This window comes from Lacerta agilis, chromosome 5 (assembly GCF_009819535.1).
Source record: "Lacerta agilis isolate rLacAgi1 chromosome 5, rLacAgi1.pri, whole genome shotgun sequence".
In the NCBI taxonomy this organism is placed as follows: Eukaryota; Metazoa; Chordata; class Lepidosauria; order Squamata; family Lacertidae; genus Lacerta; species Lacerta agilis.
Genome location: NC_046316.1, coordinates 16234098 through 16810813, shown reverse-complemented (window position 1 = coordinate 16810813; position 576716 = coordinate 16234098). Strand labels below are relative to the sequence as shown.

The 576716-nt window shown below is 42.4% G+C and overlaps 3 protein-coding genes and 1 long non-coding RNA gene across 15 annotated transcripts; 2 read left to right on the top strand and 2 right to left on the bottom strand.

Moving 5' to 3' along the window:
- Positions 1 to 2305: 2305 nt before the first annotated feature.
- ZCCHC24 (zinc finger CCHC-type containing 24) lies at positions 2306 to 111562 on the top strand. Its single transcript, XM_033148727.1, has 4 exons — positions 2306 to 3019; positions 30285 to 30485; positions 100441 to 100605; positions 111246 to 111562. The coding sequence occupies exons 1-4, from the start codon at positions 2777 to 2779 to the stop codon at positions 111357 to 111359; spliced, it is 723 nt and encodes a 240-aa protein (XP_033004618.1). The 5' UTR covers positions 2306 to 2776; the 3' UTR covers positions 111360 to 111562.
- Positions 111563 to 140154: 28592 nt separating this feature from the next.
- Positions 140155 to 156275, bottom strand: PPIF (peptidylprolyl isomerase F). The gene is made up of 6 exons (XM_033148725.1): positions 155977 to 156275; positions 152401 to 152431; positions 149916 to 150004; positions 143981 to 144077; positions 142948 to 143023; positions 140155 to 140611 (listed from the first exon to the last, which is right to left on the bottom strand). The coding sequence occupies exons 1-6, from the start codon at positions 156211 to 156213 to the stop codon at positions 140476 to 140478; spliced, it is 666 nt and encodes a 221-aa protein (XP_033004616.1). The 5' UTR covers positions 156214 to 156275; the 3' UTR covers positions 140155 to 140475.
- A 20571-nt stretch (positions 156276 to 176846) lies between these two features.
- On the top strand, positions 176847 to 182206 carry LOC117046606. Its single transcript, XR_004426596.1, has 3 exons — positions 176847 to 176891; positions 181160 to 181196; positions 182074 to 182206. It is a non-coding gene; the product is annotated as an uncharacterized LOC117046606 (long non-coding RNA).
- ZMIZ1 (zinc finger MIZ-type containing 1) lies at positions 179214 to 461730 on the bottom strand. Of its 12 annotated transcripts, none has more exons than XM_033148712.1 (24): positions 461654 to 461730; positions 422028 to 422134; positions 379229 to 379310; positions 323712 to 323822; positions 307389 to 307502; positions 298161 to 298266; positions 227941 to 228076; positions 213829 to 213897; positions 209435 to 209549; positions 208013 to 208230; positions 205473 to 205671; positions 202947 to 203234; positions 201696 to 201878; positions 198471 to 198645; positions 196701 to 196887; positions 192909 to 193119; positions 192366 to 192471; positions 192031 to 192191; positions 191599 to 191666; positions 190561 to 190629; positions 189736 to 189983; positions 187714 to 187880; positions 182126 to 182374; positions 179214 to 179911 (listed from the first exon to the last, which is right to left on the bottom strand). In XM_033148712.1, the coding sequence occupies exons 4-24, from the start codon at positions 323769 to 323771 to the stop codon at positions 179804 to 179806; spliced, it is 3237 nt and encodes a 1078-aa protein (XP_033004603.1). In that variant the 5' UTR covers positions 323772 to 323822; positions 379229 to 379310; positions 422028 to 422134; positions 461654 to 461730; the 3' UTR covers positions 179214 to 179803. The 12 variants fall into 12 exon arrangements, with proteins under 12 accessions (XP_033004603.1, XP_033004607.1, XP_033004606.1 ...); XM_033148716.1 differs by having other exon boundaries at positions 196701 to 196842; XM_033148715.1 differs by having other exon boundaries at positions 202947 to 203216.
- Between the last annotated feature and the right edge of the window lie 114986 nt (positions 461731 to 576716).

Below are 576716 nucleotides of genomic sequence, written 5' to 3'. Positions count from 1 at the left end.
TAATGTGTTGCCCCTTGCTGAAAGTGAACTCAGACACACTGGACAAAGTGCATTCATCCAGGTGATATCATCACACTCAGCCTCATCCAATACTCTGCTGCACAGCGACAACAGAGCACAACTGAGCAGAAGGCTCCTAGCACTGATGCAATTCTGCGCTTTGCATCTTGGGCTAAACTGCTTCTGGGGAGGTCTGATGCTAGTACAGTAGTTCTCAAAGGGTGTAGCATGCCACACTGGTGTGGCATGAGATGATGGCAAGTGTGGCGAGAAGATTCAAGGACAATGAAAAAACCATTTAAGCGTTTCAGTATAGTATAGTATAGTATAGTATAGTATAGTATAGTATAGTATAGTATAGTATAGTATAGTATAGTATAGTATAGTATAGTATAGTATAGTATCCAAATAACTTGGGTGGGATATACAGCCAGAAACAGTATCCATGCCTCTCTTCAAGAGTGTTGGCTATTCTTCTACACTTCTCCATGACATACTGTTGCAAACTGTTCAGTCCTATGAAAGGACACAAAAGAGAAAGCTTTCTTTGTATTGATGAGATGAGAATTTGTTTGTCTCAAATTGGACCCAACATACATGAGATTACTCTGCAAAAGCAAGCTCACACCTCTCATTGAGTTTGTATACACATTTAAGGCACATGTTTAAGAGGCTCGTTTATAATTAGATTTTGGGAACATTTCATGTTCTTTTGTAGCTGCATTGTTTTATACTTTCTGGATGTGCCATGATCATATTATAAAGCAGTTGTATTCTACATTATAAAGTACTGCTAGGAGTTGTTTCTTTTTGATTCCCAATGTATTTCTTACCAATAAAAAAAATATGGTGTGGTGCGAGAAAATGTTTCTTCTGAAAGTTTGGCCCAGCAAAAAAAGTTTGAGAGCCACCATGTTAATCCCTTAGGGCAATGATGGGGAACCTGCAGCCCTCCAGATCTTGCTAGACGACAACTTCCACAATGCATGGTCACTCTCCATACTGGATGAAGCTGATGGGCATTAGAATCCAACAACATCTGGCTGCCCATTTTGGTCTTAGGGTATGGAGCAGAAATGAGATGGAGCCTTGGCTGCATTGCAAGACTGAAACAATTTTAAGTTAGCTAACAATTGCAGATAATGTGTGTGTTGTGATTAAAATTTCAGAGGCAAGGCAGGAGAAAGCTGCGTGGCTTTGCATGCCCACTGGCCTTGTGACACAATTTATTTATTTAGTTTATTGATTAACTTCATGTATAGTGAACCTTTCAGCTCAAGAGCTCCAGCTGATGTACCATACCTTACAGCAATATGAAAGCAAGTCTGAGGAGGGGGCACGGTGTCAGTTTAAGGCTAAAGAGGGCAACTCTTTATTTTGCCGTGTGTGTGTGTGTATTCCTATTTTTTATTGCAATTCTTGCAACTGAACTTTTGTAAAGTTCACACAGTTAATTTGCAGATGAGCCAAGTTCCCCTCAAGGAGCCCAAGTTTGAGAGAGGCTTTAGACAAAACATTATCTTGCTTTTTATTAATGGTGAATGAAAAAAAACCAGCATTGTTGGCCAGCGTTTTCGGCAAGTTTGGTATGAGTTAAGGCTGTGGTCCTGGTGTAATAGACCTGATTGTGTGCCACGGCTTACACCCCTTGTACCACAACTGTGCCAATGGATGGAGTTCCCCACACTGGCGGCAAACTTAGAAGATAAGGAATAAACCTTTGGCAGCGCTAGCGTTTGAAGGAGACCACAAAGGGAGCCTGTTACTGTAAGGTCGGTAAGCAAAAGCAAGGCCAATGGCAGCTCCTGGCTTCCAAAGTAGGCACAAAACATGATGGCAAGCAGGCACAGAATGGCAAAGTTGGAAGGAACCATGAGGGTCATAATCCAGTCCAACCCCTTGCCAAGCAGGAATATTTTGCATGCCTTTGGAGATCTCCTGGGCTGGCCCTGCTGGAGTCAGGACACTTCAGTTTGGACCAGCAAAGCTCTTGCAAACAGCTAGAAGACTGGGGTCCCTTCCCGGCGCTCTGCGATACTATGATGCTATAGTTCCAGTCACGTACGAAGCCGGCCTTCCTCTTCGCAGGCAGAGAGTGGATTCCGCTGTGTTCTTACGGAGGCGGGAGCGAGGGGGGGCGGGGTGAAACAGAGGGAAGGAGGCGCGGTCCCTCTTTTGATTGGCCCGCAGCACCCCCCGTATTTAAATTTGGTCTCCGCACGGAACTTTCGCGAGCCAATGCCCTTTTCGCTCCCTGCCCGTCCACCTCAATCCCTGCTCCCCAATGGTCGCGTTCCTACAGGCAGCCCCGACGAGTTTGCTGAATAACTCAAAGCGCCCTTCCCCTCCAGCAGGGAGACTAAGGGAGTGAGAATAAAGACAGATAGCGGATCGAGCCACGGGAAGGAGAGGAAGGAGGGAGGGAGGGGGGCGGAAAGCCAAAGAAAGTTTCTGCCTAACTTTGCTATTGCTGCTGCCACCGTAGATCAGCAGCTATGCTGGGGGTGGACGGCGTGCTGGAGCTTGGAGGGCTCAGATCGCCTTAGGAAAGGCAGGAAGGGGGGGGGGGAAAGGGAGCTGGAAAGATTTAGGGCGCAAGGAAAACGGAGAGGAGCTCCCACTCCCTCCCTTCTCCCCCACCCCCTCTGGTAGGGGCCCACGAGGAAGCCGTGCAGGGTAGCAAAAGCCCCCCACAGGGAGGAGGAGGAAAGTTGATCCAGAGGGGAGGGGAGGGGGAAAGACCATCTCCGAGTGGGGCAGCTTCGGGTGGGCAAGGATGAGCCTGTTGTCAGCCATCGACACCAGCGCTGCCTCCGTCTACCAGCCCGCGCAACTGCTCAACTGGGTCTATCTGTCCCTGCAAGACACGCACCAGGCCAGCGCCTTCGATGCCTTCCGACCGGAGCCTTCGTCGTCTCAGCACCCGGAGCTGAGCTACCCCAGCAAGAGCAGCGCCGAGCTGGGTTCCTCCCTCAGCTCCAGCTATCTTAACAGCTTCTTCCAGCTCCAAAGGAACGAGGTAACGCGATCCCTTCCTCTGCAACTCAGCCCCAGCTGAAAGGAGCGCTTAAAAAATGATGATGATGATAAATACCGATTTTTGGCCCCCACTTGGAAATAAGCTGGTTGGTTGTGGTTTTGGCCTCTGAAATGGAGCTGGAAAGGGCTGGACTTTGCTCGGCTGGGGGAAGGAAGAGCCGAGCGACCATTGCTTGGACGGGGGGCGGCGGAGGGAACAACTGGGAAAAGTTTGCGGAAAGTTGCTCCCTCTGAAAACTTTTGCACCGCCATGATGCTTTGCAAGTATTTTCTCCCCCGTCCTCGGCGCCCTTTGACTCTCTCCAATGCGCTTTTTAAAAATTCCTTCTCTTTTTTTTAACCGCTTGCTCCTATGAAACGTGGAGCGCTTGGTAATCGAGTTAGCAGATTTATGCAGAAGGGGGTAGGTAGGCGGCCTCTGGAGAGACGTTTCTCTTCCGCGTCAGAGATGCAGGAGATCTAAAGAACCCAGGCGCACTCTTCGTTGCAACGGTTCAGAATTTTGTCCTACAGAAACGTTGGGAAAACAACTGGTTTTTACGCGTTGCTTACGGCTTGCTTGATGGTTCTTAGGCTGTTACAAACGAAGCATTCCGAACAGGGTGTTCATATTGGAATGCGCTTCGAGTTGGAACAAAGTTGATTTCAGTTTCCCATCTAGATTTCTTTCTCTCGCTCTCTCTCTTTGGTGTGTATGTGGGGGTTTACTTTGGATTTGTCGTCCAGTGAAAATTCTGCAGTTGGAAACTACCTTCCCTCCGTTGCCCACGCGTTTGGAAGTGTGCGGGAAGGTGTGTGCGCGCTCGTGGGTTTGGTTCCTGTTGACATTGTGGTCAATGATTACATGGGCTGGTCCGAGTAAGGCTGATTGAATTGCCTACCTATATCCTAAACTTCGGTGATATAAATACTGATAGGGTCGCTGGGGCTGGAGGTGGGGAAGGAAGACAGAGATATCTGGGTAGACTCAATCTCAGGGTCGTAGGTTTGAGCCCCACGTTGGTTGGGTAAAAGATTCCTCCATTTCAGGGCATTGGGAATCCCTTCAAACTCTATAGATTTATGATTCTGCTGGAGGGGAAGGGCCAGCAATCACTTTTAGCACCATCACTTTAAAAAGAGAGAGAGAGTTAAGCTGACCAGTATTATGCTATTATTAACTTCAAAAGACAAAAGGGCTTTTCTAGCCCTGGGGAGTTTCTAAGTAGTGTTCTTGCATTTTCATTCTCTCTGGTGTCTCCTACATTTACATGGTAAGTTTCCTGGGAGAAAGGGACTGTATCTTCTTAAGTACCTCTGTGAATCGCCACATACAGTATTATGTTATTAACAAACAGAAAAGCCCCAGACTGGTTTTTCAAACTTGGAGCAAAGCCATGCATCCATGTTAAAATACTTTATCAGGTGGGGGAATCTTTCATCTTCCTCTGTTTCAGTTAGTGGGCATTGTCACTGTCCGTGGTTGTACTTTCTTCAAATGTCACTGTGTCCCCCTTCAAGCTACTGCAAGAGGAAGACACACGCCTACTTAGCTAGCTAGGATGCTGGTCTACAGTGGGTTGGGCCTGGGACCAAACTTGGATGCAATCCCGCTGTATGGTGTGTAACTTTACCTGTCTAAATTATCTGTCCAGCAGTCTCTCTGCCCCAGCAAGGCAGGGTTGGCAGTTTCACCTTTATGGAGTGCATTATCTTTTTTTTTTAATGTGGTCTTTTCACCTTTTTTTTTTTAAAAAATGGATCAATGGATATGAAGGGAAAGGAGAGTTAATAGATGTCATTAAGTGATCATGGGCACGGCAGAAAACGGGACGCTCATTTGGCTTTGTTGCATGTGTGTTTCATTTAGGATGTGTATCTGCATGTAGGGTGTGTGTAAGGGGGGGGTTGTCAAGAAGGCAGAACCAGTGCCAGAGGCATGGTGACTTCTGCCACAGGTACTGTGACCTCTTTTCCAGCTGCAGAACTTGGAAATAAACTGCTACACTTCCCACCAAATGTATATAGCTATGGGGGAAAGTGTCAGATGGAGAGTTTAAAATGTGCTTCAGGTACTTTACTTCAGTTCACATAGGTGACACAAGCATCCGCCGAAAGGTTGAAATTAAATTGTACATCTAAGTTCCTACCAGGACAGCAGTTATTAAAAAAAAAAAACCCCAATACATTTGTATTTAGAACTTCATCTCTGCATTTCAAACATGCATGCTAACAGCAAAAGAGAGGTCCCAAGGATCTTTAAGTGGCTTGTGTGTAATGGGTCTTATTTAGAAAACAAGTTTAGGGAGCCTCTTGTTAATAAATCTGCCGTTACTTATCCCAGTATCATTCTGTGTCAGGTCATTTTATTTGTGATACAGTTTGCAGAATAATTAAGGGAAGAAGGGGTTTGAACCTGGCAGAGTCTATTGTGAGCACCAGGCAATCATATCAGTTGCTTTCAAAAAGAAGTGACTTCAGAGCCATTTGTAAATATTCTTGTGGTTCAAATCGGTTAATCAAGAAATCTTTAATAAAAATACTTCAAAAAAACCCACAAAACAACAAAAAACAAAGTAGCTGGATATCTGTTGTCCTCTGTATATGTGGAACTGTGATTGTGCATGGTACACTTTCTGAACTTGAGGAAGTAAGATGGGATGTTTGTTTGTTCAGTCGTGTCTGACTCTTCGTGACCCCATGGACCAGAGCATGCCAGGCACCCCTATCCTCCACTGCCTCCCGCAGTTTGGCCAAACTCATGCCATTCGCTTCGAGAACACTGTCCAACCATCTCATCCTCTGTCGTCCCCTTCTCCTTGTGCTCTCCATCTTTCCCAGAATCAGGGTCTTTTCCAGGGAGCCTTCTCTTCTCATGAGGTGGGCAAAGTACTGGGATGGGATACACACAAATAAATAATATTTCTGTGATTATGAGATATGGAAATACCCAGAACATGCTCTCAAGTTACACTAGTTACACTGCTTTTGAAAAAAATATTGTTGAATCTTGGGCCAACCTTTGCTGTGAATCTGCACCCTGCCACAGTCAGATCTCTCTCCATACCCCACCCCCTAATGGTACCTTTCCCAACGTAACCCAATGCTTTAGTGATGCTGCAATGACATCACCCTGTGATACCCCTGCCATGCCATGCCATCCCATCTGTTAAATATGGCCATGTCTTGGACTTGTGTGCTTAATATTACTATTTGACATCAGCTTATAGTAGCTTTCACTGGCATACCAGTGCCAATTAGTGGTGTGGTTTGTAAATAGCTGCTAGTCTAGAGTAAGAATGGTCCCCAGCTAAGCAGGTAAGGAACTTTACAAAAGTTGGTTCTTTTTAAAATTTTAGGTCCCCAGTGCAGGCATGTGTGAGCAGGCAGACTAGTAAATCTTTTTGTGTAGTCTAGCAACTTTTGTGGACTTATCAAAGCATTCCTGGGAGCTGCTTTGAAAGAGAAATGAAGTTTCGGTCCAGGTTGCAGTGCCAGTTCAGTGGAACAGAGCTAGCCTATATGTTACCCTTCCACACCACCCATCTTAAAAAGCTATTGGCCAAATCAAAAGCTTTTGATTATTGGTAGTCTATGAAAGCTTATGCCACAATAAATAGGTTATTATTTAAAGTACCACAGGATTCTTTGTGGGCTTCTAGCTTCTAACATGGCTACTTATTTGGGAATTGCTTAGCTTGTTAGTCTTATCAATGCAGGAATGTGACGAATTTTCTTTTTCATAATTCTGCAACTTCTTTGAAGAATGCCAGCTCACAAGTTTGGGGCCCTGCTACTTTCCAAAGAACACAGAACTGCATGTCTGTTGATCCCAGCTAAGCTCTTTCGTTGTTTTCCTCTTTTAAGTCATGCATCCTTCAACTGCTTATTAAGTTTGAGGTTCTTCCTATCCACTCCCCCTGTGATCAAGTTACTATGAAGGCAAACTGTTATTTTAAAACAAATCCAGTGCAAAGTACACTGACATTACTTTTTCCTCTGCATTGTAAATAAAAAGCTAATGCAATCCTTGCATGTAATCTGTGAAAGTTGTCTTCTACAGGACCTTCCCTAAACTGAAGCCTTAGCATTTTGCAGTCTTTTAGGGGCTTTCTTCCTGTTTCCTTTCCTTTCCCATTTTTTTTTTTACTTCACCCCAGGAAAGATTTCTGATGAGTTTGTGTTTCTGTTGGTTCCTTGCTGCCTTTAACAACTCAAGTCTGAACATGTTTATTTGGAAGTGAATCCTATTGATCTCCATGGAACTTTAAGTGTGCCAAGGGATCTGGCAGTCTGAAGGACCACCCTCTTTGCTTATGAATCTGCCCATTAGATCATCAGAAACCCAGCCCTAGATATCTTCAGCCTGAGCTTTGGTGGGTGACTACTGGAAACAAGGCCTTTTCTGTTTTGGCACAATGATTATGGAACTTTCCCCAGAGAAGTCTGCTTGGCGCTTTCTCTTAGGTGTCGGAGGAAAGCTTTTCTTTGCTTGGATATTCCACTGAAGACGTTTTATGAAATTGATGTCTTTGAAATTTCTGCTGCTGTTTTCTGCTGCGGCTTTATTTATACTTTGGTTTGCTTTACTAATTTTAAGTATTGTTACTGATATTTCCTTTTTTTCTGAATTGCCTTCAACACATACATGGAAAGGTATTCTAGAAATAATTTGAATATTTGCCCCTCCCTGCTTGGATGCATTATGCTCTGCTCTCCTGAACACCCCACTTAATTGATAGGACAGCTCTTAACAATGCTACTTAGCTTTCAAGTGTTTCAAGCCATTATGATGCATTGCTTTCTTGTAATCCTCACAATCTCGTAAGGTTCATCAATTTTACTATCCCTTGTTGCAGATGGCAAACTGAGGCTGAAAGATACCATCGCTAGTGGACTAAGGCAAGTTGGTGAGACATTGTGGCTTAGTGGTTAGAGTGTTGCATGCAAGGGAGACCGTGGCTGAGATCTCCATTCAAGTGGAGTGACCTTGGGTCAATGGTTCTCTCTTAGCATAAGCTACCTCACAGGGCTGCGGTGAATATAGGTGAATGAATGAATAGGCAGTGGCAGACACCAAGATTGGGCAGAGGCACTTACCTGACCATCTGGCAGGCAAGTCACTGCTGCTGCTTATCTGGGGTGGGAAGAGTGAGGCAGCAGTTGAGTCAGTGTGATGTGGATGCAATGCACCAGCGGAGCCAATGTGGCATTCCTGCTAGTGCATTTGTACCAGGCTGACCTCCCCACCATCTCACCCCTCCTAGTAAGCAGTAGCGACTCATGTACTGGGAGGACAGGTAGGTGCCTCTGCCCCATCCACTATTGTGAACAGGTTCATGGCAGAGGTGATATATTAACCAGAAACTGCCTGATTCCCAGACCTGTCTCTTAGACACTATAGTACACCAGCTCTCTTGATACCACAGGGACTTGTTATACCAACAGCTAATTGCAACACAGTTCCAAAAGGACTTGGTTGTTCTGGCTACATTCAACTCACTTGCTTTCAGAAGGATTTTTTTTTTTTGCTAGTTTGTGCCAAATACTTTCTCATACACATCAATCATTATCAAACTGGCTACTCAGAGTTCTTTTTCTGCTTCCAGCAGCACTGATTCTCAGTTTTTGTGTGTACACCAGAGCTTTTATACAGTATGGCACATTTCAGGAGCTGACGAGGGCCAGTACGAGAAGACCAAAATGGGAGAGATGCAAATGCGATGGATTAACTAGCAGCAATTTAGCCCTTTTACAACATCTGTCTGAAAGGCTATAAGTGGGACAAACAGTGACATCATGGAGAGAGATAACTGAGAGGTCACCAGCCATGTTCTTCATCCAATATGTAGCCATGCATAGTGATAGGAAATATATAACAAATGGTCAGTACAATAATATCTATTAGAAATCTGCAGTGAATAGTTCCAGTCAATATGCAGAGTTCATTCTGTTGATGCCCATCTTAACCCTTGTTGACCCTATGCCTCCATTGGTATGACCTCTAAACATAGCTGTCAACTTTCCCCTTTTCTTGCGAGGAATCTTATTCAGAATAAGGGGATTTCCCTTAAAAAAGAGGAAAAGTTGACAGCTATGCCTCTAAACTGAACATTGACTTCATTGGGAAACCATCTCAGTCTACCGTAATTGGAATTATATCCTGTTTCGTTTATTATTGGGCAAATAATAGCAATAAGCTTGTCTCTTATGTTCATCAGCCAGTCAAATTTTTTTTTTTAATTGCAGCTTTCTGTGTTGTCCAGACCTGACACACTGTGGTAAATCTTAGCAATGGTTTGTTTAAATCAAGTCAACTTCACACTATGGTTTAAGAAGCAGCCTTGTTTAAATAAACCACAGTTAGGATTAAGCAAAGTTTAATGTTTAGATGTAATGTTAAGCTTTAGTTATTACAAGTAAAAGGCTCCAAACTCTTCCTTATAGCCACACTGGGGGAGAAGGTGAACCTCACTGAGACTTATTCTTGTCATATTAAACTAAGGCAGGACGTTCTACTGGTAATTCAACCATTGTTTGTGTGGGATATTTCGCTATAACTGTCCTTCCTGTATTCACACCGTTACTTGCAATTTTGTGTGCTCTTTCCTTTAACACTTTTAACCCAACCATCTTCTGTTGGAAAACTTAGGCATTCGAACCTCTTAAGCAACTACTGATAAATATTAACGGGACAAAATTGAGGTAGGGTTATGACTTTACCAGCATTTTCACCAAAGGGCAGATATGAATTGGGGGACCTCCCTACTCGTATTTAAGTGTGTGTGTGTGTGTATGTATCTATCTAAGTAATGAGTCTAGAGATTCTTGAGGCATTAGATCTCTATGAATTCCAACGTGAACTGACCCAGTCTGAGCCTCCTGGACTAATGTGATTGATTGATTGATTGATTGATGTGTGGGTGGGGACATAAATACCCTCCAGAGTTTTGTGATATAGTCCTCAGCTCAAAATGACACAAAAGTTATTCAAATGAATATTTAAAGATAAATGTATTATTTAGAAATGTGTACATAAAACACATATTTACATAGCTGGTGATGTATTGAAATGCAAATTTAAATATGAATTTTTATGTGGCTGAAAAGAATTGCAGATTCATGTGGAAACAGGGTGGAACAGACTTATGAATACATGCACACTTAACATAGACTGGAAATGGACTGATCTGCCCATCCTCAAATGAGGTAAAATCATTTTAAATGCTGGTGTGGCAGAGTGGCAAAGGCTGCAAACGTGTGCCAGCATTCTCTGAAGAATGCCCCATTGACACTGCAGGATTTAATGCCTGAGATTGGACTATAAAAACATGAAATAGGGGATCTCAGGTTCAAAATTTGCCACTCAGTGGGAAACTAAGTAAGCCTCCATTCTGCCAGCCTCAGACACCTCCACCCTCAGCTGCAATATGGGGGCTATAATGGTGATAATGTATGTGACATGCTACGAGTACAGTGGTACCTCGGTTTACGAACTTAATCCGTTCTGGAAGTCCGTTCTTAAACCAAGGCGCACTTTCCCTAATGAGGCTTCCCACCACCGGTTCCCTTCCACCAGTCAGATTCCATTCTTAGACCGAGGTAAAGTTCTCAATAACTTTATCTGAAGAAGTGTGTATGCACACAAAAGCTCATACCAATAACAAATTTAGTTGGTTTCTAAGGTGCTACTGGAAGGATTTTTTTTATTTTTTATTTTGTTCTCAAACCAAGACACTTTTTCTGGTTTTGCGGAGTTTGTAAACCAAATCGTTCTTAAACCGGACTGTTATTAAACTGTACTCAGAAAGTGCCATATAAATACTAGGAATAATCACAAACTCTGCTTTTAGCTGGAAGTTGAAAACATGAATAATGTCCTTGTGCAGTGGAAGAGGAAATAAAGCGCAGTTCCTTGCCGTGGGGTATGTGGATCTAACGTTGCTTTATTCCCATTACCTCTTCACGATGCATTTAAAATGACATCAATTGGATGGGTCAGATCTTATAGCAAATGTGAAGGTTGGAGCAGGGCAGTTCTTTGACTCTGTGGGAATAATACTGGCCCATGAGGAATTCTGCAAATATGCTGCTGATTGAACTTGGCCATAGATTTCATTACCTGCCGCAGGAAAACCTTGAAAACAAGCAAGGAAGTGAAGCCTTGGGCAGAGCTGACTCACAAGAGGCATCCCTTCCCCCCACCACCAAAACAAGTGTCTGTTCTGGCCCAAGGTGTTCTTTAGCAGTTGACCCCATCCATTTTTAGCACACTGCCTGCCCACATGTGGAATGTGATGATGACACCAGATGGAATAAGGAACGCTTGTTGGGGAAACATCTTACCCATGCTGCGTGGTGATGTCACTTTGCTGATTAGTTGGGTGCATCCTGGTTCCCAAAGCAAGCCAAGTTAGCAGCTAAGGAACTCCTTGGGCCAGGACGCCATATTTAGACTAAGGAAGGGCGGTCAGCTGGGCTTTCCCTTGCCAAAGATGGCATGAATACTCTGGAGTGTTTCTATGGTATGCTTTCATTCATGGCTTCAAAAGGCTTTGAAGTCATGGAGTCATTTTCAAGGGCAGGTCTACACTCATGGTTTTTTATGTTAAGTAAGGGTTAGGGAATGGTTTTGATAACATAGATGGACACATGACGTCCTACTTTTTACATTCATAATGCGTTATTACCTTGTTGTTTTTATTGCTTTATTTTAATTTAAAGCCTACTTACCTACGAAGAAGGTCAGGCCACAAGGACTAAATCCTAGTTTTCCTTTTTCATAATTAGCTGTCACACACTTGGGTGCATGCACACGAAAGCTCATACCAAGAACAAACTTAGTTGGTCTCTAAGGTGCTACTGGAAGGAATTTTTTTATTATTTATTTTTTTGTTTTGACTATGGCAGACCAACATGGCTACCTACCTGTAACTTGTTTAAAATGCTAACTTTGCTTCTCCAAATAAATACATAAATAAATATTTTTGAAAGACTGACATGCGCAAATAATAAAGGACACAGAGGGAGGGAGGAAGAATTAAAACGTGACGCCAGAGGACGGAGCAGAACAACCAGCGACCCACAGAAAGAAACAGGGTTTTGGAAAATGGTGTGGCTGGATATTACTTACCTTTGATGATAAAAACCAAGGTAAAAAAAAACGTTTTAATTAGCAAGTATGCCCTGTGACATTTTAAAACAGAATATCTAATATTGTTCTAATAGGGGGAAATAATGTTAAACAGGTCAGTGTAGATCCAGGTTAACTCTTGTTCCCAGTTTCCCTGTGGCTCCTTAGAAGCTTATCAAAGGTTTGATGTTAGAGACATGACTAAACGACTAAGCAACAACAATGTTCTGGGATTAATTGCCTGTAGGGTCTGGTCAGTTTCCTATCTGAACTGATCGTGCACGTCTAACTATACATTCCTGAACTCTCCATTACATGCAGGAGGTTTGTGTTTGTGGCAGACATGCAAGCATTGCTCAGCAGACAAATCAACACAGAAGGGGTTCTTTAAAGCACAGATGGTTTGACCACCAACATTGCAGTTAATAATAATAATAATAATAATAATAATAATAATAATAATCTGTTGAATTGAGTGTAAGCGTTCAGGATGGGGGAATAGAATAAAGGGAAGTTGGAAAACAAGGTAACTATATAGGGCAGGGGTCAGCCATGGGCTGTTCCACCATCCCTCAGACCTTGTGGGGGGCCGAATTATATTTTGGGGAAAAAAATGAACGAATTCCTGTGCCCCGCAAATAACCCAGAGATGCGTTTTAAATATAAGTACACATTCTACTCATGTAAAAACATGCTGATTCCCGGACCATCCGCGGCCCAGATTGAGAAGGCAATTGGGCCGCATCTGGCCCACGGGCCTTAGGTTGCCTACCCCTGATATAGGGCATGATCCATCCAAGTTTACACACTATTACATCCCAGTGTTTTCAGTGGGTATAATATAGGTGCATGCTTAACACTCCCATGGAAGGGAACAAGTTTTAAAATGCTTAATTTTGGACTGGTCTCATTGTATTCATATTATAAACACACTTTTTAAAAAATAAAAAGCACCCTTGGTTCAGTCCTCAGGGATGCCCAGTCGCCTCACCCCTCCCAAGGAAAGTGGCTTGTGATGTTGTGTATTCCTATTGCTTGACATCCAACTTCTGCAGTATGATTTGTGCCTTTAGCATGCTTGTGGGGTGGGTTTCCATCATACTTCTTTTCAGCTGGACACCCCTTTTCAGGTGGAGATCCCTTTTAACTGGTTGGAACCTAGGAACTCCTGTATGCAAAGCATTCACTATTCCATTGAGCTGAGACACCCCTCCCCCCCGCCAGTCTGAAACAAGGGATGGTGTGTGTATATGTGGACGTGGATACAATTCCCCCCCCCCCCGGGACAGTCTAGAGGAGGGTGCTGTGCGTTTTTCAAGCTCAGCGTGTCTTTGCAATTCAGAGAGCTTCTTCCCGGTTCATCTGTGGACTTGAAAAAAGAAAGAAAGGAGGAGGGTTTCTTGCTTTGCTTGCAGATTCCTTTCACCTTCCAGTTTTGTCCTATCTTGGCATTGCCCAAGTCCAAGCAGTGACGACCACTGACACATAGCTAGGTATAATATTTGGAAAGTGACTGAACAAGGAGCAAAAATAGCAACAGGTTAAGGGAGCAAAATAAGCAAGCTGGAAATGTGTTGCTGCGTGGATGGAAAGAAATGGCAAAGGAGGGATCTGTCTGTGGGAGGGGGAAACGGGCAGCCTCCGAAGAGTTGTTATTGGAGAGGGCTTGCAAGGCTGCATGGTGGTGCCTGTGGATGTGACCGGCATGCTGACCAAAGAAACTGGACAGGAAAAAATAAAAAAAGCACCACCACCCACAAAATGCTTTTTGTGTTTAACCAATATTTTTGTTCCGCTAGCTTTTCTCATCAGAATAGCTGCCTTCTGAATAAAAACCCTGATGGTTGGTGCACAAAAAGCCAATTGTGCCATCAAAGAGGTAGAATGGTAGCAAACATAAAATGAGTTCATATTTTGTTCTACTTTATTTTAAAAACGCCCTTTTCAGAATGCTGCTGCTGCTACTACTAATAGCAATATTAGCAGCGGTGGGCTTACTGTTAACATGGCAATGCTTAATGCCTAGAATATAAAATGGATTCTAGGACGTCAAGATGTATTAAACTGGTGCTTGAAGTTCATTAATATCCCCAACTCCTATTAAGCCACTGCTTTTAGAGCTTGATGTTTTAGAAAGGATTTAATGTTCTTGAATCAAGCCAATTAATTAATGCTTTGGGTTAGTGATCAGCCAGTGACTGAAAGGGCTTACGGATTATTAGGCTCTTAGTAGGGTTGACACATGTCCCAGTTGGCCAGGTTTTGCCAGGATTCTGGCCGTGTCCCTGGTGCCCCTTTGGCTCAGGAGCTTTTTTTCAGATCCCCAGCTTTCATTGAAAGAAAAGAAAGAAAAGGCAAGCCTCTAGGTCTTACAGAAGCAGAGGTGCAAGTTGAACTATGCAGGCAGCATTCTGCAGAATCATTTTGTGTGGGACCCCCACACGTATTATTCTAGCAGAGAAGTGAAGTCACACAGGACGTTGCCTTATTCTAAGGCAATACCATTGGCCCATCTAGCTCAGCTTTCGTTGAAGTAAACTGATAGTGGCTCTACAGGGTTCTAGGCAGGAGTCCTTCCCACCCGTATTTGGAGACGTCAAGGATCGAATCTGGGACCTCTCGCATGGACAGTGTGTGCATGGCTGTGACTGGCATGTAAGGAAAGTGATATGAGCAGAGATAGGAAAATTAGAGTCACAGGTTAATTGTCTGGGAATGCAATTTCCTGGTTCTTTCTGAAGTTATTCCCCACCCCCAAGCCCTGAGCGGAAATGAGAGCTACCCACTGAAAATAATGGAGAAAGCCATGATTTTTTTTGTGTGTGTGTATCTGTGTTTAGAGCCTTTGAATGAATGTCTGTGCCCCATCACACATGCACAAAAAGTTGCAGTAAGTGCAGATTCATGTTCTTTCTAACTGAGGGGTTATTTTATGTGATTTCTTTCTCTTTAAAAAAATAAATAAACTTTAGACATCCCGGCTGAGGAAGAGCAGCTTGTGACACAGTTGCTTTTATTTTCAAATGAATCCTGTTTCTCAAGAAGTGCTTTTCGATCGGATCTAGGCTGTGTAGGCTACAGTGAAAAAACAAATACTCTGCGTCCCTTGATTCTAGAATAAATGTCGCCAGTACGCTACCATCATTGTCCACCACAACCATTGGGTCTCTCAGGTGTGTGTTTGTGTGCACAATATCTGAACCTTCCTCTCCTGATGTGACAGGAATTTTACTAGCCCTTAAGAAAAAAAGCAAAGGCCTCAGCAGCAATGAGACATTAATGCTCCTGCTTCAGAGTAAAGGTAAGCCATAAAACTTAAGTTTGGCATTATCAAGCCATGTGTGACTAGTTCTGGCATAAGCCCCCCTCGTCTGTTCTTCATCACATCCTTTGTAAATTTTTAGCCTTGTCGGTCAGGCTGCAGCAATTTTTTTTGCCTTACTATGCAAGGAAGGAATTTTAAATTATTCACATGCTTTAGATTTAAAGAGTTGGGTTGTATGCCAATGTAGAAAAGCCAAACGTCTCCATTCTGTACGCATAGTATTTGGCCTTGCCATAGTGGCAAAACTGAGCAGTTGGTTTTTAAGAGGTCTTTTCAGTGATGAAAAATAAAGGTTAGTCAAAGTCAAGCGATTAATGCCTGCTTTCACTGTACAATAAAGGCACTTAATTTGCAGCGACTGTGTTGAGTTATGTGGGCCCCTGGTACAATGCTGATAATTTAGAATAATCCCTTTAGTGAGGTAAAAACGCTGCACCATTATATTACAGCAAAACTAAGGTCTTTAGAAGTTCTGTTGCATAAATCAACTCCCACTCCTAAAGAGAACAGCAGGAAAGTTTTCCCATTGCAGTTCAATATCCAAGAAAATTCTGATAGCACACAGAGATAAATAATATCTTCCTAAATAAGCCTAGCAAGACTGAAAAATCAAAGTAGGTGGGAGATTTGGGCTGGATCTACACATGCAACAGCATGAGGTGGGAATGAAGTAGTACAAGAAAGAAGATTCCACCTAAACATTAGGAAGAACTTCCTGACAGTGAGAGCTGTTCGGCAGTGGAATTTGCTACCAAGGAGTGTGGTGGAGTCTCCTTCTTTGGAGGTCTTTAAGCAGAGGCTTGACAGCCATCTGTCAGGAATGCTTTGATGGTGTTTCCTGCTTGGCAGGGGGTTGGACTGGATGGCCCTTGTGGTCTCTTCCAACTCTATGATTCTATGATTCTAGTAGAATGCTGAGGTGGGAAGTAGAATTCTAGTGTAGATTTTTGCCTGCTTTAACACTGAGGGATGTTCTAGAACAGTAGCAAAATGTGCATTGCATTCTTCCATGGGATTCCTGTTCGTGGACCACCCAATGCCTGTCCCCAAGTATATTGCATAGGAATGAATGGCATGTAGGTAAAGGGCAACCCTTCACTAAAGCAAGAGATAGAAATAAGGTTCACCAAGGGACAGACTGGAGAATAGGCTAGGGTAGGGAGGTGGGTAGGTTTTTACTCCTCCATCAGCTATGCCCCAAGTGACACCTCATTTATTTTGCCCTATAGACTGTCTATGGCACATCATTGAAATCCAGGATACATCCAATTAACCAACACCTTCATTTCCATTTCTTTGTCACACTGGTGGCGTCTCATGGACAGGAGCAGCGTTTCCCAACCTGGTCCCCTCTAGATGCTGTTGGGCACCACATTCCATCAGTCCCAGGAAGCATAGACTGTCAGTGCATACTACTACTACTACTACTACTACTAATAATAATAATAATTTATTTATACCCCACCCATCTGGCTGGGTGGCTTCCAACAAAATATTAAAATACAGTAGTCCGTCAAACTTTAAAAGCTTCCCTAAACAGGGCTGCCTTCAGATATCTTCTAAAAGTCTGGTAGTTGTTTTTCTCTTTGACATCTGGTGGTGGGGCGTTCCACAGGGCGGGCGCCACTACCGAGAAGGCCCTCTGCCTGATTCTCTGTAACTTGGCTTCTCGCAGTGAGGGAACCACCAGAAGGCCCTCAGCACTGGACCTCAGTGTCCGGGCTGAATGATGGGGGTGGAGACGCTCCTTCAGGTATACTATGTCAATCATTTGGGGATCCTTTTTCAGTCAGCAGACTCATCCAGAAAACCTCTCAGAATCTTCTTTCTCAGTTCAGTGATTTCCCGTTTGGGAATAAACACTTCACCCATTCCAGTTCTGCTTAAAGTATTAATTGAACAATTAACATTACAACTTATACAACTACTGGTCTAAGGTCTAAGGAAAAAGGTATGTACAGAGAATCATGACTCCTCCCTGCTGTCTTCAGTCATGTGGACAGTGCAACAGTCTCTTTCTTTCTCCCCTTCAGAGCACGTCTAATAAAGAAGTCTGTTGCTAAGGGAACCCTGTTGCTGGGGGGACCTATTGCTAGGACAAAATTTCTTGCTAGTGGCAGAACTATACAAAGATCACTTGTACAGTCTATTTTTAGACTACACTGACAGGTAGCAGTGAGGGGTTATGGGAGCTGTGGTCAAATGATACCTGGAGAGTATCTGACTGCAGAAGGCTGGTCTGCAGATCAAACTAAGGTCACATACATCATGCATTTAAAGCACATTTATACTGATTTAGCAATCATGGCACCCCCCCCAAAGAATCCTGGGAACTGTAGTTTATCCCTCACAGAACTGCACTTCCAAGCACCCTTAACAAACTACAGTCCCGAAGATTCTTTGAGGATGCCTTGTACTTTAAATGGAGTGGATGTGACCTAAAATTCACTGGTTTTTAAAAATCAGGAAACTTGGGGCTGGATCAACCTAATGAGTCCCACTTTCGCTAGCACAGCAGGGCTTTCCTCCTTCTCCTCCCCTGGTGTGCCCCTTGCACCCCTAAAATTGGGGGAAACCCTGCGATTTGCAGTTTAAAAAGAAAAAGAAAACTCTGGAAAAACCCAAAGGATGGAGCAAGCTCACTAGACATTGATTTTCAGCTGGAAAAGAAAATTTGCAAACAGGGAGGTGGAATAGAATGGAATGGAAGAGGACATAAAGAGTTCCAGCCAACCAGCTAAGAGAAGTATTCTTATCACCAAGTGAAAATACACTGTAACATTTTGTTGCAGGTTGCAATTTTCATTACTTATTAGCACAGGTGTTACTTAACCGATTTCCACTTTTGGGGCCTGAACTGGGCTTTCAAAGTATCTTACAATATACAAAGAAGCATATATGTATATGTATATGTATATGTATATGTATATATGTATATGCGCAATGGCAGTTCTGGTTGGGTGGTCTAGCACTGCAGCAGCTTTACAATCAACCTGATTGGTAATTTCCGGTGCCAATCCAGATTAAGTGCTTACTACCAGAATCAATACTAGAATTGGCTCACTTAATGGTAAATGAATTATCAGTAATTTCAGTCTCTTTCCTCTGACACTTTTATCATCCCCACTCATGAAATACATGCTGCTGTGCTTAGACAAGAAACACACTCTGTCCAATCTAAGTAAGTTTATTTATGCGCAGGCATTTGTATCATTTCAACAGAGTTATAGTATTTCATGGCCTCTTAAAATGACATCAAAAGCAAATAATTCACATTTCGAAAACATGCAGGAATTAGAACAAAGCTAATTGCGATGACTAATTAAAATCCCAGAGGAATAAAATGTAAAAAGTAATTTGCAGTTACATGGTGTTTACTATTGCAGGAAGATAATCATTCCCACTTGGCCAGCTATGCATGTTTTCCTTCTGATTAGTCAGACTATTTGTCTGCTATATAAAATGGATTTATTTATTCATTTTAATTCAAGAACCCCACTATGCTAACATCCTAGATTCTGTCTGTCTTAGTTCCCAACATTTTGTCATATTGTAAATGGAGGATGAAGCTGCAGAATTGTGGCTTGTCTAAAGCCACAGATTGAATTCAAAGCAGAAGTAAAGTCTGAAGCAGGGATTTCCTGCCAAGTCTTTTCAGTACTATCTCTCAGTTAAATGCCTTATTAAAGTCACCTCTGACTCAAAATGAAAGAAAAGTCACCCCTTTTCTAAAAAAAACCAAAAACCCCTCACAATGTACTTGGTATAAAGAGATGCACAACCAGTCCTTGAATTTAATGTGGCCTAAGAGAAAATCCTGGCTAACTGTGGCTACATTTTCTTTCTGTATTACTTTGCACTGTGAAACATTTTAAACGAACTGATAATGAAACCGCATCATGAAGGGATTCTTCCACCTTTGGTATGCATGCTCCTGGGGAGTAATATTATAAACCAAGGATTGGAAAGAAAATTGAATATGTGGGGTAGGAATATCTAGGTAAGTTAGAGCCAGTGTGGCATAGTGGTTAAAGAGTTGGAGACCACAGTTCCAATCCTTTCTCAGCCATGAAGTTCAGTGGGTGATCTTGGGCCAGTTATGATCTCTCAGCCTAACCTACCTCACAGGGTTGTTGTGAGGGTCCAGTGGAGAGGGAATGAAATATGAACACCACCTAGTTAGTTAACAGAGCTAGGTAAGAACTTGACCAGAAAGTTGGGAGAGCAATAGCCAGCCAGAGCAGACAACAGTGGGTAAGGCAGACTGACTCTGAGCTTCCACACCTGTGGTCTGATTTTACAAGTTTCCCCTCTCCCTGCTTCATAGGATTTGTGTGTGGTATGGCATAATGTGTGTGATTAAAGGTAGAACAAAAGAAATAAGGGCTGGCACACACACACACCCCATCGTTCTGCCTGGTCCAGCTCTGAGGGCCTTCTGGCAGTTCCCTCACTGCAAGATGTGAGGTTACAGGGAACCAGGCAGAGGGCCTTCTCGGTGGTGGCGTCCGCCCTGTGGAATGCCCTTCCAACAGATGTCAAGGAAATAAACAACTATCAGACTTAGAAGACATCTGAAGCCAGCCCTGTTTAGGGAAGTTTTAAATATTTGATGTTTTATTCTGTTTTTAATCTGCTGGGATTATGTATGTATGTATGTATGTATGTATGTATGTATGTATGTATGAATAAATAAATAAATGGATGCTGCAAACAAACAAATGAAACTTTTATCCACGAGCAGTATAAATTCCACGGTAAATTCCTGCCCCAAAGTACCCTGAGTCTTCTTGTCCTGCTCTGACACATGCACCCCACCCCCCTTTTAAAAGAAATACGCCACTGTAAGTTCCACTGGGAAAGATGGAGGGCACAAGGAGAAGGGGACGACAGAGGATGAGATGGTTAGACAGTGTTCTCAAAGCTACTAACATGAGTTTGGCCAAACTGCAAGAGGCAGTGAAGGATAGGCATGCCTGGCGTGCTCTGGTCCATGGGGTCACGAAGAGTTGGACACGACTGAACGACTGAACAACAACAACAACAAAGTTCCACTGGCTTAAGTTCTGTCCGCTGAGCTGGCATGAGGGACTCCCAATGTATTTCTGCCTCAGACGGGAAAGCCCAGGGTCTACCATAGCCAAACTCTCTCATCCCGGTGGATCTTGGGTTTGGATTGCACTGTTAGTGTAGGAATTGCAGCAACACACGAAGGAGCCTGACTCCAGTCTTGTATATTATTGACAGCAACTGTCACTTATTATTCCCAACTTCTTATATGAAAAATGTTCATCTCTCGGTTTGACGGTCTGAACCAGAAAAGAAAGCTAGTTGGTTGGCAATTCTGCTTTCATGGTGTTCCAAATGAAAGGGCCTATCCCCATGTGGAGCAGATTTACATCTCTTACATGGAGCTATGGCTTTGCAGAAGCCTGTTTTGTTTGTTCCATTAATCCCCAGTCTAGAAGTTATGAAGTATGAGGACATGTTTCTTTCTAAAGGCCAATTAATTCCCATTTTATTGAGCAATAAGCCTGTTCCTCTTGACATATATTATGGTGGAAAATAAACCCGGCTTCCAAGAATTTGTAAGCCTCACTTGAAAACTAAACCTCATTTATTTATTTGTTCTGTTCATTTTAAAATAAGTTGCAGTGACGGTTCAAGCAATCAGTGTCATTCAGATGATACCGCTGCTGTTTACCACAGTTAACAACAAATTCATCTGGGAAAGCATCATTTGAAAAATTAACATTCTGGATCACATTCTTGAAAAGAAAACTGAACTTTTTTTTTTTTTGGCCCTTTTCTGTTTTCCTGCGTATGGATATATCTACTTCAGAGATACTCTATCAGGGCGACTACACCATATGCTTGGTAGATTCAGCATTCCTTCTACTTCCGACAGTGACCTCAAGATTGATCTCTTTTAAATTCTGGCAGTTATGTCCGTTGCTCTGCCAAGTACGCTGGACTGCATTGGAACAATATATGTATATACACACACAAACAAAATGGTTTCAGATCCACAGCTTAAAATGGAATTGCAATAAAAGTTTCTTAGCCAAACATTTAATCCCCAAGGAGCTCTGCAGGAGGCAAAAGCTAATTCTTAAGTGTGCCGCTCTTCAAAAAGAAGTATTTCTCCACATTGCTATTTCCCTCCCATTTGGAGCATTTAAAGGCCCAGCAGAACGAAAGCTGACCCCTGCTTCCTCCTCCCTGCTGCTGCTGTTTCAAGCCATAGGTCAGATTGACGTTTCCTGCAGGAAGCAGAGACCTGAAGCAGAATCCGACAACAACTATTGATGGGCTGGAGTTAAAAAATCATTGCTCATTTCCCGCTTCCCTATACTGTATACCTTTCCTCCACCCTTCCATCATTGGCCATCCCGACTAACACCCATAAAATTATGTGCCTATTTTTAAACTAAAAAACAAAAGCAAGTGTTGGGTTGATTGGTCGGCCAACCAAATTTTAACTTGTGCACCTCCCCTTGGGGGGGGGGAAGGTCAGGGAGGCTAGTAGACTGAAACAGCAGGGACATTTCAGCTGGAGGCTATTCACTGACAAGAAATGGGAAGGCTGTGTGTGCGCATGCGTGAAATGTTATTTGCAGAGTGAATAGCCACCCTTGTCCCTAATATAGTGCTCATGTGTGTAGAGCTTCTCTTTAGTATAAGTAGCCGGTTGTTTAGCATTCAGCGGATGAAAAGGCTCCCTGCAGAGCTTTGGACAAGAATTAGAAAGTTCCTCTAAGACTGTGTCTCATTAACTGAACTCTCAACTTCCCTGAGATTTTTATTTTATTTTAAGCTATATGCACCTCGTATAAGGGACTCTCAAAGCTTGTCACTGTGTCACCTTTGACAGCCTAAAATTCAATTCAAGCTGCCTAAAAGCCCAGATTCTGAGTGTTCCAGTCTCAGTATTTTGCACAAGGGATTCAGTCTCATACCAGAACTTTAGGTTTGCACAATTGAAGTGGAAATAAAGCACACTGTCATAGCTCAACAAATTCCTTCCTTGGGGGTTTTAAAGCAGAAGTCGGATGGCCATCTGTCATGGATACTTTAGTTGAGGTTCCTGCATTGTAGAGGGTCGGACTAGATGACCCTTGAGGTCCCTCTTAACTCTGTGATTCTGTGTAGAAGAAGAAGAAGAAAAGTTTGGATTTGATATCCTGCTTTATCACTACCCGAAGGAGTCTCAAAGCGGCTAACATTCTCCTTTCCCTTCCTCCCCCACAACAAACACTCTGTGAGGTGAGTGGGGCTGAGAGACTTCAGAGAAGTGTGACTAGCCCAAGGTCACTCAGCAGCTGCATGTGGAGGAGCGGAGACGCGAACTCGGTTCACCAGATTACGAGTCTACCGCTCTTAACCACTACACCACACTGGTGTAATAATGCCTCTGCCATTTTTTTGCAACAGTTGCAACAACCTACTGTGATACGTTTTCCACATCAGCTTGCTACCCTAGTGAAACACAGCGGATGGGGATATAACCCCGGTGTAGCAGTTGCTTCATCCTGTCTTAAATGCTAATGTGCTGATGCAGCTCTGGTCAATTAGATGACCTCTTACCCAATTCCTTGTAGATTTTATACTACTATATTTGCAGCGCTGGTTGAAACTGGAATCCTCACCTCCTCCCTTCCCAAAGGAGCATTTTTTTGGCCGCAGAAGTTAACATGCCCTATTTTCATTATTCTGGTTTGTAGTCCAGGTGATGTCATAATTTCCACCGAAACCCCTTAGTTTCAGAGGGGCTTATAACTTTGGCCATAAAAAATGTTCACTGTGCTGAAAATTGGCACCGAAAGATGAAGCTATCTGACCATTTTTATAAACATGTAGATGCAGTGTATCAAGTTCTATTTATCCCTATCCCTCCACCCTTTAGAACTGCCCCCTCCCAAAAATAAATGCCATTTTTCTGGCTTACCAACAGGTCTCATTGGACATGCCTTTGGAACAAAAGTAACACATGCTTTTGTGTGCCAAGATAAAGTACTTTGAGGCAATTTGTCACATCAGCAAGAGCATGTTTACTGTGTTCCTTAAAAAAAAACTATCAAGAAACAAACATGGCAACTGTAAACAATTGATCTTAAGGAATGGTTCTTATTTTGTAGTGGGGGGACAAAGAACATGGAGACATCCCAAACCATTAGAACTCTCCTCTCTGCTGCTGCTAGCTCAGCTCTGTCTGTGTTTGTACTGCTTTGTTCCAGGTATGCTGCCATGTGCCCAGCCATTTATATGGCCCTGCTATATCTGGGATCTACTCTTATGGCTCAGTATGGCTGTGGGCATCTACAACTCAAGCCTATGCTGCTCTACTCAAAAGTAAGCCCCACTGAGTCCAATGGAGCTTGCTCTCAGGTAGGGGTGGAAGGATCTGCCAATTTTGGTTCTCTCAGTTTCTCATACTTCCAATTTTAAGTCCACATTTCTGCAGCTGTTTGATTAAATAAAAAAATTATCATGAAAATTCACCAGCATTTCAGTGCAAATTTCTCCCAATTTTTTGTCAGCAGTTTTGATGAGTGTGCTCATTTTTGCAAGTAATTTTCCGCAACACAATGCATTTTGTACGCTATTTTCACTGTTATATTAATATCGAAGCATACCCCCCTCCAAAAAACAGATGATTTTGTGAACATCATTTGCTTGGAGAACTCCACTGCAAAATTCAACTAAGTGTTGAATTTTCAAAAGATGGCTGTGTTTCAGTTCTCATATCGTTCTGAAAAGTGCAAAATTGATAGATTTGCCTTTGAATGAGAAAACAGTGGGGAAATGTTGGTGGGGAAAGGGTTAACAGCCGCTCCATGCCATGGCCACAATCCAGATCTGAATCAACCCCCCACCCCCACCCTGGCTTTCTTCTTGGTAAACAAAGAGACGTGGCAACTCATGAATAAAAAAATGTGCTTCTTCCAGTCATGTGCTGTTTGATGCTGAACTTCCTCTGTTGAAATACAGCACTTTAATGCAAAGGTTTCTGTTTTGCATGTGTGCATACAGGAACATGCAAGACCTAGAGTGTGTAAATGAAAGCAGTTTCCAGATGTGGAGAAAGGTTTTTTTTTTTTGGAAGGCTGCAACATTAGTTTGACATTCACAGCACTTCCTCTTAGCAACTTGTTGCCAGGATTATTTCCCCTTGGTAATGGGCCTTCAGGAATGTTCGTCCCAATGGAATCCTCACGAATCATATGAAACAACTGGATGACTCAGGCTACTTCAGTCAGGAAGGGTGCGATCCTGATGTTCTATCCTTGTGAGTGTGAGTTCCACTAGAACTTATAAGTAAAAAAAAAAGAATCTGAATGCCTATCCAGATCTGCTTATAGGCTGGTCGAAAGTGTAGTCAGACTGGTTAGGTTTTTTGTTTTAAAATAAATAAATAAATAAATAAATAAATAAAGTTTTGTTTGTGTTATCTTTTGATCAGGAAGGCCTAACCTGGGCCAGAGGAAGAAGCTGAGTCCATGGTTATATTTTCCAGCGCACAGGTCAGAATCCAAAATCCAGGAGAGCGGTTTGTCAGGAAGGGGGAAGGAAGTAGGCGAAGCCAGGCGAGCAGCAGGAAGGGCTAGGAGTTAGGTTCATCTGGAGGGCGATGGGGAAATTGCCAAGGATGCAGACTGTGATAGGGAGAGAGTAGGACTGAAGGGGAACAGTAACAGAAGAGCAAGCAAGCTTGCTTCAGATACCTCCACAGCAACTGGGGAGCTTCCTCCCAATGCAAAGAGCAGCTTCTGAGAAAGTCTGAGGAGAAAAGGGCTCAATTTTCCCTTCCTGTCCGCTGTGATCTAGATCATTATCACCACACACAGAGAAATAATTGGTGCTATTTGCATTTCTTTCTTTAATGCTCACACGTTAGATGCAAAGGTGTGGTGTGAGTAGCTTGGTCCAGTAGTGCAGTGGATCAGTGCATCTTGCTGTTAACCAGAAGGCTGGTGGTTCGAGACCACCTAGGGACAGCTGTGGGCAGGCTTCCTGTATAGCAGGGGGTTGGACTACATGACTCTGAGGACCCTTCCAACTCTATGATTCTATGAAGTGGGAAAAGTTCTGTTCTGAACACTCTTATGATTTCAGGCTGCAGGAATATAGGGAGGGTTGTGATTTCCTCTCAGGCCAACTGGAGACTGTTCCAAGACTGCAGTAGTTGGAAAGAGTTTAGTGAGAACTAAGTCATCAGAGGAAAATAATGTGGACTCCAGTTGTGAACTTGAATTGTGGTAGTGGGCAGTGGCATCCAATGAGCCTGGAGCAAGTTGTGCGGCATGGACACCTCACCTTTCACAAGTTGTGGCTCATGTCTAAGTTGCGGGTGTGCAACGGAAGTGGCAGTCACCTAAGTCCTCCAACAACACGGGCCAACTGGGTGTTCCAGATGAAGGAATAAAGAATGTGTGTCAGCAAGCAAACATTTTATTTTAATATTTCATATGTGAGGTAAAACTACCTAGAGCCAGACCAATTCCGAGTCATTACCAATTCAGATACCAGCATGGGGGCACCCCTCATGTTCCACAAGTATCTCTACACAGTGGCGGAGCTTCATTCTCCGGCACCGGGGGTGGGGGGGAGGCGAAGAGCAGGCAGGGGTGGGGCTGGTGCACATCCCGGGGGTGTGGCACGCCACCCTCAGGGGCGTGGCGCGCCGCCTTTGGGGGCGTGGCACCCAGCGCGGGCGGGGAGGCAGCCGTGATGGCACCCCAACGGGATCGCGCTGCAGGGGGCGGTGCGCTCCTCCTGCACTCTTCTTCCTCTGCCAGTGCCTCTACGTTATTTGTCCCTATTGTCTCAGCAATGCACAAAGCCTCAACCAGTTCTCTAGGATTTGTACAACTTAAAGGTTCTTTTCAAAAACTTGTTTCATTTCAGCTACTTCTGTTTTTAACAGTGTTACTGTTTCTGGCCTGTACAATAAGTTTCATCCTGAGAGACGTGTGTGTGTGTGTGTGTGTGTGTGTGTGTGTGTAAAAGAGGGAGGGAGAGAGAGAGAGAGAGAGAGAGAGAGCGCACTTTGTTACAACCTTGCAGGCATTCACAAATTATTTTGTTTTTATATTGTATACATTTGTATTAAAAAAATACAGCAAACTTTGCAAATAAAAAAGGAAACATGTTTCTAAACATTCTCCAAAAATAAAGTTAGACAAAGCGGAAGGAGGTGGTTAGTTTGTGATATTTGAGAATGGACTGCAGCTCTAACATGTAGCACCTTAGAGACCAACTGAGTTTGTTCCTGCTATGAGCTTTCGTGTGCATGCACACTTCTTCAGATACGAAAGAAGTGCATGCACACGAAAGCTCATACCAGGAACAAACTCAGTTGGTCTCTAAGGTGCTACTGGAAAGAATTTTCGATTTTGTTTTGACTATGGCAGACCAACACGGCTACCCACCTGTAACTAGCTCTAACATGAACTGTTTTGGGACAAAGCCTCCTGGTCAGCCTCTTGCCTAGACCCTGCTGTTGTCTGCCTAGCAATGGAGGCCACCGCATTTGAAAGCTATGGATTTTGAATTAAATTTCAGTTTAAAAAAACAACTACTATCCTCTTCGGTGGGCGCAGGAGACAGAGCCTATCAGAACCTCCTGAGTCAGGGGTAGAGCTTGGATGCATCATGGATTGTAAGTGGAAGAGATGTAGTAGAGTGTTGTGGGCCTTTCCAAAATATGGTGGGTCATAGATGGAATCTTGGAGGGTAAGGAATTGACTGGCTTTTCTGACTCCAGTGTGGGTTACCTGATACAACACGGTTTTATTGGAAAGAGCAGTAAAATACCATCTTGTTGGCAATCCTAACACTTTGAAAGCAGGCCTAGTTAGTCCTTAATACATGAAAGGCTTTGTTAAACAAATTGTGCAACTGATGTGCAAGAAAAATCCAGCTCTGTTCTGAACACTAAATGTCAGGGAACCGTCAGAGCCCAGTGGGGTGGTGGAAGGGCTCTGTGAGGCTGAAGGTTCCCAACACCACCGGAGCAGCAGGGAGACATCCTGTGGGAGCGACAGGCAGGAAGAGAGTGCCGTGGGGAAGGGACTGTGGGATGCCCCAGGTTCCCAACACCGACCAAGCGACTCAGTGGAGGAGGGGGCAACGGAACTGCCGTAGAGGGGTGAAACACAGGGATGAGAGGAGGAAACTTGGGGTGCCCAAGTTCTTTTGTTGGGGGCGCTCTCGAAAAGCGCCACTTCCAGGATGTGAGAGTGACTAAGACGGTCACGGACTTTTGAGCTCTGCAATGTATATAGCTGTACAATAAATCCTGGAAATAAGAGGATCCGGAGTGTGGACTCTTTACTCGTGAGAAGCCACTACAGAAACCTTACACTAAAGATACCAGGTTTTCTAAGGGCAATGAGGGATGGCCTCGACTATAGAGCGATAGGCATTTGGCTGGGAGATGGCATAGGGGAGAGAGAGAGAAAATAAAGGCAGGAAAAGGAACGGAAGGAAGTATCCTTCCCACTCCTTGCTCCAGTTTTGTGTAACATACATTATGGATGATCCCTGTGAAAAGTTGAAGGAACTCTTTCTTAGTCATCCGAGAATGATTTTTCCAAAAAATTCTCTGCCAAAGGCATTCCTCCTTATCCTCCAGGGAATGTTATCCATAGCATTTTACCTCACAAAATTTAAAATAAGGGTGGTCCACCCATTTATTAACATCTAAGGGCTTCTGAAGGAATACAGACTCTCTCCCACTATTAAGAATATTAATTCCATCCTAGTGATTATGGGCTTCCTGATGGTTTGAGGCTTCAGAATAGCAAGCCCCTTGCGTTTGCTGGGTATGACCTTCGCTTTAGAGAGAGCAGACATCCCAAGGAGGTGAGAGACACCAAGGGGCCATTCGCCAGGGAACAGTTAAAACAGCTGCAGGTTTCCCACAGCAAAATCTAAGACAGATGTAGGTCTGAGTTCTCCTTGTTACCATTTGACTATAAAATCCAGAACACTGTGTTTAAGGCCTCTTTAACCAGTCACAAATGAACAATTACTTTTGATATTTTTTTATTGTTCTTCCTTTTTCCAGATTTTAAAATTTCCCTCTTGGAATAGCCTTGGATGCCAAATATTTTCTCTTACATTTGTGTATGTGTGGACTCTTGGAAATTTTCCTTCAAAGTTGTACCACACAATGATTGTGGGAAGCTATAGCATCCAAAAACAAACCCTTAGTGTCTTCTGAGTGTATGTTGAACGAAATAGGGTTAGTTTTTGTTTCTTGAACTGAGGGGGTGATTTGCTCGGTTTGATTATCTTAGGTCTCACAAGCAAAGGCCATAAGATGCTTTCATTTGTCAAGGAAACAACTGTTTCAGCCTCTCCAAATTTAGGAGATGATGACATAACAATTGGGTTTCCCAGATTGATGGCAATGTTGCAGATGGTTAGCACCGCCACTGACACTGGCCATTTTAGCAATATGCCCATCCCTACATAGAAGGAGGTGGAGCTAACCTTAAAAATGATTTTTTTTAAAAAATAAAAAGTGTGGGAGGCATGTGCTGCAATACTTCAGAGGATAAACATGTGGCAAATGTTATGGAGAAGCAAAAGCAGGAGATGAAAAGCAGCACATGAGAGGGCTGCTACTTTTTATTTGATGCAAGCTGGGTCCCTTTACCTTTTACTGTGCCTTTAACAGCTCTAAGGCAGGCAAAAGGGCCACAGGTGTGGCAATTCCTATTGACATATGAACATGCCAAGAAGAGTTGTAGGACCTATTGCATTCCAAAGGCACAAATCCCACATGCACTATATATCTAAAGCAGTAGTATGCAACTTCAAACAATCATTCCTTCCCAAAAAGAGTCCTGGGAACTGTAGTTTCTTAAGAGTGCTGAGCCTTATTAGTAGACCCCTATTCCCCCCTCAAAGAGCTACAATTTCCAGTGTGGGTTAACTGTCAATCCCTCTTCCCAGGGAACTCTGGGAATTTTTAACTCTGTGAGGTGAATGGGGAGGCAGCCTCCTAACAGCTCTCAGCACCCATAACAAACTACACTTCCCAACATTTTTTTTTTTACAGAAGCCATGACTGTTTAAGGTATAGTACTGATGGGAGCACAGTGTCTAGGGTGGTAAACCTTCTATATAAAGCAATCTTTCAGTGGAACATAGAGCAGTCCTACAACAGGATCTAGTTGGTATTGGAATTTGTGATCAATGATTCTTTGCTTCCCCACAGTTACCGTCTCAGGAAACCAACATTGCATGTGGAATATATACACCATGGGGTCTCGAGCAGTTGTGTGATGCCGATCTGTTTTTAAAAATAGACCCATTAGTAATTTTGTGTACCATTGAGAGGCTGTGCGGGGTGTTAGGCACCATTTATTGATTGCAGACAACTTTATTTATAGTCCAACAAAAGGTGGGGAAACTGTGCTTATTCAAACAATCCATGTGGTGCTGAGATCAGGGAGAAAGGGATCTGTAAAATATACTCCGATAACTTTCTCTTGGTCAGGGCTGCAACCCTGTGCATTGTCTAGCTGCTTAAATCCCAGCTAGACCTCTAACTATGAGCCTTGGTTTCCTGTCATTAACTTTTGCAGCAAGTCAGAGAAAAATGATTTTGGTGAAGGGGAGCATAGACTGATACTGCTTTCCACCCCTTCTCGATTTTATTTATTTTTTATTAGCATTGTTGTTCAGTCTGCTCATACGGCCACCAGCAATGGCAGTGCAATTTCAGATGTGGATCTTGCTTCCATTCCCACTGAAAATCACCCTATTCCATTTCTCTTTTTTCCCCTTTGGCAGGCACTGAGCAGCAGCCTCTATAAGAGTGCCTCTCCCTATGGCTCCCTTAATAACATAGTCGATGGCTTGAGCTCCCTCACCGAACATTTCTCCGACATATCCCTCTCCTCCGAAGCCAGAAAGCCTAGCAAGAGACCACCACCCAACTACCTGTGCCATCTTTGTTTCAACAAGGGACACTACATCAAGGACTGCCCACAGGTAAGGACAATAAAAGTCTAACCACAATGTTTGGCTGTGCCACCCACTAAGAAAGAGGTGGATTGTTACCTTCCCTAAGAATTCTCGGTGATTGTTTGCTAGCTTTAGCAATCTCTGGACTGATAATGCCAGAGAAGAAAACATGCTGGTATCTTACTTATCCTACTCCCCCGCCAAATAGAGCTTCTCTCTCTTACCCCAGCTGAGAGATCTTTGAAAGCATTTAAATCTGCCTCTTTGTGCTTTATCCGTTCTGAAGAACACATCAGATATATTTCCGCCCTCTTTGCTGAATGCATTTCCATGCTTGTTCAGCCGCAGTTATTGAATGGGACACTTCATATAGAACAACTAAGTAATGTACATTCCAAGCAAAAAACAAACAAACCATAGAGCAGGGGTAGGCAACCTAAGGCCCATGGGCCACAAGCGGCCCATGGGGGTCATTTAACTGGCCCACGAGTCACCTGTGAACCGAGCCACCTGCTCGGCGATTCCCTGTGTGCTGCACTAAACCGGCGCAGCACAGCACAGGGACTCGCTTCCGCGGCGCCAGAAATCACATCTACACAGATGCAGACGCTGGAAACCACGGGCACGCGCGATCACACAAACATGCAGTCCTGCCCACGGAGGGATCTCCGCTGGAGTGAAGAAGCCTAGGCGAGGTAAACCTTGCCGACCCCTGCCATAGAGGAAGCAGAAAATGCATCAACAACACATTTGGATCTTGGGAATTAGTGCCTGGTCTGAAATATCAGCTGCAAGGTTTGAGGAAGCCCTAGGCCTCCCCTCCTCCACCACCACACAACTTTCTCTCTCCATTTTACCAGGTGGCAGGAAGGGAATGGATGGGTCTCCCTTTTTTTCTTCCCTCCAGAAAACCAACAGAGAGGGAAAGAATGACCTGGACATTAATATGTATGTGAGCCAGGACACAGATGCAGTAAGAAACAATTTGGACCATGGTTTACAAACCTGACTTACCTTTCAGATTTGTCAACCACTAGGGTTCCCTGGTTTGGATGAAATGGGAAATTCTGGTTTAATGCAAGCTAGGAGATTGTGGTGGAGCCAGTGCATAACGGGGGGTCGGAGTGGGCAAGGGAGAAGAGTGGGGCGATAGCACGTGCCCACATCTTCATAAAGCATGGTTTCTGAAGCCTTGTGTGATTGTAGAAATGCAGTAACTGTCTTCCAGCCCCAGGCCTCTATTTGCAACATGGATGAAGAACCTTAAATGCTCTCTGGAAATGCCCAGTTTTAAAAATTCAACTCTATAGGGACTGTTGTGTTGTTGTTTTTCGCTCCAATAAGATTAGTTCTTCTCATTGCCCTGAGCAAAGATGGATCTGCACTGAAGGTAGCAGCAGGGTTGTTGACAGAGAGGGAAAACCTTCAGCAAAAGAGCAAACATCCTTGCCAAAGCATTTGTCTCCAGCTTATGCCAAAGTCTGCTTCCAGGCTCTCCCTCTGTCTCATGGCTTTCTAACCCTTCTCCATACACCTTCAGACTTTTTTTTTTCCATAAAGAGAGAACATATGCAAGGCTTGTCATTCAAATCCTACAAGCCAAACACGGGCAGATGGTTTTAAGGGCTCAGTAAGAACTGTTGTTGCCACACACACACCCTACCCTCAGTCTGGGCCAAATTGTTTAAGGGAGCCATTCTAGCATTGACACCTCTATCCTTAATATAATAGTCACAAGAGAATCCCATTGCTTTTAGTTAATATGCAGCCATGTAAATGTTATATTGGAAGGAAGGAGGGGGAAAAAGTCATTTCACTGGGTTTACCACCAGTAAGATAACATGATTTAGGGAAGCCTTATTCAACCTGAGAGCCAGTGTGGTGTAGTGGTTAAGAGCGGTAGACTCATAATCTGGTGAACCGGGTTCGCGTCTCCGCACCTCCACATGCAGTTGCTGGGTGACCTTGGGCTAGTCACATTTCTCTGAAGTCTCTCAGCCCCACTCACCTCACAGTGTTTGTTGTGGGGGAAACAAAATAGAAAATTCTTTCCAGTGGCACCTTAGAGACCAACTGAGTTTGTTCTTGGTATGAGCTTTCGTGTGCATAGAAGGAGAATGTTAGCCGCTTTGAGACTCCTTCGGGTAGTGATAAAGCAGGATATCAAATCCAAACTCCTCCTCCTCCTCCTCCTCCTCCTCCTCCTCCTCCTCCTCTTCTTCTTCTTCTTCTTCTTCTTCTTCTTCTTCTTCTTCTGGTGCCCTCAAGATGTTTTGAACTATTAGCTCCCATCACCTGTGGCCATTGATGGCCCAAAACCATTTGTAGCCCAAAACCATCTGGAAGGCACCAAGTTGGGGAAGGCTGAATTCGGGCATATCTATACCTGGTTTAATAATCAGGCTGTCTTTTCAGAAAATCCTAGAATCCATCATTCTGCAAGGGGGCCTCTAAAAGAGAAATGTCAGCACTTTTCTGAGCTACAAATCTGAAGCCACTTTTGGGGGATGTCATGGCAGTTAAAGTGGTATAACACTATCAAAAGTTCACACTAGTGCAGTGAATTGAACAGTTCTTCCTAAGTAGCTTTGGAGACATCCACGTGTCTGTTCTCAAGCCATGGATTCTGTTGCGGTAGTATTCACTTTTCTAATAGTGAAACTGCAGTCATTCTGGGCACATGTTACATCAAAAAGGTTTGCTAGTTTACATTTTGTCTCCCTGGGGATCTGCAAGACGTTTTTATACTCCCACCGAACTATAACCACCAGAATTGATTGGGGAACTCCATGCTATTAAACGTGATATAAAACTGGCATAATGTGGTGTAGCTATACCTACTTGGCCTGCATCCAACGAAGTTATGGTATAAGTGAAATTATTTCTTGCTTGCACAACAAAACTTCCCCTCCTCCTTTTACCTCTGCACCCCTCCCCAAATCTTCTCTGTGGGTTCCCATAAACCTCTGGTGCAGTTGAGGGAGGTGTGAGGGGCTCAAGGGGTGCAGTGGTAGGGGAAGCCCCCTGCAAATCCTCCATATTCTCCAGAGGGTTAGGGGGACTCTCAGAGTAGATGTGGGGGGTGCAAGGGCACATGGGGTGCAGAGTTGGGGAAGTTCCATTGTACAAGCAGAAGTCATCTGTTCATTTTTAGTCACCCTTTGTCACTAAAAAAAAAACAACCCCAGTTGTTCCTGCAATATGGCGTGTCAGTTGCTATATTGACCAGCAGTTGACACCACTAATGAACAACATAGCTCCTCCTGCCTCTTTTTGTGAGTTCAACAAAGATCCTCAGAGGGCATGGCCGTCTCCTCATAATACCGGGCAACGCACCTTTAAAAATGTGAAGCAGGGCTAATTTCAGTCTGGGAGTAGATGTTGGAGTGAAACTGGCTCATTGGGTCTAAACATTTCATGGGCGGGCTACCAGGGAGGCAAAGATTTTCTTTCTGGTGCTGAAATAAACTTTAAAACTCTCATCTGCTCCACTCTGAGCTCCCATTCCTGATTCAGCATGCATGAGAGTGCTAATGGGAACCAGATGTCAGACCCCCACCCTCAAAAACTCAACATGCACTCCCACCCATTTGGTGCATCAGATTTCTTGGCGATTTAGAAAGGAGGAGGGAGATGAGACCAGGAGAGATTCCTAGAACAGCTGAAACTGAAACTGCAAGACTGTTTCTAAGGGAGGTGGAAGAGGTAAACAGTGATAGCAAATCGAGGCTTCTCCAGCCACATAATTCCCCGAGGGGGATAGGTAATGGACTGTGTGTGGTTGCTCTTTGTGTTGCAGTCCCCAGAGTGATTTCCTTTTTTGTTGTTGTTAAGATTACCAGGGATAGAGTTGTGGGTACAATAAGCTGCAAAAGCTCTAAACCTGGATGGTAAAAAAATTGGAGTAAAAAATATAGCAAAATTGGGCCCAAGCAAAAGTATCTCCCTGTTTCCCACAAGTGTATTCAGCACTGAAGAAAAGTGGGTATGTGCACAGTATTATTTTCAGGAGAAATTTCCATCCTAAAGAAATAATGAGTTGGGATCTCAAAATCAAAGATGGGAAATGTTTGGTCTGCTTCTAAGCAAAAACCTGAGGTAAATCTACTATCTGGCCTATTTGTTTTGTGTCCACCCAAGAAGACCTGCCCAATTCTGTTGAGTTCCGGAATCTGCTCCCTTATAATTTATTTGAATTTAAGTGTGATTTCTGTGTAGTCCTAACAACTCTTTGCAGATCAGTGTGCAATGAGTCTGTGGTGGTCACTCGTGCATTGCCATAAAAGAGGAACTACATCATCAAAAAGGAATGTAAAAAGAGAGAGCAGTGATTTGCATAAAATTGTCTATGATAATTATGTATGCAAAATACAACACATCTCATAGTAGGAAAGGCTGTGACCAAGAGTATGCCTCTCATAACAGCTGACCAGCTACTTCAAGGCCCACCCACCCCCCTCTTCTTATGGTTCATTTATATTTAAACCAGACTTTGACTGGGCAGCCCTTCAAACAGAGGACTCCTTCGAAGAGACTGTCCTCTGATAGCCCTTCCAATTGAGCACTGTTCTGTAATGTAGATCACACTATTTGAGCCACACTTCTTTGTCTGTTGCTGTGTATCCCTTTCATTTGAGGAGACTGGGTTAAACCTGTCACAGAGCTGGGGACAGCACTGCAACTTCTAGGGAAATTAGCGAAGAACATCTGGTCAGGTTTTGAATGCTTATAACTTATATTTTCTTAGCTCTTGGTGTCGTCAGGCTCCCCACCCCACCCCGCTCATTCATATATATATATAGGATCTTCCCATTACATACCCTTATATTTTTTTCCCATGCCCATCCCTATTGCATTTGATGTTTAGGATGAGCTAAGTTTAGCAACCACTGTGAATAAAAGTCTGAAGTGTTTGAGAAGAGAGGTGGGGGCAAATGAGAGATGGTGTTGGTGAGAGAATGCAGCCGCCTGTTTGACGTCTCCCATCTGGTGTAAGTGATATGAGAGCTAAAGCCAGCCAGCCAATGAGGAACTATGCCTTTGCATTCCCCAAATGTTACCTCAACATGCGGCGTATCCAACTCCCATTTAGACCAGTGGGGGGGGGGATGGCAGTGACTTTCCTTGTAGTGGCCATTGACATTCATTTATTTCTACCTGCTGGCATTGTAAAAATATTCGGCTAGGAAGAAAACTAACAATTCACTGCAAAAATACACCACCCAATCTTCTCTATTTGCCTGTCTTCAATCTCAGTTCTGTTTATTTACACCTTTAGAAAATAAACGCATATACACAATTTTCTCTCTAAAAGGGCAAAAACACCCCATGTGGTTAGCAATCAAATTCCAAAATCCCTCTCTCTTCTCCCTTTTTCTTTCTTTTGTGGTCAGGATTTTCCACATCAAGGAGGCATTGCCTTTCACGACAACTTACCTAGCCCCCAGAATTCCTTGTTTATAAATTTCCTTTGAAGGAAAAGTGGCATGTACCCAAATTTCCCTGTTGTATAGCAATGAATGAGGGTGCAAATCTTCATTCATTAAATCTAAAGAAAAGCTTATCCCGGAGAGTATAATTTCAAATTGCCATTTGGGAGGCTGCGTGATTGAATGCTCCCTCCGTTAAAAATAACAACTCTGTCAATAGAAATCTTGCGTGTTAGAGAGAAGCGTTTTAGGTTAAAGGTAAAGGTAAAGGGACCCCTGTCCATTAGGTCCAGTCGTGGACGACTCTGGGGTTGCGTCACTCATCTCGCTTTATTGGCAGAGGGAGCCGCCGTACAGCTTCCGGGTCATGTGGCCAGCATGACTAAGCCGTTTACCTTCCTGCCGGAGGGGTACCTATTTATCTACTTGCACTTTGACGTGCTTTCGAACTGCTAGGTTGGCAGGAGCAGGGACCGAGCAACAGGAGCTCACCCTGTCGCAGGGATTCGAACCACCGACCTTCTGATTGGCAAGTCCTAGGCTCTGTGGTTTAGACCACAGCGCCACCCGCGTCCCTGACGTTAAAAATAACAACTCTGTCAATAGAAAACTTGCGTGTTAGAGAGAAGCGTTTTAGATTACTTTCACCCAAATGTGCTAATTTTCTATGTGTAAGCTTTTATACTGGGCAGCATTCAGTCATAAGATCACCCACTTGCAGCCTGAAGTAGTTTTATCATATGATCTGTTTTGTGTGTGTGTGTGTGTGTGTGTGTGTTGGTAGCTTTAATCCCATCCCCAGGATATTCTCTTATCAGCAGACTTTGCTCTCACAATCCTGTTAGTGATGTAAGTTATTTTTCTTTCTTAACAGTTTCCCTCTCAATCTGCCTACCACTACTCTTAATTCCCATTCAGACCCTTCTTCTGCTGTTCTGGGAGCTACTCCTGGGCCTGCATATAGCACACAGTATAAATGGCTAAAGCACAAATCTCACTCGCTGACAGACTTGCAAAATCTGGAACTCCCATTCAAAATAGGAGTCAAAACCTGTGGGCCATGCTTTTCATTCCAGCCAAACAAATTCCACAGCTGGAAAAGCAAATTTGCCTTTATTTTCTAATTGCCAGGAACAAATTTGCCAGACAAAAAAAACCATGATGCCTTGTTGAGGGCCATGCCGGGACGCAGGCTCCAAAACTGAGGTCAGGATGACAAAAGCTGAGAACAAAGAGACAGGGAAGAGGCAAAAAGTCCCAAGTGGGATTCAGGGGAGGTAAGGGCAGAGCAAAGTGAAAGCAAAAACAGCAGGCAGTGCAAATAAGGCTGAAGGCACAGCTAAGGAGCAGTTGACCAGCCTGCCAGCAGCCTCTTCTTGCTTCCTTTTAGAGGGGCTGTGGGAACCACAGAAGGCAGGGAAGGCGAACATGCATTCCAAGACAGGGCAGGGCTGAGGCACAACTGGAGACAATTGTCTGCAATTGTCCACCCTGATCCAGCAGCTGGCACAGAAGTGCCAATCAGGAGCGAAAGATGAAGGCAGAATTCAGTACTTCTTTCCTCTCCCCTCTCCCCTCTCCCCTCTCGCATCACACACCCATGGATGTACATGATTTCAGGTTATTTCAAAGGTAGAAATACAGTTCTGGCTCATGTAATGTGCAGTGTTGGGTTGGGTTGCACCATGTATTTATCCCTCCTTCCTATCTATCTATCTATCTATCTATCTATCTATCTATCTATCTATCTATCTTATATGTCTCTCTCGTCCAGGAGTTGCTCACATGATGCCCTCCGGAAGCTGTTGGAGTCCACTCCCATCAGCACCACCCAGGATGGCCAATGATCAAGGATGATGGGTGTTTCACTCCCAACAACACCTCAAAAACATTATGTTAGCTGCCCCAATCTAATTTATTGTTTAAACATAAATTTGAATTTTTAAAGGAGGCTATAAGTACGAATCTTCCCAACTGCTCACCTTGAAGTTCCTGAAAAGAAAAGAGGCAAGTCCTGCCATTCTTATTGCTTTTAACACTGTGACTGGCAGGTCCATTGGTCGTTTATTAGATTTAATATCCCAAGCGTTACAGGTCCTCTCATAAGATTTATTCATAACAGGCATGGGCTTTTCTTGATCCCTCCACTCCACCCCTAGAGCAAAGACAAGTACTTCGGGTGGGGGAGTGTTAATTGGTATGTGAGGATTTTTTAAATTCTTTTTTTATTATGTATTTTGGGTTTTTATCTTATATTTTTATTGTTGTGAACCTCCCTGAGAGATCTATGGACGAAGGGCGGTACACAAATTTAATAAACAAATAATAATAAATCTGGAACAAATGGCTGGGTTTGAACATGGACACCCAGGAGCAACGTTCAACTCAAAGCTTCTTTGACTTAAGGAGACGTAAATCTGTGAGATCCATTACCTGCTAATGTAATTTTAATTTAAATATTGTGGGGGGGGGCATTCAGTTCTAGTCATGTTCTAAGTATTGCCCATCTTTAAAATATTTTTCCATTGGTCAATGATTGATTATAATAGAGGCTTATATAAAAACAACAACCTACAATTATTTATTTGCAGATTTATAAACTACTTCACAACCGAAAGCTACCTAAGTGGTGTGCAGTAGGATAGATTGCAGACTCAAGGAAAAGCAATAAAAGGTTTCAGTAAGAAAACGACAGTGAGAGAGGGACATTTCCTTCCATATTCCTTAGTGTTAGTATGTTTGTATTACAAATTAAGCTGACTGGCAGCTGGTTCAAGACTGACAAAGGGAAGTACTTGAGACATGCATAGTTGACTTCTAGGATTTGCTACCAGAACAGGTGATGAGCAGGTCTATCAATTATTTCAGACCTCTGTGTGATCTTTAGCTTTCCCCAGCCCTCCAGCTTCTGTTCCTGCAATACCCCTCCTTGCTTAACTTTCTCTTGCGGTTCTTCATTCTCCTAGACTCACCAGGTTCTCCTCCTTTCCATCCATGGCTTGTTTCTTTCCACCCATCATTTTCCTTATTGCAAAAAGTCTGATATTTTGGAGAAGTGGGTTTATTGCATGAGACCACTGAAACTGTTTTCATTGTGCAGCCTGAATTTGCCAGTATGGGATTGAATCTCATCCGGAAACGGTAACAGTGTGGAAGCAGCCAGGGTCTAGATTCATTGCTACTTATAGTTGTACTTGATTGCTGTTTCAGGAAGGCCTTCATACACTTCACCTCCCTTGACAATTCTTTTTTCTTTTGCTAGCGGAGCGGCACATAACCCAATGTATTTCAGGGTTTTTTACTTTACAAAACACAGCACATTTTTGGTCGGATGTTTAATTCATCTCTCTCCATAAAAGCTGCTTAATCAGGAATATTAATTAAACTGTTCTAGTGCCTTGATCTTCATCTTGGTACAAGCTCACCCTTTTTTTAGATGAGGGAGAGCAGTTAAGATGTCGTTTGTTTCTGCATTGAATAGACAGCACAGGTAAGGAACAGGGGCTGTTTCCAGTTGTGTGTTGCAAGGGAATGTGGATGTGCACTGCTCTAAGCATTGCAAGACACATAGAAAACCACCCCTACTCACCCATTGCAGTGTGATTGGAAACCTTCCTGTGCACCTTCCATTCAGATGTGCATCACAGTAAGGATGTGTGTTCAAACATATGTCTACAATTGATCTGTGGACACAGTTCCTGGTCCAGCAAACAAGTTGTGCACATTGATCTTTGCTTTCACCTGTGGCTGACTTGGAGAATAGATTCATGGTGTTGGAAGATACCGCAAGGGTCATCTATTCCAACCCACTGCAATGCAGGAATCTTTTGCCCAACGTGGGGTTCGAGCCCATGACCCTGAGATTAAGAGTCTCATGCTGGGATAAGCCAATAACATGACAAGTTCTGTTGCTTGTTTGCACCAGTAGAAGTGCTGCTGGGAAGGGCTGTACTGTAGCTCAGTGGAGGAACACGTGCAAAAGGACCCGGCTTCGCTTGGTGGCATCTTCGGGTAGGGTTGTCTGAAACACTGGAAAGCTGTTGACAGTCTGTGCAGACAAAAAAATCAGCTGGATAAACCAATAGTCTAATTTAGTATACAGCAGCTTCCTTTGTTCCTAGATGTTTCACATGAGATAACATTCAGGGTTTGGAGCTGCACACTCAGAGGCAGGGTTGATTGGCAGCGGTTTCAACTGAGAGGTCCAAATGCTCTGGGTTTTTTTTTTATCCCTTTGTAATTAGTTTAAATCATAGCTGGGGTGATTGTGCCCCTTCAATTTTGCTAAGTAAATAATCCAAGTATTATGTAACTTCTCCTTTGTGATGTTTGTTCAGATGAGACCCTTAAAACCATGTTTCCCCTCCTCCATAGAATACAAAATCTTAGATGCTTTTGTAAGGTCAGAGACCTGCCCTCGCTTCAGAACAATTCCTTAAACTAGCCTCCTCTGGGCCAAGCCAAGGCTTCCTTCACCCTCACATAGTCTGATCATAACATGCATTCAGTACCACATGAAACAATCCAGAATCCCACACTCTGCAGAAAACCAACAGTTCTTAAATCAGTTATGCAATTGTGTATATTTTGAGCTGTATTCACAACTTGCTTGATATGTTTTATGTGGCATCTGGAGGGGGGGGGAAATCTATTGTATTCTAATGTTTGTCCCAGAAGGAAGGTTAGACTTCATCAGAGATTGAGGTACAGTAGGCTGTGGGTTGGAGTATATGCTGAAGGACAGGAAGTTGTTATGTAATCATTTGTTTGCTGGTCTGGCTAATTATTATCCTGTAGTTTCCTCCTCTAGCCAGAGTTTAGTGGTGGTGCAAAGCTCTTCCTTGCTTGACATTCTTCAAGTCATGGATCTTCAGGTTCAAGACCGTGGCAGGCTTGAGTCATAGCACTATTTAGCAGAAACCACACGCATGCTTTGCACAATAATAAGAACTAGAAATGCACTCAGGGTTCAATAATAAAGTCACACGTTCTTAAGATTTCAGAGTCTGCACTACAGACCACATTTCTTGTGCCACAGTGTGATGCAGCTCCCTGTGAGAGTTCATTTTTTTTTATTCCTTAAAACTCTTTCCTTACCAATTCTGTAAATGAAATTTCATGCAGAAATTTGCAAGTACTAAATAAGCACCCCCCCCACTCAATGAAAAACCACCTAAGGGATATCTATGCTATATACTTGATTCATTTTATATCAGTTAAACCACCATGGCTCTTCCCAAGAAATCTATGTAAGTGTCATGTGATAGAATACACATTCAAACATAAATTCAAATGCAATTTTATCACAGATGAAGAAGGACAGAATGAAAAAGCTCATGTGAAATTAATGCAGAACAGGAACTGTCTATCCCTGATGGCAACCTCGATAGGCTAGATAGATTTTAAATTTATCAGCATCTGGAACACAGACAATCCTTCCTCTGGTATCGAAACTATTTTGAGATACAGGAAGTAGGACAAAACAAAATAAAAAATAAAAAAATCCTTCCAGTAGCACCTTAGAGACCAACTAAGTTTGGTATGAGCTTTTGTGTGCATGCACACTTCTTCAGATATGAGATATGAGATGAAAGCTCATACCAAGAACAAACTTAGTTGGTCTCTAAGGTGCTACTGGAAGGAATTTTATTTATTTTTTATCTTGTTTTGACTATGGCAGACCAATTTGGCTACCTACCTGTAACAGGAAGCAGGACAGAACCCCCCCCCCCCGTGCCCCCCGCCCCACAATCCCTTATAGCTTTGGCAACTCCTAGATAAATACACCGTAACATCTTTAGTATGCTGTTCAGTCTAGCCCTGCCATTTTATGTTGAATGGCACAGTTCCTTCTGCTTTAATTCTTTGCTACACTGGACATTAAAACTTGAAGAGGAAATAATTCTGGTTTAGTGCGTTTAAGAGAGGAAAATATGGCTCCCTAACAATACAGCTTGCAATTTTATAAATCTTACTTACTTATATGGTTCTGAAGAGTAAGCTCTATCATATCTAAAGTAAACAGAAGCCACCATGGTCACATCACACCAACAATTCAAGCCTTAGCTGCACAATTCTGCAGTCCTGGTCTCTTTATATGTCTGGTGAAAGCCTAAGTGGTTAGAATGTAAATTCAGAAAATACGTGACACCCTAGGAAAGACTAGGGATGGGGAGTTGGTTTACTGAGTGGGGATGGAAGCCAAAAAGAGGTTGCTGTAAAAGATGCACCCACACCCACACAGTGAGTCCACTTTTCTTCAAAAAGGAAATCAAAAGAGAGGGGTTTCCTGCCAGATGTGGCAAATTACATAAAGGGGATGTTGCTTTCAGTATAGTTTGCTGATCCAGCAGTTCCACAACTTCCGTTTGCTCAAGTTCAACAGCTGATAATTGAGCCTCTTATCTGTAGCAGGGAGCTTCAGATAAACTGTAAGCAGTTGTTGCCTCGTTGCGTGCAGAGAATTTGTGTGGAAGATTGGTGGAGTATTATTTAGTAACTCCAAGAATGTGGAAGGTTTCTGGTTTGCACGGGGCATTTCCTTAGGTGCAATAGAAGCGGCTCATGTGCAGTGTTCTTTCAGTGATTCTCAACTAGGGTTGCTCAGCTTGAGAAACCAGGCCTGGGGTTCAGCATCTGTCATGGCTTCCAGGGATCACTGGGCTTCAGGAACCCACATGCCTACTCCGTTGCACATAGGACTACAGTGTCATCATGATTCTACCCCAGTTCCCTTTCCTCTTCATCTTTCTCCTGACACTGCCATGATAGGGTGTGTGGTCTCATTAGCAAGACTGTGCATGGGTCATCTTTGCAGCAGTCAGAAATATAACCATATACTCTGAAGTGGTGAAGGATTCCCACACATTCTCCTAGAGGAGCACAAAATGCTTTATAAAGCTTAATAAATGCATGGTACCTGTGGAACTTGAAGCTGGTATCCAAAGGAGCGCTAAGTCACTTGTTCAGTTAGGGCAAGAATATCTGCTTGTGCAACAGAACTTTCCTCTCCTTCCTTCCTTGTGCCCCCTAAATCTGTTCTAGGCTTTCTCCCAGATTTGGGGAGGGTTCAGGGCATGCCTTGGGGGGAGGATGGGAGGACGGGAGGGGGAAAGCTCCATTGCACAAACAAATCCTTGCACTGACACAACCCCTCAGGCTTTAACCATGAAGTTTATCTCACACCTCCAAAGTTTTTATTCAAAGCCGCAAGGGCTAGAAGCCAACTTTAAGCAAAACGTTGATACTACAACATTCGGTATGTTTGCACAAACTTAAGGCATACACACAGGCATGCACCTAAGATGCCCATGAAAAGCAGCCCCACAGCATTTTTCCACTGCCAACTGTTTACCGAGTTGCTCAGGTCCTAAGCGTTACTGATTGTCCTTGACTCTAGAGAGAGCAGGACTGGACAGGACAGGAAGCAGGGCACAGGGAAGGAGGGATAGAAGAAGATGGGCCTAAGAATGGAAGTTTGGATTGAGAAAGAGGAGGCCAAAAGGAGAGGGGAAGGGGAACTGGAAAAAAGAGGAGGGGCAGAGGGATGAAGGGGTGTACATGTCCAAGATTGCAGAGGTAAGGAAAGCTGAAGTTAACAAAAAGATATAACCAGCCAAACCTTTGACCACAGACTTCTAGTTTTATCTGGAATTTAGTGCAGCAGCAACAACATCAAGGCAAAGAAGGCTGTGTGCTTGTGTGGTCTCCAACGCATTACAGTACTAAGAATATGCTGGAGACAATAGGGAGGGATTGCCCCTTTTGATGAGCCGCATACATGATAGTTAAGATGCTATTACAGTGAATGATGAAGAGGTCCGTGAACTGGTGCATATTCAAAGGGAGCATAAACTCCAAACTTTCTCTTTTGAACCTCATCTGACCTCCTGGGGCCTGCCAAGCTGGACTGGAAAGCAATGGAGAGCTGGCCCTTTAACAAGTTATTGCTGTGTCTGGCTGGGCCAGCCATTCCCCCCCCCCCCAAAAAAAAGGGAAAAAGAGAGCAAGCCTTTCCCATGGTATTTTGGACCCCCCCCTTGCTCTCTGGCTCTGCCTACAACCTGGAGCAACCGAATCGTGTGGAAAATAGCAGCGTCTACCAAATTCTTTGATCTTCAGTTGTCGGCTGTAGGGATTATGTTACTATTTTGCCCGTTCCCAGCCCTTATTTACATGCTTAGGTTTTAGCAAATCATTTGTCCTCATTTAGGTATGTGGAAACCTCATTGGAACCATAAGGAGAGTTCTAAATCTTAAAGAGAGTCAGCTGTGTGGGTGGAAATGAATATCCCTGGCCAAGCATCCCCAGCTCAACCCAGCCAGCTACTGCAGAGGCAGAAGAAAGAGCCAGCTAAATAGTCCATTAGTCGAGGCTTGCTCATTTTAGGATTTACCCCTAGAAGTGGAAAAGTAGTTGCATCTATCTATCCATCCACCCATTTGTCTGTATTGCCTATCATTTCCCTACCAAAAACAGGTACTCAATTTACACTAATAAAATTAATGAAGAAATTAGATAATTTTAAAAAACTGATATCCATACATACTGAGAGTGACAGCTCAATCCTATAAGTAAAGTATCTACCTGGAAGAAAATCTCAATGATTCCAATAAGGTTTTGCCCCAGGTGAGTGCGTGTAGCCTGACAGCCTGAGGTTCACTCATAAATAGGCTGAAGTGTGTTTGATCAGAATCTATGCATACTACTTCAAGTACACAGATATTATAACTGGCAAAGGAGGTTTCTACCAAACTAAAGTATTCTGCTGGTGTGGTTTCATTTACCTGGGTTTCACTATCTTGGAAATATGGATTTTGAAATCCTAAAAAAATGCATGTAGGTATTGTAGGCATGGTTAAGGGTATGAGGCTCAAAACAGGCAAGAGAACTGAAGGTGATGTGACTGAGCTATCATCGCCTGTGCATAAATGTTTATTTTTTCTGGCTCAGTGCAATCTCTGCTCAAACAGGGTTTGCAGGCTTTTGTCATGCCTCGGAAACCTGAAAAAAGGCATTTGAGCAGCTATGACAGCAACATGACTATGCATGTGATGGCTGCCAACCAGCCAGCATTTTCCTGGGCCAGCAAGTGAGGCAGTGTTCTGTGAGGTAACCTGCATTAGGATTCAATAAGCTGGAGAATCAAGATTCCTACAGTATCCATCCATCCATCAGCTGCCAGGCTTTGCTCAGGGAGTCCTGTACTTTGGAAAACAAGAGTTTGGAAGTATAGAGAAAACCACAGGCAACAATGCCTAAGTCACACCAGCTTCAGTTCTGTAAAAAAGGTGAGCATCATATCTAATTTGCCAATGGCTATTTGTTTTTTGTTTTTTAAATTTTTAAACTTTATTTAATAAATACAAAAAAACAATCCATAAAATGTATACATCCACTCAATCAATCAACCCAGAAAAAACCAAGAAATACAGTTGACAAAACAAAATTAATTATAACTGATATATAAAAACTTAACAGTACGTCTATGTAAAAAATAACATACAACAATTAAATTCGATATTCCAAAAAAGCAGACATATATATCATTTTCTATAACCCTTTAGCAATACATATAATTTTCAAACTCTTTTCTTTCTACTACCTCCTTCAAGGCTTCCACTTGTCTTCATCCTAGGAATCAATCTAACCCTCATTTTACTACTCTAATAATCTTAATACTCCTTCTATTCTATTTCATTCTATTATCTTTTCTTTATTTATTTTTTCTTTGATCAAGATACAGAATATCTAGAAATGGAGCCAACGGATAAAATTAGAGGAATTAGTGACCAAAAATTCCAACAAGACTGGGGGAAGTTTGGAGATTACTTAAAAAAGCAATGCCCCACGGTGAAATGTTGGCCAATGGCTATTTGAAGCGTTGTTATAACTGACAATTCATGCTAGCATGCCTGTGTGTTTATCAGGTTTTCGTTACGTGTTGGTCTGCCGTAGTCGAAACAAAATAAAAAAATTCCTTTCAGTAGCACCTTAGAGACCAACTAAGTTTGTTATTGGTATGAGCTTTCGTGTGCAAAGCTCATACCAATAACAAACTTACCTGTAGTTGGTCTCTAAGGTGCTACTGGGAGGAATTTTTTTTTATCAGGTTTTCGTTTGCAGTTTCTCTTCCAATGATTTTTCGATCTGGGCTGAAAATGGTGGTAGACACTTAATTCTATTCTTTTGTCTTGTTTCGCACTAATTTTTGGCCTCTCGTTTGGAGTAGCCCAGAGAGCTGTCTTCACCTAAGCTGATCTAAGTAGGCCCAGCTAGATACCTGCTCTCGCATGTCTGACTAGATTGACGTAGGGCCACAAAAGTGCTTGAGTTGCTGGACTTTGTGTTTCCTTCATGGGATGCGCTCTGCAGGCAGGTGACAGCCAGACACCTCACGCCACTGAAATGTTCATTTGGCCTGGAATTTATTTATTTTACTTTGCTCCATGCAGCTGCTTCTCAGCTGGTAAAAATAGGCTGCTGCTAATTCTGCCTTGGCATCTCTCACTTTACTAAATAGAGGTAAAATGGGGACCTTGTGCTTGCAGATTAAAAGCATGCACGCACAAGAGCTTTGTAAACACACAAACTGACCAGGGGGAAGGCGGAGCTGAGTTTAAAAGAACTCATACAACCAATTGGAGTGCAAAGGCGGCTAGATGTTTCCCAACGGTTCTGATCATGGAAGTCAGTTGGACAGTTAAGTCATTTTAGATTAAATAGTAATATTAATATTTTACAGCCAAAAATATTTACTTTTAGAATGTGTTAAGAACAACCTACCATCACAGGAGCCCACCCCTGTTATTTCAGCACAAGTCATTGTTGGCTGGCATAAATCCTGACCAGGAGGCAGGTCCAAATTGGTGCCTTTCACTTAGACTTCCTCTGTGCAAGGTCTTCACTTCTTTGTACAGCACAGTAATTGTATAAAAAGTCTTGGGAAGCCCACAGTAGAATTTTTCCCTTTGGTGGCCTTAGCTACTTCAGCTGCTAAAGGCAAAATTTCCTCCTCCCCTCCTATACGCACTTGTAATCCATAGTCTCTGTGGCTGGGTCACTGAGCTGAGCATGATTCATCCACACTGCCTGATTGGAGAGAGGTGTGGTCATTAGCAGGGAGAGATGAAGTGGAGGGTTGCATCTCCCCATTAGTGCTTACTTAGAAAATTTCAACAACCAGATTCTGGTTGGAGACAAGCAGCAAGTTCATCTGTATTGGCGCATTTTCAACCTGGCTATTGGCCACTTGCAACCTAATGAAGATGCCCAAGCACTCGGATGATGCCCGATGTCTCCACTACCTGGAGGTGCCATGCCTGGAGATCCCTTGGATCTTCCTGTTTTCACACACTAACAATACATCCTGTAGAATTCTATCCATTATTTTATGTGCACAATAAGAATGAGTTTTAGGAACCAAAAAATCGTATTGGAAAATGTGACTTTTGAGACGGTGATTGTAACCCTGGTTTAAGGGGCCATTTGGCACCTAGCTTATGTATCTGTTTCTAAGACAGTTACAGGGAAAAGGCTGTTGTCTGCAAATATCCTTGGTAGGAGTTCCATCCCCCCCCCATAATCTTGATTTGTTTCTAAATTTCAATAGATTACTCAGTGCTTTACTCAAATGGTGACACCACCCAAGAGGGAGGTTGAGTTTGTTCTTATATATATCAAAACATTAATAGAGAAGTGAAGTGTGAAATAAAACACAAGTGTACCCTTTTGTAATAAATGTTCCCTGATTCCATTACCAATTCCAATGTCTGTTTTCTTATAAATTCAATCAAGGCGCGCAGAATAAAGCACAAATATTTTGATAATAAACAGAGAAACTCCTCTTAGTAACAGTTGGCCAGAAATTGCTTTCTTGTATTTGTTTTGGATGTGGCAATCCTTACTGAAAACTCAGTGCAGTCCTACAACAATCTTATTTGGTGATTCAGAATGAGTGGTCCTATCTCCTGCCAAAATAATTAAATCGAACATTTTCAAGAGATGCATTAACTGGCTCTCCTGCTTTCTCCTTGGCATCATTTTCACTGAGTTCGGAAAAAGTTATCAAAACTGAGTATTTGGTCCAGAATTGGCTGTGAAACCTAATACGAGATCAAATAGTGCGGACAAGTTTCAGAACTGATCATTGTTTCTCAAGTGCTGAGCTAAGGTCATGAGAACATCAGCAAGTTAAGTAAAACAAAGATCCATGCAGTTCAGCACTCCATCTCCAACAGTAGCTAGCCAGATACTCCTGGGAAGCTCATTAAATAGTTAAATAGCCAGGTTCTGGGAAACCTGGGATAATAGAAATCCTTGAGAAATCTCTCTCACCCTTCCATTATCAACTTATTATTTCCTTCTGCTTCCTATTTTTAACCTGCTACCAATCCGTAAGAATATCTGCCCACTTGTCACTACAATAGCTAAGTTCCTTAAGCAGCCTTTGGTGAGGATTTTGTCCAAATCCAAATACACATTGTTGATTGGTTCACCTCTACATGGTTTGTTTATTTTTTTGACAAAAGAACATTGAGAAAAGACTTCACTTTTCAGAAGCCATGCTGATTCCTGCTCAATAAGGCCTTTTCTTTTGTATTTTTAACCACACTAGCCTTAATTTTGTTTCCCACCAATTTAACTAGAAGACAAATTCTGATAATGGATCTGTAACTTCTCAGTCTCCTCTTGGTCCTCTTAGCTCAACAATTTCACATTCGGATTCATTAAAAACTCTTGGGTGAATGCCATCTGGCCTCAGTCACTTTTAAATTTATTTATTTATTACTGCTGGCCCTCAGATTGCCCCACAAGGGCTGAAACAAAGAAAAGATAACACATTTTGTTGTTGAGGTTTTGACCCGACACCCTGGCTGTACCACTTCCATGATGTTGTTGTGCCTTTCAAAACAAGTCTGTACGTGTCAGCAGCTGATGCTGTGCTGGACCTTGGTAAGAAGGGAATACACGACCATCAGGTGCAAAATGCCATGGATTGTCTTGTATCATACCCACCCAGTCATGCCCAGTTTGAAGTGTGGGGCAGAGATTCCCAAATGCCTGTTCCTGCACCTATTTTCTTTTAGTGGTTCCACAGGTTTCTTGCCAGATGGAACATAAACCTCTGAATGTGCCTGCAAGCTACCCAGATGTTAAGGTTTGTTTGTTTTGGATTAGTTAACTGGTTCTGAGGTCCCCAGCAGATATGGTGTATCTTGACTATACCACTTCAGCATGCAGGTGGAAGTCCACATGATGAGATGCAAAAACCCAGTACATATAAGGGAGAATGATTTCTGCCTCATTCATTCATTCATTCATTCAACCAACCAACCAACCTGTAAATCTTCTAGGGGAGCATCTCACGCAATGAAAGGTGCTACATCCAACTCATTAGGCCTTTGTGAGAACTAGACCTCAGAATAGTCTCTGCAGAGAGAAGCAAGTCCTGATCTGAGCCAGGCTTTTAATTACCAGTAGGTCCTAAGGAAATGTGTTTAGGGGTGACACTGGTGGCTGCTCATCATGCTCACTTTAGTCCTGCCTGTTCAACTCTGTACCTTTCTGCCTGGCTTCAGGTTCTGTTTGTTATCATGCTAGAGCTGTTGAGAACTGGATTTGTAAAATCTAGGTTGTTCAGGGTCTCGCGACTTTGTTGCGTCCAAAAGTCTGGTGGGATATATGAAAATTTTAGACATCATTAGCCATTACCCCAATAAGCCTCTGATGCAGTCTATGCACATGTAGTTTGCAATGAGTTTGCAGATTTATCTGAGTCAGGGGTTGCTTTTTTTGCAGATAGAATGGCTGCTCTCTGATTCCTTTCCGTTGCTCTGTGATAATTCTGTGCTAATGACTTCAGAGGGTGCTGAAGTCCAGTAGTGGCACTGCAGATGTGTCACCCCTATCATCACGGCACTTTAGGGTGCTTCCGCTCTGAGGGTTTTTAGCACCGCCCACTCCTCATTTCACCACTTACAAGCTCTGTAAACTTTCAGCACTGCAAGCAGGTATGCTCCCCTGTCTTCCATAGGGACGTTTTTTCCATTCACTTTTTGAAGGACAAAGAGTGGGAATTCCACGTTGATACTCATAGTATGGGAACTGTCACTTTGTTCACACACATCACAACTGTGCTCTGCTAGGTGCTTGAAACTTCAGTGACCAAGCTTATCTGCACCATTGGCAACATAGAGTCAAATCCCACTGGAACCCATGATTTTTCCGGTTGAACAGCGAAACTCAAGAAGGGTTGGATGTTCACTTAAGATGAACCCTGAACAGCCAGAAATTTAGAAGCTGACACTTTTCCTGGCAGGGTAAAATCGTCTGCTAATTTTTGCATGTCAGGCTGCAACCCTCATGGGGCGGAGGAAGCTAGCAAAACCCCTCCTGCCCTTGCATAGTCCTAATTACTCCTTTTCAATTCGGGATCAAAATTTCCAGCTATTGGGCATTAGAATAAGGAGGTTTGGGGCGCAGCCACGGGGAACTTGGTCCTTCCAAAGAATGTTAATTTCCTAAACATGCAAGTCTCCCTCAGTCTGGCCAAAGCAGACACAGAACCAGCCCACTCATGTGCCTGTAATAGCTGCTTGGTCTGCAGAAACCAGCATTAGAAGTAAGCATGGCCTCCTGCTGATATATTCAGATCTGTGTGTAATGGCTGTTTGCTAGACGCAATAAATTGAACTGATGTATTCAGATCAGGCGGATATTACAGATGCGGAAGTAGGTAAATATGTTGGCAAGCCTAGGAGAAACACATATAGGATGTGGGTGGCAGACCTTAGAAAATGTGCCTTTTGCCCTAACCCTTTATCTTCCTTTAGACTGCCTAATAAGGACCCCTGGGATTGTGGGTTGCTGGCTGCTCTATTCTGCACTTTATTGCACAAAGCAGAAAACACACTGCCTTCCTTTGGCTACACTTTTCAAAAAGAAACAGTGAAAAGCGTCATTCTCTCCAACTGTATCCATGATGCCAAAGCTCTGTCCAGATGAATTTAACATGTATATGCAGCTCTTTACATTCGGCAAGAATGCAGGACTGGGGGGTGGTGCCATCTGGCCTTTTTCTGTCTAGCTCCCATTGCTCTCAAACACATGCAAATTGTTTGTATAATCACTGTGTTTGGCCACACCTTTTTTAAAGAAGGTTAGCAGACATCAGAGCATTTGAGGGGGGTTTCTATAAGGTATTTTCAGCCCACTCAAAGTCCTTCCCAAATATATGCTTCTTATTTAAAGGTGGGGCAGTGTTTCCTCAATGGTTGGCTGTAGCCTTGGGCAAGTTTAGGCAGTTCTCTGAAAAACCCACCAAGAATCATTGTGTCAATTCTTATCCACACTCCTTGATGTTGGAGAGACCAGCCACCAAAGGAAGATTAAGGACTTCCAGCAGCATGACACTGTGTCATCTTGCCCAGTGCAAGACCTTGAAGCTGGTTGTGGCCATCCACAATGTGATGCTGCTCGGGCAACCTTTGGGTGGGTGGCTTTCTGAATATAGCCCTCGAATGAATTCTCAGGCAGAACATAATGCTGGAAAGTTCTTTCTCTCAAGACATTAAATTCCAACCATTATTGAACAGAGAGACCCACAGATCCTATGATTCTAAGTAGATCTGCAGCATGTTGATAAAAGGCCACACAGCCTGCTTAGTTCACTAGTTGGTTTTGTTTTGTTTTTTAATGCATTTTGGGCCTGCACAGTTTCCATTTTTATTAAAGGTTCGTGTTACCATAAAGGACACCCTCCAGCAGCTGGTGGCTTTCTAGCCATTCTTAGTGCCAGAGAGAAAGACTAAGCTACAAAGCACCGTCTTGTCAGCTTCTTTTCCAATTTGGAAAAAAAGAGTGCAGATTACTCTTGCCCTTTTTGTTCCAAAGTCTGCATTCCTTGCCCAGGGGTCTCTCACCTGCTCCTGCAGCTCACATCTCCTGAAACTTGATCCCAGTATGCAGCTGCATAAATCTTTTTTTTTTTTAAGCGAGCCCACCACCCCACACCCATGCTGGGGTGTTAAGTAGTTGGCAGTACAAATGCATGAGGAGATTATTCTCCATCCTGCCATCCTCCCTCCACCCTTTCCCCAAAGTAAGCAACTCGCACAAACCAACTTTTAGCTTTACAAAATGGAGGAGTTCTGATTACTTGTTTATGGACTGGGAATGCTATCAAGCAGGGCGGCTCAACTTTTCATACCAAGTGGGCTGCAAGAGTACTTTGACACAGAACCCCTGTCTTGTCACCGGGGTGGGGGAGGACACCAGGGAGCAAGGTCAAAATTAGGCACACACACACCCAGCTCTCACACTGCCTCCCCAAAGCTGGGTAAGCAAGGTGCTGCACTTTGGGAAGGAGGTTTGAGGCTCTGGCAGGGTGCTAGAGCCCTCCCACCTCCTTCCCAAAGCCACGTATTTGACCACCCTTCATTTCTGTGGTCCTTTCCAAAAGTGTTGCCTGTAACTGCTGCAGCAGGCAGCCCTAAGGACTCTGGATAGAGGCAGATTAACCCTGGTGTTAGCCTGCTGTTAAGCACAGTTTTGCCATAGGAAACATAGAAATTCATGAACAGGACTAAGTTAGACCCATTCATTTCAAGAGGTCTACTCCGAGTAAAACTTGGCTGAACACCAACCAGAAACTCTAGTGAAATGAACAGGCATGCCATAGGCAAGTTGTCCCTGTACTATGCAACTTTAACCACTGGGGGGGGGCAGGGGAACCCAGCCATTGGTCTCCAGCCTCAAAGTTTGAGGTGTGTGTGTGTGTCATGTATTTATTTATTTTTTTAAGAGCTGACATTTCCCACATTCACATGGTGGAGAAATGATCCCTCCATTTAAGGGCATTTTGCTTTGATTGGAGTCTCAAATTACAGGATGCTACATTGGAGCCTGACATCCCCGTTGCTCGGATTCATCCAGAGCTGCTGGAGAACTGAAGCTGGGGAAAGGGACCCCCTTCCCCACACATTTCTCCCCATAATTCAAGTGAGTCAGAGGCACAGAAGAAAAGTGAATCAAAGCTTGGAGCTGGAGCTGTGTGTTTATAGACTGCAGGCTCTTTGCAATGCAAGACATGCTTAGAGGAATTCTTCCAAGCCTTACCCACCCACACAAAAAGCCCTGGGACCAAGCCAGCTCCAAGAAGCAGGATTTTGTGCTGGATCCCCCCACCCACCTGCATAATAGAAGGCTTTTCGCCCTTATTCATTCCGACTTCTTCATTATAATGTATTTAGCAGCCAGAGACCTGCATCCCAAGCAAACAAAGCTGTCTCCATGCAGAGGGCATTTTAAATGTGTCTCAATAGCAGCTGCCTCTACATAGCAAGCTGTGCAGTGTCTCGCTCAGGGTATTTTCTCCATGAACAAATGGGCCACTGCACATTAACTGCTCACCACACTGATGTTGACACCAACAGAAGAGAGTTAAAATGTCCCCGACTGACAATGCTGGGGGGGGGGGAGGCAAATCATTCCATGGCAAGTGGAGTTCTTGTCTCTCCCCCAAAGCTGACAGTGATGGAAGGTGACGTCTGAAGTCCTGAGGGACAGTTTCCAGCACCACAGTATCTGATGATAAGGAACTCTGCCCTTCTACTACAAATATATCACAAGGACCAGGAAAAGGCTTAAAACAGGGGTGGGGAACCCGCTGGATTGGGACTTAGTTGCGTAGATGATTGATGCTTAAAGCTGCTTTGTATGCCCTATGCTAGATGCAAGCATGGGGCTTGCAAAGTGTTTTTGTCACTTTTCCCCAAACACACCACAGCCATTGGGCTGGTTGTCAGGTGTTCAAGAGGCACTGCAGAAAGTGCTTTGCAAGCCCTGTGCTCAGTGCTTCTCAAGTACCATGCATAGGGGTGGCAAAGCTCCTTGGGCTGCTGTTCCTCAGTGCTCCACAAAGTACTTTGACAGGTGGGCGGCACAACCCACCTGTCAATTATCTGATGCCATAGTGATGTCAGGGACTTGTCCTGCCACTTGTCAAAGTTTGCTCATGGGACTTGGAACAGACAAGGATCTGGTTAAGAATATTTTAACCATTAAAATACAGAACTCCCAGATCCATTTCTATGCAAATATAATTTGTGGGTTGGTGAGTGAGCCCTACTAAAGCAATGCAGTGATCTTCGGATGAAAGGCAGTCTATAAATTTAATTAATCATCATCATCATCATCCTTCTTACTTCTGCTAGGGCAGCAGACAGCAAAACCATAGTAGCATACAAAATGAAAATGAAAACCAAACTATTTTGGCTGCCTTGAAGACACTAGAATACAAACAGCAACAAGCAGTCAGGAATTAAACGGAGATGCTGCACATCAGAGTCTGTCAAAGCAATGCTGTCCTTGTTTCTGATGGGAAAGATGACGTGCCACCCCAGAGAAGGTCCGTTCTTTTGTGCTCACTTGACAGATATCCAGAGACAGCACCCAATGCAAGGCCTCTGAAGTCCACCTTAATCCCCGGGCAATTCTGAAGGTAACCTAGCTGTAAACCATTTAGGGCAGGGACCCAGGGCTAAATGCAACCTTCAGTCCTCTCTATGATATAGCATTAAGTGCAAATGCAGCCAATTTATTTTCCCACACTCTCCAGGGCACACTAATCAATAATTAGTTTTGTTGTTGCTCTGGCCACTAAACGATCAATTTGGTAAATTTCCCACTATTAGGTTGAAATTTCCTATAGAGAGGGGGGAGAGGGAGGGAGCACAATGGTGCAGACTAAAGCTGGGAACTTCCCTTTTGCAGACCCATTTAAAACATGCTCAAACGCTAATTTGCCCTTGCACAATTCATTTAAGCTTGCTTGTCCAGGAGAGGGTCCCAGTGGACTAGGCCCATAATGAGAAATGATTTATTAGCTCTGGACGGGGTGTGTGTGTTTGTCCTGCAGGTGGGCTCACAAAAATGCTGGTTTTGAATTGTTAAAAAGTATTCCGTCATCTTCCACAGAGCAGCTGTGTCAGCTATGGGCTCGTGGCTGAGGAAATAAATATCTAATGATGGCTCACCCAAAAAAGTTTACATCCTGGAACAGACACTTTTGGCAATGGCCCCCTCAGCCCTTATAAAACAGATCAATGACCCTTCGTGTATGTTACTAACAAGTACCTACCTCCTGCTCAGCTTTAACCTTTCTTTCCTTGTGTTCACATGAACGTTGTGCTGATTGCTCTCTATTTGTTTTAAACTGGCCCTGACTATTTTTTGTTGGATTTCTTTCTTTCTTTCTTTTTTATCCAACAGCCTGCAGTTTAATCAATGGCAGTTTTACATGGTGGATAAATTTACATGTAAAGGTGAACCTACCTAATCCACACCTTCCAAGATGAAACACAGCCGTTCCTTTGAAATTCACGCCTCTCTGAATTTTGCAGTGCAGTTCTCTTCAGGTTGCATGATTTCGGGTTGCACAACGTGCTGAACCCAGAAGTACTGGAATGGGTTATTTCTGGGTTTCGGTGCTCCCGCATGTGCAGAAGCACTAAATCACGCTTGTGCAGAAGCGCTGAATCGCAACCCACGCGTGCACAGACAAGGCACTGTGGGTTACGAATGTGCCTCCCGCATGGATCACATTCGCAACCCGAGAGTCCACTGTAATGTGACCAAAAATACATATGCTATGGCAAATTTCGCATTGAAACCCCCCTATTAGTGAAAATAACATTTTTAAAATGCGCTGTGCTAGGGAAAATGGCTTTGTAAAAAAATATATTACGTGTTAGCCATATTTCTGAAAGTCAAGGTAGAATTGAGTAAGATTAAATAATCATACAATTTTGCTACTTTCACAAAAAATAAGGGCAAGTTCTGCCCATAGGTTTTCCACTTATTTTGGATCTGTGACTGGTTGGTACTCCTAGCCATGGATGGAAGTTGAATTACTTCAAATTATATGACAGCAATCTATTATTTCCCCTTAGTTTCCAACTGATGGATGATGGGTCCTAATATTAATGATGGGCAAGCAACTGATGGTGGTCTTGGCAAATAAGGCATATTTTGCAACAGTACCTATGTGTCAAAAAAATTGTTGCACACCTTGAAAAATCGTGCTAGTGATTTTGATATTCTCTTGGTTTCTCTTGAGACTCCTTATATATTTTACCTGAGGAGGAAGCTTCACATCCTTTTGTAGGCGAAACCTAGCGACCTGCAGGACACCCCTGAGAAATGTTGATAGTTTTGTTCAAACTTCTTTGCCTTCATTGGAACGCCTTCAGATGACTCACCTGAGAAGAAACCTCAATTTGCTTCGAAATTCAGTTTCGGCAAATGTTTGCTGGTGCATCTAGTCACCTTCTCCTTTCATTCTGCTTTGACACTCAAAGAGTTAAACTACTTTGGAAAGAGATTATAAATCATACTGTAGCAGGTGGATAGAAACATTCCTTCCCTAATTTTGTTTTTCTCGTGGGGGTCATGGTTTCCATGTAAACACATCTACACACAGGACCCTTGAGAAGTCCTAGAAGGATATATGTTCTGCTAACACATAACTTGGGCCTCTCAGCAGCCTATAATAGCACCTCTTCAGATGCTCTGCACTTCAATTCTGTCAGCCTGAATGTCAGAAGAGAGCACGGTCTCTCTCTCTCTCTCTCTTTTCTGGTGGTGGGGGGAAGGAAGGGGAGGGGAAGAGTGGCGCGTCGTCATGATATTATTTCTGGATCTCAACCTGCCCTCTTAGCTACAAAATACTGTTTACAATCCCTCTGCAGTAGTAAATGAGGCTGAAGATTAAGCTTATTGCATCATTTCCTCAGGTTTCACAGCTGGCATCTTGTTTTACACAGTGGAATCTATATTAATACTCTCAGGAGGAAGAACTGAGAGGGATTATTCAGCCCTGCACTTTCAGAGCACACTTGTGCATAAATGTCTCTTCCGTAGTGCGTGAATTGTTCTCTCTTTGGTGCTTTCTGCCTTGCAGTTAAGTCATCATATATAGCATGGTCATTCTGAGCCTTACAATAGGATGGGGAATCATGAAGGATTTCCTTTATTCACACTTACTGTGAGAGGGGCAACTTATTGAGCACTGAGCCTCCACGTAGGTCCAGCACAATCAGATTTTAGGTGGGTTTGCTTGAGTTTCCATAACTAGTGCGGATTCACATACCTGTATTACAATTGCCATGAGAAACTCTGGTGATATTTTGGTGTGTTCATGGGGCGGGACACCTTTATAACATAAATGTTTCCCAGAGTAATCATAGCATGTGGCACAGTTCTTAGTTTGGGAAGACCACACTATACTATGGAAATCACAAACTCTAGTTAGGAATTGATTGGGGGAGATTGGGTTGAGGTGTTTGTTGGTTTGTTTACAGTGTCTGACTAAAAAGCTACATGTTGTTACTTTTATAACAAGGAGCCATCATAATCAATTTATAATAATGATTTGTCGAATGCATCCTTGTGGTTTCCCCTCTAATTTTGTCTATAATGTTAAGAAGTCAGCCAGATTCGTTGAGAAGCCTTGCTAGCTGTACTGTGCATTTCCAGAACCGTGAATAGAAGTTTGAGGTCAGAAACTCCCAACTGCAAAGGCTGGGATGGAGGCTACAATGGCAGGATGTTTGTCTTCAAGGTGTACACCCTTCTGTATGCAATTGTTGAAGCTGGCACGCTTGTGTGTGTGTGTGTTCGCGCGCGCACATAGGACTGTTGATGTCCTTCCCCTAGAAGCATAATTACAAATTCCAACGAGAGAAGAAAAATGGGATGCACATCGAAAGAACTGTATGGAGTGACAATTCACAATAGCTAATGTGAGGTTAATTTGGATTTTGTTGATTAGTTTCCAACCCAATGTCTATTTTGCTATCATACTCTACCTCTGTGGGATCCGGAACTGAAAAACGGAAAACTCTGGAAACCAACACTGAAATTCCATTGATGCTAGAACCTCTTCAGACATTTAAAGAATGTGTGTGGGCATAAAGTATTGAAGGGTCCAATGTGTGCCAGCCCATCATCCCACCAGCTCCACGCTGAGCCTTCCTCTTGTTGAGTAGGAAGGTCCGAAGGGAGACCTTCATGCATTCAGCTGAACACGTGTAGAATTCTGACCATGATCTGGAACTCTGATCTCCTCCACTGATGTCCATGTGTGTACTTTAAAGACCTGGAGAGGGCTGTTTTGTTCTCACCTGTTGTGTGCCTGCATTAATTTTACCTACTTTATCCCATAACTCCTCAGTAAATGCCGTATCACATATAATTGTTGCAGCCACCACCGTTTTTTACTCTCCCCTCTGGAATAAGGACAATAACCCAATTTTTAACATACATGCTCATTATTTTATGTTTTCATGATTTTATTGTACATGATATTTTTAGGAGCTGGTGGTTTACAATTATTCCTGTGAATAAATAAATATCTGCCATTTAAGATTTCTAAATAGAAAATTAAATAGTTGTTGCTGTTTTGGGGTGTGTGTAATTCCCCCCTTGGCTGATTATTATATTATGCATTGTTTTTTATTAATTTTCTGTTAGCTGCCCTGAGAGCATGATGATTGCAGGGTCCGAGTTGGTTCATATGGGAAGAAGCAGTCTTTGAGGTATGACAGTCCTCAATACCAGTGTGTTAAAAGTGCAGGATATAAGTGGTGCAAATAAGTAAATAAAGCATAAATGGTTTGTCTTCACTGTGTAGAAGCTCCTTGATGCTTAGAGCATTTCCTAAATGCAATATTCAATAAACATTGCCAGCTTGTTGGTGTTAACTGGATGAGTCAGCTGTATAGAAGGAGCTGAGATCACTCCATGGGAGAGGAGGTGAGGGGAGAGGAAAAGAAAGGGAATTACTTCTTAACAAATATCTCAGTGGATTCAGAAATGGTTTATTTCACAACTCTGTGCAGCGATGTTAGTTTCATACATGATGGCTGCTCTCTTTATAAAGTAGAGCTATTGCATTGCATGGTGAACTCTTTATCACAATCCAATGAGAGAAGAAGGGGCAGTGTCACAATCCCCTCAAAGAGGCTGGGGAGGAGCAATAGGATGTATTATGTCACTAAACTAAAAGAAACCCTCCTAAGACACTTTTGGATATGATGACTACTGGCTCTCTTTTTGTCCCGGGTTGCCTTGGACCAATCCCCTATCATTATCCTCTACCACTGCTCTGCCGCCACAGGTGCCATGACACTTTGAGTGTAATGCACTGTGGCAGTGGCCTGAGGTAGAGCTATCTGCTCCGTCACCTGGAGCGGCACACATGCTGTGCGTGGGGGCGGGGCGGGGGCGCGGCGCAGCAATGTCACCCCCCTCAGGGATGACACCTGAGGCGAACCGCACCCCCTTCCTCTGCCGGTGGCAGTGGCGGCAACTGGAGGTACAGTAGGATACGCAGCAGTTGGTGATGTGGAGGTGCAGGGGAAGTCTAAACCAATATCTTCCAAAAGAGCTGCTTTTGAACATGTTTTGGGTGCTTGAAATATGCCATCATTGAATCAGCTACATGCATGGCATCCAAACTTGTTGCTAGCAAAATAAATTTGTACTGTCTGCAGATTTATCTGTTTATAATAGCAAGACTTTCCAGCACGCGCGCGCACACACACTCACTGCTGTTTAAGATATTTTGCTTAGCATTTGGGCAAGCCAATCTAAAACTTACTGCCTGCTCCTATGAAGAGTGAAGAGTACCTAAGCCCATTGATTTCAGACAGCTTAGGAGTATCTAGCTCTGCATATGATTTGGTTGACTGTAAGCCTTTTTCTTTTAATAGAAAAAAGAAATAGTTAAAATATGTCTGTTACAAAGCCAGCAAGCTCCTAGACCAGCTGTTCTGTAATAATTTACAGACACACATACATAGACAATTGGTTCCATGTTTCTTCATTAAATAAAGATACCAACAATAGTTTGCCAAACTTTAAAAGGGAGAGTTATTCAGGAAACAAGAGAATCCTTGAAGCACACTGCTCTTGAGATACGTATACTTTATTAAAAAGTTATAATGGTCGATTTGCAGATGATGCAGATGGTAGCAGTTCATTATTTAAGGAAGTACCTGGGCTCCAGGCTAGTGTCGCCATGTCAAAAAGTATTAAAATGCTTGACCTGATGGACTGAGAGCAAGACTCATCCACCACCGTTTTCTTGTGGAAACCAAAATTTCTATGAGATGAAATGAAATGCGTTACTTCTGGTAAATGAGCCACCATAGCCACTAGAAGGCTGTGAAAATTTGTGCCCTGGGCTTTTTAGACTCATCTACCCATGTGAATTGATGCTTTTGAATTATGGTGCTGGAGGAGACTCTTGAGAGTCCTATGGACTGCAAGAAGATCAAACCTATCCATTCTTAAAGAAATCAGCCCTGTGTGCTCACTAGAAGGACAGATCCTGAAGTTGAGGCTCCAGTACTTTGGCCACCTCATGAGAAGAGAAGACTCCCTAGAAAAGACCCTGATGTTGGGAAAGATGGAGGGCACAAGGAGAAGGGGACGACAGAGGATGAGATGGTTGGACAGTGTTCTCGAAGCTACTAACATGAGTTTGGCCAAACTGCGAGAGGCAGTGAAGGATAGGCGTGCTCTGGTCCATGGGGTCACGAGGAGTCGGACACGACTGAACGACTGAACAACAACCCATGTACTATCTGAAGCCAAAGGGACAACATTGGTTGCCAGATGTGACCCCCCCAGCTCTCCTATTCCACTATTAGGAGTTATATGTTAGTTGCTAGAATATAAATAGAAGTGAGCAGTGGGTGGCGGGACAGGCTGGCATTGCATGCTTGTCTTCCTGATGCCAAGTGTTGCTGCAACTTACCAAGAGGGAAAGTGATGAGGTGCCTGGAGCTTCAGTGCGGTGCAGGTGCTGCAGCAGAACTCCCCATGCCTCATGCCTCCCTCTCTTGGCAAGAGGCAGCAACACTCAGCGTTAGGAAGCCAGGGGTGCAACACTGCCCTGCCTTTGCTGCCCCACTGAGTGCTGCTGGGGAAAATAAATTATATTTACCTGTGCAATTCTTGGCGGGTGGGGATGAGGATTGGAGCTGGTTCCTTAAACTTCCTCATAGTTTTCTGGAAAAGAAGGTGGGCAAGATCGACTGCTAGTGATTGTCAAGCATGATAAATCTCCAACAGCTGCGCTTGGGGAAAGGGTTGCTGGTGCAATTGGTGGCTGTGGGAGATCTCTTCAGGTTTATGCAAGGTAATTGAATTAAGCTAAAATGAATTCTGATCCCTGTAATGCCAGCGGGAATTTGATTGGGGAATTAATTAAATAGTATTTTCATTGGGCAGCCACCTGGGTAAATAACACATTCCTATGTCTTCCCCCAAACACGGCTGCTCTCTGGCATTTTTGTTGGTGTGGCCCGTTTTTGGGTACCAAAAGCCATATGGCATTGCTTGGCTTCTTACCATGAAAAGTTGGCCAGCTCTCCTTTTTTAACTGTTGGAATTTCTGAACCATTAAGGGCCTTCCAGCCTGCTTTATTGTCCCCACAGGTTTAAAAAAAACACTCACATCTGTTGTTCAAATATAAATTCCCACTCCAGTAAGTGGAGGCTGGTTGAATATATAGGATTACCCACAAACCCTTGTGGGACAAATGTTCTGTTTTTAAAAATTGACTCTGATATAAATATTTAGCCAGAGAGACTTTGGAGAGGCCTATTTTGTTTGGGTTCTCTTCTTATTCCTCAGCATCACGTTGTTTGGCAATACTTATCCCCTAAGGTCCTTAATGGACCTCATTGCACAAGCAGGGCCTTCCAGGCTGGATTTCCAGTAAATAACCACAAGTTCCTGGAGATGGATGAAAATAGAAGCATGTGTGTAGGGCAATGGCACAACAGTTTCAGATAAACCAGCTTATGAAGATTCTCCCCTACCTTTGCTGCCAGTTCACATCAATATTTAATACAGATGCAGCTGAAGTTTGCCTAAAAGCAACATTTTAGGTGAATCTGGAGGTAATACTGTGTTTCTCCTAAAATAAGACATAGCCATAAAATAAGCCATAGCAGGATTTCTATGTATTTGCGAAATATAAGCCATACCCCGAAAATAAGCCATAGTGACGCCGCACCTCCAATTAAAACAGCCTGGAGAGGCGTGGCTATGCAGCGTACTGATGCGACGTGGTTAAAATAAGACATCCCCTGAAAATAAGCCATACTGTGTTTTGTTGAGAGGAAAAAATTATAAGACGGTGTCTTGTTTTAGGAGAAACATGGTACATATGGAGCACACCAAGAAAAGCTAAATTGGTTGAAGCTAGTTGAATTTCAAAGGAGTGTTTTCCCCCTTTTTTGCACATTCCTGATCTTAACATATTGCTTATACAGTATTAATATACCACTCCTGTGTCATCACAGTTCTTCCATAAGTTCTGAATATAAGACCCATCTAATCCAGCATTTTATTCTCACAGTGGCCAGTCAGATGCATGGGAGCCCGACTCTATGCACAGAATTTTCTTGCAGGACCAGGGAATTTGCTCTTCCACATGTGCTTTGCTCAGATTTCATTCTATCAACCACATCTGTATTACACCCTTCCTCCGCAGAACTAAGGGAATATTAAGAATATTAAAACAAAACCCTGCAGGCTTTCTTCTAAAACCCACATCTGCAGACCTTGGGTTGCTTGGCTTTATGGTTAGAGCTGGACAGAAGAGTCCATGCATTGCTGGTTTCTTTTTATTCCTACTTGTATAACCTCAAATAAGGAACTCCCTTTCCTGTGGCGAAGAGAGATTCCTTACTCTTGCAAAAGCTCTGAGACCCTTAGCTTAAACTTATCCAAGAAATGAAAGAGGGCCAACGTTAAAAAGAACCCAGTGCAATATATTTTACACTCTGTGGACCTCTCATAGAAAAGCTTAATGGATGAATACCTATATGGCATCTTAAGTATTATAGCAAGCATGCATTCTAAGCATGTCAGCCTCCTGCCACTACCGGTATTCTGGCTCTCTGGAGCAATTAGAGGTCATTAAGCAAAGTTGACATCCTGTGTTTGTTTGTTTGGCAGATCCACGCAGAGTTCCCTAACTCAACTCCCCTAGCAGTTGCACACATTCAAAAACCAGGAGGTGAAAAGGTTTCTTACAGGCCAAATGTGTTGCACTGAAGTACAATAAGTTAGCAGCAGAGGCTAAACTTAACACATAATGAGGGCTATCAGAATTCCCCCGCCTCCTCATGTAGAGGAGCCCTAGGTGCAAAAAGGTGGGAAACCTTTTTGGCTACATGGGCCAAACTTTTCATGAGTTGTTTGTTTGTTTGTGCAACCTGAAGTTTTTCTCCCTCTCTCTCATAACACCAGAATTTGGGGGACAACTAATGAAGCTGAATGCTGGAAGATTCCGGACAGACCAAAAGAAAAAATGCACTCCCCCCCCCCCACGGTGCATAGTTAAAACTGTAGCATTCTTTCCTGCAAAATGTAGTGATGACAATCAGCTCAGACGCCTTTTAAAAAGTAGACATTTATCGAGAATAAGGCTATTAGTGACTGCTAACCCTGATGGCTATGTTTTATTTCCATTGTTGGAGACAATATGTCTCTGAATACCAGCTGCTGAGAGTCACAGTTAGGGAGAAAGCTATTGTGCTTAGTTAGGTGCTGCTTATGGGGTTTCCCCCAGGCGTGGTTGGCCACTGTGAGAGCAGGATGCTGGACCACCCAGGCCATTGGCTTGACCTAGCAGGTTTTCCTTATGATGCTGAAATGCAGATAACTGAATTTAAGATTGGAAGAACAAGAAATGGAGACCTACAGATCTGCCAGTCTTAGGTTGTTTGCAATATTATTCCAAGCCTGGTCAATCAATATTGCCAGTCACAGAAAATAATGTTGCCCCCTTTACTCTTTCCCCCAGATCCCTCTGCATCCAGATACACAATCTAGGCCCCAGCCTCAGAACATGAGGCTTCTGGTTCAACCTGGGGTTCCTACTACAGGAAGAAGGAGAAGCTATGTGTCATAAATGACAGCAGTGTCTCAGTACCGGACGTTCACTTTTTTAATGGCATAGCTTGCAACCTTTTCCCCCCAGTTCTGCAGTTCTCAAGGCCACAGAAGAATTATCAGCTCAGAGTATCATCCAGATGTCCTTGATACTCTGGAGATTTTAGTGCTTGGACAGATGCAACTCCTCGGTGAACCATGGTGAACCTTGAGCTCATTCACACCCTCTCTCTTCTTCCTAGCCACCAGTTTAGTCCATGTACTGAAGATCTCCCTAACCTGTAACCCATATCCATATTGAAAGAGAGGTGTGGAACAATTGAAATTGCCAGTACATCTGACCAAGGCTCTAAACAGCCTAATTACCTCATTTTAAGCCCAAGGTTGGATGGTACAAATAAGATTTCATGCCAACAACTCGTGCTTAGACTTCAGTTTGTGTGTGCTTCTGGGTCTCCCTCAAAACTGAAGCATTGAACCCATGGTACTTTTTCCTCTGCTGTTAGTATCCATTTGTCCCTTAAGACCTAGCCATAGAATAGAAAAAGAAACAGGATCATCCGCTGTCAAGTTCCCAGCACTGTTTATCTCAGCCTCTCTGTGGCATTCTTGAAACTTGGCAGCTGTGTTGTCTTCTTGACTAAATGGGAACATAGATGTCCGTTTGTCTGGGGAGCTCCCACCTCCCTACATGCTTGCTCAGGAAAGAAAGAGGCAGGAAGCTTTGAGGGTTACTGGGGTTTTCTGGTGCAGCTGTCTTCTCTTTAATGCCTCCACACATACTCGTACTACAAGATGAGAAACCATCTTGAAGGACAGAAACAGAGCTCTATTCAGCTCAGGCCCCTTTCTCTCTTGTTTGATCAAAAACAGAGCAAGTGTTCAGGAAAAGTTAAAAAAGCAGAGGCGGCGGGGGGGGGGGGGGGGGAGAGAGGAAAGAAAAAGAGAAACCACACCGTCACTTCCAGCCCACACAGATAGAATGGAGTGAAAAGAAAGAAAGAAAGAAAGAAAGAAAGAGAGGAAGACCTCAGATAAGAAATACTTCCCTCTTTCCCTGTGTAAAAAAAATAAAATAAAATAATGCAACTGTAGTTCATGCTGTCCGGGGATTCTAGGACTCTGTAAATACTTGCTAAGACCTAGAACATATGATCAGGTTTATATATTGCTTCGATTGTAAGGTGGGGAGGGGGCAGGTGTTTCAATGTTTCTAATTATTATTGTTATTTTTAAAACTCTCCCTTGTGCAAACAAAATGGGCATGCCAAGGAGCTGGCTAGACTAGAAACATTCTTCTTGATTTGCTATTTTTCTACATGAAAGGAGTCACCTTTTAAAATACAGGGGCATGTGACCTCCTGCCTGATTCCACATATGTAGTCTAACTGGGTTAAGGTGCAGAATAGAATCACCCATTCATCTCCAAAATCGGTGTGGCGGGGGCTGACATGCATCCTAAGCCAGCCACTATTTACCCCAACTGTTCACAATTCTACTCTGTGTCTCCCACAATGTAAATCTACATTGGATGCAATCAGAGATCAGTGACCCCTCCCAAGAAATTGGAGTTATGACTTCCGGTCAAGGTCCGGGGGAGATGTTCTCTCAATAATTTTAATTTAAAGCTAGCCAGCAGATCCCCAGAATACAATAAACAGTAGACATGCCTCTGTCCTTTAAACACAAGGGAAAGAGATGGTTCTAGATCAGTAGCTTGGGAGGCTCATGACAGCGAGTCATGTAGGTGACTTTCTAAATCTGGATAGCTCCCCCTGCCATCTTAGAGTATCAAAGTAAGGAAATGGACTGGACTCGTTCAAACTCACGATTCCTTTCGCTACTTGAACTGACTTCCTACTTCATTTGAGTAGCAGGAAGTTATGAACAGGTAAATCTTGCTGAATTTAATAGGAAATACGCAACCAGGTACAAAATGACCACTACTGCTTCATTTCATTATAAAAGGAAACAACTTTTTAGTCCAGGCATAGGCAAACTCAGCCCTCCAGATGTTTTGGGACCACAACTCCCATCATCCCTGACCACTTGTCCTGTTAGCTAGGGATGATGGGAGTTGTAGTCCCAAAACATCTGGAGGGCCAAATTTGCCTGTGCCTGTTCTAGTCCTTAGGGATGAGAAGATACACTTGCAAGTGCTGTGAGACAAATGCCCCAGGAAGCCTTAGAAGCCAGAAAGGTGTGCAGCTGCATAAGATTCTCAGTGGTCAGAAGATGGGGACTTCACTATTTAGCATCACACATTGCCTTTCCCCATAGTCAGCAGAAGCAGAATCAATATATTCAAAGCAACATACATTTCGTTGTAGAACAAATTGTGCAAAATTAGAGACATCGTGCAGCTGTGCATAACTCATAATCCAATAATGGGTGGTGGGTCACTAGTTGTGAAGGTATGCCATGCAGGGTACTCCAAGGGGCTGTTGTGAAGGAAGACAGTTTATAATCCCCGGTATGGACAGGAATAGGATGGGTTGTCTTCAGCCTTGGCCTGTGACTCCAGTCTGCTGGAGATGTTCATGACTGCAAGCAGCTGCCTCCTCTTAGCTCCAACACCCAACACTAAACAAGAGAAAGCTTCTGACCACAAACTCTGGCTCTCTGAGTGTGATTCAAAGAGAAACTCCCAAGGAGACAGTCACAGAAGGAAAAGGAAGACAGGGGGATGCTTCTCTTTGCTGCATCCTGTCCATTGCTTTAAAAAAAAACAACCCAACCCAACCCCACACACAAAACAAACAGAAAAACAAGAAGAAATTATATCCTGGGTTTTGTTAGCTGCAGTCTTAAGCTTTTCTTGACCCTGCTCTTGTCAGCTGTCTTTAGAAAAATGAGATGTTGTCTCTCTCCATCTAGCTCTGGGAACCATTTCCTGTCTGGTATTTACAGCCAGTGGGGGTGGACCTCAGAGGGATGGTGTTAAGCTGAGCGCCAGTATAATAGCAAAGTTAACTGGCCCTGGCTCTTTTGAGTGTTTGTACTTGGCCTGGAGCCTATCAAGGTCAGTTCAAAGTGTGCCCCTACCACAGACACCCTGCCCAGCTCCTGGCCAGAAAACTAAATGCAACCCAGAAGCCATGTTTTGCAGCCAGCCAGGTTTCATGAAAACCTCTCTGTTGTGCATGCAGCACAAAGAGCCAAACATGGCTGGTGGGCTCTGTTTGGCTGGGCGGACCACAAGCTGTACAAGCCTGGAATCGGCAGGGAGCCATGCTAGAGGGATAACTATGGATGCTGCCGCCTTCCCTCCTTTCAAAAAAATACTGTGTGTGTGCTCTAATCAGGACAGCAGGTATGGTCTGCCTGTGAAGAAGTGGGCTAGTAGGCAGCTGAAATGGACTGGTTTCTGCTTGCAACTTTTTCATACTTGGCAAGAATCTCCTGTAAATGGGTGGTTGGTCTCAAGAATATTGTGGGTTCTTTTTTAAATAAAGTGAGAATAAAGAAGGCGCCTCCTAAATTTAAGGACCCCCCCTCCTCCCTAAAATGGCAGAATTAGACAAGACTCAGCAGGAGAATTCCACTCTGCCTCTAACTTATACTCCAGGTGTGGTGGGTGGTGTCAGGAAGAGAAGAAGAGATGACACCAAGTTTTGCCTAAAGCAAAGTCTCAGGGTGCTTTGCTGGGATACCTGTTTTGGAGAAAGGGGGTGGGATTTTCAAAGTAGCCAATAACTTTGATAAGACTAATAGAATTTGTGGGAGAGGCTTCGCACACCCTACCAGGGTTTCGCAATAGGCATGAATGCCATTGTTTAGCTAAGTTATACCGTGTGTATGTCATTTTCCAGTCACCAGCACCAGAAGTCTGCTGTTCCAATTGCAGGGCTGCTTAAGAAATCTCCCCATGCAGCGCATGAAGTTGTTGAGACCTAAAGCCACCAAGTTCAACCTGGAATTCAGCAGCTCCTGGTCCGCTGAAACATACAAAGGGTTTTGAGAGCAGCCAGGAGGATTTTTTATAGCAGAATTTATCAGAGAGGATCCAGTTATCAGTATTGAACACTGGCCAATGTTAAAAAATTAAGAACTCTGGCTTGGCAAAAATATTATTTGTAAACGCAAACCAGATTTCCTAGAGAGGATAGAGCAGCCTTTACCAACCTGGGGCCCTCCCAAAACCAAGGACTACAGGCAGTGCTTTTAAAAAAAGGGGGGGGGGTTGCTGGTACTCACCATGAAGTTGTTACAGTCAGTGCCACACTTTTAACATCTTGGAAAGATAGAAAGGGTACCGTGTACCCTTGAGTACCCACTCAAAAAAAGCACTGACTACATTTGTGCTGGCTGAGGCGAATTGTAGTCTGAAATTTCTGGGGGGCACCAGGTTGGTTATGGCTGGGGTAGAGGATCCCTTGGGTTTCAGCATCCTTTTATCTGGAATAATTCCCAGTATTGTGTCAGTTAAAAAGCATTTAGCTCATCACCCCCCCTTTCCCAATATTCCATTTTAATATGTAAAAGAATGACTGAAGGAGCTTTTCATTTAAAATTTCAGCCCTTTCTATAGTAAGCAAGAACAGGAAGAGAAAACAAGGAGCACTTTCAAGTACCTTTGGGTTTATTCTGCACTGCACGGGGTGGGTGGAGAGATTAATCCTCTTTCAAGCAGCAGAAAAGAAAGGAAAGCAAGAGAAATATTGAATGTAACTATTTGCCAAAATTCAGGCGCATTTCATAGTAAAGAAAACTAAAATAGAGTTCTGAATTCAAACCTTGTGTATTTTGGCAGCTGTTGAAAGCATAAAAGAATTGAAATTTTGCCAGGTTTTCCTTAAAACTAGACTGTGACTCATTTTAGATTACCCATATGAAAGGTGGCAAAACGCTAGCAGGTCTGAATCGTGCCATCCATTTCAAAGCAGACTTGAAATTACTTTTGCAGGTGAGCGATATAGGAAATTCCTTACATGCTCTCACACACGCTTCACTCAATGACCAAAAATAAAAAAAATAAAACCAGTCCATGTGCACAACCTCTTTGATATATGCAGGTATGGAGAAACCAAGCTATGGTGAGGCACCCAAGTATATGCTGGCGTCAGTGCATTAAACTAAACCTGGATGAATTTTAATTTGCCAACGAAGTGTAGATGGCTCTCAGCACATACCAGCTGCGCCCACATAGCTGGCTCATTGTGGCATGAAGTGACTAGAAGTTGTCAGAGGCCTGGCACCAGTGGGAGATTTCCTCTCAATGAAAATAACTAGCTTCAGATTGGTGTGTGTGCATTTTTATGAAAACTATTTTGGGGGCCTTTTGGGGCCTATGGTGGTGCAGCAGTGAAATGAAAAGGACTCTAAAATAAATGTTGAAATACATCTCAACCACAAAACGGACAGTGCAGAGCCACCTTGAATATGTTGTACATGTGCAGGAACATCCAGGGCATCCCTCGGCCCTGTGACCCTCACAAAATGGATGGGATCTCCATGTGGTTCTCCGCCTCCTTTTAATTAGTGTGAAGCAGTCAGGAGGGGAAGATCCAGTTCATGTCTGGGTAATTAATCCACGCCCCCCCCCACTTCAGAATAATTGGAAAATCAGAGCAGGGACAAGCAGTGCACATTTACAGTACCGGTAATTTGATTGCTGTAATTAACTCTGTGATTCTGTAAGTAATCGCAGAAGTTGGCTTTCCTTACTGTGGAATTTCGTTCCTTGCCTTTGTCCTCTGTTTTCAACAATTCACTAACAGTGGAGGAAGGATGTGCCTTATGCCATCTCATCATTTTTCTACAGCCTGTTGGCATTTTACTTTGGGATAGGTTCATATGAACCCACTGGAAGTACATGTGAAGAGGGGCATTTCATGTAGCCTTGCCCCCTTTCTTCACCCATGCATTTGGGAGCTGCGGGCCTCTTTGCTGATGGGAGGAACAACGGAGCACAATCTCTCATAGCCCATGGACATGTTCTGACAGTGCATGAAGCATTTTGAATAAACCTCCCTAATATATATCCTATCACATGGAAGAGGGAACAAGCTTGTTTTCTCCTGCTCTGAAGCATGTGACTCGAACCAAGTTCAAGTTGCAGGAAAGGAGATTCCAACTAAACATACGGAAAAACTTTCTGACAGTAAGAGCTGTTCAGCAGTGGAACACAGTCTTCCTTGGGAGGTTGTGGACTCTCCTTCCCTGGAGGTTTTAAAGCAGAGGTTGGATGGCCATCTGTCATGGATGTTTTAGTTGAGATCCCTGCATTGCAAGAGGTTGGACTAGAGGACCCTTGAGGTCCCTTCCAACTCTACGATTCTATAATTCAATCCCTTTACACCCCCTTTTTCTATTGTACGTTCTGTACCTTGTCTGTTTTATTATCTTGTATTGCGCATCAAAGCCCACCTGAAATTATGTAGCGAGTTAATTTTTGACGTTGGGAAAAACATTGGGGGGGGGGAGGCCTTTAGGATACTTTGAACATCCCGCAAAATCCCTGTGGGGCCGTATGTCCATCTCTAGCCATGTTTACATATGAGAGAAGTCAAATGTTTAAACAGACTTCGCTGTGTGTTAATTAAAGCAACAGTTATGGTCTGATTTCCGGCTTTATTTTCCCGTAAGGTAAAGGAGCGCCTAGCATTTGTTTAAGCAGAAGGATCAAAGCAAAAGTTTTCCTTCCCTGTAAAACTTAATTTCTTGCTGCTGAGATGTGTCATTTTGACAGCTCTGGGGGTATGGAATCCTGTATTTACCCACAGAGGAGGGCCAGTTTTAACTCTCCCCCCCCCCCACCAAGTGTAAGGTACGGTTGGATTTGAAAGGATGTGCTGGCTGAGACTAGATCCAATTAGTCAAGAAGCATAAGTAGCTATGGCTGTGGTTTTGCAGGTTGCAAGGCATCGGAGTCTCGAAGTGGGAGCTCTGCCAGCCAGAGCCAGATTCTTATGCTCTCCATCATTGTAGCAGCTTGCTGGAATGAGAGGACCCCGCGGGCCTGCTTAGGGGCCACCAGTGCAGCTGGCGAAAGAGCAGTACCACACTTTCTACTCTAGCAGTTGTCAGGTGACACAAGAGGAAAGCAGTCTTCCATCTTGTCCCCTGACCTGGTTCCTCAATCAGAGCAGCTCATTTGCTTTTAAGTGCTGTCAGACTCCTCTCACCCCCACTTGGCTTCCAGATTGCCAAACCTAACGCAGGTTTTCCACTACCTTTCACAGTAGGTGAACATGAGCACCAGGAAAGGTCCAGCATGAAGTCAGTAAACCTGGGTTTTGAAGCTTCCTGAATTCATATTGATCTGCAGTCCCAACTCATACAAGACTCTTCCCACTGCCCACTTTTTAACAACACCTTTGGGTTAACCTCTGATTCCTTATCCTCCAACTTGAAACAAAGCCCAACCACAGACAGGTGCATTTACTGACTTACATCCCTTTTCCATCTAACTCTTCCCCTTGTTTGTAACCCTTTCTGTCCTTCCTTACACCTCATCTGTTATCTCTGTTGCTGCCAACATTTAGACTGTAAACTTCTCAGGGCATGGACTTTCTTCTCTCCAGAAAGACATTATAATAACAAGCAGACTCTAATGGATGTGTCTTGATGGTATAATGTGTAGAATCTGAGGCTCAAGGGAAAATTTCTTTATTCACACAAACCACCAAGCCCTGACAGCCAAACACAATAGATTTTGCAAGTGGAACTTGCAACAAAATATTGCCCTGTATAATTCTCCTGTTAAGGGTTTCAGCCAAGCACCTAGTCCCTTCTCCAGAATGTTCCAGGATATTCCCTTCCCACAGTTTCCTGTCCGTCCGTCCCCCGGATGTTAATCATTCTGTGGCCACTGAGCATGCTCGGTCATCATTGGGCTGTTGGGAGTGGCGTTCTCTCTTGAAGTGTTTTCTTTAACCCCCCCTTTTTTTTGGTACTTCTGCAAACCTTGTAATTCCCCCAAACCTGCTGAAATCTCCCCTTTGTGCATGGATGGAACCATTTTGGCTACATAAGGATTGTACTCCAGAAAACAGAGTTTGCTATGAATGTGCAAGATATTTGTTCTGGACACCTGTGTCTGATGTACCGTTTCAACCCATGTACAAGAAATATGTTATCCTGTGGGCTGATAAAAAATACATAGGGTGGAGTTCAATGTTGCACTATAATGAACATTTCAGCTAGGCAGGCATTGCAGTTTGCCAGCCAAATCCATCCCATCCAAACCAAACCAATTTGGGGGACACGAGGGTAGGAGACGGAGGAAAGCCCCATTGTGTGAGCGGAAGTCCTTTTGTGGGATGTGCGCAGATGGAGTTGGTTAGATGAATCCTGCCCACTACACTGACATTATCCAATGCTCCTCGTATCTCTGCAATTGCATTGGCAACTTAAGGCCACTTAGAACGAGCAAAGAGGGGTGCATAGTTCTATAAATGGAAGGGTTTAGAGGTTTATTTCCTAACTGAACTGTGCAATCTTTTGAAACACAGAATGAGGGGGGAGCTCTCAGTTTTCCTTTCGTCTCCCCCGTTCTTTGGCATTTAGCCAGAGATTTCACTGTCGTTGTCTCCAGCATCTGGAAACCATCAGTATAAACAATAGAGTGCTAGGAATTGGAACCCCTACCTCAGCTCTCGTGGGAGTCCACTCCAGAAAACATGAGAACACAAACCATTGGACACCATGTGGTCAATTACTTCAAACTAACAAATCTGTGTGCCTTCCTATTTTCTATTTGGCTTGGCACCATCTGACCCTTTCACAATGAAACACAGCTGTTTGAAAAAGCCAGTCATTCATTTTTGTCTTTAACCTCTTGCATACTCTTAGCATTTCTTCAGCATTGCAACTTTAAATGTGGCATCTGCCCCTAAATTAAATAATCCCAACCCAGCCCTGACTGGGTTTCCTAATTGCCTTTCTTCTCCTAGCATTCAGTAAAAAGGAGAAATGAACTATATTCACTTCTAATAACTTTCTGGTCTAGAACATTTCACTGGAACTAGTTTTTCTTTTCTTTTTAAAAGGTTCACCCATCGTTTTGCATGCTGAAAATATTGTCTTTCAAAATTGTCCTAAGAGTGTTTGGGGGGGTAGGGAGACTCATGGGTGCAAAGGCCATGGACTTTATATAGCAAGGTTTTTCAGGAACTCCATGCAACCAAACCAAGACCAGAGAACAACCCAGCGGACATGATTCCCAAGTGAGAACAACAGTCAGAGAAGTTGTTTAGCCCATTCAGATCTGTGATGATTTTGGAAGCAAGGGAGAATGTAGAGCCAAGCAAATATAAGCATCCTAGTGGTCTCTACCAGTAGCCCAACTACCTGAGAGCCTAGTACAGTATTTCTAGTGTGAAACCTGCCAGACTTGCCAGATAGTCTCAACAGGCAATTAGGCAATCAAAGGTCATCAAATGAAGGCTGGAGCTGAGTCACTGGAACAAAGAAGCCCAGAAAGATTCAGCCAAGGGGTTTTGGCACAATTTTTATACAGTTCTGCATCATTATTTTGATCTGATAGTATGGTTTTTAATATTGATTTTACCATTTTAACATAAACTAATTGTATCATGTTATGATGTACATACTATAAAGCAGAGAGGTGGCCCATTCTTATTTTTTTAAAAGGAAATCACTTCTTTTCTTCATAAACATATGCAAATAATGGTCCTATGGAAACATGCACGTGTATGTGCAAAAGTCCATTGCTAATAAAAAAAATATGGGCAATTCTAAAAACTAACCAACAGACCCCTCAAGGTGATTAATGTGAAAATTTAAATTAACAAAGAACACTGTAATCAATAAGTGTGGAGTAGACAGCTGTGTGTGCATGTCACTGCCTCTTGTGGGAACAAATAACATAGTTTATTTGGTTTAGCTACGTGCTGCATGCAGAAGTACGTTCTTTCATCTGTCCTGCATCTTCCAGAATTCTGATTCATTGGCTTTCCATGAATGTTATGAGAAAGGGAGAAAAACTTCCCCCTATCTACTTTCTCCACGCTGTTCTTAATTTTAAACACCTCTATTGTGTCTCTTCTTACTTACCTTTTCTCCAGACTAAAAAGCTTCAGCGCCGTAACCTTTCCTCAATGGGGAAAGACCACCTCTACATTCTAAACAATGTCTCTGTTTCCCTCTTGCCTTTTTTTCTAATTCAGTAGATCTGCTTTCCTAAATGTCAGTCACTGCTATGATTTCATTCATTGGCTTAAAAACACCAAAAGACAGGAGCAGGCTAGTTTCTCACAAAACAAATGAAAATAGTGCTTGCCTGTTTTGCCTCATATCTTGAGCTCCACAAGTGCTAGATACAAGAAAAGAAAGAAAGAAAGAAAGAAAGTAAGAAGGAAGGAAAGTATTTGAGGATTAAGGCTGATCCAGGAGAGGAAGCAACTGCCCCCTTGCCCCCCTGCAGGTGCACAGGTCATGGGGGAGAGAGTATGAGTCCTCCAGTATAAATCTGCATGGTGCTCCAATACAAATCAGAGCATGACGCTCTTGCTCTGCTTAAGTTGATGGAAATGTTCCCACTGACATTGGTAAGCCATGATTTCATCTGTGTTGTTGGCTAACATTTGACAACAGCTGGAGCATGTTCCTTTTCAAAATGAAGTGTGATGTGAATTTTGCATACATTTTTACAGCTTGTTTTTTTCCCCCCCTTGAAGAGAGAGATATTAGGCTGAACTAATAAATAGGGTTAGCTGGAGGGAAAACTTCCTCCAGGAGTCTCGGCCGAAAGCCATTTACTTTGCAGCCACTAACGGCTAATCTAAGATGCGGGTTGTAGTTTGTTCGTAATTCCAATTAAGCTTTGCTTTCTCCGACCCCTCATTCCTAGCTGAGTGCAACTGTTCGAGAAACTCATTAGGATGTCACTGTGGTCATGAAATCAACAATATATTATCAAAGAGGGGGTTGGACTAGAAGACCCTCAGGGTCCTTTCCAACTATGCAGTTCTGTGATTCTAGGAAAGATAAAACTGAGCTACATATTACACTTCTTAAGTGGAAAGCTGACCAGCCCTGGTTGTTTAGAACCTTGACAACATACCTTCTCTATCTTGGTTGGTGATAGCCAGTGTATAGCATTCCATCTTAGGTTAGGGAAAGCTGTGCGTAAGTCCCCACTCTCCCATAAAGCTCACTGGGCAACCTTGGACAAGTCACACCTGAAGCCACTCAGGGGGTCATTTTTAGGATTAAAAAAGAGCCCATTTGTTTGCTCCCCTTAGCACTTGAAGGGATTCAAATTTGCCAGGCCATGCCTCTAGTGCAGTGACAGAGGAGGAGGTAGGTGGAACTTCTTGCAGCAGGTGTTTCCATGTAGCAGACCACTTCACCAGTTTGTCACTGCACATGTACTGGGTGTAAAGGACAGGAAGGGGGTGGACAGCCAGCAGAGTGGAGTCTTTGCTAGAGCAGCTGTGGCAAAGGGAAATTTCATTTTATGCCGTGTTTCGAACAACCTCTTGCTTTAAAAAAGAGTGCATATACTTAGCAAAGCTTTGCCATGGAATGAAACCGCGAACAATATTTGTCAAGAGCTGCTGAAGAAGTGTTAAGAGTTAGGGGGAGCCTGGTTCAAATCTCATGTTGGCCAGAAAACACACTAGGTGATGTGAGAAAGGAGTTGAATGTTACACTCCCCTCTTTTCCTGTGCAGCTTGGAGGTACTTACTTGACATCATGACACCATCACACTGTGTGTGTCTCCTACCACCAGTGGTAGCTAGTTAAAAAGAAAATGCACAATATTGTGGCAGCACAGCCCAGGTGTTGTTGTTCAGTCGTTCAGTCATGTCCGACTTTTCGTGACCCCATGGACCAGAGCACGCCAGGCACGCCTATCCTTCACAGCCTCCCGCAGTTTGGCCAAACTCATGTTAGTAGCTTCAAGAACACTGTCCAACCATCTCATCCTCTGTCGTCCCCTTCTCCTTGTGCCCTCCATCTTTCCCAACATCAGGTTCTTTTCCAGGGAGTCTTCTCTTCTCATGAGGTGGCCAAAGTACTGGAGCCTCAACTTCAGGACCTGTCCTTCTAGTGAGCACTCAGGGCCGATTTCCTTGAGAATGCATAGGTTTGATCTTCTTGCAGTCCATGGGACTCTCAAGAGTCTCCTCCAGCACCATAATTCAAAAGCATCAATTCTTCGGCGATCAGTCTTCTTTATGGTCCAGCTCTCACTTCCGTACATTACTACTGGGAAAACCATAGCTTTAACTATACAGACCTTTGTCGGCAAGGTGATGTCTTTGCTTTTTAAGATGCTGTCTAGGTTTGTCATTGCTTTTCTCCCAAGAAGCAGGCGTCTTTTAATTTCGTGGCTGCTGTCACCATCTGCAGTGATCATGGAACCCAAGAAGGTGAAATCTCTCACTGCCTCCATTTCTTCCCCTTCTATTTGCCAGGAGGTGATGGGACCAGTGGCCACGATCTTAGTTTTTTTGATGTTTAGCTTCAGACCATATTTTGCGCTTTCCTCTTTTACCCTCATTAAAAGGTTCTTCAATTCCTCCTCACTTTCTGCCATCAAGAAAGCCCAGGTACATGTTCCTATAATATATCTTAAGGCCATAGTGGTGAGAACTCAGCACAGCACTTTGGTTTTCAATAGCAGACCCACACTGAGCATGATGTCTTGGTCAGCCTTCAGACACGTCACTTTTAGCCCATGCCAATCTTACAGGAGTTTTGCAGGCATAATTGGGATCATGTTATACAGCACGATGTGTTTTGAACACTCTAAAATTTGAGAGAAAGTGCCAAATAATAATTCAATGTGATACCCAAGTGGCAACTTGGGAACCATAGGTGGTAGGTAATTTGGGTGGATACTCTAAAGAACTAAATCTAAGAGTGCCTCATCATCATCTCACACACTTTGCTGTCTTATAAATCCAGTCAAGTTTCCAAGACAAATGACATTTCTTTTAGTGTTCAAAATTTGATAATTTTCTGTCTCTTTCTCTTTTGCTCTCTCACTCTCATACAACACACACACACACCCGCCTCCTGGTTAAATGAATGCTCTCTTTGTTCCTGTTAGTTTGACAAACACCAGTGGTACAGAATAATGGATGACATATCTGTGTGGCACCGGGGGGGGGGGTCAAAGTTGGGGAGAGGGGGTAGAATGAGGAATTATTCTGGCCAGAGCTGGATGAGAAACAGTGCAGAAAGGGAGTCAGCCTGATGAGACTCTGCTCTGACAAGGACGCCCTTGAAGGCCTTGGAGAGAACTCAACACAAGACCTGGTGTGCACACTCACACCCACAAACACTTAGTGCATTGTCTGCAGCCAAGTTTCTCACTTCAGAGCACACCTGTTACTTTGACAGTTTCCTTCTAAGCCTTTTCATTATTATTATTTTTGTTAAACAGTGGAACCTATAGAAAGGGGACAGCTGCACTTGCAAATGTGTAGTGCTAGCCCAAGAAATCCGGAATGCTGGCTCAGCAAGAGTGTCCGGAAGCATAGCAGGGCTTGTGTTTGTTTGTTTGCTTCCTTCTTCTTTTTTTTCCACGAAGAAACAGGGTTGATTAGAATTCGGTCTACGAGACATGGAATGAAACAGTGCTTGAAAACACAAAGCCAGGAAGAATGAACTTAGCGCTAGGGATGACCTGGAAACTGTAGGCCTGCTCTCTGAACATGAAAAGCCATGCTCAGGCTCATAGAAGTGCAGATTGCATTGCAAAGATGTTGTGACAGTTTCTATAGTCACATGAAACCCTTCCAGGATTCAGAATGTTTAAAGTCTTACGTCTTATTAGACAAGTGTGGGTGGGGTATGATTTCTTAATTACCCAGAGCTGATCACTCCCAAGAAAACTGGGCTGATTGAAAGTCAGGTATTTGATATACCTATTACTTAGGTGTGTAAACTATAATATTAATATGTAGATTAAGTGACCATTGACATTCAGGATCCAGCTATGTCTTCAGCTGCTAGCTAAGATATTCTCTTATGGTTTGTTCCAATTTTAGATTACAGCAGAAACCAGAGCTAAACTACAGGTAGGTAGCTGCGTTGGTCTGCCATAGTCAAAACAAAATAAAAAATAAAAAAAATTCCTTCCAGTAGCACCTTAAAGACCAACTAAGTTTGTTTTTGGTATGAGCTTTCATGTGCATGCACACTTCTTCAGATACACAGAGCTAAACTATTAGGAATAAGCATTCCTGTCCTGGGGGAAAATATCCAAGAAAGCTTTTTCAAATGCCACAACTGTCTACCCCAATTAAATATTTAGAAATCTGGTTTACAACTGACTTGTAAAATATATTTTCATTTAGGTAGCTATGTTCTTATGGTGGACTGTAGTAAGAGGGAGAATGGAGAGTAGATCTAGTTGTGCTATGGACAAATAACATCAGCTCTTGACATGAGATGAGGTAAAATAATTTTGTAGACTTCTCCTAATGCTGTTGTAGATCAATATGAAAGTAAGCCAAGAGTTCTGAAACCAAATATTTTTGTATGTCAAGTACTTGAATAGATGTTAAAATGCATTAATATCCATACTGTATAATAAAAAGTTTAACTGGAATGATCAAGTGGGTGATTTCAAGAATTGGGGATATGATTTTCTGAAACACAAGATAAGTTCTTAAGTAATAATATCAAGATATCACTCAGAAAATTGATGGCAATTTTATGCATTTCTCAATATATGCAAATAATTAAAATGCTAATTAAAATTTTAAAAGATGCTAATTAAAATTGAAGCTTTGAATGCAATATTGTATTTTAAAAGAATAGTTTGTTAATGGATTTGGAAACAATTGCTTATGACCTCTTTTTTGTTGTCAAAAAGTGTGACACTTGTTGTAACAACTTCATGGTGAGCATATCAGTGCTCTGACAAAAGCTGGGTAGATGGAAAGTAATCTGCTAGGTCTGTTCATTGCTATTGGCCTTGCACAGCCAGAGGGTGGCATCCAATTGCATCATCTACCTGCTTATGCAGTGGATTTACATGTGTGCAGTGAGATTTCATCTCTTCTCCTCTCCGCTGCAGCCACCCAGAAGTCCCCAAAATCTTCTCCAGAGGGCTGGGAGACCCTGTGGAGCAGACTGAGGAAGTTCATGTGGCAAGACTCTTGCACTTACACGACACTGCATATCATCCATTGAGAGAGATTGGGTATTGTTGTGCCAATAATTCAGCAGATGATAGGGTATGATACCAGATTGGATTCAGATGTAATTCTCCTTGGGCCTCAAGTGCTAAGAAAAACTGTGAGAGCAAGCAGCATACGTTTGGAGATCTCCTTTCCCTCGTAATGGAATTGCTCCTGTCTTTGCTGCCACAGTGGATCCTGTTGCCCACCTTTCCATTCAAGCCAACTGTGTGCAGTGAAGCAGGAGTGTGTAAACATATTAGAATCAATTTATATTTATCACAGATTATATACATGGTTCTTGTGCTACACTTGGTGAATCTACTGAATCTTTTCTCAATTTACGCGTATTAACGCTAACCAAAATAAAAAACCATTGAGTTTATGAAAATGAGCTACAACAGATTGGAAATGTATTTCATATTTATTTATACCTTATTTATTTATTTATTTATTTATTTATTTATTTATACATACCCCACTACTCCTTCAAATGCCTCAAGGCAGCTTACACAGGATTCCTGGGTAGCCTTGGGTCCAGGCAGTTCTATCAGGCCAAACCTGGTGAGTTGCAGTGATGCAACTGCATCATGTGCCTTCAGGCATTTTGGATGATGAACAAGTTATCTTGTTTTGAGGCAAGCCTCTGAACTCACTGAATCTCTTTGATTCTGTGGTTTAAAGGGGGGAAAGGAGACCTCTGGCTGAAAAAAGAAGTACTGTAATTGTTATTTTTCTTTCTCAATAATTTCTGAAGGCAAGACTCATTCTGCCTTCCTCCAGATAGGCATGTAGTCCAAGGTGGGTAGGGAGAGGCCTCCAGCTTGGGGGACAAACCTCTGGCTTTTGAATGAGTCACACCCATTGCCCCCCCACTTTTGCCTCTGGCCCCACCTGCAACTGACATGCAGTGCCCAGAAGGCTACCAGTGAGGGAATCTGGTAACCAATGAGCCTTTCCCACTCCTGATGCAACCTGTCCACCTTAGGCCAGAGATCCTGTCTACAGTCATATTATTACCACTTGTATTACCAGCACCTACCGCTGAGAGGCCAGAACATTCCAGTGGAATAAGAGTTCTATTGATGTGACAGCTGGTGGAAGATGGGGGATTGATTTCAAAGGGGGAAAGGGATGCACTAATATTTGGGGTGCAAATCAATTCTCTGTGTGATTCCATTAAGACTGGCAGAGCAATGCAGGGCAAACACCTGGCCTTTGTTTGTGATTTGGAGAGCAGGATATGGAAAATGAAAAGGGGAAAGTGGGATAGGAAGAAGACAAAAACAGGAGGGAGACGTAACTTTTCATCCCTCCAACTGTCTGCTCCTTCGCCCCCATCCCTGGTATCTTTCTGATTTGCTATTTGCTGCAGGGAGCTTTGCAGAGTCTTTCAACAGCACTCTGCATAACATTCTCATGAACAACAGGACTGCCTCTGGTACCTCTGCAGACATTAAAAGAGAAATGGCATTTCATGATGACAGTTTCCAGCAGCCTGTTCTCTGTCAGGTATAACCTGTTTTTCCCCCCCTTGGAAGGGCCAAGATCCTTCGTGCTCACAAGCTTGTTTTCTGCTTCTAGTGTCAAGTTAGAATAAATGGCCTCATTGTAACTCAGAGGCAGGAACTGGGAAAAGTCTTGGCGCTGCGGACTACATTAGTAGGTTATTGTCACGGTAGTAGTCTGGAGGCAAGTGGTTATCAAGCAGGCAGGCAGCTATACTGGTAAACAAGGATGGGAAGTACCAAAGTGATAAATAGCTCAGACAAAGGAGCCTAAAGGGACGCGGGTGGCGCTGTGGGTTAAACCACAGAGCCTAGGGCTTGCTGATCAGAAGGTTGGCGGTTCGAATCCCCGTGCCGGGGTGAGCTCCTGTTGCTCGGTCCCAGCTCCTGCCCACCTAGCAGTTCGAAAGCACGTCAAAGTGCAAGTAGATAAATAGGTACCACTCCGGTGGGAAGGTAAACAACATTTCCATGCGCTGCTCTGGTTCGCCAAAAGTGGCTTTGTCATGCTGGCCACATGACCTGGAAGCTGTATGTCGGCTCCCTTGGCCAGTAATACGAGATGAGCGCCGCAACCCCAGAGTCGGACATGACTGGACCTAATGGTCAGGGGTCCCTTTACCTTTTAAGGAGCCTAAAAGGTTTACAAGACTAGGTGGAACTTTATTGTATCAACCAACCCCTGATGAACTACCCTTGGGCAAGCTTCCATGAGAGAATAATCCATTGAGATGTCACCTGGGTCTCCAGTTCAAGACCTCTTGAATTTGACAAGAAGAAGATGCAGGGACAGAGCAAATTTGCATGGTATGATTTGCCAAAGATTAATTTGCATGGTATGATTTGCCACCACCCCAGCTCATATCCGAAAGGCATATTGTGTAGGAACGTTGTGCAGGCGGTAGATGTGGATAAAGCCTAATTTTTCCCTTTGAGTTTTGCAATCAAGTGCCATGAGCCAACTGCAGATGACACTGCACAGGTGCCCGTGATAGTACTTGTTTACAATGTCTCTGGCTTGCGTCACTGGGAAACGAGCCAGAGGTGCCTGTGCATGCACTTCTTCAGCACTCAACTCTTAGCACCCAATTGTAAACAAAAGGGGAAGTTGTGCAGGAGGTGTGCACATCTATAGCCTGGTGTCAGCTAATAGTGGAAGAGATTGCATTGGCAGCTGGTGGTGTGTGAGTTTCCTTTGCATTGTCTTTCACATTTTTGCCATCATATTTTCACTCATATCACTGCAGCCATGAGGCCGTTATCACTTGGGCAGGCAACCGAACAACAATAAGATAGTGGACCAAATAAAAATATAGCATGATCCTTCATGTTAATTATGTATGACAGCTTATTTCTCAGCATACTGATCTGTCATATATAAACAGGGTGTTGTCATTGTTGTTTTAAACTCAACTTGGCAAGCTGAAGTCAGAGCTAATCCCAGGGATTTGCATTTTCTGGGGCTTCCCCTGAGGTCTGCACTCCAGCAAGGTCCCCTGCTGACCCTGGAGCCTGTTAGGGAAGGTGGGGTAATTCAATTCAATCCACATTTAAAGCAAAACCTACCTAATTCACACTTTCTAAAACAATCCGCAAACTGAAACAAACCCATCCTCTGTAGTTTGCACTTTTCCAATTTTTGCAGTGGCATTCCCTGGTCCTGTAATGTGTACAAAAAGTATTATTATTGATTATTGAATTTATATCCCACCCCTTTCTCTCAAAGGAGCTCAGGGCAGCAAATTCATCCACGACCATTTTTCAAAAAGCATTCTGAAACCAGCTAAAAACATTAAGATCTCTGGAGGTATCTGAAGAAGTGTGCATGCACACGAAAGCTCATACCAAGAACAAACTTAGTTGGTCTCTAAGGTGCTACTGGAAGGATTTTTTATTTTTATTTTTATTTTTATTGTTTTGATTAAGATCTCATTAAGTGATCTCAGGGTTGCTAGGAACAGTGTTCTTCAGCCATCAAATGCCTGGGTAAATAGGAATGTTTTCAAATGCCTCCTGAATATCAGTAATGAGGGGTGGGATTCAGCATTCCACAATGGCCCCTGAAAAGGCCCTGCCACAGGTCATGCCCAAACATGCAGCCCCAGGAACTGGCTCAAAGTCACCCGGTGAGAGCTTCATGGTATGAGTGCAAATTTGAACCCAGAATCTCACCCAGTCCTAGTCCAGGACTCTAAGCACTGCACCACACTGTGCTGGGAGAAGGGTTTTCAGACCTGAGCACACCCTGTCTCTGGCTCAGTTGCAGCTCTAGGCCATGACATTCCTGAATCAAGGCCCTGACATCTATTTTCATCTTGCAAATATTGGTTGGAATTTTAATTATGTATTCATTTGACCATTGCTTAATGGTTTAAGTGGATTACGTTTAAAGTACAGCTAGAACCTTTTCTTTTTTAAAATAAACAAAAACACCTCTGTAAAAGCATTGGATGGCTGAAGCCAACTGCTGTCCTCCTGACTTCCTCAGCCCTATCAAGAAAGTTCACCATGTTCTTGACTATCTAGTAGGTGTCACAACCAATATAATGTCTTAGAATATGATGTTCTTTCTTCTGTGCAACTGGGACAAGTTTAACATCATCTGTTGTGCTAAGTGGGGGATAAATAGATTTTTGAAGTTGGCCCTGATTGCTGCCATGGGGGAAAGGGAGTGTTCTTCAAATGTGTCTGTTACGATGGTGATGTACCTGGGATTCCTTCATTGGAGGTTTTTAAGCAGAGGTTGGATGACCATCTGTCATGGATGCTTCAGTTGAGATTCCTGAGGGACGCGGGTGGCATTGTGGTGTAAACCACTGAGCCTCTTGGGCTTGCTGATCAAAAGGTTGGTGGTTCAAATCCCGTTGCTCTGTCCCAGCTTCTGCCAACCTAGTAGTTCTTAAACATGCCAGTGCAAGTAGATAAATAGGTACCGCTGTGGCAGGAAGCTAAACAGCATTTCCATGTGCTCTGGTTTACGTTACAGTGTTTTATTGCGCCAGAAGCGGTTTAGTCATGCTGGCCACATGACCTGGAAAGCTGTCTGTGGACAAACACCCTCAGCCTGAAAGCGAGATGAGTGCCTCACTCCATAGTCACCTTTGACTGGACTTAACAGTCCAGGGGCCCTTTAGCTTTGTTTTTTATGTTTTAGTTGAGATTCCTGCATTGAAGGGGTTAAGACCAGATGGCCCTCAGGGTCTCTTCCAGCTCTGCAATTCTTTGATACCCTTAAGCTTAAACGCTTTGTGAAACAGGATGTCGACCCATACAGAGCACCACACTTTGGAATTCTCTCGTCTCTGAATTTTGCAGTGCAGTTTTCCAGTAAAGAAAATGTGTGCAAAAATACATATACATCATATACATAAAATGCAGCGCTTTTTCAGGGGGTACTCGAGGGTACACAGTACTGGCACTTTTGTTTGTTTGTTTGTATATTTGTTTAAAAGTATGACACTGTAACAATTTCATGGCGAGTACCAGCACCTATTTTTCTAGGAAAAAGAAGCACTGATAAAATGTATTCTATAAGGTGAAAGTAAATGTGCATATTGGGCCAAGTTGCATTTGAAGAGATGTATATCAGGGCACGGCTACCTACCTGTAACTATATCAGGAGAACTTTGCAATAAAATTATGCTGGCTTTTCATGAGGACTTGTTTGGGGGGGGGCGGCAGCGATGCAAACAACTGAACTTAAGGATGGAAAAATGAGAAACTGGGACAAACCAAAGTAGACAGATTTGTATGTTTCTACCCCTGCTCAGTGGTCTGCAAGTTGAAAAGCTCAGGTTCAGTCCCAGGGTTTTGCGTATCACTGTTGACATATTGAAGAGCTTCTGGGTTAGGTGGGAAAGTGCCTTTGGTTCAATATAAGGCACTCCGTGTGTTCAGTCAAGTGCCCTGACTGCCTGGCGAAGGATGCCTAGTTCATAATGAGATTCATTCAGCCATCTCTGTGGGGGGGTCAATGCATATAATCTGCACATTGTTGCAGATGCATAGCTGCATCAGTGGCCCTCAGCATCAGTTGCTTCATTGTGTGGGCAGATCTTCCTTGCTGGTTTGGGGTGATATCATTACAACCATAGCAACAGTGTAACCAGGAAAGATCACCAACAAAGAGTGAACCTTGCAGGCTCCCTTGGGACAGAAAGGTACCTGCGGCCAAGTTACCATTCCTTGTCATTTTAGAACTTTGCTACATCATTCACAGTAAACGGAATCCAGTGCTTGTATAAAGCAGACATATGACAAGCTTAGGAAACAAAGCCCTCTCTTTATCCAAAACAGAAAGTTTAGCTGGCAGCAAAAAGTCTGAGAGCAAGCCAATTGGCGGGACCATCCCCAATTTGATGTACATTTCTTCATTTCAGGACTATGCAGAACCACTCCCTGAAGCCGAGGGTCAACCCAATACAGAAAGTGACCACATTTATGATGCTGGGGGAATGGCATCTTCTTCTAAAGCCAGATGCTGACTTGATAATGTACACACTCTATCTATCTATCTATCTATCTATCTATCTATCTATCTATCTCCATCCATCCATCCATCCATATCTAGAAATTTGGACTGCCTGTGTTGAGTGGCGGGTGCCTCTCCTTACATAACTCAGAACATTTCTTCTTCTTTTTTTAGGTTTAAAAACAACTTTATTTATTTTAAATTCATACAAGACAAAAAGAAGAATAAAAACCATACAAACATTCAATCGCAAAAAATACATTCTCCCATCTTTTTACCCCCTCCCCCTCCCTCCCCCACTCCCCCTCACCTATGTATGATCTCCCTAATTCTTCCTTTACTTTTCCAACTTTCCCTGTGTTATTTATTCCAATACTACTATTCTATTTTGTTTATTTCACCTTACTTACCCCCACCCATTTCAATCCATATTTATCAAAATGTCAAATCCGGAGCACTGCAATGTCATATAATTCTTACTCCTTGCCATTCTTTTATTACTTTATGATTTGAACGACCTCTTATATTTGCTGTTAATTTTGCCAGTTCTACCAGCTCACACATTTTGCTTCTGCACTCAGTTAATGTTGGGGTTTTCTCCCCTTTCCAGTTTTTTGCTATTAATAATCTGGCCGCCATTGCCGCTTATAAGAATACATTTATATTATTATTTTGGATCTCATCTGTAATTATTCCTAATAAAAAAGATTCTGGCTTTTTTGTGAATGTAATTTTAAATAATTTCTTTAACTCCTCCTAAACTTCATTCCAAAATCTTCTTACAACCTTACAGCCCCACCATAAATGAAAAAAGTGCCCACTTCGCTTTTGCATTTCCAGCACTGATTGAATTGGTTTTTGTACATTTTTGATAATATCTCTGGAGTGATATACCACCGGTAGAACATTTTAAACATATTTTCTTTAACTGTTATGCAGGCCGTGAAATGCATTTCCCTCTTCCAAAGTCTTTCCCTTTTTTCAAACACAATTGAATGTCCCACATCTTTTGCCCATTTAATCATTACCTCTTTTGTTGTTTCGTCTTTAAGCTTCCATTCTAACAATAACCTGTATAATTTAGAGATAGTCTTTCTTCGATTGGATTAATTCACTTTGTAATTTAGAAACACCCTGCTTAAATCCCTTCTTTTTGTCTTGTTTGAATCTTTGAGTTAATTGACAATACTGAAGCCAGCTACTACAATGATTTTTTATTTCTTCATACGGTTTTAGGATGATATCACAAGTAATAACTGTTCATATGTAGGCCATTTTGTATCTGAATTTATTCTCTTCAATGAGACCGCTTCTAATGGTGATACCCATTTGGGGATTTTTGGTCCCAATAACCATTTGTACTTTACCCATGTCTTATATAGGGCCTTTCTTATCGTATGATTTAAAAATTCTTTGTGTACCGTAACTTTCTCATATATTAAATAAGCATGCCAACCATATCGGTTGTTCCAGCCCTCCAGATCCAGAGCTCCGCCATTGTCTAGGTTTATCCAGTCTTTTAGCCATTCCAAACAACATGCTTCATAGTAGAGCTCTAGATCCGGAAGGCCACCCCCCCCCCTTTTCCTAGTATCATCTGTTAATAATTTGAATTTAATTTGTGGTTTCTTTTTCTTCCAAATGAATCTGGAAATATCTTTTCTCCAATTTTCAAAACACTCTGATTTCCCTATTATTGGTAACATTTGGAATAAAAATATTAATTTGGGTAATATATTCATTCTAATTGCCGCAATTCTCCTGCACAATGATAATTTGAGGTTTTGCCATATTTCTAATTGATTTTTAATTTCTCCCCAAACTTTCCCATAATTATCTTCGAACAGATTTATGTTTTTCATTGATAAATTTATTCCCAAATATTTTACTTTTTGTACATCTTTTAAGCCTGTATCCTGTTCCAATTTCTTCTTATTTTTCTCCATATTTTTGTCATTACTTTCGCTTTCTCTTTATTTAGCCTAAAACCTGCTACTTTAATGAATTCATCCATCTTTTCCACCAGTTTTCCTATGCTTTCTACCGGGTCTTCCACCATCACTATCATATCATCCGCGAACGCCCTTATTTTATATTCTGCTCTTCCTAATTTTATTCCCTTTATTTCTTTTTCATCCCTAATTACTTGGTTTGAGATTTCCAATATGATAATGAATAATAATGGGGAGAGGGGACATCCTTGCCGTGTTCCTTTCTCTATCTCAAAATAATCTGTCATCTCCCCATTTATTATTATATTGCCATTCTGGGATTTGCAAATTGCTTCCAGGCCCATCAGCAGCTTCGTGCCTATATTCATTCCTTCTAATACCTTCCTAAGAAACACCCATGATACATTGTCAAACACCTTTTCTGCGTCCACTAAAACAAAAATACTGGTTACAGTATTTTGAAAGGATACCTCTTTAGCTATTGGCTCAACCAATAGGTTAACCACAACCAGAGGTTAAAAAGAATCAGTGTCCTGGGCTTAGGGACAGAGAAAAGCATAAGCAAAACTATCAAAGCAGCACAGTCACTTGTTAGACTGTCTGCATGTGATTGTCATATGCGTGTGAGAGCATGCAAATGTCATTCAGCTAGTGTCTAGGGCAGAATATGTGTGAGTTGGAGGGGAAATGGATACAGAGAAAGTATTGTGAGGATAACTTTGACTTTATGCTTCCATTATATGCACTGCAAACTATTTCAGAGCAAGACAGGAATTAATTGTTGGGAATGTGGTTGTGCCCATTACTGTATGTGAATGTGGTAAAAAATGCTAAAGTGAGTCATAGACAATGCAGGTCCTATTGTCTGGTGCTGAACTTATCCATGACACCTGAAAGCATGCTAAGACAAACCTTGGCCACAATGCAGCAACACAGCAAAAAGTACCAGATAACATTCGCCCACAACATGCTTAAAATTCACCTGTTTTTGCAATGCCAACCAGTATACAAGAGGGCAGAAAATAAAGGGGCCGATGTAAAAATAAAGGGACTGATTTTACACACCTCTAGTAACCACCCCACACACGGGTATGCACACACCAACACAAAAAGTCTGCTGTTGCTGTGCAGGAGGGAAGTTGCAGTCACAAAAAACAAGGCAGTTGTTTGAAAATAATAGGCTAGGATAGCATTCTCCCTGGCATGTGAATTTTGGATGTGCAAGAAGTTTTTTTCAGATGGGAAAACATTTGAAGATTTTACACGCACACACACAAAACAGAAACTTGCAGCTTGGTCACACAGCCCAGCAACAGATACATCACATGAGGCTGCTGGTGGTGTATGTTTTGCCTCTAAATCTGCTGGGCGCAGGCCAAATCATTTTTCATACTTGGGCTGTTCACAGCAAGCATTTTTTTTTTTTAGTTTTTTTTTTAACCTGCTATGATTTAAAACAGGCTGACCGACTCAATTGGTATTTTCATGTATCATCTCAGGGAGAGAGAGAAAAGGAGGCATGGGGGAGATTGCTCATCTGGTCTCCATTTCCTTTCTCTGTTTCTTAGCAGCTGAAACCCGAAGACTAGATCCAGCTGGAAGGGGTAACCCTGCTGCTTTGCTGCTAAATCTACAACCAGAGCAGCCCAGCATTCACTGGTTTTCCAACAATGCACCATGATTCTGCTGCAGCATGGAAAAAGTGCAGATAGAACATGGCACTGTGTACAAAATTCAGTTTCTGGATAATCCTGTCGCGCTCTCTCTCTCTCTCTCTATATATATATGTATATATAAAACAAAAGGACAAATTTGAAGTTTCTAGTCCTTATGTTTAGAATGATGTGCTCAAATTTTAATTCTTTTGAACATGGCTGCAAACAGCCCTGAATAGGCCCTCCATTTCTGTCTCGCAATCTTTCTCTGGCACACACCTGAGAACTTGCATGCTGGTGATCCTGTTTGAGTTTACAGATTAATATTTTTTTGGCAGGCCGGCCAAAAATCCACAAGAAAGACCAGACTTCTGCCTTAGACAAGAAACTTTGGTATGGTGCCTCTTCAAACATTTTATTTTATTATTGAGTTCATATGCCAACTTTCCCTCAAGAACATCAAGGTGGCATACATCTTTCTTCCCCATTTTATTCTCACAATGGTGCTGTGAAGTAGGTTAGGAAAAGAGCCAGTGAACCTCCTTCTCCTTACTGGGAAGGAGAGGGTGAGGCAGCAGGGAGCTCAGCATAGGGCAAACACATCATTGGAGCCAATGCAGTGCTCCTGCCAGTGTGTTTGCACCACAGCGGCCTCCCTGCCACCCCTGCTTCACCCCCTTCTTCTTCATGGTAAGCAATGGTGACTCAGTGGCCCTCACACTCCAACTACTACACCACACTGGCTTTTGTGTGGTGGGGTGTTTCAGAGGGCTTTGTCTTTTTTTAAAAAAATAATAATATCAACTTTATTTAGATTTAACAATTTCACAACAAATTTAAAAACCTTTCGTAGATACAAATACAAAGGAATAGCAACAACCGCAAAAGATAAAAAAAAGACAAACAAACAAACAAACAAAAACAAAAACAACAAAAATAGAAACCACAAAAAGTTTAAAAGGAGAAAGGAAAAAAGAGGGTAAGACTAAGTGTATAGTCACATAGGTAGCTTCTTCCAATGCAAGGGAGACACAAGCAGAGGAAACAAAAAACAGTAGTTAATTCTAATTACACATTATTCAACTTTTTTCCTTTCCTATATTCCTCCCTGCATTGCTGCAGTTCCAAACAAATAATCTATACAAATAGTCTATACAATGACTTCCACCTTCCATACAGTACTTTGCTTCAGATTCATCTTTCCGTCTGTTTTAAATCATTTTCCTATCTTTCATCTTTCTTAATTTTAATTCAAAATAAATCTTCCTACTTTCTTTCCTTTCTTCACAAATTTCTTTCACTCTAAACTTAACCAGATTGTCGATTTTGATCCTTGTTCTTTAAGGTATTCGTTCAAACATTCCCACTCTTTTTTAATTAAACTTCTGGGTTTACCTCTTACTATATCTGTTAATTTTGCCAGTTCTAAATATTCACATACTTTACAGAGCCATTCTTCCCGGGAGGGTACAAGTTTCTCTTTCCAATATCGTGCCAGCACTGTTCTTGCCGCGGCCGTGGCGTATAAATAGACAGTGGTTTTATCCTTCGGTATCTCCTCATTTAATATCCCTAGTAAATATGCTTCTGGGGTCTTATTAATATTGATCTTAAATATTTTTTTCAGTTCTTCATGCACCATGTTCCAATATTTTACAATTTCTGGGCATACCCACCACATATGATAGAAGGATCCTTTCTCTTTTTGACATTTCCAACAGGAAGAGGGCTTTGTCACCATCTTGTTTGTTGCTGAGATTGTTTGGTTATAGCCATTTGAGTTTCTACCGCTGAATGAGAAGCAGACCCAGCTGATTCAATGTACGTGTCGTATAAATTACCGTATTTCCCACCCATTCCACTTAAGTCAAAATTTAATAACTTGCAAAATTAAATGCAGAATTACATTGCCTCTAAATCTACCCTGCCACTCTGTGACAAGTTATTTGTCTGGTAACAGATGGACGCTTTGCTTTGAAAAAATCTTAAGAAGGGCAGCTTGTAGCAGATTTTTAAAAAAAAACATTTGAATACAACCGTGCTTCTTATCGCAGTGATTTTCCTTTCCTTTTCAAGAATGGTTCCAAAAAGATAAACTACTTCAAAAAGAAGTCCAAAATGATTCCATCTCTAAGCGGTCCTTGGGCATACAGTCAACAGAATGATTAAAACAGGAACCAAGTATTTTGGATAAGTACAATTATTAACATTACTTGAATAAGTACAATTATAATGTAGAGCTCTGCCTTGCTCTAAAAGAGAGGCTGGCCACTTACCAATTGTTAAAGGCATCTATTAAATCTCTAGTCTTAGAAAGTAAAGCAATGCACATGGTTGCAAGAGATCCTGAGGCACACATCTGGGAACATGTGATGCCTATCTATTTCCTGGGCCATCACTTCATTTGTTCGAGTGGGGGCTTATGCTGGGAAAATTATGCCGCCTATTATTTGGTGGTTATTCCACAGCTGTTTCCACCTTTCCAAAAGCTGCCATAACATATTCAAGACCCCTCTCTACAACAGCAGAACAACTCAAGAAAACTCACCTCCCCTTCCCCAGGTTTTTAGGTCCATGTTGTTAAAGCGGTAGTGCTAGTAATAATATTAGTAGTTGCCTGTGATGCTGTCGGCAATTGAAGACCAATGATCTTCAGCAATTTGTCCCGAGTGCTGCCAACGTCATCATAGTGGGACAAGCATTGCAGCCAGCACTTCACTACTTAGTAATAAAAGCATGCCGCAGGAGGACTTTGCAACGCACATGCACATAAACTGATGGCCTTGTGAGGGTGAACAAACCAATTAGCAAGGGGCTTGTCTTAGGGAAAACAGAACTTAATGAAATTGGGGGAGGGTCCATACTGGTTCTTCCTAGCCATGCAGTACTATCTATGTGCTCTGATACATAGCTCAGTTGGCAGAGCATGAGACTCTTAATATCAGGGTTGTGGGTTCGAGCCCCACGTAAACAAAAGATTCCTGCATTGCAGGGGGTTGGAATAGATGACCACCGTGTTCTCTTCCAACTCTATAGTTCTGTGATTCGGCATGTAAAGTGGTATTTATTTTCTGTTTTGGCAACGTCTGCTTTCCATCTTGATCACACCAAATATTTAGCTGTGACCATGCCCACATTAGCATAAAGCCATGAAACGGGTTAGCCACCCCTGATGTAATGGAACAGGGTGCTGTCAAAAAATTTCCTGTATACCATCAAAACAAACTATTTCCTGACATTTCACGTTGACTGAAGCATTGGGAAACAGCTCTCTTGACATTTCTGCTGGCATAGTGCATAGAATCCCAGCTTTGGCATTTATGTCTTTCACTCTCAAATGGGTCTAATAATCAGCCCAATTAAACACTACATAGATTATTTCCAAAATATTGTGGCCAAGACATTTGCAAGATTTGTAGCACAGGTCTTGATTTGAATACTGAGGCATCTGCCAAGCCAGCACTTTAGGTTTATAGGCTCTTGAGTAGTTCATCTCTTGCAGCTTTAATCAGCATCTGGAAACATGTGTAAGCAGTTCCTGATTAGTGCTGCCAAATCGTGCCACTCGGTCATCATTGTAGAAAAAGAGAGATCTATATTTCCGCCCCCTTCTGAAACAACTTTTGGGATGATGTTTCCAAATTATATTAAGATATTCAGAGAAGGGCCTCGTTCAGATGCCCCATCATCTGGGTTGAGGCAAGTGGCTTCTTAAGAGGGCCTTCTTATTGGTGGCTCCCCAATAGCACAACACTATCGCTGAAAAGGTTCACCTGGTGCCTTTTAAATATTTTTGTTGCCAGGCAAAACCATTTATTTCCAAACACTTTTTAAATACAATTTTAAATTTGCTGCTTTATGCACATTTTGTGAACTTGTGGCCTTTCTGCTGTATTATATTCTGTTCGTAGTTACTATGTTGTTTTACTCTTTCTTGTGAATCACATAGGGAATATGATCAAATATTTGTATCTAAATACCTTTTAATTAATGCAATCAACACCACCAGGAAAATCCACTGAAACCCTAAAGGTGGTATTCCACTGAGTGTTACTCAGAGCAGACCCACTTAACTATATGGACCAAATGTTCATTGATTTCAGTGGATCTACTCACCAACAGTGTAACTTTATCCCCAAAAGTGCACTATTCCACTGTCTCGCGAGATAGACAGATGCCAACCATATCTGAGTAAAACAGAATTGAAAGCCACCCTAATAGATTAAAACTTCTGCAGCCAGTACTCAAGATAACTTTTTCTCCTGAGTGAGCTGCCCTACAGTCTAAGAACATCCAAAGGATCTCTGCTGCAGTGCTTTCTTTTTAGCTACATAAATCACTGGATGCCCAGGCAGTGACAATGTTTCTGTTTTACTTAATATATGTAGGGTTTTGTGTCAGCGTTGTTTGTGTAGGTTCTCTGTTGTTCGCTTGTGCTCCTTTGGCAACAAGAGAGGTCAGGGTTGGCGTGGGGTGTGATTGTTCATTTGTGATTGGCTGTGGTGATCTTTGGTTTCCTGTGTGAGTGGGGTGGGTGGGTGTTTTGGATCAGGTTAGCCATATTGATTTGTATGCTGTCGGTAGATTTTTGTCATTGTCTTGTTGGGCTGTGTGTGTGATGAAGGGGAACCATACCAGGGTGAAGGTGTCTTCTTCTGTTTGTCCCCGTGTCAGTTTCAGTTTACTGGTTAGTTTTTCTAATAGGGCTGTTTCCCATACTGCTTGGTACCATTGGTCCATGTTTACTCCTGACAGGTCTTTCCAGTGTCTGGTTATGATGTTTCTGGCTGCTGAGAGTAGATGGGTTATGAGTTCTTTGTGGTGTAAGTGGGCATTATTGTCTTGGAATATGTTTAGTAACCAAGCAAGTGCTAGAAATCTAGGGTGATTTCTAGCACTTGCTTGGTTATTTTACATATTTCTCGTGTGGTTGTTGTCCAGAATGGTTGGATTTTGGGGCACTCCCACTACATGTGGAAGTATGTGCCTGTGGAGGTGCACCCTCTCCAGCATTTTGGTGAGGTTCCTGGACGTATTAACGCTAATTTTCTTGGCATTAGATACCACCTGTAGGTTAGTTTTAGGGTGCTTTTAATAGACTGGTTTGTTCTTATTTATATGGTAATCTAAGGCAAGACCTGCAAGTTACAGCCACCACACAACCGCAGTTAAAATATCTCTTCCTCTACTCTTCCCCTTAGCATTTCACAGGACAAATTGCTTGCTACGAGCTCATCATCTTAAGATTTTTCATGGTGCAGCCCGTGAAGTGGTGTAGGGGTTGGAAACCCTCAACACAATGTTCTGTCACACATTTTTGTCACACATTTTTGCCTTACTAAGCTGTTATGTGCATACCTCGATTCTCTTAAGCGGCAAGACATTTCAGGGGTACAGCACTTTCTTGGGCTTGGTCCCCTTCGGAATAAGGTCACAGGAGGCTTATTGGTGTCTTCTAATATCTGCATATGCGGCTTCAGCATAGGCAGAGGTTCAAAACTTACCTTCTCCCAGTTCAAGACTGCATGGGTTCTTTTCCATGGATGACATAGAATCTTTTGCACCCAGGAAACCACGGAAGATGATGTTCCACTAAAACAGGCTTCCTCAACCTTGGCCCTCCAGATGTTTTTGGCCTACAACTCCCATGATTCCTAGCTAGCAGGACCAGTGGTCAGGGATGATGGGAATTGTAGTCTCAAAACATCTGGAGGGCCGAGGTTGAGGAAGCCTGCACTAAAACATGTAGGGTGAAAAAATGCATAGTTGGTGCAGGTGGGTGAGATCTCAATACAAAATATTACGTGAGGGAGAAAGGAAGAGGAGACATGGCACCACTCCTTTTGGAGATGACCACACATGATTTGGGGAGCCTATCATTTATCCCACTAGCATTTGACAACTGAACTTCATGCTATGGCAAATGGTCACATTTCAAGACAGTGTTTGTACACAGGGGGTTTATCCAGCAGTCATCCAGCAATTCAGATCACTTGTTTATTTTATTCTGATGTTTGAAGGATAAGCACTTGCTAATTAAACATTCCCATCGATGCAGATCTCGGTGTGGTAGTGAGTCCAGCATCTTGCTACATGCTTGTACGTGCCAATACTCTGCTTTGTCCCTGGGGCATTCAGAAGAAGATACACCCTCAATGGTCGATTTGCATTCCAGCCTGAGAGGATGATCATGCACGTTATTGCATTTGTAAAAGTCCAGCATCAAATCCAGGCATGACTGAGACTCTGCAGATGGATACTTTTGGAGAATTGTCCCAAGGGAAGCAAATAGATCCTTTATGATGCCTGATGCTGCCAAGATGCTTGGCAAAACCGTCCCATGAGATACATGGACCAATTGGGCCCCAGTTGGCCACTCACCAAAGTGGGGGAAGGGAGTGGCAGAGGGAGATTAGGTGCTTCAGAAATCTTATTATAGCCCATTTGTGGTTTGACAGGGGAAAGGGTAGGTGGGGTATAGGAGAATAACAAAGGAAGCTGCCTTGTACCAAAGCCAGACCATCTGTTTATCTGCTTGGCGCTCACAATGCAAAACAACCACCAGCACCGCCATGTCCACATACCTGAAGGGAAGAATCTTGGAAATCTGCATAATGTGTAGTTGAGGATGGTTGCGGAGTGTATTTTTCACAGTGTTTTTGTTATCTAACCTCACAACAACTCTGTCAAGGGTTGTGATTCCTAATTTAACACAGGGAAACTTAGAATGAAGAAATACGAGAGGCCTATCTTTGTCCACCCACGGAATTTATGACTATAGTGGAGATTCAGTCCAAAACTCATTCTATTCACTGTTTTTAAAGTGCTGCTTGTAGCAGAAGGAAGGAGGGGGTGGGATGTCACTGTGACCCTCTTGGATGAAGGTCAGGATTAAAAACAATAGATCAAGACGTCCTTGGAGAAACTGAAGTGTGGAGAACTTAAGGATAGCCACACTATGACCCCAGAGAGCGAGACACATATATTTATTATCAGTGTGGGTTTGGTGACACACTAAACTGTGGTTAAGGGAATTCAGAAGCAAAATCTACCTGTGTCAGGGAAGGAGAAAGCAGGTGGAAATATGTGTGCCCAAGGATCACTGTGGCTGGTTCTTGACATACTAAACTATGGTTTAAAAGCCAATCACAGCTCCACAACTTTTGAAAACAATAAGAGAAGTGACAACCTTGCCATTAAACAAAATGAGGTGGGACGTGAGGATTGACATCAATATCCTGAGGTGTGTGTGTGTGATGTGGCTTGCCTTGTGCCTCCTAACTTATCCTGTTGCCCTCAGGTAGGGTGGAAGATACTGTCCTTCCCAGTGCTATTTTTCTAGAAAAAGAGGTGCCTGAACTCGCCATGAACACCTCCCTCATTCTCTTAGAATGGCAATGGAGCCCACCTGAGAGGTGCCAGAACTGAGTTCTGCTGAGTTCTGGCTGGAAAAAAGCCCTGGTCCTATCACTAGTGCTGAAGTAAGATTCAGTTACAGTGGTACCTCTGGTTAAGTACTTAATTCGTTCTGGAGGTCTGTTCTTAACCTGAAACTGTTCTTAACCTGAAGCACCACTTTAGCTAATGGGACGTCCTGCTGCTGCTGCACCGCCAAAGCACGATTTCTGTTCTTATCCTGAAGCAAAGTTCTTAACCTGAAGCATTATTTCTGGGTTAGCGGAGTTTGTAACCTGAAGCGTATGTAACCTGAGGTACCACTGTACCTCTAAACTACAAATCAGGAAATCCCTGGTGTTAATTTAGTCTCTTGCCATGAAGTCACCTTGTTCACCTCACTCTTTCTCAGCCTCAAACGTTCCTCTGCAATATCAGAATAGTAACACCAACCATACTTGGTTCCTGCAAAGATTACAAGATATCATGTAGCTTCAAGCACTGTATAAAATGCTGATTGTTAATAAATGGAAGGGAGGTGCAATTTTAATGTGTGTGTTTCCTTCCACATTTACATCGAGTATTTATTGCTTGGCAGGAGGGAGCAGGAGCAATTCCCCAAGTAGGGGTGATGATGCAACAAATTTACTAGCAGTGTGGGATAACCCATCTCACTGAGAACCCTGCACAGCTGTGAGGGTCACCATGACACTCCCAGCTTGCTCTAGGGAAAAAGGAGTTAAGCCAGAATATATATAAAACCTGCAGTCCATCCTGTGCAGAAACATCACTATTTATCTTAATAGCCCTTCCTTGGCTGCAGTCAAGAAAAGGAGAGGACCATGGTCAGGAAGCCTCCATAGTGGTTCATCTGTATTGTCTGGCTAAAGCAGGGTGATTCTCAGCAAAGTAAAAGAGATGCAGCATAAAGAACAGGAGCTCCTCTTCTCAATGTACACCTCAGCTTGGATTTAAATTAGCACCTCAGGGAAGAGCTAGGTTCACACACTGGGTCTTCCTGGCGTAAGCGTAACATGGCAATGTGGAGCGGGTGCCTGCCATGGGGACCCGGAAGATGGTTCACCAGAAGGGTAGAAAACACCCCATTTTAGCTCCCAATAAATGCCCATCTTAACTCACAAGAAATGTCCAGGGTTTCTTGTGCTGTCACCAACCTTCTGCAAACAGTTTCTGGTTTTGCCCAAAGGGGAAGTCATTGTTTATTTACTTTTATTTTGCAACAATTTTATACTACCGCTTCATTGTGAATAAAAACCACTAAGTGGCATTCTTGCACGGGCATCCAAGGAAGGTAGATTCTGGGTGCAAATGTGGATCTCCAAGCTCTCTTGTCAGTAGGTCCTTCCTTCCCCACCACTGGCATATGGCCGCTAGAATGTTGCCCAGAACACAATATGGCTCTTGAGGTGAGAAAGGTTCCCTGCCGCTACTATAAAAAGAAGCTGTAGTGGCTGTGGCTGCTGGAAGGATGATCAACAGTTCTAATCAGGAACTCAGATCTGGCTATGCCTGTTGAACCTCCTGCTTGTGCTTCCTGATTTTTTTTCCTTCTTTTTGCCTTGTCCATCCTTTTACTTAACATTGTTTCCCAAACTTGGGTCTCCAGCTGTTTTCCGACAACAATACCCATCATCCCTGACCACTGGGAAACACAGACTTAGCAGTTAGTAGTCTTGAATTCTGCTACTCCAGAATTTCCACTTGATCCCTGTCTGCCTGGCTTCACTCACACCCCAATTGCAGCCCAGCCCCACCTGACCACAGTAGCCCAACTTACCCTTCTGGCAAGCTTTTCGGCTCATTTAAGTGGAAAATATAGCATTCCTCATTTAAAGTTGTGCATTTATGGCCTTCCTTATCCCCATGCAGTAAAACAAGGGAAATACCCACCTTGTTTCATTGCCTCCTTTAACAGGGCCAGATACGCTGGATGTACTTTTCTGAAGTTCTCACATACACACAACACAGCACGAGCTATCACCATTGGCCATGGGATCTCCCATCCCTGCCAAGTTCGGGTTTTCGTGCCAAACACCTGCTTTTCCTTCTACACAGTTTTAACAACCAAGAGCTATTTGGACCTCTTCATCAATATATAGTGCACAAGTTCCCAGAGCAAAGCAGAGATTTTCTTAAAGCGAAGGACCCACTTGGCTTTCGGAAAGCTTAAATTTATTCTGGGGGCCTTATAAAATGTCTCCAGCAGAACAGAAGTGTAGTTACATGAATGGGTAACAAAAAGGCCTTTGGCCCGCTCAGGTCACAGTGGGTTACCAACAGCCTTTGAGGAAAAGACATTTAATCCCTACAGGCTTCCAGTAGAGAGAAGTGTGTGTGTGTGTGTGATAATTTTAGAAACATTTAAGTTCAGGCACAAATCTTATCTGGGAATCGGGGTCAGCTATAATCAGGGAATGGGAGATTTGCCAGCACCTCTGCAGCCAGGAACTCCACCTTTACATGCATATTATGTCAAAATATCATTTTGTAATTTGGACTCAGTTCGAAGAAACTGAGCCAACGGTTTCTTTCTTTCTTTTAAAAAACTAGCTTCAATTCCCAGTGCTAGCTGACATGTCAGCTGAACTGACAAACTGCCAAGCAACCAAATGGCCTTAACTGTAATTTAACCATCTCAGGCCTGCTGAGACCTTAAGACCCGTCCTGCAGCAGTCATGGAGCAACTTACTGGTAACCCTGATATTTAGTGTTGGGAGATTTTAGAAACATCATTATGAAATACCCTGGAGCTTGTTATGACCAGAGTGTGAGTGTGGCATTTGCTTGATGAAACAAGGAGGGAATGGGAACGGTATGGAAGAAGCAGGGCACAGGAGAAGGGGAGTGAAAGAGGAGACAGCAGGAGACCCTGTAAAAATGGACACCAACTGTGGCATCTCAGTACCTAAACATTGTTGTGCTCTCATGCTACTTAGTATAGCCTACTTATTCAGAAGTCTGTCTTAGTACCCCTAGTTTTAATGCAAATCTGGATTATCTTCTTCATGCACTTTATCAACACAACGGCAATGTATTTTCTCATATAATTAGCAATCCCATATTCTGTTTAGTTATGTGGCTTGTCTAAGTGAGGAAAAAGGCATCACTCACTTCCTCATTAACAGGCCATCTGTATGTATAAAACAGCTGAAGTATTGCAAATAAAAACAAATCGTCGTGCATGCATATTGCCGACCAAGAAAAGTGGCGCCCCGCACAGTTAAGAAACACTGAGGATTTCATCAGGGAATGTTAAGCAACCTCAGAAGACAACAACATAAATGGATCATAGCACAGTCAGCCCCACAAAGGGCCATGATTCACAGTTTCCAGGAGTTGGATAATACAATGACAACATATGAAACAAAAACCATATGGGCCTCGGGGTTCTCATGAGAGCAGGCATTACCCTGCATGCTCACTACCCATGAAAGCAGAGAGAAGGCATTCACAAGCAAGTCCATAGTCATAGAGGAGGGCAGTTACAGAGGGAGCCAAGCACAGAATCAAAAGTGCTGAGCACCTCTGGGACAAGCAATTCCTACTGACTGACATGCTCTCTGTGCTGCTGGTTACCATCTTTCATTAAAAGCCCAGTTCTGGGTCATATAATCCAATCGGGGAACATTCAATACCGGAATACTTCAACAGCTGCAAACGGAAGCGACATCTTCATAGTGGCACCATATATTTGGAATTCCCTCCCAAGGAAGTCCAGCGCTCTCTGTTTCTCCCTATGCTTTGGAAGTAGATCACACTGTTTTAGTGTCAACTGGCCTTTGGTATTGGATAAAGGAATGGATTTTTAAGATTGCATTTACTCTGCTATTTATTAACTAGCAAGATGCCAGCTGATGTGGGGGCAGGGTAGAAAAAAAATGACACAGGGGGGAGTCATGTTGCCTACTGTAGCCGACTTGCATTATTCCACACAGCTCAGTGGGAGCCCCTGAGAGCCAGCCCAGCCCCTATCTATGTAGTCCTGCCCTGGATACTGTGTCTTGATCATGCTAGGATGGGATAACTTTTTTGGAGAGTGGGACAGAATGTTGGGGGGAAGTTATTGTAGAGATGCTTAAAAACCTCACTGCTCTTTTTTATTTGATTGTCTTTTGGTATTTGAGTGTTCCTTAGATTACTATGTTTAGATTATGAAATAGATGGTATAGCACAGATTTTCCCAAACTTTAGTTTCCAGCTGTTTTCAGGCTACAGTTCCCATCATCCCTGACTGCTGGTCTTGCCAGCTAGGGATGATGGGAGTTGTAGTCCAATAACAGCTGGAGACCCAAGTTTGGGAAACACTGGTATAGCATAATAGCTGAGAACCTGAGCTATGCAGGAAGGGGAAGAGGGCCTAAGCCTCCTTGGGCACGCAAGAACTCACTGTGCAATCCATTGCCACTTCCTGTTCCACACTTCAGTTACAGTATGATTACATTTATTTCTCTCCTCTTCATATTTTAGGCACGTCCAAAGGGAGAAGGCCTGACACCGTACCAGGGGAAGAAACGCTGCTTTGGTGAATACAAATGCCCCAAGTGCAAGAGAAAATGGATGAGTGGAAATTCCTGGGCCAACATGGGACAAGAATGTATCAAGTGCCACATCAATGTGTATCCTCACAAGCAGGTAGGGCTGTTACAGGTGCTCCTCCATATGGTTCAAGTGAGCCAAAAACTCGATATACAGAGTGCAGCATGCATGGGCTGTTTGCAAGAGGGTTTTGGCAAGCACCCCCACGCTGCTCTTGCAGCCCCAGCCACCTGTCACACTTGGCCTTCCAGGGACAGAAAAGGTTTCCCCCCCCCCCTGAATTAAACATATACCTGTACATTGGAAGAAGTGGAACGTCAAGTAAGTTATTCCATTAATACTTGTTCATATTTTATTATGGGAAGCGCATGAAGAATGTTGGAAACCATGTCGAAACTTTTTAATTTTTTTTTAAAAAGCCAACAGCAGCAAAACTTTTCAAACAAACACATTTTCTTATTCAGAATATCTAAAGTAATTGTAAACAACTGTCAAGAATTTAAGTAACCTTTTAATCCTCTTATACTTGTTTCAGTTATCTGATATTGGGCCCAGATCATAGTTCAATTTAAAAAACAATTAGATGTCTTTGACAATTACTCCTAGTTAATGTCAAAGAATAAGAAATGTTTGGGATTATTTTTTATAGTACACTAGCTGTACTATAAGCTCCATGAGCTTTCTTGTTTCTGTTTCAGTGTGTCTGAAGAAGTGTGCATGCACACGAAAGCTCATACCAAGAACAAACTTAGTTGGTCTCTAAGGTGCTATTGGAAGGAATTTTTTTATTTTTTGTTTTGATTAAGTACGAAGAAAAGGTCATTTGGAAGAGCAGAGCAAAGACCTCCCCTAGCCACAGAAAATATTTCAGTGCTCAGATAAAGCTTTCAGATTAATTTAAAGTAGGTCAAAATGAAAACTGATCCATTACAAATGAGACTGGAGGCTGTGTGACTAGCAACTGATGACACCATGCCAGAAATTTAGAATCCATTCCAAAGCACAGTCTCTGCTCCTTTGCTGGCAGCAACAGCAGAAGCAGAGTGAAAGAAATCCCTTGTGCCATTCTCCAAGATTATAGGGGTTCAGCAAAAGGGCTATAGCCATTAGGTAAAACCAGACACTTTGATGAATGGCTTGTTTACAAGATTTGGGATATGAGACCTGGCGAGTATAGGGTGGTATATAAATTCAATAAATAAATAAATAATTGCTTGTGGGTTGTAATCCTCAACTTGAATATATATTTACACAGGAAGGGAATTGTAGTTTGTTTTGACAACTTACCCTTTCCCACTGCAGGTCAGAGTTGCCATTTTAGATTTCTGTATTTGAGGGGGAGCTAAGCAATTACAATAGAAGGCAGCAAGATTCTCAGCATGCTTTAAAAGCATGCTATTGGATATATTCAACCTTAAACACCACACATTTTAAAACTGGATTTTTTAAATGGTTCATAAATGTTAGCAATTATATCACCACAAGTCAAGTAGTCATCATTACTACACTATGCAGCAGCATAGTCCCAGTAGACAGGGAGGAGGGATTGCTGCTGTCTGCCATGATGGCATCATTCTTGCCAGGCAACCCACTAGGTCCGTGTGTCTGCATATGGTGTTGAAAACACAGGATATGGTAGCAATTCTGTTGGTGCACCACCCAACAGTCTGTTTACCAAAGCTGGCCATGATAATCTTCACAGGGATGCTGGATTCTCCAGGGTTTACAAGCTTGGGTGAGTTTCATACCTGACTGGAGTAGCTCAGGATTTCATGGCTGCCATGATGGCGGTGGGCCTGCCTCAAATGGTACCTGGTCCCACACACACATTGCAGGGCATGTGCTTGACTTGCTGCTTTGTCCTGGGCTGGGACAATATGGTCTGAGGGTGGAGGAAGTCCGTGTGCTTCCCTTGTCATTGACAGATCACTGCCTGGTTAGGTTTAGTCTCTGGACAACTGCTCAACTCTGCAGGAAGGAGCTATTAAAATTGTCCATCCTTGGAGACTGATGGATCCAGGTAGGATCCTGATAGCTCCCTGTGTGGGTGGGAGAATTCTCACTGAAATAGATTGCAGTTCTGCCACTGTCCTGGTCAATCTGTGAAATACAGAAGTGGCCTAGTTATCAAATCTATTGCTTCGAAGCCTCTGGTAGAGCTTAGCTCTCCCCTAGAGCTTATAAAACTCTTTGGTTTACTGAGGAGCAATGAAACAAGTGAGCAGACCACTAGAGCAAAAGTGCAGGAAGATTCATAGTGAGCCCAACCAAAACAGCTTAGAACTAGTTATTGAGCCTGTTTTGTGACAATGATGGTGGCAAAGGAATCTTCATTTTCCACCACCGTGGCATCTGCTCAATGTTGTCTGTTTTGTTGCGGAAATTGCCTTAGTCATCCTGGTGGATAACCTGCAATGGAAAATGGACTGGGAGGGTGCATCTCTGCTGGTTCTCCTGGATTTCTTAGTGGTGGTCAAGTCCATCACTTCTGTGCCATCTTGAAAGGGTGGGGATTAGGGGCACAGTATTGAACCAACTCCATTGATTCATGAGAATTTGGACCCAGAAGTTGGTGCTAAGGGACTGCTGTTCTTTCCCTTTGCTTGTGGGCTCTGGGGTCCTGGAAGGTTCCTTTCTGTCTCCCGTGCTATTTAATATACACTGCACATGAAAATGCTGGTTGGGGTGTGGATCATGGAGTCATCAGTATGCTGGTGTGTCACTCAACCCTACCTCTTAGTTTTATATGATCCTGGGGAGGCAGTTGAATGGCTGAACTGCTGTTTGGTAGCTATGAAAGACTGGATGAGGTGGAATATGCTGGAATATAATCCGCACAAAACAGACATGTTGTTGGTAGGTACAGTGTCCGACTTTTGGTCTGGGTTCGCAACTTGTTCTGGAAAAACAGCCCTTGAAAAATCAGTCTCACAGTTTGGGGGAGGCTACTCCTTGAATCCAGTGCAATTATTAGATGTTCAGGTAGCACCTGACTTTTTCCATTCCTGACAGAGTAGGATATTGCCATGGTCATTCATGCCACAGTGACCTACAGATTAGGTTACTGCAAAACACTCTAGGTGGGTATGCCTTCAAAAAGCATTCAGGAACTGCAACTGGTGTTAAATGTCACAGCAAGGATGTTGATGGGTATTAGACATTTTTAGTCCATCATACCAGGATTTGAACCGGCTGCAGGTTTGTTTTCAGCATCAATTCAAGGTGCTGGTGTTAATCTTTAAGGCTTGGCACCTGGGCACCTTGAGGACCATCTTCTTCCATATGAGCCTCCCCACATGCTACAATAGTCATTTGAGGTACTGGTCCAGGCATGCTAAGAAATTACCAGTGCTATGGCCTCCTCAGTAGCAGTGCTCACCCTGCGAGATGCCTTGCCCGAGGCCCCCACAATATATATATATATATGGATGACTGGTAAAATACCTAGCCCTTCCACTTAATATTTCCTCCTTTTGATACTGACTCGGGTGATTGCTTTGGAATTGGTATTGCGGTATTGTGTTTTTATACTAATGTTTTGATTTATGATTTGGTTGAATTGTAGATTGTTTTATATTTTGTTGCTCTTTTTTTAAAAAAAACAACAACTAAATTTCTTGTAAAAATAGGATAGTAAGCTTTTTTTAAAAAAATATGTAAAAATAGTGTGTAGAACCATAAGGTAGCTAAAACTATAGCTGCTCCTGACGAATAAACACATGCAGACTTTAGAAATGAGGGACATGGCTCTCCTCATTCTCTAAATGTAACCTCTGGCCCCTCTCAAATGATCTTCCCAGAAATTGTGAAACCTACCCAGCTTATTTGTGCTTGACATCTTGATGATTTAAGATCAAATTCTGAGAACCAGGGTTAAATATGAAAACGACTTTTCTCCATTGTTCCTTGCTCCTTATGAAAGGAAGTGCATCCCATCTACAGCTGAAACAACAGCACACAAGTGTGTTCTCTCTCTCTCTCTCTCTCTCTCTCTCTCTCTCTCTCACACACACACACACACACACACACACACAGTCTCTGATGACAGAGGCAGGAAGGCAAAATCTTAGTAGAACTGGGCAGAACAGTCTGCATATATATCTTGGTAGAGATGGGCAAAGTAGTCACTTTTGCACACATTAATCCATATAGCTGGGGGTTCAGTTCATTTTTTCCATTGTCTGCAATTTTTGAAAAGATCAACATGCATTCAAATACATATTTGTAAATGTGTAGCCTGTTTTTTTAAGTGTTTTGAACCTATTTTTATACATTTTGGGGGGTAGAGACTGCAGCAGAACATTTAGGAAGTGAGAAAGCCAGTGGGCAACAAAATTCTGACCCACACATTCATCCGCAAGGTGTGGATCAAGTTAATACCAGAATTTGCAAACCAAAAACCAAAAACCAACAGCCCGATTACTTCAAGCATCCTACATCACAGCTTGTCTAAAATAACTAGAATATTTGAGATGCACCCTTATAACTTCCAAATCACACACGCTGGCATAGACCCCCACCTGAAAGTACAGAATTTCTCCAAGCCTTAATTCTTTTGCTATATCCTCCATGCTAGATCTCTGGACTCTTTTGAGATCTCAGTATGATATCACAGGCTATCTAGTACGTACACAAACTTTGCAAACTTGCTTGTGCCTGAAATCACCTGACAAAGACCATGTATTTCAGAAAGAGTAACATAACACCCACCCAATATAAGCTGTATAAGCCTTGGCCAATTTTGCTTTGGAAGCAAAAAGCCAAAATTTAGGGATGCCGTATTTTGAAAAAGAGGACACATTTGCCAACTTCTAGCTCTAACTATGGATTGCTATGATGACTCTCATTTTACATACCCATGAAAAAGATGCAGGTAGGTAGCCGTGTTGGTCTGACGCAGTCAAAATAAATCAAAATAAAATAATTTAAATAGCACAATTGCGAAGCTGCATGCTCCAGCACTGGGGGTGGAGAGTAGGCATGGGCGTGGCTGGCACACGCCCCGGGAGGCGTGGTGTGTGTCCTGATAGTGTGGCGTGCCTGGCGCGGTGGGAGGTGCGCGGCGCGTGTCCAGGGGCAGCCGCGATGTTACCCCCCTCCCTGACGGTGCCGGCGCAGTGCTCTCCCCCCGCCCTCGCCCCATTCCTCCACCAGTGTAGCAGCATCTTTGAGACCAACTAAGTTTGTTCTGGGTATAAGCTTTCGTGTCCATACACTGAAACAGAAGTCACCAGACCCTTATATATAGTGGGAGAGTGGGGTGGAGTTTTTCTAAGAAGGGTAGTAGGAGATGGGTGATTCACTCGATGGGTATGGTAAACCTTGCTTTTTCCTGTAGGACTAATTGCAGTCATTAACAGTCGTCAGCAGGTTTACCATACCCACTGAGTCAAAAACATGGCGTGTCCTGGGAAAAGATGACATATGGGAACTCCCACAAAATTCCAAAATTGGATCTTCACTTGTGGTCAGTTTGGTGGAAAACATAAACCGTGGGCTTAGGTTCGGAGACATGGCAGGAGCAAGGGGTCAGCATTACGGGAACTTCTATGTAGCATTGTTCCTTCACATTAAACCATGGTTTGGTTGGAACAACCCATGTGCAAACTCAGCTCCTGGGACTGACATTGGAGGCAGGGAAGTGGCACCCTTCCATCTGGAATCCACATCCATCAATTGTTTCACCTCGATGTCATCAGATGACAAAAACCTGGATGTATCTGAACCCAAAGAAGTTAGTAAAATGTAGTTTAAATTCATTATAGTAGTGTTTCCTACTGACATTTGTTATTTCTAAGACTGTGTCAATATTTTTCAAGGCATGATTCAAACCAGCATGCAATTAATTGTGGCGTGTCCAATCAGTTGCGGTTTGGCACCTGATCTGTTCATCTGGAACTCTTGACTACATGCAAACACAAATGCCAATTAACCGTAGCCCTCTCTCACACAATATGTTCCAATACATTTACGTCGTGCACATTTTACTCAGCTCAGGCGACTTTACTCCCAGGCTGGTGTGCTGAGGGGATTGCAGCCTTCATTCTGCAAATCAGTGTAGTTCACCATTCACACAGCTCCAGGGAGGTTTCCATGTCGCCCTTTAACACACAGTCCTTTCTCAGTGTGGTTAGTTAAGGCTGTATCCCCCCTCCCATAGCACTATGGAGGTGCTCTAAAAGAAACAAGGTGCTGCTTTTTTGTTTCAATTAGCTATTCGCTGCCCTTTTGGTTTGACGTCACAGTGGGTTCGTGATTGAGCTGGCATGCATATCCATTTCCTTGGGTGTTCTTGGCAGCATTGCCACCCAGATGCCAGCCTCTGAATGGTCATTTCCCCTCTCCCTCCTGCCACTTTCTAGGAGAAGCATCAATGCCGTGGCTTCTTCCTGGTTGGCCTCCTGTCAAGTTCCTTTTTTAAAAAAATGTTGTTATTTTGGCCTTCTCTGCTGTTTCTGTAATGACAGCTGCAGAACTGGGTCCAGATACAGCCAGTTGGTAGTTGGTTTGCTTTGCTAGATACCGTTTTATTGGGAGGGAGGGGTTTTTGGAAACATAAATTGTTCACAAAATTCCAGACGGGTCACCAAAAATATTTCTCTCCTTTAAAAGATTCTTGTCTCGTGTTCCAGAAGGAAAAATACATATAAACTACCTGCAACATTACCTGTTTGGCATCCAGAAAACTATCAGAGAAATCATCTGTGTATGAAATGAAGGGTTGAGCCAAATCCTTCCATTACTTGGGGCATTTCACACATGACTTAAAGTGCTTTCCCCAGCTTAAATTGGTGTGTAATGCAAATAAGCATTGGTCAGAATGCACATTTGTGCAAAAAACAGGTCTCTTTCACTTTGTATTCCATATTAACAGTGTACATTTATTCATACAAACAAGATGAAAGGGACTGGAGGGATTTAAGCCTCAGATACATAAACACAAATAAAAGTTGCAAATTAATCACAAAAACCATAAGAAAATTTGGTTGGAGATGAACAATAATTTAGAAGAAATGTGAACTAAATTTGAGTGGTATGATATAGGCATCCTTGGTTTTGGTGTACACATACACATTCTTGCTGTGACAATTATTACAGGTTATATAATAGTTATTATGGGAATATAGCAACATAAAGCAGGTTTTTTCCAGCCAGAACTCACCGGAACTCAGTTCTGGCACCTCTCAGGTGGGCACCATTGCCATTCTAAGTGAACAAGGGAAGTGTTCGTGGGGAGTTCTGGCACCTCTTTTTCTAGAAAAATAGCGCTGTAACAAAGAATAATATGTTGTTTCATTATCTGCGCTGCAACCTGCAGGAACACTTCCCACAAGAGAAACAGGTGATCATTGCAAATAATCCTGCAATGACCACTCCCCTTGTGTTTGTTCTCCTTCTGCTGGAGACTTCTCAATGGAAGACTGCTTGAACATTTCTCAACTGCAGGGGCCCCTCTGCTGGGCTGTGGTTAGTCCAGCCCCTGACACTGGTCCTGCATTCCCTCTGAGGAGTGCTAATCCCTCTGCCCACTTTTGGTCTGCTCCTCAACTTCACTTTTACTCCAGTTCCAGTTCTGATACCAGAAGGAACCCCAAGGAGGAAGAAAAACGGATAGGGAGAAGAGATCCAGGGAGGTGGGGCAGGGAGATGGCAGGCAAGGAAAAGGTTTAGTGTCCCTCACCCCTTTTGCTCTTGAAGTTGGGCTCCCATGCCTTATTTTTATGTGAAGGGACAGGTCTACATTTAAACACATGGATCTGCACTGTCAGCTTTGGCCTTTGATACACCTCAGGCAACAGCCAAGTCCTGGCTGGTGCCCCACATGAACTGACCATGCCTTGGAACCCATTGCATTGCACCAAAGTCTCTTCCACCATGGTGTACATCCCTACATCCAAGCTGCTAGGACGTAGTTGGCAAATGAACTGATGTGGATAGTACTTCCTTCCACTGGAAACCTGGGCCACCCCACTATTGCTCTAAACCATGGCCATCATTACCCTCACAAAATGCTGCACTTTCTTGCTATGCTTTGCTTTGCATACTGGTTCCACGCCTGTTGCTTTTGTGCTGTTTCTGGAGCCTGAACCTCAGCCGCACTTCACCAGATGCATGCAGCCCAAGCACTGCTTTGTGGCCTCCAACTGGCCCATAACAACCTGATTTCCTGTGTTTGCAACGTCTGTCCTCTGCAAGTATGTCATAACGTGCTGGTAACAATAACATTTTCTGAGATCTAAATGGGTTGCAGGCCAATAAAACTGAAATCAACCAATGCCTGGGAAAAGCAAACCAGGGAAAGATATTGTTTCTGACTGCGGTCCAAGAAACTCTTGGCACCCCCAACATCCTTTGCTCTACTTCCAGGAAAAAATTATTCCTGCGTATTTGTGTTAATTTGCTTTAAGCTAGTTTATATCAATAAACACGATAACTGCTGCATTTGTCTCTTTTGGGTCAGGTCACGGCAGCTTCTCCCCCAGGCACTTTCGCACAGTGCGGCTGTCCTGAGCTAGAGCCCTTTGGCCTCTTCTATTATGGACTGGGCATACTTGCCCCCTAGCTGGGAACCTCATAGGCCACTTTGGCCAAAGCAGTGGAGCTACCATTGCAGCAGAGCCAGTGGGAAGGAGAAGGAAATAGCACAAACCTTCAGTCCCTAAGCAGACCTTTTGTAGCACAGAATAAAGAAGGCCCTTGTGGGGTGCAGGGGGGGCTCTCTTTGTGAATGTCGGGAAGAAAAGAAATAAACCCTAAGATTTTATCAAGTTCATTCATGATTTTAACTTATTTCAAGAAATATGGCAGTGCACCTATTTGGGTACAAGAGCAAGCTGGGTATTTATTTTTTGCTTAAATCTTAAAATGCAGTAGACCTTTGCTCATTTCCTTAGGGTTGTTCTTTCCGACTCTTAGCTAGTGGTTTGTTTCCATCTCACTTACACGGTGTGTAATTTCAGACAGCACTTTTGTTTTTATGATAGACATTTGAAGTGAACTGCTGGGGAATAAACAGCTGATTTCATTTCTGGATTATGTCTCTCTTAAAAAATGTCTTATTTGTAGTTAAGATTTTAAAGCCGCTTCGGGGAGGGTTGGTGAGGAAAGAGCAGGAAGGCTGCAATCTGAAACACTCTTGCTCCGCTAGAATAAAAACGTTTAAAGTACTGCAGCCAAAATCATGGTCATATATTTGGCAGGGTGGGAAAAGGATGGCGAGCATATTGCTCAGGGTGACGGGGAGGCAGGAAACAGATGATTACATAGAATATATGTGGTACTCCAAAAACCTATACATTGCTCTGACAATAATTCTTTGCAGTGAGAGATAGATGTGCAATTCTGACACCATAAAGAGGATTTAAATTGGTTTCTACAACCTTTCCTATATCCCTTTCCCCCTTTTCTTAGTGCTGTGTTCTGTGCTGAGGCAAGATTTGAATCATGCCTTTACATGTATAGGAATATGGCTAGCTTCCCAGTGTTCACTGCAGATGGGGGACAGCCGGGGTTAATGTCAGCAAGGAAAAGGAGAGTGCTCTGTGCTCTTGTGCAAGTGACTACCTCAACAAGGTGCCCTCCAGGTGATTTGAACCCTTCGTGGATAGCTCAGTTGGTAGAGCATGAGATTCTTAATCTCAGGGTTGTGGGTTCAAGACCCACCTTGGCAAAAGATTCCTGCATTGCTGGGAGTTGGACTAGATGACTTGTGGTCCCTTCCAACTCTACAGTTCTGTGATTCTGTGGATCCTCATTGTCCCTGGCCACTGGGCCACGCGGCAGGGACTAATGGGAGTTGTAGTCCAAAACATCTGGAGGACACCAAGTAGGGAAAGCTGTTGTGTAGGCCATGCTACTTTTGAAGGTGACTCAGAAACTGCAACTAATCCAGAATGCGGAAGCTAGACTGGTGACTGGGAGCAGCCGCTGGGTCCTGAAATACCTACATTGGCTCCCAGTACGTTTCCGAGCACAGTTCAATGTGTTGGTGCTGACCTTTAAGGCCCTATAGGGCCTTGGTGCTGTATACATGTAGAAGCATCTCCACCTCCACATTTGGCCCGGACATTGACATCCAGCTCTGAGAGCCTTCTGGCGTGAAGTGAAGTTACAGGGAACTAGGCAGAGGGCCTTCTTGGTAGTGTCACCCACCCTGTGGAACACCCTTCCAGCAGATGTCAAGGAGATGAGTAACTGTATAACCTTTAGAAGACTTCTGTATTGGCAGTCCTGTATAGGGAAGCTTTTTAAGTTTAAAGTTTTATTAAGTTTTCATATATGTTGGAAGCCACCCAGAGTGGCTGAGAAAACCCAGCCAGATTGGTGGGGTTCTAATAATCATCATCATCATCATCATCATCATCATCTGAGGATTCCCAGATCTAGCTTTGGTGGCTCTTGACAATTTTGGTATTTCAACAGCCCACTTATCCTGAAAGTCTGGCAATATGGAAATATTTTAAATGGTAAACCACATGGGAGACAGATTACTGTTAAACATTCACCCTTTGCCTTTTTTACTTGTATGTGGTACCTGGTGATTCTATGTGTTTTAAGGATATGATCAACACTGAATGTTCTTTAATCAGTGGGCAGCCATCTGTAAAAGTTCTCTGTTCATCTCTTAACCTACAATGGCTACATATTGCTATGGTTCATGTGTCTTTGGAACAGAGCTGCATTTCAGTTGACATTTACATGAATGTATAATGCCTGTGCTTACCTTCCTTATGCAGAGACCCCTGGAAAAGCCCGACGGCCTGGATGTTTCTGATCAAAGTAAAGAACACCCTCAGCATCTCTGTGAGAAATGTAAAGTGTTGGGGTACTACTGCCGCCGTGTGCAATAAATCAACACAGGGATCACCTCTGCCACCACGTTTTTAGATCCTCTGGCAGCAAACAGTCAAAAGGAAAGAGGAGGGGAGGAAAAATGAACATCAGACAACAACCCCAAACATCACCAATATTGCCTATCAACAAACTAATAATACGCCTTACCTTTAATAGAATGTAACCCTTTTCCTGTGTATGTGTATACGTGCAAGTTGTATTTATAGGACTATGGTGTGTTTATATATATATATATATATATATATATATATATATATATATGAAACAGATGTTACTGATGTAGGGCACAAATCGTCAAGCGATGCTGCTGCTGTATGGCTGCCATCCTTTCCTGTGAGTCTTGCATAACAGCCTCACACAAGCCAGATTGAAACAGGTAGGGGTGTAGTGGTCGTGCAGTAGCAGTTTTTGCTGGGCTGTGCCCATCATGTTCATGATGAAATCACCGACGTGGTTTCTGTTGATTGTTTACACAGTTCCAATATCCTGCCCAGGTGAAACAGTATTGTTTGTCAAGAGAGGTATATAATTACGTCATGGCTTTTGCAGGCATTAGACAAAATGGGTGGAAATGTTAAATGTGGGTTCTAGCCAATGCCACAAACGATATACTTTTCTAATACAATGAGGGCTAAGCTAGAAAAAGGTGTGTGTGCGCGTGTGTGTGCGTGGGAGTGGGGAATGTTCATTTCCCTTGACTTTAGGGTTGGTCTGAGAGTTGCATCTGGTTGCTTGCTTTCCAAGAGTCCAGGGCCACTGAAATGAGACTTTTGGTAGGCTTTTGATTAATAGAATCTTGAGGGTTAAAAATAACAAGTGAATAATTGTTTGAGGGAGTGTTTTGCATGGAAGTATAATGGTAGAACAGGAAGGGTCGATCAGGCATTCATCTTTCTTAGCCAGTAGTCTTAAGCATGCTTCCTCAGAAGGAGTTCCACTGAAATCTATAAGGCTACTGTTGAGCAAATGCGCTTAGGATGCATTTGTTGTTTAAGGGCGTTGTTGACCAATACCATACCCTTGTCACAATTTCTAAAGCTTCTCTTTCCTTTCTTTATGTACTTGCTATGCAAGTGGTGGCTGAAATTCCTACTGTTGTGAATGCCACATAACCAACCATCTTATATAGCCAACATGATAAATTCAACTTTCTTTGTCTCACCACAGCAGGCTATCCCAAGCCCTCCCTGCCCCCATCATAATTCTCATTCACATAGTGCAGTTTGGTTCTTTGCTCCTTTTAGAGCAAAGACCCTACAGTTAGATTTTTCCTGCAGTGAAATGCGGTGTCACTAACTGATCTGCTCACACACTATATTCAAGATGTACGTACTCTCCACATCTAAAGAAACACATCAGCTCCCTAAACAATAGATAGTGGGAGCTTCCCCGTAACCCTTCAGTGGTTCCTAAACAAAAAATATTGTTGATGTATTCATATATGAGCTCTGTTTGAACTGTGCTTGGGCCACACATGACTTAAAGACAGTGATGGCAGAGGGCAGGAATGGATAGACACTTGGGACTTGCCAAGCAATATGGCACCTACAATTTCACCTATATTATAAATGAAGGAAATTTCATACGTCACACCCCTCACGTAGATAGGGTCCACTGAAAATTGTTGTGGCATGGTGGTACTCTGCACAAAGCGTATTTGTAATCAAGCTCATCACAAAAAGGCTCATGCAGAGCAATGTAATAGTTCAGAAGCTCTCCACGTTCACAACAGCAGACCCTATGATTTTGCAAAATGGTTCTGGAGAATCCTCATGTGATTGGGTCGGACCTAATGCAAGTGGCCCAAACAGTACACCCGCCACTTGGAGTGCCACTACGCCAATGATTTTTGGTGGGGGGCATAACACCTTAATCAGCCTTGAGCTTAAAACAGCATAAAAAGCATGATGGGAGTTCTGGGCAAGGAACACCTCATTCACTTGCTTTCATCACTGCTTGCAAGCTTCTATGTGGCCTACTTTTTGTTACACGTAAGACCAAAAAAAGCTCAATCACAAGACTGAGCCCCCAAACTGCTTAGAATACCCAAACCATATTGCATGCCGTTACAGGGTTGCTACTTCAACATCACTGCAGAATATATGCCAGTACAAACATTTAGGACCAGGGTGGGCAGAGGTAAATTTACTGTGAATTATGGGAGACTTATTCTCCATACCTTAACTGAAAGAATATATATACTTGGGCCTACTTATTCAATGACACTTTCAATGACACTTTCAAGAAACAACTACACTAATTTCCTATTAAATATCAAATAATATATCTAAGTAGCCATAGGGATATCATAGGAATGCATAAAGGAAATTACACTGCAAAGCTGTCCCTTCTTCCTATCTTCCAAAACATTACTATATAGTTTAGGGGAAATGTAATAATTGCACCAAGTGAGAGAATTTTCAAGTGTTATTTGTGAAGCAGTTATATTATTTAAGCTGCTCTAACTCCTCTCTGTATTATGTATTAAATTTAAGAGCAGGGATAAAGCAGTGACTGGACCATTTACCTGCACAACCTGTTTCTACAGAGAATCACAGGTGGACTGTGGCTCTGGATAGTATTCACTTGAGATGATCTTCAACAGGGATGTTTTGGTTCCTGGCAAAGAGCAGGATCATTTCTTTGTCAAATCATCTCATGTCAGATCAGCTAGGGATGATGCTATGTTATCCATAAACACTTGCGGTATTTCTATCAGCGGTAGCAGCGAAGTGCTTCTGTCATCATGTATAAAAAAACAATACTTAAAAGATGTTTCACATCTAGAACCCAGTAGGGTAATAGTGGGCTGCAGGGCAAAGAGAGTTTGGGCAGATCGTCAACCATCATTGCAGTGGTCCAGAAGCTCAATCTCCTTCCATTCCAGTGGTAAACACAGGAAGTTGTCTTATGCTGAGTCAGGCTGGCAGCAACTCTCAAGGATCTCAGGCAATAAACAGTTTCCTCCAGACTTCTGCATATCCCCTACCACTAAGCTATGGCCCACCTGTGGGATGTGGGCCTAAAGGCAGACAATAGTTTTGAAGAGCATTGAAAGTGCTATGGCGGAGGTGTCTTTTTCACTGTTACCTTGGCCAAAGAGATGTTGCAGGTTTCTGAAGCACTATGAAACCTGCCAGACCTCTTTAACAAAACTGGATACACCATGAGAAATGATGCTTCTCATACCACCACCAACACTCTGAAAATAATTGCTGTGTGTCCTGGTTCCATGCCATAGTGGTTAGGGGCAGAGGACACCAGCAGTTAATTACAGCAGCAAGCCAATCTGAAGCTGAATGTGGCAGAGCTCTTAAAGAAACAGGTGCACTCTTTCTATATCCATTAGTAGAAGCCCTATTCCAGTAACAAATTTCGTTGTGAACCTGTCATAATGTTGCCAAAAACATAAATTCCTTTTATTTTCCTATTGTCCATTAAGCAAATAAGTCTCATGTGGATGGCAGGCAGTATTCATTCAGAATCAGTGGAAATTAATTAACTATAAACTATTTAACTATAAACTATTTAAATCGTTTATAGCATCATCTAGCAGCACTGCGTGTGACTGTGCCTCAGTATCTCTGGGCTAGATCCTGCAATAATGACAGATTTTATCAACTTTGACAAGTCATGAATTCTCCCTAGGCCTCAATAAAATGGGTGTGACATGAATCACCATGCCTACCTTCTGTGGGTATTATGAATTCTGTCAAATACAACTGTAGAGCCAGCGTGGCTTTTGTTTTCAAATATAGTTTCCTGAGTGACCTATGAGTGACTCAGTGACCACTTGAAGATATTGTGATTATACAAAAGCAAGGGATCAGGCCATTTCTGCATCAAATATTGTTTACATGAGCAGTTATCCTGAGACAGAAACCCCTGAACTTCTTTCTCTGCTTTGTTTACATGATCAAGGGGCCGATCAAAAGCAGAAAGAAGCAGAAAGCAAGGAAGACTGCCCCTGTATAAAAAGTTCTAAATTTCCTTCCATTTCATTGCCAGATTAAGTGACTGTGTAAAGAACAGTATACAGTGGTCACTATCTTGGGCATGTGGAGGTGAGTGGTGGCATTTAAAAACTTGAACTTTTAGTGTTAATTCTGTTTCACTCTTGCGAGAGAGTTAACAATATGGTTAAAAAAGAGCCATATGTTATATCATATACAGTATTTCTCTTTGACCACTTATAAAATGTTAGCAGTAATATCTCCATATCTAATAAGGAAAAGTGAAATATGAACTAAGACAGCTTGTAACTGGGGTTGCAATGCCCAACATTTCTCAGAAAACAATTAATCTGTCTCTTTTTGAGAAATACATTTCTAGTGCAAATTTAGTGCTGTTACATCACATCCACTTGCAGAAAATGCCAAAAAATAGGCTTTGCAAACAACGCACCTGGAAAATTTGGAAGTTGTTTTTCAGCATGTGCTAAAAAATAATGGACAGTTTGCACACTTGTTTTTTACATATGAAGATAAGCCATTCCTATAGGTACATGTGCTGGATTATCTTGACTGGTATATAAAGACACTTCTAAATTTGACTTCCTACAGCAGCACATAGCAGTCTTAAATACCACTCTGGAGCCGCCGCTGCCCTCTCTAATATTCAGTAGTGGCTTTTCAGGGAGTGCTAAGTGCTGATTTTGGAAGGCCCATCTGAAAAGATGTGGTGCATATTCACCCATGTGAATTGGCAACTCACAGGTCTCCAGCAACTCTCCTACCAGGTGCCAATGTTACATTTACCTCTGATATGTGGGGGCACTGGCTTTCCAACAAATGTGCCAACGACAAAATAAAATATAGAGATCTATGCATGAAAAGTGCCATGCTTTATGTGTCACAGAACCACCTGCTGACTACTGTTCCATGTAACCCCTGTTTGCGTAAAACCTTTTTGAACCTAATTGAGTGAAACTGGAAATTCCAGTGAAAATGAAATGTGAGTTTAAGATTATGGAGTTAGATTCCTCCCCCTCCCAAACTAGTTGTAACTAAAGCAGCATGATCCAACCAAAGCGAAGCACTTTTTAGGTCCCATCCATTTCAATGGCAAAGTTAAGGGGGATTGGCCAGAGCTCAGACCATATGGGTTGCATGTCTAAGATTCTAGGATAAATATATGGTACTCCCACTTTTAAAAAGGGGTTCTCTGATAGCAGGGAAATGCCTTCACCCACCACATTGGAGAACTACTGCCAGGCATAGAGAGCTCTTATCTTGGTGGGCCAGCTATTTGGTTTTATATGAGGCAACTCCCCAAATCATTGGGACTTAGAAGTGCTTGCCTTTGGCTAGATGGTGCCCAATAAGTTGTTCTAGACATTATTCAGGCTTCTGATCATGCAAGTGCTAAGTCATCCTCATGTAAACCTTGTTAAAATTTAAGCAAGCAGATACCGGGTTTTAATTCAGACTTAACGGAATGATCCACACTGTCATTCTTTAAGACAGTGTGTGTGTGTATATATATAGAGAGAGGATCTCAGTGCCTATCTGTTTTATGTCTACAAAAACCACTGCCTCTGGAAGTATTGTTGAATGGCTGTAGCACTCAGTAAGACGGCTGAAATCGTAACTATACAAATGAAGGTTTGTGTTTTCTTAGGATGAATATCAAAGGGACAATCGTGTGCAGTTAATAGGTGTAGTCAATTGATATTAATGTTTACCCCTGTTATGAAATATTTTACAGTTTTACTTGCAGATGTGTATTTATCTTGAGTTATACTTGACATAGAGTTCCTTTCTTCTTCTTTTTAATACTGTGTGTGTATTTTGGAAAAAAAAACTTTTTAGGTGTTTAAATTTTTGAATGGTTACAAATATTTCTTTGTAATACTGAATTGTTATCTGGAAACTCTTTGCAGTAACCTTTTTTGTATATATTTGAGGGCCTTTTTTAAAAAAAAAAACACTATTGTTTGTTCTGTTTGGGGTTTTTTAAAAAGTGTTTTTACAACTCTGAAGCTTTCAAAAAGGGCCTTGGTTTTTTTTTTTACTAGAATACTAACAGAGCTAAGAGTTTTCTTAAGTATTATACAAAATTAAGGGTGTATCCTCAAGAAAATATTTATGAAAGGAATTTGCTTTTTTGCTTTTGCTTTTTTTCTTTTTTTTACAATGCTTTTGTCTGTATAAAGTATGCAACAGAACTACATTAAGAAGGAAATATTGTCTACATAGAATATTATATGAAAGTTGGTACATAATTCTGACATGAAGAAAAAAAAACCCTTGCAATTCTTTAAGCCATATTGTTGTTGTTGTTGTTGTTTGTTGTTGTTTTCCTTTGGATGAAAATATCAGTATTAAGTAACCAGTATATTATTCAGGTGTTTAGAACTTATATTAATATGCTTATTCGGTTTATTTATATGTGTATTTTGAAAAGTATTGCCTTTTTAGAGAAGCTATAACTGATTTGGTAAGAATCAGATGTTACACTATCACTTTATGACCTTGTGAAAGACACACTTGTTTATAGCCCGCTCCCCAAACTCATGCTTAGGATGGGGCTATAATGACTTCTATGTTGGCACAGATTTATAGTAGCATAGCAGGGACTCCGGTGCAAAGAGTTAGATTTGAAGTGCAAATGCTCAAAGGACTTATTCACACATTATGTTTTTCAGGTGTACATCTAGTTTTTTTAAATAACCTACTGCATCCCTTAACGTGTAAGGGGTAAATGTGACAAACATGTAACATCATTTAGATTCGACAGCAGGGTTTGCTGCATCTCCCTGGTTTTGTTGCAATGTAATGTGTGAAATGATCCAAAGAGTCCAGATTTGGCTTTCAGAAATTCTGTAACACGGTTATATTATCTGATTATTATTATTTTTACACTATCTCTTCAGGGTGGGTGGGTTGGTGGGGAGACATTGTTTTGCTAAGGAAGGCTCACAGCAGTTTGCAAAGACGCCGTGAGATTTGCGATGCCATGCTAGCAGTAAAACAATACAGTACTATCAATCAGTGGCCATAATCAAGAAAGAGTTAGATCAACACAAGCATTTTGTGTTTATTTTTTATTTAGAATTCATAAAATGATACAATATGCATGTGCACGTATTATATGCATCTTTACGCTTTATGGTTTCACATAGCTCCATTATATTAAGATTGTTTGTGTGATTCTTAAACCATGCTAAAATAGGAGATAGGTTCGATCCTGTACTGGGCTTGTTTTTCCTTTACAAAGGTTATTTAGAGCAGCAATCACTACATTGTATAAAACTAACCCTGTTATCATATTAACGTCTACCAGTTTAGATTAGTTCAATTACTTATAAACTTAAAGAAAACAACACCATAGCTGTACCCACAGACTTCTTTTCAGTTTCAGTCGTATAATTTTTCTCTTCTGTAACTGGTAATTAATTTGTACAGCTTAATAATAATAATAATAATAATAATAATAATAATAATAATAACAACATTTCTATGGACATAGGCCTCAGGGGTGCCAGGCTTATTTCAGCCACCAAGGTGATAACTGGTTAACTGGGTTGTTTAAATACTGTCAAACCTCTGTTGTGGATTGTCCATAAAATGGCATTCCGACATGTGCCTTATTTGCTGAATAGTATATGGCTTGCTTTTAGCATTATAGCAGTTTAATGCTGTATTAAAATACTGCAAAAACAAACGATAAGTGTTCTCCAATTTGTTTCCTTCTGTGCCTCTTACATCTTTTATGTGTTGGGACCATGCCTGAATCCAGACCTGGAGTTGGCAAGTACCATTTAGTGCAGGGGTCCCCAAACTAAGGCCCGGGGGCCGGATGCGGCCCAATCGCCTTCTAAATCCAGCCCACGGACGGTCTGGGAATCAGCGTATTTTTTCATGAGTAGAATGTGTCCTTTTATTTAAAATGCATCTCTGGGTTATTTGTGGGGCGTAGGGATTTTTTCATATATATTTTTTTCCCAAAATGTAGTCTGGCCCCCCACAAGGTCTGAGGGACAGTGGACCGGCCCACTGCTGAACCCTGATTTAGTGCAAAAAGTGGGAGAGTCCGCAATGTTGTGCAAGCTATTTTTGTTGTGCAAGTGGTAGCACAAGCAAAAGCAGCATAGCAGGACAAAACAAAATATGATAGGTTAACACAGCACAACACTTCTCCTGGCCCATGCTACCTATTGGATTCAGTTGTGCTACAGTAAGTATTGTGCATGGACACTCTCTGCCAAAAAAAAAGGTACATCCCTCCCTTTTTTCATCTACACACACACACACACACACACACACACACACACTGAACCTGCAAAGCAGGGTTCTGTCATCTGCAGACACAGAGAAACCAAACCTCCAGTTTTTGCTCTTTTACATATAACACTTGAACCTATCTTGAATCTCTGGCTATACAATCTAGTACCGTCAATAAATAAATCAGGCTGAACACCCGAGTTAGTTAAATCTCAGCTGAATGGATCCACAACTACACTCTTGGGTTGGTCTCATCATTCCTAAGCGGGCCAGAAGAATATCTTTGAGCCTGAAGTTAATTATGCAGGCAAAATTACGGCTTGAAATTAAGTTAATAACTTGTTGCATTTGCGGTTTTTGCTGCCTCTTATCTTTGCCTGCTTCCTTCACAGGGAAGTGAAATACCAGCCAGAATCAGATAACGTGTAGTTTGTAAGTAGATACATGTGGAGATACTTATGCAGTGAATTCAGCAATACAGTAACAAAAAGAGAATCCATGAAGCACTTTCCTCCCTACTCTCACTCTGTACAAAGTGGAGAAGACAATAGCAGGACAATGTCTGGGGTGAGTGCAGGATTTTTATATTGTGACAGGAGGCGGGAAATTTTCCAGAATGGAAAGCTGCTATATTTTTCTGAGGAAAAATTCCAATTTCTAATAAGTAAATTTACATGAAATTAATTTGTAACACAATCAGTGGATATAGCACTATTCAAACCAGGCAATTTCTTCTTTTAGAAGAATAGCATTTTTTCAAGTGGCCCACCCTAGAAAAAGTGTGTGAGCATATAAAAAGATAAAGGGACCCCCTGACCATTAGGTCCAGTCACGAATGACTCTGGGGTTGTGGCACTCATCTCACTTTATTGGCTGAGGGAGCTGGCATACAGCTTCCAGGTCATGTGGCCAGCATGATTATGCAACATATAAATGTATGGCCCTGACTTTCAGGAGCATCTTTGGACTGAAAGAAGAAGATTTCTAGTTACTATGAGCATCCTTGTATAAGCAGTGATGCAGAGTGAATGGTTTTCCAAAATGGAAAAATCCTCACTACAGTATTTTATTTTTCTGCTGAAGTCTTTTCCACTTTTAGAAATTCATTCTTTCATGAAATCAGTTAGTGACATAATGACTGAACCACCCTGGAAGTCAAACTGGGCAAATCAAATAAATACAGTATTAGTCAAATCTGGAATCAAGAGTGGCAAGTAACTTTCTTTTACGTGACTGTCCTTAGGAAGTACATGTACAAGGCACAATCCAACCGCTTTAGGGGCTCCACTCCATATTTGTGTAGGGTTTACTCCTTAGCCCAGGCTTCCTCAACCTCAGCCCTCCAGATGTTTTTGGCCTACAACTTCCATGATCCCTAGCTAGCAGGACCAGTGGTCAGGGATGATGGGAATTGTAGTCTCAAAACATCTGGAGGGCCGAGGTTGAGGAAGCCTGCCTTAACCCTTTCTTCTCCCGAAGATATATGGCAAGGCAGTGGAGGTATAAGACCTGAGTTTTCCTCCTACTACCCCTAGATGGGCTACCCAGGTTGATGAGTTCCATCTGCCCCAACACAGATTTTTATTGTCTTTCTTCAACAAGAACAGAACAACGGGAAACTCCAGACTCCACAGAGATACCATTCAGTCCAGTAAAAGGTAAAGGTAAAGGACCGCTGGATGGTTAAGTCCAGTCAAAGGCGACTATGGGGTGCAGCACTCATCTCTCTTTCTGGCCAAGGGAACTGGCGTTTGTCCACAGACAGCTTTTTGAGTCATGTGGTTAGCATGACTAAACCACTTCTGGCGCAACAGAACACCATGATGGAAACCAGAGCACACGGAAACACCGTTTACCTTCCCGCCGCAGCGGCACCTATTTATCTACTTGCACTGGTATGCTTTTGAACTGCTAGGTTGTCAGAAGCTAGGACAGAGAAAAGAGAGCTCACCCCGTCACACGGATTCGAACTGCTGACCTTCTGATCAGCAAGCCAAAGGGGCTCAGTGGTCTAGATTACAGTGCCACCCGCTAGTGACTAGACTATATAATGAAACTATCCACATAGCTATAAGTAGTTAGGTAGGTAGACATTTATTATATTTGTATATTGCCCTTCTACCAAAGGAGCCCGGTGACGCATAAACATTATATCATGTGCAATATATTGTACTACACTTCAGGCAAACCCTTATGCGGTTTGAAAACATGGGACTGTGATTCAGTGGGCCCTCTGATATGCTTCCAGCATATAACCCCTTTTAAGATAAATGACTATAATTTGTTTATTGCATTTATACCCCACATTTCCTCAGAAAGCTAGGTCTCTCCCTCCCCATTTTATCCAAACCACCTTGTGAAATAGGTTGGGCTGAGAGGCTGTGTCAGGCCCAAGGTCACCCAGTGGGTTTCATGGCTGAACAGGAATTTGAACACACTGCTATCCGACACTGGATTTCATGACTAATAATAATAATAATAATAATAATAATAATAATAATAATAATAATATATTATCTAATGACTAATGTCAATATAAAGTAACAATAGAAACAACCTAAGAGGTAAGGCAGTAAGTTATGAGGGGTGCAGGAGAGTTCAGCCAATGGAAGCAACAATTTAAAAGGAAGCAACAGTCTGGAGTCGGGCAGAAGTTCCTGACAGGAATTCTTTATCAGTGAACAAAAATAAGATGCTGGTTGTTAGTTTTACACAGAGAGATTGTTGCCAGTTTCCTTTCCATCAGACCTAACCAGTGAACCCAGAACTTACTTTGTAAGGCAACCAATAAAGATCATTTCTCATGTTACAGTTTGAAGGCTGCCCTAAGTCACTCCCAGATTTTAAAAATTCCATCCTTCTGTATCTGTCTGAAGGACTGTATTTAGCCTTAAGAACGACCCTAGGAGGTGCAGAATAATCTCTGGAGTTTCACTGCTTATGGAGTTCCACTCCAGCGTGGCTGCGTATGTTGTCATTCAGCAAGTATAATTTATTCTTAGATGCCAGACTAATTGATGAGAATCATTCTGTCCCTCTAAATAACCAAACAGGGCTTTCTATAATTAGAATTGTTCAAGTTGCTCTTTTTCCAGATGTCCATCATGCATGTGGAAATAGTGTGCAGGAACTGTTATCTCAGATAAAAAAATTCCAGAACAAAATTATTAGAACAGAAACATTGTGGGGTATGTGTGTAATACAGGCATAGGCAAACTCAGCCCTCCAGATGTTTTGGGACTACAACTCCCATCATCCCTGACCACTGGTCCTGTTAGCTAGGGATGATAGCAGTTGTAGTCCTCCTAAAACATATGGAGGGCCAAGTTTGAGGAAGCCTGGTGTAATACACACATCTTTAAATCTGCTGCTAGATCACATTGGACATTGCCAAAAATTCTACATGGCCTTTTCAGTAAACTGGATACTGTACGTGAAGAAATACCACAAAATAATTGAATGTGCCCTCACTCATAACAAATAAGTGTACCCTCATCCAAAATACGTATCAATCAAACCAGCAGCCCCACTAAAAGAAAATAGTCCACTGCAGAAAAGCTAATTCCCCGCCTACAAGTATTTATCTAGTAGCTGACAATGCATTACTGGTTCTGAAGTCAGATGCCACAACATATATGAACATATGAAACTGCCTTAACCAGTCCTTCTAGCCCACTATTGTCCACTAAGAAATGCTTCTCCAAAAGTCTCAGGCACTTTCCTTTCCTAGCTCTACTTACCTGAGATTCTGTTACCCGGAGCAACCAGGGATGTAACCTTTTGTACATGAAGCATTTCTTCTCACTTTGATATGGGTTCGGTATAAGACAGGCAATAATTAGATCCCTAGCACGGCTCTAAAATTACCTCAGTTGACTTCCTGCTTTCTTTCACCAACCGCAAAACAGACCACAAAAAGATGACAATTTCTTTGGTGGTTTTGGTGAGGCTATATTGACAGAATAAACCAAAGTTTGCCAACATCTACTGTGCCGTTACCACAACTATTTCCTGTTTTAAGGACAAAGGGAAGTTATGGTGTCTTGTCACACAACACCACTTTGTAGAAAGAGCTGGCAAACGCTTAATCAGTGGCAGCTGCATGCTAAGTCTTCCTGGCCATTAAACTACTAATATACGTTGATCCTGAAAAATATCCTTATTTATGGTCTGAATGATCAAGGTAATAATAATAGTAATGATTTTATTATTTATACCCCGCCTATCTGGCTGGGTTTCCCTAGCCCCTGTGGGCGGATTACAACATATGCTTGTTTTAGATGCCCAGCTTCCTAAATAATCTACTCATCTCAGCAGTTATCCATTAGGTTGGATTCAGCATATATACTCCAGAACCCTGGACAGGATTGTGCTTGTAATGAATCAAATCTAAGTTAGGGGATGTTCAGAAACCCACGGTGTTTTAGGAGTTAATGGGCACCCCAGTTTGAGTGGCAGATGCCCCTTGGGAGGCGGGACATTCCGCTCTTTAAAAGGAGGGAGGAGCCGTTAGTGTGAGGAGAGTGGTGACTGGAAGAAGGAGGGTGTGGGGCCAGGTTAGGTTTAGGTTAGGTTAGGTTAGGATCATTGAAGATGTGTATATGTTGCTGAAAGAGTTTACACTGTTACGAAACTAAGCTTATGAACCATCACTGAAACCGTTATGTTATGTAAGAAATAAAGACCTCTTATTGTTGAGCTAAGAAAATATCGTCATTCATTTGGTCCAGCGAGTTATATAGGCTCTTGAGGAGGCGAACTCAGGGAAAGGACAAAACTAAACTGAAAGGGGATAGTTTGTGTCTTGGAGTTCCCTCAGGAGGGGCTAGCGGGCGGAAACCCTGGTATTGCCACAGAGTTGCTAAGAGGGCTTAGCTAACTGATATAGTGAGGGGATCTAATAAGGAGAGACCCCGAACTGTAGGCAAAGGAGAGGTTAACCCCTGAAGCCCAGAGCAGAGGATATAACAGGCTACGACCGCTGGACAGGAAAACTCCCATTACTAAGAAATTCCCAGATTATTAATCAAAGGGAAGTGAAACAACAGACGGACCTCAGAGGGACAGGTGGGGTGCATTGTAGTTTGACCCAGAACACCTGATTAAAAATTCACTTAGTAACGAGGGGAGAGTCTGAAGTGGAGGTTCGTCACAGCTTGCTGTCTTAATTCTCAAAGGGTGGTGACTGAAAGTGTGTCATGGGGGGAAATGAACCCTCCCTGCCCACCCTTCCCCCTTAGCCTACAACGAATTTTCAAAAGCCTTTTCTCATGAGGCTCCCTGACCGAAAAGGAAGTAAGCCCTGTTGGGAGAACAATGGCTTTTTAAAAAGTGGACAGTGAGAAGAGGGTTCATATCACTCACTCACTTGAACCCCTCTCCTTTTGGGGGGGGGAATCTTTTCGGTCTGAGGCCCACATTCCCTTCTGAGCAACTTTCCACAGCTAGACATAAAAGCGGACCAAGCAATGAATATTTGTTTTACTTTTGAATACTAGGCTACTTTCTGCACACAATCACACCCCCACTCACCCCCAGTCATCTCTATCCTTCATCCAAGCAAGTGAGAGGCATTATTAGAGTTAAAGGACACATTGAAGCCACACAAAAAAGCTTCAAAGCAGGGGCAGTGAGGCCTGTGGCCTGGAGACTCATTTGTGGTCTGTGGAGACTGCTGGGAGCCAGATAGACAGGCTTAGAGGGGCAAAATTCAGCCCCTGCATCTGAGACTCCACATCCCTATTACAGAGAACCAGGTGAGCCCAGGTGTGGCTCACTGAATGCTGAGTTGGGAAGCCACCACAACCTCCTTCACAGTGACTTCACGCGACTCCTCTCCCCAGGGCTCTTTCTTGTGCCGCTCAATCCCATTTTTCAGTTCCTCCCTTTTTCATTCCACACATACACACACCTGCTGCCAACTGGAAATAACTCCTGGACTCTCCTCTCCTCCTACAGGAGTACAGTGAGGTAGTACATCACAAAGAAAATGGCTTCAGGTTGCAAGAAAGGAGATTCTGACTAAGGAATAACTTTCTGACGGTAAGAGACATTTTACAGTGGGATGGCGTCCCTTGGAAGGTGGGGGAATCTCCTTCCTTGGAGGTTTTCAAGCAGAGGTTGGATGGCCATCTGCCATGGATGGTTTGGCTGAGATTCCTGCATTGAAGGGGGGTTGGACTAGATGACCCTTGGGGTCCCTCCAAGCTCTACAATTCTATGATTCTGTGGCCTGTTGGCATGTACAAAGCCTCTTTTCCTCATCCCGCTGCTGCTTGCCCTCATGGCAGTGCTCCCAAATACCGTAAGACTCAGCCCTGACACCTCTCTTTGAGGAACCATTGTGGAAATATAAATATAAATAATATAAATATAAATATAAATGAAGATCAATTAGACAGGTAAAACTTTTGTGGGATTTAGCACTTGTCTCTACTTCCTCTGGTCATTTTTAAAAACACAGTTATGACCTTCCCAACATTTGGAGACAAGTTGTCTGGACAGCCACTGAAAAGAGATAACTAAGGAACAAAAGCTTGGAGCCTGAGTTGAAAATGCTTAACAACAGTATCTTTATTCTCACATTTCAAGTGCTGGTATTTTTATTCTTCTTGTTCACAAGGAATCAAAATGTTCATAGCTTTGAAAAGGAAGACCCAGTCCTACATAGGGACAGAGATAGGGATTACTAAGGTTTGATTCTATGGGCCTATTGGCACTATAATCATATACAGTAGCTCTAAATCCACCTATTAAGTACTATTTTTTCTCCATAGGGTGGGGATAATCCCATCATCACAACCTGGTGAACTAGGATAGACTGAGAGGTTCAGTTTTATACTGCTTTAACTCTTTTGGATGCCTCCCCAGGACCTTTTTGGTGAAGTGACAAAAATGTATCCCAAATTATGTCTTAAAGGTGCCTGTACTTTAATTTCTTTTCAGCAGAGCCAATTGCACTTCTCCAAATGTTGTGATGCAGTTCGCCAACCATAAAATGCACACAAAAATACACACATATTTGGGTAAAGTGCACTAAAACTGTGCATTGGTGAAAATAGCATACAAAGGTGTGCTGTATTAGGGGAAATTACTTGCAAAGGTGCAATTATTAGGCAAAGTTGGTTTCAAAGACACGTGCATTGGGAGGAGAAATGTGCGTGAAAATAACATACAAAATGTGTGGTTTTCTTATTTATAAAGTCACAAACTAATGAGGAAATGGAGAGAAGACTGGAAGAACAAAGACAGAGAGAAACCAAAACTGACAAATTTGTCCTTCCCTTGAGTTCAGTGGGGCCTACTCCCAGGTGTGTTGCCTGTACATATCAGTGCGCCCAGTCTCAGTAAATACCTCCTCAAAAACTGACCATACATGAGAGACTGTTTGATCCTCCAGTTCCGTTACTGTCTGATGCTGCACTGTTAATGGGGTGGGTGGCAAGGAGGTATGACCGTTTTGTGGCCCTGTCTCTTTTTCAGCTCTTGCCATAGCTGTCAACTTTTCCCCTTTTTTAATGGGAAATTCCCTTATTCCGAATAGGATTCCTCGCAAGAAAAGGGAAAAGTTGACAGCTATGGCTCTTGCGGATGTGGCAGCCATTTTGTGTTTTGCTACTCACCCCATGGCAGCCATGTTGTGACTGCTGCAAATGACACTTTCTCAAAATTCTAAATGTGTCTACCGGCCCAAAAAGGTCGGTGACACCTGGCATATAGGATTGCAGGATAAAGTTGCAAAGCTTTGGACAATTACTTGGGAATCCCATTGAACACGGCAGAACTCCTGAGTTACACTGCTCTTGCAAGTAGGCTACTCTGAGCGGTTTTAGGCATCTTGGCCACAGGGTCATATTTTCAGAACCAGATGCTGACTCTGGAACAGGAGCATTAGCTCTAACCGGCTTTTTTAACCTCTGAAGATCACATCTTGGTTTCCATAGGATGAAACACAGCTGCTGCTGTGGGGTTCCTCCCCCCTTCCATTCATTGGCTATTAACAACCTGCAGTTAATGTAAACTTGGTTCATGTTGTTTTTTAGAATGTAGGCCCCTAAAAAAGTAGCCTGAATTTCATATCAGGCAGTCAACTGGGTTAGAATAATATTGCCGCAGCAGGCCACTGCTGACTAAGAATGCTTTGCTTAGCAGGGCCCCAGGTTGTTCCCATCTCAGTGATGTCATTTGTTATCCTGTGTGTTTTTATCTTAATTATTTGCCTTCCACTCCTGTTGCCTCCTGCCCCCAACTCCACATTTCTGTGTGTATTGTACTGTCAGTCATTCCTGGCAAACCCTGCCAGGCAAGCGTGCTTTTCAGGGTAATAAATGAATATATTTTTTATGATATTAACTGGAAAGAAGATAATGAAACCAGAGCCCCAATTCACAAGCAACATGTTCCCTTTGCTCAGTCTGTCTTTGCTTACATCAAACAAGGCAGCAGTCTTGCTCTGGAATGCGATCGTAACTGTACATGCTTGGAAGTAAGCCCAAGACCCTCTGAGAGATCTCTGGGGCCCTGCTCCTCCTTTGCTGTTTCTGCCACTTTACTCGCCCTCTCAAGCATGTGAGCAGTGAAAAGAATAAGGAGAAAGAGCAGATGTTCCTGCTTGCCTTTGCATCTTCTTTTGGATAGTGGTGCAGATGGTCTTGGCTCTACCATTAGGCAAAGTGAGGCAACTGCCTTAGGTGACAGATTATGTAGGGGGTGGGTGGGTGACGGGGAGAGAGACAGCAGTTCCTGCCTGTTTCTCCTAGGCCTTGCCTGCTATTACTGTGTTGCCAATAGGGATTGGGGTTAAGTTTTATTCAGTTCACATTGAAACATGAATCCATCAAATTCATACTTTCTGAAGCACAGCCATCCTTCCAAATTTGCACTCATCTGAATTTTGTGATGCAGTTTTTCAGCCAATGTTTACAAAAAGTGTGCATAAAAATGAGTATCTCAGTGAAAATAACATAAACATGCATTATATTAGCAAAATTGCTTGTAAAAATATGTACATTAGTCAAACGACACACCAAAATGTGTTTCTCACACTAAAATGTGGTTGGAAGGGACCCTGAGTATCATCTAGTCCAACCCCCTGCAATGCAGGAATATTGCAGCTCTCCCTTATGGGGATCGAACCTGTAACCTTGGTGCTGTCAGCATCACACTCTAATGCAGAGGAGGGTTCTATCCTGTCATTAGTGCCCAGCCAGCTTGTTTATGTGGAATGGGGATGGGGCACCCCCTTGTCCCTTGCTTCAGGAAGTAAAATGGCCAGCCCTGTATGCAGATTGGTCCCAAGGCGGAAGTGCAAGCAAATGAGCATTTGAGACTGTGACAAAGAGATGGGCCCATTGAGCAAGGTGCATTCATTACAGTGCAGGTACAGCCACAGTGCAAAAACCATTCATGTTTTTTTTAAAGCACTCAGTCTAGATAGGAGATTGTTTTTAACTCTTCCTGGTATGTTGTCCAATGCTTTTTTCTAACATCTGGTCCGTTTCTGATATTTTCCTGCCTCAAAAATATCTGCCCTGTATTTCACCACAAAATGTTTTCCTGTTGTACTCTCCACAGTCCCATTACTGGTCCCTGTCTTCTGAAGATTTGTTGCCACAGCAATTCTTCCTTCATAAGCCCACTTTGAGCAGACAAGAAAATTACTAGCTGCCCAGGTCCAACAAATTGCTTATTTAATGATTGAACTGAATGTTTTTTGGTTCATGGCTTCTATTGAAATATCCTCAGTTTACATTCTTATTTTGCATTCTATGTCCTGAATTGTTATGCCTTTTGCAAATTTGTAGTATTGTTATTTAAAATAAAATTGTCATGTTATTGTTTTCTCCAAACCGGCTTGGAGGGTATAAAATGAAGCCTTCATGTCACATGTAATCAGTGTTGAAATCATACACTGATAAGAAAAATCTAAACATATTTTGAACAAGACCAAATCAATTTCCATGAATTTTGCAAAAACACAAAATACCCCACTGGTTATATAATACTGCCGTTTATCACCCAGGAGTGAGCTCATCATTCCAATTAAAGGAAACATCTTGTTTTGCTCTGCTGTGTTCCACTACAACTGCTTAAATGCACATGTGAACAGTATTTTCCACAACTCAGAAGCATTGTGATTTCATGAGGCTTGGACAGAATAAGATGCTCTGAACTGGGTCTTCCTGGACCAAAGATGATGAAGGCATTTCAAGTTTGTTCTTCATTTCTTAAAACATACATATTTAAAAACACACCATAAGCTTCGAGCCCTTTCTAGCCCCCAAATTACATGACGGACAATCAATGCCCCCCCAGGGTTCCAAAGAAATAGCCCAAGTTACTCTAGTAACACCAAACTTGCAACAAATAAGCATGTAAATACAAGAAAAAGGGGAGTACACATTAGATACATAAAGATGAGGCAGGAAAGAGATGGTACTGGAAGCAAAACATAATTATGGCCAAACAAGGCATTGCAAGGGAAACACAGAATTCCCAGCCCCATATTTCTTTTCCAACACTAATTAAGAGGCTGGGGGCATATTAGCTAAGAAGGAATTGATGAGCAAAATGAGGGTGCTGAACTCTTTACCACATCTGCTTATTCTTCCCTGCAAAAGCCCTCCTTGGACCCGTGGAAGTGAGCTTCACTGATAAAATAATGGGCACAGGGCAGGGCATCTGCAGGGGGAAATCGGCAGTTATGGAAAAGGTTAACTACCTCCATCCTAATTCCTTCATTCCTTCACCCACTTGCTGATCCTTTTGTCCTATTCCTATTATCTCAACAAACACAGAATTGGGGTTGCACATGTGCCCAAGTACCGTAATGTCTCTGGGTTGACTCATAGGTTCCTTCCCTGTCACTATTTTCTAGTGGGATCCATCCCAGTTGCACAATTAAAGCTGATTTGGAGCTCTTGTGAAACAAGCCCGTTTCCCGAGGTGGAGGGTGGGGTTTGACATTTTGCAATAAGGGAAATGCACCGGATAACTTGTGTGGCAACGTCATCTAACCTCCCCAAACAAACCAGAATGAATGCTCACTAAATAGCCAACATTGTCTAACCTCCCTGCAAACCAATCAGAATGAATGTTCATTAAACAAGTCATCTGTAGGAACCCATAGGCAGACAACTAAAAGGTGTAGGGCTGCCTGTCTCCAGGTAAACAATTTGGCCTTTAAGGACTGAGTCTAAGGGCGCCGGAACCACTTGGGGGAGAGGAAGTGGAGGCATAACCAGTGAGAGAAAGAGAAGAGTAGAGTATATGGATAGAGAAACTGTCACCAAGTCCTTTGTGTCATCACAGGGGGGCTATGGGACTTATACATAGGTGAGTCAGAGCTTAAACATGATGAGGGCATTGGCACTTCATTAGAGGCTCTGGATCAGGACCTTGCAACTGCCCAGTCTCCAGCCTTTGGTGCTAGTCCTGCTTGGGTGTTTACCTATGACCAAATAAAACCACAGCCTCATACAAACAGGAATATTCACTGGAAGCCTCAAATACCGAAGTCCTCTTTCTACTGTTATTAAACTCATTCCTTCACCATGTTGGGGGATACAGTACAGCCATTGGAAGCAACTCACTTTGCAGACACCAATATATAATCCACAGAATTTCAATAAATGCAAACCAACAATGTGTGTTAGGCTGCCATCATAACCCCACATACCTGGGAGTAAGTGCCACTGAATTCAATAGGACTTACTTGGTTAGGATGGCACTATTGAGGAAATATCTACTACTCTCTGCTGGCAAATGGAGGGAACTGAGTTTTAGCAGCTATTGTGTGAGGGCCTTTCCAGACTGTCTGGGTTTTAGCATGATAAATGTGCTGCTGTTGTCCATTTGGGGCTTACAGTCCAGATGTCTTCCTTGAAATTTGCATGGTGGTATTGGTAGCACTGAATGCTCTGTTTTGTTTATTAACCTAGGAACATTTTATTCTTCCCTCAAATGTTGTATTCTTCCCCAAGCTTAGTGTTGTGGAATGCGGCTCCCTGTCATGGGAAACTTTTAACTATGCCCAGGAGTGACACAGCTCCCCGACCTGTTTTTTTTAAATTAACATATTTTTTATATTCATTCCATACCCCACCCTTCCCCCTGAAGGAGCCCAGGGCAGTAAACATACAAGAGATTAGATAATCAATGCATGTTTAAGCTGTTGGAAAAAGAGGCAGAGGGTATTTGTGCCCTTTTAGTTAATGCACATTTCCTGCTGGTCCATCTGCCAACTGGAAACTGCTCTCCAAGACTTCAGCCCCAACCAGATGGAGAAACACTGATAATAATCTCATGAGGCAAAGATGGTTAGTACGAATGGGAGCTGTAGTGCAAGTCATCTGGATAGCACCAGGTTGATGAAAGCCACCTCAAACTAAATTTATTTTGAGCCTCAGAAATTAGTTTGGTTACTCATAGAGTATATATTTAAAATGTGTTGTTTTTCTCCTAAGGAAAGCATCCATTATTCAGTAACATACTTATTCAATTTATATTATAATATATTTAATCGGTGGCATTTTTGTACTGCTTTTTCAGTACCTTTTTCCAGTGCCATTTTGGGACTTGCTTCTTCCTGCTGCCCTTTCCCGCATAAAGTGGTTTGGAGAAAAATGGGTATTGTTGAAAACAGAGCTTTTTTTTTTTTGCACTGATGTTGATTCTGTCCTATTTCTTTAACAGTAGTGAGAACCACAGTTTTTGGATCCAGATCTCCAGTCTCATCCCTGACTGAGAAACTGCATCTGCTCTCCAGAAACGGCCCTGAAATGTGGACATTCTGTACTTTAGGGCCCAGGGAGAGCCGCCTGGTGCCAAACAGGTGCATGTTGTCTTCTCCTATCTTGACAATGCTGTCTTGCGCATGGAACTGTTTGCAAGGAAAGACAGAAAAATCCTAGGCAAAAGCTGCTGTGCTCACCACTGGCAGAGGACACTGTGCTTTGCTAGAAGCAAATATTTTTCTTATTAACAAGTCAACGAGAAGTTTTTTTTATTGTTGTTATTTCATGCAAATTCAATTAGACAGAGGACAAGGGTATCAACTGCTACTAGCCAAAAGGGTTAAACACAGCATGCAGATGAAGAAGTTGCCCATTCTGTGGGTCATGCTACATGGCTGAACGTGCCATCTTGTATCTAAAGCCCAGATGCGTGCATTCCTGCAACATAATTAACAGTGGATAACGTTTTGCTACCCTAGGCAATACATCTTCACAACAACCCTAAGAGGTGTGGGGTGTAAAAGGACAGGGGCAGTCAAACCCAACTTCCTTATATGGAACTCTACAGTTGGGAGTGAACTCTACAGTTGGTAGCTGCCAACTGTAGTATATGCCGAGTCTCCATGTCGCTGGTCAGTTGTCGTGTTGATCTCTAAGACAGTTTAAAAGCAGCATTATTAAAATGCACCGTTGGCACTAGGCCAAAAGTAAAAAGAGGGACTTTCTCTCAAAAGGAGAAAGTCACCATATGTATATTATTTAGTAACTTTTAAGCCTGCCTCTAGGATCCTTGTGTGACTAGATGATTACTTGTAAGTAAACGTTATACACTTTACCAAACACTGTGAAGTGTCTTATTGAAAGAGGGATAAAAAGGGGAAGACACCAGGACAATATTTTTAATGACTCTAGCGAGTCTATACAAACTATCTGCTGCGCATATGAAGTAAAAAGGGAATGTTAGCTCTGCTGATATTATCGAGCTTGTAAACGCAAGTTGGGATAGGATATCTAAAACAATATATCCTCTCCCACATCCCTCAACATTCCCACAAGAGGTAGGTAACAGCATCCTGTTTAGGAATTGGTGTGTTGCAGAACTTTGCTGCTCCTTGACAATTTATCTGGGGTTCCTCAATGAGAAGATCAGATAGTAAATAGCTAAAATATTTATTCCAAGGGCTATGGATGGCTACAACAGGGTTTCCTAAACTTAGGTCTCCAGCTGTTTTTGGACTACAATTCCCATCACCCCTGACCACTGGTCCTGCTAGCTAGGGATGATGGGAGTTATAGTCCAAAAAGAGCTGGAGACCAAAGTTTTGGAAACCTTGGGCTAGAGGGTACTCTCTTGAATGAGCATTGATCAGTTTGTTGCCAAGCAGAATAGACGTCGTAAAACCAATGGTGACTAGCAGAGCAGGTTTGATGTGGGACACCTCGAGTAGTAAAGGACTTGAGGCCAGCCCAAGATTAAATGGTGAATACATCCCTTTAGCACAACATGAATGTGTGACATTCTTTTAATAATGATCAGCATGTATCAAACATCTGGGGAGAGGCCAAGGAGAGAATGCAGCCAGAGGTCAGTGTGTTAAGAGCCATTATTCCACAATCTGTGCACAATCTGGGTGTAATGCTTGGTTGGGGATTATGTGAATGTATGTTGCATCCAAAATACATGCCTTTTTGAGCTCTAAGTGCAACACACTAAGGGTGTGTTCACATTACCGCCTTAGAACGCAGTGTTGTCATCCCCTCCCCAAGCGTAACTTGCCAACTCTTTCCCCTCTAGCTGTTCATGTCATAAATTAGGAATGGCTTAAGGACTTCAACTGGTGCGAAGCTGGTTTGAGAAACGACACCTCAAACGGCAGTATTTTGTATCAAAGTACGTACAAATATTCATTTTTTGATAACGTCATGTGAACATGGGTTTTAAAAACATGTACTGGAAACACAGTGATTGCACTGTGTGAACAAAGAGCAAATAAGCTCTGAAATCAAAGCAGCATTTGAGAATCAGCACATATATTGAGTAGAATCAAGTAGTAAAATGGTTCCTGTACTGTACCTTCTGCAGGTGGGAAACCTGCATTTTAAAAAAAGTTCCACACAAACCTTACCAGCTACATAGAGCTGGCCCTACTGTTTGACAAAGGGAGGCAACCACTCCAGGCAGTAGATGCTGGTGGATAGCAGCAGTAGCAGCAGCTGCTGCCCTTGGCTGTTTCTCCTAAGTCTCCCTAAGCATTCTCCTCTGTTGCCTCTTATTCAGCCTCCTATTCTGGCCTCTGTAATTGACTGCTAACCTGAACTCTCTTGCTCCAAAACTAGTTAGTTGTTCTGACCTGGAGAAGCTCACATGCATGGCTGAGGTTTTCTGATAAATGTGTTCATTGTTCTAAAACCCAACAGGTGGAACTCAACTTCCCAATTTCTAAATCAAGAATTGAAGCTCGAGTCTGTATACTCTCATGTTCTTCTTTGACTGCCATGCACTGCATTATTATACATTATAATTGCCTGCCATGCTTCGGAGCTTGATGCAGAGTGCATTAGTAAAACTGCTCATAACAATTGCCCATAACAGTTTCCTTAAAAAGCACAAAGCACCTTAGCATTGTTTAATAGAATGTTCTATATAATAATGGATCTCGTTGTGTATTAGAGAATTGCAGTCATTCAAACACATCCAGTTACAGTACATTTCATATTTGTGTGGGGCAGGTTATTGTTTTTTTTTGTTATTATGGTAAGTTTATTATATTTATATATATCATAAATTGCCCTGTGATCTTCGGATGAAAGGCGGTATAGATTGATCCAGCTGTCCCCAAAATTAATAGAAATCAATAAAAATACATAGCAAACTGAGGTTCTGCCCCCCCAAAAGGCCTGCCCTCCCCAACAAAAAACCTGGCTACCCCCATGCGGAATGGGCTAGCCTTTGTAGGATTGCCCCTATTTTATAGGCCTTGTTTCTAGGCTTTTAAGATCAGCCTGATACATAGATATACCTATTTATTTTTTAAATGTATTTATATATAATTCTCTAACCAGTGCTTTTAAGTGGTGACTAAAAAAAATCTAAACTGCAAGGCTATCCCCTGAGAGTAAGCCTGATTCAATTGAATTACTTCTGAGTAGACATGGTTAAGGACTGAGCTATAAAATGTTGCATTTTTCCTTAGGCAATCTTATGTGGATACTTATTTCTGGTTGTAAGCCCACTGAATTTAGTAGGACTTCTATGCACGGCCCAGCTGTATCACTAAACAGAGCTGTTTGATGTACATATAAAATATTAAGATAAGTGTTGCTTGAAAGGAATGCTTGGAAAAACTTTGCTTACCAAGACCTTGGGATTCAGTTACTGACGGCTGTATTCCCAATTACACCCACGTTATCACCCAACCAATCCATTTGTGACTCAGTTGCTGGCACTGCCTCATGTTACGAGGATTCAAGATTGGCTACAGACTGATGTAAGTCAATCATTCTGTCTTGTAGTACAACCCTTCAACCAAATACTTAGGGTATAAGCATAAGAGCAGACTCAAGCAGATAAGTGATTCATTTGCGGAGGGAAATCACTTCAGGAGGACAAGATTCCAAAAGGATTACCTACTCCTCTGTTCCAGTTGTGCATGTTTCTTTGCAAATTGCTATGCCCTGAAAGGGCATGCCATGTTCCAGCAGCTGTTTGACAGTGGCTGATCCTTTGGCGCCACCTGCTGATAAAATGAGTCTTGGGCTGTGTACACATTACCAATTGCTGTGGCGCACTACCAGAGAGTTTGAAGCGGTCTGCACATGACATTAGCCACAATCCTTATCTATCCGGTAATTTCTTAATACTGCTGTTGTGCATGTTCAAGGAAAAATGCATCATTTTCCAACCAATCTGAAAACATAAGCCTTATTCCCTTTGCACTTAAGCTGAGGTGTGCACATTTGAATGTCATTGCACATGTGCAGACAATAACTTACATGAATAGGAGAAGTCTGGTGGGGAAGCCAAAGAGGCAATGTACACCAGGTGAAGCTATCCCCACCCTTGCTCTGGTGTGGACAGCAACATGCAAATGTGAGTTGCGACACAGTGCAGGAGAAAACCACCTTGCAGCATTTTAAGCTGCCAACATGTAAATAGCCTAGGATGGGTGGTATCTTTCTGCCCATTTCAGTACAGCAGAGATGGTTAACCTGGTGCCCCCAGGTGTTGGACCCCTACTCCCATCAGCCACTGCCAGAATGGCCAGTGATAACGGATGTTGGCAGCTGTAGTCCAACACCTGCAGGTTAAAGGCTTTAATAGGAATTCAGGCTCAGGATGCTGAACATCATGCAGGCACTACTCTTTGAAATCATTTTTTGAAATGCACATAATTCTAAACACTTTGGCACACCCTGTTTTGATCCTCTCTGACTGAGTCTGCAACTCCATGCACACTATGTGGGACTCCATGGGACTTTTGAATAACCATGCAAAGGAACCAGCGGGTTTGGTTCTGTGCCCCCCCCCCATTGGTTAATAAGGAGCCGTTTCTTCTGTCCTAATCGCAGGCCTATGGAAGGTTCCAGGGTGTCCATGGAGATGAAAACACCCTCTTGGCAGTGTGCTACCTGGCAACAAGGGCCTGGTAGCAGCTGGTGTTTTGGTCTTTTCACCCAGCAGCAAAATCTGTAGCTCTGGGCTCTTTCTGGGCAGGAGTAGCAGACTTGGTGGGATGCAGTGATGTGAAATGACAGAGGCTTTTGTTCTTCCTTTCCATCCATCAGCAAACATCCAAAGAGCCACTCAGTTCACACCAATACAGAGGCACAATCCGTTGCCCTGACTTTACATTTAATGATGGCTACCATCAGCACCATTAACCAAGCATTAATTCACGTAACAGGCTAACCTGCAATCTGAATACAGAGCAAAACTTTGGCTACTCCTTTAGCCTCTCCACTGTATCAAAACCTCTAGCTTCTATGTAAGGGTGAACCAAACAACAAAGTCTCTGAAATAATGGAGAAGAGCAGCATTTTTTAAAAAATTATGCAAGGACAAACTCCCATCCTTTAACCAGACATTAAAATAATTCTAACATTCCATAAAATGGCACAAAATTTCAACATACCAAATGATTACTTTTATCCAAGCTAGTTAACCTGTCTATATCTAGAGATGGGGCTTTAGAAACATAATGCTACATAGTCCAATGAATGTAGATCACCTTCATGAGACAGGAATGGATCCACTCCTGTGGTCAGGCTCTCAGCTGGTTGGCCTGGCACTGCTGTAGTAATGGCCTAGGGTCTTCAAAGCCCAACTCCAAAATAATCACAACTCTGACAATCATCGGTCTCGACTTTTATATGAACAATCACCTAATTTTTTTGGGGGGGGGGGTTAGAGAAGAACCCTCTGCTAGAGAACATGCCTTCATGAAGTTGCACTTTGGTAAACCAACCTAGACCATCTCCTCTGAGAGCAATGTCTCACAGCTGACTTGCTTAAGCAGGAACCAGGAGGTGATGAAATCTGTCATAGAAATGAATGGGTGACTAAGAGCCCACAGTCAGTCACCCAACCCAGGAAGGCAGCATTACAGGTTTAATCAGATTTGAGGTTTGGATCATCAAGAGACATTTACATTCCCAAAGGGGTGGTGTGTCTAGCTAATGCAGCACCACCTAAAACAAATAAGTGCTTTTATAGCATATGGCTCTGAAACAGCAGCACGTCACAGGAACTCAAGCAATCTTCCAACAAGTGAAGGGAAGAAACAATGGCTGCCATAGGGGTGGCTAACCTGTGGTCCTCTAATAGGTTGTTGGACCAACTCCCACTAGCTCTAGTCAACATGGCAAATGGAAGCTATAGTCCAACAACATTGGGGGGGAGGCGACAGGTTCACCAATCCCGATTTTAGACGTCAACAACAGCTACAAATATGGACTTATGAAGGCTCTGTGCTGGTGACCTGCAATAGGTGGCCTCTATTTGGAAAACAGGACAATGGCAATAAACCTAGTAGAAGCAGCTGCTCTTGTACATCTTCTCACGCTATTTTTGCCTTCGTACTTAGAAAAGAAACTGACCATCACTTTTTACAAAAAGGTATTTAATGACCTTACACATACAAAAAAGAACATGTAACAAAAATACCAGTTATTGATACTCGACCTAAGCCACACAAGTTAGATTGCTAGTAATTCAAATATACTTCAAAGAATGCAAGAACAATTGACCGGAGGTATCCTGTTTGTTTTTAAATTAACCTTTCACTGCATGCACGAGCCTAGTGCAGAAAGTAGTATTTTCAACCTGCAGAGATGCTACCTGCTTTGGGAAAAAACACTCACATCATAGAAGGGCATTCACATTTTATATATTTACTATACCAAATGCTCAGATTCAGCTCCCAATAGCCATTCACTATAATGTACTTAAAAATTAAAAAGGTAGGTCTGGTTAAAAAGAGCTATGCGAGGTTCCCCGTTTCATTTCCCCCTCAACAGAAGCCATGCGCTATCCACAAGCAGGAGCCAGCTCCAAGAACACAGACTTATCAGCTTGTTTCAACAGGCCATTTCAGAGTCATGTGCAAACACAGGGAATCTCAGGATGTTTCAGCCATCCTTCCTTGCTCTGTACCCGTGATCATAAGTTCATCACTGCTGGCATGCAGTGAATTTTGAACACACCTGAGAGAAAGCAACATTGCTACTGATTACGTGGGTCACTTTTCCTGCGATTCAGGATATACCTACACCACAAAAATCGGTACCATAGGAATTTGTAGGATCTGTGATGGGGATGAGGAATGCTCAAGGATCTCTGGGACTTATCAATACCCTCCAACATCAAGAATTGTTTGTCGGTGCAGTAAGGGAGACTTATGATTTAAAATGGTGTTAGTGTAGATATATCCAGAATATGAGCCAAAGGGCCTCCTTATTGTTTCAGTATTTCTTCCTAAATTCAGCTTGCTTCAGCTGAACCTTCCAATCCTATAACTCAAGTGGAGAGTGAAGCAAGTTAAGTAGGAGAAATAATCCACTGCTTCAACTTTTCCCTCCTTGCATGATTCTACCAATCTACATAGCCTCTCTCAGCTACTTATTCTGGTTTTAAGTCAAAGCACAGAAAAATCATATTTAATACCAGCTCCGACATAAATCAGACCTACTATATTTGGAACACAGCGAGATGCTCTCACAGTGGATCCAGCACAGTAGAGAAGGACTAAATAATAATTTTAAAAATCATTATAAGAAAGGCCTTCCCATTCTCAATTTTAAAAGTTCACAGTTGCATGTCATGTAGGTCTGGCTAGTTCCTTTCAGAATGTCTGGCTGATCTGGTAACATGCTCCCAGATTCAAATCCTAACAGTAGCGTGTCACAAGCATTACATTCTAAGCAGTCAAAGTAATTATTAGTTAATTCTGCCCTTTGTTAAAAGTTCCAGATGGTCAAAGACTGGAAGAAATTTAGAAGTAGGAAATCCACTGATTCCATGTACTTCAAGTACTGGTGTACCCTTGCATAAAGTGGATCTTTAGCACCGTCTGTTGTATTTTCTCAGTAGGGGGAGGGGAGAGAGTGCTGTTCATTAAGTTACCTTGATCAATCAGCTGAGCTCCCAAGTCACATCCGTTAATCATTTAGCTACCCATATTCTGACATGCATTAATACATTCATTTGAAATAGGAGAGTTCAAGTTCAATCAGACCACAGGATAATCTTTAAAATGTAAGAAACTTACTTATAAGATTCTTAGAGGGGGGAGTAACTAAGATTTCCAGCTCAGATTATAAGCTACTTCAGAGGATTTTTAGCAGATCTTTGCTAGCAGCCATTGTTCTTGTATTTTCCATTATAAAGCACTGAAGAGAACCTTCAGTGTAACACTTAAATAAAAAGTAGTACAATTAAAAAAACAACAACAACCAGAATATGGTCATGTGAGATCAAACGAATTTTCCAAACTGAAATTCTTCATATACTTCTATTGTCCTTGATCATGGCTCAGCAAGGAGTTAGTATCCTTATCAGTACAAAGTCTTATCCAGATGAGAAATGTGCAAGTAATAATTCACGCAGATTCCCTTTTTTTGCATCAACAATTCGCCAGAGGCTCCCACATCTTGACTTATTTCAGCTCCCCACAGTCAGTGATGACAATCTTCTTTGAAGGCTTCCCGCTTTTGGAGCCAAGGCTCTCGATTTTTTTCACAATCTCCATCCCTTCCTTCACGTGGCCAAACACAACATGCTTCCCATCCAGCCTGCAATACAAACAAGAGTAATGTGCAACGGAAAAAGAAAATTGCAGTATGAATGGGAAGGAATCTAGAACTAGTCGACTTGAAACACGGGATAATTTTCTTCTTACTGAAAATGTTTTATTCCATGCCAGAAACACTCAAAATAATAAAAATCACACCAAACCAGGAGGAAGCTTAGCAATCAGCTTGGCACTGAGAAGCCACTGCTGTTGACATCTAATCCAGGGATTCCCAAACTTGGGTCTCCAGCTGTTTTTGGACTACAACTCCCATCATACCTAGATAGCAGGACCAGTGACCAGGGATGATGGGAATTGTAGTCCAAAAACAGCTGGAGACCAAGTTTGGGAAACCTTTATCTAAGCAAGCTAAAATTACAAACCATAAGCTTGACGTGATTTTGACACTGTTTAGATGTGGCATAAAAATGGACAGATATGGCCACCGCTATGCCTCTGTGAGGGCTCCTAGAGATGGCATTTCTGAGCAGATGGATGTGCGGACAACCAGCAGCCCAACCCTACTGGTGCAGCACTCAGAGAGTTCAATTGTTCTGAGTGTAGTCCAAATGGGCTCTATCTCAGCTTCCGATCCAGCAATCTTTGCAAAGCTCTACTCCACTTCTTTCTGGGGTGGTGGGTGCAAGACTTTTCTCAGACTAAAAGATACCCAGACACTCTTAGTCAAAGGCTTAAAACTGGGTGGGGTAGGAAAGACGACATGCTTTTCCCCCTGAATACATTTCTTAGGAGAGATGTACCATTTCAAAACTAAATTTAAAGTGGCAGTGGATAGGCTGGAGCATCACAGAACCTTGGACAAGGTAGATTTAACTCTAGAATGTTCTGTGAGAACTGGACCGTGAGAAGAGGGCACTGCGCTTCTACACAAACGTTTTTGCACTGACACAGGCTGATGGATAGTGTGAGACATGATTTAAAGTCTGCATGTTCAGTGCAAAGTTATTTGACCCAGCCCTTAGGAGAGCAGGTAAAATACCAGAGGTCTCCTGTCAAATCCCAAATATAGTGTTTAGCCTAATCAACCAAACAGTTAAGGCTCAGAACCTGACATGTGCTAAGGCAACCAAATGCCAGCAAGCAACTCAAGGCATTTTCATTCTTATGCACTCATTATGGGATGTGTTAGTTGAAGTCACTCTAGCCCTCTAGCACTCTCTCACTTGCATACTGCGTTGATTCACCGCATGTGACGATGGAGTGACTTTGTGCTCATTAAGTGTTTGACTAGCAGGCAGGAAAACATGATGCAGTGCTCTGCCTGTTTTCCTCCAAATATGCATTAGGCATGTAGGAAAGTTACGTATGGGAGACAGCAATGCTATCTACACTTTGGCAGAATTAAATAACAGTGTTGAGACTTGTACTTATCGGACTCTTCTCAATATGTTGCTATACAAGTACATATTTGCTATTCCTATTACAGGTGCACCAAAGCATTTATGGGCAGAAATGGAGCTTTCTAAGGGTTGGGTGAATGTTTTCTAACCCACGTGTCTCCTTTGTAGCCTTTATACTGGCTTTTTATGGCTGCTTTTCCTTATCTGCTTTTGCATAACATGGCATCACCCTCATTCTGAATGGGACCATTATTCACAATTAACAAAAGTTTTACTTTACGTTTTAAAAAAATCTAACCCTGTACCGCTTAATGTATTCTAATTTAAAATCAGAGCTTACAAGAAGCACTTGAGGAGCACAGCTCACTTCTAAATGGAAATTAGATGGAGCAGGTGCAGCAGCTTTTGTTTTTGTTGGCATCAGTCTGTCTCGAAAGACAATCGAGTGTGTCGCTGGGAGTGAAGTCAAACCACTGTAATAGCAGTGTCCTTCCTGGGGCACAAGCCTGGGCAGTGTGTCTGGAGGTCCTGGGCTGCCCAGACAAAGGAAAGCAGAGCAATACATTTGGCACAAGCTTGACTGCAGAAGTTGCCAGAAGGAAGCGTACAAGGCGCCATTCAAACGTCTTCTGGACTCCACTCTGGATTTATGTAGGGTTTGCTCCTTATCCTTTTCTTCTACCAAAGATAACCCACAAGGCAGAGGAGGTTTAGGATCATAGTTTTCCTTCTCCTGGATAGGCTACCTTCTCAGGTTGATGATCCTCATCTGCCTCTCACTTCCCTCTAAAGCAACGGCTTAACTGCTTATTAAAATGTATAAAACTCCTATAGGGAATTTTCACAACCTATACAATTCCATTTGCTTCCGTCATGCACCGTAGCAAGGAACACAAACATGTGCAATTTGCCAAGCTTTGAGAAAGCTTAGTTACAAAAACAAGCCCTTCCACATGTGTGTTTGCAGAATGCTTACCAATCAGTTTTAGCTGTGCAAATGAAGAACTGAGATCCGTTAGTGTTGGGTCCAGCGTTGGCCATTGAGAGAACACCTGCAACAACATCAAGACAGCAATGTAACTTCACTGTACTAGAACACAGAACAAAAAAAAAACCTAACACGCCATTCAAGGAGTTTCTGCATGAAGCCTCCTCATTGTTTTAGGTCCTGCATTTAAAAAAACCAAGAGAATGCTATTCCACCGAGAATTCACAAAACATGCCATTGTAAGCATGCAGTAAAAGATCTGATATTGTACTGGAAGAATCAGACACTGGCTCTGGTTTATGAGAGAATTTCCACAAGAGGGACCCATTAATTCTATCCCCTTTGCCAGGAATCCAAGGTTACCTCTTCTCACTTGTCTATAAACCGGCTGACTCTATTGCTTTTTGACAAACAAATCCTAAGCTCAGCTTGGCAAACGGCAACACCACACACATAGCCTATTCTAATTAAACAATGGAGATGTTAAAAGGATGAATAGCATATCCGAGACAGAATAGCCTATCTGAGACAGAACTGTGCAACTTAACTGCTACTTTTTGATGGGGAAATTCTGAGGGTGAATGGAGCATATGAATATTGCCCTGTGCCATCTCTTTCTTTTGCTATTGAACAAGAACAACACACTCATGCAATCATGAGCTTTCGGGAAATCGTGGCTGTCAATTTCAACACAACTAATAAGTGACAACAGTTTCAAATTACCACTACCTGGCTGTAATATGGCGTTTTAATTATGCTTGTTTAAAAGCTCTGTCCTAGAACTTGAGACTTAACAATACCAATGCAAATAAATCTATCAGATTTCCACAATCTGCTTCAGACATTGGCGTGAGGCCCAGTAATGCCTTAGTCATTCTCAGAAGCTGGTCTTCTGGCTCGTGAGCTTATCATATGATCAACAACTTCAGCATAGGCTTGGAAATTCAAGCATAGGCCTGCCCTACCTACACCAACCCTTTATGCAAAAAACAAGAAATATGGGAGGGGAAACTTAGCTTACCTGGTCCGATATGTTTAAGGGTGAAGTTTTCATCAGGAAACCGACTGCCGTATATTGATTTGCCACCTGTTCCGTTGTGATTTGTAAAGTCGCCGCCCTGGAAGGGATACAGGTTTTGTCAAAGTACATACACATAGCAACATATGCCTGTTCTAGCTGACTAACTTATGGCCAGATAGCACATACAATACAAAATACTGTATTTAAAGTGGTTTTAAACATCAGAGTTGCTAGCGCTGCAGGGTGGTTAGGAGAATGACCTACGAGTGAGGTGAGTTCACACTTCAAATCTCACTTCAGCCTCAGACCCACTAAGACAGGCATAGGCAAACTCAGCCCTCCAGATGTTTTGGGACTACAACTCCCATCATCCCTGACCACTGGTCCTGTTAGCTAGGGATGATGGGATTTGCACTAAACAAACCTCTACCCTTTGCCTCCCACCTGCTCCAACAGGGAGAACACTAACATACCTGACAAGGTTATTCTTAAGAACTACTAAAACAATATATTCGAAGTGTTTTAAGAAAGTATCATCAATTGCTGACGTGGTGTTGACCTGACTGGGGTTCAAATCCCCAATCGGCCGTGAAGTTTACGGGTGTGTCGTATGCAAACAGGGCCATGTATTGACGATTTTTAGACCACTGCACAGTGACTATCTGTCACCTTGAGGACGAAAGCACACCAAGAATATATATTCCATAGCAGCAGTTACAGAACATGTAAACCTAGGATTCTGCTGCTTCCTTCTTTTTAATGTAGCTGAAAACTACAGCCTTCGCCAATTTCCCCAACCTGGGGTACCCTAGACATTTTGGACTACAGCTGTAATTAGCACTGGGAGATAGCAATATATCGCCCAGGACCATTTTTGGGGGGGGGGGGGTTAGTATATCGCTGGTGAAACTGTCACCAGTTTCCCTCAGCCTCCATCGCAAGAAACAAACTAGCTCGGAGCTGGAAGCAAAGGGACTCAAGCGGCAGCGGTTTCACCAGTGATATACCGCCATCACATGGCAGAAGGAAAAACAAGCTGCATCAGCGAGTTGACAATAAAGCTTGTTCCTCCCTCTGCTTCTTTAAACCACTTGACTGAAGAGCATGCTGCTGCTCTCCCATCAGCAAAGCAAAGCAGTTCTACAGAGCCCCAAACCTGCCACCAGCTTGTAGGAGCCAGCGTTGGCATGGGGGCTCTGATAAAGTGCTCCCCCCCACTAAGAGATCCCCGAACCCTCCTCCTGCTTGCATGAGAGGAGCGGGATCACTGCTGCTCAGCTGGGAAGTGTGAAGCCTGCCCTTCCCAGGGGGACTCAGGGCTGGCTCTGCTGGGGGCAGGAGCTCATGGTGAGAGCTCTGGCAGTTTCACCCAGCACCTCGCCGGCTGGAGCCAATGCAGCTTTTCCCCCATCATCACTGTTTATCGCCAAACTTACGCTTGGCTTGCGATGTTGAAAATCCATCATTGCCCAGCCCTAGCTATCATTGTTCCTGACCATTGGCCATGCTGGTTGGGGGGTGATGGGAACTGTACTCTAACATCACCTGGAAGGCAAAAGGTTGGGAAATGCTGGCCTAGATTAATGCACCTACAAGGACTTTCGAGTGTCACACAACAACAACTTTGCACCCCAGGAAAGATTAAAAAAAACTGCTACTGAAAAATCGCGTGCTTGGTTTGTTGTCACAGGGTCACTGCCGTCATGAAAAACTAGTGCAGTTTCATTTAGAGGAAAAAAGGTTCCTAAGATGATTAACAGTGGTTATGCTTGGAAGGAACTGGGAAATAATAAATTACATCAATACCTTGGTTATATACCTGAACAAGTGTGAAAGCACACCCTATAATTTAGGGGCATTTAAATTGTCAAGGTTCAGTACCTCTAATTTTGCCAATTAGCTACGTCACGGTGACTTCACATTTTAGTTATGAAATGACAGGCATTCATACTAAGAGTTTAGAAGATGTATGCCACAATCTTAAGAGAGGCTTAAGATCAGAACTTTACATCATAAACTCAAAATATTACCTCCTGAGAATCTGTGGGAGGGAGATAAGAGGCAGGAGTTAGGAACAACCTTGTCACAGCTACTGTGACGCAAGCATCTACTGACAAATATTCCTTATTTCAACACTATGAAGGAAGGCTATTTGCATGTAAGAACTACTCTTTCCCTCAAACATCATGGCCTGCAAACAAGGAAAATAGATACTTTGGTTCCAGCCCATCATTAAACAGCTTAGCTATTTGTCCCTAACCCTAAGTAGGCACCACTGTCAGTCCTATGCTGCTTTAGGTGAGGAAGAAAAATACACAGCTCTGGAAGAAGGAAACATTCAAAAAAGAAGATGAAGATGAAGATGAAGGAGGAGGAGGAGGAGGAGGGGAGAAAGGTTTAAGGCTTGAGTAGAACAGGAATACAGTCTTGTTTTTGATAGATGATTAAGTTTTAAGATGATAAGGAGTAAGATAAGATATAAGTTTAATTATTTAGGCGATGTTATAAAATAGGTTAAGAGGTATAAGATATTAAGGAATTTTAGTAATTAGAAGGTAGATTATGAGTGGGAATCTAAGAAGTTACGAAAAGGTATTTGCAAGGGACGCAGGAGGAGGGGGCAGGAGGAAGTCCCATCACAATGTGAGGAAGTAATATTAGGTATAAGAATTATGTATGTTATTATGTTTTGTTTTTATTTGTTGTTTATGTAGTTTTATTTTATGTATATTTGTCGTAAAACCTTAATAAATACTATTATTTTTTAAAAAATACAATCTTGCTTCTTTCCAGATTGTTTGGTTTCCAAGAATCTGAAGCCCAGTTACTCATGATGTACCGGTAATTATTTTAAGGGCTTTCATCTCAAATGCATTCAAAGCCATTTGGCTACATACATAGTTGAAATGCACCCACTATGTGCAAGAGGAAAAAAACCACAATTCTCTAGACCACAGCAAAGAAGATACTCAGATTTAACTTTGTCTCCTTTCTTTAAATCTAGGATATATAGTGGGGAAACTGGTGCCTCCTTCTGTTGAACTGCAACCCCTATCATCCCTAACCATTGGCCATGCTGACCGAGGCTGATGGAGAGTTCAAGAAGATATGGAGGTTCACAGGTTTTCCACCATTCTGGGTGTAACTAAAATCCTTTGTGCCTTTTTTTTTTTTTACAGAAATTTGGGACGAATCTGCATCCAAATGAGAAGGAACTGCCACCTCACACATGCTTCAAGGTAAACATTTTGCTGACTCAGCCAATTTAACTGCAATAATACAACAAAAATGTATACTCTTTCCAGGTTTGGTTTAGTTAAAATACACCTGTGATATTTCTCTTTCAAATATTTATTCTATTAATGCAAACACTAATGAAGTTTATGATGTCAGAGATCAAGGACAAAATATATACTTGTTGGTTTTTCTCCTACCAAAGCTCATTACAATCCCACACAAACAGTCAGCCCTTTTCCTAACAAATGGTCCCTTTAGTGAGACAGCCATTTGTTTTTAGCAGAGGTAAAGCAGACCAGGATTGTTTTCATAAGGCTTTCCCCAAAGCAAACTGGGCAACACCTGTTATTTACTCATATTAAACAATAATTTTATTATTAAACAATCTTCTAAAGGTGCTACTGGAAGGAATTTTTTTGTTTTGTTTTGAATACTTTTCTAAACATCCACAGTACCAACTTTCTAGGTGTATAAATATTTTCAGATGCATTGTGGAAATAATACTCTGATATACCTATTTCCTGCATTTGAAATGCCACATATTGACAGAAAACACTGCACCATAGATGCAGTTAACAAACAGCACCCTATCCCCAAACATTCCTTAAACTGCTTGTGGAGGTTCCAGTGAGTATAGAAATCACGGAGGTAAACACAGGGGAGGGAAATATTGGGATCTGCCTATCCCTTCATTTAAGGTGAAACTCAATTTTAACTACAGTGGTACCCCGCAAGACGAAATTAATTCGTTCCGCAAGACTTTTCGTCTTGCGGAAATTTTGTCTTGCGAGGCACCGTTTCCCATAGGAACGCATTAAAATTTAATTAATGCGTTCCTATGGGAAAAAAAGTCCGGGGGCCCCTTCCGACCGTCACCGGAGCCTCGCCGCGCCGTGTTTTAAAGCTACAGGGAGCGAACAGCAGCACTGCTGTTCGCTCCTTGCAGCTTTAAAACGTGGCGCGATGAGGCTCCGGTGGGGAGAGGCGGCGTCGGATCGCGCACGGCCATCCAAAATGGCGGCGCGATCCCACTCCGCCCCCCCGCGCACCGGAGACTCGCCGCGCCGTGTTTTAAAGCTACAGGGAGCGAACAGAAGCATTGCTGTTGGCTCCCTGCAGCTTTAAAACGCGGCACGATGAGGCTCCGGTGCGCGGGGGGCGGCGTCGGATCGCACACGGCCATCCAAAATGGCGGCGCGATCCCACTCTGCCCCCCCGCGCACCGGAGCCTCGTCGCGCCGTGTTTTAAAGCTGCAGGGAGCCAACAGCAGCACTCCTGTTCGCTCCCTGCAGCTTTAAAACGCGGTGCCGCGCCATTACAGGGAGCTGTAAAGGCTTACCTTTTTCTCCGGTCGGGAGGGGTGTTGTGCATCGCATCCATCTTGGATCGACTGTGCATGTCTGGAGATCGCAGACATGCACAGTCGATCCAAGATGGACGCGATGCACAACACCCCTCCCGACCGGAGAAAAAGGTAAGCCTTTACAGCTCCCTGTAATGGCGCGGCACCGCGTTTTAAAGCTGCAGGGAGCGAACAGGAGTGCTGCTGTTGGCTCCCTGCAGCTTTAAAACACGGCGCGACGAGGCTCCGGTGCGCGGGGGGGGGGCAGAGTGGGATCGCGCCGCCATTTTGGATGGCCGTGCGCGATCCGACGCCGCCCCCCGCGCACCGGATCCGCGTCGCGCAGCGTTTTAAAGCTGCAAGGAGCGAACAGCAGCACTCCCTGCAGCTTTAAAACACGGCGGGGCGAGGATCCGGTGCTTACAGTGGTACCTCGCCAGACGAATTCGTCTTGCGAAAAAGAGCCATAGACGAATTCGTCTCACGAGTCAACTAAAAACTCGCAAAACCCTTTCGTTTTGCGAGTTTTTCGTTGTGCGAGGCATTCGTCTTGCGGGGTACCACTGTACTCCTATTGCAGCTTCCAGCCTTCACTGTAAATTGCAGCTTTTAAAGTCCCCTCTTCGCCCTAGTGAAATTGACTGCTATTTGCTCCACCACCCAGAGGTCCTTGGAGAAAGGACATGACAGAAACAAAAGTAATTCATTTCATTCCTTGGGAAATGAAGATGTCATGCCTGTTACTGATGCTCCATCTCCCTTTTATTTGATTGTGCCTGGTGGCTGGAGGACAGCACTTTGAGCAGCGATTTCCCTTCAAGTCCTGGTTTAGCCAGTGGCTGACAAAGTATCTCTCAGTCCTTTTTTCCATCTCCCTTTTATTTTGATTTGTGAATCTGTCTGTCTGCTGGAAGTCACTTTCAGCAGGTTGCCATAAAGGACCTGCCCTGCTACCTATTGAATCCTGACCCTGATTCAGGTAGCCTGCGAATGATTTAGCAACCAGGTTATCCACGAACATGCAAAGTGGATCCCCTTCTTGTAGAGCTGAACTCCTAAGACAGACAACTCTCCACAGCTCGCTGAAAAAGAGTTCACCCGCAGAAGCTGCCAAGTTTGCCTTCTGTAAGATGCTCCACCACCCAGGTATACTGTACTGACTTTCTGAGAATTCACAAGATTATTACATGGCAACTTGACAGCTGCTGCTGCTGCTGCTGAACACAGGGATACAAGGCAAGAACTTCCCAGTGCTGCAGCAAAGGCTTTTCCTGATAATTGCATTTCTTCCAATTACACCTCAGCTGCTCTTTCAAAACTTCAAGTGGCTTAGTAGAAACCTCCAGTTTAATTACCTGGCACATGAAAGAAGGAATGACTCGGTGAAAGGTAGATCCTTTGTATCCGAAGCCCTTTTCTCCAGTGCATAGCGCTCTAAAATTTTCTGGGGGTGGAAAGGGGAGAAGGCAGCATTGTTACTAACAAGGAAGCTTGACAACCATGACAAAACACTTTGTACAGCTATACAAGCAATGATAACACAATCCATCCCACACAGCGTGCTTCAATGCCATATTCTGAACAGAATTTTAGAATTATTATTTTTTTTGGGGGGGAATATTATACCAGGGGTGTGTGCAATGATTCCTACATTTACTATAAACCTCCTCCTGCCACTCCTGGTTGCTGAGATTTGCATACCTGAAATTTGTAAGGGCAAAAGGGCCTTGACATTTTAGGCATGCAAATAGCTGACACCAACTCTGTGCAATTTCGCAAGCTTCAACGGAGCTTCAGCTTCAATGGAGAGCCTAAGGAAAGGTGGCAAACTCATGTCTGGTCTATATCGCTTCAGGTTGTGGTGGAAGGCTGACATGTCTCAATGTACACAGAAAATCAGGGAGAAAGGTTGTTCCAGGTAACGCTTCTCTCCAGGGTGCTAGTTTTCCATATGCATTCCATCATGTCAATCCCCAACTGTAGACCCCAACTCAGAAACAGGCTTACCACCTGAGGGGAAAACAGGTCTTGGGGTGCAATGCTGCACCTTGGCACTCAGGCCTAAAAGGATGCCCACAGCACCCTGTTCCATCCCTGTTGCACAGACACTTCCTGCACCACACACTAAGGCAACTCTAGAAGGGCCAGGACCAAGGCATCCCATGAAGAATGAAGGACTGCAGACAACAATGAGCTGTCAGCAGAATCCTAGTGCAGTGCATTTGGTGGTAATATTTTAGGCATACCATGAAGCTCTTGATCACAGCATTGTTGTTTATTCTTAAATATATTTGCCAATAATGCCAATAAATAGGCACTCTACAGCTGGGCTGTAATTACTCTTCTTGGAAATCCTTACTTGCCTCTAAAATTTTTATATTTGCCATGATTTAGGGATTCTTTTGTCTTCTGCAAGAGGAAAAATTATGCAAGCACACAGGCACTCTCCATTGTGCACAGGAAACTCTTGCACGTACAGGATTCCAATATAAAAAGATGCTGGATTTGGGCCAGTATTTGCACAAGCCTATCATCTTATAGTATTTTTGCACAGCTAAAAATCAACAGCAATGAAGCGATGGGCACACAGACTCACAGAATGATGAGAAACTAGGGCTCACAATTACAGCTGCTCAATTAAACATGTAGGTCTACTTGAACTTGATTTAAAACACAATCCAATACATGTCTACTCATAAATTAAATCCCACTGAGTCCAATGAGGTTTACTCCCAGGAAAAGTGGGTATAGGATTGTAGCCTTGGTCACGTCATGAGTTTCTATGAAACAAGGACGTGAGTGCATGTTCTTACAGGTAATGTTCCTTTAAAGCTCCATGTCCAAGCACTCCCTCTTATTTTTTGCTCCAGAGCTTTCCCCGTGAAAACCCTCTCTTTAAAGCTCAATCAGAACAATCAGTAATCCATGGAAAACTTGAACTGATATTTGCTCCAACTGATGCGGGTGGCGCTGTGGTTTAAACCACTGCACCGCTTGGACTTGCCGATCAGAAGGTCAGTGGTTCAAGGCACCACGACGGAGTGAGCTCTCGTTGTTCGGTCCCAGCTCCTTCCAACCTAGCAGTTTGAAAGCACGCAGTGCAAGTAGATAAATAGGTACCGCTCCGGTGGGAAGGTAAATGGCGTTTCCATGTTCTGCTCTGGCTTCACCAGAAGTGGCTTAGTCATGCTGGCCACATGACCCAGAAAAACTGTCTGCAGAAGCAGACAAATGCTGGCTCCCTCGGCCTGTAAAGTGAGATGAGCGCAGCAACCCCAGAGTCGTTCACGACTGGAATTAACTGTCAGGGGTGCCTTTACCTTTACCAACTGAATGCTAAAAGAGCTGGTTTTTGCAGGGAAAACTTGTGGCAAAAGAACAACAACAACAAAAGCAGCTTAGACACGGAGCTTTTAAGAGAGGACATGTGCCTGGAAAGAGCAGGGCAAAAGGCAAGTGTGGATAAGCAAACACAGCAAGAAATGAAAAGATCAACATTGGGTAGGAGCAGAGTAGAATCAACAGAATTATTCAAGTGAAAACTCATGTTTATGTAAAATAGGAACTTTGCTTGCTCAACAATTTCATAATTTTAGGATTCCAAAAAGTTGGGAGTATGTAATACATAAAGCCAAATCTGGAAAAGATCTGTGCTACAAATAGGGAAGATTAAGTGAAATAAATTCTCCTTTATACTCCTTCCCTCCAACCACCTTGTTGATTGTAACTTTAAGACATTATTTTTGTTTTGGAAAAAGCATTTCAATTTTCCTTCATTTTCTTGCCAACATTACATAACCCTGAAAATTCAGTAAGGGCCTGGCAAAAGTATTGTCTTACCTGCAGTCTTTGGCACTACATCAGCTTTCAGCTATTAGGAGGAGAAAGAGAGAAAAAAAAACACATTATCCAATGTAACATAAAATATATAATCCATTCTTTTTATATAAAAACAACACCAAAATACCAGTATTAGCTAAAAGCATAAAGATCTAAGCTCCACCAAGTACCAACTTTACAATTCTATGATTCTATGAAAAATTAGTCAGCTCAGCAGAATTACTAGCAACCACAGCTACACCAGAATTAAAACCCCCCCAGTAGTTTCAGTTTGAAACTAAAAAGGAAGAGGAAGGGCAAAGGGCAACAAATCTCCATGTGTGGAGATCTACACACACACAGTAGAAATTTCACAACATGGAATTTTACTGCATTATATCCTTTCATCAGTTAAGTACTGTAGATTGCACTGGAGAAGGAAGTGGGCTAGCTGAGTTGTCAAAGATGCTTGCAATTACAGAAACAGCAGCCCTAGCCCAATGTATAACTTTTTTATTCTTCTGAACATCCCTGCCTCTGACCTGCTTGCTTGGCATCATGTGATGTTGTCTGTAAGCCTACTCACAATCACCTGAGGGTGTCATTAGGTCAATTTAATGACACATGGTTTAACACTCATGGTTCTTGGAAGTGATCCTGCATGTAATTGCTTGTGGGAAGATTACAATGGAATGCTTCCCCCACATAACCTTCCCAAGAGATTTCCATATGCACGACTTGGCAAGCATTTAAGATCATCTAGAAAGGTACATGGAAAAAACAAAGGCGAACCAATTTTTATACAACACCATCTCTATGTGCATATGAGCTTAATCAGATCACTGACAGTTACTTCAAGTGTGAGCTGCTCAGACTTGCAACCTACAAGTGTAGCCTAGTAACCTTTTTTTTAAAACACATATGCCTACCTTCCAACATGTCTGTGCTTTTGGGAACCTCAAATTTGTGAACATCGGATTTGGGGCACAGAGATACTATGGAGTAAAAAAGAATTGGCTCTCAAAAAGCTTCTGCTCCTGTTTACGTGGAAGTGATTTTGACTTGTCATCTGCAACCAGGCTTGGAGATATCCTTGAGATATCCTTTATAATATCCAGGCTATCTCGGAAGAATTATTAATTGGATAAAAGCTACTGCACCTGTTTTGTCTTTTCCTACCATCTCCATAAATATCCTTGGAACAATTTAGTGTGATCAGATCACGAGCAAACATTTCCAGACCACAATATTTGTAGTACCCTTATTGTAAAAGGTATAAAGGGTACACAACATAAGAGCTTGCTGGATCAGGCCAAAGGCTTATCTAATCCCACATCCTGTTCTCACAGTGGTCAACCAGAGATGCCTGTGGGAAATTGGGGAGCAGAACATGAGCACAAGAACACTCTCCTCTCCTGTGGTTCCCAGCAACTGGTATTTGGGAACCTTGCTGCCTCTGATTGTGGAGGTAGAGCACAGCCATCATGGCTAGTAGCCATTGACAGCCTTCTTGTCCATTAATTTGTCTAACCCTCTTTTAAAGCCATCCAAGTTGGCGGCCATCACTACCTCCTGGGAGAACACGTTCCATAGCCCATGTGCTGCATGATGATGTGCTTTTATCTGCCCTGAATCTCCCAACATTGGATGCCCATGAGTTCCAATGTCAAATGGAGAAAAACTTTTCTCTAGCCACTCTCTCCATGCACAATTTTAGACACTTCAATCACCTACTGCTTGCCTTTTCTCTAAACTTAAGACCCAAATCCTGCAACCTTTCCTCACAGGGGAGTTGCTTCATCCCTTTGATCATTTTAGCTCCTCTTTTCTGATAACATGTTGAATTAGATAGGAACCGTTGCTTTGTCTGAAAAATCAGCGGGGACTTGGATAGATAAAAGCATTGCCCTAGTTAGTACAACATCAACTTCACTCTCCTATTTCCCACGATCAATCAAGTCCTGCAGTTTGCGCCTTATATTTTGAAGATTATTCGGTCCAAAAGAAAACATCTTACTTGCTTTCCCTGTTCATTTTCTTTAGTACCAACATTGAACCACGTTTCTAGTGTATGTAAAATTTGTGGTCCAATAATCCCTATTGGAATATTAAATCAAAGACTCTCCAGGTGATGTCAACCATAAGCGGAGTTAAGTCAGTGAGGGAAAATAGCATCTCTCTTTGGTGTACCTGTGGGATCATTGCTATACATCCTGAAAAGAGAAGGTCCCTGAGGTCTCCAAGCAATACATGAGGGACCAAACACCTTCAACAACTTATTTTAGCCTGTTCAATACAGTTCCCCCCCCCCCAAAAAAAATTCTATTACACAAATATCACTTTCTCTCTTACTCTTAATATAAGCCATTAAATTAAGCTCGCCAAAGGAATTCATTTCAGACTAGCGGTCCTTTTGGGGAAGGGATTCCCGCCGAAAAATCAACTTTAGAATAGGTAAGAATTCACAATTCTAATAAAAATATTCATTCTCCCACTTGTAGGACACATGTCCAAACCTGAACTCAATTAATACCTGACTAAGTTGTCTTGACACAAATATGAGTTCATGGTTTGTTCCCTACTATCTCAAATTCAAAAGGTGCCATCCTATGGCCGTGTCAAGCTCCTACAGCAAAGGTTATGCAAAGAAGGGTTCTATGTAGTTACTAAATGTTACAGAATTCCCTTTTCTCTGGAGAAATGTCAGTATCTCAGTCTCTGCCTCCAACGAGTAAACTTCCCCCAAAACTCTGTTGAGGAGGAATGGGGTTAGAACAAAGTAGGTTGATTTATTCTAAGTAAATGCCAAAGGCCCTTGGCTCAAGGAGACATCCCAAAAAAGGCACCCTGAAAAAAGCAATGAATAGTCAATGCCACACTCTTAAGTACAAAAGCTTAATGGACATTCTCTACGTTGCTATCTTTTGGTCCCCATTTTTTCCTGAAGAAATTCAACAACCTGAGTTAAAGAACTTTCACCCTGTTTGTTTTAAAACACAAGAGCTTTGCTTATGGGGAGGGAGAGGGTGTTAGCAAAGAAGAGGGCGAAAGAAGAGGGAGAGGGCATTAACCCCAAAAATGTTTAACAACCAAACTGTAACAAGCAAACTAAAATCAACAGGTGGTGGCTTTCTTGCCACCTCCTTGCAAAGTGATAAGAACTCACTTCCAAGCTGCAAAATATCAATTTTGATAAGTGTCATTGGATCCCTTACACAACAACAACAAAACAATGATGTCTGTTAGCAACGCTGATACAGGCAAAGCTAAGCCCCTGACAGTATAACGGCTAGAGAATTGGATATGGGGGCACCAGGGTTCAAATCTTCACTCATCCATTAAGTTCACTGGGTGACCTTGGGCCAGCCACCGTCTCTCTGCCTAACTAACCCACTTCACGGGGTTGTCGTGGGGATGAAATCGGAGGAGAACCATTGAGCACCTGGGAAGAAAAGGCGGTCTCCAAATGCAATAAATAAATAAAACAAGTCCCGCTGCCCTCCCCGAAACGCTCCAAGGGCACCCCAGGGACGCGGGAAGGCGCCAACCCCGCGCGCCCCGCTTAAAGGAGCCCAGGGAGGAGGAAGCGGCGCGTACCTCCAACACGACCCGGCCGAGGGGCTGATTGTCCGCTCCCACGTCCAGGTAGACCAGCGGGTTGCCGCCGTCGTCGCGCTTGTGGCCGCTGCTGCAGGCACGGCGGCAGGCGCGGCTCAGGGCGCCCTCGGAGGAGACCTGCAGCAGCAGCAGCTCCCCGGAGGCAGCGGCGGCCCGGCACTGCTGAGGCTGCCCCAGGAGCAGCATCAGGCGGCGGGCAGAGCTGAGCGCCAACATCGCTGCGGCTTGACGGCGCGGAGGATGGAAGAAGGGAAGGACGGACGGACGACACCAAGCAGCAGTCCTCCTGCGGTGGCTGGAAAAACAGAGGCAAACTTCGGCGCGGTCACTCAAAAGGAAGGCAGGCAGGCAGGCGCGTGCGTGCGTGCGTCTCTGTGCGTAAAAGCGGCCGGAACTGAACAGCCATTCCGCGGGCTCGGGCCCTTTTTAAGCGCTTCCTCCGCCTCCGCAGCGCCCCCAGAGGCGGGAGAGGGACGCCCAGCGAGCGCGGCTGCGTGGAAAGCGGCGGCAACGGCGCTTCGCTCTTCGTGGCTGATTAAGCGCTTCGTAATGGTGGGAAGCCTGCTTCTCCTCAATCTCCCTTTCCCTCTTCTTCCTTCTTCTCTCCCCTTTCCTCTTCTTCACTGCTGCTACTCCTCCTTCCCCACTTCAAATACTTGTTTTTGCTATACTGAAACCCCTTAGAGCGACGGTCCTGCCGAGGCGCTCAAATCCCCTCCTCGGGCGCTTTGGCAAAAATCCTGCGGTTGTAGAGGTGGAAAGGACCCCGAGGGTCATCTAGTCCAACCCCGAGCAACAAAGGAATCTCGGCAAAAGTAATCCACCACAGGTGGTCACCCCCACCCCCCGCTTATAAACCTCCAAGGAAGGAGAGTGCTCTCATCTACTGCCGCAGGTTTGTTGTGTGAGGATGAAATGGGGGCACAAACAAACAAACAGTGGCAAGAACACCCGAGGAAGCCGGTTGCCCTACACTAAAACAAGCGCCATTGCGCTCGCTCACCCCCTTAATGTAGGGTAGAAATGGGTGGGAATGACAGCAGGTGATGATAATGTAATCGTAATAGACAGGACTTTTTTTTTTTAAGCCGGAACTTGCTAGAACTGTGTTCCTGCATCCCAGGTGGGCGCCATTACCGTTATAAGAGAGCAAGGGAGACGTTCATGGGGAGCTCCAGCACCACTTTTCCTGGAAAAATAGCACTGGTAATATGTTGTTGTTGTTGTTGTTGTTGTTATTATTATGTGGTGAAAACAACAATAACAGAATGTTAGAAGCTGTACAGAAGGTGGGTTCTTACAGTCTAAGTTGGGCAGAAAACTAAAAATGGCCACCGTCTTCCTAGGGCTGCCAGCTTAAAGGGGGGGGGGGTATAGCTCAAGATTTTTTGGGTGGGGGAAGCATAAATGTAGAGATGGGGAACCAGTAGCTCTCCAGTCCAGGGCAGCCACACTTTTAATATCAAGCAGGCCACAATAATATTTTGACACAAATTGTGGGCCGCACATTGCCTTTTCCCGCTTGCAGGGTGGGGCTGGAGCAAGACCAAAATGTGACACACACCCCCCCCCACTTGCCCTCAAGCTGCCTTCCCAAAGCTGGCAAAATGAGGCACCTGGTTTTGGGAAGGATGCAAGAGGCTATGGCAGGGTCCTAGAGGCCGAGCATTTCACTTAAGTGGCTTTAGGAAGGCAGCATGAGGGGTAAGGGGGCGTTGAATGCTGTAGAGGGCCGCTAAAAAAGGCCTTGAGGGCTGGCTTTGGGGCCATGATGGACCACCCTGCTCCAGACATTATTAGCCACTAACTCCCATCAGCCCCATTCAGTATCGCCAGTGGTCAGGGATGGTGCCCATTTTAGTCCAACGTCATCTGGAGGGCGTCAGGCTCCCCACCTCTGCCTTAATGCTTCATTGAAAAACAATTAAAAGCACAGGAACTTAAGACTTTTCAAGCCAAAAGTATTCAGGCTTTTTTTTTTTACCAGTAGACTCTCGACCTTTCTACCTGATAGGCAGAAAGTCAACTGGAGCAGCTTTTTCAAGGAGTGGTTTTGATGTATTTGCTTAATTTGTGTACTGTGTTGTGGTGGAAAGCTCAGAGCTTATGCCAGAAGAAAAAGATGGCGGCTGAGGGCCACATCCTTTAGACCAGGCACGTCCAACAGGTAGATTGTGATCTACCGGTAGATCACTGGACATCTGTGGTAGATCACTGGCTCCCACCAAAGAAGCTCAACAACTTTGGCTCCCCTAAAGATGTTGCCCTGCATCCCCCCAAAACAGGGCTTTCCTTCTCCCTAAAAAAAGCTCAACAACAACTTTGACCTGAATGCCTAAAAAGGGGGCTTTCCTCCCAAAAAAGCTCAACAACTTTGACCTGAACTGCAAAAAAGGGGGTAGATCACTGCCAGTTTTTAACTCTGTAAGTAGATCACAGTCTCTTGGGAGTTGGCCACCCCTGCTTTAGACCTTTGGTGCCCTGTCCCCACCACTCATAATTTATTTTTAGGGACTGAAGGGGACAATGGTCTTGACTCTGTGCGGAATTGCTTTCCTTTGTGAAGGGGATGTTTCCTTGTCTTCATGGGGATTTTCAGGCATGACTAGGTTGGTAGTGGCTCTGCATTGGCAGAGGCCGGATGGCCTGGCATAAGGTGGCCGTCAGTTTCTCACTAGAGTGGGCGACACTGGCTCTGTACCGGACTGAGTGGCAGTCCAGCAACTAGGAAGCCAACACAGACATGAGCAGTCTTACTAAATGAGCCATTTCATGAAGGTGAGGGGACTTTGTGTTGGCCATCAGGCAATGGCTTTTTCCACCTGCCTTACCCCACCTTCCAGCCCTAGCAGCCTTTCCCAGATCATGGCTTTAGGAACAGCAGAAGCAGCTGGGAAGAGAAGAGGTCAGGGAATTTTTTAAAAATAATAATTTTATAAGTTGTGCGTCTTTGCTTCTCAATTTGTATTGTGTTATGCATGGTGAATTGCTGTTATTTTTTATTGATTATAGTTTAGAAATTATTTATTGTATTGGTTAAGAGTGAATTTCCGTTTAAATATTTGCTGATAATGAATTTTATTGTGTACTGATGGATGGATGATTGAATATTACTCAATTTGATATACATTGTTTATTTTAAAGTTAGGTTTTTATTATGACATTTTTGTGTGGGATCAGATTGTTATAAGGTGTGTGGTGTTTGTGGTTTCTTCAGCTTGTAAACCTGTCATCAAATCCTGTCAACAATCCCCACCCAATAAAGAAAAAGGGGAAGAATTATTAACTATTTGCTCCATTTTACGCAGGGGGGGGAACCGTGCTGTGTTTTTTAATTGTTTAGCTAATTACATTGCAGTGGTTTCCCTTGACGCTACTATTTCCAGGTGAAATTATTTACATATACTTTCTCCATTATCAGGGCTGGGCCCAGAGCTGACCAACCTGTATATTGGACCTTTATGCCTGGAATAGTAAATTAAATAGAATTAAATGGAATTTGAAGATATCGTGGAGATTTTGTGAAAAGTACAGCACATTATGTTTAAACGCTGATTTGTGCCTGTCATTCTGTGCATGATGAATCCCTTTCCTGTGCCTGCCAAGAATGCTATGAGGGTTAGACAAGGTTGCAAGAGCAGTGCCTCTTGCTGAATTGGGGCTGTGCTTGCAGCACATCATATACCAGTAGATCATATACTTGTCTGGGAGTTTTGGGCTCTTTGTCCCTGTGAGAGTTGACTGTCTGATTGACACAGCCCCTGCTGATTGCAAAGTGTTTAAGATGCTTTGGCGAAATGTCATGAGCAGACTAATAATATGTTACACACTGGTGTGAAGAAGCACATAGTTAAGAGTTTCTAATCATCACATGATATATGGCTGCAGTCATTTAAATATGTAAGAGTCAAAGCTGATGATTATCTGTTGTGATACAGTGTTTATATAGAGAATAAATAAGTGAAACGTTCAGGGCTGTTTGTGACAGAGCTGTTTGTGACGTCATGCATTTTCAGAGCGCTTCACAAGGTGTTCCAAGTGCTAAAGCTCTTTCATAATCTTTTCAGCGATTCCTCTTTCTTACCAAGATAATGATTTGGAAATTAGCCATGTAGCAACTACATTCCATTGTTAATAAGCTGCCTTTCCATATAATGGAAAGTTTCATTCAGTGTTTCCCAAACTTGAGTTGCCAGCTATTTTGGGACTACAACTCCCATCGTCCATAGCTAGCAGGACCAGTGGTCAGGGATGATGGGAATTGTAGTCTGAAAACAGCTGGAGACCCAAGTTTGGGAAACATTAATTTAGTTTGTGGTGTGTTGGAATGACCAATACCCAGCCATCCTCTGTGTTCAGCTTACAGGGTTAGGCCAGAGATCAAGGAACACTTTTGAAATATGTTTCTTAATTTTTTAATTACTTATAAAGGTTGACCTAAAAATAGCTGGAGACTTGTGTGTTCCATATATCAGAAAGTTGTATGTGAGTACAAGATGCATGAATTCTAGGGAAAGTTCCAGAAGCTTTGCTCTGTGTGGCTCTTCTTGAGCTAATATTTAACCACCATCATAGTCAATGTGTATAGGAAAATAAAGCCTTCAAATGGTCCTTATGTCAAGGACATCTGACACACTTGGGTCAGGATTGGCATTTTCAGAGACCTTTCTTGCAATTTGTTGTTGTGATTTGTCAGTCTCTTCTTTAAACATAGTTTGACTTCATTGCCCCTTTCCATTTTTTAAAATGTCTTTTAAGAAGTTTTTTGTCAGTGACAATGACAAATTTCAAGTATTTTAAAACAAGAACTCCACTGTCAGTTTTGTTTAGAAATTATTTGATAGTCTGTTTAAATGTATGTATTTATATCAGTGCCACATAAGAGTACTGTACTGATACCAAAATTACTAGAGCTTTACTGGGGATATGGTGATTTATTTTATGTCATAAAATTTGATTGTAAAAAACCTCGAAGCAGTTTCAAAAAAGAATTAAATAATTATAAAATACAGTTAAAAGCAGCTATTTAAAACTTTAAAATTACTGTATAATCAGTGATAAGCTTAAAAAGGGTTAACACACATGTAAACATTCTACATGGTAGGCTTGTCTGAACAAGTGTTTTTAGCAGGCACCAAAAAGAGTACAGTGAAGGTGGCTGCCTGATGATAAAGATTGTATGGAATTTGCCTGCTGTTTTGCAAATTCAGGTCATCAATTGGGGGGGGGGGAGAGACATTGGTTCTGAATGGGGGCTCCTTCACTATGACCTGTTCGTTGAAAATTCACTCAGATTTGCCTCCGTAAAGCCTACATGGAGATTAGACGATTCCCAGTCTTTATTGAGCGTTCATTATGTTAGAGATTTCAAAGTGCCTACTTATGGATACTAGTTGCTTCAATAAATACTGTATATAGTTATCCAAGTGAGTTCCTGAGTTCCTGCGTTGTGCTGTCCAGTCAATGCTCTACAGCCAGAAGCTTCCAGAAAACCTGTGTTCACTCTGCTGTGTCCAGGATTACGTTATTCCTGACACTAAATCTTAATACATTATTTGTTTGCAGGGAGGTTATACAACATTGAGGATTCATAATGGTTTGCTTGTGCAGTGTTGACAATTCATTTATCCATATGTTTTCAGTGCCTTTTCCCATTGCTTCCCGAACCACAAAAATTCCTTTAAAAAAATTAAAAACCGGATTTGTTGTGCCAAGGCAGCAGCGCACTTTCAGGAGTAATTTGGGTGGTTGGTTGGCATAGGAGAGCCAATACTGCTCTCCAGTCGGGAGAAGGATGATAGGACCGGGGGGGTGGAGGTGGTTCAGTGCTGTGCCCTCCTCACCAACTGCTGTTGAGTGCTTTAATTCATTTTTATTGCACAAACCTAAATTTCTAGTACGTACTTAAATCTCTCCTGCAAAACACTGAGAGTCTGAAGGTGCCCAAAGTCTACATTGCTTTTGTAGTCAGTATTGATGTAGGTAAGACATGGCAAGAGATGCTGGCTCTTGCATAAGTGGAGCAGCAGTGATGAAGCTCTGATGTCAGGGAGGAAGTGATGCAAACCAGGGAAGTAAAGGTGTGGATGAGGTTCAGCAACTTGAGAGCTGCTCCCAAAAGGTAGCAGGTTTGAGACTACCGTCCCTGGATCTGGGGCGGAGGAAACAGTGACAGATATGAAAGATGTGCAATATGAAGCCTGTTGTACCTGAGAAGCATGATACACATCTGCATTGTACTCGTGTTTTTGAATGAATAATTTTTCAAAAAATTCTGGAACTGTGATAAATCTTCCATACACTTGGCTACTCATGTGCCAGAGTAGCCTCCCTTTGACTCCACAACACTGTCTGGTAGGAAAAGCCAGTCCATCTCAGTTCTTATCGCCTTTTAGAGGTGATTACTGGTGTTAATTGCGTCTTCCTCCACCATCCATTGCTCACATGGGTTCCCCCTCATTGATCAATTGCCCTTTTAGCTGTCAGTCACCCCAATTAAACAGCATAAAAAATGGTATCACACCCCTTAGACTTGGTTGCTGAACTTCAGCCAACTGCAGAAGTGACCATAGATGCAAGTCTTTGTTGTGTTAATTTGCCTAATGTAGGACTAGATAGTTTTATACTAGATTACAGGTAGATGGCAGCAGGAAGAGATTATCGTGGCAGGACACCTGTTGCCTTTGGACTACTTTACGGGTTTTTTGCTGAAACAGCATGTTGCTGTTCATGGAAGGAATATAACACACAATTTACGTGACTATGCTGTAATATCGTTGCACACCACCACAATCTCCGAGCAGTGCGAGATTTCAGGAGTTTCATGTGCTCACCTGGGGTTCTTGTTTCCTTTTGGGAATGAGGCACAGCAGAGTTTGTGGGGCCTTTGTGATATATGGTTGATTTGCACATATATATATAACCTGGGTCTATGAGGGAGGGGTTTGCAGCATCAACACCCCAAGGGGGTCTTGCTCCTCCCATAGCTGCAGCCTTGGATTCAAACAGAGACCAGACATTGCTCTGCCTCTCTAGCTTTTGAGCTTGCTGCCTGCCTTCTATTGTGACATCACTCCTAACCTCTCAACTCTGGCTTTATCTGTTGTGGGCATGGGGCCCTACCAATTTTCTCTCTCCCACCAAGCCCCTTTCATCCTTTAATGGCCCATTTCCCCAATCGCAGTTGCCTGATGAGGAAGCTAGCCTGGCTGAATTAGCTCTTAACACTTTCTAGATCCAGGGATCAACCCCTCAAGCCTTTATTAAATTCAAACACTTGCTGAATCTGAGAATTACAGGAGCCTAGCACCCACAAACTCTTAACAGTGTGTGTGTGGTTGTGCAAAGTAGCAGCTCATATCTGCATTGTGGGGTTGGGCGGAGGAAGCATGTCTTCCCTTGTGGATAATTCCCCCCACCCCCCAAAAAATAAATAAATATGTGAATCAATTTTCTAATGCTTACTTCAGGTCTAATGGGCAGGATCCACTGAACCAATTTAGGCATGCCCAAGGTCGTCTTGAGTGTGCCCATGGGGATTTCTTTCTAGGCTTGTCCCGTGTCATGCCACAAGCTAGTTTTGAAATTCCTCTGATTGAAAAATGTTTTCCTGTTTTACATGAAGGGCTGCTGTTCCAGAAATACCAGCCCAAAGATTCTTTGGGCACTCGAAACTTTTGCAGCTTATTTGGATCCTAGCCTTACATGATAAACCAAGAAGAACCTTACATTAGCTTAGGTTTACAAGATGCGGCTCAATTCTGGAATAAAAGAAGATGTTTACTATTATGTAACTAGTTATACGCCTAATCCAAACTGTGGGTGATGTTCAGCATTTTATAGCTTTTGTAAACAGAATAACACAGCATGCTGCATGGGGAAATGTTTTGAGACAATTTCTAAATTATTTTCTCCAAGGAAAACATTTATCCGCTTACGGCGCCGTGCCAACCCTTGGCTGGCAGCAGATGGGACTGGTGTAATGGTGCAGTGCATGCTGCATGCGCACAGCCCCAGTGCTTCTGCAGGATGGGGTGGAAGGTGTCCCTTTGCTGTGCCAGCTCCCAGGCTGTTGCACCAAAGAGGCCTGGACTGGGCCCACTGCTGTAACGTGGTGGCATCACAGTCCACACAGGATCCAGCAGGACCGGTGGTGGACCAGTCCCAATTCTGAGTTGCTTCTGTTTGAGTTGCTTCTGGTAGGGATGACTCCAGTGGTAGTTTCTGCCCACTATTTGGGCAGGCACAATGGGGCACCGGAAGTAGCTGGCAGAACCAGGTAGGGCTGGGAGGAGAGACATCTCCAGTCCCACGGCAGATCAGAGTGGGGTAGGGGGTTGGATTGTTCTGCCAAACTACACAAATGAGAAATCTCGCTGTTTCAAAGTTGATGATTTTTGGAATTGTAGCACTATCCCCCAAAGTTGGCGAATAACTTTCAGCCATAGTCTTTCAAACCATTTTAATATTTATTTATCTATATTGTGTATTTATAACCATTTAGAACATGCTCACCACCATGCAAAAACTAAAACAGAGCTCTTGATTCTTTAAAACCAAGTTTGCAGGTAAATTTGCTGAATGATTTAAGTTAACATTTATGTAACACTTGTAAGTATTACTACATGATCTGTAGATGTACATGTGTATTACATTAAGGTAATTGGATCCAGTCAGCCATCTCGGAAAAGGCATGGGATGACATTCCTGTACGCTGGATTTATTTATTTGTTTGCTTGAAATGTAGACGTTGATTCTCAAACTGTGCTGCTCACTCAGGGATGGCAAATTGAATGCTGTATGATCTTTGCACAGTGCCCTCAACACTCTCCTTTTTTCTGGATCGTGCTCAGAATATTCACAATATCTTATCTCTGAAAATTGGAGCTAACAACAACAATAAATACTGCTACTGCTATTACTGCTAGATGGCTCCCCTTCCGAGGAGGGCAGAGTTGCAGGCGGGCAACAAGCACTCCCCGTGTACAGCAGGGGGCGTGGTGATGCCGTCCGCGTCATCAGGAGTCCCAGCTGCATCACGCCCCACGGCCAACAAATTGGCCGATTTAAACCTCCACGTGGCCGGGGCTCAGCCTCCTTTTCTCCTCCTGCCCCTTCTCTTTAAGAGTATTCCATTAAAGGGATCCAGGGGTGTGGATCCTGTCCGAAGTCCGGGTATGGGCTAGGGCCATGCCACAACCCCATCGGGGACACGGGGAGCTCGCAATCGATGTACCGTACATCAATAGGGCTCCCCCTACTGGTGGTTGACCCTTATGAGACTACCAGCGTGACAGATATAGTCGGTTCAGTTCCAATGCCTAAGTCAATACTGCTCACATTTGTAACCAACAAAGTTGTGGTCTAATTTATCCCATTAACCCAAAATATTAGTGTCCACGTGTTTCATTATCTAATAAATTGGGGGGGGGGGGCTTGGGGCCTTGCCATGGAACTAGATAGGACTGAATCACTGAAAAAGTGTACTTAGGGACATAATAGGCTGGCTTTCTTGTCATTACTTTCTCATGGTCTGTTTCCACTCTGTGAACCACACCCCTCATGTTTGCCATTCTATAATTACTGCAAGTGGCAGACTAAATTTGACTGACACTCCCACACGCATCAACAACAAAAAGGAGCTGAGTGGCATGGGCATAGCCAAGGGGCCTAAATCCTCAAAAATTAATGAAAAGCATTAAAAATACTCAGTTAACTGAGGTTCTACCCTCCCGAACCAAAGCCTGCCCCCTGTAATGTCCTCTTTTGAGGGCATTTTTTACCTTTTCTCCCAAAAACAGCTGAACAACATTTTGTGCCCCCCCCCCCCGGGTGGCACTCTTAAGCTTTCAGTACATCTGTTATTCAAGATTTTACTGGGAGTGCCTACTGAATGCCTGGCTGGGAGATTTACTACCTGAATACCTGGCTGGGAGATATACTAACTGTAAAAGAGCACCTTTGTATTTGTGGATCAGGGTCTATTGACGATCTGGCACATTATATTTCATATTGCCCATTTTATGATTCACCCAGAGTTCAGTTTAGCTCTTCTTTTCAGATCATCTTAGAAGGTCAATCAGATGATTTGAAAATTAAATGGTTGTTGGCAGATGTTGATAAGTGCCTCCACTATAGGGTGACGCTGTGGGTTAAATCACAGAGCCTAGGGCCTGGCGGTTCGAATCCCCGCGATGGGGTGAGCTCCCGTTACTCAGTCCCAGCTCCTGCCAACCTAGCAGTTCGAAAGTGCAAGTAGATAAATAGGTACCGCTCCGGCGGGAAAGTAAATGGCGTTTCCGTGCGCTGCTCTGGTTTTGCCAGAAGTGGCTTAGTCATGCTGGCCACATGACCCGGAAGTTGTATGCCAGCTCCCTCGGCCAGTAAAGCGAGATGAGCGCCGCAACCCCAGAGTCGTCCACGACTGGACCTAATGATCAGGGGTCCCTTTACCTATTTGCACTAGCAGCAAGGAAGATAAGAGCAACCTTTCTGGATGGGGCAAGTGCTAAACACCAGGGATGCTGACTAGAAGGAATATTCCTAAATTTTTGGACATTGTAGATTTATCTTGCTCTGGTGTATGCTATGATTGTTGTTTTGCAGCTGTGCACTTTGTATTCGTATTGTAATGGCCATTGGCTATAAACAATAACATTAATTGAAGTAAGTACTGGGAGTATGTGCAGGATCAGACCTTCATTTCGTTTCGTTTCATTTCACGTCACTTTTAATTTGGGTAGCGCCTTTCTATATTACTCTGCGCAAGACAGTTTACAGGAACAAAATACACAACAAACAAGACACACCTTATAATAATCTGATCCAACACAAAAAGTCGTAATAAACCATGACTTTAAAATAGAACGACTTATATAAAATGAAGCAATATTCAATAATCTGGCTATGCTGAGCTCTGCCTCTCCATCTCCAATGAGTGTTGATCCCAATTTATTGTGTTTTCCATAGGTTGTTGAAACAGAGAGAAGGAGAAACTCAGACATGCACATGAGATTCCCCCAGCAGAGCAGATGGAGGAGAATATAGGTAAGGATGCAAAGTGGCTGTGACAACAGTTTTGGATGAGAAGTATACCCCTTTGAGGACATAAAATTGAAAGTCATGTACTTTTGATTCCATATGGTCCTCACAGGTATGTGGCCCTTGTGCTGTGAAATTTCTCCCTCCCATGATCATGGTTGATTAATGCAGTCTTCTAAATGTGTTAATGGGAGGGGGGTTATTGTTTTGTTGTTTTTGTTTTAACTATTTATTTGTGTGTTTATCTTGTATAAACTGCCCCAAGATCTTTTGATGAAGGGCAGTATATAAATCTTCATAATCATAAAAATTGTAGTTCTGCTCCCAAAGTGATTGTCATAGGGCTACCGGAGTTCAGTATTAGAGGGAATAATGTAGAAAGAGTTTTTAATCTGTATTGAAAAAAATGATAAATGATTGGAGTTCTTCAGCTTCTTTCGTTCCTTTGGTCAACCTCTTATCTGGCTGCCTGATTTGTATTTATAGTCAGACATGGCAGGGTAGCATGTATGCATATTAATTTATACACAAGTGGCAAATGCTGTTTAGACTCTTCTGTCTGTCCTGGAATCTAGTGACAGTTCTTCTGAAACACTCTGGACAGTGGAGGCCTCATTCATTTATTCCCATACAGTTGTTGGTTTGTAAATCCAACAAGTAGCAGTTGCTCCCATTACCCCCGGGATCTCAAGTGCCTATAATTGATTGTTCTCCATCCTGTTGCCAGTCCACTTGGTTGTTTCCTTCTGCCAGTGCATAGGAAATGGCAGCAAGGACTGCGTAACTCTGAAAGTTGTATTTCACATGAGATTAGCACACTTCTGTCTTGCCTCTCAGATGACAAGCCCTAAAATCCCAAAGCTTGGGCCAGCCTCTCTCTATTCAGGATGTTGTTTATTCTCTTCTAAAAAGGTATCAGATTGGCTTCAGCAAATCTCACAAGACACCTTGTATAGATACAGACAGTTCCTAATTTTATAAATTTCATTCCCCACCTTAATGATGTTTCTTGGGCCCAAAACACTTTGGAGTAGAAACATATTGTGGTAAAACTGCAGCTGTTCTGGCAACATCAGCACAACACACACACACAGAGTTTCTGGTCAGTTTGCATAACCAGTTATCAATGCGGGAAGAGGAAGTGGTTCCCTTCCTGTGTGAGGTAGGCTGTGAGTAAGTGTGTTTCTTTGAAGCTAGAAACTCTCGCAGCATTTTTGAAAGGGAGTATTGGGAACAATTAGGAATCATTCTTCCTCATCCCTCAGAATTTGATGAATGACTATGAACCTGCTATCTGTTTCTGGAAAGTCACTAGAAAATCTAGTACTGCATCATGCCCAACATATTGCACATAAAAGAGCAATAAAATTGAGTGGCACCTATATCTCAGAAGGAACCTTGACTTACATAACTTTGGCTATAGTCCTAACACCAATTACTTGAGCGCAAGCCTGATTGAATTCAATAGGACTTCTGCATAGACATGATTAGGATTGCGCTAGAAATGTTGAAAGGCAAATCCAATAATCCACTCTTCCTCAGCCCTCCAGATTTGATTGATCCTTCTACTTGTTACTAAAAAATCACAAGAAAATCTAGGACAGATAACTCCCAACACAAAAAGTACAAGAAAATATAGTGGCACCTATGACTGCTTAGAAAGAAACAGACTTGCCTAAGTAAATGTTGAAAGGCAATTCTAATTAGCCGCTCTACATAACAATGTCTGTGGAGAAAATTGCTACTAATTCTTATACTAATTGTACCAAATGCTATTTTTCCAATTGTAAAGGGAATCTTCTCTCACAAGAATTTAGGTCCAAATTTAAGTCCTCAAGCTGAGTTTTCAAAAGAGCCATGCCAATATGGAACAAAATGTCCTGAGGAATTAATTCTCATAACCATCACCTGCCGAGTCATGTGGGAAAGCTGTCCTCTCCCATGTGGCTTCTGCACTTCTGTGATTTGTGTTTTGAGTTCAGTCACGTTGGATGTTCTCAGTGTTTTGGAATTCAGGATGCTAAGAGCATTATACAATGTATGGAAACTCAGAGCTTTTGTGATCGCTGGATCTGGCTGGTTCTAAACTAACCCAAAGAATTTAAGAAAAGTCCAGGGGGTTAATAATTCAATAGAAGTGTGGTATAGAAATCTCTGCATAAATTAAATTACTGTAATATCTACTTGCACATTGGTGCATAAAGAAAGCTGGCATGACTTTTTTCAAGTGTCTTTAACACTTGTGTAACAGACAGAAATTCAACAGGCATGTATTTTCTCAGTATGGAAGACACAGCAATGTCATATCATTTTCTTGTTGAATTTCTATGTTTTAGGCAACTATTAAAGACACAGAAAAAGAGAAGATTATAACTAAAATAATTCTTAAAAATATGATCTGTAATAGTGATTGCTTTCTTTTTATCTGCTGCTATGCTAAACAATATCCTTAACAACTTTCTGGGTTGTGCTTTGCTATCTGTTTGCTATAATTTCATCTTCCCTCTTGCCGCAACAAAGTTTGATAGAAAGATGTTAATAAGGTAATCAGTTTTAAGATAGGGCTTTACAGTAATACCTTGGGATCACTTGCTTCTCAGAGGTGACATAGCCAATAGATTTTGAGTATCATGAAAGGTGCCAAACACATCTGGCAGACAGATCTGAGCTATGGGGCACAATCTACCAGGAAGAAAGGAAGAACTGTGCAAGAGCTTGTTTCTTAGTGTGGTGGGATGTGCTAGTTGAATTCTCCTTTGTGGGTACCAGTCCGGCAAACTTTTATACTGCTTAACAAACAAGCCCTTCCTAGTATAGGGCATCTTTTGTAGTTGGAACTGTGTGAGAGAATACTTTTAATTTGGAACTTGCTCAATCTCACATGAAAAACATCAATTAAAAATAGGCCTCAGACATTTCTGGGAAAAGCAGCATCTAAAATTTTGTGCTTGTCTACTTTCTACAAGGTAGTTCTGCTTGCATCATGATCTCAATGTGCAACCTCTATTTAACAGAAATGACAATAGCAGAAACCAATGTATGATGTCTACTTGCTAATGCCAGCTGTGACACACTCATATACACTCCCCAACTGTCTCTCACCAAGCTCCTTTGATCCTTTAATGATTAAAAGAATAGTATGCAATGTATTTCAGATACACATTAACACCACGACTGCACGTGCTGCTTACCTGATTACCTCATAACCTGTTCTCCAGATACTGTCTGGTGTGCGTAGGTTAGCACTTGTAATTCAAGAACGCTCACTGAACCAATTAGCAAGCTGCCTTAGGCATTCACAGGTTTGCATCATCATCTCATATACCCATAAAATGAGATTGTACAAAGGAAACTAGACTAATAATGAAAATAAATCCTTTTGGAATCCTTTCGTTGGTCCTCTGGTTGTAGGCATAGGAACTTTTAGAACAAACCAACCTGAAAATTTAAAATGTAGGCAGCACTGCCCTAAGGATTAGGGTGGGTCATAATTCCCCCCTCCCCAAAAATGTTTCCTCCCTTGATCTTATCTCAGGCGTATGGTATAAACATAGATAAATTTCAAATTTGGGACAAATCGGTTAATATTTAGACCCTGCTCCTACAAATTGAAATTTTGCCTCACCACGAGTGATAAAAACATAGGAATTTGACTCATTTAATTCTCAGCATGTTAAAATGTGAACTAATAAACATAAATTTTAGGTTTTATGTAGAGCAATAATAGTTGCATACTATTATTTTCTGCAATATTTATTTATTTAAGGTAAAACATGTTGATAATTTACATGAAAAAGCAATGGTTTGAAAAAATTATATGGAACAATTAAGCAAATGGTGTACTAAACATAAACAATAAAACACCACTCATATTATGTGTTGCGTCAAAACATCACATTATACTTAATTACTTAGGTATAAATTGTACTAAATGCTTACATTTGGTGTAATTAATAAAATTATGCCTTATGCACAATATACATTGTACAGTGCACCATATTATGTCATGCTAAAAATATGCTTTTATGCATTACACTAAACATCTATTTTGGTGCAAAGTCCTTCTTTGTCTCTTGTTTTGGGAATTTAGAGCGATTGTTCATTGTTGTTTTGATGGTAGCATCACGTCTTTTCTCTCCAGTAACTATCCTAGATGCTCTAGTAACCTCCTTCACTGCACGTTCAACCAGTTTGTCCATTTCGAGTGCCAACCCTCGATTTTAAAGCAGTGAAGTGGCAACAAATGATAAAATGGTCAGAAACTGACACATATGAACCACCAATAATCAGAAACATGACAAACAATGAACAGTTAAATATTGTGACCACTCCATTAACAATTCCAAAATTCAAGTGCCATTCGCAAATGGTTGAACATGCAGTAAAGGGAGAGGTCTTACCTGTAATCCCAGCTCGTTACAGTACCTGTACAAAAGACACCTGTCAACAGCAGCATTCAATCCAGCAGATTCCAAAGTAGCCACCATGACCAAGACCAAAGAGCTGTCCAAGGATGCCAGAGACAAGATTGTAGACCTGCACAAGGCTGGACTGGGCTACAAGACTATTGCCAAGCAGCTTGGTGAGAAGGTGACAACAGTTGGTGCAATAATTTGCAAATGGAAGAAACACAAAATAACTGCCAACCTCCCTCGGTCTGGGGCTCCATGCCAGATCTCATCTCGTGGAGTTGCAATGATCATGAGAACGGTGATGAAGCAGCCCAGAAGTACACAGGGGAACTTGTCAATGATCTCAGGGCAGCTGGGACCATAGTCACCATGAAAACAGTTGGTAACACACTACGCCGTGAAGGACTGAGATCTTGCAGAGCCCGCAAGGTCCCCTTGCTCAAGACAGCACATGTACAGGCCTGTCGGCAGTTTGCCAATGCACATCTGAATGACCCAGAGGAGAACTGGGTGAAAGTGTTGTGGTCAGATGAGACCAAAATCGAGCTCTTTGGCATCAACTCAACTTGCTGTGTTTGGAGGAGGAGGAATGCTGCCTACGACCCCAAGAACACCATCCCCACTATCAAACATGGAGGAGGACATATTATGCTTTGGGGGTGTTTTTCTGTTAAGGGGACAGGACACCTTCACCGCATCAAAGGGATGATGGACGGGACCATGTATCGTCAAATCTTGGGTGAGCACCTCCTTCCCTCAGCCAGGGCATTGAAAATGGGTCGAGGATGGGTATTCCAGCATGACAATGACCCAAAACACACGGCCAAGGCAACAAAGGAGTGGCTCAAAAAGAAGCACATTAAGGTCCTGGAGTGGCCTAGCCAGTCTCCAGACCTTAATCCCATCGAAAATCTGTGGAGGCAGCTGAAGGTTCAAGTAGCTACACATCAGCCTCAAAATCTTACTGACTTGGAGAGGATCTGCAAGGAGGAGTGGGACAAAATACCTCCTGAGATGTGTGCAAACCTGGTGGCCACCTACAAGAAACGTCTGACCTCTGTAATTGCCAACAAGGGTTTTGCCACCAAGTACTAAGTCATCTTTTGCAAAAGGATCAAATACTTACTTCACTCATTATAATGTACATCAGTCTCTGACTTTTGTCTTCTGGGTTCCTGTTGTTATTCTGTCTTTCACAGCTACAATAAACCTACCATTAAAATTATGGACTGGTCATTTCTTCGTCAAAGGGCAAACGGGCAAATTTAGCAGGGGATCAAATACTTACCCCCCTCACTGTAAAAGACAACCATCACAACTGGGATAAAAGAACTCAAGGAAGGAATGGGGAAAGGGAATAATTCGTGGAGTGGGGCAAAGAAGGGGGTAGGGGGATAAGGCAGGGGTAATTTATTGAATGGCGTGGTTAACGTGTACTTACTGTGTTGACATTTGTTTAATTCCAGGCACTGTCAAATATCTCAACGCACATCCCTTTGCAAAAATGTCTCTTCCCGCCTTGCTCAGCGTAAAAGGTAAGTGTCCTGCTTCATCTTTACATTCTCCCAGAGTGAGAGGGCAAGCATGTTCTTGATCCAGCAGTCTAGTTTAAGAGTAGGTCCATTTTTTATGTTTAGTCCTCTTCATGGCCCTTTTTGTTTGTTTGTATCTCTAATGCTGCATAGTTTGATATTTTGATTATTTGCTGTAAGCAGCTTTGGACACAACTCAGTTGTGGAAAAGTGGCATATGAGTGAATCCATCTTCAGTCTTTCTTCTCCCTCACATAAGCTATAAGCCTGGGGCCTCTTGCTCCTCACTCTGCTTGCTGTCATCTCTGTTGCCAGCTTCACCGCCTTTCACATTTTTGGGAAGGAAACCTCTGCAGCAGGGTGCTTGCTGTCCTTGTGCAGACTCCCTGCTTATTGGGAGCCCAGATCTTACACAGGTAGAGGCAGCAGCTTCCTGCTGCACAGGTCCCTTTCCCATCATGTGGCAGTCAGTGAGATGGGTGGAACAGGTGGGGTTCTCCCCCTCATTGTCCTGTGAGGCTTGAATGCCAAGGAGGGCTTTTGCAGAAACCTATTTTAAATATCAACAAGAGCAACTTCTCCAGATTTGAATCCCAAACATACCCCGTATAATGGTGGTGAGGTTCATGAAGCTTCCAAAATCATATGCAATTAACCTTCTGCATACCTCTGTCCAGATTTTGTACTGAAGAGGATTAGGTCATATGAATTAATATGCCCAGTTCAGAACCACATCTCCAGCAGATGCTACCGTATTTTCTGGCGTATAAGACAACTGGGCGTATAAGACCACCCCCCCAACTTTTTCCAGTTAAAATATATAGAGTTTGAGATATACTCAACTGCAGATTCTCCACCTGGCGTATAAGATGATCCCTGACTTTTGAGAAGATTTTCCTGGATTAAAAAGTAGTCATACACCAGAATATACAGTAACTGTTATGGGAAGGGCCATGGCTCAGTGGGAGTGCATCCCAGGTTCAATCCAGGGTATCTCCAGGGAGCCCTGGGAAGGACTCTTACCTGAAGCCTCAAAGAGCCACTGCCAGTGAAAACATCCAGAACTAGATGAGCCAATGATCCAACTTGATATATGTCCACCTGGCACGGCATCATATATTGATAGCAGTCTGTTATCTGAGTTACCAGTTCTTATTTAACCAAAATGGCACCATCCCATGCAGAAGAGGGAGGGACCAGTATGCTTGAGAGAATTGAGAGGCTTGCAAGAACTACTCAAACTCTTGGGATGGGGGCAGTTAAGGGGGTACTTAGAAAAACAACAATTCCAAAATAGTATACGGTAATGAGGACTGAGCATGTTGAGTGGGCAAAGAATTGACAGTGCTGCTGTCTCAGGGAAGAGTATTGTCAGCAGCTGGAGGTGGGGGCAAGAGAAGAGGATTGATAGTGGTGGGGTCCATTGGCCAGACCATGCTGAGGACCCCTTGAAATCTGGCACCAGCCCTGCTTGCTGTAGTGCAATGAATCTTTCCCATAGCCTCCTTTGGTATTCATTAAGTAAATATGCAATTGTGTACATAATAGGCATAGAACATGATCTGCATTAGGACCCCAAGCTGTATTATAAATACCAAATAATGAATTCCAAGACCTTGCAATGCTTTTTTTTTTAAAAGAGAAGTAGGAGGAAGTTCAGATTTACAAAACATTTGCCCACTAGTCCATCCATCATTTTCCAAATTTATTTAAGAAAAAAAATAACATGAGCAAAAATGAGAGTACTTTCAGTGTTACAAGAAAGTATATAAATGTCTAGCAATAGTCAATCTGATTTTTTTAAATACAAAATAACCACATGAACACCTAATATACAGGTTTCATTTGAATACATATTTATTAGATAAATATTAGGTTGTCACATCATCTAACTACATACAGTTTTTCAAGACTAAAAATCACAATTATTTTTTTCTGACCAGTTTTAAAGTATGAAATGATTGCATTGTACTGTACATACAATGTACAAACAAAGACAATGGCCATTTTTGCATGTTAATTCCGATTGTACTTTTTAAAATTCTCCTCTGATCACAATATCAAAAAATTGTACAAAGTATGAATTTGGTTACAATCTTTTTTATTATTTAATCCCCTTATTTTCTTCATTATTTTTGTAGCACCCTAAAAATACACAGGTGATAAGACTAGTACATTTAAGCTAGTTATTACATGAAGGGAAAACAAAAAAATGCAACAAAAATTCTTTTCACAAAGGATCCAGAGTATATTACAAGAAGTGAAACAAATGTGGAGACTTCACAAACGCTAACAAACAGGATTCATTTTCCACATAAGATGGATCTTCAAGCTTTAATTTTTTCCTGCGAAATAAAAACAATGCACATTCCAAGGAAAATGAATGCATTTCTGTTAACATGTCTCTATTTGCCATTTACATATGTACAGATGTCCCTGGAGTCTCCACTGCAGACATTAGTGTGTTTTCATAATCCTCTAATAATAATTAATAATAATAATAACAACAATAATAATGTCTTGGCAGTAGAAGTATAAATCTCTGTGGGTTCTTTTCCAGGTGGGTGTCTATAGGGAAACAATTAAAAAAACAAAACCCCAAAGCAAATGCCCCTGAAACAAGGATTTTTTAAAAAAATAAAAAACAACCTTTGGTGATATAATTTTGCCCTTCAACACAAAAACAACTAATTCACAGAACAACCCCATGTATGTCTACTCAGAAGCATTCATCAGGGTTTATCCTCAGTTAAGTGTGCATAGGATTGTAGATTTCTTAAACAACACTATACCAACTTGGTGGGCCTTGTTTCTGAGAAGGCATGCATGGGGTTGCTATTTATTTAACAGGTTTTCTCCACATTATAACATGATGGCAGTGAGCAGATAAGAAAAAACCAGCAACCTTTTGTTTTGTTTTGACTATCCTTAAATAGTCCCAGTAATTTAATAAGATGCTAATGTGGTTGTGTGTGAGAGAAAGTTGGGGGCATTCTGGGTTGACTTCACAAAGGCTGCCTCTTTGATAAATATGCCCTTTGATAAACTATTACTCAAGTACATGGCTAGATCTCAGCATCTGCTTCCATCCGTTCACAAACACAGCTCAGGTAGCCCTTGTGCTTAGTCAATCTGTGTGTCCTTCTACTGACCTAATCAGTGTACATGAAATCCACAGCTGCCAAAATGTGCATTTAACTGTTTCTAGAGAGAAGATTTCATCAAATGATAGAAAGCCTTATTATACCAAATATGTTTGTCTCAGGTGAGTCTCACCTTATGCTTCCTCAACAGGAACCTTTTTATAATGATGCATTTTGATTGCCATCAGCAAAAGCTAAACAACTTTGACTTTAAAATGGTTCCGTTTCCAGTTACACAGAAAAAACCCCTCAATTTCAAGTAACTAGTTTTGATAGATGCATATCTAACAGTGGAGGAGCTACGCTAAAATAATAAAATAAAATAAAATTCAGTGCCAGAAGCTGAACAGGCAAAAGCACAGTATATGGCTTAACACACAGGCCTACACAACTTGTGATCCATCAAACTGAATGCAACCCACCCACCACATATTGTAGCCTACCAGGTGCTTGACTAAGAGCATAACAGCTCTGCTGGATCAGGGGCAAGTTTCATCTAGTCTACTAGGCTTTTGCTAGTGGGTCTCACCTGATCTAAGGTGTGTCACAACAGGAGCACTATCACCATGCAAATATATGGGAAAAGATTAAGAAATGGATTCCCAAATGCATGTTTGAGGTCCTGGGTTTGAAAGGTTGAAGACTACTGATAGTCCATCATTCTGCTTTCACAGTGGCCAATCAGATGCCTATAGGAAACGCACAAGCAGGACATGAAGACAGCAACACTCTCTCCACTTGTGATTTCCAGCAACTGGTATTCAGAGGTATTTTTTTTAATTATTTTTTGCTTTTTCGATAAACAGTGGAACCGGAAGCTTTATTGCACTACTGGTGGGCCACAATACATGGCTATGACAAGTGTGTGGCATTCGGTTTAGAGCTCATAGATTGTGTGTGAGAGGCTTTTAAAAAAATTAAGACTAATGCGTCAAATTATTAGCCTTAGCTGCTCATACAAATGATTTCATTGATTATGTAAATGATGCAGCAAAATGATGCAGGGGGAAAGCTACTACAGTGAAAACAAAAGAAAATGCACTTTTAATGGAAGGAAGCTCTAGACTTCAGTGTCACAGTGGTGTCCCATCTCAGTTGTGCCACCATATAATAGTTGTGGCACCAGGTGTTCAATAATAAAAGATTCTTTGCTATGTATATACAGGATAAGAAACTATATTCTGTACTGCTTTCCCCTCTTCTACTCATAGGCCAGCATCCTTTTCAGAGGGATGTAAGTGAGAGCCTTAGAAATAGTTTCTTTGCCTACAAAGCAGAAATCTAGGGTGATAAAGGTTAGGACAGTCACACTTCCTAGCTCATAACAATTTCTTTGCTGAGCTGCTGAGGACACTGGCCAGATGTAGAATATTTGTTGAAGAAACTGATAGGGCTAATTTATCAGAAGGAAAAATCAATGCTCCCTTAGTCCAAGAACCCTTTACAAAAAGGAAAAAAAAAGAAAAGAAAAAAGACCCGCTCCCCCTGACTATGTATTTTAAAAACACATGTATATCCAGATAGTGAAAATGTTGAATATAATAATCAAAGACAATACTAAAATATTCACAAAAGGTATTTACAACAGCAATTCTTAAAATAATTGATCTTGCATAATGAACAGCGCTTCTCTTGAAAAAAAAAGGAACAAAATAAAAACCTCAGTAAAGGGGTGGGGAGGGGAAAGGTAAATGTAGGAACATCTCTACATAAAATGTTTACAAATTCAACACTCCTAACTGGAAAATAATATAAGAACTAAAACTGCCATTTCCTGTAATATCTACAGCAAGGTGCTGTCGACTAGCATATATATATATATAACAAGATGCAAATACAGCAGTGGTGGTAGATGCTAAGAACAAATGCTCAAAGAATTTACAAGCATGACTTTGGTGCGGAGAGCAAATGCAGAATGGAATGCACAGGTCATGCCATTCGCAGAGGGCAAGGTGGGTGGAGTTTACACACTGAAACCAACACGCAAGAGTTGGCACAAAATCGAAAGCCTACTGCTGAAATCAAAGATGGGACTACTGGATTGGATTCCAAACAGGGGACGAAGCAATCAAGGTGTATTATCCACAAAATAGCAATATTCTGTACACAGTAGGCAGAAGATGAAATGTTGGCCCGCAAGGGCAAAGTTGGCACACATGCACGTCTTAACACACAGGTACTATACAAAATTTATAAAGAGAGAACGGAGAGGATGCAGAAATGGGCCCAGAAGCGACTGGAAGCTCATGCAGGAGGGAAGCAACCACATGAGAAGCACAAATACCACGGAAGCATTGTGGCACAAGAGCCTGCTGTACGGTGGTACCAAAGGAACTTACTGTTCCCGTGCCCATTATCCTTGGAAATATATTTTTTGAAAAGAAGAGGGAAAAGGTCCTGGCAGCTAAATGATACAATAAAACTGAAAAAAGAAACAAAAAGGCAGAGCCACATAACACAATTTTGAAAATGCAAAGCAAACCATCGGAGGGTGGGTGGGGGGGAAGAGATAAGGTGACTCTTATTGCAAACGCCTCCTCCAATTCTAAACAACCGTGAACAGTTTTTCACTCTGTCTCTCTCCCCACCCTCAAATATCTTGAAGTGAGAGCTCTTTTTCTCCACACCTTTGCCACATTTTCCTGTTAGGAACTGAGCAGTGATCTAACTTCGCAGGTTACAAAAATCGAAAGCTCTTGTTGATGGATCAACGGTTTACAGTTTTTCTCTTCTCCTACTTCATATGTGAATATGGTCTGCCCCCTTTTAATAGCTGGCTGCTTTATTGTCACAAAAGACAGTAATCCGAAACCAAATCCCTTAAGAAGAAAAGGGGGGGGGGAGAGAAGGACAGAAGAAAACAAGGTGTCCAAGTATCTGTGTCAGAGCAAGGTAACTACCCTTCCTCTAAGAATACAGTAGTAAAAAAAAAGAAAATAAAAAAGATTGCTACGATTTAGAAAAGCACGTTTGCCTTCCCCTGGAGATTCACTGGACTCTTCCACAATGGAGAAACCACTGTCTTAAGAAATGGATGCCTCCCTTGGCTGCATTTTTAATTTTTATCCTACTTGTGACATCTTTATTGGTTTTTTGTGCTTTTTGGTATTTGTTTTATGTTTCTGAGTTTGTTTGGCTAATCTAAATGTGCTGCCCAATAAGTTTTGTCCTTATTGTGTCCGACAGAAGTGTACTGGGATAGGGAGGGAAGGAACACAGTGGAACAGACAATATAGCATTAGGGCAGGAGGGAGAGAGAGCTAATGGAAGAACACAAGTTGGAAGGACTTTCTGAAACTGGTCGCTTAGCATAGTTCTGTTGCCTTTCTTCCCTTGCTGAGACTGGTTTCTACTGGGCTGCTTCTCACTAGGCATATCTCAAAACTCTTTTATCGCTCTGCATAATTAACAAGTGAGGTTTTCCACAGCTGCACAATCGATCAGTGAAGTAGAGTGGCAATCTGTGAGGTCACCACCTTATTGTCCTCTTGCTTTTCCCCACCGCAGTTGATGAAGCTTGACTCAAGCAGTTCTGAGATGAAGTTAAGTAGGGAGTGTGCACCATTTGCTTAAGTTTTGAGTTTGTCCTTGTGAAAAAAGGGTGGCTTGGGATTCCTCACCGTGAAGCTACAGACTTGTCAAACAAGTGTGAGGTGTTGGGGACAAAACACAGAAGGCTTCAGTTGTTCTCAAAAAGAGAAAGAAGGTCATCATTGCTATTGCTTGGTAAGTCAGGAGGATCCAAGTATGAAAGTAGCTCATCTGGATTCGTGAGTTCTGGAAGCAGCTGGAAAAGAAAGAGGAAATTTTGAAGGTAGCTTAATCACAAGGGTGAAGTAGCCAGCAAATGGCATGTTTTTTGCTCCACATTTGCTGGCAGATAAAGCTCTCAAAATGTGTCTGTAAATTTTCTTCATGGGTAGAGAAAAGAGTCCTTTATATATGGTAGCCAGCTCAATTACAGGAAGAATTTCCACTCCAGTGCTACATGGCTGTTGGCATTGCGATCCTCCATGTAACTGAAGCATCATATGGGCTCCTGTGCCAAGAAACACTTTTCTCAGTGGCCCTCCTCCCTACCAAATAAAAAATTCTCTACACCTACAAAAAAAAATTGCACATGGTGTGGGGAATCTAGCTCAAATCTCTCTCCCTAGCATGTTGCTTTGTATGCACAGGGGAGCTTTTCATGTGGCAGAGCATTCAAATATTCACTCCCACCTGAAAAGGTGCAGTTCAATAATACACAGGGCATTCGCCCATTTGTTTTAGCTCTAGGACACTCTGACATGCCTTGTAAGTTATTTTGTGCCAAGGTAGTACTCAAGGGTGTGGCAGAAAGCAAAGATGAGGTGGTACAGCAGCCTCACAATATTATGGGCAGTTTTCCACTGTGGTCACCGTATCTTTGCCAGCCACTCCGAGAGCCTTTACAGGTGAAGAGCGGGTTAAAAATACTGCAAATAAATAAATAAATATGGCATACAGATAATGTAGCACATTCTGTAAGTTGCATCTATGAGCTATCGCCCCCTGAAAAGGTTAGCATGTATATAAGATGGTCTGTAGAGGTTTCTTTAAAAGTCACACACAAATATTTTGCATTTTAGTTTCAGCTATGATACATCCTAGGAGAAAGTGTAAATACCATGTACAAATTAATATGCTCACAAACAATCCTATTGTTGGAAATTCAGAAATAGTTTGTTTACCCTTTGGGTTCTATTTCTGAAAAGGTTAAATTCCACAATCACTCGCCAACTAGTTAATATAGTTAAAAGTGAATCAACACTGCCTGGTGTGACTATGTCCAGTTTAGCTAATATAATGTGTTCCCTTTGAATCATCTGTACTATACCTTGCAGCATTCCTGAATACATGAACAGATGTAAGTCAGATACCCGTTGAATGAAAATATTTCAACTGAATCACTGTCAAGCCAATTATAATTCATAGTGTTCTCTTTGGCCAAGGCCACAGAGACTGTAGCTGTATAGTTGTCATAGCCTTCATCAACAATCTCATTTGTTTTCAGGGCACCCAAGTGACCAGTATCCTTGGACAAGTAGAATGTAAGTTGATATGAAACTCTGGGTTTTTGATTGTAATGAAACATTTGTATGGATGAGAATTCCCCACCCCACCCTGGCACACATTCTGGAGCACTTTTCTACAAAGCCTTTTGCACACACGGCTTCATTGCCCACAGCTTAATTTGTCATAAATAGCGACAGAACGTATGGTTTTCTTGTGGACTAAATGGCATCTCCTCCTCCTAGGAGGAAAATGCATGGTTTCTATCGCTAGGTGCCAAACTACAGCACAACCTGGTAACAAGCCTTACCATCTTAAAACACTAGTCAAGAAGGGAGAATCATTCAGATGTTCCCATTCAGAAACAAAACACATTTAAAAATGGAAACTATACAAGCCTGTTCCCAGACTCAGCCACAGATTTTCAACATCCTATGTCTGTCAGAAGAAAAATCTCTCTTAACACTCAGACCTTCAGCTTTTTAACAGCTGGTTGGCCCAATAAATTATAGAACTATTCCATTCTTTTTGAAAATCAAGCCTGATGACATTTAAGTGTAAATAAATAATTATTTATTAGTGTTTTAAATAAATAAAGTAAGTAGCTGATTGCTCAGGGTGATAGTCAACTTCTAAACCCAATCCCTTTTTAAAATGTATGTTTGTCAGATAAGTGCTATATAAACATCACTAATAACTAAAATGTTTTGTGGCCTATTTCTTACACAGAAAGCTTGTTTTCCCCAAACTCGGCCCCTGCCTACCCACCCTTGTCAAGGGAAAGACACCACTTGCGTGACATGGAGTCTGAGTTCTCAGCTGTAGTGAAGAAATGCAAGAAACCATGCATAAAATGAGGGCATGTGCTATGAAAGCTGTTCCCTTTTTATTTTTTTATTTTATTAATTCCTGCAGAAACTCAAGGCACATTCTAAAGCAAGCAGATGACAGAATGACACAAACTTACATCCAGCGAAGGCTCCGGCATATCAGATGTCCCCTGCCCACCAGTCTGACCTTCTAAGGCTGAGGAGGGGTTAAAGGCCAGGTCATTGTGTGGATGGTTGCTAGGAGCGGCCTGTGGCGGCTGCCGGGACGGCTGGGTAGGAGGACCGCTGTGATGTAATGGCTGCCCTGACTGGCTGCTGGGATGAGGTACGTGCAAACCTTGCTGCATGGAACTATGGGACTGATCAGTGCTGCCGGGATGAGGGATCTGCGGAGGAGGAAAGAAGCAGGAAAGGAAAAGTGAGGCTACATGGTAAAAGGCTCAGAAATGGCAGGGGGAGGAAATAAAATCTTTGTCACTCTAAATTATCATTAATGCAAAACTCATATTGCAAAATGCTAGGTTTGGACAGGTGTTTGCCGCCAGGGGGGGAAATAATGTGCAGGAGTCAATGCGCTGGATCATGAGCCCTCAGAATTTAGGAGGTGTCAGTAAAAATAAATAAATGCATGGGATAAAAGGTAGCTTGGTAGGGGACCAAAATGCTCTTTATCCAGATCCTGCCTTGAAATGGTTAGGATGGTGGAAAAGATGGACGTACAGTCATACCTCGGATGCGAACGCTGTGGGTTGTGGACCGTGCCGAACCCGGAAGTACCGAAACGGGTTACTTCTGGGTTTCAGTGCTCGCGCATGCGCAGAAACACAAAATGACGTCATGCGCAGAAGCGGTGCTGTGGGTTGTGAACGTGCCGCATGGATCACATTCGCAACCTGAGGTATGACTTAACTTTCATAACACACATCTTAATCATCTGGGAAGAGAATGGCTTTCTGCACATTTCTTTTGAGTGGGCAAGCTTAATCAGTTCTGCTGTGGTTTTCATTTAGTCACATTTTCTGGGCAAAAAGACATCCCTATCAAAGAAGCAGCTCTTGACAGATGTTTCCACAGCAAATTCACCTTAAGCCAATTGAGGTACAGAAACTGAAACATGGCATTTCATGTACTTCTCATAAAAATAAAAATACCCTCCACATATTGCTACTGGACCACACATAGAGATTATGAAAATGCATGTCTGTATCTAGTGAAACATATGTGTTTGTTTCCTCCTCTTGTGCAGGCCTCCTTTTAATGCCAGAGCATGCCTTGCAAACTGACTTTAGCACCATGGAGAAAATTAAGTGCATGAATAGTTTTAAAGGATGTCCCCTACATTCAGCTGACATAAAGATGCAGAAAGATAGCATGAGCACAAAAACACAATGCAAATGAACAGGAAGTGCAAGAATTCTAGAACACAGTAGACTTATTAATATAAAAGATACTTCTATAGTATGCAATTACTGTAGTTAAATTTGGTTACAATAAAGTTGTTTTAAAACTATCAGAACACTCAAGTAGGCATTCTTATATTTTAAGTCAGTGTTTTTCAACCTTTTTTGGGCAAAGGCACACTTGTTTCATGAAAAAAATCACGAGGCACACCACCATTAGAAAATGTTAAAAAATTTAACTCTGTGCCTATATTGACTATACATAAAGTAATTTTCCCACGGCACACTAGTGTGCCGCGGAACAGTGGTTGAAAAACACTGTTTTAAGTAACTGATCCCTGCAGTCTATACTGCACCTATCTTGAGTTATCTTGGATGTGCCAGCAGAGGTTAAACTTCTGATTCCTTCTGGGAAGAAGTTATTCAATTGTCTATCAAAGAGATATCACTGGTGGCATTTACTCACTTAAGGGACCCAACCACTTTCAAAGACTAGGTGCTAAGATGGACTACTTGCTTCTTCCAACAAATCAATAAATTGAAAAGTGTGTTGGAAGTATGATGCTAAAACTGAGATCTGCATCCTTAGAGCAGCACCCATGTGCTTTGATATACCATGCTTGTTGACAAAAAAGTGATACTAGGAAACAAACTCAAGTAGCAGGGTGGAAGTAGGTGGTTCTTATAATGCTGAAACCCAGTGCTTCACCAAATTATTTATTTTAAACAAAAACATAAATATGAGAGTATTAGCTGCATACAAACACAGGGGAAAGATACATACATACAAATACATTGGCCAGTTTAGCACCAGTTCTTTACTTCCTTACAGGCGAATGCTGCAAAAGTGAAGACTTCCATGCCATCAGGTGTAAGAGAAGGCAGCGTTCGCTTATGCTTCTCCTTCTCCATATTCCAAGAAGCCAGCTCCTGGTGAGCCAATTTTTTGCTCTCTACTTTCCAAAGGGATTTAAAAGACCACGGAGGCAAACAGCCCCATTGCACATGCAGACATCTCTAAGACAGCAACATTTAATTTGCCAGTTTCGTTTGGGGTATATAGTACCCTGGTCTGCAACTAATCTTGCCAAAGGGCCACAACTTCATGGGTGGGAAGATGCAGGGGATCACGCCTTCCCTACAAATGGCCTGCTGTTTTGTTTTCGTTTTAATTTCCCTCTTTCCCCTCTCCATCAATATGTAAAGCAGGAAGTTGGGGGGAGAGGCTGTGAGAGATGGAAAAGTGAAGTAGAAAGTTTCCGTGCTCCCTTCTGCCATCACCTTCCCTTTTGATTTCCTTATGTGGTTGTGCCAAAGGAGCAGGCTCATAAATTGGCCCTCCCTCTATACTTGGAGGAGGAGTTCAACGGACCTATAGCTTTTCCTTCATACCTCCCTCTGCCTCTCACACGTGAGGAAGTCAAAAGGGAAGGGTGATAGCAGTGGGATACCTCACATCAGTACAGAGAGAGGGAGGAATACAAAAAGCATATGCTATCATTTGAGAAGGCACACATGGGCCAATACCCCATATTACAGTACACTCCAAAATGGCCTGCTACTTGGATCCTTTCCTTCCCAGCCAAGGCTGGAAATTAAGGAATTGGGTATCTGCCCTTGCAGAAGCAGGAGGAGAAGACATTTCCTTTACTGGTGGACTAGTCACCAGTAAAGGAAATGTCTTCCTTTACTGGTGACTAGTCCACCAGTACAGATGCTAATAGGCTGGGAAGTTTTTTAAATAAATAAAAAACACTGAGTAAAGAACATTTTTGGAAGGGCAGAGTAGTAGCACTTCATGTTTTTTTCCTACTAGAACCCCAAGATATAACAATAAGAGCCAACTGTAAAAGACATAGTCGGAATTAAACAGGGTGCCTCTGAGCTCTTTCTGAATCTAAGGTTTTGTTTTTAGGAAATTAACAGAAAGGATAGCTTTCTTCATTTTATTAGCCTGGTGTAAGTAGAAGAGATGGGCTTGTTCTTGTTGAACGTTTGGGAGCGAGACCTCCTTGCTGATCTAGTGCAGATTAGGCCTGGGTGATGTATCGCCCAGGACTGGTATGAGGGCAGATTGCAGTGGCGGCTGAAACCGCCACCGCTCCCGAGTCCCTCTCCCTTGGCGTGCTGGGGGCTGGTAGCAGAGGGACTTGGGAGCGGTGGCGGTTTCACCAAAGATATACTGCTGAGTGAAGCTGCCATCACAGTCCACCCTCATACCGGCACAGAGCGAGAAGCAGCGGTGAGGCGTGATACAGCTTCACTGAGGAGCATGCCATTGCCCTTCCTTCAGCCAAGCAGTTTTACAGAGCCCCTGACCCACCAGGGGCGTAGCAAGGGGGGTGGGCTGCCCTGAGTTCCAGGGGAGGGGGGTGACACTTTGCCCCCACCCCACCCCGCCAGGCAGGCCCCGAACGGGGGCATGTCGCCTTTACCCCCTTCCAGCGGCTATTTTTCGGCACGAGGGGCAGGCTAGCGAGGAGGGGGCGTCACGCTTGTCGCTGCCATGACACCCCCTCCTCGCTGGCCCGCCCCTCGCACAGAAAAGAAGCCGCTGGAAGGGGGAAAGGGGGGGAGCAAAGCAGACGCATTCAAGCGCCTGCTCTGCTTCCCCTTTCCGCTGCTTTTTTCGGCGGGGGGCGGGCCAGCGAGGAGGGGGTGTCATGCCAGCGACAAACGTGACGCCCCCTCCTCGCTGGCCCACCCCACCCCCCGCCGAAGAAAAGCCGCTGGAAGGGGGAAATTCCCCCTTTCAGCGGCATCCACTTGTGTCGTGACATCACAACGCACGCGTCGTGCCCCTCTCCCAGGGGGTGCCTCTGCGCCGCCCCCGACAGCACAGAGTCTTGCTACGCCCCTGCTTGCACAATGGTTCGGGACTCCATTGCAGTGCTCCTGCTCACCAACTGAGGGAGCCCCATCCTTTTCCTGCTCACAGATGAGCAGGAAAAAGATGGAGCTCCCTCAGCTGGGTAACGGGATGCTTTGTGTCCCCCAGCTGAAGAAGCCTAAAGTGTGGAGAAGGCACCCTTGCAAACAGAGCCTGACAGGTGTGCACTTGGCCACAGCCACCTGGCTGATTCCCTCCATCTCAATATTGTGATGTTGAAAAGCTGACATCGCCCAGCCCTAGTGCAGATCACCCACAGATTTACCAGTAGGGCAACTATCTGCCCACTAGGGCTGGGCGATGTTGAAACAAGGTCCATTGACCCCAGCTGGCAAAGCACTGGGAGAAACTGCCTCAGCTCTCACAGTGGGAACTGAGGAGCGTCTTGTGGGCTGTGGGGCAGAAAGCTCTGGCTTCCCAGCTGAGGGATCCTGACCCGGAAACTGTGCTCCCCTCGACAGAGAAGTTTAAAGGAGCCCACCTCCGCATCAGAGCCCCTGCTCTGCCTGGCTGCCTTCAGGCAGTGCTCCTTTAAACTTCTCTGTTGAGGGGAGTGCAGCCGTGCATCCCTCAATAGAAGAGTGTGGTGGAGCCTGCACCTCCCTAGCTGAGCAGCCCCGATCCAGCTCCTGTGCGAGCAGGAACTGGGTTGGAGATCTCTCAGCTGGGAAGCGGGAGCACTTTAATGGAGACCGCCACTGCCACCGCCGGCTTCTACAAGCCACCAGCAGGTTGGGGACTCTGTAAAACTCCTTGGCTGAGGCAAGGGCAGCAGCGCATGCCTCAGCCAAGCAGTTTAAAGAAGTGGAGGGAGGCAGGCAGCCTGTTTCAGTCTCTGCCGTTATGAGGGACAGACCGCGGTGACGGTTTCACTCAGCGGTATATCACTGATGAAACCACGGCGGCTTGTTTTTCCCTCAGCCGGGCGCTGGAGGCAGAGGGGCTCGGTGGTGGTTTCACCAGCGATATACAGCTGAGTGAAACCGTCATTGCGGTCTGCCCCTCATACTGGTCCTGGGCGATATATCACCCAGGCCTACTACCCACTCCTGTTCTAGGCAGTGTAGGGCTCCTTTGTGTGACTCACAACCCCCAATTTAGGAAGGCCTGATATTTAAGCATCTTGTTTACACAAGGGAAAACAGCTTATTTTTATATTACCTTGTATCTTGACATTACAGTAAACATTTACAGTGCTTGTTACTGGCAGGTGTAGTTAAGTGTAGGTGATTCTCAAAATAAGGTTTCTTCAGAAATCCCTGATTGGTTAATTTATCATTTTATGTTTTAAAATTATGCCATTGTTCTTTATGCTAGTGTAGTAGTTTTGCCTTTAATAGTTGTCAGCTACTTTGAAGACTTGGCTGGGCATAATTTTTTTAAAAAAACAATTCATTATTTCACGAAGAAGAAACTGAGAAATTATATTACTTACAGGGTCCTGCATGGGGTGACTTAGAGGTTTGTCAAGAGCTGCCATGTTACTGGGCATGTCTGGAGGGTGTGACAACTGAGGAGGCCCATGCATGAAGTCATTCATAGAAGTTCCACCAGGATTCCCGTGTGGAAAATCAAAATTGCTGTGACCTTGGTAACTGTTACCTAGACAGCAGAGAGAGAGGGAGAGTTACTTTAAAAGAGTACTTCAAATCCACGCCTTTACCCAAACACACAATGTGATCATTGTACAAAAATCACAGCGATAAGAGCTCTATATATAGGAGTTAACAACATTACTGCCTTTTCATATTCTAATATGTATTCTGACACACACACACACACACACACACACACACACATTATATAAGGAAAATATACAATAAATAAACCGTTGACTCGTAATGTGACTGCTCGCCTAACAAATTATTTCTATGGAATACATTGTTTTCAAAAAGTGGGACCAGCATGTGTCCGTTCACAAAAAAAGTTTCAAAGGCTGCTTGCTCAGGCCATCTAATAAAAATGAAAATATAAGGAAAAATGGGATGGAGAAAGAGATGCAGACAAAAACATTTATGCAGGAAGGGAAATGGGACAGGACAGATCCATCCAATTCTAATGTCACGTTTCCCTGTTCCTGCACACCTGCGATTTCATCCAACTCATTTATGCCATGATACACCCCACTCCATGGATTTTCAGGCTTCCAACAGTGGGTAAATCAGGATAGATATATTGGATTTTAGATTTAACACACACTGGGGTATATTCAGCAGTGTCTTTATCCCCTCTCCTCCTATTATTACTCCTGACCTGGCCAACTCCCTCAAACCTATGCTAAAGGTCTGGGTCTTTTTTCTTTATTTCATTACTCCTTGAGCATCTCAGTTAAATCTCTTAACTGCAATGGCAGCCCTTGCGGTTTAAATGCTGTGAACTAGGAACAGAAATAAAACTGCTAAGTTATTTCACATAAGCCACTGAACAGGATCATGTTGAGCTTTGAAATAATAGGGCAGCTTTGCAGCTTGCCCAGAGGGGATACAGTTTTGTCAACTGAAGAGCAGCAGCTTTACAACAGTCAAGCCAAAACAGAGTTTGATGGGACTTGAAGCATCTGCATCATTTGCTTTCCGGCACAAGCTCAATTTGAGGAGAAATTTAATCTCAGAGGAACAGAAGTCATTAGCTGTGTAAGACTATTTCTTGGGGAAGCGGAGGCTTTGATCTGTCATGTAAATACAGCAGAGCATCGCTAATTCTCACTTTGCTAATCTGCAAACCGGCTAAGGCCGCCATCCTTTGCATACTGACTCGGGGGTACACCCCACTGAACGCAGTGGGATTGGCTTCCGAGAAATATACATACGATCAGGTTGCATGTCTTGCAGAGCCTAGCAGCCCCCGCCCCCTACCTTTCACAGCACTGATTTAAGAGCAGGAAGCTCTTGTTACATGTCTCTTATGTACACCACAATTTTCTACAAGTTGTAACGTGGTATGGTGAAATGTGAAGGTTAATAATTAAGTCTAAACTTGTTGATTAAAATCTTGCTCCATGATGCCTCTCTCCATGCGGACCAAAGATCAGCAGGTAGAAAGGAAGGATGGCAATTTTGCTTAAACCCTGTCACTAAGCTTTTTTTTTTTAAGTATTTGTATTGATTTTTACTAAATACGCAAGAAATCATTACTGGAATTGTTAAGGCACACATATCCTTAAATCATCTAGAATAATCAGACAACAAAAAAGGAAGAAAAATAAACATGCTCCCGTTTCACACCATCTATTTTGCTGCATATACATCAGCTGTCACCAACCTAGTGCCCTCCTGGCATTTTGGGCTACAGCACCGATCAGCCCCAACCAGCATGACCAATGGTCAGGAACGATGATCGCTGTAGTTCGAAACACCTGGAGGGCACCAGGTTAGTATGTATGTGCTTCATAAACCAGCAGATAAGCATCTTCTGCACTTCTCTGCATGCCTGCACCACTAAAAATGTTTAAACCCACCTTGGTTACTGTATTCATTGGAATTGTTGCCGCCGGGTGGAGGTGGAATTGAGGGGTAAGGTGATGGGCCTGGACCCAAAGCTGCAATCATCTCCATCACATTAGGCATGATCATCTGGCTGGGACTCATGGTTTTAAACCTCTTGGAAGGCATGCCGTCTGGATCATCTTTGATGTGAATGTCTGACTTGATTGGGACAGGCCTCCAGCTGCACGTTGGGTCGATTGTGACTTCTTCAAACTCCGAGCTATACAATAAAAGAGGTACTCCACACTATTGTGTCTCCTTGATACTGTACACCCCCCCAGTAGAAGTTGCCATTCTTAAATTAGGTCCACAAACCCATTATCTGAAAAGCTCTGCTTGGATGGTTCTGAACCAACAAGCATGTCTATTTACTCAGACAAATCCACAGCAGCATAAGCTCCTTCGTATAGCTTTGCAAAACTTGCTACACACTTCTTGGAACAAACATACTTTCATCTGCATGCTACTTCTCTCATTGGGCGCTTAATAGGACTGTCATTGATGGGGTGAGGTTGTTAACAGCCGGTTAAGTACAAAGTCACTTTACTGGGCCAAACCGGCAGCAGATGTGCCACAAGTATAACCCACAGTAGACCTGCTCTGGATTTGAAGTGGCCAATGCCTATTTCTTATTTCAGTTTGTTGTCTCTCTCCTGCTTGCTATCAATGTACAGCTCAAAGACCTAAAGCTTAAAGGATTTCTGCACTTAAAATCAGTGCCCAGAAAAGACCTCCAGAGTAGAACAGCATCAAAAGCAAAGGCATTGCACATTTTCCAATGGTAAAGTTGCACTTACTTTTGTATAGCATTCAAAATGCCCCACATATACTGGTCAACCTCCAGGCCCTCCAGCAGAGCTGTTTTACTGGAAGAGAAGATGGCACATTTATTTATTTACAAACATGGGCACACACATGTTCATGACGCTCTGTAGAACATATCTAAAAGTCAGTCCCCTGCCCTGAAGAACTTGCACGTAATATTTTTTTCTAATTCTCATAATCTAAATTTAGATTGTATTTACATGGAGTTCATTTTGGTGTGAACTATGAAGGGGTTTAATCAGTAATTCTCAAACAACATCACAAGGGGTCTGTAGAGTGTGCACACTTGTGAAATTCCAAGGAGGGATTGGTGCCTGAGACAGGTGGGATCTTTTCCTAATCAAAGCAGGAGACTGAATGTTCCTGGTAGTGGGCCTTACTAATTCATGTTGGATTTGTAGAAATCAAATCACAGCTTCAGATTTTGCATAAAAGGACAGTCTTAGGTTCTAAGACAGAGACTGAAAACATCTTCAGAGAACCTTTCCCATATCAGCATGCTGCTATGGAACCCTTGTACATCATAAAGTGTTCTGCAGACTATGCAATGGCACACAATTCACACAGGCATTGGCCAGGGCTGTTTGATCTCATGGTATGAGCTGAAACAGTGCCCTAAAACACTTTCAACCCTACCCTACATTTTCTTTTCAAGTTAGAGCAAAGACGCAGAACTTGCGTAGTAGTGGTTGGTTTTCTTTTAAACACTACTGTACATTTTGCGTCCTCAATAATTTCCAGCCATTCCCTCCACACAAGGATTTCCAAGGAAAAGCCTTTATGCATTCCAAACTATTTGCTCTTCAAATGTCAAATGGGTCATCTCTCGAAAAAAGAAAATACACACCCTGAATTTTTAAAGTGTCCTCTCCTACTATTCTCTACATTTTCACGCATCTTATTCAATCATCTCTTTATTCTTCCTCTTAAAACATATAATCTCAGTGGTTGCAAAAAAAAAGGTTTTTTAAAAAGTCTCAGTGCAACTTATATTGAATAGCCACACTTACTTGCATACAGGACACCTCCATGTCCCTCGTTCACAGTTCAGCTGCAAGTAGGATTCCAGATCAAAGCACTGTAGAACAAGAAGTCAGTGATATTAGCTACACAACTCTACTTTCAAATTGATTACTACTACCAATAAGTTTCAAGTTCCTTGGGAATTAATAACAAACGCACTAAAGCGTGAACAGAGAGGACTCGTTGGAATTCATGTTCTTGCTAAATTTATACTGTTATGAGGATTACTTTGAATTTGTGATCGACCAGGGAAGAGAAGCCCACACCACCCATGTATGGTGCTCCATTAGGGGCTTGGCAGTTCTCCAGTTTTTGCTGGGGTTTGCTGCGTGCTGTCAAGTGCTTGGCAGGCCACAATGCACATTCAGCTGTCGCAAGATGTGCAGGCCTGCATCAACAGGACAGAAGAAGGCATTCACCTGTACATGTTTGCAGTCATGGCCTCTTGCCGGAAGCTGGATCCGCCGGAATGTGATCGGACACTTCAGGGACACTTTGATAGCTGTCTGCTCCACTCCGTCCTCACCATTAAGAGTTGCATTGCCAGAGGAGGCTGCCACGCTGCTAAAATTCCTCTTGACTGTTCCAAGAAAGATGGCACAAGGGGGTGAGAATGCAATAAATATGGGGCACCATCTTAACATTGCTGCAAGGATTCTGTGCCCTGTATAAAATTCCCAGGACAGAATTGAGTTTCAGCCCTACATTGAGCTCATTCTATGAGCATAAGCAGAGAACATATCATTCTACTCACTTTTAGTAATACAGTGCTCGGCTGGAAGGAGGCGTTTCTTTAGTAAGCCCTGAAGTACAGAGCGCACTGATGGCCGGTGTACTAGCTGCAGTACGAACAAATGTGACTGTGGGGGGGGGGAAGCAAAGAGTCAAAATTAATTCATCTATATGGGGTACATCTGCCATTAAACCAATCAGAAATCCTGGCTTTGGGTGCTATATTGCATGATGGAGAAGCATCTACACAAAGACAGCTCCTAACTTTAGGAATCCTTCCACCCATTAAGATCACTGGGTAAAGCACAGTGGTTCAAATTCACCCCAAGAGATGCGCCCCACTGTCTCTTGAGACAGATGGACGCCAACACCACCTCCCACCAGCCCCAGTAAATGTGGCCATTGACCAGGGATGATGAGAGTGCAGTTTAGCAACATCTGAAGGGCCAAGGGTTTCCTATTTGGGATCTGATGGAACACTGCAACACACTAAAAGCAACAGCACATTTCTTTTTATACAGCCAAACCACAGAGTCAGAAGCCGCAGCAGGCCTGGTGTACTTACACAACAGCATGCTGTGACGGTAATTTGAATGGTGTTTCTTCCTGGCTGACAGACGTGCTTTAGATGCAGGGGTTTATGCGATGTCTTGTTGTCGCCACGTTCAATGGTAAGCGGAGTTGCGTTGACGCTGACCTGGACTGATGCTGGCCAGTTGGTGTTCATCTGTCTGTCTTCATGGTGATAGCACTTGAACTGTAACTCCAAGTCTGACCTGTTATGCAAGGCATATGTTTCGGTTGGCATAAGAAAATGCTTTTCATACAACTGGGGCAAATGTCAATTTCCCCTTGTTTCTGAAAGCTGTGGATACATTTTTCTGCCCCCTTAATTTTGTTTTATGCAACGTGATACTGTTTTAAATTATTTGACAAATAAGCACATGATACACATCTTGTATTGGCGGGTTATTTACATAAGGAAGAGTGTGGTGTCATGTATTTTGATAGTAATAATATCGATACTTTACAGTTCAATACGACTTTTCATATGGTTGACCTCAAAGTGCTTTACGCAAAGGTGGGCTTCTAAGCAGCAGAGAGGGGGAAAGGTGCGGTCAGGAAGGTCCTCAAGAATTAGAATTTAGAAATGAGAAAGTAAATATGTTACCATAATCAAAGAGTAAATAGACAGTCTCAGCCTGCTTACATCACATTCCCTTCTGTTCACCAGAAAGCAACACTAGAAATGCGACCAGCAGAAAATAACATGACCCCAAAGTAAACACCATGCAGCAAGCACAAGCAGCAATCATTTCCTGCTTGCCAGTTCAGTGTTTATTGCGAAGAAACACAGGCATTTAAACGTGTGGTTCAATCACATTTGATAGTTCCACGTGTGTTTTTGTCATTTAAACTTGGGTACATCGTGTGCCTGGTTAAAAAAGCTACATTGTGAATCAGCCCTGAAATGCCACTAGACGTGAGTTTGCGTAAGGTACAAGTGCTCATGGCATTCTCTCACTCTGCTTTAGAAACAGGTAAGAAAAACATAGGAAGGTTAAAGATGAACTGAGATTTCATTTTCTCCTAATGCGCTGAAGCACCCAGAAAGAACCGGGATTACCTGTTAAAAGCTGAAAAGGAGAGCTGAAGAATTTGGAAGATGGCAGACCAAGACAGCAGAGTCTAGAGCTCTGTGGTTCCCAAATTCTGGCACAGCCAGGAAGCCTTTGGAAGCTTTTACTTTCTGCTGCTCTTAAGTGCAGCTTGTTGCAACCAAACTGGGGCTTGTGGTGCTGAAACAAGCCAGCTTAATAACCCATGGCCTGAAGCTGGTTTGAATGATGTTGACTCCAGCCAGGATTTAAAGCAGGAATCCTGGTTTGAACAAAATGATAAACTGCACTTAAAGGAATCCGAAAGGAGAAGTTTCTGAAGTCCTCCTGGTTATACCTGATGGGATGAGGGAGATTGTGAGCCTACTGTGACTTGTGCAGAAGCACAACCGATCAGTGTTGGTTTTGATCTATGCCAGTGGCTACGAGCCGCTATAAAGCCAGTTGCAGCTCTGGCCCATCTGCGCCTTCATGAAGGGATGACCTCCTCCCCACTTGGCTGCCACACAGCGGTGACAGTGTGTCCTGCACACATTGCCAGTGAGCCCCATCATACGTTTGGCTCCCCAGAGAACATATGTTTGGCAAGCATAACAAATCCATAGTTCCCTGAGAAGGGGGGGCTGGAGAGCCAAAGATGTATTGGGTTGGGGTTTTCCACCAGAGCAAATTCCGAACAGATCTAAGCCGTATGGTGCTTGTATAAACGTAAGAAAAGCAACTTGGAAGTAGGGAACCAGGAAGTAGTGTCTATCTGAAGGTGCTGTTCTCACTAGTCCAGTATTCCACGAATGGCACAGAGGTTAGGCTAGGAAAGCATTCTCACCAGACCCAGCTTGCCTGTGATCTCCTGAGATGTAAACCACCAAGAACTGTTGTGAGGCCTGGAATATCTGATTCTTCAGCCTCTGTCCTGACCATTTTGACCATACCTGGGAAGGTGGGGCCCTGACTTACTTTAGCTACAAAGGGGGTGACAGCTGCAGCTGCTGCTGCAAATGTCTGGAAAATATTTGCTGCATGTTGGGGGAACAATTTAGGCTTCCTGGTGAGGGAAGGACTAATCTGTTATGGAGAATACCCTAGGTATTCTACCCTAGGTAGGAGCTAGGGAGTGAGCAATCCTGGTGGGAGACAGGCTACTAGCTACATTTTGAGTACTTGTGAACACTTTTAGCCTCAACAATATGTATCGCAGAGGGGACTAAAGCTGTAAGCATGTCTTTTGCAGCTCTTTTGCAGCTTGACATGGATCTACCTGCACTTTCTGCTCCCTTAATGCAATACTGCTACTTTGACAGAACTTGATGAATTCAGTTGAATTCGATAGCTGATATTATAGTGGTATAAATTAGTTAGTGAAAGCTTTGTTAGCCAAATGTGCATTTTTTATGCTCTAATGAAGAGAGTATTGGGGTGTTTTTTTTGTATGTTTATGAAAATATAATGGGTGGAATGTTGTTTAGTTAGCTGCCTAGAGTGGGACTTTTGAGTGAAGGGCAGGCTATAAATTAAATATACGTTGTTATTTAGTAAACGTTTTAACAGTATTTGGCATCTACTGGACTGTTTTTGTCTTACCATTGTTAGCTGCTTTGAATATTGCTGTGTATGGTAAAGTGACCAAATAAAGCACAACAAACAAAACAATAATAAACATAATAAAGACAGTCTTAGCTACGGTTTCATGTCACTGTATCTCTTGCCACTATGACAGCTGGTGTGTAATTATGGAACAGCCTCTCCATGGAGGCTTACGAGGCAACACTGCTGCAGCTTGTGCTGGAAGCTAAGACCATCTTATTTTCCCAGAGTTTTTATTTTTGAGAGCCATATTTTGATAAGACTGGTGTAACAGTCCTGTGCTACATTTTTAAGCTATTATGCTGGGATGGGGATTTATTATTATTATTATTATTATTATTATTATTATTATTATTATTATTTGGTTAAAAGGCTTTGAGGTGTCCCCCCTCCCCAAGGTATGTACCGGTATGTCATTAATACTCCATGTGTATCCAAAGCAAATCTGGTTGCCACAAAATGTGGAACTACTCTAAGACACTCAAAATCCTAACATTTGGGTTCCTGGTCTGCCAATCTTAGTTATTGTGCTGCTGTTATGGTGGCTGTTAATATATGTGCAATATTAAGATTAAAGCAATAAAATTGTTTCCATGGTGTTCTGTGCTGCCTGGATAACTTGTGCAAGCTAAGAAGATGGATGTGTGTGTGCGCTCTCTCTCTCTCTCTCTCTCTCTCTGAACCATCAACGTCAACTTAAATTCTTATTTTTTTATGTCCTCACAAGAGAATTAAACACAATTTTATATTGGCATAAATTATTTCCAAGAGAAAAGTTGCATGATGCATAAAGTCATAATAAAATCCAGCTGCTATAGCAGTATCAGCTAGAAGCCAAATACTTCAGTTTTAGGAAACATATCCGCCAATCTTCTTTCACCTGTTCTCATACTGCTACCAAAAGGATGGCAGCAAAGGGAGAGTCAGGACTTGACTTAATGGTTGTATTGTTGTCTTGTTAGATTTCTGAAGGAAGTGTGTACATGCTTCCGGACCACTGATTTAACGCAGTCTGGATGTCAGAATGTGACCCTACTTCCCAAGGCAAAATAGGTTACAGCCTCCCCACCCAGCCACCAAAGAAAGAGAGCATCTCGCCTGCTATTTTGTTCTCAACCCTTCAAGGTCTGCCCCACGCCACTTCACAAACCTACCTCCACATTAGCGTCTGATGCACCGTGGGCCGTAGGTGAAAGACATGGTTGCTGACCGCCAAATTGTGTTCCAGCCGGAAGGGCTCTAATACGACCCCGTCTCTCACAGGGAACGTCAAGCGCAGTTCATCGTTATGGTTGGCTGGGATCGAAGAGGGAGAGAAAGCGTGAACTTTCCCTTTAGCATCTGCAGTGCGATAACAACGCATATATTTATACTGGACAATATCACACGGCTCACTGATCTTTTGCTGGGCTGATCTTACGGCCTATTCTGGCATCACCCTTCCACTCACATGCATGCAGCGAGATTGGGCTCACCCGCACCAGCCTTGCCCCTCTGGACTCCTCTCACCATGCCTATAATGCAAGGCTCAAGTTGGGAGTTCTGCGTTTACTTGAGCATCTGCTATATCTGACTTTACCCATCCTTTGCTAATAACTGCAAACCTCCTCTCCCCCCCCCCCGCCGCTTTCATCTTCAGAATAATCCTGTTATATTCCCTCTGCTCCACTGCCCAGAGCAACGCTGTGGGGAAGGTTAGATTGGGACACCATGACTGGCCAAAAGTCACCCAGTGAACACTGAGACTCACTGGTTTCCCCAGCCGTAGTTCTAATCTATTACACCATGCAGGCTCTCAGTCACTTCCCTGCCTTGTGATACAGAACTTCAGCAAAAAAAAGTTTGCAGGTTTGAGCTCACTGTGCAGGGATGGGAAAGGAGGAAGTAATGTCCTAGTGACCCCAAGGGTGAGCAGCTTGTTGCCCCTGGGCCTCAGAGAATTTTATCACAGTCACACAGGTGTTGCCTTAGAACCCCAAGATCTTCTGCTTTCATGTTAAATGATAAATCTAGTTTTCCAGCCCATATGATCACAGTGGTACCTCTAGTTGCCTTCTGCTCTTATGGACTTTCAGCTTACGAACGCGGCAAACCCGGAAGTGTTTCGCCACACACGCATATGCAAACACGCTTGATTGCGCCGCACACACACACGGAAGAGGCGCTCTAGTTGCAGACTTTTCAGGGTGTGAATGGATTAAGTCCGCAACTAGAGGTACCACTGTATAGAGATTTGTAAATACGCAGCAACAGTCAAACTCTTAGGTAACAAATACCCCGAGAATACAAATGAAAATATTGTTTTAAGAGGCTCTTTGGACGTTACATTCCTTCAGGATTGTGGCTTGCACCTTGCAGCCAAACAACCAAGATCCTACAGTTACTTTAATACAGGATCTCCCAAGGTCAGGGGAGATCCTGCATTGGCACAACTGTGGGACTGCCTAGTGTGGCTGTGTACATCTTCCTATGGTGACGGGAGTGAGAGAGAGCACTTGAGAACCTGGCCCAGTATCACCCAAGGAGACTTTAAATAAGGCAAATAAAGGAATATATTTATTGGGGGGGGGGGAGAATCCATCCTCCATTTCCCATTGCTGTACACTGCGGATCTCTTCCTCCATTACGACAATTTCAGCCTAATTCTATCTACTTTTATCCAGAAATAAGTTCTACTGATTTTGATTAGACTTGCTTCCAGACAACTATGCCACAAACTGAAGCATTTATGTTTTCTTCTATTTAGTAAAACTTTTGTAAGGTTGCTGGTCACCCCATGTATCAATGGGCAATCAACATTTCTGTCTAGAAGGCAGCAATCAGGCTGGTATTTATCCAGCAAAGCTTCTGTGACATGCAGATTGTGGAAAGGAGAGAGCAGGGTTATGGGAACAAACTCTGAGGAAGCTTCATTTGCTACTTACTTGGAGGTGGTGGTAAAGCATTGATATTTGGTTTAATGTCAGGTGGGAATGGCGGTTTGACATCTTGATTAGGGGACAGGTATGGAGGAATATTGCTCCCTGGAGTCATAGGTGGCGTGGGGTTTCCTGGAACAGGTGAGTGAGGGTAATTCGCCACAGGAACAGGCCTGGATGGCTGCAAAATGGTAATTGCAATTGAAAAGAGAAGAGAAGAAAATTATTGCAAGTGCCCCACAGTGGTGGAATGTGAGCTAAAACACCAGGCGATGTGAACATAGAAGTATTAACACAATACGCAATGACACAGGGAAGGTCTATACAACTCTTGATCCACCATGTCAAATGAAGCCCACCAGCCATATGTGGCAGCCAACCAGGGACTTAATCAACACCCTATTTTGCTGCCTGCCTGGGATACTATAGTACCTACATTTAAAATAGGAAGAAGCAACAGCTTCTGGCTGGCCACAATACAAAGCTGATGAGCGCACTTTGCTTGGTGGATTAAGCTATGCAAGCCTAACACAGGGAGATCTATAATTTGAGAACATTAGGACTTCCTGGCAGCTCTTGTCAAGCTGAGAAAACTATTGCTCGAAATGTCACCGTAATCACACAATTACATTTTCTATAAGTAACAACCGCAAAACAGTTAAGAAGCGGGCCTCTGAAATGGTGAAAAACAGGAACACACTGAGGGGAAATAGAAACAGAAGTCTGGTGAGTGGAATTATAACCACAAAGTCCTGGTAAGCTGAGGCAGAGTCTCGCAACAAACCAAAGAAATGGAAACAGAAAAAAGTAGGCATTTTTAAAACGGAAGGAGATTCTGCCGTTCGAAGAGGGAAGGTGCTCACGAAGAAACTCGCAAGGAAGACTCTGAGGAAAGGATGGCAGAACTCAAGGGAATAACACACAAATGAGAACACAGAAGGTGGCGGCTGTTAAAATGGCACACACCCACAGTTGAACAGAGGCAAAGGTAAGAAACTCGTGGTCTCAGGAAGGATGTCCATCAAATCCCTCATAGAATCCAACACAACAAAGCTATTACAATCCAAAAAAGCACACCAATTGGGAAAAATATCTTGAGGAGAGCCAGCAGACAAAGAACTGCTTCCAAGTGGGCAGGAAAACAAGCTGGTTGGTGGATTCCATGAGAGCCAGCCCTCAGTTTATCTTTCCTGCCTTTGACCACATGGTGGAGCCATACCCCTTGGTGATTACCTTCATTACCCAATGAGAGAAACAGCAGCCGCTGCCTCTAAGTTTAGTTACAGATTACTGCATGCTTTGACCTTATTATGCTGTTTCCTCACTCCTGCCACCATCGTCCAGTGATGTGGGTGTGGAAACACATGTGCTACACAAAACAAAAGCTAGAAGGAAATAACTCAGTATGAGTAATTTAGCGACTCCTTGCTCTTTATAACTTGTGGTTCCATGGTCAGTGGTCTCTCAGATTAGTTATTGTTACTTATTACGCAGAAACTGGCTAAATGACTCATTGGCTCAGTCAGTTTTGGTGTAATCCACACCGTGATCAACTCCCGCCCGGAAACCAATGTCCCGACTGGAAGGACGTGTGGATCCAGAATTGGCCTCCACAGTCACTTACGGACTCATTGTTAAAACAGTGTTTATGGAAGACAATCTTACTTGGCTACAAGTGATGGCCAAAGAAGAAGGATGCTGACACCAGACAAGTGGTGGAAGGAAAACGTCTCCCCTAAGCCACAGTTAGTTGGATGGAACCAATGCCTCTCAGGAGTGATCCTGGCACTAGTGTGTAAAGAAGAAAAGAGAGACACCTCTTCCTCTCTTTTGCATGTTTTACAAGGGGGAATGTTTTAGGCCAGGGGGTGCTAACCTGAGGCCTTGCAGATGTTGCAAGACAATTGCACCATCCCTGACTAGAGAGGGGGAGAAATTCAATTCAGTTCACATTTAAAAGTGAAGTTTTCCAATTCACACTTTCAGAAACAATGTCGGTACTGAAAGAGCAGCATCCTTCAAAATTTGGATGCCTGAATTTTGAAATGCAGTTCTCCAGGCAAGTAATGTGTAGAAAAGTGCATATATCATGAGTCTGTATAACATACATGAATATTTGGGGAAATTGTTTTGGGAATCCAGCAGCATCCAGAGAGAGGAAGGATGGTCACTTCTGCTTTACCCTCCAACATGAAAATAGGGACATTTGAATGGGGTGCTCCTACGTTCATGAGGCGTGGAGGTGGAGGTCCTTTGGTAGCAAACCATCTGCTCATAATGGTCAATGAAGCACCAGAAGGAACTTGGAAGAACAGCATTGCATTGCCCAGGAATTATCTTTGATTCATCATGACTCCCAGACAGTTTTGAAGCCCCATCATCCCATGTACAGAACCATGTCATCACACCCATCCACATTGTAGTACATGGCAGAGAGAAGTGGAGAATTGGTTCAACATCACTGGGCTGGTGCATTTTACACCATGGCTACTGTTGTCCTTGTAATTGTGATAGTATCACTTCATTTCTTACTCTCACAGATATACAAACAATGCTGGCAAATATACAGATAAGCAACAGTTGTTTTGTGAAACTTGAGACGAGATACAAATTTAAGTCAACAGGAACTTGCTACATGTTCTATTTCAGGGTGGACCAGCTTTTCATACCAAGTAGGCCACAAGAGTACATGGACAGGGAACCCGCAGGCCACAAACATACGCTGCGGGGGGGGGGGGGAACGAGGCAAAAATATGAGCCTCCCCTCCAGCCCTTGCGCTGACTTCCCAAAGCCAGAAGGCAAGGCACCAGGCTTTGGGAAGGAAGCACCAGGCTCTTGCAGGGTCCTAGAGCCTTCCTACCTTATTCCCAAAGCTGGAAAAGCGCTAACTGGGCTTCGGATCCTGTCAGATCCTCACATCTCATTCCTAAAACGCAGCACCTTCTTACAAGAAAGGCATCAAGGGCTGCCAAAAAGACATTGAGGGTTGTATGCAGCCTGTTCTAGTTGCAATCTGATTGTATGAGTGTTATTCAACTATGTAGGCCCATTTAAATTAACGGCCCTCACTTAGTTGTGTTCATTAATTTCAGTGGGTCTAGTTTTAAGTAAAAGCTAGTTGAATATAGCTCCAAATAGTCAACCATACTTAAATTTACAGGTTTCAGAATGGAGCTTGTGAACTCCGATTAATTCCTAAGAGATGGCGATCAATGAAGGATTGCTCTCACCTTGTAATACTGTCCCATGTTGACCGTTGGAGGAGGATATTGCCCTGTGTTTTGCTGGTTTGGCATCCTTTGTCCAGGGTAGTTGGGAGATGTCAGGGGTCTGGGAGGGTTGGGAGCTGGGTACTGACCAGGCTGGGATGGAAACTGGCTATTTGGTCCATACTGCTGGTTTCCATAGTTTGGCTATTTTGTAAAAAAGGGAAGGCAAATTAGAAAGTGCACCTCCAGCTGAATGCAACTGATCTCCCTATGCAGTGGAATCGACTTCAAACAAAAATGATCACAAGCAAATGGTTTGACTTCATTATACCTTGGCTGACACTTTCAAATGTTAGTGTGGTAATTAAAAACCTAAATTGTTTAATTGCCAGGCTCTGCTGAATACTAGCAAGTCCCATCGGCCCAGTCGGAGTGCTCAGGCCAAGAAAGTGATGTTTCTGATGGTTTAAGTGTAGGGCTTAAAAGAAACATTGATTTATAAAAATGGGATACAATCCAGTCAAAGTGGAGCACTTTAGAGTCCAATTTATGCCCACAATACTGAAAACTTCCTCAAATTTCTCTCACTGAATTCAATGGGACTTAAAAGTGCTTAACTCTGATGTGGACTGTTCCTATTATAAATTATGAGGCATAATTTACTCACCATCAATTATATATTTTACAGCACCACAAAAACACTGATTATAAATCTTAATAGCAGTGCACATTTTGGAGACCTAAAATATATAGCCATATATATAGGTGTGGAGTTGTATGCCTCACAGAGTAAATGAAATTACCACCAACACACACCCATGTATTAAATTTCAGTGACTGGTACATAAACCATGTGAGTTTTTTTGCAAATTATCATCCATATAATGAACTACTACTACTACTACTACTATTTGTACGCTGCCCATCTGACTCTGGGTGGCTTCCAACATATATATAAAAACATAATAAAACATTACATGTTAATAGACCTCCCTATATAGGGCTGCCTTCAGATGTCTTCTAAAGGTTATGTAGTTACTCATCTCCTTGACATCTGATGAGAGGGCGTTCCACAGGGTGGGTGCCACTACCAAGAAGGCCCTCTGCCTGGTTCCCTGTACCTTCACTCTTTGCAGTGAGGGAATTGCCAGAAGGTCGTCAGTGCTGGATCTCAGTGTCCAAGCTGAATGGCGGAGGTTGGCCACACTCCTTCAGAAACACATCATCTGTATAGCATGCATAAGAGCAGGAGAAGCCTCTGCTGCTACTCACCTCTCCTGGATACGGTCTCTTCATGCCCTGCATAGGCAACGACTGGGGACGCGGGCCAGGGTAGGCTTGCTGTGGCATCCTTTGCCCGTGGTTGAAGGGATTCATTCCAGGCGGCCTGGGCTGGTTCATGCCCATAGGTGGCCCACTCATACTGGAAGGCGTCATGCCCGCTCCCATGCTGCCAGGGTTCATGCTGCCTGGCATGGAAGCCGGGCCACGGGGGCCAGGCTGGTTCATGAACTGGCTGTTGTAAGCCTGAGTTGGACCCATCTGGAAAGAGGAACAAACCTTCAACAGAAGAAGAAAAAAGAATAAAATGCGACATGCATTTAAAATGGGAGGGGGAGCCAAGTTGAAGGGAGTCGGGGATATGTCGCATTTTAAAATCAGCAAATGGGGAGGGCGGTAGCGTTCCTCCGCCTCTCTATTTCTGCTTGCGGCAGGTGTAACTGGAATTCTAAAAGTGACTTTAAAAGTATGCAAAAGTTAGTAAGTTTCTCAGAGCCATGGGAACTCCATGTTGTGGCCTGTAATATATGTTGTACACATCTACTCTTTCTTCTGTGGTACTTCAAAATAAACTAAGAATAAGTATATGTTGTACACATTATGAGTTTATTTTGAAGTACCACAGAAGAAAAAGTAAAGGAATGCACCACTTCCTACTATAGTTGGGTTTTTCAAAAGGGATAAAAAGTCATGAGGTAAGTTTTGGGAGCACAACCTGAGACATTCTGCATGCAAAGCTCTCTATCACTGAGCTTCCCCCATTCCTGGAGAACCGCCCCCTCTTACTTTCCTCCATTTGCTCCTACGCTCTGCATCCTGTTGTTTAGCCCATTGTCATCCCATAAGAGGACCCACTCTCTTATTCCAACAATTGTATTGCCCAAATCTGATAGTCCTCCCTCATGTCTCTTTCCATCTCCGTCAGAACCTCTTTATGCTTTTGCCTAATAGTCCTTCTGCATTGGCAGGTTTTCACAGCTCTCTGGATGTCATTGGCTTTGCTGCTCTGATGTCACAGAGCAACTCACCAGCTGAGTCCTTTAAAGGCTACACAATCTAAATTTTGAGGTTTATAAACAAAACTCTTTTAAACTGACTGAATTGCTTCATCTAATGTAGTAAACCACTAACTTCCAAAGACTTCTTTGTCGGTGCAACATCACTTGAATGGTTTCCAAGAAAAGACATTGAACCCTTCTATTCATGTATGTGTTTAGAGATGAAAGGGAAGAAATGCCACTGCTTCTCTTAGAGGTGGTTGTATTTTAGAACAAAGGGCTCAGGAGCAAAGGTCTAAGACTGGCTTACAGGGTGAAATAAATCTCCAAAGTAAAGAAAACATAGCTTTGAAGTGCAAAACTTCAGGCCAGCCATCAATGTATATACAAGAGACTTTCTCTCTCTTGCTTAATCATAGAATCATAGAGTTGGAAGGACCCCAGAGGATCATCTAGTCCAACCCCCTGCAATGCTTGAATATGCAGCTGTCCCCTTACAAGGATCGAACCTGCAACCTTGGCATTTTCAGCACCATGCTCTAATCTAGGTATGAACTTTTTATTTCTCAGGCCTCTCTTCCAAGACCCTAAATGAGTCTAACACGTAAGATACAGATGGTGATGCTTTCTTTTCACTAGAAAGGGGAGCTTCATAGGTTTACAAGTATGTAACTTCCTGGTGGTGAGCTAGGAAGGTGCAAAAAACATTGGGTTCAAAGAGAGGCTGAGCAACTAGAAGCTGGGTGTGTTAGCAGCAAAGAGGCCAACATAAATACAGTGGTACCTCGGGTTAAGAACTTAATTCGTTCTGGAGGTCCGTTCTTAACCTGAAACTGTTCTTAACCTGAAGTACCACTTTAGCTAATGGGGCCTCTCACTGCCACCCCCACGCGATTTCTGTTCTTATCCTGAAGCAAAGTTCTTAACCCGAGGTACTGTACTATTTCTGGATTAGCGGAGTCTGTAACCTGAAGCGTCTGTAACCCAAGGTACCACTGTATTCAGGAACATTTCTGCCCCTTTTTTGAGATATCTAGAGAGGGCTTGGCTTCAGACTCCTTCCTTTTGTGATGAAAAATCTTCAGAACACGTCTCTTTGTGGCAGCCTTATTTATAACTCTAGAACAAAATCCCAGAAACCCCTCTAAGTCATATCATTACTAGAAGTCTGATTGTTTCTCTTGGATTTTAAAAAGTTATGGTTTCTTACTGCTTTCTTTGGTTTTAATCTGTTACACATTTATTAATTATGGTTTTTCCTCTATTTGACTTTATAGTTCCAATTGTGACTGACAGTGTATTAACTTGTCAACCCTTTTTCCAGAAAGGGTGATTAATGTATTTAAGAATTAAAGAAAATTGAACTAGCATTTCCATCCAGCAATCACCTGCTTCTTGCATATGCAGTACATTCCAGAAAATGGGCCAAGTTTTTGTAACTTGAAGTTACCAATTTCACCTAAAGCATAATAAAGGGGAAATGACTCTATGCATGATGGGAGTAGGCTGATTCTCTTACCGGTCCATACTGATTCATTTCCTTGTTCTGTGTTTCCTGAAGGGCTGCAACTGTTGCTGTGGCGGTAGCTGTGGCTGTAGCTGCCGCTGCCGCAACTGCAGCAGCGGCAGCAGCAGCAGCTGGTTGAGTGAAATCAGCAGGCGGCCTGGTGTGGGGCGGCATCCCCATTCCTGCAGGATTATTAGGACCTCCTGGGTAGCTAAAGGAGTGAAATGCAATTAAAAGGCATCAGTGTTCAAGCTTGCATTTGGGACCAGAACAGGCACAATACAGGGGGGGGAGATGTGCAGAATGAAAGTGAGATGCTACATATACCAATATTTGATAATCCCTGTACAGAGTTTAGGGAATTATGCAACTGCAGCATCACTCTGGATGCTTTCAAATATAATGTTGCCCCCCACAGAATTGAGTCACTTTATACTTCTCTGCTGATTTCTTATGCTACTTTAATTCTCACACCTCATTCCAGGTGGCAATCCTTTGCAAATTCCACTCTTCTCCCCTCCCAAGAGTATCTACTGCAAACGTACTATTTACATTCATGCTCAATTCCCAAACCCACCCCAGTCCCAGATTTCTGGTTATTTTTGTTTCCTTTCATGAGTTCTGTAACCCCCATCCGCTGAGAACTTTTGCAGGGAATTGCTTTTATCCATTTGCATATTTTCTCAGAAATGTGGTGGCTCCAGTAAAATTCACCAGGCACCCCATCTTCAGGCAACCTGGAGGAAGGAAGGGCTGCCTCCCCTCCTCAGTGGGGGCAATGACAGCACGTTGGGGTACTTGGTAGGTCTAGGTATGCCAACATGGATTGATGACAACATCAGTCTGCATAAACATAAATCAATGAGGCGTGCCTGAATTGTTTCTGAACAATGCAGATAAATATAACCATCTAAGACCAATGTTTTGCCAGATGAATTTTCTGTGGTGACAATTCCTCCGAATGCAAGCACAGTATTGTTGGGCCTCGGATTCAGTCACATTCAAAGATCATTCTCTCATGCAAAGCAGCAGTACTTGTACCCATCAATATCCTTCACATACTAGCTTAGCAAAATGTTAATCATGGCTAAACTGTGGTTTGTGTCACAATTTCAGAGTTAATTAAAACTTTATTTTAGGTGTTTATTAGAGTTAATTGATTGACCTAAGTCATTTGCAAATCATTTCCTGCTACTGTGATTAATTTCCCTCTGAGTCTAGACAGCCTTTTTTTTTAAAAAAGCAACTATGTAGTTTTACTAGGCATAGTTAACTGTAACACCTTAGGACTTTTTGCATAAGCAGAAAAACAAATTGACGGCATGATTATCCATTAACAGTACACTATACTGTTAAGGATCCTGCTTCTATGTTTATGTAACTCTCTTCTTTCACTGTTTTTTTCAAGAATGCCTTAAAGCTGAGACTGTGATTTTTGTTCCCATATTGTAAAGGTGATGAACAATAAGAAAAGTGAAATTTCAGTAAGCTAACTATCTTATAACTATATATGCTTTAGGTTCGAAGACCCCAACTATATAAAGTTCAAAGGCCCCATAACTACATAACTTTCAGCAAGACAACCATTTTATAACCATATTATAGAAGGCCTATAATCTCTCTAGCACGTTAGATTTATGATAGTATGGGTCTCTTGGGGTCTGGTCAGATTAAGAGACTGGAAGTGGCCCTCAGGTTTGCCTGTTCTTTTCCTCACCTTGGGATGATAAGTGAGCAACCAAACCAGAAATCACCAGACTTTATTTCCATATGCAGTCTCCATGTCCTTGTGAAACAGAATTTGATTATGTCATAAGGCCAGGAAGATCCAATATTCAGATTAATATGGTTGGTCCTCCCCACAGTGAGGAGTAGGCAGGAGAAACATGTGGTCTCAATGCTCACTCCCAATCTCAACATAGGCATGAAGTATCAGCTGAACAGGAGAACTACCAAGAGTTTTCTCTGTATACATCTATATGAATATGGCATTCAATACTAATTGTGGGCTTTAAACAGGGCTGGGGAACCTGTGGCCCTCCATGTTCCTGGACTACAACTCCCATCATCCCTGACAACTGTCCATGTCAGCTGGGGCTGATGGGAATCAGAGTCTCATAGTGTCTGGAGGGCCCTGGGTTCCCTATCTCCGACTTTAAGAATGGATCAGGCAAGTTCACAGAGAATCAATCCATTGGTGCCTATTAACTGTGAGAATTAAATGGATCCTCCATCTACAAAGGCACTATATCACCCAATTCTGGATGTTAGGGGAAGCAACAAGAAAAGCTCATTACCATAATCCCCTGTTTGTCAGACTGACAATTGCTGCGAAAAGAACGCTGGGTTGGATCTAGCAGGTGCGTTTTTATTTGCATGTCTTAACGAGCGGAGGGAGTGTGATATGCCTCTCAAGCATGTGTATGTGGTCCATGTGTTGAATGGCAAAGGACCTCGTCGTTTAAGCTGCTCCTGCTTAAAATACATCCATCCATTGCCTACTTAAGATGCCTGAGAAGTGCCAAGCTCTATTCTACACAAACCAGCCTTACCTTCCCCCAAAGCCTCCACTCCCTGGGTAGTTGGGCCGCCCATACATGCCCTGTTGGATATACGGCTGATTAGAGCCTGCCTTGGCCGAGAACTGCTGTTGCTGCCCAGCAAACTGAGGTGAATTCATGCCAGGATTGCTGGTAGTCATCCCAGAAGCCATGGGATTTCCTCCTGGGTTCATAGGATTGTTAGCATTTGCCATAGGATTTCCCAGCACCTGGTTGAAAGAAGAAGAAAAAATGGAAGTAGCATGTGAACAGCTCTGATAGCAGCACTCATTCCATTACAGGAGGTGCAACTCTGTGTCAGGGTTTGTATGCTTTTGTGCAGACAGTTGCAACTTCAATCTCTGGCAGATCCAGAGAAGGGATCTTGGGAGGGACCAGGGGTGGGGGTGGGAAGCCTGATATCTTGAAACACCACTGTGGCGAGAAAGACCAATGGCCTGACTGTGTAATGCACCTTCCCTTCTTGCTTACCCTTATTATCTCAGTCCCTGCCTATCCAGTGGTCTTAGAGCATGGGCTATCTGGAACCACGTAAGAGTCCCCAGAAGAGGAATGGCTAAATTCAATCTGGGTGATTGCTTATTTTCTCCTCTAGAATCTCCATGGTCCACTAATGCATTTTACATTTGCAAAGCAAGAATGCAAATTCAGGATCTCACAAAGGTTAAATATATAATGAATTAGCATTAAGTGATCACTCTTGATTCAGAATGTAAGGAATGTATTGCAGAATAAGATCAAGATCCACCTAGGGCAGCTTTATTTTTAAATCCCATCAACCAGCAATTACTAAGTTATCCACTTGAAATCCCCTGGTGGACAGTGGTCTACCTTCTGCCCACACCTGCACTGAAAGATTCTAGGGCTACAGGACTATTGTTGCCACCCTGCCATGCCACTGCTGCTGCCTCCCTTACCGGGGTCACACAGCAGTACCCGCATAGCGATGACGATGGTCAAGATCTCACAGAGTACACAAGATCTCGCAAGATTTTGGTGGGATACTGCTGGAAGCTGCCCAAGGCAGCTGCCTCAGCCTGCCTTATGGACGGGCAGGCCTTGTTTGAAAGCCAAATTTAGGCCCAGTAGAGATGGATGAATCTGGCAGTTTCAGTTTCACACAGTGCCTGGTTTTTCCAGTCACTTTGCAGTTTTCCTTTTTCTAATATACGCATCTTGGCAAGCAATTTCCCCATATAATGCATTTTCATTATGTTAAACATGCACATCTCTGTGTGCACTTCCTACAACAAATTGGAGAAGTGCGTCACAAGATTTGGAGAAGCACAAATTTCATAGGATAGCTATGTTTTGTTTGGGCCCAGGAATTATTTTTTTTCAGCCTCTAGCAGTTCTGCCTTATCTGATCCAAAGAATGGTTACCAAGGAGAGAAGCCACAAAATGAAGCTTACCTGGCTCTGGGAGGTGTTAGTCACACCCCATACTGTAGTGACCACTGACAGGGAGCCTGGTGGTTGGTTGGTGTTTTGCTGCCAAGGAACAGAATCATACGGGAAAGTCCCATCACTGCAAAAAAGAAAATGGGGAGGGGGGGAGAAGAGATACACCTAGTATATAAAGTCATACTTTATAATTTAAAGGAGTGCTTGGGCTGGGTGGGAAGAGCAATCTTTTAATTTTCATTCCCCAGCCAATACACTAGCTTGGTGAACTGCCTGACAGTGATAACATTTACAAAGTTAATAGCTTCTGTTTGGTTGCAAGGAGAGCAATTGCTTTTGCATCAGCGAAGGGAAGAAATACGTTTGACAGTGAAGCACAAATGCATATGACAATGATTGTGGAGGTGAATGGCAATGAAATTAGTTGAAGCATGAAGAGTTTCACTTATGAAACTATGCTACCTGCAGAAGTGGCAAATGGCAATAAATTTGCGAAAGTGGGTTTTTAGCAACTGAAGCAACACATGAAGCAAAGTGGATGCTTGGATACATTTGCTTTGCCAATGTCATTTATTTTTAAGCTCTTGAGCCACCATGGCTTTAGCTCCCTTGTCCCAGCCCAATCAGGTCTAGACTCCAGCTCTTTCTTCCTGCACTGGCTCATAGCAATCCTTTAAAGGAACGGCAATTGCTACATGAGCTAAAATTAGAATTCAGAGGGCATCCTCTCACACGTTGCATAAGCAGCACACCCAAAAACCCCTATTAGTGTACTATGAGAGCTACTGTGGTACACAGACTAAGAATCAGCTGTGAAACAGGAAGTCTGCAATGAATTTACTAGGTAAGGGTCTTCTCTCTTTTGGTCCATCTTCCCGAATCAGCAATCTGGGGATAACAACACTGACCTGCCTTACAGGAGTTGTTGTACGTATACTGAGATAAAATATATTCAAAGCACTTTGCACATTCAAAAAGCGCTGCATAAAAGCTTTTATTACTATAAAACCCTGATGTAATAAAATTACATATTTTGTGGCATATGAGAGCCAGGATTATTTGCCCCCCCCAATAAATTATACTCATGCATACAGCTAAATAGATCTAGCCTCTCTTTCTGTGAGCTTAGGTTGATATAGACATAAAGAACATACTCTAAAAAAAAATCCCCATGACCTTGCTATGTAGGTGATCAAATATGGTAGAAAACTCTACAAATGTCACAATCCATTTGCATCACAAGCAGGACCTAGATGTATGGTTGATTCCAATACAGCTCAAGAGAGCTTCCTGGTGCACCATGTCTACAGGGATGTGCACAGTCAATCTGATGGGATATTAAGGAGAACAGGAGGCCTGCACATGTCTCTCGCCTCCCTCCTCTTGTATCAGGCACAAAAGAGAGTTGGATGGTGGACATAAGAAGCCCAATATTCTCCTAACATCTCATCGTGCTGCCTGTTCACACATAAATGGGAAAGGGAATCAGGGCTGTAGGATGCTGTCTTGGGACCCTCCATGCACAAGTGCTGCACCTGCAGATGTGAACAAACTATGTCCGCAGGCACTATATTCACCTATAAATGTATTATTATTTATTTGCTGTATTCTCAAAACCTGCAACCTACAGCTTGGTCTTTGATGTGCGTCTGCTCTGCGTTAATTGGCATACATGCATATCATATTTTTAAACTTAAATAGGTGCAACCCATTAACACAGGAATGTAAAATATAAAATTTCAAGCTTTCCAATATGTATAAATTAAATAACCTTTGAAGACAGATATGAATGTGATGAATAAATACAGGGGTTATGGTGCTGGGCAAAGTCAAGCTATCTTTTTGTTGAAGTACGATTCTGCTAACTTTGGTTGCTATGATTTCCAGTGCTGGAGCACTTGAGGCTGTTTATTACAGATAATCGAAACACTCCTACTCAAAATGTGTGTTACATAAAGCTTGGAAATGAGAGTGTATGTGTAATAATTAAAAAACCAGCAGTTAAGTTTTCTTGGGGATCCAAACATGGCAAAAGCTCACAATCAAAATTGACCTAGCAGGTCCTACCTGTTGAAAATGAGCAATGGACAAAAACAAAAGTAACAATACAAATGGAATAAACAAACTGGATCTGAAACATCTTCTTAACCATGATACATAATTAAGAATGCAAATGTTTATTTTGAGGGCATCCCTTTGAAATGGATATTGTGCATGACTGGAGGGGATGCAATGGGAACAGAAACACAATTTAAAGGGTGTTTAGCTTCCTCCAAACCTTAAAACAGGCTGACTTCTCAAGAGTAACAATGGGGGAAGTTTTAACATTAACTTTCCTTTGGAGGACAATGCTATTGTGGATAATTTTCTAACCTAAATAAGCATAAAGACACTGGCTTTCAATTTGTGTAATCTGAAGTGGATTGTACCAATGGCATCATCACTATCATCTTTCTTTCTTTTTTAAGAAAAAGGAAAGAGAGAAAACAAATGTGGGCTCCATGTTGCAGATTGGGGCTAGAGGTGAACAGAAAGGTTGAAGACAACCACTTTAATGCAACCTGAGACTTATAATAGGTGTTGCTATGAAGAAGCTACAGGAGACACCAAGGACTGAACATAATCTGTTAGTCCGTCAATACTTTTCTTTAGACCCTCATTCTCAGACTAAGCTTTACCTAGGGAATACTGCACACAACATGGAAATAGGTGGCACTGTGAATACTGAAACTTGCTATCAAGTAAATGTGCCAAGAATCAGGATACTAGTTTTTATACCACAGTGTGATTTTATGAAAATATTGTAGCAACATCATTCCATCAATAGCACAGTAAAGCACTAAAATCAAACAATTAAAGAAACTGCAAGATCAAGAACAAAGTATTTGCTTGCAGTCAGCTGGGACATTAGTTTTCCTCATCGTCTGGGACCATACGTTACAGACAATTCACTTTTCAGCCTCCTAGCTGCTGCTTCTCCACTGAAGGGGTGACTTGGAAGCGGGAAGAGAGGTGCTTAATCCTTTCCCTGCCAGCTACATCCCCACTGCAATTCTCCCTGCCATTTTTTTCTCAGCTGGAGTGTCAGCATCATGTTTCAGTCACGTGTCTAGAACAGTGGTTTCCTATTAGCTAAGTTCTGTGCCCCCCCCCCCCCCGTTTTTCAGAAGCCAAGCCATGGAACCCCTAATTCTGCAAATTTTGATATCTCTATAGTAGCTTTTGTTATGTGAATGGTGCCACGGACCCCCTGCAGTCTGCGGACCACCAATTGGGAACCACTGGCCTAGAACATTGGCAAGGAGGGAAACAATGGAGCGGGGTGCAAGGGGAATGGAAGGGGGTATGGAAACCCCACTTCCACACACAACTTTTGCCTCCCAACTCTGCTTTTGGAGAAGAGGCACCTAATTTAATTTGGCAGCATAATGTGTTCTATCAGTCTGAGTCTCTTAAGTGTCTGCTGCAACCGGCGTTTCCTTGATTCTTTTATAGAACACTCTAGTGTCTATATGCTTAACTGTAGGGCAATCCTTTCACATATTCTGCAGTCCCTCTTCACAATGCCCACATTTACTGTGGTTCTGTTCTTTAATACCCCAATCCTACAATTACCTGCTAGGCGGTTTGCTGGGGTCTCATGCTAACAAGATGCACTGCAGGTAAGCACAGCTCCTTAAACTCCCCAAAATCAGCTAAGAAAACTCCAGTGGTCATGGGCTGGAAGGTGGAATCAGGAGACCTGGGTTCAAATGCCTAGGCAACCCTAGACTCAGTGAATAGCCTTCAAAAAAAACAACCTTTCCCAGGTTTAGTTCTCTATGTGTATAGCATAAATAATGGTGACCCATCTCATCACAGAACTATCATGTGAAGATAAGTGAAGTAAAAATATTGTTTATCCCCCTGGGGCTTAGTGACAGGGCAAGACACAAGTCTCAATTATTAAACAACTACCCCACCCTATCTGAAATGTCCTTAGGGCGTTTCTGTCTGACTTTGTGTACAGTCGCTGTAACTGTTCCCTATTCACATTGGCACATCTTGTCTATGAAAACACCTTTGATCCAAGAGCAGCTTTTTGCTCTGGTGCTGTTTACCCACATGCCCCACTGGTAATGCCAGTGAAGGAGCAAAGGCAACTTTTGGTGAGTTTCCTTAGGATTGAAACATGAAGCATGGACTTGGTGGTACAAAGAGGGAGCTATCAAAGGACAGAGCACTGCAGAGAACTGTTCCTGAAGCACTAGGTACAGGGAAAGAAGCTGGGGACGAATAGCTATGGGTAAATCTATCTTAAGTATATGAACTATCCCTTTCTGTGGCTGATCCACAGAGAACAAGGGAGTCTTTTACAGCCTATTTCAGAGCCCGGCTCTTTAGCGCAAGCTGTAGAGACTCACGCTTTCAGCTCTGGAGGTCCCCGTTTCAATCTCTGGGGTCTGTCAAGATGGCAGCCGTCACATATGCACCTATGAATCAGAAGGGAAAGTGTAGGTCCAGAATAAAAATTGAAAGCCCTAACAAAGCACATTGATTACCCTGTTTTGCATGTGGTCCTCACAATGATGTCATCTATGACCTGGGGCTAAGTTAGGCTTATAGCTACTCCAGACAATGAGCAGGCAAGCACGCACGCACACACACACACACACACACAGACACACACACCCTTGGCTTTCCTCACTTCGTCCAACTTATTTTTGCTTTCAAACAGGAAAATTGCAGTATTATCTAATCAGCCTCTGTTACTTTACCACCAAAGAGGAAAAGGAGCACATTAGCAAATCACAAAGCTAGATAAATTTTGTGACATACCAACACACAAAGAATAAGCCACAGTCTGATATGTATCTACACAATACAGGGGGCTTGGGGGTGCTGTTCTGAAAATACCATATTCACATCGAGTTTCCCCCCCTGCAACTTATAATATTGCTTATCCCATGTCATGGCATCAGCATGCACATCTCCCTGCACTTGACAGCAGCAGGGGCAGACTTTGGTAATACGGTGCCCTGAGCAAGGGCAAAATTTGGCACCCCCCCCCAAATATTTATTATTTTCACAGTAATTACTTTTGGTGCAGTTGCTTTTTTAATTGATCTTCTCAGTAGGTACTTGTATAAATTGTTGTTGCCATTTTGCGCGCCCTGTGCAGGGGAACACCCTGTCCAACCCTAAATCCGGCGTTGCCAGCAGCAGCAGCCGCCAGTAGCATGGACTGGGGGTGAAGAAAGACACAGAATGCTGCAACCATGACACAAGGCCACCATTTCTACATGTTACAGGTATAAAGGGAGAGTACTTGACATAGGGATGCCTATCATCTTGCTCATAATAATAATTTTATTATTTATACCCTGCCCACCTGGCTGGGTTTCCCCAGCCACTCTGGGCGGCTTCCAGAATACGTAGTTCTGCCCCAATACATAAGGGGAACACTTTGAAAGAAACATTGGGGTTGCTGTTTTAAACTGCAGACTATGTGAATTGATGCGCGAGGAATCTGACATTCCCAAAGACCCCTGCATCTGTGAAAAACAGTATTCATCTCAGAGTAACAACACTGGACACTGACCACTTAGCAGTTCTGATGGGGAAACAAGTAATGCAGGTAGTAAAACAATTGGAGAGTTAATCCGCAACTGTGAGGGCTGGTGCCAGAGGCTGGCTCAGACAGGTATGTGCTGGAGTGCAGAGCATCCTGGAAGGCCCAGTGAAGTGATTATGCCATCCTTCTCACTCTGCCTGGTGTGCCTAGAAGACTGGAGGCTTTCTCAGAAGCAAAGTGAGAAACAGCACAGAGGACTAGGGTGTATGTGTATGACAGACCAGTTGAGCATATAAGCATGAAAATCTGCCTAATACAGAATCTGACCACTGGCTCATCTTGCCCAGTGTTGACTACTCATTGACAGCAGCTCTCCAGGGTTTCAGTAATGGGTCTCCCATAGCCTTGATACCCGATATCTGTAATTGGAAATGCCAGGGATTGAATCAGGGACATTCCATGTGCAAGGCATGGGCTGCCTCAGTGAGCCACAGCCGCTGTCTCCAAAGTGAGAGCTTGATAGGGGGAAAGCAGGATGGGAGGTTAGGAGAGAGAGACAGAACTAGGAAAGGAGGCCAGGGGAAAGGTGGAGGACAAAGTGAGCAGTAGGAGTGGACCTGATCCCCATGCCAGATCCATGGGGATACCAGGTACAGCCGAAGAAGACACCAGCCACATCTCTCCCTTATGCATCATATGCCATTTGATTGAAACCAATGTACTGTGACCAAACCAGCTATATTAGACTAGAGTGTTCAACAAGGACTTGACATTTTAAAATCAGTCTAAAGAATTGAACTAGAAGAAACGTGCCAATATAAGATAAAACTAACTGTAATCCAATTAACTTTGAGGAGAGCCAGTGTGGTGTATTGCTTAGTGTGTTGAACTTTGACCCAAGAGACTTGGGTTCAAATCTATGACACGCTGTGCGTGACTCACCTTTTCTTCGCCTAACTCCTCTCACAAGGTTGCTGTGAGGTTAAATACTGCCCTCATCCCTTTTGTGTCTAAATGAAATTTATAAATTACTAGAAACTTTTATGCATGTATTACGTCCCTTCCTCACCCTATTCAAATTCACTGAGCTCAGGTGAGGACCTTGGGGTGCTCTGTAGTACAGCCTGTTGCAAAGGGGTAAATGTAGAATCCCTTCTGGAATTGGCCCCTTGCACTGCTCCTTTTATGCTGGGAATCCTAATCATGTGAAGAGGACAGTGAGGCAGCTCCTTCTCACAGCTCCCAGGAAGGCAACATTGGTGTAGGAACTAGCTGAATCCCTGATTCCTGCCAGGTTGCCTTGGGCTCCAGGCATTATTAGGGCAGCATAAAAAGCAGCAGCTTCCTTGCTGCCAGGATAATGCCAGAACGGGGGCTTAAGATGACAAGATGCTACAGAAGACATTTCTCTTGTCTCTGTACCAGTTGTGCAGAAGAGGAAACTTTGGCGCATGCAGCTTGACATGTCATACTACCACTGCAGGACTGAGAAAAAATTGCACTTGTCAAGATCCCATCTTTTAAAAACCACTGAAAGCTTCAAAAGCTTGGTTCTTTACTGCTGTGTTTTTCAAACTGTGTTCTGGGGACCTCTAGAGTTCTTCAATGAGAAAATCAGGAAACGTGGGCAAGCTGCCCAAGACAACTTCTTCATCACAACCAAATCCATCTCTGCCATGCAGAGCCACATGAGATTTTTTGGTAGCATGCTTCATTCAATGAGCCTCGCTAACAAAAACGGGCCTGGGCAAAAAATTTGATACAAATCTGAGGTTCTGCCCACTCCCCCTAACAAAAATCCTGGCTGTGCCCCTGCCCTACCGGTAGAAAGGTAGCTATTTAAATGTTTTGTTTGTAAACAGAACATTTTAAATATATTTTTAAATAATTTATACAAAATACAATTACATAAAATGATAGGAACATATTGAAATATTGTTGAAGCACAAGTGTGTTCATCTCACTATTTACATATCTGAAAACTTCAGATTTTAAATGCTGCAGCCTTCAAACATTCCCATAATTTACGGGTCATCTTGCACTTTTATAATAAAGCAACATATACTGACTCTTCTGAAAAGCTCTTCATATACACCTCAGAAATGAACTGCAGTGAACTACAACATACCAGAAGCAAGCTAATTTAATTTTTTTCTGCACCATTTAACTGTTCCTGCTACTAGTACATCATACATTCCTTTTAAGAAATTCCAACTGTGCTCTAAAGTTTCAGAGGAAGAGTAAGCTGACTTCAGGAAAGAAATGATGGAATTATCTGTACACTGACAGCAACTAAGAAACCAGATCTCTTTAACTATGATGTATGGTAACCAGATCAGTAGATTTCTCATGATTGTGAGATTCGAATTGCACCTGACTTGCTCTCACTTACACACGCCTGTAACATGCACTTGACCCAGTACGCTGGAAAAGTCACTGGACATTAACCTTCCTGTTCACTAAAGAGAAACAGGTGTATCTTAACCAAACCTGCCAGCATCTTAAGATACTGCATGACTAAGGGCTCATCCACACTTTGCTTTGTTGTGCATTTCTAGCCATAGATCTGGGCTTTGCAGGTCTGTGTCTGAGCACGTTTTATTTTTGTTTTGCCCTGGCGCACAGGTCTGTGCCTAGAGAGTGTGGGGCAAAAGATATGTGTGGATATGCCCTAAGAAAGGCACTGCTACTTGTTGTGCCTTTGGGGCCCTGCCTGATTTCTGAAGCAGGGAGTTCCAAGATGAGAATTCCATTGGTAAATTCCTTTTGACTATTCCTAGAGTCAGACTCTTACACTTGGAGGGGGGGGGCAGTGAAGAATTTTCCTCTAGGCAGTGACTGAGGTGAGGAAGTTGTCTTCTACTGTATTGCAGCACATGGCTTAGTTCATTTGAACCAATGGCCCTGAGGTATTGGGCTTTTAAGTGCCTTTCTGAAAGGCAAAGGGTGATCTGCATGGGACTGGTTCTAGCCCACAGTGGGTTATCTGGGCATTTGCAGGGTCAGTCCCCGGGACATTTTGGTGCCCACGCAGAGCATCTTGTGCAAGCCTTAACAAAACGAATGGAAAATGCTCAGGATAACGACTCTGGTAGATTATACCTTCTGTTGCTCCAAGTCTGCCCCTCAAAATGGTGGCTTCACCTGGCCTCAGGGCAAGATCGTATCTTCTGACTGCATTAATATACGGCTCCAAAGAAAAGCAAAAACTTAACAACTCTGGAAGGACCAACTGAAAGTTACAAAGTAATGAGCTAGTAAGATGCTGTTGGTTAAAGGGGATGCTGGAGGCACACCTGGCAATTCTTTGCAGATAAATGCAGTGAGTATTTGTGACAAGTGCAGAAGATTTCAGGTTACTCCAAGGTATCCTGGGAGAAAGAAGCTGTGTCTGCTGCACCATATTACTGCAGTCACATATTGCAGTGGAAACCCTCAAAAGGCCCTTTAAAAACACACCTTTTTCTTCTCCCTCCTCCTTGCTGTTCTTGCGAATATATATATATATCTGTATATATTTAAAAAAATGTTACACTGTGCTTCTTTTTGGATCCCCCCCCAATGGATCAACATAGCTGCCTACATTTTTGCCTGCCTTGAATGAAATCTCTAACTTCAAAAGCTTGCTGTTTCAAGGTTTCTGCTTAATCCCTGAGTTAGTGTGAGTGGAGTGGAAGAAACAGGCATGAGGGCATACATTGTGGTATAAGGCAATAAGAATAAGGACAATTTAGGATATCTATCAATGAAATGAAAAGAGGATTAAAAAAATATGTGCAGATGAGAGATATGCAAATAAAACTGTTTCTGTAAAACTCATTCACATGTCTCTTACATGTACTTTGTTTAATCTTCATATAATACAGACTTCTGTGTCCCAATCTGAATTATTTCTATAGCGTTCTTTTCCTGTTTACAACCCTTATCTCTGTTATCCTCCCAGCAACCTTCTGAGGTGAGACTAGGATGTAAGAGAGTGAGTTGTCAAAAGCCACACACTATTCTGATGGACAGCTGGTGTGGTGTTGTGGGTAGAATAACAGAGTTAGGCCAGGGAGATCATCACTCAACCATAAATCTCACTAGATGATACCTCTGCCTCTACCTCTATCTGTGAAAATAAATATGTAATCATGTACATCACTCTGAGCTCCTTGGAGGGGGAAGTAGGATAAAAATGTAGTAAGATAATACTTCACGGTTGAGCAAGTATTTGATTCTTGGTTCACCATGTTCAATATTTTATCCACTGCATAAAATGTTCAAAATTTTACACCCCCTTAGCCTCAGATTTGGTGTACATAGACCTAGAAGAAGATGATTTGGATTTGATATCCCGCTTTATCACTACCCGAAGGAGTCTCAAAGTGGTTAACATTCTCCTTTCCCTTCCTCCCCCACAACAAACACTCTGTGAGGTGAGTGGGGCTGAGAGATTTCAGAGAAGTGTGACTAGCCCAAGGTCACCCAGCAGCTGCATGTGGAGGAGCGGAGATGCAAACCCGGTTCCCCAGATTACAAGTCTACCACTCTTAACCACTACACCACACTGGCTCCCAAAGACCTACAAAGCCTAAGCACAGTATTTGATGAAATACTTACATGTTTGACTTATGTGCTAAGGTAGCCTATGCTATATTAGCAAATTCCGCATTGCACATCACAGACAGACAAACAAACTATGTGGTTGCTCCCAGTATGCAGCCACATTACTCCTCCCTTGGTGTTTTTTACTCCTACACTATGCTGAGTTGAGGTCTCATTCAAACCTGGGCTTGTGTTTAAGCTCTCTCTTCACTAATCACAAGCTGTAGCCAAGAATAAACTCACAGTAACCAATGCAAACATTATGATCCTTAGGTGTAACCTGCAGAGCACCTAGCAGAAACTAAGGCTGCATTCCCATGACAATTTAATCCACCATGATGTTTCCCTAACTGTTAAGTTCTGCACTATATTTGAGATTTCACTTCTGGAACTATTGTGGAATATAGCACTTCTTTCCATATTACCTGCACAGTGTTTTTTTTTTCCTGGAAGCAAATAACACAGAAATAACCACTAAACTTTCACTATATTCCACTAGAGTTCCGAAAGTGGCTTCTACACCGTGTGAAAGTTCAACGATAATGTGGAACTTAACAGTTAGGGGAAAGTCATGAAAACAAAATGAACTGGGTTGCAGATGTGGTCTAAGTCTGCCAACTCCTTCTACTAGAGAATGTTTTCAATGACAAAGCAAAAGTATGAGCACTGAAGCAAGAGTATACCATTCCATTGGAAATCGGGTTACTAAACATTGTCAAAACACTGTGGCCAATGCAGCTGATTTCTCCCCAACCCCATCTATCTTCCCTCTTTGCTTAACATCCAGCCTGATTTTACAGAGAACTCAAAAGGTTTCTCACCATTTTGTGATACTTTAGTCGACCCTAATGAGGTTGTTGGTACAGTGAGGCAATCCATTTGGAGAATAAGATGCTGTAAATCATGCAAGCAGATGGCAGAACCCAGCCCTCTTAAATTTAGATTAGGGAAACAGATTGAAGTTTGATTTAGAAGCTCAGTTTGGATGATTCTGGATTTGGAAGCAAAGCAGTTGGGATCCAAAGAATGGCACAATTACGGTAGTTCTACGCACCGAAGGTCTTGTGTTTCCTCAAACAGCGGTTTCCACTTTTGAAAGGGGCTTTCAAAAGCAGTTTGTGATATGGCACAGGTGCCTGCTGTTTAAAGCCGAAGAAGTCATCTGCCAGTGGCCATGCCCATGCCCAAGTTCTTGAGTGTGCCCCAAAGAACTCTTTGGAGCCCAGCCAAGAGTGTATAGCTGAGGCCAACCCCATATACACTTGGTGCCCATGTAAACTCTACACAGAAAAACATACACAGCATGCTAGGAAAATGATAAAACTATGTTGGAAAGGAAGAGAGTTGTTACAGAAAATGCACCCCAGATATTGGATTTATTTATTACCGTACTTTCAAATTATGGGATAGAATCACCCCCCCTTCCAAAAAGATTCTAATGTTGCACTCAATTCCGGCATTCAGGTAGACTATACACATACACACATTGCTACAGCCCCCCTACGACAAATCCCACCTGCTATTAACATTCCACCTGTTACCTGTGTTCCAAAGACACTAAAAATGCCTCACATTCATTTGCAGCTTGACATACACAATTTCATCTTTATTGCATTCCACGGCATCAGCCAGCCCTGTTTCAACCATGATTTATTCAACCCATGTGCCAGCATTCAAAGGAAATTTCTCCGTTTACCCCGTTAAGTAGCAAGGCATTAAATTTTACTTGTACTTATCAAAATACCTTAGGATTCTATATCCAGTTGATCCTTCAATAATGAGGATAACAATGATTTTAAAAACCAAACCAAGACACCCACCCAGTATTCTACCATTGCCTGTTGCCTTGGTAATCCAAACGCCCAGGAACTCACTGATTATCGGTGAATGGGAATGGCATTGTTCACACCGCAGTGCCTCTGCTATGTTAATGTGAGATAATGGCAGCCAGAAGAATCCTTTTGTTCCCAGCTTTGCTGTTTATTCATAGTGCCTGGAGGTCAGCAATTGCTACAACAATCAGGAAAGGAGGTACTGAAACAGATTCCACTTCTGGGTTTTGTTTTGTTTTTCTTTTTGCCTCCAAAACCAGAGAGAGAGGAAGAAGAAAAAAGCTCTGCACAGAAACCAGGGAACTGAAGGATGCTCTACAGGGAGAGTGAATCAGAGAAGGTATAGCAGGCAGCATGAATGAAGGGTTTTGATGGACTTGCATCTGTAAATCCAGCTAGTATGCTAGTATGCATGCCCAAAGAACAGCAAAAATAGCTTTCGAAAAGAAGAGACAAGACACTATTATTTAGCATTTTTGCCCCCATACACCCAGCCATGCCATGCTGATTAATCTATTTTAGATTAATTTTAATAGCTTAATCATTTGCAGTAACTAACTTTTTATTGGAATCAGTTCTTTCCAACATTAATCTATTATCAAATTTCTATTTGTATTTATTTACATATTCACCAGCTTCATGTGCTGTCCTTTCAATGAGTTCAGTGTGACATATATGGGAGCTATCGATTTTTATCCTTAACAACAAGCCTGTGAGGTGGTATGGGCTCAAGGTGTGTGACTAGTCCAGGGTCACTCAGGAAATTCCCTGGCAGAGTAAGATCCCAGATCCGCATCCACTCAATGTGATGCTGCCCTTGAAAATGGCCTGGAGATCACAGCCAGAGCAAACTGCGACTGCCAGACTGATTTGGCCACTCACAGCTACATCACACCAATTACAAAAGATATGTGCTGGCTTCCTATATGCTACCAAGCTGAATTTAAAGTTATAGTGTTGACATATGAAGTCCTGAGTGCTGGGACTCCATTATATCTGAAGGGCCAATTATCTCTGCATTGCCCAGTCCATTCTTTAAGATCTGCCAGGAAAGGCCTTTTTGCTATATGTGGAATCTGGGGACCTGGTACTCGGAACAGGGCCTTCCTGGTGGTGGCAAGCTAATTGTGGAATATTCTTCCCTTAAAAGCTGGATGGTTAGTTTTCTGCATCAGCAGAAAACATACCGGTACTTCTTCCTATAGGCCTTCAGGAATGGTGAGTGTGTCCATAGCCAAATGAATCCACCTAGTTTATCAGATGAATGATCTGCATTTTGCCTGCTGCCACTGTCAGCTCCACCGGGCCTTCAACCATGCTGCCACCACAGTGTTGTTGCCCTCACTGCTGTATCCTTGTTGCTGTGTTGTGGTGGTAGCGCACACACAGCTTAAGGCAAGGGTGCAGTTGCGGTGGTGGGGCTGGAAGCAGGGAGGGGGCTGGCACAGTGGGGATGGGGACATCATTGGGGCATTTTGCCTACAGCGGCTAAACATCTTGGGCCAGTCCTGCTCTGCACCTGCTTCCTAATCTGATCTGCATCTTAGACGCAGGTAGATTCCTCATTCAAGCAAACATGGGTCTTCATGTGTTATATGAGGAGGAGACATAGGGCACGCACAACACATTATTACTCTTGTTGTGTTCCTGTCTGAAAAGGGCCTGAGCATCACTTCATGTGAAGGAAAACCACGACTAGATTCACGTAACCATTTTTCTTGACTGCAAATCACTTACTGTCCTTAAAACTGATAACTATCTAGAATTGGGCCATAAGAGGAAACCATTTAACAATGCTACAGCTCATTTATTAGAATCCACATTTTAATATTTTCTTTTTCACCCTTTAAAAAAAAATACAGATGAACAACAGCACCAAAGCAGCCTACCCCTTCACCAAATAAGTATATTCTTGGAGTTAACATTTATTCACCCAACAAAATGAATCTTCTCAGTTAATGTTCTCCTTGCTTGATTAATCTAGAGACTAGAGAATGCTTGATTATTATTTTTTTTGGGGGGGGGAGAGAATGTAGTGGGACCTTAATGAAAACCACAAGTCCCACCCCCTGGCTTCCTTTCAATTTTAGCCAAATTGTGCCCACCCTTTTCTAGTAGCCTTCAAAAAAGTAGTAGGTAACTTGGCAATCAAGACGGCTGTGTCATCTTTGCAGGAATGATTGCAAGCACTTGATTTCTGTAGGCTCCAATGTGTTGCAACGACCTATGCAGCCTCTCAGTTTCACTATCAGTTGAGGAAAAGGGAAGAGCGAAGCAGGTGCTTATCAAATGATTTTACCAAAGTAAACTATGGTTTAAGTATTACGAGAATGCAGTAAGTCTAAATTTAGCTCATGAATTGTAAGCACTGATGTCAGCTGTGGATACAGTTCCATTTCCAGTTCATGGTTTCTTTCTGTATTTTTTTAAACGGTTATTATGTTCTAGATATGATTCAACAAACCACATAATCAAGGGGGTTCTTCCTATGACTGGTACAAAAATATTAAAGCAAAAGGGAGTGAAATGGCCAAAACCCCTTCCTTGTCCTCAAGCTTGAAAAGAACACCTACAGTATATGATATTTCAGATGAACTTCATGGATGCCTAATAATGCTAATAATGCTAATTAATAATAAAGACCCTAATTGAATTAGTAGTTAATTTCATCTTCCATTTAATTTTATCAAACCTCTGGAATCAAATCACTTGTATATTTTATATATAAAAAAACTTCATCTCTTTATTTTAATCAATTCTGATTTCTCTAAGAAAGTATCCAAATACGATTACTGGTTGTAAGGAAATTGCCATTCAATTAATATTGAAGGCAAAATTGGGGATGATAGGAGATAAAAAAAGGAGCCAAAAAAGACTTGCAATAACAGAAAATGCTGCAGTGAGCAGCTGTGTGTTTGCAGACATTGTTACCGACACTGCAAAGCATTAACATGTGCTATACAAGCTGCAACAAGCACCTTACTAAGTGTACAAAGCACAACAGGGTAAGGAATGGTTCTGAATGACTACTAAGTAGATGCTCTTGTTGAAACCAGGACAAGGTTTGGTGTGCGCCTGCCTTCTTTAATTTACAATTATTTTTAAAAGCTTGGTTTCATCAGAAAATTATGCTCTAATTACCTGCTACCAATTGAGTTCACATTAGGCGTGTCTAGGTCTTCGCCTGACCATGCAAAGGGTTGAACTATGGGTGGGGCACACAAACCCTGCCCCCAAAGTCTCTGAACTTACAAGTCTTCTCTTCCCTGTGTTATCAGAGTTCCTGATCATGGACTGGTTCAACGGAATGCACTTAGAAATCTCCTTCAGACCTTTATGCTAAATGCACAAAGGTCTGCAGAGAAACCACGTAGTAGCTGAAACAGTTGAAGCTGGGTATAACATTCACCCTGGTTAAAATATTGTCTCCGCCACAAACTCTCTTGCCTTAGACAAGCCTTCTCATGCTCCTCTGCAAACTGACCCGGCTGAGGTGGGGCTAATTTAGATAATGCATAGGAATTGTTCTGAACACTTCAAATGTACAATATAAATGCAAAATATACATGCTAGACCTTCCTTTTTCATTATTTTTTAAGATCAAAAGGAATATACTGGGCAGAATTCAGCAGTTTTAATTTTTAAAAAAATCTATATTGCCCTTAATTGCAAATGATCCCAATGTAGTTTACACACAATCCAATGAAATCAATGCAACCCATGCCACAGTTTGCTTTCAGTTCTGTTTCCCCTTCTACAGCTCAGTACACATATGCCACATGCTACTTGAACATTTATTCTGAGTTTAAGACTGTGCAAATCCTAAAACAACAACAATACTCCCAGTTCTCTCTCAAGAAAACTTACTAGATTTACAGAAAAGCTTTGTCTTCTAAGCAACTCTGCCTCCAGAATTTAAATCTACACGTCAGCTGGGGACCATAAAAGACTTCAGACTGTTTTCTCTGAACAGACTATTGTGCGTTTCAGTTAATCTGGAAATTATAGCAATAATAACTGGTATATTTAATATAAACATCAGCAGCTGTATAACTGAATGCTGTTACCTTGGACCTTAGAAATCACATGCTCATTATACAACAAAGTTTCTGGGGGGAAATGGTACAAGTGCAAAATGTGAATGTTGACATTCTCACGTGAATGCTGATAATCTCAGATGATGTGTGTGAATGTCCAAATGTAGAAATGTCATCACTTTTCAGACATTCACCACTGCATGCTGACAGGTGACTGTCAACATTTGAAGATGAGCTTTCAGACATTCACAGAATTTGCCTCTGGCAATCAATCTGAATGTGTGACTGTCACCAAAAATTGGAAAGTCACTGTAACATATTGATGGTTTCAGGGCACTAAAAAGTACATATTTTTTCAGAACTGAAAGATCTATCTATTTATAATATCCTTAGAAAGAGGTACTGTGAACGCTTTAATATAACTGTCAGCTAGAACAGGTGGATATCACTTCCTTGAGATCATGGCCCTCAATTCTCCTGCCAGGCACCCACTAACATTTGTGGCACATTTCATATATTTTATATTCATGCAACTGCCTGGCTGCCTACTTCTAGCCAGTTCGCCAAGCATTCTTTGTCTTAGAGATACCACCACATATATAGGGAGAAAAGGATCGCCAAGCTTCCATTCTGTGCAACCGGGTCTCTTTCCTGTAACTTTTGAGTATTTAAGAAAACATGCAATAAATATGCCCCTGGGAGCTTATGCCCTTGCTTATTTTTTCCGCTCATCATTCAAATGTGCATGGGAAGGAAAGGGGCAAAAGAGAGGGGAGGGAATCCAGATAACTTAGACTAGGCAGCAGGAGAAAAAAGGACAACACTCTGATCTTTTGAGTACAATTTTAATGAGGGCAGATCACAGAATATCCTCAGCGAGAAGCTTGTAACAAAAGACCACAGGGAGAGGGAAATTTGATGGGTTTGGTTAAGTGGCTCTCATGACAATGTGTGCTGTGTTAAAGTGGGGACCCTTCCTGCCTTGTGGTGTAACCTTGCCCCCTTGTGCTGCTCATAGGGTTAAGTGTATGGAGGGATTGTGGATCAGCAAGTAAAACAGGAGGGTCTTAGTCCTGCGGAATGCAGGAGCCCAAGTGATTGGTGGAACTAGAGCAGGAAATAAGGGGGAAGCAAGTGATACAAGAGAGAAAGGCAGAGAGGGGTGTTAGTGAGCTGAGTGGCCAAGGACTCTGAGCAGAGCCAAATGAGAGTGGAGGGTGCTGCAGAACCACTTCCTTGCTGACCTCACCTCTGCTTTCTTTGGGTACATCACCCAAAAATGATTCAGAAAGCTTCAGGTAGAGCTTGCTTTTCCAAATGATCCTCTCAAGCTCCTTGTTTGCTCAAAGGATGGAGTAGAGAAAGGGAAAAGAGGGTGCCATGTTGAAACAAGCAAGTTCTCCGAACGCCTTGAATTAACAGAAAGAAAACCTGAGATCTTTTTATTTAGGAGGGGAATATCTCATGTTCTTTTTCAAACCCAATCCAAGAGCTTAGGAAAATTATTTGCTCTGCCCACCCCACCCCTATACAAGCTAGTGGAGAAACTTTTCTCCCATTAGCTTAAACTGACAAGGATGGGTGAATCCTACAGGAACAAAACCTGAGGCTGAAAGAGGGGCTCCTTTCCTCCTGGTCCTCAGCATATGGAGGGAGGACCCTCCCTGCCTCCCACATCCTCAGATTTCAGCCATGCAGGGTTTCTAAACTCCCCACACAAGCAAATGGAACAAAACCACTCCATCAGCTTGCATAACTTTGTTTGGGGCAGGAGGAGGAGAACCACGCAGGGCAAAACTGTCAATTCTTCTCCAGCTGGGATTTCCATCTTAAGTGCCAAAGTGCAAGCATTTGGAGCCACTCACTCCTTTCCATAAACCCCCTTTACTGATTGGTCTCATTTGCATGCAACGCTTGCCAAAAGGCATGGTTAGGGAAACCGGCCGATGAATGCAGTTGAAGAGATCCTCACTTGGAGCAGGGAAACATAACCCGGAGCAGCTGGTTTAGTGTTACATATGAACCAGTACTCATGGTTTGTTGGAGAGAAACAAACCATAAGCTCTGGTTCACATGTTAACACTAAACCAGCTGCTCCAGGGTTTGTTTCCCCGCTCCAAGAAGAGAGGAGCGGCTTGTGCATTGGCTAATCTCCCCAAGTATAATTCCTGGCCACCGTTACATCTGAACATGGCCATTCCACACAGATCAGAAATATAAGAAATAATTTAACCAAATAGGAGGAATTCAGCAATGTGGAATCCAAAGAGGCTGAGGTTCAAGTTTGATCAGAACACATAGTCATGCCCTTCACACCAGTGCCTGGTGCAAACGTAGCAGAATTATAGCCAAGCTTCCGAAGATGCTTGTATTTCTATCGCTCTTTCCTGTGTATAAAATGCAGCTATTTCCCCTACTTAGCAGCAGGCATTCCAGTTACACCACCGATCACAGTAACTAATTCTGTGTGTGCTGTTGCAGGGCAAAGGCCTGCATGGGACTCACCTGTGTGAAAGGGAGGGTTTCATGGAGCTCATGGGCGGCTGCATGGGGAGCTTCCCAGGAGGGTCGTTTTGCCGACTTTTCTGGTGACGCAGCAGCAAGAGTCGTCCCAGCTCCTCACACCACGACGAGAGCAGCGCTGGAAGCAAAAACACAAAGGGGATTGGAAGAATGAAATGTGTATTACAGTCATGAACACACACACATATATGGATAAGAATATTATTTATATATTTACCAGTATAATGTTTACAATTAAAAAAACGAGCAACTCATCACCCCTGACTATTGGCTATCAGTAGCAGGGGCTGATGGGAGCTGGAATTTAAGATCACCTGGAGTGCCACAGGTTCATCTCTGATATAATCTATTTTTATTAAACTTCATCCTGAAGTATTCTGTAATTTCATTTGCCTTTGCGATTAAAACCGTCTGGGTCCACCAAAATTGTGTACCATAACCCTCTTCTTCCTTCATTTCTGTCCTTTCTAGAGCCTTACCACTTTATTTGAAATCAGAATAGTCTCCAGTTATTATTTAAAGCAATTTTTAAAATGCAAGGCCTTATTTTACTGTTTAGCACCCCGAGAAATGACTAGATTTCATGGTTTGTGCCAAGTTTTTGAAAGCAAAATATTTTCAGCATGAAAGGAAGGCTTTGGAAACTTCTCGGATAGCCCCCCCCTCAATTTCCCACTGTCATGTCTTTCAACATCATTTTCTTGCCAGCTACATGGTCCCAGACCACCAGAGATCATGTAGTCAGCATGATGACGTCACAAACCCACACAGACAGATTTGGATATGAGAAAATGCCACCATGCCCACTGAGTAAGAAGTTAAGAAACACTGATCTCACTAGTTTCTGGTCCCTAGTTTAAAACTGGGTAGGTACGAAGAGTCGGACACAACTGAACAACAACAACAAGGTATCTGAAGGGGTTGCTCATAGTGGAAGCTCACTGTTTTTTTCTTTCTTTTAGAATTTCTATATCCCCTCTGCACTTTTAGTGATTAATCCCTTAAAGACAGCATGCACACTATGCTCTGGACTAATGCGTTCTAAGCCCAGAGAACTACTGTGAGTTCCTTCTCTCAATATTAGCCAAGGAATCTGTCAACAAGCATTTGATCAAATTGTGGTCACCCTTTATCCCTGGCACATTATTACTAATGTGCCAGCAACAAAGGGTACTCGCCCCCCCTCTTTCCCCTCTCTTTTATGTTGCCTGGAGATAACAATCACTATCTAACATTACACTGTGGCCACTTGAGTTCTGAGGGGGAAAGCAGGGGGGAGAAATGAACAAAGTGTTCTGGAAAAACTGTAAATGCAGCCAGTGTTGGCATAAAAGCAAATGCAGAGCACCTCCACACAAGCTGAACGCAATTAGGGTGGTGTCGAATGGAAACCATCCATCTTAAGTGTAGCTTTGATGCAAGGGGTGAGTTGTTCCTCAAATGTGAGCATATAATGCTCTCGACAAATAAAGATAAAAGGAGGAAGCAGTCTAATGATTCTGTGACATGAATCTGCAAATGAGTGCCAGCAAACCTGCTTTGCAGTGGGAGACATACAAGGGGGGAAGCAGGATTAGGAGTGGCAACAGCAGAATACCACCTGGTTAGTTGAAGGAAAGTTTCCCCTCACCCAGCGTAAACAAGGTGAGATCAATATCCATGAAAGTAAATATCTGATTCATATATGTTGTAACTGAAATGTAAAACATCGCAGCATAGCCCTCCTTTAGGTAGATGTGTCATACATCTATGTTTGTGGTTTAGGTTTTGTTAAAGGAAGAATTTCAGGGAAGAGAGAAATTGAAATTACTCATTGCCATCTTTTACTTCTGGGATTTCTGGACATTTGTATGAAGGCAGAAATATTAATGACACCCATGGTGGGGGGAAATGGCCTCCCATGTGTTAGTAAAGGCTCAATCCTAGAGTACAAGTACTTGGGGAAGTTCTCTTGCACAAGCATCACAGAAATCAACAGGAGCTCTGCAAGATCTCCCACTCTACTGTCCTTCAGTGCAACATGAAGCACATGCCTCTCAACTTAACTGGTGTTATTTTATTTTTAATTTTCATAAATTGCCTCTCCGTGCTAACTATGAGCCCATAGTTATGCCAAGGCATTAAAAGCACACTGAAAACAGCTAAAATGAGAAAATCAGAAGTGCATTTAAATGCAACAACTCCAAAAACTGAGTTTCTCAGGTACACTGAGTTTCAGCAAAGACTGAAGAAGGCCAGCCTCTCCACAGAGGGCAACAACCAAGGCAACAGTATCCTGTGCCCTCATTGGCTAGTCTTTCTCGGTTTTTGCCAGGTGTACTGTACTAGTCAGAGAGAGAAGGTAACCTTGGCCCCCAGAATTCAACCCACACGTGATTCAAAGCACCTTTATTTCTTGCCTGCTCCCTGGTTATAATTACAATTTCGTTTATCAACAACAAAATGGTCCAAAGCCGCAAATCTCTTTTAAAATGTGTGTGTGTGTGTGTGTGTGTGTGTTGATTACACAGCAATAATGAGGGGACATAAAACAGTAAATGCAACAATGTTCTTAAAATGCTTTTCTTTTTTTGCATGAGTAATTTATAACCTGAACATATCTAATAGTGGGACTGAAAACGCTGCAAAAAATCTTTTCCCCTACTGAAATGTGAAATGTGAAATGGTGCTGTTATTGCTCTTTTCCATCTCCTCCAAAGTCTTTGTGACTGAACATTAAATGAGAATAGACCAGAAACAAAAACATATCCTATCTTCTCCCACTGCCGCAGAAGAATGACAGGGAGGAAATGTAGGAGTTTCCAGGCCACTCTCTGCTACAGAAGCCTGCCTCTACTGTACCAGGCTGCATGTGGCCCAGGAAAATTGAATACACACAGGCCACACACAGACCCATCTGGTGCAGCTGGATTTTGAAGAACATGACCATGCTCTGCCCATTCCAGTAAGATGAAACAAACAGAAAATTAATTTGCAGATTACTCTATTCATCTTTAGCATGCTTTAGCTGCCGCTTTTTAGGCCCCAACTGTATTTAGGCACATCTCATCTCATTGAAACTCAAAGCACGAGAAACTCAGTATCACACTATAATGAACAGATAAAGCAGCAAGCACAAAGGACAGCCGCAGATGGTGCCAACAGTCAGTTTCTCCTCACACAGAGCAGCCAAGCAGCTGCGTTCCCTCCTCTCCCCCCCCTTATAAAACAGGAGCACAGATTTTACAGATGGACCCTCTCAGCTCTACTTTCTGCTGCAGTTTAATGCCTGGATTTCAGCCCATTGTTACGCTGCATTGCTTTCGGCATTGCAGAACTGAACATTAAGAACCATCTCCCTCTTGACTTCCTTCCCTTAAATGAAGGAAGTTGTCCTTTTGGCTGAAGCACTCAAAGACAGCCTGATCTCCACCCCACCCCACCCTCCTGGCCACCCCGATTTTTCAGCCACCAAGGTTTCCCCTGTACGTCACAGGACAGGGAAAGGTTGACAGTTTTAAAACAGTCCTACAATAACTAATCTGCAAGGCTGATGGGTACAAGAGGTGGCCAAGTTTTTTCACTTGATAAAAACTCAAGACATGGTCAAACTTGGGGTGCTAACTGGATAAGTGTTTCATTTGGGGGGAATTAAGAAAGAAAACAGAGCTTATTTGTGCACAAACATCTACTCTATGCAACATTAAATATTGTCAGTTGAGACCTTCTTGTCAAACAGATGAAAAGGAGTGGAGAGATTAAATCAGGGGAGAGATTAAATACCCTAATCTATTTTGTGCCTAAACAGGTACAATCTTCAGTCAAGCAAGAAAGAATCTAGAGGTTCATCACCCTGTCTAGAAAAGTGGAAGGATCAGATAGTACAGGCTTTTATGGATTGTGCCACATATTGCATAATGCTCCTGCATACAGAAAACAAGAAGCCCACAGAGAAGACTAGGCCAGTCCCCTCCTCTCTGATCGATGGCAAGAATTATACCGGTAATTCAAATCTACAATTCCCCACCTCAAGACTGAAGTAGTATTGAACCACAAGAGCTCTGTGCTCGGAATGAACAAAAATTCTAAACTACACCTGAAAGTATTTCCCACAGGGTAGTATAGTAGTCAGCTAAGTTTTACTCAGTGCAGATCTACTGAAATTAGTGAGCCCAATTTAGTTGATGACCACCCATAATTTTGGGGTGAACCTCATGAGAAGAGAAGACTCCCTAGAAAAAACCCTGGTGTTGGGAAAGATGGAGGGCACAAGGAGAAGGGGACGACAGAGGATGAGATGGTTGGACAGTGTTCTCGAAGCGACTAGCATGAGTTTGGCCAAACTGCGGGAGGCAGTGGAGGATAGGCGTGCCTGGCGTGCTCTGGTCCATGGGGTCACGAAGAGTCGGACACGATTGAATGACTTAACAACAACAATGATGAATTTAATTCATTTTGGAACAAAACTTTAATGATTTCTAGTTCACCTTCCAGTTCATCCCCCCCCCCCCACTCCCTGGAAGGCCTGGACTTCCAACAGTTTGCCTTCACCCCCAAAGGCATACTCTTCCCTCCTCCATTGTCCCCAGACACAGACAGATGCCAACAACAAATACTGGCCTCCCTCATAGGACAGTCAGAATAAATGACAAAATCGGTGAATAACACTTTTAGTACTTAGGAAAAGTGCAATATAAATGTACTAATTATCATTATCGCCCTCCAACCAAAATGATGCAGAATCTTTTGTGTCCTCTTGTCCTTGAGAACATTGTCAGAAGTTTTATCCAAATTTAAAGATGTGTGAAAAAATGATGTGTTTTGCATCTGTCTTTGACAAAGGAAATATTTGTTACAATACTATGTTTATATTAACTAATCAAATAATGTTTATCTTATTATTCACCTATCTTTTAAACAAATTGAAATAGTTTACACATGTAAATAAATACAGCGTATTACCCCAAATCTCAACATATGTGCCCTTTTGATATTAAAAGAAGTGTAAGACAATTGACAATTTAATAAACAACTATAACAATTGTAATTTCCAATTACAGTAGCCAAAATAGCTCGGAAAAATAGAAACAAGAGCCTTCTTAAACTACAATCCCACCAATGAAAACTTGCCCTCCCTGTTAAATTTGTCCTGAGCAATTAATCAAGCTTGACATGACTGATCTACTAACTAAAGCTTGAAACCTCCTTTTTTTTTAGAGATCTTTAAACAAGGGTGTGGTTCCCCAGTGACCATTCCTTCCTTTCAAAATGAATACTTCAAAATGAAGAGCTTACATCTGTTTTCATGCTTAATTTATGAAACAAAACAATGGGGCAGTTAATGCCTTCAAATCGGGAGATTTAATAATAGACAGGGCCAATAAATTCCCCCCTTTGGGGGGGGTGTAAGCAGGACCCAGGATGAATGGCAAAGAGGCTCAGTGACCAGAAGTTACTGCTAAATTTGCTAATGTGCGCCAAGCTAACACAACACATGTGACTATTGATTCTGCAACCACCAGGCATAGCTGCTGTGTTGCAAAGCGCTGTGGTAAGCATCTACGAGAGACTAAATGAACGAACGGACTCCCTGGAAAGTGAAATACAGAGGCTCATGGTGCTAATCTATTTACCCATTATGATACCCTAGTATTAGTTACAGTTTATCACCTCAGTAAATTACCGCCTCTTGTTAAGAAACGTGCTTCAAGGTGCGACAAACTGTTATTTATAGGCGCACACTATATTTACAGCTAGAAAGGCAGGTGAGGAAGGGGCAGGACAGCAGCTCAGTCATTTCAATGCCGTTTGCTTCCCAGGAGACAGCGGGGAAAGCACAATAGGATTACAGCTTCTTGCTGCGGTTAAGCTGCAGCAAGAGTTCAATAGGCAGCACAGCACTATTTCCTTCTTGGCTGCTCCAGGAAATCTTTAAAGAGGATGCAAGGTTTGGTTGTGATAAATGCATCTCTGCATTGATTGCTTTTCATTCACAGCAAGTGGAGCCATCCAATGCTAATGGATGCACTGCTATAGGCAAAACAAACCAATAAATGCTCCCCCCCCCTTAATGGCACCCTTTACAGATGTGCAGTCCTGCATACTGCAGTGTACTTTATTCCATGGAAGATTGCTGAGCAGTTGCAGAAACGGTTGCTGCATCACTACGAAAACTTAAATCCTGTTTACGAAGAGAGAAAACATAGCAGCTTGGGCAAAAGAATGTTGTCTTGGTCACGAAACAGTTGCAAAATTTTAAGTGCGATACTGGAAAAATTCAGAAGACACTGTCCGTCAGGCACATATTTCAAACAGCTATGCAACAAAACCTTATTTATTTAACTTTCATCTTTATTATCCATCCCTTCCTCTGAGGATCACAGAGTAATGGGGACGTATGGCAGCCCTACAGAATGCCTTTTATGAGTTTATATTATATAAACTGGATTGCCATTGTCCAGAGAAGCCAAAGTGGTGCTCTTCAGATATTGTCTGACTCCAGCTCCCATCAGCCTCAGACACTGTGCTCAGCTGTCATGTAGGATGGGAGCCGTCATCCAACAACAATGGGAGAGCACTGTATTGTTACCCCTGCCATACCTTATTGCCAAGAGGTCAGGAAACCTGGCAGACACCTCTGAACCCTAGCCCGCTGCCTAACCCCACCCCCCATCTACTAACACTACTGATGCTCAGCCTGGGTTCTTAGCCACATAGCCGCTTGCTGGCTGTCCCAGACAGAATTTAGAGTCTAATGTTAGACTCTAATCTATATCTAGACCCTTAAGTAAATCACTGTTGGATGTATTTTCAAAAGATACTGAACAGCCAGGACTCCTGCAGTGCTTGAAGTGAATGAAATGGCAGGTGCTTAGCACCTTTAAACCACAAGCCAATTTTCTGTAAGCACCAATATGGATTTAAGAGCTTAACAGCACACACGTGGATTTAAAAATTTGCTCTGTCTTCAGCAGATTACTTATATATATTACAATGGCAGAAGGGAAAGGGAGGAAGTCTAATAATGGCCTTTGATATGAATTTTCCAGAGAAGTACCGGTATTCCACACTGTCTATTGCAACAATTATTAATACACCCCTTCTTCAAATGTGAAACACAACAGAGGCACATTAATCCCTATTAATTCAGAGGCATAATAGTTCAAACGGAGGACAAGTATTCTACTGCCAAATTCATTTTCTGAAGCATCCAGGCCTCAACCTCTCTGACCTCAGCAAACCTTTGCCTCAGACTCCCTTAAAAACATAAAATGTTTGCTCTCCCTGTCAATCCACGGACCAACAAGGACAGAATCAGGCAGCTTACTCCCATAGTCTCCAATTCCCATTTCAGTCCACAGATCCTGTTTGACACCACCTGGATGGGATGGCCTCAGCATGCTCCCACTCCCTCTCTGAAATGGGAGTTGGAGTTGAGGCAGAAAGTAGCCCACATTTGATGGGGAATCTCCCTTGATGTCACATCGCAGGCACAATTAACAGTTTTCTGGCCTGAGGGTAACAAGCACTCTTAGGGGATGTATTCGAGCAGTGTGTATATCAGAGCACTACGCACTCTTTCACACACAAATTTGTCACATGCACGCACATAGTGGACACATTGGCGCACACACAGGAGCTGATCCATGCATGTCTTCAGAGGAGGAAGACAATTGCCCACTCAAATTATCAATCTGATGGCTGGGGAGGTGGCTCCACCCACTCCAGCACTATCTACTTTTTCCTTCCTTTTTACAACTGATGCCCAATTTTTTTTTGGGGGGGTGTCCCCCACCATCCTTATTCCTAACATCTTTTCTTAGAGCACCCTTACCAAACCCAGTGCTCTCTAAATCATGGGTAGGCAAACTAAGGCCCAGGAGCCAGATCCGGCCCAATTGCCTTCTAAATTCTGGCCCACAGACAGTCTGAGAATCAGTGTGTTTTTGCATGAGTAGAATGTGTCCTTTTATTTAAAATGCATCTGAGTTATTTGTGGGGCCTGCCTGTTGTTTTTACATGAGTAGAATGTGTGCTTTTATTTAAAATGCATCTCTGGGTTATTTGTGGGGCGGGGCACAGGAATTCATATTTTTCCAAAATATAGTCCGGCCCCCCACAAGGTCTGAGGGACAGTGGACCGGCCCACAGCTGAAAAAGTTTGCTGACCCCTGCTCTATATGTTTGGACTACAACCCCCATCAGCAGATTTGACAGCAGTGCTGGCTGGGGCTTCTGGAAGCTGTACCTGATGGAGTGTACCAGGCTGAGGAAGCCTGCTTTTGAAGCTGCTGACTACAGCATTAACTGGGTACAGTATTGTGTAAAATCTCACCATGTGCTGCTTCATACACAGCCAGAACAGAAAAGAAGACAATTGATTTCTTGGGCAGCTCTGTTAACGCGCCCCCCCCCCCAATCTCTCTAATTGACATGGCATCTCAATCATTGGGGGGAAAGTGTGTACCTCTGAAAGATACAGATTCAGAGAAAGAGGTGAGATAGGAAGGCGGCATTGAAGAATGCAGAAAGGATTCCGCATGCTTTAAACTGCAGGATCCAACACCTTCCTCCTCCTTTAGAATCATAGAATCATAGAGTTGGAAGAGACCACAAGGGCCATCCAGTCCAACCCCCTGCCAAGCAGGAAACACCATCAAAGCATTCCTGACAGATGGCTGTCAAGCCTCTGCTTAAAGACCTCCAAAGAAGGAGACTCCACCACACTCCTTGGTAGCAAATTCCACTGCCGAACAGCTCTCACTGTCAGGAAGTTCTTCCTAATGTTTAGGTGGAATCTTCTTTCTTGTAGTTTGAATCCATTGCCCCGTGTCCGCTTCTCTGGAGCAGCAGAAAACAACCTTTCACCCTCCTCTATATGACATCCTTTTATATATTTAGATTCTGAGGTAGGTGCCAGGTCAGTAAATACAGACATAAAGAGCTTTGGAATTACTTAACAAGGCCAATCTTTCAATGGAAGGTGCTGGTGCCTTCTAACTCAGGGATGTGTGGATAACAGACTCAGATCCCATTATTAAGAAGGAAAATATGGAGGAGAAACATAATTTTTACCATTCATTACTGCCACAGTGCTTGACCCAGATGTACTTTTTAAAATATCCCTGGCCTGTTTCAAACCATGAGCGACACCAACATAGTCAAAGCCCCTTCCCTACAAACTGCACAAAGCAACCCAGCTTATTTTGGTTTTTTAAACATAGGCAAACAAAATCTGAAGGAGCTTCTTCACAGTCAATGGCTGGCACTAAGGGCCTTTGATAACCTCTGAATTGACAGTAATTTGAGATGTGAATCAGAAGAAGCTGGAACATACATAATCAGTAGGCCTAATTGATTTGTGCTTTTATACATTTATATTCTAACAGCCAGTTTCACCTATATTTGTTTCTGTTTAAGATTGTGAGGTTGGTCAGTGAGGTTCCTGGAATAATGGGAGAGAGGGCAATAAGGTATTAATCCAGCCAGCTCAGTATTGTCAACTATGACTGTTACCAGCTCTCCAATTCTCCAGACATGGGTCTTTCCCTGCCACACCTGAAAGATGCCAGGAATTGAACATGGAACCTTTTTCATGCGAAGCATGTAATCTATTACTGAGCCGTCCCCCAAACATATACCCGACATGGCAAAGGCCAAGAGACAGAAGATGTACATCAATCATTGCTTTTAAAAAAAAAGGCCTGGTGGTAAACAGTGCCATTCTTGTAGGCAGTGTTGCATGGTAACTGGCATTAAAAACCTGGCACTCAATAGCAGTTAACATGGCATATACAGTGTCCATATTAGCCAAGCTGAATAATTAGAACCAGACAGGCTGTTGGCATCAAATGCAGGATGCTTGCTGAAGTTTCAAAGCATCCCTAATTAGGAGGCAGAGAAGATAATGAAAGACACAACTCAGCCAAGTACAGGATCTTAGATAATTATTATACCCAACAAAGGAGACAGCAAATGTAAGAAAGAAAGCATATGCACACGTATGTGTTTCTACCAAAATATCACGGAAAGAAATAGTGTGGCAGATAAAACCTGCAAAGTATTACCAGTATGAACAGGGAGTAGACGTCTGCTTTGTGCTAGAAGACAAGCCATGCCATTAGGCAAGAAACACAGGATGGTTTGTTTACGTTTGGAGGGCTATTCCTATACAAATTAGGTATCAATAGTTGAAACAATAAAATATGGGGTGAAACTGGGCATAAATAATGTAAATGACTGTCCTAATAGGTTAAATAATTCATCAAGGGACTTGAACCTGGCATTACCTGGAAGCTGAACCTGTTGTGGGCATTCCAAACAAGGAATGCCTTGGTAGATCACCTAGTCAGCAGAGGAACTAAGACAAGACAGGTCACCTAGCCAACAGAGGGTCTAAGAGAAGAACAAAGTATAGCAGGAGATCCCATGTCCAAATAAATGCCTGATCTTGTGCACTCCTTGCCCTCCTGAGGATGAGAGAGAGAGCAAGTCCAAAGCCCACACCAAATCTCACATGAGGGGAAACGTCCAGGAATAAAGGAATATCTAGAGACTCAGAATCCTAGGATGGAGTTACATGTCTGGTGGCAAATGCTGGATTGCTAGCCCCATGTCTACTGTCAAGCAGGCAAAATGGGATCGTTTTCCTCTGCAACCCGCCTCCCCATCCCCATCCACTGTCTCCCCAATTTCCTGGGGTTCCAAACGTGTTTACTGGGCAAATGGGAGGGAACAGCTATGGGGGAGGTAGCAGGAGAAAAGCAGCAGACAAGAAAAGGAAATCCTCTATTTGACAGCACAAATCTAGTTTGAACCCAAGGCTTCATTTACATATAGCCTGGGCTCCTTGGTTGCTCCCACAATGGGGAGAGTGTAAAAACTTCCACCCACATGGTTCTGCTAATAAGAGATTTTAACAAAATGCACACAAGTGACACTTGACCCCTTTATACAACACCTGACTAGAGACGGAGCAACTACAGAAGGGGGAACTAGATAATTGGTGGTAACCATAGGATTCCTTTCCCCAGGCTGCTGCTTTTCTTTTGCAATCTCCACCCCACCCCACCCCCCACTGCTTTACAAATATATTTTTTAAAATCTCTACAGCTTAATTTGTTGAACCAAAAATTTGCTCCCCCTGGAGTAAGAATTTTAATTTGAGAACATGGCCTACAAGAGCACAATAGCTTAAGGCACTTGCTGAGGAAAGATTCTTATTTGCTAACATTTAAATAGGCTTAGCTAAGCATGGTAGGAGGAGCTCATTACAAGCACTGCTACAACATTCAGTCTGACAGGATGCTATTGATTAGAATATGAGAGACATAGTAAAGCAATATAACCATTAGGGAAACAGCTCAGATATTTCAGAAGAACGATAGTGCTGCAGCTCTTGGATCTGTTTGTCAGAGCAAGAAGATGAGACTAATGATTTCAATGACTGTGCTTTCTACAACGGAAGATCATTAATTTGATCTAGGCAAACATTTAAACACTGTACATGCTTCTTTGGAAGTTTTTTTTTTAATAAAAAAGTTAAATATGAGAAAATGAACATGGAAATGTGAAAATGAACATCTCCTTACCTAGAGAAAGAGAATTTGGCCACAAGCAAAATATACAGAAAAACAGGAGCTTCGTAAGACATATAACACAATACAATAGAATAGCAGGTGGGACACACTATTCCAACTTGTTCATGAAGGACTTTCTAAGGAGAAGCCCCAATCTGGTATAAATCTTGAGTATGTATGCACTCCTACCCCACCCTGACAAAAACAAGCAGTGAAATGGGTTGTACTGGGTTTATTTGAAGGTGGCAGGTTTATAAAGCCATACATGGCGTAGTCTACAGACAGATAGAGAGATGTTACCCTCCTTTCCTCATTAAGACCAGAAAGTAATTGGTGGGAGATTCAGGACAGACAAAAGGAAGTACCTGTTCACACAACACACAATGAATTAACAATGAATGGTGGCCAGTGCCTTTAAGCATTTGAGGGAATTCAAGGGGAACAACAAAGACCTCTCTCTGCCTAACTGGTTCCTGCCTCTAGGGGGAGTAAAACCTAACCTCAAGACTTCAAAACTTAGACCTTTAAATCCTGAACATCCAAAATAAATTTATACTCTACTGGGGAACAGAGTCAAACAATATATACTGGTCCCCATAATAAATACTTATTCACCCACATACATTAGCAAGGTATATAGTCCTAACCTTAAACACACGCACATACATGTACCTTAAACACACAACACAATAGGACATTAAGAATGATGCTGGTGCATGCAGTCAAAAATATACACATTTAATAAGTTATACTTCTAGACTTCCTTGAGTGATTCAACAGAACATATTAGATTCCTCTCATGAGGATCCTTTATTTCATTTAAGGATGAGAGGGGAATTATTATTGCAGATCAGAAATTGTAGAACAGTTAGAAAATTAAATAGAAAAGAAAATGACCAGTAATCTTCAAGACAGGCAAAATCACAAAATGATCATTCTGGAACCTGAATTTTCATTTATCCATCTGCTTTATAAGCCTACCACATCCTAAATATGGGTAACAACATACTTTATATTGTTCTCCCACATTCTCTTCTTTCTCTCAAATAAAATAGACAAGACACATATTTTTTAAAAAATCCACCCCAATACCACCCAAGCATCAATCATGAAAACCCAGCCAAACATATTAATATTCTATAAACCATAGATAGGTGAAAGAAATGTGGCAAAACTTTTGTGATAAGCTGTTTAGTCTGCTAGCGTGTTCTGGAGACTTATAAAGGGGGTCGAACTGTCTCTCCCCCCCCCCAAGCTGGCCTAGGACACAAATTTCCTTCTAAGTCAGAGCTTTCCAAACCTTTCATGTTGGTGACACACTTTTTAGACATGCAACATTTCCACGACACAGTAATTCAGTTTTACTACCAAACCGGAGGTGAAACTACCGGTAACCCCTTTCCAGCCCCAGGAGGAGCACAGAGAGCGTTCGCACAACACACCTACACACTGCAGCCGACATACCAAAGTGTCGCGACACACAGTTTGGAAAGCTCTGTTCTAAGTCCTCTGGCAGCATTCTTTTCATTCATTTATTTATATTTTAACTTATCTTTCAATTGCAATATTGGGCCTCAAAGGGTGATTAAATTTTTTCCAGTTTATATACAATTTTAAACAATGTTTAAACACAGACTAACTGTGCAAGCCTGTATCAGTTTACTCCAAAGTAAGTCCCATGTAATTCAGTTTGGCTTACTCCTAAGTAAACTTAAGAATGCATCCTAACATCATGTTCAAATCCTGGTATTTCTATCTCATTCTGATGCTTGCACCGTTTGCTAATTAAACCCCTTTTCAGATTGGTTGTCCACTTCCTATAGCTTCTATATGCATTTTCCCTTGCCATTCATTTACTCTGTTCTAAAGTAACAATGCAGAAGACTCACGCATTACATGACTGAATGCCTGATTGCCCCTCTTCATCACTTAATTTCCACCATTGCCCCACCACAGACTCTCTGTCTATTTACTTGATTCCTTTGTAAGCTGGTGTAGGTATTACTTTAGGATCCGTATCCTGTTGGAGTAACTGGACACAAGAAGGAGTTAATTTCCTTCATGTACCCAGGTCAGCCAAGCCATTGCTATGGTAACAGCTCAGTGCCCTGACTATATCTGTGGTTAATGCATGCCAGCTCAGCAGTGTCTGTTAGTCTGCTGTTTGTCTGTCTGTGTGTTGGTCAGTTACTTTGTATTGTAAGCATCTGTATCTGTAAACCCAACAAACTGTATATATATCTCTGTCCAGAACTGTTTTACTGAGCCTTTTCTTCTGCAGCAGTAAACTATCTGAACCAGTCTTTGCTTCTGTCTGGTGACTGGTACTGGGAGCAACTTACACTGCCGATCTTACTTGAGATTCCCAACACTGTAAAATGGGTTTCCATCTCCCACCATATATCATAAAGCAAAACTTGCTGTATATGCTGGACCATCTGGCAAAGAATATCCCTGCCAGCAGCAACCATTGATATAGATATGGATGGTAGTGCTTAACAAAATGACTGGATGGCAAAAGAAACCTTTTGGTTTCGGACTAATGTGGTTGTTGTTTTTACCAAACCCCCAGGCTAGAACCCAACACTTTAAAGCTTTGATAGATGGTTAGCCAGACAGAAATAACCAAAAAACCACACATGCATTAAAAAGTATTATTGCGGATTGCACAAAGAACCATTTTAATGGCATTTAAGTATCATTTTTTTGTTCCAGATTATCTACTACAACCATAAATCCCACAATGAATTGTCAAGTGAAAACATAACTGATCGGTATTGCAAGGGGAAGGAGGTAGGTAGGTAGATATTTAGTTTATCTGTTTTTCAAAGAAAGGAAGGTATGTGCATGTGAGATAATTAGAGGCCTTCAAAGAGGAGAGAATGAAAAGAATGAGTCTATTTAATTCAATGACTGGAAGAATGAGACTATAATGAGGCATAAAATCATTTTATAAAAAGGTAAATTGGCCTTTCATGTTCAAGTAGTCACACAATAGAATGAACTGGCCATTGCTGTGGAAATTAAATAATGTAGCAGAACTAAACAGAGAAACCTAATACTTGAGCAAACAAAATGTTAATATTTCAGGAATGAGCAAACTGCTAATTTTTATGGGACTTTCAAGGCCGTGTGAGTGTGTGTGCATCTTTTGCAAAAGTAGGAGTCTACAGAGCCCCCCAAACTCCCTATTCCATTGTTCTTATTTTCTCTTTTCAAAACATGAAATTAAAAATTTTGGGAAACAAGAGATATGAAAATTGAAAATTTTCACAATTATGAAATAATGAAATAGTTACGAAACTTTTTTAAAAACTGGAAAGCCATGAAGGAAACACAATGCATGAGGAAACCAAATTTGGATGCAACATGCACAGTTCATGTATGGCCCGGGCTCCCAGTGATTAACAATAAACCTTCCAGCAATTGAGAAAGACTTGAGAAGTGTCCTGGAAAACTATGAGAAACTATGAACTGAATTTTGACAAACACAGCAAAATAAACATATAAATAAAATAAATGCCAATCATAACACCAGAGTGGCCTGTAAATCATTTCATTTAGGTCCTTTGAAGTTTCGTGTGCTTTCTTTCTTTCTTTGGAATATCCACATATGATATTTTTTTAAAATATATAAAAATGAGGACTTCACTACTGTAGAGGCCAGTTGGCTATTAGAACAGTACATTTGATATAGCAAGAGGAATCTGCTCCATCAGGTTTTGCCCATGATACTCTGAGACTGCTACTTTCAACAATACTAGAGAAGCTACTTACTGCCTTTTCAGCTGCTGGTAGTTACGTATGGGTGCGACTCCTGAGAGTACAACAATCACTGAGACAATCTCAGTACAGGGAAAATATCCCATTACACCAGGAGGTTACACAGAGGTTATGCAGTTTTTAGGGCCAAATCCAGTTATCCTAAAACAAACAAAACCCAAAAATAAAGAAGTCTATTTAGCCAGAATCCCCCTAGAATGATGATGCCCATGCCAAGGATGACCTACTTAGTATTTATAAATCTTACCCAGTGCTCTGTGAGTGAGTCCCTTTGGTAGGAATACAAACCAAAATTTGTCTGCAACTAAATGGAATAGATTCTTCCTAGGTTGTAAGTAAGATACTAAACAAAACGTTTAGGAGATAATCAAACATGGTAGCCACAGGAGCAAGTGGTTCCACAGCCAGCTGCCATGTTAGTGAACAAACATTGCAAGGTAAGCACTCTAGGTCTTTGGCAACTGATTACTATGAAAAATCTGTTTGATTTCCTAAGTGAGGTGAAGTGCGAAAACACCCTTTTAAGTGCAGGTTTTCAAGTCACCTGCCCTAACTCTGCTAAGATTTTGACATATCTTGGATGAATTTGGCATGTAATTCCACAGTAAATCGTAACAATTGTTCTGAGATTTATTGCTGTACTTTTCTTGTCTACATGATTATATCTTTGGCTGAAGCTTCCAGGCTGTAATTGTATGGTAACTCAATGTGTTTATGACTAGTGCTTATAATATCTTTGTTTCCTAAGGCATTATTGTTTAACAAACAAGAATATAGTTCATTGGTAAAGAATAAACAGAGTAACAACAGTAGGTATAATGTTAAGGTATAAGCTTAGGAAAATTAACTGGGCAAACCAGAAGGAAATGCAAAATTAATTGCTGCAGTTTTATCTTGCTTTATGGACAGCATGGTTAATCTACCTCTGCTTCGTATTATGTACAAAAGAACACCCCATTTAAGCTCCATAGACTGTTAAACAAAATCAAAATATAGAATGGTCTTGCCTGCATGAATTTTAAATTAAAGTTTTTTCTTTTTTTCTTTTTTCTTTTGGCTCAAGGGTCACACTGAGGTTTCATGGCCCCCCTGACAGCCACATGTCAGCAAACATCTATGTACATTCTCACATTTGTGCATGGAGTTGCACACATCCATTTACATATGGACACACACATACACAGAGCGAAGGGGGGATACACATACAGACAGGCAGACATGTGTGCATGTGTGCGTGCACACATACAGATTCATACATTCAGGTATGCAAACATGCACATTCACTCACAAACAGAAATGCATTAATTGTTTTGGAATGGTTTTTTATAAGCACCAACAATGAATTCCAATTACAGCATAGTTACAATAATGATCATGATTTTCCTCCCCCTACAAACACACTTTTAAAACATTAGTTGACACAAATTTGCTTGTGGGCTTACTCAAATGGGCTTACTCACAGGTAAGTGTGGCTAGGACAGCAGCCTTAGCTGCCTTGGAATGATTCTAAGTAAGAGACAACAGGTGGAGTAGGTACCTAGATCTCTCTTTAGAGTGGTGGGAGAGCAGAACCGGATGGGATGGTACCTCCCTGTTGTCTTTCCTACCTTTCTGTCTCTCTCCACCAACTTCTGTCTTTGCTGGGAGGGGCAATCATCACCAATAACAACAAAGAGCAGTCAAAGGTTGCAAGCATCATGATGCCTTCTGCAGCAATTGAAAGTGATTGTTGAGTTTTGGCTGCCAACAGCATCACAGGCAGCTCCTGATTAGTGCTATTAATAGCGCACCTGGAAGCTGCAACACTCAGTTTTGGAGGGCACGTTTTGGGGTCTCCTACAAGCCCCAGTTCACAGAAAATTAGCTATCGGAGGGCAATTGGAGAAGCCCAATGAAACACCTGACACATTTGGGAGGGAGAGGAAACACATCCACCTCTGTGACAAGTTTGGATTCAAAACTGGACCATATCATGGGACCTACTGTGGGCTGCTGCACGCAATGAACCACTAACATTTTCGCTTTTTTCCAACCAAGGATTTTGCTGACTGACAAACGTCTCATGTTTGTACTGCTTTCAGATGTTCATGTGTATATTTTTGTCATTATTTTATTTCTTACTCTGTGCTGCTATGAATGTTACTAACACAAGGTGATACATTTTGTCAGTGGAGGGAGGAATGTAATTGTTTAAACAAACAAACAAACAAACAAATATTGATAATCTGATTCTGATTACAGACAAGGATTAGTAGGATATGTAATATGGACACTTGCCACTACTGAGATTTGGCCTTCCCAAGCCCCTGATGTTGACAGCTTTAGGACATTTTTAACCCACAGAGTCAAATGGACATTAAGGTTGCAGGGAGACATTTCACAAACTCCCACTTTAAGAAAATCTCGTTTTGTTTTTGTTTTTTAAAAAGCCTCGGCTATTGCAATGCTGTAGGCACAGGGCTGTCTTTAAAGACCATTTGGAGGCTACAGTTGGGTCCATGAGATAGTCCATTTCCCAAAGCACAGTACTAACAGATTCAAATGTTCAGAAAACACAGAGCACAATCCTCATGAGACTACAGAACACAGGTAGAGGGAATCAAAAGCCTGGGTTTGTTTGTTTGTTTGTTTATTACAAAAGAATGTGATGGAATTCTGATCCAGATAAAAGCTATCTATTCTTAAATTGGGCTCTATACAATAAACATTCAACAGCTACCCTTATTCAGCAGGATTAACATTTTATAGCTTCACTTCACTTAATGTATCATCTGTAGGAAACCGTGGCTGGGATTAACGAAGTATTAAATCAGGCAAAACATGAAATTCCGGAAGAGATTATAAAACTCTAGAAGTAGTGAGTGATCAAGCTTAACTGGACTTTGAAAACAGAGAAAGAGTTCTACTTGATGGATTTTTCATTAGATTAAAACCAGATATTTACTCACCATTAGAAGAGGGAGGAGGGGGGGAAACCCTTGATTACAGAAGCCAAATAGAGGGACAAAGAGACAAACAGACGTTAGAGACTTGTTTGTCTCTAAAGAGATGTCTCAAATGCTTTTTGAAACATAGTTAAACAACCAGCTGGAGGAAAAGAAGAACTTAATAGTGACTTTATTGATTCATAGCAAAATCATAATGTAGGTTGATGCTTTAAGAAACAACCCCCTTTATATTTGTCAGTTTTCACATAACTGATTTTCCTTCTAGTTTAGGCCTCCACAATCTGCAGGCTGCCAAATGCTGTCCACAAGCAACATTTTATAACCTGCCAGTTGCTTAACAACCTCCCCCATTTTGCAGTTCTAGCTAAGCAACAAACCCTTAATAAGCTGCCACACATAGCTGGTGGGCTGCATTGGAATAGTGGGCGCATGAAGGCCTGCTCTAGAGGTCTTTTTTGGGGGGGGACTAAAATAAGCTTATTTTATTTATTTTATTTTAATCTCTCCCGGAGGTTTTCTGAGCCCTAAAAACTCACTCATTAATACAGAACCTGAATTGTTCAAATGAAAAGGAAAAAATATTCACCTCTCAAGTTTGATCTAATGTATTTGAGCCAGTCTACATCTCACACAGAATGAGGTGGTAGGATTCTAAATAGCATCACTTCGGATGCAACTTCAGATAAGGATTGCTTACCCTTTAAAGATGCAATACAAAACATGCTTAATTCTGGGTGGGGAATCACAGGAAAAGGTGCAATACTTAACTCATAATAAAGGGTACCAGGTAAAGCCTGTTTTGAAATAAAAATACATGGAGTAACTAAATACACACAGGTGCAATGATACCATTATGTATAATACCTTTTAAGGCTCCCTGATTCCACAAAAGAAAGGAAGCAAAAGTGCAAAGAATGGATAGCATAAGAGAGAATGGCTCTTGTATTTATACCCTGCTTGTAAGCTCCATGGGGCACAGTCCTACCTTGCTACACTGCAAATTGTCAAGTACACTGGATAGTATTTATAAGAATGAATAAACAGTAACATCACCACCACCACGATCTACAACATAGCCATAGGTCTTCTGTACCCTTTAACAACACTGCCAAAGGAACATTTTTCTTCCTCCCAGTAGTCCCCAGCAAAAGCTTTTAAAACTGAGTTTTGCTCAGAGGCATTTTGGTGGGTTTTAAAAACAAGTGATCAAACCTATCCAATCTGCAGCTGCTCATGTGTGCGTGTGGCTCTGCTTGGGAGGCATCTTAAAGATAAGCTGCAAAGAGCAAGGAGCGTGATGCCCTCTAATGTTTTCCAAAGGTCATGGAACTCCAGTGTCATGAAATGATTACATAAAGAGGATCTGTAGATTCTTATCTCCTTGCAGCGTTTCAGGCTATTCAAAGCTTACTGGCGCACTAACCATGGCTTATGATATAACTAAAGAGATACTGCCAGATAACAGCAGAAATAATGACATGAGACAGGTAGCTGTTCACAGCAAGGCACTGAATAGGGTCTATAAGTGAGGGCTTGTGGGGATGAGCTGTGTTTTCCGTTGCAGAAAGTGGCTGCACAAATGAAGCTTAGACCTATCCTTAGACAGTTGTATCAAGACAGCAGCTCCACAGGCAGGGGCGTCACTTTTTGCATCCCTGGCTGTGTGCCTCTATATATTTGCAGATTTTGTTCTTCCTGAAGACAATGCTTCCTCACCTGTGCAGAGACCATCAAGGGATGCTGTGGAATCTGGTGCCTAAAATATGGCCTGATGTGAGAACATAATTAACAGATTTGGAGAGGCTCTGGATCTACTCTGGACTAGCTGGTTGTCAACTGAGATATTAAGTAATCTCATCCAACATTTATCCGTATGCTTTTTCTTTTTCTTTTTGTTAACAATGCATTTTATACAATTTTGTAATTACTGATTTCCCTGGTACAAGTGGATGGTGAAGACAGGAGGAATTAATTTGAAATCTTTGCCCATATCTCTGTATTCACTTATTTTTCTCACTTCCTTTGCATTACAAATGATGCTTATCTCAGCAGCGCAAATCCAGAAGTTTGTACAGAACAGAATAGACAGTGTACCTTTGTAGTAAGTACGTCTGGAAGCTATTAAACTTCCAAATCTTGTAAGTCTCCTGCAGACCAGGGCAATTAATTCCCTTTTCCCAGATAAGTTAGACTAACAGCAAATGCTGGTACCAGGGAACTCACATATATACAGTCATTCATATTCATTCTCATCTGTCTATCTATCTATCTATCTATCTATCTATCTATCTATCTATCTATCTATCTCTGCCACCTTTGGAAAAACTCCACCATGGACCTGATGGTATTTAACAAATACCACCCTGTTGCAAATCCCCCCTTTGGGGACAAGCTACTTGAGAGGTTTGTGGCAACGCAGCTGCAGACATTCATGGAGAAAACTGATTATCTAGATACATTACAGAGTTGGGTCTGAGACTGAATCTTCCTTGGTCACCCTGATGGATGACCTCTATCGGGAGGGGACAGGAGAGAGTGTATGTCTTAATAGATTTCTCATTGATTTTTTAGCATTGTATCCTCCTAGTATCAGAGGTATTGTTCTGCAGTGGTTCAAGTCTTATCTCCAGGGCTGGTTCCAGAAGGCAGCATTGGATGAATGCTTTTCATACCCCTGACTTTCGAGCTTTTTGGGATGCTGCAGGGCACTACATTGTCTCCAATGTTATCTGACATCCATATGAAGCTGTTGGGAGTGGGGTTTTTGGAGCAACACCTGAATCAGGATTAGCTGAGAAGAACCTGGACTAGTGTCTAGATGCAGTGGTAAACTGCTAATAAACTGAGTTTGAATCCTGGCAAGATGGAGGCTCTGTGGGTAGGTGGTTTCTAGGTCTGGCAAGCTAGTAAATTGTCTGCCCTGGAAGGGGTCACACTCTCCCTGAAGAAGCAAGTGCTCAGTGTGGGGGTCCTTCTGCACCCAACTCTGCCACTAGAGGTGCAGGTTGCGAGGAATGCCTTTTACCAGCTTCTGTTGGTAAAACAGCTATGGGCATTCTTGGCTCTGGATAGCTTGACCACCACAGTTGTCCATGAATTGCTGAGCTCACAATTGGATTACTGCAATGAGCTTTATTTGGATGGGACTGGTCTTGAATGTGGCAGCTAGGTTGCTTGTGGGGGGGGCAAACTACCACCAACAGGTAACATGTAACACCTTGAGGAATTTGTGTTGGTTCCCAATCTGCTTCTGGGCCAGATTCAGCATGTTAGTAACATATAAGGCCCTTTAAAGCTCAGAGTCAGGTTACTTGAAAGACCACCGTATCCCTTATTTAATCTCAGATTAATTTGCCGCAGAACTTTTAGTGTGGCTGCCTCTGTTCTGTGGAGTAACCTTCTTATTCAAGCAACTGAATACATTTTTGTTCTGACAGGCTTTCCTAGCTGGATAAATGGGTCTGTGACACAAGCATCTATTTTGTATTGTTTTAAATGTATCAGTTTTGGTGCTTTTAAAAACTGCTTTTATTTTACTTTGCTTTCAATCAATTGTGTAGAAAGTGATTCATAAATACACCAGTTAAACTAATTAAACAAAACTGCACCAGGGTTATTCATATTCTGCATCTCAAAAAGGAAAATTCTACAACCTACACAAGTTTGTCGTATTCAATAAATATGATAAATGAATGAAGAGCAGCAATCAGCTATGCCACACACTAAATCCCAACCTTCTGACTGCTGGAATTTCAGAAGGAATTGTCTCAACACTTTAAGCCTATCTTCACAGTAAAAACGTCTATAGCTTTAACTTTTTTTGGGGGGGGGGAAGTATTTTTATTAAAGATTTCTTGATTTACAAAAGTATGTGCAATGTCTCTCTCTCGTATTTTTTACATGTATCATTTTTACAAATCAGTTTCATTTTAAAAAATTAAAAAACAGAGCGATACCCAGGATGCTGACTTGTGACTAGCACCTCTTTTGCAATTATCATTGTATTTATGCAGTATTACAAAATACTGTATATGTAGTTGCAGGTTTATATGTGTATGGATGCATGAAAAGCCTTCTTGCAAAATGTTTTTTTCATGAATGCAGATGTAGAAGCAGCTGGATCTGTAAATCCAAAATGAGAGGAGGCACAACTCTTCCATAGATAATTCCTGCAAGATTTTTGTAAGCTTTTTGTAAGAGGTATCCGTAACAAGGTAGGTAATATATTCACATATGGGTATGAACTCACTAAATGAACTTATATAGAGATTATATGTTCCATTGACAGGTCTGATTATTTTAAAATTCTAATTCCATTACTGCAACTGGCAGCCTGCAAGGGCATGCTGTACTAACTACCGGTCGGGAGGCCATGATACATGTTGACAAAAAGCATTAAAGGTTAAATAGATGCAAGCCTGTAAAACATTTCAAGCTGCGCGATGCCAAGAGCAAGCATTAAACCAGCAAACACAGGAGAAAGCAACATTCCAATTTATCGTCCTGCACTCTTTATTTCACTGGCATTTCCATTTGGATTTACAGCATATCTTGGCACACTGCTGGAACCCTAGGCACCTTTTACATCTACACTTGAAGTTCCCAATCTTGTAATACAAATAGCAGGGGGGCAGGCAATAGATGGGTTTGGAGGACGGAAAAATAATAATCTGGTAAGATAATAGTTTTGGCACAATCTTAAATGCAGCTGGAATGTACTACGTTGAAATGGTTCCAGTTAAATGTAGTTCTCAGTGGCCCTCCAAAGTATTTTACAGGCGCCAAAGAAAAATTAGCTTTTTTAAAAGAAAGGAAAAAAATGATTAGTTGTCACAATTGCCAATAAAGAAATATAGGATACAGTTATATGATTTACTGAGTCAATAATAAAGCATACCAAGAGGAAAAGGATGCGTGCACTATAATTACAAAGTGTTCCGTGGTCTAAATCAAAACAATTACAAAATTTTCTTTCAGAAAAAGAAGATTAAAAAGTAACCTTGAATTGTACTAAAGCCAAACACTTACATAGACCTGTGATACCCGATGCTCCTGAGCCACTGGTGTTCGTGTATAATGTAAAATTAAGACTCAATGGCAAAGAGGCAATCTCAAGCATTGACTCTGCACACTTTTGGCCTACTCAGTGGCAGTGAAGGCAACAAACAAGGCATGCTTTGCTTCCTCCATTGCATCCTCACTGCACTGTCTGGCAGAGCTTTCCCCAGTAGTCTAGAGTGCTCCTGTCTAGGGTTCCAGTCAGCCATCCCTACAATCTTCCCAATATTGCATTATATGACTCCAACCAACCACAACCGACATTCAAAGGCTGCACAGCATGTTCATTGCTCATTGAGCCATATTTGTTTTTGTGTTTTTTTGCCTGCTCCCCTCACCCCAAAAAGTTTTGGTACTTCTACATACCCTGGGATTCACCCAGCATGCTAGCAAATCCCACTGTTCCTGACCATTGGGCATTCTGGCTAGGGATTATGGGAGTTGTAATCCAAAAATCCCCTGGAGGTTGGGGAAGGCTACGCTTTATCAGATTGGCTCTATATAGCTCAGCACAACACAGTCGAAAGTAAATGAAGGGTGACCTGAAAATCACATTGATACAACAATTATTTCCCTCCAAACCTGATAAACTGCAGGGAATTTTTTTATGTCCCCCCCCCTCTTACTGATGAATGGCAATGTAATATTAATTTACCTTACTCAAAACAAATTAGTTTAAAAGACACACCAAATGAATATGTTTAATGATGGTAGCAGCGCACAAGCAAGTTTGTTAATTTGTCAGTCGGCCCAAACCAAAAGAATGGGCATGCTATAGATTGTGTCAAAAGCTTGATGAACAGACGGCAAATAAATCACTTTGTTAGCTCTGCCTCACATATTAAATTACACATAATTTAGCAAGGGGGAGGGGTTTCTCATTTAAAGTGTCATTTTCCAATTGAATGAGATAAGGGCACTTGGGGACAGTTTTTTTAAAAATCGCACAATGTTGAACTGCAGGTTAAAACATTTTAAACAAACTTAAATAAAAATAAAAAGGTGAATCAAAAGATCAGATGCAGCAGCAATGGAGGTCATATTTTGTGCTCTCTGAAATGTCTGTGACTTGGTTGCAAGTTCACCTGTTTTTATGCCTGCCCATCATCATTATTCCTTGCCCCCCCCACCTGCTAGAGGTGGGGTAAAGAAAGACCTGCAAAATCCACTGTGTGTTACAAAGGAGTAGAGGGGATGGAGAATATTCTTTCACATCCTGTGGGCATCTGAGAGAGGATGCTGCACTGCTGATGTGCAAAGGAAAAAAAACACCACTGTCTCTCCTCCACCACCACCACCACCACCTCCTCCTCCTCCTCCTTGAAATGCAGTGAAAGGAGAGGGCAGGGATCCAGATCCTTTTCATTTTGCAGTGAAAGGGGATGCAAGAGAGGAAACCATGCAGCCTTATCAGGTCCTCTGTGGGTGGAATCACACTTCTTCTGCAGGGTACTCTCATCTCAAGCTGGAGGAAGAGGAGATGGTAGGCAGAACAAGCAGATGACCCTACTCACGCAGGACTTTATGGCCACAAACCCATTACAATATAATCATAAGTGTTACTTTCCCTTAGTTATTAATTAAATTACTAGAAACTTTACTACTCTACTCTCAGGTCCTGTAATAAACCAGGAGGTCCACTGTCACTCATAGGCTTGGCACGATCCCCAAGGTTCAGACCTTGAGATGCAGGAACAGAGCTGGAAGCAAAGGAAAGACTGCATTCTGAGATAGGGGTGGCTTTCAGAGGAAACAGCAAAATATTTCAAGCCAAGTAAGAAAAAAGGCTACCCTCCTGGTGCCCTACAAAGTTGTCCCCTTTTCTGTCAATTCTCTTCTGCAGTAGCCTCCTTCCCCCTGCTGGTCCTGATGTTCAGTGAGCAACTTCACAGAGCCCATAATAGACGCCTTCTGTCGGAGTCTGAAAGTGGCTATTAGTAACTATAGGAGGCCTGTGCAAAGCATCAATTGAGGAACGAGTTGCCCAAGCAATACATTTCAGGAGGTTCCTAAAATACCACTCTTGGATGAACAGCCAGCCTGCTGAGCTGCTGTACTTGGAACTGATAGGCTGACTCTGCTGCAAGAATCCTACCTTGCCTGGGATCAGATGCAGACTTTGAAATTGGTCTTCACGAAAAAGAACAATTACCGGTACTCCTGCCCATTTCCCCTAATGTACTTTCATTAGGATAAAGAGGGCAGAGTGCCTTGCTGTGACTTCTTCCCCTTCCATCTAGTTCTCTCTTGTTTTACTTATTACCCACTGAATTTATCAAAAATTATCGCATCCTTTCCAAAAGGTGCTCACGTTTTTTGACACCTGCAAGCCTGTAGTTGGAAGCAGGACTGACGATGTTTTCACTGATAAAGTTGCAGGGAGTCAAGCGATACAAAGCTGCCACTCTCGTTTGTTTGTTTCGTTGGTTCTATTTGGGCACATGTCGTGTGTTTCTTCTGCCAATCAGAATGGGAAGCAGCTGATTCGTATTTAAAGTTCATTTCAAGGCAGTCTGTTAATAAAATGCACTTAGATCACATCCTGACGAACACATCCTGGTGCCCAGCCTGCTATTAGCCTCCACTGCTAAGCAGTAGCAGTGACTCATGTACGGTAAACTCTGCAGTTAAGCTGAATCCACTACCATGTTATACTGTGCAAGCAAATAACTCATTTGTCCCCTTCCAGTATTTTCTGTCTTTTGCATCACAAACTAGATGTCATTCACCCTTAAACACTGATCTAATCTACTGCCTCATCTGGAGTGGATAACAACCATGTCTAACAACAGATATAGCTTTGAATGGACAATGTGATCACCAAACCATTAGTAGGCAATAAGGCTGCAGATAGCAAGGAGAGTGGCAAAGAGCACCAAAGGACAGGTGCCAATAATCAGAAACACTGTGCTGCCCCAGGAAATTAAAAATTACAAGCCATGACTGATATTGCGCTATCTTGCCACTAAACACATGGAAATAAAAAGACTGCAATTTTTAAATTTAATATGTTTTTATTATTAATTATCATATTCTTATTATTATTTCCTGCAGTAGTTGCTACAGCTATTGACTGTAATGCAGAGGTGTTATTTAGGGGTCATCCACTCTTACTTGGGGCTCTGTGCTTTATCGGGTCCTCCCTCACAGAGGGCACGTGTTGCGGTGCGACCTGGAAACCAGACCCTGTGTTGTGGGTGGGAATCGTTTGGATAGCCACAACACCCTAATTGGTAGGTCCCTCGATGCTGGGAGCAATCTGGCCAATGGGACGCAAGGAAAGGGCATTGAGGGACCTATTTAAGCCCATGCACGTGCGCCTGAGCTTCCTCTTGGGGCTGCTGCATCGGAACACCTGCCCACCTCTCCCTATATTTAGGGCTTGCGCTTGACCTTGCTATGCTGTCATGTGGGACAGGGGCATGGTAGGAATTTTCCCACTTGGCCGATTGCCTGTTGCCACTTGGGTTTCGCCTGCCGCGTAGCAACCTGTAAGGTTGCGGATAGGCTCTGGTTCAAGTGATAGGGGTGGCAGAACTGTCTGGCCACTCCTATGCAAAGGGTATTCCGGTAAAAGAATCCAGGGACTCAATGGTTTGGTCAACCCTGAGAGGGGTTGTGCCCATGCCTGAGTCTGGGGGACATCAGGGTGGCTGACTGGCGTTCCTGCCTTCAGCTGTCCCTGGTGTTCACCATTGGCTGATCTACGATTGCGCTCTGGGTCAGCGTTGCCTGATTGCCATTTGCTCCGATTCAAAGGTAAAAAGCAGGTTTTCCAAGGGAAATCACCGGGACAAAAAACAACAACAACCCCTGCTCGGATACAGACCTGGACAGCCCAGACCTTTGCCTAGAAATGCAGAGCAAAGGTAAGAAGAGCAATGAGCCCTGACAGTGCTTATTTGCTACAAGCTTTACATGACTGGGTATGATCCAGGGAAATGCATTGGTGGCTTATGCATTTTCTATGAAGAAAATATCCATGACAAAGGCTTTAGCACTTACTGAGTGGAGGGCACAGAGGAGAGAAGACAATTTAGCCTGGAATACAATCAAAACTGGGCCTTTAAACCTTGCTGAAGAACCTTGAATCACTGAATTTTTAAAGTTGGGAGGGACCCTGAGGATCATCTAGTCCAACCCCCTGCAATGCAGGAATATGCAGCTGTCCCATACGATGATCAAACCTGCAAAGTTGGGTGTTCTCAGCACCATGCTCTGGCCAACTAATCTATTGCAAGCAAGTAACCTCCCCGACAGAATCTGAAATGGCATCCCTAATCTTTAGTAGTTTTATATGATAAAGCAGCATAATATACAGAAAGTAAACTTTCTTTCACTACCCAATCTTTATTCACCAAAGCAATTCCTTATTTTCACAGAATTTAACTCGCAAAATAATAGCCTGTAGACATTTTTATCAAGATTTTAAGATCATGTAACCTTTTATCTTCATTTCAAGTCACTGAAAGCTTTTAACATCTATTACTAGAATATATGGGTTTCTTTGCATAGGGCAGTGGGGCAAGGCCACTGAAATACACTCAACAGAGAGTCACGAAGGATCCAGACAGCTGAGTGAATGTATTTATAATACATATGTCTAGACCCAGTTGTCTCAATGATGTAGCCAATTTGTCCCTATAGGCTGTTCATACTTACAATATATAAAATGCAATGTGCGAAGAAGCCCTCTACTTAAATATACACATTTCAGTCAAAACTACTTGCTTCTCCTGATAACCCAAATAATTGTGTGGCATGGAGCAATTTACCCATGCTTTATTGCGCTGCAGGTGACACATAGTGAGTCCTATTCTTCACCTTTCTGTATGAAAAATGTGTCACCGTGTTGACAATGGAAGTGATTAGATGGCCTGTGAATGCCCTCAATTGTGATCCAGGCGAAGGTAAAACTCATTCAGTCCCACTGATTCCTACAGGAGACAGTGCTTAATACTGGCTGCATTGTGCCAGGCCAATCAGCAGACTATTAATTTTTCAAGTGTTCAGTCTGAACACAACTGAGCATCATCTGAAGAACAGATTAAAATAGAAACAGCAAACTTCCATACATGGTCAGACGCTTGACGGCATAGTTTGGACGTCTCTCCAAAGATAACCTTTGCGTTTATTTATTCCTGAAAAAGGATTTTTTTTTGGGGGGGGGAGGTGAAATGCAGACAGAAGTTGTGTAAAGGAAAAGTCAGAAGTAGAGGCACCATTTCAAATTTCAGGGGAGATTTCAAAGTTTCAAAGGTTCTTGGATATATTCAAGACTAAACTGCACTGTATTTAAGATAATTTTTTTATAATTTTTACGCCAGTGTCGTGTAGTGGTTAAGAGCAGTGGACTCGTAATCTGGTGAACGGGGTTTGATTCCCTGCTCCTCCACATGCAGCTGCTGGGTGACCTTGGGCTAGTCACACTTCTCTGAAGTCTCTCAGCCCCACTCACCTCACAGAGTGCTTGTTGTGGGGGAGGAAGGGAAAGGAGATTGTTAGCCCCTTTGAGACTCCTTAGGGTAGTGATAAAGTGGGATATCAAATCCAAACTCTTCTTCTACTACTTCTATTACTATAGCAATATTCTCAATGCTGATCAAAACAATCACTCCTTTTCAAGCAAAGGGATTTGTGCCTTTGGCAGGCATGCCTATAATACATATCTACGTAACTGCATATAACAGTTGTTACTCAAGACCATATTTCTGAGCCCACAGCAGCAAGTTGGGCAAGTATATATGCATGATTTGCTTGATAGGTGTGATCCTCTTCTTGCCCAAAAGCGGTGCAATGATCACACAGATGTGGTAAATCACATGTATATGTATGCATGCAATTGACTGGAATACACAAGAGGTTGTATGCATGGTTCAAGGAATGCAGATGTTCTCCTACTTGGTCTCAGCTTCCACTATGCAAATGGTATTGTTGCAGACCCATACATGTGGACCGGGCCTCAGAGTTCAGAATGAGTTAGCAGACCAGAAATGTATGTGCTCTTAAGAGTAATGAAACGTTGTCTGAAATACAGGAGAGGGCAGGCCTCCTCTGCTTTCTTTCCTTGCTCCTGGCAATAAGGAATGAAGAGTCTCAAGCATTCCTGTTTTATTAGACTTCAGAATTTAAAGGTTGTCCAACACTTAAGAGCAAATATCTACTGATAAGAGCAAATTACCTTCCTCCTACAGATGTGTGGGTCGGGATACATATGGAGTTTGTCATAAACCTCAGATTGTGGTTTGGATATTTCCTCTGGGGCTTCAAGTTATCTCTCCTGCCCGCCCACCCCTCAATCCTAGCATATCATCTTGTATAGTGAAAGGATCAGAGATAGAACTATTGACAGCAGCAAAATGAGGTAGCAGGAAAATATCAGAAGTGAACTCCATTAACAGGCCTTGGAGACTGACAGGGTGCTCCAGGCAGTCAAATAGTGTTCCATGATCAATAGAATCAAATTCTGCTGACAGATCAAGCAATATCAAGACTCCATAAACCAGTGGAGTTTGCATGAATAAGTAAATCATTGCAGTCTCTTCCTGGAAGTCCTGGTGATATGCCCTGCTATGAAGACAGATTGAAATTTCTTAAGCTGCCAGATAACAGAAAGCAAAACAGTATTACTGAAACACAACCAGAGCTGCAACTTGAAAGAACCCAAATTTCAACTGATGAATTAGGAAGCGCCTGACGTCACTTTAGGACATTAGCACCATTCCTATTGTTAAGACTTTCTCCATATCACAAACTGCTTTTTATGCTCTCCTCAGACTCAAACATAGTTTGCCATGCTGCATAAGTTTACACACATATTTTGTGTGTAAACCTAAAATACTGTACGTAAAGTCTAAATGTGACACTTTACTATTCTGGGTCACAGTTTCCATTTGAGTGTACTCTCAGTGGCAAATCCAGGTAATGACCCTTTGAAAGACATTTCTGGCAGCAGGAAAAATCTCAGAAGTACAGCAAACGGTCAATTATTCATTATAATTTTACTACCAGGAGAGGTGCCATCTAGGATTTTTCTTAAGTCATCTCTGTTAAAGAGGTTTGCAAAAAATTCAGAGATATGGGCATCTGCAATATTTTTGGGGAGGCAAAGTAAAACACAGAAAGAGTGGAGAAGACTAATTTCTCTCACACACAAATGAGAACAGTCACTGTACTTCCTGTCACATATCTCAGGTCTTATCAATGCTAAAAGTTGGCGCTCTCTTTTTAAAGTGAAAGCTCAGTACCTGGGGACTGTGGTTAATTGGTGGGGGTGGGGTGGAATCCATGATCAGAGCCAAAATACACGTGTCTGCCTCACAAAAAAGTGTCACACTGTACATGCACTGTACATGTAGCAGATATATGCACGTGATGTTTTGACAGGATGTTCTCACATATGTCCAAAGAGTGCAAACTTGCCTTTAGTCTGGAAAGGGGCTCCTCTGTCAACCTATTTAACAGGTGTAAGCTAAGGCAGTGGAAGGAAAGTGACGAGATAACTGGCATTTAATCACATTTACTTTGAGCTTCAGCAGAAAGCTATGCCAAATGATATTATACATGTGGGATTTTCACTAATGCTCCATATTGCCCTATGATCTCATGGAGCCAATTTCTAAACCAAATGTACCACAATATTATGATGTCAACTATATGAAAGAGGCCTATTAACTTTAATTAGTGCTTCTCAAAGTTTTTTTATTATTATTTAAACCTCTTCTGCTTTAAGCACCAACCATCTGTTCCACAGGTGGAGATCCTCGCAAGCAGTTGAAGAACTAAACCAACATTGGCATTAGGAGAGGAAGAGTGCAAGACACCTTCCTATAATCATGCACAGGGAGACCTCATTAGCACAAAGCAGTGTCTTGCCCTGAGCTGACACTATAAAGGGTGATTCAGCTTTAAGCACCAGCTGCTAGGGAAGAACACGACCACCAGGCCCTGCTTACAAGATTCCAGCAGCATCTGTCTGGCTGCTGTTGGAAAGAGAACGTAGGGTTAGATGGACTTTAGCCTGATTCAAAAAGGCAAACTTGCATCCTTAATTAAGACTATGAAAATACAGAGTAGTGGATTTAGTCCTCAAAAGAGCCTAGGTGTGTGCCAGACCAGCTGGCTGCTTTCATACGGATGATGAAAGATGTGCTCTCCTCGCCGCAACTTAACAGTAATCACTGTATTTATTTATGGCACGTTTGTGTGCCTCTTATCATTGCAGAACACTTTCGTTTCATGAGAGCCCAACCAACTCTTAAGGTTATGTGAATTTCCTGGCTCAGGGGCTTGTTCAGCTCATTCCAACACTTCTGATACTGGGCCAGCTTTCTTCAGACATTTATCTATCTTGGCAGGTCTCTATTGGCTTGTTCAAGCCCTTTCCAGGGTGACCTATGGAACTATTATGTTTAGAAGTGAGGAAGAGAAGCACAGTCCAAGTATCATGAGGCCAGGTGTCAGTGATCATCCTCTAGGCAGACACCCCCCGCTTTGGACCACATGGATAACAGGGATTTCACAGGCACCAAGCATTATTTAGGAGGTCCCTGGAATCCAAATAAATGGATGAATTTCTAATCTGTTTCTCTAAGAAATCAATTTTTCTACTGCAGCAAGAGATATTAGACAAATGACATCTCTAGTGGCCATTCTCCTAGCCACACAATATCATATACCCATCAGTGTTTTGCCTCCATCATTGCTTTAGTCCACTAAAGTTGTCTTCCTTAACTGGGATTATCTACACAATTGTGCACAAATAATAGGAATAAGGAATAATTTTACTGGCCAAGTATCAATCACACTTGGAATTTTGCTTCGACTACATTGCAATGTAAAGAAAATGTACCTCATACAAAACAAAATAAAAAAATTCCATGCACACAAAAGCTCATACCAAGAACAAACTTAGTTGGTCTCTAAGGTGCTACTGGAAGGATTTTTTTTTTTATTTTGTTCTGACTATGGCAGACCAACATGGCTACCTACCTCTAACTGTACCTCATACAAACACTATTCCCTTCACGATACAACAGTACAACAAAGGAACCCCATACCACCAAATGACCTCCCTTCTGCACACAACTACAAATTCACAGTTTGATGGCACAAGGAAAAAACTACTCCTGTGCCTCTACTGCAACTTATTATGCTGGAAACTGGAAACCGGCTGCGTTGCTTTGACCAAGGAAAGGAGGACACAGGGATCTCCTAGCAATGGATGGAGGAGGAATGGGGGAAAGGTGCTGGATATAAAAACTACCCATGGAGTTTGCTAAGGAAGAGGGAGAACTTCAGCTAAAAGCCGTGTAGACCATGGCTACAAGGTGGTGCAGATGAAACAATCTCTGTTCCTTTTCTCCTACACGCCTTTGGGAGGAAGGTGGTCTACAAAGCAGATGGGGCTCAAAATCTACACACTTCTCCTTACCGGATGGTTTATTGTCAGAACTATAATTGAATCTGCCCCTCTCCTCCGTGGAATTCACATTTCTCCAAGGGGCACATTGCAACCTATCCAAGTTTACCACTGAGTGCACACCTGACAGGGAGCCATGGGCCATCTGAGCTCTCCGAGGTACGTACAAGTCTACAAACATACATTTGCTGCATTCACGCTCCACCTTCTTAGGCATTACACAAATTTAAAAATTCCAGTGGGGTGAAAATATTTCCAAGAATATGCTCCTATAGCATTTGGAACAACAGTATTATGTTGGACAGCTGTCCCAGTATGGGAAATACTCCTGCAGGAAGTCACAATCAAGGTAAAAAAAAAAAATGACAGTGAAACTTACAAAGAGTGCTGTTGCACCTTAAAGACTAACAATTTTATCATGGCATTAGTTTTCATGGGTTACCTTCCACTTCATCAGGTGCATGAAGCGCTAACATGATGCTAACATGCCTATCAGTTTAGGACGATTTCACAGATAACTTTTTTTAATTTTACATGTATCAAGTTTTTGGTGTGTGTACCTAAAATGCAATGTGTCAGACAGTTGTTGGAAAGACATATGCATCATATAGGTACACTGAGCAAGAGCTGCGATTGACAGTATCTCCCTGTCAAAGTGACAATGCAGTAGGGGGAAATCTGAGTTTGCCATTGTGGAATGTGTGAAATAGCATTAGCCTCTGAGGTAAAAGGAAGCAAGAGAGAGATAGTTTTATGAAGGTTCAACATCTAACGGTGTGTGTGTGTGTGTGTGTGTGTGTGTGTATAGATAAGATAGCTTTTCAGTAAAAAATTCAAAATGGTGATGGTATTCTTGGCTTGACCTACAGCGATTCAGCGATTCAGGGGGTTGGACTGGATGGCCCTTGTGGTCTCTTCCAACTCTATGATTCTATGATTCATCCTAGTGCAGCAATGTGAATTGCAATTCATGTCCCTGGCTGCAACATGTAAGGACTGCCTGTAGGTGCCAGGGACTGGTTGGACGCAGAGGAATGGTGGAAGGAACCAGCTGGTGAACCCCCAAGGGAAGAAGGCTCAGAGTCCAGGGAGTGGTGGTGGGACTATGGTGAGTAGTCAGAAGGCAAAGAAGACTGGGAGGAGGAGGTGAGAAGGTAGCAGGGCTCAGGGAGTAAGTAGGGAGAGTCTGTGGCAAAGAGGCATTGAAGCAGCAGTGGAGGGAGGCTAAGAAGCAGAAAGGGGTCAGTCTTGTGAAGAGGCACGGATGTCTCCCCCTTGAAGAGAGAGTAGTCAAGACTCATGGTGTTCTTGTAATATCTATTTTACTTCAAATATAAAAGTAGAGCATGAGGGAGCAGGAAGGCATCCAAGCAACCATTGCTAGTCTAGTCCTTAGTTGAAAAAGAGAAAATAGATTTTTGCAGATGCCCAAATCTGCTGCTTGTCGGCTACCTGGAAAAACCTCAGCCTTTTCCTTTCTCAGGCCATGCTTCTAGCTTCAGAACTGTTTGAGCATGGTGCTGATACTGTCAAGATTACAAGTTCGATCCCCATATGCGACAGCTGAATATTCCTACATTGCAGGGAGTTGGACTAGATGATCCCCAGGATGCCTTCCAACTCTACAATTCTTAAAAAAAGTGCTAAAGTGAAGCTGAAATATCAGACCGACAGTTTGATACATGGAGCACACCCCTGTCAAATGCAATCGTCTTCTAAGACATGATTACTGACCTTGCTATGTGGGCACATTTTTGGGGGGGGGGGAAGCTGCACCATGTGAAAGTGAATTAAGGTGAGCCTTTCATCAGTTTCTTACTGGGGGAAAAGTAAATCCTATGACGGCTCCTGCTGCCTCCCCACTGCAGAAATAGCATAAAATCTAATCCAGACTGTACCACATTTATTTGATCACAGCTTCATCCCTTCCCCCAATTCATCCCAGTAAAGAGTGAGGGAATTTTTTGATTGCACCATCAAGAAAATGATATACTGAATGTACTACAGCCTGGATCAGATGTTACTCTCTCCTCATGTTTAGTAAGGGGCATGCATGCACCCAGGACTCTTACCAAGGTTAAGATTTCTCCCTGGCACTCGATGTCTGAACAATTCTGTGAGCTGCCATACATTTTATTTCAAAAACGTATCAAGTAAAACAGCTCTGAGGAGCCTAAGATGAACTATATATGATAAATTGAAATAATATTCAGGATTTGAATGGGGAAATGAATATATGTAAATATAGTCATCATTTAAAAAAATGCAATAGAGCAAAAACATGTGGGTGGCTAGCTCACACTTTCAGGAAGTTCCCAGGGATTAACAATGGTTCTCAATAGCTGGGATCACTAGGGCAAGAGCAGGTGATCTTTGCTTCCTACTAAATGAGCAACTGCCCAAGATTCATTCCTATGGGGACAAGTAAATGAATGTACTTTTGGGAAGCACTTGTCTGGCAAGGGCAAATTTGGCCCTCCCCTTTGAAGGCTAGGTGGCTCAGCCTCTATTGGTATGTTGTGTGTGAGAGAGGTTCAATGTACTTTTGTAAGCAGAGTTCATACAGATGCACTGCACCTGAAAGCTTCCTGCCTTCACACACCCATGCCCCATCCATCATATCAATACTGTAGACCTTTTGCTGTTACGTACACAAAGTTTCAAAGCTTTGCCCCAATGTGCACTGAATCACAGGGCTCCCACAGGCCTAAAGGATGTCCAGTCCAACCCTTTCCCCTTGCAGCAAAACCTTCCACACCTACACTACACAAAAATCCCTTTTACACCTTGGTCTGCCTCACCTGTGGCATAAACAAGGATGCCTCCTGAAGGAAGTGCTTGCAAAATTTAAGGAATGTAGGTGCTTCTAGACAGAGGGAGGCTGAAATGGTAGCAATCAAATAAAACAAAACCTTCCCCAATGCAGTAATTGTATTATATTGCTGGTGTGTGTTTGTTGATACTTCATGACCCTGAAGGTAGTAGTAGTGAGACTGATACCAGAGCCCCTGAAGCCAAAGAGGTCTACTTGGCCCCTGTATCCTCAACCTGACTCTCGTTCCATCACAAAAGAGGGCATGGATAGTGGGAAGAACCTCCCCCCTCCCAGGGGGCGGGGGAGATAACAAAGTTCTTAACAGTATCTTGATAACTGATTAAGATCTTTTAAAAGACTGTTTCCCCCTCACACTATTTTGCAAAACATTGTTGCACTCAGTAAATGCCACATTTATATGATTCTTCAGTCTGACACCTGTTAAGACTATGATAGCTCCCATTAATTTATTACATCAGAAGTTCAGTTAAAGCCACCCTGGGATGACAAGACTTTGCTAACGGCCATTAAAAGGCATGAGTTTTTGGATCAGGCCCCAACTGGCCTTAGTTCAGCTACGGATCAGTTGCTGCTAATTGCATGACCTGCATGAGAACGCTGGAATGAATCCCACCCCTTCTAAGAATCAGGCCCCAAGCAATAGGGAAAAAAACAATGCGCTATCCTGCCACAGAAACCCGCCAATCAAGCTGTTTATTGCAAAGCACACCTACTTCACTCAGCAAATTGATGGAGGCTGCCAGTGCTGAAACTCCATCTCAGTTAAACGGTGACGTCACTCAGGTGCACAAACCAAAACATTGGCACAGCTTTCCTTAACATGCTGCAGCCCTTATTTTGCTGCTTGCTAAGCTAAAACTGAAACTCTGCAGTGCCAGATTTCTGGTCCTAATACGCAAAAACTGATTTCTCTAACCAGTTGTGAGCAATCACACTCCCCCCCCCATTCATTCAATACTCAAAACTAAAACAAAACAGGTCCCTTGGAACAAGCATGTGGCATTCTAGTATCTCGGTTCTTCCAGTGACTGCAGATTTTAGGCTTGCTTAATAGCCTTTAAATATATGCATTAAATGTCAGCAATACAAACTACACTCAACTTTTAGATATCTTCCCAGCTGAAACTAAGAAGCATCCTTGAAATTATTAATTAAATGATGGCAATAATCTTGAAATAGTTGAAGCACAACAGTGCTGCCTAGTATTCCAGCTGTTTGGTATTTAGTAATCTAGTAATTTTGGGCAGCACAGACATGCTGAGGTTGGAGAGAAAGGCCACTGCATGCACTCTGTTCACCATGGTTACTAGCTAAATAAATTAAAGTATCAACATCTTGTCAAATACCTGGTTGCACAGGGCAGGATTTCTCCCCTTAAAATAAAATCATCCTCAGAAAAAAAACAACACACTAAGGGGGGGGGGAGAACCAACAACCGCAAACCACACACACATATCCCAACCACAGTCATACCCCAAAACCCAGATAGATCGTTTCACGAAAATTGGGAATGCAATCTGAACAGAAGCTGTATAAAAACATGCCCTAGTTTGCAAGTGGAGTCCTGTCTTTCACCCCCTTGTGCTGCCTTTGCCATCTGACAACACACTTCTACCCACAATGCTCTCTCTCTCACTCACTCACTGCCTCACGCACGCGCAAGCACGCACCCACAGACATGCTCTCTCTCTCACACACACACACGCACCTCGTCAGAGAAGCTGGAGTGAGCCCACACTCACACACAACACACATGCACACCCCCGCAGATGCCAACTTACCCACAAGTTCTATTTCAGTCGAAACTGGCGTCCTCCACTCCCCTACCTCGAGGGGGGTGGTGTTTCTCCCTCTCTTCTGTTGCAAGGAGGGTGGGGTGGGGTGGGGGGGAAGGCCACATCTATCTGAAAACACTTCTAGGCAGAAAGAAAGCATGTAGTTGCAGAACAAAGAAAGCCAGGGCTACCTTAATCTCAGCGCAAGGCAGCCAGTAGCTATTTTTCGAGTCTGCTCTCTCTCTCCCCCCTCTCCGAGGGCATCCTGCGCTCTCGCTCTTTTTCTTTGCCTGTCCAGCTCCTGCACAACACACATCAATTATTCATCGCTTGTCTCCCGGTTTCCAGGCAAAACCAATCACAGATGGAGCCTTGCTAATGGGCTCATGCCGTACTTGCCAACAGGCTATTTGTGCTGCCAGCGACAACCCTCCAGAGACAATAAAGGGAGAATCAGGTTCGGCTTTAGAACTTCACACATCTACGCGGACAGACCTGAAACAAGCGAGGGGGCACGCAGTGGCGTCCGCATGACATTGCTGGGAGGGGGGGCAGGCGGGCGTCTGTGTGCAGCGCTTGCAAATATGAAAGGAGGCACCATTAACAAAAAAAGAAAAACACCCTTCTCTCTCCCCCTCCCCAACACGGCTTGAAAGGACTGGAAAGAGATCAGGAGGGGGAGAGAAATAAAGGAGGAGAGGAGAGGGTGGGTGGGGGGAATCAAACACTAGGAAAATTCTCACCTCAACTGCATGTTACTGGTATTGATGGTTTCCTTTTGCTGTCTCTAGTGGTCCATCCCTTTGCTCTCCCATTATACCCATCTATCACTTGCGTGCGCGTACACACACACACACACACAGAGAGAGAGAGAGACAGAGATACACACAAGCAGACACAGCCACTTTGCCAGAAGGGAGAGAAAGAGAACGGGGAGGGAGTGGGGTGGGGTGGGGGGGGGAAATCCAGGCATCTCACATTTCAAACTTGCAAGGAGGGGTGGTGCTAGGAATATTAGGACAAAGGGTCGCTCTCTGGAACGCCGCCAAAAGGCTAAAATTACCCCCCTCGATCAATTAATCAGAAGCAACACTTGTTTGAGTGTGTCTAGCAAACCATTAAGGGCGCCTGGTCAAAAAAAGGGCTTCTGTATGGGTGAGAGCTGGTGTACAGGGTCTCCCCGCATCCCCTATTTAGAAATACTGTTGACTAAATCCATCAAACTAGTCGTGCTAATTAAGCGTCCAGAGGAGGAAGGTTCTGCTTTTTAGGAGACAGCAGCGACGTTGGTGGCTTCCTGCGATCAGCCCACAAAAAGGAAAGGAAATGGACACACGCCACCTGTACCAGAACACGAAATTTCATATTGGCGTAATTCTGGCATGAATCACTGTTTGAAAGAACAAAACAAAGAGGGCTGTTGCCATTTCGTCAGCTACTACACCTGAAAATAAGGTTGAGGTGGATGGATTTGGAGCCGAGCTTTCATTTGGCTGTCTTCCTCACATCCAGTATTTATGCAAACCTTTATGTGCTCAAAGCGCAAGCACAAACTACATGTGAGAAGCAACTGCAGTCTAATTTGGCCCTCGTTCACACAGGTCTGGAAGCTTAACGCAGGAAAGGAGCAACACACACAATTAGAATGGAAAAAGACACTTCTACTGCTCAGCCAAATTTACAATAATTATGGATTTCTTTGACCTAGTTGTCATCCGTTCCACATTATTTGCCCCCAACCCATTTCCCAGATCCAGAAGTGACTTGTGGGACCATTGTTGTGCCAGCAGATTATGAAATGGGAAGCAGTCAAAGGACAGCAGAACGTTTAGGATACTTCAGGGAGAGTTGTGTGTATGCTATATTCTATAAGATCACAGGGCAAAGAACCCCAAAGGATGCAACGGGTCAGTGTGTCTGTCTGCTAACCAGGGATGGCTGTGGGCAGGATTCCTGCATTTGCAGGGGGTTAGGCTAGATGACCCATGGGGTCCCTTCCAACTCTACAATTCTATGGTGCAGAATAGGGCACAGAATTTAGATTCTGGAATCTCAGCTTTTTAAAAAGCAATTTTCTAGATCTTATGGCTCAAAAATATGCTTGGTAATACGCAGAGAAACTTTGAAGGAATCTCAGGAGAGGTGATTGTGTAGAATTTCAAGTGGCTGAACCACAGCTCCTTGTCCCTTCCCATGACTATCAAAACAAGAATAAGCTACCCAAATTTACTCAGTATATTTTATACAGGTCACAGAACTCAGGATCCCCCCCCAATGAAATATGGATTGCTTGGAAACATTTCTAAATTTATTTATTTAATTTACTAAATGTGGGATATGTGGAGCTGTGATGTGTTATTTAATCCTCCAAGCAGTAGATCGGGACCCTATACAAGGCATGTCAGTGCAATTGCTACTACAGTATAAACAAATCTGATATCTAGGAAGGATGCCTAAGTTCAGGATCTGATCAAAATAAAAGAAGAAGAAGAAGAGTAGTTTGGATTTGATATCCCGCTTTATCACTACCCGAAGGAGTCTCAAAGCGGCTAACATTCTCCTTTCCCTTCCTCCCCCACAACAAACACTCTGTGAGGTGAGTGGGGCTGAGAGACTTCAGAGAAGTGTGACTAGCCCAAGGTCACCCAGAAGCTGCATGTGGAGGAGTGCAGACACGAACCCGGTTCCCCAGATTATGAGTCTGCCGCTCCTAACCACTGGCACCAAACTGCACACTTCTCATACCAAGAACAAACTTAGTTGGTCTCTAAGGTGCTACTGGAAGGAATTTTTTATTTTATTTTGTTTTGACTATGACAGACCAACACGGCTACCTACCTGTTCAGGATCTGGTTTCTTACAATGGCACATGATCCTGAGTTTGTAGATGCCTTACCCAGATACTAAGGAGCATAGCAAAGGGAGAATAAAGAACCAGAGTTCTGATGTTCTGAACAAGTGAGGAAGGTGAAGAATCATAATGGAGGTAAAGGGGTCCCCAACGATTTCACTGCCCCACAAAGGGGTAGTACATAAGAGAATAATTTATGGGCTAGGAAATCCCAGGGCCAGATTATACCCTGGGCTCGTAAAACTAAGAAAGCTTGATTGTAAAAAGGTGCCCACAGGTCAGTGCCTACTCTGCCTATTTGGTAATCCAGAACTGGGAAATCCCCAGTTCAGATTAAAGCTGTGCCAAATTTCCAGGAGTTTCAAAGTTTGGCACAAAGGTATTGGGGAGGGGAAACACTCCAGCTGAAAGGCAGGCCACTTCTGCCCCACTGCTGGTTGTCCTGGAACTTCTTCCCTTGACATATTACTTCCAAGATACTGTGACTCTCAACGGGGGGGGGGGGGAATCCCAGCCATAATTTAAACTCTGAACAGCAGCCTCATCCAGACTAACCCTCAACACCCAGATTACTAATATGAGGATAAAGTTGGCCTACCATGCAGGGTTGTAGCAAAGGTTACTGAGATCATTTATAAGAAACACTTTGAGCACTTAGCAAGAGTACTATATTCCTCTTATAGCAGCAGCTTTCATGATCAAGATAAGAATATACTGAATATTTTTTTGAGAGAACGAATTTTGGAGATTTTAAAATTGCTCCAACTGTACAAATTATTTACAGTTCCACATACCATACCTTTTAACAAGACTTTCAATAATAGTTTTAATGAATTCCTTATACAAGGTTTAAATTTCAAAATGGGAATTGAATCCCGGGCCTCTTAAAGAACAACTACTTGGCTTTCGTTTCAAGAGATGTTCAAGTTAAAAGAAGTCATGTTTTCTGTATGGAGTGAATGATTGCAAAGTACGTAAACAGGAAGCCAATGAGAGCTTTCCCCTTCTCGGAGGGAAAAGTGGCAGTTTAAGTTGTGGCCAGCCAAGAACCAGTCTTTCCTTGACACAGCATCCTGTGGTAAAAAACCCACTTCCTATCCTAGCGCAACCTTCACAAAATCCATCAAGCCTTGCCACAGAGCGCTTGCCTGGGCTATCTTGCTGATTCAATTAAAAGAACAGAAAATTGGCAAGAATGCGTTTTGCCTTTTTTTCTCTCAGACTAAAAAAGCAAAGAAAGAATCTTGTGGCACCTTAAAGACTAACCAATTTTATTATGTTGTGAGTTACTGTGAACTGTAACCCACTTCATTTTGGTGAAGTGGGCTCTAGTCCATGAAAGCTCATAGCATAATAAAATGTGTTAGCCTTTAAAGTGCCACAAGACCCTTTAGTTTTATTCCATGTTTCTCCAGCTAACACACCTACTCATCTGGAAATTGTTACAATAGAAAGGACCAGCATTCCTTTGCAAGCATCTGCTGTACATCACATAAATTGTTGTTCTCAATTTAAAAATAAAATAAAACCCACAGTATGACATTATAGGGTATTTGGAATGTCACTCTTTTTTTATTAAAACAGAACTCATGCTCAAACTATAATTATGTAGACAGCAGAGTTGCTCAAGAGTGTATGCGGGAGGAAGTGAGAAAATGGATCTGTGGGGTGGCCTCCAAGACTTAAGTCTAAAATTAGGAGTTGACCTTAGCCAGGTCTGTGGATAAGCATATGTTTCAGGGGCTTATATACAGAGTCTTACTGATTGTTAGATCCTTCTGCAGTTGATAAATGGTTCATCTAGAGTTTGGAGTCATGACTCAGCACTAATCACGCAGGTGTTTACAGGGCTGCTCCTAAATGGTTCCACTCATTGTGACAGGTTTGGGTCCAACATACATTAGGAATGAATCTTAATGTATGTATGACTAAGCTTCTCCCATCTAGGTGCTGGGTTTGGATAGTAAGCACACGAGGGAAGAAGAAGAAGAGGAGGAGGAGGAGGAGGAGGAGTTTGGATTTGATATCCCGCTTTATCACTACCCAAAGGAGTCTCAAAGCGGCTAACATTCTCCTTTCCCTTCCTCCCCCACAACAAACACTCTGTGAGGTGAGTGGGGCTGAGAGACTTCAGAGAAGTGTGACTAGCCCAAGGTCCAGCAGCTGCATGTGGAGGAGCGGAGACATGAACCCAGTTTCCCAGATTACGATCCATGCTTTTCCACTGGCTCCTGAGGTGCACTCAGCAAAGTCTAAACAGCATATTAGAAGAACTGCGTAACCCTATGACCCTAATCCTGCTCTACCCATGGGTAATTACAGCCGGGTGCAACAAGTAACTGTCCCAGATGTGGAAGAGCATCCCACAATCCCATCTACCTCAAAGGACTCACGCAACTGGTGAGTGGAGCCGGGTAACCATCATAATGCTACTGGGTCTGCATCCACAAGTGGCAACTGTATCCACACATAGCTGCTCTTTTGGAAGCAGAGCTGGTGCTACCACAGGCAGAGTGATGGAGCTGCCTGAAGCAGCAGTGCTGTCCTCAGGTGCGGTGGAAGACACTACCCCACCAGTGTCCCCATGTTAAGAGATTCAACTGTCAATCTGGTTGGGTTCTGTATCTGGAATTGGGGGTGAGAGGGTGCCATCTGGGGCCTCTAACAGCAGAACGTCTTAAGGAAGCCTTGGTTAGCTTAGCCATGGATGACTCAGGAGTGTTATCTTACTTACTCATTTTTAAATGGTACTTTCGCTAAGCCTTTGAAATGACTCCAATTGCCTCACAGCGCTCTCCCATATCAACATTTATTCAGGTGGCACTGTACAATCAAGATTTATCTATGCAATCCGGAAAGCACAAGACTGCAATTCACTTAAGGCCTGGGCCTCACCCACGGAGCTATGCAGCTAAATGGGTTAATGGAATAAGAAGCATTTCCCCATATTTTCATTCCATGGGCAATGAGGATATTTTTGGGAGTCCCTTGCACCTTTCAATTACAGCATAAAATGCCTAGTGCAATTCAGTACATCCTCTTCCGTTGCAATATCACCTCTACCAATTTCTCAGTCAATACTGAAATGGGACTGCTGTGCTCTGAAGGGCAGAGACCACTGGATGCATGGCGGCTAGAGTTTTTCAAGGTGTAGTTTCAACCCCTCATATAGCACACTACTTTGACTTAGCATACAGTTTGGGACTCCATTAAGGGACGCGGGTGGCGCTGTGGTCTAAACCACTGAGCCTAGGGCTTGCTGATCAGAAGGTTGGCGGTTCGAATCCCTGCGAAGGGGTGAGCTCCCATTGCTCCGTCCCTGCTCCTGGCAACCTAGCAGTTTGAAAGCACATCAAAGTGCAAGTAGATAAATAGGTACCACTCCAGCGGGAAGGTAAACAGCGTTTCCGTGCGCTGCTCTGGTTCACCAGAAGCGCTTAGTCATGCTGGCCACATGACCCGGAAGCTGTCTGCATGCAAACGCCAGCTTCCTCGGCCAGTAAAACGAGATGAGTGCCGCAACCCCAGAGTCGTCCACAACTGGACTTAATGGTCAGGGATCCCTTTACCTTGGGACTCCATTAATTCAGCTGCAGAAACCACAGAGCCGAATACTCATCCCTGCCTTACAATTATCAGTCTCTTTTCAAAAACACACATAACCTTCTAAGATTGGACGCTATCCTATGTCAAAAGCCAAACTGAGCTGAGACTTCTAAGAAGAAAAATTAAAAGCATGATCCACCAGGACTTCTACTCAAGCCCCCTCTTGCATCCCATTCATTTCCACCAGCAAAGTATGTTTTTAATGAATTTATACCCAATACATACAATTTCCACTTTAGATTTTAAAATACCCCCCAACTTCCTATGCAGTTATATCCATGGTCAAGTGAAAAAGTTCAGGGATGCTTCATTTTAAAAACTGCCTCCCAGTCCCTCCCTCCCCAACTCTCCTTCTTCTCTCTCTCTTAGTAGAAGCAGTTCACAGTAGACAAATCACTTATCTAGAAATTATGTACTTACTTTTCCTTTGACAAATCTTCAGCAGGTTTCTAATCCCACCATGCCACTTGAAATATCACTTTCTGTGATGACATTTGAGTCACAGTTGTCACAGGCACCAGGCACTGTAGTTAAATGGATTAAATCATACTTCATAGCACATTGCATTTTGGACAAGGAGTGGTTTATCATTGGTAGAAATTAATCATAACAGGTCTTCCCCCCTCCAGGGCAAATTCCCAATCATTTTCAAAGATTACTATGTTTAAGCTCCAATGACGACTGTGTGTCAAATTACATCATGGGAAATGTTGTCTCACAGGGATAACTATTTAAAAGCTCCCACTGAAGTCTTTTTATACCAGGGAGGAGTATATCTCTGTATTGGGGCGGAATATTGCCATAGAGAGAACCCGCCAAGAGTTACGCTTAGCTCCAGAACCTACAAACATGGCTTCTATTTTGTAATCTACCGTTTTGCCTAGTTTTTGCCTTTGGATAACACACACAAGTACACACACACAAATATTTATATTTTAAAGCAAACATATCCAAAATATACACACATGTAGGCTTGAGTTCAATAAAAAAAAAAATAATTACTTATACCCTGTCCATCTGGCCAGGCCTCCCCAGCCACTCTGGGTGGCTTTCAACAGGATATTAAAAACACAGTAAAACATCAAACATTAAAAGCTTCCCAAACAGGGCTGCCTTCAGATGTCATCCAAAAGTCAGATACCTGTAGTTGTTTATTTCCTTGACATCTGGTGGGAGGGCGTTCCACAGGGCAGGTGCCACTACCAAAAACCCTCTGCTGAATAAGTTACACTGTAAAGGCACAGTGGGCAATCACAAGAAGGAAAGGCATGACTTTTTCCCTACATGGGCATATACCCCACTATAAGAAAAATACCAGTACTTCATTTTCACATAGCAGGCTATATATACTCTGCTATCACAGTAGGAGGCAGGAATGCTTCTGAGAGTACTCTCGTGTTCAAATCCTGCTTGTGGATTTCCTACAGGCATCTGCTTGGCCACTGTCAGAACAGGATGCTGGACTAACAACAGGATGCTGGACTAACAAGTGTCCTACAAGAACACACTGCCTTGCATACCAAATGCAGGCAGGCAGGAGAAACAAGAGGTTTACTGAACCCCTGGGAAGCCACCATGCATGCCTGTAGGCTGTGCTGGCTTGGTGGGTCACAAGCTGTATGCAGGTGCTGTGCAAATTCTTGCACAGTACTTCACGATGACAGCACTTGGCCTTTATATCTGTATACTAAAAGGAAAAAGCATCCACATACAAAGCAGCCAAACCAAACGAGTATGGTCTTGAGTGGTGTCTGTGTTTCAAAAAAGATGAGACACAAGAAGTAGCATGAGAATGAGAGAAAAGGTATATTAACTCTGTGGGGTAGCAATGAGAAACTCAGTTTGTTCAGCAGCGAGTAGAGCTCCAAGAAACAGTTCCAGGAAATAAGTGATATTTATGTTTCCCCACTGCGCTCTTAAATATAGACTGTTCCAGGGAAATAAAATACCCCCATAATCATAATTTAAAGGACACATATAAAAATGTCTTGGCTTTTTAATGTCTAAGTATGTTTGTTTTGAAGCGTAGGATTGTAATGGTAAAAACTCCTATGGAAGGTGTCATAAGACACCTGGCACATTAAGCTAATGTGGTTAATGCACACTTTTTCCTGAAGTCGACTACAATATGGCATGTGAAGAAAAGATATGACCTGAACTGAAGTCTGACTATCTCATATCCTCTAAGCAACCACTCAGATTTCTGGAATAGCTCAGTCATTAAAGCTCTTAATCTCAGGGTTGTGGGTTCGAGCCCATGCTGGGCAAAAAATCCCAGCATTGGGGGATTGGACTAGATGATCCTTGTGATCCCTTCCAACTCTACAATTCTGTGAAGACTCTATGAAGACAGGCTATGTTGACCAAATGCCAACTTTTTAAGCAATTCTAGTAGGGATTACACACATGTGAAAACGATGTGAGAGATCTAAGAAGCTTAGAAGTGAAGCAAGATTTCCCCAAGGGTTCCCCCCACCCCGGGGGGGGGCACACACACACCACATTGGTCCAATGTCATTCCAATCCCCACTCCGCCATTAGGGTGACTTTAGCTAAGTGCCTATGTGTCAAACTGTGCACAATGCTAAAACCCCCATGACTGGGGTTTAAATTCTCCCCTATGACGAGAGAAAACGATATAACCCGAGTTCTATCTGAGCTTACTTAACGGAAGGGTGGGATATACATGTCCTACAAAATAAACAAAATTGATAGGAGTTTCATGCGCAGTGAAGGTATTATGTAAAATTATGATAGGAAAAATAAATAATAAATCATTGGGAATAAGAAAACAACTTACTGAAGCTTTTTTGAGTGCTCCCCCTGAAAAAAATTATCTAAGAATTTATGAGAACAAGATTAAAAACTGCAATTAACCCAGGCTTCTCTCTTTAGTAATTATTCATATACCTGTTTAGCCGATAATAACTCCTAGCTCCAGGCTGTCTGCCTGCAGTGCTAGGACACAGACAGGAACCTCTGCTAAATTGACTTCCCTGGCTACACTCGTGCTTGCAAGAGCTATTTTCAAGGGCAGATGTACAATGTTATATGGGTAAAGGTACAAGCAAATTAAAGATGGGTGTTCTGTCAGAAAAGTACTGAAGACCTTGCGTCAGCATTTACCTCCATTTATAAGACTTCAGGGCTTTAACTCTTTGCTTTCTAGTAGGCAAGTTGCAACAAGCAAGTTACAAAAACAAGACACAGTATCTACAATATTTTAACCAGAAACCGACTGGTTTTTTAAAAATGTATATGATTTTATAGATTTTATTTCTTTCTGGTTCCATGAAGACGCTTCCATTTCAAATGCTAATTCAGCCTAGTCTCAAAGAACTAGCAGACCTGCTCACACTCATCTTTGCTGATGGTAAATTAAGAAATGGGTTTGCTTTTATTTTTCTTCTTTTGCAAACATCTCCTTAGGACTCTTCCCCCACCTCCAGTTGGTCTGGTCCTATATCACAAAGAGATGCCCACAAACCCACTCACCACCAGCTGGTCAAAAGGTTAATGCCCTCAGCCCTCTGGGATCAAGATACCCAGTGCAACACAAAAACCCCAGCCCTGAAGTGTCCAAGTAAATAAGGAATAGGAAGAGCCCCTTCCAGGCACTGGGAAAGATTCTTGCTCTTACACATTCTACATCAGAGGTTCCCAGACTTATGTGGCCTACCTCCCCCATTTCAGGAAAAAAAACATTACTCAGTGCCCCCCTGGAAATCTACCTTCTTTAAGCAAAGGAGCAGGGCTGTGTCACAGCCTGCTTGCCATTGGTCCAATAGGCGGGCAAGCTGCGATCCACTTCCTGGGCCTGAGTGAAGCTGAAATGGGTTCACCCAAGCTTGGGAAAACCTGTTGCCTCCAGCACGACTGCCGGATCCAGGGAAGGTGTTGTCGCCATCCTGCAACAACACCCAACATGGCAGTAAGCGTCATTGCACAACAAATGAAACGTATATAAATGGGTTTTCTTCTTCTCCCGCCCCCTTATTTTTATTCAATGCCCCCAATTGCACCCAAGGCTACTTCTCCCCTGGATCATTCCAGTGCCCCCCATTGGGCTGTATCGCCCACTTTTGGAAACACTGTACTACATAAATGAAATAAGACCATGCACCAATCAATGAGCAATCACACTGGTGTAGAAATCAACCATGTCATTCAGCCAGACCACTTCCTTCAAAGGCTATTGGATTGGCATGGGAAGCAAGCATACAGCAGGGTCTTTCAGGCTGTTTAGGTATAGTTCCAATCAGGCAAAAAATGTCTCACAGAATTCCCCCATGCATTTGCTGATGATCCTCATATTGCATTGGTACAGCTGTTCACACTTAGTACTCCCTCATACTTGTGAAAGAAATGATAGGATACACTATTAATAGCTTTACTACATCTGCATTTGAATGTAAATACTGAAATATATTATATAGACGTATTAGATATTACAAAAGTTCTGTACAGTACAAGGGTCAAGGAGGTCGAAGTTTTCAAAGTTTTCATTATCAGCAGATGCTAAACAAACTCCCCCCCCCAACAGAAGCTTGGAAATTCTGCTCCTAAAAAAGAGCCCCCTGGATCAGACCATGGGCCTATCCTGGCTAGCACCCTGTTTCTCAAAGCAGCCAACCACATAGAAATCCACTAGCAGGACATTAGGGTAATGGCCTTCCACAATGGCTTCCTCATCAATTGGCATTTAGTGGCACACTGCCTTGGATATTGAAGATAACCTATAGCTATCATGGGTTCCATGATCACTGCAGATGGTGACAGCAGTCACGAAATTAGAAGACGCCTGCTTCTTGGGAGAAAAGCAATGACAAACCTAGACAACATCTTAAAAAGCAAAGACATCACCTTGCCGACAAAGGTCCGTATAGTTAAAGCTATGGTTTTCCCAGTAATAATGTGTGGAAGTGAGAGCTGGACCATAAAGAAGGCTGATCGCCGAAGAATTGATGCTTTTGAATTATGGTGCTGGAGGAGACTCTTGAGAGTCCCATGGACTGCAAGAAGATCAAACCTATCCATTCTCAAAGAAATCAGCCCTGAGTGCTCACTAGAAGGACAGATCTGAAGTTGAGGCTCCAGTACTTTGGCCACCTCATGAGAAGAGAAGACTCCCTAGAAAAGACCCTGATGTTGGGAAAGATGGAGGGCACAAGGAGAAGGGGACGACAGAGGATGAGATGGTTCGACAGTGTTCTCGAAGCTACTAACATGAGTTTGGCCAAACTGCGGGAGGCAGTGAAGGATAGGCGTGCCTGGCGTACTCTGGTCCATGGGGTCACGAAGAGTCGGACACGACGACTGAACGACTGAACAACAACAACAACAACAACATAGCTATCATGACTAGTACTGGTAGCCATTTATAGCCCTATCTTCCATAGATTTCTCTAACCACCTTTCAATGCTGTCTAAATTGGCAGCCATTACCACATCTTGTTCAATTGTTTTTCGAAGTAACATATAGTGGCTAAGGGTGTGAACTGTGGGCCAAGATATCTAAACAGTGCAGATTACATGTTGAACACAAACCCATTAAGTCACTGGAGGTACACCACTATTTCCTCCTCTCTCTCTCTCTCTCTCTCTCACACACACACACACAGACACAAAAAACAACAACACACATTTTACATCTGCAGTATGTTAATAATACTGACCTGCCTCACTGGGCTACAGTAAAAAAGAATACGGATTGGAGGTATGTGAAAAGTCATCAAATGCTCTAAGTAAAGCACTATATTGATGCTAGAAATGATTACTATTGTTCCCTTTTGATTGATACAGCATCCACAAGTTTTCCTGTGTGAACCAAACTGAAATGAGCAGGAGGAGTGTTAATTTCAAGTATGGGGCTTGTGCAGGAGACCTTCCTGGTTTGTGCCTGTGGTCTGCTAAAAACTATTGCTTTTGACACATATCATTGCATAGCCATATCAAACCACTTCACAGCATAGTTTCCAGACAAATAATCTATTCCTTGACAAGTCTTGATGTTGTTATCTTACGGGTTTAAGAGAGGGAAAACGAGGAAGCTTCTTAAGAGCTAATCTACCAAAAACATAGTGGCTATACAGAGAAATAAGCATCAAGCAGCCTGCATTTTGAAGCACTGGCATGCGTGCATTAAATCACTAAATGCCCAACATGAATACACTTAATCGCCAAGTGATGGCCATATACATTGCTGTTTGATATAGGAACTGTCATACGATTTTTTTTAAAAAAAAGGATTGTGGTTTTTTACAATCACGTAGGAGAGATGGCACAGGAGCAAACTCTAATGGTCGGGCAGCCACTAAAGAAGACTCCTGCCAATATTCTCTCGTCCAACTGGGGCAAGCAAGCCAAAAGTATTGCTCCAGGGTGCAATCGGAGTAAATAGGTTACTATCTTCCAGCTTTTGCTTTGGAAAAAATAATAATATCCTGCTATCCATTCTTTCCAAAAATATGAGCACAGTAATGCTGGGTGGGAATGAGACAATACAAACCCACGGATTTGGAGACCAAATACTTGGAAAGGGAACAGTGAATGAATTACAAATGCATCAGAACAGTGAAACTTTAATCAATGCCATCCTCTCACATAAGATGCTTGCTTCAGGCACTTTGACAGCCGTTCCACATGTGGATCAATTGCAGAGGGGGGGGGGATAAGTTCCAATGGAACGTGTACAAATGCTCACATATTCAGCATTTGTGAAAACTATGGTTTTCCATGATAAGGCCATGATTACGGGCTTGAATGTCTCTTCACCTTTGTTAATTGCTGCCGCCCGCCCTACCTTTTATTAATTTTGTTACTGTTTTGCTTTAATTGTTTGTTTTAACTGCTTTGTTTTCACTTGCTTTAAACTGGGGAGGTGGTATTTGGCCTGTTCTGAATAGAATTCCCTCTATAAAATCTGTTTTGGCCTTATAGTTGGCATGAAGTAACTTCCACAACCTGGGGCTAGTGCGTAAGTTGAAAATCCCTCCCAGTCAGAAATATCCTGGCCACAGTTACACATCCTCTGGTAATGTTGCTTTTGTACTAACGCAATGCATTGCATGTGGGGATGTTCAGAAACTGCAGTTAGTTCAAAATACAGCTGCTAGGTTGCTTACTGGCTGCATTAAACATATCTTCTCAGTTTTAAAACAGTTATAGTGGTTGCTGATCCATTCCCAAACACAATTCCAAGTGCTTGGCTTAAATGTTAAAATGTTTCATGTTAAATGTACCTAAAATCAAGCAGTTCTTGAGCAGGTGGTTGTGGACCAGATCTAGGCTCTCTTGGAGGAAACTGATTTTCTAGATTCATTTCAGTTGGGATTCAGGCCCAGTTTTGATACAGAAACTGCTTTGGTCACCCAGTATGATGACCTCTGTTGGGAGAGAGACAGGGGAAATGTGCCCCTGTTAATTCTGCTCTACCTCTCCATGGCTTTCGATATCATTGACCATTGTATCCTTCTAGAGCGGCTGTCTTGAGTTGCGGGTGGGTGGAACCGCTTTTTCCGTGGTTCCAGTGCTATTTGGAGGGTTGTTTCCAGAGGGTGATACTTGGGAGAGTGGTGTCAGCCTGTGAAATCTTCAGTGTGGGGTTCCTCAGGGCTTAATTTTATCCCCTATGCTGTTTAACATCTATATGAAACCACTGAGTGCAGTCATCTGGAGTTTTGGAGTATGCTGCCAGCAATCTGCTGATGACACACAGTTCTACTTCTCCTTACACCTGCAAGTATGGCAGTGGATGTGCTGGATTGTGGTCTTGCCTAAGTAATGGACTGGATGAGAGTCAAAAACTGAAGCTATATCCAGGTAACACTGAGGCACTATTAGTGGTTGGTTTCCCTAGACTTGATGGATGGGAGGTGGCCTGCTCTTGATGGGGTTACACACCCTCTGAAGGTACTTCTGGATACTTTGTTATCACTTGAGGCTCAGGAGACCTCAGTGGCGCAGAGTGCTTTTCAACAGTTTCAGCTGGTGGCCCAGCGACACCCCTCTCTGGACAGGGATAGCCTAACTTCTGTTGTCTATGCTCTGGTAACCTCTAGGTTAGAGTACTGCAGTGTGTTATAAGTAGGGCTGCCTCTGAAGACAGTTTGGGAACTTCAGCTGGTGCAGAATTTGGTGGCTCGCCCTGGCAAGATGGTTTGAGCATATTACACCAATCCTGGCCCAACAACAATGGCTGCCCATTAGTTTCCAGGCCCAATTCAAAGTGTTGGTTTTGACCTATAAAGCCTTAAACAGCTCAGAACTGCAATACCTCAAGGACTGCCTCTTCCCAAATGAACCAACCCAGACATTGAAAATGAGCAAGAAAGAATATTTTAAAATAGTCACTCCATATATTCTCCCCAGAGCCCAATAAATTGGAGCCACTTGTGCATTTAGTCACAAGGCAAAGCTTCCATTTTAACTGCTTCCATTTTTTCTTGAGAGAGTCCATAAAGAAAAAAAGGCATGCACATATAAATTGGTCCTTTAAACATATGCAACCCAACACTTGGTCATTTTTCAGCAGATGTTTAACTGGTAGGAAGCAATTCTGAACATCTGTCACCAACATACAAGGAAGTTGTTTGAAGACCACGTGAAACTGAGAAAAATTAAAGCACTTCCAATTATGTCACATCCTACGCTGTGTGTTTAGGAGAAAAAGGGAAATAAAAACCAGAATATTGATGCTGAGTCATGCGCTAACCCCCCCCCCCCCATTTTTTAAAAACTAAAATAATACTAATAATCATCATCATGGTGACTTCAAATATGATTGAACTACAATTGAATATGAGGGCAGCATCCATTTTCAACTGGATTTAATAATGGAGAGTTATCCTGAGCAACCAAAGTTATCCAGCATAACACAGACTTTCAAACAGGGCTCAGAAAGACAATGAAAATGTGAATATGAGTTCTAATAACTATACATTAATAGAAACTCGAGGATTTTGGAGGGGCCTTCAAGTCATGTACCCACAGTAGACCTGAAAGAGGCACAGCATGCGGAAAGGAAGTAATCATTCAATTTTCATATATGCCGCTGATACGGAAATTATGGGGGGGGGGGGTCACCTAAGCAAAGTCTCCTCCTGAGTAAACTCATTTGGGGTATGGAGTGATGCCCTTAAGGGGACCCATCTCTGCCATGATCCAGTAGGCGAGAGACCACGTACACAGGGAAATGCCTCAGGAGGTAATCTCTGGGTGTTTCAGGCTAATATCCCTCAACCAGAATCCCATTGTTCTCTCCCAGATAAGTGCTCAAGGTATCCTTGCCAATACTTAACACCCATTCACACTTCTCAGGGCTATCTCCCTGATATTGCTCTGTTTCCCCCATATGCTAATCTTGTCTTTCCTGTTTTTCCTATATGCAAATCATGTATAACCCTTCCCTTTTGTGAGGTAGTGGTGATGTAGTGATGATGTTTTCCAAACTGTATTCTGGGAGATGATAGGAGTTTTAAAAGTTCTTGTAACACTGTTCTGGGTGTGCAGTTTGACTGTAACCTATTGCGCAATAAACCCTGTCTTGTCCTTGCTCCAGTGGCTGGACTTCTTTTATTTAACTCCGCAGAAACCAGTGGGCCTATCCCTAAGGGCCAGGTGGCTGGGCAGTTCCACACCTGGGATTTTTTCCATAACAGTTGGTGCCGAAAGCCGGGACTTGCGGTTCTCCCATGTTGCTGACTGGGGGCCCTGAAATCTTCAGCCGGCACCAGGCCATTTGCCTGGGAAGATCTTTTGGACCCCCGGCCATCTTCAGGGGCGGTAATTTGCAAGTCTCTAAGGAGCCAGCCGGGGAGCAAAGACAAGATCCAGCCGGCTTATTCATTGATCCCGGGATCCCAGCGCAGGACGCGTGAGTATAGGTTTAAGGGAAAAACCCAGTGCACTGGTGGGAGAGGGGTGGTGACTCCTGGCAACGAATTCTCTGCCCTCTTACCTGTTATTACTTCTTGCCTTTCTCTTGGTCCAGACCACAAAGCCTGTGGACCTTTGCTCAACTCGACAGGGGAGTTCTGAGCTCTATTACTTTCTCTCAAATTCTCTGGCCAGCCGCACCGAGACTGGGCCCGAACGTAAGACGGGGAGGACGGCCTAAACAACCACCTCACCGCTGTGGGCACCTTATCGAAAGCAAGGGGTCAGAGTTCCTTTTCATACTTCTGCCTGCCTTATCGGTGTGGAGCCCGAAGAATAAGTCGGGGAGGACGGCCTAAACAACCACCTCCCTGCAAAAGGGTGTCCTGTCGACAGAAGGGGTTGGAAGGACTGTCTTCTATCCAGGGGCCACCCGATCTGGCACCACATTGAGTGGGCGTTCAGTAGGGTGTCCCCCCTTTTCTCAAGTTTGTGACAATAGGTAGGAGGTTGCCAGGAGGGAGAGCTTGGCCTGAGGGGCAGGACAAGGCAGAGTGGTAGATTGCACCCCTGGGAAAAGGAATAAGGAAGAAGAGGTCTGGGGAGGGAACCAGACGGTTGTTGAGGTGTACACGGAAGTTTAGTTGATAGGTTTAGTTGTTAAGTTTTCTTTTACATGTTACATGTTGTCTGTTATGTGTATGTGAGTCTGTTGTGTCTCTGTCATTTTGTTTTCCTTATGTAATTTCAGTGATCTTAAAAGGGCCAGAGAAAACCAGAAACAATTACAAAAATCCAGTCTGAGAGCATGTATGTTAGAGATCTTAAGAGAGTTGTGTTTTAAAACTGGCCATCAGACTGCCCTTCTTAAGTGTGCATAATTTAAAACTGCAAGCTTGCTTCAAATTTTTAGTTTAAAGAAACTATTTGGACCTGATCAACTTAAACATGATATGTTTTAACCCTCGATTAGGAGCCACCCAGAGTGGCTGGGGAGACTCAGCCAGATGGGTGGGATGTAAATAATAACTTATTATTATTATTGAATATAAAACTGAGGTGTGAGCAAATATTTATTATTCAAGAGAGGCTCCAAAAGTGTCTCTCCAAGTGGTAGGAAAATCCCCTGAAGGGGTTTGACTGTGTTCTGAGAGGGGGATTCCCCCCCTTCCTTTTGCAACTAAACAGGAAAGAAATCTGTACCTAATGAGAAATGTTTAGTTGCAACGTAAGTTTATGAGAGCTAGTCTACTATTGTGTTCTAGTCTACTTTGGAATGTGCTGTGAATTTAGCCTAATGTTTCTGCTGCAGACAGCCAAGTTGAGTATAACTGCTCTCGCAAGCTAAACTGCAGCGCCTGTAATTTCATTAAGCCTTAGGTAGGTCTCCCTTTGAGAGAGAAATGTGGTTGCTGTTGTTCTGAGGAATTGTTATGACTATATGCCTATGAAAATATGGTGTTCCTTCTAGGAAAAGTGTTATTAAGGGTAGAAGCTTCCATAGCCAGCAATTGTCTATCTGAGTCCAGTTTTAACTTTGATTTGGTTGGACAGAAGGGTTATTGTAAGGCTCCCAATATCGGTCTGTAAGATCAGCCAGGATTAACTAGCCCTTTTCTTGGAAAATGCCCCTTCAGTTTCTGTCTCTTTCTGGTCCCCAAATCGGAGTTTGCCCAGGTTCTCCTTTTGAGTTTGTCAGCCTTAGAAATTGGCCATAGCTTCTTAAGGGTGCACAGTTAAAAAAAAAAAATGTGTGAGGGCTTGATCAACCCAAAAACATGGCAAATATTGGAATGGGTGGAAGTGGTGTGTAAAGATTTGTTGTTTTAAAGAGACTGTAGAAGGCCATTTCCCCCCCCCCCTCCAAAGAGTAAAAGAGGGTGCAATACACAATTTTCCTGCTGCAGAAGTCTTAAGTTTTACAAGATAAACTGCAGTGTCTGATTTTCATCAGCCTTAAGCCTTAAAACAACAACAACAACAACAACAACAACAACAACAACAACAACAACAACGAGGTAGTACAAAACTTGTGAACCCTGTAATTTAGGGGGTTGGACTGGATGACCTCAGGGTCCTTCTTTCAACTCCCACTTTATAGCTATGTGGAAGGCCATGTGTCTGCAAGCATTGGAGGGTAATTTTTAAATCCTGGTGTGGTGGTGGGTTGAAATTCAGCCCAGCTTTCCGAGTTAAGAGGAGAGTGTTGTGTTTTGTTTTTTTTAAAGGAGTGATTATCTAAGTTTTACCATTTCACCTATTATTTAAGTTTTAAAGTTTAAGCACACACATACAAAATTGACCTTCCCTATAAGAGCCATTTTCCCATACATGAGGGGGGCAGAGAGTTTAGTCTGCCTTGGCTAAAATCACTGAGAATATTTGAATTTTATGAATTCTGACTCTCTGGCCATTTTTACTCATATATAAGGGAGCAGGTATTCTGCTAAATGACCAGAGGGGGTGCACACAAAATAATGATAGCCCACATTTAATAGAGATCTGTACCCCGAAACCTGTAGATAAAGGAGGCATAGCTCCCAATTTATTTTGCCTGGGGTATGAGATGTTTATTTGATACCGTAAACATGATTAATTAGTGCTGAGACTTCATTATTAGGAATTTAATTTGACCAAACTTAGCTAGGTTTGTCTGAATGCTGAAGTTCTAATTATTTAAAGTTTAAGATTTATAAGCCCATTTCCTAAGCAGTGAGAAACAGGAAATGTGTCAGAAAATGTCTTAGGACGAAACCCTAGAAAAATGGATTTAAACTGACCAAACCGAAATTTAATTTGACCAATTTCATTGCTGTTTGGTTAGGGGTGTGAATTGCTAGGTTTCTGTTTAAAAATCCCACCCTGCTCTTTAAAAATCTACTCTTCACGCTTACCTTCCTTTATTCAAGGTAATTTAGCCAATGGATACAATTCTTTCAAATGGTACAATAGGTTTCTAAATCATGAACTCTGTACATGCACAGAGGCTACTGACAAAGTTTAGCCCTGCAGGGAGATTGCTGCAGAAGCCACCTGAAGAACAAGAACAGAATTAAGTATTCGGGCTTTAAAATCCTAACATGCCAAATTCTTTCAATAGGTAAAAATGAGTGCTCTCTCAGGAGCACTATTCTTTCTTTTCTTTTCTTTTCTTTTTTGAAAAAGGGGGGGATTAAGTACTGAACCATTGCAAGTTAGGAGGTTGCCATTCCAAATCTAACATGCAAAATTCTTTCCACAGGTAAATATCCCAGCACTCTAGTTCATCTCTTTAGTAGTTTTTTCCCCTTCTGTTTTGTTTTGTATGTATGTATGCCTATGCATTTTATCCACAGCACATCCTGACAGATTTTCACAGGCAATAATTTTCCTTTTACATCAGGATACTGAGATCCAGGGTGCAGAAAAAAAAATTGCAGTTCTTTCAGAACCTTAAATGCAAATTCTATTTCTGAGTGGGGATGTTAAGGAATGGGGGAGGGGCACCTAAAGGTAAATTGCCGTCTTCTTTTTATTCTACCACTGATTTGCACCTTTGGTCAAATGCTTCCTCTGAAATCCACTCAGGTGATAAGACTATGCAAAACGAAGGTTCTATTGTTCTTTCCCAGTAGGTACTCACTCTTTGCATTTGACTCCAAGCATTCTCTCTTATGTTAATCTGCTATAACCCTTTCCTCTCTTCATAACAAGTTTGAATCCCTGCTAATAATCCCTGCTATGTTAGTTTACTTCCCTATATTTTTAGGCTACAAATAATCTGCTTTTCATTTATTAAATTAGTTCTCCATTATGTCTATGAAATTGATCTAAGCACAACCAAGTATTCTTTTATTGGTGTTATTTTTGCTATTAACATTCTAGCTGATGTTGTCACATAAACAAACATTTTTTTTTGTTTCATTTGGGAACCATTGTTAGAAATTGTGTTTTTTTATCATTTATTTTTGGTTCCTCATAGGTCATTTTTTATTTTGGGGACATGTCATTTGTTGCATCTCCTAAACTTATGGTTGATATTTATTTATTTTTGACTAACTTGGATGGGGTCAGGTACCATCTATAAGTTTGTTTGTTTTTCCTTCATAAAGTTCTTTTTTATCAGATAGCACATTGTTTAATGTGGATCTAATTTTTAATTTTGTTTCCTTTTAATATTTTTACCTTTTGAAAAAAAAGAATCCAAACAAACTAAGTAGGTACTAACAGTAATTATATAGAAATATGATGATAATATTGAAATAATTAAAATGCTTAATGCATCAAGATTTTTTTGTTTGCAGTTTCCCAGGAGGACTCCGGGAGATTTTTTTATTTTTATTTTTTTTTTGCTTTTACTTATTCCCTTGATAACTATGTCCTTAAGCCCCCAAACCCTACCCCTTACAGGATATCCCTTCTACAGACGTTAATGCAGACCCAATGATGGAAAACCCTCAGCCCAATTCCATGTGACCACAAGACTAGCTACCTCCTGCAGCAGCAGCAGCAACAACAGCAACAAGACTTCAGAGTTTTCAGAGTGGCCACAGCAATCTCCTTCCAAAGGACATAAGACTGAGGGGGGTTTGGGGGAATTAACAAAGGGGGGAGTTGAATTGTAAGGACATTTTTCTTTTGACCTCAAGATTCTGTCTCAAAATCACATGAGTTCCTCAAAGACATCCAACTGCTGTGGAATTAATAATTGAATGTTGTGTATAATGTGTTATTATGTAGGAATGCTGAAATGTGTCTGATAGTGTGTTCCTTTTGTGTTTAATTGTTTTGTTTTTATGTTTAATGTATAGTATATTGCATGCATTTTATGTTTCAATAGATCAGGCTATTGCATAGTCATGTATTTAGGTTAGACCAATTTATGACCACATTCCTTGTCTCACATGGTATTCCAACCTTCCCTACACATTTTAGATTGTTTTAGGTCATTTTATCAAGAAGAAACTTCAAGATCAAAACAGAACCCCAGATACATGAAGGTGTTTATGCTTTGATTTAGCAGGAATGGTTCCCTATAGGTTAAATTATTAATTTGGACCACTGCCTTTTTAGAATGGTTTTTCACAGTTTGGTTTGGAAAGTGAGAACCAGGGGCATATGTAAATTCTAATTGGACTTTGTTTGAATTGGACAAAGTGTATCCAAGGTGCCATTGGCTTTTGTCCCCTTAAATAGCAAGAGCGCAGGCCCACCCCTTTGAGAGCAGGACCAAAGCCACAGAGGCCCCACAGTTGGTCAGGGTGCGGCATTTCTCTCCAGGGAGTGTCACACCTAACCACATGGGGTAAAAAGGCTTTAGGTCAAGTCAATGCAAGCCCTTACACCAGGGATGCATGTTGATGGGTGTTGCTGTGGCATCAAGAGACCAGAGGACAGCTAGCTTTGACACCTGGGAACACAACACACACAAAAAAAAGAGAAAAAACAAAACAAACTGCATTTTCAGTCACAGGCGGACCTTTCTGGTAAATAAGCATAAACCACTATTGGAAATGATTCTCCCAAAGTGCTAGAATAGTAATTTAGTAACAAAATGTAGCATATGTTATTTTTACGTAATATCCTATGTCTCGCTAGGTACACTGATACACTTCCAAAGAGCCTTAAGAGGCGTGACATGCAAGTCCCTTTCAGGTTACATACACCCACACCTGGGAGGTTGGATGCCATGATAATATTCAGTGTATATAACATGCAGGACGAAAGGGGGGTGGGAAATATGTCTATCTCTGAACTGTAGTTCAGTGCGGAGAAAGGATTTGCGTTTCCTTCAGAACCTGATGCAAATCTATCTCCGAAGGGGGGAATGATACGGAAATTATGGGGGGGGGGTCACCTAAGCAAAGTCTCCTCCTGAGTAAACTCATTTGGGGTATGGAGTGATGCCCTTAAGGGGACCCATCTCTGCCATGATCCAGTAGGCGAGAGACCACGTACACAGGGAAATGCCTCAGGAGGTAATCTCTGGGTGTTTCAGGCTAATATCCCTCAACCAGAATCCCATTGTTCTCTCCCAGATAAGTGCTCAAGGTATCCTTGCCAATACTTAACACCCATTCACACTTCTCAGGGCTATCTCCCTGATATTGCTCTGTTTCCCCCATATGCTAATCTTGTCTTTCCTGTTTTTCCTATATGCAAATCATGTATAACCCTTCCCTTTTGTGAGGTAGTGGTGATGTAGTGATGATGTTTTCCAAACTGTATTCTGGGAGATGATAGGAGTTTTAAAAGTTCTTGTAACACTGTTCTGGGTGTGCAGTTTGACTGTAACCTATTGCGCAATAAACCCTGTCTTGTCCTTGCTCCAGTGGCTGGACTTCTTTTATTTAACTCCGCAGAAACCAGTGGGCCTATCCCTAAGGGCCAGGTGGCTGGGCAGTTCCACACCTGGGATTTTTTCCATAACACCGCCCGCTACACACACACACACACACACACACACACACACACACAATGACCCACATATCCTATTTCATTTCTACTTCCTTAAGGAGTCTTAAATATTTAACTTGCAGGCTGTCAGGTAAAGATTAGAAGATGTGTGTAAATGATCAGAATGTTAAACACATTATTTTAACATAAAAGTGATGATTTATTTAGTTCTCTTACCTGCTTTCCCCTTTTGAATTAATTGCTGTTGATAACTTTATTAGCTTCACTAGCAGCCCATCAATCCCTCTGGCATGAATTTTACAAAGTGGAAGAAATCTGATATTTTGCAGAGTTCCCTCTCTGCTTAATCCCTTGGCTAGTACACCAGGGCAAATTTACAATGTTATTTAAGCAGAGAACAATGCTTGAAAGCTTAACAATCAGCCCTAGCTAATTTAGGAGGCTTTACAGAAGGTCCCATGAGTAGACTTTTTGTGTAAGGAGAAGATCATAGTGTCCTTTGCATCTTCCCCTTGGGTAAGGGGGGGGGGAACTTACTACCAGTTCCTTAATGAGATAAAGCTGGGGAGTGTGCTACTTATTTATTTATGTGATATTAAAATAGGAATCACAAAAAGCCAAATTAATGTAAATGCTTGTTTAAGATGGCCAGGCCTCTTTAAATCATTTCTCTACTACATTTTTCCATTCTCTCTAGTTTTTGTGGGGTTTATGGCTGCACAATGTAGCTTTCAAGGTACCAGCTAACCTCACAAGGGCCCCATAGCTTACATACTTTCCTATAAAGAGGTATCTGTATCTAGAATTGCACCCAAAGTGCCAGAAAAAGAGCACTGAAACTATTTAAACCACCTTGGAAACACATGTGATGAAAATTTTACACACACAAATATCCTTTTCTTTATACAACATTTACAAATGCTAAATACATTTCATGTACATGAGCCACAAGTGCTCCCTATTCTGATCATTGCAATTATTATTATTTGCTCAGATGAGCCAGTACATATTCATTATGTATGAACAAACATTCCTGTTTTTCAAAATTCCTAGCTCCACCCCCCACCCCCCTGGGATCTGGCTTTAAAATCTGTAGTCATCTTTTCCTTTCTTGCCATGAAAGGATTATAACTGATCAGTGTAAGCTCAGCATTTTGAGTCTGAAAGCATCACTTTGGTTATGTCCATCATACTGCTTTGTCATCATTCTGGCTTATCCGCAACACTAACTTGCATATTCTTTCTGATGGTTGAGCCCTAGCTAAATAAAACAGCACATTTCCAGACCCACCGCCACCCCAAAAACCCCTCTTTCAGGACTTGATAATTTGAAAAGATTCCAAAACCATGTTGCTATAGTCCTCGAGTGAGTGCACACTGAAAATGGGACGTATGTCAGAAAAGTTAGGGATTTATCATAACAGGTTAGGATAATAAGTGAAATACAACAATCCATTTAACGAAGAAAAAATAGTCACATTGAATAGAAAAACTGGAAGTTCTTCCATAATCCAGTGCTTTTTTCTTTCTTTCTAAAAAAATGTTTAGTGGTGCTCTCATTTTCCTACTCATATTGAAATACTGCCACTCAATGAGGCCAAACATAGATTCACAACATGTTTAAGGGTATGTGTACCCCTGCGCCCCCCCAAAAGCACTGCCATAATCTATCAGTCTGGCTCCCCAAGATTATCAGAGCTCCTTCTCTAGGTTCCCCTGACTAAGAGCATGTGGTTACAAGGAAAAGGGACTTTTTGGTGGTGACATCTGTTGTATGGAATGCACTTCCCATATAGGTTCACCTGGTGCCCAAAATATGGTAGCATATATTTGGGTAGCATTTTTAAAACTTCTGGTTTAAGAATTATTTTATCCTTCTGCATTTTGGCTGGCTTTTAGAAACGTTTATCCACATTGTTTAAAAAGAACAAAAAAGTGTTTTTTTTATTTTAAAAAATTATACACAATATGTACAGCAATAAAACTGCTAGCACATTTGCAAGCAAAGCAGGGTTTCACATTGGATGGGGGGCTGTGTGTTGAGATTCCTGCACTGCAGCGGGTTGGACTAGATGACCCTCACAATCCCAACTCTCCGATTCTATTAATAGGTGGTATATAAGTGTAATAAATAAATAAAATGTAAATAATGATGATAAAGTTATCAGGCCAGTGAAGGAGCCTCTGCTATTTCACAGTCATACAGGAGACCCTAGATAGTAGGTGGTTTTCAGCAATAGGGCAAGGCCCTACATAACCCCCACCAATTCAGCAAAAAACTGGATTTGACAGGATGATACATAGCACTATGGAAGCAGTCGAGTTTTCATGAGTACTTAACTGTTTGGAGAAAGTTACATTTTGGATTGCTGTATTACAGAGAACACCCAGTTGTCTTTTAAAAAAAATATCCTTTTCACATTGCGGTCTTGTATTTCAAGGCCATGAGGTTGGTTCAATATTTCCCAGCGGGAGACAACTACCATTACAAATTCCCAACAATTTACATCTACAGATCTCATTTTAGACCAGCAGCAAATCATTTTTTCACACTGGGATCCTAGAAGCTGCTATTTTTTTTTTGTCTTAATGAAATTGCTTTTGCAGTAAGCACATCAAATAATATGATTTGTTAGGGTTCCCCCTCCATGATGGGAAAGCCATGATGTTTGAAGCGAATAAGACAAATTTGATTTAGGAGAGCTCATCATACAGGAAACCAACTGTCCCACTTTTTACTCAGACATTCAATATTCAGAATAACATCCCCAGGGAAGAACCTGGTATGCTGAAGCCTCTCCAAAATGAAGTCTGAAATGAATGAAAATAGGTTCTTATACATTTTCATTGCACGAGGACTGGTTTGGCTTGTGTTAGATCAACTGGTTCTTTCACAAAGGGTCTTAGATTAACTGATGGAAATTAACGGAGATGACTTGAAAATATGTTCTTTCCGACTTGGGGAAAAATTCCCCAAGAAACATGTCTTCCCTTATGTGAAATTACTGGTAGCTGTGATGAAAGGAAAGGAAGAATAATAAAGAAACCAAGTGATTTTTGTGTGTGCAAAAAAATTGGACTGGTATATTGTACTTCTTTGTCCCATTTAAGAGATATAGTGGACTTATTTGTCAGTGGTGTTGAGAAGTGCCTTCTAAGTTTTATTAAAATGGTTACCATTTCCCCCCACACTAGTATTGCTATTTTTACTTTTGGATGCATATGCATTAGCTCCATGACCTCTTCAATCAATCTAGGCTCAAGCTATTTCCTTGTAATTTTTGTTGTTGTTGAAGTCCAAGTTCCTTCCACAGACCACCATTCGTTTCATCCTATTTCTCCTCCCTAGGCTTTCTAAGGAGAATTAGTACTCATTTTCCCATCATGCATGAGAGAATATGGAAGATGCAGCTCATTATAACAGGACAGAGGGAGTTACACTGAATTTCCCTTCCACCAAATTCTTGCAAGCAAAGATTTTGCAGCTGATCATTTCAATCTACCTCCTTGACCTGTCCATGTTCTCTGTCCAATAAGGTGCCCTCAGTCAGTCTTCCTTCTCGGACCCTTCCTTATTACACATCTCCTTCTCTAGCCTTATGCCTGCCCCAACCCTTACTAACCCTCACAGAGTCATTGCAGGGATTAACTGAGGAGGGGTATGGACGATCTACTACTCCTTGGAGAAAAGGATGGGATATCAATGCAGTAAATAAGCTCTTCTGCTTCAGAAAACTAAAGGGGCAAACCAGATGGAAATGTCGGTCGCCAACCTGGCATCCTGTGATCACCATGTGGGTCACAAAAAGCCTGGCGAATTTTGAACACTGCTTATAGATGTTATAACTCTGCTGATATGAATACCCTCACAATAATTAGAGCCATCAAATCTCTCTAGGCATAATTAGTTGCTAACCAGGGAAATATTACCAATTTACTGAAGTGAAAGAAATCCCCTTACCCCTGCCCCAGTGGTGATTAGTCTCCATAATACCTCACACCTGGTTGTGTAAAAACAAACAATTGCTTGCATTAGGTAATTTCCTACAAGCAGAAAGTAAGAGGGGCAAGCAGGTTGAGTGACCTAGCCAAGGAGACACGTTGTAGGTTAAAAGGAAAAAGGAGGAAAGGAACTCGATACTTATTGGCTTATCATACATTAGGACTCTATGCTTCTGACCACAATCATTCTTCCAAAAGACATTTATCCTGTTTAAAGCCAATGACAAAACTGAAATTGACTCTTTTAGCTTGAAGTGATTCCACACACAGCACTGACCCAGGATTTCAAACATGGAAAATTTCAACAAAGAGGCAAGCTCATACTATGGAATTCAGATCTTGAATCAGACAAAGCCAGAGAACCTTAGTTTTAAAATCAATCAGTGTCACATTTGGCATTTCTGTTAGGAAATTGTTGGTTGTTTCATCTCATCCTCTGTCTGAATCCCGCCTTCAGGGTGTATATGCCCTCCCTTTTTACTGCCAGCATGTCATTCTCAGCATATTAAATTGAGACTTCTTAGAAAATTAACACACAAAACCAAAACACAAAACCCACACTTAGTCCACCACAAACGTAAGATTCTTCTTTCTTTAAGCCACATCCCCAGACACACTCCAAATAACTTAGGAAACAAACAGCTTCAGCAACCAAGTTGTGTTAGATTTTTAAAAGTTTACTTCCACTAAATATTACAGAAAACTATTCAAAACTCTGAAGGGCAAGGAGCAATCTTGACAATTTACAGAACAACGGCCAAATTGAACACTGCCCCTTCCTGGATTGTCCCACTGCAGACTGCAGGTAGAGCTTCATACATTTGGACAAAACCAAAAGCACTGCAGATGGAAATTTAGCATACTGAAGAGGCAGCTAAAATTCTTTTTTTCCTGACATGGTTGCAGCATGGTGAACCAGTCAAAGATGCAATACGTTCCACCTAAAGTGATACAGGTACGATATGATTCTTGTGACTGTACCACAAGACACATCCTTTGTAACACTACCTAATCATATACATTCAAAACTATTAAATGGTATTTTTTAAACAAAGCTGACAATCACAATGAATCCTCAGCGGCACTCCCCTCTCACTATATTAAAATAAATAAAGTTACTCTGACTCTATCAAGGTTGAAATTTGGCTGACGTCTGAAGTGAGCTGAAGGAAAGAACAGAACTTCCATTTCTGCTATCAAACATCTCACATTGAGCCCCCTATCCAGGTGGTCTAAGATTAATTTGCTTCAGTATCTGCAAAGGTACTTTCTCCTGAACATTCCTGCCCTGGAGCTGCTCCTTCCACCTCCCCTCTCCCTTTCATCTGCCTGCAGAGATATCGAACAGTGTCTCTCACTGACAAAAGCTTTCGTGTGTGTGATCTCATCCTGCACTCAGTCCCCTTGCCTGGCCCCTGCTTGCCCTTCTGCCAAGAGCAAAGCAGCACCAGGAGGAATGAACAAACGGACCACAGCACACCATTAAATTATTCTGTAAAACATTTAAGTACAGCAGGTTTATTTCCTTCTTTTAGCCCCCGCCCCATCCCAAATAAGTGCCAAAAGGAATATATCTATTTTTGCTGAGACAGGTCCTTTGAAAGCAATGTATCACCTTCTGTTGTTTAAATACAGAGGAGGCGGCCAATGCTCCTCTTCCTTGAGCCTCTAGCACAAGGGTGGCCAATACTGTGTACTCCAGGTGTTTTAGACTACATTCCTGACCACTAGCCGTGCTGTGGTCCACCTGATGAGAGCTGGAGTCCAATAACATCTGGTGGGTACCATGACTCTCCTCTAACGACCTGAATAAGCATCTCTGGATGGAAAGAGCAACAGAGGAAACCTACTTTGGGGAGAATGCATGAACTTCATATTACTGCCTTACACAGGAAATACAATACAATACAAAGGATATGCATGTGACTTTTGCTTTTATTGCCATTATCTCTGAATATGTACTCTCAGCACTGGGCTTTGGCACCTGAACATGCACCGAGCTAAAGTGTAAGTACTAGAAAGCCTTGATCTGGTAGCTACATGAAGAATGGGGATTTCCTGAAGGAAGGGCCAATTCAAAGGCATAGTCAATTGGAGGCCAAGGTCTGATGCAAAGAAACTGTTAGAGGGAGGGGCAGGAAGACCGATAAGAAAACTGACATACTTCCAGCTTTCAAAGGAAGTTGGTATACTTGGATATACAGAGGGTCTAGGCAGGCTGACAGGCAGAAGGCAAGCAGCAATAATAATGGATATTGCCTAGGCAAAGATACATGTCTGTCCTGGAGGAATTTGTAACATTGTGAGAAGGCACCAATGAGCTATAGGGTGGTGGGGAATGGAGTCATGCCAGGATCCAGAAAGACAGTACTGTCCCTACTTCTTCCATTATGCAGTCTCAAATGGCTCAATGAAAGAGGGAGGCAGCATAGAGACAAACAGTGTAGAGGCCTGCAGTGCGGAAGCAAACAAGCTCATGACCTACCTGCTGTGCCGTAACAAGCCAATGCCACTCACTAACAATTGTTTCAGGACCAAATGTCATGTGTATTTAGAAGAAGCTGTGTTTCATTTGCCTTCAAGGTGGGAAATGCTGCATCTGACCTCCTGCCAAGAGATAGGAGCAAGTCCAGCATAGAACTTGGGCTCTGCAGTGACTAAGAGGCCAATGTTGAAATGGGAAATCAACAAATACATTAAGTGGCCTTTGGCACATAATAGTCTTTCAGTCTCACTTTGTTCCCCCATCTGCAATATGGAGGGTGATCATAATACAATTCTACCTTAAATGCACTATATGATGTGCTTCATAGGTGCTGAGTGTGTGGGGCTGTGGGTGTTCCAGCCCCCACAACATTCCCCATGAAGGGGCAGGGCACCCACATTTTTTTTTTGTGCCACCGCTTGTTTGTGCCCGGCGTCAGCATGGGCTCCTGTTGAGCACGCCCCTGAGGGAGCCCACTGCGCCCAGCCCAGCACACTGCCCAGCTTCGGAGAGGGGCAGCCAACTCCAGAAGACCCAATGGGAAGGCCCGACGATGTGCTTTGAATACTCCAAAACACTAAGCACTATACTAAGCACTATTCTTGTTAATGAAGGAGGAAATGCCAATGCTACATTGACCAAGTAGCAGATAATAGGGTGTAACATGGGCACAACCTTATTATATCCTTATTTCAGGATTGCACTCTAATTTTTGAATACTTGTTCACACCACTTGACTCCTGCCCTTAGTGTTCTTAAAAAACAATTCAAATTAACCACAGGGAAAACTGGGGATTAGCTAGGCTAAACAAACCATCACTTTAAAATCCAGGTTAGCAGCACAGATGACCCCAAAAGGAATTATTTCTTTACCAAAATAAGAAGAACAAAGAGCTCTGAAATGTGGAGACCATTAAGCTAATGTCCTCTTCTAAAAAAGATCATAACTACATTAACATGTGTTTTCTCTTTGAAATCTGAGATAAAACACTTTTCAACATGGCACTCATTGGAGTTGATCATATAGGCACCGAAGTCTGTAAATACTTGCAAATGAAAAGCAAACACTGCGATATTGTTAAGAAGATAAGAGAGCACTGGTCAAAACACAATACCTGGATGTGTCATTTTGGACGGGCATCTGGGAATGCCCCCAAGCACAAAGATATTTGTCCCAGATGAAAAGGGCAGATTTTGATTAACAACAAGTAACTTTGATCGTAAGAGTAGCTGACTTCCTAGGATCCCATAAATGTCAGAAAAGGATCCAAAGTAGTTCAGGAGAATCACTTCAGGTGTAGTGTAGTGGCCGAGACCTTGAATTTGCCAGTTCAAATCTTACCTCTATCCTGAACTTGCTGGGTAGCTGTACCCATCCCATCATCTGAAATACAGGCATTATAACAATAACCTGCCTATACAGCTGCAAGGACCATGAACGCAAATTGTTCAAGGATTGCAAATGAAAACACATTCTACAGTTAAAGCCTGACATGACTAAAATAAAAAACGGCAAGTTAAGCAACTACCAAGTCATTAACTTATAGAAAGTTGCAAAGTGGAAAGGGATTTGAATGATCGGGCGCAATTTCCCACCAATTCTGTTGAATTAATTTCACTCCGATAAACATGGAGATTAATTCAAATCCAGCTCCATTATTGTACAAACTCTTGGAAGCTATTTGTTGCCAATGGCAAATTAAATTTTGTCATGGCTGTGACATTTTCCTCATGCCAGTTACTTTTAAAACATTACTCTATTAGAAAAGCTGGATATGATCTATTTAGAAGATAAGGAAGTTGATCGCCATTGTGCAATGATGTTCTTTGAAGGCCCATCATGCTAATATACAGAGCTATTTGTAACAGTTCACACACAACAAGCTCCCTGCGGAGGTAATGCTTTCTGAACTGGCAGCATAGAAGTAGCACAAAATGTCAACTCTTAAAAGTGACTGGTTCAAATAACAAGATTTCAGCTCACCAAAACAAGCACACTATTGCTGCTGTATCAGTGACATAAAGTAAAAATGTCTGAGGTCTTGTCTTCTTAGAAAGGCAGGTACTGGGAAGTGCAGCTGGAAGTTTGGTGTCAAAATTTATCCTGATTTTTCTCTATTTAGCCTTGACTGCATCCACGTGAAAGTATCTCTCTTTACAACCACAGAGCCACAAATCTAGCTAATGTATCTATATTTCTTTCTGGCAACAAAGATGCTAATTGAACTCACAACCATTTCATAAGCACCGGGGGAAAAGGCAGAGAAAAGCCATACACCCTAGTTTATTTTCCCTTATTGGTGTGAGAAATAGAAAAAAAAGACACCACGTGGCAGGGTCTTAAACACTAAAACATTAGTCTTTTAGCTGATGGTCGGGCTCCACAAATGGGTCACAGCTATTTTTAAAATGCAGGTCTTGTAACTTTCCTGTATGATCCACAGTGCAAAAACTTGATACCATCACTCCATAGAATAGCCCACTAGGAAATTTGTTAACAGCCAGATTTAAAGGAAAACCAATCATCTCTGAAGATTCTGTCCAGAGAGCTCAGTGCAGCCTTTCTCAACTTTGAGTCCTAAGATGTACTGATATTCAACTGTCAGGGAACTGCCACCTGGCCCGCTGAGGGGAACAGAGGGTCTGTTAGCATACAGAGAGCTCCGAAGCCTTTTGAGCAGCAGCACCTCTTCCAGCACGAAGAGCAGCCACACCTCCAGTGGGGAGGGAGGGGAAGGGGCCAGCAGGGAGAGGAGGGCTCGGGGATGCTGCTGAGAGCCCCAGCACCTCACCTCGTCCGGCTGGTCAGGAGGGAATCGCACCATTTCCAGCGCCCCAATTGCACAGAGGAGTGAAACGCAAGGAGGGCAGGAGGAGATTTGGGGTGCCGAAGCTCTTATTGCTGGGGAAGGAGCTGGAAAGGGCCACTCCCGGATTCTTCCAGCGACTGACACAGACATGCTTTTTGTAGCTCTACACTGTAAATAGTTTGCACAATAAAGCTGCCAAAAGACTATGTGGGTTCCTGCTTCGTTACTCGTAAGCACCATCACGCGAACCTTACAGCAACTTTCACAACACATGCATGTTAACTGCAATAGGTTTAATTGTGCATCATGTTCCCCATTCCATTTGTATTGTTGTGCAGTACAAAGTAGCATTGTTGCAAATCATTTCTGTAGTTGGCTTAACTGATAATCATATCATGTATCCACTTGTAGCAGCTTTTTTCATTGATTGGATGATAATGCTTTTAAACTTGCAGTGGATACTTATTTGGAGCAGGAAATCATGTTTGCAACATCCCTCCTCTTCAGCTTTATAAGTGAATGCAGTGGAAATGTCAAAGAACTGCCAAAAATGTCTGTCTGTCCAGTACACACATGCACACCCAGACAACACTTCTCTGCAGCTGGTGTGGCAAATAAATGATATAGCCTGAGGAATACAGAAAGGGAATGAATGTCAGGGATCCTGTTTCAGTACTTCATACTAGTAATGCTAAACTATATGGCAGAAGCCTATCCATTTCCTACAGCTGAGCAAAGTGTGTCAAGATTCTCTCTGTCAACAGGCAACTGCTAGAAAGAAAAATGGATTTTCTTACCAGCTGATTTTGGCGTGAACTTGTCTCTGTTGGCTGCACAAACGGCCAGCAGCCTGTATCCAAGGTCCAGGTCAAAGCCCTGCTGTGCTGCCACTCTGCTAACAACCTGGGAAGAAGGAAGAGAGGGAATCATTCACTGAGAGTTACTGCACAGCTGTAGCAAGCTAGCCAATGTGTTTGCAGCATCACCCGCAACATAAAGAACAGTACCAAGGAGGTTTGTTGCTCTGTCTTTTTTTAAAGTCACTGTGGTTTTCATAGCGCTTTTATGACGCAAGACGTGCATTAATTTCTTTCTCATTTAGCCACATTGCAAGAACCCTGTAAAACAGGCCACTACAATTCCTATTTACAATCTGCAGGACAGAAGTGGAGAGTGTGAGAGCTGGCACAGCGTCATCCAGATTGCCCAGGAATGAACACGAACTTAAACTTGAGTCCAAGCCGATAACACATCTATCGAGAGCCAGTGTGGTATAGTGGTTAAGAGTGGTAGACTCGTAATCTGGTGAACCGGGTTCGCGTCTCCGCTCCTCCGCATGCAGCTGCTGGGTGACCATGGGCTAGTCACATTTCTTTGAAGTCTCTCAGCCCAACTCACCTCACAGAGTGGTTGTTGTTGGGGGAGGAAGGGAAAGGAGAATGTTAGCCGCTTTGAGACTCCTTCGGGTAGTGATAAAGCGGGATATCAAATCCAAACTCTTCTTCTCTTCTATCCACTGGAACACACCATCTCCCACAACTTTACCAGCAGAGCATACATTGAATCTGAGAGGCATCATTTTGACTTTTTGCCATGAGAGAAAGACTCTTTAAACATAAAAATAAACTACCAAGATTTAAATGTAAGCAAGTTCTTAAAGGGGATTTTAATGGAGACAGCTGTTTCATGTTTCACTGTATCTGAGACTTGGCTTGAGATCTTAACTACCAGACTGCACCTTAACTACCAGAATTGCCCTGCTTATATATACACATTTGTCTCATCATTATCAGGATGGGAAGGAAGCTGCGGGGAAGACACAGCAGATTCAGGAAGATCTTAGGTACAGGTAAGCTTGGCATTATGCCAGGTCACATGCTACTTTCTATCCAGGGAGAAGAATGGGCCTCTGATGCTGCACAGAGATATGCTTGTACAGGGTGAGACCTTTAAAAGAGGCCCCGTGGATACAGAGTACACATGTTCCATGGGGCCTCTTTTAAAAGACTCACCCTGTACAAGCAGGGACTATTATTCCCATGGCATTGGACCCTATAAAAACTATCAAATGTGCTCTTCAGAAACTCAGTTATTGTATTTAGAACAAAACATGCCAATGCAGCACAATGAAAACAAGGGAAACACATTTGATTTATTTTAACCACTTATCAAAATAATGGCTTTACAATGAAGACTACAGCTTTTATGTGACCTTTGGCCATGTCCTCCAACTCACAGCTGTGATCAGATCAGCAGAATCTCCAGAATCTAAAAGCAGCCTCAGTTCATACACACTATATCATATGTGTATTATTTCTGAGTTGCCCCAACATTCCTTTAAAACAGAAGTTAAAGACGAACAGTAAGACATTTAGTGGCATTATTTTTCTTTTCTTTTATACCAACATTTATTTCCAGCTACACCCTATTCAAAAGAGCTTACAATTCAAGAAATAAATTGTTTTTGTCACCTCTGCTTCAATACGAAAGACCTTTGATGAATTAAAGAGGGCACTCATTAGTGTGCAATTATCTGTGTCCAACACTAGCTTGCCATAAAACAATGATAGAGAAGAGAATGGGAAACCAAGATATGTGATAACCTATAAATGGTAATGAAATTTTCCTATTCTATGTTAACTAGTCAGCACAATTGCATGATTCTTATTAATCTGAACTGCCCTCCAGTACGCACTTTTCCTAATTAACAATAAAGATTCACAACATGAATAACACTGAGATTGGTGGATGGCTAGTTCATTGCTGTTGCAATTTGAAAACTAAAAGCTAAACATCTGCAGAGGAAGCTGATGTATAGAAATAATTCCAGATACCTCTGAAGAAGTGCGCATGCACACGAAAGCTCATACCAATAACAAACTTAGTTGGTCTCTAAGGTGCTACTGGAAGGAATTTTTATTTATTTTGTTTCAACTTGGATTAAGAACGCTGCAAACCCGGAAGTAGGTGTTTTGGTTTGTGAACTTTGCCTTGGAATAAGAACACGTTTCGCTTCCTGCTGAGTGTGTTCCATTTGTAAATTGAGTCCCCCGCTGCTATGGGAAAGCACACCTTGGCTTAAGAACGCTTTGGTTTAAGAACGGACTTCCAGAACGGATTATGCTCGTAAACCAAGGTACCACTGTAATGCTGAATTCAGCCTTCCTAGTTACATTCACAGAAACGTTTCTTGGAAGATTTTTCAAAGACAAAGGGGGTAATGGGGAAAGTTTACCGGTAAGTCTCTCCACTCTTCCCCCAACTCCTTTTTGCAGCTCTGACATCCTAGAGGAATTAACAATTCCTTGGATGCTTCATTAAAAATAAAGCAGATTTGAACACCAGGAGGTGAGCAGAAAAACATTCATGCCTGAGTTTTCTAAATGAAGAGAATCCTTAAACATCATCACTAAAGCACAAACAAGGGTCTTTTCCCCTGCCCCTATTCTAGCTTGCTGTTTTACAAGCTTGGGCTTCTTTTAGGGATGCAGAAAACATTGTAGTATCACCATCAGTTTGCTTAGAAGATTTATATCAACCTTGAGACGTGTTTCTGGGATATTATACAAAAATATAAATGAACTATGCTAAAACAACATTAAAATGCCAGAGGAGGGGGTGCTTTGCCCAGCACCGAAAGGCAGAACAGGCAAACTTCTCTGGGCCCCACTCTGGAGGCAGAGAGGCACATTGTGGAGAACCACCAAGGACAACTTCAGTATTGTATGTAGGCAAGTTGATAGTGAATCAAAGCTTCCTTCAGGTAAAAATGTGGGGTATAAATATGATGATGATGGCAGACTATAAAAAGGTTTTAAAGGTAGACACTAGCGCTATAAATTACACTCAGAAGCAGACTAGTAGCCAGTGACGTTCTTTATGCAGTGGAGTAATAGGTTCAAAATGATCACTTGCAAGTGGAAAAACAGCAGCTGCTTTCTAAATCGAATGCAGCTTCCAAATAGTCTTCAAAGGCAGCCCCATGGGCAGCCCATTATAGTAGTCAATCTGAGATGTTTCTAGGGCATGGATAACTGTGGTCAGGTTGTCATGACGATCAACCCAACTCCTCTCCACACAAAGCATTATGATGTCACAATGTACTAGTTGCCATAACATAATACATTCCAGCCACCACCCCTTTCTTCTCTGTACTTGCTTTCTCATCTTCTTCAACCAACAAAGCTAGAAGCAGTGTTTACTCCCCTCTCCTACATCCCCAGTAAGTATGTGTATTTATATGATTTTAAATTTCCCCCTCAAAGGGAGACCCACTTTATGACTGTCTACTCTTATTGCTCATCATTTTAAGTGACTCTGGAAACTTTTTTAGGCTGAGGAGTGGGGTAAAATGTTTCATTTTTCTGTCAGTTTTATAGCATGCAGAATAAAAAATATATATTCATGCTTCGGAACAGCAGAGTTTGCTAAGATTCTTGAAGCACTGTGTTGTGTTCACAGGCTAGCAAAAATAAAAATAGTCTGGACTATTGAAAGAAAACCCATTTCTTTCAAAGGGGGCAAGAGTCCCTTTGAATGTAAGAACAGCTTTGCTGGATCATAGTGAGAATCAGGATGCTGGGCAAGATGGTCAGCCAAAGATTAATCTTACCCAGCATCCTGCTTCTCCCTATGGCACCCAGTGAAGGTCTGAAGCCCACAAGCAAGGTCTGAAGCCAATAGTGCTTTTCTGTTGTTTGCCTCCTTCAGGATATTCAGAGATAGACTGCCTCTGAACCTGGAGAAGGAAATATATCTGTCATTGGAGTGCTACATGGAATCTCCAGGTTCAGGGGCAGTCTACCTCTTAATATGTCAAAGTTTGGGAGATTCACAAGAAAAAAGGGTTTAATAAATCTCTCCCTCTCCCCAAGCAGCCCTCAAGTTTCAACATAATTCTCTCTTCTCCTCCACATGTCTCATTATCAACACACGTATATACTGGCATAAGTGATATTCAGTGACAGCCCTACTCAAAGTAGACCTATCAAACTTAATTTCAGTGGGTTTACTCTGAGTAGTTTAAAACAGCCCAGAGAGTATAGGATTGCTAGCCTCCTTGGCCACAAATGATTTCCCATGTAGTTCAATGGAAGCCTCCAGAATTCTCTCTCCTCCTCCAGCTCCCCTAACATGTATTTCTCTCCCACTGCCGACTGGGAAAAAGACAGGTTCTCAAGAGGCCCCTTTTTTGCACAACCCACCTTAGCAAATGGAGAAAAGATGTGCTGTTGGGTCATTCTGCTGAAAGGAAACTTGTAGCTAGGGCCTACTGTCAACTGCCTTGTGGTCAAAAAATGAAATAAAAATGGCTCTCACACTCACAAACTTGCTGACAAAAAACAACAAGCAGGGCAAAAGGACATTTAAACACATGGGTTCCAGGTGATTGAATTATTGGTTAAAAAATATTAGGGGGCACAGAAAATTAAATGGCAGCCCCCTCTTGCCTCCAACCAGTGGAGAGCCAATGTGGTGTAGTGGTTAAGAGTGGTAGACTCATAATCTGGTGAACCAGGTTCGCGTCTCCGCTCCTCCACATGCAGCTGCTGGGGGACCTTGGGCTAGTCACACTTCTTTGAAGTCTCTCAGCCCCACTCACCTCACAGAGTGTTTGCTGTGGGGGAGGAAGGGAAAGGAGAATGTTAGCCACTTTGAGACTCCTTCGGGTAGTGATAAAGCGGGATATCAAATCCAAACTCTTCTCTTCTTCTTCCACCTGCCCTGGCTACAGGCCTGGCTGCATCATGGATTCTTCCCATGTGACCTAGAACCACTGATGTCACAATACAAGTGCGTGGCAGAGCAGCAGCTGCCTCCTTCCCTTGGTCCACCTCTCCAACTATGCTAACTGGCAGTGGCTCTCCAGGGTGACAGACAGGTGCCTTTCCAGCCTTACCTGGAAAGAGGTTTGAACCGTATGCAAGGTATGTGCTCTGCCAATGAGCTACAGCCCTTTTGTCTTCTCAAGTTAATTAAATGCACCAGCTTTGCAACCACGGCGCTGCACTCTAACTCAATTAAACTAGTGGGAAAGTTGGCAGCAGTTGCCGAACGAATGCTCCATTTGCTGCTTTATGAGATCGGAACCCTTAAAGTGCACTTATAAAATAGTCTGCTCTCATTATTCTACACTTAGAAGAGAGGCGGCCTTACAAATTAAGGCTGGGAGAGACAACTGGCAATTCAGGAGCCAAGTCTGGCCCCTAGCACGGTCCCAGAACCCAAAACCCTGTTCCTTATGCATCTTAGCCGCTTCCTTCCAAGCCAAGGTAAAGGCAGGGGGCTTTTTAATCTTCTCCACCAGTGTGGACAGCAACAGATGTTCTGGCAAAGTTGTCTCTTTATTATCCACCCCACCTGCTGGCTCCGGTGCTGGATGATCCAAGGCATCAGGCAAACGAGAGCAGCTACAGAGAGGGTTAATGGGCCCTTTGCCCTTAGCTTGGATGGGAGTGAGTCAGTGGCCAAAACCAATGCTGTTGGGTCCTTGCTTGATCCAAATATGGAACCTGTTAAACATTAGGTGCCAACTAAGGCAGTGTTTCTCAAATTTGGATCTCTCGCTGGACTACAACTCCCATCATCCCTAGCTAGCACAACCAGTGGTCAGGGATGATGAGAGTTGTAGTCCAACAACAGCTGGAGACCCAAGTTTGAGAAACACAGAACTAAGATTAAAAACTCAATATCATATATATTTATTTTTCACAAGAGGGTGAAATGATTGTAAGCTGAGAGATCCAAGTTGAGAATCTAGTATGGACAGGCAGAATGTGAAAAAGAAAAGGGCAATGGGAGTAGTATGATAAGGGAAGCTGAAGAGAGGTTTTCAGGGCTGAAAAAAGAAGGGGGGAGGAGGAGCGGACTCTGCAAGTTGAAATTCCAACTCCATTTCCAGAAAGCTCAGAATTCAATTTCTCCTTTGTGCTGATCCCATCATAATGAAAGAATAGCTTGCAAATGAAGATGGAAGAAGTGGATCTGATGCAAGCTGACAACAGGAAACTACACAAAGCAAATCAGCCCACCATTTCCCCCTCATTTTTGCAGGAAAATACTGCTTTTCCGCACTGCAGCCTGCAAGGGTTCCTTTTATATTTTCAAATAGAAAACTGATCATTTGGCTGCAGCTTTCTCTGGTTCCCTCATCACATCACCCATATTGCTAGGAAAATGTCTCTTAACCTAACTCTCTTGCTAATCAAGAGTTTAATAACTGCTAATTACGAAACTCTCAGTGAATCTCATAACTGGTAGAAAGAGGCAAGTGCAAAACCCCCCCTGCTGGTATCAGAATGAATTCTTCCTCATTCAATTTTGCTAGCTTTTCAATTACTGAAAAAAATGGCAACCGGCTGCTAACTCATATTGTTCTGTTTTAAGCCACTTGAGTGCGATTGAAATTAACTGAATATTTATTGTCTTCTCACGTTTCTACAATACCTGAAAGCAACATGCAATCAAATTAAACGCATGTAAAAAGAACAAAAACACATGTAAAAAGAAAACAAAAAAATACCAGCACTAAACCAGAATAAATGAAAGGTGGCAAAATAAATATTTGCAATTAAAGTTCTGCAGGCTGGATGGTAATTTCAGTTTTCCTTTTGGCAACTGTCAGGGAACTGTCCCCAATGCAGCGCAAGGTGGTGGAAGGGCTCTCCGGATGCTACAGAGAGCCCCAGTCCCACCTTGCCAGCAGCTCCTCCTCTGGTAGCGAAAAGAGCAGTGAGACATCCAGCAAGGAGGGGGAGAGTTCACAGGGGAAAGGGAGTAGGGGCTCTGGGGATGCAAGAGAGACCCAGCACTCCCACAGTCTCAAGGCGATACAGGGGGAACGCAATTTCCGTCGCCCCAAAGACGTCGTGGGGTGAAAAGAAAGGATGGAAGGCGAGGGTTTCGTATACCGAAACTCTTTTGTTGGGGTCAGAACCGGAAGGGGCCATTCCCGGATTCTGACACCGCTTGATACAGACATGGACTTTTTAGCTTTGCACTGTACATAGTTTGCACAATAAAATATTTAAAGGAAACAGCGGAGTCCTGGCTGCTTACTCATGAGCAACTAACTGATAACCTTACAGCAACAAAAAATAAATCAGAAACTTTTACCTAATAATAATTTGAAGTATAATCATTAAATAACCCAATGTAGAAAAAACACTCTAGACTAGAGCACTGAACACATAACAAAGATTTAAGTAGATAACGGAATTATGTTACATACATTCCATTTTGAATAAGGTTTCTAAAGAGAAGTCCTAGATATGGTTCCTCAGAGTCAGAGTTTTCTAAAATCTGTATCCTTGCCCCAATATTCAGAGGCAAATGTGGCCATAAAAAAACCCCAAAGAACTGTTAACAATGTGTCTTTAGCTATAAGACACATTGTAAAGTTTTTTTGTTTCGTTTTGTTTCCATATTTTGTTACAAAAAGAATGTTTTTTTTAAAAAAAAAAAAACCCAAAACAAAGCGCTTTTATGCCTATAAATGGTATTAGTAACACTCAAGAGCCAGGGATAAATGGAGGTGAGGCTTGAGAATCCAGGAAACTTTTTTCTTTGCACATTATGCCCTTTTTGTTTCTGTTTCTGTTTCTGTTTTGTTCTCAGAGCAGCTGGGGAATTAGTGATGAATTGTTCTTTAATTAGTCAGCTTCTGTTGGTGGGGGAGTGCCTTAATAGTTTCCATTTATATTTATTTTTCTTTGAAACCAAACTAGCATTAACAACAATAACACCAATAATATTATTTCATTTATGAATCACTTCTCACGAGGCATCCCAGAGTGATTTACAATATAATTAAAGCATGCATAAAACTGTGCAACACACATACGCACACATATAATAATGCAAGAATATCAGGAACTAAAGCCAACAGTCCATCCTGTACCTCCTGCAAGGAACAGAAGTTGATGAATTAAGGGGCAATTACGGGGCAATTCCCAAGTTACAATGAACAGGAAGAAATAACAAAAGTGGAAGCTACAAGAAGAAAATGCTCAGTTAAAGGCTCAGTAGGCCTTACTAGCACTCTGCCTCTTCCCACTAGACAGGCTAGTGCTTAAATAGTGATTTATTTTATATTTTATATTATTCATTTTTTAAACAGATCTGAAAAACCATGGATAAACAACACATCAAACACTGAACTGCAGTGATTTGGCAACAGCAGCTTACAAAGCCGGAACAAATTTAGCTTCAGCAGTTAAGATATGTAATGTACACACCATTTTTGTGTGGAGATATTACAGTTGGGTGTGAGAGAATAGAGGCTTTCCTGTGGCAACCCAGTGAGTCTGTGGCTATAGTAGCTTTGAACTGGAGACTTCCTGGTTCACACCACACATTCTCAGTCACCTTACCGCAGCAGCTCACTTGTTGAATATGTTTGTGTGTACACCACTATGCAGTATCTAGTATTTAATATAATGGCACTGTCCCAAACACAGCTGGATTAGGTAGGAAAGGGGAGACATAGGTGGAAGGCAGAACTAAGGCTAATGTATGCATGGTCTAAGACAGGATTGTAAATAGCCACTCAACAAATCCTCTGAGTCAATCAGAAGCCCAAGCAATGAAGATCAGAAACTTCACAAAAGCATTTTCCTTTCATTTCTTTTAGGTCATATGAATGAATAACACAGATATATATATATAAGCAATGGGCTAGTAAAATTTTTCATGGGCTGGTAGCTTTTCTTGACTGATTTGCAAAGCTAGTCAAAATCCCTGAGTTTAGTCCTAAAGCCCTGAGGAGGAACAAATCCACCTCTCAAATCCAACATCTTCTAACCTTTAATGATCTCTTACCCCACAACTTACAGGATGAGAAGTCCCAGGTGCTCTGTTAGAAAAGGCATGGAGAGGTAAAGGAAGAGGAATAAGAGGGTAATGAATCAATGTATTTAGCTGCACAGCCTCCACCTCCTCCTCCCCAAACCAGCCATCCTTAGGGATGCAGGCAGCAATTTAAAATGGCAGTGGAAAAATATTCTGCTGCACCAGAGTTGACATACCGTCAAACAGCCCATCAGACTCTGTTCGAAGGGCCTCTGGAACGCTCTTGGATCACCACACCAATCCAGGAGTTCTGTAGCTGCATTGTGGAAGTTGGCAGGATTCTGTAAGTGCTGGGAGAGAAGGGAAATTAAATATAATTAGGTAAATAGATGCTCTCCAACTAAATGTGTTTTAGATTAGGTATTTTATAGGTACAGCTGGCACAGGTTATATACACAGTATCTAATTTTCTCTCTCACAAATATGTACCAAAATCTGTAACCAATCCTGGCACATAACATCCAACTGTAGTTATTTGACCTGGCTGAATGCCACCATCTTTGCTTTGCCAACTGGACCCAACAGTGTTGCTAATAGACACATAGCCCCAAAGTTCTGAAAATTACAATATTTGTCTGCATATTCTCACTAGAATCCTGACAATCCTTTCACACTATGTCTAAAATCAGAGACATAGGCTATGCTTACCCATTACTCCTTTGTCTATATATAAAGTAATAAAATGAGTTCACATCCGTCTGCTACCTTTCCTCTTCCTTCTTGGTTACAACATTGATATGCAAAATATGCTAACAGTACAAAGCTGCAGCATACAAATTGGTCTATCTCTCTCATATGCCATATATCCATTGTGGTCTTTCATAGTACTGAGCACTTTTTTTAAAAACCAATAGTCTACGCAGTGAGATCTGGCTTTACTGGGTCCGCCTCAGTCTCCCAGGCTAACTTACCTACCCATGAAAGGTGGTGTGAGCCCTCCTGAGCTACTTGAAGGAAGGGCGAGGTACGATAGCAATAAAGTGGAAAAAAAATAATAAATGGAGGGAAACTACTGCATCTAAGTATTTCAGTGACGATGGCATAAGTGAACATATTGAAGATTACAGAAGAAAGATCACACTGCTTCTCCACCCTAGCAGAAAAAAAGAATTTATCTCCTATTATGCCTAGGAGGAAGAAGTGAATTTGTGCCTGATGGACACCTGCTGAGTTAATGCATTCTTCACTATCTCATTCTCTGTGGGACTGACCAAATCACAGCCATGTTCTACGGAGTTCAGTTTCTGCCCTTTTACATCAAAGCACTCTAACCATGAAAATTATTAAGAAATTTAGAAGATGGAAATGATTTTGCCCTGAAATCTCTACATAATTTGCTTTCAAACCCCTTGAGAAGAGACCACTGTGATGGATGTTTATATATTCCATCTCTTTCCCTACCTTAAGTGATTTCTACAAGGACTTGGTATTCACTTCAGTAACTAAAGTTCTATATATTCCTTTGGTGCTTATACATTAAATGTAAATACAGTGTATAATAATATGTACCACAACAGAGGACTATACTGCATATATATTGTACAATACATAGGATCTATCAACACGGTAGCTTCAACTGGAAAGGTGGGAGCGGCAGTTCTGTGGGCTTCTTAACAGTCCATTGTCAGTACGCTCACTTAATGAATCATAGAATCATAGAATCATAGAGTTGGAAGAGACCACAAGGGCCAGTCCAACCCCCTGCCAAGCAGGAAACACCATCAAAGCATGCCTGACAGATGGCTGTCAAGCCTCTGCTTAAAAACCTCCAAAGAAGGAGACTCCACCACACTCCTTGGCAGCAAATTCCACATCAGAACAATTCTTTGGGGGTAAAGCCAATGCAGTTAAACTAGTGTAGCACTAAAATACATTTCTAGTATAGAAAAGCCCTAGACTAGCTATATAAAAGACACATTCTCACCCGTACCATCTACTGAGTTGTTTTCCTGAGAAAGGAAACACTACTACTATATTTGGTATTAAGAGAGACATCCACCTCTCCTTTTTGTTCAAATTCTGCACCAGGAAAATTATTATTCAGTAAAACTAAAATAAAGAACTATTCTTTTGCATCCTGTGGTGCAATTTGCATACTGCATCTTTACTATTCCCTCGTAATTTTGACAGAACCTGACTTTTTAGAGGGAACAAAGAGTGTGGACAGTAGGCATATATAAGGAGATATAACTCAGCTAACTAGAGTGGCATAATTGTCAAATCTGAGCTGCAATCAGGAAGTCCCTTGGTTAAATTTCACCTCGTGCCCTAAGTTACTGTTCCCTCAGCCCACCATCTAAATAAAACATAATACTGTTAACTGATATGTCATAATGATTACCAAGGTAATGTAAGTTAAATGCTTTGAACATCTGCAATGCCTTACATAAATACTATTGTTACAGAGGTGGGTTTAGGGCAGCATGACTGGTTCCGCCACACTGGGTGCTGAGGCTATTGGGCGCACAGGGAATTGCAACTATGACACAGTGAGGGCAAGAGGCGGGCACTGAATGTTGGCCTCGCACAGAATATCGCTGAAATTTGAAAGACCAAAGTCTGCCCCAATTATTATGCTTATTGGTGTTACATTTTAGCAGGAGCATTTGCCTCTCTTCAAGGCAATGAAACAGAGCCTGCAGGTGCCAGTACCCACATATTTCAGTACAGATGTTGAAAAGGGACCTGTTGATTGAATCAGCTTAAACTCAGTGCTTTCCCACAGTAAATCCATAATGTAGACTCTCCCCAATTTCAACTTAGCTGCAATTTCTATGCTGAGCATGTGAAGCCTATTTGGTATTAAGGCTTGTCTGAACTACAGTATGTGGGTTTCTGCGTGTAGAGAATACCTGGTGCTTGGTTATCTGCTGAACACTTCCCAGACAACATTACCCTAGCAAGAGCTTTTGCTGTTTAGGAGTTTTGTGTTAGGAGCGAGTGTTATGGTTCTGGGCATTCAAACCCCTATACTGAATTGCTGAAATTGCACTTTGCATTTTTATGTGCACAGTTCAATATATGTGAAAGTGCTAGATGGGATAGGAGTAATTCGGCAGGAACCCTGTGGGAAGCTGGGAAATTGTCCATGAAATTCACCCCACCCCACCCCACCCCATATTTTTCCATGTGAATTGTGAATGAACGCACCAGAGGTCAAATTGGACAAGTGGAATAACTACAATGGGCCTGTTCATATTTAACAAGCTGTGGTTAAATGATTTACTTACTGGGATTATGCCCGATTACTCTTACTTTGCTCCTTCGCAGGTGCAACTGGGAGCAGCCATAAGCCATGGTTTGTTGTTATATCTGAATTGTGATCATAGTTTCTCGCTAACAAATCTTTATCATCATAAAGTCAACAACAAATCATGGCTTCATGGTGAGTAGTAAGCATGGTTTGTTCAGGAGACATAAACCACAATCCTGGGTCTGAACATAGTAACAAGCCAAGGCTTAATGGCTTGGTGCTCCTGTTTGCAGCAGTGTAGGAACAAAGCACGAGTGATCCTAACAAGTCATTAACTGTGGTTTATCATTATGTGCAAACTGGCTAACATTGATCTTGTTTGCACATAATGATAAACCACAGTTAATGACTTGTTAGGATCACTCGTGCTTAAGTTAAGTTCTAATTAACTTTTTTTCAGGTGACTACCCCAAGGAAGCACACAAATTTATGTGCACAGCTCTTGAGGCTTGCTAAAATAGTATGTTAACAATTCTCAGTTTCTTAATGTCTTTTTTTCATAAATCTAAATGTAACAGAGTTGTCATGCCTTAACATGCTTAACATGATTTTCCAAGTGAAAAACTGAACATTTAGACCACACTAACTACACTTTATTGATTCTTTTTTTTCCTAATCAAGTATTTCTGTTCAAATACATCTGGGAAATCCTTTCAGGTGTTTTTAGTTGTGCTTACTAAATGTAAATCGAATAAACATACTAAATCAAATCTCCATCAATTTAGGGTAGCAGAATACTTTCTGGAAAACTTTCCAATTCATTTTTTTTTCTGCAAACCATACTTGCTGAATGTGAGGCTATTGCCTGTGACACCCCATAAGACTAGCAGCACAGCTCCTCTAACCACCCCAATGCCATTTATTTGTATAGTACTTTATAAAAAATCAGTCAAGGGGGTGACTGCACTGTAGTTGGAAAACCTCCATTAATATCCCTACCCCAAGGTGGACTTCTTGGGCAGTGCAAGCTTCAACATACAGTGTCTTTAGCTGTTGTGCCTAGCTGGGGCTGGGGGTAGGAAGCTAGGATGTAGATGACTTGGCTGGATCAGGAGAAAGGCAAAGAGCCAGGGAGCAGGCAAACAGACCAGACAGTATTCAGGAAGACATGGGGCTGAGCAACAAGACAAAGGAAAATAAATGACTCAGCAAGGCACAGACATGAAGCTTGAAGCAGGAGCCCAACAGGAGCTGCTGAGAGACTAGAGCCAAAGAAAGCAAATAAATTACAGTGGCCTCATATGAGCTTACATTCCAAGGCAGAGCAGATCTGATGGCAAACAGGGCACAGAGACCGGGGGCAAGCTGCAGGAGTGTGTTGAAATGTCTTAGAATCATAGAACTGTAGAGCTGGAAGGGACCCTGAGGATCATCTAGTCCAACCCCAGGGAAATGTAGCTGCCCGATATGGGAACTGAACCCGCAACCTTGGTGCTATCACCACCATGCTGTAACCAACTGAGCTATCCAGGCTAACATCCAGACTGGGAAGGGCGGGGGAAGAGAAGAATTAACACAATGGCACAAAACTTTCAACAGACCAAGGCCCTAAAACACTGAATTCAAATGTATGTATGCATTGGAGTTTTAAGAACCCAATAAAAATAGAACTTTTGCAGATTGAAATCCGATTGAAATCTGAAGGGCATCACAGAGGTAGGTAGAGAACCTACCTATAGTGCAGAATGAAGTTTGAGATGTGTGACAAGAGACACTTCTTTAAGCAGAGAAGACAAAACAGATGGTATCACATGCCAATATGTTTTAGATTCTGCACAAGAGCAGTAATAGTTCAAATGAAGAGCACTCAGGGCTCAAGTTATCTTATCAAGGCGCAAAAGAATGACAGCAACAATATGGAACAAAATAATCACACTGCAAGCTCTCTGCTTAGCTTGATTTGCTGCTGAAGGAAATAAGTGCAGAATCTTAATATAGGGTAATGCATATTTGGGGGCAGAGTATTTTCCTTTTCTTTGAAACATGTCAGACTCTGAAGACATGGAGCTAATTTGCCACATCTTAACTGCTCCTCAAAAGGAATGTCATGCAAATATGGCCTGTTTGAGTAGCAAACTACTTAACTATGCTAAACAAGTTACTGCATTTATTTATGGGATGCCGTGCCAAATTATGAAGGCTGACTCAAGCTGCCTGTTTGTTTTGCCCAGTTACATCTGCTCTGCTTCTTGCTTTAATTGAACTGCTAAACAGCAACACAACTAATGATGTGGGTGCTGAATGAGTGCGTTTGCATTTACGTCAATCAAGGGTCGCCTAGGGCCCCTTCGTACATTGCTGCAGTGGCATGGAAGCTGCTTTCTGTGGGTTTTTCCTCTGCTGCCACAGTACTACTTAGGAAACCTAAAACACGTGGGTGGGGCCAATCATGTGGGCTGATGATCTGGTAGAAAGGACCTGTGAGGCTGGAGCCACACACATGCTTGCTATATTACTGTGGTGTTCATAAGAAGATGCCACAGGGAAGCAGCCCCAACATTGCCATGGAATGCCCTCCCATCAGATGTCAAGGAGATAAAGAACTACACAACTTTTAGAAGGCATCTAAAGGCAGCCCTCTACTGGGAAATTTTTAATCTTTGATGTTTTATTATGTTTTTAATATGTGTTGGAAGCTGCCCCGAGTGGTTGGGGAAACCCAGCAAAATGGGTAGGGTATAAATAAAATATAAAATATAAAATATAAAATATAAAATATAAAATATAAAATATAAAATATAAAATATAAAATATAAAATATAAAATATAAAATATAAAATATAAAATATAATGAATAATAATTGTAATGTATGAAGGAACCGGTCGAGTAATAAAATTACATACACAGACAACCACTAGGAAAGCAGTGAGTACCAGCCTCTCCCCAAAACTACCAGAATAACACCTCAAATTCACCCCTACAAACCACTCAGAAAGAAAAAAGCAATTGCTACCAATCAGCATCAACCTTTCGAAAAATCCTGGCATTGAGTTTCAGTGTCCAAAAGTTTTAAAATAAAAATAAAAAACCCACCCAAAATGGAGGGAAGTTGTTTGTTTTGTTTCTTTTAAACTGTATTTTTGCCACTGTCTGGCAGCAACACCAATAAAACTCTTCTGAGTGTCTGATGACTGGTGTGTGCCATTCCCATTCTCTATTACTTTACATCACAACATAGCATCTTTCCAAAGGATTTTCTTGGGTGTGGGAATTGATAAGAGTGTAACCGTGATATGGATATGAATTGTCCCTCTAAGCTGCAATCCTATGCAAACTTCCTTGAGAGTAAGCAATGGAGCTTACTTCCAAATAATGCACATCTAGGATTTGGCTGAAAATAATGTCAAAGCAACTGCCATTCAGCCACCATTCCTAGTGAGCATCTGATCATGAATTTGGTGTGCATGAGAGAGACAAAAGTGTGGGTCTGAAAGAGATTCAAATGTTAGATGTGAATATAATGGTTTTCTCCGGACCAAAAGAAATCCATAAAGGGCTTGCAAATCACTCACTGTAATTCTTAATGTAGCTTTTTATTAGCCCATGTAATAATTAAAATTACAGGAGGAGGGGAAACCAATCCTGAGCAGACAAACTGGACACTACTGCATTACAACATTATTACAGTGAAACAAGGAAGGAATTATACGACAAACTGCCACCATGATTCTAACAACAGATATTTGGAAATATATGAATGAGGTTGAGAGTCACTTGTCGCTACTCATCAACGTTTTTCTTCAGTACCACATACCAACCTGAACTGCATGAGGTTGACAAATATCTTCTTTAGGCAAGTGGATTCTTTGTGGTTCACAAAAAGAAGCTGATAGTAGAACTCCCCCCCCCCCCCCCGCAAAAGACAATGCTGCATCATGGCTAAGAACAGCAGCTGTGGCTCACATAATCCTTGGTTCAAATCCCACTTCTCTCTCATTTCCCCCTCCCCAGCAGTTTGAGAACAATACTAGCTATCCCTACTGACCACTAGTCCTTCTAGTGTGTCCTTCTACATTGGACTACAGTATTAGCAGAGCTGGGTCCCTGGGATAGGGTATGATATAATTCTGAACAAAGACACAACTAAATAAGGTCCCTGCCACACAAATAGATTGCTAACATCTTGCCTGAACACTCCTTTCTGGTTTCAATATGATTCAACCTAAGCAAACACAAAGCTGAGAAAAATTGGTCTGAATGGTCCTTCTTTGGGGCAGTGGAAAATGGGCTCATTTACTGTCACACTGGCTCGAACCATGAACTCTTTTCTGAGGGGAACCAGGGGAGTCATCAAACCAGGGCATCATGCTAGCTGTGAATGTGACCACCCTACACTTTAATGTGTACACAGAAGAAGAAGAAGAGTTTGGATTTGATATCCCGCTTTATCACTACCCGAAGGAGTCTCAAAGCGGCTAACATTCTCCTTTCCCTTCCTCCCCCACAACAAACACTCTGTGAGGTGAGTGGGGCTGAGAGACTTCAAAGAAGTGTGACTAGCCCAAGGTCACCCAGCAGCTGCATGTGGAGGAGCGGAGACGCGAACCCGGTTCACCAGATTACGAGTCTACCACTCTTAACCACTACACCACACAGCCCCCTCCTCAGTTGATGTACACACAGCCATTGAGGAGGGGGGATTATTACCCCTCTGAGTTCATCAAATGATCAATCTGAGGACTAGGGAGGGATGATTTACATTGCATCAGGGCTACCCCAGCACTATGGCTACTTTATATTTCTTTTTGCCACCACTGTCAAAATTTGGTGGGTTCTTGATGGCTCACATAAAAAAAATCCTTGGTGGGCTGGATAAAGGCTATCAACTCCTGTTCTAAGTGTGCAGCTACTTCAAGATAATTTATTTGCATTAAAAAAGAAAAAAGAAAGAAACCAGATAATTCAGCAAGTGTAGAAATTGAAAGGAAGATCTAGAATGTAATGAAATAAGAATTCAATTTGGGTAGCTATGGGTCACATAAACTCCATTCCCTCTTTGCCTCTGGGGTCAACCCTCAGTGCTTGTTAGATAAAGGGTACCACTTAGAACACAAAGGGCATTTTCACCCCTCCTGCCAAAAGCACTTCAAACTGCCTGTGACTATTTCTCAAATGAATATATTTTGTTATTGTTAAGCATAAACAGTACTCCAGCAAATGCAGAGTACAACAGGAGGCATTTGAAATTTATTTAGTTCTATTGACTTAACTGTACACCACCTTGCTGCATTATGCATGCAATGCAACTTAACCGGAGATAAAACATAAAAAAATATGTAACAGCAACCAAGACAAGATGAAGTGTGGATAGTGCCATCATTTGGCTTAGTCACTAGATGGCACTGGGCTGGGTAGAGTCTGAAGTTTCATGTGATTGTTCTGTTCTTGACTGAGGCAGTAAAATTATCATCATGTGTGTCTTTGAATGCTTGCCTGACAAATGCTAAGTTAAACAACCAAAATGTTTTATTGCCAATGCCAATGCACATACAAAATCAAATAAAGGAACAGATGAAATTAAACACCAAAGACCAGCTGGAAAAGGGCAGTTCTTGTAGTGAATCTTATCTCCAACCAGTACCACTGGTTGTCTTTGCCACTTTACTCTACCTCTCCTCCAAACCTGAAGTAACACACCCAGTTAAATATTTAAAATCTCTAACGATATCTCCACATCACCAATGAAGCTACCCACCAATTCCATTCTTCCTCACAGGAAACGTGGGTAACTACTGAATACAGACTCTTTCTAACATACCGGTAGCTCCACATCCTCCTCTCCTCTGCAGTCTAGATTTTTTTTTAATGAAAAAAACCAACAACCACTCAGCAAAGCCTACCTGCCCAAGGCTCTTCTCCAAAACGTGGATTGCATGCAGACTCTCTTGCTCCTCGTTGCCTGCTTGCACTAGGGAGCCCATGGATAGATAGTCAGTTGCCAACAGAGGCCTGGTCCTGGGTGCATTTTCCACCTGCTCTCGCAGTTGGGGGAACAACTTTGGACTTGAAGGAACTTTCAAAGTTCCACATGGTTCATGATGCTGATAAGCCCTACCATCTCTCTTCTTGGGAGCCATACCTTTTCTTACTGACAGCTTGCAAATAAAAACAGAGATGGTCCGTTCAGAGGGGAAACCAAACTCAAAATTCCAGGAAAAGGAGCAAAAGGCAAGAGCCAGCAATGTAATCAACCATCTCAGAGCAATCAAGTCTGAGAGGAGGAAAAAATATTGTTGACTAGCAGCAGAACCTCTCCTTTACGGTTTTTTTCTGTAAGTAGTTTATCCAAACAGGAAGTACCCAACCCCCTGCCTGCCCCTGCGAAATAGCGCTAGTTAATTCTTTGGGTTTCTGTGTATTTCAGTGGGGGAGGGGGCCATGCCATATCAGCTTCTCTGTCAGTTAGAAACAATATCCCAGAGCAGCAAGCATGAGGCAAGGTTTCTGGCAGCTAAGCTCTAACCTGCTCAAGAGGAAATGCTCTATTATGTCACAAAGACTAAGTTTTTCCTATAAAGACCACCATGCATTGTAGAAAAACAACATGGGTGTTCCACCCACCAACTTGAAAAGGGCCCGATAGAAACAGCTTGAGTTCTGTACCACAGTTAATAAAAACTCTTCTGACTTTTAATAATAGATTCCTTTTTCTCTAGAATGCAATGCTAAAATGCTTTTTGCACATCCTGATAACTAAAAAGAAAAGGAAGTAACTTAACTTAAAAGTTGTAGACACAGAATAAATGAGATACATCAACAAACAGGCTTATGAACCATTCTTAATCACTGAATCATTATTGTCTCCCTTGGGCGAGGTTGCTAACCTTAAATTAGCAAACTTTGAACGTGTCAGAGGGCATCAAAGCAGATTAAATAATTTTTTTGAGGCCTGTTCCGGACAGGTTTGCATGATTTTAGACTCAGCAAGTCAAGCCCAGCCCATCAGCAATGTATTCTGGGCATCCAAGTGTTTGCCAACCCTGTGCCCAGTCACATTTTTGCAATTCAAGACAGGCAGGGAAAAGGAAAAGCGGGTAGGTGAGAGATGAGCTGCCATATGCAATGGAGAGCAGAGTTTGGCTTAGATCAGGCATGGCTAAACTTGGCCCTCCAGTTGTTTTGGGACTACAATTCCCATCATCCCTGACCTCTGGTCCTGTTAGCTAGGGATGATGGGGAGTTGTAGTCCCAAGACAGCTTGAGGGCCAAGTTTGGCCTTGCCTGGCTTAGATGACTGTGAATTGCACAGGCCTAGAGTTAAGAAAGAAGCTTCTTAATAATAATAAAAAAACGTTATGCCTAATAAATGTTATTGAATTGAATTTTCAGGCTTCCAGGTCACAGAATGCTAGGGTGTCATGAACCGGCAGGACAACTGGGGGGTGGAAGAGGAGCCTGGCAAGAGGTATAGCTGGGACTGGGACACACCGAGGCAAGCTGAGAATGGGGAAGGAGAGGTTGGTGCGGGAAGTACTCACGAGGTGCACAGGAACCAGAGCAGCAGGACTCATCGCCAGAGCCAGAGGGGCTCCTGTCTCCACAAACATGGTGGGCTCTAAAGCATAGGGAGCAGCAGGAGGGGTACTCCAGGAGCTGAGGCAGGCAAGGGCCCACAAGCCCAGCTCACTAGCTCTGGGAGCAGGTGTGTGATTCCTCACTTGGAGTAGGCTTAGAACAGGTGAGGGTCACATGCCTCATCAAGCCCAGGTGCTGCAATCAGTGTGCAAAGTATCAAAGGGCAGCAGAGCTGAGGTGCTGTGTCTACTCAACTGCCCATGTTGAGGGCTTTTGACTTGGGTGTTCCTGGATCGCTATGGAACTGTGCTCCGGTTTGACTCTGGGCTGTATCCTGACTGCTGGAGTTTGGCCTTGACTACTTGCATTGACCCCGAACCTTGTTTCCTGACTTTTGGACTTCACTTGTGTGGATTAAACTTTGGACATGGCACGCTGACTTGCTGCCAGGTAGGTCACGGGTTCAGGACATAGCCTGGCTCAGAAGTCATAACTTACTGATGCTAAACCTCATAGTGCTGAGCTTAGAAGCAGATTCAAATTAGCCAATAACAAGACAAAACACAAAATATGGTAATAAACTGTCATTTACAAGGGCAGCTAAATCCTCAGTCATTGTTTCTTCTAACTCCCTGGTCTGTCTTCTCTCCTGCCTCTGAGCAAGATGGTTTTTTATTACCTGATATATGATTTTAAAAACCATACACTTAATCCAGAAGTCAGAAGTATCACCTTAAATAAACAGATCATATATTGGTGGGTGCATAGACTGAGACTCAACATATTGTTCAGAAGACCAGCCAACTCTACCTAGCAAATGTGAATACTAAAGATAGGTTTTCTTCCTGACTTGAAGTCATTATTTTCACATTGCCCATCAACTGCCGGAGCCAAAGAGGGCAGCCTGCCAGGATGGGAGATTCAACCATGGTTGGAATGTCAGTCAGATGCCTGTGATTTGCCCGAGAAGCCAAGAATGGCTGGCTGTTATCAATGCTGCTTTCCCCTGAACATACTCTTACTGTTGGAGAAGCACATTCCAACAGTCAGCCAGACAGGGAAAGGAGACAAAGAATTTGTTCAAGAGGTCATACAAAGCTAGACAGACGCAAGGATATCTTAGAAAAGACCGAAACAATGTGCAAGGCATCTGACTGCTTCAGCATTGATGCCTGTGCTTTAAAGTGTGGGTTGATATTGACACTGGGATTAGTGACACCACTCCATGCATAAAAGCACCAGTGAAACGGAATCAGATTTGACTGCATCTAAAGTTGACTGTACACTTCAGACTGAAACAATACACGTGAAACAGTCTGTCATTAACGGCAGGGGTAAGTGACATGTTCCATAACACAGGCAGCATCTGTGGCAACACATATGCCAGAGGGCTGCAGCAAAAGCCCTTAATTTAATTATGTACAATTTGCATATTTTATATTACTCCTAGTTTTACATAGTGAACATGTAACAACAGTCTAACTCAAACATTTTTAAATTTTGATGTGGGGTGGGGGTGGAGATGCTTAACAGTCATGGAAAAATACTGGTATACAGACCACAAATTCACAAAAGCAGGACATAATGAAATCTAGATCCTCGTTGCTTTCATTGTTTCTAAATATTTCACATTTTTCCAAACACACTTTTAAATGTAACTTTGCAACAAAAGAGATTAATTATGCATATGATCTAGTCAAAGTGAAGCACATTTAAAAATCCCCTTGATCTAAATTTCCCACTCAAATCAACAGGACATAAATGTGTCTGTTTGAATGGACTGAGTCCCTATTTTTTTCCTTGATGAATAGTGTGATTTGTGATATTCTAAGACAATCCTGTAGACTGCAGCAAAGTACAGGATGGGATGGGAGTGTGAAACGGCACAGGCTGTATATTGTTCAAGGCTTGATATATGCTTGGTAAATTTTAAAAAGGGTGAAATGTCAAATTACTTGCTAGAACTAGCAGTTTCATAATGTGAGGGGAAACTGAACGAATCTTCAGGTTTGAGTGCTCCCCCTTGCCCTTTCCCATATATGAACAAAGATCAGTTTCATTTTCAAAGATTCTTGGTTTGTTGTGACATGCAAAGCAGGGATCCTGGTTTAAAACAAATTCTGCTTTGTTTTGTCTTTTTGCATTGTCAGTTACAAAGATCTTAAGTCAGAAATCAAGCTCCCTTCGTTCTAGTTGGTTTAATATATGCCTCCAAAAAGACCTCTGAGATCAAGGCACCTGAGCCTCTCCATACTGCCCATTTATATATGTGAAAAATGGAAACCAACTCTCCAGAAATATATCTTCTTTCCCCTGAGGCCTTGCCCATCGAACTTGATGTATCAATCCTTCAGGCAGAGCAACCTCCCAGATCTCTGTGCACCAAACTTTCAGAGTGCAGCCTCCTGGCTGTTTCCAACATTAATCATAGAATTGTATTGTTGTGCCACCTCCAAATGTGCTCCCGACAGTGAGTGAATAACTCCCTCTCTGTAGTACAACAGGCCCATGATTATAACCCATGGTTTTTATGTAGCTTGTTTTATACTTAAGCAGAATTTATGTTTAATCACAATTCCTGATGCTCTTGTAACAACAAGCCATGATTCACTGAAAGCAAAAGTGAATCATAGTTTATTCCTTCTCCCAGATTTGTGGAAGGAGGTGGGGTAGGAGCACATGAGCCCAGCACTTTGCCTGGGCTCCTTTCTACTTGCACATGTAACACTAAACTGCGGTTTAAGGTTACGTGTGAACACATTCACTAAGTTGGATCAACTGAGTGACAGTATGGATTGTTGAGATGTTGCCTTACACCTCCTAATATAACATGAAACAAGTCTAGGCTCTCACTCAGAAAAAGGCTCCTGGTAACAGAAAACTTCTAGTTATTTCTTGCAGCTGAAGCTGCAGGACCATGTCGTGCAGCTTCAATATTCACCAGGGAGGCAGCCAACTGTAATCATGCATCACACTGACATCCGAAATAGGGTAATATGTTGTTGTTGTTATAAAGTTTGTGTGTGTTTAATTTTAATAACAACATATCATCCTATTTCAAATGTCAACATGATACACACACACACTTTTTCTAAGTCAAAACAATTTTTTTTTTAAAAAAAAAAATTCCTTCCAGTAGCACCTTAGAGACCAACTAAGTTTGTTCTTGGTATGAGCTTTCGTGTGCATGCACACTTCTTCAGATACACTGAAACAGAAGTCACCAGACCCTTATATATAGTGAGAGAGTGGGGAGGGGTATTACTCAGAAGGGTGGTGGGAATGGGTGATTGGCTGATAAGTGTTGAACGTGCTGCAAACAGTAATCCTTATACCTTCCTGTAAACTTTTATTATCATTAGAATTATGATTCTCAAATTAGAGGTGAAGGGGTGGAGGATGTCAGAGCTTAAGGTTGCCTAGTACAGTGGTACCTCTAGTTGCGAACTTAATTCATTCCAGAGATCCGTTCTTAACCTGAAACTGTTCTTAACTAGAAGCGTGCTTTCGCTAAGGGGGCCTCTTGCTGCTGCTGCGCTGCTGGCACACAATTTCCATTCTCATCCTGGGGCAAAGTTCTCAACTCAAGGTAACTCTTCCAGGTTAGCGAAGTTTGTAACCTGAAGCGTTTGTAACCTGAGGCGTTTGTAACTTGAGATACCACTGTATGGCTGAGGTGAAATTTGAGCCAGAGGTTTTTTTGGCTTAGACACCATTCTTGGATCCTCAAAACACCCTACAATGTCTGGAAATTTGGGGAACAGCAGTTTCAAAACACCCTAGAAAGCTTGGCATAAAAAAAGAAACTCAAGTAGTACTTTCTCTCAGGTAGCAAGGTGCCTAGTACATAGAGCAAGAGCAAAAATGTCACAAATGGAATACAGGACAGCCTTGTTTTCATAGGGCACTCCCATGTGTCCCTACAGGCAGACAATGCAAGGTAACTGTCTCAGGTTTTCTATAAGATTTTTATAAGAGCAAATAATGTCATATTTCTAATTGTTGTGCTTTCAGTTCTGAAGCTACCCTTATATTCTGTCTGAGTAATTGGGGTTCTTTCTCTCTTGAATTGAAAGGGAGAGAAGTTACACAGTTCTAAAGGGAGTCTAAAAACATTACAGCAAATGTGCTGTCTGTGTGCCAGAACATAGTCTGAGCTAAAAAGAAAGAAACCTGCCTTGACCCTCTGCTGTAACCTGACTCACTTCAAGCAGAACACAGAACATCATTTATACCGTTTTTGCAGGGTGGGGGTGAGGGGACCAGGGAGGGCTGTCTGCCTCCTTGGAGCAGTAACTGCTGCCAACAAGTCTGCAAAATGCGTAGCAACTGGAAGCTAAAGCAAAACTTGCCTCTTCTTAGCTTCTACCCCTAGGTACTAAGCATATTTCATGGCAAAATTGCACACATCTTTTTAGGAAAATACTTTTAAACATGTTTAAGTAAAGGGGAGAAGTAGACTTGTGCATGGAGGACAATGAAATAGATTTGCACATACAGGACAGCGAATCCAAATTTTCAAGACAAAAGAGAGGAACATGAGAACGCAAGGCTCAATTTCACTGAATGACCCCAAATCCTAGGATTATGACAGAGGGAGAAAAACCTCTCTGTGTCCCATTTTTTTCTACACCAAGCATAGTTTTATGAACCTCTATCATGCCTCCAGGCACCTTATTTCTAAATTAAACTCCCTCTAAACATTTTCCCTTAGGGAGTGTATCCTAACGATTTGGTCATTTAACCCCCCCCCCCTTTTCCCAGATCTATATTGTCTTTTTGAAATGGGTAAACCAAAACTGTAAGATATTTCAAATGTGGCTGCAAGATGGGTAAAGGCTTTGTGATAAGATAGTTTTCCGTTTTATTTTCATTCCCTTTCCTAACAATCCCCATGGAGCTCAGAACTTTCAGTGAGCTATCCACCTCCAATCTGGATAGTTTTCCACCAATTTACACCTTACCAGTGTATATACCATGTTAGAAATTTTTGCTCCAGTGCGCCTCACTTGAAACATATTTAAATTGAACCATATTTACCGTTTTGTTTCCCATTCCCCAGTCTGAAGGTATCCTTTCACAGCTGCCTTTAACCCCTTTCGGTTTTGATCACACTCAGGAACATGTGGTGCACATTTGTTGGGGCACCATGACTAGTTGCAGGCACAGTAACACATATGCACTGGTGCATGTTCATTGCTCATTTGGAAACATTTTTTATGCTTACAATAGTCCAACACTGGCATGGTGTGGTAGACAGATACAGCATCCGACACCACTGAAGCCAGAGTTCAAATCACCACACAGATCACTTAAAGTGACCTCACACCAGTCACCATTTCTTAGTTTACAGAACTGTTGTGAGTGGTGGAGATACCCACCATGCCCCAAGGCCCTTGGAGGAATAGCAGAATGTGAAATGAATACTATTTATATATATAAAAAAGCCTGTAATAAAATATAAAGAGGCCCACTGTCTGTGTCAGCAAATGGCAAGACAATATATATTAACAAGTCCCACCCCCCGTTGAGAAATAACTTAAATGTTTAGAAAATGATCACAAAGGATGAGGTTGTGTTCAGTTTTAATGGAGTTTCAAGATCAAGAAGCAGTGCAGTAGTTAAATAACAACTGATACAACACAAACACAACAAAGTGCACAGGCTGACATGCAATGTTATGGGTGCTTTCAACTGTCAGGTTTGTCTAATGACATGTCTTTGGCTTACCTGTTTTATGCACTGCAGCCGATCGTTGGTCTGCTGTATGTGCCTGTCCATAGAATTCATTTTGATTGTCTCCACTTGGATTCTACCTGAAAGCCATTAAAATCCCTCAAGCTGCAAGATATAAAAAGAACAAGAAAGATCATTAAGACGGCAAAAAGTAAAATACAGTCCTGCCAACACTAAAACGAATCAGATGCTGGATACTACACAGCAGATGTTGTGATAGTTTTTTTCTGTTTTAAGGGGGGATGAATGCCCTCTTGAAAGCAATGCCTTTTCATTCCGTAAGTAACAATGACATACCAAGTCACATAATTCAAGGACTGCTAGCTACAAACCTAGAGACAATCTGTACTAGATCCTTTCCACCAATATTCCCATCATGTCAGTGCCACCAACTCTAGCCCAAAGACGACTCCTCTATTCCCCCTCCTCTTCTACCTGCTTCAAATCCAGCTGTTGGCTCAGCAGTGGGGAGGGGAGGGGGAACTAGGGAGTCTGACATAAATGTCACCACAAAATGCTTTCTGCAGGCACCTGGGATGGATACTAACATCACAACATACAACAAACTTCAAGTTGTAAATTTACGTTGATGCTGTGTGCAAACTCCACTCCCCCCCCTCTCTCTCTCACACACACAGGAATCTGCCATTGGCCCATCAGTATTGTCACTGCACTGACTGGCAGCAGCTCCCATGGGTTTCTCTCAGCTTGACCTTGAGATGTTTTCTGTATGCAAAACAGATGCTCCACCACTTAGCCATACCCTTCCCCACCCTCCACAAAATACAAGGTTCCTATACCAAAGGTAGCCCAAGCAAAGTTTCAGCATAACACACTAGGAAAGAGGTGTGTTGAATGGCTAGGAACCAAATGACATATTACAGCTAGCACAAATATACATGGGTGTAATATTTGGTGCAGACTACAGATAAAGCACATCCAAGATAAATAGGTACCGCTCCAGCGGGAAGGTAAACGGACAGTCTCTCGCAACAGAGCTATGGACAAATAGTCCCAAATGTGATCAATGTGGGCAATCCCGGATGAATTTCAGTAATGCTAAAAATAGCAATTTCTCCTATTTGTGTACGTTTTGATTGCCAATGTTACCAGTGTATACTTTCAGACATTCTCAAAAACTGTTGATGACGTCCCCCAAATTTCAGACATTCATTGGTAGCATATGTAAAGCACAACTTGGCTTAAAGAATATTGAAGGTTTGTTTGCTATTGGAAGTAGATTGAGCCAATGGATTTTCTCTTTATTCTGCATCTATCTAAAGGGCTATCACATGAAAGATGGAGCAAGCTTGTTTTTTCCTACTGCTGAGGGTAGGACACGAACTGATGGCTTAAAGTTACAAGAAAGGAGATTCCCACTAAATACTAGGAAGAACTTTGACAGCAAGAACTTTTTGACAGTGGAGCAGACTTCCTCAGGAGGTTGTGGACTCTCCTTCACTGGAGGTTTTTAAACAGAGGCTCGATGGCCATCTGTCATGCTTTAGTTGAGATTCCTGCATTGCAGGGGGGTGAACTGGATAACCCTCAGGATCCCTTCCAACTCAACAATTCTATTCGTCTATGGCCTACACATGCTCCTGTTTGTTTGCAGAACCCTCAGAGCACCTCAAAAATTTAATATTTGAGTGCAAAGCAGAAGTATTTACTTACACAATAAATTAACCAAGACACACCATTTCAGCAATGATCCATTTTAAATACTACAATTTGTTCACAGGGGATAGGAGATATAAAAATAAAATTAGAGCCCATGCTGTTAAAAACAACTTAATGTCCCCTAAAATATATATCACATTTACACATGGCATCAATTGGTTCATGTAGGAGTTTTTAAATTGTGTAACTGAAAGGGGAGCAGCAGCAAAGGTCCCTCAACCTCTGCCAAACACTGTAGCAGTGATTCTCCCAACCTTTCCATCCAATCCTTCCATCCAAAATGCAGTTTGAATCAAATCTCAGTGAGTCTATTCTGTCACTGTCAGATCTCAGCCCAACTAACATTATCTATACAGATTTTCCCACCTTAAAAGGCTTTTCTTTCCCTCCTAGTCTAATGCAGGAGTGACAGTCAAAGAGGAGGTCTTGATCAGGCAATGGGACATTAGGGAGCGAAATGGCTTCAACCCTGATTTCATGAGAAATGTGTCTGCCTCTCTCCACTCCACCCTTCTCTTTAAACTCTTCTTCCTGTGACCATTTGGTTTAACCATCTTGCTACATTATTCAGTGATTAGCTTAAAATTATTTAAAAGCTCTGGTCAAAACACAGAAATCACTTGTTTTCTCCAACGGTGAGATAGACCACCCTTTCATGCTGTCAGCCGATATTATCAAGCAACTCCTGCTGGCAGATTAGGGGCCCCACAAAGCAGCAGGGAGATCTGGAAAATGGCTTGCACTTAGTAGTAATAGGCAAATAGAAAGACTGGGAACAAAAATTGGAGTGGTTTGATCTTGCTGGTATAGTGGGAAGCAATTTGGAGAGGGCAACACTTGAAACCCAATTCCATGGTTAGTAAGAGCAGCCACTGCAACAGCAGTGTAAATAAATAGCTAAACCTCAATGAAACATCTGGGTATAACAAATCATTATTACTAAAGTTGGTTCTTATCCACCAAACCTCAAGGACTTGGGACAGGTAACAATTTAAACAAACAATATAATAATGAATGCAAAATAAAGCAGAGCTAGGGAGCCTGCAGCTCTGCAGAAGCTGCTGGACTCCAACTCCCATAATTCCTTGCCAGGCTGGCTGGGGCTGAAAGGAGTTGGAGTCCAGCAACATCTGGGAGGGCCACAGGTTCCCCACTCCTGATTTTAAGGTATTTTAAAAGTGCATTATGTAAATTGTCCTAGCACAAGCATAAACAAGCTGGTCTTCTAGCACTAGGAGGGGGGAATATTTACCGTTACACTTATTTGGACAAGGCTCTAGGGAAATTTTTCTCAAACTTCTGACGGAGGGTTACTTTTTTCTGAGATGAAGATGGGGGCGTGCCTCATCTCAGTGCAATTATTTCCAGATGCCTGCATTTGAAGTGTGTAGGAATAAGACCCACCCATCCCATTTTCTTAATGTGTGAATGACTGATAGGAAGGAGTTATGGGGGAAATTAAGCAACTTGCCAAGGTCTGCATCTTTCTTTCCAGAATACTTTGCAATGTTCTGTGGTAGCTGCAAAACTGCTAAGCAGGCAGGTTGAGGTGGAAAGCCATCCCTGAGAAATGCGAGCTCTGAAAAGCTGAGTTAGACACCTTTGTATGCATGTCTAGAATTTGTTCTAAATGCCATGGCAGTCTGAAGAGTTATTACAGTGTATTCCCTACCAAAGTACCATACGATGTACATTAACCAAACAACATCCTCTGGATGATAAATGTTAACATGTAGCCTAGTACTTTGCTGGTAAGGGCTACAATGAAAACTCTTTTTTTTAAAGGCAGGTGTGCAGAAAGGAGAGGACAATGGAAAGGTTCTCCCTGGTTTAATGGTGGATTAGGGGCTATATCTTAAATATCGTTTATCTGTACAAATGCAATGCAATATCATTATCAGACTCAGTGGGTGTATGTGAGAAAAGTGTACAAAACAAATCACTGGCAAGCATTATATCTGAAGTAGCCCCAGGAAGGGTCACAAGGGAAGGAACTGAGAGCTGCTCTCCCCACCCACCCCTCATTCACGGTGTGCGTAGCTTTGCAGTGCTTTGGAATATCCGCTCCCTCTTCTTACTACCTGGCAGTGAGCAAAAGGAAACAATAAACAGTATAAAAATCTATGCCTACAGACAGATGCTGGTGTTTCATCCGTCAGACAAAAACGAATAATTTGCTCTATTTCTCTATATGCTGAGAGGTATTCGCAAAGGCAGATGATTGCTATCTATTGAGTAGCTTTGATTAAGCACTGAGCTAGGCTACAAACAGGATGGGAGGGGACTACGCTAACTAATTGATCAGTTATATAATCAGATAAAGAGCTGGTTCAAGTTAGGGGGTGGAGTTTACTACAGACATATATATGAGGGGGTTATGAACAACTAATACACTTGAAGTGCCATTCCTCAAAGGCCTGAAAGACTTGCATCTCATGTGTACGCAAGATACAGCAGGATTTTCACTATGTTAAATCTGTCTTTGCTTTTTAAATGTGCAGATTTGAAAAACTGTGAATTTAAGTGGTGGGTTTGGGCAAAAAGGTCTTTAATTAAAAAATTAAGGGGGTGGAGTTAAATAACAAGCCCCACCAGTGGAAGCCTGCACAAGAACATCTGCTAATACAACAGGGCTGCCCCCCACCGTGTCCTCCAATTTGGCTCAAGGGGTCAGGATAACCCTTGGAACAGCATGCGAAGGGAGGATAAGGCAGGTCGTTACATCAGAAAGGCAGAAATGCTGGCACTGGTGATCTGCCTAGTGCTATGTTGAATTTCTCCTTAAACATATTTCTCTTCCTCAGCACAATATAGAGCTCACGACAATATGCAGTGTACTTCCTTGGAGCAGCTTGCTTTTAATAGCAAATCAATGTTACGTTTCAATTTTGAAACTTGTGCTTCTTGTTGAAACTTCAACCTTGCCAGCAACTTCTGCACCTAAGGTCAAAAATTAAACGCTTACTCATGAGCTAAATGCACAAATATCAAGTATAAAAATCTGAATTAAGAAAGTAAATTTTGAAAGGAAGTCATATGTTTCTTCCTATGCGCATTCTATTTTCCTCCCCAGTTGATTTAATATTGTATAAATGAATACCCATCAGGGGCTTATAAAAATATTACTCTGAGCAACCATGAATCATCCCCACTGATACACACATCACAGATGATTTGTTTTGATCGGCTTCCAAAAGCTTTATTTAGAAAGAAAATGCATGCATTATTTTGGTTTCATAGTCAAAGACACATGCGCGCACACAAAATTATTTGTATGTAATATGTGCGTTAAGTATAATACAGGTATGTACCAATAGTATAGTACAGGTATGTATCATTTGTTAAGAGAGACATATTAATTTATATATAAGAAGTGCATGAAAAGCTTGTTGACATTTAGAGGGCTTTAAGGGTTTACGCCTTTGCTTACCATGTCCCCTGGGTAGGAAAGAATTTCTTTCCCAAGTAAGCCAGGAGAGGTCTCCCTTCTCTACTGAAGACGAGCGAGTTTCCATTCTCCTTTCACATAGCACTGCCTTGTGTTTCTTTTAAGCCTTTACAAGTCCCTACAAATCCTCTGCCTCTGCTTCCTAACAGGGAGCACTAAAACTGACACTGTCTGTCTGACCTTGTGGTTATTGATTAACTATCTCCCCATTCGCTGCCATCTTTCACACCTCTGGCGCTAGCAAATAGAGAGCTAAGGAGTAGCAAGTCATACTCCATGACAGCTATGCTCAAAAAAGCCTGCCTTTGGAGATGTGGCGGGAAGTGCTGTTTGATCAAATGCTGTTCTAATGTCAAGACTAAATACCACACAGATCCCGACAACTTGTACAGTTTAATATACATTTGCTGGGCCAATGCAGCACAAATAGCAACAAGGAGGGAGGTGGAATAATTCAGGGGTAACAGCAAATATTAAAATCTGGACCAAAAGCAAAAGACAGGGAAAGATGACACGTTACGACTATTTAATGTCACTGATTTTAGCCATAAGATTTATATCACAGTATCTTTTAATATTGCATTCAAACACTATCAATATACCTGTCTGCTCTGGAAACTGAGGGTTAAATCTGCTGCAATATTAAAACTGCTTTCCATAGGCACAAGCAATAATAACAATGGAAGACAAAGAGGATGTGATTGAGTAAAATGTGGATCTAGGGAAGCAACTTATTTCCACGCAAGCACAAAACATAGGAGAGGGCATTAAAAATTATTCATGCTTTGTATGTTAAATTTACAGTTTGACTTGATTTTTCTTAATGGAAAAGGTTTTTTTTTTAAAGCTGTTAGGTTAAAAAATGCCAAAAATATGTTTAGCCACTTGTACACAATAAAACAGTATTTTATTGGACAGTGTTCTCGAAGCGACTAGCATGAGTTTGGCCAAACTGTGGGAGGCAGTGAAATATAGGCGTGCCTGGTGTGCTCTGGTCCATGGGGTCACGAAGAGTTGGACACGACTGAACGACTGAACAGCAACAACACAATAAAAATATTTGTCATAATTGGACACCTGCCTGTACGTACCTCTTAGGTACTTCGATCAAAAGGCTATTGAGCTTTGGGTCTTCACAGGCCAACCATACCATGTTTAATGCTCACTGAGGCATGCCCAAGCCCCCACTCTCCACAGAAGGAAAGGAGGTGCCTACTAAGAAGAGGTTCCTAGGTGAGTTATCGAGAAAAGCCAAGTAACGGAGGCAGATTTCCCCAGCGGCAGTTCAGAGAAAATGAACTAGAGGACATAACAGCCCTGCTTGGACTCAGGTGAAAAAAGTGGAAGAGCTGCTGGATGTTGGGGTGGGAGGATGTTAGGTTATTGTAGTGTGTGGTTTAGGACATAAAAAGCCATGGGAAAGGATCAAGCATGGGTAGACAAACTAAGGCCTGGGGGCCAGATCCGGCCCAATTGCCTTCTAAATCCAGCCTGTGGACGGTCTCGGAATCAGCATGTTTTTACATGAGTAGAATGTGTCCTTTTATTTAAAATAAATCTCTGGGTTATTTGTGGGGCATAAGAATTCATTCATTATTATTTTCAATATATAGTCCGTCCGCCTCGCCCCCCACAAGGTCTGAGGGACAGTGGATCGGGCCCCTGCTGAAAAGGTTTACTGACCACTGGATCAGAGGAAAGTTGCCACAGCCCTTAAGAACTGTTGGGCTGTAGCTCTCTCCGCATTCAGGTAAACCACCTGGAGCCAAGTGAGCTTTGTAAAGTCATTTTGTGCCCCCACCTGGTCTGAGGAATGAGTAAGGATAAGAGGTGTCATCTCCCTTCCGTAAACTCAGGGAGTAGTTCCACACAATGTCTGCTCCCTAGTTCAGAAACTCTTAATGCCTATGAGAGGTATACCTAAGCATCAAATTAAAGATAAAATAAATCTCTTTAAATCTGGGTAAACATCAACTGGTTAAAAATAAACTGGGCTTCATTTTTACCTTTAAATTTATCAGTATGTATTACTGCTTTGTTTCAATTGTCTTGCTTTACAAAAACCATGTGCTATGATCTCAGGGAATATGGGGAGATCCTAAGTAAAACATAAAACAAGCACACGCACAAGTTGTTCCAAAACCGAACATCACCACACCTATATGTGTACTGTGCATGTCTGAGTGTGTCAAGAAGGTGATTGGATGACATGAACAGTTAATACATAAAAAAACACTTCTTTTAAATTAAGACACACACCCCCCCCCCCCGCCAAGGATGCACTTGGAATACCATTTCATTTCAAAAGTTGAGGGGCTGCCAGAGATTTAAACATCCACCCACAACAACTGGTTTATTCCCTTAGTAGAAATGGTACTTCAGAAACAAAATAAGCAGCATGAAAATGTCAGGTGAAAGGTCATTTTAATCATTAAACACTTGAGGGGGAGAGGAAGTCGGTTTTAATAAAGCTTTATTTACCACAAGCAACTAAATAGCTACCGTGGCTTGCTTGGGGCTATTAAAAAGGGACCAGATGCAAGGAAAAGGAAGGACTTGTCATGCCAGGAGCCGGAGAATAGATATTTGTGCGATGCGGCTTTCCATTGTCACTCTACAAATGGGCAATAATCCCCAGAAGACTTTCTATCATCTTTGGTCTCCAAGAGCAAGCGAGCGGTTTGTGTGTGTGTGTGTGTGTGTGTGTGTGTGTGTGTTTCTTTCTGTGTCTGGCCGCACGCAGTCTCAGCGAGGGGTGGGAATGGATTTATTTAATTTATGGTGGCTTGAGCTGTGAGTGAGGGCGGTCATGCTGGGCTGTGAAAAGCCTTTCTGCAGCCCTGTGCTTTCTAATTCTTTTCCTCCCCCATACATGTCTATTAGATACGAACTCCCCCCCCCCAGCCTCCGCCACAACGGTGGCACAACCCCATAAGCTTTGAAAAAAAGAAGAGATGACAGCTTGCATAAGCGAGCCTGCTGGACTCCGCTGGGAGCAGGAGCGGCGGTGCACAGAAATTGTTCAATCATCAAGCACATCTGCAGTCTGATTACAAAAGCAAAAAGGTGGCGAGGTTGGCTGTGCAGAGCAGGCAGGCCTGTTATGTGACCTATGCTAGGAAGAAGGAATGAAAATATTACACACACACACACACACACACACAGATTTTTCACAGGGGCAGAGCAATGCTGCATCTCCAACCAAGTGTATCGTGGCTTTCAGTCCTTCCATGCTGGTCATTTGCTGGTGCATAAAGCTTTGACTCCTGTCTTATGCCAGTGTTTCTCACCTCTGCCCTGCCGAATTAAAATGGATGACTTTCATATGTACTAAAAGCAAAAGATCCTCATTTCAAGAAATTGCCCTGCTTAGATGGATGGGTTTTTCGAGTTTACCTCTAACCTCTCAACATGCAAAAAATAAAGGAAAAATTTTGTTATTGATAATGGAGAGCAGACAGGGCATCGGAACCCCGTATCTTGTAATAGCGAGAGAATATGACATAAAATTAAAGGTGGAGTGAGGTGTAAAAAATAAAAAATAAACCCCAGCAACGTATGTGGGTACTGCCTGCAGGCTCACAGCTCAGTTGTATGAACTGCCACCTCCATGTGAGGCTTACCCAAAAACTGTCACAACAGCTGTTTTTCAAGCTTTCATTGGGGCTGCCAGGTATTCGAATTTGTAATATTGCAATTTGAGAGCAGGAGAAGTGAACATGGCTGATTTGTAACTCATGGAAAACTGGCATCATCATTCCCCTCCCCTGAGTTTATATTCCACCTTTCTTGTGACAAAGCCAGACAGCTTACAATGTAATGCACATCTGTAATACAATTTTTTAAAAAAATCCCCCAAAGCATGATAAAATGCATGTTTTAAGAGGAACAACCTTCTTTGATAGGGGCTCTCCATAATTGTGGAGCCACCACAGAAATGTCCAGGTCCACACACATGTAGGTATATAATCAGAGTAAGTCTAACCATTTCCTCTTTTGTCATTTTTGCCTGGCAACCTTATCTTCCCCTTAACCATGTTTTCCAATGACACAGCAGATGGGGAAGAGGGTGGGAGACTATAAGCAGTGTCTCAATGATCTCAGGTAGAAGACTTTCCCACTCTTGCTAACATTGGGTGGTATTCAACTAAGTTTTACTCAGGATAGACCCATTAAAATCAACAACTAACATCACAGGGGATTCTGGAGAACCATCTTGCCCTAAGGAGAGAAGAGAAGAAGCAAGAACTTGGGATTTGCCCACCATGTAACTCCCTGTATGTCCCCTCACTCCCCTCTTCTCACAACTGCCACCACAGGGGCATCTGAGGAACCATTTTGTCCTGAGGAGAGGGAAGGAGGAGCAGAAACAGGCTTTCAAAAAGCGTCTCTTTCCCTTGCTTGCCTTTTTAAAAAGTGTTTAATTGTCATTGATACTCATTGTTTCAATAGTTTTTTGATAAACTGTGAGGGCCACCTGAAAAGCAGCATATAAATACATCAGATAAATTGCACGTTGATTTGAAGCTTCAGCAGAAAATGAAGGGAAACCATTTCTCTAAGCAGAAGAAAATAAGCAAATTAGTGCAGGAAGTGATTTGTGTCAGGTTTTGTAAGATGAGATTGTAACAGCTGAGAAAAATGCAAATATTTGACAGTACCTCATTTACACCCAGCCACACATTTTTCTGTTTACACATAAAACATTAAACTGAAATTGCCCAACATATTTCTCCTCTCCCCTCACCCCCAACAAATTATAAGAAGGGCATTGATACTACGGATGAAATACACGTAAACATACAATTTACCACATACATTCTACAGCTGCAACCCTGAAACTATCCAATAGGTCAAAAATAAGTAAGCTACTTGGCCCCTTGGAATAGAACCCAAGAAGAATTGTTATCCTTTTGTTCCTTTTGAGGGCCATGTGAGGAGTTAGTGCCAAAGATACTGAAAGTACTATTTCTTCATTTACAAAGGGAGAGCCTCTATCACTCCTCTGTCCCAGCATGCTTTTGTGTAATCACGAGTTCTTTTTCACAAGGTACAGTTTTAGTCTGCAAGGAACTGCCTCCATCACCCGCTTAGAATAGGCTTACCACCATGCCCCTTAAAATACTCTCACTTACAAAATTCCCTCCTTTGCTTAACATCCTAAGGAAGAATTCAGTGTACTCTGAATACACAATACATGTGAATCATTCTAATAAAAGTAGTACTCATTTTTGTTTTTTTCCTGCCTGGGTTTTTAATAGCACACTTTCAGCACATACATACTCTCTTCTTCACCATGGTTTAATCTATTTTGAGACTGATTTTGAAACATTATTCAAGGATGCTTATCCAGACAACCTAGTTGAATTGTCCAGACTGAAACAGCCTGCTTTTCTGTTCTCAGGGGCCCCTCTATTCTCCTCGCAGCTTATTTCCCCACACAAGCCAACTCCGTCTAATGTGGCCAAGCTCTATAGAAAAGCTGATGCAACCAAGCAGTAAGAGCCTCACACCTATCAATCACATGCACATAAGCACATAGAGAGTATCATACACAAAAAGCTGCAAAAGAAATAATAGAATCAGAGTTGGAAGGGATATTGAGGGTCATCTAGTCCAAACCCCTGCAATCCAGGAATATGCAGTCATCCCATATGGAAATCAAACTCATGACCTTGGTGTTATTCGCATCGCGCTCTAACCAATTGAACTACCTGTGCAGCTCAAAGAAGTGTTCCCTGACCTGGAATCATACCTAGGCCTCAGCAGTGAGAGTGCCAAAACTTTACTGAATGGTTCAAATGTGGAATCTCACAGTCTCTCACCATTTGTGAAACTGTGCAAGTGAAACTGACTCCAGATTTTATAGAGACTACCTAAAATTGCCTTGCTGGCCTGTGTTCAGGTCACCTGACACCACTGCTTCCCCTCCCCAAGTAAATGACCATGTAAGTATCATGCAGAACAGTAAACTTACTGGCACGGTCCAATTACACAAGTTGTTACTATTCCTTCCTTCCTGTTCTTCAGCCCTTATGTAGGATCATCCAGGTGTACTGCCTCGGCTCTTTCCTCACTATGCAGGAGAGCCCAGCCTTCTACTCCCAGTCAACTCATATTTCCCTTTTAGGGGTGTTTACCAACCACTTTATTCCTTCTCCTTGCCTCCCAGCTTTCAGCCTATTTAGCTGCTTCTGGATTGGCTTGTGGCCACCCAGCAGGCCATGACATCATTTCCAGGTGCCAGCTTCTGCAGCAGCAAGCAGTTAGATCATTAGATCGAAGCCAGGATGTGGGATTGTAGAATATCTGCTCATGGCCACATGATCAGTTTTGGTTAACCAGCTGCCATGCTGAATCTAAAACAATACAAATGCACAGGACGAGGCATGGTCATGTCTGGCTGTGTCAGTGCACAAAGCACATTCTGGTTGACATGTCAAGTGGGTTAAGACTGGCATTGAGGTAAGCTAGTCCAAATGAATCTGGATACAAAAGTTACATATCAATAGCAGAAACTAGTGGTAGGAGAAACTACAGTATTAGCTTCATGATCTGATCCGCTATCTATTAAAGCTTGTGTCAATTAATTGTTATATAGGCATTCATTCAACAAGCTGCTGTCTAAAACCTAAGGAAGGTTCAAAAGAGAAATCCAACACCCTTTTATTAATATTTTACCAAGCAACATAATATTTTACCAGCAACACTGACCTAATTTACAAGATTGTTGTAAGAATTACTCAATTTATAATGTATGTGACATTCCTTGAACATTCCAAAAACTGCTTTATAAATCACTATTACTATAAAATGGCTAATACCACTTGTGAGAGGCAGTGAAGGATAGGCGTGCCTGGCGTGCTCTGGTCCATGGGGTCACGAAGAGTCGGACACGACTGAATGACTGAACAACAACAACAACAACTTTGCTCATGGCAAGACACAGACCTACCTTTTCAGCAATACAAAGACACAAGAGATTCCAATGCTTAATCTTTGCTTCCTACTCATTTCAATATCATCATCATATCTCTCTCTCTCTCTCTCTCTCTCTCTCTCTCTCTCTCTCTCTCCCTCTCCTTCTATTACAAAAAATTCCTTACCATTAAGGTGTACCCACTAATACATTCTGCTCTTTCCACAGCATTCTCCTATTAGTAATGATTACTTTCCATGTTGTAAATCAGCAACAAACAGAACTGCAGATCTTTAACACAAATATTCCTTATCAGCTTGCTTGGGAAATGCAGCAATGTAATGAATTCCTAGGAACAGACAAGCCACCACCCTGCCTCACCTTCCAATATTCTAACATTTGTGCTTCTTAATTCACCATCAGGTTACTGGCTGCCATGTTTACGTTGTCCTTGTACGATGGCTGCTCTTAAGTAGCCTACAATTCATACCAAGGCAGCCCAAGATATATTGGCTGTTAGCTTTGCGCTAATTACCAACCACTGAGCAATCAAAGCCATTGTTTCTTTTACTTAATTATCCACCCCCTAGAAAAGCAATACCATTAACCAAACTTAGCAGAGTTCACTGAACACAAGAGGTTGATTCCTTACAGCCATTCCATAGAATCACAGAATTGTACATGGCACAAAGGCCACATAGACCCAAAGCACACCCAAAGGGACATGGTTATCCACACAAAACCAACCTCACAATTCATGCTATGCAATCCGGCATGCCACATTGTATCACAACTAGAGACAGCAGATGCTTTGCTGAAAGTTTGTTTGTTTTCATCAAACTGTTTTGAAATGACTTGTATAAGCAAGCCAGGTCTGGGGCAGTTCATACATTTCTGCAAAGCCAATTTCTAAAATGTACAAAACTAGCATTTCCAAGTCTGTCTGTCCGTCCCCCCCTACATGGGGGATATATGAAACAAAGTAATACTTAAAATGGTATAGTACAGGATTGACATTTCCACCAAATGTGTGCTATAAACTAAGCATCATAGACAGCACAGGTAGGTAAACCCCTCTCCTCTACCCTCAGTTATCACCATCAATTTGGTTTGGGGATAAAATTATTTCCTGGCCACAAATAGAACACAAACAATGAACATGAACAAAATCCCACTCACAAAATATTCCTAAGGGAAATCTAGCAAAGGGTACCTCTACACCATTCAAACTACTGTTCTATCACTAGTAATGTGGAAAGGCAGTATCTTAAAGTTGGTAAGCATAAACCCCTGACCTCCCTGGGCATCTGTGGACAACTGAGGCATCAAAAAGCCCCGAGTAGCCTTCATAAATGTGTCCAATGGTTCTTGAATCCAATGATGAGCACTGCTCTTACAAAACAGAAAGGTTACTTCATAATTTTTCTAATTGGATACTTAGAGACCTTCTTCAGACTTCTAGTCTTCTGGTCAAGTTGTAGATATTGGTTTTTAACAAACTTGAAAGTTTCAGTCTAGATGTACTGTGCTCTCATCAGATGGCTAAGTTGGTAGAGCATGGGATTCTTTGGAGAGAAGACTCAGTACCAACCAATGAGGAGTGACAAACTAAACTAATGGGTTATGCAAAAATAGCAAAATTTATGGGAGCAATAAGGAACCGGGGGGGGGGGGGGGACTTTAGCGAAAACTTTGAAAAAATTGTGGATTATTTGAAATGTTATTGTACACACATAAATTCATTAGCAGGATCAACTTAAACCAAACAGTTAAAATTAATGCTAAAGGAAAACTAGGGAGTAATTTGTAATTGAAGTACTGAAGGAAATGCCGTATTACAAATTAAAAATATAAGTGGGGGTGTCAAAATGTACATTTTTTGTTGGAAAATATTGGATTGTGTTTTTGTCAACATATTTTTGAAAAACTGAAAAACAAAATTTATATAAATTATACCATGAGATTCTAAATCCCAGGGTCCTGGGGTGGAGCCCCATGTTGGGGAAAAGGATTCTTGCATTGCAGGGTGTTGGGCTAAATGGCTGTTATGGTCCTTTCCAATTCTACAATTTTATTATTCTAATTCTGGTTATACAAAAAAGGTCACTACCTCAGACAGCATTTTGAAGGGATTATGCAAACTCATGGGGGGCAACTCTATAAACATCTAGTTATAACAATTGAATTTCTATGCTCAAGGACAATATAGCAGGCGATAAGGATATGAGGGCTGCGGCCTTCATGCTCTGCTTGTGGCCATCTCATAAGACATTTGGCTAGATACTGCCAGAAACAGGATACTCAGCTAGATGGGCTCACGATCTGATCCGGTAAAGCTCTTCTAACATAGGTATTAAGCAATTTGCTCTGAAAGTACCTTTCCGCAGGGGCTGTGACCATAAGAATCCCTGGGGTTTCATCTAGCCTCACACATTTGTGGCTACTGTCATGTTGTACAGCTGACATGCAGTGATGTGCCATTGATCATGCTGTCTTTGCAAGGCAAAGAGATGGATTAATGCACCTATTAGATGAAAGAGGGCGAGCCGATAAAGGAAGTCAGGACAGGTCACTGCATATAATGGGAAATTGTTTTTAGACAACGGGTTTTAATATCCCATTTAGTTTCCACATTTCAAAGCTCATTGTGGATTAAAAATGACAGGGAAATTGTTGTAGGCCCATCCACTGTTAGATCATAACATTATGTGAATCAGAGTAAAAAGCCATCAAAACTACATGGATAGCAAATTTGGTTAGAATTTTCTCATCCTCAACAGCAACTTTAAAGGCCTCTGGCTTGCTCCAAAATACAGATGAAGGTTATTGCCTGGGCATCACTTTTGTGATATATTAAGTATGCTATTAGAAGAATGATGTGTCCAGAAGCCTTTACATGGATCACAACTAGCATGGGAAAGTATGGAGGCAGCAGCGACCACACTGTTCAGGGAATGAAAATGGGAGTCAGTCATTTGTAAATTTTGTTAATTCCCTCTTTCTGAACTGTAATATGGTGAGCAGTGCTCATCTATGGGAAAATACTGGCTTTTTGGTCCTGAGTGAACAGTTTTCTGACAAAAACGCATAACGACACTCATAATCCATCTACTCTCAGCAGCCAGAAACATCATAACCAGACACTGGAAAGACCTGTCAGGAGTAAACATGGACCAATGGTATGGGAAACAGCCCTACTAGAAAAATTAACCAACAACCTAAAACTAGCACGGGGACAAACAGAAGAAGACACCTTCACCCCCGTATGGTCCCCCTTCATCACACACACAGCCCAACAAGATAATGACAAAAATCTACCGACAGCATACAAATCAATATGGCTAACCTGATCCAAAACACTCACCCCACTCACACAGGAAACCAAAGATCACCACAGCCAACCACAAATGAACAATCATACCCTACGCCAATCCCGACCTCTCACCGCCAAAGAAACACAAGCAAACAACAGAGAACCAACACAAACGGCGCTGACACCAAATCCTACATATATTAAGGAAAATAGAAACATCGTCTCCCCACGCCACCCTCCCCCATCCCACCCACCTCCTCCCCCCTTCTCTCCCTAATGTCTCAACAACCAAAATTTATCTGTAAAAATGTTATATGGAAAAATACGAGACATTGCACACGCCTTTGTAAACCAAGAAAATCTTTTAAAAATTTTTTTAAAAACGCATAACACATAATGTCATAAGGATATAGTGTATATAATGCTATTGTGAATATAGGAAGTTGCCTTCTACTGAGGCAGACTATTGGGACAATTTAGCCCAATAATGTCTATTTTAACTGGCAACAGCTTTTCAAGATCTCAGAGACAAAGGTAACCTGTAACCTGAGAACCTTTAAGGGACATGCCACATTGACAGACATCCTTCTCTCTCCCATTTTCTTTCAGCTTCTACAATATCCATGCCTAAATGCTCTAGAAAATATACTACCCTTTTAAAGAATATAAAAACATTCTAAGAATCAAGTGATGTAGCTACCCTCCTAATTTAGTGTTTTTCCTCCCCACTTTTGCTCCTAATGAAGTATCATATCCTATATACGGTACCCACTTGGTTCTCTACTTAAGAGAGGTATGTCTTCACCTGTTTGTCTTCGTAGCCATGACTGCAGCATTTCTCTCAATATTGCTTTTAATTGGAATGCAGTTAAACGTTAGATCGCTGTTTATGCCAGAAAGCAAAAACGGACCTGGTGGCTGTCCACTAATTATTATCCCACCCCACCCCCACCCCCACCCACTTGCTCTCAGATACATGCAGGCTGTATCTGTATGAAATATGGTAGGCAAACTAATTAAAACCTGACAGATTCCATCTTTGAGACAAGCCTCCCAAGATAACAATTTGCCTATCATTATGGAGGAGCTTGATCTCCTCACAAAGGCACCTTGTCTCCAACTCCCCAACTGTCACAGTAAGTGGTTTATATTATCACACTGATTTACCTAGGCTAGGCGGTACCACGTAGAGAGCCTTGCGCTCACCCCATCCCCTCTTCTTCTTCTTCTTCTTTTTTTTTTTTAAAAAAACCCAATAACAATAACAAAACAATAACTACCTAAAGTCAAAAGAATTGCTCAGATATGTTCCAGAGTGGGATGCAGGGGTCTGGTTTAGTTCTCTAGATAACCTCTTGTCAAGAGCGGGCACATTAGATAAGAGATGACACAGGCCCGAAGCATAATGTTTCTCTCGGTCTCTCTCCAGCTACTAATGACTGATATGCTGGCCTGCTTCTGAACCCTCCGGATCTCTTTGACCAATTGCTGGGCAAGTTAGAACTATTAGTGCATACTTGCAACAGTAAGGAGCAACTACTGAATTCCGTTATGGCCAGACTAGAAAATAAGCATTTACATTTTGATTATTCACAACCTGAGAAGCATTCTACTTGTAGTATCCAAATCATGGAAGAATATGTACATAGGAGGATGAAGAAACTGTTTCAACTGTCAAGATACTCTGCAACCTCTTGATGTTCATCCTTCTCTAACCTAGTTGCACAGGTTTGTCCTTTAAGGGCATGGCCACAGTAACACCCCTGTGCCATTAAATCAAACAATGGGAAATGAGTCTAAGAAGTCCTCCTGCTTTCTGCCACAGATATACACAGCTTGCCAAATTCTGTTTTCATGCATGCAGCTAACAATTATGTTATCGGGGAATTCAGACAGATTATAGGTATGTATATAGGAGAGGGGATCATCCAAAACACTTGTCCAATTTCATAATTTTCTTTTAATTCCTTCCCCACTTTCTGTGCAATCTTAATGTTAGATGTGCTGTGACTACAGCAAATGAACTGGTAAAGAGGTCTCTGTGGGGTCTACTGTGTGCCCAGTTAATTTGTACACAAGACAGTGGTTCTTTCTTACCAGAGCACATCACTTACCAACTCCAACAGCTGGTCTGGGACTTGTGGCCAAAGTGCAGTCTGTTAATTACCTATTGTACGTAAATGGTTGAGGGACTTGGGTATGTTTCACCTGGAGAAGAGAAGATTGAAAGGTGATATGATAGCCGTCTTCAAATATCTGAAGGGCTCTCACATGGAAGATGGAGCAAGCTTGTTTTCTGCTGCTCCAGAAGGTAGGAACCAAACCAACAGATCCATTTTTTAAAAAGGGGGGGATTCCAACAAACAATTAGGAGGAACCTTCTGACAGTAAGAGTTGCTTGACAGTGGAATGGACTACTTCAGAAAGTGATGGACTGTTCTCCTTTAGAAGTTTTTAAACAGAGGTTGGATGGCCAACTGTCAAGGATGGGGGAAGATAAATGCTCCTTGTTACTAATACTGGGCCAGAACGAATAATTCTAGAATGGAAGAGAGTGGCTTAGCTCAGAACATAACTCGGTTGGGGACACTCTTCTCATGTTAGTGAAACAGGTGTAGCACACCCCTCCAGATAACATCAGTATGATGTGGACACCACACAAATACCAAACTGCACAGGCCCTTGACTCCCAAAATTATTATTCTCAGAAAATGAATGGTGGTATACTAACTGGATATATGTATGGAGTGTCCACATACGTAATGAATTAGTTTATTTACATGATGCAGGGGAGGAGAGCTCACCTCCATCCATTCCTTTACAATTGCAAAGTCTGGTGCCATCTCACAGTAATGTATCTGAACTGAGCTAATGATGTCAGCAACTGACATGCTTATCGCTGAAAATCAGGTTGGCATATTTCATGGGGAGGCAGATGGAAAAATGGGTCTGGTGACTAGAATATCATTCTAAAGACTACCCCAAAATTCCAACTGTTGGAAACAATTAATTTGATATGTCCTTAGCATCACAAAAAGTGGGTACATTAAAAAAAATACACTAAAATCTAGTATATAAATTGAAGTGCTAATTTATTAGGATTTTTAGATTTCCAAACTTTACCGCATACTGTTTACTACAGCTAAAAAGCTGGTATTTCTACCAGTCAAATTTGGGAGGGGGGGTTAGGAAATATTCTCTAGAATTAATCACAATCAAATGGAACAGAGGAGAAAATAGCTACAGTTAGAAAAGTAGGGCACTTCAATGCCCCTGGCTTATCCCCTCTTCCTTCATAACACATTCTTTTGGGAGGAGGCAAGGGAAAGTGCTACTATAGAACGATTCTCCAGTTGGCATTAATAAGTGCTAGGCCAGCTAGTAATCATGCCTTCTTAAATTTAAAATGTTCACAATGTTTCATAATTGCTGAGGTTAGAAGGAAGTTCCAATGTAATTGCACATCCTCACAACTGCTTTCCAAGCTTGTGTAGACGAAACCTTGTTGTCCATTTCAGCACTTTAAAAATGTTACACTTAAAAAAAAAGGACTCCTAATGCTACACAACCAGGATGAAAACTTTCGAGATTATGATAATTTTCTGTTATTATTCCGCAGTCATGTCTGATACCTCCTTATCTGCCTCTCTCTTGCTAAAAGGCATTTGCTGATCTTAAACCTGGCTTGAATGAATAGCAATTGTTCCCATTTGGTTTTCAAGGTACTTTTTTTTTGTTTGTCTACCCCATTCACTGGCCTGAAATCAGCAAGGCCTCAGATGGCTGTTGCTATGGCAACCCTGTTCATTCAACACTGGAGTATAATGAAGACAATGTGTTTTCCATTTAGATGAGTTTTGGAGCAAAAAAAAGAGAGAAGACTTCTGCTTAACAGCTCCACAGAATGCAGGGTAATATAATCAGGTTTTCTGTAGTACCAGTTACATTCATGGTGTGCTCCTAAGAGAGAGAATGTTACACCCACATTTAACCATAATTATGGTAGTGGTCAGATTAATCAAATGTGAGATTGTATTTCCTATGTTTTAAAGACTTTGCCAAAGAAAACAGAAGGGAAATATATTCACACCATATTTTATGTAAAAACGGCAAATAGCCCGTTAATACTTTTTCTACTCTTGATACTTTTTTGCCTTTGTGGACTTGATAACAGACATTTCAGATATTACTTTTTAATGTGCCTCTTTTCTCAACTCTTAAGCAGGAGTGGCATTTAAACAAAAATAAAAGTGGTTCAGAACAAATGTATGTGAATAATTATTGATTTAAAATGGGCATGAAACACTTCCCCCCTATTCTAGCATTCATTTGTCTTTCTTTGAACTAGTTAAACCCCAGATGAGATCCATATAGTTGCTAAGCAGAATAATATGGTGATGGCAGAAAATACCAAGAAACCCAAACAATTCTGCATCACTGAAATTTGCGTAAAATCATTTACATAAATTGTTTCCTAAAGAGCTTCAGAAGTGGGTTCACTCCTGTCACTTCCACTTTAAGGTCACTCTTGTCTAGTTTCCTTACATTTTGTAGCTACTCAGAGCCTTTCAGGTGGCACAAAATATAAATTACATAAATAGTTCAGTTTTATCTCCAACTTTTAGAAACTACTTCTATTTATCTATTTACGTTTCTTTCACAATGCCATCCCAAGGACTTTGGACAGCCAACACCATCTGATTAAAATAAATCTCTATAAAAATCAATGGAGCATTCATTGACAGTCTTTTTGTACAGTCATACCTCGTGTTGCACACGCTCCGTGTTGCGTACGTTCTGTGTTGCATACGTTCGTGACCCAGAAGTTCTCTACGGAGCGCGCATGACGTGCGGGTGCGCAGAAGCGTTCTGTGCACTTCGCGCATGCGCTGAAGCGCGAAAAACCCATGAACTTCCAGGTCTTTTCTTTTTGTGTGTGTGCATTTGCGTTACATACGCCCGGGTTACGTGGCACGACCCGGAACGGATCACGTATGTAACACGGGGTACCACTGTACATGCCTTTGTTGACACACAGATCTGAGTTTCATACAGATGCAAATCATGCTTCAGATAGAAACTTCATTAAACTATTAGAACAGCTGGACCAAGCCTTTATTTAATGTACCGGTAACAATGAAAACCCAAATCCAGATATCTCACGGATACCTGTGCACATGCAAAAGTTCCAAGAAAGTGTCAATATCTGGATGCAAGTATCACCTGCAGTTAACAGTTCTCAAAGTTCCTTTTTATACATTACCATAGTGGTTAGGTTGAGCCTTCCCTATGGCTTGATCCTACATTGGTCTAGTAATGTCTGAAAGGTAGAACTTCACAACAAAACATAAGGTACTACCTACAGAAGAGTCAGTGGCTCAGATGGAGAGGATGGTGTCATGTGCCACATCCTATCCCCAAAAAGCTGGCCACAGAAGAAATGCAACCAGCTCATAACATGTGAACTGGCTTTATTGATTTGATTTAGTTTTGAGGATATCTAGTATCTGAAGGAAATAGCCAGAGGCTAGGACTAGAGGAGGCAATATTCTTCAGAGAGCCCTGCCTATACCCTCCAGTGGGACAAGTCATCAAGTTAACCAAATGTCCTGCAGTCCACTCTTGCAAATATATTATTATTAATTACTACTACTATTTCTCTGCACTTCACCATAATCCAAAGACAAATTACAAAAAATACACTGGGTCCTGAACATACACATCTCAGGTGTTAAAGGCCAGGGTAATGAAAATTGTATAATAAAGTTGCCTGATACACCTCTGTGGGAAGAGAGCTCCACAATTTAGGGCCTGCCACAAAGAATGTCCTCTCTATGATTTTATGATTCCTGGGCCAACACCATCCCTGAGCTTCTGAGGGTGTTGGAACTATCAAGAAGAGCCACCTCAGCTGATATTAACACTTGAGAGGGTCTCTAGGGAAGGATGCAGTCTTTCAGATATTTGGGCCCTGAGTTGCTGAGGGCTTTAAACACTTGAATTGGGCCCAGAAACAAACTGCCAACCCATGCAGCTGTTTCAAAACAGGGGTTGTTTGTGAACTAAATGGAACACTATTCAGTGACCTAGCCACTGCATTTTGGATCAATTGTGGTTTCCAAGTCATCTTCAAGAGCAGCCTCATGTACAGCATACTGCAATAATTCAGTCTGGAGGCTACCAGAGCATGGGATACAGTGGCCAAGTTATCACTGTCCAAAAAGGCTATACTGTAGTTGGTGAACCAACTGTAATTGAAAAGGGGCACTCCTAGCCACAGAGGCCACCCGAACCTCAAGTGACAGTGTTGAATCTAGGAGCATCCCCTAAGCTGCCTGACGTGGGCCTTACAGGGGAGGACAACCCCAGCCAATGCAGGGCATTTCCCCACCTCCTAGAGGTGAGAACCCCTGAAACATGACACCTCTGTATTTCTAGAAATAGGAATTGGGAAAGAACAACTTGAAAGATGTACAGTGGTACCTCAGGTTACAGACGCTTCAGGTTACAGACTCCGCTAACCCAGAAATAGTACCTCAAGGTTAAGAACTTTGCTTCAGGGTAAGAACAGAAATTGCACTCTGGCGGCGTGGCGGCAGCGGTAGGCCCCATTAGCTAAAGTGGTACTTCAGGTTGAGAACAGTTTCAGGTTAAGAACAGACCTCCAGAACGAATTAAGTTCTTAACTCGAGGTACCACTGTACCACTTTTTTGCATTGTTTTTTTTGCAAAACAAGAGGCAGCCAACTGTTACCTGCTGAAAGTAGGGGCTGGTTCACATGTGACATGTTTGCACAATAGGTCCATTTAGTCCACTATCCTGCTCTCAAAGCAGCCAACCAGATGCCTATGGGAAGCCCACAAGCAGCGCATAAGCACAACAGCTTATGCTCCCAGCAACTGGTATTCAGAGGAATACTGCCCTCTAATATTGGAACTGATGGTGCTAGAACAATTCCCCTATGAGGAAAGGGCTCCTGTTACATTCTTATGATGAACACAACTTCCAATGGTGACACACATTTGAATAGGCCACCTGTCGCCTCCCTTCCCACACAATATTTTCTAGCGCAGTCAAGTTCACACGTTCAGTTGCCACTGATATACAGTTTTTAGAAAAAAAGGAACAATCATGCTTTCTCTTTATAGTTCACATATTCAATTAAGTGCAGCTACAGTTATTACATTTCATAGACACACTCATTAATGTTAGAAGGGTTGATTTTTATTTCCCTTGGAAAATGTATTCAGACCATTTAGTGTTCCAAATAAAATGGGTACTGAACAGAAAAAAAAATGTGTAAAGCACAATTTCTCCTATTCAAAGAGCAATCAAGCCATATTTTTTTTTGTACAAATGATCAGCTTCAAGTTACCAACCTTTTTAAGCCAGAGGACAACTGCAGAAGTAGGCTGTGTTTTATTGATGGTATAGAAGCTAAGAAGTTTTTCATACGGCCAACTTTTTCCAATACGGAATATTATTGCAAACAGCTGGGGAGGGGATCACAAAAATCTGTTTGGAGTGAATTCGTAAGGCATGTAACACAGCAGCAATCCTGGGTTTGCCACCAAGCTCAATAGGAAACCACAGCCAATCCTGGCTCTCTAATGAGAATACCTGCATGATTTTAATTACCTTATTTTCACCTTCACCTTTCACATTTAAGAACAGAAAAGTTCTTAAGAGACCAGGCAAAGGAGGAGAAAGCAGTGTATCTTATACCCTAACCCTAATTGTACCTTAAGAAGAGTATACGAACGATATACATGTATATAAATACATTACTAATGTTACTTGAGGAAACGAAAGTTGAAATTTAGAGACATACATGTGTTGGAGGTGTGGTGAATTTGGTGTCAATTTATTATTTTGAAAATGAGATTCAGTTAGAAGTTGTGGGAAGCAATACTGAGGTATATTGATCTAATTACAGGATATAATTTACTGGAAGACCCATTGTTATACTGATAAACTGAATGGAGAAAGATGATGTTGAAATTGTAACTAGCCTGGTAAATGCAGCATATGGGGGGGAGAAAAGATTGTTTCACTCATCAATTTTTTAAAGAATCTGGGACATCACTACAATGACAAAATCAACACATTGCATATAAACTCAGCTCTTCTTTGATGGAACCAAATATATCTCCAGTTGGTCAATACTTATTTTATTTTGGAGCAATATATATCTCCTTATTCACATTTTTCTCTAACAAAAAATGTGTTGTGTATGGACTGGAGTATTAAGATGCTGTTATTTGATAGGATTTCATATTTTTGTATTCTATATCAAACAAACAAACAAAACTCCAAGTTTATCCGAGAGAATACTAAAAGTTAAAGGCATTAATCACAGTAACCTTGGTTATATGCCAGAACCTGAGATTTTCTGAACCACAGTGTTTTTCAACAAAACATTCCATAATCCGCACACTATTCTACTTGTGCCACCCTTATGACCGCTAAACACCCAACCCAGTCTAAATCCCTAATGTAAACTCTTGTTAAATGGGTGTGACATTGCTTTCATTTGCGCATTGTGTGTGCAGGTGGGGTACAATGTTTATAATAGTGCACAGCAATAGAGATGGTTTAATTTCATATTGCAACACCCTAATGACTTTATTGTTTCAACTCACATTGTGATTTCAGCTGCTATTACCATTTAAACACCTGTATTATCAGAATATTGTGCATGAATGGTTTCTGGATAATTTACTTGCATTACAAAAGACTAATTCAATGAAAGGATGTGTTATTTCTCTAACTGTTACACAGTTTCAGTCTTCCAGTGTAACCTGAAATTTACCACTAAGAACAGCATATAAAGTTATACTGGAAGATATATGGTGTGGTTTTTATAAAGTAGGTTCCAATGAATAAAAATAATGCCAAACATGTAAACACAAGTTTTATTTTTTAAAAACAACAACAACCAAAGGCTAACAAAATTTTGATTCCAGTGAATGTTATCAGTAGTATAAAAAACCGAGTTCCAATGAAAAAAACACAACTGATTACCATATAATGGGTTTTGTTATTATTCACCACATTTATTTATTGTTCCGTTTTGTGAATTTAAGGATGTGGCTGACATGGCTGAAGTAAAGCTGGTCTGGGCTTGGTCATTGTTGGAACTGTGGCTGCTTGGGGACTCTTTGTATGGGAAAGAGTGGCATATATACTAAATAAATAAGATCCAGGTTTTTATGGGGGTGTTTTTTCTGATGAAACTCACGGGGGGGGGAATTAAAATATCCTTCAATTGGTGAGCCGAAAAAGTTGTTATGCAATTTATTTGTTTGGCTAACCAATACTTTGCAAGAAAGGCTATTTACAAGTTTAACTGCAAGACGAATGATGAGATAAACTGGTGAAGAGGCATGTGTGAAACAGACTTAAGAACATTAGAAGAGCCTTGACAGATCAGATCATTCCCTTTCCAATAGTGGCCAGTGCAATACAGGTACATTCAGGAAGCCCACAAGGAAGGCAAGGAGCCTTCCCTGGTTAGTTGCCCCCAACATCTTGCACTCAGGAAACTATTACCTCTAGCCAAGCATACAGTTCCATTTAGCTATCATGACTAACAGCTGCTGATAGACCTCTCTTCTGTTTATCTTCTAGACTAGACTCATTGGGAAGAGAAAAAGAGCATTTTGCATCCAGTTTCTGCCAGAATTATTGTTGATGGCTGCATATAAATTAACCACACACGTTAGCAATATTGTGAGTTAATGCGCACATACAAAAAAAAACACCCTCATTAAGATTTAGGTCCATCATAAGCCTTAATTAAGTATGACATGGTATTTCCCTCCCCTCTTTGAAGGAGAACACAGATACTTGTATCCCTAGTGTATTATAAATGTAAATATCTCTGCCTTGATAGAATATTCTTCTGCTGATGGGAATCGTAATGAAGTGTTGCTTCTGTGATCTCCACATATAATGCATTATTTTCACTTCAGTATCAAGAGAAACTTTCAACGTTTTTCAAGTTAAATACCGAAGAAGCTTTATTTCTAGGTTGCCTTGTGTCATGTTCAGAACGGGTCACAACGAGGGCTGGATTAATCAGTACGCTCTAGGCTAGGGCCTCCACCAAACAGAGGGTCAGGTTCTAATGTAACTATTTGAGAGTTTCTACAAGGATAGAGGCTTATGCTTCTCTACAGTATTTATTTGCCAGGCTTGTTTAAAGTTCTATACAGTGCAAAAAAGAAAGGGGGGGGGAGTTTTCATTAAGCACAAGCCAGGAGCAAGAGGATAGCTTCTAGTGGTGAGGAAATTTCAATATGAGGAAGAAAATATTCATGCTACATTTCATCGTGCACCTTATGGGTCATCCAGCAAGAGTCTCAATTTGCCAATAGCGTTCGAAGGGTGAGAAAATATGTTAATTAGAGTTATACTTTCTTTCAAAGAGGAAATGCAGACTTTCTAAAACAACGGAGCTAAAGAATGTCTTGAAGACAACCTGGCAAATAAATCCATGAATCTTGTTACCCCCACTCCCAAATTATGACCCCCTAGCTCCTGTACTCACATACCTATATTAGTCATCTGTGGCACGCTGACAGCCTGGCCGACTTCCTGTCTGGTCACCCATGGCAAATGCTAGGTCACCACAGATAAGTAGGCAAGTGTCTACTTATAAGCCTTCTAAAAAGACCCAGTGCTCCTTCAACACAATTTAAATAATTTGCTTTTCCTCTGAAATATTCACTAAAATGTCTAGACGAAACAAAATATGATGAAGGAGACTTGACCAAGTCACAAAGAAGGATTTCTCTCTCCACAATGCTACTCTACTATGCAGCAACCAAAAGCATAGAAGAACCAACATGAAAGAAAAGGGAAAAGTATTGCTGTGTTGGCTCCTGCCCCATGTCATTAAGACATTTATGGTGCTTATCAGTAAGATATCCAGCTTTCTTGAAGGACAGCCCTGCCTGTCTTCTTTATCTCCAGCATTACACGTAATTGCAAGGACTTTTTCTCTTTCATGCTGGTCTTCTGTAAATAACTTAAGATTATTAGAGCTGATGAAGCAGCACTCAAAAAAATTCTGTTCGGTATTTTCCTTTATTATGGTCTCAGAAACCATTTGAATATGCATTGAGGTCCACTGGAGGTCCTCAGACCACAGTTTTAAGAACCAGCAACAGGGAATACAAATACTTGCAAAACACTTGGCCAGCATTGCCCCCTTCTCATCCTTTATCGACAAGAACACTACCTTTCTCCCTTAGCCGTAATGCTGGTGTTGATATCCAAAAGCCCCTTTGATTATATCCTCAGAGCAGAATGAGCCCGTTTAATCATCTGCTGTATTGTTCCAGGCAATCGCTATTAACTGACAAAACTGAATTCGAGTAAGGCTTCCTTTATTATTGCTTTTCCCGACATCACTTCTAATTATTTTTTTCTAGCACCATGGGGTTAAGGAAACACATACACAGACTGAAAAGCCTACTGGAAATAAAACCAGAGTCAAATTCCAAGCAATGAAATCCAGCCAGATCTGCTGCCGTCACCTTGTTTTCCATCAGCCCCTATAAATGAATGTATCTTGGGGTGCATTTGCATGCTACCTTGGCACACTGCTGCACATAAAATGCGTTAGCCGGAAAGGATGGGAGGGAGGACTGGCGGTAACATGCACGGTAAACACTGCACTACATAACTGGGCTGTTTCAATGAAATCCCACCGAATCTAAACAGGAAATTAAACGGAGAAAAGAATTAATGTTGATATGGGTTAGATCTCTGATTTGGGGTACATTTTCTCTCACTCTCTCGTTGACAGCTAAGATTCACACCGCACCCCAAGCTAGGGATTGTTCTCAGTTTGTTAAATGAATAAGGTATTGCAACAAAAGGCATTTTAACCACCCCACACACTTCTATGGAAAATTTGTATTCTGTTAAATCAGAGCCCCAAATTAATATTCTAGAATCATATTGTTGGAAGGGACCTCAAAGGTTTGTCCAGGACAGCTAAACCATGAGCCCAGGTTTAGAAGACAGGCCAAGGAAAAACATGGTTTAACACAGTGCGGCATAGTAGCAGAACAAGCAGTGGCGAAGCAAAGTAGCCACAATCTCCTCTCCGAGATCTTGGACACTTGCTGGCTTGTGATATTCAAAAAAGGGCAGAGATTTAAATAGACATTCTCTCACCACTCTTCTATATTGCAACTCACTAGCTTAAATGCTTCGGAAAAGAAAGAAATGTGATTTAAATTTGGATTTCAAAGATGAAATTATTCGCAAGACTTGAGAAAATTAATTCTGATTGCTAAATAAATGAGCTTACCAGAAGCCAGTTAAGGCTCACAAAGGAGGAGGTCACATCCGAGTTGAGTATTCTCACATCTACAGAGACTCCTGCAAATCACACACATCTTCAATCATGACACCATAAAACAGACAATCATGTCATCTCATGCTAAGCTGAAGTTCCAACGTAGCTAAGATATATGACATAAAATGGCTTTTAACTCTTGGTTTCTAAAGGCATCGCTAAGATACCTGCCCCATCATGCATAGTTCAGTCCTGAATAATTTCATGCAGTTTGACAGGAGGACTTGGTCCTCAACAAACTTGAAGTGTGTGGTTACAAAATCACCTTCGAAGAGGACACAGGCCAGCTGGTACATAATATAATGCTTCATAAGTTTGATATTTGATATTTGACTTTGGAGAGCTGAATTCAAGATGATAGGAAAATTACAGACCTTATTGGACCAGAATGGACCATTGCTGGAGTACTTACTATCAAAGGTAGTGACAGCAGGCTTCACTGACTTTTGGATGCTGGGTGCCATTTTGATTCAACATGGCAGAGCAAAACATGACTTTGGCATGACTTTACCATTTTTTTGGCATAGGTTTGCCAGTCAAACTGGGCTCAAGGGTTCATGTGGTGGGGCTGCCATCTTCACTGATATTTGGATGCCAGGCTCCATTTTGAATGAAGAAGGCATACCCAAATGTGGCTTTAGCATGATTTCATCTGATTTAGGGCATGATGGGTCCCAACTCACAAACTGCACTGTTCATTTTACAATCCCAATATTTGTGGGTTTCTCCAAATTCCCACGCAGTACCAGGCACTCCCAGCTCACATCACTATAAAAGGGAAGGGAAACAAATTCCTAACATTTATGGCTGTGGATATAAGCTTTAAAATACTTGCTTGCTGAAATTTCAGAAACAAGTGGGGTGGCTTAATAAAATTTCCAGTGGTTAAAAAAAAAGGCTTCATTGCCCTGCAAAGTTCCTTCCCCTCCTTCCAACTGCCAAAAAGCAGAATTACATAAAATAAATTATGCAGATTAAAATATGCAGAAAAGAAATTATGCCATTTGCTAAATTTGCATAATTCCAACAAGTCAACCAATTCAAGCTTTCTTGGTGCACAATTTGGATTGCTTGGGCTTGGAATCTTAATTTTTTTCATGAGACCTGTTTATAAACTGAGAAAGTGACAAAGTTCACAATATCAGACATCATTTTGCAGCCTTTGGGCTAAACAACTGTAATGTTCTCGGTACTACGCAACTATAATTTGAGAGAGAGAAAGAGGAATATCTCCCCGGTGTTTTATTCTAAGTCTTACACAGCATACAAAATGTCTTCTGTTCTTATCTTTATTAATTTTTAAAGTGTGACTTTTTTTTAGACATATCTATTACTTACGTCTATTACTTTCAACCAATCAAAAATGTTTGGAAACCAAAAGTTTATGTGATATCTTACAGAATAATTAAACAGGCAAAGAATTACAATGTACAAGAAATCCTACCATGAAAAGTATTCTTGGGGCTATCTGAGACATGGCTGAACTATATATCATAGCAACAGACTCCTTTAATTTTTAAAAAACAAGAACACTAATAGCAGCTATTTATATAGCGTATTCTAAAGCCTCCCACATACATTATCTCAGTAAGCCTTACAACAACCTTATAAATGTAGGTCAATATTAGTACGTCTCTTATTACAGATATGGAGCTGAGGTTGTGAAAGTAGCTTACGTAAAGTTACCTTGAAAGTAGAAGTGCAGTTTGAACCAAGAACATTCAAAATTTGCCCCAACTGAAGGGGAAAGGCAACTGATCTGCCTTTCATGCTATACTGGATATCAGTATTTAACATTTCCTCACAATTGAGAATATGGTTCAACAGGCTCTCCGGAGCAATGGGAGCCTTGATTTATCCAGAACCTTACTCTAAGGAGTACTGAGTGTAATAGTTAATCCAGCCCTCTTAACAAAGTACCAATTACAATTAATGTGGTAGTTCTCTCCTACTGAGCAAAAGGGGTCCTCCTACATATTAAGCTAGATAATATATTTGCACTTTACTGCAGCAAAGGTCAGAATTCATTCATTGTCAGCAAACTACCAGCAGTCATTTACCATGCAGAGTGTCTGCCTCTCCACTTTCCTTACTGGAGTTTACCAAAGCCAATATCTGATCTGTCCCCTTAGCCTTCAGTTAACCTTGTAACAATGCCAGTGCCCTGAAAGCAATCAGAATTGCTATTCATTGATTTAGTGAGAAGTCGGGTTTTTGTACCAGGATGCATTATCGTCTCAGCATTTTTAAAAGGTCTGTATAAAATGAAACTGATAAAAATCAACTCCTAAGAGGTGGCTTGGGGAAATTTTTAGAGGATCAGATTCTGTAAAAAGCAATAAATGGACTCCAAATCAGGGCTGGGTCTACGCAGTAGAGAGCAAACCATGCACAGCTTGATGGCCATGCTGGATGATGCCTCTGTTGCACTGGATCTTTTATCCAAGTCGAGCTGTAGCTTTTTCAGTTGTCCAGGCAAGTGTCAGGACCAGAAGGCTGAGCTATAGAGAATGCCATGTCTCTCTTCCCCATCCTTATTGGCACTTATTTCAAGCTCCTGCCTGGAGTGGAGGGGGGGGGGAATTACCCTCCTTGAGGTAGTCAGGCAGTGAAGATTTAAAGGAGCTGGCTCTTCCCTCATTTGGTTAACAAATTACTAACACGGGTATATGCATGGGTAGATGAGCTAGCAGGAGAGGGGAAGCTTTGGACTAGCAATATCTTGTAATTATTTGCAAGGCTACTTGATCTCTCATCTTCTGAAAAAGAAAACTCCAGCACAAACATTATTCTGCTATTCAGAACCCTTCCTTCATTCCTGAAACCCTTTATAAAGGCCAACATTTGCATACCTTCCAGCCTTTGTATACCTGTGGCCCACATATCCCAGGTGAAAATAGGAACATCCCAGTGCATGAGTATGTTGTCAGACCCTCCAAGTGTCCCTATTTTCCAGGGACAGTCCTGGATTTACAGAAGCCATCTCAGTTTCTCATTTGATCCTGGAATGTCCCACTTTTCCTTAGGAGGTCCCTATGTTCACCGGAGAAATGTTGGAAGGAATGGAGTTATCTGACCCCTGAGTCATCTAAAGGCAGCCCTGTATGGGGAAGGTTTTTTAATGTTTAATGTTTTGTATGTTTTTATATGTGTTTGTGCCTGATCACCTCATCCGTCTCCTGAGAAATCTGTATGTGGGACAAGAAGCTACAGTTAGAACTGGATATGGAATAACTGATTGGTTCAAAATTGGGAAAGGAGTACGACAAGGCTGTATATTGTCCCCCTGCTTATTTAACTTATATGCAGAATTCATCATGCGAAAGGCTGGGCTGGATGAATCCCAAACCGGAATTAAGATTGCCGGAAAAAATATCAACAACCTCAGATATGCTGATGATACAACCTTGATGGCAGAATGTGAGGAGGAATTGAAGAACCTTTTAATGAGGGTGAAAGAGGAAAGCGCAAAATATGGTCTGAAGCTCAACATCAAAAAAACTAAGATCATGGCCACTGGTCCCATCACCTCCTGGCAAATAGAAGGGGAAGAAATGGAGGCAGTGAGAGATTTCACTTTCTTGGGTTCCATGATCACTGCAGATGGTGACAGCAGCCACGAAGTTAGAAGACGCCTGCTTCTTGGGAGAAAAGCAATGACAAACCTAGACAGCATCTTAAAAAGCAAAGACATCACCTTGCCGACAAAGGTCCGTATAGTTAAAGCTATGGTTTTTCCAGTAGTAATGTACGGAAGTGAGAGCTGGACCATCAAGAAGGCTGATCGCCGAAGAATTGATGCTTTTGAATTATGGTGCTGGAGGAGACTCTTGAGAGTCCCATGGACTGCAAGAAGATCAAACCTATCCATTCTCAAGGAAATCGGCCCTGAGTGCTCACTAGAAGGACAGATCCTGAAGTTGAGGCTCCAGTACTTTGGCCACCTCATGAGAAGAGAAGACTCCCTGGAAAAGACCCTGATGTTGGGAAAGATTGAGGGCACAAGGAGAAGGGGACGACAGAGGATGAGATGGCTGGACAGTATTCTCGAAGCTACTAACATGAGTTTGGCCAAACTGCGGGAGGCAGTGAAAGATAGGCGTGCCTGGCGTGCTCTGGTCCATGGGGTCACGAAGAGTCGGACACGACTGAACGACTGAACAACAACAACAATATGTGTTTGAAGCTGTCCAGAGTGGCTGGGGCAACCCAGTCAGATGGGCGGGGTATATATTAAATTTTTTATTAATATTATTATGCAATAGGATGTCCCTATTTTCACTGGAGAAATGTTGGAGGGTATGTGTTATTTAGGGCTGTCATAAATCTAGATTTTTCCACACATTACCAGGATTTCAAAGGCGGGATTGATTTCTGGGGGGAATTTCCAAAATACAATGCTTTGTCCTGGATCTTAGGCAACTTTGGGGTGTCCTGGTTTTTACTTTTTGAAATATGGCAACCCTAGTGTTGTTAGGAGCAGTGAGTCTGGTCTGTATTTAAGAACAGTGAATTAAATACAGCCCAGGCTCCCCACGCACCATCCCTTCTCTTGGCCTAGGAGAAACCATGCTGCAAGCCTGTAGCTATAGACCGGTATAACCCTATTACATTACTTACACCAGAGTCAGTAGCCGAAGTTCAACAGAAACCCGGTCAAGGCAGAATCTTGGAGGCCCCAAAAGGCACACTCCCACCTCCCCGCTTCCCATGGACAGAGGCTTCTTTTCCACCCTTGCCAAAAATGACCAGATGTGCTAGCCCTTAGCCTCATTGTGAGCTCTGCCTCCTGAACCAGAATACGCTGTCTGAAGACCCTACCCCAATGTTAGAATGTTTTTAGTTCAACAGTTGGCAGGTGGACCTGAGAAAAACACAACCATGTATTCCCTCTCTGCCTGTATGATAAACCAGAACTAGTTAAAACGGAAAAAGTGCATATCAGAATGAACCGAGTAACCTTTTAGTTGTCCCCATCCTCTCTTCCCCTGTTCACTGATGCTGGCTTAGTGTGTTTACAACCAGCCTGCTATGGGGCATGGTGTGAATGTGAGAGAGGAGGGTGGCAAGAGAGAAACTTTCTCATGAAAGTTAGCCTCTCGAGTACACGAAACCAACTTCCAGTGAAATTAAAGGTAAAGGGGCCCCTGACCATCAGGTCCAGTCGTGTCCGACTCTGGGGTTGCGGCGCTCATCTCGCTCTATAGGCCGAGGGAGCCAGCGTTTGTCCGCAGACAGCTTCCGGGTCATGTGGCCAGCATGACAAAGCCGCTTCTGGTGAACCAGAGCAGCACACGGAAACGCCGTTTACCTTCCCACTAGAGCGGTCCCTATTTATCTACTTGCACTTTGACGTGCTTTCGAACTGCTAGGTGGGCAGGAGCTGGGACCGAGCAACAGGAGCTCACCCTGTGGCAGGCATTCGAACTGCCAACCTTCTGATCAGCAAGCCCTAGACTCTGTGGTTTAACCCACAGCGCCACCTGGGTCCCTGTGTCCCCTGGGTCCCTGGGTCCAGTGAAATTAGTCCCTGAAATAGTCCTTAACTAACAAAAGCCAGGGATGAGTCCATTATGTGTAGTCCGTAGGTACAGTTTCATTTTAATTCTATTAAGAGGCATTTTATTTCCTAACAGATAATTACTGGTACATGGATTTGAAGAGAACATCCCTTTCTCAGAAACAGCCAGGCATGCTCAAATCTGGAGGCTGAGAAACTTTTGATGGCCAACACTTTAATAGATCATCACTCAGCCCTGCCATTTAGGCAAAGAGGCCTTTCTGCAAAACTCGGGGAACATTACTCTCCTCTCCCAGCCAACCACTGGAGCAGCTACATACAACTGGCATGCACATAGCACTCTCAGTTTCCATATGGCCTTCAAAAGCAGCAGGAACGAGGAAAGTCAGATAATCAATAGTTCCAACAGAGTACAGTGAAAAAGTTCCCTAGGGATCCTCAACCAAGTATGATTTTGCAACAAAGTATCTTTCTGTTCTCCTTTGAGCCACACAGTTTCCCCATTAAAAAAAAATGGGCCCAGAGAATAGAAGCTCAAGGATCGCTAATAGGAAACACCTACTCACTCAGTGAATTAAACATATTATTCCTGAGTCAGTTCTGTAAGAGACAGCCCTATCGATGGAAACCCACATACACCCTCCCCCCCCCAAACCTTGTTGATTTAGTATTTCATTGTCACTGATCTGCAGTGAGGCTCTCAAATGGCCACTCTGAGCTTAACAGATGTATGGGAGAGTGGTCCTCCTCCAGTTTCCCCTACAGATACATCTCTGGTGAAGAACTTGCTTGACATCATAATTCTGTGGACATTAATGTGGTGCCCCCTCCTTCTCACAGAAGAGGAAGGAATGTGAGATGCGAATGCTTATATTAAAAAGTAAGGTTTCGCATCAAAGGTGCAATGGCAGCAAAGGAGAAGAAAGTCTGCTTATAGGCCAGAGTCTTCTGAGGAAAACCTGGCACAGAGAATATGTACTGAAACTGCTAAGGGAGCATTGAAGCTTAAGAACCATTATTGTAGTTGCATATATTTCCCGAATATTTTTACTACTTACATTTTACTAACCATAGCTTTTCTCTATAACTCCATAGGTAATGCCATTTTTCTTCTCTGCCTGGTTTTATTTACCATTTAAAATTGCCACCCACACACTTCCCGTATAATCACAATGGGTGGTATTCAGTAACACAGACATTCAGCAAATGCATCTCCGATCCTCAGCAGGAGTCAGGATGTGTCTGGTATTCTCAAGCTCTTCTGGTTGCCTTATTCTCCTCCCCCAATGAAGAACAGGACAGAATGGCCTCATAAAAGCCATTTTGCTAATCCTGCTCTAATGACTTTGCTTGCTTTGGGAGAATGATGTCTTGAGGATAGGAACCACATAAAAAGAATTAGCTGGATTTGTATTTGGCAGATTCTTTCTTTATGTTTTGATATATGTGAAGGTATGCCTATAATTGCATACTGCAATATTTTATGCAAAGTAAACAGTCTTACATGCAGACACAGCCAGGTGTATTGTGGGTCCTTCTTATGCTTGGGCACCAGGGATCCTACACTATTCTGGATTTTGATTTGTAAAGACTGGTGGCCTGTCATTACTTTATGCCATATACAGTTCCAGTCATGGGACAAAAATCTTATCTAGACTAAGAAAGTTTATAATATATTTGCTAGTATATAGCAACTTCAGTTTTCAAAACAGATTTACAAAAAAAAGTTAATCTCCACCCATTTTATTTTATCTCCACCTTTTAAAAGAGATGAATAATAATAATTGCAACCAACATGTAGGAAGTATGAAAAGGAACACTGAATTAAATAGCTTCAGTCGACATTGTCCCAAGCAATGGTTTAAAGTTCTCCAAGAACATGCACATGTCCTGATCTCATCTGTTAGTTTCATATGCCCTCCCCATTTCTGCAAAAGACATGTCTGCTTAGTAAAAGCATTGAAAGCCTGTACTGTGGCTTGTCTATAATAATGTCTTCTTCTTCTTCTTCTTCATTGCCCTACTGAAAATATGTCAGTAGGACAGGAAAGAAATGTGAAGCAGTTTGATTGGAGCTTCAGCTCAAAGCATTTTCTGGTATCGCCAGCCTAGGTGCCACCATAGTCCCTCCAAGGGGCAATCACATTCCCCTCCCTTTAAATTAAATGAGCTACCCCTACCACTCCAATATATTCACTTTGGGGTTTCCCTTTTGTTTTACCAAAGAAGAGGATTAGGTATTGTTACAATTAATAGAGCAATTTTTAATGCACTGAAAAGATCCACGTGTCAGCAAACAAAGCAAGACACTGACAATAGCTTTCTCCACTATGGACCCAATACTGGATTATTGCAAGAGAACGATTTTGAGTGAAAGATTATCCTCTGGCTCTTGATCTGGTGTTGTATTTACTAGGCACTAACAGGAATGACATGATCTAAACTGACAAGCCTAGCGTGCTTATAACTTATTTTTCTTATTCCGGCTTTGCACTTTTCACTCTCTGTGCCCCCAGCCGCTTAGAAACACTATCTTTCTTGGGGGAATATGTTTTTTTTTGTTTTGTTTTTTAAGGAAGCTTGGTTATTCATCAAAGCATTATTTTCATATGGGTGAAATAAGGATTTCATTATCCTGGGTGTAGAGTTTCCCAAACGAGAGACAGCTCTCTCCAGAGACAGAAGGAGCCTGGCACAAAGTGGAAGGTGGTTGGGTGGGACTGGAAGTATTTGTGTTTGGGACAGAATGGAAGAAATTACAGCTGTCTTCATCTCTCGGTGCACTGCATATCTGGTTGGAGGTATATAAGTGTAGGATGCAACTGCAGTCTAAATCCAAAGGTTATGCATTTTGGATGCAAGTCCAATATGCAGAAGCAGGGTATGGTGAATTGATTCCTGTTTCCTTTAAAGAGAGAAGCTTTCACAGCAAAATAGACCGGAAACTATATTGTCAACTGAGACATTTAGGTATAAGCACCCACTAGAACCCTGGAATATATTAATTTTGCTGTCTGAGAAGGGGCAGTCTTACAATTTTCTGCAACAGTTTAGAATCCATATATTTTCACTCCCAAGAGTGACTATGGTCAGTCAATATTTTATCCCATATTGCCTTTTAATATAACCACTCTTTTTGTATAAAGTGATTGATTATTAACTTTCGTGACCCATTTACTAATTTTCTGATTGTCAATTGATCTCAATGAATGGATCTGAATTTCAAATAATGTATTTTCTGTATGAATGCAAAAGGAGACTCATGCAATCAATTCACTGCCCAATATAACGCTTCAAGTTATTCACTTCCAGGATCCACTCAATATACCAATTTGATACTCATGAGGCATGACTGGTGGACAAACACACGGTGCATTGCTCGTGAACTCTAACACAATGACTTGTTAATGAAGAATAGTGGCAAGCCAGTATCTGCCTTTTCAAGAGAAAAAAGAATCTATTTCTGTGGCATCAGTGCTGGAACTATCATCTCTCACCAACAATAAATTTTATGAGAAAAGCAAGAAAAGCATTTTGGTTAAATGCTTGCACAAAACTTAATGTTCCCAGAAAGAAACTCAGAATCAACCAGCCGTGTTTCTTCACAGATCAATCTTTTTTTATTAATATTATCTAACAACATCATTTCACATAAAACACATTCAGAAATGTACAAGTGTGAATTTAGTTTTATTCATTTCAAAGAACATTCTTGCTTGAGCTAGCATATTGGCAGAACAAAAGGTATTGAAATAAAAGTCATCTATAGTAGCAAATGTGCATTCTAGATTCTCTGAGCTGTTGCACTGCAGAGGTTCAGAAACTGGCCAGGAGTTACGAAATTCTTGGCTCAAATCTCATCTCAGACATGAACTCGCTAGATGTCCTTAGGGAATCCACTAGTCTCTCAAACATTGCTAAGAAACGGGGCCTATCTTACAGGTTGTCATAATAATGTATGTGAAGTGCTTTGAATACTCAGGAAAAGCTCTGGATAAATAATTATTAGGGCTTTAATCAGTTGACCTACTAGATTAATCAATTAAAAGGGTTAGCTGAGTAAACAGAGAGAGTATTAATCAATGTGAATTAAAAGCACATTAGTTTATTTGAGGCTATTTTGTTTCTGATGAGTTCAGTGAAACAGGGCATGCAAAAAGGAAAGATACCCTCTCTAATAATGAGAGGAACCTTTTTATTTATTTATTTATCTAGAACCTTGCACTTCCTTCAGCATGTTAAGGATCTACTTATACTGAAAGTCAAGAAACATGTGGTTTTTCTTTAACCGCATTGAATCAGTTGGTTAAAGGCAGATATTGAATGAATTGACAATCTTTAATACAAAAATAATGCTAGTAACAAAAATACATTAATTTGCATGTCCATTCTTTCTATGGCACAGTGACACTGATGGATCACTGCTGAAAAAACTCTGCCTTTCCTATTACAATCTAGAGGGTTGGTAAGAACAGAGCCCACCGTGGGGAAAGGTGAGATGAGAACGTGTGGGGGTCTTTTTTCTAAAGATGGAAACAAACCATCTTACTTACAGCAGAACACCTGAGTTGGTCTTTACTCTTCCTCAAGTTCTATGAAACCTTTCTCAGTCATTCCAAAACTGTAGAAACAACTCATGGAAAGCAGTTGTGATCAGGGTCATTGAGGCAACTTCCACCTCTGTCCTTTTATACATGGATCATTTCTTTGTTTGTAGGCTCATGTGCATATCCAACTCTGACCAGCAACAGGTTTTACAGAAGGGGAAGTTTCAAGAAAGGATAGCGGAAGATAGTAAGTGCTATTGCCACAACCACTGCTCCCTTTGTACCTCCCAACGACCACTGCGCTAGCAACTGAGGCGGGGGTGGGAAGAGCTGGTCATACCCAGCTCCAGGACATGCAGTTGCTGATCCTTAACATACAAAACTGCACTGGGATTATGCCCAAGTCACAGAGGTTTTGAATGAACTAGGGGGGGGGGAAATGCCTGCCCCCCCCCAGAAGAGGAGCTTCTAGTCTACGCATTTCCTTTGACTTCTTATCTTTTAATTGCACCTTCACGTTTTAAGGCAGCCTGGCTGGCCACTTAATAAAAGTGAAATCCTCTTTGAATAAACCTTTATACGTACAAATAAAACCCAAATGATACTTAAGGCACAAGAAACCACACTCAGTTCAAAATGGATTTATATTCCTCGCTTCTCCTGCCTCCACCCCCCTCCCTCTGTTCAGCAGTGTCAGGTGTCAAAATCCCCTTTCAGATAAAGCCATGAACCCTGTCTACTAAACAGGGACCATTCTAAAGCAGATCTGGGGGCCCCCTCGCCATGCTCCAACTGAGCACTCATTTTGAGCAAGCTTAAGCCCAATGATTGCTATCTGAAGAAACAGCTTTTGAACTACCATCAATTTCCTGAAGAATGTATCATTTTATTGAGCAGAGCTTTTTCAGATTTCTTCTATCTTGTTTGATAGGATTACACCACACAATTTTTATGAGCTACAGTTAAAATACTGTTGTGCCTTCAAAAGCGGTTATTCCACCCACCCCCAGCCAAAAAAACACCGTTATTTGTTGTTAAGGCTGCCAGGGACTCACTATTACAAAGCTTTTTTCTTTTCTTTTTTTAAGGACAGGTACAACAAAACCCATGACTTGGTAATGCATTAGATAGAAACACTTGATTGTGCAGCGATTTTATTTTTTTGAGGGGTTGGGGCATAATTCTCACCTCGCCATCTAATTGAACACGGAAGGTAATACCTAAACTGGGAAATCTGCATATTTATGTGACTGCAAGACACTGAAACTACTAGGGCCTGGATCAAAATGTACTTTCTTATTTATGCAATGTAGTAATGTAAGTAAAATAATATGTTGTTTCTTGTGGTGTACTGCCCTCTGTTAATGTGAAAATCCTACATTAAATACTGGTGGTTATTGGTGCCCTCTACACACACACACACACACACACACACACAAACTTCTTGATCTTCTGCTTATGTGTTGGGAGAACAAGATGGTTCCTTCCTGCCTGCGCCAGCAAGCGCGCATCCCCTTCCATGCAAGTAACGTCTGAGTGGATGGGACATTTGAATAAGGCAAATATATGAAGAATGGGTGGCAAGCTTATAGCCATTTACAAATGGTTGATTCTTGGATTGTACAAGGGAAAGCAGTCAAGCTTTTTAGGCGTACTAAACTCCGTGGACATAAAAAAAGGAGAAGCTTTGAGAAGAAAGTGAGAGTTTCCAAGGCATGCTCTGGTTCATGGGGTCATGGAGAGTCGAACACAACTAAGACGACTAAACAACAAAAATGTTAGATTTTACATATACAATGCACACCACATTCAAGTGTTACATTCACATGCAGATCTGTGGGAGGCACACGTGTCTGGTAGGAAGGCGCAATCTACCCCTTCACATCCTACATACACAGGAAGAAGACTGCCTGATCCACACTGGAGAAAATGGATTTTAATATTCGGGATCAGAAGAGCCAGTGTTCAAATAAATGAGGAGCGTGGGCAAACCCAAGGCATGTCTCTGATCCTATTGCATGTGGGCAGAGAAACATACAGACGACCCCTATGTTTCTTAAAGTTAATATTTTTAAAATTGATTTTACATAAATAAAAAGCAAACGAGATAAAATATACAACTGCATTCACCAAAAACAAAGAGAAACTGCAATTTATGAATATTATACAATGTTCATGTATTTATTCATTTGTGCCTTCATATTATTTTTGTTCCGTTACAAAGGCCTCCAGTTATCCACAATCCTTGCTCCAAAGTTTTTTGAAGCGTGAAACTTCTATTCTTAAAGTCTGCCAAACCCCTATGTCAGGGGACAGCAAACTTTTTCAGCAGGGGGCCGGTCCACTGTCCCTCAGACCTTGTGGGGCCGGACTATATTTTGAAAAAAAATAATGAACAAATTCCTATGCCCCACAAATAACCCAGAGATGCATTTTAAATAAAAGCACACATTCTACTCATGTAAAAACACCAGGCAGGCCCCACAAATAACCCAGAGATGCATTTTAAATAAAAGGACACATTCTACTCATGTAAAAACACACTGATTCCCGGACCGTCTGTGGGCCACATGTAGAAGGCGATTGGGCCGCATCCGACCCCTGAGCCTTAGTTTGGGGACCCCTGCCCTATGTTGTCTTCCTAGTAGTAGTTGATACCACTGCCCATAAAGAAGTACTCCCTAGTATCCTCAGAGACAAAAACTTAACACATATATCTTAAAAAGTCAATAACTGAAAATTGCAATTTTCATTATTCAGAGGCACAGCAAAAATAACAGAGTCCCGTAGCACCTTAAAAACTAGTTTATGCCATAATAAAATTGTTAGCCTCTGGGGTGCTGAAGGACTTCATATTCTCACATATTACTCAGGTTCAGTGCTGGGTATTCCATACAGCGACCGTCAAAACACACGCACACACAATCAACAACAACAAAATGTGCACGCTCTCAAGTTCCACTCTACAGTTTGCAATGGCATTGAGCTGAAATAGGGGATATGCTTTTCGGACTGCATGTTAAGTTAGCATGTACTTAGTACAAAAGTCTATCAGGTTATAGCAAAGCATGCTGCGACAAGTGGCTCATTGCAAATATAAAAAAAGAGGTTATTTGACACTAGTCAGAGAGCAGAAGTAGACCTAAATGTGAAAGTCCTTATATTAAGCAAACCTGATTTACCGGTAAGTTGAATAGACATAATTCTGAAAATAAATGCAGAGTGTGACAAATGTCCAAAGGAATTGCTGACACCTCCTCCAGGTCACAGCAGGAAGATAGGATCTTAATTACAGCCACAGCAAAACGAACTTCTAGGGTTTGTCAGAGCTGAGGCACACAAAGGAGATAGCCAAGGATCAGCCAGCACTACTGCTGCCCTAGCCTCTGGATTGTGCCAGGTTTTTAAGTATGTCCTGAGCTATACATATGAACCCCTCAATAGGTGATGGAGGGGGGCCGCTCCGTGATCTAGCTTTGAGACAGCGACATTATTGTGAGGCCATCACAGAAAATGCTACTTCTTGCCAATATCAGTCTAACCTGATATTGTCTAGCCCTCCTAGAATGAAAATTATGGTGCAAAATGTGCAGGTACCTTTGAAGTGGCTTCTGTGAAATGGGAGCCAGAACTCGCCCACACTTCTGCTTTTCCTGATCCTAGAAAGCACGACTCTGAGTGGTTTCCCACTTTTCCTGCAATTTCTAGGCATGGGTGCGAGCGGTTTCTTTAATTTCTAAGATTGGCATGGGAATCAAAAGTTTTGTGTCTCTTTTGTAGGAAATGTATAGTTTTGTGCATTCTGCAATTTCCGTTTTTCATCCCAATTTCCATTCTGCAGAAAATCTGGTTGCCGTTTTCTCCAACTGAGTGCTAAAGAGCAATTTTCGGGGGGGGGGGGGCGGCGGCGGGACAAGAGGAAGTGTGGCCAAGTAGTACAGCCACCCTATATATTTTTCCTGGTACTGAGGAATATTCCTTGTTGCTAGAGAGAAGGGGGGGGGAGTCTAAAATCAATGTTGTGGGATTTCCACAATCAGGACCAGCAAGTCATAGTTGACCTCTCATGAAAAGCATAAGGTTGTCATTTTGTGCCGTGCCACATTTGCTAAGGCAGCCATTTTGTACTCTGTCATAATCGCCCCCATTGCAGTTATTCTGTGACTACCTCAGAATTCGAAATGTGCCCACTGGTCCAAAAAAGATTGGTGACCCCTTCCCTAAAATATTGGTTTGTGTGTGATTAAGTGCTCCATTCACTGAAACATCTACAGATGCTTCTTGTGCTGGAACTACAATAGAATTTCACTCGTCAGTTATATTGCAACGCTAGAACAGGGTAACTTAGTACCAGATGACCGCTGGAAATAAAAACACATATTAAGTGGGTTATATAACAAGTACATTTTTGGGTCAAAGCACATTCCAACACACTGGCATGCTTTCTGCAAATACCAAACAGCTCAGCACAGTAACATTAATTTGGTTTAAAAGCTTCATTGAGTCCTGTGGTGACCTTCATGTGCTCATGAAGCCAGTGGAATTAAAACCAGACTGGTTACTGATTAGCCCTTGTATTTAATGAACCATAAATTGGCACTCCTGTTACCACTACAATAGTGTGGACAAAAATTAATTGCATAGTGTGCTTAACCCTTCAAGGCTCTTTGAGGAAAGTCCATTAGTCAATATCCTCATTGGAAGACGATTTTGCAAGAGTTGTGTTTTTTGCTTGCTTGCTTGCTTGCTTGTTTGCAGGAAAGGTTGCAATCTCTACACAGTGGATATGGGTCACATGATGCACTCAAAGTGTTGACTTAGCGTTCAGTTAGCTGCAGATGTAACAGATATCCATTATGTGACCCAGTTCCTCACAGATCCCACCGCACAGTAATTACAGAAAAATCACCCAGGCAGAAAGGAAAATTGGTATCTGAATCTACCTTCCCAAAGATAACCACTGTTCTGGAGGTTTAGCACTAATAAAAAAGGTAAAGGTAAAAGTAAATGACCCCTGGACAGTTAAGTCCAGTGAAGGAGACTATGGGGTGTGGTGCTCATTTTGCTTTTCAGGCCAAAGGAGCTAGCATCTGTCCACAGACAGCTTTCCAGGTCATGTGGCCAGCATGACTAAACCGCTTCTGGCGCAACATGACACTGTGACAACTGCCAGAGCTCACGGAAACACCGCTTACCTTCCCATCGCAGTGGTACTTATTTATCCACTTGCACTGGTGTGCTTTCGAACTCCTAGATTGGCAGGAGCTGTGGTCTAAACCACTAAGCCTCTTGGGCTTGCCAGCTGAAAGGTTGGCGGTTCGAATCCACACAACGTTGGTGAGCTCCCATTGCTCTGTCCCAGCTGCTCCCAACCTAGCAGTTCGAAAGCACACCATTAAATTAAAATTAAATTGGGGGGGGGCATAAATATATGACTGTCATTATAATGCCAGTAACAGTGTGTAAACACTAAAAAATAATAATAGAAAGCCCTTTCATGCAAGAGTACCTGTTTCACAGTTCTGGGAGCATCTGAAAAAAAACCTTTCAGTTTGCAGTGGCAATGAAACTACTTCTACTGAAACCAGTAGCTGTGAAAATACCTTTGCTTCCACTAATGTTGAAGATAAAGGATAAGTTTGCCATAGGATGTATTACACTGCTAGATTCTTAAGTGAGCTGGGACACACACAAAAATCCACCCTTTATCAAAAGATCCCAGGGCAGTGTAAAACATTGAGAACACATTTTACAAAGCACATTAATAAAAAGCATAATAATAAGACAGCATGATAATAAAATAATCATAATAACACATCTGTGTAAATTCTACAAATCTGCACAAGTACGGAGAGTGGGAGGGGGCAGGAAGAAAGATGTTGACAGCAACCTTCGGTATTGGTTACAGCACCCTAATAATCCTAACCTTAAAAGAAAGAAAAAATCAGGTTTTAGCCCTTTGGTAGTGTGGGGGCAATGAGATGAGTGTGACACCCCATAGTCGCCTTTGACTGGACTTAACCGTCCGGGGTCATTTACCTTTACCTTTTACCTTTGTACTCAATAGGACTTAGTGCTCACAGGAGAAGATGGACATAATCTGCATAGCATCTTGGCCACCTGTCATAACTAACAGAAGTAGAATAAATGATGCAAATTAAGCAGATAACTGCATTTTATATAGGTCAAATAATTTGCCTTCGTTTAGTACAAAAATTGGGTTGTCTTGATTCAGAATGGCGATTAATGTACTAGTTTTTAAACAGCAGATAACGTATTTTTGTAGCTCAGCAATGTAAGAAATAAACCCCAAACTCTTAGACCTACTCTAAACCTGCCACATCAAAAGTATGTCCCACTGAACCACGCTCTTCCTGCAGCATCTCCATGCAAAATCTCAGCTACCTAGCAGTGCAACAATTCGTTTGCTTAGTATAGAGTTCTGCAGCAATTCATTCTGGCCTTAATAATGTTCTAGCACAGCAACAGGCCCGTCTTAGAGGGATCGGCCGCCCTGGCGCAGCGATCCCTCGGCGCCCCCAGCCTGCCGCCTCTCCGCCCGCCTCCCTCCCGCGCTGGCCGCCCCTCGGGAGGGGGGGGTGGGCGAGCGGGGATGAGAGGCGTGGCGTTGGAGCGGGCGCCCGCGCTCTGGCGGGCGGAGGATGAGGGGCGGGCGGGCGGGCGCTCGCGCACCGGCGGGAGGGCGGGCGGGCTACAAGCCGGCCGCCCTCGCCTCCCAGAGCCCCAGCTGGAGGGCTGGAAGGTCGCGCAAAGCCCCGTGCCGCTTCAGCGCTCCAGCTGGGGCTCCGGGAGGCGAGGGTGGGCGGCTTACAGCCCGCCCGCCCGCCCGCCGGCGAGCGAGTGCCCGCCTGCCCGTGGGGGCGGGGGCGGGTTGGGGAGGGGGAGCCCGGTATGCCGGTGGGCTCGCGGGGGCGTCCCTGGGGTGCCCTGCGCCCTGGCGCGCCGCGCCACCGGCCTCTATGGATGAGACGGCTCTGCACAGCAATCCCAAGGTTCAGGTTCTCCTGGCAAGTTTCTTAAAAGTCCGATAGCATATTATTTTATGGAGCATACATGTCCATTTGCTTTTGGAAAGATGAGAAGCACTTTGTCAAAGCATAAATCTGTGGTGCAAAGCACTAATTAACTTGCTAAATAAAACGGGTTGTTTTGAAAAATGCCCGTGTGCACATACCCCCAAAATATAGGACTCATGCAGTTGGCCATGTTGTCGCCCGGGAGTGTGCCCTCAAATAGGAATGTATGATGGGGAAGAAATATGGGGATACAATGGCAGCATGGCCAGATATTAACATTCTTCCCCCCCAAAAAAAAAATTAAATTTCAGGGAGTGCCTGCCTGACTGGTTGCCACTGACAATCCTATACAATCAACAGTATTTCTCTGTCATAGCTTCATGTTTGGTGGCAGATACAAATTCAGCTGATGACAGCATCATCTCTATGCTCTCTTACCTAAACATCTCTCTAATATTTTGTCCTGGGGGGAAAACAAACATAAATTATATGAACCCGTGATCATAACTTATTTAAGGGAGTTCATTTTGTGAAACACTTCCCCCCCCTTCCCTCGGCACCTTACACATAAGACAGAAGAAGTCCCTCTGATACCAGCCAAGCAAATGTGCTGTCCACTGATCCGAGAGTGAAGATAAAATGAACTGACAGTGTAGCCAACAAATTTCATCCAGGCAGCAATGACCACGTGTGAACTCCACATCCATAGCTTTAACTAAGTAGCTTCCAATTAAATCCCTAGACAGAGTAGCAATGACTATTAAATATTTCTTTCCATTTTATTTAAGAAATATATTAGCCTTTCTTCAGCTGAAGTGCTGGGAATAGCTTATCCACAGTTTGAATGAACAATATAGTAAGTACACTAAAACTGGCAACAGCAGCAATCAAATTCCCGCGTTACATTAAAGCCTAGAGCCAGTGTGGTGTAGTGGTTAAGAGTGGTAGTCTCGTAATCTGGTGAACCGGGTTCACGTCTCCGCTCCTCCACATGCAGCTGCTGGGTGACCTTGGGCTAGTCACACTTCTCTGAAGTCTCTCAGCCCCACTCACCTCACAGAGTGTTTGTTGTGGGGGAGGAAGGGAAAGGAGAATGTTAGTCGCTTTGAGACTCCTTCGGGTAGTGAAAAGCGGGGTATCAAATCCAAACTCTTCTTCTTCTTCTTCTCTTCTAGCAACTTTCCCTGACATTAAAAAGAGTACAGGGATGGTACCTAACGAACATCCCTTGAGAGAAAATTTCAAAGATGGAATACATGACTGAGAAGGCTCAGTCACAGCATCCTCGTCTGATGGTGATGGAAAAGACACTTGTAGAAGATTGCTTTGGCTGAATATTAGGACAGATTCGTGAAAGAGCCGGCAATCTTTTCGGTTGCCACTTCCCAAGCAGTTTAGGACTTTAAAGGGTTAGAAGCAACAGTATGGATTGTGTTCCGAAATGGCCTGGGAACTGTGTAGCTACTTCAGAACTGTTAATATACGCTTCCTGCTTCACCCAGTCCAAACTGATAACCAGATGCTGTATTTTGCACTTGCTGTAATTTCTGAATAGTTGTCCAAGGAAGCTCTGGGTACGATGTGCTGCAATAGCCTAGGTGAGGTGCTACCAGAATATGGAGAGCTTGCCAAGGGGGATTCACAGTTAGCATATCAGCCTTAGTTGGTGAAAGGTGCTCCATGTTAGAGAGACCACTTGGGCCACCGCAGGAAAACTGGATCTAAAAGGTCTTAAAAAGTGCACATCTGATCTTTCCAGAGGAAAGATACACTACACCCAAAACAGCCTAAACACCACCTACCTATAAACGGCTTTTACAAGACAAGAAAGATCACATAAAAGGTGGAAATAATAAGGAAATGGAATAAAGCATTGTCTGAATGCAGCCTGCATGTACTCTGTGAAGAAACATGCATAGACAAACAGTTCACCATAAAATTCTGCGTCCTACATGCATTTTCACAAATCTGCACTCATCATCTTTGACACAATTTCCCCCACCCCTACAAAACAAAATTACAAATCACAGGGCAACTGTTCTTAATGTATAGATCCTTAAAAAATTCAAATTTCTCCTACACCACACAATATTTCTGTTTCCTTTTTCTCCTGAGCATTTATTTAGATACATGTTAACAGTGAATTTCGACACAGATGATATATGATGGTCTGAAGCAGAGGAAATAGTGCTGCAACCCAAAGTGTAATTGTTATTGTAAAACCTCTAATCTGTGTATTTGGAGAGGAAAAAGTAAAGGCACATTATAAAATTCACCCCTGACTTTCTGCCAAATAACCTCAATCCTATAAAATGCCTCCTAATGATCCAAATGTGATGAAGTCATTTAAATAACATAGAGAGCTCTTCTAGCAGCAGATACTGGCTGCAGATAATGTGCAGCGAATAGGATTATGTTGCTGCTGCAAAAATATTTTTTTCAGCGTTGCTGCAGTTTTATATTTAATTCCTGAGCACAGTTGATTACTCTGTTCTGTCCTGATCACAGATGTGATCATCAAGCTGGTTTAATAAGGCTGGTTAAGAGAGAGAGAGAGAGAGGGAGAGAGAGAGAGAGAGAGGAGGCTGGCAGTGCTATTTGGGGGGATATTTGCCCAGCTCTAGACATATTAGGTGGGCTTCATTAGCTACTGCTAGGAATGCTTCAGAATGCTTTACAAATTCCAGTATGAACTGCTCTGACCTTCCAGACTAATATGCAGATATGAACTTAGTTAGGCAAAAGCTTTCCAGTTCCCAAATGTTCCAACACTGTTCTGAACTAATATATATAAATATATATTTCTAAAATGTGTTGAGAGGAAAATACTTTAAACATACTTTTGATGACAACCTTCTTGAACTCCAGAGAAGTGACCATGCAGAAAAGCTCATGACAGGTTTTGCTATTTCATTAAGATCTTGCAGCCTTTTTCACCTGGGAGATGGTTTCCCCTCCCCTTGGGACAAGGGCTAGGAAGAATTTTCAGCCAGAGGGTCATACTCCCTTCTACATGCCAGCAGTGAACAGGGCCAAAGGCAAAAGCAGTCAAGGCAACAAATGTGAATTTTGCCTCTGTACAGGGGGCTAGTTTCCATGTGTACCCCCTCACCATCCTAGCAACCAAGAGGCATTAACAAAAGTTCAAGGGCACATTCCTGACTGACAAAAACACTCAAGGAAGGTGAAAAGCAGAGCTGGTAAGGCATGTAGCCTGGACAGAAGGAGTGACTGGGAAGAGTCCATGAATAGGAAGCTTAGCTAGGCAGCCTACATTCCCAGGAATGCATAGCTCCTTGCCAAACCATAAATAAATAACTGGAGGACAAGGGATTCCTCTCTTCCCTCTTGCCAAAACATTGCATTCCGTTTGAATGGACAATAACTGCCTTTCTATTTAGCACATTTACATCCTGCCTAGGCCTGGGCGATACACATCAATATATCGCCCAGGACCGGTATGAGGAGCAGACCGTGATGTTGGTTTCACTCAGAGGTATATCGCTGATGAAACCACCACACTCCTAAGACCCTCTGCTAGGAGCACAACTTCATCCAGGGGGTGCCGCTAGCAGAGGGACTCGAAAGCGCAGTGGTTTCACCAGCGATATACCGCTAAGTGAAACTGACATCACAGTCTGCCCTCATACAGTGTAGAGCAGGGGTAGGCAACCTAAGGCCCATGGGCCACAAGCAGCACACAGGGGGCGTTTAACCGGCCCCTGAGCCACACCCGAGCTGAGCCGCCCGCTTCACAAGTCCCCACGCATTGCACCAAAAATCATGTCTGCGCAGACGCAGATGCCGGAAATCGCAGGGGCACGCGCTCACAATCCGGCTCACGGAGGGATCTCCACTGGAGTGAACTGGCCAAGGTGAGGTAAACCTTGCCGACCCCTGGTGTAGAGGGAGAAACAAGCTGCGTTGGAGAGGTGCCGATATAGCTTGTTCCTCCCTCCACATCTTTAAATTGCTCGGCTAAGGGGCACCCGGTTGCCTCTCCCTTCAGCATTTAAAGGAGCCTCCAGTCTGGCACTGGCTTGCCCAAGCCAGCAGTGGGGTGGCGGTTCCGTGAAACTGCTCCCCCCCATCTGAGCGACCCTGACACCTCAGCAGCACCGGATCCCTCAGGGGGAGTGTTCTTCTACGCCCCAGCTGCGTGAAGCCCAATGCTGCTGAGGTATCGGATCGCTCAGGTGTGTGTGTGTGTGTGTGTGTGTCTGTCTGTCTGTCTAAGAAGCCTCCCCACCACCCCATCGCTCAGATTTAAAAAGTGTACATTTCTGCTCTGTGTGCCCCCACTTAATGAAGTAAGGCAGGCAACCACCAGGGAGAGGGCCTTTTCAGCACCTAGTCAAAACCTGTTTACCCAGGCCTCCTCAACAATTGATATAGCCTGGACCTTTCCATTTCTAAATGTGTTTTTGTTGTATTAATCTATCATTGAATTTATGCTTTTATGTTTCGTTTTGCATTGTTTTTATTGCATGCCCGAGAGAGGAATTTGTGTTATAGTGCAGCACACAAATGACAAAATATAAATAAACGAATAGACCCTACGGATACAAAGAAATGCTTGGAAGTGTGTGGACAACTCTGGGTTAAATCTTAGAAACGGGAGGGGTGGCTGAGGAAGATTTACAGTGGCTGGGAGCTGGCTTTTAATATCCTACAGAGATCCTTGCTCCTTGCCAGGTACAAAATAGCAACCAAAAGCACACACACCATCAACAAAAAAACCCAAAATAAATTATAAAAAGTGGCTTTATGTAAATATTTGTGAACTGCATGTAAATTATGCAACTTTTAACCAGTTACAAAATACAGGAAGCAGTCTTATACTGGCAGACTCTTCATCAACCCCATAGAATCATAGAATTGTAGAGTTGGAAGGCTCATCTAGTCCAAGCCCCTGCAATGCATGAATCTAATCTAGCTCAGTCTTGTCTACACTGACTGGCAGCCACTCTCCAGGATTCTAGGCAGGGTCTTCAATTTCTTCCCTGGGGATACCAGCAATTGAACCCGGAGCCTTGTTCATGAGAAACAGATGCTTTCCCACTGAGCTGCAGCCTTTCTCTACCAAAGACTAATTCCATTTGCTGCAAAATTATGTTAGTACCCACAACTCTCAATATGGAGCCTGCTCTCCTTCCGCTACATGTCAATCAGTGCTTCATAGGCAAATATTTCTTTCCCATTTGGGATTATGCAGTGTGAGATGTGTCTGCAACGCAAGAGGCAATATATCAGTGTTGTATTGGTGCAACTGTCGGCGGGTCTTACCGACTGAAGGTGCAGCCAAGCCTTAAGATCAGTCAGGCCATTCATGTGGCAAGCATTTCCAATACTTTTTTTTTTTTTAACTGAAGTAATGAATGAAGCGCAACCAATTCTGCACACCACTCTACATTTCTACACCTGCCAGCTCCCCTCCCCTTCCCAACTTCATATTCGTATTTATATAACCCACCACGCTGGCAGTAAGATTCTCTCACTTTCCCCCAGCCTTTCATACTTCTGTAATCACCAGAGAGGAAATTTAACACCACAGAACTAGATTAAAGGAAGGCAAAGAAACAGATCTAAATCAACGCAGAGAAAGGGAGCCTGAACTAAGATCCAGCCTGCATTGTGAGTGTGCACTGGAGCTCGTATGAGAGGCAAGGAAAGGAAATTTATCCATGTGTTGGGACTGCCATACAAAAAGCTGTATCATTTGCAATATCAAGGCCCAGTGAAGTGTGTAAAAAACAACCTGGACTTAAAAAACTCAGGCAAGAAAGCAATACTTGCTGAAGACCCTCTCTCAGCAGAGATTGGCAGCAGAACAAGGAAACAGCGTGTGGTGCAGTTCTTTTGGGGAGATCATATAATTTGAATGGAGCCTCACATTTAAAAACAAAGCAAACAAACCCACCAACTTCCCTGCATTTGTAAACTACCTTTTCAGGAAGAAAGCTCAGCTAAAGTAACACTCTTTGACATGAGAAACGACAGGCCCGTCTTGCAATTATTTTACCCACAAGGCTACAATCCTATGGACACTTAACATGGGGAAAGCCCCACTTGATAGAGTGCAATTTAAGTATGTGCAGGTCGGGCTGCCAATGAAGAGTGTTTTGCACTGTATCAACGTGTTAGTTCTTCCAGACAAAAATTTACATCCAAGACTCAGTCAATTGTATATTCTGTGTTGGTCTGTTATTGTGAATTATGTCTTCTCTTTCACTTGGGAGTTTGTGGCGCAACTACATAAAGCCAAACAAAATACCCAAATATATTTTCTCAGAACAGTAAGAAGAGTTACCATCAAAGGAAAAGCATTTCTAAAGTAGTAGGCGGGGGGCCAAAAAATATCTTGCAACCCCTAAGTAGGCCAGAGTTCAAGCCCCACACTTAGCTACTTCACCCAGCTCATAAATTCTCTTTCTCAAGGGTGGAAAAGTTCCAGCCTCATCCTGTCTGAGAATATCAGCCTATAATGACTACACTCAGCAAAGTTGAAAAGCAGCACAGCTGCTTCCTGATGCAACCAATTTTGGGTATATTGGCATCTAGCAGTGTAGTGAACCTTATGCACAGAACTAGTTTGCCATGCGAAAAAAAAAGGACAACACATTTTGAAAATAAGCCTCTCAGTTACCTGAATCAGACCTCAGTTGGTGTTTAGAGGGAGTCTCCAAAGAACTGTGTTTCCAAGTGGAAATGAGAGAGAGTTTGTCTGAATCTTAACTGCAGACTCCCAGGAGCTAAAGGAACGAATGCCACACTCTAATTTGACTTGGGGATTCCACATGGCAACAGCAAGACTTAGGGAACAGCTCTTCACTCTAACCTCGTTTGAGTTATCATCTTTTGTTTGCATTACTGCAGCTCTCAAGATGACAGCTATCAAATCAGATTAGTGGATGTTGCTTATGGTGACACTCGCCAAAAATGAACTGTTGAAGGATTGAACACACAGGAGGTTTGGTTTGCATGCTCAGCTCCCCATATTTCTGATGCCCTTCTCTTACCTTTGGTTAAACGTTTTTTGCAGGTTTTCAAAGCAACACGAAATCTAGCTAAACAAGAGGTGAAATCGTGTGTGTGTGTGTGTGCAAACACCACGAGCTGTGGTCCGTCTTCTAAACCACCTTGAACTTTCAGAGGGAGGGGAAGGGAAATTGCCTGTCTCCAGCACAAGACTGCTTAAAAACACATTTCATCAACACAGAAAGAAACACTGCCCAATGCCACTTTGTTTTCAGTCTCTGAAATAAATATAAATACCTTACTGTCAGGTGCAGGGATAAAATGAGGAGGGGGAGAGCCATGAATGCCACCATGAGCACCTTAGAGGAAAGGCGGGATATGAATATAATGAGGAATTAAATAAATCTGCTTCAAATCCATGACTTAGCTTGAACACACAAACATGTGGGTAACAGGAGAGGAGATGGCAGCCACTGTACTCCCCCTATATAATATCTGAAACATATCTACACAAAAAAAGCTTGTTCTATCTTTTCCTGGGCATAAAGACGTGTCAGCTAACTACTTAGGGCACTGAAGGAAATAGCCTAAGCTGAAGCAGGCCCAAGTATATCACTAGCATCTGGTAATGTATGATGATGTAGTTGAGCATCTAGAGCAGGGCTGTCAGTCATAAGACCAGATAATGTTAACAGGCCCACTTGGATTGCAAATGTGGCTTGTAACACCACAGCTGCTCTCCACGAGAGACTACCAAGTTGATCAAGGGTCTGGAAACCAAGCCTTATGAGGAACGGTTGAAGATGCTGGGTATATTTAGCCTAGAAAAGAGGAGACTAAGAAGAGATATGATAGCCATCTTCAAATATCTAAAGGGTTGTTTCATGCAAGATTGAGCAAGTGTTGTTTTCCTCTGCTCTGGGTGGTAAGACTCGAACCAATGGCTTCAAGTTACAAGAAAGGAGATTCCGACTAAACTCCAGTAAGAACTTTGTGATGGTGAGATGTGTTAGTGGAATGGACTCCCAAAAGCAGTGTTAGAAACTTAGATATGAAAGCTAGGAGTTAAATGGCACCTTAAACCTAGGTTATGAGCATAACAACGAATGGGTGCGCTTTTTTATAACAAGACTACAAAGCTGAAAATGAACTGCAGCTAAAATATTGTGTTCATTTTTCACATGGTCTAGTGGTCCTTCCCCTGCCCACCCCACCCCCAATATTCTTAAGAGGGACTCTTCTCCAGTCTTCAGATAATAGCTAGAAGTGGGGAGGCAGAAAAAAGTCCTCCTTTCCTTCCACTCTGCAGTTTTAATCTGAAATCTCAGGTGCAGTGCAGTGCTGTGCCCAGAGCTCAGAAACTGCTCGTGCTAATGAAATTCCCTGTCGCAAAATGCGCCTGGAACAATGGGAGTTTCTGAACACTGCCCAAGAGAAGTGGTGGCCTCTCATTCCTTGGATGTTTTTAAGCAGAGGATGGGTGGCCTTTGTCATGGATGCTTTAGCTGAGATTCCTGTATTGCGGGGGGGGGGGCCCTCCCAATTCTACTGATCTATGATTCCATTATCTCCCAGGCCAGGAATGAAGCCAATGCTCCTAGGAGGGCAACGTGACTCACCAATAGTTGCAACAGCTGCTACTGATAGTGTGAATTGGAGGCAAGTGGGGTGCCCACTGGTGTTAGCTTGCGGAAGGCCCTGAAACATAGGTGGGGAGGAACTGAGCTAGCCTGCGCTCTACTGGAGCTGGGATCAACTGTTATGCAAGCTCCAGGCTCCATAAAGCCCTGCCAGGGGTGGGGGAGATGGAACAGCTCTGCCAGTAAATGTATGGTTTATTCCATCTGTGTAAGTGACTGGTACTGCCAGAAGGAATGTCTAATGATTGCAGATGGATGTGGAGGCAGAAAACAGTCTTGAGTGGGAGAGTAGTCAGTTTGGGTAATAAGGGGAACAGAGGCTATACAACTTTCCTTTGCAGTAATTGCACCTATTACATTCTGAGCCCACTGCAGTCTTTCCCCTTAGAAATCAACAGTTTTGAATAAAGTAAAAAAAAAAAAAACACTAAATCTCTTATTTCTTAAAGTTCAACCACTGCCTAGAGAGCAGCAGGTACAAAAAACCAACAAAAAACAACAACAGGCCAGCACATAAACAAACAACAGAGTACAAATTGTCTGGACAAGCAAGAACCAGCCACAGATTGCAATAGAAACCCATCTGTTTCCTTATCGACAGGAACCACTATTGCCCGTCTCTCAAAAAGTTCTGAAATTGACCAACCAATTTGCATCCAATGATAGAGAAGCCACAAACTCACTGACAGAGCACACATTTGCATGCTAAAGGTGTCAGATTCGATTCTTGGCATTTCCAGTTTAAAGCATCAGGTAGCAAGTGATGCAATAGACCACTGTCCCAGACTTTAAAGACCTGTTGCCAGTCAGAGTAAGTAATATTAGGATAATTGGGACAAACAAGTCTGACCTGGGCGCTTCTCGTGTTTTCAGGTACTCTTTTTTTACTAATAATAGTTTTGTGATTTAATTATACACGGGTTACATGCAAACCCAAAGGGTTGTGCTCCCTGCTCCCAGCCAGCCTCATGTGACGCTAAAGAACCTGAGCAGATGGCAGGCAGGACCAAGGCACATCTGCTTGCTAGGATTACTGTCATATTAGACTAGATCAGCCACTCACATCGGCACAAAACAAGCAGACATTCTTATAGAAAAGGAGCCTAAGGAGAGAAAATAGGGCTGTGCAGAACCTCAGGAATGTTTGACAGCACTCAAGGCCTAGCATAGGCCTGGCTAATATGCAACTATGCAGTGTTATGCTGAAGAGTTATACTGAGCCTCAGGCATGTGCACTCCCTCACCCCCTTTCTCCTCTTATGCACATGAGATGAGACATTTGTATTCACGGTTTTTAACAAACCACAGTTTCCCATTTTGTCTCAACACGAGAAACTGTGGTTCATCAAACAGCTTCTCATCTTCATTCCTCACATGGGGAAGAGGCAGAACATGAGCCCAAGGCTCCTCATGCATGGTGTCGTTACACCTGAAATGAATCATACCAATAGCTCTTTAACTAGTGCATTTTCTGCCCTAGGCTTTCTAGGCCATCCTCCCAGGGCCACAACTGCTATTATTTTTACTTTTGTATAGTACAGTAGTGTCTACACATCTCCGCCCTCTTTGACCTCCATTCAGACAAGCAAGAGCCATTGTCATAGTTCAAGGACACATTTCAGACAGGCAAAAACACTCAAGGAGAATGCAGAGCAGGGTGGTGATGGTGTGGCATGGGGTGGGAAGGAGGAGTGACCTGGAGTGAGTTCTGGTGGTCAGATACAGAGCACTGGAGGGCTGCATTTGGCACCTGGGCCTGCAGTTCCCCATTCCTGAACTATCATGTGTATGTGTGTGCATGGTGTCAGCCCATGGTATTATGCAAAAAGGCATACCCCAACCACCCCCAGCTAGGGCCAACATGCCAAAAAGTCTTGCTGCATCGTTCAGACACCAATTTCTGCCATTTATCTATGGTGCCTCCAAGACTAGGTTGCTTCGTCCTGCTGCATGGCCTGGCCAGCTGTGTAGCATGCAAGATATACTTATCCAATGGAGCAGGAATGAACAAATAGCTTGTATGCATACAACTAGTCAAAAGAGAAATATCTTACCAGAGTGTTCCACGAGCACTTCCTATCTAGCAGCAGCTAATGACTAGGCCCTTTGAAGCTTCACATAACAAGATCCAATTTCCTACAATAAAAAAGTACATTATTACCAAAGGTACCAAGCATCTACATGCTCACAATTGGATTGCAGGACAGAATATACAATATCATGTACCAAAAGCTCAATAGGCTGCTGTCGTTTGTCCCTGAAACATCCACTTTCCCTCAATGGCACTAGGATGGCTTGCCTGCTACCCCACAATGGATTCCCCCAATTTTCCTTCATCCTGTGCTCCCAAGTAGCAGTTTATTGGTACCCATGTCATGCTGGGGAGAGCTATGGCCACTCCCTTGCAGCCAGGATGTCCTCTACAAAGCTGTACCATAGGGGTGTTTCATAAATCTTCCCTGCATACAGGTTGTACTTGTGGAACATATTTTTTTTGGGAGGAGGTGGGAGAAAGCCTCATGCTCTTGTGCCAAACCCCATGTAGTGAAAACAGGCGCCTACGTGTGTGAATCCCTACACAAGCATGAGTATATACTCTCATTTTGCAGTGGGCAGATCTTGTATGTGGGGCTGCCTGCATAGGAATTTCTCCATAGGCTCCTAATCTCATTCAAGGCAAAAGTTCTTACACGCAATAGAAAAGCGTGGGTGTTTAGCAGGTTAAAAAAGAAAAAAAAGTGAAGGGATTAAGGAACTCCAGGTGCTACAAATTAACATTTATTTGAGCTCACAGCAAATGCTATTTGTAGCACGTGGAATTTCCACTTCCTTTTTTTTGGCCTGCTAGTTGTGCCACTCCATTTCTGTGGCCATTCCACTGTAGCACTGCATGTACAGTGTATGTAGCAGGGCTTTGAGCAACCCTACCATTAGCCCATACTGCGGGGGGGGGGGGGCGCAATGTAACCCTTCTCCAGGTGTTGCTGGACTCCAACTGCCATCGGCTCCAGCCAGCATAGCTAGTTGTTAGGGATGATGGCAGCATTGTCTAGCAGCAATGGGGCGGCGGGGTGGTGGTGGTGGTACCAGGTTGGCTAGCCTTGCCACAGTCAATAAGCTGCTCTTTCTTTTACAGCATCCTTTCCCAACCTGGTGCCCTCCAGACATTTCCCCATCAAGACGAAGACAAAGTTTACAAATTACCATGGCAAATTTCTGGGGAAAGCTATTTTGTCAATGGGTTGCTTATAGGCAATGTGCCTTCTATGTGCTTTTTTTTAGCAGCCAAGCATGGTCTCCTATCAGGCTGTCTTCCATAGGTCTGAAGAGCCACAGTGGGAGAATGCCACAGAAATATTTATGAATTTTCAAACGACCATCGATCTTGACTAGATTAATGCCAAAAAGCACTATCCTTGTCCAGTCTTCTAGGTAACACTCCCCTACCTCAAAAACAGCCTACTTGAAGGATCACTTACTGGATGGCTTCGATCTGTAGGACTTGCACTTCTACCAGGGCCATATAATAGTCATTCTGCATTATATGCTAGGAGGCAATCTTTCAGTTCAGCAGCGCGATTCTTTGAAACTCCCTGCCTCTTAATATTATGTGGATACTCACTATACTGATTTAGATGCCAGCTACAAACATTTTGTTTTCAATTTAGTTATATATAACTAAATAATATGATTTAGTTATATATATTTGCTTGAAATTTGCTGATATTGTTTGAAGTGGCCCTGTCATTTACAACTTATACCTTATCAGTACATTTTTTTTAAATTTGGAAGCAATTATTTTCACTCAAGAGCAATGCTGACATGCTTCAAAGGTACCTCTGTATTCTCTTCCTTACCCACCGTTACTGCTGATTAACTGAAACAACCCTAAATCTGAAAGTTTATTTGAAGCTGTCTACATAAACTGCCTGAGATATTTACTTTCTGTAAGCAAATTGTTTTGCTTGCCACCCCTTTCAGGTAAACTGCATATCTTAATGTGCAATAATATTGCTTTCATGTCAGTATGAATATGTAACAGCCCCTATTCTTTATACAGCTTCAGCACTACTGCAATCTTTGGGGTTTTCTGGGGGCAGTGTGTGCTTCCTGATCCAGCAGAGGGAGCACAGAAACAGCCAGTGGAGGCAAAGCAAAATTATAATTTGTGTTCCTTATTTGCAGGCGACACTGAGTATTTATTATAGGGAACATCTCTGTGTTGCAATAAAGAGGAGGGTGTGTTGTTCCTATCACATAACTAGGCTCACTGTTAACATAAGAAAAGGAAAGGTTTTGACGTATGTTTACTTTATTGGCCTGGGCGTCCAGCAAAACAAAGTGAATTTTTGCAGTTTCTGTCATCAGGGAGGTACAGATTTCTGAGCTACAGATTCTGCAGGAGAGTAATTAGACAGCACTAACACAGTGAAGATGACAGCTACCAGGAACACCACAGTAAGGCAATGTATTGGGAGTAATTTTGTTGAGAGGAGATCAGAATCAACTGGAAACAGTGAAGAGAGTTGAGACAAGCCCTGGGTCAAATCATACCAATGAATACAAAGTCAACTTTAAAAAAAGAGGAAGTATATACAGTATTTAAAAGGTTAGATTGGAAGGGATCTTTTAAGCACAAAACAAACCACAGGTTTCCAGGAAAGCAGATGTGGAGAAAATGGACTAGTGAAGAGCTAGCAAGTAGAAGGGAACAGTGGAAATGTTTCAAGCCAAAAAGGGGCCGTGGAAAGATATTAACACAAGAGACGCAGCACCAGGTCCTGGAAAGCAAGAAGTTTTGCAGATGTGAAAAGATATGAAACCAACAGTTGGAAAACGTTTAGATTTTGTTCAGAAAAATTATAATGGTGCAAGGGGTGGGGACAGACACTCCTAGCCTCAACCTCTCTGGCACACTTTCCTCTTTCTCCAGTAGCAGCACAATATCTTGATTTTATCGCTTTCTTGGTGTGTTTTCTTATGTGCATTGATCCTTGCTCCTGCCCTTGGATGGTTATTTTTAAGGGTGAGATATAAATGCATTAAATAAATAAATGCCACTTCTTTACCTCATGAAAGGCCCCAAGAGAAGCATGGCCAGAATGCTCCCCAGATGTTATTTCATCTCACCTCAGGTGGCAGCAACAGGGAGGTCTATCATCTGCCCCTCACTTCCAATACAGTTTAAAGGTGTGATTATTCCTGGGTAGTGAGGACAGGAAATGCACCTGGAACACTCCACTGTGCGGCTTCCAACTTCCTATGACTAAGAAAACTGGTCAACCATCTTCAGCAGGTGCCCAGGCAAAGTGGGCCAAAGGATAGCAACACGCAGCCACATTTTTTACCCTGACAATTTGCCCGCACACTGTGTATCCAGACAGGCTTCTATAGCACAGGGCAGAAATGGTGGGCGCTGAACACCCTTAGCCCAGCCCCACAAGTCACTCTGCAGGGACACAATGTTGTGCTTGACACAGGGTAACTGCCCACAAATAAGCTCAGAAACATATGGATCCAAAACGGGTGCTTTCTGCAATTCCAACTACTCAGAAAAAAACGCCCACATGCTCAGCCCCCTTAAAATGAGAGACGTTCATCTGAGGGACAGCATACCCAAGAGCAAAAGCGTGAAGGATCCAGGACACAGATTGAAGGAACATCATCTTTGTATTGCAAGGGTAAATATCAACTCTCTCCTAAGACAGCCTCACATAAAGGCTAGATGAGATGTAGCTACCGGTAATTCTTTCAGCAACCTGCATGTCCTCAGAGAGGCCCTGCTAGGATACTGCAGGATCTGGTTCTTGGGTGCTTACCCAGAGAGAGGCAATCAGGCAAGCAGTTAATAAGGGCCTGTTAGCACATGTTAGACTTGGCACCAAGAGAACAGGTGTTGTTCCAGAAGAGTGGAGCTTCAGAGGCCTTCCAAAAAAATCTGCCCTGAATACCTAGAGGCTTACAAGGATATATTTCTAGATGCACAAATCATTGCTCCAAGCAGGGTTGCCAGTTTGCTACCCAGAAATTTGCTCAGACCCTTTAAAATTACTCATGAAGCATTTGCAGCTTCTCCTGTCTCTGCCCCTCTCCCTGTTCCTTTCATTCCCTGCCCAGAGACACACACACACACACACCCCTTCCCACATTTGCCTTCCTGGCTTTGTGGCAGGCCTGCAGCGAAAGGCAGATTTGGTGTTGAGGAGGGAGAGAAGAGGACAAAAAGACCAGGGGAAGAACTGTGCAGGAGAAGCTACACATGCTTTGCCTCATCCTTCGTCAGTTATTTTTGCGTTGTTGTTTTTTAAGATACACACTGAAGCCCAGGATTGTAACCCGGCAATTGTGGTTTAAAACAATTCTTTCCCTGCACCCCTACTTCTACGTTGTCCTCATCTTCTTCTTAATGGTAGACAAGACAAAGGGGAGGAAGGGGGTAGCTTGTGTGCTACGAAGAAAAGGGCTGGGAAAATGGTCTGTACTAGCATATAAAACTTTAAGTGACCATTAAAGGGGGATGGGGGCTGGCAGTCAACCACTCCTCTTAGATGCTGCCCCCCCCCCCAGTGATTGATGATGAGGGAATTAGAAAGGGCCTAGAGACTGTGAGGAGCCTGGTATGTTTCTGGGTGTAGCACATGGCCTGGGGACCCTTTACAGGGCTTTGATCCTATAAGCCTACAGTGGGGAACCATTCCCCTCATCCCAGATCAGACACTTTGGTGCCCCTTCCACCTTGCCCCTTGATGGTCCCCATGGCTCTCAAAATGCAACTTCTGAAATTTTAACCTTCTCCTTCTGAAAAGAGGCTCAAAGGGAAAAGGATTCCCAGTGGACAAAAGTCTGAATTATTTTCTTCTGGTTATTTAGCTCACCCTATAAAGTGTTTAGTTGAGAAGATTTAGCTTGGCGGAATATGCTCAAATAGTCATCTTCAGACCTGCATATCAATAATCAGGGTAAGCAGCATGCAGAAAACACGTTTTTTTTCTGAATAGGCAGTTGGTGTTAGCTAAACTGGGTAGCCAAGTTATTAAGTTTCAGAAGGTATAGAGCAGCAGAACAGTGAATCACCCTAGTACTAAACCTTTTGTGCACTCCTGCCTCTTAGCACACCTATCACCCACACATTTCTACCACTACAGAAAGCTTTCGTGTCCTTGTCTGGCAGAGGAGAAAGTTCATACTAGGCTGGTGGAACAGGTTTTTAATGCCCTGTTGGCAAGGTGCTAATGGATGCAATGCTAACATGAACATTTCCCTCCTGTCGTAGCCTGAATAATATTTATTTATAATGTACTGGCTCATGGCAGAAGGCTTTTTAAAAAAACACATTATTTTTTGTATTTTAGTTTACATAGGTATGTGATTATATATAAACATAGTGGAAAATACAAAAACATATCTCCCCCCGTCCCCCAGCATCCTCCACTGGGTATAATGTGCCTACGCTAATCACTGGTGGCACATTTATGTTTTTGACAGAAAAATGAAACAAGTTTCTTTCCATATTCAAAAAACTGCAATACTTTTTTTTTATTCAATACAGGTGACCAGACAAATGGCTGTCTACATGAATGAACTGAAAAATACATGAAGACTGAACAACAATCATTATACATATCCGGGGAACCTATGGAACTACAGGTGGGGTTGAATTCCAATTCCAACAGACCCAGATCGTGTGATCATCATCTAAGGCTCTTCTTCATGTGCCTTCTCCACAAGAGGTCTGGAGGGTGGCAACATGAGAACGGGCGTTTTTGTACAATGGCTCCCCACTTGTGGAATGCTTGGCACCTTCATTACATATCTTTAGGTGCCAGGCAAAAAACGTTTCTCTTGAACCAGGCCTTTGGCTGATTAACTATGGCCTTTTAAAATCAGGTGGGATGTTTTTAGTGTATTTCTTTTTTTGTTTGATATACCGGTATCTAGAAGAAGAAGAAGAGTTTGGATTTGATATCCCGCTTTTCACTACCCAAAGGAGTCTCAAAGCGGCTAACATTCTCCTTTCCCTTCCTCCCCCACAACAAACACTCTGTGAGGTGAGTGGGGCTGAGAGACTTCAGAGAAGTGTGACTAGCCCAAGGTCACCCAGCAGCTGCATGTGGAGGAGTGGAGACACGAACCCGGTTCCCCAGATTACGAGTCCACCGCTCTTAACCACTACACCACACTGGCTCTATGTGGGGTTTTGTGTCTGTCTGGTTGCTTGGCTGTAAGTTGTGTTGAGTTGCCGTGGGCAAGATAAGGCAACTAACTAACTAACCAGCTAACTACTCTAATTAGCCTCATCCTGCATGACCAAAGGTCAGTGAGGACTGGAGTTTTAGTCCATCAGCATTTGGGGTGGGCAGCACAGGCTTGTCATTTTTGCGATAGATGGCTGCTTTAAAACAAACATCTTAGGCCACTGGTCATATTGGTAGCATGGCACACAGAAGGGGATTTGTATGCAGTGCAAAGCTGGCCTGTACATCGTGTTTTTCTTTTTCTTTAAAGAAAAGGATTTCACGGGCAGACTAGCTGCAAATGCAGACAAGTCTTCTGTAGTTTTAATGCTAAAGCAGAATAAGAAATTTCAGCAGGTGCACCTTTGCTCACCTTGATGTGGTAAGCAATTCTCCCTTCTTATCATTAAGATACAAGAGCCCCACCTTCCCCTTCATCTTATAAACCAAGAGAAAAAAGGTAGATGATGGAGATGATTTATTATCTGTATCCCACCCATCTGAATGGATTGCCCAATCATATGGGCATCTATGCTTTCTTTCTTTAAAAAAAAAAAGTCAGTCCTCTTCTTGCAGGTCATAATTAAAGATGGATTCTGTGATTGAAAGTGCTGTAGGCCACTCCTAAAAGGGACCAAATCTGGGTCTGGATGTCCCCCCCCCAAAGGCAAAGAGAAATTACAGAGCTGAGGAGCTGCCACCAAGAATGCCTTACCAGGAAAAATAAATATGCAATATTTCACTTCAGGGTTTGGGGTATTTGAAATTCAGATTTTGTGTACGTCTCTATTTTGAGTGCATTTATATTCCCTTTCTTCCCCAAAATGTTTCTGCTCTAATTAAAAGACAAAAATGCCTAGCAAATCACACCTAAATCCCCCTCACGCTGGTATGGATTAAAATGCAACAAATCCTGAATACAAATAATGTAAGATTTCCTTAAATTCTACTCAAAATTTGTACTTTCTGCACTATAAGGAGGCTGATATTGAACAACAATAGACACTGAAACTGGGTGAAGGAGATGCTGTCATTTATTTGTGGAGCATAACAGTGTATTAATAGTATTACTCCCTTGTCAGGCAGTGTACAGCTCAAATAAGCAGCGCTGGGAATAAGGCATTAGAGCTTTACGGAAAGTGCTACAAGGTTAACACAAGGGAATGTTTACAAGGGAATAAAGGCAGGCCTTTCATTTCAACAGGAAGAAACCTTTGGGAGAGAATGCCCCTAGCCCGGGAGTTGGATGATTGGGAGGAACCAACCATGCCCCCATTTCTCCCTAAGCAGTGCAACTCCTATTCAGACTGAGCAGCAGACAGATCTCAGAGGAAAGATATTTAGCTGTCCCTCAGCTGCCTGCCACTTAAATATGCTCACTTAATTGCTACCCATTGCCCTGCCTTTCTAGGTCCCACAAAGACTATGGCATTAAGTACCTTGCACTCATTTGGTTTCCAAGCTTAGCAGCAATGAGGTGCTTTCTGCATAAAAAAAGTAGTAGTAGTAGTAGTAGTAGTAGTAGTAGTAGTAGTAGTACAGGTCCCTGAAGTCCAGTCCCAGCAACCCAGAGAGGGAAAGCAGTGAGATTGGTTTGTTATGAAAGAGGGAGTTATCAAAGAATCCTTTGGAGTCACATAGCCTGTGTACCTCCCTCTCCTCCAGGCAGCAGAGAAGGTTCAGGAAATTAATTTTACTGGAGTGTTGACACTCTAGCCGGTTTGTGACTCAAAAGAAAGCCCAAACATTTAATAAGCAGCTGCATTTAATCAAATTTCCCACAACTCCTAGGTGTGGGCTAACTATGAAGTCCCTCGACTCAAATTCTTGGATGGTCCACAGATTGGCATGGTGCTACATCTAAATCTGTAGTACTGTGTTCCCCAAGAATGTTTGAGCAAGTTTCCTTTCTTCTCTCCTACTCAATTGTAGAAAGTCCTGTCTTACAGTACTAGTTACCGTATTTTTTGCTCCATAAGACACACTTTTTTCCCTCCTAAAAAGTAAGGGGAAATGTCTGTGCGTCTTATGGAGCAAATGTGTGGTCGATCGCTGGCTCTCTTTCCAGCTCCGCCCACTTGCCCAGGCCTCCATTGAACATTGTTGAATGTTCTGCAGATGGAGGCTGTTTGTTTCCCCAGCGACATGTGACTGGCTCATTAGATTATCTGTCTGGAAACTGTAGAAATAGCTTCCTTTCCTTTCCTAAAGAAGCTGCAGAACTGTGAATTGAACCCCATAAAAATGGGCCTTTTCCCTTTGCAAAAGAAGCTGCACAACTGTGAGCTGACCCCCCCCCCAACGAGGCTTTTCCCTTTGCAAAAGAAGCTGCACAACTTTGAGCTGATCCTCAAAAAAACGGGGCTTTCCCCCTTTCCTCCTCTAAAAACTAGGTGCGTCTTATGTTCAGGTGTGTCTTATAGAGCGAAAAATACGGTAAAATACTGATGATTAGACACCAGCCTTTTAAAATTCAGGGATCAGAGCTGCTGCTCTGTTTTGTAATAAAGGGAAAGGGGATTTGACGTACATATTAGAGGATCTCACCAACTCTTTCTCTTGTCTGAGAAAATTTCACATTTAAAATTGAAAATTGGATTTATACATGGCTGCTAATTATGATAGCTATATGCTATCTCCCAGTTGAAAGGTAGCATGCCAGTGAATATCAGTTGTTGAGGGACAGCAACAAAATAAGTTAATTGTCCCCATGTCCTATTTGTGAACGTCCAATAGGCATCTGGTTGGCCACTGTCGGAAATAGGATGTGGAACTCCATGGATCTTTGGTCTGATCCAGCAGGGCTATTCCTAGTGTATAGACAGCAGGCACAAGGACCCAGTGGAAGCCAAGGAGGGTAGCAGCCAAAGGAATGCAAAATGCTCCATGGCCATGCCACCATCTTGCCCTTTCCTTATGGGTTGAAACAGGAATAAGTAATGTGGGGTTATAAAACAGTGCAAATCCTGTGAACTTTGCAGCAAAACTGTGCAAGATGCTGTCCTGTGATACCCCTATATGACCACTGAACTGGATTGTCTTCTGGTAACGGGAAAGACCACAAGACTAAGGTACCTAGTGCCTCGTTTTGAATCAAGAATCTAGCCTAGATTGAACTAGGCCTGTGGATCCACAGATCCTATGAGTCTACTTCAAACATGGAAGGAAATAGTTTTGTGCAGCAATAACCCTTGCAATTAGCAGGCAGTGTCTGTGCTTTTGTATCGTCAACAAAGCAGTTTTCTGTCGGACTTGGGGATCCCGAACCATATTTAGGCATGGCCATGACACAGATTCTTAACTAGAATACAGAAGCTCTTTTTCCTTCATGTGAATGTAGCGACCCAGTTCAGCTTAGTTGGCACAAATACTTGGTGGGCATGAACATTCTGCTTGTGTCACATCAGGCTTCTCTTCAGCAGGGCTGACTGAATGCCCCAAAGGCTTGTTTGTTGAGAGCAGAAGTCAGTCCCCACAATAGATGGAATAAGAAACTGTAGGCAGGAGGAGTCCTTCAGAATTAACACTTAAAAGCAAAAAAACTGCTAGTGCAGGTGACTCATCAGCTAGTTTGGCAACTTTTGTTGCTTTGAGAATCAGTGATGGATGGATGACCAAGAAAGAAAGCCCAAATCTGCATGGACAAGGCTGATATGAAAGTCTAACAAGGGGAAGGGCAATAGTGTTTCAGTGTCTTCTTAAACAGATTATTGCTACATAACAGCACTTAACCACCCACCTAAGTGCGAGCCTCAGTTTTAATTTTCAAATGAAAGTATCACTCATAGGTGCATAAATGCTGAGGCAAGATTAGACTTGCTTGTTTTTAACCATTCAGTTTCTCTCTTTCTCTCTGGTGAAATGCAATAAGTGTAACTTTGACACCAAAATTATTACCCTTCAAAACACAGAGGGTGCTTTTAACTTTGCACATAGCAATTATAGGCAATTGTTATTTTAAAGTGTGAAGGAGGACAAAAATATCCAAAAGACAAACTTGTTTGATTGAAGGATTCCAGTCTGGGAGAGTTTTACCTGCGGACAAGCCAAGCACCGTCTCCCACTCCCACCCCTTCCTCTTAAAACACACTTGCTAAATCTATCTCAATTTCAACTCAACAAAAAAAGTAGAATCCAGAATCATAGAATCATAGAGTTGGAAGAGACCACAAGGGCCATCCAGTCAAACCCCCTGCCAAGCAGGAAACACCATCAAAGCATTCCTGACAGATGGCTGTCAAGCCTCCGCTTAAAGACCTCCAAAGAAGGAGACTCCACCACTCTCCTTGGTAGCAAATTCCACTGCCGAACAGCTCTCACTGTCAGGAAGTTATTCCTAATGTTTAGGTGGAATCTTCTTTCTTGTAGTTTGAATCCATTGCTCCGTGTCTGCTTCTCTGGAGCAGCAGAAAACAACCTTTCACCCTCCTCTATATGACATCCTTTTATATATTTGAACATGGCTATCATATCACCCCTTAACCTTCTCTTCTCCAGGCTAAACATACCCAGTATGTTTTTCAGTAATGCTAAAAACCTTTAAATACTAAGACCTCAATACAACTAACAGGAAGTTTGCCAACATAGGGGGAAAATAATGATTGGAAGGAAGAGAGAAATATATACTGTACTTGACTGGACATTAGGAATATGCAACTTGTTAATTCTCTCTGAAAGGTTCCATGTCACTGTTATAAAACATATATTACTTATTACTTCTTTCTCCTGTTATTGTTTTAATTGCACATACCTCTCTGCTTGGACTGCTGTGCTTATCCAAATAGGTATACCAAAATGTGTGGTAACAATACGCACCCTTCAGGTATATGCATTCCATCCCCAAGCTGCAATCACACAAACTCACACACCCTGATGGCTGTCATGGAGTCCTTTGTATATAGCAAAAACATCCAAGACAGATGGTACCTGAAAAAGCAGGTCCTCGTAAACACAAAGGCCAATAACACAATTTCCATAAGGCACATGTATGTAGTGCCTTCACAAACATCATATGCATTTTCTAAAGAAACAACTTTGCAGTGATGAGCAGGAGGTCTGGCAACTTCCAAACAGTCCAGACTCCCTGGAAATGTTTAATTCTGCACATCAATTCCTAAGCTTTGTCACTAACTCAAGTGATGAAGCGCTTGATGAGGGCTGAGTGTCCAAAAGAAACCCACCACTCAACACAAAACTTGATTGCCCCAACATCTTGGCTGCAAGAATACATGTGGGAAATAGGAATTGAGCTTCATAACCAGGGGGTGAGTGGCTAGATGCAGACATTCCATCCCCAGGACCCCAACATGCAATTTGTTCAATTACAACAGATGATATTCAGAACTCTCTTCAAGTGATTTATCAAAGGAGAAGTTACGCAACTTGTCCCTTGACTGGTAGCCCTGCATATACATTCCAAGACAGGAAGAGAAAGCTTTAGGATACGATCCTGGGGCTTCCCTTCCTAATGAAATGCTGTCAGCTTGAAGAAATAGAACTTATGAAGAACTGACAATCCAATGAGACAGCTGGAAAGCACAGAAAATACTATAGGGTTGTTGTATGCCAATTTCCATCCTCGGTCATGAAAGTAATGGCTCGGGCCTCAAATACTGCAGTACAGCTAGAGGTAAAGCAGACCAAGGAAGAACAGAAAGAGTAGGGGTTCATTAGCCCACAAAATGCCAAGGTGCCTTGGAAAATCATGAACATCACCAAAATAAGTGTACTCCTATACTAGCATTCTATCTTATAGTCCAGGCACGTCCAACAGGTAGATCGCTAGAGGTCTGCGGTAGATCACTGGCTCTCCCCAAAGAAGTTCAACAACTTTGCCTCCCCTAAAAAAAAAGCTCAACATTATTGCCTGGACCCCCAAAAAGGGGGTAGATCATTGCAAGTTTTTAACTCTGTGAGTAGATCGCAGCCTCTTGGGAGTTGGCCACCCCTGTATAGTCCATCTAAGTTCCCAACGGGGTGGCCTCTGCTAACTGACAAGTATTTCTCTGCAAAGAATCCCATCCTACATCTCAAAAAGATCTGCTATATATTACAGGTTATCAATTCCTGATAGATTCTACTGCAGAAAGAGTGTGAAGGCAAAGCTCATTCACCAGCTATGCCTCAGGGGTTTTAACTAAGGTTTCAAGGTTTTAGCCCTCTACTCGGGATTTCCAGGAGACGCAGTTATATATCAAGAGCGAGAAGCCAGAAGCAATGGAAGCAAGCTTCCTCTTCCAGCTACCGGTACATTCTTCTGGTTCCCCCCCCCCACTTTCTGCAGAAGAGGCAGGTGTAAATACCAATGAAATGAATGAAAGCAACTGAAAAAAATATAGCAGAGGCGACAATGATCCTGCCCTGAGCATCATTAGGAAAGCTACCCGGCTCTGATGTTACTTGTACTCTCAGGATCTGAGCTTAAATGGCCTGCAAACCCTACAATTTACCCACTCTAAGATTCCATAGTCCCCTGGTTAACTGGAGGTTTTTGTTTTGTTTTTGTTAGTACTAAAATATAATCTTAGCATTTTATGCTTCTAATTGGTTTTGGGGGGACATTAATTTGTAAATGTTTAGCAAACACTACAAAATTGGTTATTGAATGTTCAGAACTCTTATTTTTAAAAGAAATTATTTAAAGACATCCCACCTTGCTGCAGATTGTTCAAGGAGTTTTACTCTTTTATGGGGACTCTGAAAACAAAGCTTTTCCTGAGATTTTTGGTGAGAGGACAGAGTGCCTCTTTCACTCTGGCTGTCTCACCTACCGGAAAACTCATGTCAATGACAATTTGCCACACGAAAGCAAGATGCTTAGCCTGACAGTAAAAAGCAGTTGTGAAAACCTGTGGTGCTAGCTTCACCCTGCTATCATTCTCTCTATACACAAACGTAGAGTCACATTGCCGTTTTCAACAAGGAACCTGAACAGATGGCAAGCTGGGTATTACATGCATGCTCCAGAGCAAGGCTTCTCAAAGAGTCACAGAAGGCCCCTCCAAACCAGAGAAACAGTGCAGAAAAAAAGTAAAGATAATTAAGGCCAATTCACGTGACCGTTTGTGGGGGGGAACGGCTTATTTTCCACCGAGGCTGTTTTTTTAGCCAGCTTAGCTAAACATAAAGATGGCGAAGAAATCCTTTGAGCTCTACAACAGAGTTAAAAGAGGGTGATTTAGCAGGCTTCTGCCATGGCATCCAGATGCTTAAAAGGAATCAGGCACTTTCCAGGGTGTTTCTGTCAAACCCAGCAAATATGGCTAGGGATGCGTTAGATCAAAAATCTGCACTGATAACTCAGAATAAGGCTAAAAAAAAGCTGAATTCCATGACCTGCAAAAATTATGTACATTTAACGTAAGTACTTGATTTCTCTTGTTTTACATAATTTATTCTGTTCTTGATAGGCAAAGGGTGGGGGGTCAAAGGGCTTTGCAAAATAGCAGAGCCTCAACTTATGACCTTTGAAAATCTTATTCAGCAACGTCTCTGCCTTCTGAGATGTCCATATACTTCCAAGCATTTCCTTGCAGTCCTAGGGTTGTATGCAATGCTGCACTAGTGGAGTTGTGCTGGCACAATGGGACTTCCATTTCCTCTCCTCCCCCAACACTGAATCCACCTGCCCCAACCCTGGTGAGCTGATTTTGACGGTGACCCAGGGGGCTGCAGGGGACAGGAAATGACTTTCCATTGCATGCATGGAAGAAGTACCCTGCACTGGTGGATCTACAGCAGTGGATACAGCCCATAGCCTAGTTTTTTTTAAATAAAAAAATAAATAACAACTTCTCAGATTTTCAAGAAGCTGAATTCTGTGAATTCTAAGGGAATCTTTGGGGGTTGGCCATGGCCACAGAGGGCACCAATAGAGGCCCCATGGCAGAGGCGCAGGCCCCAGCGCAGTTGCCGTCACAGTGCACACCCCCAGCTGGCTGTTATGACATGACATCGCTGCATTTCGCATGCACACCGAGCAGAGTAGCAAGGCAGAGTAAGGTCTTTGAGCCTGAAGGCCCTGGAGAGCCAGGTTCAAACACTAGGTCAGCCTACATAATCAGATGTTAAGATGACAACTCTGTGGGGAGTTCTTCATCCTTTAAAAAAAGGGGGGTGGAAACCTGTGGCCCTCTAGATGTCCAATGGTCAAGGATTATGGGAATTGAAGTCCAGCAAGATCTGGAGGGTCACAGGTTCCCCACCCCTATTTTAAATTCTTTTAATTGATTGTCTTTATTTTTAGTACATTTATATATTGTCTTTTTTATCAAAAAGATCAATGTGTCTGGGAGTTCCAGGTGGTCTCCCATCTTGCTACTGACCAGACCTGCTTGGTTTCAGCAAGGTGACTGCATTGTGCCCCCTCAAACATCCTCTGTGGACAATTCTGACTCAACCTTGGAGTCCTGTAAGCAAGCCCTATTTTTTCATAGAAGTAATTTTGCATTCTGCCGAAGATCAAACCTATCCATTTTTAAAGAAATCAGCCCTGAGTGCTCACTAGAAGGACAGATCCTGAAGTTGAGGCTCCAGTACTTTGGCCACCTCATGAGAAGGGAAGACTCCCTGGAAAAGACCCTGATGTTGGGAAAGATGGAGGGCACAAGGAGAAGGGGACGACAGAGGATGAGATGGTTGGACAGTGTTCACGAAGCTACTAACATGAGTTTGGCCAAATTGCGAGAGGCAGTGAAGGATAGGTGTGCCTGGCGTGCTCTGGTCCATGGGGTCACGAAGAGTCGGACACGACTGAACGACTGAACAACAACAACAATTTTGCATGCCCGAGAGAGACACTGCCCTAATATTCATATGAAATCAGAAGGGATGTACGTCCTACGTTTTATGGGGAGAGAAAAGCAACAACAAAACAGTCACACATATAAGAATGATAGTTTCATTAATTACACAGAGGCACATTTGCAGTGATTTTCCTTCAAATTCTCAGTCAAATGTGCAGATTTGCAGCACTTTGAACTGTGCTGCACCAGTAATTGAGGATGAATATTTTAAATCAGTCTTGAATCACCGTACTCCATATAGACCAAATGAACTAATAAGTTGTTCATGTGTAGACTACTAATGTACTTCCCCCTCCCCTTCCCTCACCCTGACAGATGGAGTGCAGTCTTGAAAATTAGATACATTTGCTATTGGGAATTTTCAGAAGAGAGACTTAAAGGATAAAAAAAAAACCTTCCTATTTATAAGAGAGCCAAAATGCCACAACAGCCTGTGTGTGCTTAAAATAAAAGAAAATGTATACAAACTAAAGAAGATGCTTATCCAAACATTAAAAGATTGTTATGTGCACATCACAGGAAACAAGTCCCTATATTCAAATGATACATGCTAGAGACCTTAGTAAGGGTGAATTTATTCTAAAATCTTTCTGATGTCACAGCTAAGCAAGAAGACGTCATCACAATATTTTCATCCGATAGGCACATGTCAAGTGATAGAACCGCACAGCTGTTTGCATCATCGGACTATTACCTTGGTGGGGAATGGGAGTTTTTGCAGGGAAGACAAACACTTGCCTGTATATTATTTCTTCCCTAATTAGACAAAAAAGCGCCCTGTTCTGGAAACTCCTACTGGAGGTCTGCCAAAGTCTCAGCTTGAGCATTTGCTAGAGGCAACCCAAGGTGTTTGCAGTCAGGTAGGTGTTTGCTAGCTCAGGATTCGTAGAGTCTCTCTCTCTCTCTCTCTCTCTCTCTCTCTCTCTCTCTCTCTCTCTCTACTATAGGTCAGAATGAACTACAAGATGAGGACAAAAATAGGCTTATAGATAATCACAGTTTATATATGCTGCCCTTTTCAGTGGTAGTTGCAACTAAGTCACATTCAGAGGTCTCATTCTAAATGTAATACCCTCTGATCTTTAGGCATAAAAAAGTAGAAGATAACTCAGAACACATTAACTTTCATGAATGAAATTTCCCTTTAAAAAACAAAAAAGGGTCTTTTAGAAAGCTCTTCAGTGAGATATTGATCACAATTTTTCTATAGGGCTTTTATAAAATAGGATGCATAGTCAAATCAACTCTATTTTATTCTGGAGTCATTAAGCTAGAAGAAAAGGTATTCTGTCAATTCACACTATTGTGTGGGTGTAGGAGCTCTGGTTTGCACGCAACAGCTCCAACTGCATTCAAAAGTCTACATAAGCAGGTCGTTTACTATTCCTGTAAAACGTCACAGCAAATTCTACAATGCAAGACAATGATGTGTGTTGGACGTTTAAGAGAATGAAACATCTTCAGCTCATATGGAACTCCAAGTGCATTCATTCTACATATCCACATTTTGCCATATCGACTATGAGGACTAAAAGCTGACTTGCATGTATTTCATAGTAACTAATCTCCCTTTGATGCTTTTGAGCAATGTTGTTGTTGCTGTTCAGTCATTCAGTCGTGTCCGACTCTTCGTGAGCCCATGGACCAGAGCACGCCAGGCACGCCTATCCTTCACTGCCTCTCGCAGTTTGGCCAAACTCATGTTAGTAGCTTCGAGAACACTGTCCAACCATCTCATCCTCTGTCGTCCCCTTCTCCTTGTGCCCTCCATCTTTCCCAACATCAGGGTCTTTTCTAGGGAGTCTTCTCTTCTCATGAGGTGGCCAAAGTACTGGAGCCTCAACTTCAGGATCTGTCCTTCTAGTGAGCACTCAGGGCTGATTTCTTTAAGAATGGATAGGTTTGATCTTCTTGCAGTCCATGGGACTCTCAAGAGTCTCCTTCAGCACCATAATTCAAAAGCATCAATTCTTCGGCTATCAGCCTTCTTTATGGTCCAGCTCTCACTTCCGTACATTACTACTGGGAAAACCATAGCTTTAACTATACGTATTTTGAGCAATACTTTGGGGCATTGCCGGGCTCCATTAAGAGGGCTTAGAACTCCTTGTTGCTACTCATATACCTCATGCTGCCTGTTCACTTCTCCTCTCTAGAAAACGGAGTGAACAGCAAGAGGAGGAGCTGCAACCTCTGCATCCCCTGCCCTCTTCCCCTGGGAGATGGTGAAGACTGGATCCCAAAGGTAGAGGTAAGCCAAATGGGCTGCTGCAAGAATAGTGATGATGTTGTCAGTACTCTGAGAAGTAGGGACCTGCAGACAGCATCTTGCTGAAGGGCAACTCCAAACCCTGGAAGTAGTCCAGCCACAAATGAACTTCAGAACCTGCCCACTGAGTGCGGCTGATGGGAGATTTTGTTGTCATCTAGGATACCACCTGGCCATTTATTTCACACTGTTGTCTCTAAACTGGGCACCATGGCACCTACAGACACCCACCAACGCCCTGTCCTTCAAAACTTTTTTTTAAACAATAAAACCCTTAACAAGCCCTTTTGGAGGGCTTGGACACCTGCTTTTTTGTTTGAGAAGGGGTATGCATGTTTTGCCGATCTGCGTGGGGAGTGTTGCCAGCTTTTATTCTGTGAAATGGCCATCTGTGGTGTCCGCAACAGTTACCAAATGTGCCAAAAGGTGGGGGAGCCCCGAAGTGACACATAGTACAGCATTCAGTCCCCAGTTTTAGTTTCTCTTTTGCATGCCATATCAATCCAATGATTTGATTTCATGAAGCTCTTCTTAGCTTGATAGCCAAATACTATGTACAGTATTACAGATAGCAAGCCTCTGTCTTTTGTTTTGTCTATAAAGCCTGAACAAAGAGCTCCACTTAGTCGCTTTAACAAGAACATTATTCTTTATTCTTTAGTGCTGAGGAAAGATCAAAAACAGCAAGTAAAAAAGTTGAGACACATTTTTTATCATAGCTGAGCAGAAAAGTTCCTCCATGTTTTAAGCCTTACTGCCTATTTTCCCCCCAACACTGAATTAAACTAAGACTGCTGTCTCCATTGCCTTAAATTATTAGCTAATTAGCCTTGACTAAGGGACAACAGTGTGTTTGTGCTGGCAAGCTGTGAAAAGAACACTTCAGCTGGGAAGATCAATGCCATTTTTTGTCCGACTTACAATAAGAAAGCTGCTGGCCTGGGTTATGAGTTTAAACCATCTTTCATTTGGCAGACAAGACGGTGATATTGACAGATCAATACAGTAACTTTATGACAGGCTGCTGCTTCTGGAGATGGTTGAATCATATTAAAGAGGCATCATTCTTAAAACCGGGAAAGTACATTCGGACAAAAGCTACCTGACCTTTGAAAATACTAACACAGTCCTTATATAAAAATAAAGCCATCAAAAGCATGCAGCCGAGCCTCATCAGGAGAGACTCATCCTTCAGTGACAGAGAGTGGGAGGGGAAGAATTATCTGTGCCCTGTTAGGAATAAACCAGGATTCCCCTAGTAGTATGAATACATATATTCATTCTGCAGATGACATCAAACTTTCCCACCACCCCACCCTCTCACTATATATAGGGTCTGGTGAGTTCTGTTTCAGTGTATCTGAAGAAGTGTGCATGCACACGAAAGCTCATACCAAGAACAAACTTAGTTGGTCTTTAAGGTGCTACTAGAAGGAATTTTTTTTTAATTTTTAATTTTGTTTCGATCAAACTTAGGCACAGACAAAAGAAGTCTGAGCCAATGAATGGGGTGAGTAATCTCTGAGCAAAGTTGGCATGAGATCACCTGCAACAGCCAGACCCTCCAAGAGTCCCTATTTCCCTGATTTAGAGAAGCCATGCCGGTTTCTGATTTGATCCTGAGAATTCGGGCCCTGGGAGGCCAAGAATGGGGTAAAACTTTGGAAGAGACTGAAAAGCAGTTTAAAGGCAAGTTCTTGACATTTCACAAAATGTCAACAAATGCAGTGTAGCAATGATATCATACATGCATGTGCATTACATTCAGGGTCCTAGACTAGTCTCAAGTATCCAAGGTAACTCTACCTGAAAAACAGCTGTATAGCACCTACAGTATACATGCATGCAACTGTAACCATCAGTACTAATCTTCTTGGTGGTAGTGATTTTTTTTTTTAAAGAAAACCACCCAACCCCCCTCCCTTTTGTCTACCTTCTACTGGGATGAGTAAACACTACCAGCCAAACTTTCAGGCTGTGCTTCATTGTAATTATACTTGCTGAGGAATTTTTCCCAATTTGCAAAGGGTGGCTATGGTAAAAATTGAGGCTCCACCTTCATAAGCACTTGTCACATGAGGCTACAAAGAGGTCAATTTCAAATAAAAATGCCTTTAATAACTAAATCTACTTTGGTGAAATGAAAGATTTGAACCTGTGTTCACCATTTTTTCCACTTCTTCATCCTCTACATTTTTTCATTGTACTGCATAGAGATGAACTTTTAATTTCCCAACAACCTTTTTACATGCATACTTCCAAGGATTCCAACCACCCGCACTTGGTTTCCACCCAGTAATTCTGTTCATCTACCACAAAATCTCTGACACAGCATGGAAACCCTCCAGAGCCAAGCCCAAGAGACTGTTTCACAGGACATGAAGTACACATGCAGATAATGCCTCTGGTGTCTGACTGTGTTAGGAATTTTCAACAGGCTGTTTAGTCCTAGGAGCAAATATCCTGGGATAGGTTTGGTAAAATGTAGATTTCCACCTTAAACATTAAGGGCTGATTTCCTCCACAGAATGTGTAACTGCTGGCACAAAATGTTCATAGTAAGTGATGAGGGATTCCCCCCCCCTCTCGCTTTTAAAAAGACTCCTTCAGCGTGGCTTATTTTGCAGTAGTACTAATAGTAGTGCTACTAACAGGCATTCTTTTGCTGCATTCAGGTCAGTGATGGGGAACCTACGGCCTTCCAGAGGCTGTTAGACTCAAATTTTCATCAGCAACAGCCAGCATGGCCACTGGTGAAAGATGATGGGAGTCCAACACAGATTCCCCATGCTTGTTTGTAACATTAAATATGTTTTAATATATAACCTTGGTAAATGTTACAAATAGTATTGTCATTCACAAATTGCAGGTGAAGAACTGAGGCAGAGATAGCATTTCACCTAAGGTTACATGGCTAGTTCATGACATAGGAAAGATGTGAAACAGACACTTAGTGGTTCTCAAATCTCTGTGTCCCAGTTTGCATGTAATGCAAAGCCAAACCATGACTTACTGCAAATCAGTAAGATAATCACTTTTCACTCCTCCCCTAGTCCTGCTGCTGTCACTCTATCAAGTGCTACACCATTGTTTGGTTTAGCTTAGCATTTGAACAAGGATTTGTGGTTTGTCTTGTTCTTGACAAGCTGTAACCAAGGTTTGCTTTTGGTTTACCACTTGTGGTTTGTCTAGGACAGACAAATCATGAGCCTGGGTTCAGAGGAAATGGTAATCCAAAACTATGGTAGCGCAGAAGCGGCAAGAGTGAAGCAGCTGCAATATTGCCTCATTCCCTCCCTAACCCGCAACCCTCAGCTAAACCATGGTTTGGGTTTACTGTTACATGTGAACTGGCTCAGTCTCTTAAAAGCAACTAGGTGCCCTGTGTTCTTTCAGTACTGATGAGGAACACGTCACAGAGCTGCTGTTTTTAATAAGATAATCCACAAACCCTGTGAAAAATATCTGAGAGCCACTAGCCCAAGCAGGAAGCAGCTATTCAGGTTTGCTACAAATGCCAGCATATTATTGCTGATAGGAATTCCCATGAGAGTTTGTTAAGGAAAAATCTACCCTTACCCCCCTAGGATACTGACTCTTGATAGGAACATTAAAGTGTCTGTAAAATTGATCCCCTTGTTATGCTACCATGTCAAGCAAACGTTTAAAAAATGAGAATCAGATTTAAGATTTTTATGAAGATCCCCCCCCTTATTTGCACAATTACAGAAATATTATTATTTAATATTATAAAACAAATTAAATGCATGAAGCAAATGGCAGGCTAAACAGTTTAATCCTAGCAAGATAGATAAAGGTCATAAATCACATCTTTCAGATGGATGAGATTGTGGGCATATTCTTTATTAAGTGGGGATAAATGTTCTCTTTCTCATTCCCTAATAGGTTATTCTTACGTAACTACAGGAAATGTTTCCAGGTCAATCTGGGGAGGATTTGGAAACACAATGCTAATCCTGGTACTGAAAACTTAAACGATGAAAGCACATTTCCTAAGTGTTGCACAACCGTTTAGCCACAAGCTGAAAAACTCTTGCTAAAATAGGACAGTGCCCAGATCAAAATCATGTTCTGCCCAGCATCCTTTGCACGTGACCCCAGCAATACATTCTGCTGTGTACAATGCCGCAGTAAACCCTAACAATCAGAAGAAAAGAAACAAATGCAAACTAAACAAGAAAATGCATTACACTAAGCACAGATGGTGCTGAGCTTCAGGGCACCCTGCAAGAGGGGGTGGCACTCGGCTTTATCCCTCTCCCCCACTGTTCTAGTAAGCAACTTCCTCCACTGCTTCTGAGCTCTACCTCTTTCTCTAACCTTCTCTAGCCATTGATGCTTCAGGTCAGACAGTTCCCATGGCAGCCAGTCAACAGAGCTGTGTGTACTCCTCACTTTAAAAAAAGCAAAAGCAAAAACTAAAACCCACACACACACCAGTACAATTCTGCATCTAGGCTGGCCAAATCACATGACGAGAGGCTAGATCTGTGACCAGCTTAACTGATGCAAATCTGCAGAGTTTCTTTTGTTTTGCATAATTTAATCTACAATACAAAATATATTTTGATTTTGCTAGTTATGGGGAGGAGCAAGCATCTCTTCCCAAACACGGGAAGCCTTATTAAATCCTCTAAAATGCTTCTGAAATGCATGCAAGCGTTGTCCACACATCCTTTGATGCAAAGTTTTGCAGCCATAAGGGCTAGCTTCTAAAAATATGTGGATTGCCACATTAATTGAATTTAACTTTCAATTTGAACCCTTATACTGGGATTTTTTTGTTTGTTTAAATTATTTTAATTGATTTTATTAGTATAAGGACAAGTTTAACCATTTTTATCCAATTAGATTTATTTGACCAGAATTTACATAATTTATATAACTACTTTAATTTCATGATGTTACAAGCTTACTGTTGCACAATATAATTCTTTTTCTTCTGATACTACTATTATGTTTACAACAACATAATCAGGAGGACAAGAAGTCTGGTTTTAAAAACATGAACAGTGACAGCTCAGGAAACCAGATTCTCCACCAGAACCACAGCCTGCAAGTTTTCTACACTAAGGTTACCAGATGTCCCTGTTTCCCGGGGACAGTCCCCGGATTTACAGATCAGTCCCCTGACAGAATCCATCTATTTAGTAGGAAGTTGAAAAGTGTCCCGGGATTCATTGGGGGAAAAAATCTGGTCACCTTATTCTACACTCTCAATGAAAGTGTCATACATACCCCACCCCAATGGCTCTTTGTTCTAAAACAGGGTGGTCCAACACACAGTCCAAGGGCCGCATGTGGCCCTCAATGCCTTTTTGATGGCGGCCCTCCTCAGTCCTCACGCTCGCTTAGCCTGGGCTTTGGGAAGGAGGCATGAGGGCTCTGACAGGGTCTTAAGAGTCTCCTCTCCTCCTTCCCAAAGCCCAGCACCTCACTAAGCCAGGGTAGGGCCATCAAATTTTGGACTTGCACTCCCCGAAACCAGCATGCACACACAACAAGGCAGTGTGTGGCCCATGGGTTGCATGGAGAAGTACCCTTGTTCTAAAATCCTGCAGTTATCCAACAAAATGGCCAGGCAAGGACTGCATTTAAGCATTGGCAATAGCAGGGAGGAATGGGGATTAGCAAGATGTTGGCTGCTCAGCATAACCGGCAGAGCTGGTATGCGGCACAAATAATCCATTGCCCAAGCTAATATATGTATTAGGCTAGACAAGAATAGATCACAAGGCTTCAAGATATGATTCAGCGAGTGGGGGGGGGGGGAAACCTGGAAGAAAGAGAAGGTTGACCATTGGCATACCTCTTATGTCCAATCAGTGGCATTTTCCGGCAACTGTGAAAAATACACTGTTATGTCCAGTTTTAAGTCCCATTTTCCTTCAAGCAAAGTACTGTACTAAAATAACTATTATTAATATCATTTACCAACAATTAACTTCACAAGATAACATTTTGCTCTATCTTGATTAAATTCTTGTTAATAGACCCTTAACTGAAAAACCAGTCAATCCCTCTTATCATATACCCATTAATGTCTGCAAACATTCCAACTTCGCTCCCAACGCATATACTAAACATGGATAAGGAAACTGTGACTATATCACAGCATTTGTTTTCAGTTTGAGTCTGTTAGGCATGCCCCCATTCCAATTATTTAACTTCTCCTGTAATCTTTCAATGATTTCTATACATGTTGTTTAGTCGTTTAGTCGTGTCCGACTCGTCGTGACCCCATGGACCAGAGCACGCCAGGCACTCTTGTCTTCCGCTGCTTCCTGCAGTTTGGTCAGACTCATGTTGGTAGCTTCGAGCTTTCTGGGGAACTCCAGTTACCTGGACACATCCTGTATTGTTTTTACCTTCAGAACTTATGAAATCTCAAGCGCTGAAAACCTTTAATAGACAAGGCAATACCTCCCAATCAAATCATTGTTGTTATTGTTTGATTTAGCACTAATGGCGCACCTGGCATAGGGGAATCTGATTAAATATGATTAGGAATCTCTGCTTTTTGACAGAATTAACTGATTAATTGCACCGCTCTCAGCACCAATTAATATTAAATGCTATTAACGTATTTTTATGCAGTATAAAAAGAGAGTCTTTTGGTGGAAGAAGATTATGTGAACAAAAGGCAGTGTGATTACATTTACTCGCATTCATCTCAATATGGTCTTCTCCATCTATTACTTAGTTATCTCTTCTCTCTCTCTCTCACACACACACACACACAGGCAGGTATTTCAAGTTCTCAAGTACTGTAGCGTTTTCCCCCTATTACCTGAAATACCTTTAATATGGAGATGCCAAAGAAATTGGGGAATGGACCTTGGCGAGCAAACCATATCCTCTGCAATTGAGCAGTATCACTTCTCTTCTATATTCAGCTTGCAAGTTCATCTGAAGTTGGACCCAGACTTAATTGTACTTAGACTCACTGAAATCAATGGGACATGATTTAGTGATGCCTAACCTAAGTCCTGCAGGTCCTCTTTCAGTGGGTCTAATCTATGCATGACTAAGTCTGGAACCAACTGACTGGACTTATTTTTTCATTATATTATTCTATAAAACAGGGGTGCTAACTGGTCGCTTGCGGGCCATGTATGGCCCACCAAGAGGTTTGTGGTGGTTTGTGTAGTCTTTGACATATCAGTGGCAAGTTGGCAGCATTTTTTTTTAAAAAAAATGGCAAACTTGTTCAAATCCATAGGAGAGGGTGGTGGCAACCCAGCTTGAAGCTCATGCCATTGTAATGGTTACCTGTGTGTTCTGCTGAACCCAGCTCCCCAATAACTGCAAGGGCTGATTCACCGCCCTAAGCAGCACAGCCACAGTGAACGGGAACTCCATGCTTCCTGCATCCAGATCCCTTTCCTTCCTTTCCTGTTTGCCCATATTGTACTTCCAAATTACTATGCAGGAGAGTGCCTCTGAGTGACACGCTGCACTTCACTATGCTCTTACTCAGAGGTCAGGAAGGCTTATCTTGCCTGGGCCAGATTGCTCCCACAGAGATTTCTCTGTGGGCCGGATCGCGCATGTGCCCCTGTGATTTCCGGCGCAGAAACAATTTCCAGTGTCTGTGTCTGTGTTTGCGCAGACGCGATTTCCAGCACCGCGGAAGTGAGTCCCTGTGCCGTGCTGGTTTAGCGCAGCGCACAAGCGGACAACTCAGTTTGGGGGCAGCTCGTGGGCTGGTCACACGACCTCCACGGGCTGCTTCCAGTCCATGGGCTTTAGGTTGCTGACCGCTGCTCTTACTGATAAGACCTGCTCTCCACGTCCCATTGCCAGGCTTATCTTAGGAACTGGGTGGCCTTAACCCTTCTCTCAGGTACCTGTGATGTAGGGAGGAGATAATTTGATTTCCAGTCATGAGAGGACATTCCAAAAGCACTGATTTTACTGAGGGTGGGAAACATAAGACAGAGGAGGGAGAAAAGTGAGCAAAATGGATCCACCCTCTCATCCTCTGCTATGTGTGTGAAATCTGAATATGTGTGTGTCTATATATCTATACAGATATGTATGCTGTGGGAATGGGTACACAAACATGCAACACACAACCCTCAAAGGGGTGGCCAGCTCTCAGCACAGCCCTGCTATAAAGTATCATGTTATACAAACCTTTGCAACGCCACCTTTGCAGTCTAACATGAGAAATTACAGGTTCACGATTAAGGTAACGGTGCTGAAATGGGTCAGGGAAGCCTGTCATTATGGGAATCAGTCATTTAACAAGCATCTTTGAGAGGGCCAGGTTCAAAATACCTTCAGCGGTAATGGGGCATGCAAGCAGGAGCTGCGTTGAATTCCAACCGCAAAATAAAACCTTACTTTGTAACACAGCGTTTAGTTCCTATGCATATATTGATTCTCTTTTCATTTGGATGGATTTTACTTTGGAAGCCTCTGAACCGGCTGTTGAATTCATCATAGTTTTGTATTAACCTACAGGCATCCTCTTCTAAAAGACAGTATTGGTGCAGGTCACTCCTTTGATTTGCAAATAGTGTTACATTAAAGAGATACTCTTGTTATAAGACTCCCTTGCTTAATCTGAGTATTAGAAAATAAAAATAAAGGTCAGTTGGAAAGCAGGTTCACTCCAGGATTTCCCCCTGCTAGTTAAAACCACATGGTACTAATAACTGTTTACATAATCCTCAAGAAACTTGCAGCAAATTGTGTGAGCTGAAACATGAAAAGGAGAGTAAGCACCAGATTATGTTTAATGCAAGATATGAGCCTCTATATATATCTTTTTCTTTAAGCTGTCAAACTGATTTTCTTTTTCTTTAGATCCTTCAAATGTTTCTGTAAATTTCATGAAAACTGCTAACTTCTGAATGTCAGTCACCATGTTTGGTAAACAATCTAGATTCGTGATTTAATAAGAGCAATTATTTTTTTAACCACGTATATGTGTAGAAAAGGTCTCTGCCTTAGGCGTTCAACCTATATTGTTTTTAAACCTCTCTTTAGTTGTTTGTGCTGTTTTTAAAACTATTTTAACTGTTTTATGGTATGTTTGTAAATTGTCTTGAGACACTAATAATAGGAGGAGGAGGTGATGATGATGATTTTTGTGAAGTGGAGCATTCCTAGTCAATTACTTGTGATTTCCAGGCTTCTTCTCCTATACCACTGACTCCGAAGCTGTCTGCCATGAAAGGGGCTGAAATGTACTATTAAAGATTAAAATGTGCATGTCGGATGCACCCTCTACATTTCCTGGAGTGGGGGGGCCTTATGCAGCATGGATTCCTCCCTCCACCCACCCAAATATGGGTGATTGCATCAACCTAAGGGAAGTCATAGCAACACATCAGGGTACTTTGATGCAGTCCAGACTACAACTAACAGAAACAGGGATCCAGAATAACACTGCCCAGATAACACAGTCTCATCCTTGAACCCTTACTGGGCAAAGGAGAGGGTGTGGTCTTGGAAGACAGCATAAACTGAATTGTTTGACAGTTGCAAGGAGAATGCCTGATCATTGTTCTGATGTATTGGGTTTTTAAAAATATTTAATTTCTGAACACTTTTTTAAATTTGTTTATTTTAAAAGAGATTTTCTTGTGTTATAAAACAAAAAAACAAGGAAAAGTTTAAATCGAAAAAGGAGACACTATGTAAAGTTTTTTTCACAGTTCGTTTGCATTTGGTATGGGACACTATTATGACAGACATCTCGAGAGGGGAGAGGGAGAGAGTTGAGGAATAATGCTCTTTCATTCTATTGCATAGGGTTTGTGTAGGGTTTGTGCTAGCATCACATGGGTGAGTCATTCATTCATTCATTTATTTAGGCATTGTGAGAGATTAGAGGGTACAGAACTTGGTTGCTTGCATTCAGTTGGTTGCAATGTGGTTTGTTTGTATGTGTGAGAGGACTGGAAAAGAGAGAAGTCTCCAATTTTGACCCAGCACCATGTTCTAAGTTCAGTTCTCAATAACAGCATGTATTTTATGTCAACCAAGTCAGACATCGGTAATGACATTCCTATGAAAGTCTCTTGACAAGGAGAGGGCTATGAGGCACAATTTATGATTAATTTCTGGCTTTTGATATACCGCTTGAGATGAATAATCATATATGCATGTGGTCCAAAGAGAAATGCAATCCAGAGCTGAGAAAAAAAAAGGTGGGCAGATATTGCTGTATGGCTTCCAAAGGAAACAGATTCAACACTCCTTCCTAAGTAATGTTTTCATGTTTAATCTTTATAGTGGTGAAGGTCACCACTATAAAGAACTTTGGGGAGGGACATGAAGTTTATAAAAGCTAAAGGGACACATTTGGAAATGATTAATTGTTGTCTTCTATGAGGTGAAGATGAACAACTGGGGGGGGGACCTTCAAAGTTAAGTTGTAGGAGTCTCATGTTGGGTTCAGGCATTGCTACAATAAATAAGGAATCTTCACACTGAGCTAGGGCACTTACCGTATTTTCCCGTGTATAAGACGACCCCATGTATAAGACGCCCCCTATTTTTGGGGACTCCAAATTAAGAAAACACCCCTCAGCACTACCCGTGTACAAGACGAGCCCCAATTTTAAACCTAATTTTTTTGGTTAAAAAAACAACAACACCTAGTCTTATACACGGAAAAATACGGTAGGTGGTTCTATAGTAATAATAAAGTCACAAGGCTGAAAGTATATATGTTTGAGACAGAAGAATTTAGCCCTAACTGCCTTTACACATGTTAAATTTATATTTTGCATTATGTAATATGAGAGGAGCCCAGAAAGTGGCTGACACATCTTCCTGACAAGCTGTAACCAAGGTTTGCTTTTGGTTTACCGCTTGTGGTTGGTCTAGGACAGACAAATCATGAGCCCGGGTTCAGAGGAAATGGTAATCCAAAACTATGGTAGCGCAGCAGCGGCAAGACTGGGGGAAGGAGTGAAGCAGCTGCAATATTGCCTCATTCCCTCCCTAACCCGCAACCCTCAGCTAAACCATGGTTTGGGTTTACTGTTCATGTGAACTGGCTCAATCTCTTAAAAATTACATTACCACAGGGATAGAAAGTAGATTGGAATTTTACTGGTTCAGCCTGGTTCTCTCTCATGCTCTTAAGCAACTAGGTGCCCTGTGTTCTTTCAGTACTGATGAGGAACACGTCACAGAGCTGTTGTTTTTAATAAGATAATCCACAAACCCTGTGAAAAATATCTGAGAGCCACTAGCCCAAGCAGGAAGCAGCTATTCAGGTTTGCTACAAATGCCAGTATATTATTGCTGATAGGAATTCCCATGAGAGTTTGTTAAGGAAAAATCTACCCTTACCCCCCTAGGATACTGACTCTTGATAGGAACATTAAAGTGTCTGTAAAATTGATCCCCTTGTTATGCTACCATGTCAAGCAAACGTTTAAAAAATGAGAATCAGATTTAAGATTTTTATGAAGATCCCCCCTTATTTGCACAATTACAGAAATATTATTATTTAATATTATAAAACAAATTAAATGCACAAAGCAAATGGCAGGCTAAACAGTTTAATCCTAGCAATGACTAGATTTTTCTTCTACTTGAGGCCAACTGAATCAACATAGGATAATATTATACCACAATTGGGTGAGCATATGTAAGTGCAGGAAAGTTTCATTGCAATGGATTAGCTGGTAGATTTGCCAGTTCTCCAGAGCCTCAGATCTCACAATCAGGGGAAGGAGCCCAGAATACATCAGGGTGAGTCATGCTGGGGGTGGGACAAAGATAATGTCTAGTGGCATCTCATATGCCATGGGGCAAACATGGGTGTGGAGCTAATAGCAGAAACTTACAAGCCAGGCAAAGCAAATTGTCCCTTTCCTTTTCATGTATCACTCAGAGACAAGGTAAGTAAAACCATTTCAAGTTCAGGTCAGTCTCCAAGACCTGGAAATGCCAAGCCTTTTCCAAAAACAATCCTTTGAATAGACTCAACAACAAAAAGACAGGATCCCAGTTACAGGTTTTTTCCATGGACAAGTGGGTGTGAGAACCTAACCCATTTGGTTTAACTTTTGTAAAATACAGTATATTTGCTCATAGGAGTTTTATGAAAAGTTGTTCTTCTAACTGCCAAATGTTCAATCAGTTTTAGGGGGAAAAAACATTAGTCAAATTAACTGGCCATTTATTTAGCACTCTTTGAATGTTCAGAGCATTTCAAACCCAAGAAGACCGTAATTCCTACAAACAGCTTTGTAAAGTGGGCCAGTGTTACTATTTCAGAGTAAGCTGAGAGACAGTGACTTGCCCAGGTTCACCTATAGCCAAGGTGAGATTTGAAGTGGGGGCTTCTCCTCCACCACCTCCTGCTCCTATATTTATTAATACCCTCCCTTTTACCCTGATGCGACTTAAGAAGGCTTACAGATAAAAACAAGAACTGCAATAAAAATAGCACGGCACCAGCCCTTTCATTAAAAGCAGGCAATTTCCTAAGACCTGTTTTTCTCCTTCACCTGCCAGCAGAAGGACAGCAAGGAGGGAGCCATTCTAGCCTCTCTAGGGAGGGAGCTCCAAAGCTCCAATCTCACTACACATTTAATTGCCTAGGGTGGGACTCACCTAACAAGCCCCATCATCAGAAGCCCTGCACAAAGGCTTCCATGTATACAATGGAGGTTTCCCGCCTCTCCTCTTCCTCCTCACAAATTGAGTCGGGGGGGGGGGGGTCAGGAGAAGCCTCAGAGCAGCACTGGGGAGGGGAAAGTATTTCATCTGGCAAGCTGCAATGCTTGTGTAGATGGAAGGACTGGGATACTGCCATGTTGAATTCCATCCCCAATCTGTAACTCCTAGTGGGTTTTGTTGTGATGGGACTCACCACTATGGAGTACCACCCATATTTTATCAAACACAAAGCACTGACAACTCCCATCATCCCTGACCATAAGGCCGACAGGGAGTGTCAGTCCAATAACATTTGGAGGGCTACAGGTTAGTTACTTCATATGCATAAATGACATTTCATATAAAAAGGGGGGGATGTGGGGAGAGTGAAATTAGAACTACCCCCCAGTTCCTGGTACTATTCCTAGCTTGTCTCTCTATTTTTGAAGAAGATGTATCCTGTCTCAGGACCAGCTGCAGGAATAGTCATTTACAGTGGTACCTTGGCTGTCAAACTTAATCCATTCTGGGAGTCCATTTGAAAAACCAAGGCGCAGCTTCTGATTGGCTGCAGGAGCTTCTGCGTTGGACGTTCGGCTTCCCAAAAACATTCACAAACTGGAACATCTACTACCGGGATTGTGGTGGGAGCCAATTTCTTCAGGAGCCAAACCATTCGACAACCAAGGTACCAGTGCATAGCACTACAGTATTTTAAAATGCTTACTCGGAGAACAAGATTTTAATATTTGTTGGAAGCCACCCAGAGTGGCTTGGGGCACCTAGCCAGATGGGCGGGGTACAAATAAAATAAAATAATAATAATAATAAGAAGAAGCATCATTCACTAAGCACACTCCATATACAATACTCAGAGTCTCACATGCATATAGGGCTGCCACCAGAGAGCTGTTTCCTCTTCCACAGACACAGAGGAGAGTCTGCATGCAAGAGTGGGCCTCTGAATTTTCTCAAAGGCTTCATAGACCCAAACATAGCAGGGTAACATGCCACCAAAGATCAGTCTGATTTTCCATTCAGCCTAGAATTGTATTAGTGAAAGGCCCCATCTACTCCCCAGCTTTAGGCACAGAATAGATTGAGGCAGAGGGCCTTCTCGGTAGTGGCACCCACCCTGTGGAACACCCTCCCATCAGATGTTAAGGAGATGAGTAATTATATAACATTTAGGAAACATCTGGAGGCAGCCCTGTATAGGGAAGCTTTTTAAGGTTTAAGGTTTTTATCTGTTTTTATGTATGCTGGAAGCCGCCCAGGGTGGCTGGGGCAACCCTGTCAGTCGGGTGGGGTACAAATAAATTGTTGTTGTTGTTGTTGTTGTTGTTGTTGTTGTTGTTGTTGTTGTTGTTGTTGTTGTTGTTTCTAATATTTCTAATGCTGTGCAGATCTATCTATCTTGCTCAAACGTATTGCCCTCCCATGGTGCACCCCACATTCATCTTTAAAGAAAACTCATCCACCACTGCCCCTCCCTATCCCAATAACCAGATACTACCACTTGTAGCAAAGAGACAAAAATAGCAATGTGACAAACGGCCAAATGCACACTGTGACACGTGCAGGTTTCTAAATAGCATCGTTCATGGTGTCCATGTGTGCTAATGACATTCCTTCTGCTTGACCCCCCCCCCCTTTTAAAAAAAACAAAAACCCACAGCTTCCCTCTTAAGGGAGGGGAGTGGCAGAAAAAGAAGGGGAAGTAACTTCACTTGCTTGGAAACCATTCAGCAAAGAAAATATTGGTTCTGTTTCAGCACTTCACCAACCTCTCTTTTTCTCGAGGCATAAAGGACTAACTGCCCCAAGAATGTGACAGGGTTTGTTCTTTCCTTAGGGCGAGAAATTTTCTGTTGCAGCCAAAGAACCTTAAAAATGTGGCAGTAGGTTCAAGAGCAAGAGGGCTTTTTGCAGGTGTCTTTTTAAAAGTTTGCCTATGAAGCCAGCTTGTAAATCGCCACTTGTACTTGATTGCCTGTGGCAACAATGAATGGCCTTTAGGTAACCAGTCAAGGAAGCTTTACAATAATTGGTTCCTTTTTTTTCCTTTTAGGCCACAAATTACAAACATACAGATGCTCCAGTAGGCAGGATAATACATTTTTTGCAGGTTCATAAATGTTGCAGAGATTTATTTGCAAGGCTACTGTGAAGTGTTGGCTACTGCGCCTTTCTTCTTGTTTGCAATATAATAAATGCAGTTGTATAATGTTTTCCCCACTTCTCCACTGCATGTTTACTTTCACAGTTCATGTGATTAAAATGGAACAGTGTTGTTGTTGTTGGTTTTTTTTTTTTTTTTTTTTTAAAAACAACACCTTAATGACTTAAAAGAGGCTTTTGGTTGCAGAACTCCAATAATGGTTAGAATCATAGAATCATAGAGTTGGAAGAGACTACAAGGGCCATCCAGTCCAACCCCCTGCCAAGGAGGAAACACCATCAAAGCATTCCTGACAGATGGCTGTCAAGCCTCTGCTTAAAGACCTCCAAAGAAGGAGACTCCACCACTCTCCTTGGTAGCAAATTAATTTTATCCCATTATTTTCTTTTCTGGTTAATTATGTTTATTGGCCAGTGCTGGTGCAGACATACTGCAGCCAAACCTGTTAACCATGGTTAAGAACAGTGCTGTTTTTCTAGAAAAATAGCTTCCAGAACTCACCATGAACATCTCTCTTGTTCTCTTACAATGGCAATGGCGCCCACCTGAGAAGAGCCAGAACTGAGTTGTGGAAAGTTCTAGCCCCCCAAAAAGCCCTGGTTAAGAGATTGAAAAGCAGGCTGCAGGCTCCCACAGCCCTTCTCCCAAGACCCTGGCTCACACATGAGCTCCCTCTTTCAGCCCTAATTGTGGTTAGGGCTGCCATATGTTCGGACATAGCTGGGATTCGACCCTTGCTGAAACATCTGGGAAAATCCAGACGTATGGCAAACCTAATCCTGGTTAATGATTATGCTGGCACCAATTTTCAGCAACAGGCAGTAGTAACTCAGAGTTACTAGAAATTAGAATTTGAAACCCCCTTTAGATTTTAGTTGAACATGAAACCTGGCGTGAATTCTTCTCCTCTCCTCTTCTTCCTGGTTAAATCCATCTCTCGTCGTCCCCCCCATCATATTTAGACTGCAAGCTCTTTGAAGCTACAACTTGTCCTTTGCTTATGTGACTTTGAAAAACACTGCCTATGTTGGCGATGTTGTATTAATCACAGACAATAATATGTGCATTTATTCTATGTATGTGCATAAAGGTATTTACAGAGCAGTGGCATGGCAGGAAAAAATAAAAGGACAGGTCCCTCTCAGGTCACTGGGTATGTTCTCCAGCCTGAGCTGCCTTGAGAAAAAAACAAACCTGAAGCAACAGAACAGAATTCCTCTTGCTTACTGTAACATCAAGCGCAAGTTCTCAGCGTCTATAAATATCTGCCAGAAGGACTTTTGTTCTCCAACAGCTTAAGGAAAAATCCAGCTGACAAAGCTAACGATCCAAATAACACACCATTTATTTTAGGGTGTATGCACAAGATCACACCCTTTTTATTCTGTATTAATTAATATCGAACTATGAGTACACCCCCTGCTTCTGTACAGATGATCAACGATGGAGATTAAAAGACACCATTCCACATGTAAGCATAAAAGAAAGGCTAGAAGAATCCCACTGTTTTAAAGGCTTCAATTAAGTCTTAAAAAGAAGAATTCAGCTGAGTTGTGGATTACCTAATTTGTGTGAACTCTAAAATAATTACAAGTTTAGACAACAGGTTTTGCCTGATAATAGATAGGCTAGATAACGGGTTTTTGTTTTGGTTTTTTCTATCAACCAGTTACATGTTCTGAGCCAGCATGAAAGAAACTATGCAATGCAATGAACTGTGTTGGCCATTTCCCTGAATCTCCCCAATTTAAGTATTTTTGCAGTAAATTAAATGGCAGCTCAGTTATGACCAAGGACATTCATGTACCATTTCACTGCAAACAAGAGCACATGACTAGTACTCGTGGCTAAGTCTTTTTTGCAAACCATTCAGTACACCATCACAAGATCTCAGCTCCCTTGATCATTCATTACAGCTATTACTTTCACTACAGCACAGTTTGTCCTTTTACTTTATTATTGCACTATTTTAGAATTTAGCCATCATACCCTACATGTAACAATCACAAACAATCATTTATAAAGATGTGGAAAGGAGGTCTTTGTACACTAGATCGCAGTTAGGTTATCAGATTTTGTGAGTGTGTGCCAAACCTCAGCTCTATGACAAAGATGGTAAAAGATTTTCCATAGGGCAATCATTTCCCCGGGCCTCCAGACTACCGTATTTTTCACTCCGTAAGACGCACCTGAACATAAGACGCACCTAGTTTTTAGAGGAGGAAAAGGGGGAAAGCCCCATTTTTTGAGGATCAGCTCAAAGTTGTGCAGCTTCTTTTGCAAAGGGAAAAGCCTCATTTGGGGGATCAGCTCACAGTTGTGCAGCTTCTTTTGCAAAGAGGACAAGCCCCATTTTTATGGGGTTCAACTCACAGTTCTGCAGCTTCTTTAGGAAAGGAAAGGAAGCCATTTCTACAGTTTCCAGACAGATAATCTCATCAGCTGGGGAATGTCGCTGGGGAAACAAACAGCCTCCATCTGCAGAACATTCAACAATGGAGGCCTGGGCAAGGGGGCGGAGCTGGGAAGGGAGCCAGCGATCGACCACAAGACACACAGACATTTCCCCTTACTTTTTAGGAGGAAAAAAGTGCATGTTATGGAGTGAAAAATATGGTACTTCTTGCTGATACACGATCCATTGTTGCATTAGCCATGACTTCAGCCTAGAACCTCCTGCCCTGTGTGCTGGTTCCTCCTTTAGGAAGAAATTCACAGCTACAGAACAGGACTATCAAAGAACAGAACTATCCTCTTCAGATAGCATCATGGCTTCACCCCCAGACAGCTTATTGATTCTCCTGACTAGACCTAGCAATAAATAATTCCACATCAGGCCTGGGCAACAGTTCTGGTTTAGATCTTGCTGATCTGGTTTATTACCCTTTGCATCCACCTCTTGACTGATACTTTCTTGCATCCTGTTCTCTTCAGACGGAATCCTGGCAAAGAGTGAGTTGGGTTTGGGCAGCTCCTTTCTGAAAATACCTCCTTGAATCTCAAGCTATCAGCTCATCCAGCTCCCCAGCAATTATGACTCCTGATCCTGCAGATATTCATATCTGCCTGCCACCCAGTGTCAACTATCCACTCTTAAAATGATGGTCCTGATCCGTTCCTTTTCTTATGCAATTATACATGTCTACCTTGAACTTTTACAAAAGCTCCTTTTCAAATTCTTGTTGAGGTTTATAGATCAGGTTTTTCCCCCTATAACTGGGTGCAGCTCACATCCCCAGATTGTTCAGCCTTTGCCACCTACTCTGTTCTTGACCTTTCCAGTTCAGCTTTTGGTGCCCTCCTTCTCTTTCCTTTACTTCTTAATAAAACTTCATATATCCCTGTTGGGTTGTACCAAGTCTCAATGGACTCCAGCATTGCTTCCAAACGTTTTGAGCTACAGAATATTGTCAGGCCTCCCAGATTTAGTCACCCATGGCTGGTCCTAGAAAAAAAATTATGTCCCAGGCATGGAGTTGCCAATTTGATCATCCTTTCAAATACTGCATTTTTAATTGCATTGGTTGACCATTTCACAATGTTGATGCACCATTTACATGTGTGGCTGATGCCTAGCATATATTTGCACACAGGACAATCACTGTTGAATAGGCACTGATACCGTAAATTTTCCTAACAATAATAATGCTGATGATGAAGTAGCAGTAGTAGGAATCTTAACACAATGCTGGCCTCGCAGGCTAGTGCTGCCAACTTAGCAAGTAAAGATGAAGTGTTTGTATATTTTTGCTCATCTATTAAACGGAACTTGAGTAGGTAGCCTGTGACAGACACTTCAGTGCCTGGAGCCCCACATCCAGCATCCTCAGCTGGTCACTTGCCGCTAAATCCAGGCTTGCCCATAAGATAGTGGCCAAGGCTACCATTTTATCACCTGCATTCATCCTCCTGATTAAAGACTGCCATCAACAAAACCAACTAACATCAGACTAAAAGACTTAACATCAACAAAACTAAAGATACAGTGCGAAGTTCCGTATCAAATGTGTTTCTTCCATTGTTTTTATTTATTTCTTGCTCGTTATTGTCATAGGAATAATGATTCCAAATTACATTTTGTGCAATTCATCATTATTAAAGCAAACCTTGCTTGAATGAAAATCAAATTAATTCATTCCTAATAGGAGTACCTCCAATTTCAGGTGAAGCCAATCAGATGAGTGGGGTAAAAAAAAAATCACCAAGCAAAGGCTTAAATACCTAATAGGAGATGAGAAATCAAATGGGAATTAATGTGGAGAAAACATAATTAAAAGAAAAACCTTGATTGAATTTAGACAGAATTGACATAACAGTGCAAATTAACTTTGTACAAAAAAGTATTCACTGAGAAAGCAATAAAAAGGCATTTCATTATTAATCTATATTCAAACAATAGAGCTGGCTTAATGTGAAACATAGGGTTTAATAGCCACAGTTTACAATGGCTGTCAGGAGTTGATGTTAACATTAGGATACCTAAAAATCAGGAAACGAATTGTTAGCAATTGTGTCATTAGAGGATTCTAGCAATGACAAACATATTTAAGAAGGATCTTGACAAGCTAGAACGTGTGCAGAGGAGGGCAACCAAGATGATCCAGGGTCTGGAAACCAAGCCTTATGAGGAACGGTTGAAGGAACTGGGTATGTTTTGTCTGGAAAAGAGGAGACTGAGAGGAGATATCATAGCCATCTTGAAATATCTAAAGGGCTGTCACATGGAGAAAGCTTGTTTTCTCCTGCTCTGGAGGGCTGCTGCAACAAACAGCTGTACAAGTCTTTGGGAGGCAGATATGCAAGAGGGCATCAGAGGAGGGAAGGAAGGAAAGAGGGATAGAGGCCAGTGTTGCCCGTGGCACCCCTGACCATCATTCAAGGCCCCCCAGTGTGCTATCTGGCGCTCCTAGCCTTCCCCAAACTGTTACAGTAGATACTGTGGATTTCAGCAACCTCCATCAGTTCCACCTGGTGGGTCTATTTTAACTGGCAGTGGCTCTCCAACATCTTAGGCAGAGGACTTTCCCAGCTCTGCCATTCAAGATCCCTTAACTGGAGAAGCTAACAAAAGTTCAAGCATTAAAGGTTTGCACTATTTAAAAATAAATACCCAGAGTTTAATAATGCTTCAGGGAAACTAGTGCAGAGAGTGCTGTGTTGTTGTTTTTAAAATGCAAAATGCGTAACGGTTTCAACTTTAAACTGTTCATAGCATTGGTACTAAACTGGGGTTTCCCCAAGTTAAATATGCAAATCCTGAAGGGAAGACACACATCCTTAAACACTCAGAAGGAACATGAGCTCACGCTAACACACACACACCCTCACTGCTTTTCACTTATTGTGGTTTCTACAGGAAACACTAGAGCACCAATGATGGAAGCTGTATACTGTCAAAAATGTGAAGTGGCCGTTATGGGAGCTGTAGAAGCAAAATATTTAGAGCCAGCCTCACATCTACACAGCTTCCTCTGGGTCCATTTTGTGGGAGACTGTCCTGCTGCTGGTAGAACAGACTTCCCCATCTTATTGTCACCTTGAAGCTTCTGCTCAAGGCCAGGAGGAAAAAAGGATTTGATGCTGCAGTAGTAGGAAATTACTTGCCATGTGGAGTGTGAAGCAATTGTTTTGCAGTTGATAGAAAGGGCTGTTCTCAGATAATCAGTGTAATTGTAATGGGAGGCAAGGAAGATGGGAAGGACAACATCCAGCCTCAAGACACAGGTAAACTGCAATCTGTGTGAATTATAATTCCGTATCTACCGTATATAACATTGCATGCACACATCTACACCACATTTGGTTTAAGAATAAATCCTCAACCCAGGTATAAACTTACAGAGGGTGCTCCAGTTATGTGAAAAAGTAAATTTTTTCTCTGTTCACTGTTTTACAGATCACACAAACAGAATGGCTTCTTTTGAAGAATGAGGCATAGCATTACAAACCAAGAAAGAAACAGATAAGAAGTACAATCAACAGGCAATAGCTCTTCTGCCTGGGCACCACCCTGAGAGCAGGGAATCCCATAGCGTTCATTTGCACCTCCTCTAGTGTGGTTTTCCACAACGGGCTTGGAACTGATGTTGTCCTTAGAATCACTCTAGAGAGATGATCTCAGGAGAAGGGAATCATCGCTAGCAGTTCCAGGAAGAAGATCAACACGCCAGAGAGCATGTTGCTCTCAGTCATCTTCCTTTTATAACATGATGTATTTATACCCAAGAGAGCTCTGCTCACATGCGGCAACACTCTGGGTCAGGCAGCAGCCTCTGTCTCCAGTCAGTTTAAATGCTAAGGCAGAGAGAAATGATACAAAGCCAAGATCCTCCTGACACATACGGCAGCTCTCTTTTATAAACAGAAAGGTCATGCAAGAACATAGAATGATTTGAGGTTCACATACAGCAAAGATGACTGAATACTTTTTAACAGTGTTGCTCCAGTCAGCTAACACATTTATATGCTAATTCGCAAGTGGGCTGTCCTCTCCTGGGCTTCTTTGGGATGAAGGGTGGGATAGACATTTAATAAATAATAAAAAGAACAATAGCTGCACTAGTAAAGGAGCTATACAAGTAGCTGCTACATTCAAAATAACAAGGCCAACTAGGGCTACCAACAGATGGATACACAGACTCTTTGCTTTCAAAAAAAAAGTAAATCAAACATTTCTAATGGAAGTTATGAAACAAAATGTGGAGACAACTAGGCTTCAGCCAGCAGCACCATTGCTAAGGACACTTGACCACTGCTGCTAAGCGATCTGAGAAAGGAATGTTGAGAGGAGGGAGGGCCCTTCTAGAGCAGGAGGAAAAACACCAGAAACTGCTTGTTGCTGCTAGCTGAACAGTGGATGGTGGAAGATACTGGGGCATGTTTGTTAAAGCACTTTCCTCATTCCTACATTATTTCATTCACACACACCCCAAATGCCCTTCCTTTACAGAATAAAACACAACTGGCTGGCTTTGTACATTTTACTTGGAAGTAACTCCCTTGAAATAAAATAAATGAAGTTTCCTTCCTACCAAGAAAAAATATTGATGTTGCAGCACTCACCCCCTGACTTTCCATGTCTCTCACATAGCCACTACCAGTCTGTCATCACAGGGCTGCTATTTGTTAATATGCAGTCACAATAAAATAAAAATATGTACAACTTTTAAAAGACATCTGAAGGCAGCCTTGTATAGGGAAGTTTTTAATGTTTAATTATGTTTAATTATGTTTTTGTATATGCTGGAACCCGCCCAGAGTGGCTGGGGCTACCCAGTCAGATAGGTGGGGTGCAATTTTTTAAATAGCGGGAGTTTATGTGCAGTATCCACATAATGTGTGCTGATCCCTGGAAATCCTGTTAGACTAGAGGTCAGCAACTGGCAATCTTTGAGCCATATCTGGCTCCCTGAGATACTGCCTAGTCTACCTGTTGCCAATCCAAAGATGAAAACAGGATGTGGAAGCAGTACAGATGTGGCAAGCCCCTTTGGGAGTTGGAATCAAGCCTCCTTTCCCTTCACTATTCATATCCTTCCAAAAGTGGCCCTGCATCTCTCTCCCTGGAGTCTTTCAAATAAAACATTTGAAAGGGATGTAGTGCATCCCATCCAATTACTCAACTTGTCAAAGCATCTCCTGACATGTCCAGCTTGCTGTTCTACAAGTTGATGTTATTGCTTTTGCTCTCTCATGCATCCTGGTAAAAGCCCTAGCCCCTTTCTTCATGGCAGCTCCTTACAGAACTCAAGATTCTTTGTACTGTTCTTAAAATATGGTATATTTTTTAGTCTATTTAGAAATGTGCACATTTACTCCAAGTGGCTAAGCACTGTTCCTTCCTCCTGCAAAAAAAATGTGATCTTTATCTTCCTTAAAGCACAGATTCTGCATGGAAATTATGTGAGCTCAAGAGTCCTGAGAGTGTAATTGCTCACAACAAATGAACAGCTAAAAATCCAGGCAACCTAAACAAATAACATGAAATATTTGCTTTACTAAATATCAACATATTAATAAGCAAGCACGCAATCTGTTATGGGCTGTGAGGAATTTCTCCTCTTTGCTGAGGCTGAGAGAGAAAGAAAGACAAACTACCCGACAAAATTATGTTTGGGAAATTCTTATCTAGAAAAAATATACATGTTCAGATTGTACTGCTAGAAGGACAGTCACCTGTGACCATTTGTGAGGTGGCCTTTAAAAAACTGTATCTTTGTGGTGGGAAAGGCTGTCAAAACAAAAACATTAAAGGGATGGTAACTGCTGATAACGTGCAAGTACCTTCTTATATCCAAGGGGGTTCTAATCCGAAGCTATATCCCAAGATGAAATAGACGGTTAAGGACCCTTAATTGTTCTGAACCTCTTTATTCAATTAAATAAGATTCTGGTGCTACTTCAATTAATTGTTGTATGAATCAGCAAAAAAAGTTTCAAGCATTAATTGGTAGTTCAATCAACCAAAGTTTCAGTTGATTAATCATTGGGGGTCATTTTTAATCTGTGGGACCAAGAGTTAAGGGCATTATTTTATGACTATTTTACTTCTACTGTTACAGGAAATTGAACTGAAAATACTAGGGGCCTTTCCATCTAACCATTTGTGGTTGCTTTTTTTGTTTAAACTGCATGCTCATATCTTCAGCTTCTGAAAAAATAGCAATATGCAAATATCAGTAAATTTTAATGGATGAATGTATGCATTAATCAGATAAAGAGGAAACAATTATTCAACTAAAATTGTTTAATTGGATGACTGCCCTAATAAATGCACAGAAGATTGTGGCAAATATAGGGTTATGTAACACCAATGAGCACCATTTCAGCCACACAAAATACACTATGCTGTAGCATAACTTTTGTTCATTTTACAAATTGTTAGAAATTCAAAAAAAAAAAAGGCATCGTTTATGTCATGTGGATTCTGCATCAGCACAAAGCTGGTACAAAGCTCCTATTGCAACAGATGGACCTGTCACATCAGCTGATTCTTAATTCCAACAGATCCATGATTTAAACTCATTGGTGGGTGCTTTAAGGACACCTATCTTCATAATTAATATAAAAAGTACTCAAAATGTGCCATACAAGCTACTCTTGGGATTAGAAATATTGCCGCAACATGGCTTTGCTGAAATATGGGGGGGAGGCTATGCTTAAGTACTGGTACATCAATTGTTGTGCTACAAATCAGTAGCTACATGGGCAAAGCATCACTACCCACAAGGGCATGCATCAGGTGAACACACTTGGAAATGCAGTGACAACCTACATATAGACTGCAAATAACTAATTTAAATTGTGAGTGGGGGGAGGGAAGAAGGGAGTTTTAAAAACTCAGTGAATTTCACAAGATGAAGACTCAGGACTATGGGCAAGGGAATGATTTTGTGGCTCACCCCCTCCACCAGTGCACCCCAACACATTTTTTGGGGGGGACCAGCACCATCCCCCTAGAGACATCTGGCCTAATGATTACTCCAGGAGACAAGAAGCTAGAGAGGGTATGTGGGCAATTGCTTAGCAGCCACCCTCTTCTGCTTCAAGGTAACCTAGGCCATCTATTTATCTCCCTACTGCCTCTAACAGCCATCTGTGTGCTGCTATCCAGTCCTCTCCACCCAAGCATGAAGATGACTTAATACTAAACCACAGGAGCCAGCATTTCCTTACCCTTCAGTGGCTCATTCCTGAAAGTTATCACACAGCTCCAAACAAAGGAGTGATGACGACAAGAAGTCAGCTTCCACAGAAGTTGATATTGAAAAGGAGTGTTCTGTTCCTAGCAAAATTAGCCCTTTTAAGATTCTTCACCAATGAACTTCATTCTACTGACTCCCTTTTTCTATCCCCTCTTTCACACAAGGGCTACAAATCTATCCTTTGTCTTCATTAGGAAGCAGACAGATGTTCAACTACACTAGCCATGTTGAAGAAAGACACAGGATAAAGAGACAGAATTGCCTTTCATGGTTAGACCAAGGTTCACTTCCAGTTTGTGGCAAACCACTGTTTGCCATTTTGCCTCAACACAGCAAAGTGTTTTGATATCAAACCAGGATCTCAAAACAGATTTGGGACCCTGACTTGTAGAAAATTTACTTCATACATGAAGCAAGGGGGGAAAGTGAGAGTGAACAAACACCAGGGCTCATCGGCACTAGTTCTCATGGTGATTTTTATTCCAAACATCCAACACTCAAGCATGCATCACTTCCAAACATGCAAGTTGCATTCAGCTGTCATAGTTAATAACCATGGCTGGCTGCAGATGACACTGAGACCATGCATTTCCTGAGATTCCAAGACCAGTAAAGGGCCCTCTGCCCTATTTTTACTTTGCATGGTGCAACCAAGCGGGTTGGAAGCAAAAGAGAGAATTCAACTCAAGTTCCCTGCTTCTTACCAGTTAAGGAAACCCATGGTGGGTGCCTTTGTCTTAAGACCACCAAAGTCCTAGCACTGCCTAAAAGCTGCAGATAGACCTACTCTCCATTAATCTGCCTAATTCTTATACTTTCAAACAAAATTTGGAAGGTCAAAAATTTTAATCAAACACCACCAACAGTTGCTACAACCATATTTCTGTAAAATAGACCCTACCTGTCACAATGAAAATAAACTCTCATAATCCACAGAGGGCAACATAATACAGACACCTCCAAATTCTGAATGGTCAGTTTTTCATAGTACAAGTGGAAATTTTACCTTTAGGTGGTTCAGCATTTAGGAACAAAAACTGCTGGTCTGATTAATCTCTCACTCAATACCAGTGGTAAGATGTGCAACTTGATGGCAAACTCCCCAGGCTTGTTCTGCAAGGAGAAAAGCAGAACAAAATTTCTGATAAATTATCACATTTGTACCATGCCCTCCCACTCAAGGAGATGAGAAGAGTGTTTTAGTCTCCCAATAGACTTGGGAGGTAGCTTAGGCAGAGACAGTGATTTGCCCAAACCCAAGAGGGAGTGATTCATTCAGTGAACCTTGCAGCCAAGTAGAACTTTGAACCTCCTGGAAACATTGAAACAGAGCCCTCTAGCTATAACACACTGGCTGAAAGTTCTTCTCTGCTCAGTGGCAGAAGTATAGAATGCTTCTCAGAAGGATTTGGCAGAGACTCTCCTCTCCCCATGTGCCCAACCCAAACCTGCTCCAAAGAGTTGGAGGATCCCCCATAATAGATTTAAGGGGTGTGTGGGAAGACGAAATTTATTTGTGTGGCCAAAAGTCCTTGCACTAGCAGAAACACATTGCTGAACACCGCTCAGGGCTTTTGCACCTCCACCAGCTCTTATGATACCTGTTTAGCAGTTGAGCACCTGCTGGTTTCTAAGCATCACATCAGCAGTAAAGCAGCTCACCAATGCAGAACCACTGCGCTACCTTCTTATTTAACTGATGTAGTATTTGATTTAAATAAAAAACTCCAGTGTCTGACAGAAGGCCTAAATCAAACTGACAACGCACAAATGGAATTTCTCATCTTTGGGCATATGTCTAGATTTGCTTTAAGAAAGAAAACATTCTAGAGGAAACAAAACTAGTAGAAGCTAGTTGAGAATACCTAAGTTCCTCCCATTCAAGGTGATGAAATTATCAGAGCTGCAAACTTTAATCAGTACAGTGGTACCTCTGGTTAAGAACTTAATTCGTTCTGGAGGTCTGTTCTTAACCTGCAACTGTTCTTAACCTGAAGTACCACTTTAGGGAATGGGGCCTCCCGCACGATTTCTGTTCTCATCCTGAAGCAAAGTTCTTAACCCGAGGTACTATTTCTGGGTTAGCGGAGTCTGTAACCTGAAGCATCTGTAACCTGAAGCATCCGTAACCCGAGATACCACTGTAGATTAATTGGTTAAATGGCAGCGACATGTAGGTGGGTGGCACAATCAGTATGGCACAATTTGTTGCTGATTTTACACTATGTTGCTGCTGGGGATATACTGTAACTGTAATATATAGTGAAAAAAGAAATGTTAAATCTAACCCTTCTTTAGAGGAAAGGGTAAGTGGCAGATTTTATTCACTTGCAACTATGTTAACACTTCCTTCAGTGTCTCAAAAAGGCAGCCGCATCAAAGATTTGGGTTAGAGGCTCATTTAAATTTAATCAATCAGTTCAAAAGGTCATGATTACTCAACTAAAATTCATAAATTGGTTGACTATATCTTAGTTTGGGGTGTGCATCTGCACAATGCAAATGCTAAGGCTCAAGAATTTGTATGCACTTGCATTCTGAAAGAATTAAATACAGTAGAATCTAGGAGGTATGAATGTCGTTCCTAATACAATTCTGCCACTTCCATACTTCTCTTGCCTTTGAATGCTAAAATATTCTCCTGCCAACTCTCAGCATAGCTGCCTTTCCATCAAACAGTCAGAAATGTTCAGGGGCTGCTGATCTGTTGCCAATACTTAGGGCCAAAGAATTATGAAAAGGTGCCTTTTTAGTCAATTATCATGTTGTTATTTATATCACAGAGCAATGCAGGAGACTTTTTGCATGCTAACACCTTCATTTACAGTTATGGATAGATTTTGGCAGCATTGTGGCTTTACAAACTTTCTAAGAATATCCCTTTAATTTCAAATTGAATTAATTTCAGATCAGGCTGCTTGTGCCCCTGAATGTATTTTCTACCTTTTGTTATACACGTGGGAGGAGCTGAGTGATAGAGTAGTAAAGCTTCTACTGGATACACGTGTTGCAACATACCAGAGCTTTCTATTCCTTTGCTGCTATTGCAGCCATTCAGCACATTGACCATGTTCAGAGGGCCAAATACTAGCTTAATTAGTGAGGCTATCAACAAATCTGTATATTCACATGTAGCTCTTTCATTCCTGCTTCACTGCTATTTTTGTGCAAACAGGAAAACAAAGAAACCATTAACCATAGTTCCCAGTTTACAGGTGACTGAAAGCTATGGTTAACTGTGACTTCTTGTTTTGTTGCCCTACTTGCATGAAGTTGCTGTATGAATATGAAGTTTGCCCTGGCTTATTAAGCCAAGATTTTATTGTGTAAACCACATCACTATGCAGCAGCAAAGAGATTTGCCAAGGAGTGTGCACTTGATGGGCAGCTATAGCCAATTCCTGGCTCTCAGATGAATGAACATCCAGATAGTTGGCAGTGACTGCTGCAGCAAAAATGAGTGTTGAGGCATCTTAAGTACTAATAATGAGCTTTCATGGGATCATTATGAAATACTTTATCAGATGCATGATGCACACATTTTCAAAAAACAGACTAGTTTCATATACACATTACATTTTCAGATTTACATGTAAAAAAATAATAATCAAAAATCAACAACACTTAGTTATACCATAAAGCAATCTGCGGTAGTTCTCAGGTGTGCATTCCCAAGTTAAAGATTGTTTTCATAGTTGAAGAAGTGAAAGTGGAGGTAGTATTAGAGAAGTGAATGTGGACCCAGGCTTAGGAAGGCATGCATGCTTTTAGCATGGAACAAAGAGATGGGGAGAGGTCCATGGGACTGGGAACTAAGTTTCATATATTAACAAGCAATAACTGATAAAAGTCTTTGGCTCCTGGTAGTAGTAGTGGTAGTTACAATGTTTGAAAAATCAACACTTCATTTATAAGGTTGGAACCAGTTAACTGTAGCAAGGTAGATCTCTGACTCAATCACATGATTTAAATTGTTTTATTGAATTTGGTTTCCTTTTCTGCTTTCCTAATTTTTCCAAACCACTTAATTTCTCTAATAATAATAATAATAGTAATAATAATAATAATCCAGCACACTATTCCATTACATGGGATACAAGCTTGCATTTTATGGAAATGGTTCCCTCCAAGTGAAGTTCAACAAAGCTTCCTTGTATATTAAAAAACCAATCTCTTCTAAAGTTCTTTTTATTTTCTTCTTTATTTTTTCTTTCAGAAAGCATGGAAGGGAGATAGCCTGCAAAAAGGCGACTACATTTTTGCAGGACTAGATTGACTTTCCAACAGTGTGATTAGACCAGGAGAGCACAGCTGCAACTTATAAATGCCCAGGCAGGCAAACATGAGTGGCGTCTCATCTAGCCTGCCAAAATTCCAAGCAATTAGAACAAATAACACTTTCAGCTCTTCTGCAAGTTACCGAGATGGAGAATAAACACCACCAGTGGAGGAGAACGGTCGGGTGGGGAAAAGACTTCTTGTTTCATAAGGGTTACTGGGGGGGGGGGAGTTATTTTTAATTTTTCCATCAGAACAACCAACCACTTGCTTGCTCACTCCAAATCGTGGCAGTCTCCATGTCTCCAGAAAAAAAGGAGTTTGTTTCTTCCTCCATCTTACTCCCAGTTGGCCAGAATCTTACCTTCTTTCTGATATTGTTACTACGTGGAAGAGATATCTAAAATGTGGGTTTTGAACTGGAGTACAGTACCAAAAATCCTTAACAGAGACACTTGGATATTGCTTTCTTGTCCAACACTGGCCCAACTGGACTTGAAAGCAGGGAAGGGGCAAGATTTTTAATCTTCCTCTCTTCTCTTCTAGCAAGCCTAATGGCATTCTGCAGACATCCTGCCCAATTTCTTCAGCAGGCGCTACCCAATTTATGTGAAGTGTTGACACCACAAGGTCAAATGGAGTAGGTGGCATTGGGTCCCCCCCCAATTGCTCTTACAGTTCAATGCTATCCTTCCCTCCCAAAGTTGCATTTGCAGTATGGAAAAAGTGGGGGGAGGGGGAGTTTGCACATGGATGGTAACTCAGTTTGTATCATTACGAAAAGGCTAAATCTGGAGTGGAGTCCCTAAGTCCAGGCATGTTCAAAGTCTGCTTTGAGGGCCTAACTTGGCCCGCCGGTCGGTTTAATTCGGCCCCTAAGAAAAGCTCAACAACTTCAATCCTTAAAAAGAAAAGGTCAACAACTTTGGTTGGCCCTTTGGTCGGCTCTCATGGCCCTCCACTTCATCAAATTTGGCGCTCTTTGAAAAAACTTTAGACACCACTGTCAAAGATGGTTGAGTGGTGCCTTGCACTCCTCCTTCTGGCAACTCTGAAGCCAAGCATCACACACATCCAAATTCTTATCTGGCTCAGATTAAAATCTGATCCACACATTCAATACCACCCCCAATAAACAACCTTTCCCTTTCCCTTCCTTTAAATACCCCACATACCCCAAGAGCTGGGGCAGCATTCCAGCACCAGGGGAGTGAGAGGAGGGGGGGTCTTTAGTTTCCTCCCTGTGCTAGGACACAGGAGCCACCCCCCTTAAAGAGAAGGGAGGGAGGGAATGGTGTCTTTCCCCTCTTACTACAGCTGCTGTCACTGGCTCAGTAAGGCAGGCTTTTAAAGAAATAGATGGGGGGGTATCATTTTTGTAGGCTGCCCAGCTAGGATGGTGGATTTGATTGTCTGAGAAATAAGCCAAGCCATTTTCTGCTTGTTTGCTTTTAAGTAGCTGAGTTTATTTTCAAGCCAACATGGTATTGGCATGGCAGGGACTTGCCCTTCTCTAAGAAACAGTCATCTTTAGGTCCAGAGGCACTGCAAGTTCTGAACAAGAAGGAAACAGGATTAGCATAGTCAGTATGGCTAGAGATTTACAGTCACATCCTAGCCATGTTTTCCCACTGATTCCAATGGGACTCAACTCTCAAATGAGTATGCATAAGACTTCAGTCTAATCCTATGCATGTTTGCCCAGTGCATCCTGTCGAGTTGAGTGGGACTCAATTCAACAGTAAATAGTACTGGTAAATATGGGAAGGGAAAGGGTAAAACAGCCAGCTGAATTGCTCAATACACTGTTACATGTGACTCTTGGGCTAACTGCAAAGCCAGTAGGAAGCCAGGCTTATGGGTGAAGATCACCCTTCAATGGTTTGCACAGCCCTCTTGGCACCAAAGTAACCAACTGTGTCATCTTCATGTTAGATCATGCAGTTACTGGGAATGAACCCCCTGTCTAATAGTGTTGGGAACATCCACTCCAACACACACACACACACACACACACACACACACACACACACGAAAGGATTTTTATATTGCAGCCTTCTCAAAATGAGCAAGTGCCAATTTCTACTCTGTTAGGACTAGTAAATTTTTATGTTTGTAATGTGTGGTTGTCAGAAAGAAAATAGCAGGCTTCTTGATGAAGAGCCCAAGGTTGGAAGTACGAAATAGCAAGGCAAGGAGTTGCTTATGGCAAAAGCCGGGTCTGTTGATTTGGTTTTAGATTATACCTCTTCAAAACCTGAAAAGATGTCTCAATAGGGAAATATCCATCATTTAGACAACAGCCTCAGACACACCACAATCTGATAACTGTCAGTGCTCCCCTACACTTCTGCCAACCTATTTCCCCATATTTTATTGTTTTATATATATACACACACAAGAGAGAGGGAGAGTCAAACAACTGACAGTTCAAAGTCACTTTCTCTGAATTAAAATTGGTATCCCACTTCACTTTTGCAATTTGAGGTCAACAAAATCAGAATTATAACCATCCTCAGAGGTACTCACTTCCTATGTTTCCCTACATGCCACACAGACATGCACTGGGGGCTGCACACCTACCTACTAAGGCTAATTTTTCAATATTACCTAGATATGTTTACAGCTATGATTCCCAACTTTAAAAATGAGGTGAGGACATCTTAGGTTGCCAGCCCAGTAGGTAGGTATCTCCTGCAAACTATATTAACATTTTAGAATGCTGACTTCAAGCTGCTGTGCTTGAAGTCTATCTGCCACTGTTACTTCATCTGTAACTTTGTTTTATAAATAAACCATATAAATAGGTTCCCTTTGATTGCTCAGAGCATGCAGCATTAAGTGCTGGGGCATAGCTTTAGGCATAATTGTACAACTGAATTCATCAGCTGCCTAATTATCATGCAGTTTGCATTTATTTCTGCCAATTAAAAAAAGGAAGAAACTATTAACAACTTTTACATAAATACTGTATTTGTTCTCTGCAAAAGACACGAGGCTAATTTGCCAGCGATTAACCGATTATCTAATTTTATAGCTGTCACTCTATAAGATGCCACTTACCCCACACCCAGTGGCAAACAATAAAAAAGATCCCCATAAGTTTTCTTTCCCCACAAACCCCTCCATTTCTGACTTCACCATGCCCTGATGAAGATGCATGGCTGCTGATCTCTTATTTCCTCCCTCCTACCCTCAGTAGAGTGATGTGATCATTTCTTCACACCATTAGTGGTGCACAAACCAAGGTTGACATGTAAAACCAGGAACTGACACCATGGTTTGAAATGTGTTTGTAAACCACAGTTTTGAGATAATCTGGTTTGTGTAGCTGCATGTTACAGGAACCTATGGTTAGCTAGAAGAACAGTGAGGAAAATCTGGAGAAAAAAGGGAAGGCATGCTCCCAATTTTTTTAAAAAAACATGGTTTGTAGGGGGTCACTTTGGGAAGCAGCACTAAGATCTGGTGCAAGCATAACGAAGTGGCTTCATTTCATCCAGTACAGTGGCACATAAGCATGGAAGAGACATGTGTGTCATAAAATCACAACCAATTGGAGTTCCAATAAACATGGGATTCCCTTCCCTTCATGCTCTTAAAGTTTACAGCTGCAAACATCAGTGGAATTTCGCTAACCCTGAAAGAATGAAGTGGACATTACTGGTTTTGTTGCAATGAGATTTTAGAGTTAAACTGGGCACAAAGTTAAGCACAGGTTTGCAACCAAAATGAGCAGTCGTGCATCCAGTTCCCCCTTCGCTCTCCAAAACACTTAGAAAGAAAGAAAAATGTGATATCATCAAACCATATGGCATGCTCTCCCTTTCTCTCAACAACCTATAATGTGAAGCTGGAGAGAAGCTGGAGAATGTGTAAGTCACCTGCCATGGTGTCACATGTTTCTCTAACTACTCATTATGGGGTGTAAATCAGGAGTTACTTTATTTTAGCAGCAACTCTGTGACTACCAGTAAGTCAATTGATTCTATTTTGCCATAACTGTAGCTGCTGTTAGACCACCAGTGTTCCCCCTCCAAACTACCACCTCCATGTTCCTGTTTAGGAATAGCAGGGAGGTATTCTATATATTCTTTAAAATATAAAATAATATGAAAAAGGAATAGGGAGGTGAGCCTGAGGTGGATGGCCATCTGTCATAGATGCTTTAGTTGAGATTCCTGCAATGCAGGGGGGGGGGGTTGAACCAGGTGACCCTTGGGGGCCCTTCCAACTATACAATTCTATTATTCTGTGAAGGAAGTGATGAAAGCCAAGGGTTGCAGGGAGGCACAAAAAATTCAAAACACAAAACAAAACCAAAGACACCCAAGTTGTCATTTTTTTTAAAAAAAGAATGCTTCAGGACCTCATAGTTGTAGAGATCCACAAAGAAAAAGACAATCTGGTGCATTATGATTTCAAACTCTCAAGGTTCCCCCCCCCCAAGTCTTCCTTAAATTCTTTCGAGAGCATGTGCTGGACATCTTTTCCCCATGTCTGAGGGCACCATTTTTGGAACACCCACCCCCACACACCCTGATGCATTGAGTGCAGCACTCTCAGCCAGTGCCAAACAATAATTACCCAAATTAAAAAGGTAGCTAGAACATGCAAATTAGCTGCAGTCTTCCCATTCATATTTTTTTAAAAAATCAGGTCCTCAATGCAGAATATGCTACATATTATGCATGTGTTTACATCTTTTTTTAAAAATAATAATAATAATAATAATGCCACCAAAGAGGCAATTTAGATCACAGATTTTAATGGGTTCAGCGAGGAAAATTAAAAAGGAGAATAGTATTATTTCTCCATTCCTCCTGGGTAACAGGAGGGCAAGTATAAAAGAAGCCAAGGCCTGCTTACCAATGGATACAAAGGACTTTACAAGCAGAAAAGCAAATAATTACTATGTTTATCTAAAAGTGTTCTAAAAGAGTAGGTATAAATCCCGCCACTTGGAATGATTTCCTGTCAACTGTAAATGAAGCAATTAAGTTTATTTCACTAAAACAAATTAATGCATATGAGGCCAAGTAAAGGACAATCTCTACTTTTGTAAATTATAAATTTGTTTAAAATTACTTAAGAATATCTTGGGGTGATGGGGTGCATTTATGTTATATCCTTGTCTCCTCATCCAGTGGCCTCATCCTACTCCACCCTTCAACACCTCTGCTTGCCTCACCTCTCTTGATTCCTGGTATGTTGTCACAGCAGGGCAGAAAGTTTTTGGCATGTCTAATTTTGGGGTGTGTGTTGGTTAGTGGTGGCGGTGCCCTTAGGATTTATAAGAATTTGAAATTAATCTGGACTTAGGTGTGTGTGTGTGTGTTTGTGTTTCTTTGTTTGAATGAGAGATAGATATATTTTACAAGTTGTACTTTATAAAGTATACGTTACCTCCTGCTCATATAGCTTGTGGCAGTCTAGGAAATAGCAGGTTTGTTCACATACGGTGTGGAGGGTGGGGGTGAAGGACAGAGTTTTAAATTAAGACAGAAAACCAATAAAGCTTCCTACCAAATTGTTTGTTTGGAGTCAATGCACCAAAGCCATGTCCAAAATAATGCTTTCCTAATTGCCATTTACAAATCAGTTGTTTTTAACGTTCAGAAACTACCTTTAAAGCACTGCAGAAATACCAGCCCTCCTCTCCCCTTGCCTTCTACCCACTGAGCACATTCAGCCTTTGATTGCCTGGTTGCTGATATCACTCTTTTGCACCAGGGCAGGCCTGGGAAGCATAATCACAGATCCGGTATCTAACACTCCCATTGATAGCTGGGTTCATTGCCAAATCTAATTTGTATGGAGCACGATATGGAGCAGATGGAGAGAAAAGGCCACCGTGTGAGGCTGCCTTTTATTCTGCCCACTAGCCTCAGCAAGAAGCAGTTCGCTGCCTCTTTACAAGGCTAATGACACTGAGGTTCTTGAGCATGGCCAATAATCCTCCATCAAGCATGCTTTGCCAGCGTTATATTTTTCGTCGGGGGTGGGGAATGCATCTTGAACACTGATCTGGTAGCTAAATATTATGTTTTAGGGTTGGGTGCAGGGGGGGGGGGTGAGGGAGGCAATGTTATATACCCTGCTTTTTTTAACAGTAGCTTTTACTATATGCTTCTGCTCTAACAGAGAGAGAGAGAGAGAGAGAGAGAGAGAGAGAGAGAGAGAGAGAGAGAGAGAGAGAAGTGCAATGGGTGCAACTAGGATAGGTGGTTATTGCATAAGAACATATGAAGATAAGCCAAAACCCCACTTAGTCTAGCATCCTGTTCTCACAGTGGGCAACCAGATGCTGTGGGAAGGGGCATAGCAAGGGGGGGCATAGGGGGTGGCCTGCCCCATTTTCCATAATGGAGGGGGTGACAAATTATCAAGGAACAATTACTGCCCTACTAGGGCGGTTCATAAAAAGCTTTTTTTTGGGGGGGGGGAATGCCTGCTCCAAAGGTCATATCTTACTATACTAGGGATTATATAGCTATATATGAAATTTCATGCATATTGGTTAATATCTTGACCCTCCTCCACCAAAATAGCTGTTTACTTGGCTGTTTTCCTATGTCGTGAAGGCTGAAATTTCAGTTCAGTGGAGCACTTACTGTTCCCAACCCTAACCCTGTGGAAAGCCATCTAAATTAGACTTTAATTTGACTTTGAGATGTTTTTAGGAGGTAATTTAATTATTGTTTGATTTTATACCAATGTTATGTATCTGATGTTAGCCACCCTGAGCCCGACTTCGGCCGGGGAGGGCGGGATATAAATAAAAGTTTTTTATTATTATTACTTGCTATTATCCCTTTGTAAGAAAATATGAAATAACGTAAAACCATTTTTCCAGGGGGGGAATCAATGGGAGTGGTGGTGACAATAAATTTTCCGCACCGGGTACCACCTGACCTTCCTACGCCTCAGGGGGGGTGTGACAATTTTTTTTTTGCCCCCGGGTACCAATTTACCTTGCTACACCACTGGATGTGGGCATCTGCTGTAAGCAGAACCTCTCCCCACTTGCCATTCCCAGCAACTGGTATTCAGACACATGCTGCCTCCAGCACTGGATGTAGAATACAGTGATAATGACTAGCAGCAATTGGTCACCTTTCAAAATCCTGCTTCTTTTGCTAGCCCTTCCAAACTCTGAGATCAATGCCAAGTCGGTAGCATTATCTTGTAACAATGCAGTCCCCTTCTATATCCCAGCCTCACTTATTTCCGTTTCAGTTTATATTCCGATGTATCCAATTGGTTTCGGGAAAACAAAAACTGTTAATTAATGATAGTGCTAAAACTGAGTGACAACAAATATAAACATATACTTCAAAATAACTCCGTGCTTATTTTCCCAGAGAATAAAAGCCCCCAGAAGATGCTTGGCTCAGAAAGAATTTCATCCTAAACAAAGTTCTAGATATGAGACAAGCCAGCAAGAACTCACATTTGGATCATTTGCATTCAGTACATGGAGTGAATTATCAAGAAGGATGTGTAATTATTATGGCATGGCAAGGCTAGAGCCTAAAAGTATCTGGAGGGTTATAAATCACAACCAGCACCAGTGCTTTTTTCTGGGGGTACTCAAGGATATGCAATATTGGCACCTTTTTTCTAGAAGAAAAACCTGTCTAAATCTTTCCCAGAGAATTTCCCAATCCAAGGCTCCATTTTGACATCACACCAAAGCATGGTGAAGAAAGGTTAACAATGATTTGGCAAACTATGGCTACTGGGTTTCCTCCATTTCCAAAGGATGCTGCATTATGGAGATGGAGTTGAATTTATGAAGCTGAGGGTTGAGAGAATGTAAAACAAAAGCAGGCAAGTGTCCCTAAACCATGGTTTGTCAGTAAGGTTTTCCAATAATGTTACTGGCCTAGAAGCAATGTGAACTTAAGTCTCCCTAGACCCCAACATTCTGTCTGTTATACTGGATTAGCTCTCACGAAGTTGATAGTCCTTTGTTGGTTCTTGTGAACATCATTATGCAACTATTGCAGTGCAATTGGTGCCAAATACCAAGAAACATTAAACAGATATTGCTGGGGACACACAAACAAACACTCATTTTAAAACCCTCATAATTTTAGCAGTTTTTAAAAAGAAAATGCTTATATACGGTCTTTTGGGCATTTTTCTTAGCTAATCAAAACCCACACTTGTGTCAAAAAAGCACCCTTTCATCAGAGACTTAACTCTGCAAGGTGAGTTTTATGCTTTGCTCTTTGCTCCAATACACACAGCACATTACAAGTATGGAGCTGTGCTGTCAGTTTCCAGAGCCAGGATACCACAGACCACGCTTTTTTGTGAATGAGAGGCTGGCCTTTTGATACTTTGCAATGGTGATATAATCCAGGTATCAGCAGCACGATGCTCCATCATAGTGTTAAAAAAAAAGAGGTTATTGCAGATTATTATTGTCCACCATGCATTTAACACACATACACACAGCTGGAAGCTAAGGACCATGTGGTGAGGATGATTGATGGCACACAGCAAACAACAGCCAACAGCAGCATAGCACTCCTGTCAGGCTCCATAGTGCAGCCCCCACAGCTGCTGCACTAAATTCTGAGTTGTTTAGACAAGGAAAGCAGGAGGGAGGAAAAGGGAGAGTTGCAAAGGCAGGATGTTTACTACAATGAGATTTAACTCCAAAGCAAACTTAACAGGTCCACTATGGGCAGAAAAATCCTTTGGAACAAGAATAAAAACAAAGGAGTGGAAGAATGTTGCAACTAAAACTATTTTTGGTCAATTTAAAATGTTTTAAACGAGCTGTTGGAAATGAAAATAGAGAAGCATGCAAATAAAAGTGTTACCTTCTCCACACTGGGAACTAACCCTTCGCCCTGTTTTTACTTTCGAGTACATTAACCAAGTAGCAGTTTTGGAAACCTCTCTTGCAGATAAGATGCTCCCTCAGGACTGTATGGGGAGAACAGCAGCAGCAGTCCTTAGTCTCACTCTCTTTTCTCAGCCAAACAATGGAGTCAGGATTTCCCATACTGTCTTGGAACATCTGAACTCTCAGCTCATGCCAACAACAACAACAACAACAACAACTCTCCCAGGGTAAGAGAGCACCTTACTTTTAAGGAAATAAGGTCTCCTGGTTATTAATTAATTCTCACAATGAGGGCAACTAAAATGGAAGGAGGAGTCAAAAGTCTGAGGGCCATTCCTGATGTCTGTTCTTCCTGGAAAAAATCTAGGACAAAGGGGGCCAGTGGAAGTGGAGGGTGACCATCTGAACAGGAGCAGTGTATGGCCATCTGACCATCCTGTAAAGCCTTGAGAAGCCTGTGAAGTTGTGCAAGTTGGATTGTTAGGATCAAGTGTTTTAAAGCTACAGTCCTAGACACGCTTACGAAAAAGTAAGTCCCATTGAATCAGGTGGACTTATGCTTGAGAAGGCAAGCTTCAAGTTGCACGGTTAAGTCTACATGCTGTGGCTATTTTACCTTTTAGTGGGGGGGGGGCCTCAAGCCCAGGGGCTAAATGCAGCCCACCCCTCTCATTGGGACTCTTCTAGGCTACAGCACTTCCTCAGTCATACTTCCTTTCCCCAGGCCTCACACTTCACCAAGCCTATTTTGCACCCTGTCTTGACAGGAATGCACCCTCGAACTGTTGCTTGTCTGGATGCAGGACTGTGTGTGTAGAACACTAACCTTCCCCACAAAAGGTCAAAATTACATTTGCTAGTTTCATCCACTCCTCTGACACACACCCCACTAGCACCCCAGGAGGGAATATGGCCCTCAGTATGAATAATAATAATAATAATAATAATAATAATAATAATAATAATGTATTTATACCCCACCCATCTGGCTGGGTTTCCCCAGCCACTCTGGGTGGCACCCAACGGAATATAAAAAACACAATAAAAGATCAAACATTAAAAACTTCCCTAAAGAGGGCTGCTTTCAAATGTCTTCTAAATTAAAAAAAGGGTTGCCCACCCCTATTTTAGGGGGGGGGAACCTAAGAGTGGGTAAATTTACAATCATTTATTTGCTTAGCATAGACAGCAAGTTAAAAACTAAGTCTTGGTAACAGAGATTGCTTTTTTAAGTGGGGGGGAGGGATTTGTGAAAAATAGCCAAGCAATTATATTAGCAAGTACCTTAAACTGACCACACACCCCCAACTGAGGCATCCCCTTCCACTTAGCTGTTTCTGCGATCAGAAGAAGGAAAAAAAAAGTGGTGTTGGGAAAGAACATTTGACAATCGTGGGGGGGGGGGGAATCAAAGTCGTATGCATCACACCAATTATTCTGACTTCAAGTCCACAGAATGTAAACATTAAGGGCAGACTGTCAGGGCGGTCAGAGGAGGGCTTCATACTGCCTGCCATTACTACTGAGAATTGGGTTCTCTTTGGTAAAAAGGTTGGGGTCTGACCAAGTTCATGGCCTGCCTGACAAGCCATTGCTGACCTCAGCTGGAATATTCTTTCAACCCTGCAGCCCTCGCCTCTCTCGTGCTTAGGCTTTCCCTCTATCAGTCTCTATGATAGCTCACGTTCCCATGTGGGTACCATTTTACTTCCATCAGGAGCAGAGGCTTGTTCCAGCAAGGGGAACAGAGGAATGGAAAGCGGCCAGGAGCCTGATTCTTCCAAGAAGCCACAAAATTAGTCTCTCCAGAGATCTTGATGCAATTCATCAACTGGTTTATCTTCTCCCCTCCCACCTTCCCTTTTCCTTCAGGGCGGTGGGGCGGGGAAAATCAATGGGATTTGTGCTGTAAAAGTGATCATCATGACAGGGGAAAACTCTGCAACAAAATTGATTTGTTTAAATATAACACCACAATTGAGCAGCATGTGTCAGTAGAGGAAAATGAAGGGGGAGGGGGGAGATGAGGGAAAGCTCTCATGATTTGCCACAAAATGTGAGATAAGTAATATACTTCTAAGCTATTCCAACAAAACTGATTTTCCTTGAAGCAAAGAAAACAGGTTTCCAACTTGTTACAAAAAGAAGGAAGAACCCACTTTTTTAATGCACCAAAGAGAAAAAAAGTACAACTTCCAATTTCTGTGGAGAAGAACTGAAGGACCAGCGTAGTGAATGAAGAGTGGGGTTTCTGATGTTTCTTCTTGCCTCTGTATTTTGCCACAGTGGACTGTAGCCCATTAAAACTTATGTTTCACCTCCCCATGCAATTGTACACAGCTTAACAATCGAGTCCATTTTAGATTATCTTTGCCATCGCTGCTGTGAGTACCCTTAACAACAAGGTCAGAATCAGATATATCCTCCACAGAAAACCATATAACAAGAGCCAATTAGGAAGCTAGACTCACTATACATTCCTTTGCTAACCTCCTACCCCATCCTGCAAATAAACAAAAAGATTACAGAAGAGCCCCAAAGACTTTTCCAGCTATGAAATCGGGCTTAGTTCCCACATATAGTTGAAGAAGATCCTCAGAGCAACGTGATGGGACTGTGTTGCCTTGCACTGATTACAACAGGATGAGCTGAGGCTCTAATTTCAAAGATCCTTTGCACAAAGTGTCTTCTCTGCATTGCTCCTTCAAATAGAAAACATACGCATGTGGTGTCCATTGGGAAGGTATCTGACAGCAATTGTCAATATAGCCTGCTGGAGTTGTTGTGAAAGTTTATATTAACTCTTTTTATATTAAGGAGGAACGTGCATTTAATGGAGAGAGAGAGAGAGAAGTTTTAAAAGTAGTGGTATACATTTTCAAGGGTAGAATAATTGAAGAATTGGCTGGTGCTTCTCAGAGTCCCTAGGGACAACGTGAAGGCTGTAGTGGTCTTCATTGTGAAAAATGTTGGACAGATACCCATGCTTGAACTCTTCAGAGGGAGCATCTGAAGAACTAGGTTGATCATGGAGTGAGCACAATGAAATTATGTGGCTAATTAAAAACCACTAAGTCACTGGATCTGCAGGTGGCTCTGTGGGTTAAACCACAGAGCCTAGGGCTTGCTGATCTGAAGGTCGGCAGTTCGAATCCCCACGACGGGGTAAGCTCCTGTTGCTTGGTCCCAGCTCCTGCCCACCTAGCAGTTCGAAAGTACGTCAAAAAGTGCAAGTAGATAAATAGGTACCACTCCGGCAGGAAGGTAAATGGCGTTTCCGTGCGCTGCTCTGGTTCACCAGAAGAGGCTTTGTCATGCTGGCCACATGACCTGGAAGCTGTACACCGGCTCCCTCGGTGAGTAATGCGAGATGAGTGCCGCAACCCCAGAGTCGGACACGACTGGACCTAATGGTCAGGGGTCCCTAAAAGTCACTGGATCTAGATGGTATATATTCAAGACTTCATTAAGAAGTCAGATGTGAGGTTTTTGTTCTTCTAACAAAAATACGAAACTTGACACTAAAGCCAGATTCCTGGAATGCAATATAATGTTGATCTTAAAAGGGGGAATCAAAGAGAAGACATGATATTCCAGGTGAGTGAGGAAAAATGTTTATTCAGCATAAATTGGCAGAGTATCTCTAAAGCCAAGAGTTATATCAATAGATTGAAGAACAAGTCTGACCAAGGAAGAATTAGCATGGCCTTTTCTTGTTAAGGGAAGTCCTGACTCATTGAGCTTTTAGAATTCTGTGAGAATGCTGGCAAACATCTGGATAGGGGTGAGCAGGTGTGGACTTCCTTTAAAAAAAAAAAATTTCAGCCCCAAAAGCTTTTGGAGTTAATTCAGTGGTTTTAAGATATGAGAAGCAAAACAAAACCAAAAAAAAGGAAACTGAGATATGAAAGCTAGGAGCTAAATGGCACCTTAAACCTAGGTTATGGATGCAACAATGGAATGTCCAGGCACACTTTTTTAATAACAAAATACAAAGCTGAAAATGAATGAACTGCAGCTAAAATATTATGTTCATTTTTCACATGGTCACTCTAGTCCTTCCCCTGCCCGCCCACCCCCTAATATTCTTAAGGGGATCTCTTCTCCAGTCTTCAGAGAGTAGCTGGAAGTGGGGAGGCAGAAAAAAGGTCCTCCTTTCCTTCCACTCTGCAGTTTTAATCTTAAATGCAGTACTGTGCCCAGAGCTTTGAAACAGCTTGCGCTAATGAAATTCCCTGTCGCAAAATGCGCCTAGAACAATGGGAGTTTCGAATACTGAAGCAGTGGGTAGCAGAGAACAAACTATTCTCACAACAGAGAGAAGAAAGCAGTGGTGTTCCCCTGCCCCAAAAAATCTATATCGGAAGTGGTGCTATTTAATTTGTTCACAAATGATATGGAGTCATATGGTAAGCAGTGAGGTGGCCAAATTCGTTGATGATACGAAATTATTTAGGAGCGACTGAACTGTTCCAAACAAGCTGTGAAGAACTCTGAAATTATATCTGAATGCTGTGCAAAAGGGCTATAAAATGGCATATGAGATTCCCTGAAAGAAGTGCAAAGTGATGCACACTGAGGCAAACAATCCTAATTTCACATATGGCATTAGAACTGGCAGTGATCAACCCAGAAAAGAGATACTGAGATTGAATTAATAGGCCAAGAAAGCATCAACATGGTGTGCATTAAATTCAATGATGGGTTTATTAGGAGAGAGATTTAGAATGATCAATATAATTTATGCCTAAATCATTCCTATTCACACACACACTGCAGCTGCATTTCAAATACTCTGAATAGTTCTGGATACCCTCAGTTGGAACATGTAACACCTTTACTGTACTAGTTGCTGCTGCATGTCCAAGCTCAATTCAAAAGTGATGGGATTTGCCTTCCAGCCCTCCACTGTTTGGGACCAGGTTATCTGAAAGTACCGTACCAGTTTCATCCATATTACAATGCCTGCACTTTGAGAATATCCCAGAGGCTCTCCTCGGGCACCTACCTGTGAAATCAATTAGATTGATGGGTACGACAGATAGGGCGCCTTCTCTGTGATGGCCCCATGCCTAGGGAACTCAGTTCCAAGTGAAGCCTACTGGCCCCATCAGGCTTTCAGGATCCATTTGTTTAAACCTGTGTTTGCCTAAGTTTGATTGTGCCACGCTTTGGTTTGGTGCTATATGATCATTTGCTTTGCTTTCAGTATTATTATGCTAAGATTACGTTATATTGTTAGCGGTTGTTTGCTGGCATTGCGTTGCATTGCATTCTTAATTTTTAGGGTGGCTTGCATGCTGGAAACAACCCTGAGAGGGTTTGACCCGGAAAGGCGGCCTATAAATATTTTAAATAACTAACTAAATAAAACATTCAAATGTAGCGCAGGAAGCCCTGGAGCCCTGGCACCGGCACAGAGTTTTCTGGAACAGCTTTGTTCTTGAGCTTCAGCACTTTTGATAGTTGCCAAACCATTGCAAAGTGCAGGATATTTTACTGGGTGAAGACTTTTAACAGCCCATTTATGACCAGGAGGCTGCTGCTCTTCTCGATGACAACATGTCTGATACACACCAGACTAAAGGGGGAGAAATAAATTATCCTTCCAAGTGTTATAAATAAACCTTACGATGGAATTTATTTCGCAACACCAGTAGTCCGGCCTCTGTTTCACGGGATTCGGCCTACGGCAGCAGCAAAACAAAGTAGTAGGAAAACAAGAGCTCTCAGCCTGTCCAAATATTTCCAGAGCAGCGCTTATGCAATCTGCAGAACATTAAGTACTCAAGAATTGTGCTCCGTTGATAGGTGAAAGAACACGTTTGAAAAGCGACTCCATTTGCCAACCAGCTTTCAACAAATATGTACACAAGCTGTGCCTGCAGACTCTTACTTGCAAGTCGCCTCCGCCTCCGCTGGCTGGAAATATTTCATAATGGATTATCCTTTTTACATCCAAGTTAGTCAATGAGAAACAAGCAACAGAAAAGATAGCACTTTTCAGGCTGGCTGAAATTTCTATTTCCATTTTATTTAGTTTTTTAAGTAGGTGCTGGGTTTTACCAAGACATTGCACCCAGCAGCCCCCTAGACCTTCATCTGAAACCTGTGGGTGCTGGTTACTGAAACAGCATCTGCATGTGTTCAGAGGCTGGGAGAGGCAATTGGAGGGGAAAGGCACAGGGACCAAGCATGAGAAGGGTTTTACATACCCTTACCTGCCCCTTTGCTACAAATCACACTTTCTCCCTGCAGCTTTCCACGTGATCATCCTTCAAATCTCAGAGCTGTCAATAGATTCCGGAGCTGAGCACTGGCATAAATTAAGCTCTGCGTTTAGGTTTCATAAAAACCTAAGGATGGATTCTGAGGACTTCAATGGACCCATTCACACACAACCTGTGATAGAGCCAGTTGCCTTGGGTACAATTAATATTACACACACACACACACACACACACACGGCACAATCAAATGGGTGGGTGCCTTGTGTCCAATCATCACCCCACTAGAACGGAAGATTGTGACTGAGTAAAAAGGTAAAGGGACCCCTAACCATTAGGTCAAGTCGCGGACGACTCTGGGGTTGCGGCGCTCATCTCGCTTTACTGGCCGAGGGAGCCGGCGTTTGTCTGCAGACAGCTTCTGGGTCATGTGGCCAGCATAACTAAGCTGCTTCTGGCGAACCAGAGCAGCGCATGGAAACGCCATTTACCTTCCCGCCAGAGCGGTACCTATTTATCTACTTGCACTTTGATGTGCTTTCAAATTGCTAGGTTGGTAGGAGCAGGGACCGAGCAACGGGAGCTCACCCTGTTGTGGGGATTCGAACCGCTGACCTTCTGATCAGCAAGCCCTAGGCTCTTTGGTTTAGACCACAGCACCACCCGCATCTGAGTAGGGGTGGCTTATTATAACAGATATGCCTGTTCCTGAGAGGTCTGGCCTAACTATGGTAACAGAGGAGATAGGATCACAATACCTCAAGGACTGCCTCTCCCCATATGAACTGACTTGGACCATCATTTGAGGCTTTTTGTGTGCCTCCTTCATGAGAGGTTCAGATGAGGGCAACACGGGAATGTGCAGTGCACCTTCAGGTAGGTCCAGGAAATACACCTGTCTGAAACCCTGGAGATAACACTGAACTGGACAGATACTGAATCAACTCGATTGTCTACCTTGGTAGAAGGCCACTTTCTATGTTCCATTTGGAACTGACTCCAGTGTTGCTGGAGGTGTCTCTGAATGCTGGAGGTGTCTCTCAAGTAGGACATTAATATGTCTGAACCAGAAAGGTCTATGGGCATGCAGGACAAAATTATCTATCCCTCCTGTAAGTGACCACCCCGGAAAGCATATACCATATACCGGTAGGTTTGCAGCTAGATAAATATAACCAGGTCCCTTTCATAGGAAAGCTTGTATAGTTTCAGATGAGACTTGGCCATGTGATGCCTTTGAATCCATATCAGAAGCCAGGGTTGTGCTTTGCATTTATTTAGGATGTTTATATCCTGCCTTTCTTCCAATATGATACTCAAGGCCACATGTACTGGATTCCCAGGCAGTCCCCCATCCAGACATGGTCCAGATCCATACACTGGTGCCCTTTGGAGATCAAGCACCATTTCAGGCAAAATCACCTTTATGGAGAATACAGTTTTGCTGCCCTTGTGTGCTTCTTAAGGGGGCTTACCATATTTTGTCTATGGCTGGAACAAAGTCAACTGTCCTTTCCTCCATGCTGGAAAATTTCAAATCCAATACATCAAACAGGTGAAGGGGGCAGGGTGAGTGAAACCCAGGCTATGTATGCAAGGAAGTCCACACACAAAAGAAACATTTAAGCTCTTAAAGGCTGTGTCAAAGCTTTACAAGCCTTGCATTACTCTAGCAAATCTTTAAACAGCCAGGAATGGTGACAGTGAGTAAACAAAGGATTTTTCTAGTAATTCATTAGCAGGGTTATGTGCCTGAGGGACAGATTACCAACACAATTTACCTCAAACAATCTCCTGCCAGGCTTCAACCAAGAGTGGGAAAGAAAGAAAAAGAACCCCACATTTTACAAATGCTACAAACCAGAGCATACCTTCAAGTGATGTGAAATTGGTTACTGGACCACTTTTGAGTTGTGATACGAGTTATGTAAACTTTCAAGTTAGCACGGAGTTGTGTCTCAAAAAGAATGAAAAACGCTATGTAGCATAAAAACATGCACATTCCCTAATGAAATGGATTGGCTCTTCAATGGCTGGCCCTTTAACTCTTCTAAGGATTGCAACATTAGTCTTCTGCAGCAAGAACTACCAGGTCTTGTTGCACTTCAAAGATTTACAGATTTATTGTGGCAGATTTATTCCCTGCTTGGATTGGAGTCCACTTTGCCAGATGCATGAAGTAGTCCCCCTCAGTTGGCTGACAGAGAAAAACAGTTTGTAAAATAGTGGGATCCAAAGGCCATGAAATGCAAGAGTTATAAAAGTTCAATTGTTTGTAAAAAAGAAAAAAAAAGAAAAACATTTTTTATGAAGCCGGCTCTGGTCTATGGAAGCTTATGCCATAATGAATGTATTGATCCTTATTATGGCACAACAAGACATTGTAATGTTGTATTTGTAACACTAAAAAGTTTTGATTGTAGGTTTGAGTGGGTTTTATATTTTTAAACTGTTATATGTTGCCTCAGCAGAAACCCAACGTAATTATTGTATTACGTTAATATGAGGACACCACTGTATCCATTTTTGATCTTTTCCTTTCTGGGATCAATATGCTGCTAAACATTGCACATAGTTCATGCTTAGGAGCATGAATGCTCTCTTAAACATATATACAAATGCAACATCTGCACACAGAATAAATGATGCAAATAAATGTATATATAGTTAGCTACTTTGAAAACTGTATGTTAAAATGAGTTATGAAGATATCTGAGGAAACAAAAAGGTTTTGGCAAGAGCTGCAGCATCAGAGAGCAAGGAATGGTGAGGGAAGGGTACAGAGCTTACGTTTCAGTGAACAGTAAGGACAAAAGGGAATATTAGTCATGAGATAAGCATGACCACTAGAATCCCTAGGTAGCTTCCTTCTGGGCTTAAGCTAGACTAGTTTGGCTCTCACCCTGCATGGATAAACACACCTTTCTTATCCCTGTCAACACTGTCTTTAATATCGCACAAAAAACATTTTTTGGTGATGTGTTTTGAAAACCAACCCTTTAAAAATAGAAGACATTAAAAGACAAGGAAAGCTTGGACCGATTAAAAAGCTAAATAAAAATGATGTGTTGGCTTTTCTAAACTTGTACTGAAACCAAGCATTTAATCAATATTATGGATTACCCATTGGCCTCAACTCGTAGTATTTCTGCAATCGTGTTTAATGCCTATTATCACGCTCTTTATCAGGACATTGATCTGCTAGCTTTCAAAAATGTTCTACCATATTCCAGATTATTTTTTGGCATGAGTGTATGTGCTTGCATGCCCCCTCCTCCCATTGCAGCATCCAGACTTGGTCGAGAGAAGAACAGTGACAGCCATCACCACTGGCAAGCAAAACAAAGCTCAGGGCAAGAGCCATTATTCCTGGGTTATTATTATGGAAGGAAGAATGCATATGAAACCCAATCCATTTCACACAATGGCAAAGGTCTGTATTAAACTCTTTCAAAGCACTGTTAGATAAAGAGACTTCACCCTGAAAAATGTATCTGACACACATATGCAAGGCTTTCTTAACTACACATTCATTTCCTCCCTCTCTAGACACAGATATTTCTGAAAATAACCAAGAACCCATCCAGGTACTATTTTGATCCAAGGATTCTACCAAGAGCGAGGTTGTGAAATTCTAACCTTCGATAGGCAGGAAATTATGAGAAGCACTCAAAAATGATATCCAGCTTTATCACTACCTGAAGGAGTCTCAAAGCGGTTAACCTTTCCCGACTTCAAAGAAGTGTGACTAGCCCAAGGTCACCCAGCAGCTGCATGTGGAGGAGCGGAGACGCGAACCCGGTTCCCCAGATTACAAGTCTACCGCTCTTAACCACTACACCACGCTGGCTCTCTGAGTGAGTGAGATCCCTGCTTCATATGAGTTCTCCTGCTTCATATGATACATTCAATCAATGCAGTAAGCAGAGTAAGGTGGGAGAGGCAAGTCTGAGGCTGTTCCCAATTTCTCAGAGGCAAATCTGTGACTGAAGTATCCCAAAGAGTCCACATACAGAGTAACAGTTCTATGCCAGCATGAGCTTTTCAGGCAGGGCCCTATGTTATCAGATGCATAATGGGTTAAGCTAAGGTCTTCTAGTGCCAAAGAGAGATTACCGTAGATTCAGTGGTAGGAAAGTATCTCATGGTTGGGGAACCACAACTGTGAAGACCGTATCCTGAACCACCTCACTTCTGAGGCACTCTCAGGTGGTTGCTTCCTGATGTTCTAATTGAAGGAGTTCTTAAATATAGCCTCCACATCAATCTTATCCATTCCTACTAAATTTAAATCATGGCACATAGCTAAACATTTAGCCATTGTTCCACTCCAAGAGAAGAGATGACAAACTCTTGTGTAGGCAACTGAGGTACCCATTTCTTGGAATCTGTAAGCACTCCATCACTGTAAGGGTCTTTGTGGCTAGTTGGTGCCAACTTCATCATGGAAGACACTAATGAGTATTCATTGCAGCCAACATGCAACTCTCACAGCTTAGGGATTGGACACATGCTTTGCATTCAGAAGGTCCTACAACTGCTTCAGTCTTCAGCATTTCCTTTTTTTTTTTATAAGAATTTATTAGCATTTTTCTATAACAACATATACCCACACCCACACCTACAATTAAACAAATGCAAAACAAATAAAACAAATACAAACAATGTCAAGTTATCTTACTGCATCTTTCTAAAAAAAAAAAAATTTCTATTTCCATATCTTGACTATGACTTCCCCTGCCTTTTCACCTTCGATTTTATATCCTTAATCTACTTTATAACCATTTCTCCTGAGAAAAGAAAAGAAAATTAAATTCAATTGTATAATTACATTCAATTTATATCTTCAACATTTTGCTAAGAATACATCGTCATAATAATACCTCGTCGTAATTCTTCTTCACTTATTCTTATCGATTTCTTATCTTAATCTACATCTTAATCTTAATCCATAAACTTAATCCACTAAAATTCACTTTGCTTATACTCCACCTCACAGATCTTCACAAATCATTCACATCAAGTCTATCTCTTCTATCCTTAAGACCACTGCTAATAACATAAAAACTTGAAATATCTCCTTTCATGTTCGAATAAAAAATATAAAAAGAAATATTGTTGACAGTATTCGCCCTCCGATTTCAATTTACCATAACAGGCTACTTTAAATTTTACTTAATGCTTCACCCCACACCCCCTCTGTCCATTATTCTTCTTCTGTTGGCATCAGCACTGAACTTCCATGTAGCTTCCCTCTCCAAACGTCCACAGATCCAGGCACAGTCCAAACCTCTCCTTGCCACGAGTTCAGGGGTGTCCATCTCATCATCCCTCAGCTTCTTCGGTTCTTTGTAGCATTCCTTTTCTTCTTGTAAATACCTTAATTCTCTGTCCCTGGCCCCCGAGCTCACACCTCGGGGACTGGATATAAAAAATCTTGACGTCGCCTTGGGGCTGCCACCCCCAAAAAGCGAATTTCTTCTCCGAAGTAGCTCACTCATTTCTCTCCATCTTTCCATCCACCCTCTCAGCTCCTTGGCAAGGCTTTCTTCCAAAGTGTCAAAAGTTTTAAAAGCCTCCTCTGTGGGCAATTGGTTCCATTTCAGACCCCCACACAAGACTTTGACTTTTCTACAAAGCAGTTCCACCTTCAAGGCAGTGAGTCTCTGTTCATCTGTTAGTCCAGAGTTCAATACCAGTTCAAGGACGAAGCCCAACATACTGGCAGAGGAGGAGGAAGTGGGTATCATATTTCTACTCCTGCCTCTTTGTTCGTCGCCATTTTCCTGAGCTGGAGCACAAATACCGCAACTTTAAATGGAGATATTTTCCTCTAGTTAACTTCCCCAAAAAAGAGATTGCCAGTCTCATGTGTCAATTTTAAATACTTTGTAACCAGTTCTGTAGCAGTAGTCACTCAAATTGGTTAGTTTGAGCTCGAAGGGAGGGAGGCAGGCTGCCTTTCTCCTTCCCCCCGGATCGTTCCGAAAACACGAATTCTAATCAGATTCTTTACTCACGACCACCGGGTTCCTTTAGCTCCATTCTTCAAAGGTAGAACTTAGACGCTCACCGCGGGCTTTGTCGCCGCATTTGCATCCCGGTTGGGGCATGTCCCCGAAGCCCGGCTCCGTTTTCCCTTCACCCCCACTCCCCCTTTACAGGGGGGGCGAGGGAAGGGTTCGGAGCCTCCGCGGGCGCTGCCGGGGAGCCCAGGGTGCGGGACGCTCTTCCCGCACCCCAACCGGAGCCCCGCTTTGCGGTAGCGGGGCTCCTAACCCCCGGGATGGACAGGGCGCTTCGGACCCGAAGCAGCCCTCGACCACCCGGCGATTGCGTCGCCGCCGGAAGTCCCCAGTCTTCAGCATTTCCAGTTCAACAGAACCTGAGCTATTGGGATCCTGGAGAGCAATTGTCAGACATACTGAGCTAAGGGTGAAACTTAGTATAGGTAGTTTCACATGTCATACAGATACCATGCCAACTATAAAATGCCCCACTGTCTGCCATAGTGGTTTAGGCCTGTGAGGAACTGTCAGAAGCCCTTGTTTTTCCAAATGTTTTCTTGTGTCCTGTGGCTCCTGGTATTCAGAAACATGTACACTGCTTTCAGATAATATATAGACAGTCCTTGTCTCTTAAGTGAAAGATCTTAAAGACATGAGGGAAACAGACGTGAGGAAGCTGACTTTTGAAAGTGTAAATGAAGTGTATTAGGAATTGAACTGAGGGTTAGCAGTGTGCCCTTCCATTCATGGAAGGCTTTCAGACACAGTTCACCCACACATGGATTTTCATCACTAAGTGAACACTTGCATGTATGAAGAGGTCAGAAATCTTTTTCTATGGGCTGAGTTCACACATTCCAGTACTGGACATCAAATGTATAGTAATCAAGTGGAGAAAAGCCAAGGGATGCATGTGTGAATGCAAATGTAGCTTTTGTAAACAGGGGAGCACAGTAAATGAAAGATAAGCACCAGTATCTTTATGACAGCAGTAGCTCCTAAAACCCTGAGCTGCTTGAGGACTTGGGTTTTCTTTGCTCCTGGGAATTTAATACTTTAAATAGCTATAGGCAGCTTAGCATTTGGAGGTGGGGCCAAGAAAAAGGGGACACCACTCATTGCCAAAACTTGCACCTTACTGCCAAATCATGATTGGATATATTTCTACAGTTCACAGGCGTGCATTAACTTTATCCCTACAGGGCTTTATAGGACCATGCATACCAAGGGATTGTTATGAGCAAATTAATAGTTAAGAGTCATGCATTTAAATGTCTCTATTCCAGACTGGCATTAAAGCATGACAATTCAGTAATAACTCAGTACCATAATTATTTCAGTTTCACAAAGAATATAATTTGCCTCTCATAAGAGGGTACAAGCTCCAATTGGCCGGTCTGTATGGTGTATTCCCCACCCCAAGGCCGCCCAATTATTCCCGTAGCAAACCATTAATATCAGAGAATGCTGAGGGAATTACCACAGCCCTCAGAGACTCTGCATTCTGCCCAGTTTAATGCTGCAACTGATGTTTGGAGGGATCACATGAAGGGGACTGGTTCATTTTAAAGGCTTGGGGGAGTTAATGACCTTCTGGAATAAGGACTCACTCAATGCTTCCCCGGTGGACTTCTCCACTGTCAAATGCTGCCTGAGTCCACAGTCCAAGGAATAAGAAAGGGAGAAGCTTAGACATTACTGTGTTCACATACAATAATCAGGCCACCAGGACTTGCTCCCCCTGAAGCCAAATGCAGCCCATCACCATGGAATGTGGCCCACCAGCAGCTCTCAAAATTTCCTGCTTTTGATGGCTGCAAGGGACTGCAAGGAAAAGGAGATTCTCACCAAGCACCACGCTGGCCTTCCTTGTGATTGTAGCTTGCTGGGTTATAAATTGTGCAGGCTTCCTGTCATGAGTCCTGTGGAGTAGCTTTAGAAACTCAGATATATATGCTAGGCACCAAATTGTTCCTTAAACAAAGGTTACAGTTGCCAAAACAGAATGTCTAAGTTGCCATTTGGGGGCAAGACGGCTCTAAAGTCTTATTTTTCAAATGATGGACTGACTGTGATTGATTCTCAGTTAAACATCTAGCTAGTTCTGATGACAACCTTGAGCTAGGTTAAGAACATTGAGAACTTAAAGAAGAAACGTCCCTTGATCCAGGGACAGTCCACATACATACTGGATTATTCAGACCTCTTTTTCATAATGGTGACTGCCCCTGCTCAGGCTGCACAGAAAAGGCAACTTGGTTCCAGAAATAACTTGATAGAATTCTACAGGATGGGGCATTAGTGTGTGAAAACAGTTCAGATCCAGTGACCCCAGACGGTGGAGAAGTCAGGCACCATCCTGCCACCCAGGTATCTTCACTTGGTTGCAGCTGGTCAAAAGCCAGTGCCTGGCTAATTTTGAACACTGTCTTGGAGATGTCATGGAAGAAATGGCCCAATCCACAGGAAGAATGGGAAGAGTGTGGCAGAGCTTGATGAGCCCAGGTGGGTTGTAGGTGGTGAAGGTGGGCACTCTGACAGAGATGTCAGAACCTGGGGGAGGCCGCAAAGAAAGGCTCTGTTTCAAATGCTTAAGTTTTAGAAAAATACAATGTATTTTTGTAATGTATAGCCATTAAACAATTTTTTTTTAAAAAAAATCGTAACGTGTGAAGCAGCCTGGCCACTTTTGAGTGTTTTGTTATACAAAGAGCAGTAGGTTTGCTTGTGGAGCTGGGCTATCCTAATAGAATTACAAACTGCCCTTGCCGGTAGGATCAAGGCCCCAAAAGGTTTTAATAAATGGTAGGAAACATTTCAGGGAAACACAATACAGCTGAAATGCAGGGCATACTTTCCTCTCCAGTGTGAGTGACACACACAAAAATAACAAAACAATCATTTACATCTCCAGATGCAGAGATAAATCTGGAATGCATTCTGGGTAATGTAGGCCAACTTCCACAGCAGTGGAAGAAAAGAAATTGCCGCCAGACAAGGAAAAACAAAGAACCTGTGGCACCTTTCCAGTACCCAGCCATCAGTCCTTGTAAGGCAGAGTGTGGATAATGCAAAACAAAAGTCATTATATTTCTAGAGCTAGAGAGCTGATCTACCGGTACTTTGATTACTATGGGCTGGTTTGCATGTCACAGTATGTAAAAGATAAAACATGGCTTACTGGGAATGAACAGCATGATGATGCACACCACTTAAAATCACTCCCGCTTCACTCCAGCCTACCTGGATGTGGGAGAAGCAAACCACGATGCTCAGCACTGCCAAGGCAGAGGGTAAGTTTATATGGCTTCATCCATTTGGGCCTACGCGTGTTGGACCTAATCCACCACCTAGCATGCAGTTGAAGCTAGAGAGAGATATGACCTCCCAGCTTGGCCCCCACAGCTGGCTAATTGTTTGAGAAGCTTAAGGACTGATTGATAAAGAGCCATACTCCATTCTCCTCCAGATGGACAAGGGGGGGGGGTCATGCCCTACACACAGAGGCACCTAAGACAGGGATACGTTGTCTTTAAGAACCATTCACACACAAGAGAAAGAATATCTGCATATACGCAGGGCTATCTGAAGCAGTGTGCACTCTGAAAACAAACCCTGCCAAAAGCTTCCTCTCTCGTTTCCACACAAATGGCACACCTCCCTGAGCAAGACACACGCGTTGCTTCCAAAGGACACCATCACTTCTTTGCGATGCTAGTGGCAAACTGCTGGTCCACTCCAAGCCACAAGTGCCTCAGACGAATGTAGCCTGCATTTTGCTTACTGCTAATAATGCTGCTTCACTTCATTAAAAGCTGCTTATAATTTTATGCACTCTTGTTTGATTAATTAACCTCTGGTTAAAATGAATGAGCTCTTGATTTAGGGATGCTACTAATGTGACGCTGGTGAGCCATGGATCACACACTGGTGAGCCATGGATCACACGCTTCCAAACATCCCTTTTTATTACCAATGTGGTGTTCAAGCTTCCTCCATCCAGCTTCCCCCTTCTTTCTTCTCAAACCAAGCGACAACGGCATGCAAATGCTATTAGGGTGATGAGGGGGAAGATGCCATAATCCACAGCTGACCTAAAAATGTACAAGCCCTTTGCAGTCAAGAGTCTGTGCCATCAATGCATTAACACAGATCACAAGCACAATGTGGGAGGGGGGGAGAAGGCAGAGAGAAGAAGAAAGGGACCCAATGTGTGCAGAGCTGAATGATTTGCATGTCTGAACTCCGAAGCCTGGGATTTATTTTCAAAATAGGAAAAGCAACAGAAGTGAAAAGGAGGCATATTTCTATAAAAAGAGAATACCCATTACATGTGCCGTCCATAAAAACAGAGGCCCCCATTTTGCTTACATCAGGGATCAGCAACTGGGGGCGCCAGGGCCCAATCAGGCCCCTTAAGTCCTGGGACTCTACGCCCCATTTGCCAGACCAGTTGCAAAGGAGCAATATGGGAGTGATGGCTGCGATAATGGGACTTGCAGGCAGCCTATTTTGGGAAGGGGAGTGCTATGCTTGACTTCCTCAAAGTGACCTTGCTGGTGGAGGGAAGGGAACTAGTTGTTAAGGGGGGGGGCTACAGCCTACTTTTCTGGCTATGCTATTCTTCCTCCACCCTGCAGAGGAAGATTGGGGTGTCAAAAACAAGCATAAAGTGTGAGTAAATGATGACTCCCAAGTAGTAATTCAGCATGCGCCACCTCACATGCTAGAACATGTTTACTGTTTACATGCCATGGGTGTTAAGTCTGGGTGCCTTTCTAGAAAATCTGTAAGCAGCTTAATTCTTCTCTGAAAAAGAGAAAATAAAAAAAATCTGGAACTTTAAACTGTTGATACATATAATATAGGGCAATTATATGTATTTTTGTGAGCACTAAAGAAACATCCTCAGCTTTTTTATCAGTGTAGCAGGCTGGGGAAACTTAAAACAAAATATAATGGTGACAGTGTGCAGGTCAAGGGGTACTCAGGCAAAAGATCTATGAAGTGATAATGCAGGTGTCAAGAAGAACATCAGGGTGGCAAGTTCATTTAGGCAGAGTCTCCGCACTTCAATGTTACATCAATTTAAGCACACCCTCCAATATTTTACAAAGAAAACAGTGTAAAAAAATTGAGAGAAATACAAAAGATAACTTCAATTGAAGAGATTCTGCCTTGGTTATGCATATTTTACTACTGCAGACAGTTGTGTGACAAATCCATAGCAGCAAAGCTTAATGATTGCTTGCTTCTTCCTACTTTATATGAGAGGCATATGGTCCAGCCTACTAGCCGAAAAGTAAGGAATTCAAATATTTCCATGTCAGTCAAATTCATGGAGGAATTAATGTTCATATCATTTTGCTTTTAACCTGTCATGGCAACCTTGCCTTTGGTGTTGCTGTGAGATAACAGCCGGCTCGTTTCTCGGTTTTCAAAGCATTTTATTGTCCTTACTAATTACAGAGCTATAAAACACGTCTGCACTCCATTGCTACAAACATCCTAACTGCTGTCTTCCGTTTCGCGCCTCTTCCAGCACAAGAACCTCCGGGTGCCTCGGAAGTGACGCGTAAATCTCTTCCTCCCTCTCTTGCTCCCCTCCCCCTGTTTATTACTGACGTCAGTACTCCCCCTTTCTTCTGACGATATCTCCAATATAGGGCTGTCATCATCGGACGTATCTGTTGAGATTAATGGGACCGGTTCTCTATACCCAGCCCCCTCCCCCTGCCTGTCTGCTTTGCCGCTTTCCCTCACTGTTCCTCCTCCCACGCTCCTTTCCCGATCCAGGCTTGTCTCCGTGACATAACCTATGGAATATCTGTTCATTGCTGAATATAGTGACTCATCAGAATCTGATCCTAAGCATGAATGAAAATCTATCTTCCAAATTATCTCCAAGAATGTAATTTCCTAACCTTCTAGCACACATTCAGTCTCCTCCACAAATCCTGGGTACAGTTGCACCAATTATCACCATCAATTCTAAAGTGCCCATAATAAATAGATAGGTGTTGTACATCTGAAAAACAAAACTCAAAAGTAATTGATTTCTGTTTAGCATACTGACAATGCTTATGTTTTCCTTAAGGTATTTTGCCAGTTACAGGTTAAGGATACTTGTAATACACACTCTATTAAAGCCAAGAGGTGATTTGACTTGAACTCTTATCTAAACAGTGTACGTATGGGTGTGTGATATATATATATATCTATAAGCAGATGACTGTTTTTTTCTAGGTTACCCCAGCAGTGGTCAGCATTGCTGAGGTGCTGTGCACCTGGCTTCCCAACATCACGCAAGGGAGAACTTTGTTGAAGGGACCCCACATAGACAAAGAAAGGGAAGGGGGGATTCTATGCTTCAAGGTATTGTGGCTTCAAATGTCTCCTATGTCTCTTTTCCCCGACACTACAATGTGCAAAGAGTGTGGCAAACATGCTGAATGGGTATTGCACACAGGTGAGCTATCCCTGGCATGAGTGAAACAATCAAACAGCTGGGATATGTGTTTCCCACATTGGAGACAAAGGGTGGGGATGCACTCTCACTGGCATGTAAGCAAACTGTGGCTGAATGCCAGGCATCCTGTCCCAACCACTGCTTCGACTTGCCATACTCTTACATGTACCTTCGCTTGCGGAAGAACAGCTTGGCCTCAGATCTGCATGTCAAAAGAGGTCATGCAGGTGTTGTGCGTTGCTTTCAGTTGCTGAGTTCGTGCTGCCTGTGCCATGGCATTTTCTGTTATGCAGGGCACTGTGACTTTGCTGTGCCTAGTGTGATATGTGTTACGTGTGAAATGGGACCGGGATAAATCCTAGATGCACCTTCCCATCACTGTGAGTATATTGGCTCCTACATTAGCTGCCTCATACAGGGCCAACATCGTCATGCCAGCCCATGACTGGGGGGCAACGGGAATGTTGCCATGGAGGCAGCAGTTGTTTCAGCCTGCTGCTGTTCCAGCAGTGTTGCCACAGGGTGTGGCCTTTGTTGTTTGAGTCTGTGCTTCTTGTAGCAGCAGTTTTCTCTCTGCTTTTGCGGTGAGCATGTGTAGGATAATGACTAAGTTACGTCAGTGTTGCATCAGTGTAAGGACAACCGTGTTGTTTTGGCATGGCTGCAGACTTAAAACAAACACTTCCTAAGGTAATGTGCTCTACAATGGGACTTTCTGGTGAGAGACGCATGGTACTGCACTTTAAACTCTTTATAGTGGGGTATCATGCTTGTCTCAGAAGACTTTATATAGTGCAGTACCATGGGAATATTCCCAAGCAGATGCAACCTTATCCTGTTCCTCTAGAGACAGCCTAGGCCAGCTTCTCCCAAACAGCAAGTTAGAAAAATTTAAGGCCACAACAAGTGTTAGCATTGGCGCCTTCTTAACTGTGGTTACAGGATAAATCAGGACCAGGAGTCCCATTTAACTAGGATTCAAAACTAGTATTAAAACATGCCTTTAAATCCTACTTAAATGGAAGCCCAGTCTGATCTTAGCCATGGCAAATATAAATACTGATGTGTCCTTTACCTGTGTTTTGTGAGGGAAGGGGAGGAAAGAGAAGGAGCACACAGTCCTGTAGCTCCCAACCTCATAGCTGCAGTTAAAAGGAAACTAGCATTTGATCTGCACCAGCACATCTATGAATGCAGGAGAAAAAAAATCAGAAGCTCTCACTATCTGTTGGATTTGTATCCCACCCATCTTTCCAAGCAGTTTATCCCAACACACCGCAGGTTATAAAAATATTTCACGCAGACATTTTTTTCTGATCATTGTTTCCCCCATTTGTTGCTTCACTGTACATCCTTGAATTTTTTTAATGTGATGTACACACAAAGACACTTACATGAAAGGTGGTATATATTTCTAGTGAAGAGATAATGCTTGAGATATACGGGTAAATGCTTTCAAATGTTCAAAAAACTTTGCATACAGTATTGTAATCCTTCCAACAACACTGTAAGGTAGGCAAAGTTTGTTACTGCCATATTTCAGACAGGAAGTGGAGACGGGAGGCGGCTGTCTTTCATGGCATAGGAATATGTGAACTTCCCAATTCATTTTTGTCTCTTAGACCAGAGGTGGCCAATCTGTGGTCATCTAGATAAGGCTTCCTCAAACTCGACCCTCCAGATGTTTTTGACCTACAACTCCCATGATCCCTAGCTAGCAGGACCAGTGGTCAGGGGTGATGGGAATTGTAGTCTCAAAACATCTGGAGGGCCGATTTTGAGGAAGCCTGATCTAGATGTTGGACTCCATCAGTCCCAGCCAGCTTGACCAGAGTTTAAGGATGATGGGAGTTTCAGTCCAACAAGTGGAGGGCAACAGGTAAGCTATACCCCTGCCTGAAACAGTATCCTGCACCAGGTCTTATCCCATGTTATGCTAACAACCCTGTGAAAGGGTTGAAAGGGAGGAGCTTACTCGAAGCAACTCACTGAACTTCTGATTCTTTATGACATTCTTTATTCTGGCTTTATGACATTGTCATGCCTAAAGCAGAGGTGTTAAAAAAACCAAACCTTCTTCTTCTTTTACTCTGCATATTCCAGGAGTACCCACTGCTGTAGCATGGCTGACCTGGTGCCTGGATAGGAGACCACTGAAAATCCCATATGAAGTGTCCTCATGTTCTCTGAAAGTAAATAATTGGGGGGGGGGGGTGTCCTAAAAACAGGCCTCCTACATTTTCTTTTCTTTTTTTTAATTGCGGAGAATTGGAGGTTACTCACCAAGAAACTATGAACACTTCTTTCATGACAGTGCTTTTATACAAGGAAATGGCTATAAACTCTGTATCACAAATTAAAAAACCACACAGTAGAATTTAGGAAACTATGTGGCTCAAGCCAAGCAACTTAAACGGTGAACAAAACTCAGTTGCTGCCTTTGAATTCAAGCACTGCTGGTGTCTCATTACAAAATGACATATCATGTCAGCAGCAGGATTAAGAAATTATTTCTCTCTTTCTCCATTCCCATGCTATAGGAGTTGTTGTGTCACAAATTGATGAGGGTAACTGGGGACAGGTGATGGACATATACATTATTCCCTTCCTGTGATCCCTCTCCTATAAAGAACAAAGCAGGCAAATTAAGTACACAAACTTCTCCAGCTCATATGTAGACCACAGATGCAGTGATGTTTTTCACCCTGCAGAATCCATCAGAACTGTATATTTATCTTGTACTGGCAAGAAAGAATAATCTAGACAGACCTCTATGGGTGATAAAGGAAAAGAAATTAGCCTATTTAATCTCCACAGCTTTGTTTTCCTGAGTCATGGATTCAGAGTAGGCACTGTCTGTAGTGCTGTGATCTATATCCATATCACACACCACAGGACACTTATACAGATCTACACTTCTAATTCATTAACAAAAAATATATATGATACATTGCAATTGCAAAAGCTACAAACATTATCTTAGTAATCAATAAACTTGTAAGCAAAGTGCTGCAAATTATGGCTGGCTTTGGGAGCTGATCAAGGCCTGTGTTCACCACTCATGCTGCCTCCACTATTCAAGGGGGGCAGATCACATCATACTGAGCTTTGGAGGCACTCCAACATGCCCAGGGCCCAGTACAACCACAAGGGCAAGTCACTCCCTACTTTACTCTCCAGCTGAAAGGGGAATGGGTTCACCCCCCTATTGTACTGAGCCCCAGATGTATTCAGAAAGCAGTGAAATGCCTTGCAGAGGCTCAGTGCAACCTCAGGGAAAAAAAGACCCCTCTGTGCCTGAAGGGAAGCCATGGTATAGATTAGCAACTAATAGTTTGTCTCTCCCGAACGAACCAGGAGCTGTGAACAAAGAACAAACTTTGGCTTCCTGCTCATGGTATGTCTGGAATGAGACAAAACACAAGATTGGGTTAGGGCATAATTCTAAGACTAACCATAGCTTAGCCTTGGATAGCATAGCTGCAGCAGGAGGGCAAAAGGGTGCAGTGGTCACAACCTTCATTTTGGTAGTTCTTGCTAAGGCATGATTTAGCTTAGCATTGTTTGTGAACTGGGTCAATAGCTGCTTTTATCCAAGGCCACCTGGTACATTTGCATCCAAGTGAGGTTTTGACCAGGGACTTCCCATCTCAGATCTCATCTTCTTGTTAACCACAGTTACGCTTATACCTGTTAGTAGGTACAAGACAATGGCAGTCTGGTGATCTGTGGATCACTCTCAATAGAAAATGCCACCAGCTTTAGCTAAAGTGTTTTAGATGAAACCTTTTAGGAATTTAAAAGGGAAGCAAAAAAAGAAAGAAAACCAAGAAGACTAGTGAAATATTTGGCTCGTGGGGGTGGTGCCATACATCCCTAATTTTAAAGATGAGCAGCAAAGGAAAAATACATAGCACATTCTTAGCAATGGAAAGCTACAAAATAACTAGGTCACGGCAAGGGACTGAAATTTGCCAAGGATCTTAGCAAAGCTTATATGGTACTTCCCATATGCAGCAAGGCTAATCTTACGGTGATGCTTGTGGAATTTCTATCAGGCTTGAATTCTGAATTTTACAAGTTTTTACAAGTTTCACTTTGTAGAGAAATCACTATGCAAATGCTAGCTGTCTATACATAATGGTAACCTCAAACCGCAAACCCAACTCACGCATAAACATTTGTTCTTATCGGCAAATGATCACTGAGAAGACAGCCCTACATTGCTGCAAGTTCCCTCAGAAACGGTTTGTGCTTGCCCAATTAGGAATTTCAACTTCAAACTTATCTCAAAGGTTTGGTTTAAAATAAAATCCAAACACTAAGTAAATATCCTGCTGAAAGGCTGCTCTAAGCTTTCGGAACGCTGCACTTGATTTATGTAACAGCACAGAAAAACACAAACAAAGCAGGCTTACCACACCAAAAGATAAGTTATTAGAGACACTGCTTAACATACCAGAGTGTCAGACACCTAAAATATGTTAGCTAGAAGCAGTGTCACCTTTCAGTTTGGAGATTACAGAGATATAAACGAAGGTTAAGAAGAAGAAAATACTTCATTTGTGTTTTTAAAAAGTGAAAGATGGTGATTTATAAACAAAGTACTTATGACGGTAAAAATGGTAAATGTCCCTCCTAATAGAGTACGGATACATTTAAGTCCCCTGCATATGCCATCTGTTTCCCGGATCATCCTGGCACCCTTGTCTTCATCAAGGGCCATATTTTTTCAGGGGGTCATCTGTCAGTTAGTAGAGTGCTACATACAAGTTAGTAGAGTGCTACATTCATCTCTGCCACCTCTCTCACCCACAGCCACAATTTTTCAGAATACACTGAGGGAAGATGTGGCCATAGGGCTGCTGCTTGCTCACATGTACGCTATGGAAGCCCAGCAGCTCAGCCAAATGTCTCAAGAGGTTTTCGCCGCCTGCTCCTTCAAATTCTACCCCCCCACCCCCCGGCCACAATACAATGCTAACATACAGCTCTGCTTCTCCATAACTTCTGGGTCAGGAGAGGCTGTGCATGATGTGGACCATAGTCTGCAAACAGTGGTGAACTGGATGAGGGCCGGTAAACTGAGCTTGAACCCTGGGGAAATGGGAGGCACTGTGGATTGGTGGGTCCTGTGTCTGGGAGACTAGCCAGTCCATGTTCTAGATGGGCAGTTTGGGCATCCCCCTTGAGCCATCTTTGTCGCTGGGGGCTCAGGTAGACTCGGTGACTAGAAGTGATTTTTTGTTATGCCAACTATGGCCACTCTTGAACAGGGATAGCCTGGCCATGATGATTCCTGCATTGGTAGCCTCAAGGCTTGATTGCAATGTGCTTTGGGGGGGGGGCTACCCTTAGGCCTATGTCCAGCTGATGCAAAACATTGTGGCTAGGTATGAACAGTCTATTGCCAGCGCACAACTCTGGAAAAGTGCAAATTTTGATTTCAGGTTGTATATTGTTTTGTGAAGTGCAAATTCCTCTCTGCATCCCTGGCCACTTTGGCTACATAAGAATCCTCACTTGAATAATGAACTTGCTAGTTGTATATAGTGGTATTGTCAGAATGCCAGAGAACTGGAGAGACCCTTGTTAGAAAAACTGGTAGTAAACCAGGCACCAGAAGCTCAAAAACATGGATAGTCTCACCTGTATGATTTTGCGGCAGCTTCAAAGGACCCAAGAACTAGAAATGAACTCTGCTGGTGATGCTAGATTTTTGCAAGAGCTGCCACCCAGGTACGCAGATCAGCCCAGACATGCACACTCACTCATCTAGTTACCAATTCCAGACACAGCTCCAGTCTGAATGAATTTCAGTCTTACAAATTTGCTCCTTCAGATCAGCATTTTTCCCCCTCCCTTTCCTCCCAAACCTTTTCAGCTCCTTCCAGTCTCTGTGGTTCATGGACTACCTGACTAAAGCAGAAAGAACCTTGTATTTTTAGTCAAGACTTTGAGGATCAGTTGGGTGATGGGTGCTTTTTTTTGTTTTTGTTTTAAGAGTGTGAGAAAGGGAGGGACATTCCCTCTCTCTCTCTCTCTCTCTTCCTCCAGATTAAGTCTCCTGCAAATCTGGCACACGTTCTTGCATAAGGAAGTAAGAGACAAAGCAACAGACAGGTAATTACATGGCATGAGCTTCAGGGAAATCCAGTTGGCTCTGGAAGAAGCCTTCAATTGGCCAGCTGGTTCCCAAAAGCTTCTCAAAGAAGGGCTAGTACTATAAGGCCTGATGCTCTGTTCTAGAACACAAATGGCTAACTAGAAGAGGCTGAATAATATTTTTCCTCATGTCCCATCTTCTTCACTGTGAACCAAGCAGGAAAGACTTTTCCATATTCACCTGCTTCTATACAACTTGACACCCAAAGTGTGTTGGGGTGGTAATAATATTTATTCTATATGATACTTTAAAAAAAAATCCTACCCAAAAGTGCACAATTACAATTTACTTCCCTTATTAACAGAAGTGCTGCTTTTTCCTTCCCAATATTGCAAATGGTTAAAAAGGAATGCTTCTTAATGCTCGGAAAGGATTATGGACAGGATTTTCAGAAGGACCCTTGTGGAAAACCAAGTGTCAAATCCAGGATTTCCCTCTGGTACCCTTGAGAACATCCCTCTCAAAAAAACAAAAAGCACCTGCCCTGTATAATCAGGCATAAAACACACTTACGCATCTTGCCTACAAAATGGGAACCCTGAAACACCATACACTTGTAGACAGAAATACATCTGCAGCTAAAAGTCTGCAAAGGCTTCAGAGGGGCAAAGTAGAGAAGGGCGGGAAATTAAGTGCGCCAAAGTTAAACAGCCAACAAAAATAATTATTAGCTCACTTTACATGCATTTGCAATTCAGGTCAGTGGCTAGTAGTGGAAACAGTTTGTGACAAATGCCGAGCTGGGGGTTAACTGTGTCATCATGGGTAAGGCTGGTGGGAATGCTTGAAAGTGCACTTTGTATGTAAGAGAATGCTAAAGATGTGTTTGGGATGTGTTACTCTGGGACAGGAGTACGGTTGCCGCTTCTGCTCAGTTATTTTGTCTAGTTGCCAATGATAGTTTAAACCTGGATTTTATTTTTTTGTATTTTTGTATTTAACTTATACTTGTAAAGTTGTTCTTTTGTTTCAAATAACATTTGCCTTGCTGTTAATTATTCTGCTTTATCTGCGAGTCTTTTGGTAATTGAATTTTGTTTGTAATGTTTTATTTTGCCGATTGCTTTTTTTGCATTTTAACTTCTATAAATTGTTGTTGTTGGCATCCCTCGGCCTCGAGATATTATTTCACTGATAATCTGTGAAGATGTAAGTATCAGCAGAAGATCCCACTACTAGGCAGACTGCTCATAATTTAAAGTTTAATTTGCTGACCTTGCAAGGAATTAAAGGGAAAATAAGTTGCCCTATCACATGTCTAAAGAAAAACACTACTTTTTCTTGACAAATCCTGAAGCAAATATTTTTTTAAATGAATTTGCCACCAATGAGAAAATGACTTGTATGAAAAAAAAATTCTGAATAAATGTAAAGATATCTAGTAGGCCTTCCTTGACCCTCAAATATACGTGAAGGGGGATATACTGGGTAGTTTTATGAGAAAAAGTTAGATGAGTTTATTCTGGACCAAATACCGGTATTTTGGAAGGCAATGTTATTTTGTTATATGATTCTGTTTCTAATCAAAAAATAATGAACTGTATATTTGGATGTTATATGTTTTGAAGTGAGTTGGTATAAGACTATTCACTATAATATTGTATTGGTTTTGTTGTTGTATGGCTGCTGATGTGTTGTGAGTCACTTTTGGAAGATTTGCGTGGAAAAGTAGCATGCAAACTGAAGTAATAACTACTGTACCACTAAAGAAGACTGATCGCCGAAGAATTGATGCTTTTGAATTATGGTGCTGGAGGAGACTATTGAGAGTCCCACAGACTGCAAAAAGATCAAACTTATCCATCCTTAAAGAAATCAGCCCCGAGTGCTCACTGGAAGGACAGATCCTGCAGTTGAGGCTCCAGTACTTTGGCCACCTCATGAGAAGAGAAGACTCCCTAGAAAAACCCCTGATGTTGGGAAAGATGGAGGGCACAAGGAGAAGGGGACGACAGAGGATGAGATGGTTGGACAGTGTTCTCGAAGCGACTAGCCTGAGTTTGGCCAAACTGCAGGAGGCAGTGAAAGATAGGCATGCCTGGCGTGCTCTGGTCCATGGGGTCACGAAGAGTCAGACGCGACTGAACGACTGAACAACAACAACTCAGCAACCTGCTTAAGATATTGGGAGCAGGCTTTGGTAAGAGGCAGCCCGTTCCACTAAGTGCCTCTCTTCCACTTTAGATTTACACCAGCATCTTAGCTAACCATGAAAAATGTTCAGCAGGGTCCCCCTTAGCTAGGATTGGAAGCTAGTTAAGGACATCTAGTTAGAACCAGCAGAGAAAATATTTTGCTGGAGAGGAGAAGAAGAGAGCAGGAACCACATGATTCTGAATGATCTCCCAGCATTATGTCTGTACTAGCCCTCAAAAGGAATGCTGTCCATGCAAGGAATACAAACTGGAATGTGTGTACAAAATGCCTCCTAATACATAAAAAATATTAAATATTTTAAAGGGAGGGAAAGCAATTAATGTGAGCTCAGAAGTGACGTATGAATAAAAATTTCCACACAGACAAACTAATCTAGACCTCATCCATTGCTCTTCCCTGCCCCATGAGAAAACTTAACAGGAAGAAACTTAACAGGCAGAACACCTAAACAGGCAAATAATTACCTTTTAACTCTCTGAAGAGGTCACCATCAATTAGCTTACAGGAGCTCTTAAAGAAAAGGTGGAAGGGAGCAGGAAGCGATGCCTGAATCCACAACGCACAAGGTTTTTCCTAATAGAGAGAAAAGGAAAAAAAGAAAGTAGTTAGCTATCCCTTTTCAGGTCTTTTGATGGAGCATATGATAACCACTAAAAATGGAAACAATGATAACACAACATAGGCTGGGTCTCTATACTACAAGGATCCTATCTTATTGCGAGTCCATGACCCGCCACCCGCGTAGAGTTAAATAAAACACGAAGACACATGGATTAAGGTTAATGGGCAAAATAAGGCCACAACTTTATTAATTACAGCATGCGAGAGGTATTGGTTTAGGCACTGGATAAAACCAGGTAAGCATGACTGCACCCCCGCACAGCGGGGGCAATTTGGGGTTAACAACCAGTGGGAGGAGCTTGTTGATGCACATACAACTGGAAGTCACCAGGGGTTGTGCCATGGCCCTAGCCACCAGAAGGGCATCAGACAGGATCCACAACCGCCAGATCCCTTTAACGGGATACCCAAAAGAGGAGGGGTAGGTGATGGCCACAACCTGCCCTCCAACACACAACACATATTACATGTTCCAATTCCTAACCGCCACCCCTCTGCAAGGAGAGGTCTTACTGTATCGATAACACACGTTTTAAGGCATTTTAGATTGAACTATTTAAAGTTGCATGTATCTTTAAGACCAAATTTAACTTGTGCACATTTAGCTTTACGCAATAGATAAAGCAGGTGGAAAGGGGGTAGGGGTCCAGGAGGAAAAAAGACTTTGGCAATCACACCTGCCATTGCATCCATTGTGTTTTGACTATATGCAATTCTGGCTTTAGGCACAACCCCCAGAATGTAATCCCTATGTGATCTGAGGACTTACTTTGTGAGTTGAGGGATTACACATATATGCAAAGTGCTTTATGACCATTCTCTTAGTCACCCCTGCCAAAATCTTAAGAGGTAAGTCATTAATATTCTGATTTTACAGATGGGGAACTGATGCTGAGTAATGGTGGCTTCTTCCCTAAGGCCACCCAGGGAGAGCCTCACCAATATCTGACCAGTCCAAACCCAGCACCCCAATCAATGAACCAAATGGCAACACAACTTTCCAAAACTGACCAGTGTTGACATGATAAAAATGCAAGTAAAAGAGCCGAGGCAGACAGTGTAATCAGTTATACATCCCTCTCAATTAAACTGTTATAACACTAAGATGCTTTAGGCGATATTATGATGAAGTCTCCCATGACCTTAGACAGAAAAAAAAATTACACAGATACCTAGGTGGCAGAGCCAGTTTATAATTGCTGTGCTAGTTAAATCTGAAGTGCCTCAACATTTGTAGGTTTTACAGCACAATCCTAACCTTGTCTACTTAGAAATATGTCCCATGGAATTTGGTGGGGCTTACTCCCTGGTAAATAGGGCTAGGACTGCAGAGTTAGTCTCCCATTTATCAGGGGACAAAAAGAGAGGAGAGATACTACCTACTAAGCATCCTTACAGCACATCACAAATATCCCCATCACTTCACAAATATGGTTCTAGTAATCCTAAGAAGAAGAAGAAGGAGAAGGAGAAGGAGAAGGAGAAGAAGAAGAAGAAGAAGAAGAGGAGGAGTTTGGATTTGATATCCCGCTTTTCACTACCCGAAGGAGTCTCAAAGCGGCTAACATTCTCCTTTCCCTTCCTCCCCCACAACAAACACTCTGTGAGGTGAGTGGGGCTAAGAGACTTCAAAGAAGTGTAACTAGCCCAAGGTCACCCAGCAGCTGCATGTGGAGGAGTGGAGACGCGAACCCGGTTCCCCAGATTACAAGTCTACCGCTCTTAACCACTACACCAGTGTCCACTACAGGCATTTGGGAATCCCTCAGTGGGCCTCCCTCAGTATGGGGCCTCCTTCTGCCACAGTCATCGCTGCCCATTCATTTGGTCTTTGTCCCTGGAACTAATCTGCACAACCATTCAGGGCAATGACCCCTCCCATATACAGGCAATAATCACCCCCTTGGCTTAAACAGCTGTCTCCATCTCCTACTCAATTTTATCAGTTATGAGGATCGAGGATCAAGAATACAAGTGGTCACCCACACTCATCTTGTCCACAACCTCGAGTTGCACCAACTGTAACTCATCCAACAAAACTGGATCAAACGGTGCTCTGGATACCTTTCAAGGCTCATCAACAGAATCACCGATGGGGCATATTTAAGCAACCTGAAATGCTTCACACACAAGAAAACACAGTGGGCCGCTGTCCGTTCCACAGGTGCGTTTGGGCCAGCATGTAAAAGGCTTTGCACCACTAGAGAAAACTCTGCTGCATGGCACAAGAAGGATGCAATGGAGTCAGCACAAAGTAATTGTTCTTCCAGAGTTAAAACCATGCTCATGGTGGCTTAGTTTGTCGTGCTGATATGCCTTGACAAAGCAGTCAACCTTTTCTATTTAGTGTTGAAAACCTGGGTCAGAATAAAGATGATTCTGTTAAACAAACATCCACAATTTATATCCAAGCAACATTAACTATAAGTGGTAAAATCAAATGTGATGTGAATTAAAGGGCTGGCCGCACACCATCATATACCTGTGTACATAGAGTGACCTCAATTCTCCAAGTGTCAGTTACTTTACAGCCAAAATGCCATCACCCACCTATACATGAGACTGTGGTGTCTCTTGTGAAGTGAAGTCCATGTGTGTGCAATAGCAATATAATGCTTATTGACTTGGGTGGGTGGGAATGACAAACAGGGAGAGGGTGATGGAATTGAGTTTTTGGGGCCATGCACACTGAATTACACCATGCTGAGACATTTTATATTGTGCCATAGTGCTAACTCCATTCTCTGATGTAGTCCTTATGAAGCCAAAACAGCACCACCCACACCCAAAACCTTTAGGGGATAAACCCCTCCCTCAATTGGAAACAGTTCAATGAGAAGTGACTGTTGGAGGAGATGGAAAATAGAGGGCGGGGGAGAAGCAGAGAATAATGGAACGGACTGGCAGGAATCCTGAACAGCACTGCATAATTTTGTTGAAGGTTCTGCTTGATATACCCTACAAACCAACCCGTTTTCCACCAACTTGCAAGACTATGGAAGTTCAGTTTGTTAAGCCACACACCTATATGCACGGACAACCAGCGTACCACAAGTAAGCAAACAAAAATTAGAAAACAGCGTGTTAAGCATGACAAGAGAACCCAAAGGTTCAATCTAATCAAATTTAAGCGATAATTGAAGAGAAGACAGCTGTGTTCACAATCCTCCTACAAAGATCCGCAACTGTAAATTTTTCTAATGGGTTTAGTCCAATCATTTTCCTAAGCCATACCATTAGCAAAAATGAGCCTGCAGCCAAACCAGCATGAGCCAGGATTTCATTAGAGCTCATGCTGAGCAGGGTAATTTCTGGTCAGAGCTTGGACCCAGAGAACCAAAATTAAATCAGGTGCTTTTTGAATGTGGGTTTGGCAGCACTTAAGATTCCCTTATTCAGATTTATAGCCCACCATCACCCCTGTAGGGTCACAACAGCTCACAAAACATTTCAGCTTTTTATATGTCACTAAAAATATACCAAATATGTGTATTCCACTAAAATCAACCCTTACACCTACACTATACCACTAAAAACCCTCCCCAAAGAAACACACAGCTCAGAAGAAAAGCTGAGGCATAACCTCTTGCAATAACGAACTCCACAACCACTGAGTACACCATTCGAAGTATCCTCAGCTTCACACCAGATGCACTGACAGGCTCAGTGCTGTTACGAATTACGCCAAGGCAGGCAACCAATGTTACACGTCCCTGCCACCCCTCGCTCACTGCACGAGACAAGCACTATGATGAATTCAGGTCATTCATGGCCCTTCAAGGGGACTGCTGCTAAATCCAATTGCACTGAAGAGTGGTCACTTTTATGATTATTATTCTTCTTCTTCCTCACCAGCAATATCCAATGCAACGTCCTATACAGTATATTAGGATATGGGTTCTGGGTCAGTTAAAAAGAGCAACAGTGTCACTCTGCCTGGCCAGCTGCCCTCACTAAGCCTCTGAGAATCTGATTTCTACCTTTTCATCTACATTTTTGATAATATTATTTTAGTATGTTCAATTAAGTAAAACAGGCGCCCTCCGAATGGACAGACTTCCCATGGGAAGGGGGGGAGAGAGAAATGGCGTGTGTATCTGATAAATGGGGTAAAGAGATTGTGTATTCTTAAGAGTAAAAAATTGTGCTCACATGCACACAAAAACAAGGCTAGAAGAAATGTTTTAGATTTCAGTTTAGTTACCCGGCACTAATAATAATCCAAGAAAGACTGACAGAAGAGGGGGGGGGGGCTTTTAAAAAAAGATAGACTGTGTTTTGGAAATATATCAAAAGATTGAGAGGGGGAAGAAAAAAACAATGTAGGAGATTCATACAATAGAGTGAAGGGAAGCAGAAGAGAGCATTGTATAAATATACTATTAAGGAGATGTGGGAGAAATTTATATAGTACAACGAAGCATATGCAAATTTGTTCTCAAATCAAAAACAAGCTGGCAATGTAGAGACAGCAATAAGGAAAAATAAATAAAAAATGGCCCATTCAATTCTGCTTGAAGACATCAGACATTAATAACAGTCCACAGCAGTGACATAAAAGGTGTATATAAAAAATAAAATCAATCTAGGAATGCCAGGTTGCATATAAAACAGAAGACAAAATTGATCCTATGTTGCCATACAGGCAATAATGATAAATAAGCTTACAGTAACATCGTACAATAGTATAAACATTGAAGATAACTGCAGGAATTAAAGCGGATTGTATCCAGAAAAAGGCGGGAAAATGCCAAAAGCAGAAAGAGGAGAGGGCGTCCAAGGCGTGTATGTGAGTGTACAGATCAGCAAATAGTAGATCTGAGGAAGAATTCTAAAAGAAATCAGTTATTAAGAAGAAAAGAAAAAAGCTGAGCAAAATGAAAGTTCAGCAAGAGCAGGGAAATGTAGAAAACAGCTGTGTGACAAAATTTATTGAGAATAGTAGGACACACTGAGTGCTGCTGTGTGTCAAAACAAAAACACGACCCTTCAGAGTGGCACACATATCAATTCTGCTATAGGCAGTATGATACATATGTGTCAATCTTACTCAGCCAAAACATTTCAACTCTGAGGAAAAGTGATGACAATTACCGGTATATCTGCCCAAGCACTGTTTCAATGGAAAGATCACAATCCCTTTAGTACAGTACTCAAGTTTGGGGGAGGGGTCACAAAAGGAGCTTCCAAAAATGGCCATTTTCACTCACATCCTGACAAATTCACAACTGCACCATTATAGTTGATTAGGAGGTCTTGTGCAAAAAAAACCCCACTTCCCCCAAAGATCAGACTTTTTGCAATAAAGTAGCAGGAAAATGCGCTTGACACAAGATCCTCTAACCTGGGAAACAAACCAAACTAGTAGACTTCTTCTTCCACAGCATGCACTAGATAATATTTACCAGCATAAACAACTCCTTTATTTTGTATTCAGGAGCCAATTTTAATATCCCACCTGGAAATGGTGCTTTTGGGGTGGGGGGACGGGCAGGTAACAGTGTCTTAGTTTGTAACAAACGTATATCCTGAAGATCTGCCTTTGTCAGCCAGAATGCAGTTATAAATGCTACATGCATCAGAAGCAAGCACAAATAAATTCAAAAGGAAATATTTGCTATACAGTGTAGCCTTACTAATCCAGTAATAACGTAATCAACATTACAGACACAGGGAGAGGGAAATACGGCAGCTACAGTTTCTAAATGCACAAGGTTGGGGGGAGAAAATCCAGATAATATTTCACAAAGTTTTATTGTGAACCTAAATGATGCCTACTATTAGTGAAAGTAAAAAAGGAGGGTGTAACAAGGACACAGAGCAATATATACAAGGCAGTGGCACTTTTCCCCCAAGTTTCCACTAGCTCCATAACAAAAAGCAAGCATTGTATTATTTAACACTATTTTAAATAACTGTCAATATGTATTATATTTGCCTGTTTTGTGCCTCAGGTAGCACCCTGGGGAGATGTCTTTTATCACCGCATCATAAAGTTGCCCCACTAAAGCTGCCACCTTTCAGGTAAAACTCTTGCCTCTGATTCAATGCTGAGCTTTTACTGTCCGAAGAACTTGGGCGGAACATTCCTCGCCAGGCTCCACCTCCATCTATAACATCTTTTATTTTGATGGTATTACAAACAATGCCAGCAACTTACAGAACAATAACCCTGGCAGAAAAAAGCAGCTTCCATCTATAACAGAGCAACGTATTTTGCAGAGGTATATTTTTTGTTGCTCTGCTGTCGACTCCTGCTTCTTAGCACGAGTGCCAGAATATCTGACATTTCCCGTGAATCTCAATTCCTTACGTTGCAATTACGGCAGGTCTCCTTTAAACTCTGCCCATCACGAAAGGTGAGGGGATTTACAATTACTTCCAAAGTCAGATGCACATCCTTAAGAGGTTTAAAGCAAACCATGTTTTCTAGTTGAGGCACCTTTGACCAAAGTCCATATTTTTTCATAAAGCAGACAACCGAGAAAAGTTTGCTTTATTATTGCGATCCGCCGAAAACCACAGTTCCTTCCCATATGCATCCTTTTCAGAAGTAACAGTTATGTTTCCCACACAGCTGTATTTCCTGCCACCATCAGCCCATAATGACTGCCAGCTGTTTCTCAAAGAGCCAGTGGACAAAAGTCTGACCACGGAGCACTCCAAGCATAAACCAGCTTTGCAATCAGGTAGTCACTGGCTGCCAGCAAAATTAATTTCCTCTTACTATCATGAGCTGCTTGACATGATTGCAGGTACTGTATATTCTTGGTGGGGGGAAACTTCACAGTGCGATGCTGCCTTCTCAACTAACCTAAGGAGAGAGAGAGAGAGATCCTGCTGCACCATGCAGTAATTATTCCACCTGCTTTCATCTCCCTGCTCACCATCCTCAAGGCAAGAGCTGCCACTGGATTTCATCTACAACAACGTTTTGGGAGTGGGGAGGGAAGAATGGCAATACCCTGCCTGGGCAAAAACGTCTGAAGAATTTTGAGAAAAGCAAGATGAGGTTTGGAAATTATCAAATGCCAAGTTAGGAGCACATTAATGGAGGTTTTCGGTCAAGCTGTGTTGCGAGCATGCTTGTAAATAAATACCATCTGCCTCTCGCTAAAACTGGATGTCCACTTGGGAGTCCAGGGCAGGCCAAGATGATAAGACGAGCTGCCGCTAATTTCCGCCTGTGGTTAAATTCAGAGTCAAATGCGGAGGTAGCAACATTTTTGAGGGAAATGACTCTGAATTAATGCAGATGGAATATATTTCGTGTAGGGATAGATGACTGAAGGAGCCCAAAGCCTTCACTTAGGAAGGTTTTAGGAGACGAGTTCAACTTCTGCAGCAACATAGTACTGAGGAAATCAGATGCTAACTTACCATGGCATTTACATAACCACTTATTTAGCCAGTCAATTAGTTTCATTCCGCTAACTGCTGTGGGAAATGTTGCTACTGACCCCTTAGTCCAGATTTCTGATCAAGTGGTAAGTGTGATAATATTTCCCCCATTACTCAGCAAGTTTGTACAGACAACCACCTTACTGTGTGGTTATATTCACACAGTGAAGGAGGCTGTGGCTCAACAGCAAAGCATCTTCCTTGCAAGCAGAAGGTCACAGGTTTCTCACAGAAACTCCAGGTTGGACTGGAATGACCTCTGCCTGAAAACCTGGAGAGCTGGTGTCAGTCAATGTAGGGAACGGTGAGCTGCACAATTCTTATGTACTATTTGGTAAATGGTAGCCCAAATTTCTTCATTAACATGATTAGTCCTAATTTCCCCCCTCTGCTTCTCTACCTGCTCCCCCGCTCTGGACTTGGGAGAACTTACTCCTATGTCACTTGCAAATACTTATGACTGTTTTCAACTATTACTTTTGAGTGTTTTCAGTGGGGATTTGGAACTGGACACCTGCCTGTTTTCCAACACCCCTTTACAGTATATGTATCCTGCCCAGTGTGGTTGCTAGAATGTCTGCAGTTGCTCCCAGGCCAAACCAGATACGTGAAAAGGCCATGTGATTTGGCTTCCTAGCACGTTAGCAAACCATGCCAGCTATGGGCCTCTCAAAAAGGCCAGGCATTGCTTGCGTGGTTTGTAAAGATGTCAGGAAGTCAAAGCACTTTGAGCAGTCTTTATGTGTACCTGGCCCAGCATGGAGGCAGTCATTTATACTGTAAGCAGCCCTGTGATACTCAGATGAAGGGCGGTATGTGCATTTAATAAATTATATAATTATAATCAGCGCTTTTTCTCTTTAAAATGTTTGGGGGTACTCGCATTTTCTTACTCATATTGAAATACTGCCCCTCAATGAGGCCAAACTTAGATTCACAAAATGTTTAGGGGTATGGGTAACCCCAGAAAAAAGCACTGATGATAGGTAATTATTGGGGGAGTGGTATCTATAGCGGTAAAGGTACAGTACATATGAATGGGGTCCAAGAGCATTTCCTTTGAAGGAAAGGGGAAAAGGAAAAAACAGCAGGCATTATGGTTCAAACTACCAAAGAATGAAACGAAACAAAGCGATTGCAAAACATTAGGCCTCTATGAGAATACATGGCAGAGCAGGATAGACTGTTGTCAGGCTTATGACAACACTTTCCATTACAGTCATACCCCGGGTTGCGCACACCCTGGGCTGCGGATGTTCGAGTTAAGAACAGCCGCAACCCGGAAGTGTTTCCAGAGCGTGTGCAACCCGTGCGACCCCCGGATGCGCAGAATGCTTCTGCGCACTTCGCGCATGCGCAGAAGCGCTCAAATCACGCTACTTCCAGGTTTTGGGGTTTTTTGGGAAGGGGGCGTTCGTGTTAAGCACGCCTGTGTTACGTAGCGCGATCTGGAACGGATCGCGTGCGTAACACGGGGTACCACTGTATATAGCTAGAAGTTACGGCTAGCGCAGACCTTTGTTTACTTCTATAACTGTTCCCCCCCCCACAATTCAGAACATTATTTTGCAAGATCATGGAACTGGGGGGGTATAATTTTTGGATAAAATATTTCTATTAAATGTTTTAGATTTAGTGTTCACAAAGAGGGACAGTGGTTGGTCCCTCAAGTTCCTCCCAAAGAGCATTTTAATCATTAAATCTCTGAGCCTATTTAAATCCAGGCCAGTTTTTTGTTTTTTTTGGTGTGTGTGTTTTTTTTAAGTGTGGGTACCATTTCTTAAAAAACTCACAGTAAGTGCATTAAATTATTGATAGCCATTAAACAGGGGAGGGGGAGAGAATTAAACCAGCTCTCAGGTTTTATCAATCATTAATGCAGTTTCCACTGGAGCATCTCACTGGGTAGATATTGCATAGCGCAGTACACAGAACACAAACCCAGGAGGCATGAATTTATTTTTGGCAGGAAGGGAAAGGGGGGAAAAAACACTTGTGGGCTCAAGATACAAGAGGTGGAATGGAAATTTTTGTTTGACGCAATTAACCCAGCCAAGAGCACATGCACATGAACCTTTCAATGCAGAGCTAACAAGAGCTGAATACTCAACCACACTGAAAGTCATTTTATACAATATGTGACAGCAAACTTGGGTCTGTCAAGACGTGCACACTCTGTGCGGAGCTGCAGCCAACCTTGGCTGTCTGATGAGTTTACCTGTATGACACATGTATTTGCAAGCACAAGTTTTCCATATTTGGAAACAGACTTTTGGCTACTACCAAAAGTGGCAGCTCTGTGTCAAGTTTCCCCCCTCCATGATTCATATTGCGAGCTCCCAATGTCATGATGCTGGGTGTTTTCCTGCATCTGCCAGGAGCAGCAATGGATACAGAACAATTAACAAATTCACACACTTAACTGAATAAGACTTAATTTTGATAACAGTAAATTGTCAAGCTCTTTCCTCCACCTTTCTCTCACCATCTCCTTAGGACAATTCACTAAGACAATGCATCCGAGACTCCATACGCTTTCTGAGTTACACTAGTTAAAACTTAACTTTTGCAGTAATAATTACTCCAAACATTAACTGGTAATAGACTTTCGCTTCCACACTTGCCGAGGTAGCAACGCCAATCTCAGTAGAGATTTCTCGTTTATGTTTACAGGTAATGAGAAAATGGGAGCAGTACGAAGAAGCTGCAAGAGAATGGGGGAGGGGGGGAAGTAATAGTTTGTGGTGCAGCAATAAAACTGTGAGCACATTTGCAAAGCTAAGCAGGGTCCGTTATGGTTTCAAACTGAAGGGGGGGGGCTGTGTGTTGAGATTCCTGCACTGCAGGGAGTTGTGACCCTTGGAGCCTCTTCAAAATTATCAGTCTGTGATTATATGAAATTTATCAACAGTGCTCAACCAAATGCACAAATTATTTTGAGACATCTGAGTACATGCTGTTAACAGATGAAAGATTCTCCACTCCAGTTTTCTCCATGTTGGCCAACCAGATATCCTTGGGAGGCCCACTAGTAGGACAAACCCAAACCCAGGGCTCTTCAGAACTCTGAAGACTGCATTCTAGACAACCTCACATTGGAAGGCCTATAGAGAGGCCTATAAGGTCTTTTGCAGACCCTCCAAGTGTCCCTGTTTTGCAGGGACAGTCCCAGATTTACAGAAGCCATTCTAGTTTCTGTCCCGCTTTTCCTTAGGACATCCCTATTTTCATTGGAAAAATGTTGGAGGGTATGGAGCCAAGGAGATAAGTATCTATGCAACCTTTAGTAGACACCGGAAGACAGCCTTGTATAGGGACTTTTTAAAATGTTTAATGTTTCCTTGTGTTTTTATATATGTTGGAAGCATATATAAATACTTCCAATGCTTTTATATATGATGGCTGGGGCAACCCAGTCAGATGGGCATGGAAATAAATAAATGAATAAATAAATGAATAAATAATAGAGGAGGAGGAGGAGGAAGTTCCTAATTTTATTGGAGAAATGTCAGAGTGTATTTTATTGGAGGACACAAACAAGCATCAAAGGGGCAGTGTAAGGCTGCAAAGTTGTGTTTTAATGCACAAGTCACAATACACACCACTCGGACACCTTGTAATTATTTTAAAGTAAGGAAGAATAAGATACAAACTCCCACTAATACAGATTTTGTAGGGTTTTGTTGTTGTTGTTTTAGTTGGCCTTATAAAGATATTGTCCTAACAAGGGTGAAAAAGTGGACCTATTTGTTTGGCAGACTTAACCCACTTCAGAGGGACTCCTGAATCCCTCTGTCATCCACTTTAGAAAAATGGGAGAAGTTACAGCCACTTTTAGGTTCCCCCATATAGAGAATGGGATGCACAATGCTACATTTTATACAGTGGCTCAGAATCAGAAGTGCAGACAGAAGCAAGGGGAAACACAGGGTGCATCAGAAACAGATTGGATTAAACAAAACAAAACAAAACAAAAACCACAAGTATGGATAAAAGGCAAATCTTGGAGCCCATGCACACTCTTAGCATATACCTGTAGCTGTATCCCCCTAACTAGAAACAATTTCAATTGCTCCCTTCAAATCTATATTTATTAGTTCTACCTACATTCCACCCTCCTGCTGAGGGGTTCAGAGCAGTGGTTAGCCTCTCAACAACCCTGTGAGGTAGGCTAACAGATAACGACGACTTGCCTGCCCAAGGCCTCTATGTAAACTTCACAGCCAGGTAGGCGTTTAAACACAGTCGTCTCAAAAGAAAAGCTAGATCAGCCGGTCACTACTACAACATTGTGCAACTGTAAATGCACCTCTCTCATGGCTTCTGCATTTTCATTGGAGTTTTGTGGCTGTGGGATACTTTATTATGTAAACTGCTGTATGTTGTAAAATATAATGCTTCCTCTATCTTTCTCTGGGTGTATGATGAATCGTGTTCTAAAACCTCACCAATCATCCTTCTGAACACACACCTGCCTTGTATCCAGATTGCCACAACAGCGGTGCCAGGAAGACCACTGGGCCTTGTCAGACACTATTGGTTATTGTTTCTCAGCCAACTGCACTTTGAACCTTTCATTGCACCTCACCAGGCTATTTCATAAAGAGTATTTCTGCTACAGACTACTAGTCAGGAAGTGTGAAAATACAAAGACACAAATGCAACATGAACACGTTACCATAACATTTGGCTGCCGTGCCCATTTTTCAACATTATGTCATTTAGGTAGTTGCAATACAAACCTGATTCCAAGATCAGAAAAATTGCCTTGCGATATCAGGCCAAGGTCCATCCATCAAGCCCAACATTCTGCCTCCAAGAGGAGCCAAGCAGATGTCTTTAGAAGAGCAGAAGCTGGGCAGGGCACTCATAGATCACCCCTCTTTGTTCCTCAGTGCACTGAACTAAGAGGTATACTGCCCCTGCATCTGGAAGTTCCACTGCACTATCATGGTTAATAACCATTTAATTCACACTGTATGGAGACAGAGACAGATCTGAGCTTGCCACTGAATACATATAAATTCAACACAGATTACAGCTCCAATCTTAGCTCCCTAACAAGTATACCTGTACATTATGCGATTACAAAAATATGCTTTTCTCATGTACATTGCTTCAATGTAAATCGCTAAGCAATGTAATGTGTGAAGAGGTCTCCAGTGCCAAATAGTTTTAAAGAGGTAATTCACAATAGACAAATGACAATCAGTCAGCCAAAATTTGCACTCAACTAGTATAAATATAGGATGATAACAATTCTGGAGTAAAACAGAGCCTTGGTTAAATGTAGGAATGGAGGGATGAGTCTACTTCTGGTCTCTGTCACTCTCAAATGTGTTCAGGTCTAAATCTACCCTGTTGCATTTCTTAAAACTATTCTGAATATATGTTTTGTTTTCTTTTTTTGCATTTTGCTGAATTTGTACCCTGCCCTTCTTACTTCAATGTTACTCCATTTGTATCCTTCCAGCATCCCTGGCAGGAAAGCAAAGATGAGATGAGAGTGTGACTTGTCTGAGGCCACCAACTGTGTTTCATCATTGCACAAAGATCTGAAATCTCAGCTCAACATATAAAATAGTAATAGTAATATGAGTTTCACTTACATTATCACTGTCATCTTAACAATAGCCCAGCAAAACATGCCAATTTATCCCTATATTGCAGGCTGAAGGGAGGGCAGGTGGAGGCTCAGAGTCGGTGGCTTGTCTAAGGCCACCTAGTGAGTTTGTGCTTGGGGTAAGATTTGAATGAGGCGCTTCCTGCTTTACAACCTACACATGGCACTACGCTGTTCCAGTTCCCATCCAGATCCTGCCCTCTAGCCACTACATGACTCTGTCCTAGAACGACTGCAGCTCAGACTGCCAGATTCAACAAGAGGCAAGAACAGAAGGAAAGGATTCAGCTGTGGAGAATCTCTTTCCAGCCCAGCCGCGGAAAGCACAGGAGCCTCGTCCTCTGGGGAATCTGGCTATCTTAACTGCAATTTTCAATTTTTCCCTTACAAAGCAGTATTCCACATTATCGTGGGACGAATTTACTGGAGCTTGTAGTCGTAGCAAGTCATAACAAGGACAAAAGCTCCCCCCCACACAAATAGATAAGTACACGACACCTACTAAAAGGAAGCTCTGCTCTTGATTTCTTTTCTGAATTGAGTATCATAGAATCACAGAATTGTAGAGTTGAGAGGTAACCCCGAGGGTCATCCAGTCCAACCCCCTGCAACGCAGGAAAAAGATGCAGTGGCAGTTCTTGTAGCTGTCAGTTCTTGTAAGATAAAACCATCACTCCCTTATTAGTTAAGCAGGGCGCCCTGTACAGACCCACCTAGCGCCAAAATAACCAGTGCAGTGTTGTAGTAGAGTGCTGCACTAGGACTTGGGAGACCAGGATTCAATCCCCACTCAACCACAAAGCCCACCTTGGGTGACATTGGGCCACTCACTCTCAGCCGAGCCTACCTCACAGGGCTGTTGTGAGGAGAAAACGGGGAAGAGAACTATGTATGCCAGCTTGAGCTTGGAGGAAAGGTGAGATAGAAGCGCAACAGATAAATAATAAATAATGACAATAAAGTGTGTTTCGGGAGGAGGCAGGTGTTGGGCAGGGGGAGAGAAGGTTCACATTTAAAAGAACCTAAATGAGAGAGGAATAGTTTAGCTGTTGATGGAAGATGCTGGGGACAAATGATGGAAGATGCTGGGGACAAATGATGGAAGATGCTGGGGACAAATGATGACAATTAAAGGCACCATGCAGGCACCAGCAGAGGACACCTAGCTTGTGACGAAGGGGTGTGACACCAAGCAGGGCCTCAATATGGATTGTGAGGAGACAAAGAATGCCTGAGTGGAATGTCTGCTTCGCTCACATTCCACTCAGTCAATGCCACAAGAGACAAAACTGTTATTTAATGACTACCAGTTCAAGATAGCGCATATTTTTTTAAAAAAAGGGGGAGGGAGGGGAGAAAGAGATAGTGTTGTTATCTTAAAGTGTGTATTGTGCATTTCCACATTTCTGAACACGTGCAGAGGAACAAACGAATTGCATTGCTTGAGAAAAAGTAGACCACGGGGAGGCCAACAGTTGTTTTGACAACTCAATGAATCTCGAAACATGCACCTACCCATTCACAACTGCTGCAGACTTTGTGAAAGAAAGAATAACCATAGACAAAGGAGACAGAATTGGGGGAAACTAACAGTGATGTAAGATAGCCTAGATGAGAGCACATAGGGCAGAAGGAATAAAGTAAAGCCATCAGAGAAAGACAGAGTGAAAAATTAAAAGAGGAAGCAAGATGGAAACACTGTGAATAGGCAAGAGGAAGGTAGAAAACAAGGCACTGACAGATACCGTTAGTTAAGGAATGTAAGACAGCAACCAGTATTTTTTTTTATTTTGAAAAAAATAAAATAGAAACCAGTAATATCAAATTGTTGATAGAGTAATCATTAACAATACAAAGTAAGTTGTAGAAATTTTAGCAGAGAGTCATTAACAATTCTATATGGTTCTCTTGAGTGTGTGCGCACACGATCATGTATTTAAAAAATAATTTAAAAAAATACTATAAAGAGTAATCAAATCAGCAAAGCAAATACTGTATACATAATGAATAGGAAAAGGGTGGGGGTTGCAGCAAAATACACAAAACATTTATTTCATTCAATGGGCTTCATTTCTTTTTACCTAGTTCCTTTCCCAGTTAAAAAAAAACCCCTGCATGTTTCATGGGAAAGCAGATCAACTAAAGTAGTGTTTCCAAAAGTCTGGTACTTACGACACACTTTTTTTCTGATTTAACATTTATATCCCAATATGGAGTACAAACAGAATTCCCAGATGGCTTCCAATTAAGATAAAACCATAAAATGACCTGCAACCCAATAACTAAAGAAAACTCAAACTAAAATAAATCAGTTGTAATTAACTCTAAAAATATACAGTATTAGATCACACAGTTGCAAAAAAGGATAAAGACTGGGCACCCAGTATGCCTCCATAGTAGAGTTCCACAAGTGAATGACCACCACCCAAACTGGAGATATCCTTCACACATACACTTGCAAACCTTTAGAGCAAAAGTAATCTGCTCACAGAGGGATGTGGGTGGCGCTGTGGGTTGAACCACAGAGCCTAGGGCTTGCTGATCAGAAGGTCAGCGGTTCGAATCCCTGCAATGGGGTGAGCTCCTGTTGCTCGGTCCCAGCTCCTGCCCACCTAGCAGTTCAAAAGCACGTCAAAGTGCAAGTAGATAAATAGGGACTGCTCCAGTGGGAAGGTAAATGGCGTTTCCGTGTGCTGCTCTGGTTTGCCAGAAGTGGTTTTGTCATGCTGGCCACATGACCCGGAAGCTGTACGCCGACTCCCTCGGCCAGTAATGCGAGATGAGCGCCGCAACCCCAGAGTCGGACACAACTGGACCTAATGGTCAGGGGTCACTTTACCTTTACCTTTAATCTGCTCACAGAAGTGTTTGCCCATTGCAAATTTCTACACAGTTTTCTAAACCAGCTGCATCATTCTAACTAGAAAGTGGAAAGATCAGGGCAGTGATTCGTGCACAACAACAACAACTGGCAGCTCCCTCTGTGGACAAGCCATTATCTGTATTTGGAGTGATTGAATGATCCAATACCATGCAGTGTAGAGGCTAGCCAGGAGGTAATACAACCAGAATAGGGAGTCATGCAGAGACAGTCGAAAGCCTTGGAGTCACGGAATTTTCCTGCTTTCCTGCTTTCTTGTAGTAGCTAGCAGTCTTTTTGTGGAATGTAATTTGGGAGTTAAAGGAACAGTCTCCAGGGTCAATCAAATTTCTTGCGAGCTTCAAAAATGCAGCATGTCAAAAAGCGTGACAAGCCTTGGAGCCAATCAAACTTTCAGCCCTTTCAGCAGCCTTGCCAAATGCAAACGCCACTGTACAGTTATTGTGACAAGGCACAGCAAGGTGAGCAAGTCGATCATCTGAATTCACTCAGCATGTGGGGACAGGCAGGAGCCCCTTCAAGTTCTCACAAACAGTACACTTGGCGTTATTTTATCTGCAAACCTATTGCTCAGCAGGCAGTTTGCATCCATTCCTGCTGGGGAAGACCTGGGGGAACACCAGGGCAGGAAAGATCCAGCTCATGGAGCTTTGTGAAAGGACTTTGCAGACCAATATAGTGAGTCGGGAATAAATTAAGGAAACAGAAGTCCTGTAAAGAGAATTCGATAGATTGCCTCTAATATCCAGCGAAGTATTATGAACTTCCCTAACTGGGCTTCCTGACAGCCCTTCACAGAACATAGGGAATTTCTGCATGGATAGCACATGCTCCATCAGAGCCCTAAATTCAGGGTATATCTGCCTTTCCCTCCACAATTAAACTGCTACAGACCTGAAAAAAGTAGTGAAACTTGGAAGAACTCTGCTGAGATCTGTTCCTGTGTAATTCAAGGCATTTGTGGCATAGAATGTTATGCAGAAATTTTAAAACTTCTAGCAAATCATTATAAAACAAATAAGCAAGAATGTGAGCGTTAACAAATACCCTACAATACAGACACTATTGTTTGTCAACATTGCACTGTCAACATTATCAACATTGCATTGTTTTGCTTCCAAAAATGGCAACTAACAAATGGGAAGCACATCAAATTGTTCACAAATTTCCCTGAACACACATCTAAAAGAGTAGATTGTTGCATTAACCGCAGCTTCCAGGCCAATCCTAAGGGAGGCCCTCCCACACAAAAAACTGCCACAATCAAATATTTAGGTTTCCAGTGAATGGACCACTGTGGCTACATTATCCCTGTCCAAAAATGGCTGCAGCTGGTTACCAAACAAAGCAGGTACCGGTAGTAGGCACTCTTAGCCACTGAAGACACTACAGCCTCTAGTGACAAAGATAAATCAACGAATACCGCTAGGCTAGGAATCTGCACCTTCAGAGGGAGTGCAACCCCATACACAACAGGCAAACAGCCAATTTCTTGTCAGGATTTAGTCTCAGTTTATTGGTCCTCATCCAACCCACCACTGCATCCAGACACAGGCACATCCACTCTGCATTCAGATGTGACAGAGCTGAGTTTCATCAGCATACTGAATAAATCATGCTCCAGATCTCCCAATGGCTGCTACCAATGGTTCCATAGAGATGTTAAATAGCACTGGAAGAAATTATTGCCCTGTGTCACCCCAAATAACACCACCAGACGGCCAGTATTACTCTCTCAAATTGGCCCTGCAGGTAGGAGCAGAATAACTGAAGATCTTATTTATTTATTTTTAATTAATAATGCAATGCTGAAAAAATCAACTTGCACCTGCTTTCCAAGTACAAGGCTGGATATTAACCACCTGAACTAGAATGATCAGTTTCTGACCTAGCAAGGCCAATGTGCCCACCTACCATTCAAAATCTTCTTGAGGCATCTTTTTGTTTTTAAAATTTATCCAGCTTACCAGGGAAAGAGGGGGTGATTAGCAGTTTACAGCTTCAAAAAAACAACCCATATAAGCCACCAACATGAAGCGTTTACAAAGTGGGTTCAGTGGGGCAGACAGACACTTTAGAATAAAAGAAGAATAGAGGTGTCTCTGAGCACATGCTCAGACCAGGAATTTGTTCTCATTATCAAAACTGAGCTCTCAGTCTTTCCACACACAAAAACACTTCAAGTTTTTTTTTCTTCATTTCAGCTGCCAAAGAGACAGACATACTTATAGTTGTTGCTCTTCTCAAATAGTGGGAAGTCTGAAACCTTCACTCATCTCCTGCTAGTCACCCAGAGATCTACTAGGAGAACTTGGATCTGCCTTATGCCCACACCTTATGCCCTAAAACCCACACAAATCATCGTTAAAAGGGCTTTAGTACTGCACTAAATTCTCTGGTGGCAAAGACGTTATAATTGAGAAAGAACAGAAATAAGGTGGAGAGGCTCACTGGGCTTCATTCTTACTCCACCAAGTTCTTCAGTAAAGTTTATTGATGCCCTAAATGTTGTCAAATGCATTCTGGTATACATACCGCACTTCAAAGATCAGGACTTTGTGTATGTACACATGTGTTCTATATGGAAAATGTAGCCCAGTTCATCTGATCCAACTGAATGTTCTTCCTGTAATCATCTAAGCAGAATTATATTTGTGGGGGACAATTCTTCTCCACTAACCATGCCTTTTTCTTTACTGCTTGCAGTGATTATTTTCCCTTTTGCTGCTTCACTGGCACTTAAAAAACAAAACACCTTTCTGGTGTGATTATGGCCAGTTGCGATTATGGATAAATCTATTTCCAGTCTGAATCACTTTTGCATGTCTTCACTCATAAATTACTTCTACCCTGTTTCAACAATAATCTGAGCTTTTTTATTTTAAACAAGCTATATGAAAATCCCTATTTAAATATGTATTTACACACATATTATAAGCCATGACAGTATTTATATACTTATATAATCTAAATACACAAATTTCCAAATGTATTTTATCCTTTAAAATATGGGTTTTTTAACTTTTAGGTGGGAATTGTATCACAAAATCTGGAGATGTGCAAAACCTGATGGATAATTTTGTTCCGATCCACGTGCTAGTTCAAGAGGTGTGGGTAAGGCTGCTTTGCATCAGAATTAACAGAAGCAGAATTTCTCAAACACCGAAACATTCCCAGTTCCCAACCCACCATTTTCCAATGGCACCACAACAGAGATTCTCTATCCTTGTAGCCAGTCTGATTAATCTTTCATGAGACTGAACAGCAAGCTCCATAAAAGAAAGAAACAAAGCAAATCTTATTCTCATCTTCCTCCTCCCCCCACCTCCTTTTCCCCTACAGGAAAAACTTGACCTTAAAAAGCCTGGTCTGCTCAGTTATTATACTATTCCTTTGTCTTCCATCTCAAACAGATGAAATCAGATGCAATTCAAGGCTAATTCAATCTCTAATTACCTTAGGATCTTAATGGTCCTGATCTTATATGTTAACATTAATTTTATTATGTTAGATACTTCACGGATGTGCCGTTCCTTCCTAATCTGGATCAGCTCTTTGCTGCAATTTTTAATAAGAGAAAAAGCATCGGGGGGTGGGGGGGAAACAGATGAAGAAAAATGTCACATTAACTCATGACAACTTCTACAGACAGGCCATGGATGAAAAATAAGTGGCCTCATTTCTCCACGGAAGACAGGCTTGCTGTTCCTTGAACAAAATAATAGAGCAATAACTTAATACAACATTAGCTGTTTGGCTGTATTCCAATTTAACACACAAGGAGGAACAAGATAATTAAATAAAACAAACAGTGAGGATTTAAGCCAAGTGTCGCTCCCCCTAATTCCAAAATCAGACTTTAGGGTGGGGGAAGAGGTGAACATACACATAAGCACATACAGAACGAAACATTCATTATCTTGACACAAGAGATATTCCTTTTCATTCTGAATTTTGAAAGAAACTTTCAAACATTCTTTCCCCAGAAAAATAACAAATGAAGGAACTGCAAAATATATGCAGACTAAGGAAGATTCTGATGAATTTGTGTACATTTTGTTCTGCAGATTTTCCACTGATTGGAAAAGTAAGATTCCCTCACATTTCCAGGACTTCTGGTAATTAAGAGAGGGACGGCATACCCAATCCCACTCTTATCTCCAAGTCCTGCATTTTGAGGTTTCATAATGTATTAGCTTTATTATTTATTACATTTTTGCTATGCTCTTCCTCCAAGGAGTTCTGGACAAGGTAAACTCATTTTATCCTTTAAATAACTGCTGTTTCCATTTTGGCAAAGGAGCATGGACCACACTGCAACTTGTTTTAACTTGAAAAGCTTGTCGCTGTTAACTTTCAAACACAGGGATAGAGTGTGTATAGAGAACCATTCCCTATGGAACCTACCAATGTAATGCCAGAAATTTAGATAATAGAATCATGGAAATCTCTGGATACCAGGTTGGCGACATCTCCAACTTATTTATTGCTTTTGTATCCCACCTTTTTCTCCAAGGAGTATGTGGTTCACCCCCTCCTCAGTTAATCCCTACAACCACAATGTGAGGTAAGCTATGAGGCTGTGACCAGCCCAAGGTCACCCAGTGAGCTTTGTGACTGAGTGAGGATTTCAACCCTGACCTCCCAGATCCTAGTCTGACACTCTAACCTCTACACCACACTGGCTTCCTAGAGTACTTCTGCTGTGGGGCATGGATTAAATAGGCAAATAAATATGAGGGAAGCAAAATGTCACTTAGAGAAAGACCTGGGGGGGGGGGGAATCCTTGAAGCTTGAATTTTTTTATTCTGGATTTTTTTATTGGATGTGGCACTGTGGGTTAAACCACAGAGCCTAGGGCTTGCTGATCAGAAGGTTGGCGGTTCCAATCCCCACGACGGGGTGAGCTCCCATTGCTCGGTCCCTGCTCCTGCCCACCTAGCAGTTCAAAAGCATGTCAAAGTGCAAGTACATAAATAAGTAACGCTCTAGCGGGAAGGTAAACGGCATTTCTGTGCGCTACTCTGGTTCACCAGAAGCGGCTTAGTCATGCTGGCCACATGACCCAGAAGCTGTACGCCGGCTCCCTCGGCCAGTAATGCGAGATGAGCGCCGCAACCCCAGAGTTGGACACGACTGGACCTAATGGTCAGGGGTCCCTTTACCTCCCTTTAATGTACTGTAAACAGTTTGGAGATTTTTTCTGTAAATTATAAAGCAGTATAGAAATGAAATGATTGATGATGATGATAAATTCAACTGCAAAAAGGCACCTAGACATTCTGCTGTGGCAGCCATAACCTAGGTTTAAGGTGCCATTTGGCGATGAGCTTATTAGCTTTTCTAAGATTGGTGGTAGGGCAGAGGGCATCGATGCCAAAACTAGCAGAGCCAGAGCCACTGTTAAGCAGAGCCAACTAATTCTGGTTTAGCTCCCATCCTCCTCGCTGCTGAATTCTATAAAGGCAACACCAAGGAGGAGGAAGCTGACAGCCAGTGTCTCCCTTTGGATGGATAGGTTGTAACTAAGGAGGCAGTAGAAGACAGGAGTGCCTGGCATGATCTGGTCCATGGGGTCACGAAGAGTCGGACACGACTGAACAACTAAACAACAACAACAAGGAGGCAGGCGAGTGAAGGCTGGCTGATGGCAGTGCCTGGTTTGACCCAAATTTCGAATCAAATGTATACGGCAACAAATCTTACCACAAAAAGGTTTAAAATAATTGAAGAAGTGTGCATGCACACGAAAGCTCATAACAAGAACAAACTTAGTTGGTCTCTAAGGTGCTACTGGAAGGAATTTTATTTTTTGTTTCGTTTTGGGTTTTCCCTGATAGCAATGGTTATTCAACTCAGCAAGTAGAAGCACAATAGTCAACTTTTTCCCTTGAAGCCAAAAGGTGTTATGCTTGGGAGCTGGAACCGATCAGTGGAAATTTATTTCTTCAGCCACAATGTAATCGACCAGTTATACAAACCCACGGCATGGTTTGCCACAGCTGGCAGACACAGTGAAGAAAGGAGCCAGAAACATAACAACATGGATATTACGGGCCAAAAGAAGAAGAGGGGGAAGCATTGGCCGAATACTTGAGGAAACTTGCCCAGCATCTGCCTTGGCTTAAGGCAGTGCTATTAGCTCCTCATTTTGGTGAGAATTAAAGTCACTCTAAATGGGTGGCAGTTGGATCAAGCAATTATTGGCTGGGGCTAAAGAGGCAATCAGTACTCATTGCTTTCCAGGCTCCTTCACCTTATGACTCATCTCTCAAAATATATGGAATATCCATGAAGCTTGAGGAAATAAGAGTGGGGAGAAGTGTGAGGTTTCCTACTGCAGGAGAATCATTCTTTTAGAAACAAATCAGATTTTTAAAACTCGACCACCAGGCTTGTATTGCAAATCTTCTCTGCAATGTGTCCTTGGCAAAAAAAATCAGCCCTGCTATATTCTACTACAGACTGGGAGCAAAAATATAAAAAATATTTTATCTCACTGCTAGAACACAGTTCATTGCCTAGAAATTCATGTTAGAATCCACAATTTTCCTGTTCTGATCATCTGCAAATAAAAATGTCCATGACTACCCCATTATACAAGCATGTGTCAAATACTTGTATTCAGTGCTTTTTTTATGGGGGGGGAAAGGTGGGGGGAACTCACAACAAAGTTTGCTTGTTTGTTTATTGCGGGACCAGTCGCAGTGCCACACACCCACCCTCAACAGTGCCTAAATGTAAGATGTGATTAATAAACTCAAGCAGACATTGATCTAGATTAGAAATTGCCACAACTTCATTGTTTACAAATATAGGTGTATTTTTGCCTCAGTTATTGGGTGTATATCAGTTTGAACACCCTCAGACAATTTTTTTTAATTATTTTTTTTTAAAAAAGGTAAGGGAACTCAGATCCCCCAGAGCTCTTGCCCAAAAAAGCTGCTTCTTTTATTTCAACACAATGGACGCACCAATGGCTCACCTCACTCCACTCAATTCTACTACTCCGAGCCTCCTGGATATCTCCTGTTCACTCAGAAGCTTCCTTCCCATTCTCCCTTGCTCTCCCTCCCCCCCCCCCCTGTGCTTGAAACCTCATGCTTCAAATGTCACCTCTCTCCCCATCTTCCATCAAATCCCTGAAATTTACAAATAAATGTTTCTTTGTGCTCATGTTCATCTCTTGCTACTCCCTTTATACGCCTCTCTTCCCTCTGTCCACCATCACGGTCCTCTTTTCCCCCCTCCCTTGCCATGTTTTCTTTCTGATATGCTGTAAAACGCACCATTTATATGGCCTTCAAGCATAAAATCATATTTTATATTTACACACTCTCTCTCTCTCTCTCTATTGGATTTAAGGAATCCTTATGAATGCCAACATTTGTTAGGTGCAAAATTCAGCTCCGCAAATATAGAAAAGTTGTGCATTTGTGCCCCACTCGCCCAACTTTGTAACTCAAATCCACTTTAGCTTTCTCTTTCTCCCACTTGCAAACACACACACTTTCTGAACTGTAGCTAGAGGAATGCATTTCTTTTATCTCAAACTCATCACTTCCAAAGTATTTAAATGACAGTTTGCTTCACGTTTGTGAAGTAAGGGGGCTGTCAAGTTTGATGACATATTAGTTTGTCGCTTCTAACAGACATAGCTGTATGAACAGATTAGCCGAGACTACATAATTTAATAAAAGTTATCACCTATTCTTCCTGACACCGACAGATATTCCTCATCAGATCTTTCTGTCTATAGTAGAGACAGTCGGTGACAGATAGGGAGTCCATTTAATTCCAGCTCAAACATATTTCCCCAGTAAAATACATTAGGACATTCAGAGACCTTTTCAACTTTGTACAGGATGAGAATTTAAGTGCACTCAAGATATTTGGTAGTTCAGCTACAGCCAACTCATATCCAGCAGATCCAAATAATTACCGGTAGTACACCAACTTTACAGGGTCACCTGAACAGTCTGATAGACCTTCCTGCACCATTAAGCATACCAATAGTCTAGGATGGATGAGGCAGCTGCTGCAAAATAGCTAGAAGGCATCTGATGCAGTTCTACCTTTGAAACTAACCAAATGTGGGAATCCTACAAAGCTACAATCTCTTGGGGTAAAGGGCATGGTAGCATCATAACACAACATGAGTTCCACCAATGACAATTTGTTGTTGTCATCGGGATCTTCCAGTCCCCCTCGACACATCTCTGAGCCGCCCATCTGTAATATGTGAAGAACTGTGCATGCACATGAAAGTTCATACGAAGAACAAACTTAGTTGGTCTCTAAGGTGCAACTGGAAGGAATTTTTTGATTTTATTTTGTTTTGACTATGGGGATAAGAATAAATATTCACCTACCTTCCAGGATAGGTGGTCCAAACACCCAGAAAAATGGTTATATAAAAGCTAAGACTTGTGACAATACAAGCAGATCCACGTGAGGTGGGGGGAAGCCAGTGAAAGCCATAAGCCAAGCACTTAGCATGGCATTCTTTTATTTGCTTTATAATTTTCTTCCACGTACACACAGTTGCTGATTCTACAGTTCCAAAGGAAAACGAGAACAGAAGAGAGGTGAATGATTTATTTTAGGACTGCAGAAGGAGCCAAAATTAATTTGCTTAAGACTAATTAGGGAACAGAATTAGCCTGTTCTCTTTTCTACCGAATCTAAAGTTTTCAGCAGGGCAATCTTATTTATTTATTGCACAGCTAAATTTATTGGATAATGGTGGCACTCTCCCCTTCTGCCTTCTTGCTACATATTTGCCAGTTATTTTTTATAATGCAGATCAACTATGGCTTTCCATTTTTGAAGATGCTTGAGCATGGAAAACATTTTAAACGTGCATGAAAAATATGTATGCTTTTAACCTTGAACATTCAAAACAAGAAATCGTCCAGAGATAGTTAACTATGTGTCATAACTGATGGCACAGATGTATTTAAATTTCATGTGCGTGCACACTTTTTTAAGATACTTCTTCAGAACTCATGGACATCCAATGAAGCTGAGAGTTGGAAGGAAGATTCAGGATGGATAAAAGAAAGTACCTACTTCTTCACTCAACACATAGCTGAACTATGGAACTCACTCCCACAGGAGGCAGTGATGGCCACCAACCTAAATAGATTCAAAAGAGAATTAGAGAATTCACAGAGCAGACGGCTATCAGGGGCTACTAGCCATGATGGTCATGCTCTGCCTCCAGTTGGGAGGAAGCAACGCTTCTGGATACAAGTCGCTGGAAACCACAGCAGGGGACAGGGCTCTTATGAAGCCACAAATACTTAGCCCAAATTCTTGTCACCACTATTTCAAGAACAAGCATGAGTATTGGTGGAAATACAAGCACAACTCTGTAACGAAGTATCACTACTCTTCAGGCACACCACAATTCAAGCGATTTTGAACTGGTTCCCACTTGGACAAAGTAAACCAGAAGGGAAAGAGTAGTGTTGTTTACTTATTTGCCTTGAAGGGCAGTATTTACACAGCACTGTTGATCTGTGAAGTTGCATCACCTTCTGATATATAATGATTGCATGATTGCAGAGCTGGAGAGAGAGGGAGAGAGGGAGAGTTTTCCAGTAGAAGACTACAGAGTTCAGTTCAGCTGGTAGCTTTGAAGCAACAAATCTAAAGCAACTTCTGCTCCCTCTTATTGTGGCTGTTGCCCTTTGGACTCATGGAACCTCGGCAACTCTGTTTCTTATTGAAAAATTGAGGAGGCAACAATATTGAAGGGTATGGAAAGTTCAGCCAGTCCGACCCTCTATCATTTGCAAAGAGAGAGAGCACATATATGCACAGCTCTCCACTGATGTCATATGTTATAATGCTCACAAACATTGAAAAACTTTCCTCCCCGGTCCCCCCCCCCCAAAAAAGGGGGGAAAAAGCTAAGCTTAGGAACTTATTTCTAGTTTTGCAGCCATCACTTTTTAGTGGCAACTGAACACGCCAATCAATCAATTGGGTTTGCTTGGCAGCTTGGGCAAATATTCTGTGAAACCTTCAGAAGGCTGTCCTCCAAACCGTCACGCATCTTCATCTCAAACTTTTACAAGCTGATTGGGTTTTTAAGAACGTCAAAGCACTTCCTAGCAAAGTGGAAAATTCTCAACCCATTTCGATCTACACTGGAAGTGTCCAATACAAGCAAATATTGACTAGAAACAGGAGTAGAGGCTTCAGGAGGAAGCAGAAAACCAAGGTGTAAGAAGTCATGCAGTTGGCAGAAACCAATGCTACCACCAAGTCCATTGCATTTTCTGCTACGAGGAGGGGCTCTCATATTTTCCAGCACTGTACTCTGTAAAGCTTCAGGAAAAGGATTGGAGTCCCCTAGAAAAAAGTAACTTTTGGAATCAGCTTGCTTGTCTCTGTTCTTTACTACTCTAACATATTATTACTTTTCTATAATGGGTTAATTAACATTTTTAAGGGGGGTTACTTGTCAAATGCCTTATTTGTTATTAAATTATAGAGTGAATGGACAGAACAACAGCTCGACAAAAGACTAGACCAGGGCAGTCCCCCCCAGACCATAGCTACCTGGCTATGTATTCCATCCAGCCTGTAAATGAGCTGTGTTCCAACACAACCTGCCTTATCAGTATTTGCTCTTAGCAAACCGGCTCTATTTGTTTTTCCTTAAACCTCCAGATAGTTGTCCCACTTTCCATCCATTTATGCCCTCCTGACCTAACCTTGCAAAAAAGGCTGTCATTTGATCTTTACAATAACTAACAAGCAAGTGCTAAACTTGGCCACAGGAAACATATATTCCCTTCCGATTTCAACCGGTGGTACTTACATTCTTCTGTGACACACAGTCATCTCTAAATTGGGTTAGGTGGTGCACACTTGGATGGGACCCTCCATTGTATCACTAGCATGGCTATCAATGCTGTGCAATTGCATCCTGATGCACACTCTTCTGCTGCAATGGTAGAATTTGACTGGCACCCAAAATTTGCCACTTTACTCTTGTATTTGTTTTGGCCCCCTCGTTGAGTTCACCCTTCATCCTAGCCAACTCCACAGAAAGCTGCCATACCATAAGCTGACTTCTTGGTGGAAAATAGTAAATTTTATAAATGAAATACCTTTCTGTCTTTCCACAGATGCTGAAAACAAAACACGAAAAGGAATAGTCAATTTGGAAGAAGAAAAAAATATTTAACTAAAAATAGAAACCAACAAAACTAAACTTGTAGATGATGATGATAAAGCTGAAAAGAAGTTAAGCAAAACAATGTAAATAAGCAACCAATTAAATGGTTTTAGAAAACAAGTTTGCACCATCTAGTGAAAGATAAGCAATTATGAGACCTACTTCTCTTTTTTACTGATGCAGCTCCAACAAAGCAGAATACTCTGTATACTGATAGATCTTGTATCTACACACATGCTTGCTATTAAGCTATACTGCAGATAATCATTGATGCCAGTTTTCATGGGGAAATAATTGCAAAACTTCTTGTGCAGATTACAGTAATTTGGATCAGAAAGGTTCCACATTGCATTGGAAAATTTTCTGGTGTGGGGGGCTAGTCAATGTGGTACCATCTAAATAGACTTCAACTCCCATCAGCATGGCCAATGGTCAGCGATGATGGGACATGTAGGCCAGAGACATATGGAGGGCACCACATTAGCTACCCCTGTGGCCTTCAGAGTGATCTAATTTAGCATGTTTATTTTACTCATAGAATCATAGAATTGTAGAATTGGAAGGGACCACAAGTCATCTAGTCCAACTCCCAGCAATGTAGGAATCTTTTGGCCCAATGTGGGGCTTGAACCCAAGACCCTGAGATTAATAGTCTCACGCTGTACCGACTGAGCTATCCTGCGGGCTTGTATACAGTATAGCAAACCTAGCTGAAAACTTTGGAATTGGCAAGCGTGCCCAATACTGTATTTGCAATTGGCATCCATTCATTGTTACTAAAGGACTTATGGAAAGGGGGGGGGGACCCACGGAAAAAGTGGTTCACCGATGTCACTGCAACTTACTGAGCAAAACTACCCTTTGCTATACTTTTGTCACAAGGAGTTCAAAGCACAGCAGTGTTTACACTATACATAAAAGCTTATACAAATTCTGTGCAAAAGTAATTCAGACAAATTCTGCAGTTCAATATTGTATGCATGCTTATAATGTTATTGTTTTATTTACCACATTTTTCTGTCTATAAGACACCCCCATGTATAAGACGACCCCTATTTTTGGGGACTCCGGTTTAAGAAAATGGGGGGAGATGGCACCCGTGTATAAGACACCCCCAAATTTTGGACATTATTTTTAGGGGGGGAACCTAGTCTTATACACGGAAAAATATGGTAATTTCCTAGTTATTGGAAGAGGCAGGGAGCTGTGCTCTACTCCCTGAAGCTCTGCTCCCAATTGCTAAAAGTTTTGTTCAGCCACCTGTTTGGCTTCTGAGATCACCTGCACATTCTCTTAAACACCTACCTGCAGTCATAAGGACTAGAAGCTTGCTTTGAAAGTAAAGGAAAACAGTTTCAAGAAACCGATTCCTCTGCCCATATGGTGTTCTTTTCTCCCTCATTTTTGGGCACACCTGTGGTACATTCACACCCCTGTTAAAGGCTTTGAACAGTGCAGGTGATAGATAACGCTACCTCCAACTCTGGTTTATGAGAGCTGCATTTCCTAAACACAGATACACAACAACCACTGCTAACTCTGAAATGAAAAAACTCTCCTGTGGGGGAAACATTTGAGCAGCCCATTGGAAACACAAACAGCAGCTCTTCTTTTTAAAATCATATTCCCAGTGCTAAGCATTTAAAAAGCTCAGTTAGCACTGCAGCCACCCAGAGAAAACGGCAAGGAAGGCCACAAGTGTAGTGAGCACAAGACACAGAAGCGACAGAAATTGATAAAACCTTCATCACATGCCTGACACCCCATATATCAAAGCCCTAAATCTCATTCTCTGCTTGCCTCCAATTTCCATCAAAGCCTGCCAGCTGCACATTTATTGAGAAGTTTGTGGTCTGACAGCCACTGTATTACCAACATTAATGATGCATCAGTCTCTAGAATTACTGGGGAAACAGTCCAATTGATTTTATTATTATACACAGTTCCTCGCATTTCATTTTCTGGCGGCTTCCTACCACAATTTTTTTAGCAATAACCAAAACAGTTAAATAGCCAACATGCAGTACATCAGGGCTAAAATTTGGTTACACTGTATTATTTCAATCCCTCATTTCTCAGCATGAAATCACAGGCCCATCCGGGCACCCCTGGGTTGGCGTTGAGTTATTGGCCTACCACTGATTTACTTACATACTGCAGTGCAACAAAACAGAGCATGCTGATAGTTACTGTTCCAGACTGGAGGGCCGAAATGGAACCTGTAGCTGTGAAACAGAGTTTCACGGTGTACTTGAAAACAGAGGTGGCCAAATATTTTGGGTCAAGACCCCTCGAACATTCAGAGGCCCCGCAGAGGTCATCCAATCTCCTACAACAAAACCATAGTCCACCAATACAGTATTAGTAGCCCACAACTAATTTTAATAGCCTCCCCTACAAGTTTTTTTACTGGCTCATATAACCTGCTAGAGGAGTAACAGAATTAGTGGCATTCTGAGGGGGGGGGAATGGGTGCCTAGCTAGGGATTCAAACTGAAGCCATTTTAGTGCCAGTTGGCTAACAAATCCTGGATAAGAAAAGACTTGGTTAGTGTTAACCACAAGGTCATTGCCAACATATATTTTAAACACAATTGAAGGTGAGAGGGAAAATTTTTATGAGAAGTGTGTGAACTTGTGGTTCCCTTCTTAGCTGCGGTTCAAAGGTTAAAGCCATCAGAAGTACACTATTCAGAGTCCGTTGAAAGGATCTCACTATGCAATTCTCAAAAACTGTTTTAGAGTACAGATTGATGCAAATTATAGGATTCAACTAGGTCAGACAATTTTTTTATTTTTTATTATTGCTATAGATTTGAAGAGCAGTTTCAGTAAAGCCAAGTTAACAGAATTAGTGCAAGGGGTATTACTTTTAAAGAAAAATGTGGCGAGTGGTTTTAGAAGCTGAATCATATGCAAATACATCATTTCCCTACACATTTTTCTCCCCCAGTCACAGAAGTGCTAATCACGGCCTCTAGAAGGTAATGTGGGATGAGGGGATCTATTTCATTTCTTGTTTGTTCGATTTAACGGATGTGCTCTTAAACTTCTTGGTTGTAAACTGCATCGTTATCGGTCAAGCAGGAAGTACAGATCTTGTTTCTTGTAAAAGCAAGCCGGTATAAATTACAAATGGTAAGAGGTTGCTCTGTGTGGCTTGAAATAAGAACTCACTCTGTAGCGTGTATATGGGAATGGAAGGAAGAGGGACAATAAGGCAGTAGTTGTCTTTAACAATAATGCTTCATAGGAATGGCGGGATCCTGAAAGATTTCCCCTCCTCCCACAATTAAGCTTTCTCTTCTACAAATCACCAAAGTATAACTCAGGAGTATCAAGTCTCCGATCTTTTTTAAAAGTGGTATTGCTTAGACAACAATTAGGCCTGTGTGTGATTTGAACTGATGGAGTCTAGAGACTACAAGTGTAAGCTGCAAGTTGGATAGTTTCTAATCTCACCTTTGCCACAAACCCAGCTGATGATCTCAAACAGAGCACTCCCACATCTGCAACAGATGATAGTTCTAGTCTCCCTTACATGGTTGTTGTAAAGACTGAGATAATGTGTGTGATATGCTTGGAACACTTTAGAGAGCTATACACATTCTATATAAAATCCTACACGGTCCTTTGTAAAATCCTACATAGTCCTTAAAAAATGTGGAGGAACCCAATGCTCACTCTAGGGATACTCAGAGCAATTCCTGTAGTATTTGGTCTTCCCCCCTGCCCCATGAGATCAGGGCTGCACATGCAATTATTCAATTTTATCCTCAAAATAATATGGAGAGAAACAGCCTCACATCATATTGATGGGAACACAGGCTTCCCCAGTCCAACACTTCTATTTACTGGACCACCACTTGTTTTGAGTGTGGTCAAAGGAAAAGAGGCGTGGAAATGTGTAATGTGATGCTGGCAATTCATACTACAGTTAGAAGCAAGGGGGGGGGAAATCAGATGAATTATTATTACTAAGGGTACATCCACACTTTTGTTTGTCCCATGGTTTCAAAGCCATGGGTCCAATAGGTTTTTTTTTATGGTCCTGCCACTTGATCAAACTACAATCCATAGAAAACTTGATAGATGTTCGTTACGATTCAGCAGAAAAAGTGGGTTTTCCCAGTGAAAGTGGTGGAACAAAAAAAAAAAACACCTCTTGGACCCATGACTTAAAATCACTTGGGATTACAGGACAAATGAAAGTGTGCATGGGCCCTAAATTTATATTCCCTGTCTCCCAGAGGATCTTGGGAAGGAGCTGTTTTCAGGAGCATGCCCACAGAAAACATAACATGCATTTCCATTCTGGAATCTACACTCTCCACCCTCTTCCAGCAGCTGTGCATATTTTTGAACAATATTTTGCTACTCTTAACAAATAAACATTATTATGAGTATGGCAGGGTCATTTAGGATAAATATTCAGTTCAGGACAATGCAATCTCACATCCCAAATCACGATGAGACAATTTCAATATGAAATTTGCAATAAATACGTGACAAACCAGTCAATTTTCCCAGTCCATCTTGGACATTTGCAACATCTAACAGCTGCCCACTGTCCAATATAGAGGTACCAATTCTTAGCCACTACAAATCCTTCTGATGGAAGGTCTTCTCCTGTCGATCAAACACTAGCTGGAGCAAATTGATAAAAATCACCTTAAGTCAAATATTTTATCTCTCCTGTACAGCTGGAGTGGTGTTAGCCAGTCACATTATTGTTTTTTCTTAAACAGCAAAAAAAAAACATAGAATGAGGCAGCCTAACCGCAAATGTACTTAATATTCATGAGATCCTGCTAAGCATCTGATGAGTTTCTCTCTTCCCCCTATGTTTGATTTATTGGATCTTTACCTAGTTCAAGAAGCAGCTGTATGGTGCCTTCTGTTATATGTTTAGCACACCAAGTACTATAGACAAAGGAATTTGAAACAACCATCTAGAAATATAGCACTGAAAGGCACCTGAAGGTTATCTCAACCAATCTGTGTCTAATTCTGGGTCCCTCCAAACAATGAGCCCCCTAGAGCCTACAGAAATGGGGAAGACAACAGTGTGCCATGGGAGTGCCCCCAGAGACAGGACAGGTCAGTTGTAAAGATCAAGCAAATGAACCTAGCAGGGAGGGACAATGCTGCAGACCACATCTCTGGTTTATTACAAAGGTGTGTGTAATCATATTAACCACACCAAAATGTTAATAATAATAATAATAATAATAATAATAATAATAATAATAATAATAATAATAATAATAATAATAATTTAATTTATATCCCACCCATCTGGCTGAGCCACACTGGGTGGCTTACAACATATACAAACACAGCAAAACATCAAACATTAAAAAACAAAATATCCTGCACAAGCCCAAAAAATCAACAGAAACCAATATTAACAAAAACAATAACAACAATAATAAACAGTTTACAGTTATAGGTAGGTAGCCGTATCTGAAGAAGTGTGCATGCACACGAAAGCTCATACGAAGAACAAACTTAGTTGGTCTCTAAGGTGCTACTGGAAGGATTTTTTAAAAAAAAAAAACAGTTTACAGTTATACCCAAATTAAAATAACTCGGTATCATTCCTCTTCTCCTTCTACGTTAAAATCTACTGCCTAGAGCAAAATATACATCAGGAGGCTTAGTTTGGTCAGAATTGAGTATACAGTACACTTCCAAAGTTAACACTAAATAATTACTTCTGGTAAATGAGCCACAATTGCTACTAGAGGGCCGTGGAAATTTGTGTCCCAGGCATTGTGGATTCGTCTGACCATGTACTCGATGAAACCAAAGGGGTGCATTGGTTGCCAGATGTGAAATATATTGGCATTTTTTTCAGCTCTCCTACTCCACTACCTAAGAAAAATAAAAACTGTCTTCTGGGATCAGAATGTTTTGTCTCTAGTTCAGCATCCCATTTCCAATTATGACCAGCTGCTAGATGAAAACCTGCAAGCCCAGCATGAAAACAAGAGCTATGTATTTGTGACCCCACAACTAGCATTCTGTGAAATAATGCCTCTGCTCTATTGGATAATCATTATCACAATTCATTTGTCCAATCCCCTTTTAAAGTTCAGCCAAGGGTTGTCACGACAACTTGTGGCAGCCAGTGTTAGAAAGCGGCCAGGAGCTAGGTGCGTTTTGCAACTGGTGTGGGTCCAATTGCGACCACACAGACATCTCTGGATGCCAGGTTGGCGACTGGGGAAAGCAAAACGTCACTTAGAGAAGGATCTGAAAAAAATTCCTTGAAGCTTGAATTTGTTTTATTTTGGATTGTTTTATTTGATGTTTTAATGTGTTGTGAATTGCTCTGAGATTTGTTCTTTAAAATATAAAGCAGCAGAGAAATGAAAACAACAACAACAACAGATTCCACTGCAAAAAGACAAACAAAAAAACAGCACCTACACCACAACCTATGTTTAAGGTGCCATTTGGCAATTATGTATCTGTAAGGACGTTCAGTGGTTGCTCATGAGTAAAACGCCAGGCGCTGAACTTCCAAAACTAAGTTCTTTATTGTGCACAGCTATGTACAGTGGAGCAAAAGATCAAACGTCCATCTCATCCCTCCGCAGAGTCCAGGAATGACCCTTTCCAGTTCTTTGTCCAGCAAAAGAGGCACGGGATTCTGAACCCCCACCTCCCCCTTCCACGTCCTTCCTGCCTGTGCCCTCGGAGCGTGGGAACCTGACCCTGTTCCCCGCTTTCCCCTCGGCGCTGAGGCTCCGTGATCCTCTCAGAGCCCCTGCACTGTCTTCCTGCCTCTGACTCCCCCTTCCCACTGGAGGAATGGTCACTTCCAGTTGAGGAGGGGGAGGACGAGCTGGTGAATAGCTTGGGGGGTTCCCTATACTGCAAACGCTCCCGCGATTTTCCGAGACGCCGGGAGGGGAGTTTCCTGTCAATCAATTTCATTGAACAACCTCAAATTCAAGTATTATGAGTGAAAGAGAGAATATTGTCCCTAAATCCCTATCGTGTCAATCCTTGATGACAATAATTCTTCAACATTTTATCCAATTCATCTCTTTGAAAAAGTTAACCCTGATCCAGAGTGAGTGACAGAGATGAGAGATCCCCCCTTCACTCTGCTTCAACTCTCAAAACAACTTTACAATTTACTATGCATTCAAGAAAGTTTGCACAGCCTTAATCTGGTCTCATAATCCGTTATTACTTATAATGACAATAACAATTAGACTCCTGGGAATGGACAGGAAATAAGACTTAGGAGACATATCGTAAGCCAGTAAGAGTCCAAGACCACATCCTCGAAGTTTGCAAGTGCAGAATGCTGTCATGACAACCACATGTGGAAGACACCATGTCAGACAGAAGACATCTTATTAATGACAGCTTATGTCAAACAAATGGCTTCTTAAGAAAAGCAGCTAATTATCTGAAGACATGAATTCTACAAGGACGTAAGAAATGTGCTCAGCACTACTTCCCATCAGTAGATTAATTTAAATCCATGTGACACTCCCATTCTCAATTTAAGTCATGTAATGCTATAAACACATTACAGCAAACTTTGAAAAGCAGGTCTACATTTTATTTTATTTTTTTAAAAAAGGACAAGAAAAGAAGCTGCCACATGCTGGAAGATTATTGCTGAACATGAACTTGCCATCATGGTGCACTGGGGAAAGTGTGGGGCACACAGGGGAAGGATGGGAGGAAGCCCCACTGAGCTAGCAGACAGCCCTTGTGCTGGCTTCCGCTAGTGCACCAAGTTGCTTGGATCCGGGTCTAAATCTTAGACCACAGGAAGCTGCCTTTATACCAGCTGAGGCCTCTCATCTTGCTATCTTTTCTCCTTTGTTTTCCAGTATTCTCCTGTCTATGACCTTCACACTTCAACTCAGCCATCCTCAGTTACCCAAAAGTCTCATGCTCTTTTAATTGGTGCCATCCATTTTCCCTTGTTGCTTAAAACTCCCTCCTAGGTACACATTTCACATTTGCCACTTTTTCTTCCATCAGATATCTGAAAACTCAAATGCTGCCAACTCTTTGGTTTCATACCAAAAATACCTAGGGGGCATTGTTGGGTTGTTGGGTTGTTTGAGAGCCAGTGTGGTGTAGTGGTTAGGAGCAGTAGACTCGTAATCTGGGGAACCGGGTTCGTGTCTCCACTCCTCCATATGCAGCTGCTGGGTGACCTTGGGCTAGTCACACTTCTCTGAAGTCTCTCAGCCCCACTCACCTCACAGAGTGTTTGTTGTGGGGGAGAAAGGGAAAGGAGAATGTTAGCCGCTTTGAGACTCCTTCGGATAGTGAAAAGCGGGATATCAAATCCAAACTCTTCTTATTATGTAAACCATCCTGAGATCTACAGGTATAGGGTGATATATAAATTTAATAAATAGCAGCAGCAGCAGCAGTCAAATGCACCTAAATTAAAAGCAGCATCTGCTCACCTTCATGGCATACAAGCCTGTATTTCCACCCTTCATGATCTCCACTCTCAAACATTCAAATTGTAGCTCCTTGGGGCAGGGGTTTATCTTTTTGCTTATATTAATTATCAGTACATAAGTGATGCAATACTAATAAAACAAAACTTGCACCTTGGAAGTTTGGCGCCTCTTAACAAATTGGTGGTATAGTTTGCCAAAACATGTCTAACTGGCTTGATTCAGACACACAATAATATTGATCAAATAAACTGTAGTGTGCCATCGACCTCTGGAACTCCTCTTTGCTCCTTACCCTTTCCTACTGCTCTCAGGCACCTGAGTTTTGCTTAAGAAACCAAGGTATCATTGTCAGTCTCCTGTGATGTCCGTACTTACAAATTAATTTAAAGAGCTCTTCCAAATCAAATTAGGAAACCAGAATTCAGTCCTGGCTTGGAGGGGACCTTAAACCACAATTTTCTGGTTCAGACACCACAGTTTAAGAAACCAAGATAACTTTGCTGAATCTGGCCCCTTTGAGGGGAGGAGCCAAAGGAATGGGGCAAGGGGAAACATGGCTAGTTCCTGGGAAAGAAAATTGTGTGTTATCAAAGGGAGATGACCACATCTGAACTAGGCAATTATTTCCTGTAAATTTCAACATCAGAAAGGTGTCAGTGGAAAGCCAGTGCTGCTACCTTTCTCCCAATTTAACCACCCTCTCATAAACCTCAGCAGTATCTTGAATAGATTTCAATAACTGATTAGAAATGTGCAAACATCTGTCAGCCCATACTGACATATTTACGTCTTTGGCATGTTTCCTTCCCCCCCCCCAAAAAAAATAGTGCTGATTATCTACCGTTAGTTCTAACTTTGCCCATCATCATTAAACACCACCCATTACATCTTTGGCCATGCATCTTATTTAGAAATAGGGGTGATGTAATTACAAATAATCAGTTTCTCTGGGCATACACAGAATGCCTTCCAATGAGCAGCTGCAGGCTTTCCCCATTCAGGAGCAGTGCTTCTTTCCAGATCAGATGCAGTGCCCTCACAAAGGCCTAAGCCCCAGGAAATCTCTAATTTCTAAAAAAAAAATCTACACACACACACACCATCTCTTAAAAGCATTAGGAGAACATGGTCCTTTTTATTTTAAAAAGCTGTCATCTTAGAGCAGTAACTCCCTTTCCACTTCTACACTTTGTGAATAGGAGTGTGTGCCAGTCTGAACTTTTTCTAAGGTTTATCACAGCATGAGTAAAAAGACTGGCATAACTTAATATGACAGGAGACCCTCCATTATGAACCTTCTTGACCCTGGTACCAGTCTGATCTCAAACACATGTCCTAAAAGACATTGAGAGTCCCATGGACTGCAAGAAGATCAAACCTATCCATTCTGAAGGAAATCAGCCCTGGGTGCTCACTGGAAGGACAGATCCTGAAGCTGAGGCTCCAATACTTTGGCCACCTCATGAGAAGAGGAAACTCCCTGGAAAAGACCCTGGCGTTGGGAAAGATAGAGGGCACAAGGTGAAGGGGACAACAGAGGACGAGATGGTTGCACAGTGCTCTCGAAGCTACCAACATGAGTTTGACCAAACTGCGGGAGGCAGTGGAAGACAGGAGTGCCTGGCGTGCTCTGGTCCAAGGGGTCACGAAGAGTCGGACATGACTAAACGACTGAACAACACTAACAACAAAAGGCATTCAGGAGACATCCTGAGTTCCTTGCAACTTACCGTATATATATGGATCAGCTAACTTAAATCTACTCAAACCTGAATGGACACCATCAAGATAATGGTGGGATAACTTTGAGACAGAAGACAGACAAGGATGGCCAATTTAGTTGCCTTCACTGGTATCATGTTCTTTCAACTGTTAATTAGCAAAGGTACAAAGTGGGAAATGGACAGTAAACTTTGAAATAAATTCAACAGAACAGTAAAACTATCCTTCCCCTCCCTACTGCATTGGCTGAATTTAGGATTAAAAACCCTAGATTCTCAATGTTTTGTTAATCCTCAAAGCTCCAACAAGAATTTTACTCAGTGCCCTCAAGAAACCAATACCCTCTCCACCTTAACGACAGGTATCCCCTTCCCCCACCTCCGTTTCTGGATTGGCTATTAGTGTGAGTTCTGTGGGGAAATTGTCATGCTCAAACATCCTACAGGTATAGGCTTTTGAGAATAGTTAGGCATTCTTTCACTCTTTAGATCAAGCTGCATGTTATAGGATTCGCTGCCTGCTTAAATTGTAATTTGGCTGTCTGAAGCAGCATTTATATATTCCATCACTTTCATTTCCTATAATAAACCTATTTCTCTATTCCTTTTGTGTCAGAACTTCTTGTTAAGGCAAAACACATACACATAATGGACACACATCATACTCTAGCAAAAGAACCCAAACCTCTTGGTAGTGTGTGCATGAATACACATGAGTGCTGGGCATGCATGTGGATTCAGACCAGTGATATTTTTCTAGAAAAATGGAGTTGGAGCTCTCTATGAACACCTCCCTTGTTATCTTAGAATGGCAATGGCGCCCACCTGAGAGGTGCCAGAACTGAGTTCCAGCAAGTTTCAGCTGGGGGCAAAAAGCCCTGGTTCAGTTCAGATACATACCGGTACTTTGTAACAACTTTGTGCTGGTATCCTGCACCTGAATGTAGCATTCACTTTCACTGCTGTTTTGTACGGAGGGCAGGAGAGAGAGTGAGCAAGCTGCACTTTCAAAACTTGAACTTCTGAGTGGTGATAAATAAGGTTTGTTGGCAAAGTTAACTGCAGTCCTGGGACGTGAGCCAAATCTCCCTTAACAATAGGAAAAAACACTACAACTCTAACATTCAAAATATTATTTAACTTGTAAAGCCTCCTTTGTTGCAGTCTCTGCTCCTGAATGTCAGCCGGATTCTGAAGACAAACTATTTCCTCTTAAGCACGTACAATATTGTCAGAGTTGTAAAGGAGCAGTAATAGTAGAACCAGGCACTTGAACCAGGCTTGGGGGTGGGTTGGGGAGGTGCTTAAAATGATTGCAGAATTCTTAAAAGCTGGTAAAAAGGCTTAATCCTGTATAATGATTTACAAAGTGACAAGTAAAATAGATTTACAGTGACAGCTTGAAATGAGACCAACATAAATAAAATTACCGCTCACCCTTTTTATGGCTGGAAACATACACCAATAAGAAGTGCGCTACAGAACCAATGTAACCATGTCTACCCGCACTCCCCACAAGCTGGATCAACATGGGGGCAAGGGAAGTGGGGCCAGAGGTGGGGGGGGGGAGAGAGGTAGAGGGAGAGAGGAGAAATCTGCCAGCACATGAAAGCTATTTCTGTGGGCAAAACACTCAGCCGTATGCCTGTAGAAAACAAAAATCTGGAATTTAGCAATCTCTGCACAGCCCATTTAGATAAAAATGCATACTACAGCGTACTTACAATTAACCTGCTGCCGTGATTTGGGTTTACTGATCTGGTAACACTGCGTACCTTGTGTACAAGAGCAGTCCTCCTGAATCAGACCAGCTGGTCCCTGCAACCTTTTCCTGACAAGAGACCAGTCACGTGCCTCTGCCATGATTTCAAGGAGGACATGACGGCAACCTTCCTTCCCCATCGTTTCTCCCCAGCTTCTGGTATGCTGTCTCCGAACATGCAAATGCTCTTCAGCTACCTTGACTAATAGCCATTTACACAGTGGCTATTGTATAAATGGAGCAGAAAAGCAGAGCACCAATAAGATCACTAATTATTACTTGGGCTGCAAGCTGTAATTAATACAGCAATCAATCAACTAAAGCGCTAATTGCAGATTTAAGTCCCCCCCCCTTACTTAAATCAGTGGGGATGACAACAAAACACCCAGAACTCTTGAAGTGCCCACCATTTTGCAAATCAGATATACATGCCAGCTGCCTACTCTCCAGGACAGTTGTTGTTGTTGTTGTTGTTGTTGTTGTTGTTGTTGTTGTTGTTGTTTAGCGGGGGAAGTGCCATGGAGAGAATGGACCCTGCTTTCCCTTCCTTTTATTATGTACCCAAAGCTAGCAACTAAACATTTTTTAAATGAGGTGTTTTAAGGTGCGAGAAACAAGGCTCAGAATTGACAATATTTTATCCTCCGGGCCCCATAAGCTCAGGTCCCCTTTCCACGACAATTGCATTTGCTGCAGCAACCATGCAAAGCATGGAAAGCGTGAAAAATCTGTGCACGTTCAGAACATGCAATGGGCATGAGTGAGGCAGCCCATTTGGGGCTCCCAGGCATAGGTATATGTTTATTTAATGATTAAGCAGGGGTCAACTTCACCGTAGCCAAACATGATGCTCTGGTGCCCACATCACTTTAAACCACAGCTAAGCTCAAAAATAGATTAAAAATGAATGAGCAGCATGCAAGTGCATTGGGCTAAAATGGTGACTGTTTTGCTCCTCTACCACTCATCCAGTACCAGGAGCTAAGCCATGGTTTGGCATCCAGATCTGGGTTTATGGATTGCTTCTCCTAAAGAAGCCATGAACAGTAAGTCAAGAACAAACCTTGATTACAGCTCGTGGTTTGTTTGCAGAGACATAGACCATGAATGCAAGTTTAGACATAACACCAAGCTAGAATATGGCATGTTTCCCAGCAGGAGGTGTGAAGCAGTTGCAATTTAAGCCCCAGCAAGCTGCATGCTTCCCTTTAAACCAGAGGTTGCATGCGGCCCATGAAGACCGTTTTACCAGCCCACGAACTGCCCGCAAACCGAGCTGCCCGCGCAGCACGGGGAATCGCTGAGTGGTGCCAGAAATGGCATCTGTGCACGCGCAGATACCAGAAACCGTGTCTGCGCATGTCCAGACGCCAAAAATCGCATCTGTGCAGGAACAATTTTCAGCATCTGGGCATGCATAGAAGTGATTTCTGGCATCGCGCTGTGCCAGTCTGGCCCATGGACGATCTCCGTGTGATTGATCCAGCCCATGGCCGGTAAACATTTGCTGACGCCTGCTTTAAACCATAGCTATGGTTTAAATATATGCAAACCTGGCAACTGTGAAGCAGCACACATTTTGAGAAGTCTAGCGAGTGAATGCAGCCTCAATACCACCAAGTTCTTCTGATCCATTATCTTCATCTAAAAGACCCAAGCCGAGAACTGAGACAAGAGTCCATTTTTTTACCCCTGGTTCTACTCCAGGGTGATGGCCGACATCTGTAAAAAGAAAACCTGGCAACCCAACTTGTGTATATCAGGCCTCCTGCACTCCATGTTCCTGCCTTGCAAGATACATTTGCAGTTCCTTTGTTGAGGTCGCTGTCTCTCAAACTGTGTTTACACAAGTGCCAAGGGTGAGTTTTCTTCCATTGAAGTAAACTCAATTCAGCTTCCAGCTGTGCGGCAAAAAGCATTTAAAGGCACACTGGCTAAGAACCAGCTGCTCTTCTTTGCCTGCATTGAATTTCTGTCAGATGCACTGTGTGCACAACCAACCTCTCTGCATCGCTCTGAATTCCTTCCTCTGGAGCCCTGGTCCTTTTGGGGGAGCTGACTAGAGAGGAGATGCTGCACTTCGGCAAGAAGACCATTTCTCCAGATTACTCCCTCCACTTTTACCCAGTGCAGAACAAGCATATTTTATCCCTCTTGCTTCCTACACAATCTCTACCCTCCCAAGAATCTCTCCTACCCTCTCATTTCTGTTTTGGGTTGCTACACTGTTAAGGTACATTGAACCCACTCACTGGCGGAGGAAGGAGTGCGGGGGGAGCGCACCTCCCCCAGCAGTGAGATCCGAGGGGGGGCATGGCGGCTGCCCCCCTGCCTGCGCTGGGCACCATGGCCCCAGGATGCACACCACACCCCCAAGATGCACGCCAGCCCTGCCCCTGCCTGCTCTCCACCCCCACCCCGTGCTGGAGCATGAATGAACCCACTACTGCTAGAAAAGAGCAAGGGGCCAGTTATCACTGTTCAACAGGCTCTCTTTCCACATACTGTACATGCCACCAACCCTGGAAAACAAATGTGGAGGGTAAGAAATGAATGAGAAAGCATACACAGCCACCCACCCCACACTCTCAAGTCAGTAGCTCCAAATCCATGCATGCTTAGAACTATGGATCAGACCAAGTGTATATCTAGTCTACGGTTGTGTAGTTTTGGAGAGCATTTGGCTGGGAATGAAGAGATCCCAGGTTCAAATCCCACTCAGCCATGACCTTGGACCAGGTCATTCTCTTTCACCCTCAAAGGGTCGTTGTGAGGATAGATTTTGGCAGGGTGGGCAAGAACCATGTATTTATTGTTTTTGACTATCAATAACAACAAGAACAATATGTCAATTTATTACTTACTCTTCACCATAAGGTCACCCTGAGAATCTCAGAGGAAGAGCAGGCTATAAATGTAACAAATAAATGCATAAATAGTTCGGCAGTTTTCAGCCAAACAGATGACCCTGGAAAGCTCACAAGGAGAATAAGGAAAGAGAAAGCCATTCCTTCTTGCTTGTGCTCAGCATTTGACAAAAGTGTAGCACCTCCAAATATGGAGGCTGCAGTGAGCAGTCATTACTAATTGCTGTGGTTCAATCTATCCTCCACAAATTTGCCTAATCCTTGTTTAAAGCAATCTGAGCTAGGAGGTCATCACCATCTCTTGTGGCAATAAACTTAATATTTAAAATATGCATTATGTGATAACCAGCTGCCTCCTCCTCCTAATAAGCACCCCTTAATTTCCTTCCACCTCTCACAGATTTATAGTCCAGTGAAGAGTGTGGGAGGACTGAGGCTGCAGAAAAAAATAAAAGGATAAGAGCCCCTGAATAATCAGTGGCTTTGACTCATTTATGTTACAGGTTAGGAGGCAGGCCTATTCAAGCAATTACATTACTCAATATCCAAAAGCGCTTAAGAAAAAAATCACAATAACTAACAATGACCAAGCAGTTTGAACAAAAATACAGGTTTGTTAATTGAGAAAAGCTTCAACTTGAGATATTTTATCATCAGTACAGTATAGGACATAGGGACGCAGGTGGTGCTGTGGGTTAAACCACAGAGCCTAGGGCTTGCCGATCAGAAGGTCGGCGGTTCGAATCCCTGTGACGGCGTGAGCTCCCATTGCTCGGTCCCTGCTCCTGCCAACCTAGCAGTTCGAAAGCACATCAAAGTACAAGTAGATAAATAGGTACCTCTCCGGCGGGAAGGTAAACGGCGTTTCCGTGCGCTGCTCTGTTTCGCCAGAAGCAGCTTAGTCATGCTGGCCACATGACCTGGAGGCTGTACGCCGGCTCCCTTGGCCAGTAATGGTCAGGGGTCCCTTTACCTTTACCTTTACTGTATAGCACACACTAATGTGCCTTACGTTTTGAGTGCAAGGTTATTAATATGCCTGTGCCTATGAATGGAAAACTCAGGCTTCGGAAATGGTGACTTACCCCCGAGATAACTCACTGGCAGGGAATGGTAGAATTTGAATCCAGGGGTACCTGATCTAATGTATGGTCTACTAAACCTCATTCGACCACAGAAAAAAAACACCACCACCATGGGTAATCCTGTTCATGTCAAACACTGCACCCTTTGATTCATATGTGCGCATACATCCATAATGACTGTGTGAAGTAGCTCCATGAGACAATATGGAAATTCTGTGGTATTTGAGCTGGGATGACTCATTCACACATGTAAGCTGTTGAGTGATGATCCGGGATGTGTCAGCAGACCCCTAACAGGAATACTACTGCAGACATTCGAAACCATAGTGAGTACCTCCAGGCAGCCAGCACTGCTTGCAGACCTTCAAAGCAGAGATTGGGCTGCCATCGATCTCTTGGGGGTGCTCTATCTCTGAATCTCCTGCATCAAAGCTTCCTGATTATGTTTATTTGAGGAAAAAGAAACCACCACCCCCATTTTGGACATAAACACTAAGCTGGAGAACATGGTCCATTGCTCCTTTGCTGTCACCATCACCTTGTTCGTGACAATTTTTAAAAATGGACACCAATGTAATTTGTTGTTGTTATTCAGTCGTGTCCAACTCTTTGTGACCCCATGGACCAGAGCACGCCAGGCACCCCTATCCTCCACTGTCTCCCGCAGTTTGGCCAAACTCATGCCAGTCGCTTCGAGAACACTGTCCAACCATCTCATCCTCTGTCATCCCCTTCTCCTTGCGCCCTCCATCTTTCCCAACATCAGGGTCTTTTCTAGGGAGTCTTCTCTTCTCATGAGGTGGCCAAAGTACTGGAGCCTCAACTTCAGGATCTGCCCTTCCAGTGAGCACTCAGGGCTGATTTCTTTAAGGATGGATATGTTTGATCTTTTTGCAGTCCATGGGACTCTCAAGAGTCTCCTCCAGCACCATAACGTAATACTAAGTGTTAAACATGACAAAGTCATGTTTGCACACATCTATATTGTACAGGTACACTTCTCCTGGAGTCACGGGTAGGCTGCATCTCCTTGATGGATGGATGTATAGATAGGGAGAAATCCAGGTTTGCCTCTGTGGAATCTATGGAATGGACCTCTGCTGTATAGTATTTCAAAATCCCTAGCACCTACAGATTTTCAGTATCTGCTTACTCCACAAACCAAGTGTTGTTGCAGCAATTACATTACAGCAGATGTTAGTAGCAACTCCCCTGGTTAAAAAACCCAAAAAAACCAAACTTTGATATATAAAAAGGTTTTAATCACACATTGTGAGAACAAAAATAACACCCTCATTTTAAACAACAGTGAGATTTGACTTCATTCAATCCATGTTTTCAATTCAAGAATTTCTGAAACATCTTAAATGAAATATTTGCCAAGAGCAAGTTCTTTCTATTTCTTCAGCCAAGGCAGGTGCATCTGAAAGTTAGGTGCTTATCTATAAAGCATTCTTTGTCTTTTAAGAATATATTTGAAGCCACTTAACAATCCCTGTTGGGGAGGAGAGTTTTTAACTGGGGGGGGGGAATTCCTGACATGTACAGTACTTCCAAAAGTGAACAACGTTTAAAACTAAGCAATAAAGTTGTGCGCCTGAAAAATTGCATCCCACACTCATCCCCAAAAGCTGCTCTCAATTTCTCACAATGTATCACAACATAATAATTAAGATGTGCAACAAAAATTCAGAAATAGATGCAGCAAGCTTTCTGACCATATTTATAAGAATGTCAATCACATCTCTCTCTCTCTCTCTCTCTCTCACACACACACACACACACAGAGAGAGAGAGAGAGAGAGAGAGAGAGAGAGAGTGGAGAAGCATAAAACCTGGGGAACAAACAGTGTTAGAAACTCAGATATATATGCTAGGCACCAAATAGCTCCTTAAACAAAGATTACAGTCACCAAAACGGAATGTCTAGTTGCCATTTGGGGGCAAGACAGCTCTAAAGTCTTGTTTTTCAAATGATGGACTGGCTGTGATTGATTCTCAGTTAAACATCTGGCTAGTTCAGATGTCACCCTTGAGCTAGGTTAAGAACTATGAGAACTTAAAGAATAAAGTTCACTTTATCCAGGGACAGTTCGCCTATATACTGGCCTATAGCTACAGGATGTGATACGAGTGTGTGTGAACAGTCCATCCTGGCACCCAGGCATCTTCACTTTGCCGCAAGTGGCCGATAGCCAAGTACAAAATGCGCCTGGCAAAACACTGCACTGTGTTCACCACTCCACTCCATAGGCGGCTCTCTTGCTCACTCCCCACTGCCTAAGCTCCAGAGCATCACAGTCATGAGCCCCAATGTGGTAAGTCAAGTGACAGAAAAGGAGGCTGGGCACAGTGGGAAAAGCAATTCCCTAATCAACTTTGTCATGTCCTGATTTTGACGCCTTGATCTTCAGCTCCCATGCTGTCTGGCTGAAAAATGGACAGGAGGAAGCCATAAACCCTGCCTCCTTGTACAATGGCCCTTCAGAGCAACGAGGGTGAACCCGATACACATCCTTATCTACTTGTGTCACTTCCCCTAAGTCTGACCCTCTAGCAGCCCCTCCCTCAAAACTTAGCATTCAGCTCTGTGTTACTTCTTTTCACAAAGATCAGTGCTATGTGCAGGTTGCAATTCTGGAGTAGTGCAGAAGCTGGCACACAGCGCAACAGTAAACATAGATTTCAGCTTCCTGGGAATCTTAGCTGTCATTTCTTTTCAGAAAAAGAGCAAGTTTCTGGACTTTATGGTAGTTAAGTTATGCGCCTTTTGAAAATTTGTGTGAGTAGCGCCTGCTGAAATCTCAGAAGCCTGAATAATGTCTATCACCCCACCCCACCCCAGTGGTTGGGAGAGGGCTTTCAGGACCCTTGATGTTCCCCCTACGACTGGCAAAATCAGAACTAACCTGGATGCAAAACAGCAGAAATGGAGGAATGCATTATGCAAAGTTAAGAGACATTATACAAAATGTGCTTGATTTGTATAATTTATACAGGGCGCAGAGTTCAGGTTAAGTTTATACTGGTTGGAATTAGAATTTTAAATTTATAGCACAGACTACACACAGCCCATGACTAAGATGGAGCCAGGAATGCAGAGCCCTCTCCATCTGCAGCAGGAGGGCTGCCCCAGGCATGTACCTAGGCAATGTCAAGGCCATGTTCATTCCCTGCTTAGCATTTAAGCACTGACATTTCTTCTTTCCTCTTGACGTTTCTGTTTCAGAAGCAGTAAGGGGAGGGCACCAATATTATTTGCTCTTTTCCAGCCACAATTGCACCCTGACCAAAATAATTGAAATGATGGGACAGATGGACCTGTGGCCTTCTAGATGCTGTTAGGCTACCGTACTTCACCCATCGGTCTTTGCTCATTGGCCATGCTGGCTGGGGCTGATCCAAGCTGAAGTCCAGCAACATCTCAAAGGCCGCAGGTTTCCCACCCGTACAATGGAGCTTGCTTATATGTTCCTGGTGGTTTGTGCCCAGACAGCAGAACAACAACAACAACACACACACACACACACACACAGAGAGAGAGAGAGAGAGAGAGAGAGAGAGAGAGAGAGAGAGAAGCTGTTTTAAAGACAGCTGAAAACAATCCACAATTGCCCCAACTGCTGAGAACTGTTTTCTCCCAACTTCCTAGACAATCATCTGAAAGAAGTTTTCAAATGAAATAGTGTCTCGGTTTAGTCAATGCACCTAATAGAAAGGAAACGCCACCATTAAATGCACCATGAGTAAAAATGAAAGTCCATAATCCTGTAGGCACACCACATCGAGCCCCAAAGCGACTGCACTTCTCTTAATTGCCTAGCCGTGACTAGCTGTGCGATGGGGAAAGTCACCTACATGCACAGGGAAAGGTGGTTTCTGAACAGATCAGAAGCTAGAGCAATAATTCTTACCTGGAAAGTGCTGTTTGCAGCTGCTCCACGATTTGTCAGCACACACACCGCTCTCTCCTCATGATTTATGATGTTCTATCCAGCACTGAACCTTCTATTACTATTCTCATTTATTGCCTGCAGCTGTCACTCTTATCGGCAATTCCACAGTTGGTTTTGTAGGTGAAAAATCAAAAAGGTATTTAGAGCACACACCCAGAGACACCGTTTTAATCAAACCAAATCGGCAGGCTGCATTAAGTGGTGTGAAGGACTTGGGAGAGTGCAGCCACAAATTTGGGCAGACATTAAACGCAAGCACAGCAGCCAAGACTGTGCAGCCTCGGCCTGGAAGTGCCCAGTTCAAAACTTGTTAGGTGGCCTTAGGCAAGCCACAACAACCACTCCACCAAGAAAGGAAACAATGCTGGTCCCCTTTACAGGGCTGTTTTAATGATTACTGGAGAAACACTGTGTAAATACAGCTAAAGATCTCCATCAAACAACACTATACACACTTCAATGTGCAAAAAGAGCAAGAGCATTTCCTATGTCATGTACATCTAAAAGGAAGTGCTTTACCCATCTGAAGTCCATTAATATTGATAATAAAATTTCAATAGCATATTTAGAGGGTGCTTCACCTGTAACTATCATTGCACTGAGATTCTCTCTAGCTATAAAAAAAGCACAGCTCATTTGCAACCGTTTCCACATCCCTAAAACGGCTACAAAAAAGTAGGTTGCTAAGAACTGCCATTTCCCCAAGCCTAACAGCAGCATCAAAAAGCAACTTACAACAAGCCCACCCGGGGAACAGGCCACCCAAGGAAATCACAGCAGCCAATAAGGATTTGAGCCTATGATTCCCCGGCTTTGGTGTTGTGTAACTCATGGGTGGGCAAGCGGCAACCATGCCACAAGGAATGCATGCAAAGAGATATTGTGGCACACCTGGAGGGGAGGAGGAGGAGAGCCCATGACTGCCCTCAGCATGGAGTCAGGCCTAAGGCTGACATACATCTGGATTTTCCAGTGCTTAGCCCAAGCTTCCTTGCTTCTTCTATGGGACATCGATCCTTGCTCCCTGGAGGCAAACACCTTATACCAGGCATAGGCAAACTCTGCCCTCCATATGTTTTGGGACTGCAACTCCCATCATCCCTGACCACTGGTTCTGTTTGCTAGGGATGATGGGAGTTATAGTCCCAAAACATCTGGAGGGCCGAGTTTGCCTATGCTTGCCTTATAGTGTATTACTTTAATGGCCTCACAAGCTTATTCAGGATATACCGTATTTTTCACTCCATAGGGCGCACCGGACCATAGGGCGCACCTCGTTGTTAGAGGAAACCCAGATATTTTTTTTCTGGTTTTCCTCCTCTAAAAGCCCCGTTTTTTTGAGGATCAGCTAAAAGTTTTGCAGCTTTTTTTGCAAAGGGGGAAAAGCAAAGAGGAAAAGCCCCATTTTTATGGGGTTCAACTTACAGTTCTGCAGCTTCTAAAGGAAAGGGAGCTTTTCCTACAGTTTCCAGACAGATAATCTAATCAGCCAGCCACATGTCTTGGGGAAACACAACCTCCCTCTGCAGCACATTCAACAAAGGAGGGCGGGGCAAGAGGGCGGGGCTGAAAGGGAGCCGGGACTCTTTTCTCTCTCCCGATCTCTTGCTGATCAGCTGCTGAGCGGGGTCCTTTCAACACCCCCTTTTCTCTTTGTAAAATAAAAAGCATGATCCTCTTTTGGCCCCTGGGCAATTCAGCTCCAGGGACCACCATTCGCTCCATAAGACGCACAGATATTTCCCCTTACTTTTCAGGAGGGAAAAAAGTGCGTCTTATGGAGCGAAAAATACGGTACTAAGCGCTGTAATCAGTGGCCTGGTCCATGCATAAAGTTTAACCATTGCTTAGCATTGTGTGCAGGAGCTGAAAGGAGCCACCACAAAACTGGTCATGCAGAAGGAGGAAAGGGGAACATGTGAGGAGAGCTTTGGCAAAGTTTAGTTTCATTTCCCCGGAAGCCCAACTTGTCGTTCGGTTTCAGACAAACTGGTTATTTAAACAAGCCCACTTCATAAACCATGGTTTGACAATGGCTTGCTGAGAAGCAGAAAAGAGTGCCTTTTAAACCAGAATTTCTGGTTTGTATGCACCTACAAGCAAAGTTTCATGGAAAGTGAAATTTAACTCTGCTGAAGTTACCCTTCCAGCTGTGTGAGGAGAAGGGAAGGGGGAGCATGTGAGCTCAAGACTCACAGTGGCTCCTTTGCACACGAAACACTAAACTATGGTTTAGCTTTACATGCTAACGCAGTCAATGTGTCTTCATTTCCTCTTAAGCACCAATCTTTGCTATACCATCATGTGCATTCCTCCCGTTTGTTGCCTGATAAGCATCTTCATTTCCAAAATAACATTTTGTGATAAACATTTTGCCACAGTGAAATCCTAAGCAAGTTCACTCAGAAATCAGTTCTTGTTGTGTTCAGTGCATCTTACTCTCAAGTAAACAAGCATAGGATTACATGGCCATCTGCTTAATGTTTACCAAAAGTTGTTTTAAATAATGTAAATTAACACAGCACTAGAATGTGCTTGCAGAGTTTCTTGTGCTCCCTATTCTAGTTACTTAAAAACAACAAAAAGAGAATTGCAAACACCTGCCAATCATTACATTAAACTAATGTGGGCGTAGGAGGACTTCAATATTGCCAATCTGATGGTAGAAGGAAAAAAAACATACAGTATTTGAAACTAGACTTGGAGAGAAATACAATTTAACCCGTGAGTACAACAAAATCTAACTTTACTCCCTACTTTGCAGCCTATTGCATTTCCAGTTTAAATTGACATAGTTTTGTTATACTTCATGAGTGTGTGTGCGTGGCAAAAGCCCAGGCTACTAGGCACATTCATTATGAATCCAGTGCACTCTATTCATTTTTTTAAAGACATTTAATCTAGTATCCCATATTAAAGTTAAAATAATACAAATTGTTACATCGCTAAGGGTGAACTAGAGAGGTGAGGGGACAGAAAAATCCAGGCTGGTGTGCGTGTTCCCCAGCAACAACACCATCTGCCACCCAAGCCCTTGCGTCTCTGCAACTAAATAAAACTAAAATGCACCACATTCATGAATGCACTGCTAAGCAAAATGGGCTTCTGAAGGCAGGTTCACTCCACTTGCTCCGCAGCCAAATGCACAAACTGAAGCCAAGTAAAATCCCTGTATTTGAGGCCATGTGAAAATTCTGCTTGTGGTAGCTCATTAATGCAGGATGGCCATCTCTGGAACATACCAAAATAGCCCTTAGTTTCATACTGAGGGGTTTCAGGGTTAACTTAGCAAATGATACAGTTTCCAAACTCTGGAACATGACAGAGGGGACCCTTGAGGTGGGAGCAAGGGAGTTCTGAGCATTTTGGCTTCTGGGGTGAGGAACAAATAAGGCTGCTTTAGCCAATCGCATAAACAAAGAGACAGGTCCTTGCCCCAAGAAGCTCACAATCTCTCAAGCAGAAGCAAGACTAGAGTTGAAGCCTTGAAATGAGGGGCACCCATTCATTCTAGCGCCCTACCGTCTTGCGGCGAACTTCACACAAGGCAACCTTTTAGTCTCAAAACAAGCACTAAACATGGAGATTTCATTAGAGCATCATGGGGAATTCATTTAGAATGTGTCACATCACAGTAAAGATCAATCTTCATTAGACAATTAACACACTTATTAGGTTGCAAGTGGAGTGATGATATCGTCACAAGCTAGACGAGGAACTGCAGAGCAGTCAAAAGACAAAATGGAAAGCCGCTACTGCTGCAGCCAAACTTACTAATGGCTAATTCTGAGTTCACTTTGTATTTTGAGAAGGGAAGTGGTCACAAAATGGCTGGAGAGACATACCGTAACTCGGAAATTTTTATTTTTATTTCTTTATTTTAATTTATCGCATAGGCCTATGTGTGGACTTCAAGCCCATTTTTGCAGGAACTGCTTTCCATAAAAATGATGTCACAACTGAAATGGCCTTCAGAAGCTTATCGCTGACTTTGTGAACCATACCCATGCTTTGCTGTTCTGCTTCTTAGGCAATACAGTCATACCTCAGGTTACAGCCGCTTCAGGTTGAGCGATTTCGGGTTGTGCACCGCACCGAACCCGGAAGTAACGGAATGGGTTACTTCTGGGCTTCGGCACTTTGCACATGCACAGAAGCTCCGAATTGTGTCATGCATGTGTGCAGCCGTGGGTTGTGAATGCTGCGGGTTGCGAATGCGCCTCCCATACGGATCACATTCGCAACCCGAGCGTCCCCTGTATAAGCTATCTGTCGTTGTTGTTTTACCTTTATTCATTATTTTATTTAGTTCTGATGTCATATACATAAGAATTAAGGTTACCCAAGCAATAAAAACCATCTTTCTATAAGAAGCTATCCTCCCTCACTCTGAAGGATAGCACATTTGACAGCAAAGCAAATCGTGGCAGTGCATCTTAAACTCAGCAAGTTCCCAGTCCTGTCTGAAATGTGGTGCAGTATTGTGCATACTAACGCTACACATGTATGTGGTCAGGGACTGTGCTTTCACAGAACGGGCTGCTTCAGATACAGTGCTAAACCATATTTTAGCATTATAGGAATGGGCCTGCTCTATCCTCAGCGTTTCCCCTCTGCCTGTGGCACACGCTAGCAGGAAGAGAAGACTGAAAGCATCATTCCAAGGTTTAAACTAAACCGGGTTTGTTGCTATATCCAACAAGTACAAAATGTATTTAGTTTAAACTACTGTTCACTCAAACAAGCCAAGATCAACCTGTGGTTTCTAATACTGGTTTGTTCTTGTTTTAATAAGCCACCATAAACCAGTCACAGCTCCCAGTTAAGAAACAACAACAAATGGTAGTTACCGTAATTTAAAAGAGGAAGCAAGTGCTTCCAATCTCCTCCAGTAGCACATGCCATAGTTTAGCATTACACCTGAACAGGGTCGTGCAAGCCTGTCCATGTAGATATTATGCAGGTGTGCATATGGCAGGTCTTGCCACCGTGATCCTATGAGCATTGGATTGTGTGAAAAGATGGGTCAATAAATCTAGGAACATGCATGTTCAATCATCATTAATTAATTCAGTATATCACTCACCTCAAAGTAAAAATAAAAAAAATAAGCAGTGAACAATAAATTTGCATATTTCCTCCTCCCCACATCAGCAGCTCATTTGTGCTACTTAACTGAGCTCAGTTGGCATATCTGACTTTTATTTATTTTTAATGAGACGGGATATACATGAGAAATGGGAAATCAGAAAACAACAGAATAGCCGAGTGTCCTGGTGGTTAAGCAAGTATACCAGCAGCCAGGTATACAGTCAAAGCAGTCTTTTAAAAAAATCAATTCCAATTTTTATTCTCACATTATTTCTCATCACAGCAGGGAATGCAACCTCCGTTGCCCCTTTCTGTTTCATGAACTGTTCAGTAATTTTAAAACCAGGCTCAGTGTAGGGTACAGAATAGGCCTGTTTTTCACAGAGGATGCATTGGCAATGCGTTACTAAGCTATGGTTTAATGTTGTGGGCCTGAACAGAGCCTTGGACTCACATACACTCTGCTCCCCCAGTGCTGAAGAGGACTTTGCTAGAGTTTAGTTTCACATCCCACTAATCCTGTCTTGGCATATCAGAGGAACCGATCTCTTGGTTTAAGACCAACTGCAAACCGTTTCAAAGCATGCCAATATTAAACTATGGTTTATGAAGTCAACTTCTTCAGCTGTTCTGTATCAGTAAAAAAAGGTAAAGGTAAAGGACCCCTGACAGTTAAGTCCAGTCGCGAACAGCTCTGGGGTTGCGGCGCTCATTTCGCTTTACTGGCCGAGGGAGCCGACGTTAGTCCGCCAACAGTTTTTCCAGGTCATGTGGCCAGCATGACTAAGCCGCTTCTGGTGAAACCAGAGCAGCGCACGGAAACGCCATTTACCTTCCCGCCGGAGCGGTATCTATTTATCTACTTGCACTTTGATGTGCTTTCGAACTGCTAGGTTGGCAGGAGCTGGGACCGAGTAACGGGAGCTCACCACGTCACGGGGATTCGAACTGCTGACCTTCCGATCGGCAAGCCCTAGGCTCCGTGGTTTATACCACAGCGCCACCCGCGTCCCACTCTGTATCAGTATGAAGCCAAAAAGTGAGGAGGAACAGGAGTGTGCGTGTGGAAGCATAAGCTCCACCCACAACCTTCCTGTCTTGAACAAGATGAGTCTCTAAATCCCAGGTTCGTGAATTCGATCCCCACGCTAGGCAAAAGATCCTGCATTGCAAGCGGTTGGACTAGATGGTCCTTGGGGACTCTACCATTCTATGATTCTAAGGTGGCATTTGGGCATGTTAGAAACTTTACCACAGCCGGAAAATGACTAAAAGTAGTCGACAGGCCCACTTTTCACAAATGTGTCTACCCCCCATTCCCTTTTAAAGCAGTCTGGATTAGTTGCCTTATCCACCATGAATTTGTCTAATCCTGTTTTAAAGCCATCCAAATTGGTGGCCATCATTGCATCACCTGAGAGTGAACTCCGTAGTTTCCCTGTGTGTTGAGTGAACAAGCACCTTCTTTTCCCTTTCCTGAATCTTCCAACATTAATGTCCCCAAGTTGTGCTATTATGAGAGAGTGAAACCTCTCCCTAACCAGTTTTTCCACACTGTATATAATTTGATAAACCTCTGTCAGGTCCCTCCTTATTTACATTTTCTCAAATGTTGCAACCTTAGGGAAAGTTGCTCCAACTCCTTGTCATTTTGGTTGCCTTTTTTTCTGAAAATTTTCCAGCTCTACAACAATGCAAGGCAACCAGAACAGCGCACAATATTTGAAGTGCTCATGCGCCATCAATTAGTATAATGGCATTACCAAGTTTTATTTTCAACTCCTTTCCTAAGGGGGCCTCCCTTAGACAGCTCTATAATGTCTCTCTCTATTTTTCTCTGAAATCTCTCTCCGTTCTAGCCCAAGGAAAGCAGAGGTGCTGCTATGTTGGCTCATAAATGATACATTTACACCTTGTTTCTGAACCAGCTAGGCAGGATTCTCAGCCTTCCCTGGGCTGTGGAGAGATGTCGCTGGAGCTGTGCAGTGGTGCAGAGGCTTAGCAACATCTCAGCACTGAGGAGATAGCCTGCAGATAGTTGTTGGGGCCTATAGTACTGTTTCCCCACACAAGCTCTCAGGAAGGATGAGATGTCAAGATGTCCTGGCCTGTCTTTTTCTAGGAGCTTTTCAACAAGGGTAATCCACACATCCCTACCTTCATAAAGCTGAAAGCAAGAAGATTATTTTAACTAGCTGCTTGAACTTACAGCCAGCATCTACTCACAAGGCTGTGAGGGAAGTTTTAGACAGGTGGGGCAGACAGATCAAAGCCAATATCAGAGACAACATTGCAGTGGGATCTGTACAATGTGCATTGGGTTATCCCTATCCTTGGAGCTTAACTTAAAAGTCACAGAAGCCTTCAGAAAGAAGTAAGCAGCAATCAATGTGCACCAGAATCAAGAGATTACCGGTATATTTTAAGAGGCAGCAACAAATGGAGGAACATTAAGGGACCTATCACTCAGGCATTATCTGAAAAGAGCTCCTTTGTCAAACCTTGCATAGACCCATCACATGACCAAGACCTTATAACTTATGACCCCTGTCATAAATTATTGCAGCAGTGAAAAAAGGCGAAAGATTTATACAATCATGAAATTAGCAAAATTAACAGCGTCCGTAAGAGGAGGCTCTACTCCAGGGGTCCCCAAACTAAGGCCCAGGGGCGAGGATGCGGCCCAATTGCCTTCTAAATCCGGCCCGTGAATCAGCATGTTTTTACATGAGTAGAATGTGTCCTTTTCTTTAAAATGCATCTCTGGGTTATTTGTGGGGCCTGCCTGGTGTTTTTACATGAGTAGAATGTGTGCTTTTCTTTAAAATGCATCTCTGGGTTATTTGTGGGGCATAGGAATTCGTTCTTTTTTTCCCCAAAATATGGTCCCGCCCCCCACAAGGTCTGAGGGACAGTGGACTGGCCCCCTGCTGAAAAAGTTTGCTCTATTCAGAAAGTTAATAAAGAATGGCAATGTGTTGACTTATATATGAAGAAATATGGAATAGATAATTAGGCAACAGTAATGATAATGGAACATTAATTGCAAGGTTACTAGATAATATTATGTAAAGAATGTGTATGTTAAGAACAAAAATAAGTAACACAGCAGAATAGGTTAGGATAACATCATTAAGATCGCATGTGGGGAGGGAAGGAGGAAGAAAGGGGGGAAGAATAAGTGATACTGGAAGAAATATCGAGTAATGCATTATAGGACATTGAATCTGTGATATTTTCTTTTGCCTTTATTTTTATGTTGTAGCTTTTATGTGTGTGATTTTTGTTATCTGTTATGACTTAATTTTTCAATAAAGATTATCTAATAAATAAATAATTGCAACAGTGTTAGCAACTGGCATCCTTGTGCAGCTGCCAGGGCCTTGGTACATTGGCAGAGTCCACTGCTAATTCCTGCCCTGGTTTTCCTTTAATTTTTTTTCTTTTCGGGGGGCGGGGGGGGGAGGAGCACAATGGGCAGTGCTAGGCAACCACAGCTAGCCCCCATTTAGTTTCCTCAATGTAGCATTGTGTGGGAGATTTAACTCTGGGGCATTGTGGGAGATTTAAATGGCAGCTCGAATTGGCTGCCTGGTGCACTGCTGTCAAGTAAACACACATGGCCCACTAAAAAAGGGGACAACGACTAGGAAGTACTTTGCACAGAGCTCTAGGACCTAGGGCTACCAGCCAATTAAGTAATTTCTATTGAGTGCCTGCATTTTAACCAATTAAGCTTTAAGTGAATTGGCTTATATCTCACATTTTGTTCAGTAAGTTAGCTATCTTCAGACTCTAAGTACAACAGTACATGTCAGTAACAAAGTCAACCTCAAAAAACAAGTATACCCTTAATCCAATGCCCCTGTTCAAAATGTATTCTCAGAGATTAAAGCTGGCCCTTGTTGATTATGATAATCTAAAGCTAATTAATCTATAACTTCAGCCCGAGCTAAATATCAATAAATTCCACTCTAAAACTACCTTAAGATATTAAAAAATAAAGAGAAATTTGTACACCAGGGATTGGGTTGCCAACCTTTTTGGGGGGACCATGGGCATATTTGCAACCTGGAGAATTGGCAGTCAAGAACACATTGCAACCCATATTCTATTGGCTGCAATACAATGTTTTGTACAGGCTCAGAGCTATACTTGCCTACCCAACTTTCACCCCCACAGCTTCACATGTGGTTTCAAGTGTTAACCCAAGGATTAACCCTTGTTTTGTGATGTCATTGTTGCTAGGATGCCAGTGTAGGTCACAAATGGCCTATAAGCCAACATGACATCAGCCAAGATCAGCTAGAAACCACTACTCCTTAGGTGGGTGAAGAGAAAGGCAGAGTCTTAAAAATGAGAGAGAGGAGTTAACACTTCAGGAAGGAAGGGACTGTTCAGCTTGCTCTGGAAGGAAGCAGAGAAGGCAGCCTAGTTCTCACTTAAGGTAGTTTTTAACTTTTCCCATTTTGGACTGTAGTCTAAGCTAAATTTACCCCTCAGTTAAGAACTTGGTGGAACAATTAGGCAGAACAGCAGGTTGGACTGCAGAATGAATTAGGAGGAGGAAGTTGGAAGCATTGCTAAATCTTAAGAGCCCTGGCTGGCAACTGGTTTTTTAAAATAGGATATATATTTTCAATTGTGCATTCAGTCAATTGAGCAAGAGATAGAGGGACAGCAATACTGGCTACATTTACACCTCACTGCATGCCAAACACAGGCAAACTTCTTTTTGGACCACCCACCCTGCAGCAAGCAGTGACACAACATCAAATTCTGAAATGCAGCCGCTCTTCTTGGCAATTCCCATAGCCACATCCCTTCTTATACAACAAAAAAGGAAGTTTTGAGCAATGTAAAGTATGACCAATAAGGAAGAGCAACAGGATTGCTGGGAAGAACTAGTCATGAAGACATAGGGAACATCTGCAAACTAGAGCCTATCCTTACCCAACGTAGCACTTTTAAGATTTTTTTCTTTAGAAATCCTGTGAACCAGTAAGATAAAGGATTTTTCACCCTTTCTCCCCACTGTGTTTGTGGATATGTCATAAGAAAGATTGTAAGAACTGCTTCCATGGGGATTAATTTAAGACCGTTTCCGCTCTGCCAAGTGTCAGCTGATCTGCTCAGCTTCGTTGGTGGGTTTCTCTCCAAGAAAGATTGGCAAATAGTGGTCAGGGACATGACATCATAAACCACACTGTGAAATTAAATGGTGACACTCAGTCCCTGCTCTCCCACACCACGGAGTGTGAGCTGCAGCAGAGTCATTCCACCTCTCAAGTACTCATTATCTGGCATTGCCCAAGGCTTGGCTCATACAGGAGAGAAAATAGCTGAGGTATGCTAAAGACAAAACAAAATAAAAAAATAAAAAATTCTTTCCAGTAGCACCTTAGAGACTAACTAAGTTAGTTCTTGGTATGAGCTTCTGTGTGCATGCACACTTCTTCAGATACATTGACAATGCTTCTTGCCACTCATGCCCCAGCCTTTGATTTGGGTCTTGGAGGCCCTTCAAGGCTCTACCAAATAGTCTGTTCACTCCAGGGGGAATAAGTCAAATTGTTTTTAGCCTGTGTCATGACTTTCAGAGCTTCTTGGACTTGGAAGGTGCCAGTTGCCTAGTCCCCTCCCAATCGGGTTCTTTTGCTGGGAGCACGCAGTCCTGCCACATTTCTGCATCAAGTATAATAAGATAATTCAATTACTCCCAGTGCCTCATGAGATGACCATGGATTCTCTGCATAAGTCACTCCTCTGGGCATGCCTCCTCCCAGATGGGCAACATATCTTGAACTCCATGGGACAGGTTCTTCTGAAAGCAGGCAAAATCCATACCGTTACACACTCCAAATGCAAACATTTTTTTCAGGTATTAAGATAAAGTGTGCCTCCTGTATTAACATCCCCCATGGGAAAAAACTATCTGCATCAGTGTTCGTGGCCAAAATGTTTAATAGATTCAAGCATCTACATCAAAAGAACAATGTCAAAGAGGTTACAATGGATATAATAACTAATGACACTAATGACAAAATAAAAACAAATAAGCCACCAAAGCCAGATGGCATTCACTCCCAAAGCTTTTCCGAAGGAACTCAAATACCAAAGTGTGGATATTGTAACAACACAACAAAAATCATTAGTCTCTTTAAAAAAAAAAAAAACCAAAAAAAACCCCACTTTCGACCTTTCTCAAAAGGAGCCAAAGTACGTTTGTTGTGTTCAAAGTAATACATTTCGTAGGGATCCTGGAAATAGCATGAAATAAAGTGCAAAAGGATACAACCTAGGATACAGAAAGTTGCTGGTGGGGCTTATACCAGCTTTCATTACCCCGGGGAGGAGATTTTGGATTGGGTTCAGATATAAGAAACCAGGTACAAATCTCTACTCAGTTATGAAACTTAAGGGCAGACAGGAACAAATCACCCTCACAATGGAGTTCAAGACATTGCTTCTCAGAATGAAGTCCCCCTGGTATCAATGGAGCTTGCACCCGGCTAAGTGAGTGCAGCCTTAGTCCACCTGCCATGTATGTTGAATAGATGAAAAGAAGCAGCTTCATACAAATGACCCCAAGTTCCATGGACAATGTATGTATAAAAATATAAGATAGTGTAAAGCTCACAGGAAATAATAATAATAAAAAACCAAGAACTGCATGGCCTGCCACAGTGTAAAGGGCAAATTGAGTGTCAGGAATTATTAGGTAGCAAGCATCATAATGAATCCAATGAGATAAGTGGGTATAGTTTTACAGCCTTAAAAACCACAGCGATTTTATTTATTTTTATGACTACCTTGCTATGTTTGTAACTATGTAAAAAAAATCATATCAAAAGCTGCCTTGAGCATTGTTTAATTGTGGAAAGGCAGAATACAATAAAATGATGATGATGATGATGATTTACTTTCATTTTAGAGAATCAGTCCACTCCCCGCCCTGAACCCTGCAATGTGACTAAGCAGGACATGATAGAGGTTTAGAAAAGTATAAACAGTGGGCGCAAAAAGGCTTTTTCACTCTCACAGCACTAGAACATGGACTGGAGTCATCCAATCTAACTGACTGACAGTATAGGGGTCAGGAAAGACAAAAGAAAGTGCTTCTTTGCACAATGCACAATTAACTTACAGAGTTCACTCCCACAGGATGCAGCAATGGCCACTAGCTTAGATGGCTTTCCAAAAGTATTAGACAAATTTGTGGAAGATAGGCCTGGCAATGCTCATTAGCCAAGTTAATTAAATGCAACTTCTGTGTTCGGAGACAAGTGTATATCTGAACAGTTGCTGCTGCAGAACTAACAGAAGGCGACTATTGTCTTCATGGAAGGCCTTGACCCTTTTAGACCACAAACCTAAAACTTGCGTACCTAGGAGTAAAGCCTCATTTTGGGCTCCCTCAAAACATTTGACTGGCGAGTGCTGGAAACATTGTTGTGGACCTTTGGTCTGATCCAGTAAAGCAACCAGAAGGATGAATGCCAGGTTTAAACAGCTTTCCAGATTAATACTGTATATTTAGGGCTTAGTTTAAGATGTTATGCCAAACCATGGTGTTTACTAACCACAATTTATTTTTCCCTACTCAACAATCCAGCTTCTAGGCTCAGATACCTCTAAAAGCAGAGTACAGTGGTACCTCAGGTTACATACGCTTTAGGTTACATACTCCGCTAACCCAGAAATAAAGATTCAGGTTAAGAAATTTGCTTAGGATAAGAACAGAAATCGTGCTCTGGTGGCGCAGCAGCAGCAGGACGTCCCATTAGCTAAAGTGGTGCTTCAAGTTAAGAACAGTTTCAGGTTAAGAACGGACCTCCAGAACAAATTAAGTATGTAACCAGAGGTACCACTGTAGTGGTTGTAACTATGGTTTGTCAATTCAGACAGCATAACAAACCATTGTTAGCACAAACCCTAGTTTACTATTCTGGTTTGTCCACTGAATGAAAACTATTTTAAGCTCCCTCAACCTTTGCTTGACATGTATTCTCAACTGAGCTGTTGTGATTACTAAAACAGTCTGAAATTTCTTGAAAGATTGACACCCTCTCCTGCTTTGGAGCAAGGGTATTCCTTGGCTGTTGTGCTGGTGGGGCTCTCAGAAAAGAGGAAGAGCAGGGAAGGTGCTCTCTAGACAGTGTAGAAGCAGGGTCTTGGTTAACTACCAATTTTAGATTGGCTACTAAGGCCAACCAAAAAATGTGGAGTCCTCATTTTAGCAGTAAAGGTGGACAAAATGTAGCAGTAGAAAACCTGAATGTGACTGGGAAAGTGGAAGAAGAAGAAGCTTAGTTATGTAGAGAACAAAATGAACAGCAATCCTTTCCCCTAAACCTTCAGTTGAAGAAAAATAAACTACCAGGTTTAAGTGCATCTCATAATATAAGACTGGAATGATGGGGCAGTAGTGATATAGTCAATTCCACAAGTCTTGGGACAATTTACCCACTCAGGCTGTGACTGGTAGGGAGAAAAAAGTGTCCACCTGTCCCAAGATCCTATCCTGTTCTGGAATTTCCTCCACCACCTCCCAGTTTAAGGCACCTGCATCTTTGAAAGGGGGCCTTCCCCATAGATTAAGAACCATTAGATGAACACACACACACAAAAATTAAGTGTTATGTGTAAGGAAGAATAATGAAACATGCAACCTTGATTTCGTTACTTTCTGGGCAAGAGGTATTATATTAAAAATTTTCACAAACGAAAAACTCGGCAGCAGCTTTGACAGTAAAATACTTTTATCAAAATAAGAAGCCATACAAATCTTTGTACACTTATTCTTATCAGCAGAAACCAACCGTCATAACTTTCACAACCAGCAAGCAGCTCTTCATCTTTAAACGTTTCTTAAATCAAGTGTCTGTTTCTGACCAAAAGCAAACTGTACTCGTCTTACATAAGTCATTAACAACACGGTAACATTATCTTTGTCATACATAAATTATAGTGCATCTTCAAGGTAAGACAAGCTCCTTTAATTTGACTGCGCTTATTCCATCTTTAGACACATGCTAAACGTTTCCTAAAATTATCACAAGATAAAAATGTCTGTCAACATCCATCTTTCTGAGCTTAAAAGAAACAAACAAACATTCACAATTCATTATGTTTGGCAGAACTACCACACACCCAACCAAAATCATGTTGTCAGACCTATTTCCCAGACAGCGGATGACAGGGGTAAAAACAGGTAACAGGAGCATATATTACAAGTTACAGGGAACCAGGCAGAGGGCCTTTTCGGTAGTGGCACCCGCCCTGTGGAACACCCTTCCACCAGGTGTCAAAGAGAAAACCAACTACCAGACTTTTAGGAGACATCTGAAAGCAGCCCTGTTTAGGGAAGCTTTTAATGTTTAATAGATTATTGTATTTTAACATTCTGTTGGAAGCTGCCCAGAGTGGAAGGGGAATAAATTAATTATATTATTATTATTATTATTATTATTATTATTATTATTATTATTATTATTATATTGGTTTCAGAGCCCAAATACCAAGCCTGACTTGGAAATATTCCTGACCTGACCTGGTTTAATGGCTGGTCTACCTGCAGTTCTTGTCTTTTGGCCACAGCAGAATTGGGACACGGGCTCAATCTCTGCTCAGGTCACCAGTTCAAGTCCACGTTGGAAAATCTGCGCAAACTGAGAACATGTGCAGAGGTTGCTGCACACTGCCTGGTCTTCAAGTGATGTCCAAGAATGAGCATAAGCATATCAGGTAGCATACTTGTAACCCAGTCAGTGTATACATCTTCACATCTTAGGAGACATGAATTTTGCCCAGCCAGTATGGAATCTATGCATATCATTTAGGCCAAAGGAAGCTAAGCTGTGATGCTGTTGTACTCCCATGAGCCCTGCCAGCATAATCAATGGTCAAGAACAATGAGAGTGGTGGTCCACCCACAGGTCAAGACACTCCCAATCTGGGGAATGTACAAAACACATCTGATTTGTGTACATTCTCCACCATCCACTGGTGCATTTAACTTCAACCTTTTCAGACCCAAGACCTTTTCAGACCCAAGACCTACTTTTAACCCAAACATGTATGTGGGAACCCATTTCTTAATCTTTTACCATATATTTGCATGGTGGTGGTGCTCCTGTTGTGACCTACCAACTGAAGACCAGTGCATTAGTGGTTTTCCATATACTGTCTGGACAATTTCTTGTTCACATTTCAGTCTATATATTAATATTCCTTAATGTGCCTATTTATATTTCGTTACTAAAATACTAATCAAAAAGACAAATGTATAAGGCTAAATTAGTAAAGATTGTTGTCTGTCTCATACTACACATTATTGTCTGCTTCATGGGAAACATTGTTTCATGCCCAGGAGGCGGAGAGAAGTATCTCCTTCTGATTTTAAACTAACCACAGAGTGTTAGAGAAAACAAGACAGAATCTGAATACTGTATCAGGACACCCTCTTGGTGTCTCCACCCCATAGGTCTGTGGTGTGGATAGCCACCAGAGAGAGGGCCTTCTCTGTGGTGATCCCATGGTTTTGGAACTTCCAGTAGTTCAGATCTGTAAATGTCCTAAAGCCTTGCAATTTTTCTGTTTTTAGCGGTTCTTGTTTTTATCTGTAAGCTGTCCCATCAAGGAAAAAAGCATCGTATAAAGTTGTTGCTGATGTTGTTGTTGTTTGAACAGCAGGAAACCATGATTTCCTGCAACAACAGAAATGAGTCCCTGTGTTTGTGCTTAACCAGTATTTTGGTACTTTAAACAGTATTAATGGAATACTTCATTAATGTGCAAATTCCATGATGTTGTTTTGCAGCCGGCTTGTTTCCAAACTATGATTTGCTAAGAAATAGTTATGGTAGAGTCCATTTTAGGATTGATTGGGGGGGGGGGGAGAAATCAGTGTAGGATCGCCTCTCAGTCCCTACTTTATGTTAGCCTTTCATGAGTCTCATGGACAATGGAAAGACAAAACGTATACCCTTCCCATTTCAAAACGAATACAGTGTCTGAAAGGTTGGTTGTGATTCCCAAAAGGCTGGCAAGAGCAAGTACTACCTGTGAATGTTTTCCTACTCCAGCAAAGCAGGCTTGGAGCAAACAGTAATGTCTCTGACCTTGTAACAGATATCAAGTGGGGAGAGGAACTGAATGCTGCCTCTGAAAGGGAGATAAGATTCCAGTGCCAAGCAGGGAGCAAATCACAGAATGGGTGGTGTGTGATTTCAGCAAGCCAGGCTATAAAGGACTGCAGAAAAAGATGTCCTCGTATGAGGACATCTGTTTTATAAATCAGCTTTCCACCAACCCCCGACATAAATGTTTAGCTGGAGGAAAATCAAATTCCTTATGCAGACAAACTGTCAGGATTGTCAGCCATGATCAAGCGTCAACCACAAGCCCTCCTCACAAAGACTGCATATCTGCAGGAAACCATACAGGTCTTCTGAAGCCCAAGAACCTTTGCCCCATGTACCGACACCACCCTTACTGGTCCCGGTATAAACTTCTCCTTCCTGTGGGCAGACTTTAGCCTGATCTATGCACGCAACGGAAGTGAGGAACTATAAACCTAAGGTGATAGAGTGGACTGTGCCACTTCAGATTGCAGTGTTTTTTTCTCTTTTTTATTGCAGCGTTTTAAATATTATATTATTATTATTATTGCCTGTCCAGAAGAATTCCCTGAAAACAAAATTAACAAGTCCAAATCTCCCAAGACAGCAAGGAGTACTCCAACACAGCTATCCCTCTGATATGCTAGTCACCCACCCACCCCACACTTTAAAATCTTTCATTCTTAAAGTCAGCAGAGGTAGCAAACATTTAAAAGTAACAACATCATTCTGACTCTTACTACAAAAAAAGCCCAAGCAGGCTAACACTGTGTCCATGGATTACAGCTCCTCAGGGTATCACTGATCCTCTTCAAGGAAACCATGGAGAAAGAAAGTGAGAACTCTCTATTGTTCCAGTGTGTGTGTGTGTGTGTGTGTGTGTGTTTGTGTGTGGCTGCTATGCTAGTTTCCTCCTTGGAAGAAGATACTGGAGTACTGAATAGCAACACTGCAATTATTATTTCATTTACGGCATCCACTTCCAATCTAAAGTGGCATAGTCTGTCCTACCCTGCATTCTGCTGCTTGTGTAACGGGAGCAAGGCCATTGTTAGCACAACTACACCCCCATTTGCAGGCCACCAAGCTGACCACAACACCATAGTCCTGCTTGGCCTGTTCATGAAAAGCTACCCCCAGTCACCCACCCAGTTTCCCCCCAGTTCTATGAAATAGCAAAGTAAGATTCATTAAGGTGTTTTGTGGGGAAGCATGCAGCTTAGTGGGGCACAAGATGTGCAGGCATGACCTCCAATCTTTAATTTGCACATTCCTACAATATCTATGCAAATCTAGGTTATTCCCATTTTACGAACTGCAAACCAAGGCAGATATACAGCAGGTTTTCAAATGGACCAAGCCTTCCTAGTGGTGCAGCTACATATGGTTCAAATTGGATGGGGGACTCCATGTTGAGATTGCTGCACTGCAAGGTGTTGAACTAGATGACCCTTGAGATCCCTTCCAATTCTACAATTCTATTATTCTATGTGGACCTCATTCATACAGAATTATTTATTTATTTATTTATTTATTTTGTATACCTCCCTATATCCGCAGGTCTCAGGGCAGTTCACAAGATGGCAAACCACCCACTTCCGATCACAAACACAAGATCAGGCTTGAATGCAAGGAGAAGAAATTAGTAACTTCTGGTGCTGGGTTGTGGCAAACCATAGTTTCCCATTTTGCCTAAACCTGGCAAACTATGATTTGAGCAAAAACAGCATTAAAACATGCTTTGGGTTTCTGCTTTCTCGGCAAATTGTGGTTTCCCACAAATCAGCATTGGAAGCTTCTGTTCTCCTTTTTCGGAAGGAGGAGAGCATGACACCTCCAAATCTCACAGGCTCTGAATTCACTGCTGCTCGTTTCAACAGATTCAACAGCATCACTATTATGAAGGCAAGTTTATCCGTCATTGTTAAGGAATAGTGGGGGGGGGGCATTTCCTGCTGAACATTGTACTTGGGTAGAAAACTGACACATCGGTTTCTACACAGTATGCTTGATTCCCCCTTCTGCAGTAAACAGAGCAGTCTTGGTGGGGAGACAAAGTTGATAAAGTGGACAAATGCAGGGAGAATTGTCTATATATTAACCATGAGAGTCAAGACGCATGCAAGCACCTTCACAGAGAAGACATTCTACACATATAATTATTGCGCAAGGTAGCCAATAAGATGCCCTCCTGATGCTGGAAAGCAATTCCCATCAGCCGAAGGATGATGGGAGATGCAGCTCTGGACATCTGGAGGATACCACAGTGGCTATCCCTGTCCTAGGGTTTAAGAACATCAGAAGACGCTGTGCACTGAATTTCTCCTGTTGGGGAAAGGACAAATTCTGCTGTTTGGAGCAGGATCATTCTAGTAATGGCACTGCAGCTGTGGAATTTCCTCCCCAGGGAAACCCACCAGGCTTTCACTCACTGTACAGTTTTAGGCAGCTTGGAAAAATATTTTTGTTCACTTAGATCTTTAGTAGATGAATGCTTTTATTAGGCTATGTTTTTGCTATTTGGGCACCTGCATTTGTTGATTTTATATTCATCTTCATGTTTAACCATTTATTGGTTTGATCTGCATACCCTCTTAAGAAGGCACATGTAAAAAAATGGATTGTGAGAAAATTAAGAGCTTATTAGTGTTCAGTACTGCTCTTGCAATAACTTGGACACATGTTTTATTTTTTCCGTGTTGTAAAACACTTATTTGCTTGTTGGGGTTTTTGGGGAGGGGGGTGTACGAGACCAAATTTCAAAATCCACCCCTCCTACAACCAATGTTCATTGAGGAAAGTGTTGCCTAAAGTTGTATTCACAGTTAGGAAGCATTTTTACCATACAACCTAACTCTGATCTGAAACCATTTCCCCGACTGCTTTTTTCTCCTTCACTTGATGACAGTAGTAAACAAATCTGCAGACTGAACAGTGGTCTGGTGAGCTTCCTGAAACCCAAACAGGAGGAACTCTCTCATTCAAAGGAGTACAGTACTGCAGCAAACTTCTAAGATTTCTCTCTGCATTCTTGACCACTCACCTGAGGACCCCTTCGTGTAACTAGAACAGCTAAAGGAAGATGTAGGATGCTCATGCTAACTCCTAGCCATGTCAATCCCAATGCCATGCCCTTTCACATACAAGAACGGCCATGGCTTGATTTCCCTTTTTTTGGCATTTCACTGGAAGTCTAGCTGTAGGTTCACAATGCCATGCCAAAAAGCTGATCCAGGCTGTATTCAATGGCGGTTGTGTGCACACAATTGCCTCACCACAAGCTGATGCCACTGGGAGTCAGTGTGAGTAGACGGGAAATCGTTGCTGCCAGAGGATGAACCCATCATGTGAACACAATGCAGTTGTTAAGAACATGAAATCCCAAACATCAACAAGCTTTGGATAACCATTGCTGGCTGCATTTTTGTCCCACTGTAGATGGTGCTGAAGGAGACCCTTGAGAGTCACATGGACTGCAAGAAGGTCAAACCTATCCATTCTGAAGGAAATCAGCCCTGAGTGCTCACTGGAAGGACAGATCCTGAATCTGAGGCTCCAATACTTTGGCCACCTCATGCTTAGAGAAGACTCCCTGGAAAAGACCCTGATGTTGGGAAAGATTGAGGGCACAAGGCGAAGGGGACGACAGAGGGCGAGATGGTTGGACAGTGTTCTCAAAGCTACCAACATGAGTTTGACCAAACTGAGAGAGGCAGTGGAAGACAGGAGTGCCTGGTGTGCTCTGGTCCATGGGGTCACAAAGAGTTGGACACGACTAAACGACCGAACAACAAATAACAACATAGATGTGACTAGATGCAAAGGAGACAAGAGCTCCTGTACCATTAACAACTAAGTAGAGGAGTATTTCATCAGGTGCATCTCTCTGCCCACACATGCATTACAAGGCACACCTTCCCACCCCAACTTCTTTTTCATCTACTATTTCTCCATGTTCCTGGCAGCATATATGTTGTGACCCACAAATGATCCTGCAAGGTATGTCAGGCTGAGCAATAGCAACTGGCAGAAGGTGAGTTTCATGGCTGAGAAAGGAATCTGAGCCCAGGTCTCCTTGGGCTGACAAAGTCACATCCACACCATACATTTAAAGCACTGTTATACCACTTTTAGCAGTCATAGAGAATCCTGGGCACTGTAGTTTGTTTAGCTACACAAAACTACAATTCCTAGCACCTTTAACAACCGCCCCACTGTCCTTTGCATCCAATCACCCAATATAGGGGGGGGGGGGACTGGGCATTTTTCTCCCTTCATAGCCAGAGCTGTGACCAAATCCCATTTTAATAATCTAAAGCAAATCTCACCTCTACAGATTTTCCCCAATGAAATTATCTTTGACAGTCCCAGGGAAACCATAGATTCATATTCACAGAGTGCAGAATATATAGGCACATTCACTTGGTCAATACATTAATACCGAGAAGTTATTTTCTGCTGTCCTCTGACCCATATATTTTCACATAAACTGAAAACAAAGCCAATCAAATTAGCTTAAGTACTTTTTTTTAGTCATTGCACTCAATTCATAAATTGTATATGTACATCAAAGTATATACATTTCTTTATATGGTAAAGTTACGTCTTGCACCCCCAACTCCAAGAGTTCCTAGGTTGCCACTCAAAACAAATGCAATGCAATCTTCCACTGGTGGGCCTTTAACAGAGATGGGCAACATGTTTCATAATGGTTGTTGTTCTGTCTCTGCTTGCAAATTGTAATAGCTAAACTGTTGCAAACTTATTTATCTTAATGAACCATTTAAGATGCCAAAAATGTATGTGGGGTGGCGGGTCCATGGAAAAGCAGCTTGGGTGTAGCAGCTACCACTACACCTAAGGAGACTTTTCAAAACCTCCTGACAACAGAGCTTAGGAATAATAAAATCCAAAGAACCCATGTTTGAGACCTATGATACCTCCATCTTTCTGGCCATCAACTGCCAGAGCTCAAAACCCCACAGGATTATAAAATTTGACAGTGAAGAATCATTCAGTACAAATAAAGCAGGTGTGGTAAGACCAGTAGCACCTCATCCCGTTATTGTACTGTGAGAGTGAAAGTATATATGGTCCCAGGTTTGCATCATCTGAAACACATACTAAAACTGCACAAGACCTTACATTCTCGCTCCACAGGGCTTCCACTGATGCAATCCCCCTCCTCCCCTCTCAAACACTTGGAGAAGGGGAGGTGTAAGTAGTATCACAAAAATCTTTGAGAACTCTGGCAGTGGAAGAAGCATTACATCAAGAGCAAATGTAACACACCGGGAAAATATTCTGAGTAGAAACATATGTAGCAGAATTTTACTACTTCGAATTCCCTAGTAACCCCTATTTGGATTAAGAAGAAAAAAAGATGATCCACAGAAGACACTTGTATCTTCCCTTTCAGCAAGATACACAGCATTATTCATTTTGGCTTGCCCAGCGTGATCTTAAAAGTGTGCACAGGCTTAAATCTCGCACAGCAACAAACTCAACACTCTTTTGTTGCTTATGCAGCAACAAACTCCTTTTGGAGAAAATTTTCTTTTACAGATGCGTATTGGACACACTAAGCAATACAGTGGTACCTCGACTTACGAGTGACTCGACTTCCGCATTTTTCGACTTCCGAATGACCTCCGGAAGCGAAAAAATGGCCGGCGTTCCGAAATTTTCAACTTCCGAAGTGAAAGCGGCGGCACGATACCTTGACTTACGAAGATTTTAATGCGCGCTTTTCGAAGTACGAATTTTTCCCCCGTTCCGAGATGGCGGCTTCGACTTGCGAAGATTTCCACTTACGAGCACGCCTTCGGAACGGATTAACTTCATAAGTTGAGGTACCACTGTACTAAGTTGATACTAAGCTCAGTAATATTATTGAAAGTTTTTTGCTTTTTACAAATGTCAAGTGTTAGGGACCACAAGCACTGCAAATCAACGGGATACTCTCCTAAGTTTCCTCATCAAGTAAGACATTAAAGTCAACTGCCCTTTCACAATGAAAGCAAAATCTTCCCTTTCAGTTAAAATCATTTAAAAGACTGTTTATGGCAGATATCCAGATCTGGCAACTAAACCCTGGTTTCCACAGAACTTTGGTGTTTCTGGTGTTGCTTTCTGCCTTTTTTGTTTTTTGCTAGTGGGGGGGGGGACAGGGAAGAAAACTTGAACAAAGAAGACTTGAAGGAACCCAAGCTAATTTCTAGGTTTGAAAGCACCAAATGATCCAGAAAAGCAAATGAAAACAGCTCTTAGTGACTTGTGGTGGCTGGAAAATGTGTTTTAAAGTTTTGGGCCCAATCTCTAAATGTAGTAATTATTACACTCATGATAGCCCTCCCCACAAGAAGACTCAAACCTTACACAGCTTTTAAAAAGTGTCCTGCACCCCTCCCCCAATAGCCTCCATACTCTGAAAACCCGGAGAGGAAATCAGCATCAACTAAATGCTTGCAACCAGTCTGAAAGTCACACGTGCTCCATTGCAAGACCTTGCTTTCAATGTGTCTTTTGTTTGATGGCTGGTGTTTCAACATCCTCGATCTGAACAGAAAAAGGTCAGCCCTAGTCTTCTGGCATTCATAAACCTGAATCAGGCCCTGCCAAAGGAAGATTGATGTTGTAGTAAATTTGCCTTGATCAAAAGCAGGGACAGTTGGAGGCAGAAACCAACTTTGCAAGATGAATCTCAATTCTCTCCTAAAGGGAGAGACAATAATGCTTAGAAGCATGTGGTTTAGCTAGACCCTTCAACAAAACCTTTCCCTCAGTGATATGTGCATATGCAGATTTCGAATCTACAGCAGACTTGCAAATAGGTCTACATTTTTCTTTATAAGCCAAACACACAGACCTGTGTCAATCATTTATAGCTTAAAAGGAAAGTAGCAGGGAGGAGACCTTTCTCAAAACTTTCCTGCATGGTCACAGCCACATTTTTTTAATAATATAAATAAGAAGTTTCTCCTGTAGAACTTTAAATTTTTTAAAGATGCAGTAACAAATACTTCACAGCAGCCTTGCAAACATCCACATTCCTGCCTTAGACGTTTGTGGCCAAAGAAGAATGAGAGCCAATACTTACAAAGCTTCCCTTTCTGATTGCTTAGAGGCATTTCTTACTCACCAGAGGCATTTATGCAAGTGGCTGTTTACAAGCCTGGGTACACTAACTGGGGAAGTAATATAACTTAAACCACCCATAAGCCAAGCCGCTAGTCCTCATTTTTTGATGGTTTATTTGTTGCTTTATTCCCAAGGCAGGTCACATTTCCTTTTATGATATACATCCTCACAAGTACTCTTTGAGAAAAGGTAATGTTTTGAGGGGAAAGCAGCAGAAGCCAAGAGACAGCAACCTAATCCAGCAAGTCCATGGCTGAGCTTCCACTTGAACCTTGGGCCCAACTCTAACCCTTTTAAAGCTAGCACCAGGCTGGGCTTCCATTATCCCAATAATCCTCCCTTGTAAATTCCCATTCCCCCCCCCAAAAAAAAAATATATCTAAAAAAGTAATCATTACAACTTGGTGGAGGTGACTCCATCATTAACCTTTCCAATTCCAAAGGCCAAGTCCCATATTGCAGTTTAAAGGCGAGCTATGAGTTACTAAACATGCTTAAAAGAAAAAAAAACTGGCAGCTGGAAGTCCCACTTATCTAGAACTTGGGGTGCCAGAGCTTTGAACAGGTTTTTGCCCTTTCAAAGTTGATAAGCCCGTTGCCTCGCTGAGGCACACACTTGCATTCACGGTGCCTAAATAGCCATTTCATATTTGAAAGAAAGCACAGCTAGGTGCTATACCCTAAGACTATACCCAGGCATTCATCTCTTCCCCCCACCCCTCTACTCCTATTCCTGCTCTCTTACTGTCTCCTGGAAACCTTTGAGAGGGCATTTGTTCAAGCTGCCAAGTTAAATCCTCCACTCTCATGTCAGTCTGGGTGGGGGGGGGCAGTCAGAACACCCAGCGTCTCTTAGGCCTGTTGAAGTAAACGCACAGATACACACTATTACTTTGGCCCTGGAGAATCATTAAGCCCTTTCAGATCAGTAACTAAAGACCAACATGTATATACAGTGCCGAAAAGCAGGCTGTGGTGATGACAGGGGGCTGAGACTTTAAAAACTGGCTACCGTCTCAATTCCCTCTGTGACTGCAGGCTTACACATTTCCCAGCTGCACAGGCTGTAGAACCACAATCGGGCAAAGAAAAGAAAATATCTAAACATCCCATTGTGTGTGGTTGTTCTCTCCCTCCTTCTTGTCATTCCTCAGCTATTTAATGATGCTCATAATTATTAAGACAGAAGAAGGCAACAGGCATCTCAGAAGGTCTCCCTCTTACAACCAAAGTTAGCAACCAAATTAGAACCTTCACACGTGCTCCCAACACACACCTATATCCAAAAAGTTTTCAGGGCAGGCGAAGAAACCCGACCAAGGAACTTTTATGTCCCCTCCCATTATCTTCCTTTGGAAGTCGGCCTAGGAGACCTGCCCAAAAAGTTCGTGGCCAGGAATCCAAGGCTCAACTCAGATGGCTCCTATTTTTAATGTTTACATTCCTCAAGTGCCTTTTAACTGCCATGTTGCTTTTCGGGTTTTTTTTTTTTCTTCCTTGCAGCCAGCTATAGCCCAAACTGGTCTCCCCTGAAAACGATTCCCTCGTTCCCTCTCCGTGCGCCCACCCTCGGTTCACAGTACCAAGAAAGCAGGGGCTAGACTCTTCTCTAACCCGCCCCTGCCCCCCCCCGCCCGCCACCTTCCTCCACTGGCTTCCTGGACAGATGAACGGGAGAGGGAGGGAGAGACGGGGGAGGCAGAGAGAGAGAGAGAGAGAGGTGGGGGGAGACCCTCCCCGCGCGCCCCTCCTGCCCGGCGAGAGAGGCCCCAAGTCCCAACTGGCTTTCAGAATCCAGACACAAGGAATTTGCACTCGCTCCGGCTTCCCACCGCCCGGAAAAGAAGCTCGGCGCCCCCTCCTCCTCCACCTCTCCCCCTCCCACCCACCTTTCTTACATCTTCCCCTGCAAACCCTCCTCCGGATCGATCGATTAGGCTCTCGTCGGGGAGGATCTTAAAGGGATCGCCTTTTCTCAAAACCAGTTAGCAAAAGTAAAAAAAGAAAAAGAAAAAAAGCCGGCCAGGAGGGGAGGAGGGAGGGCAGGGAGGGCAAGCAGAAAGGACAACAAAACAAAACCCCGAACCAGAAGCTCTCCGGATTATTTGAAACCTTCCTTTGTTTTTAGGGCGCAAGATCGCGGCTCCTGCCGGCAGCCAACCCCTGCCAGTCAAGGGTGCAGAAATAGGAACGTTGTTTGGGCTCTTCAAACTTGAGACGCGCCCACATTAAAAAAACACCTTTTGCCGATCTATATATGTATATAATTGTGTAGGTCCCCTTTCTTTTGCACTCATTCCGAGCCACCCACGCTCTAACATGCGCACCGCTTTTCGATTCTTTTTTATAAAAGCGATCCCCAGTAAACGTCTGGCTTCTTCACGCCCCCCCCCCCCCCGGCTCCCTTCACAAATCGTAAAATAAAGCAAGATATTAATACAGCAAACTTAAGATTCAAGTCCATCCGCCTTTCCCCCCAGGATCTCCCGGGTTTTGCCTCTGTCTCGCGAACCCCCCACATTGCCAAACGTAGAAACACAAGCTGCCCCTTTAAGAAGTCTTCACACTGTTTTCCTGGATTTCTTCTTCTCTCCCCCCCCCCCCGGCACCCGCGCCGCCACCGCTTCCAATCTTCACACAAAACATAAAACATATCTATGGATCTCGGTGCATTTCCTTATCTCGCTTTTACTTCCATTGTTTCTACAAACCTTGGCCGGAGTACCCCCCCCCTTCAAAAAAAAAAAATAAAGCACAAGGAGATGTAAATGAACTGAGAGACGAAACTTACCTACAGACTGGGGGGAATGAGCGAGGCTTGCAAGAAGGGGGGAAAAATCACACGGAAGAAAGCAGGCAAAGCAAAATATTCCCTCTTTCCAGTGGATCTGCTGCAGGTCTGGTTCAGGTGGCTTTTTAAATTGTACTTTTAAAAAAAATCTCTTATTTCTTGCCTTTAATATATGTGTATATATATATAATCTAAATTTTAAAAAAAAACCTCTCACAGACAGTGAAAAGGAGCTCGGTGTTAGTGGGAGAATAAGTGAATCAACTAGCAGAGAGCAGAGCAAGTTGAAGTGTCAAATTACATTGGCTATTTTATTACCAAAGGGCCCTGCTTCTGGCTGTTGGCAAAATCTGTCCCAGATTCCTATCTGAAAGGGAGCTGTCTCTCCTGGAAGGAAGCTTTTACTCCCTGCATGTGCCTGTCTCCTCTCCCCCCCCCCATTCCCCGCCACCCCGCTTTCCACCGCACCTTCTGACCACCTAAAGTTAAAATCTTTAAGAGCCAAGTTGAACAACGCAAATAATTGTCTTTCGAGATTTCCCCCTCCCCTCCCCGCCACCCTCATCAAAGGGAAGAACTTCCTGTCGAGAGAAACGGAGCGCGGCGCGCACACCATTGCCCGACTGTTTATAAAAATTAATGAAGGGGGGGAGGGACACACACACACTCTTTTGCAATTTCCACCCCCCCCATAGAAATACGTCCATAATCCAGTGCACTTTTAAACTGGCAACGCTTCCCAGTCTACACGGCCATTTAAGACCATTGTTTTACTCTCTGCGTGTGAATGGAAACCAGTGCGCTCTGAACATTTTTATTTTTTATTTTGACACAGTCCTTGCGCGCGCGGGGGTGCTTTATAGATAAATTATAGGGGGGAGTTTTGTGGGGTTTTTTATTTTTAAATTACTAGAAAACCAGCAGCCACGAGCCCCGCAGCCTGGACCTGCTTACTAGGAGGTAAATCTCATTTAAGTGTAATAGGGCTTTCTCCCAGGTAAGACGGGCAACCCGTCGTCCCCCCCCCGACTTTTATCCAGGAATTTAATCCACTTGAACCCAGCCGTGATTTACTTCTGAGTAAGCGCCAATAAAATCGGAAGGGGGGGGGTAGCCAATGGCAGGAAACGCGTTGACTTTAAATATATTTTTTCCTCTTTAGGAAAAGTCCGATCCTTTAAGCGGGATTTGCAAGAACACCCAGCACAGCGAGGCGGAAGCAGGAGGCGAGGATGTCCCTAAATCTGCACAACACCCGGATCTTCCTCTGAGAAGAACCAGGAGCGGGGAGTGGAAACCAGATCCTGGGAGGAGGAGCTGCGTGTGTGTGTTTTTAATAGCAGAGCCCCGGTAGCGAGGAGGCTGTTGGGTCTCGACGTTAATTGAAAGAGAGGTTTGTGTATGAGCGCCTTTTTTTGTGAAAATCTCCCGACTACAGAGCTCTCGCTGGGGCTCCCTAGTCATCTGCCTTTAAATTCGCAACCCGATCCAATGCCCCGTTAGGCGGCGGGGGAGCAGGCACACCGGCTCTTCTCTTCCTCTCGCCCTCAACCCCCGATTTTTAAAAAGTATTTTTGGCGCGAGTTCCTTTTTTTTTTTTTTTTTTTTTTTTGCAGCACCGGCAGCCCGATCCCAACGCACGTTTTCCTCGAAAGTCAGCGCCGTTTTTTTTTTTTTCGTTTTTTTTAAGTGGGGCTTGCTCTCTGCCGCCGCCCCCCCCCCCCCATTACGCGTTTCACACACAGGGCTTGCATACAAGCTTAGGCGCACAATACCACCATCAGGCTGCCCTGAAAAGCTGGCGGATTCGGATCAGCGGAAGAAGCGAGGAGTTAATGAGCTCCAAATGGGGGATTCCAGCCGGCTCTCCAATAGATAGATTGATTTAGATTACCACGCCAAATCGTCCTTGTCTTCTAAGAGCCCCGATTCCTCGTTACCATTCCTTCTCTCCCTGACAAAATATTTGCAGGCCTAGCAGTGTTTTGCAACGAGCTGTTAAGAAGTCAAATATATATTCCACGCCCGTCGAGTCCAACGGGGCTTGTTAGATTATGCAATAGAAGAGAAGAGATTTAAAGAGCGCCCAGGCTCCGCCCCGTTTCTCTTGGGGGAAGGAGGGAGGAATTGATTTTGAAGCAAGTGGCGAGGGGGGAGGGTGGAATTATACGCCCAGCTATCCCGGTTAACAGACCCAGGGCCCGATGCATCCTTTACTCGAAAGTAACAGAGCTCAGGGCCAAGTCCTATGGAACACAAGGGATCTTACTCCCGGGTACGTGGGGTCCGGATCCCAGACGCGGGTCTCACGGTGGGTGGGCTTACTCCGAGGTTCAGATTCACAGCGTTCACACTTGGAAGGAGGCCCAGAGCTGAGGAGTTTTACAGTACTCTTTTTATGATCCGGCGGGACTTCTGCATTTAGGGTACATCTTGGCAGCGCTGCGCTTTAATTTCCGCAGATGGTTCAAAGAAAGAGGCGTGTTTTCAATCCTCTTTGCAGGGGGTCCTTTACAGCAGCCATCACAAACCTAGCGCCCCCCTGCGCCCGCTGTCGCAGACGGAAGTTGTAGTCCCCAACATTTGGAGGGCGCCAGCTTGGCGACGGCCGGATATCCCCATGCTCTCTGACACTACATTCCTTTTCCCTCAATTAAAGACGCCTTTAACTGATATCGCCTGACTTCTCTTCCTTGTCAACCCCCTCCCCCCCACCTAAGTCCTCTGCACCCCCTCCAAAATAATGCCCATTTAAAGAGTTGGATGCCACCCGAACCTAAGGAGAACGCCTGTTGATTTTATTTTTGTAAGAGTTACCTACCCAAGCAACAATGTGATGTGCAGCCCGATCCGGTATTTATTCGGAAGGAGGTCCCACGGAGTTTAAAGAGATTTCCAAGTAAAAAGGAGTAGCGTTATCTTTACTTGGCAGTAAAATTCATGGCACTCGATGGAACCTCCGGGCAAACAGCAGTTTGCATATTGTGCTCTGAAGGGCTTGAATCTAGGTCCTGAGTAACACCGAGATCCTAATTATTGTTAGCTAGAAGTTGAACCCCATTGAGTAGATTAATATGCTTATGATCAGGCTAGAAATCTACTTAAATTCATCTGTGGAGGGAGGACGGTATACAAATTTAAATAACATTTCAGGAAAACTGGGTAGTGGTTCTTTATTTTCTCTTTGCCTCCCTACTATTCATTCACCCCAACAGCCCTATGGTGCAGATTCCTATGTTCCTAATTAACACTAATCCTGAATTACCAAGACCCACACCAGTATTTCTGCCTCCCCTTTGCTTTGGTGAAGGGGTGTCTGAAAAGCCATACACCAGAAAAGAGGGCTGTGTGTCTCTGTGTGTCTCTGTGTGTTAAGCTGTGAGCTCTTGCAGGACCAGTGGCTGAGTTAGGACTACACAGATCTCCTGGTCTACCCAAATAAAGAATAAATACTGCCAGTAACTCAGATTATTCACCAACAGCCCCCATCCTGTGTGAGGAGGGCCTTGGCTCAGTGGAAGAACATCTGCTATACAAGAAGGAGGAGGTCCTAGGTTCAGTCCTTAGCATCTCCAGGGAGAGACCCCATCTGAAACCCTGAAGAGCCACTGAAAAAACAATATAGAAAAAATCTAGATGGAGCAGTGGCCTGACTGAGGAAGACAGATTCCTAGGTTCCTATCCTGTGTCTGTTTACTCCGCAGTATGTTTTGCGGACCTCAGTAGGGCTTAAAGGTAAAGGGACCCCTGACCATTAGGTCCAGTCATGTCCGACTCTGGGGTTGTGGCGCTCATCTCACGTTACTGACCGAGGGAAACGCCATTTACCTTCCCACTGGAGCGGCACCTATTTATCTACTTGCACTTTGATGTACTTTTGAACTGCTAGGTGGGCAGGACCTGGGACCAAGCAACAGGAGCTCACCCCGGCGGGAATTTGAACCACCGACCTTCTGATCAGCAAGCCCTAGGCTCTGTGGTTTAACCCACAGTGCCACCCACATCCCTCAGTGGGGCTTAAAGGTAAAGGGACCCCTGACCATTAGGTCCAGTTGTGTCCGACTCTGGGGTTGCGGCGCTCATCTCACTCCATAGGCCAAGGGAGCCGGCGTTTGTCCGCAGACAGCTTCCGGGTCATGTGGCCAGTGTGACAAAGCCACTTTCTGGTGAACCAGAGCAGCACACGGAAATGCCGTTTACCTTCCCACCAGAGCGGTCCCTATTTATCTACTTGCACTTTGACGTGCTTCCGAACTGCTAGGTGGGCAGGAGCTGGGACCGAATAACGGGAGCTCACCCCGTAGCAGGGATTTGAACTGCCGACCTTCTGAGACCTTCTGATCGGCAAGCCCTAGACTCTGTGGTTTAACCCACAGCGCCACCTCATCACTAAATAGGCACTGACTTGCATGCACTCAGTAGTCTCTGGAGTGCCATCTTGAATAAAATATTGGGGGGGGGGGCAAGAAAGCCTTGCCGAGCATAATTGATCATATGATGCAGTCACACACACTATTTGAATGGCAATGTCCATTAACGGGGAGGGGGGAGCTCAAACATTTTATTGGGGGTGCCAAAGGGGCCTCTGCCACTAGGACTTGGCTCCTATGGCAGTCCCAATGGCGTCAGGGGTTCTTGCCTGCAAGTAAGCATGTAAGGAGCTGCGCTGCAATCCTACAAATTTACTTAAGGGCAAACCCCCATTGCTCTTACTTTCAGGCAAACATGAACAGGATCGCTTTTGGGAGGGTTGTTTGGGGTGGACAGGCTTGCCCCGTTCGATATTAATGCATTAAGAGTGCGCGCCTGTGTCCTTTTCACCCACGAGGAAGAATAAGTGTCTTTCCCTTGCCCTGTTCCATCCTTAGAGCAAGGGGAAAGTTCCCCGATATTAGCTGCAGCCTGCCACGGCTCCGATCCGGAGCTCGTGGCGCTGTCCCGGGCTCCGCGTTTTGCAGGCAACCGCCGTGTCAGATGGAGAGCTCTGAATAACAAAGACAAGTTTGAGAGCAGCCGCAGCCGCAGCAGCAGCAGCAGCAGAGCTGGCTGAGTGACGTCAGGGAACAATGCCTGTGCCAACAGCTTTCCCTCTTCGCCACACACGCACACACTCGCACACGCACACACAGCAGCAGCTCCTCCTCGGTCACACAAACAGGGCTCTGCTCTCGGAGATGCAGATCCTTAAAGGGACACTGGCCCTTTATGCCCCTCGGCTCTCCAAAGAAGAGCTTTTTAATTTATTTATTTTTTGCAAGCTCTTCCCACCTCCTTCCCCTTTATTTAGCCAGCCAGTTCAGCCTGGCTGCTGTTCTTGCTTTTAAGACGGAGGCAATCTTTTGAATCGCCACCTCGCTTGCCACTAATAATGCAGGCGAAGTTGTGTGTTAAGTGGGGGCATGTACCCCCCCCAAAGGAAAATACAGTGGGATGTTGTTTTCGTCTGTGTGTGTGTGTGTGTAGACAGCTGCTTTTTCATATGCCTAGTTAAGATGCTGTATTAAGATATACCGGTAATTACAGATTGGTTGTTTTCACCATTAAATAGATATTTAAAAGTTCTCAGTCCTGCAACTTTCCCCAGACGTAATGGCTGAGATTTAGAGAGTAAACTCTTTCTAAAGAACTTTGTGAGCATAAAAGTAATTCTTCAAGTAATTGATTTCCAGAGGGCCAGCCCTGTCAGTCTCTCGCAACAAAGAGTCTTGTGAGACCTTAAAAGACTTAGCAAATGTTATTCTGACATAAAGCTTTCAGGGACTGGAGTCCACAATAATTTAGGCAGTAATAACATTTGTTACTCTTTAAGGTGCCACAGAACTCTTGCCTTTGCCAACTAATTAAGTAATTAATTGTTTAATTAAAAAGTAGCCTGAAACCAAATAATTAGCTGGGTACTTCAAATTAATATGTGACATCTGCCCCCACTGCTCATTTTGATAAACTGCTTTGAGGTTTTATTGCAATCGTAGAGTCACAGAATTGTAGAGTTGAAAGGGACCCCAGAGGGTCATCTAGTCCAACCACCTGCAATAGGAATCTAAATACCTTTTGTCAAACAGAAGCCACAATGGGGCAGAATCCCTTATTATTATTATTATTATTATTATTATTATTATTATTATTATTATTATTGAGCTGCTTTTGATGATTAAGTGAAAAGTTGGGATCTAATGTATTAAATAAATATATGAAACCTCCCTATTAGGGTCCAAACTCTAGAGCAGCCTCCCCCAACGTGAATGACCTCCAGCTGTTTTGCACTACAGCTCCTATCCCCCCTGGCCATGAGACACACTGGCTGGCGCTGATGGGAGTTGTAGTCTAAAAAACCAGGTTGGGAAAGGCTGCTCTAGAACTGTGTAATGGTGGCCCCCTGGTATGCAACCCTTCTAAACAGGCCTTCCAAACATCCCTTGCCTACTCACTTCCTGCCAGCAATGCAAAACCTCTCCTGGCCCCTAGACCTTGTGTTGCATTTTTTGTCCTGCTTTCAACTTGGCACCACCTGTCCTCAGCACCATGCTTCCACCACCCATTGTCCTCAGACCACTGATGACGACTCTGCCCTGCATCCTTCAGCCACCCTGTCTCTGAAGCAGCCCACCCGGGGTTTCCTTTCCCTCCACACGGTACATAGACTCAGTGGTGGACTTTGGACTTTCAAATTTCAGCGGCGCCCTGTGCGACACTATAATTTGGTGCCCCCTGCCTCTTGCGCTTCATTCTGCATTGTTGTTGTGGCATCGTGTGGCCAAACCAGTTGCGCTGACAATTTTCACTATGTGGCCGTTTTAAATTGTTCTTAATGTTTTGCTTTTTTTTTTTAAAAAAAAAAGTTTTTTACTTATTTTATTTTTACTTGTATCATTTTGCTGCGTTGTTTGTCTGCCTGGGCTCCCTGCAAAGGGTGGGATGGAAATTTAATAAGTATAAGTAAATAATAAAGCCCCATCCTGGTCTCAAGTGCTATGAGAATCATTCATTCATTCATTTGCATCAATTCTCTTCCTGCCTCAGTTTCCTCCTTTTGCCCTCTACTGGCTTCTTCTTTTAAGGCACTCTCAGCAAAATACCTTCCTGAGTCCTCTTCATAGGTGCTGCCACCTGTGGAGAGGAGGTGCCTCCTCCTTGCTGTTTGGTTGCTTGCCCAGAAAGGTGGTGGGTGAACAAAGCCAGTGGACTGCAAGGAGGAGGAGAAGCAGCAGCCACCATTGCTGCCTTCCAAACACATTGGAGGAAACTTTTGCCCAATGTAAGCAGGGTACAGAAAACCAGTGTCTAATATAAGCAATGCACAGAAGGTAACCCTTTTACCATCTATGGAAGACATATTCTTTTCCTCAGATATAATCCGTTTTTAATGATAAATGCAAATGGCATTGTGTGCCATATTACCATTTTCAAAGGATTTGCACAGTGCCAAAAGTTTACAAGGTGATTATTTAAGCAGCATAGTGCTTAGCAACAATTTCCAATCTAAGAACAAAACTGATACGGTTAAGTGCCTATTTCCCCCTACCCATCATGTTTCACCTCCAGCATGAAGCACTCTTGTTGATTAGCGTGGCAGACTATGCGCCCTGCTGCTGGGGTACACAGATCTCCTAACAGCACAGATAGATGTAACTCTTATTCTGGGTTAATTAATCTGGATAATAATCTTGATTATTTTTTCTCACCTTACTCATATGACCTAGCACAGTGGTTTTCAAACTGTGCTCCTGGGAGCCCATGGGTTTCTCAGAAGTTAATCAGGGGTTCCTCAAAGAGAAGATCAGTGATGGTGGCGATTGGATTGACTGACTGATTACTAGTTCCATCCAGCGTGAATTACAATTCTTAATAGGTTCTGGGCATGGTATGTTCTATGTTGGTCCCTATCTAACTATGCATGCTATATATACCATTTAATGATGATAATAATAAGGATTGATTTGAATACAGCAGGTCAGTCATTTTAGTGAAATGGCCTATTGGTACATTCAAAAGTTTTAAAGCACTAGTTAAATGAGCAAGTTTTGATCATTTTCCTTCCTAGTATAGTTCTTAATAACACTATTACAGAAATCTAGTTAGTTGGAGGTGTCAGTCTCTAATTTTAGGTGATTTGTCACCTGTCTTCTTATCCATTTAATAAATTAACTGATTTAATTTAAATAAATCTGCATATTAAGAAAACTTCAACATAAATGCCCTATTGAGATATTTGAGGAAGTGTGAAACAATGTACAATTAGGCTAATTAACTCATTGTTAAAAGGAATTTTTAAAGTATTTTGTTCCCTATTGAAAAAACACACCAGAATCACAACAGCCTCCAAAATGACTATTAATCTCAGCTCCATTAGTTCGTACTGAAAGAATAGCACTGGTTGCCAGGTGCTGTTTTTGCAGATAAAGCTTTATACAGCTTTGGACCAGGATATCTGAAATATCATCTCATCCCTTATTTATCCCAAATTGATCACTGCACACTTCAGATGTGGGCCTTCTGCATATACCATCTTATCAGGAAGGCTGTTCCACGCAATGGAGGAACTGGGCATTTAGTGGTGGCACTTATCCTTCCATTAAACCTCTTGCAGAAGGGGCAACAAGAGAAGGGCTTCAGATGATGAATCCAGGGTCCGGATATATTCAATCTGCAAAAGGTGTTCCATTAGATGCTGGGGTCCTGGGCTGTATGGGGCTTTGCAAGTTAAAACCAGCATTTGTAATTAGGCTTGGAAACGTATGGGCAGCCATTAATCCATTAATTGATTAGAATTTTAGAGGTACAATCCTGCTGGGCTCACACACTGAAACGAGTGTATGATGCTGTCCTACGTGAATCAGTCAGGACCTGTACTGCGAGGGCATTGTACTGGCAGGGCCATCTCCTCACTGCTAAGTGGAGCAATACTCACCAAAATACTCATTATGTGGCAGGCTTTGCTGTGCCTCCCTTACAGATACAGTGGTACCTTGGTTCTTCCTGCACTCAATCGGAAGCTGCGTCGGACATTTGGCTTCCCAAAAAACATTCACAAAACAGAACACTTACTTCTGGGTTTGTGGCGTTCAGGAGCCGATTTGTTCAGGAGCCAAGCCATTCAAAATCTACTCTCAGGCAGAGAAGATGTACACCCACGTTCAGAAGCATGAGGGAGCATGAGCTTGCAGAGGTTTGTAGGTGAAGTTTGCAAGGTTCTACCTTAACCTTGGAATGAAGAGCCAAACAGTGATGCTCCATGTCTGCTTCATAGCTGTGAACTGGAAGGCGTAGTTCCATGCTATACAAGATTTCACTTCATCTGCTAATAAGGATGCCCAGGTTCAAGACGAGAGGGTTTTTGTACCTTTGACAGTTGTGTAGAAGAAAGAGGATGACAGGAAGGGAGGGAAACAAAACTTTGCTCACTACCAAGAACTCAGAAATAAATCCTATGCTTACTTGATCTAAAGCAGTGGTGGCCAAACTTGGCCCTCCAGCTGTTTTTGGCCTACCACTCCCATCACCCTTAGCTAACAGGACCAGTGGTCAGGGATGATGGTAACTGTAATCCCAAAACAGCTGGAGGGCTAAGTTTGGCCACCACTGATCTAAAGGTTTTTTCCCCTCCCTGGATTCAAACGTGAATATACCTGTATATGGGTGGCCAGGCGCAAAGGAGGGCAGGGCTCCTGCACCTTCCACAGCTGTCAAGAAGACGGGAAGTCAGCTGAAGTTCCTTCTTTGCTGCAATTATTAAAAGTGCAGGAGCCCTGTAATGTTTTGAATTCAACCACCTTACTACTGGTTAAAGTTCACAATCCTACTCATATGCTGGGTGGTTCTGCAAAGTTTGTAACCTTGTGACAGCATGCCAGTAATTTATGGGTAGACCATATCTGACTCAGGTTCTCCATCAATGTTTTCAAGAGGCCCCAGGAGTGCTGGGATAACACTATCACAGCAGCCAGATCTTACTGAAGTATAGTGGCTCCTTCCCTTTTATTTTTTACACTTCATTGCCCTTCCTTTGAGATGAATATAAACCCCAATAATTTTACCCAGCAGTCCAGAGATTAAAAAGATGGATACTGTTTAGTCAACGTGAGCCATAAATCACTGCCTTTGGTGCCCATTATTAAAGCGTGGGATGAATAAACCCAGCCTTCTTAAGTAAGTGATGATGACATTGTACCCATGCAGTCATTTCATTATAATAACACAGATGATATGCCATTAGCATCTCACCTTAATAGCATATTAATTTGCAATTAATTTTCTTTTCTTATTGAACAATCAACTTGCTAACGAGTCACAACTTTAAGGGAATGGCTCAACAATTCTGCAAAGACTTCAACTGTGGAACTTGCAGGTCTGATAAGTAAATAGTCGTTTCTTAGATGTGTTTATAAGACTAGATTGCACACTTTCACTTGGTATTTAGTAGGGATGGGTGACTGTCCATTTTGGTTTTTTCTCTCTTTCTCATTTTTCCAGTACTTGGTTTAGTTTGCCACATTTTCACATCCGTTTATGATTTTTTCTTTTTGAAGTCCTTATGAAAATTCAACTGCATTTTAGTATAAGTATCTTCTAATTTACACATTTTATATGCAATTTTGCCTAATAAACATTAGGAGAAATTGCTTTGCATAAATATGTGTAACATTCTGGAATGTTATTTTGTTAATATGTGCATTGTTATGAACACGTTGCCCCAGTAATCACATTTTTCTATACACTATGTGGCTGGAAAACAGCACTGCAAAATTTGGAGAAGTGCAGATTTTGATGGATGGATATGGGGTTGTTGTTGTTCTCATCTTCTTTTGGAAAGTACAAATTAGGTAGTTTGCTTTTAAATACACACTGAATTGAATTACTCCCCTATCCCCAGTACACAGTCTAGGAAAAGTTCGTCATGAATGAATGGCTGCAATCATATGTACACTTACTCAGGCTCAAGTCCCAATGAAAATGTAAGAATTGCCATGCTGGATCACACCAAGGAAACATCCAGTCCTTCATTCTGAATCTGGCAGTAGCTAGCAAGGTGTGTCTTGGTGTTCATAAGCTGGTGGTCATTTTCAAGAGATATACTGCCTTTGTGCCTGGAGGTTCCATTTAGCTGTCACGGTTAGCAGCTATTGATTGACTCCATACCCAATCCTTTGAAAAACAAAAACAGAAAAACCTATGTAAGTTATTGGTTATCATCATATCTTGTGGCAGTACATTCTGTAAGGTAGGAATCCCATGTGAACAAAATGTCATTCCACTGTCTTCAATGGGAGACACAACACAAACTTAAGCATATCTACTCAGAAGTGAGTTGCACTTCACTGGAATGTGCCTAGAATTTAAAGCTGATAATAAGGGCAATGAAGCTGAATGTTGGAAGACTCGGGACAGAAAAAGGAGGCATTTCTTCTCTCAGTGCAATGGGATTTAAGATGTAGTGATGGCCACTAATTTGGACAGCTTTTAAAGAGGATTTGACAAATTAATTGACGGTAAGGCTATCAATAACTACTAGGCATTATGGCTCTGCTCTGCTTCCATGGTCAGTGGCAGTCTCTTTCTGACTACCAGTTTCTGTCTATCTGATACAGCATGGCTCTTCTTGTTTTCTTAAGGGAAAGCAAACATTCTATTGGTTATTTTATTGCCTGTCTTGATTCTCATTCTGAGAAGTGTGAAGCAGCTGAATCTTCCCACCATTTTAATAGTCCATAATGCACATGATAGAGTGTTGCTTTGGTGCATTGTGGGAAATTAAAATGGTGGCTCAAAGCAGCCACATGGTGCTGCTGCAAGTGCTGTTGACGCCTCCTGCTGCTGTCCAATGGTGGCAGGTTAACCCGCCAGGGCTCAGCGATGGAGAAGAGAGCTCCCTAGAGGACCCCTTACCCCTGACCACCCCCTTCCCCTCAAACCTAGATCCAGCCTTGTTTATATTAGAGCAGCAGATGATAGCCACAAGGGATAATAAAACCTGTAACTAGGAACAGACACATCAGAGCAGCTTTCCCGAAACAACACTTTTAGGGAAAGGGGCAATTTAGGAGTCAATGTAGTTGCAAAGGCAAATCAAAGGTTTTCCCATGCAAGGCGAATCCTTGCTGGGCCAGATCAACTGGCTTTTACAAGGATCAGAGGTCATCTCCGCAAACCAATCCTGTCTGAAAGATTGTAACCGATAGCAGTGTCTGCAGCCAGCCTCTAGCCAGACAGTGTGGAGGCTTCAAATGCACCGCACTACTGGTGGTTCAGTAGTGTTCTGTTGGTGCGGTACGACTGAGGCCCTCTTGAGTAAGCAGAGACAGACAACGGTGCCAAATCAAGCTGCACTCTGCGGTGGGTCTAGCCACATGGGGACCCAGCTGATTCTGCTAAACTCATTTCTCTCATATAACAGAAGACAGATTGGAATCCTTCTCCCGAGAGAACAGTGCGTTAAACCAGAGCTTCCCTTTAACCTCTCCCCCACCCCCAGCCACCCCCTCTAACCAGTTGCAGTCTTAAGTTATTTGTTTGGCTGTGCACATTCTCATTATAATGGATTCTGGGCTTGTAGTAACAGTGAGTAAAGTCAACCGCACCATATTCTAGCTTCGACGCAATGGCTATTGCTGCAAGCCGAAAAACATTTGCTAGGGAGGACGTCTCACTGCATTCAGTAGTGGGACTTATGGAAGAGTAGCCATGCTCAGGATCACATGTCAACCATTCCTGAGGTTACCCGCACCAGGACTTGAGGAGGACACTAATTTCTTGGCACTCATGTACATAGATGCTAATTTTCCATGCATGCTTGACTGCATTAAAAGTATACTTGGGTGGGGATGGGGGAGAAAGTTGATTCAGTTCACATTTAAAGGTGTAGTCCATGCTCTCCAAAATAATACGTGCACTGAAACACAGCCATCCTTTGAAATGTGCACGTCTCTAAATTCTGTAGTTCTTTGGTCAAATAATGTGCATAAAAATTCATATACAAGGGTAAAGAGTGCATAACAATGTACATATTAATGACAATAACCTGCATTGCATTATGGGAAATCACTTTGCAAAAATTATGTATAATGGGCAAAATTGCATGTGTGTGTGTGTGTGTGTGTGTGTGTGTGTATCTCGCCCATCTGACTGGGTGAGCCCTGACCTAATCTCTTAATATCTGGTATCTGACCCTGGAAAATCATTGTTTCTATTTTGTTTTTTGGAAAGGTTTTGGGGTGCCTTTTTAAAGCTTCAGCTCATTTTATTTATTTATTTATTTATTTATTTATTTATTTATTTCCAGATTTCAGTCTTCCCCCTCTCAATCTCATGCACGTGTATGGCTGTAAAGGCATACAGATATATGCAGATACAAAACGCTGGTGGCCCGCTTCCTTTCCTCCCCCCCCCCCCAAGTGCTGATCCAGTCAGTAAACATTGCAGTAAACGAACAGCAGGCAGAAAAGCTTCAGCAACATTTGACAGTGGGAGGAAGGGAGCTCAGCCTGTGATCCTTGGTGTAAGAATACAGGCACATCCCTATTTCCATCTGTTAAATGTGGGAGGGCAAGTATGTAACAACATTAAGCAACAGTTCAGGACAAAAAGAACAGGCTAGTATCTGTTACATTTACAGGAGAACTTTCAGAGCCTGATTAACCTAATCTGAAAATACTCTTTGTTAACAAGCCTGTTCTTGTGCACACACCGAAGTGTCAGGTGAGCTTTCGTGACCTCAAGAGTCAGAATTTTCCTTTTAATCTCTTGCAAATTATGCAATCCAACCCTACATGTGACACCAAACCAAGCAGCCCCAGCCCAATCTGGCATGTGATTATTAAGAGTACAGACAGTGGAAGTGAATTACAGCTAAAGAGGCCTTGTGGTGAAGATCATCTCATTCCAGATAACCACACACACACATACACACATTATGATTCAGCAGCAGCAGCAGTAAGAAAGCCAAGGAAAATATTAGAACAATTTGACATGTTTCTTTTTATTGAACTACAGATTTAGTTCACAATGAAGGTGTCTGTGGCTGTGTTTTCAAATGCATGCCACAATAAGCATCATGATTCAATTACTTTTTAGATTAAATAACGGTCTAAAATATGAATAAACTAAGGTTGCAATTTTTTTCTGAGAATACCCCAGTGTATAGATGCAGAGTGGTCAGAAGCTCCACAGGTGAAGCACTTCTTATCCCTGCATATCTCTTATGGTGGAAAAGCATATCTATTTAATTTCTGCCTATCATGCAGCTTTTAAAAGCACAAGGTCCCTGCCAGGAGTAACGCGAGACAGTGTGCTGTATTGGTTAGAACAGGAGTTTCTCACCTTTTCAGACCCAGCACCCACTTTTAACCCAAACATGCATTTGGGGACCCATTTATTAATCTTTTAACATAGATATGCATGGGGAGAGCAGTGGAGCAAATGGAATATGGATGAGCCCTTGACTGAGGTCTTGCCTTCCTCCATGTTCCTCCTTACTTTCTAATCTAAAACCATCCAAATATTGCAGTATTTCCTTATAAGGTAGTTTGTTCAATCTCCTCAACCATGTTATTCAACCCTTTCTGGACCTGTTCCAGCCCCACAATATCCTTTCTCAGGTGAGGCAACCAGACCTGTACACAGTATTCAAAATGTGGTCTCACCATAGATTTGTATAATGGCATTATGATATTGGCAGTTTTCTTTTCAATCCCTTTCTTGCTGCTCCCTACCAGGAAATTAGTCTTTATCCTAGTTTCTGTACACTGCATTGACATTTCCATTGAGCTATCCACCATGACCCCAAGATCTTTGTCCTGGTCAGTTCATAACCTATGAAGTTAGGAATTGTTTTTGCCTCAATGCCCATCACTTTGCACTTGCTCACCCTGAATTTCATTTGCCATTTTGCTACTCATTCCTCCACTTTGGAGAGATTCTTTTGGAGTTCCTTTGCAATCCCACACCTTCAATTCACAGTAATTTTTGATATACTAACATATATATATGGGGCAACCATTTGGCTTGATAAAGTTGATTACAATTATTCAAATTGGGTGGGGTTTTAAAATAAAAGATAAACACATTGATTCCCCCCCCCACCAATTCATATTATTCTAAATTATTATTTATTATCATGGGTTGCTATTTCTGATTTCTCCACTGTCTCCCAGCAACAACAAATGCCAACAACAAAAATGCAGCTATTTTAAATAATGTTGCTTTATTGTTGGAAATATTTTTGCATTACATATGTTTATGACCACTGAATAAGACCTTTTGATCAAGACACATTTTGTTTTTTAAAAAAATAATCTATGTTTGGGGGTTTTATGTTTATATTTGTATTATAAATCTTCTTTTTCATATTGGCAGCACAGCATTTCATTTTTTTCCTGATCCCAGTTTGCTTGTTATCACTATGTTTTGCTTAACCAGTTTTGCTTAATTCATGGTTATTGGGCATAAATTCATCCCAGCAAATCAGCTGTGGGTAAAGCCAGGCACAAAGGACCATTGTACCAATGTATTTGATACCCAACTCATGATGAGGGTTGATTTTTCTTATTATCTGCGAGGCCAATCTATGTTAGCAAATTGCCAACGGGGTGAGTGCTTTAAATATTATTTATGAAAGGACATGTTCAATCCCCTCCCTGCCATAAAGTTTACTAAAGGATTATTAGGACTCTATTGTAGCTGGTAATTGTGTAGGCACACATGATAATTGCATGTATTTGCACTAATTATGTAAATGCACAATAATTACTTAAGGGCTTTCCATGGTAAATTTCTGGAATATGTATGGATTTGTCACTGGAGGGGAGGGGATTGTCATGGAATGCTGGCAAAAAAAAATAAACCAAAAAATGGGATGAGGGTTGGGTGGACATTTAAGATGTTAAAACAGCTTTAAAGAGATAGCTCTGGAATAATGAAACATTTGGCTCTATAGATACAGACTATCCAGTTCTGTTTCTCTAGTCTAGCACGTTGGCTACAGTTTTCCAGTAAGGCAAATTCACATGTCTGCCACTTTTGAATCTTATCAGAATCCATGTGGTTTGCTTTCATTCTGGCCACTTTCATCCCAGCTACTGCCAATGATTTATTTTCACTGCCACTTTAAAAATCCTAATTGTTGGTTACTAAATGACATTGCTGAGGCTCTGTTACACAGCCATAGCTGAGTCTAGAGTTGGTGCAGTGCCGGGGCTATGAGAGGTCTGTGGTGCAAACCTTGCCTCGCACTAGCTGGTGATGGTATATCTGAAATATGGGGACAGTAATGCTGACCTACCTTACAAGCTTGTTGTGAAGATGGCTGAGATAATGTACGTGAAGTGCTTTGAACACTAAAAATGCTATGTAAACAACAGTGTCATTGAGATCGGGTGCTAGAAGGGAAATTTCCTGGAAGATGGTGCTTCTCCTTATGCTGGAGCCACTGTTTTTTCAGCACCCAGACAACACCACTATATTGTATGGAAGAAACATGCCGAAGATGGGGATGGGGCAGAGCACACATACAAGTTCATTTGTCTCATTTGCACATTATATTTCAGTGTACACCTATGTCTGAATGTGCACATCTTAGGTATACCTTAAATTAATGTATTGCGTGAAATTTCCTCTGCATTGGCCCTATATAAGAGAAAGGAATGAGTGAGTTTGCACAGATGCTACAATATTCTTTTTGGAGGGAAAAAACCCAATATTTTAATGCGGAAAATGTCAAAGTCATTTTACACTGAGCGTATCTGTTCTTCAAATGAGTTATGTAAGGAAATGCTTATTGACCAGAATTCATTGGAAGTGTGGTTTGTGGTTAAGCCTAAAACTGGGAGTCATGTGGGCACTGGGCTTTTTCTCTTTAACATGCTTTTTTTCAGACCATGGGCAAGACCCTTTAGATAACCACATATGTGCCACATATAAGCTTAGTTGTTCTTACTGGGGTGATAAACATATGATTAGGTTCTACCTTTCACCACAATCTGAGTGCTGCAAGGGTAGGAGACCTATTTGGATGGCCCACCCCTCAAAGTTTATGGATTAAGATAGATCCCTGACATCTCTGGGGCATTTTCCTTCTGGTATTGTCTGCTGGTTCTGTTGATGCCAAGGTCAAATTCAGGAATAGGGAAATAGCCTAGGTGGTAGTTACAATGCTTATAATGAAGTTTTACTCAGAGTAGACCTGTTGAAATTAATGGGCCTAACTTCATCATGTTCATTAATTTCAATGGATCTCCTCTGAGAAAAATGTAGTTGGACTCCTAGATGTCCTCTCCCAAATACTAGGCCAAGTTCTCCCATCAGAGGGAGTCAGTGGAACCTCCAGAACAGGCCCTCCAGATGTTTTGAGACTACAGTTCCTATTATCCCTGACCACTGATCCTGCTAGCTAGGGATCATGAGAGGTGTAGGCCAAAAAACATCTGGAGGGCCAAGGTTGAGGAAGCCTGCTCCAGAAGCTTCCACTGATTAATTTGCAAAATATTGTGCAGAGATAGCTGTAGCCATGGTGGTGTCTGACAACTTTATGACGGAAAACTTTCCATTTGTTATCCCTGATGATATAGACTGGTTCACGGGAGCTTTGAGTTCAATTTTGTGCGTGGTACATTCAAATCATGTCCATCATGACTAGTTAAAGGTGCTGCAAAGATGCAGAGGGGGTGGGGGCTGCAAAGCTGGCTGCAGCTGTGCCCTTTGGGGTGCGAGTGATTAACCTTTTCACCAAGGGACATTTTTCTTCTTTCTTTCTTTCTTTTTTATGTTTATTTGTGTTTCTGATACATTTCAGTACAAGCAAAAATAATACAAAAAACCTCATAAATAATAAAAGTATAATTTTTTTTAAAAAAAGGAAAACAGTCATTAACAGACTTCCCTTCCTCTCCTTTCATGGTTCCTTTTTTCTTCCACTTCTTCTTGTGTTTTCTTGGTTTCCCTAGTCTATCTCTACTCCTCACTTTAACTCTAATTATTATTTAACACTGATGAGCGCATTACCATCCTGCTAGGTTGATTATCTGTCCATAATACTTTTTCATATACTCAATAAAGAATATCCAGTCCTCTTTATATCTTTTATCATTTTGGTTTCTTATTCTAATGGTCATCCCTGCCGTCTCTGCATATTCCAACAGTTTAATACGCCATTCTTCTTTTGTTGGCACCTTATCCGTTTTCCATTTTTGCGCTAATAATATGCGGCAGTTGTCGTATATAAAATCAAGTTCATTATAAATAATTTCCCAGTAAGTTTTAATTATACTGCACAACCATCACACATGATAGAATGTTCCTTCTGTTACCTTACACTTCCAACAGTTACCCTTTATTGATTTTGACATTTTTGCTAGTCTGTTGGGCGTCAAATACCACCTAACGTCATCTTCATGAAGTTTTTCTTTAGTGCAAGCCAAAAACCTTAGATTTACTTTCCACAATTGTTCCCATTATACAAAATCAATGTTGTGCCCTACTTCTTTGGCCCAACTTATCATCAGTGATTTCACCATTTCGTCCTTTGTATTCCACTCGCAAAGTAGATTATACGTTTTAGATAATATTTTAACCCTGGAACCTAAAATTACCCTTTCAAACTGTGAATTTTGTTCTGCAAACCCATATTTTTTTTATCTACCTTAATGTTGCACTCAGCTGATTATAACTTAACCAATCTGTCACTTTTACCTCTTCATGTTCTTTCAATTTGTATTCATCCCCAGTGACAGCAAATCTCTATATGTTGTTCAATTTGTCTGTGTATTAATTTTTTTCTGTGTGAGGTCTTCTATTAGTGACAACCACATCGGTGTTTTCCTTTCTAATAAGTTCTTTTTATATTTCTCCCATACCCTATATATTTTTTCCTAATCATATGGTTTGGAAAACTCTTATATATCTTAGCCTTCTTCTTCACAGGCACGCGTGCCACCCAAATTTTAGGTCATGACCTTCCAAATCCAATAGGTAGTTGTTCTTTAGTAGAATCCATTATTTTAACCAACATAAACATGATGCATCAAAATATAATTGTAAGTCTGGCAGGGCAAAGCCACCTCTCTTTTTTGTATCAATCAGAATCTTAGGTTTTATCCTGGGCTTCTTCCCCTGCCATATAAACTTAGATAAATCTTATTGCCACTCCTTAAAATTTTGGGTGTCATTAACTATAGGTACTGTCTGAAACAGGAATAGCATCTTTGGGAGTATATTCATTTTTATAACTGGAATTTTACCCAACAGTGACACAATTGCATTGCTATTCATGGGAATCCCCCCATTTCCCTGCTGCCTTCTTAGGGAAAGCTGTTGCTTCCCCTCAACCTTTGCAGAAAGAGAATTGGAGAAGAAAGACTAAGGATAAATTTTCCATTTCATTTTCTTCCTTAAGAACTGCCATAACACATAAATAAGTGAAATCAAATCGTAATAACTCTTTCACTGAATTTTTTTAAGTTATGCTGAAACAAGGTAACAAAACAAGCCAAACATTATTTTGTGAGCTGCATTGTAACGTAGGAGACCATTTTATTTCTTGCTATTTTTATGCTATTGCTTCTTGCAATAGCAAGAATAAAAAGAAAGAAAACCAGGCAGCTCCCTTGAGTGTAATTGAAGACTTCCTGAGTTTTTGCATTTCTCCACTCTGCCTTCTCTAAAATTCTTTTGAGGGAGCTTTCTTTTTTAAAGCTGTCACATGGTATATGTGGAACAACATATCCAATAAACATGGATGAGGCTATTAAATGAATACTGTATACCATATATATATATATATATATATATATATATATATATATATATATATAGTCTTCTGAAATAGGAGGCAAGGGTCATATTCCAACAACAGTGGAGATTGATGTAACATTTGTAGAGCATTTGGGGTGGTTTGAAAATGTTCTCATTGGTAAATGTACGTGCAACTTATATTATTATTAGTAACAATACAATGGAGCAGCCAAACCTGCCTAAAACATTGGGCGAGGAAGGATAATAGCCAACATAGCATTCAACTTGTTAGAATGGAAGTGTGAAGACAGCTATATATCCTGAGTGTGTCAGGAGTGGTTTGTACACTGCATTCTGAGGCATTTGTTTCCTGGGCAAAGGAAGTGTGTTCAAGCCATTTCCATCCCATTTAGAAATTTGTATCTGTCTTCACCCGAAGCTTGTAATGAAAACTGTAGAGCCAGAAGGAAACCAGGCTCACACCATGGGTGAAGAATCTGCAGAGAGTTCTCTTTAAATATCACATCAGGCCTCACCCCATGGAGCTAAGCTTGGTTAAGGAGTCAATTGAAATCAATGCGTTTAACCATGCATAAATTGTTCCTGGATGTGGCCATGGTATGTTTATGTATTGCATATACATTTAGTTTCTGCCTTTTGTGCCTCTTGAAGTCTGTAATGATTTTATTGCTGGCTGTTATTTTGTGTGTTTTCTTCCATGTAGTTCACAAAACCAAGGTGCACACTTCATGCTATCTAATCCAATTTGACCTTTGTCCTCTACTCCCAACGGAGGAACACCAACCTAAGCAAGCTTTAATATGCTTGCTTTTTGTTTGAAAGTGTAATAAAAATTAGGTTCAACCCCAGAAGGGAGTCCACAAACCCGGGGGAGAGCCTTAGTAGGGCTCCCCTCCTCTCAAGAGCACTTATGAATAAATAGAGACAATACAGAATCTCCCAAGGCAAGGTGATAGCCCTTTATTTTGTTATTGCTGCAGCAGGGTGTCTTGCAAGCAAAAGACCACGAACAAAGGTGTGCAAGCTCCTATATAGACTTTTGAAATTGCCCCCCTCCAGCTCAAGACCACCCCTCCATACATTAGAATTACATCACAAATTGGGAGGGTCTGGTAGCAGTGATCTGAGCATCTTGGACCCTGCCCCCATGTCTCCTCTTGCCCTCCACCAAAAACCCATCAAGTGAAACAAAAGATATTTACATTTCCCTATATCCCAGCCAAGTTAATCACACCTTTTTGTCTGACACTCAGATATCAGGATGCCAGAGATTACCACTCAGGCAGAGGGCTGCTGTGTAGCTGGAGGGGCAACCCCCCCTTTGTTCCTGAGACAAAGAAATACTTGGTCAGTTGGGAGTCAAAATGGAGTGAGGCCTGTCTGTGCTGTTTTTTCAGACATGTGGCCTTATTTGTTTTGGTACATTAATAACAATTATTATATATAAATAAAATACCTTAAAATTCTTACAACAAAAGAAAGAATGAAAGAAAGAAAGAGGGTGCTGAAGAAAAGAAAAGCTCTTTGATATTATGAGATGGAACTTCATTACTGTGGATTCTTTGAAAGCAGCCACTGAAAAGGCTAGGTGTACATGATCTTCAGCTTAGAACGTGAAGTCTGAAGGATCTGCACTTACTTTGAGACAGGCTGCATGGTCCTGCCAGACAAGTACTGGGGTTGGTATAAGTATACCTAGGTTTGGTGCAAATCCTTGCTCAATCTGGAGCTCATTGGATCAAGTCTCCTTCAATTCTCTTTCCCATCTGCAAGTGGAAATAACAACTACAAACCTCAAATAGTTCCAGTGGAAAGCCAGCAAGTTAGGGGTGGCCACATGAATTCCTGCAAAGAATATTAGGAACTGTAGTTTAAGGGTGCTTGGAATTGTGAGGGCTAAACTACAATTCCCAGGGTGGGGGAGGAGGAGTCATGTGCACTAAAAACATGGTGAGTACACAGCCCAAGTCTCCTTGCTTTCCAGGCATGGTCTGTGCTTTAAAGTTCTGTGTCCAAGTGCCCCCTTTCCTCCCCCTGGAGCTTTCCCTGTGAAAGCCCACTCTCTAAAGCTGACTTTGAGCAAACAGCAATCCACAGAAAACCTGAATTTACCTTTGCTCCAACTCAGCTTTAAAGAGCAAGTTTTTGCCGGGAAAGCTCTGGAGCAAAAGAAAAAAGGGGGCACTTGGACCCAGAACTTTAAAGTGTAGACCTGTGCCTGTAAAGAGTGAGGCAAAAGGTAAGTGTGGATAAGCCCTCATATCACCATGTTTGCTGTTCAACTCACACTTGGCTGCCAGGGCACATGACCAAGATGAATGGGCTTAGGATCCAGCCTAAGCACCCCCTGCCCAGTCCCACTCCCAGCCCCTTGGAGCACTCATTTTCTAGGGCTTATGCCAGCAAGATCTGCCTACCTTGGCTCAGCTGGCTGCCTTGGCTGAACTAGGATGAATGAGTTACCCCATAGTATCTCTGGCCAACCAGGGATATGGGGCCTTATGCCGGTGTAGCTCAGCTGCACCAGAAATTGGCTGGATTCTAACTTGCTCATGCTGGCAGATATTGAGTCTGGATGTCTAGAGGCTTATATGTGGAGTGGTGGCAGTACTACCTAAAGTATGGAGCTGAGGTTAACACTTTGCCCCCTTGCAGGCTGGAAGCACACAGCAGGCTCTGTGACATGGACCTTTTAAACGAGTTGCCAACATCAATCTCCTCAAGAATGTTTTTTATAACTAACATGTTGTTTTAAATCTTGTGCTGTTTTTATTGTTGTAGGGTTTTATTGTTACTGTGTTAATTTTATAGATACTTTGTTTTGTTGAAAAAAGTGTTGAAAACCAGATTATAAATTCTCCAAGTAAACACAATTAAAAACTGCTATCTACTTTATAGCGAAGAGATATTGTGCATCTACTTTTTATCCTTGCAATAATATTATCAGGTTATCAGCAACGTGAAACCACTGAATTATACTACAAGAGTTTAAACACTATCACTTTCAACACTATCCCAGACAAAGGATTTCAAGCACATTACATGTGTGAGTTGCTTTGCCAATGCCAGGATGGCAGTATCATCAAGAATTGTTCTGTGAATTACCACTGTTAATTATATAATTATCACTGTCCATAAGATTCTGAATTACAAACCAAGTGTACATATACCCATAACTCTGGATTACACATCACACATTTGATTACTATGGTCCACAAAAGTTTATGCCTTTAGCTGGCATCCCCAAACTCAGCCCTCCAGATGTTTTGGGACTACAATTCCCATCATCCCATTCCCTGACCACTGGTCCTGTTAACTAGGGATGATAGAAGTTTAGTCCCAAAACATCTGGAGGGCCGAGTTTGGGGATGCCTGGCTTTTAGGGTGCCACAAGACTCTTTTTTTTGTATCAGTTTAGTCACCTTTATTCCCATTTTATAAAAACAGAGGTCAAGAGACACTGATTTGCCTAAGGTCAGTAGGAAAGTCTATGGGTGTTGAGATATGTATGTTTCTTCCCAAGTTCCACACTCCAGCCACTGATTACATCCCACCTTTCAGATCCAGGAGATATCTTCAGTGTGATCACTGCTGGTGTGGAAGCTGACCTCTGGAGCTGGCCTCTTGAGGCAGCAATTTCTCAAATGAATTCTACAAAACCACAAATTAAGAAACACAAAATAGCTCTCGTTATAAAAAAAGCTAAGGCATGATCATATGAGGACTACATGGAGGCCATTGCAATATTTTAATTGGTAGCACGAAGAATAGAATTTTAAACCCTGTCTCTAATGATGTCATGTTCTTTTTAGGTAGCTACTGATGCTGCCTTTCTTTAGAAACATCTAGATGCAGAAAAATAATGATTTCAATGATACTTTTAAAAATTATCATCATCATCACCAAAACCAGAACCCCAAGTCATGATTCTCAAACAGTACTGAAATATCCAGTCTATATATAGCAGACGTTTTATTACCACCCCCCCCACATACGGAAATTGTTACGGTAAGTGAAATATCTACTGCTATAACAATACACCCCCCTTTGAAAAATGCACAGAACTTACACTACTCGATTTCAGCCATTTTCCTACATGGACGGATTATTCCACACCCCGACGATTGTGCCTTGACTCATACCACCCAAAAATCTGCTCCAAGGAAGTTTACCAATTCTTGAGCCAGACTCAAGACCATGTAGTATGATCAGACATTGTTCATTTTCTGCCACCTCCCCCCCCCACAAACTTATATGAGGCACTGAGCTCCTTTGGGCAAGCTGATACCTCCATGTTATGATTGACCACACCTAAAGTGAATACTTTGATGGTGCTGGAGGAGACTCTTGAGAGTCCCATGGACTGCAAGAAGATCAAACCTATCCATTCTCAAAGAAATCAGCCCTGAGTGCTCACTAGAAGGACAGATCCTGAAGTTGAGGCTCCAGTACTTTGGCCACCTCATGAGAAGAGAAGAGTCCCTAGAAAAGACCCTGATGTTGGGAAAGATGGAGGGCACAAGGAGAAGGGGACGACAGAGGATGAGATGGTTGGACAGTGTTCTCGAAGCTACTAACATGAGTTTGGCCAAACTGGGAGAGGCAGTGAAGGATAGGCGTGCCTGGCATGCTCTGGTCCATGGGGTCACGAAGAGTCGGACACGACTGAATGACTGAACAACAACAAAGTGAATACAGTATGGCTGGAAATGGTGCAGAGTGTTATCACCAGGCCTAAATCTGAGGAAGGAGCAGGAGAGAGGAGATGGTCTGCCCACCACAGACCAGCCAGTGCACATCTTCTTATAGGTAGCAATTCCATGCCCAATTTTAGAAGATACCCTTGTCCTACCTTCCCATGGGTCTGGATTTCTTGCTGCATTGCAACCAAAAAAAGCAATGGACTGAAGTAACCTTGCTCTCAGTGAGTCATCTGGGGTAGATTTATAGCCAGCCATTACAGAGCAACTTTCCACCTGTGATTGCACAGATGAAAACAGCGACATTCTTTTGTGCTTGTTCCAACTTAATTTCACCCCACCCCCCTGCACATACTATCAAATATTGCTGAAGGCTCATGGTTGTATTTATTTATCTTGCAAAACCCTGTTCTGCACTGATTTAAAAGCAAACACAGCAATTATAAGATCAAGCAGCAGCATAAATAGTGATGTTCCCAGCAACCCACTTCCTTATCCTTCCTTAACCTGAATTTCTTGCCCTATATTTGACTTCCCCCCTCTCACCTGTAGTACAAACTCATCTTTCCCCACCCAAATCTGAGTTTTAAGTTAGCACAGTCAGTGGTTCTCAAGCTCCCCACCCCACCACTTGAAAATTGCTAGGGATCCTGGTGGGCCACTTAATTAATATGTTTTGTTCTACAAATCAAGTCACATACATAGCTCGTGTTTTAATAACCATATGACCAGTTACAAATATTCTTTTCAGTTCCACAGATGTTTCTCTAGACCACTTGAGCAAAGCTTGCAAATGCCCTGTGGTTTGCAGACTGCAGTTTGAGATTATTCTAGTTAGACATTAAGTTGTTATAAAGAAGTCCATATTATTTGGAAAGCTGAGAATATATGCATGAGAAGATATATATTTTAAGTATGCATTGTTAAAAATTATAACCCCAGTAAAATGTTTAGAAAGACAGAGGGCGTTTAACCCAAAGAAGAGAAATATGGCTGAAATTTGAGACACTCTCCTATTTTTTCTACAGTTCAAAATGTGGCTTCCCTGTTGCAGCATGTGAAATAGCAGACTGGGTTCTGAATGGTGAGCTAGTTGTGTTCAAGAAGGTGCAGTTCCATGCATGGGAACAAGCAATAAATGTATACTCGGAACTCAACTTGGTGAATTATTTTACATTCCACAGCGAAGGGGCTGAAACACTAGAAGCTCTTATTTGCAAAATTTTAGAAATGCAAAAGAGAGAGAAAAGAGGAATAGTAATTTACCAAGGAGAGTGAAATATACTTGGAGTAAAGTGTGAATTTCATGCTCTTTATTCAGCTCATAGTAGCGATGAATGAATGTTTTCCCCACAACGTCTGCTATATATACATTATTTACACAATGGGCCCCATGTGATTGGCTAATTCTGGGCTACTCCTGTAGGCCAATCAGGTTGCGGATTCACTTCTACCTGGAGCTAGATTGGGTGGCTCCTGAAGACCAATCAGACTGCTGCATTCTGGATCCTATTGTTCTAGGACCAATCAGACTGCTGCATTCTGGATCCTATTGTTCTAGGACCAATCAGACTGCTGCATTCTGGATCCTATTGTTCTAGGATTCAGCTCAGTACATAACAGAGAGGTACTTGGAAGTTTTTGATTATGGGCCCACTTGGAATAGGTCTTAGAGGAATTGCAGCTGAAAATGACCACCAAGTACTGGGTTTCCGCTCTTTTCCATGTAATATTACATATATTGTACTGTTTCATGAGAATGCTAACCCCACAACAACTGATGGGAAATACAGTCCATGAAGATACCACTTCACACATTTCCATATGTTATGGTGAGAACGTGATCTGGGAAACGTGCTTTTCACACCAACCCTATGTTCCCTCTGAGGCACATGGAGAGCTGTGGTTCAAACACGGAGACACTGGATTTCACAGCTCTTTCCAGACTAATTTGCTCCCTCTTAAAGATGCAATTAGGGAAAACAATGGAACCAGCCCTAATGTAACCACTCTTTCACTTTCCTCACGGTGTATCATCTAACATATTTAAGCAAAATTAAATTCATTCATGCAGGGAGTAAGAATATACTTGCGCTCTCTCTCTGTGCTCCTGTATTTAAATGAGGCCACACCTACCCTAACTATGCAGGCAATTAGTAAGAATTTCACACATTATCCTGGCATTTCCTTGGAAAACATCATGTACCATGAATATTTGCACTATGACTCAGAGACATACCCTAAAATATTCGGAAGTATTTGTAACAATTAGCTATTGCTTTTCCCTTCTAGGAAACGAGAAGATATAGGGCAGATAGCACTGAAGTCCCTTTGCCTTTTTAATTCTAGATTTTTCTCTCAGCTTTTGTTTCAAGAAAGGGAAAAAGCCAATTCTGCGAAAGAGAAATGAAGGCAGAAAATAAATGGATTTTGCTTTTTATAGTTGGGAAATTAAACATTTACAAAAGAACATCCCAGGTTTCAATAACAAAAACAAAAGATGTATAACTGTGGGCTGAACTATATGTGATGATAAATGTGTTGCTTGAAAATCAGGTGACCAGCTACTAAGGAGGACAGAGGTACCGTGAGCAGCTGCAAAGTAAAATGCAAATACCTAGACAGATATTAACAGGGATAGGAAACCTCTTATACTTTTTTAAAAAACCTATTTTCATTAATCAGATACAGTGACAAAAGCCGCAATCTTATACAAATATACGGTACTTGGGACATATGCCCCATCAAATTGACTTGAGTTTGCCTCTGCGTAGACATGTATAGGATTGCACTGTAAGACAACCCAGTGATGTAGGGAAAAAAAACTTCTCCTATTCCCTTATGGGGCATCCAAGAGTCCTTAAGTGGGTTCCCTATCGGTAGGAGAAAATAACAGAGGCCAGCCAGAGAATATTGAGAAGCAAAGCAGCTAGTAAGCCAGATCTTTATTAAACTGTTGCAACAGGGTCCTCACTCACCACATGCAGGAGGGAGGAGGAACCCAGAATCATGGTGTGCAAGCCCTTATACTTTTGAAATTGCCTCCCTGTAGCTCAAGACCACCCTCAAAAACATCATACATACATCACAGAGGTATGTGAAATCCTGTCTGCCAGGATGCCTGACAATGGCCAGTGATTGCTTACTTGGGCAGCCTGGACATTCTTTTGTGATGGCAAATACTTTAATTCCTGAATCCAGGTCACAGGATTCATACACAAAGATGCCCTAAAGACAGGTAAGCAAAAAACAATGGATAAGCTTTCCCATTTCCTTCCTCCTTGCAGAGAAAAATTTGAGGTCCATTTGGGAGAGTTAAAATGGTTTCAGGATTGCTCTCCCGTACTATTTCAGACACATGGTTTATATATGTATGTTTTTGCCTTGTAAATTTATGAACGTTTATTTTATATATATGAAACTTAAATTCTTATAACACTAGTAATGAAGAAGGCACTGCTGTTAAGAGTGCAATAGAGAGAGGGCTTCAAAGTCTCATTCAACCGCAGACTCTCCCTTTGTGACACCCAAAGAATCTTCTGCTTTTATTGCTATGGCGATGGAGGGGCAAATCATTTCTCACTACACTGGGAACCTAAGATCTGTTGCGACAGAACCAAGGAATTAACAGGCCAGGTTCTGACTAAGCACACTGGTTTTCTAATCCACCGTTAATTCCTGTGAGTATTTGTGTACCAAGATCTGTGAGAGTTCATGTGTGTAGAAATAGGCAGCACCGCAGGATTCTTTCGTTATTTGGATACTCCCTCTTAAGTCAATAAGAAAATCTTCCCTGCAGTTTCACCCAAGTACCAGTACATTTTTGGGGGTTGGTTGTTAGTGGGAAACACTCATTTTGAAACAGGAAATATTAAGCAGTCTTGAATCATTTTGACCATACAACACTATGGCTGTCAGTCATTTAAAAGTTTTTTATCTGATTAATTATCTGTCTAACCAATCAATTAAGTGTAAACAAATGTGCATATTACCATATTTTAATATTAATTCTTGTTTGAGCTATTGAAAGAAATGCAAGGTAACTTATAATTTAACAAAACAGAAGCTACATTTTATTACTTCCCCATTTATTTTCTATTACAATAGCACATGAAGAAAATGGCTTCCAAAAATAACAGCCTTTAAATCATAAAAAGGTAAAGGCAAAGGGACCCCTGACCATTAGGTCCAGTCGCGAACGACTCTGGGGCTGCGGCACTCATCTCGCTTTAATGGCCGAGGGAGCTGACGTACAGCTTCTGGGTCATGTGGCCAGCATGACTAAGCCGCTTCTGGCGAAACCAGAGGAGCGCACAGAAATGCTGTTGAACTTCCCGCCGGAGCGGTACCTATTTATCTACTTGCACTTTGACGTGCTTTCAAACTGCTAGGTGGGCAGGAGCAGGGACCAAGCAACGGGAGCTCACCACGTCACGGGGATTCGAACCGCCGACCTTCTGACTGGCAAGCCCTAGACTCTGTGGTTTAACCCACAGCACCACCTGCGTCCCTTACATAAATTATAAGCGCACTGATTAAAAGTTGCCCTCAATGATTAAAATAACCTCAACCAATTAATCAACTAAAATGTTGGTTGCTTAACCTACCAATTAACTGTACTAATTTTATCCATTAATTTTATCTACTAAGGTTCGCACCTTGTAAATAACACTTCTGATTTTAAAACTGATAGATGAATCAGATGGTTACTGTGTTTTCTCAAAAAGGAATACACAGTTGAATGGCAGCCAGTACCTTGAGTTCATTACCCTTTCACATTTCTTTCACAATGTCAGGAAGATTCAGTGGGGTCTTGGGCTTGGGGGGACGCTGGGCAGAGTTTCAGCTTGATAACCACCACTATCTCGCTCTAGTAAAGGAAGGGTGGGGGACTGCAGGGAGACCAGCCACACAATGAAATCAGACCAAAGTGGGCTAAGTAACCCCCCAACTCCTCTAATTCAGATTTGCTTACTTAGCTGAACAGAGATCTATTCTTGGTGGCTAAAGATGGCCCTGGCTCCCAATTATGGCAGAGCTAGGTCTGACACAGTCATAAGCTCCCATCTAATCATCTTGTATAGATCTCATATTCCTTTCAGATAAACATTTTGGTTGTGTACACCTCACCCATTTCCCCAAAGAATCCTAAGAACTGTACTTTGTTAATATTTCTAGTCAGATATGGGTTGTACCAGGACCTGCAGTTTCAGGAATGTAGTGAGCTGAGACAAGTTCAAACAACTGATGCCCAGTTAAGTTCAGTAAGCCCTCAACATATGTGCATTTAACTTGTGTGCATCCAGCTTTACGTATGTGCCCCTCCGCAAAAAAGTGGGGCGAAAAGTGGTGAGGTTTTGGGAAAATGACTTTGGCTATTCCACCAACCATTGAACCTAGTGTGTTTTGACTATACACGATTTTTGCTTTTGGCACAATCCCTGGATGTAACCACCACATAAGTTGCGGACTTACTGTATACATAAGCCCAGCCCAACGACAAGGTGCACTTGTCAGTCATGTGCCAAAGCAATCTAGAGGACAGTGTGTGTTTGAGATTCCCTGGTGACAACTTATTTTGAATTCCAGCCTCAGCATTTGAAGGTAGCCTGGTTGCACAGCCTTCTTTTCTTGCTGAAGGATGACATAATAGCAGATTTAATGAGAGGACACATTCTTTCTAATGACCTTCACAACACTTCACCCCTTCTGTAATGTCAGTGGAACTATGTTGGTGTTCAAATATTACACAATGCTAACAGGTTGGTAACATTTAGCTAATGGTCAGAAAGGAGGGATTCACAGATATTCCCCACAGTTTTTGGCAAGGAGTGTAAGGCATTCACAGAGCATTTAGTTTGCCTATTTTAGCACACTGGTATAAATAATACATATACATATGGAGATTTTCGAACAAGCAAGAAGCACAACTGCAAGAGGTGAATTTAGGCCCTCACCGAATGCAGAAGGCTAAAATCTAAGCAAAACCCTTCTGTTCTTTCATAGGTAATGGGATGTAACAAGATTTTTTACAGCTGGAACTTGCTGGAACTCAGTTCTGGCAGCTATCAGGTGGGCACCATTACCATTCAAAGAGAATGAGGGAGGTGTTCACAGTGAGTGCTGGCACTTCTTCTTCTAGAAAAATAGCACTGGATGTCACAGTTCTGAGGGAAAGGACTACAGGCATACTCGGAGATGATTCAAGAAGTGAAACAAGTCACAGATCAAAAAGTTAAAGTTGTGAAGTGACCATCTGAAGCAAACACTTGGTTCAAGCTTGAGGATTTTTGAAAGTCCCTTCTATTCTTTAAAATTTTAAACCCATCTTATTTCTTGTTTGCCTTGTCTTTCTGTTTCAGTGATGGGGAACCTGTAGCTCTCCAGATGTTGTTGGAATACAACTCTCATCATCTCTGACCACAGGCCATGCTGGCTGGGGCTGATGGGAGTTGGAGCCCAACATCTGGAGAGCTGTGGATTCCCCAACGCAGAGATTTCTTTTTCCTTCAGCTGCGATAAAATATTGTCCTTTTTATCATTTTGGGCCTTCTTTCTAATTGCATTTTGTTGTATTAAAAAACCTCTCAGCACTGCTTTGCTTGCATCCCAAACGACCCTTTCTTCCATTTCTGGTTTAAATTCAGTTCAAAATAATCCTTATTTGTTATATAACAATAATTTTTCTGCCTTTTAATGGTCTCCTAAAATCTCCTGCTTGAGGTGAGTTACCTCACTCTGCTGGATGCTACAGCTGGCTATGTTTTGCATTTTAGCTTTGTTAAGTTTTTCCTGAGTAAAAACTTCTATAGACAGGAATTATAGACATCCATATGGAACAGAGAGTCTTCTGTGGCATGAAGTGTGGACATAACTCTCTGGGGATGAGGGAAAATATTTTGGAGTTATACGATACCAACCTTGGCTGCGTACAAGACTCCTGTCATCTTTTAATTCTTTATTTATCAAATTTATACCCCACCCCTCCTCCCAAAGAAGCATAGGTATTTGTGGTTGGGCTCCTACCAGATATTCTATTTATCTGACATTATAATAAGTTTGCATTCTTATGGAAGCGATCCTGAGGGTCATCTTGTCTAACCCCCTGCAATTCAGGCATCTCAGCTAGAGCATCCAGAACAGATGGCCATCCGATTTCTGCTTTAAAACCTGCAGTTGATGCTAGTAAATAAATGCATACATATAAACACTAAGACCAAATGCATGCCATTTCATACACTACAGCTGCACACGTGTACACACACATATACAATGGTACCTTGGTTTATGAACTTAATCCATTCCGGAAGTCTGTTCTTAAACCAAAGTGTTCTTAAACCAAGGCGTGCTTTCCCATAGCAGCGGGGACTAAATTACAGTCAACAGGAAGCGAAACTTGTTCTTATTCCAAGGCAAAGTTCACAAACCAAAACACCTACTTCTGGGTTTGCAGCGTTCTTAATCCAAGTTATTCATAAACTAAGCTGTTCTTAAACCAAGGTACCACTGTATATAGATATTTATTTATTTTTAATTAAAATTTTATAAGGTTTTTACAATTTAAAGCACATTACATAATGGTTAATTTTTTTTCACATACTCCCCCCTCTCCCACCGAGAGGAGCAATTATCCAAGCCCCCCCTCTCACAGGAGCGCATATTATTACATTTCAAATTTAACCAATTAATATAATTATATAGATATTCTAAAGACAACACAAGTCCCCAATGCTCTCTCATCCAAAGGAAACTAAAACCTGTGGTACACTTGGTCTTCTTGCTATTCAGGGAAGTAAAGAGTCAATAACAATATCCACACCAAGAATATTGGGTCGTATAGTAGTTATTGCTGGAATTCTAACAACTTGACATTTCTACTTGATACATATGATGATGCTCAAAAGGAAGGTTCTAGAAATACTGTCAGCAGCCCCAGGCTCTCTCCATTGCAGCTTTTCAATGCATGCAGGTAGTAGCCACCTGTGGGTGAAAATACGTCCTTTCAACATTTGAAATAAAGTATGAACTGACAAATTTACTGTGTTGCAAAATCCCTCCAGTTCCAAGCAACATGTTTCAAGTTTTCTACATTTCATTATTTTTACATTGCAGTCTGATGCATGTTTACATGGCAGTAAATCACACTGCATTTAAAGGGGTCTACTAAACAACAACACTCCCAGTCAACTATCCCTAGGACTGCAGCTTTCAATGTCCAGTTGAATAAACCACTGCTTTGATTTGGGCAGGCTCCTTTTTCAGAATTCATCCTACTCTAATTTGTGTTCTCCCTCGCTTTCCTGTGAGGCCACCTTTCTAGTTTTCCCATTTCCATTTCTTTCTGTACAATGACTTGGCTGCTAGCATTTCTGATTGCTGGTATATAGATGAAAAATGCAGGCTAATGGATGTAGTTATTGTGGTGAAAGCATCCCACTTGGATTGAGCCTGTCTTGATGTTTCACAGTTCATGTTTTATTTGTTGTGTCCTCTGCTGTCTCCCACACAATGGACACCAAGAATGATAATATCTCTCTCTATAGTTTGTTTGCCTGACAGTATAGTGACTTTGTCCTGCAGTGCAATCTCTGAAAATCTAACAGACTACGGGCAAGGTAGGAGTTCTGCTCTCACAATTCTGAAAAGCAGGATGTCTATATTTAAGTTGCAAGTTAACTCTGTACAATGAACTGCAGAATGTGCAAGAACCCTGAAGTAAGGCCATATCAATGCTTTTTGCATTGTGGAGTGGTTTGGAATCACCTGAGTTTTGTTACAATCCTTTTGTATGCAACGTGTGTTACTTTGGTTGCAGCTCAGGGTAAAGAGCAGACACTGGCCTTCATTGCACACTAAGAAAATGATTTATGGTTAACTGAGAACCCTGTAGAGCTGATTTGTTGCACCCCTGAAGCATTCCTGAAAAATTAAAGGACTCATGTTTCACAGTTTAAGAAAATTTCAAATTCACTGAGCACCAAATCTCTGGCGAGTTTCTGCTCTTCATAGAAAAAGCCACACACAATGGCCTCTTTTCATCTGCCTTCTCTGGAAGACTCTCTTGGAAACTCTTGCTGCTGTTAAGGAAAGCTGTATGACTAGCCTCAGCTGAGATCTTGCCTTCTCTTTCTGGTGAAAGTTTATCCCACTTGACCTGCTGGCTGGCAATTCTAGGAACCTTAAACTGAAGTGCAGAGGAGGTAAGCTGCATAAAGAACAGCCATAGGCATGGTGGAAGGATCCTTCCTGCTAAGGATCTACCAAAGCGGCCCAGCCAATTCTGATTTTAGTCCATAGTCAGCTGTTTTCTTTCGACTTTTCCTGATAGGGAATGAAAACCAAGCTCTGCAGAGCAGGCTTGGGCTCCAGGTCTGACTTGGCGTCTGCCTCCTTCCACTGCTGCTTGGCTTCCTCTCCCTTTCCTGCCCAATTTAAAACCGGCTTCGCATTTCACACAGGCTGATGACACTGCTCTGGCTTGCACTATTCCTGATACCTCTCTCATGCTGTGCGCCTCTAAAATCAGGAACAGAAGTCCTCTACAGAGAATTAGGGACAAAATGTCTTCAAATGTTTTCCATAAACAAAAGAAGGAAATGATTAGCTATAAGGGATTAACCAGTCTTTCTGCAATATGTATGTATTCAGAAGACCTGGAGTTTACTTGTGCCATGCAACCAGGATGAACCAAGAAGCAGACAAGCTCTGAAATCATTTTCTACGATTCCTGCATTTTCTATTTTGCAGGAGTGCCATTATGCTCATGTCCTGCTTGCCGGCTTCTTGTTGGCCACTGTGAACAGGATGCTACATGATCCAACAGGGCCTTTCTTGCTTTTGAAAGTTTATGCAATGGGTTTGGGTTGAAGAATTAGAAGAGGAGGTGTCTGTTTGAAAGATTTGGGGAGTCGAGGGCCCGATTCTCGATTGAACCTCCCTAAACCACACAAGCCTCTATTCTTGATTTCTGTTCCCTTTCCCACACTTTCCATGCTGTTTCTGATTTTCTTTATGGAATAAATAAATGATTCAGCAACCTGGGTAGGGCTGCAATGGAAGGGTACAGGGGTACCAACTTGAATAAAATATTGTGGGTGCCTTAACATAATGTTAAGGATTTATAATGAGCTTTAAAAAGTGTTGAAAAACACATTTACTAAGAAACCAGAGGCCTTTCTGCTGGGCATGACCAACTATGAAATTCCCAACAAAGACAGAACATTTTTTATGTATGCCACAACAGCTGCTAGGATTCTGATAGCTAAAAACTGGAAAACCGAAGAATTACCAACAGTGGAAGATTGGCAGATGAAGTTGATTGAATACATGGAACTCGCAGAACTGACCGCAAAACTCCGAGACCAGAGGGAAGAAACGGTGCAGGAGGATTGGAAGAAATTTAAAGACTATTTGAAACGACGTGAAAAGATAGATATTTGAAATTAAAATCAGAGGATATATAAGGCTACAGTAATGCCAGAAGTTAGATTAAGATAGGATATAAGAAGTAGTTAGAAATGTTATGTTTATTTTTATTAGGATTATGATTATAGATAAATCATGATTATTCTTTATAAAGAATAAGATTAGATGAGAAGGAGGATTTTATAATGTTATAAAGTTACTAAAGAAGATTAGAAATGAACGCAGAAGAAAGGATGTGAGGAGGTCCCAAAATAATGTTGGAATAAGTATAGTTGAATAAGTGTTTGTTTGTTTGTTAAGATTTTTGTATTTTTTGTAGTTTTATGTTGTTTTGTAATTTGTATTTTGTATCATGTATTTTGTTTTTGTGTTATTGTTAAAAATTTTAATAAATCTTTATTAAAAAAATATAATAAAATATTGTGGGTGCCCAGGTCAGCCCCGCCACACATAATGGGAATTCCCATCAACTTTGTGGGGGGCCGGCTCACTCAAATTCGTGGGGGGCTGAAGCCCCCATCGGCTCTAGTAGCTGACTCCTATGGAAGGCTATGTCCTATTCCCTGCATTTTACAAGTTTGTCCAACTGGCCCTGGAGTCATTGTATGGAAGTGGAATGAGCAACAGTATCACAATCCTACAAGTGATGACCAGTCAGATCATTTCACGCCCTTAGAAATGTTTTCTGTGGCCCTTGTAGCCAATACTTTCTTTTATCATGGCTTACTATTCTGCTCAATGCACGTGCCATTTGAGTGCTCATGAAACAATTTAGCAAGCACGTGAAGGCAAGGAACCTTCTCTTGCATAACCACCACCAACATAAGTTAGAGCTGCATCATGAAACAATATGATGCATTTCTGAATTTTCCAATAGCTTTTGCCCAAGGTGGCTGTTAAATTGGGGACGCAGGAACAATTTGGTCTTATAAAATGTTCTGAACTATTCCAGAAGGTTAGTATAGGGACATCTAGGGATGTGCTCTTCTTCCTGTTTCTCCAGCTAAAAGTTCTAAGGGGCTCTTGAAAATTGTTCTTCCTCTCTCTCTTCCAGATGACCAGCAGCTAGCTGTTCTGAATATTGTTTGTTGTGTTGTTATATCACTTCTGAGTGGCTCCAGCAAATCTTACAATTTCTTCCAAGATCTGAGGCTCCTTCAGATGACCTGTTTATTGAGCATTCGTCCTGATTTGCTTGCACAGAGCTTATACGGAGGGTAAACTATGTCTCATCTTCACTGAGAATTCATTCAGATTTGTTTGCGGAGATGTTATATGGTGATGAACATTCATCCTGCATTAATTCTGATTTGCTTGCATGGCGTTTATATGTCTCCCCTTTAAACATTCATTCATTCATTCCACATTTTTCAAAGCATTTTGCCATTACTTTCCCAATCATAAAAAGTTTATTTAAAAAATAAATAAAAAGTAGATTTGTTGCCCAGGGGAGAAAGAACACTTTAATCCACTTTAATTGTGCAAATCTAAATTCCCAGGATAGTGCTCGAATATTTCCTGCAAAATTTCTGACTGTCTGGTAGTGACCTTAGACAGCATGTGCATGTGGGGAAATAAGATAATATAAACAACTTTCATCATAGTTCAGCCATATTTCCATCATGGTGAAGGGGTTTGCAACTAAGGATCTGCCCAGAGAGAAAGATAAGCTATCCAATGCTTGGGTCCTAGTGTTGATGGTGAATCTGTTTCTTCTTGCTATTCTAAATCAGACCTTTTGTTCAAATCCTGCTTCTGGAAAAAGGTTCTCCATGTCTTCCAAGTTCTAACATCTGGTGCAGGCACTACCAGGCGCTTACATCATCAAGATAAATAATTGTGAAGAGCCCTTGCAAGGGAGTTGCAGCATTCATGCTATGCTGGTTGTTGACAGGTTCTGTGACAAATTGGGAGAAAGATAAGTAGAATGATTTATGATGAACAGGTGATGACTGCTTAAGAAATGAACATACCATTTCTATGGCATGGACCACTTTTCTGCATGAGAGGCACAGGTAACCAAAGAGGTGAGTTATGTAGCACTAAATCAGACTCAGTTGTGCAACAGATTCAGTACTGTGATTGCAGCGGGTCTTCTAGGTGCCTGTGGTCTCTGAGTCTTTTCACATTCAAAATCTACATTCCATCAGTAAGATATATATCATTCCTTCCTTAAGAAGACCCCAAGCTTGTAGAGTAAGATGTGTGATATATTATTAGAAAAGCTGCTAGTGATGGCTTATTATCTGATTCTTTAAGAAATGGTATACTCTGCCTGGAGCAATTACAAATTCCCTAAGCTGCTTTTTAAATGACCACAATTTCTAACAAGAAAAAAATCTTACTAATACTAAACATCAGAGAACAAAACAACAGCTAGCAACGCTGGAACGGTAAAATCAGAGGCAAAGTCTCAAACCAGTGCTCAAGAAATTAAAATGTATTATGAAGGAGGATATGCCTGGGGGAGGGCAGACTGCACTGTTTCCTTTTAATGACATAAACTGTGGAAGTTCATGTATATAGCCTGTCTGTTCAAAGGTTGTGTCCTTCAAATCCATGTGTTCCGATCAGTGCATGAGACGAATCCAAATTGCTCCTGTTTTTAAATACAGTATTTGGCCTTGGAGTTCAAAATGAAGCAGGGCAAAGGCTAATAGAGTTCTGTCAGGAGAACAAGCTGGTCATCACAAACACTCTTTTCCAACAACACAAGAGACGACTCTACACATGGACATCACCAGATGGGCGACATCGAAATCAGATTGATTATATTCTCTGCAGCCAAAGATGGAGAAGCTCTATACACTCAGCAAAAACAAGACCTGGAGCTGACTGTGGCTCTGATCATCAGCTTCTTATAGCAAAATTCCAGCTTAAACTGAAGAAAGTAGGAAAAACCACTGGGCCAGTAAGATACAATCTAAATCAAATTCCTTATGAATACACAGTTGAAGTGAAAAACAGGTTTAAGGACTTAGATTTGGTGGATAGAGTGCCTGAAGAACTGTGGATGGAGGCTCGTAACATTATACAGGAGGCAGCAACGAAAACCATCCCAATGAAAAAGAAATGCAAGAAAGCAAAGTGGCTGTCCAATGAGGCCTTAAAAATAGCGGGGGAGAGAAGGCAAGCAAAATGCGAGGGAGATAGTGAAAGATACAGGAAATTGAATGCAGATTTCCAAAGAATAGCAAGGAGAGACAAGAGGGCCTTTCTAAACGAGCAATGCAAAGAAATAGAGGAAAATAACAGAATGGGGAAAACCAGAGATCTGTTCAAGAAAATTGGAGATATGAAAGGAACATTTCGTACAAAGATTACCACAATTAAGGACAAAAGTGGAAAGGACCTAACAGAAGCAGAAGACATCAAGAAGAGGTGGCAAGAATACACAGAGGAACTATACCAGAAAAATATAGAGGTCTCATACACCCCAGGTAGTGTGGTTGCTGACCTTGAGCCAGACATCCTGGAGAGTGAAGTCAAATGGGCCTTAGAAAGCCTTGCTAACAACAAGGCCAGTGGAAGTGATGATATTCCAGCTGAACTATTTAAAATCCTAAAAGATGATGCTGTTAAGGTGCTACACTCAATATGCCAACAAGTTTGGAAAACTCAGCAGTGGCCAGAGGATTGGAGAAGATCAGTTTACATCCCAATCCCAAAGAAGGGCAGTGCCAAAGAATGCTCTAACTACCGCACAATTGCACTCATTTCACACGCTAGCAAGGTTATGCTTAAAATTCTACAAGGCAGGCTTAAGCAGTACGTGGACCGAGAACTCCCAGAAGTGCAAGCTGGATTTCGAAGGGGCAGAGGAACCAGAGACCAAATTGCAAACATGCGCTGGATTATGGAGAAAGCTAGAGAGTTCCAGAAAAACATCTACTTCTGCTTCATTGACTACGCAAAAGCATTTGACTGTGTCGACCACAGCAAACTATGGAAAGTTCTTAAAGAAATGGGAGTGCCTGATCACCTCATCCGTCTCCTGAGAAATCTGTATGTGGGACAAGAAGCTACAGTTAGAACTGGATATGGAATAACTGATTGGTTCAAAATTGGGAAAGGAGTACGACAAGGCTGTATATTGTCTCCCTGCTTATTTAACTTATATGCAGAATTCATCATGCGAAAGGCTGGGCTGGATGAATCCCAAACCGGAATTAAGATTGCCGGAAAAAATATCAACAACCTCAGATATGCTGATGATACAACCTTGATGGCAGAAAGTGAGGAGGAATTGAAGAACCTTTTAATGAGGGTGAAAGAGGAAAGCGCAAAATATGGTCTCAAGCTCAACATAAAAAAAACTAAGATCATGGCCACTGGTCCCATCACCTCCTGGCAAATAGAAGGGGAAGAAATGGAGGCAGTGAGAGATTTCACTTTCTTGGGTTCCATGATCACTGCAGATGGTGACAGCAGTCACGAAATTAGAAGACGCCTGCTTCTTGGGAGAAAAGCAATGACAAACCTAGACAGCATCTTAAAAAGCAAAGACATCACCTTGCCAACAAAGGTCCGTATAGTTAAAGCTATGGTTTTCCCAGTAGTAATGTACGGAAGTGAGAGCTGGACCATCAAGAAGGCTGATCGCCGAAGAATTGATGCTTTTGAATTATGGTGCTGGAGGAGACTCTTGAGAGTCCCATGGACTGCAAGAAGATCAAACCTATCCATTCTCAAGGAAATCGGCCCTGAGTGCTCACTAGAAGGACAGATCCTGAAGTTGAGGCTCCAGTACTTTGGCCACCTCATGAGAAGAGAAGACTCCCTGGAAAAGACCCTGATGTTGGGAAAGATGGAGGGCACAAGGAGAAGGGGACGACAAAGGATGAGATGGTTCGACAGTATTCTCGAAGCTACTAACATGAGTTTGGCCAAACTGCGGGAGGCGGTGAAGGATAGGCGTGCCTGGCGTGCTCTGGTCCATGGGGTCACGAAGAGTCGGACACGACTGAACGACTGAACAACAACAATGAGTTTGTGGGGTGCCTGGATTCCCCTTCTAATTCCTGGATCCTGCTTCTCATTTCTGGGTTCCAGACACTGGATTTAGCATGTTAAACTATAAGCCAGGAGCCAGCCTGGTAATGGCCCACAAGGATGTGTGGCTCTATGCCCGAGGGCAAATGGAAGGAGTCCCTCTCTCAACTCAGAATTCGTTACAAAGACAAAAGCCTTTGAAGGAGTTTTAGAGTTGGAAGGAGGGCAGCTGTTTTTAGGATTGCAACTGAGGATGCTGTAAGCTAGAGAGGAAAAGTGGCAGTCTGTTAAACGCAGCAAGCTGAGCAAGGAGACAGAGGGCCATGGCTGATTTCTGCTGGCATCCAAGACTGAGGCCATGGGAAAAGCAAGAACCTCCTGGATTGTAATGCTGTGAGCCCCTCCATCATAGGCTCAGGTTGTATATATGTGTATATAAACCATATATCATAAAGACACCACAGTCTCCTCTGTGCCTTATTTCCAAAGGAAACACAAACCCTGGGTAAGCGCCTTGGTTCCTTTGGAACCTCACACCACTTGGAGACTGGGGTGGCATGTACAATATTTTCAAAGAACAGCCATTGTATTCCACTCCCAATAATACTTGGTGCAACCTAAAATCTGTTTTGCACCCAGCACCTGAGGTTAGCCACATGGCAATGAGGACCTCCTCTGTCATGGCATCCCAACTCTGGAACACTTTCCTAGTGCCTAGTTTTGTCAAGTGTAGGGGCTTGGTAAAGATTTTTTTTTTCAAAAGAAACAATCCCCAGCCTTTTGATGGCTACTTTATATCTGCAACATCTGAGCTTCTTTGTTGTATTAACTTTGGGCTTCTTTGGGAGGAAGGAGTGATAGCTCAGAGTCCTATTCATCTTAGAGTCGTTGCTTCGAGCCCCACTTTGGGTTAAATATCCCTGCATTTCAGGGGGTTGGACTAGATGATCCTTATGGTCCCTTCAAATTCTACAGTTCTTTGAGTCTGTGAAAGTCAATAAGTAACAAATACATAAATGTCCACACCTGAGTAGGTGTCTGGTACGGTACCTTGCAAGAGTATTAAGTTGAACACGGACACATTCCTATATACCAGGGAGCAAGTCCTATGGTAATCACCCAATGAGCAGACATGTGCAGAATCACACTGTAAGTCAGCTGAGGGTTGTGCTAATAAATCTGTGTAGTTTGTGTAAAATTCATCAAGGAACCCATTCACCTTTAACAGCACATTTTGAGCCCGATTTCCCTTCTTCCATTTCTGTCACCCACGCTTCACATCCAGTCAGCTCCACTCCATATGTATGGTTTTATAAATAAATATTTATACATGCTAAATAGGCTAGAGAGAGACGATAGGGTTTTGTTTCCCCCAGAGGAAGGGTGTTCTGAAAGTGGGACTGTTGTTTTCCCTGTTCCCCCGGCTCCTCAACTAACTGTGACTGCAATTCTGTGCACACTTATCTGAGAATAAAACCCACTGAATGCAGTAGACAGACAGACTTACAAGCTGACAGGCATAGGATTGTGTTGAAGAGTGAGGCATTCTAAGTTGGCAGGCTGGCTGCTGAGGCCTCTTTCCAAATGCTGGAAAGGGAAAAGGCGAGGAAGTGGAATCTGGCCTTACCCCTTCTCAGAGCCTGGGAAATGGTATCAGAAGGCTTTTTACAAGTCCATGTTGACAACTGCAGATGGAGGAAAAAACTTTTTGCAGCAGGCTAGATAGACTTTGCAACTTTTACCATGCTGTAATTATGGCTCAGTTGGTACAGCATGAGACTCTTAATCTCTGGTTTGTGGGTTGAAGCTCCACATTGGCTGAAGGATTCCTGCATTGCAGGAGGTTGTGTCCAAGGAAGGTCCTAGAACAGATAATTAAACAGTCGGTCTGTGAGCATTTAGAAAAGGATGCTGTGATTACTAAGACCCAGGGTGGGTTTTTCAAAAATAAGTCACGCCA

What these genes read in the sequence shown, in the direction of transcription:
- PPIF (XM_033148725.1), bottom strand. Translation starts at nt 156,213, where the DNA reads ATGTTGGCGCTCAGCTCTGCCCGCCGCCTGATGCTGCTCCTGGGGCAG. An exon ending in CCTTAAACATATCGGACCAG is followed by an intron (nt 143,024 to 143,980) that starts GTAAGCTAAGTT and finishes ATGTTGTTGCAG; the next exon opens with GTGTTCTCTCAATGGCCAAC. An exon ending in TGCACAGCTAAAACTGATTG is followed by an intron (nt 140,612 to 142,947) that starts GTAAGCATTCTG and finishes TTTGTATTGCAG; the next exon opens with GCTGGATGGGAAGCATGTTG.
- ZCCHC24 (XM_033148727.1), top strand. Translation starts at nt 2,777, where the DNA reads ATGAGCCTGTTGTCAGCCATCGACACCAGCGCTGCCTCCGTCTACCAG. An exon ending in TCCAGCTCCAAAGGAACGAG is followed by an intron (nt 3,020 to 30,284) that starts GTAACGCGATCC and finishes CCCCTTTGGCAG; the next exon opens with GCACTGAGCAGCAGCCTCTA. An exon ending in ACATCAAGGACTGCCCACAG is followed by an intron (nt 30,486 to 100,440) that starts GTAAGGACAATA and finishes TTCATATTTTAG; the next exon opens with GCACGTCCAAAGGGAGAAGG.
- ZMIZ1 (XM_033148712.1), bottom strand. Translation starts at nt 323,771, where the DNA reads ATGAATTCTATGGACAGGCACATACAGCAGACCAACGATCGGCTGCAG. An exon ending in CATCAGACGCTAATGTGGAG is followed by an intron (nt 193,120 to 196,700) that starts GTAGGTTTGTGA and finishes CTTGCATAACAG; the next exon opens with GTCAGACTTGGAGTTACAGT. An exon ending in ATTTTGAATGCTATACAAAA is followed by an intron (nt 189,984 to 190,560) that starts GTAAGTGCAACT and finishes TTTATTGTATAG; the next exon opens with CTCGGAGTTTGAAGAAGTCA.